Source organism: Typopeltis vanoorti, chromosome 22 (assembly GCF_054136105.1).
Source record: "Typopeltis vanoorti isolate ZY-2024b chromosome 22, IOZ_Tvanoo_1.0, whole genome shotgun sequence".
Taxonomy (NCBI): domain Eukaryota; kingdom Metazoa; phylum Arthropoda; class Arachnida; order Uropygi; family Thelyphonidae; genus Typopeltis; species Typopeltis vanoorti.
The window spans coordinates 10,755,764-11,332,479 of NC_143570.1; the positions used below are offsets into that span (position 1 = coordinate 10,755,764).

Consider the following 576,716-nt stretch of genomic DNA (forward strand, 5'->3'; position numbering starts at 1 on the left):
GTTTGCCTGCTTGCGGGAGGAAAAACCCAGCTAAACTTGGGAGAAAAACCCTGCTGTCCACGCCCAAGACTGGCTAACTTGGCTATGTCTGAGAAAGATCCTTAAGCCCCTCACGTCAGGGACGGGAATCGAATCCAGGACACGCCTTTCCCAGGCATATGGTTACGAAGCGCATAGTCACTCGGCTAACCGCGCGGACGGAATACACACTACGCATAGCATATGACCTATTGACTGAGCATCTGCAATGATCGCTAATACATGATACCCGTGATCTCCATTGGACCGGCTTGAGCAAACGAAGTAGAGCCCGGTCCGCGAGAGCAGTACTTCGATCGCCTTGTGTTCACAGCGTGATTCGCGAGAGCTATAGGGTATTCCCGCTAATTCATACGTAGTATAGAAGTAGAAAACACGACACAACATAAATTTTAAAAAATGAATTTTAATTAGGAAATGATGTTTGGAAAATTTTCTAGTGTTTTTTTTTTTTTCTCTTTTGGGGGGAGGGGTGGGAGGGAACATCCCCCTCCTACCTCTGAGTGCGCCACTGAAGGCAACTGCCGCGATTTTCACGAGATTTTGTTTGATTTGCTGTCCAGATACGAAATGGAAAACCAACCTTTAATTTTCTGGATAGATGGACTCCACCTTTGGTTCTTTATCCCTTCATCGGTTTCTGAAAGAAAAACTGCAAATTAGGATATTACTAAGCACATGTCTCGCCCATTCTGGGGGGCGGGGGGGGTTAGCAGTGTATTTCACACTTCCTGCACATTACTGCTTTAACGCGTCAGTGTCATTAACTTGTGTTCGTCGTAATCCACTGCCTGGCGTATTAATGGATTGTAACGGTAGCTGCATTTGCAAGAAAAGATTGAAGCCGTTTCGAGCAGGATGATTATGATATCTGAGATATCGGATTCTCCGTGACGCTATGCATTCTACATAAACCATGGAACGTTGAACCCCATGCGGATGCACTTGCATCGTATGATTTGTATTTTTTTTTTTTTTTACGTTTGAGCCCGTCCCATATCCCGAGCTTCGAGATCCTTACGTCAGTATAGGTCTGATCATTGTCTGCGCCTAGCCGACTGCGTTGGTTCAATATTGAGTAAAGTTGTTCTGTCGCTTTATTTATTTTGAGAAGGCATTATCTACACGGGACGAAAAGCTGTATCCAGTGGTGAGCTATGGAAATTTTAACAAAGGGCTCGCATCGTCGAGCAAAAAAAAAAAGCCGTATTTCACACAAAAACGTTTATTTATACAGCTTGTGTACAAATGCCAATCAACCTGTAAAGGCTATCATTTTTAGACAAATATTTCATTATCTAAACATGAAATATTTGCACACAATCATCTGTGTTAATTTATCTTACATAAGAAAAACATTTTTAACTATCAAAATATAATAAGAATAAAATGGAGGTGTCAAATAAAAAAAAAAAAAAAAAAAAAATCAGCTAACGCCTTTTTTTATTCCCGTATATACGTGAGTAGGCGAGGCCATTTAGCCCTATCTAACTTTTGGAGACTGAGTGGGCAATTCAATCTCCACTGGTACCCAATCATATCACTAATTAAGCGGTACGCAGTGAAGAGAGACGGCTCAAATGTGCCGCCATCTCGTGGTCTCTAACCCTAACACAATATATTTAATGTCTGAAATAATGTGGGTTCTACGGTCGATTTTCTTGAGTTTACAGGACGAAAAACCCGAGTTTCCGGGAGGAAAAACCTGCTTGCCCGTGCCAGAGATCGACTAACTCGGGAACCGGTCGAAAAAAGGCTTAGAAAAATTTCCTCTAGTCGCCGACTAGACTCGAAACCAAGACTTCCTTCGTGCGGCCTAGCGCGGTGGTGTGCAAACGCCACATCCACTGAGCTACACAGGCTCTGGTGTCAAATAATAATAATAATAATAATAATAAAATCTTTTATAATCGCACATATGCAATAGTCCGCATTTTTTATAAACAAAATAAATTTCTTTTGTTTGCGATATAAGTTTTGATAAAAAAACAATCTATAAATAATAAATATTATCTAAACACAATAATATTGAAGTACGTTATATTTCTCTTTTGTTTTTATACTTCCAATGTTAATCAACGGTACCAATCAAGGGTCATTATTTTATAGTCCTATTTATTTATATGCGATTACCAAAAGTGAATTCTTATTTGTAAAATGATAGTAACAGTAACTATAATATTTTATTTAAGAAAATCACTTTGTTAAGTTAATATATTTCAAAAAATTATGATTTCTTTTTTCTTTCTTAGTTTTTTTTTTTTTTTTTTTTTTTTTTGAGAAAAATAAAAAAGTAAACAAGAAGAACAAGGGACTTGCAAATTTGAGAAAAATTTAACAAACGGCTGGCCGAGCCCCTTATAGCTCATCACAGCCTGTATCCCTAAGTATTTGGTGACTGGCTGGCAGGGGATGAAGGTGTCAATCATGATTAACTAGCCTTCGGAGTCTGCCTGTTTCCTCGTTTTGTCTACGTTAACATCGATTTGCCAACTCCTGAGCCACTGCTGTAATTCCGAGACAGCACTCTACAGCTTTTCGCTTACCAGCCTTAGGGATCGAGCCACTATTGCGGTATCGTCAGCTTATAGAACTACTGTTGTGGAGTCAGTTCGGGAATGTCAACCATATAAATGGCGAAGAATAAAGGTGATAGTAGGGAGCCTTGGGGAACTCCTGTTGTAATTCTGTATTCGGATGATCTGATTCCCCAAAATTTCACACGAAGATTTACGATCCTCAAGATAACAACTGATCAGGCCTAAAGAGGGTTTGACGTCGATTAGTTTAGAGAATATCCCTCTGTGCTATAACTTGTCGAATGCCTTTGCAACGTCAAGATGACGCACTGTGTTTGAGGTTTATTTCCTCGTGATTTTCTGCGAGGTAATAAACCTTATGTATCACTCACTGGTCCATCTTTTCTAGACAGGAACAGGGGCAAATGATTGGTACAGTGGCAAAATGCCTTTTTAATGTAGCTGTTTGATGATCTTCTTGGAAATCCCCTCTCGGCCTACTACTTTCCTGTCCTTTAATTTCTTGACTATTGCCTGTATTGCAGTGGATGACGTTGATTGGGTGTCATTTGAATTATTTGTGCGCCTCAGCATGCGGAATACGCTAGCGTGAACTTTCCTGGTGAATTCTAGTTCTGCTTAGATATTGTTTTTTTTTTTTTGCTAAACTGTTTTTCTAAACTATTAGTGAAAGCTTCTGCTTTCCCAGTCATGACAGACTGAACTCTTTAACGCCTCCCACCATGGATTGGTGTCCGTTCTTAGAGCCTCTGTCATATTTTCCATAGTGAATAATACTCAGTGTTTAGGGACAACAGTTTCGTTTCCCACTGTTTGTACTGATGCTCCCTCAGTGTTTGTCAGACTTAACAGGTGGCTCTGCTGAGGATTTTTGCGGTCTTCGTGGGAAAGCGTCCTGTGATATAGGCGTCTGGCTCTATTCTTCTCGAGGATGAGATTCTTGATTTCTTCTGGTAGGCAGTCAGTGTTTGAGCGTGGTATTGTTGAGTGAGTAGCTTATATTGCTGTTGTTATCTGTTTTACCAGGTTGTTTATTGAAGTGATAATAATCTCTTCAGATGTGGAAGTTGGGACTGGGCCTGAACTCGAGGAGTGTTTTAGTTAGCTTTCCACAGTTGTTTACTAATAAATGGTCAGGAGTATTTTTCTGTTCTAAGCCTATGTGAAGTAGTACTGGATTGTGGACGGAATTGAAGTCGTCCCTTCAGCCTTTATTGGTGAACGACATTTAGAAATTTGGCGATGTCTAAAATGTCGGGACGTCCTGTCGTGCTCTAGTGTGTGTTCTATAGGTCTCAGAACTGCGATATCTCTTGTGGAAATCGTTGATTGGTCTACCGTTCCGACTAGTGGTTTTGCTATTTCATGCTGGGTTCTGGGCCTTTAAGTAAGTTCCGGATTAAACCATGTGGAAGCCCCTAGGCAGTCGAGATATTGGGGTACCCCTCGCAAATTATCTCCTAATACTTTTAAATTTTACCAACCAACAATTTTAATAATCTAAATTTGTTACACAACACAAACATTAACAATTATTAAACAAATAAACATATTATGTTATTAAACAATAAGCTTCTACTCGCGAATATTCTACTAGGATCTGGAGTCGGCAGGAACTCGCGACACACTAACTCACAGAAAGCTTTATTTTGGAGGTTTCTCGTGCGTAACACTGAACTAAGTAGTGCTCACGTCGGCCGCTAAATGGAGATGACCATCACTACTGTACATTACTTGTACGTAGGTTGCACCGAAATTTTTTACAGACAGCTGAGAAAATGAGCTCTTAAAAGGCAAACTGAAATGTGAACCTGATGTCTATGGATACAATACATTAATATATTATTTCTCTATAGAGTCTTTAATGTAAAGTTTTCGTTTCTTTGAGTTGATTCATCTTTTCTATCTTTCGGAAACAATTTAAAAAAGCTTGATTGTAATTTTCTTTCAAGATCAAATCAATATTTTGATCCGTTGTCGAGGGCCCTAAACGGAGAGAGGCCAATAGGCCGGTGCCTACTCTGCCCATTTGGTAATCCAGCACTGCCTTAAGTCGCCTGCTACTAGCACTGCTCAGTTCGTGTCTAGTATCTCCACTAAGATGGTATTAAATAGCCGTTTGCTGGTAGAGCAGTACACAGATTAGATTTCCAGGTTGCCTGCATCGGGTGGTACTTTGAAATCTAATCCGTTCCGCCTCCCTTTGAGTTTGGCTTGTCTTCACGATATAAAATATAGTTTCTATGCCTTGAATTTCGGCTGGATGGAGATGTCTTTCATTTTCCAGGATTAGTCTGGTGTCATGAATTCTTCAGGCTGATGAATTTTGTTTTTAGGTTGGCATGCCAGAAACAATCTGAGTTCAATAAGGTGTATGCTGTTAACCATGATTGATTAGTATGAGAATTGCTTGCAGTTGTCTCACAAATGAGTTTGTTGCTTCTTGACTTGGGTTGGATTTGTAATGGCAATAAGCATAGTTTTGTCGTTTTTTCAGTCGCCACTACTCCCGTGAGAGGCGAGCCTCTACAGGTTTTGGTGCGTCTTCGGATTTTTCGAGGTTGGATGCGATGGATTTATTCTTTGTCTTGTTTTCATGCTGGACTCCAGTTGGTTTTGCTAGTTTCATGGAGATCGTGTATTCTCTATACCCTTTCTAGTTGGTAATGTTTTGTCCACCGCAGTTGGCACGTTTTGCTGATTTTTTGCATGTAGCCATTCCGTGATTTCCTCCACATTGAAACTCAGCCATAGAGAAGCTGTGGTCTGTCCTGTTGATTTGTTGGCGTGATGTTAGCCAGGCAGCATATCCACTGTTATTTCTCAGAATGGCCGGCGGTATTTTCTTTCCTTTTTGTAGGTCTTCGCGTCCATGGGTGTTTCTCTATTTTGATTAATTGTTTTTTTTTTCTCCTTTTTTTTGTAGCTAACTTGTTCGAAACCTTCTACTCATTGCCAGGTACTTTTGTGGCCTGTTCCTGTTCTTTTGTTGACTTGATGTCAGGCAGACGGAAGGGTCGCTGCGTTTCGGAATCAGTGCGACCATTTCTTCTCCATGATCATCTTAGTCTGCTTAAGTATCTCGAGCACCAGATCATAATCCAGTTGGTTCCAGTTCCAATCTATCATTCGCTCCTGTTTTGCCGGGAATGGATAAAGTAAAAGAGAGAAAGAAAGAGAAAATAAGAATAATCAATCCAAAAGCTAGAATTATTAATCATGATCAAAAATCTAATCCAGGAGAGCGCAGAATGTGAAGCGAAGTGTAGAACCAGAGACAAATACTCACTTTCTTGACGGTATGTTCCCAAAAACTACTTCTAAACGCTTGTTTTTATGCCACAGCTTATTTGGAAATACAGCTAACAGCACAACTCATCTGCATATGATAACCAGCTTCAGCTCACTTTTAACATAATGTACCTGATTTGCATGTGTTTTTTTTTCCTTTCCTTCTGACTATTGCGATTTTTTGCGTTGTTCCTCATTTTATAGAAAGCAATTAATTGTAAATCTGAAAAGAAAAAAAAAACTGCTAAATGCTCTTTTTTTTTTTTTTTTTTCTTCTTCCCGTAAGTAGGGCCAGGCCGTTTTAGCCCTATCTAACTTTTGGAGACTGAGTGGACAGTTCAACCTCAATAGTAACCATCAGAGATAGCTGGCCCAAGGCTATCACTAATTAATCGGTACGCAGTGCAGAAGGCGGCTAACAATTGCCGCCATCTCGTGGTCCCTAACCGTAACAATGTGTTTAATGCCGGAAAATACTGTGGGTTCGACGGCCGATTTTCTGAAGTTTACGGGATGAAAAACCAGAGTTTCCGGGAGGAAAAATCCGCTTACCCGTGCCAGAGATCGACTAACTCGGGAACCGGTTGAAAAAAGGCTGAGAAAAAGTTACTTCAGTCTGTGATTAGACTTGAACTCATAAGTTTTCCTACGTGCGGTGAAATGGCATGGAGTACAAAGCCACTTCTATTGAACTACACAAGCTCTTTCTGGAAAACTTAGACTAAAACTGATATTTAAATTTGATGGTTTTTATATTAAAGGATTATAAAATAATAATTTTTTTTTCATTTCTGAGATAATTACACAATTACAATAATCATCTTTAGTGACATTCCAGCTAATACTTTTTTACAAAATTCAACACTAAGTAATGCATATGTGATTCATTTTCTACATTTCATATAAAAAAAAAAAATCAACTAACGCCTTTTTATTCCCGTATACGGGGAGTAGGCGAGGCCATTTCATATAAGTATTTGCATATTTACAATTAATGCATATTACATTTGACGCTCTGTGCATTATACCCTAGGGCAGTTTAAGGCAAATTATTTCTTTTTAATATTTTTTTCTTTGGATACAAATTCAGATACTTTTCTTCTTTTTTTTTTTTTTTTAAGATCTTCATTATTATTATACACCGTACTGACTGTTTTGTTACATTATTGTCAATCTTTGATTATGAGGATAACGCGTGAATGAGTGAGGCGTATTAATCCCATTTACTTCGAAGTTTGGGTTAGCTTTTATGAAGAGAGTGGGATTAGCCTTCACTATTTATGTTGTTGTTACTGTTTATGGATGGGATGTAGACATTCGATGCTGGTGATTTGTGATGTGTATATTAGTGTTAACGGTATATTAACTTTGTTGGTATATTTTCCAGAGTTCGTGTTTTAATGTTCTGTAGTTGTCTATGTGTTTTAGATTACTTGGTAGGTTGTTGAGTAGCGTGGGTATCTGATGTGATCTCACCAAAGAACCATATGAACTGTTGAAGGGTGTAGGGATGTAGAGAGTTGTTGTGGGTCGAGTTATACGATATGTGTTTCTATTGTTTCGATAGGTGATGTTGAAGTAATTCCTTAGTAGTATTATGTATTGTTTCAAATTTTTAATGTTCAGGATTCTATGTATCGTCATGTGCTGGTCGGATATTGGCTGTTGTGTATAAGGTGTCCAAATCACCGTTGACACAATTTTCCTTTAAAATATTTCTAATTTTGTTAGGTGGCTGTTTCATGTGTTTACATAGACTGTTATACCGCATCTGAGTAGGGATTCGCAGATACCGTGCTATAGGAGTTTTTTTTTTATGTTAGATGGAACGTGATATAGACGGTTAGATGAAACTCTTCCAAGTAAAAGACGTTACTCTTCCAAGTAATGTCTTTTACTTGGAAGAGTTTCGCTGCTATGATGAGAGGATTGGTATGTATGTATTATATTTGTTTTGTCCATTTAAGGTGGCAATCTATGTAAAGACCACAACATTAAATATATTGTGTTAGCGTTAGGGACCACGAGATGGCGGCACATTTGAGCCGTCTCTCTTCACTATGTACCGCTTAATTAGAGATAGCCTTGGGCCATCTATCTCTGATTGGTACAAGTGGAGATTGAACTGCCCACTGTCTACAAAAGTTAGATAGGGCTAAATGGCCTCGTCTACTCCCCGTATACGAGAATAAAAAGGCGTTAGCTGATTTTTATTATTATTTTTTAATAATATGATAATCTCTGAGATAAATTAAATACATATATATAAATAATTATTTTATTTATTTATTTATTTATTTGACATGCGCCTCCGTAGCGCAATTGGAAGAACAACGATACATTGGAATAGGCCTAAGTTCGATTCTCGTCGCGACGGGAGGAATCTTTATCTGGATGATTTCAATCGAAGGTGAGTTAGATCTCATACGGATGTAGCATGGTTTTTTCTTCCGGAATATAATAAACTCGTGTTTTTCATTCCGGGAGAATTTCATATCCGCATACAGACAAATCGGCCCTTCAGAACACATGCAATTTATAGACAAAAAATACTAGTCGTGGAGGTGGGTGGTAGATGGCGTTGATGAAGAAGATTCGTAGTAGAGGTTCGGTGGTGGTTCAGACAGTTGTATAATAGTAGGTGTCCTCTCGCGATGAGTCTTCGGACTCCTTGGAGGTGTCACGAATAATAATAATAATAATAATAATAATATATATATATATATATATATATATATATATATATATATATATATATATATATATATATATATATATATATATATATATATATATATATATTTTTACAGTGAATTTCACAGAAATTTTTCCATTCATTGAATTCTAAAATGCGTTGATAAAGTTACTATGGATGGTAATTTATAGTTTGCAATTGGATAAAGTTCTTTTTTTAACAGTATTTTTAGTATAATTAGTGAATTATATATATTTTACAAATTTGCTTTTTAATGTTTTTAACTGCTGTAACTACAGCCTTTCAATGTAATAAATAAATCTTTTTTTTCTTTTTTGTTGACTTCGGTTGAGATGTAATGTCTTTGCTTGCATCCTCGATGCTTTCTAATGAGCTTATCTGAGGATGGCACCAGTTAGATATACGTATTTTTTTAAAATTTATTGATTTGAATACTATGCTGTTTACTATATTTGTTGATTACTGTGTTTGATTACTATATTTGATTACTGTGTTGGAAGTAGGCTGATGTTTTGGAGGTCAAATGAATGATCTGAAAGGTCTAATCAAAGTGAAACTGTCAGTATGTTCTGCTGTTATTGCATCTGTCTTGGTGGTTCACATTCATTTTTATTGTGGTCTTCTTTTTGAAATAATTAGGAGACTTTTTTTTTTCACTGTGGCAGTCTTTCTATGTCTTCTGAGCTTTTAATAATAATAATAATAATAATAATTTTTTTTTTTTCACGTTTAAACATTTTATTATGTCTCAAATAAATTACATACACAGGTACAGTAATAAATATAATATATTACAATTGTGAATAATAGATACTTGCAAGTTAATAATATTTTTAAATAATAATAATAATAATAATATATTTTTTTATTGTTCTTTCAACTATTTACATATGTACAACGATCATCTATTCAGTATATTATTTTACAGGTTCAGCACTTTGTGCTACATATAATGAGATTTAAATAGTAATGATGATAACAGTTTTTTTTATATAACAATCATAATAATAATTTACAATTATATTGTTCAGAGTTACATAAGTTGTATAATATTACATGTTGTGGTTTACTATTTTTTTTTTTTCAAGTTTGAAAAGGTGTGATTATACAACAATATTTACACATATGCAATCTGAATATTATGTGTCCTTATTTTCACAAACATAGTGTAAACTCATGATTTACTTTTAAAATATTTTTTTTTTACATTGCATACATTTGTTACAGTTATTATATACATTACATACATTTGTTACAATTATTATATACATTACATTCATTTGTTTACATATAATACATTACATTCATTTGTTTACATATAATACATTACTTATATTTGTTTACATGTGATATTTACATTACGTACATTGGTTTATATATAATACATACATTGGTTTACATATAATACATACATTGGTTTTCTTGTGATACGTACATTACATGCATTTGGTTACATATGATACATCTTGAATGAGAACTAATTTTTTTTTTCCTTTCATCCTCGAAGCTTAAATGTAAGCTTATCTGAGGATGACACCAGTTGGTTATTATGTATTGTTTTTTTTTTTTTTTTTGCTGTTTTAGGATGCTACGGAATTTATGATTTAGAAATTCGCGCGCGCGCACTCACACGCACATGCGCACCCCCCCCACACACAATAAATTGGAATGTACTGATGCGTCGCTGTACTGGAAGCCTGAATGAATATATTGTGTTTCATTAAGTTTGTATGGTATTTTGGGTGCGTGTTTCTTGTTTGTAGTATGTCCTTAGAGCTCTTTTCAGGCTATTGTAGTTTGTAAGGTTTCTGTATTCAAAAGGTAATTTGTTTATCATATCTGGGATGTAGAAGTTTCGCGTGGCCTTTCCGTAGTGATTATTGTATTTATATGTGATATAATTAGTAGTCTGAGGTCTTGTTATACGGTATGTATTTCTAACTGTCCTGTAGTTGGCATCGAAATAATGTTTTAGCAAGGCTGAGTGACATAAATGTTTTGCTGTCAGTATTTTGTGTTCTGCCGTTGCAATGTTTATAAGGTCGTGATTTTCTCTTTGTTCCCAAAAGATCAGTTTTGTCATTTTGTACAATAGCGACATTAATCTATTTAATTTGTAGGGTGCACAGAAAGCATACGTTGTTATAGCGTATCTTAGTATATTTTGGCATAGTGCTTTATATATTAGTGTTTTTAGGCGTATGGGAACTATGTCTTTTAATCTGTAGAGTTTGCCACTTATTGTTCGGAGTTTTTGTGTAGATGTTTTATATCGCTATTCCAGTTCATATCTGCATCGAGATAAATTCCAAGGTATCGTATTGTTTCAACCTGAGTGATTGTAGTGGTTTTGCTGTTCTGTGTGTTTTTTGTGTTGGAAAGTGGATGTTGGATGGTTATATATTTGTTATCAACTGGTCGAGTCAGTGGATTTCTGAATATCATTAATTTTGTCTTTTCTGAGTTTAGTATATGGAGTTTTTCGTGAGCCAGTCTATGATCAGATTTATGTCATGTTGCATATTTGTTTGGGCTATGCTTGCGTTATTATGGATGGATATTATTGCTGTATCGTCTGCGTATTGGAATATCTTACCTTTGAGTGGTAACTGATTAATATCGTGCGTGTAAATGTTGAATAGAGTTGGGGAGAGTACAGCTCCCTGTGGCATTCCACAGGTTACTGGTAGCTCTCTGCTTCGGTTTGATCCGATACGTGTGATATGCTTTCTATTTTGGAGGTAGTTTGTAAACCACCTGTGAAGAGGCCCGTCTATTCCGACATGCCTCAGCTTTTCTAACAAGGTTTGATGTGTGAGTGTATCGAATGCTTTGGTTAGATCTATAAAGACTACCATGGCTATTTTGTTTTTGTCTAAGGCGATATTAATTATGTCTGTAAAGTCTTCCAAGAGAGATGTTGTTCCCTTATTTTTCTGAAAACCATGTTGTGTTTTGGGGATAATATGAAAGATCTCAGTGTATGCTGTGAGTTTCTTCAGTATGATCCGCTCCATAATTTGATTCATAATTGGTAATGTTGCTATGGGTCTGTAATTGCTGATTAAATTTCTTTTTCCTTGTTTGTATATGGGTGTGATTATGGCGGTCTTTAGCATATTTGGTATCTGTCCTGTTTTAAATATTTTATTTATTAATTTTAGTAGGATAGGACTTAAACTAGTTGCATGTTGCTTTATATCTTTAGGACTGATACCATCTATTCCTGGGCCTTTGTTTGGTTTGATTTGATGTATTGCTGAGAGAAGTTCTGCTTCTTTTATGGTTGGGAACCATAATGTCTGTTTTGATCGCGGTCCAAGTGGAGGGTCTCATTTTGTGATTGGGGGAATATTTCTGTGAAGTTCTTGGATGGAGTCTGCAAAGTATTGGTTAAAGTCATTTGCTAGTTGTTGGATAGGTTTTGCGTCTTTCATGAAGCTGTGTTTTATGGTTTCGGAGGCAGTGGTGTTGGGAACAGAATCTAGCATCTCATTAATCAGATGCCAGGTTTGTTTCATGTTGTTTTGTGCGGAGGTTAGTTTGTCTCTGTAGTAGCTTCTTTTTGCATTTCTGATTTGTGTTGTAAGGCGATTCCTTGTTATCTTATATTCAATTTTTGAAGCTGTGTTATTTGGATATCGCTTTAATTCTTTCCATAAAGCGTCCTTTCTGTGTATTTCTAGGATTAAGTTTTGTGTTATCCAAGGATTTTGTGTTGTTTTTGATCGAATTCGGACTTTCTTTGTAGCTTTCTTATATATTTCCTCCAGTGTGAGTTTAATGTTGTTGTATAAGATATCTGCTGAATCTGATGCCAGGTGTTCCCAGTCTGTTTTTCTTATTTCGTGGTTGACTATTTCTTCGTCTATTATTGTTTTCTGTCGTTTTTTTCTGTGGGACATTGCATGGGTATTGTCTTGGTGTGCAGGTTTAGAGCGGTGAAGTAATGGTCTGCTACTTTGCACTTTATGACTGATGCAGTTTGGTGGTGCTCGGACGTTTATATGGTCTAGACAGGAGACAGTGATAATATTTCCGAATATTTCTTCTCTAGTACATGATGTTATTGTTGGTATTAGATTGTACATGGATAGTGTGTCTAGGTATTGCACAGTGTTGTTGTTCTGGTTTTCATTTGCAATATTTATGTTTATGTCGCCAATTATCATTAGGTGTTCGGTTGAGCATATTTCTTGGCTTGAAAGCCAGCAGTCAAGGATTTAATAATAGTAAGAATAATAAGAAACAAGAATAATAATAATAATAATAATAATAATAATAATAATAATAATAATAATAATAATAATTTTTTTAAAATAGTAATAGTAATCTATTGATTGCTAAAATATTTACACATACAATAGACATCTTGAGTGACATTGTAACTTATAATTTTACAGAATTCAGCTCTAAGTGCTGCATTTTTTTCTAAGCCTTTTTTCGACCGGTTCCCGAGTTAGTTGATCTCTGGCACGGGCAAGCAGGTTTTTCCTCCCGGAAACTCGGGTTTTTCGTCCTGTAAACTCAAGAAAATCGACCGTAGAACCCACATTATTTCAGACATTAAATATATTGTGTTAGGGTTAGGGACCACGAGATGGCGGCACATTTGAGCCGTCTCTCTTCACTGAGTACCGCTTAATTAGTGATAGCCTTGGGCCATCTTTCTCTGATTGGTACCAGTGGAGATTGAACTGCCCACTCAGTCTCCAAAAGTTAGATAGGGCTAAGTGGCCTCGCCTACTCCCCGTATACGGGAATAAAAAGGCGTTAGCTGATTTTTTATTTTTATTTTTTTTATTTTTTAATTCAATCATTTTTTTAAATTTTATTATTATTATTATTATTATTATTATTATTATTATTATTATTATTATTATTATTACACACACACACACACACACACACACAAAAAAAAAAAAACCTATGACAACCCCCCTCTCCAAAAACTATCACTACAAGAACACAAAGCAACAAACACACCATGTCTAAATCCAACCCTATTTTCACAAAAAAAAAAAAAAAAGTTAAACTGTAATAGCAGTCGAAGTCTTTCAAGCATGTACCAACAAACAGTAAAATCAACACCTGGCTTGTGACCACTATAGGAACACAACCATAAAACCACCACCCTCTGTCATCTATTATCATCCTCAGATAAGCTCTGCTAAGCTTCAAGGAAGAAAATTACTAACTTGCAAGTATCTGTTATTGCAAGTATCTTATATTACACACTTGTAATGCGTTATAAATATTATATACATATAATTACTACAGCAACTATGTATGCAATTCATCTGAGACATAAAAAAAAAAATCTATATAATCCTTATTGTAAATACTGTAAATATTATTATTGTATGTAACTTATACTGAGACATAATGAAATGTAAAAAAAAAAAAAAAAATTATTATTATTATTATTGAATTGTGTGTGTATGCTGCATTACTGCATTGTATTGTGAATTGTGTGCGCATTGATGCCAATCCATATTTAGCTAGTTTAAAAAAAATGTATACTCATATTTATAAAATGTACACTGCATTTTGTATATCAAATTTTCGTACTGTACAGAAAAGATAATATGTTTTTCATTGTGTGTGTGCAGATACTCTGTGTGATAGTAAACCTTATCATTTTCATTGTAAAAACAGAAACAAATAAGTCGTTTATATAAAAAAAAAAAAAAAAAAAAAAAAAAAAAATATTATCATTATATTCTAAATTCAAAAATTCTGTAATAAACCTTATTGTAAATATTGTAAATATTATTATTGTATGTAATTTATACTGAGACATAATAAAAAAAAAAAAAATTATTGAAATTATGATTGTATATTCTGATTGCATATTTACAACACATAATATTACATATTTACAACAGGTTTAGTTTAGTTTTTTTTTTTAAATAGTGACAGTGACAAGGTTTATTATCATACAGAGTATTTATATATATATATATATATATATATATACATGTGACATATTTTCTGTACATTACAGGGATCCAGTACAACATGCAGATTTTTTTTTCAATAATAATAATGATAATTTATTGATTGCTAAAATATTTATACATAAAATAAACATCTTGTGTGACATTGCACCTTATAATTTTACAGAGTTCAGCACTAAGTGCTGCATTTTCTACATTGGATCTCAATTAAAATTTTTAATAATACTATTTTGCCTTTATATTATGTATTTACAACAAATGTTCTTCTAATATTAACAATGAAGATTATGCAGAATTTTTGTGTAATCAATTTTATTCAAAAATTCTGTATAATCTTTTTTTAATGTTCTGTAGTTATCTACATGTTTTAAATTTCTTGGTAGGTTGTTGAGTTGCGTGGGTATCTGATGTGATCTCACAAAAGAACCATATGAGTTGTTGAAGGGTGTGAGGATGTAGAGAGTTGTTGTAGGTCATGTTATACGATATGTGTCTCTGTTGTTTCGATAGGTGATGTTGAAGTAATTCCTTAGTAGTATTATGTATTGTTTCAAATTTTTAATGTTCAGGATTCTATGTATCGTCATGTGCCTGTCAGGTATTGGTTGTTGCGTGTAAGGTGTCCAGATCACTGTTGACACAATTTTCCTGTGTGATGTTTCTAATTTTGTTAGGTGGCTGTTTGATGTATTTGCATAGACTGTTATTGCATATCTGAGTAGGGATTCGCAGGAATAATGTCTTTAACTTGGAAGAGTTTTGTTGCGATGATCCGGAGTTTAGCGTATAGGTATTCTATGTGTTTTTTTCCATTTACGGTGGGAATCAATATAGAGAATAATAATAATAATATTATTATTATAATTAATATTATTATTGTTATTGCCTCATCGGCTCACTTTAGTGAGTACGGGTATGGCAAACCTGAGGCTGGACCATGCCTTACTTCATGTAGTGTACATCTGTTATATTATCTGTAGACTGATCCCTCCCCTTTTTTTTTCTTTGCTTTTTTCTCCTCTTGTTGCTCCCCCCCAATGCTATTAGAGTATTCGAGAGCTAGGGGGTGATTCTTTCCTATTTTGCTATTTCATCTTATGTGGAAAGGGCATCTGCAACCCGACCACTTTCACTCAAAAATGCTAATATGGTTGTGCCTTATAACGCATCTCATGCTGCATCTGCTGTCGCACAGAATAATCAGAACCACATTCAGGGCTTACGCAGAGGGTCCTGTTTGAGAAGTATATTACAGTCTCCATCAAAAGTCAGTGGTACTGTGAATGAGCAACACAGAATGTATAAGATTAATCTTAGAAGGAAATTTTACGTAGGCCCATGGAATGTCCGGGGTCTACAGATGGGAACTCTTGAGATTATCTGTAAAGAGATGGATCGGTATAAAATTGACATCCTGGGAATTACAGAGAACAGACTGAATGGAGAAGGTCACTTCAAAAAACAGGATGGTAAGCTAGTTATTTACTCAGGTGGTGACTCAAAACATCACGGGGTAGCTGCAATACTGAAGACAGCTCAGGCCTAATGATAGGATACTTTCTATTAGACTTAAGGATAAGCCTACCAATGTATCAATTGTGGTAGTTTATGCATGCCACACGGATAGGCCTGAAGAAGAGAGAGGAATTCTATGAAAACTTACAAACTGTTTTGGACTACCTATCAGGGAGAGACATAATGTACATCTTAGGGAACTTAAATGCAAAAGTGGGAGAGAGTATGAGAGTCAGGCTGGAGTTTGGCATGTTTGTGAACATAACACACATGGTGAATGACTGTTGGAATTTGCCCGTGCTAACAGATTAGTTATTACCAATACCTGCTTCTAGAAACATCCACGATGGACCTATACTTTGACATCTAACATTGATAGGTCAAGGTACCAGAATGATTACATCTTGGCTCTCCAACGGTGGAAGACAAGCATCTCTGATGTGCATACTTGTCGGGGAGCAGATTGTGGTACAAACCATCAGCTAGTAAGCGCCAAAGTAAGACTAAGACTCTGAAAACTTGCAGGTCAGTCACATCACACTAGATTGGATGTCAAAGTAATTCCTAGTGGATTTACAGAAGAAACATCAACTTGGTTGATGATTCTTTGGAGACTAATGAGGAGAACTCACCAGAAATGCTTTGGGAAGGAGTCAAGGTGATAATACAGGATACGGCAAAAAAGTATCTCGGTCCAATAAGAAGACCAAGAGACCCATGGATATCAGTTTCAACATGGGAACTAATCAAAAGAAGGCAGTTGGAAAAACAAAGAGACACAGGGACTGAAGAATACAAGTGATTATATAGACAAGTCAGAAGATCCATCAAGCAGGACAAGGAAAAGTTCTATACTAATAAATGTGAAGAAATAGAGTTCCAGAGGAGGCACAATTACAAAAGGATGTTTTATTTAGTTTGTGACTTAAAGCGCAAGTTTAAGCCTAAATTGAATGTCATCAATGACAGGAATGGAGCATTACTAACAGAGGAGTTGGAAATCAAAAACAGATGGAATGAATGCTCTGAGGAATTGTACAGCAGAGTGGATAAAGAAAATGTGAAGCCCTTTCACCAGGAAAATTTTGATTTGGAACCTCCTCCACTTAGACATGAAGTTTTAAGAGCTGTTAAGCAGCTTAACAGCAATAAGGTCCCAGGTGCAGATGAAATCCCAGCATAGTTAAAGCCACATGGGATGGAAGGATAAGAGTGTTTCACAGATTGATTACAAAGGTATGGGAGACAGGATCATGGCCTAGAGACCAGAAGAAGTTGGTTTTCATACTTCTACATAACAAAGGTGATATGAAAGCATGTAAGAACTACAGAGCTATTAGTTTGATATCTCATGAAGCAAAATTTTATTGAAGATCATGCTAAATAGGATTGAGGCCAAAGTTGAGGCAGAGATGCCTGAGGAACAAGCAGATTTTAGGAAAGGTAATGGCACCAGATATCAGATCCTTTGCCTTAGACAGATCATAGAAAATATAAAGAATTCAGACTCCTGATAATTTGTTTCTTAGACTATTCTAAAGCTTTTGACTGTGTTGAGCATGTAAAAATGTAGGAAGTAATGAAAAGAATGGGTTTTCCTTAACACACTATCAGGTTGATAGCCAACTTATATAAGAAGCAAGAAGCTACGTTAAGAACAGATGTTGGTTTGACTGACTGGCCTGAAGTTGGAAAAGGAGTTAGGCAAAGATGTTTACTTTCTCCTGACGTGTTTCGTATATATGCGAAGGATATCATGCGTGAATCTTTGGATGAGCTCAGGACAGGAATTGGGATAGGAGGTAGATTGATCAGTAATCTGAGGATGCTGATGATACAGTACTCCTTTGTAATGGCATGGAAGAACTAGGACTAATTTTTGACAAAGTTAACGAGATCCGTAATAACAAAGGACTTCAACTCAATCCTAGCAAGACAAAGATTATGGTTCTCAAAGGAAATACAAACAGAGAAGCTCTTGAAAAACAAGTGTATCTTAATGGAGAAAGAATTCAGGAAGTCGGCAAGTTTGAGGACATGGGATCCATTATTAATGTGAAGAATTGTGACTTAAAGCGCAAGTTTAAGCCTAAATTGCACGTACACATGGTAATCTCACTACAACCACAAAAGAAGCAAGAGTGAAAATTTAGTCCAGAGGGCGCTATGCAATAGGAAATCCAAAAATCCAGAAGACGTCAGAAAAAGTTTATGAATGGCTGAAACAACAGTCAGAGACCTGTCTAAAATCTAGAAAGATGGATCTATCTGCATGGGAACATAGTTGAGGATTTTGGATGCAGTTGTTTTTCCAACGACGACTTATGGATGTGAGATTTGGAACCTAAAGAAGTCAGATAAGAAACTGATATCTGCTTTTGAGATGTGGTGTTACAGAAGGCTGTTGAGGATATCATACGCTGAAAGGGCGTACAAATGAATGGGTGTTAGAAAAGATCAGTAGAACTTTAAGGCTCCCTTAAGGATATTGACAGAAGAAAGTTAAAAGATTTTGACACATAGAAAGGATGGAAGGGGGACTTCTCAGAACAGTAATAGAAAGTAAAGTTCCTGGAAAAAGAGGCAGGGGCAGACCAATGAGATGGACGGATGGTGTGTGTGGAGTGAGTAATCTTCAGAGAGTTGAGGCTGCCAGAAAAGCAAACAACAGAACTGCATAGCGAGGCCTAGTGTGGCACATCTCCGAGCATCGGAGTGACCATAGGGCATCTGTAGATGTTCAGTGAACATAGAGAGAGAGAGAGAGAGAGACGGGAAAGATTCTTCTTCTTCTTTTTCTTATTATTATTATACTTAATTTTTCCTACCTGTGTATGTATTTTTTGAAGGTATAGATAGTACTTGTGATCCTCCTCATCATCATAACACTAATTACGGGTATAGACTATATTGGTCTGTTCTGGTCTCATTATCCGTCCAATATCATTTTTTGAGGTCTACCTATCTTCTCTTTCCAATTGGCTTATATTTTGGTATTTGTTTAGGATGTAAGGTGTTGGCCATTCGGTTTACATGTTCAATCCATTTTTGTTTATAATTGTTAGTTTATCTTCTATTGATTTTGTTTTTAGTTCTTTTAAAATGTCTTCGTTCCTTTTTTGATCTACTAATGTGTATTTTGCAGTTCTCGTAAATCCCATTCCACTTGTTTTTATTTTTTGTTTATCAATTTTATTTTTATTCTTTGTTTATACTTGTGATTCTTATCTTCGAAAATACATTAATAATCCTTTAATATAATAAATGTCATTAAATTTAAATTTTATTTTAACCTTAGTTGATAGAGGGGAAGTGCCATTATTAAATGCTTTTGTTTTCTTTTTTCATGTAAATAACTTGTATAATCGTTTTTGGATTTCCTATTGCATAGCGCCCTCTGGACTAAATTTTCACTCTTGCTTCTTTTGTGGTTGTAGTGAGATTACCATGTGTACGTGCTTTTGAATGGTCTTAAGGTGTGGTTGTTACTGTCACATGTGTGAATAGGTTAAATTATATATATCAAATCAAATAATTTATACAACATGACGGCTGTAGGAACACTTGCATTTGATGAATATGGAAGACCTTTCTTAATTCTTAAAGATCAAGAGCATCAAAAGCGGTTATCCGGGATAGATGCATTAAAGGTATTAAGTTAGTCCTAATAGAAGGACTCCACATAAATCAATAGTGAAATAATAATGATCTCTTTCTTCTGATCTTTGTTCTAATGCTAAATAAGCATTCGATTTTGTAAGTAGAACGAAGAACATGCCTCCGAAAGTTACATTATAATAATAATGTAATTATTATTATAACGAATTACATTGTTATTATAATGCTGTATCCCAGTAATTTGAAATTATAAAACTGGTTGATTGGAACTTTCCAAGATGAGTATTTATTCCAAGTTTGTTGATGACGTTAAAATTATATAATACTGCTATATCATATTAAAAGTGCGTTAAATTTTTTCAAATTATAGAAAATAAAACTTGTATCATTGGCTAAATGGTATCTTTTCTCTTGCTAGCAGGATGTAAATTTTGAATCTTATGGCAGTTTTGAATGTTTGTGAATGTCTTGAGTTGGCAAGTGAATTTCATTCATGATTGAGACTATTGCTGTACATTTTGAGGACTGAAGTGACTTAAAGTTTCTAGATTGTTTTGTAGAGTTCTGTATTATTTAACCATTGATACTAACATATACTAAAAGATTGCAGCTATGGGCTTACTATACCTTTGTTGGTAGACTGGGGAGGAACTGGTTATTTTTTTAATTCTGTGGTCACTGTAACCATTGGAAAGGTAGGTGTTTTTGTGTGTGGTTGAGTTTGGTTGAAAGATTCCACTGGAACAAAGATTATAGGCTCTTTTGGTTAGTTTTAATAATGCCATATTGTTAAGAGGTGTGGTGGTGGGAAAGTTTGTGAATGTATCTGTCTGTGTATGTTTTCTATATAAGCTTTCTGAGAGCAGCAGGTTCTCTTAATTCGTGGCTCTTAGAAAGTTATGGGAAAAAGTATTATCACCAGAGCAGATAAGGGTAATGCCATAGTTTTTGGCTGCTGGACATTACAAAAAAACTTAAACCCTTCAGTTCTCATGATCCCCCCCCCCCAGATGTATGGTTTACCTAATATCCCCCCCCCCCCCAAGACCTATAGTAGATGTCACTGATGCTCCATGCTACAAAATGTCAAAGCAACTGGCTAACTCTCTTGTCCCACATACACACACACACACGCTCACTGGGTTTACCATGTCCTGTATAAAAAAAAAACTCTACCCATTTTAAAACTTTGATTGAAAATCTAACTTTAAATAATACAAATATACTGATAAGCTTTGACATCACATCACCTCACTGTTTACTAATATTCCCTTAAATGACACCTTAACACTCTTAAACACTTTTCCTTCTGATATCTTAGATCTTTCTCTTCCTTTGCTATCAATTCTGGTTATTTTTCTTGGAAGCACGAAAGTAACAAACATATAGAAGAAACCGCTATTGGTCTCCACCTCTCACCTTCTTTTGCTAATTTTTATATGGAAAATTTTGAAAAATGAGCTAAAGATTTATCCCCATCTCAAAACTATCTGGCTAAGATATGTTGGTGGTGTGGTCTCTATTTTCCTCATGGCCAAGACACATTGGACTCCTTCCTCACTCACCTCAGTAGTCTACATCCAAGAATCCAGTTCACGATGGAAAAGGAAAATAACAATACTTTACCCTTCTTAGACACTTTAGTAAAACGGTATCCTAATGGTAAGCTTTCCTTTACTGTATATAGAAAACCACTTGTACAGGCAGATATGTTCACAAACTTTCCCACCACCATCCCTCTCAACAATATGGCATTATTAAAACTCTTCCCAATAGAGCCTGTAATCTTTGATCCTGTGGAATCTCTCTTTCAACCAAACTAAACCACATACAAAACACCTTCCTTTTCAATGGCTACAGTGATTACAAATTAAATAAATAAATGAGTTCTTCCCCCATTCTTTGGCCATCGCTTGAGAATTTCAGAAAAGCCATCACTACCATCCCCCCTACACCTGTACCACATTAGAAAAAATAGCTAGGTCTTTAAAAGTACAACCTCTACACAGCTTTTAAGCCTCACTGGAAACTTACTACTGTAAAATTTCTTTGGTTCATCTGGGCCATTGTTATATTTTGCTTCAGATATTTTGTATTTTATATTCAACTGCGCCTTTGTTATCCTTACACATGCTGCAATCCCAGCACCTTGTACCTCACTTAACCTCTATCTTCTTCACTCTAATAAAAATATAATCTGCCTAAAGTAGATCTCTCTATTAATCCCCTTTAATCTTATTCCATGTTCCCACTGCTAGTGAATAAACTTTAGATTATTAGCCTATCACGATATACAGGTCACCAATTCTCACACTAAACAATTAGAAAAATTTCTTTGATTAATGACTGCACCATTCTAATTGCTATTTAAAGTCTGAGAATTAAGATATGGAACAAAGGAAAGATCATGATTAAATTACACATATTTCTATAGCTAGTCGTGGTGATTCTCAGTCTAATGTGCACGCATGTTTGCTAATTTTTATTTAGAGATACTGCATTAGCAGTAGATCAGGCAAGGTCAGCTTTTGTAGACTACAGGCCAAAAAAAAAAAAAACCTTGAACAGTAAAGTAAAAAATGAAAAAAAAGATTACTAGGTTTTCCACTTCCACAGTTAAGAAATTGAAAATGAGTGAAGAATTAACTACAGAGGCAGTGACAAAGACTATTTATGTGTACGGTGGTATCAACGTCCAACATTAAAGAATGACTGGCCAAGTTGTTGGACTGTTGATCAAAAAAATGATTTGATCAACTTTTCATAATTTAGCCAATTAAAGTATAACTGGCTAAATTATGAAAATAAGAGCCTCGGATGTAGGACCATAGTTAATGTATATGCTGCCCCTAAATTGAAGAAAAAAAAATTTTTTTAAGGTGTTTTTTAATGGTTAAGACACAAGGAGGTGCTTAAGGGTCAAAGCTGTATAACTGAGAGGAGACCTCCACATAGCCTTTAAAGGAATGCGGAGAACCGACCAGGGCTTCTGACCTAATGTCCAATCCTCACCTTCTCGTGGTGCACCCTGTTGGGTATCTATTTTGATACTGAACGAACGAGGATGGGCTGGCAATTTGGTATTTAGCCGACCAAATTGTATTCTTATTGGTTAAACCAAAATAAAAAATGATGGTACAACATGACAAAATTTCATGCCGGCTGGGGCGTCGCCCGGTTAAACAAGGCCCCCGTTGTTTTCGCCAGGGAACCAGGGCGAACAGCGAAAAGTCAGCTACTGGAACAAATCTGAAAACAAACCCCAACTCAACATCACAAGAGTTAAAGATCGGTACTATCAACGTAAGAAGCCTGAATGGCAAAGAAATGGAGCTAGCTGAGGAATTAGATAACTACCAGATCGACATAACAGGGGTGACTGAAACAAAAAAGACCAAAACTGGTGAGATCTTTCTGAGCAATAAATACAAAATGTTATATTCAGGCAATAACAATCAAGGAAAAGAAGGAGTAGCCATAGTATTCAACACAAAATACGAGGCTAATCTTCTTGAATGGCAGTCAGTCTCAAGTAGAGTAATGTGGGCAAATATGAGAATGGGGAACTGGACAATGAGACTTATTTGTGCCTATAGTCCCACAGAAGGTTCTACTAAGGTAGAAGTGGAGGAATTTTTTGAGGCTTTAGAAAAAGCAACTGACACAATGAAAAAGGAAATGTTGGTCCTTGTTGGGGATCTAAATAGTAGAGTAGGAAATGATTGTGAGACATACAAAAATATTTTGGGAAAATTTGGAGAAAAGAGCAAAGCTAATAATAATGGCAAATATCTGTTGGATTTCTGCTCAGGACATGGACTGGTTATTACTAACACCGTGTTCCAACATAAAAATGTGCACAAATTCACATGGAGAGAAGAGGCTAGGAATAAGAAAAGTCTCATTGACTATGTTATTGTTGATAGTGATGTTTTCTCCCTGGTGCAGGACACCAGAGTGTACAGAGGATTTGAAATTGGAAGTGATCACTATTTAGTCTTGAGCAGGATAAAATTGAATTTCATATTGAAAAGAATAACATGTAAGAAAGTTTTAAAGCGAATAAAAGTTGATCAGCTCTCAGATGTGAACTGTAGACTAAAATACAGAAATATTATTGAAAAGAAAATGAAAGAGTTTGAGAACAGGAATCAAACCTTGGAGATTCAGTGGCAAACTCTAAAGGAAACATTGATTGATTCTGCCAGAGAGGCATGTGGTGAGGTTGTGTGCAAAGATAAAAAAAATCAGAACTCCCTGGTGGACACAGGAAGTTAAAGAGGCAGTGAAGGAAAAGAAGAAAGCATATCAAAAGTTCCTGTCAAATAAGTCAGCTTTTACTCTTACAGAATACAGAGACAAATGTAAGAAAGCTAAAGAGTGTGTAAAACTAGCTAAACAAAAGTCATGGGAGGACTTTGGCAAGAATATAGAAAATAAATATCAAGAAGGTGGCAAAATATTCTGGAGGTTGTTGAAGAAGCTTAGGAATGGAGGAAAGAATGCTGTAAAAGGAATTAGAGATGATAAAGGTGAAATGAAAACAGGAGAAAAAGATATCCTTGAAGTATGGAGTAATTACTTTGAAAAACTGCTAAATGAAACAAGCAGTGATGACAGCACAGTGATAAAAAAACACTGACCAGGCATGCAGTCAGGAATACATATCCATACTTGAAGTAGAAAAAGCCATCAAAGGCTTGAAATGTGGAAAGGCAGCAGGAGTAGATGATATTCGACCAGAAATGCTGAAGTATGGTGGTATAAGAGTCTTACAGTGGCTGCACTGCATAGTTCAGAAAGCCTGGACAGAGGGACGAATTCCCGATGAGTGGAGTAGAGCTCTCATAGTACCCATATATAAAAAGGGAAATAAAACTTAAATGTGAGAATTACAGAGGTATTTCCCTACTGAGTGTTCCTGGCAAGATCTATGCACGTATACTTGAGAAACGGTTGAGAAGAATTGTGGAAGAAAAGCTTGGTGAAGAACAAGCTGGATCAGGCCAAATAGAGGCTGTCAGGATCAGATCTTCACTTTACAACAAATAGTCGAGAAAGCATGGGAATATAACAAAGATCTGTATTTAAGTTTTGTCGATTTGGAAAAGGCATATGACAAGGTGCCAAGAGAGAAGCTATTCAATACGCTGCAGTTATATGGTGTCAATGGGGCATTATATCAAGCAATACTTAGTCTTTATTTGAGTTGTGAGTCAGCAGTTAGAATTGAAGGAAGTACAGGAAGATGGTTTAATGTTAAATCTGGTGTGAGACAAGGATGTACATTATCCCCTCTGTTATTCATTATCTATATGGATCACATTATGAAGGAATGTGGTATTAAATCTGATATCAAAATTGGAGATGTTAATGTCAGCTCTTTGCTTTATGCAGATGATGTTATACTTCTAAATAAATCCGCTACAAGTCTACAAGATTCTCTGACTAAATTGAATAGCTGTTGTAATAGATATGGTATGAAGGTCAGCAATAAAAAGACAAAGACAATGAAAATAGGCAGAATCATTGAAAATGTCAACTGTGTTGTGAATGGAGAACCTGTGGAACAAGTAAAACTTATGGATCTGAGAGCTGGGTCAGAAGTAAAACACTTGACCGAAGACTAGAGACCGCAGATATTAGAGTCCTGAGAAAGATTAGAGGCGTGAACAGATGGCATCAATGGTAATATCATATTAAAAATGAGGATATTAGGAAAGAACTTGACGTTGTCAGCATCCAGGAATGCGTTAGCAGAGCTAATCTCAGATGGTATGGTCACTTAAATAGAATATGAGAGGAAAGATTAGCAAAACAAGTGTTCTCTGCCAGGTTGGCAGGAAAACGACCCAGAGGAAGACCAAGATATAGGTGGATTGATATGGCAAAGTGCCTTAGACGATAGAAATATAAGATCTGATAATGTTGGAGTCTTGACACGTAACAGACTGATTTGGAGGAAAATTGTAGATAGGAAGTTAGTAATGATGTAATTTTTTCATGTAGTACTGTCATATCCTGTACACCCCTTGAGGGTACATGGCAGGAATTTGATGATGATGATGATGATGATGACAATTTTGTCAGATTTTGCTGTCCCTCCCCCTCTTGCTCCATGCCTAACTCTAGGCATTGCCTTAGTGGGGGAGGATGATCCTGTTTAGATGTGCATTATGTAAATGAGGAGAAACGTGAAATGCTAAGAATACATCCTTTTGGGTGTGTATAATGCTAAGCATTATGGGAAGGGCTACTACCCCAACTGGTTTCGACCTTTCTTGAGGTCTCATCTGTGAAGTCATTAACCACTATATACAAGTAGCCCAGTCATGAAGATATTTCATGTGCAAATTTCATTTGCTTACACTTTGATAACAAACCAGAACGAGAATAGTAAGTATCAAGTGTCAGGATAGCATTAGACCTAAGGGGCTTTTGTATTTTATGTACACTAATGCTAGGGACATTGAGAACAAGCAGAAGGACATTTTGGCATTAGTTGGCTCATCCTAGCCAAAGGTTATTGGCATTAGTGAGACCTGGCTGACAGAAGATCTAGTCAATAGCAGCATTCAAAGTATGCAGTTGAATGCTGCTATAGACCAGGGATGGAAAAGATGGAGTTAGTATTCTCAAATAGACTCAATGAGTGGAGGACAGGTAATTATTATGGGGGATTTCAACTATGGGAACATAGATTAGAAGGAGGAGAGGATACTTGGGATGAAGGAAATGGATCTTATGCAGTTACTAAGGGATAATCACCTGAGACAGCATATAATGGAATATACTAGAGGTTCGAGAGTTCTCGATCCAGTAATTGTATCTGAAATTTGTATCTAATGAATGACCATGTTGCTGCCAGTTGGTGAGGGTGATCGTATGGTCTTGACCTGGGAGGTAGTCAAATGTATTGAAGTTTGACTTAAGATGGTATATTTGGAATTACAGGCCTGGTAAGTATGACAAGCTTAGGAGATTGCTTGGATCGGTGCCATAGCATGTAAAACTGCAAGGGCTGGATATTGATAGTGCATGGGAAATGGTTAAGGAGTGCTTGAAGAAGGTAATAGCAGACTGCATACTAAGAGTCAGGAGAGTAAATCAAGTAGGAGTTAAATGATTGAATATCATCATCAAGCTGGAGCTACAAAAAAAAAAAAAAAGAAAGAAAGAAAAAGAAAGAAACAATTATGGAGCGAATTTGAGAAAGGTGACTTGCAGGCACAGGACAGAAGGGTAACTAGTGTGGTAAGAAAGGCAAAAAGCAGATTATGAAAGGAAGTTAGCAATGCAAGCTAAAGAGAATCCAAACAGTTCTTTTTATATGCTGCACATAAAAGAAAAGAATGCATATGGCAGAATGATTTTAAGAAATGCCAATGGTGGGGAGGTAACTGAATCAGTTGAAATAGTAGAATTACTAAGCAAGTACTTTGCAAGAGTATATCATCCACCTGGTGATATTACAAGAATGAGAGAGCCAAAGGCTTAAACAGGAACTGAGGTAAATGAAATAGAGGTGATATCATATTACAGAACCTTAATGTGAATATAGCTGTGGAATTGGATGGTATACCAGCTCATTTTACGTGAAGTGGGGAAGGAATTGTCAGTGCCTTTGACAATATTGTTTAATCTAAGTCCTCAGCTCTGGGTTAGTCCCAAATTGAGGAAAGAGGAGAAAATAGTTTCATTGTGCTTGAAGACTGATGTTGCAAATTACCGGCTGATCAGCATATCAGGAGTTGTCAAAGTATTGGAGAAATTGGTCAAGAGCAAAATACAGGAATGGAAAGATGGAGAGATGTTGTCCCCCCTTAGGGGCAGTACAGTTTTATGAAGCGTAGTCATGCTTCGATGGATATAGGATTAGTGAGCTGGTTAGGAGGATGGTTAATGGATAGATATCAGAGAGTAGTTTATTCAGGAGTTTATTCAAAAGAAGGCCTGTGACTAGTCGCATGCTACAGGGTTCTGTTCTTGGACTGCTGCTGTTTAATTTGTTCATAAACGATATAAGAAAAGATCTTAGAGTAACTGTTCAGTTATTTGCCGATGAAGCAAAGTTGGGTAGAGCAATAGTTAATACATATGTCAAAATTTTGCAGGATGATTTGGTTAGATTGGAAGACTGAGCAAAGAAAAATGGATGTCATTTTAATGTGACAAAGTGTAAGGGTATGCATTTTGGGGTGAAAAGATTACCAACTGTATACCACATTGGAGGAACTGTGCTTCAGGAAATTGATGAAGCCAGAGATTTGGGAGTGTTAGTGGATAGGGAGTTAAAGTTTATGGGGCACATAGCAAAAGTGGCTAAAAGCAGCTCATCAGATCATTTGGTTACTGAAGAATACTTTGAGAAGCAGAGACAAGCAGGTTGTTGTTTCTCTTTATCGAGCCTTGGTAAGACCCCCATCTTGAGTACTGCATGCAAATCTGGGCACCAGGGTTTCTTGGTGATGGACCAAGAAACATTTCTTTCTCATAAGGTTCGTTCCATAGACCACAGTAGGTCTATGGAATTAACCTTATGAGAACAGGTTGAAGATTTGTGGGTTACAGAAACTGGTTGATAAGTAGAAAAGGGGTGATATGATTGGACATACAAATTACTGATGTGTATTAATTCAGAAATTTTTCATAACAGGTGTGTTGGTGAGAGAACTAGGGGGCCATCCATGGAAACTGAGTAAGAGTATAGTTAGCAAGGGTGTTATAAGTAGGTTTTTGCTTGGAGAGTAGTGAATGAGTAGAATAGGTTGTTGGTCTGTTGTGGGTGCCATGACTGTGAATGAGTTCAAAGCAAAGTATGATAGATACTGTGCAAATGTTGGATAGTTCTTGACATGATGTTTAGGGTGCCCCTTAATGAGTAAGGACTCCTAGGAGTTGCCCGTAATAATAAACCAACAATATAAGTTTTTTGCATCTTTAATTTATAAGAAGGGGGTATAGAAAGTTCTGATTCACCTAGAACAAAAATTATATTAAAAGCAACTGATATAATCGCAAGAAAAAACAAATGAGGATATAAGAACATAAGTTACCTTCATAACTCTACTACTAGCATGTTGTTTCTTATATGATTATATCAGTTGTTTTAATATCATTTTGTTGTAGTTGTTTATCAGATCTTTCCAGACTCTCCCCATCGTATATTATAACTAAGTGAAAAAACTTTCATCATCAGTTTATTATAATCACTTGTCTTATTTTGTCTTGTCTTATTACTCATGTCCTTTCTTAGTCAAAACTCTCACATTCATTTTACCTCACCCAAACTTGCATAATTACTTTCACCAGTTGGAAACTTAACCTTGTTTATAGGATTTTCAGATGTTATTACTTGATTCAGTGTTTGTATACTATGAGCTCCTTTCATTAAAAGAAAACAGTTTTTGGAAGAATGAGAAGTCATTGAATGTGATGTGTGTATTGGGATGGGCTAGATGCAGAAGAGTCAAGATCAAAGTTAATTTTGACTGGAGATTGGAATATTATCAAAAGTAAGATCTATCTTCATTTGAGCACTGCAAGGTTTCATAAATCAAGAAGAGGAATACAGTGTACCATCACCAGCAAAACTGTAGTTAGTATTTGAGTTAGTGAGAGATGCTTGTTGGTGTATAGCAGGGGTGTTCAACCTGTCGACCGCGAAGCGGTTTTTGGTCGATCTCTTGTGTATTACTCCTTACTTACAAATTTAATTAAAACTGAAAATAAAATATTTTATTTATCATTATTTTGTATTATTTTTGATTCGCTTTAAGTGTATTGCTATTGTTTATTTATTTTTCATTAAAATTGTCAAATCAGTAATTTTCTTATAAGTCCGGGTAAATGAATTCATTTGGATCAGTGGAAGCGATCAAACAGCGAGCCGAGTGAATATGATTATAAGTAAAGTATAAAAACTCGATTGTAGCTTAAATATTAAATATTCCAAAGCACATTACATCGATTTTTTACTTAGGTTAAGTCCCATGTGAATATTGTAAAAAAATAAACTTTGTCTCGGTAAATCGTAAATAACTCTTTTGAATCTAACTGTATATACTGTTTTGATAAGAATATGTTAGAATGTTAAAAACAAAGGCAATGTTTTTGTCGCCGAAGCTGTACATGGCGGCATTAGAAAGATTGTTATTGAAACTTGCATGTATGAGAAACGCTTGCAGGCTCTAAGTGTAAATATCTCCGAAGTCAGTCAGAAAGAGTTCAAATAACTTTCCGATGGCTGGCAACTTACAATCAAAAGAAAGCGGAGAAGAACAAAAGGCGTGACGAACTTGAAACTTAAGATAAAAGACTCATACCGATTCTTTGGGGGTTGCCAAACTTCATGCAAGGTCTCAGAGGACGCCTAATAAAAAGAGACTGAAACAAGCAGAAGGGGTCCTGGTTTCAGAATTGCTGTCAGAGAGGAGGCCGCCCAGTCCAGAAAGGAGCTTCTCGGTTCGAGACGTCGCTAGAGAGGGACTACTTCTAGGCCGCAGACAAGGTTTCAAATTGCCGGAGAGAAGTTTCCAGGCCAGGTTAATGTCAGACATTCACCAGTGTGTTGCGTTTTCATTACAATATTTGATAAATCAAACGGCTTCACTGATATTGCTCAGTTAATGGTATTTATTCTCATGGTATTTCAAGATTATTCAACTAAAGAAGAACTTTTGAAAATTATAAAAGGATTATAAAATTTAGAAAGACTAGGGAAGAAGACATTTTTTTGGCATTTGATGAATTTGTGAAACAACACAAACTTCCACTTTTTAAACTTGTGTCTATTACCACTGATGGTGCTCCTGCAATGATAGGTAATAAATCAGGCTTTATTTCATTATGTAAAAACGATGACAAATATCCAGATTTTTTAACGTACCACTGTATTATTCACCAACAAGTACTGTGTAGTAAAAGATGTTTTGGATATTACATTTAAAATTGTAAATTCTGTTCAAGGAACCTGCGACAGTGGTTATTTAAATTACAGGCAGATGATGATAGGGAACTTCTGTTATAGAATAATGTTTGCTGGCTCAGCAGAAGTCAATTTTTGAAAGATTTCTTGTATTAATTAATGATATAAAAATTTTTCTTGATGAAAAAGGAGATATTTATCCACAATTGAGTGATAAAAGATGGTTGTTACACTTATCATTTTTAGTAGATTTCTGTACGAAATTAAGCAATTTAAATTTAGAGTTACAAGGTAGAGATAAAAATTTAATTGACATGTTAAGTTCAATAAAAACTTTCCAACAATACTTACTTTTATTAAAGAAAAATATAAATGACTGCAAATTTAGACATCTCCCATATTTATTAAAATTTTTTGAATAAAATCAAGAAATGCTTTGCTATGATTTAAAAGAATTTATTCGTGAAATAGAATTAGTTGAGGAAGAAATAAATTCAAGATTTTAATAAAACTGAAATGATTGTATCTTTTATCAATAATCCATTTTAAGAAAACTTGAACATTACAGAAATTTCAAATAAAATTAGTGGGCCGTTTGATATAAACCAAGCTGAAGTAGAACTTGAGATAATAAACATTCAGAATAGTTTACATTTAAAATCAATAAACAATGAAGTCATTTGGAAGTATGTACATGAAAAATTCCCAGTATTAACTGATATTGCGCGAAAAATTCTGTCGTGTTTCGGATCGACACACTTGTCAGAATCCATTTTTTTCAAATATGACCGTCATAAAAAATCAATTAAGAAACCAAATTACAAATGATCATTTGGATGATTGTCTGCGATTGACCACTTCTTCATATTAACTCGACTATGAAAATATTGCGAGGTCCAAACAATGCCAAATTTCACAACTTTTTTTTAATCAACCAGCATTTACTGTAACTTGTGAATTTGTAATCAATCTGTTGTTTTTTCTAACTTTGGTTTTCCAAAATTGAGAAATAAATATTTTATTCCAATATATATATATATATATATATATATATTTATTTATTTATTTATTTTTTTTTTTTTTTGTTGTTGTATTAAAATAATTAAAAGTGATAAATAAATTTTTGAATACACAAATAAAGTTTTTAGTTGTTTATTTGTGCGTAATCAGATATCAGGTTGGGGAAACGTGATCTGTATAAGAGAGTAGATCGCGGAATAACTTTTTATAGAAAAGTAGCTCGCGTAGTAAAAAAGGTTGAACACCACTGTGTATAGGATGAAGAGCAAGTGAAAGCACAGAATCTTGGGAATCCTATCATTGAAAAAGAAATCTGACAACAGGAAACTGTCCACCATTGTACACAGAGTGATCAGGAAGGAAGTTGACAACCCAGTCACAAAGGATAATAGGCACCCCATAAGTGGTAGCTTGGTAAGAACTTGATATCAGACATATTAAGATGCTTTGAAAATATCAAGCAACCATGTGAGTTTCTACTTTTCCATTTCCTGTGGATATGGATAGCTAGGGGATCTGTTATGGAAAAGGAGTGGTGGAATCTGTATTGGTGATTCCTAATTAATAGATGGATCTCCAATTAATGAAGTTTGGCCATTAATGTCCATTTATTTTGAGGGTATTGTGGTAAGTGCAATGGTAGGTTTGCCGACTGGCCAATTTTTTAGGGATAGATTGGATAAAGATTTGCAAGTAATGTTGGACAGATACTAGATGAGTATGACAGCTTGTATCTGTAATACACAACGTCTCTTAATTTTGGAGCACAAGATTTTAGCATAGTTTTGAAGAGATACCATCCAGACGGGTGGTAAGAGAGAGGAGAACTTATTAGTATCAAATTATTGAGGATTTTTTTTAATACTCTCCTAGTTAAAGTTCAGAGTTGGTCAAAAAAGTGTCCTCTTTATGAATTCTTAGTATATTGTGTTTAATTTTCGGAATCAGGCAAAGTCAGGAAATGGTTAGGGGCGTCTTTAACAGGAATAAATGCAAAATATATAGATATGTGCTAAATATATGTGGGGGGGGGGGGGAGACACACTGCTAGCCTGGTTGGCCAAGTGGTTAGCGTATCCCATCTCCAGCCAAAAGGCTGCAGGTTTGAATCCCGTGATTGTGAAAATACTGGTGGTAGGTGGCATTGGTGTAGATTATGATGATGGTAGTTGCAGCTCATTGTGGTTGGTGAATTGAGTGGTGGAGACAGTGTGGCATAGATGCCCTCCCTTGATCAGTCTTTGGACTCCCTGGAGGTGTCACATAATAATAATAGTATGTATGTATATATATATATATATATATATATATATATATATATCAGTCGCATGTTATTGTGTGGCTTATGCAGCTTGTGCTACAAAATTCACTTCAATTTGATGATTGATTGCATTTTTATTGATGTATAAAAGTTTTAAGAGTGCATACCACATCTCTGCTCATCTTAATTGGTCCAGTGCAATTAAATGTAGGATAACTTTGAATACTTTAATTTATCAATTAATATAATTTTAAATATGGAAAAGCCTGAAAAGCCTGGGTTAAATTCCCGTCATGGACGGGAATTTAACCCAGGTCTTTCTGACTAAAAGGCTTCATCTATACCGACTGAGCTATGGAGGATCTTAAATAACCACCTACAGGCATTACGTAACAGTGTACACATTCTGCATGATGTGTTCAAATGACGTGTTATTAGCTACTTGACTAGCTGTAGTGTGCATTTTTATTTTTTTAAAGCAAAACAACAGCTGTCAGAAGTTTATCAGATCTTGGTGTTTGTGCACTGATGTTTTTTCTTTCTTACGATGCCATCAGCCACTTGACATTGAAGCGTGTCAAAGTCTCGTTAAATTCTACATAAATTTGAGTTTATCCTGCATTATTTTATTACTTGTTTCCCCTTCACTGATGATGCACTCATTTCTCCCTCTTGTAATTTATTCATTTGCATACTATGGTAAAAATGTAGTCCTGAAACCATTACTCAACATAGAGAGAGGGAGAATAAGGAGTGCTCCCCCATTCTCTTTCTCCCCCTCCCCACTCCATCATGTATTGAAAAAAATTGCATCTACACTGTCTTCTTAAATTATATTTTTGTTTCAGTTTTGTTCTTCCATGCTTGGGTTATACAGGCATAATACACGATAAGTAATCTTAGTTCAGTTATGATTCAAAATTAGAACATTATTCAGTATAGGATTAATAGAGATCAGGACTGGCTAAGCATGTTGTTAAAACTTGTCATATAATCTTTGGAATAACACCAAATTAATTCACAGAAATAGTTTTTAGATCTAAATGCTTATTTACGGAAAATTTAGAAGGTGTTTTTTTTTTTGCATCTCACAACTGGAGTGACAATTATTCCAAAAGTTTTGGATGGTGGTAATCTTGACTGCATTAATTCTTTTCCTTTATATATATATATAACATACCAAACATAATGTGATATTATACTGTTAGAATATATTTAACTGGATATATATATATTGCCTTATGACACTTTCAATTATGCAATTTATTCCTTGTATAATTCACCTGGTGTTAAGAAAAAATAAAATAGGCCTGATGGAGTTATTCATCCTGAAATATGTTTTTTTGCTTTGTGCTTCCATAGCGCAAACATTAGAGTAGTGTATCATTAGTATTTGCCCTTCATTTGGAAAGACTTGAGCTCAAATCCTGTCTTGTATAGGAATTGTTATAAGGTCTTTTCAAATGGAAGCAAGTTAGTCTCTTGCAGAATAGCAGGATTTTCTTTCTGAAACCTAGATTTTTTTAATCTCATGCTATGGTAATATTTAGTTTGATGAATCATTAATTTGTTTTTTAAACTTTCTCTTTCAGTCTCATATTCTTGCTGGAAGGTGTGTTGCAAATACTCTGCGAACATCATTAGGCCCTAAAGGTAATTCACAGAAATTGAAAGAAATTTTTAAACTGAAGCTTTTTTGTAATTGTTCAGTATTATTGTGTAATTCTTTAATTATTTTATTTATTTTATTTTTTACCTAGGTCTTGATAAAATGATGGTTTCAAGTGATGGGGATGTTACAGTTACTAATGATGGGGCAACAATTTTAAAAATGATGGATGTTGAACACCAAATAGCAAAATTAATGGTACAGCTGTCTCAGTCTCAAGATGATGAAATAGGAGATGGTACAACTGGTGTGGTTGGTGAGTAAACCAGTCATGTTTTTATACCATCACCTTTCAATAAGAAACTTTGATTCATTTTGATAGTAGACTTGATGTATTGAATTTTCCTTTAGAATAGCATTAATGTCACAAATGGTAGTTTTTTTTTTTTTTTAATTGGTGGTTTGGTTCACTATAATAATGTTTAAGTGAGAGTTGCCTTTTCATGAGATTATACAACAAAATAAAAATAAATCATTTATATTGCAAACTGCTTCAACTAATTAGGACCTGTTCCTCAGTTCAGAATAGTGTATTCATGCAGCCTTGCTCACATCCTTTCTGGAAAGAACATTGTCTGCTTATGTGTGCGCAGTTCCCCCCCCCCCCCCCCCCCCACACACACACCAAAAAAAGTCAGTTCACTGTGACTAAGTTGATCCTATATTTATACTGGACTAAGAGCAAATAATGTTTTTTTTTTTATTTGTAACTATTTATTTTTTTTATGAGATACAAATATTCTTGCTTAATTAATTACTTGTTGATCTGTATGATGAATAATTTTGTATCAGATTTTAATGCTTAGTCATAAGACAAAAAAAAAAGTCAATCACAATAGCATTATAATTTCTGTATTTCATTAGAAATGCAGACAACAAATTGCCATTAATCAAAATACAAAAAAAAATAACTTTATAATTTTATTAGAGAAGTGCCAGAGCTAGTTTTTATAAATAAGTTTAATTTGTTAATAAAGAAAGAGCATATGACTTCATTTTTGGTAGTGTAAATTACATTGAAATAGTGGATATTAAAGTTCTAACATTATTTCAAAGCTAAATGTTTGTAGAAACTATGAAAGCTTTGTAAAATTGTCAGAGAACTTATGAGAATATAATCATCATCATCAAATTCCTGCCATGTACCCTCAAGGGGTGTACAGGATATGATAGTACTACATGAAAAAAATTACATCATTACTAACTTCCTATCTACAATTTTCCTCCAAATCAGTCTGTTACTTGTCAAGACTCCAACATTATCAGATCTTATATTTCTATCATCTAAGGCACTTTGTACCGTAGCAATCCGCCTGTATCTTGGTCTTCCTCTGGGTCGTTTTGCTGCCAACCTGGCAGAGAACACTTGCTTTGCTAATCTTTCCTTGTCCATTCTGTTTAAGTGACCATACCACCTGAGATCTGCTAACACATTCCTGGATGCTGACAATGTCAAGTTCTTTCCTAATATCCTCGTTTTTAATATGATACTGCCATTGATGCCATCTGTTCACGCCTGTAATCTTTCTCAGGACTCTCATATCTATGGTCTCTAGTCTTTGGTCAAGTGTTTTACTTCTGACCCAAACGAGAAAACGAGAATATAATCCTTTACAAAACTTTCATAATTTCTACAAACATTAATCTTTGAAATAGTGTTGGATCTTTTATCTGCTATTTCTATGTAACAGTTTAGTTTGCTTTTAGTAAAAAAAAAAAAAAAAAAAAAAAAAAAAAAAAAAAAAAAAAACGGTACTCATATTTCCTTGAAGAAAGGGAGGCCTGTTATAAAGCAGAATTAACATTTCTGCTTTACAACATAATGTCTATAATATGTATTTGATACTTTTACTCAATCATTTTAACTTGATTTTATCTATCAACGTCATACATATCACATTTAAATTTTAAATTTTTTTTCCTTTTTTCTGTGATTTTTTTTTTTTAAACAGTACTGGACTGCAGACCACACTTTGAGCAATGCTGGTTTAGAGTAGGGCCAAGATTTAGCATTATAATTTGTTGCATTTAGTACTGTTTTAAAAGAAAAAGTCTGTCTGGCTCTCACTGATGAAACCTCAAGAAAGGTTGAAAGCCAGAATCTGCTCTTTGCATTATGGGATATTATGCTATGCAAATAGAGTGAAGCCATGAGTCTCCATATACAAGTAACTTAGTCATGAAGATACTTCATGTGCAAATTTTGTTTGCTTACACAAGAATATAATTTCTTTTCAGGTTTAATTTAATTCGTCATAGGTATCATATTCATTTGAAGCCTACACATGTCAAAAAATGTTGATATTAGTTTTTAGAATTATTAGTAAAATATGCCATTCCATTCACGCCCATTTAATACCAAAATTTGGCAAAGAAAAACAAAGTTGTCCATAGTACATATGCCAAAATGACTAAGATCTGTGTATTGTGAAAACGGGTGGATTTATTTTTCACGGTTGTTATTGCAAAGGATAACTGTTCATGATGCTTAAGGGTCAAAGCTGTATAACTGAGAGGAGACCTCCACATAGACTTTAAAGGAATGCGGAGAACTGACCAGGGCTTCTGAACTAATGTCCAATCCTCACCTTCTTGTGGTGCACCCTGTTGGGTATCTACCTGGATACCGAACGGACGAGGATGGGCTGGCAATTTGGGATTTAGCCGACCAAGTTGTATTCTTATTGGCTTAAACCAAAATACAAAATGATGGCACAACATGACAAAGTTTCATTTCGGCTGGGGTATCGCCTGGTTAAACAAGGCCCCTGTTGTTTTTTCCAGGGATCCAGGGCAAACAGCAAAAAGTCAGCTACTGGAACAAATCTGAAAACACACCCCAACTTAACATCACCAGAGTTAAAGATCAGTACTATCAATAAGAAGCCTGAATGGGAAAGAAATGGAGCTAGCTGAGCAATTGGATAAGTACCAGATCAACATAACAGGGGTGACTGAAACAAAAGAGCCAAAAACTGTGAAATCTTTCTGAGCAATAAATACAAAATGTTATATTCAGGCAATGACAATCAAGGAAAAGAAGGAGTAACCATAGTATTCAACACAAAATACGAGGCTAATCTTTTTGAATGGCAGGCAGTCTAAAGTAGAGTGATGTGGGCAAATATCAGAATGGGGAACTGGGACAATGAGACTTATTTGTGCCTATGGTCCCACAGAAGGTTCTACTAAGGTAGAAGTGGAGGAATTTTTTGAGGCTTTAGAAAAAGCAACTGACACAATGAAAAAGGAAAAGTTGGTCCTTGTTGGGGATCTAAATAGCAGAGTAGGAAATGATTGTGAGACATACAAAAATATTTTGGGAAAATTTGGAGAAAAGAGCAAAGCTAATAATAATGGCAAATATCTGTTGGATTTCTGCTCAGGACATGGACTGGTTATTACTAACACCATGTTCCAACATAAAAATGTGCACAAATTCACATGGAGAGAAGAGGCTAGGAATAAGAAAAGTCTCATTGACTATGTTATTGTTGATAGTGATGTTTTCTCCCTGGTGCAGGACACCAGAGTGTACAGAGGATTTAAAATTGTAAGTGATCATTATTTGAACTTGATATCACTTAAGCAGGATAAAATTGAATTTCATATTGAAAAGAATAACATGTAAGAATTTGAAGGGAATAAAAGTTGAGCAGCTCTCAGCTCAACTTTTATTCAAAAACACAAAGATTATTGAAGAAAAAATGAAAGAGTTTGACAATAGGAACCAAACCTTGAAGATTCAGTCACAAGCCTTGAAGAAAACCATGATTGATTCAGCCAGAAAGGCATGTGGTGAGGTTGTCTGCAAGGATAAAAAAATCAGAACTCCCTGGTGGACACAGGAAATGAAAGAGGCAGTGAAGGAAAAGAAGAAAGCATATTGAAGGATCCTAGCAAATAAGTCCGCTTGTGCTCTTGGAGAATATAGAGAAAATGTAGGAAAGCTAAACATTAAAAAAAAACTTGAGTAGGATGAAAAAAAAACCTGGTTAAACAAATGTCATGCGAGAACTTTGGCAAGAACATAGAAAATAAATATCAAGAAGGTGACAAAATATTCTGGAGGTTGTTGAAGAAGCTGAGAAATGGAGGAAAGAGTGCTCTAAAAGGACTTAGAGATGATAAAGGTGACATGAAAACAGGAGAAAAATGAAGTATGGAGTAATTACTTCGAAAAATTGCTAAATGAAACGAGCAGTGATAGCACAGTAGTAAAAAACACTCAACAGGTACAGTCAGGAATACATATCCATACTTGAAGTAGAAAAAGCCATCAAAAACCTGAAATGTGGAAAGGTAGCAGGAGTAGGTGCCACCATACTTAAGCATTCGACCAGAAATGCTTAAGTATGGTGGTATAAAAGTCTTACAGTGGCTGCACTGCATAATTCAGAAGTCCGGGACAGAGGGATGAATTCCCGATGATTGGAGTAGAGCTCTCATAGTACCCATATGTAAAAAGGGAAATAAAACTGAATGTGAGAATTACAGAGGTATTTCCGTACTGAGTGTGCCTGGTAAGATTTATGCAAGTATACTTGAGAAACGGTTGAGAAGAATTGGGAAGAAAAGCTTGGTGAAGAACAAGCTGGATTCAGGCCAAATAGAGGCTGTCAGGATGAGATCTTCACTACAACAAATGGTTAAAAAATCATGGGAATATAACAAAGATCTGTATTTAAGTTTTGTCGATCTAGAAAAGGCATATGGCATGGTACCAAGGGAGAAGTTATTCATTACATTACAGTTATATGGTGTCAATGGGGCATTATATCAAGCAATACTTAGTCTTTATTCAAGTTGTAAGTCAGCAGTTAGAATTGAACTAAGTACAGGAAGGTGGTTTAATGTTAAATCTGGTGTGAGACAAGGATGTACATTATCCCCTCTGTTATTCATTAACTATATGGATCATATTATGAAGGAAAGTGGTATTGAACATGATATCAAAATTGGAGATGTTAAAGTCAGCTCTTTGCTTTATGCGGATGATGTTATACTTCTAAATAAATCTGCTACAAGTCTGCAAGATTCCCTGACTAAATTGAATAGCTGTTGTAATAGATATGGTATGAAGGTCAGCAATAAAAAGACGAAGACAGTGAAAATAGGCAGAATCGTTGAAAATGTCAACTGTGTTGTGAATGGAGAACCTGTGGAATAGGTAAAACATATCAGCTACTTAGGCATGATTTTTAGTGAAGATGGTAAATTAAATATAGAAATAGACAACAGGATCAACAAAGCTGGTATGGTAGGAAGTCAACTGAATAAATTCATATGGAATATGAGAGAAATTAGTCACAACACTAAATTAGCTGTGTACAAGACAGTGTTCAAACCAGTTTTAACTTATGAATCTGAGAGCTGGGTCAGAAGTAAAACACTTGACCAAAGACTAGAGACTGCAGATATGAGAGGCATGAAGAAATGGCATCATTGGCAATATCATATTAAAAACACGGATATTAGGAAAGAACTTGACATTGTTAGCATCCAGGAATGCGTTAGCAGAGCTAATCTCAGGTGGTATGGTCACTTAAACAGAATGGCAAAGAAAGATTAGCAAAATGTGTTCTCTGCCAGTTTGGCAGGAAAACGATCCAGAGGAAGACCAAAATATAGGTGGATTGATACTGTACAAAGTGCCTTAGACAATAGAAATATAAGATCTGATAATGTTAAAGTGTTGACAAGTAACAGGCTGATTTGGAGGAAAATTGTAGATAGGAAGTTAGTAATGAGGTAAATTTTTCATGTAGTACTATCATATCCTGTACATCCCTTCAGGGTACATGGCAGGAATTTTATGATGATGACTTTTTTATGATTGATTGTATTCATTTCCTTACTTGTTTAATAACTAATAACTTAATGAATTAGCTAAGATTAAGCACATTTATGGCAAATGTTGGTATAACAAATTAATAGAAATAATGGGTCTTTGCTATACTATATTCTAAACGAAATTCACTCTAGCAAACTCACTGTAACAGACTATTCCTCAGGTCATTTTGTGAGTTCTTCACATTGAGAGTTAATTCTGTATCATTCAATGATTTTGCATTTAAAAGAAAAGAAATCTTCCGTTAGAATATTTTTATATATATACAGCTCTTGTGCTAGTTTTGTTACTTCTTTTTTTGGCTGTTTATAACACTTAAATAAGCAAAATAGCATAGTATCTGTCTCTTAAAAGTGTAGAAATTAACAAATAAGGTAATTCTGTTTCTTTATAAATCTTAATGATTATTATAAAGTAAATTCAGCTTTATCAATATATTTTATTTTAAGTTTCTGAATCATAGCTTACTGCCATGTTTTTTCCTTATCTAACGTGTTAACTAGCAGAATGATTTGATATATAGAGAAGAATAGAGAGAAACATATATAGTCAACTCTTAGTGAAGCAGACTTCACCAAGCAAAACCCTGTAATAAGTGTTATTTTTAAAGAAAATTCTCTATAGAAAGGCTCTTCACTGGTTTACTGTTAAGTCAGTCTATAAGTTTGTATAGTGCGACTTCATTCATTCATTAGAGCCTGTGTAGCTCAATTGGTATAGATGAAGCCTTTGGTTAGAAAGACCTGGATTCGATTCCTGTCCATGATGCGAGGAACCTTTATTTAGTCTCTTTCAACTACAGGTGAGTTATCCCATATCATACGGAGGTAGGCAGTTTTTCATCCATCAGAACAGGCAAATCGGCCCATCAACACACACACACATGGCTCTACAGTCATAAAATACATACTTAATCCTCCATTAGGAGGACTTCACCCATCTTCACAGGGGAGGAAAGGGGGGAATCCCATACAAAATGAATTCATTCAAGACTTCAATTACTATAGAATTATACATGAAAGAGGGATGTTTTATTTATTTAAAATAAGAGTTAAAATAAGTTTTTCATATCAGAAAAATTCAGATGGAATAAAGTGCGATTCATTTTAATCAGTGCTGTGAAGAAATTCAAGGATGAAGAGCATGTTTATTAATATTATATAGCCAGAATATTTGTAAGGAACTTCTTCACTTATACTACGAGAAAGACATGGTCAAAGTTTAGTCTCATTGCAATTTTTTTTATATATATTATAGACTTTCCATTGCAGCAGTCTATTCCTTTGATTCTCTGCATGTTTGCTATAGTGAAAATTGATTGCATTTTTTGATTTACCCTTATCTGAATTAAAATAAGAAAAGGTTACCATTTCAGTATTTGGATACCTTTTAAAATTAGTGAATTTTTAAGATAGTGATAAGCTATATATATACAGGGTGTTCGGGATAAATTTGACATATTTATAATTAATTATATTTTTCCGTAAGTTACATGTATTAACACACACTTCTCTTCATTTAAAAGTTTGGACCCTTCTTCATTCATATACAAGATGTCAGAAAGGATGGATAGCTGGAACCCACCTGAATCATGGAAGAGAATAACTTGTATCATGATGATTCGTGCCCGCCATCAAAATAAGGATATTACGACTGCTGCCCAATGCTCCCTGAACACAGTAAAAACAATCAGGCATGAACTAGAGACTTGCAATGGTGACTACGAGGATGTAGCAAGAAGAAAGATCCCTAGCAGACGATCTGATCGCGTTCGTACAGCAGAATTCCTCGCAAATCTGCAGGAACAGGTGTTGAAGAACCCTGGCATTGGAATTCGGGCTTTGTTCGTGGAGTTGCTAACTGTAGTCAAGCCCTGGATAACAAGGGTAGCCAATGGTAGGCCGTATGTATGGCAGCAGGATTCGGCCCCTTGCCACACCTCTGGGAAAAGTCAAAAATGGTTGTCTGAAAATTTCTACGACTTCACCAGTCCAAATGTTTGGCCTCCAAACTCCCCAGACCTTAACCCCATGGATTATTTTGTATGGGGCGCAGTTGAAAAAGACACCAATCGCACTTCCAGTAATACAAAAGCCCAGTTAATGGATAAAATTAAAACAGTTTTTGCGGCCCTTCCCAGGGAGACTGTAGCATCAGCTTGTTCGAGGTTCCGAAGCAGAATTGAAGCTGTGATCGATGCTAATGGTGGTTATTTTGAGTAAATCTTGTTGATAGTATTGTAATTAACTCTGCCTGTAATGTTTTTTTGTCAATTCATTAAATTTAATAGATACAAAGAAGATTTTCTTTTTCCTTACGAAACTGTCAAATTTATCCCGAACACCCTGTATATCTATATGGGCCTCCCCTATAGTGCTAACTCCCTTATAACTGGGGAGTTAGTAACTTGAGAGTTACTAACTCCCCAGAAGGTAATAATAATATATAACGATAATCTTTGATATATATATATAACGATAATTGCATGGTAACAATTCAAGACTTCATTTACTATGTGCATGCAGAATTGAATTCTTCGAGTTATAGGATTCAGTTTTTTTGCCTTGCATTCTTCAGTTTATAAGAATCTTTATATTGTTTTTTGTTTTTGTTTATTATGAGACCCAGTCTTCAGAACATTTATAATGTTCCGAAGACTGGGATATCTTTCCAGCAACCATATTCTTGAATGCCACAATAAGGTTTTTAGTACGGTAGTTTTCTGAGGATTTATAATAATAATTGTAATATAACATTTTTGCTCCCTCTAGTTTTGGAATGAGTGATTGATGAGTTCTTTAGGTGACCACTTATAGTTTAATTAATACTTTAATTTATTGAACTGGAAAGGTCTGATTGTTTTGCACTGTATGCAGTATAATACACCCCACCTTATCAGATAGTATGATGTGTGGCTAATTAGGGAGAAATATTTTGAATCTATTAATAATTTTCTTCAACTGGCGATTGTAGTCCTTGGTGGGGGAGGGGGTGTTTTTTAATAAGTGACTTGCCCTCTTCTGGGTAACTTCAAGAATCCTTAAGTTTTTTATTGAGAATCATCCAATTGGCAGACCTCTATGTATCGAAGAAGTCAGTTTTCCTCCTAGAAGGTAAGGCTCTGCCAGCAGAATGATAATTTGATGACTAACTGACTTTTTCTACCTTATTTTACTATGGGCCAGGTGTAGGCTTGCTTCCATGTTGTTGAGCACAGCCAGACAACAACTTCGGCAGTAGAATGGATTTTTAAGCCAGGATGATAAATTTTTATCATAATTTGAGGGATGCTATCTGGAATAGACTTGTTGGTGTTGTAGCAATTAAAGATTTTTCTTAGATCTTTTTGGCAAAATATCAGAGAAGGCATGCAATAAGCTGTTTATGATATGGCAGGACCCAATTTTCTTTGTTCATCTCTACAAGAATAAGAAGGGAAGACTATTATGAGATCCTTATATGTGAGTGTTATTAGCATGGTAATGTCTGGATTCGGGAGAGATAGATGCATCAAAGGGCAGAATTTTCAGCTGCTTTAGAAAGGAACTAGCTGTGTTTGATTGTTGTTAGATAGCAGTTGCTTTGACAGAAGGACAGATGTTACATTCATCTTGGGAAGGAACCAACTGTGCTTGCTGTTTGAGCAGAAATAAGTTTCTTGCATTTTGCCCTTTTTGAAGTCTTAGATTTGCTGATGGTTTTTGTAAATTGTTGCAGACTTAGTGTAGGTTGCTGCATGCAAAGCTGAGATTTTTTGGCTTTGGTCATTTGAGGTCTGTGCGGTTAGCCTAGTGGCTGTGCGCTTTGCAACCATATCCGTAGGGAAGTAGTATCCTAGGTTCGATTCCCGTCTGAGACGTGAGGAGTTTAAGGATCTTCCTCAGCCATAGCCAGGTTAGCCAGACGTGGACTGCAGGGTTTTTTCCCCAGTTTATCCTGGGTTTTTCCTCCTGCAAAGCAGGCAAACCAGCCCCATGAACACACGCTTCAACAGACATGGGATACTACTGGGAATAAGGAGCAACCAACCTATTCCATCGGATTATCGATTACGGACGCTTACGCAGTAAAATGTGTACGCCTGCACGAAAGCATAACATACGATGAGTCATTTGAGTATTTTTATCTTACTTTTTTTAATCTAGGATTTCTTTGGCACATTTGATGAATTAAACTTTCATGTTTCCTATGGAGTGAAAGATGTGGCTTTCATCCAGCAAAGAGTATTTCAGTTATTTAATCAGAGCAAATGTTATGATCATGAAAGTGAAAACAGTAATCAGACCATGTAAAAGAGGTGTAGAAATAATGAAGTGTCATCTGGTACTATTTCAGAGCCAGAGGAGAAAGTTGAGATTGGCTGGATGAAGGTTAATTAATAAAAAAGAAAATACAAGGTTATGGCACTAGAGCTGACAACTACAGTATATTCAGAAGAGTTATCTGGGTAAGACAAGACGAAGTGTTGGGACAATATTGAGGATTATACAACAAGCCTTCAAGTACAGGCCATTAGGAAAAAGGAAACCAAGTTTTCCTCTTAAACGATTCAACGATGGCTTTCTGTTAGATTATTGCTAATAGCAAGTATGCCTTAGTATTTTTTCCGCTTTGAAGTTAGAGAAAGTCGGTTTGAATTATGAACATAGTCTCCAAAAAAGGTAATCTCACTTGGATTGGGTAAATAGATCACAGAAAATCAACTTTCAGAGAGCAATAATCAGAAGTCAGGGTAGTTATTTAAATTAGAAGAGTACCAAATGAAATCACCAGTGTGGAAAGGAAATTTTGACTTGAAGCAGAGCTAAAAAAGAAATTATTCCATATTTAGCAGTTTCTGGCATGGAATATCTTATTTCACACATGCTTAGATACATTGGTGTCCAAAACCTAAGGACAAACATTATTTCTGAAGATTACTATTATTATTACGGGCAACTCCAGGGAGTCATTAGACTCATCGAGGGAGGCCCCAAATCATATTCATCACAACTATCTGACATTCATGCAGTATCTATCATACCTCGCCTTAAACTCATTCACTGTCACAGCATCCACCACAGACTCAGGGAGCGCATTCCACTCATTCACTACTCTAAAAGTAAAGAATCCAGCTCTAACACCTTTACTAACCACACTTTTGCCCAGTTTCCATGGATGTCCCCTAGTCCTCCCACAACCAGCCCTGTTCTCAAAAATATCTTCTGAATTAATTTTATAGAAACCTTTCAGTAATTTGAATGTCTCAATCATATCTCCCCTCCTCTGCCTATCAACCAATTTTTGCAACCCACAAATCCTCAACCTGTTCTCATACGGTTCATTCCACAGACCTGCTATCATCTTGGTCACTCGCCTCTGGATCCTCTCCACCTCCTCCCCATCAAGAAGAAACCTAGGTGACCAAATCTGAGCACAGTAGTCTAGATGGGGTCTTATCAAGGCTCGATAGAGAGGAACAATAACCTGCTTGTCTCTGCTTGTCAACGTATTCTTCAGCAACCAAGTGATTTGATGAGCTGTTTTGGTCACTTTTGCAATGTGTCCCCTAAATTTCAATTCCTTAGCCACCAACACTCCTAAATCTCGTGCCTCATCAATTTCCTGGAGCTGGGTTCCACCAATGCAGTAAACTGCCGCCAATCTTTTCACCCCAAAATGCATAACCTTACATTTTGCCACATTAAACTGACATCCATTCTCCTTAGCCCAGACCTCCAATCTATCCAAATCATCCTGCAAAATTTTGACGTCATCTGCATTCACTATTGCCCTACCCAACTTCGCATCATCCGCAAACAAATGAACTGTTCCTCTCAGATCATTTCCTGTATCATTTATGAACAAATTAAACAGCAGTGGTCCAAGAACAGATCCTTGTGGCACACCACTAGTCACAGGCCGTCTTGTGGACTCTACTCCCGAGTAAACCACTCTCTGATATCTCTCCGTCAACCACCCTCCTATCCATCTTACCAACCCTATGTCCATTCCCATATGCTGCAATTTACTGATTAGAATTCCATGTGGAATCCTGTCAAAGGCCTTGGCAAGGTCCAGTAAAATCACCGTAAACCCATTACCCTTATCCAGTTCAGCCGTCACTGTGTTATAATACGTGAGCAAGTTACTGAGGCATGACCTACCCTTCACAAAACCATGCTGTCCCTGATACAGTATCCCATTTTCTTCTATCCAATCTTGTATTTTCCTCTTGACTATTTTCTCTAAGACCTTGACAATGATTCCTGATATGCTAATCGGTCGGTAATTTACAACAGCAGTCTTGGAACCGCCTTTATGCAGTGGAACTATTTTCCCCTCTTTCCACCCTCTCGGGACTAACCCAGACCCGAGACTCAAATTAAACAAAACGGTCAAGGGTACTGACAATTCTTTAGCTGCTTCTCGTACAACACGAGCTGGTATACCATCCAATCCCACAGATGTATTGACATTGAGGTTATGCAATAGACTACTCACCTCCACTTCATTAACCACAATTCCCGTATAATCTACTGGTTTATTCGTTTCTGCAATGTCACCACCTGGATGATATACTTTTGCAAAGTGCTCACTCAGTAACTCAACTATCTCAACTGATTCAGTTACCTCCCTACCATCGGCATTCTTTAAAATCAATCTGCCATGTACATTTTTCCTTTTACTTGCTACATATCTAAAAAACTGTTTAGGATTCTCTTTAGCCTGCATGGCCAATGTTCTTTCGTAATCCTTTTTTGCTTTTCTTACCACACTCGTCACCCTTCTGGCCTGCGCTTTATACCGTTCATGTGCCTGCCGGTCACCCTTCTCCTTAAATTCCCTCCATAGTTGTTTCTTTTTTTGCAACTCAAGCTTAATGGTGTTATTCATCCATTTAACCCCTACTTGATTTATTATTCGGACTCTAGGTATACAGTCAGCCATTGCTTCATGCAAGCACTTCTTAACTACCTCCCATGCACTATCAACTTCTAGTCCTTGCAGTTGTACATGCCATGGCACTGAACCAATCAAACTCCTAAGCTTGTCGTACTTTCCTGCCCGATAATTCCACATGTACCCTGTCTTAATTGAAAATTCTACACCTTTAGCCACCTCCCAAGTGAAGACCCTATGATCACTCTCACCGATTGGTGGCAATGTGGTCATATTTGTTACAGCCAAATCCTCAGATGTAATTACTAGGTCAAGCACTCTCTGACCCCTAGTATTTTCCATTACATGCTGTCGCAGATAGTTATCCCTTAATAACCGCATAAAATCCAGTTCCTTCTTCCCGTGTGTCCTCTCCTCACTCCAATCAATGCGACCATAGTTGAAATCTCCCATAATAATCACCCTCCTTCCACCCATTTCTTCTATTTGCTTGTGCATACTGTCACCACCATCTTTTCCATCACCTGGTCTATAGCAGCACCCAATTGTATATTTAGTTCTGCTAGCCACAATCTCACACCAAATGGCCTCAAATGTGCTCTTTTCTCTATCCTGCAATTCAACTTCTATTCTCCTTGGCTGTAGCTCATCAGCTATCATCAACAATACTCCTCCCCCCATTTTATTCTCTCTGTCATTCCTGAACACACTATACCCATCACATTCAATCCCACTAGTTATATCATCTACAGTCAGCCATGTTTCACTAATACCTATAACCTGTGGTCTGGAAGTGCCAACCACGGCCAAAAACTCTTCCTTCTTGTTCCTAATACTCCTAGTATTAGTGTACATGAATTTAAGACCCCCATTAGCCCCAACCCTACCTTGATGCCTTATATTAACTATCCCACTCTGATTTGTTGTCATTATTTGCTCTGGCATATTATATTCATTCTTACATTCAACTGCCTCCTTAAGGACTGTATCTCTACCCCCCCCTAACAAATCTAGTTTCCCTGAATTTGCACATCCACTACATTCAGCAACACTTTCTCAAGTCTTCTTACACCGTAACCATTCAAATGCAAGCCATCCATCTTATATAGATCCTTTCGCCCATCAAACTCACTCCACACATCCACAAATTCCACACCACTCGTCATACATAACCCACGCATAAAGTCATTTGCAATTATAGCCCTCCTTTTAAACATTTCACTGTCATACCGTGGCAAAAGACTAATCATTCTAACTCTCTCTTTTCTTTTGCTACCTCAAACAATTCATTCAGGTCTTCTATCATTTCCATTTTATCTCCTTTCAAATCATTCATACCTGCCACAACAATCATTTCTTTCACCCTTTCCTTTTGCTCTCTAATAGACGCAGTTACGTCCTTTATGGTCGCACCAGGTTGGTACGATTTTGTCAAGTCCTCTACTAACACACCTCGTACTAACGAGTCTCCATACAGCACTCTATCCTTCATTTTGTTCATGTTCATATTCATACGTCTATTTTTCCTGTCATACCTTTTATTATTGGTTGGTTCATTCAGTCTACTTTTATTCATGCACTCTATCTGCTGTTTTGCTCTTTCTATCGCACTATTCAACAACGCGATCTCACTCAATGCATCTATCTCATCTTTTTTGTTCTCTGAGAAACCATTTATACTATCATTCACACTTTCTGCATTCACACTCTCACAATTTTCATGTACAACCTTGCCGTTTCTTGTCATATCCCTATTTCCTTCATTTTGAAGGTTGACAAAAATATCACACTCAAGATCCGAAATACACTTCAATTCCGCATTCTCCCTACATTTTCTACACACATTCAATCCTTTATCATCATCTAACCACACTCCGACCGCACTCCGCAAAGCGTACATTTCACAGCTAGTACACTGACTCATTTCTTTTATGCTACCGTTCTTAGATAACGATGGCGAACCTTCATTACTGGCCGCCATTTTCCTACGCACAGGTGCCATATTTATCTGTAACGTGTTTTGTCAAATTAAACGTTATAACACACCAAAAATAGACGCACTAAAATACGCAAGGCAAACAAAACAAAACTACACAATATTAAGTAATTTGTATCGATAACTGAAAATGATACTTATCTTATCTGGAGCTTGCACGAACACTACTCATTATGAATTCATCTAGCGGCGACTTCCGACATAGATTATGTTATAAAACACTTAGTACACTAACCACGTTAATAAAGCTCTAATAATATACCAAAATTATTGAATCCAAAACACCAAAACAAAAAAAAATTGAATCCAAAACACCAAAACAAAAAAAATTGAATCCAAAACACCAATAAATCAACAAAAAACACAAATCTCTCAGGAGCTCTCCGATAGCACGACCGTTCACCAGCTAGCCTCGACACCAACCTCCTAGATTACAACTGAAAATTCAGGCAAATCAGCTTGTGGGAATTTGTATAATTGTCAATTTCATTTGTTTGTTTTGTTTGATTTGATTCAGTACACAAAGTGGTCACGTGGTAGCAGTCAACAGAATAAAAGGCAATAGGGAGCTGTACTAAGTGAATTGTGTTTGACAGAAGCTCTTTTTTTTTGAAGGAATAAAGTTGCAAACTTGGATGTCTTGTAATGTTCCAAATACATCATCTAGATGTTTCATACAGGGAAGAATTATTGGAAAGCTTGAAGAAGGCCGGAGAATTACAAATATTGCCAGATAGTCTGGAATTGCACATAGCATTTGACAATCTCTGGGCAGTATTTCAAACCAAATGAATGTGTTCCAGATGTTTTCTAAGAGAGTTGTCCTCGCTCTACCACTGAGCACAAAGACAAATTTTTGGTTAAAACAGCAAAACATAATTGATGCACCATTGGCAGGTCAACTTGCAAGTCAACTCCATTCAAGCACAGGTATGCAGATATCTAGCTCTGGCAAGACATTTGCAACAAGTAAGCCTGTGGTCTGCTTGACATTTTTATGGCATTGTCATCCATAAAAATGAATTCTATCTATGGCAAAGAATTCATTTTTATGGATGATAATGCCACACCACATCATACACGAGCATTAGAGATACTTCTGGAGACAAAGGATATTAATCTAATTGAGTGTCCAACGTGTTCCCCAGATTTCAACCCATAGAACACATTTGGGACAGATAGGGAGATGCACTGCTGCTCGAAACTCTCCTCCAGAAAACAAACGAGGCCTTGTCCAGTTTGCCTCAAGAACTCCTGAATCACTTGGTGCTAATCATGGTATGTTATGACAGCTGCATAGCAGTTCTGGGTAGACATGTTCTATACTGAAATGTCTCTCTGCAAAGTTTTTTGTAATCGCTATACATTAATTCCTTAACTATGTCTTTAGGAAATTTGCAACTTTTGCAAATTTAATTTGTACAAAATTTATATCCACATTTGGCTGTAGTCATGAAAATTTTTTTATATACAAGTAAAAATGAAGTTTGTCCTTAGCTTTTGGACACCCATGTATTATACTTATAATGCAAGGAATCATGTCGAATATAGTTTGGATATTTGAAGTGGACAGTATTTGTTGAGGCTACCAGTTTCAGTAAGAAATAGCATATCAAGTTTTGATGTATATAAGCAGCTGTGTACATTATTTAAATTTTAACTTAGCTACAAATGGATGGATGTAAAAGTATTTGTATCTTCTTTGTTATTTCTGCTGTATCCTCAAATGGAAGTAATTTCGGTAAATTAGTTACAGTGTGTTGAGTATAACCTTGAGTGATGTCAATGAAACTGCATATGTGAAGAGAAGATATAGAAACCAGAGATCGCACTGAGGAGAGAATCTGAACATTGTAATAACCCCTTCAGGCATTCATTAAGCAAGGTAGTGGTGTTTCACTCACGGCAGTGAAAGTCATTGACTACCTGGAGATCAGGTTGGCAGTTCCTCCAACTAGTGAACTGATCTTGTAAAAGTATGTGCATTTTGCTTTCATATTCAGCTCTCCATTTACATTTCAAGGTCACGTAACATTGCTTGCCTGAAACACCAGGATCCCATTAGTGAAAAAAATCAGACCACACTGTGGGAAGGTGCATTTGACCTTCTGGCAGAGTTAAGCAAGTGTTTAGTGTTATCTCTTTAAAAGAAAGATTATTAAGAAGTAATTAACAGTTTTTAAGTATGAATGTATGAGTGGGTCCACTAGTTAAATATATAGTTTTGCAATTTTATTTCTATTACATCTAAGTTCTAGTTATTACAATTGTATTTTTATGGTTATTTTCTGTAAACAAGGTTATTTTATATAGTTATTTTAGTCTTTTTCTTTGAGCAGATTATCTGATGAGTAAGATGTTTTTATAGTTATTCAGTAGGTAACTTAACTCCTTGGTTAATAAACTTGATTTAATTTGCATTTAGATAAGGTATCCTTAACATCAGTTTTAGCCCCCCCTCCCTCACCACGTTACACAGTTTACTTCTTTAAGTTGCACTTTTTAGTGTACTTTAAAAATTGATCTACAGATGATTATTGACAGCTTTTGTTATTCTGGGTATTAAAATTACAGAGATTGGGGATAAAATTAGCATTTGTTATATTTATTTTATTCAGGAAATCACTTGATAATCCCTAGTCATCCCTAGTACAAAAACACACTAGAATCAGACTATATAATGTTTTGTCAAAACCAACTCTTCCAAAAAGGAAAGATGAAAAACGAATTCAAACTGCAGAAATAATTTCTCAGATAAATAGCTGGATATACCAAGTGGGACCATAGATATCTGAATATCTTCTTATTGTGCTATCTTCTATCGAAGGTCAGCGACCATCTTGGCGAACAAACTGCGGTCTTGTGCTAATCTGAGCAGTTGTGCACTGCTCTTTCCTGTCCACGTCTTGATGTTGTCAAACCATGATATTCTTTTTCTTCCTCTAGTTCCTTTGCCATCAATTCTTCCTACCAAAATAGTTTGTAGAAGTTGGTATTTGCTGTTTCTCATGATGTGGCCAAGATATGATGTTTTTCGTTTCTTGATTATTTGTACAAGATGTTTAGCTTTGCCAATGGATTTTAAGACCTCTTCATTGGTAATTTTTTCTGTCCATGATATCTTTAGCATTCTTCTGTATAGCCACATCTCAAAGGCTTCGATTTTCTTGATGGTTGTCGCCTTCAATGTCCATGTTTCAACTCTATAGAGCAGAATAGACCACGCGTAACATTTCAGCATTCGGCATCTGACGTCCATGTTTAGGTCTTTATTGCAGAATAGTGTTCTCATTTTCATGAAGGACTGCCGTGCAACTTCAATCCTTGTCTTTATATCTATTTCTGGATCCCACCGTTCATTAAGCCAACAACCAAGATATTTATATCTTGACACTTGATCAATATTTTTCCCATTGAGTGTCAGTTTCATTGAGGCTGGATGTTTGCTGATGATCATGTATTTTGTCTTGTTGATGTTTATATTTATTCCCATTCTTTGGCTTTCTATGTATACTCTGTCAATGAGTATTTGGAGATCCATAATGTTATCTGCAATTAGCACGGTGTCATCTGCATATCGTAGGTTGTTAACAATCTTTCCATTTATTGTGATTCCCTCTGGACATTCTTCCAATGCTTTTTTAAAGATTACCTCTGTGTATATGTTGAACAGGAGTGGTGAGAGCACACATCCTTGTCTCACTCCTCTTTTGATGTTAATATCACTGGTGGTAATTGAACGGTAACTGACTGATTCCAATACAGATTTGTTATTAGTCTTATGTCTTGTTCGTCTAGCCTTGTTTGTTGAATGACTTCTATTAAGTTAGTGTGTCTGACTTTGTCAAATGCTTTTTCAAAATCTATGAAACACATAAAGACAGATTTCTGTTTTTCTATGCATTTTTGTATCAATATTTGGGTACAGAAAAGGGCCTCTCTAGTACCAAAACCATTCCGAAAGCCGAATTGTGTTTCACTTAGAGTTTCTTCACTTTTTCTATAAATGCGATTCTGAATTACTTTCAAAAATATTCTTAATGTTTGGCTCATTAGACTAATAAGTCGGAAGTCACCACAGGAATTCGCTTTGGGTTTCTTTGGGATAGTGATAAATGTAGATTTGAGCCAATCTGTTGGAAATTCATCACTTTCATATATTTCATTAAATAGTTTTTCAAGAAGTTTGATGTTATCTGGTTCTATTAATTTTAAAAATTCTGTTTGCACACCATCTGGTCCACTGGCTTTATCTGTTTTACTTGTTCGTATAGCATTCTCTATTTCGCATTTCATGATTGCTGGTCCTTGAATGTTATCTTTTATATTTATAGGCTTCTGTCTAGTATCATTGAAAAGTTCTGTTACATATTTTATCCAAATCTGTGCTTTATTCTCTTCTTCTAGAACTATTTTTCCATTTTCTTCTCTTAGAGACACTATTTGCTTTTTCCTCAGTTTTCCGGAAATTTCGTTGATTTTCTTATACAGATTGAAATTATCATGTTGTTTCTGAAGCAGTTCAATTTCAGTACATAAATTTTTCATCCAATTTTCCTTGGCTTCTTTTGTTTCTGTATACCTGGCTAGGTCTTTGTTTTTGTACATTCTTCTTGTATCAATAAGAGAAAGAATCTCATCTGTCATCCATTCCTGTTGTTTTATATTATTCACATAACCTACTTCTTCAATACTTGTTGTTACGATGGCATTCTTTAAGCTATTCCAAAGAGATTCCACACTTTTATTTTCTTCTATGTTAATCTGTTGTAATCGCAGGTTAAGCTGTGTCTTGACACTTTTATTTATGTTCGGGTCTTTCAGTTTTTCTACATCAATTTTCTTTTTCTTCTTTTGTGATTTTTTAGCTGATTTTAATCTAAGACGTACTTCTGCAACTATGGGATTGTGGTCTGATGAGATATCTGCTCCAGGATAAGTCTTTGCACTCTTTATACTACTGTGGAATCTTTTATTTATCAGTATATAATCAATTTGATTTTGGACAATGTTATGTTGGTTATCTTGAGGCGATTTCCAAGTGTACAGTCTTCTGGGTGGAAGTTTAAACCAGGTATTTGCTATTGTTAGATCTTCTTCCTGACAGAACTGGACTAGGTGATCTCCTCTGTCATTTCTGGTGCCTAAGCCATGTTCGCCAACAATTTCTCCATCACCCCCTCTTCCTACTTTTGCATTGAAGTCACCCATCACTATGTTTATATCATGTTTCTTTGTTAGGTTTTTAATCTCTTTTAGGTGTTCATAAAACTCTTCAACATCTTCACTTTTGTCAGCTGTGGGTGCATAAGCTTGGATGATATTTATGTTAACGGGGTTTCCCTTAAGTTGTAACAGCATTATCCTTTCAGAAAATGGAATCCAATTTAGTACCGATTTATTGATTTCTTCATCTACTATTACAGCTACACCATGTCGATATTTGTTCTCATCATTCCCAGAGTAATACATTGTTGTATTATCTTGTTGACACTTTCCAGATCCTGGCCATCTTGTCTCGCAAATTCCCAAAATCCGGATGCCCAGCCTCTTCATTTCTCTTGTGGTATTTCTTAATTTGCCAGCTTCATACAGAGTTCTGACATTCCAAGTTGCAATTTTAAAAGTGGACACCATTTTGAGCCCGGAGATTCTTCGCACCCCTGTCCCATTTAAGGGACGCCGGGAACTTGGGGCCAATTGTATGGGTTTGCTCGCTATGGTGGTTGTTCTGGAGATAAGGTAGAGCAGTAGTTTCTCCATTTGCTTTCTGCTCCGCAGTATTACAGACGTACACAATATAATCATATTGCCATCTGCAAATCTCTGATTACAAGCTTTTCCGTCATCATTTGGCTTCAACCTTGTGTCAGTACTGACAATGCTGCTTCCCAATGTCAGGGGCAGTGACCCCAGCAGGTACTTATTTAATGGGGGCACTACTCGCCATGTCACCGAGTTGTCATTGGGCTTTGTGAGGTTTTAAGTGAGACAGAGTTGCCACTTCTGCCCCCCTACGCCCTGATAGCTCAGTCGCTGTTGGTCCACGGCTGCTTATTCGCCAGATTGCTCTGCTTATATCGCAGCTAGCCTCCATATCTGAAGGCTGTTCCCCGATCCGCCACCTGGGGACCCACCCGGTAGTAGTCAGCTCTGTCCTGGGTTCTGAATATAAAACCAGTTAATTACTACGTGAGCCAGTATAAACAAAAATGGATACAATATTTAAATTGAATGGACAGCAGCAGACTACTGAAAATATTATACAAATATAAAATAAGTGGAAAAAGAAGAATCAGAAGATCAAGAAAGAGATGGCATGAGACCGGAACAGGCCACCTGGTCTAACATTCAGGTTAGGAAGAAGAAGACTTTTGATAATGAATGTGAATTCATTATCAGAAGTAAAAGTTAAAGAAAAGCTGCATATCAAAAATTTTTCATAGGTCATTTAGCACACATAATGTTTTGTATATTGCAAGAAAACTTTTATCAGCAATTAAATTTGTATGTAATATAATTGACTATAAATACTTGGAAAACTGAAGTCCTTGTTACAAATAGATACTCATCTGTTACTGCCAAGACCATGCTCAGTAATGAAGCACTATACAAGGTTTGAAGGCTATCTAAAGAGTTTGACAGATTTCTAGAAGTGAAAAAGATTTCAAACAAAGAATATATAATTTTTGTTTTTGTCCTTTACCCAAGTGAGCACATGGTGCAACTTTATGACTAGGCTGATTATATATTGTGGTAGATAATTTTGACATAAAATTGTCTTTATATATCCTGTCACTGCCTGCACTGGTTTTAACCTTTATTTAGGTCTCATGAGTAGCAGCTAGATCTGCAGAGATAGTGATAGCTGAATCAATGGTACAAATCACATACAAGTAGGTAAATGATTAAACTTTGTTAAGAAAAAGTTATATTCTTATTTAATCCTGTATCTAAATCTAAGCAGACAAAGTTTACATGTAAAGTATTTTCATGACTAAACCACTTGTATATAGAGGCAGATGACTTCACACCAGATGCAAAGCACATTTCCTTTCAGATGTGCTAGAAGGGCCACTAACCCAGACTTGTTTCAACTTTTATTGAGGCTTATCAGTAGGAGCCAGACCAAGGATACCAAGGTTGAATTAATGAAGTTATATATTTCCCACCCAAGTGTAAGCAAACAGTAATGGAAGGAAAAGTAATGGATAGAAGACAGTGTGGAGGAGCATGGCAGAAATTTCTAGAACTAACAATTAGGAAATCATAATGTCATTGCTCTGTCTAAATCAAGAGGATACAAGAAACATTCTTTTTTCTTTTTCTTTTTTTTTTTTTTGTGACTACAGAGTCGATTCCTTTAATTACTGCTGTTACTGTTGTAATGTTTTAGCCTGTTATGTTTATAAACAATAAATGCTATTTTTGTTTTCTTCAGTTCTCGCTGGGGCATTGTTGGAACAAGCAGAACAGCTCTTGGATCGTGGAATTCATCCTATCCGTATTGCAGATGGCTATGAAATGGCAGCGCGATTTGCTATGGATCACCTAGAGAAGATTAGTGATAGTTTTCCAATAGATAAAAACAATTTGGAGCCTTTAATTCAGACAGCTATGACAACACTAGGATCTAAAGTGTGAGTTTCTGTTCATTTGCTGCATGCCATTTTTCTACAGGGCGAATACAATTTTTATCCAGAAAACTATAAATCTTCAGTTTATTTTCTATGTAAATTTTATAACTAAAAGCCTCTGAGTTTTATGACCTACTTTCCATTTCAGTATTTTTTGACCAGTGAAATGATCTCTCTTACTAATATAGTTGATTTTTATTAGAGAAAATTTTTGTAATGATCACAGGAATAGTTTATTCTAATGAATAGTTTGCTATAATGAATTCCTTTTAGTATAGCATTATACCAGAGTAGATTTCATCAGAACTTTTCAATAGCATATTATTATATAACAAGCCTCCATGGAGTCAATAGACACATCATGAAACATATTATTCAGCCTTACATATCTGTTCTTTGAACCTTGAGCTCATTTTAGTAATACATCGTACTCACCCACTCTTCATGTTATAAAAAATTTTTCACCCCCCCCCCCCCACTCATTACTCCTTTGCATAACTTTATACATATACTGGAGGATGACCTTTCATCCTCCAGTATATGTATAATTTCTTCACCATTCATGTCAGCTTTTCTTCTTATCCGCTAAACTCAGCAATTTACATTTCTCCAGTCTCTCCCCATAGTAGGCTTGTTTGTTATAACAGTTTTTGATATAGTGAAAATCAACTGTGGATGTTATTGTTACTTGCTGTGGCTGCTTTAGCAAGCATTAAAAAGTACTTTGGTACTTCAGTACTCTCCTTTCTCTCCCCTTCAGTACACACACACACCAAAAGAAAGTGCTTTACTTCATGGAAAGAATATTTTCAGAGTACAAGAGTAGCAAAGAGCGTTGTGTCCCATTCTTGTTTATTTATATATATCCCTTATACTTTCCTTTCCTTTATATATCTTATCCTTTTTCTTCACATATCGTCACCTCTGTACTAGAAATCTAAGCTCTCTTGCTCCTCTTAGTATCCTAAAACATTTATTTTTTAAAGCTGCGCCATTTAGGATGTTTAGTTTATAAAGAAATTTAAAACAAGAAGCAAATTCCTAAATCTAGAAGTGAAATAATCATGCAGTCGTAACCTTGATCTCTTAACTTAACTTTTTCTTCCCCGCACCTGGGTTTGTACGTTATAACAAGCCGTGCATTGAATGGCTATTTCAGACAACTGAATATTTGATAAGGAAAAGTTTATTAAATTCATAAATACAGTACATTACATTCTAAAAACTACAATTCAATACTAAGATATACAATGTTAATAAGATAAGCAAAATACAAACATTGAAAATTTCACACTAGCACGTGGGATAAACTGTTATGCCTCCACAAAGGACTCTACATACACAAGATAAAGGGGCTTTCCCGTCAATGATAAAGTTGCCTCAAATCTTTCACCCAGTTAAGCACAATAATTTAATTAGACACAATTGGATTACACACATTTATTTACAAGAGTTATATGAGCTTAGCAATTCCGTTACTACAATAAACGCCACATTCAATTCTCTTGACCTTTCTCAGTTAAGGGTAAATTACATATACTAGTATCTATACACACTATCACTCATTCAGTAACACTGATAAACTAGTTTCCTTTTTCTCTATACTATTAAGTAAGCTAAAGTCCTACTTCAACTCTCAGTCAAGTCCTTCAATTGCTTACAATATGAATTACAATTACAGTCATATTAAATTAACAGAATTAACATAAAACTTTTCACAATACCGTTTGATGAAACTCTTCTACTAGACGTTACTTGTCTGCGATTCCTGAAGAAAATTTCCTTCTGTAGTGGGACATATTTGGGGTACTTCGGAACATGAGGGCCATCTTGGTTGCAGTATATCAGGCTTCTTCTAAGGAAACACGATCTATCTGCTGTTCTGCAGTCGTCAGATTCGCCATGAGGATATCCACAATTTCCACTGATAGTCTCCTTCCTTTAGACTAGGGTTGGCTTAGTATGTGGTAAATACCTTTCTTTCCGACCGTGTGGTGTCCTTTGTTCTCGATGGTAGGAAAACGGGACCTAAATCCCACACTAATATTCCGTGTCGTGGCAGACGGAGGGGACTCCTGACCGTCACTCAGGAAACTGCATAAGGTAACCTCCAAACGAAAACTGGCAAAAGACCTCGTGGGTGGGGGTTCCTAACCCTTTTATATTATGACCCTACTGGCACCTCCTGTCATTAATCCCCCCCCCCCCCATGACATTAGGATACGTTTCTCGTAACCTGTTAGGGTGGCATCTCCCTGCTGAACCTTCCATCTTTGGTGGGCCGTATGCACATGACTGACCTGCAGCAGTGTCTAAATCAGGAACCGTGACCTTGGACTTTACTTCGGTTCTAGGTAACCCTATGAGTCAGCTTTATCAAACTCTATTAGCTCACCTATTTTTTCTAAGAATTAGCATAACTTACAATTGCTTGTTTCAAGTATATAATAAGCAAGCCTTTTACATGCAAAATTCTTATAACTAAATACTGTAAATTAATTATCTCATTTTTCTAATATTATACAATCAATGTTCTTATACGAGTTAACAATTATTCTTTTCAATATATTTATTTCATTTTATACTTAGATGCAAGCACGATTTTCTTATTAAGGTTTCTACTTGTAAAATTGTGATCAAGTAAATTCTCTTATGAAGTTTACAAAAATCACAAATTTAACAAGAGAACTTCAGCATATACATTAGTGTCCAAAAGCTAAGAACGAACTATATTTTTACTTGCATTCATGAAAAAATTTGGCTGTAGTCATGAAAAAATTTTCATGACTACCACCAAATGTGAGCATAGATTTATTGTCAGCATACTAAAAATTTATATTACCAAAAAATGTGTTATAAATAAAATTTCATACAAATTAAATTGCAATACGTTTTTGGCAAAAGTTACAAATTTCTTAAGTTAAGGAATTATGTACAGAGCTTACGGGAAAACTATGTGAAAAGAGACATTTGAGTATGGAATATGTTTATCCCGAACTGCTATGCAGCTCTTGCAACATACCGTGATTAGCACCAAGTGATTCGGTAGTTCTTGAGGAAAACTGGCCCACTCCTCCTTCAGAACAAGGATAAGGACTCATTCGTTTTCTGTAGGGGAATTTCAAGCAGCAGTGCATCTCCCTATTGTGTCCCAAACATGTTCTATGGTGGTTGAGATTTGGGGAGCATGCTGCTGACTCAGTTAGATTAATATCCTCAGTCTTCAGAAGTATCTCTAATACTCGTATATCATAATGTTGAAGAACCTTATTACAATATTGTTTACCAGTCATAGTCCCTTTTTCCAGCACTTGTAGCTCACACTGTCTGTTAAGCATAATGCCTTCCCATGCCATGAGCTCCAGCAGTGCTATCTATCCTTTTCAAGAACATTCTCATGATGGTAAGCAGTACAACTTTCAAGCCAGATTAAGTGTCTTCTAGAATTGGAAGAAAGATGTGTTTTTCTAGAGGAAAAACGCATCTATAAAAAGGTATATTACCTATTGGTACCTTGTCCAATTTTATGGATAACACCACTGAAAACGTTCTCTACAATGAGCTGTGGATAAAAGGACGCAATCTACGGGCCTTTGGTTGTATAGGCCTACTTGTCACAGACATCTTGCCACAGTTTGTCGAGATGTCTGCATACATACTGTGCATGGTTGGAGCAAACTTGCAAGTTGACCTGTTGTAGCATGTTGATTATGTTTTGCTGTTATAACCAAAAATCTGTCTTCATGCTCAGTGGTAGAGCAAGATTGACCTCTTAGCAAACATCTGGAATACATTCCAGTGGTTTGAAATACTGCCCAGAGATTGGATACAATGCTATGAGAAATCCAAACTAACTGGCAATATCAGTAATTCTGAGGCCTTCTTCAAGCTTTCCAATAATTTTTCCCTGCATTAAATCATCTAGATGATGTATTTGAAGCATTACAAGACATCCAAGTTTGCAACTTTATTCTTTCACAAAAAAGAGCTTCCTTCAAACACAACTTGCTTAATGTAGCCTTTTGCCTTTTATCCTGTTGAGGTGCTACCATGTGATCCCTTTGCCTGCAATATGAAAATTTGAATGTGTACCCGCTTTTTACTTACAAGCTGATCATCTGAATTTGCAGTTGTAATCTTCAGAAATTGTGATCTTTCTTAGGTTTTGGACACCAGTGTTGTTTCCATGTGTTTCGTGAACTGGAGTATGTGATCAGATTAAGAAACTTGTTAATTTCCTGATTTGTATCCTCGTGGTTTAAACAGGATACTATGACACTAATACGTGATTCTTATTACTAATGTCCTGTCAACCATTTTCTTCCATAATCTATAAATTGTTGGCACTTCTTTCTTGATCCTTTGAATCTTTATCCTGTCATCTTAGCATTAACTACATTTTGCTAGCCTTTCCTTTCCCATTCTGTTTAATTGACTTTTCATTAGCCAGAGCTGTGGAGTTGGAGTCTGAAACAAAATTCACATTAGCTCTACTCTATTCATTAGGAGGTGGTAAAAATGTACAGACTCCTAATGAATTTAAATTGTAATATAAATAATATGTTAAAATTTCCTATTTCACAGTTAATAATTTGATTCACCTATTTTTTTCAGGATATCTTTTAATTTCAAGTTCTTTGCAAATTTCAAAATAAAACATTTTATGATAATTTATATATTAGTGAAAGTGGCATTCCATGAAAAATTCACAATAACAAAAAAAAGTGTCATCAGAGTCTGCTGTTTTTGAACACTTCACAATAACAACAGATGGTAAACGTAAAGTGTGTCAATGTGTTATAGAAGATGGTGATTGTGAAAAAGCATGTGATGCAAAAATTAGTAGTTTTTGTGGTTCTGATAAAAATGCACCTACAAGAGCATCAGATTTAAAAAGACACTTGCAGTGTTTTCATCCTGAAGTGTTAGAAGTTGTGAATGAGAAAGACAGCAATAAAACATTCCCTCTGCTTCAGGGCTAAAGAAAGATCAGAAATCTACTGGAGGCCAAACACAACTACCAATATTCTTTACATCTGACAGTATGTATCTCTATCATTTTTTTCACAACCAGCCTTTTTAAGTTTAAATGGAGAAATGGCTAGAAAACTGGAGTCGGAGTTGAAGGTTTTATGTGCCAACTCCACAACCCTGTTACATTAGCTCTACTCAAAATATTGAATCATAGATGTGTTATGCTTTTTCCAAATATCTTCATTTTTAATATAATTCTACCATCTGTTTGCTCTTCTAATTTTCTCACTAAAACTGGAGACCACAGATGTATCTGGTTTCTCATGTTTTATCTGCTGTTCTATTTCTAGCTCAACTCTCAGATCCTTCTAGTTTAGTTTTTTTTTTTTTGAGTAATTTTTCTCTTATTCTTTATTCATATGACTCCTTACCATGATCAGCTTTACTAATTCTGTTGTCATCATCATCATCATCAAATTCCTGCCATGTACCCTCAAGGAGTGTACAGAATATGACAGTACTACATGAAAAATTTACATCATTACTAACTTCCTATCTACAATTTTCCTCCAAATCAGTCTGTTACTTGTCAAGACTCCAAAATTATCGGATCTTATATTTCTATCGTCTAAGGCACTTTGTACCGTATCAATCCACCTATATCTTGGTCTTCCTCTGGGTCGTTTTCCTGCCAACCTGGCAGAGAACACTTGTTTTGCTAATCTTTCCTCTCCCATTCTATTTAAGTGACCATACCATCTGAGATTAGCTCTGCTAATGCATTCCTGGATGCTGACAATGTCAAGTTCTCTCCTAATATCCTCATTTTTAATATGATATTGCCATTGATGCCATCTGTTCACGCCTCTAATCTTTCTCAGGACTCTCATATCTGTGGTCTCTAGTCTTTGGTCAAGTGTTTTACTTCTGACCCAGCTCTCAGATCCATAAGTTAAAACTGGTTTGAACACTGTCTTGTATACAGCTAATTTAGTGTTCCGACTAATTCTGTTGTCAATTTCCATATTTAATGTGCCATCTTCACTAAGAATTGTGTCTAAATAGCTGAAATATTTTAATTGTTCTGTTCTTTGAGAATGCAGTTGAAGTTTTCCATGTTTCTACATATTTTCAATGTTAATTTTATTGTCGCTAATTTTCACACCAGTGTGAGATAATCAAATTATTCTGTTGAAGCTCTTTGAATTAGCCGAAAGTTTTTTTTTTTCATCTTTTCTGCAGGATCACTGTATCTGCAATGTTTTATTTACGCACTTATGCATACATCGACGTGTGTGGTTAATTGGGACACATCGTGACTAGAACATTTTAGCCCAATTAAGCAGCTGCCCCAGTTATGCAAATTTTCCTGTCAACAGTTAAAAATACAAATTATTTCACTGAATATATCAGCTTTATTTTGCATGTAAGATCGGGGACCAGAACAAGGCCTGGATCCCACACATGCTGCAGTGCTTGTGCTAGAAATCTTCCAAAGTGGCTGAAAGGTGGTGAGTTGATGCAGTGAGTAAACTGTTGATGCATTTCCTGTTCCACTGGTTTGGAAGGAACCAAGTAGTCTTGCAAATGACAGCTACTTCTGCATGGTACCACCTATTTTGGGAGGCATCACGAGGGAAAAAAAGTGGACAATAGCGTACCTAAATATACCATCTGCTCTCTGACCAGTTCTTCATGTTGGGTTCTCCTGAGCCTTCAGCATCTAACGATGATCCACATGTTGGCCACGATGCATCATCTTTGCGACACATTCTCACACAAGAACTGAACAATTTAGAGCTGTCGAAGGCCAAAAGCAGAGTTACTGCGATCAAGACTTCTACAATGAAATTTTCTCAAGGAAAGTTTACGAGTTATTTCATTTCGCACTTGTCATGAACAGTTTGCACCTTACTTACGAAAGGAAGATGACCTTGTGTTTTGCTATGATATAGATGGCCTGATGAATACCCTTTGAATCAAATGACAGGCAATTTGATGTTGGTCATAGAAGCAGACATTTACCAGTACAGTAAACCCTCTAGTTAACGGACAAAATTTCCGGTCTGTATGTCACATGTGAAAATTAACTAACACCCTGATAATTTTAAAATGCTTTTAACCAAGATTTGCTTACAGGGTATTTTTTGTTATTAATTTCCTGTTATTTTTAACAAATTTTGGCGAATAGGCCATCATATGTTGGAAAAACACTGTAGTAATTTAGCCGACATAAATGAGTCGCCCCTCACACTCATAAAACATGTTTGCCGAATGATTAGGACGTGATCGCACCAATCGCACTGTAATTGGTTCTTTTGTCGCTTGGCGTGGCTTTTTGCAGCAGTTTTATTACACAAACAGCAGAATTCAAAAGTTCAAAAAAAAACTTGATAGTTTTTTAGCAGGATTACCTAAACCAAGCACCTCGACATTGAACATTAACTTATCTAAAAGTGTGAAAATTGTGTGTAAAACAATTTTTTTTGTTATTACAGTGCTAATATTGATAAAATTGCAGTATGATGTTACAGATATTTTTATTTTAAAAAATTCACGATTTAATGTACCTATTAGTCCGTTAAATCGAGGATTTACTCTATATGTGATAAGTACTTATTACTCTATCATATAAGAAACTATTGCAGATCTCTCACTGTCATATTCGTGTTCAGCTACTTGAAATCTATATATAAGAAATGACCAAATTAATCTGGAGGTGGGGAGGGCATGACTTGTGTAAAATTTTGTTGTCCAATGTTATTTAACCTTAGCCAACCACACAAAAAACTATATAACTGCATACGAAGAATGGCTAAAAGCTCAATGCTGGTGTTACTATTAACTTAAACAATACTTATTTATTCAGAATTAAGGTTCTGTGTATTGTGTTAGTCTTCGGCATATGTATGCCCACATTTATGTGATAGCCATTGTTCGCATGCAGTTATATCCAGTTACTCTTGACTGTTTGCTTCCTTGTTGTTGTTATTATTCCACATTGATGAATGATGCTTTGTCTATCCTGCCCATGAAGGAAACTACATTAGTATTGTGTATTGGCCACTGGCTGAAAATCCTATTCTACAGACCAGATATGGAACTATTTCAAGCCACTTCAGGCTTTCACTAAACAGAGCTGTGGTCTCACACTGAGAATCAAAATAAATAACCACAAAAGATATAAGCATCCATTGCAAAGTGAAATTTGAAACCAAAGGTTTTTTGAGTAATATCATCCACGTGAGGTGTTCAACCTTGGAGTACATCATTGTGCAGTTTGCATTGTATTTTTAATTTAATTGCTGGCCTGCTTGGTTGAGTAGTTAGCATCTCGGCCCTCCAACCAACATGCCGATGGAGTCAAATCCTGCCGTGGACATGGATGTTTGTGGTTGTCTTTAGGAAATGAAGTTCATTGCTCTGAGTGAAACCACTAATCTGCCTATTAGCGGCCTGAACTGAATTGGAAAAATTTCGTGTTTGGTCTCTGACCAGGGTTTCAAAAGTTGTTAAAAATGAATAAAAAATGCAAAAAAAAAAAATATATGTATATATATAATTAATAGAAATGGGAGAAAAATTCTTAGTCCACCGAAGTTATCAATGTATTATAAGTTTGCAGTGACTTCTTCAATGGAAGTCACATAAAAACAATTTAGTTATCAAGTTTAATTGTCATTCATATGGGGTCATTATATTTCTCATTTAGTATGAACTATTCATGGGTACCATTATTCAAATTGAAATGCTCTCCTTTTTTTAGATGATTGTACTAACCAGTTAACATACTTCCATTGTGATAATTGTAATTGTCTTTACAGAGTGAACCGCTGCTTAAGGCAGTTTGCAGAAATAGCAGTTGAAGCAGTCATGTCTGTAGCCGATTTAGAGAGACAAGATGTTGACTTTGAACTAATTAAGATGGAAGGTAAAGAAGGTGGACGATTGGAGGATACAACACTTGTTCGAGGTGTGATTGTTGACAAAGATTTTAGCCATCCTCAGATGCCTAAGGTTTTTATGCTTCCTTTCTCTCTCGTTTTTCTTCCCTTTTTTTCTTCTTTTTTTTTTTTTTTTTTTTATTTGCTAGTTCAGATTTCATGTAATAGCTTAAAATATAATTTCAGGAATTGAGAGATGTAAGACTGGCCATTCTTACCTGTCCATTTGAACCTCCAAAACCAAAAACCAAGCATAAGTTGGATGTGACATCAGTAGAAAGCTACAAAGCTCTTAGGAAGTATGAGCAAGAAAAGTTTGAACAAATGGTGAAGGAGGTAAATTTTATTATTTTATCTGACTCATTATAGCATTTTAAGTAAAAAATTTTTGATGTTTTGGTATTATTAGAAGTTTTTTAATTAATTGTTCTGTTGAAGAGGGTGTAAAATAAAATTAAAGTAAAAGTAAAATAAAATTAGTTGTTGCTTAATTCAGTAATAATAAAAGATATCTTTCTGCTTATTTTCTGTATGTTTCTCAACACCTTATATGTACTTAATAAATGTTTAATGTTTATTCACAGCACAGATAGGGATAGTTCTTAGCCTCTAGGAGCAGTCAGGGATAATCGTATTAACACATTACCTGCTCATATCTATGTTTATACTTCAATATTGAGTGAAAAGGAAAAATCATGGATTTGTTTCTGAAATGCTTTTGAGATCTCATATTTGTAATTACTGGAGGTTTGACACTTATACGGGTTTGTGCTATTACTGAATTGTTTTTACATGATCTAATTCCTCTCAAGTATGTACTCTCAAGGAGTAAGGGATGCTAATACATTTATACAGAATTAAGTTTACATTATTATTAATCTCATATTGATTTCTTATGAACTTATTAAAAAATAGTTTGTCAATTATCAGCATTCCAGAATTGTCACATCGTATATTTCAGTCTTCTTTATATTTTGAACTACATCAGTCCACTTAGATCTTGATTGATCCTGTAGGTCTTTTTCTTTCCATCTTTGGCATCAAAAACTCTCATACTTAAATGAATCTTAGAGTAGCACTGCTCACACATGAATGCTAACAATGCTAAGTTCTTTCTTAATCTTCATTTTTCATATAATTTTGCTCTTGAAGCCGTTCGTTTACTGTAATTTTTTTCTCAAAATTGGTGGATCTCTATCATCCAAATGATAGAGATCCACCTTCTGGTCTCTTGCCAAGTGTTGGATGCATCTTCTCGCATGCCCTCCCACCTCCCTCTCTCTCTCTCCCCCTCCTGATGGTACCACTGATTTCCTATCATCACTCTTTTCCCTCAAACTCTTGCATTGATGACCAAGGGAAATTACCACCTACCATACCGGAATCCAAGTACTGTATGCCTCCTGTAATTTTTCAACCAATGACATCAGGAAACTACTAAATAACTAGGACATTAAAAAGTCTTCTGGTCCTGGTGGCATCTCTCCAATTGTTCTTAATGCATGGAAGTGATCTCATATCCATCCTATTCCAAAAATGGGCAATCTGTTGTGTCACCTTTTTTTTTATAACTTTGATATCTATGCTCTCTACGTTTATTCGCCCCTTGGTGTCACGTGGTACTATCTAAGTACAAAGGGAATTGCCCTGGGGTAGAGCCAAAATCCAAATGCTACAAAGCTTCTGAGGTTCTTCTTCTCATAAAATCCTAAGACATTTATTTGTTATCAGTTGTGCCACTTAGGACAATTAGTTTAAAGGAGAAAATCTTAAACAAGAAGTGAATACCCAGCTGTACCTCAGTGACTAACAACCATGCAATCATGACTGTAGACACACTACTCAAATCTCCTGCTTAGGTTCGCATATTTAGCAAGTGGTGCATCAGGTAGTACTAACAAACAACTGAATCAGAGTAAGCAAAAGATTTATTTAACATACTAATATATATACAGTTCTTGGAAGTCTGGGAAAGATCATTTCTAAACTACAAATTTATGTGCTATCATAATTATCAAATACGAACAGTAAATTCTCATAACTCACATAGGAATAACAATACAGCTGTTTTATATTACTTCATACATAAGATCCTCATAACTCTCTTAATTAAAACCTAGTAAACATACATTATCACCTTGTATTCACACACCCTAAGGTTATCACTCTTTAAATTACACTTGTCTACTTTCACAACTTATAATTTGCCGCAGTCCTAAATTTTATATTTGTTAAGTCCTTAGATCTTATATAAGTACCTGATATAAGTACAAGAAAGAACATAATCTTAAAACACTTTAATCTCCATGTTTCATCAAATTGTAATAATTTGTTCTTTTTACATCATGAAAATTATGGAAACAACTACTGTGTTAGAGTAAAACTTTAGTTTAATATAAACCAAAATAAACACTCAATATTTCAACCTTCACATTAAGGTCATCATCTGGAATATGCACATATATACAGGAAAACCTTGCTTAATGCGATTAATTAATCCATCTGTGAATGCATGCTAAGCGAATACAATAATCAATAGGAATAATTATAATTCATCCATCAGTTAGCATAAATTTGGGGGAAAAATACAGTATAAGCTATATTAGAGGATAAAAATCAATTGCTTAAATATTTATTTAATGTATAAACATTTGATTCAGTCACTTTTTTACAAAAAAAATTAAGTAAAGATGTTTGAATTGTGCTCAACCTTTTCATCTTGTCAGGCAATTTGCGATAGCTGACGATCGTTTTATCAAGAATTCGGCAGACTTCGAAGATTGGTTTCATATCAGGATCAGCATCAAAGAAAATTTCATTAGCATACTCAATGTGATTGAAAACTAGCTCAAGTTCTTTTGCAGTTAGCTTCTTAGTCATAACATTCTCTTCTTGTTCACACTCATCTTCTTTTTCACATGCACACTGTTTTGAATGGGAATCGAGCAAGTTTCTCACATCTTCATTAAATCCAAGTTCTTTTCCAATTGTGCTGATTTCTTCAATAATGTTAGATCTTGGATTTTGTGCACAATAAACTAACATAAGCTTGAGTTTAAAATCGCCTTCTGTATTGCCTCCTAATGAAAGCGTAAGACGATCTTTAGATACTCTGTATCCTTATTAAGATGCTTCAGTTTTAGCTAGAAAAGCTTTTGTTGGCATACGCTTCCAAAAGAGACTGATTTCGTCGACATTGAATATTTGCCAATCGTCATAATCACCCTCCTGAATTATGCTTTGCAATTCTTCAGGAAACACTCTACAGAATCTTTATCAACACTAGCAGATTCCCCAGATATTCTTACTTTATGCAGTCCAGTTCGATTTTTAAAACAGTCAAAAACCATCCTAAACTTGCAGTAAAACTTTCACTTTCCACTTGAAATTTGGTCTCTTTCAATGAGGTAAAAATATTGAGAGCGTTTGCCTAAATATTCCCTGTACTAAGAGGTATTCTTTTCAAGAATGACAGAAGACGCTCCATCTCAGTCATTAAATGGCTTCTATTTCAGGTGATCTGCATGCTTAAAGAAGCAGTAGCAACTGTTCCTTGTTCTTTATATTCTTTGCTCTTATTTAATATAGTCCAAACTGTAGACTTGCTGTATCTCAGGTCTTGCACAATCATTGTATTACTAGCACCACTTTCATGTCTCTTAATGACTTCCAGCTTTTCCACTCGCTGCAGATTGGTAACAAAAAATTTTGCATAACGTAAAAAAATCATGTTAATTGGTTATTCACTCGCTTCAAGCTGGAAATAGTATCATTCCACTCAGTTGTCGTGCTAACTGATATGCGTGATTATCACGCATATCGAATTTGTGTTAGACGAGGTTTTCCTATACAAAGAAACAAGCTGCGCTACAATCTGCATGGCATGCTAAAGTTACTGACCAACCGTTACAGCGATTGGCCTGACCTCTGATGGAAAAAAAAACTTACATCAAAGCTAGAGTCCTATTATTATTATTATTGTTATCTATTAGGTTGCAAAATTAAATTAAGCTGGAGAGTAACATGTTTACAAAAATAGAAAAAAATTAATAAATAATATATAAAGATAAAAAAAAGTTACCTATATAAGTATACATAAATTACAACCAGCTGGTATGGATAGTGGCCAATAAAAGCTATAAAATTGCTTAAGAGTCCTAAAGTCAGGGTTTGCTGGAAACTAAGTGGGCTGAATGTGTGCCATCCAAATTCTTGGGATTTTTATGCTACCATTATTTAGGTGGCATAAAAATAGCCATTTAGGTGGTGATTAAGATTACCACCTAAATGGCTACAAGTAACAAGAACAGAAAGAAAAATTGAAACATTTGTTTATAAAACTAGACTATTGAATGACACAAATGTACAATGGCTATATGAACAAAGAATTAACCAGCATCTAGATAAAATAAAACAAAATGAAGAAATAGAATGGCTTAATATAAAAACGATACTAAATGCAGCAGCAAATGAAAGCTTAGGAAAGACCAAAAAATTCAATAAAAGAAAAAAACTGAAGATCTGGGATGATACAATCAAAGAAATAATCAAAAAGAAAAAAGAAGCCTATCACAAATGGTTAAGCAGTAAAAGATTAGAAGATGAAATAGAATATAAAAGAATAAGAGCCATAGCTAAAAGAGAAGTCAGAAAAAGACATAGAGAATCATGGAATAAATTTGTTTCTAATTTAGAACATGATTTATATAAAATAAGACCCAATGTATATAAGATTTTGAAACACCTAAATGCAGATACCAAAGAAAACATAAAATTAAACACTGAATTGAAATTAGAAGAATTTCTAAATTACTACACAGAACTGTGGACAGACAACTGGCAAACAATTAATGAAAAGGAAATAACTGAAGAAGAATTAGAAATCAGCCTGAAAGAAACAAGAAACGGAAAATCACCTGGAGAAGATAAGCTAGGTTCAGAACTATATAAATACGCAGGAACGAGATTCAAAGGAAGGCTCTTATTGTTTTTAAATAAAATTTACTCAACTAGTATCCCCCCAATAGAATGGAAAAAAGCAATTGTGATTCCTATCTTTAAGAAAGGTAATAGAGATGACCCTAAAAACTATAGAGGTATCAGTATACTAAATTCATGTTACAAAATATACAGCAGAATCTTAAATAACAAACTAATGAAATATTCCGAAAACTTTATTCTAGAGGTACAAAATGGATTTAGAAAAGGACGATCATGTATAGATCCAGCCTTCTGCCTAAAATTAATAATAGAGAAAAGAAGAGAATATAATTTAGAAACACATATTGCATTTATTGACTTTGAAAAAGCATTTGACAAAGTTAAAAGAAACATATTATTTAACATATTAAAAGAAAGACAAATACCAAACAATATTCCAAAAGCTATCACAAGTATATATGAAAATAATCAAATACAAATAAGATTAAATCATGAGCTATCTTATACGAGAGAAATAAACCAAGGGGTCTGACAGGGATGTCCCCTCTCAGCAACTCTTTTTAATATCTACTTAAATGAAATAATAATAAAATGGAGTAAAAATTTACATCAAGGAATTAAACTTTCACCTACAGTTAACTTAAACACTCTCCTCTTTGCAGACGACCAAATAATAATTACAAATTCTGAAGATAACTTACAGAAAGCTATTTTAAATCTAAATGAGATACCCAAAGATTATGGTATGATAATATCAACGAAAAAATCAAAAACTATGGCCTTTAAAGGACACGATCGAGCAAGAACTAAAATAGTAATAGATAACAAGATCTTAGAACAGGTGAATTCATTCAACTACCTAGGATGTATGATCACATATGAAAATGAAAAAGATATAAACGTAAAAATTGCAAAATATTTAAAAATAACAGGAGTAATTAACTCTATATTTAAACCAAACCTAGTTCAAAAACAAACCAGGCTAAAAGTATACAATACATTAGCCCTACCGGTCTTAATGTATGGAAGCAAAATCTGGACAATAAAACAAAAAGACAAACAAAGATTAACAACAGCAGAAATGAAGTTTATGAGAAAAACTGCAAAGTATACCCTATTTGATCACAAAAGAAACGAAGATATTATGAAAGAATTAAACCAAGAACCAGTAATTGAAAAAATAAAAAAATATAAGCATAGATGGATGGAACACGTTCAAAGAATGAAAACAGAAAGATTACCAAAACAAGCCTTAAAGTACAAGCCATTAGGAAAAAGAAAACCAGGATGTCCTCTTAAACGATTCAACGATGACTTCTAAGGCGGGAACAGGCCATACTAGGCCTAAATCCTTGATACGTATGATGATGATGATGAAATTGCTTAAGAGTCCTAAAGTCAGGGTTTGCTGGAAACTAAGTGGGCTGAATGTGTGCCATCCAAATTCTTGGGATTTTTATGCCACCATTATTGTTAAGATTAGGGGGGTTAATCAAAACTTCACAGGCTTCTTTAAATTTCTGTTCACACCAGGTTTTTGTATGATGTAACGAGCAAGTACTTTTCCAATCAGTTTGGTGTAGGGCAGTGTTTCTCAACCTGTGGTCCATGACGATGGGACAGGTGGTCCGCAGGCAGACTTAAATTAATTAAATATATATATTTTTAATTATCTGAACAAAACAAAATAAAATTGAATAAGTAAAAATTATTGAAATCAAATGGAGACTTAAAAAAAACCAACAAATAGTGTCAGAATGTTCAAAGGCAGAAGCAATAAAACTATATTGTTGTTCACTTCACTCCTCTTTTATTATTCGTCATTCTGCTGCTAAATTTGTAGCAGCAAAATGACGAATAATAAAAAAGAGGGGTGAAGTGAACAAAAATATAGTTTTATTACCATAGACAGTATGGCAAGATTTCTTAAACCCCAAAAAGGTGCTGCCCAGGGCTGACCCCCCCCCCCCCCCCCCCAAGCTATGGCTCTGAAACTTAGTGCTCCGTAGAATTGTTTTACTGGTCCTCGGGCTTAGAAAGGTTGAGAAACACTGGTGTAGGGTGTTAAGATCGTGATCTGAGAGGCCTGCTTCACCAAAATTGTTAAACTTAATGTGTCGTTTGTCCTTTTTTTTACGGATAGGAATTGTACGTCCAGTTTCCCCAATATAAGGTAAGTTACAGGTGCAATAAACTCCAGGATGTGCCAGTGTGGGGGGGGGGGGGGAGGATCCTTAGAGTAGTTGAATATGTTTTTTAATTTTAAAGCTAGTTTAAAAGTGGCATTAAGATTATAATGGTGTATGATTCTATTAAATATTTTCTGATAACCCTTTAATGTATGGGATAGCTATCATTTTACTGTAATCTATATTATTTTTTGATGAAGTTTTATGGAGAACTTTATTAATAGTATTTTTGCTATAGCCATTATTTATAGACATATTCTATTTATTTTTAATAATTGTTTAAGAGCTTGTTCATTTGAGCAAATTGTTATAGCTCTGTTTTTGAGGGTGTTAATGACTCCAAATTTTTGCAAAGGGTGGTGATATGAGTTAGCATGTATATATTGGCTGGTATGTGTAGGTTTGCAATAAACAGTGAAGGATAGACAGCCTGAGGGGGAAGACGTGTGACTAGTGTATCTAGAAAAGGGGATGAGTCCTGATTTTCAATTTCAATAGTAAATGGTATGTGCTCATGTTGTTCGTTCAGGTGGCTACAGAATGTGTTTAAAGTTTGGCAACCGTGTGGCCAGATAACAAAAACATCGTCAACTTATCTAAGCCAAACTGTAGGTGTTAGAGTAAAGGAATCAAGAGCACGTTGCTCAAAAGCTTCCATATAAAAGTTAGCAATTGGGGGGGGGGGTAGAGGTGAGCCCTTGGCTGTACCCTTTTTTTTGTAGGAAAAATTTATTTTGCCACACAAAGTAACCGGAACGTAGTACATGGACAAAGAGAGCTGTTATGTCGAATGGAAATTTGTTCTTTAGAAGAATTGTGTCACTGATTGGGACATTTGTGAAAAGGGCAGAAACATCAAAACTGACTAATAAATCATCTTTGCTGAGTGTTATGTTTTTAATTTTTTTTATAAAATGTGTGTTCTTTATATAGGATGGGGAATGGCCTACCAACTCCTTGAGTGTTGGTGCTAATTTCTTGGCTAGGTGATAATTAGGGCTGTCTATTCCTCAACTATTGGCCGAAGTGGAATGTTAAGCTTGTGTACATTGGAAACACCATATATTCTGGGAGACCGGGCGTAATGGAGTATAAGTTTCTTAACAGTGCCTGACGGCCTAGATTTTTTTTCTTTATCCTGTGAAATTACTTAAGTCTGTCACTTTAGTCTAAAGCCTACAGTTTGGCTTAGATACATTGACGATGTTTTCATTATCTGGGCTCACGGTCACCGAACTTTAAACACATTCCTTAGCCACCTGAACAAACAATATCAGAGCATGCAATTTACTATTGAAATTGAATTATCAGGACTCGCTGTCTATCTTTTATTGTTTACCACAAACCTACACATACTGGCCAATATATACATGCTAACTCATATCACCACCCTTATATATGAGGGTGGCCTGAAAAGTTTTTGGCCCAATGATGAAAAAATGAATTTATAATTTCACAATTATTTTTTGTTTTTCAACATAATCACCCTTAAGACTAATACATTTATTCCAGCGATGCTCCATCACCATTATCCTGTCCCTGTAGTGGTTGGTTCTCAGTGAGATCTGCAAAATACTCCTCTAGAACTGCAACCCTATACCTCTTGATTCGAAGAAAAATGCTGACCAGTGAGGAAGAGTTTTAGTTTTGGGAAGAGATAGAAGTCAGGGGGAGCCAAATCTAGGGTGGATGTTCCAACAATTCATAGTGCAGATCCCTTAATTTTCCCATTGAAAAAACACCTTTGTGAGCAGGTGCATTGTCCTTCTGCAAACCAGGTCTTTTCTCACGAATTTTTTCATCTAGTCTGATTAAAAGATCGGAATAATATTCCCCGGATATTGTTTTACCATTTTCAAGATAATTAATAAACACAATGCCTTTAGCATCCCAAAACACAGATGCCATGACCTTTCCTGCTGATGGAACTGGCTTTGTCTTCTTTGGCACTGAACAACCGGCTTCTGTCCACTGTTTGGATTCTGATGTGTAATGGTGAATCCAGGTCTCATCCATAGTAATAAATCAATGCACAAAAATCAGTTTTATTCTTGTTAAAACGCTCCAAGCACTGTTCAGAGATTTTCATGCAAGTGTGTTTTTGATCTGCTGTGAGCAAGCATGGCACCCATCTTATGCAAAGCTTTTTCATTTGCAATTCTTCATGCATAATATATCCTACATGTTCTTTTGAAATGCCTATAGTCTCAGCAGTTGCATGCACTTTGACTCACCGGTCATCCAATACCATAACGTGCACTTGATCGATTTTTTTCTGGTGGTGTTACACTTTTTGGGCGTCCTTCACATGGATCATCTTCAAGGCTGGTACGGCCATGTTTAAACTCAGCAGCTCATTTCTTAATTGTCAAAAAACAAAAAAGAGTGCCCATAAACTTTTATGAACTTCAAATGAATTTCTTTTGGCATTAAACCTTCTTTTACAAAGAATTTTATAACCCCAATATATTCAGTTTTATCCATTTTAAGGGATACAACACTTTTGTTTCAGACAGCTGTATAAAACAAACTACTTGATAGAATGATTTGCAGTTTCAGATGGATGCTTATGACAAATGTACCAACTTAATAAAAAAAAAATCGTGCCGATAGTGTTGCCATCTATTGTCAAGGCCGAGAACTTTTCAGATCATCCTTGTATACAGCACAGTATAATATATCAACCCTTTGTATGTGAAAATATTTTCTCTCAATTAATGTATTCCTGGTTTTTTGTGAAATTTTACCTGAATGCTAATTTCAGTTTGTTTTTTAAAATATTTCATGTGTTCTCTCAGTATTGAATTAGCTGTGAAAGTTAGAGTATGAGAGAAATTTATAGCTTATTGATGTTAATTTAAAAATGGTCATTTAATTATTCTTTGTATGTGGTATATAAGTATATGTTTAAAGTAAATGTTTTAATTTTTTTTTATAAGTGAGCTTTATTCTTTAGAACACATGTCGATCCTGAAGTTGATGCACTTTCACGGATATGAATCTGGAACATTCTAACCAATAAAAAATAAATAAATAAAAATTAAATATATTGTTATCTTACTCCGTGACTAACTTTAATGTATAGGTTGGATGTAGGTGGGGAATAACATACATGGAGCAAATCACATTCACACAACAACAAAAAAATATAACTCTATGGTAATTAGCAAAACAGATGTTGGATGCCAAGATAGCAGGAAGAGACCTGGAGGAATACCAAGATCTAGGTAAAATGTTTTCACTTCCTTTTAGAATCTATCTCTCAGAGTTGAAGTTCTTTGTGAAACATAACTAATATTAACTAGCTGCATTGTGTGTTAGAGTGCTTGTGTTCATGCATGGATGAAAAAACTGTTTCATTCCTATCCAAGATATAAGAAAGATTTCAACGAAAGGCAAATATATAGTGGCTGGGTTGTTCCTGATAGAAACTAGTTTTGCAAAATGGGAAAATCTGTCAGATATCTAATTAATGAAGAGGAAAATAACCCAACTTCATTGGGTTTATTTCCTCTTCATTTTTTTTTTATCAACCTCATACATGAGAAGATTATTTTAAAAGAAGCACATCTGTGTCATGTATAGGTAGGTTGTTTATACAACTGTTCATATTTAAAATATTTAAGTTCTTCACATGGTTTGGTTGTTTTAGAATATCAAAATGTCCGTTTTTTTTTTTTTTGTTTTTTTTTAAACAGGTGAAAGATACAGGTGCGAACTTAGTTATTTGTCAGTGGGGTTTTGATGATGAAGCCAATCACCTTTTATTACAGAAAGAACTTCCAGCTGTTCGCTGGGTTGGTGGTCCTGAAATTGAGGTAGGTATTATTGAATAACTAAAAGACTAGATAGCCATAATATATTCACTTTGAGCTTTATGGATAAGCTGCATCAGTTAAGTAATAATTAATCATGGTGTTTGTGAAATGCGCGGGGGGGGGTATTTTAATAGCAAAAACAAAATTAGCTGTCTCTTTGAAATGTTTAGAGCACTAAATGTGATTGGGAAAGAAAAGGTTTTAATGTCACATATTACAAATTTATTCAAGAATAAAGATCAAAATATATATATCAAAAGGATCAAAAAATGAGAAAAATATCATACATCATATGTATGATATTACTAAACTTTAGAATAACTTCAGCAGACAGCTGATTTCAGATTTCAAAGAAATAGTCCCGAATTAGAATTACCTGCTTCGATGAATACAACAATATTATTTCCTTATTTCTTTTGTCAAAATGGTAAAAAGTAATGGATTTTGAATACTGTTTGTGAAATCTTTCAAACCAGTAGAAATTTAGACAGGGTAGTTTTGTAATTCAATTCAAATAGAGGAAAATGGGGGGTGCAATGGAAAATAGGATATCCTTCATATATTTTCAACATTTCTACAGTTGTTAAGCACTAGATATTATAGTAATGTGCATCTTACAAAAAAAAACATTTTTTTAAATCATCTGTTGCAATTTTAAGCAAAAGGCGAAGGTGATGATTCCCTGCTGAAATAACAATGGGTATCAATTTTTGATATTAAATTCTCACAGTCGGAAACAGTAATGCAATTTAACATAATTTATTGTTCATAAAAAAAAAATAATAATTAAAAACTGAATTGTGATGATCCATATAATGGTATTTTGCAAGGCAATAAAGCAAAAGGTTATTTATTTCAATAAATGTTATTTGTTGAAATAAATAATTGAAATAACTAACATAATTTTTAATGCAGAGAAACATTTGAAAATCGCTTCTATATTGTCAGTCAAATGAAAGAACATAAATTGTTTTGTTCCACTGAACTGATTTGAAGAATAAAAGACAGCAAATTTACTATTACTAAATAGTAACATTGCAAAGCATGATCTCTTGCCATTTCAGGATTAGTTATTTATTTTCTCACATGTGAAATTCTTTTTAATTTTAGGAAGAGATAGTAAATAAGTTTTACAGCAAAATGGTCAAATATCGAAGGACAGTAAAGAAAATTCCAAGTAACACAATACACATAAAGTCAAGTGACAAGAAGGTCACTCCATTCCAGTTAATCTGCTAACGCTCTTAATTCGCTGTTAATCCCTTAACAGTAGAGGAGGGTAGTTACATGATAAAAGGTAGGATGCCTATGATATTTTGATCCATGAAAAATGCTAGGGTGGTTTGGCTATTTCATCCACCTCAACCGGTTGGGAGGTTAATACTTATTTGGTGTATTTTGAATTGAGGCTGAGACGTCTGAGGAACAGACAATCTTAAGAATAGGCAAGGGCATAGCCGAATGAAATCCTTTGCCTTGGGCAGATCATTGAGAGGTATAGAGAGTTTAGACTTCCTTTGGTGGTAATGTGTTTCATAGAAAAACTTTTGAGTGTGTTCATGTGAAATGGTGAGAGGTAATGAAAATAATGGCTTTTCATCAACACATCAGGTTGGTAGCTAACTTGCACAGTCAGCAAGAAGCCATGAGGAAAACAGGTGTGATTGGCTTCAAATAGGTAAGGATGATTTTCTTCTCGGCTGTTTAGTATCTGTGCTAAAGACAAGAATTGGGATAAGTGATTGATGGTCAGCAATCTGAGATACATGCAATTTCCTTCAAGAACCATAATCTTTCCTAGTTCCTCCCTTGTGACAGGAGAAAAACTAGTCCTATGGTTCTTGAAGGAAATATAGGCAGAGAAGATCTTGAGAAACAAGTTTACTTTAACCACCTCGCCGGCCGTTATGGAACAAATAGGCATCCTCATATGCTTCGTATCCATCATATATTTCAATGTAATATCAATGGTATTATAATTTTAATATGCATTTGGCATCCATGATAACTTTGATGTCTATAGACGTCTTGGCTGGTAGTGTGGTTAATGGAGAAATTTCTTAGGGAAATTCATCTTAAATTTGTAAAGTTGGTGTTAGAAGGCATCAGAAGAAGATGAGGAATAGCTAGAACAATAACCAGAGACTTCTCTAAAGTCTGGATGCAGGTATTTCTTTAGCAGCTACTTATGGATGTGAAACTTGGAACCTGAAAAAAAAAAGTAATAGAAAAAGGATACCTGCTCTTCACGTGTTTATGGATCTAATGTGCTGAAAGATGGACAGATAGCTATGTTCTAAATAGGATCAGTAGAATTTTAAGACTTAAGAGTATTACCAAAAGAAATACTTTAGACGCATAGAAAGAATTGAAGTAAGACTTCTGAAAATAGTAATAGCAGGTATGTAAAATCTCTCATGATATGTTACTGTGTAACTATATATTTATTTTTACATGTTTTTCTAAGGAGATTGCACTTAGAAATGTAAATTTTTGTAAGTGCAAAACTGAGAGTTGTCATAACTGATCTTCTATGAATGAATTCCTCTGCTCTCCTTGACAAGCAATTCCTATCAAGTATAAACTAGTGAGAACACTTGCTGGTATATAAATGTAGTTTTTATATAATGACCCACCCTACTGAATTGTAGTAACTCTTGCATCTTTCGATCAGAAGGAACTGTTCCTGATTTTTCATTGAAGATGATCCAAAGTGAATTAATCCTTGCATACATTTTCCAAAGGAGAGATGTCATCTCTACTTTCAACTTATCAGTTGTCAAGTGATTGCAGATATCAGAAATTTGTTTCTTTTCCCTTCTGACCATTGTTCACATATATACTTGGAAAATACTTAAATTCTTCAGCACTATTAGGGGGATCATTTATTTCATTTATTATTTTTAATACATTCATTTTTATCCTGCTTGAAAGTAAATGGTGATCACTTCTTGTTTCACATTATCACATGTGTACTCTTGTATCTTAATCCAGCATGAAGATTTTGTCTCCTTTCCATGTGAATTTATGCATATCTTTATGTATGATAATGGTATAAGTAATGACTAATCCAAATACTAAATAGAGAGGAAATACTGTTCATGGTGGTAGTAGTAGATGGCATTATGTTCTGATGTTAGTAGTAGGTCAGACTATAATAAATTTAGTTTAATCCTTTATCCAAGTGTGTGCAAAGTTTGCACCTGAAAGTATCTTCAGGACTGGGGTAAAGTGGTACAAAAATGGTATTATAGTCTGACCAAGTGAAAAATAAACTTTCAACATCTTTCTCTAAATCTGGAGTAATTTAATAAAAAGGTGGCACACCGTTTGGCAGCTCCTATAGAAGGAGATGACCTTGCTAATGCTTCTGCCTTGGTATCTCCACTTGGGCCTGGCTCTCACTGAAGAGACCTCAATAAAGGTCGAAACTAGTCTGGGTAGTGGCCCTTCCTTTAATGCATAACATTATACATATCTGCAAGGAGATGTGTTTTGCATTATGGGAGATACTGAGATAGGAGTGTTGGTAGCTTGCTCCACCTTTGCAAGGAGTTGCCCGGTGTTGTACCACTTTACCCCATTCCTGAAGATACTTTCAGGTGCAAACTTTGTTTGCACACACTTGGATAAAGGATTAAACCAAATTTATTATATGTGACAACTGAATGTTTGATCATATGTCTTGGTGTTTGTTTCCTTCCATTTATTTGCATTTGATCCTTAAACAACCTTATTTACTAACTTTATGTTTAAAAAAAAAAAAAAGTCAATGTATACTGTAATGTATAATGTAAAACATTAGAACCCTGCTTTCGGGGCCTAATTTTCCATAGACACTTTCTTATGAATTTGACTTGCATTACTTACTGGAAATACAATTTGAACTCTATAATGTAATATCAACTTTTTGTGTATTCCTTAAGATGGTTCTGATCATAGAATGGGAAACTGAAAACTTGAACAGGTTCCTTCAGTTTCATTCTAGATTCCTAAATGTAGATTTCATTCTCCTCTTTCCAGACATTTTTGACTGCATAAATATGTACTGCACTATACTAAATAATTTTACACTAATTGACACCAATGAAGAGTAATGCAAATTACAACGGTTCACTTTAAATTTAGGCTTCCTCTCTGCATCTGCAAAGTGATCTGGGCACAGTGACTTATGGTGATTTTTTGAAAATAAAGTGTAATATTTTGTGATGTAAATCACTCATTGGATTTTTAAAAAAAATTTATTTTTATTTTTCAATTAGCATGAAGCCATTCATGCTAATAGTTTTATTTTCAGTTGTTCACTGTGATCTCAGTTATTCAGCAACCTCAGGTAGAAGGATAGGTATCCTGATAGTCTCACTTCTGGTCCAGCATTTTGTATATTCATAATAGAAAGTTTTTAGTGATCAGAAAAGTAGGGGGGGAAGGGGTGGGAGTGGCTTATAAAGTAGTGCATGCTGTATATGTATGAATTTTTAGCTCACTATTTTGTTTTATTTTTTTCCTCCTGCAGCTAATTGCTATTGCTACTGGTGGTAGAATAGTTCCACGCTTTGAAGAATTAACTCCTGATAAATTGGGAAAGGCAGGTCTTGTAAAAGAATTAAATTTCGGAACAACCAAAGATCACATGTTAGTGATTGAAGAGTGTCAGAATTCACGTGCAGTCACCATCTTCATCAGAGGTGGTAATAAGATGGTGAGTATACTTTTATTGACACTTTAACTAGTTCAGTGCAATTTTGTTATATAGATAAACTGAATTCAAGAAATGTTATCTGAATGTAAATACATCAAAACATGAAATCAACCTAATTTTGTGTTATATTTCCATTTGATTATCTATCAAATAGAAATATAATGTAAATATAACTCTTTATAGTGACATTTACTGATGACCACCATCATCGTCATACTTTTCATGGATTTAGGCCTACAATGGCCTGTTCTGGCCTCAGAAGTCATTGTTGAATCTCGTTAGAAGAACGACCTGGTTTTCTCTTTCCTAATGGTTTGTAATTTAATACTTGTTTTGGTCATCTTTCTGTTTTCATTCTTTCAACGTGTTCCATCCATTTGTTTATATTTCTTTAATTTTTCTATTACTGATTTCTGGTTTAGTTCTTTCATAATTTTTTCATTTCTTTTGTGATCGAATAGAATATGCTTTGCAGTTTTTCCTCAAATTTTATTTCAGCTGTTATCAATACCACTACAATTTGATTTTCATTATGGATTTTTGTAGCATACACTCACTGCATAGGTGGGCATTATAAGCCCATCTGTGCAGTGGATTTGCATTTGTTTTGAAGTAGTTCCTGATGCTGTCAGTGTGGTCAGTTATATTATGGTCAAGTGTTTAGGATAATGTGCTAGTTTAATGATCCTGTATTTCATCTTTCACAGAGACATCATCAGGAATACAGTCTTAAAATATTATCCCTGATGTATTGCATTCTGTGATAAATTTAAAAAATCTTTGCAGTGGCAACTGTTTTGTCTTTTTAAATATCTTGAAAAGCAGATGCTGCTCATTCGAAAGTAAATGAACTTAGAGTGCTGTTAGCTCAGATCCAAAAAAATAATGCACTGGTAAAATGCATTACATTTTACCAGTGCATTAAAGTAATGCACTGATAAAATACATTACTTTATAGGATTATGGAGATTGCAAGTGAATAACTAAGAATTAATAAATTTAAAAGATTTTTTAAATTTATCACAGAATGCAATACATCAGGGATAATATTTTAAGACTGTATTCCTGATGATAAAATATAGGATCATTAAACTAGCACATTATCCTGAACACTTGACCATAATATAATTTCCATTCAATGTTTATTTTTTTATATGACCCCACCCATTTCGGTTGTATATCTACAGTACATTAGTACTGTGGGTGGGGCAAGGATATTTTTATGAATTAAATATGTATTTTTGTTTTAATTTTTTACATAATTGGCAAACATGAGGAGACCAAATGCAGAACTTTTTGAAACCCTTTTAGATCTCCAACAAGTGGGGTGGTTTTCTTGCACCATGCAATAAAATTCATCTACCACCTAAAGAAAATCACAAACATTCATGCCAAACAGGATGTGAACTTACAGCCTATTAGTTGGAGAGCGGATATGCTGATCGCTTGGCCAACCAAACTGATATGTGGATAATATATTCATCATCTCGAAACACATCCTATGAAACCTAAATAATTATCACCAAAAATTCAGTTTATTCTAGAAATTGAAACATAATCTTCCATTCTTAAATGTTTTAATTAACAAAAAAATAAGGTGAAGGAAGGAATATTTACATTTGTATAGAAAACCAGTCCATATGGGAAGAATTTTATTCCAGCTCTTTTCATCATCCACAACAAAAGTTAGGAATTATCACAGCCTTAAAAAAAATAGTTTTGCATCATTAAGATAATGAAACAACAAAAAAAGAAAAAGAAAACTCAACATTCATTCCCAACAATTTTTCCAATATGGCTATTGAATAAGTCTTTAAACAAATCATTGTTCTCTAATAAATCTACATGTGAGATTAATGAAGTCAAATATAAAGGTTCCATTTCCTTACACTAAATTAGAGCAGTCTCCAGACATATCAATATCTGAAGTGCTTTTAAACCATTTCCGATCCTACACAATTTTCCAAAAAAAAAGAAGAAAAAAGTTCCCTTCATAAACATCCTAGTGTGTACAAATTTTTTTTGTTCATGCAGTAAATCCCACCTATGTCAGTAAAAAGTTTGACATCTGCAGCAAAGAAAAAATGAACTGATCACTTGCCTCCATTCTTAATATAGAATGCATATACTCTGAAAGCACCTCGAACAGAAACTGGGCTTGTACACTTAACATATCAGACCTCACACTAGTAATCATCTAAAATCAATCTGCAATGATTGTTAATGCATAATATGAAAGATAACTCGTGTTAACTTGACTATAATGTAATTTTCAAAATAACTGTGATGGGAGTTCCCAGAGCTTTCGTATTTCATTTCTTAACTTCCTGAAGATATCATTAGTTAGAATATAGAGAAACATGTAGAAGTTTATTATTGTTAAAAATAAGAGTGAAATCTAATCATTAGAAGTCATCATAACATCGATGTCGAGTTATCACTGGACCTCATAATTTCCCTTAAAATGTGTTTGCTTGGCGTTTCATATCAATGAAGTAGGACTTAACAGGAAATCAGCTCTGATGAGTTTGTAGATAATACAAATCTTAAAATAGTCGAGTCAAGGACTCATGAAGGGGGCCATATATCACCCATACTAGCTATTATACATTTCTTAAACTCATTCATACTAGATGCTCTAACCCTCTTTTTTTAACCACACACACATACTTAACTTGTATGAATGCCCCTTGTCTTCTTTTCACCTGCCATATAAAGAAAAATTTCAACTAATATCTTATAATCTTCCTCTGTCATATCATCCCTCTTTCTCCTGTCTACCAGTGTTTGCAATCTACATACTTTCAATCTATCCTCATAATCTTCATTTCAAAATCCCAGTATCATCTTTGTAAATCTTTCTTTGCAGCCTTTCTGCAATATGGTTCAATTCAATGTTAGTAAGTGCAGCTTCACTTTGTAGTGATGAGATTTCCATGACATATTATACTGGTGGAATTATGCCTTGAAACCCAGAAACCAAATCTGTTCACACAATTCCAAGTGTGGTCATATCAAGGCCTTGGAAAGAGGCAGAGTGACTTATATTTCACACTTTATACTGATGAAGCTAGGGATCTTGGCATAATGGTGGACAGGAAATTGAAGTTCACAATTATCCTCTAAGTTCTATTTGCAGTTTTTGTCATGTGACCTGTGAACTTCAATTTCCTGTCCACCATTATGCCAAGATCCCTAGCTTCATCAGTTTCTCCAGGCATAATCCTACCAGTATAATATGCCATGGAAATCTCATCACTACAAAGTGAAGCTGCACTTACTAACATTGAATTGATATCCATTTTCATTTGCACACAATTCAAGCTTATTGAAGTCATTTTATAAGTGCTGAATATTTGTCCCTTGGGTTTCTTGGGGATGAGAAAGCAGTGGAGAGGATTCAGAGGCGAGTGACCACGATGGTGAGTGGCCTGTGGAATGTTCCCTATGAGAATAGGTTGAAGTTGTGGATTGCAGCAGAAGTTGGTTGATAGGAGAAAAAGGGGGGATATGATAGAAACATTTAAGTTGCTTACAGGATTTTATAGGATAAATGCAGGGGAAATGCTTCAGCATTTGGCTAGAGGGAGACCAGAACAAGGGGTCATCCCTGGAAGTTGAATAAAGGTGTGATCAGTAGGGGTGTGAGGACTAGATTTTTTGCTTGGAGAGTGGTGAATGAGTGGAATGGGTTGCCACAATGAGTTTTGAGTGCTTTGTTAATTGGTTCAAGGAGAGGTATAATGGATTGTGTGGATAGATTGGGTCTCCATAAATGAATATTTATGGAGACCCAACCTATCCACACTTTTCCTGAAATCATGCGATGAGTCTTCAGACTCCATGCAGGTGCCCATATAATAATAATATCTGTAGCATCCCTGATGTTGTCCTGCCTATCTTGGTATTATCTGCAAATAATTGAATATCACCTGTCAGGTTCTTTCCAATAGTGTTAATGTTATAGAATTGAACGATTCTATAACATTATGTGGCAATGAAAATTTTTTGTGGCCAGTAGATTAAAAGGGTATTTCTAGAGCCCTGACTTCAGCTAGACCTTTATCAAAAAATAATTCAGTAGTTATAGAATTCCTGCTTCTTCTGTTCAAGAAGAAATCACTTGCATACCACTTCCGTACATCAAAGGAATATCAGAATATGCAAGAGCTCAGCATTCATATCCAGAAAGTCTACTTTTCCTGAAGACAACTTTCCTCCATTTAACTTTCTGGCCAACTCTCAGATTCCTTGCTCTTTTGATCTCTTATTTTGGACAGTCTGGAACATCTACCTCTACTTACTGCATTGATTGTAAAATGTACATCAAGTATCATGAACATAACTTGGTTCTTGGAGAATATGCCATCTCCACTGCATGCAGGATTCTTTGGAAAAAAAAACGTTTTGCATCAGAGTAGATTCCTTATGAAAGGCTTTATAAAGGAAACTAAAACATTGTTACATTATCCTAACTTGGGTAGAGCTGATGGCATACATTTTTCTCCCTTACAGGAAGTAGTATCTGCTAATAGTTCCTAGTTTAACTATAGAAATTTATTTTCTGTTACTGTACTAAAGCTATCATAGTACTATGTTTATTTTTTTTGTTGAATTGTATGTTATGTTGTTCCTTTTTTCATCAATGATGCCTATGATACATAAGTGAAAATACTATTAATAATGTTTGTTAGTCTTCCATATTTTATTCAGGATATATATATATATATATCATCATCATCATCATCTTCTTTATACCCTCTTTTACCTTGCGGTGTCGAGGGTCCATTGATCATCGGACCTCAATCCGTTTACAGGATAAGGTGGTCAGCCCTCTGCCCCGGTATATCCTATGGCCTGTAGTGTTAAGTTCTCAAGGCCAGTTTGCCTGCTTTGTGGGATGAAAAACCCCAGAATAAACTGGGGAAAAAACCCTGCTGTCCATGCCCAAGACTGGCTAACTTGGCTATGGCTGAGGAAGATCCTTCAGCTCCTCACGTCACCGACGGGAATCGAACCTAGGACACTCCTTTCCCAGGCATATGGTTGTGAAGCGCATAGCCACTAGGCTAACCGCGCAGACGATTCTTTCTCATGTATGTTAATATTTCTTTCTCTGCACATATAAAAACAGGAAGTTATTAAGATATGTAACTTATAAACTTCCTATAAGATTCTGATTCCCATATGCTCTTAAATCCAGGTTTTTTTTTTTTTGCCTTAGGGCTTCAGTAACTTTTCTTTAATATTTTAATATGCCTGTGGTGACTTCTATGTGTGTTAAGTTTGCAGGAGAAGAAATGGACAAAAATTCAAGTGATTCTACAGAAAATATTTTTTTAACAAATGCCATATTTCAGCAAAGTTAAGGCCTGTGTAGTCCTGTGGAAGTGACATTTGCACCCATAGCACTAGGCTGCCCAAGAAAGCCATTCTTGGTTTGAATGTAACTGCTGACTAGAGGAACCTTCACTAACCACTCTTCAACCTATTCCCAAATTAGTTGAGCTCTCAAAGGCAAACAAGTCTTTTCTCCAGGAAATTCAAGAAAATCAACCATAAAACCCACATTATTTCAGACAATAAATGTATTACATTAGGGTTAGGAAAGAAACTCAAGACAACAACAATGCTTGCCATCCCTTCACCAGATGCTATTTACAATTAGTGATAGTCTTAGGTCAGCTATCTCTGATTGGCTTACCAGTGGAGATGGAATTTCTCCCTCAACCTCCAAAAAACAATGGGCTAAATAACCTCAACTACTCCCTATAGTGGAATAAAAGGTATTAGCAGATTTTTTTATTTTAATTCTAGAGTCAGTTTCAATGTAGGCAAGGTTCCTCCCTCACACACACACACACACACACCTGAAAAAAAAAAAGAAAAAAAAATTAGGTTTTTAATCCTATTCAGCAAAATCATGGCATACACATATCAGTACTAAAGTAAAGTTGCATTCAATCATGCACTGAGTGAAGACCAGCCTTCTGATATTCTAAGAATGTTATGACTAAAAGAATAAATGAAGAATCAAAAGGTATTAAGAGGATTTTTTTTATCCTCACATCTTTCATTTGGACAAATCAATTAATTCCCTTCATCACACAACAATCTCACTAGTTGAGTAATTAATTCAAATAATCCACCAAATGATGAATTGAATAGGTGTTCCAGCTAACAAAAGTCAAAGACTCATCGTGGGAGGTCCACTGTTATACACAGAGTTATCATACGGTACCTTAAATGTATTCACTGTCTCTGCACTCACCACACTCTTGGGCAATGAATTCCAATCTCTCACCACTCTCCATGCAAAAAAACTGCTCCTCACTCCCTTGCTCACACCCTCTTTATACAGCTTCCAGGGATGTCCTCTTGTTTTCTTGCTATCCTCACCCATTTTGTGCAAAACCTTCCTGACATTAATCTGGTAATAACCTCTTAACAGCTTATATGTCTAATGTCCTCCACATCATATTCCCCCTCCTCCTTCTATCCACCAATTTCTGCAAATTGCATTTTGTCAATCTGTCTTCATACTCTACATTCCAGAGACCAGAAACCAACTTAGCCAATCACCTCTGAACTTTTAATGCATTTTCATCTTCATTTCATTTTCATATATATATATATATATGTATATATATTTGTTGCTTCAGCAGCTTCCTTTTTAGATATTCCAATTTCAAAAGATTTACTTCTGGTATCTCTTCCTACAGTTTGTATAGACTAATAGTAAGGCAGACATATAGTCAGAACAGCTGCTATTATAGGTTCATGTGTAACAGTGTTGTATATGAAATGTTTTTTTAAATTGAAACAGTGAATTCTTTTACACGTAAAAATAAATGAGAAATAGAAACAATAATAGGCAATTTCTTATATATACCAAAACTACAATTAAAAACAGTAGTATAGTACATTGACATTTCTTTTTGATATCCTCAAACTTATTAAAAAAACATAACATACCCCTTTAAACATAAATACAATTATGAGAATGTAAATTCAGTTTTGTAAGGATTCATGCAAAGAAATTTTATACACATGATCCAAATTCTAAGTTTGAATCTGCTTTAGTTTATTTAGTACATCTCTCCTTAAGAACATATAAATTTCAGTTATCAAGAGTTATTAATTTAGGTATAAACTGATCATGTTTTATTGGAACTGAAATGCTCAAAATTGTTATATTTGAATTGCATTACAGATAGTTGATGAAGCTAAGCGTAGTCTCCATGATGCATTGTGTGTGATAAGAAATTTGGTAAAAGATTGTCGTGTTGTATATGGTGGAGGAGCTGCAGAGATGGCTTGTTCCTTAGCTGTCAGTGAACAAGCAGATAAGGTAAGAACTTGTGTTTTTAATTTATCACCATTTTAGACATTCCCACCTAATTTGGTCTTGTGTATGTAATATCATTTGCTAGCATTCATTTTCATCATTGGGAAGAGTATTTTTTGTATCAGCCAAACTAACTCTCAGTGACTCTTTTTACTAAATTGTTTTTTTAATAATAAAGGATAAAGGTACAGTATAAGTATTTGACCTATAGTGAGAAGTGATTTGTGTTGTATTACCAACTTTAATAAATAATCAGGTTTGACTCATAGACTTTATTATTTTTATTAAAGATTAACAGTTCTCTGACTTGTTTTGCTGTCTATATGGCTGACAGCATCTTCAGGCTGTCAGGAAGAAAATTCTTCCCTACAGCCATTATTTCTTTAAATTAATCTGGAAATCAATTACAGAGGCACAGCCACCTTTACCTTATGCTGGCAACATATCAAGAAAAATAGCCCAATTATTAATATTAATCAGTGTCAGAATGGCCTTCAAACCAGTTAACACTTTAGTGGAACATACATAAAAAGTGTACGTACATCAAAATAAAAAGTTTCAACATTTAAAAAGAACATGTAGATAGTGTTGAAAATAAGAGAAGACAGATGCAGACTCGTAGCACAAATCCTCACGGAGTAGATTGGCAAGCTTTCTCCATGTCTTACTCAGAAGAGAATACTTGCATCATATTGTTCAAGGGGTCTTTCAACATCATTCATAACATCTGCGATCTCTTATGCCAGCAGTCACATAGTTTGCACAAAAATGTTCAGACTTAGTGTGACATGCCTAAAGATGCACATGATTCAATTTTTAATCCAGTATTTTTCAGTTTATAGAAATATGTTGGAAACATTTGAATTCTTTTGTTTATGTAAATATTTTTCTGAAGATGCCATTAGCCATAAAGACAGTGAAACATGTTGGAGTAACATTCAGTCAAACCCTGTTAGTTATTCAAAGTTGATATAAACTACTTATAATTTAGAAAGTTTTGTTTAGCAGCCCTTCAGCGACCATAATTTTCCCCATACCCACACATCATCTTATACCACAGCACTACCACCTCTTTTCTAAATAACTGTCAAACCAATTATACACCATCCAAACCATAGTTGATGCTACTACATAACAATTCCTCTCGAAATTATCCATGATTTCTCTGAAATTACCTACTCTCCTTTTTGAAAGAATAGGACTCAAGATCCACATACTCGAAATGAAGTATATTGTTGAACATCTCATTATCAGTCTTTTTATGCAAATATGTGCTGTTCCAATTAAAATGAATTCCGCTTTTTTAAGGAGGTTTTCCTTGTCTAAAATACATACCAGTACACAGTTAAGAACTAGGTTATGTGTATAGGTGTCAGTGTAACCCAGAAGATATTGTTATTACCCTCATTCAGAATACTAATAATGCTCTATGCCAATTTCACATTATCACTAGCTTTTAGTAACAGTTTTCATCCAAATAAATCTCTTTATTTCTTGGGTCACTAATATGGTCAGATCTTCAGTCTTTGGAGGCATTGCTAATTCCATTTAGATCATGACTTTCCACTTGCTCTTTTTCGTACCTAGGATTAGGAAAAAGATCAAGATCTAGGTGTATCAAACATCTGCTTTTTGCTAACCTTTTCTCTTAATTTTTTATGAGTGAGTAATTTTACTCATAACTCATATCCTTGGGTGTAGTGTGATTGTTTTATTTTCTTTTTTATATGTGGATGCTGTGAGAGTTCTACTCTAGTTGCCTTACCACTTTTCTGATACTTTTTTCCCCTTTAATACTGAAATGCAGTGATGATTGCATTCATCTTGGATATTTTCTTCCATTGTTCTGTCACTGCTTATCTCATTTAATAATTTTTAGAATAATTACTCCTGGTGTTCAGCATATCTTTATCTGCAGTTTAATGTCTCCTTGGTCACTGATTCTTTTTTGTGATACTCTTTCCTTCATTTCTAAGATTTTCCAGTGGTCTCTAGAATATTTTGCTACCTTATTTATGTTCTGTATTCTTTTCATTTTTTATCTTAGTTTGACACACAACCCATCTTTCTTACATTTTGTGTATATTCTCTAAGGGCACAATGCACACCTAGTTGATATTAACTTTTAATACAGTTCCTTTAAGGACTGCCTCTTAAAACTTCTCAAGTTCACAATGAATTTCTGATTTTGTCTTCTTTCAGACAGCTTCACTACATGCCTTCTTGGTTGAATCATCAATGATTCAATCTCTAAGATTTGCATGTGATACTCATTTTAATCCCTCAAAAATGTTAGCTTGGATAACTGGGTTGATAACATCTTTGTCATCTAACATAATGTTTTGAATTCCACCACAGCTTTTAGTGAAGATAGCAAATTAAATTTGAAAACAGAGAACAGATAAGCTAAGCTGTTAAGATGGGGGGGGGGAGGGAATAAGTAAGAGTAAAACTAGCAGTATACAAGACAAGTGTTCAAATCAATTTTAACTTGGATTCGAAATAAAGCACTTGATCAAAGATTAGAGACCAAAGATATGAGAGTTCTGAGGAAAAATTACAATCTGAACAGATAGCATCAATGGCAGAGTCATAATAAAAATGAAGACATTAGGAAGAAACTTGACATTATTTGCATTCAATATGCAGAATGGAAGAAAAATGGTTAGCCAAACGGGTGTTTGATGCCAAGATAGTAGGAAAAAGAGGAAGATCAAGGTCTAGGTGGACTGATAGAAGATTCTCAGAAGAACGAAACCTTGATCTTCCTCTTCGTCTTTTTCCTACTATCTTGGCATCAAACACCCATTTGGCTAACCATTTTTCTTCCACATTGCAACACTGTTGTATCTAGACAAGTAATATACTAATTTGGAAGAAAACTGTTGACATGAATATTAAGGTAAACTTAATCATGTAGTGTAAAGTTAATCATGTAGTAATATGTAGCCTCAAGGGGTGTCCAGGCTAGTAGCCTGGACACCCCTTGAGGGTACATATCAGGAATTTCACCATCGTGATCAAATTCCTGATATATATATCCTCAAGGGGTGTACAGGATATGATAGTACTACATGAAAAATTTACACCATTACCAATTTCCTATCTACAGTTTTCCTCCAAATCAATCAATCTATTACCTGTCAAGGTTCCAATATTGTCAGATCATATCTCTATTGGTAAAAAGTGCCTTAGAAGGCACTTTTTACCATATCAATCCACCTATATCTTGGTCTTTTTCCTGCCAACCTGGCAGAGAACACTTGTTTTGCTAATCTTTCCTCGCCCATTCTGTTTAAGTGACCATACCACCTGAGATTAGTTCTGCTAACGCATACCTGGATGCTGACAATGACAAGTTCTTTCCTAATATCCTCATTTTTAATATGATATTGCCACTGATGCCATCTGTTCATGCCCCTAATCTTTCTCAGGACTCTCATATTTGCGGTCTCTAGTCTTTGGTCAAGTGTTTTACTTCTAACCCAGCTCTCAGATCCATAAGTTAAAATTGGTTTGAACACTTGTCTTGTATACTGCTAGTTTTACTCTTACTTATCCCCCCGCCCCATCTTAACAGTTTAGCTTATCTGTTCTCTGTTTTCAGATTTAATTTGCTATCTTCACTAAAAGCTGAAATATTTTACTTCTTCTGTAGTTTCTCTATTGAGAATGCAGCTAAAGTTTTCTGTGTCAATTTTTATTGCTGATTTTCGTGTTAAAGTTGTTACAGCTATTATTCAATTTAGTTAGGGAATCTTGTTGACTTGCACTGGGTGTATTTAGGATTACATCATCTGCATAAATCAAAGAGCTAAGGTTTAATGTTATATTTAATGCCATTTTACATCAGCCCATCTTCCTCTGTTTCCTTCAGTTCTAACTACTGATATACAGCTTAATGGACTTTGTATTGCTCTGCATAATGTTCCATTTACCCCATATAACTAGTGTTTTGAAAAGCTTTTCTCTGGGCACCTCGTTGTAAGCCTTTTCCAGATTTATGATCTATGTTTTGTTCCCATGATTTATCAACTATTTGTCACAAAATGAAAATCTGATTTTGACAACCACTATCTCATCTGAATGCAGCTTGTTCTTTTCTCAAGTTCTCTTCCACAATTTTTCTCAACCTCTTTTCAAGTATGCTTGCGTAAATCATACTCGGAACACTTAGTAGAGAAAATCCCCTCTAATTCTCACATTCAGCCTTTATTTCCTTTTTTATAGATGGGAAACTATGAGAACTCTGCTCCAGTCATCTGGAATTCTATCTTCTGACCAGGCTCTGTGAATTATGCAGAATAGCCACTGCAAAACTTTTAAACCTTCATATTTCAGCTTTTCTGGTTGAATATCATCTATTCCATCTGCCTTTGCACATTTCAAATTTTTGATATGTGCTTCTGTTTTTGTATACCTCTCGAAAATTTTTTACTACTGTTCTATCACTGCTTGTGTTGTTTAACAGTCTAAGTAATTACTCTAGATATACAACATATCCTTAGCTTCAGTTTTCATATCACTTTTATAATCTTTGATTCCTTTTACAGTATTCTTTCCTCCATTTCTAGGGTTTTTCAAAAGCCATGAGAATGTTTTGCCACTTTCCTTATATTTAACTTCTATATTCTTACCCAAGTCTTCCCATGACTTTTGTTTAGCTACTTTTACACACAGCTTCTCTCTCTCTCTCTCACTCACACATACACACACACATTTTCCTCTATATTCTTTTAGGGCATCTACAGACTTATTTGCTAGGAACTTTCTGTATGCTTCCTTAACTTCTTGTGTCCCCCCCCCCTTAGCATACTTATTTTTCTATTCTTGTAGACAGCTTCACCACATACCCTCCTAGCTGAATCAGTCAATGTTTTCTTCAGAGTTTTGCCAGTGAGATTCCCAAAGTTTGATTCTTGTTTTTCAACTCTTTTTTTTTTTTTTTCAATAATGTTATATAATTGAGTCTACAGTTTGCCTGTAAAAGCTTCTCTTTCATTTCTTGAATTCTTTTAAGAATTAAATTAGTTTTTGAAATATGAGAGATTTTTTAATGAAGGATTTTTCCTTTTTGTGAGTTAAGGAAACTAGATAATTACCCAATATTTTGGTTATCCCTTTCTCTGTGATGAACAGGTTACCATGGAATAATGTTTTTCCTCTTCATAGATAGTTTGATGTCCACCGATAGTGAATTTCCTTTATAATTGTAGTATATTTAAGAGCAATTATGGTGAGAACTTTTTGGCAGTTTATTAAAATGGTGTTGGTTATGGTGGTGGTGCATAATTTTCCTGCCTAGAAGGCCATTACAGAAGGTCAGTTAACTCGTTTATTTTTCCAACAGAGGTTGTATGCTAAGCATACAACCTCTGTTGGAACATATTTGTTCTTATATTGTTTTTCTGAGAACCATTCTTGTGCTATTCCATTTAAACAATAAAACAAAAAAAACTGGATTCTAGCATCCAGTTTGAATTCCGTTTGCTTTTATGGTTTCAGGTGTACTGTTTGCCTTTATTAGTTCCTTACCAATACATGTTCGTTTGTTTCAACAGCTCTTTTGAACCTTTACCTGATGTATTTCACTTTACAGTTAATTATGTTAAATGGAGATTTTGCAATTTACTCACCATATCCATGAAGAGCATTCTAAAGTAAGGTCTCCATTGTGATAACTTCCCAAATGAGATGTTAATGTGGAGAGGAGGATGAGTTCAAGTCTTCACTTTATTTGCATATGTTATGGTCCAGCATAGTCTTTCTCCCATTATTAATGTGAAGAATTGCGGTTCAGAAGACAAGAAGATTAGGAATGGCTAAAACCACAGTCGGGGACCTGTCTAAAATCTGGAAGGATGGATCTCTCTTTCTACAGGAACAAAGTTGGCGATTCTGGAGGCAGCTGTTTTTCCAATAGCAACTTATGGATTTTAAACTTGGAACCTAATTAATTCTGACAGGAAAAGGATAGCTCCTTTTGAGATGTGTTACAAAATGCTGTTGAGGATATCATATACTGAAAAGCAATCAAATGAATGGGTGCTAAAAAGGATCTGCAGAACTTCAACGCTCCTTAAAGATATTCACAGAAGAAAGCTGAAATACTTTGGACACATTGAAAGGATGGAAGGAGGACTTCTCAAAACAGTAATAGAAGGTAAATTCCAGGAAAAAGAGGAGGGGAAAGACCCTCAATGAGATGGATGGTGTGGTGTGTCTGAAGTGACTGATCTATAGAGAATTGAAGCCCCCAAAAGGGCATACAGCATCTGATGATGTTCAATGAATAGATGGATGGACCATAGTGAAACTATTCAAGTTGTTTTCGGAACCCTTTTCTAATATCTGTTTTTACCTGAATATCATTTGTAAAATGGATACTCACAAGATGTTTGTTCAATTTAGGAAATAACAGGAAGTCTGACTTTATATATAATAAAAAAAAAAAAAAAAAAAATCAGCTAACGCCATTTTATTCCCGTATACAGGAGTAGGCGAGGCCATTTAGCCCTATCTAACTTTTGGAGACTGAGTGGGCAGTTCAATCTCCACTGGTACCCAGAGACAGATGGCCCAAGGCTATCACTAATTAAGCGGTACGCAGTGAAGAGAGACGGCTCAAATGTGCCGCCATCTCGTGGTTCCTAACCCTAACACAATATATTTAATGTCTGAAATAATGTGGGTTCTAAGGTCGATTTTCTTGAGTTTACAGGACGAAAAACCCGAGTTTCCGGGAGGAAAAACCTGCTTGCCCGTGCCAGAGATCGACTAACTCGGGAACCGGTCGAAAAAAGGCTTAGAAAAATTTCCTCTAGTCGCCGACTAGACTCGAAACCAAGACTTCCTTCGTGCGGCCAAGCGCAGCGGTGTGCAAACGCCACATCCGCCGAGCTACACAGGCTCTTATATATAATATATATTTTAAAAAGATTAAATGACTGAAAGCCAAGAGATAAAAGTAAAAAATACTATTGCCAGGTATGAAGGCAAAATAACAAGTGTGCATAACAAGAAGGAACAACCAACAAAAAATCTATACATTAAAGCGTTAATTTGAAGCTGTTCTGTGTATCTCCTCATTGCTTGGTATGCGTATACGTTCAACATCTTGTGAATGCCAAAGTTGGATGGCGGCACAATGACAGTCTGAGAGATTATAGCTGAGGTTGGCATTGAGATGTATTTGAGGACAATTTCATTGGATTCCACAATTCTTCTTTACAGTTCCTCATAGCATCGAAAGATATTTTCAGATGTCCCATAAGACTGGATGAATGAAGTTTTCCTCATTAGCGTCAGCAGAATTCAGGACATGGTTCGACAGCAGTTGCTCTGGTTCTGCCGTATGCGATGTCTCTTTTATGTTCCTCAAGACGGAATTCGGTGGATTTTTTTTTTGTCTGGCCAAAATAAGGTTTATTGCAGTTGCACCAAATTCAGTAAATGCTGGAATATTTCAGGTTGTTATGCTTTTGTTTGGGCCTACTGAGCAAGGAATGGAGTTCCAGAAGAGGAGTGAAAGAAGTCCGGATGTTGTATTTTTTTTTTAAGAACTTTGGCCAATTTTGGCGAAATGGAACTGATATACGGTAGGGACATGTAGCCTTTTTCACTATTTCTATCTTCGGTATGGCGAGGAGGTGGATTGAAATAACTTATTGTTTGTTTCGAATAACCATTTTATTGAAAGGTTGGAAGAAGAAAATGAAGTTCTTTGTTAATATCTTCTTCTTCACACAGGTGTGAGCAAGCATGTTTGCCCAGCATAGAGATAATACCAAGTTTTTGAAGTGGATAGTAATGGGACTGTGCATAAAAATATCTGTTGTGTGAGTTGGTTTCCTGTAAATAGAGATTTTTAATTTCTTAGAAATGTGAGTGAGTTTGACATCCAGGAATGGAAGAAAGCCCTCAATTCCTGGATGTCAAACTCACCTCTGAGTTTGGATCCCACTGAGACCGCAATAAATGTCGAAACCGGTCTGGGTAGTGACCCTTCCCATAATGCATAGCATTATAAATGTCCGTAAGGATGTGTGCTATGCATTATGGGATACTAAGGCAAGTGATGTGAAGTCATTAGCTTCTATATACGAGTTGCCCAGTCCTGAAAATACTTCAGGTATAAACTTTGTTTGCTTATATTTGGACAAAGGATTAAACCAAGAATATAATTTCTTGGCATCGTTAATTTATGCTCTCTCTGTTACTCTCCAAATGCCATTAACCATTCTGAACTCATCAACTCTCTCTCTAAAGCTCAACTTTCTGCAGTTGAAATACCCTGATGGTGAGGTCATCCATCTTGGGCCCTCAACAATCTGGTGACATGGACACAGGGGTGGCTGATACAAGAGTAGTTATATGGATAAGCAAAATCCAGGAGAAAGCTGATGACTTACAGTGTGCTGCACTGTAAGTCATCATCATATAAGTCATGACTGTCTATTATATTAACTAGTTAATATAATAGACAGTCAATGTGATATGGAGAGCTTGCAGGATTTGATTTAAATAAGACATGAGTAAAAGATAATAATTACCAGTTTAATGCAGAAGTGTAAGTTTTTTGCATTTTGGGATGAAAAAGATTAAGTTATGTACTATGCTAACTGACCTGTACTGGAGAAGATTGTTTAAAGCTAGAGATTTGAATGTGTTGGTGGACAGGGAGTTGAAGTTCAGGCATCATACTGTAAAAGGTGAGTAAAATAGAACAGACAGTCATTTGAATGTTGAAAAACACTGATAATTGCAGGGATAAGGAAGTTATTATTCCTATTTATAAGTCTTTGATAAGGCTATATCTAGATGATGTACAGATGATCACCAGGGTTTCTTGAGGATACAGTAGAAAGAATCCAGAGACAAGTGACCAAGATAGTGATCTGTGGTATTCTCCCTGTGGAGAAAGATTGGAAGGTTTGTTTGTTGCAGAAATTAGTTGACAGGCAGGAAAAGGGAAGATACAGGGTGTTCGGGATAAATTTGACAGTTTCGTAAGGAAAAAGAAAATCTTCTTTGTATCTATTAAATTTAATGAATTGACAAAAAAACATTACAGGCAGAGTTAATTACAATACTATCAACAAGATTTACTCAAAATAACCACCATTAGCATCGATCACAGCTTCAATTCTGCTTCGGAACCTCGAACAAGCTGATGCTACAGTCTCCCTGGGAAGGGCCGCAAAAACTGTTTTAATTTTATCCATTAACTGGGCTTTTGTATTACTGGAAGTGCGATTGGTGTCTTTTTCAACTGCGCCCCATACAAAATAATCCATGGGGTTAAGGTCTGGGGAGTTTGGAGGCCAAACATTTGGACTGGTGAAGTCGTAGAAATTTTCAGACAACCATTTTTGACTTTTCCCAGAGGTGTGGCAGGGGCCGAATCCTGCTGCCATACATACGGCCTACCATTGGCTACCCTTGTTATCCAGGGCTTGACTACAGTTAGCAACTCCACGAACAAAGCCCGAATTCCAATGCCAGGGTTCTTCAACACCTGTTCCTGCAGATTTGCGAGGAATTCTGCTGTACGAACGCAATCAGATCGTCTGCTAGGGATCTTTCTTCTTGCTACATCCTCGTAGTCACCATTGCAAGTCTCTAGTTCATGCCTGATTGTTTTTACTGTATTCAGGGAGCATTGGGCAGCAGTCGTAATATCCTTATTTTGATGGCGGGCACGAATCATCATGATACAAGTTATTCTCTTCCATGATTCAGGTGGGTTCCAGCTATCCATCCTTTCTGACATCTTGTATATGAATGAAGAAGGGTCCAAACTTTTAAATGAAGAGAAGTGTGTGTTAATACATGTAACTTACGGAAAAATATAATTAATTATAAATATGTCAAATTTATCCCGAACACCCTGTATATGATAGAAACATAAGTTACTAAACGTTCTAAACGGGTTTTGTAAGGTTGGTGCAGAGGAAATTTTTCAGTACTTGGCTAGAGTGGAGTAGAACTGGAGCAAGGGAGAGGGGAGTCATACTTGAGCTGAATTTATCATTATGTGGTCTGAAAAATTTTAATAATTTAATTATAAGTGTAATCATATTGTCCTGTATACTCTTCACTTTCAGACTACATAATGACAAATTTGTTCTAAAAGAGAAAATTATAAGAATAGTCAGGAACACAGGAAACATCATTTGTATTCTTAATGGTAAAAATGGAACATTAAAAACATTTGTATATTTAAGTAAAATTAAACAAGTCATGTTGGGAATCTAAAATGAGAGATCTTCCCTGTGTCAAATTCTATGGAAGAACTGGTCAGTGATGGACGAAAGTTAGATATTTTGACAACTGATCAAAACATCAAATTATCGGTATACTAGAGAAAACAAGTTTTAACATATTGCTGAGGATTGAGTTAGAATAGTTGAAAGATTGGAGAGAAAGCTGTAGATATCTGAGTTAATCCTTAGGAAAAAGCATGAGTGAAGAAATGGCTCAGGTGGATGAATTATATTAAAAATGCAAATATTAGACGAGAATTGGCTATTTTTAGTATTGAAGAATGTGTATACATAGCTAATCAAAGATGATACATTCACTTGAATGGAATGGGATATGAAAGAGTAGCAGTATAGGTGTTAGAAGCAAATATATCATGAACTGGATGGACTGATAAGACAGAAAAATGAAAAAAGATTATACTAGGTGATCTGATATGTAATGGATTAATTTAGAAGACAAGCATTGGTAGGAAACTCTTGGTATTAATTATGCTAGACTAGCATATCTGGGTGGTGCTCTTAAGAACTCGACATTCTTGCTTTCAATACACACACACACACACACACACAAGATAGCAATTAAGTTGATTAATGAACTTCTCTGTTTCACTCCATTCTCTTGCACACATACATCAAGTTACTGCCATATTTTATAACATCAAATGCCTTACTTTCTAGTCTCATTTCTTTTACTTTTCTTTCTTTTAATTTTCAGATATCTTCCCTAGAACAGTATGCCTTCCGTGCATTCGCAGATGCTTTAGAAAGCATTCCTTTAGCTCTTGCCGAGAACACCGGTCAGCCACCTATCCAGACAATAACAGAGGTAAAATCAAGACAGGTGAAAGAAAATAACTCCTGGCTTGGTATTGATTGCCTGATGAAGGGAACAAATGGTATGTTTACTGTTGTTTAATTTGTATAATGCTTGAAATATTTTTCACTAGAAAATTAATTTAGCTATTCCTGTTGAATTAACATGTTAGAAGAATTAATGAATTCTTGGAACTGAGAGATTAATACTCTGTAAAAGTTAACTAGGAGACATTTAGTTGTTTGCTGATGATGCTAAATTAGGAAGTGCAACGTTAGGAAGTCCTGATGTGTTAATTGTTACAGAACAATTTAAATAGGTTGTTGGTGCTTTGGGCTGAAGAATGGGGGATATCATTTCAAAGCACCAACAACCTATTTAAATTGTTCTGTGACAATAACACATCAGGACTTCCTGACATTGCACTCCTAATTTAACATCATCAGCAAGCAACTAAATGTCTCCTTTCACAATGTGAACTATATCATCATCATCTTCATCATCATCTTCCTTATACCCTCTTTTTACCTTACGGTGTCGAGGGTCCATTGATCATCAGACCTCACTCCGTTTACAGGATAAGGTGGTCAGCCTTATGCCCCGGTGTATCCTATGGCCTGTAGTGTTGAGTTCTCAAGGCCAGTTTGTCTGCTTTGCGGGATGAAAAACCCCAGAATAAACTGGGGAAAAAACCCTGCTGTCCACGCCCAAAACTGGCTAACTTGGCTATGGCTGAGGAAGATCGTTCAGCTCCTCACGTCACCGACGGGAATCGAACCTAGGACACTCCTTCCCCAGGCATATGGTTGCGAAGCGCATAGCCACTAGGCTAACCGCGCGGACAAAGTGAACTATATCATTGATATATAATTTAAAGAACAGCAGTCCCAAAACAGAACCCTGTGTTAACCACTCATCACTTTTTTGGGGGGGGGGGGGGGATACTGCACCTCTATATACAACTTGCTGGCTCCTATCACTCAACTATCCCTGTAACCAAGCCACCAAATGACTCTTCATCTCCATTGTGCTCAATTTCAGTAGTTTATTCATGCAGTACTCAATCAAATACTTTGGAAAAATACAGATAGGGTGCACTTTTCACCTATAACAAAATGTAAACAAGTTTCAGTCTCTATAACACCTTTGCTACTACACTTGATGTACACCTTCTGTCCAAAGAGAAACCGAACTTTTGATAGAAAAATAAAACACAGGCCAATTATAATTATTCAAATCATTTATTTCAATCAATATATTCTCCCTCAGTTTCGATACAGCGTTTGGCATTGTCAATTAATTCATTAAATGAGTTTTTTATATCATTTTTTTGGAATACTGTTGAGGGTCGTGGTTACTGCCGCTTGAACGTTTTCAATGGTGTCGTATTGCTTTCCTTTCATCAGCAAATGAAGTCGGGGGAAGAGAAAGAAGTCACAGGGTGCTAAATCAGGTGAATACGGCAAGTGATCCAACACAAAAACTTGGTTTTTGCTCAAAAACTGTCTTACAATGTTTGAACGATGAGATGGTGCATTATCGTGCAAAAGTGACAAGCTGCCTGCATCACGATATTCATGCTGTACAAAACGAATTCTTGCTATCAATCACTTTGAGATAAAACTCACCATTGACCATTTGGCCAGGCGGAACAAATGGATGCCCCTCCTCTGGTGGTCTCCACACAGCGTGCTGACACTTTGTTTTGGGCTCATACTCAAAACGCGACATTTCGTCACCAGTAACAATTGTTTCAAGGAAGTTTGAGTCCTTACGAGCAGTTTTAATGAGGTCCCTGCAGTGTTCCATTCGATACATTTTTTTGGTCGTCGGTCAACTCGTGGGGAACAAATCGTGAATTCAATTTACAAAGGCCCAAACTCTCTGTCAAAATGTTGTGCATAGTTGATTTTGGAATTCCCAATTCATCTTCAGTCAATTTCACGGATGATTTCGGGTTTTCTTTGATGAAATCATGTTAACTTTGCTCAGTCCAGTTTTTGGACGGCCCGGCTTTTCGTCATCTTCAAGCATCTCAAGACCACTTTGAAATCGCTTAAACCACTTGTAAACTTGAGTACAGGATAAGCATTCATCACCGTATGCTTTTTGAATCATTTGATGCGTTTCGGTAAAACATTTACCAAGTTTAACACAAAAGTCAATCGCAGTTCTCTGTTTGAAACTCATTTTCCGACCGTTCGTCAAAACACACTGTCACTCTTGGCACTGTAGTTCGGCTTCTAATGAAACAAATGTCATAAACAGTTGACACAATGCTAATGAAGGTTGCTGCTTTCGACAACATAAAGATACAAAAGGTGGCGCCACTAGTTTCTTCTATTTCCAAAAAGTTCATTCAGTTTCTTTTTTGACAGAGGGTGTATACACACACTGGCCTATAGTTTGACACTACTGACTTAAATTCTCCCTTATGCTGTGTACTATTTTTCCCTCCCTCCTTCCACTCTTCTGGTATTGTTCCTGTTGCCAGACTTCTGTTGAACAGCCATATCATATTTGAGCGATTTCTAGTCAAATATTCTACTGCTGCTGCCTTTTCACATTTGAGGTTTTTGCTAGCCTTTTCTTAATCTAGTATTGATATACTGCTGATTGCATTCCTCTTGAATGTTTTCATCACTTTGTTTCATTTAGTAGTGTTTTAAAGTAATTACTCCAGACTAGAATATTTTTATCTTAAGAGTTCATTTACCTTTGTTATCTCTGATTCCTTTTACAATATTCTTTTTTTTTTTTTTCCCAATAGCCTCCAAAACATTTTGTCACTTCCTTATATTTGTCTTTATATATATATATATATATATTTTTTTTTTTTTTTTTCATTTACTTTTTTATTTTATCATCACAAGGTGGTACATTGTGTTATATCATTATTAGCATTGCTGAAAGATAAGTCATTTTTATTTAGTTAAACTATAATGAGTTAACCTAATATTTTGTTTTATATATGGGTGTGTGAGTTATTTAGTTAGTTTTCAGTTAAAAATCCTCAAAAGTGTAAGTAAAAAAAAGTGATTGGTTCATTAAGAAATCATCAATCTTGTTGATTGAAAAGATGCAACAGCATGAAAGGGGCTATAACAACTATAATTATTGCATGTGTCTGTGTCACATGGGTATTTGGTTCTTTCAGTCTTGCAGATATATCTTGGACTTCCCTAGTTTCGAAGAACGGTAAAAAAATTGAAACGGAAATATGTAATGTTTGGGTTGTTCAAACAGTCCAGACACTCAAGTTTCATCTTTTTTTTTTTTTTTTTTTTTTTTTTTTTTTTTTTTTTTTTTTTGGCAAAAATTTGGTGAGTGTTCCTTCTCATTTGTACAATTTTGAACCACGGTCCATATACTTAAGTAGTAGTAGTAACACGTTGAAACTAGGAAGGTCCAATGTGGACACTGTGTATTTAGCTGCAATCGTATTTAGTTGGATTTTGGTGTGCCACCCCCAAATATGAAAAGAGTATTCCAAAATTAGACTGAGTTAGAGTTGTGCAGTGTTAGAATTGTATAGGGGAGAAATAATATCCTGTGCAAAAAAGAAAGTACACTAATGTTTCAAAAGTTGATAAGACATTGATGGATGTGTTTTGCTTGTGCCAGGAAAGGCACAAATGTCTAAAGGTGCAAGAAGAGAAAGTTACTCTTGCCCTTGCCTCTGTATATTATCAAAAGTAAGGGAAGATGAGAACTTCCTTATGAGAAATGAGCATTGAAGTCAACAAGATTGGTGTTTAAGACATTGGTTATAAATTATCCTGAAGCTTAAAATGGTTGAACACTAAGATTTTTCAGATGAAGGGGGTAAATAGCATAATGTCATTAGCAAAACTAAATTATAAATAAGATTATAAGTATAGGAGAAAGCAAGTATATTACAAAATTATGAGTACTACAATATCACTGGGAAATTTTGAAGAGAGGGAAACTGGCAACTCAGTTGCACGTGGCAAAAACAAACCCATAAAAATGTAATCAGTTGGTGGGCCTTTTTTTCCTGACATGATCAAATGTCAAGACCAACAATACTGGTTGCTCCAAACTTAGGTAGGATATCTACAGTAGAGTAGCTGTGATTGATATTGGGGATTGCTAATTAACTGGTGTTTCCTCCAGGTAATGAAGAAGCTGACTGTTTTTCAGAGTATTGGATGAATGTGGTGGGTTGATAATTATAGACAATAAGGTGGATGGTAATTCTTCTGGTACACAAATTTTACGTATGGTTTAAGGAGATTAGGGGGGAAATACCATCAACCCCAGAAGATTTGCTGGAGGAGCCATCTAAGCTCCCTTGATGTCTCCCTTAGGGGGGAAAAAAAGGAACAGACATTCTCTGATCTGGCCTTGATACTGTGTATTATTAATGCTGCTGCATGCTACAGTACATTCCTGCACTGTAAAGATTTTGGTAGCATAGCAAAATCTTGAATTTTAAGTAGCTCTGAACTGACATTGAATGAGTAATTCTTCCAAAGTAGTTGAGTTGTTCCTTAGTATCAATTAAGCTTATTTAGATAGCTACCATTAATCCCTCAAATCCGCTCTCATTATGAATAAGTATGAATTGAAGTGTGCTGGTACAAGATGGTGATCTAAAGAGAACATCCTCCATGGATAGCAAAATAGATTTTTTTATAAACTTAACTATAAGCCTGTGTAGCTCAGTGGATGTGGCGTTTGCACACCATCGCGCTAGGCCGCACGAAGGAAGTCTTGGTTTCGAGTCTAGTCGGCGACTAGAGGAAATTTTTCTAAGCCTTTTTTCGACCGGTTCCCGAGTTAGTCGATCTCTGGCACGGGCAAGCAGGTTTTTCCTCCCGGAAACTCGGGTTTTTCGTCCTGTAAACTCAAGAAAATCGACCGTAGAACCCACATTATTTCAGACATTAAATATATTGTGTTAGGGTTAGTCACCACGAGATGGCGGCACATTTGAGCCGTCTCTCTTCACTGCGTACCGCTTAATTAGTGATAGGCTTGGGCCATCTGTCTCTGATTGGGTACCAGTGGAGATTGAACTGCCCACTCAGTCTCCAAAAGTTAGATAGGGCTAAATGGCCTCGCCTACTCCCGTATATACGGGAATAAAAAGGCGTTAGCTGTTTTTTTTTTTTTAAATAAACTTAACTACATAGTTAAATGATTGTATATTGTTACTTCTGCAACTAATATGAATAGTTTTTTCTGTAGAAGGTGGTTGATGTTCAACTTAGCTTAGTTCTTGGAATTGGGGGGGGGGGCGTCCAGTTTTTAATGATTTAATTTTAAGATGGGGTTGATGTTCTGTAAAATTGAAAATATTGGATATTACAACATTTGATTTTCAGAATTCCAATCTAACATTTTAGTTGTTCAATTGTAAGAGTTCATTGTTCAGGTAAGCAGTGAAATTGCAAAATGTTACATTGTAACAGTAGATTTTTATATGTTAGCTAACACTATTTTCTCTCTCTCTCACTCACACATGCGCACACACACACACAGAGAGATTCGGTAAACATAAATTTATTGTAACTGATGTTTTTATCATTTAAATATTAACTGTAATAGTTCTTAATTTTAATTTTTTTTTCTGTATTTAAAATTTATCATAGATATGAAGATGCAGCATGTGATTGAAACATTAACAAGCAAGAAGCAGCAGATCAGCCTTGCTACTCAACTTGTTAAAATGATCCTGAAAATCGATGACATTCGATCTCCTGATAGTGCTGGACTCTAATTAATGCCAATTAATAAGAATAATTTGGCTTCAGGGAAACAAGCTTCTAAGTTCCATCAGCATCTTTCTCCTCTTCCTGGCACACAAACTGACAGCTTAATGATAACTCATCTCTGTATTTCATTAACTGAAATATTTTTAAGTTGAGAATATTTATTTGCTCCAGGCAAATAAAAAGTTGAATATAATTATCAGTTTTCAGAGTTAAATTTTTCAATGCTCTCTATTTAGTTCTGGTTGTTTTGTTAGGAAGCAACACTTCATGCATTCATTAGTGTTTAAAGTGTGTATACACTCACTAAATGATTGGCAGGATAACATATCTGTATATGTTATACAGATTAACATATCTGTATGTTTACCTACTTCCCTTGGGATTTGGAAATGAAATTCACACAGGCTTTAGCTTTCAGTGTAGGGACGAATCAAAATCTCAAAAATGTTTTGAAAATAAACGGTTTTTTTTTTTTTTTTTTTTTTTTTTAATATAATGCTGGAGACTTGATCTATCTTTGCCATGAATCCTTGCAATGTATGTTATGATAAGATAAATTATGGCAATAAAGCTCTCAATACAAGCATTGCTTTTGTGTTAAAAAGCACTTAATGTACTTTACCTCTGGCTATATTCAGGTGTGCAGTATCTACCAAAGCATGAAAGAGAGACATACCATGGCTGATTTTCTTGTGTAGTGAGACCTGTGGAAATTCCATAATTAAGTAATCACTGTCACAGTAATTAAGATAATTAAGTAATTATAACATCAAAAATATATTTCTTATTCATATAATTTTTGTATAATATCCAGTGCTTCTATCAACTCAACTAGATACGAAGTTGTAATTATTGATGTATATATACACATCCAAGTCGGTACAATGGTTAAACAGTATATGAACATATGAGCTGTATGCAAGAGTATTATAATGCAGCAGATATAAAGTGGGGACACACACACAAAATACTGTTCACGGTTAAGGATACAACTTTACAAAATCCTCACTAAGGAAATATAGTCATTCTGGTTCAAGTTTAGTCAGGTGGTATGGTAATGCTTCAACTCTTTGAATTAGGTTAATAATCTCCTGTGGTTAGCTCCACACTGTAATAGACATCCTTCAGGGTTTTTTTTAATAGAGAATTAATGTTCCCTATGTGTTCTCTCAATGGAATGCCATGTTTGTCCATAGTACAAAAGGAGACTATCACAAGGAACCTAGTAAATACCTAGGAAGGTATTTACTAGGTTCAAAGACTTTATTTGTGTAGATGGTAACATGAAGGAGAGTGTTGACAGGAAGAAAGCAGACACTAAGTTGTTTATGATACAAATTGATGCTGAGATTCCAATAAATAGGGTTCTGATCCCCTTACACTGCTGGAACTGAACCAATTATAAGGATAATTTTTAATTAAAAAAAAATCAGTTGTTGCCTACTTTTAAGTCAGTAAACTCTCCTCTCACCCAGGTTTCATGTAATCATCTCCTGCTTTAGACAAACATATCATTTTGAGAAGCAGGAGTGTCAGTTGTCCGAAGTATGAACTATTCTGAGGATGATCATTATTTGAAACAGCTCTGCTTCATAAAGGTTTTCATTTACCTTTGTTTGTCTATATTTGCATTATGACAATATTAAGCAAGAAATTATCCAGCATTATTTTAAACATTGTTTCCTCCCTCCTTTTCAGCCATTAATATAATAGTTTGCAATGTCTCATTCATTTAGTTTCTTCATCTTCTTGCATAATATCCTTCCTAGAGTTTTTATTTTATTAATGTACATTTGCTTTTTAAAGCTTGCCTTTATGATAAGATAAAGACACAAAATATCCAGAAGGAAAGCATTAAGGAGTATTTCTATTAGTGATGTGCCAAAGCATACTAAATTACATTTTATTCAAAAGTTTTTTAAATGTATGTGTGCATGCTTGTATACTCATTAAAAATTGGTACAAATTTTTAGTGTGTATTTTTTTTTTTTTTGGTTTGTTTAAAACATTTGTTTATAGAATTTAATTATGCTTTGGCTGATATTCACCATTTCAACCAAATTGCAGAATGAAGATTAAAAATGTCTAATAATACTCCACCTACTCATGTGACCACATAAAAATGAGTGAATGCCATGAATGAATGAATAAATAATGAAATATTATATATATAAAGTTTGAAAGTTTCAAAAACTGATAGTTCATGAGAATGCAATCTTCAGCATCGGAGTTGCCTTAGCTTGCACTACTTAAAAGACACATGCGATTAAAGCATCCATATATTTGCCTTTTATTAGTTCTTTTGATTAAAGTTTTACTGGCCTGACCGCTGTTTCAAGCTTTTGGTTCTCATCAGAAATCAGACAGAAACCGTAAAATGACAAGAATCCTCATTCAATACTAAAGCAATTCTGTTTCAGAAAATTGCACTTTCCATAACAGCATTCGGTGTTTGGGTAATTATCAAGGAAGACCCTAAATGTTTTTATTTCAGTGTTGTAAAATAAACAAATCGCATTTCACCTCCTGCTTAACAAACTTGGAAGTTTTTTTTAAGTAGCACAACCTAAGGCAACTCTGATGCTGAGGATTGCATTCTCATAAGCTCTCTTCTGAATTCAAAACTATAAGTTTCTATATACAGTGTGTGTGTGTGTGTGTGTGTGTGTGTGTGTGTGTGTGTGTGTGTGTGTGTGTGTGTGTGTGTGTGTGTGTTCGATTACTAAATAAGAATGTTCTTTAATATCTCCTGTTTTCTTTATTTTGCTTTTCCTAAATATATATAAAAAAAATCAGCTAACACTTTTTATTCCCGTATAGGGAGTAAGCAAAGCCGGTTGATTTTCTTGAGTTTACGGGATGAAAACCCCGTTTGCCCATGCCAGAGATCGATTAACTCGGGAACTGGTCAAAAAAAGGCTTAGAAAAATTTCCTCTAGTTGCCGACTAGATTTGAAACCAAGAAGTCTTCCTTTGTGCGGTCAGCGTTGTGTAAACACCACATCCACTGAGCTACACAGGCTCTTTTCTTAAATATAACTCAAATTTTTAAGTATTTTTTTTGCTTCAATTTGAAATAAGTGAGATATTATAATATGGTTCCATCCATATTTTATTGCCAAATGTAGAAAAAAAAAAGAAAAAAAATTCTACATTTATTTTCGTTTATTTCCACATTTTGCTATAAAATATAGATGAATTAATATTTTCTATTATAATATCCACATAAGAGAAATATAAGCTTCTCAGCTATATAGTTTAATATTTTATTATGCACCCACCTAGAGATTCCTTATGAACTTTTCTGTCACAGCTTAATTACAGCTTTGAATGAGCTTTTAACTTCACTTCCACTTATAATTTGTTTTAACTTGGTTAATTTTTCACATTTGAAACTTATTCAGTTCATCAATAAAAGGTGGATATAGGTTGTGCAGTAGAGTTCATGTTGTTTAAATTAGCGTTCTTCAACCTTTTTACACCTGCGGATTGGCTGATGGCTAAGAGAGTAACATAAACCAATGTAGATAGTATTTTATTTATTAAATCCATCATCATCAAATTCCTGCCTTGTACCCTCAAGGGTACAAGGATACGATAGTACTACATGAAAAATATTATTAAATCCAATGTTATAAAATTACAATTTTTAGCTAGTGCGACATCTGCTGCTGCTTAGAGGTCAGAAAATTTGACATGTGGCTGGAGCGTTGTTTCTGAGAGAAAAAAAAATTTTGGCAGACCGCACCGGTTTGAAGAACAATGGTTTAAATAGTGCAGCCATGCCAACCCCGGTTTTGTTTTCATAAACTCGCTGATAAATTTTCGAGACTTCACTTTCTTTCTACATTTGGTTATAAAATATAGATGGATCCATAATATCCTTCAGTTTGATGTAATATAATAAAACTCATATAGAACATTGTATTTAAAAAACAATAACAGTACAACATTAAAATCGGAACAAAATATTGCACTTGTTTTCTCGAAAATATTAACGGAATCTTGTGAAATATAGGGAATTATGGATTTAATAATCAAAAATGAAATTTTCATCATTTTCTGGAATAGCATCCGTCTGGTTGTTTAATAAATATTTCTGACTTCTGAAAAAAAAGAGGAAATTTTCTGATTATTATACTTATTCTACAGTACAAAAAAATTGTACTGCGGAATAAGTTTATTTGGACGATCGCACAAGATACAGGAAGCTTTTCCCGATTGGTTGCGTTTATTATGACACATGTAACAGAAAATTTTCTGCTCTGACCGACCGAATACTGACGTAAAAAGAGTGAGAAAATGGTAGATAGGAGGAGAGGGGGATATGATCGAAACATAAGCTGTCAAGAGGTTATTACTAGATTAATGTGGGGGGGAGGTTTTGCATAGAATGGGTGAAGATAGAGAACAAGAGATCATCCCTGGAAGCTGTATAAAGAGAGTATGAACAAGGGGGTGAGATGCAGGTGTTTTGCACGGAGAGTGGTGAGTGATTGGAATGCATTGCTCAAGAGTTGGTGAGTGAAGAGACTGAACATATTTAAGGATGGTATGATAAACTATTACTAACAGTGGGACCTCCTGTGATGAGTCTTTTGACTCCATGGAGGTTTAATAATAGTAATCCAATGCAGGTGGTCATAAAAGCTGAGTCACTCCTTTCAATCTGATCTATTCTAAGAATTCGGTATTCCAAGAACTACCTTGAGCAATTAAGAATGTTTGTATAGTTACCAAAATTTGTACACCATATCCATGTAGTACATGTGTTTATAAAAGTGAGCAGTTGTATGGGAATATGTGTAAATTAAAATTTACACATATTCCTTTTTTTGCTCATTACACCTGTGATCTTGCTCGTTACATCAGAATTAGAATATATATCATTAGGATGTAAAGAGGAAGCCAGCTGTTGCCATCACCACACATGTCCTGAAATCTTACGTGGAAAAGGTGAGAGTTAAGAAAACATTAATAGCAATTCAAGCCCATATGTGTATTCCACCATCTGATAATTTCCCCATACCTGAAGTCTGATTGTTAATGCTTATCTGTGGAGTACATCAGTCATACCATAACTCCAAAAGTGATTCTATTTTGATGAGGAGCCACTTGTCAAGAAAATTATGGTGAGGATCTCTTCCAAAAAAAAACAGACACACCCAGAGAAAAAAGTGGATACTTTTGTATCTACCAAAAGTAAACTAAATTAAACTCATCAGCTGTATAACTGAGAGGAGACCTCCACATAGCCTTTAAAGGAATGCGGAGAACCGACCAGGGCTTCTGACCTAATGTCCAATCCTCACCTTCTCGTGGTGCACCCTGTTGGGTATCTACTTTGATACTGAACGAACGAGGATGGGCTGGCAATTTGGGATTTAGCCGACCAAATTGTATTCTTATTGGTTAAACCAAAATAAAAAATGATGGTACAACATGACAAAATTTCATGCTGGCTGGGGCGTCGCCCGGTTAAACAAGGCCCCCGTTGTTTTCGCCAGGGAACCAGGGCAAACAGCGAAAAGTCAGCTACTGGAACAAATCTGAAAACAAACCCCAACTCAACATCACCAGAGTTAAAGATCGGTACTATCAACGTAAGAAGCCTGAATGGCAAAGAAATGGAGCTAGCTGAGGAATTAGATAAGTACCAGATCGACATAATAGGGGTGACTGAAACAAAAAAGACCAAAACTGGTGAGATCTTTCTGAGCAATAAGTACAAAATGTTATATTCAGGCAATGACAATCAAGGAAAAGAAGGAGTACCATAGTATTCAACACAAAATACGAGGCTAATCTTCTTGAATGGCAGTCAGTATCAAGTAGAGTAATGTGGGCAAATATGAGAATGGGGAACTGGACAATGAGACTTATTTGTGCCTATAGCCCCACAGAAGGTTCTACTAAGGTAGAAGTGGAGGAATTTTTTGAGGCTTTAGAAAAAGCAACTGACACAATAAAAAAGGAAAAGTTGGTCCTTGTTGGGGATCTAAATAGTAGAATAGGAAATGATTGTGAGACATACAAAAATATTTTGGGAAAATTTGGAGAAAAGAGCAAAGCTAATAATAATGGCAAATATCTGTTGGATTTCTGCTCAGGACATGGACTGGTTATTACTAACACCATGTTCCAACATAAAAATGTGCACAAATTCACATGGAGAGAAGAGGTTAGGAATATTAAAAGTCTCATTGACTATGTTATTGTTGATAGTGATGTTTTCTCCCTGGTGCAGGACACCAGAGTGTACAGAGGATTTGAAATTGGAAGTGATCACTATTTAGTCTTGAGCAGGATAAAATTGAATTTCATATTGAAAAGATTAACATGTAAGAAAGTTTTAAAGCGAATAAAAGTTGATCAGCTCTCAGATGTGAACTGTAGACTAAAATACAGAAATATTATTGAAAAGAAAATGAAAGAGTTTGAGAACAGGAATCAAACCTTGGAGATTCAGTGGCAAACTCTGAAGGAAACATTGATTGATTCTGCCAGAGAGGCATGTGGTGAGGTTGTGTGCAAGGATAAAAAAATCAGAACTCCCTGGTGGACACAGGAAGTTAAAGAGGCAGTGAAGGAAAAGAAGAAAGCATATCAAAAGTTCCTGGCAAATAAGTCAGCTTTGTCTCTTACAGAATACAGAGACAAATGTAAGAAAGCTAAACAGTGTGTAAAACTAGCTAAACAAAAGTCATGGGAGGACTTTGGCAAGAATATAGAAAATAAATATCAAGAAGGTGGCAAAATATTCTGGAGGTTGTTGAAGAAGCTTCGGAATGGAGGAAAGAGTGCTGTAAAAGGAATTAGAGATGATAAAGGTGAAATGAAAACAGGAGAAAAAGATATCCTTGAAGTATGGAGCAATTACTTTGAAAAACTGCTAAATGAAACAAGCAGTGATGACAGCACAGTGATAAAAAACACTGACCAGGCATGCAGTCAGGAATACATATCCATACTTGAAGTAGAAAAAACCATCAAAGGCTTGAAATGTGGAAAGGCAGCAGGAGTAGATGATATTCGACCAGAAATGCTGAAGTATGGTGGTATAAGAGTCTTACAGTGGCTGCACTGCATAGTTCAGAAAGCCTGGACAGAGGGACGAATTCCCGATGATTGGAGTAGAGCTCTCATAGTACCCATATATAAAAAGGGAAATAAAACTGAATGTGAGCATTACAGAGGTATTTCCCTACTGAGTGTTCCTGGCAAGATCTATGCAAGTATACTTGAGAAACGGTTGAGAAGAATTGTGGAAGAAAGCTTGGTGAAGAACAAGCTGGATTCAGGCCAAATAGAAGCTGTCAGGATCAGATCTTCACTGTACGACAAATAGTCGAGAAAGCATGGGAATATAACAAAGATCTCTATTTAAGTTTTGTCGATTTGGAAAAGGCATATGACAAGGTGCCAAGAGAGAAGCTATTCAATACACTGCAGTTATATGGTGTTAATGGGGCATTATATCAAGCAATACTTAGTCTTTATTTGAGTTGTGAGTCAGCAGTTAGAATTGAAGGAAGTACAGGAAGATGGTTTAATGTTAAATCTGGTGTGAGACAAGGATGTACATTATCCCCTCTGTTATTCATTATCTATATGGATCACATTATGAAGGAATGTGGTATTAAACCTGATATCAAAATTGGAGATGTTAATGTCAGCTCTTTGCTTTATGCGGATGATGTTATACTTCTAAATAAATCCACTACAAGTCTGCAAGATTCTCTGACTAAATTGAATAGCTGTTGTAATAGATATGGTATGAAGGTCAGCAATAAAAAGACAAAGACAATGAAAATAGGCAGAATCACTGAAAATGTCAACTGTGTTGTGAATGGAGAACATGTGGAACAAGGAAAACATTTCAGCTACTTAGGCACAATTTTTACTGAAGATGGTAAACTAAATATAGAAATAGACAACAGAATCAGCAAAGCTGGTATCGTGGGAAGTCAATTGAATAAATTCATATGGAATAAGAAAGAAATTAGTCGGAACACTAAATTAGCTGTATACAAGACTGTGTTCAAACCAATTTTAACTTATGGATCTGAGAGCTGGGTCAGCAGTAAAACACTTGACCAAAGACTAGAGACCGCAGATATGAGAGTCCTGAGAAAGATTAGAGGCGTGAACAGATGGCATCAATGGCAATATCATATTAAAAATGAGGATATTAGGAAAGAACTTGACATTGTCAGCATCCAGGAATGTGTTAGCAGAGCTAATCTCAGGTGGTATGGTCACCTAAACAGAATGGGTGAGGAAAGATTAGCAAAACAAGTGTTCTCTGCCAGGTTGGCAGCAAAATGACCCAGAGGAAGACCAAGGTATATGTGGGTTGATACGGTACAAAGTGCCCTAGACGATAGAAATATAAGATCTGATAATGTTGGAGTCTTGACAAGTAACAGACTGATTTGGAGGAAAATTGTAGATAGGAAGTTAGTAATGATGTAATTTTTTCATGTAGTACTGTCATATCCTGAACACCCTTTGAGGGTACATGGCAGGAATTTGATGATGATGATGATGATGAATGATCCTGACACATCAGATGATGTATTCAAGTTTTTTTCCAGAAGTGATCGACACTGGCCATCCATATTTGGGTAAATCAATAGATAAATATAAGCCCATAACATCTCAGAAATTTGACAGGCTTACAAAGCTGAAACAGTAGGAAAATTTTACTGTCGTGGATTTCGTCATAATGTTCTGCTGCAGCAATACAACCCTTTGTTGGAAATTTTTTTTCCACTTGGTTAGACTATAATAAATTTAGTTTAATCCTTTATCGAAGTGTAAGCAAACAAAGTTTGCACCTGAAGTATCTTCAGGACTGGGGCAATTCGTGGTAAATGTGGACCAAGCTCTCATCACTCCTTGTCTTAGTATCTCTCATAATCCAAAGCACATCTCTTTGTGGACATGTATAATGCTATGCATTAAGGGAAGAGCCACTACCCAGACTGGTCAACCTTTATTGAGGTGTTGTCAGTGGGAACCAGACCCAGAGGTAATGATACTAAAGCAGAAGCAATGAAGAAGTCATATTTACTTATACGAGTTGCCAAAAGGTGTCTCACCTTATTCTTAAATTACTCTGGATTTAGAGAAAGATATTGGAAGTTTTTTCCCAGTTGGTTAGACTATAATAAATTTAGTTTAATCCTTTATCCAAGTGTGAGCAAACAATGTTTGCGTCTGAAATATCTTCAGGCGCACAAAATCTTAGACGTGTGCTTTGTCTACACAGTGAATGCTGCCTACAGTGTGATAGCAAGATTTCAAAAAGATGCTTGAGGAAGGATTTAAAAAAAAAAAATGGGTGAAATTAAAATTGGAGGAAAACAACCTCAATGTAAAATTTTTTTACTTTATAAAAGTATAAGTTTTATTGATTTTGAAAAGATATACAATGACATTCCATGGGATAAACTGCTTAAAACATGTAATCTTTATAATCTTAATGCAGCTTAATACATATAAGATGGAAATCAGTATTTGAAGTGGAAAAATACAGAATAATGGATGGATGTAAACTTATTCACTCCACGTACTCAATGGTAAGCTAATCACTCGCCGTTCTCTGTGAGAAAAATCCACACATCTCCTCATATATGCAAATTCAAAATTCATTGCTGATTTGAAGGACAAAGTTTAAAAATCAGATCAGTTAGCTATGCTTCTAATGCTGTTTCCACACATAATTAATGCAGGTTTAGTTTGTACCCTTAATAAACATGTCGATAAGACCAGCAAAGGAAAGTCACAACAACAATAAGAATGTGATGTTATCATTTTGAATACTAAGTTAAAAATCATACAAAAACTTTAAAGATAAGGATAAAATTAAGTGTGAAGATCAGTGCCGTAACGAGGGTGTGGTGAAAGAGGCACCCGCAACTAGGTATGGGGCGCAAAACGTAAAAAAATAAATAAATAGATATAAAGATTTCCTTTTTTATATTGTATTTTTAAATTTCGGCAATATGCTGCTTTAGACACAAATGGACAAACTGTAACTCATTTTGATGGGGTTAATAGTAAGTATTTAACATTTAGTAAAATTTAACTTGTTACATTTCAATTTTTGGGTTAGGGGGCACAAGTTAGACACTTGCCACAGGCGCTTCATATCCTCGTTACTGTACTGGTGAAAATGTTACACCTTTCATGGCAATATCATCCATTCTCAGAGTGAAACTATCTGAATTAATTTTTTGGATCAAAGATTTAAATAAAAAAAAGCAACACCCATCAACAAGCAAATAGTAACGAATAAGACTTTGTCTTTAAACAATAGAAAAAAAAAATCAATGAACACTCAAAAGCACTATCCACTTTTAATCCAGATTTCTTGCAACAACGCATTTCTCTCCCCTGCATAAAACGGGGATTAACTGTAATAAAGAATTTTGTCGAGTTATTCCATAACGTTCTTTCAGAAATTTATAGATATGCGAGGGTGGTCTGAAAAGTTCTTCCCCTAACAATGAAAAAAAAATGAATTTATAATATTATTTTTATTTTTCGGCATAATCTATTCCAGCACCATTATCCCGTCCCTGTAGTGATTCTCAGTAAGATCTGCAAAATACCCCTTTACAGCTGCAATCACCTCTTGATTCGAAGAAAAACGCTGACCACAAGGAAGAGTTTTAGTTTTGGGAAGAGATAGAAGTCAGAGGGAGCCAAATATGGTGGATGTTCCAACAATTCATAGTGCAGATCCCGTAATTTTCCCACCTTTGTGGGCAGGTGCACTGTCCTGATGAAAGATGATTTTTTTCTTCTGCAAACTGGGTCTTTTCTCGTGAATTTTTTCGTCTAGGGTCAAAAGATCGGAATAATATTCCCGGTTATTTTACTCTTTTCAAGATAAATAAACAAAATGCCTTTAGCATCCCAAAACATCGATGGTCATGTTTTGGGATGACCTTTCCTGCTGATACCGACTTTGTCTTTGGCGCTGAACAACCGACTTCTGTCCACTGTTTTGACTGCTGTTTGGATTCTGGTGTGTAATGGTGAATCCAAGTCTCATCCATAGTAATAAATCGACGCACAAAATCAGCTTTATTCTTGTTAAAAGGCTTCAAGCACTCTTCAGAGATTTTCATGTGAGTGCGTTTTTGATCTGCTGTGAGCAAGCGCAGCACCCATCTTGCGCAAAACTTTTTCATATGCAATTCATCATGCAAAATATATCCTACATGTTCTTTTGAAATACCTATAGTCCCAGCAATTTCATGCACTTTGACTCGCTGGTCATCCAATACCATATCGTGCACTTGATCAATGATCTCTGGTGGTGGTACACTTTTTGGACGTCTTTCACGTGGATCATCTTCAAGGCTAATACGGCCACGTTTAAACTTGGCAGTCCGTTTCTTAATTGTCAAAAACGAAGAAGAGTGCTCATAAAGTTTTATGAACTTCGAATGAATTTGTTGCGTTAAACCTTTTACAAAGAATTTTATAACCGTGCGATACTCAATTTTATCCATTTCAAGGGATACAGACACTACTTTTGCTTCAGACAGCTGTATAAAACAAACCACTTGTTAGAATGACTTGCAATTTCACATGGATGCTTATGACAGATGTACCAACTTGGGAAAAAAATCTTGCTGATAGTGTTACCATCTATGGTCGAGGTCGAGAACTTTCAGACCACCCTCGTATATTTATGTCTTCATAACTGATGTAACAGTTCTTTATAACACTTCTGTGTCCCTCCAGAGCTTCTTCCTTTGGAACCCACGAGATCGAATATTCGCACAATAGTTCAGGTGCGGTTGTATTAAGGTCTTGTAAAGAGGCAAAATGACCTACTTATAAATCAGCATTTGTTTCAGCATCATACGAGTAATGAGTTGTAATTGCAATCTTTGCTATGTGCCCTCAGATCTATCATATCTGAGATCTGGAAGCTCATCAATTTTTTCTTAACATAATCCCACCAGTATTATATGCTGCTAGAAATCTCATCAGAAGGAAGTGCCTAACTTGACACTTGCTAACATTGAATTGACAACATTGTCATTTTCCCAGTTCCAGTCTATTCACATCATTCCCTGAGTGCATATGAGTAGCATCCCTGATTGCTTTTCATATCTATGCATCACCATTGAGCATTTCCTGTCAAGTGCTTCCCTTTATCATTGATGTATAGATTAAACAACAATGGTCCAAGGAACTAATCACTAGTCGGCTTGCATTCTCCATATACTGCTTTCTGATACCATGTCTGTTAGCTGCTGTCTGATCCGAGTCAGTAGTTTAATTCCAATTGTATATTTTCTAATTTATATAACTTTCCATATGGTATCTTACTGAATGCATTAGCAAAGTCCCACGGTATCAATATATCTATCCCTTTATCTAGCTCAGCCATAACATTATAAAATGAGCAAATTACTCAAACATGACTTCCATTTAGTCAACCCATGCTGCTCCTTGCAAAGTATAGGTTATCAAATGATATCTGTATGCAAGTCCTTACCAACTTTTCTAAAATATTCACCACCACTCCAGAAGCACTCTTAGGCCTATAGTCAGAGATCAATTTTTACCCACCCCTTGTATGATAGATCATACATTCTTTCCATTTCTGTAGGATTTTTTGTGATAAGACCCAAATTATATGACAGGTCGACCTAGCACTTCAAGCCATCAATCTCCTCTGTAGCTACTGCCAAACTATAAAATAAAATTTCAAAAAAAAAAATCACATTTCCTAAAATTATACTTCCACATTAACTCCTTGTTTTACTTGCAGAAAATACTGACTGAAATTCTTTTGGATTGTCCTCAGCATAGAAACTCTTTTCATACCTTGACTTGACCAGAAAAGTTTCAAGTTCTAACACCTTTCTGGCCTGTTCTTTATATATTTCACAATTCCTCTCATTTTTAGTTTCATGGTACTTCTTCCAAATCCTCTTACGAATCTTCCTTAAAAAGGTTGCACATCCATTGCACCCACTTTGTTTTTTTGTTTTCCAACCTTAGGGATACAGTCCAGAAAAACTTCTGTCCTTCCAAAAAGAACTATACCTTTTAAGCTATTCACCCTATTCTGAGAGCTAGGATTTACTAGTGCCAACAATATTAGGTCTGCAATATACATTCATCATGAATATATATATATATATATATATATATATATATATAGTATTCATCAAGGCAACAAACTCAAAAGCACTTTTTCTTGATGCTGACGTCAGTTACATGTAAACATGCGACCTTCTAGCTTTTTTCATATTTTCGTATACACTGCTATCCAAAAGCTAAGGACGAAATACATTTTTACCTATATATGAAATATATATCAGCCAAGGGAGCTGATGTCAGTGGTAGGATATTTTACTAATTATTGCACAATAAAAGGCACTTAGCTATAAATTTGTCAAGGGCGCTAAAACATGCATATGCTGCTGATGGAGACGATTGTGCCACAGCTAAGAATTGATTCACAAACTGTTGATATACAGTTTGTGAAATTAATACTTGGCTGTGAATTTTGCAGCAACAATGATACCAGACTGGTTGTAACTTTTCCGTTTGTCCGTTTCAGGTCGCAGTTTATGTAAAGACAAAGGTGCGCGAGCAGATGCCCCACATATTACATAGAAGCTCTGAAAGGGGAAAGTTGTGTATGCAGGTTAGTTAAATACTACTTAGAACTACAGTATATGGAGATTTAACACAGGGCATAGAAGAATGAAAAACATTTAATGATTCCAATTCTGCATCTATCACAGAAATGGTCAGAGCTGAAGTCCTGAGCAGTTAAGTCTTCTATGGTTACTTCTATTTTTCTATCAGTGGCTTTAAGGCACATAAGCGCTCACAGCCTTCCAAGTAATCCTTGGATTTCCTAACCATAATACGAGTAGAAGGCAATTACCCCTATGTCTTTAAGTATTCATGTCTAAATTGCGTGTTCTACTGGCCGGTTTGCTAGGGACGAAAAACCAGAGTTACCGGGAGAAAAAAAATCCCTCTACCTCAGTATGAGAACTGGCTCTCACCTTTAGTCAAAAGATACCAGATAAAGGTTCCTCAAGTCATTGATGGAAATCGAACCCATCTTTCCAACCAAAGGACCTCGTCAATACTGACTGAGCTATGTTACTTATTCCAGAAGCCTTAAAAATATTTTGTTCCATATCTTGGGTATTCATCCACATTTAGTTAGAAAACCAACTAGGTGATGGAAGACTTCGAGCAATGAGCTCTAGATTCAAGTCTAAAGCCCGGCTCTGATATGTTGATATTTTCGCCATTTGGCAAAATATTAAATATGTTCCTAAGCCACCTGAACAAACATATTGTTGGATTCTGATTATGTAGAGATTAAGAGTAATTATTATTTGCTTCAGAATCCAACATGATCTTCCATCACAAAGGCTAGACTTGTAAATATTATTTAATGTATATAACTTATTTTAAAATTTAATATTCATATAACTACCTTAATTTTGTCTAATATTTAATTATTTAATCAAAGATATATGTATGAATAATGAAAAGACTGTATTAAATATTAATAAGTTATTTTATTTATTGTTATGTCAATATTATAAGAACTTGTATTTGTAATTTAACTACGCATTTATTGAAATGCAAATATTCTATTTATTCTTGTTTGTGAAAGTTTAACGTTATGTAACACACGCAATTTACAGACATAGAATACTAGTTGTGGTGATGGTGGAGGTGGGCGGTAGATGGCGTTGATTGAGACGATTCATAGTAGTGGTTCAGTGTAGTGGGTGAGACAGTTGTAGGTGCCCTCCCGCGATGAGTCTTCGGACTCCTTGGAGGTGTCAGGAATAATAATAACAATAATAACTGCATGTAGTTGTATAGCCTAATGTAACATTCGCGAGAATGTTTACGTTTATCGGTTGTCATAGAGACGCGTGAAATAAACGAGCGTGAGTGGAAGGGAGCGTGGGATAAATAAGAAGAGAAAATATATACGTAGTAGGGGAGTCGGAACGGAATTTTGGAAGTAAAAGGTAGCAAGGAGATAAACTAGAGAAGTAGAAGTAAATAAAAGGTTCTTAAGGGTAGGAGTTGAGTGGATATTTTTTTATAAGTGAGCAAGGACGAAACGAGCTTTATAGTTAGCTGAAAGTATAATCAGCAGTAATAATAAAAAGGAAATTAATACTACATATAAAATAAAAATAAAAATAAAAAAAGGATAAAATAAAAAGCTGGATGTTTAAGGAAGAATTCTGAATGAACCCGGCTATTCTAGAATTGTGGCTTATTTCCGATTTGCCCTAAAAAGAACCTTACGGTGTTTAGTTTATGAGTGGTAACGACGATAGTTGAAGAACCCTGTAATTGATGTCTAGAATTCTGAAGTGCGTTTGATAGTGCTTTAAGTATAACCGTGGATAAGTCTTGTAGATGTGTTTTTATTAAGTAAGATAAATAAGTTCCAAAGGTTTGCTCACAACATAATTGATGTACTAGGAACTATTTCCGGTAAGGTCTATCATAGTGTATTATTTCAATGCCTGAAGAATTGTGTGTTAATTACGCTATGCTTAACGCTACTTTAACCGTGGAAACTCTTCGTGAATGAGAGTTGGAGATAAGAATTGTTTGAAAGATATTTTCAGCTATTAGTGCTTGTGATATTTTGAACTTATAGCATGACTGAGAATTGTGTGAAAACTGACTAGATTGGATGTTCAGTTTATTTAATTAAGTGTAGAAACTTTGTAACCCAGAAGCTGAGAAAGTACATGTGAAGACTTGGAAGATTGTGCTATTGGGATTATCTTGACTTAATGTTTGACTTGTTTCTAGTATAAGAAAATTAGAAGTAATATTTATGTATGTGTTATATGACCTATATTAAATGTTTCATTTGTTAATCTAACTATTGTATTTTAAGCCTGTGTAGCTCGGTGGATGTGGCGTTTGCCAACCACCGCGCTTGGCCGCACGAAGGAAGACTTGGTTTCGAGTCTAGTCGGCGACTAGAGGAAATTTTTCTAAGCCTTTTTTCGACCGGTTCCCGAGTTAGTCGATCTCTGGCACGGGTTTTTCATCCCGCAAAGCGTTTGCCTGCTTTGCGGGATGAAAAACCCCAGAGTAAACGGGAAAAACCCTGCTGTCTACGCCCAAGACTGGCTAACTTGGCTATGGCTGAGGAAGATCCTTCAGCTCCTCACGTCACCGACGGGAATCGAACCTAGGACACTCCTTCCCCAGGCGTATGGTTGCGAAGCGCATAGCCACTAGGCTAACCGCGAGGATATTAGTCTGAAATAATGTGGGTACCACGGTCGATTTTCTTGAGTTTATGGGACGAAAAAAACAGTTTCCAGGAGAAGAAAACGCGCTTGCCCATGCCAGAGATCGACTAACTCGGGAACCGGTCGAAAATAGGCTTAGAAAAAGTTCCTCCAGTCAGCAACTAGACTCGAATCCTAAGTCTAATTTCGAACGACCAAGTGCAGAGATGCAAGCGCCACTTCCACCGAACTACGCAGGCCTATTGATATGAAAAATTTATTTTGTGAATTAACTTTTAATTTTGTATATTTTATTTTTTCACCAGAGGTCGGGCTAAGGTAAATGATTAACAAAGCATTTAGATTCATCTTACTTTTGGTAGTGTCATGTAGCTTGTGTTTTCCTGATGATGACCTCAATACAGAGTTCAAATTGCATATTATTTTCTTAATTATGAGTAATTATTCTAACATGCATGTTGTGTTTCTATTAATTCTTCACTATGAATGGTGACCACCGTGCAATCTTAAAAGAACTGGAAAACACTTGTTTTGCTAATCTTTCATCTCCCATTCTGTTAAAGTGATAATCATGATTAACCTGAGATTACATCTTCTGACACATTCCTGAATACTAAGAATGTCTAGTTCTTTATTAATATTAATTTTTCAATCAATGCCATCTTAACTCCCCTAATCTTTCTAGGAACTGCAATATCTGCAGGCTGATAGTTTTATTTCTAACCTGGTTCTCAAGATTCAAGGTGCTAAATTTTGACAACTTTCACCCTTATTTCATATAAATTTATTCAGATGACTCCCCACCATACCAGTTTCATTTGTGTATATACACATTTAATTTGCCATGAAAAATTGTGCCTAAATAGCTGAAATGTACTCCATTCAGAATGCTGTAAATGGTTTCAATGTTTGACTATTTTCACTGTCTTATTGCCAATTTTCACACCAAAGTTATTAGAGCAGTTATCCAATTTAGTTAGGGCAATCCTGCAGACTACTAGATTTATTTAGAAATATAAACATATGCAGCATAAAGTAAATAAAGTAAACAGCTGAGATTCACATCTCAAATTCTGACGTCTAATTTTAATGCCACTTTCCTTCATATTGCAATCCATATAGATGGATAAAAGTGGAAATAATGAGAACCCTTGTCTCATCTGATTTAATATCAATCTTCATGTCCTTCCTTCAAATCTAACTGCCAACTTAAAACTTAAATATAATGTATTGCTCAATTTGCACCATATAGTAGTGTTTGGAACAGGTTTTTTCTTGTTACTTTGCAATATTCCTTTTCCTAATCTATAAACTTAGGGATCTTTTATATTCCCATGATTTTTCACCTATGTCTTAAATGAAAATATGATCCTGGTCAGTATTCCTTCTAATTGTTGATGGCCCATGTGCTCATAAAAAATATTTTGTGTGCAACCTTCCAATCTCTGACTCAATGCGTGTGGAGTAGCCTGTGCACACAACAAAGGTCACAAGCCACAAACTTTATTTGATATACCAAAATTGACAATGTATTAAAGATATAGCACATTGCATGTTAAATATTTCAAGCAACCTAAATGCTTATTCCTTCAACTATTTAAATACTGATATACATGTAGTTTATAAACAAATTATGTCATATTTGTCCAGCCACTCAAAAGAATATTGCAATTCTTTTGCGATTTAATTTCAGACATTGAGGATTTAACACACTAAAACCCCCAATGTAATATTTCTCAGATGAATGTCATTTTCCTCTAGCTATAATCTGTAACATTGTGAGCACTAAATTAATTTTGCTTAAATCTGCATAGCTACAAAAATCCAAACACCATTTATATGTTAAAGTAACTGTACTGTCTAGACAGACCACTAAATAAATATACCTCTGCAACTTGGTGACATCAGTGTCAGTTTATCCACATGGCACAGGCTAAAAGTAACTAATGAACGTGTATAAAGTATGAGAGTAATATTGGAATGGAGACAGTGAAGAAATTACTAAATAAAAAAAGAAGACAAGCATGATTTACTATAGAATTTCTGGATATAATATAATTTATTATATACTTAATATATATATTATATTACATAATTTCCATCCCTGGAAGTTACGAAAGGAAGCTGTGAGGAGTGGTTTCTTTGCATGGAGTGTTTGAACTGTTGAATGAATGCTTTTTAGAGTGATGAGAGCAAGAACGGTCAGCGAGTTTAAGTAGTGGCATGACAGACTGTTTTCTAGGAAGGACCTCTCACGATGAGTCTCTTGACTCCATGGAGGCCCGAATAACAATAATTTGTTTCAAAAATTACTGACTTGAAATTAGATATTCTGAAAGTAAAAATTGTGTGCACAGTTACTAGGCATGTACGCTCCTTTTTGCCATTATGCATGCACACGCTTTAGAGGAAACATTGATCCTGAGAATCTCTATTTGGCTTAAATCTAGTTTCCTCATCTCTAAGCTTACCTTCCACAATTTTTCTTAGCCATTTCTCAAGGATACTTGTATAAATTTTCCTAGGAACACTGAATAGGGAAATTCCATTTTAATTCTGACATTGTTTATTTCCTTTTTTATAAATTGGCACTATGAGAGCACTACTCCAATCATATGGAATTTGACCTTTTGAATTATGCTGTGCAGCCACTGTAAAACTTTTATACCTCTATATTTGAGCATTTCTAGTCAAATATAATTACTCCAGCTGCCTTTCCACATTTGAGGATTTTGATAGCTTTTTCTACATCAAATATTGATATGTCCTCTTGAATGTATTCTGCCACCATGCCAGTGTTTCATTTGGCAAACTTTAAATATAATTACTCCAAACTTCTAGAATAACCGTACCACCTTTATCTGATTCTTTTTACACTAATTTTTTCTAAACTTTTTCAATAGCTTACAGAATATTTGGACACTTGCCTGATATTTTCTATATTCTTAAGTTTTCTCATGATTTATTTAGCTAGTTTTACACCATGCACCACACTTTCTCAAGTTTTTCCCTATGCATTATTTTCTTTGACTGCTTCTTAACTTCCCCAGTCCATCATGGGACTGTTTTCTCTTTGTAGTCAATCTTGCATGTTTCTCTAGTTGACCCAATGTTCTTTTCAGGGACTGCAATGAATCTCAAACATCTGGTTCATCAAACATTTTTTCTTTAATATTTGTGGTATTTCTGTCTACAGTTTACTGCAGAAAATTGCTGAACCCATTCTCTAAAACTTTTGTATACCCTTTTCTTTCCAATATGATATTTAATGCTATCCTGCTCAAAACTAAATGGTCATCACTTCCGATTTCAAATCTTCTGTACTCCTGCATCCTGATCCAGCATGAAGATATTGCTATCAACAATAGCACAATCAGTGTGACTTTTCTTTCTTGCATCTTCACTCCATGTGAATTTATGCACATCTTCTTGGAACATGATACTACTGAATAAATATTTCATGTCCTGAACAGAAATCCAGCAGGTTTCTACTATTATTACTAGCTTTAGTCTTTTTCTTAAAAGATTCCAAAAAATTTATATGTCTAGTTTGATCATACTCTGCTGATTAGATCTGCAACAAGGACCAACTCTTCCTTTGTCTTCTCCAATTCCTTGAAAATTCCTCTGCTTCTTCCTTAGTATAGAATTCTTCTGAAGGACCATAGGCAAAAATAAGTCTTGTTGCCCTGTTCTCCATTTTGATATTTGCTAACATTACTCTGATAAAGATCACAATTACAAAAAAGATTGTTTACAACAGGGAACTTGATATCCAAGAAAGCCTTAATCACAATAATATGAGAACAATTGTAAGTTATGTTGTACAGATGTTAAAAAACAAAAGGAGACAAAGAAAAATTAAATGAATACTTTTATTATTATAATACTTTTTACATGTTTCTGAAAATGGCACAGAGCTGGATATAAAATGCAACTTGAATAACTGATTATGATATTTCACTTATTGAAAACTACAGGAAAGTCTCTGGAAAACATCTGTAACAATTTATTTCTAGGAAAACTTGTACACCTAGATGAACACACATGCTATAATTTTTAAATGAATTTGTCATACCATCTTTTTCTGGGTTCAATGGAACTGTCAAGTTTATGAAGACTGAAAACTGAAACTGTTAAGCCAACTGCAGAAAGCAGTACTGCAGAAGGAAATAATAAATAATCAGAAGATTTTGGCCGTGGAGCTCCACCCATATGCAAGTACTGAAAAAACAAAATTCATGTTATTAAAAAGCAATTAAATTATTCTTAGTACATGTAAAACTACAAAAACATGTCATGTTTTTTAATTTATTTTATTTTTAAGATGGCAGCAGCTTTGTCTATACACAAGTTTAATTTTGATTTTAGTCGTTTCATGAAATGCAAGGTGTGCAAACAACATTTCTAAAGACAGATGGAAGGAGACTGTGCAAAGTGTGGATGGGTAGTGATGTATCAATGAGTGCGATAGTAGTGTAAATGAGGACCTGTCTCATAGCAAAGAGAATGTGAAAGAGAGTTATGAAAAAGCAAATGAGTGATCTGGAAGAAGCAATTAATGGTGGCATGAATAACATAAGTGATATGAATGGTGGTGAAAATCAAGAGAAGCAAATTAGTACAAGTGTGAATGACACTGCAAGGTGTAATAAGACAGAGGAAGATGCAAAAGATGGTAGAACAACAAATGAAGAATTGTAAAAAGCTAGCATGAATAATCGGTAAATGTGAGATACGTTTAGAGAAAAGATTAGTAGTTGGAGATGTAAGAAAGAAAGTGGCAGATGAGTCAAAGATGAATGACTGCAGCAGAATGGTGGAAAGCAATGCAATGCTGTATGGGCTTCCATGGTGAAAGATGTGAAAATGGAACAAGTGTCACAAGTATGAGAGGAGCAACAACAGGAAGCATGACACTCTAAAGAGGAGTTGACTGTGCTGATTGGAACAAGTGATTTGCGAGGAAGTGTGAATAAACTATTGCAGGATTTGCAAGCATTGCTAAAGACAGTTAAGCAGAAGAGAGAGAGAACTGCAAGTGTATTGCTAAAGTACGACAGCAGAGAGAAGAACAATAATCGTGAATGGCATGATAGCTAAAATGTGCAGGAAGAGAGTACTTCAGTTAGTCGATGTATAGGATAAATCTGAAGACAGGAGAAAGTTGTTTGTTGCAGATGGTTTGCATTTGAGTGCAAGTGGCAGTGTTAAGATAGGTAGACTATTGATGGAAGAGAGTAGCTAGCCAGTTCACTCTATAAAAATTAGATAGTGGGACTGAATGCAAGATACCACACATTGGTGAAAGATCAGTGAAAAGAAGGCAATATAAGGATGCAGGGATGGCCTCAATGGGAGAAGAGTATCAAAAGATTAATGATGGAGGTAAAAGAGCTGTAAGAAGGAAAAGGAAGAACAGGGGAAAGCTGCTTTGCCTATACACAAGAATATAATTTCTTGGCATCTTTAATTTATAGTATAATAAAATGGAAAAAATTTCAATACATAAGACTAGAAACTGCAGGAGGGTGATAATGGGTGACTAACTATGGAAACATTGACTGCAAGCAAGAAAAAAATATTGTTTGTAAGGAGATGGAAATTCTTGAGATGCTTAGGGATAACTACCTCATGCAGCATGTACTTGAGGCGAAACATGAGTGTTAGATTTAATGATATAGTCTCATATGGTAATAACAGAAGATGACACCAAGATTCCACCAACTTGGGAGAGTGATCATGTGGTTTTGAGAGAGTGGTGAAGCAGGTACAAATCTCCCTTCACAGAAGGGAGATTTGTAGAATTATAGAGCAGGTTACTATGATATATTAAGATAAACAAAATTGATATGTGGTGGCTTAATCAGCTGAAGTAGAAAGGACTATGAAATGTGAATTTCATGAGAATGAACATTAGCAGAGTTCCAGGTTGATATTATAAATGTAAGAAGCATCAATGGAAAAGAAATGGAACTAGCAGAACTAGATAAGTGACAAAGAAGACAAAAGATGATATTTTTCCAAGCAACAAATGCAAAATGTTATATTCAGGAAATAATCAGGGAAAAGGAGTAGCTATAGTATTCAACACTAAATACAAGGATAATATTCTTGAATGTTAAGCAATATCAAGTAGTAATGTGGGCAAATATCAGAATGGGAACTGGACAGTGTCTATGGTCCCACAGAAGGTTCTACTAAGGAAGAAGTGGAGGAATTTTTTTTTTTTTTTTTTTTTTTGAGGCAGAACGCAGCTGACGCAATGAAGAAGGTAAATTTGATCCTTGGAGATCTAAATAAAAGAATAGGAAATTATTGCCAAAACATGGGAAAATTTAGAGGAAAGAGCAAAGTTAATAATGGTAAGTTCAGAGGTGAACCATAGACTCAAATAGAAACAATTTAAGAAAAAATGAAAGAGTGAAAACAAAATCCAACCTTGAACATTCAGTGGCACACCCTGAAGAAAACATTCATTCAGCCAGAGAGGCATGTGGTGAGGTTTGTCTATAAAGATCAGAACTTCATTGACACAGGAAGGAAGTTAAGAAACTGTCAAGGAAAACAAAGCATATCTAAAGTTCCTGTTAACTATGTCAGCTCATGCTCTTAGAGAATACAGAAACAAAAATGTAAAAAAGCAAAAAAACTGTGCAAAACTAGCTTGACAAGTCATGGGAAAACTCTGGTAAGAACATAGTAAATAAATATCAGGAAGGTGGCAAAATATTCTAGAGAATATTGAAAAAGCTTAGAAATGGAGGAAAGAGCCCTGTAAAAAGAATCAGATGATAAAGGTGACAGGAAAACTGAAGCTAAGATATTCTAGATGTCTGGGGTAATTACTTTGAGAGATTGCCAAATAAAACAAGCAGAATACTCCTAGGAATGCAATCAGGAATACTTATAAATACTTGAAATAGAAAAAGCCACCAAAAACCTGAAATGTGAAAGGCAGCTGGAGTAGATGAAATTCGACCAGAAATGCTCAAATGTAGAGGTATAAAAGTTTTACAGAGGCTGCACTGCATAATTCAGAAAGCCTGGCATGAGAGTCAAATTTCAGATGATTGGAGTAGGTGCTCTCATAATACCCATCTCTTAAAATGGGAAATAAAACAATGTGAGAATTACAGGTATTTCCCAGCTGAGTATTCCGGTAAGATTTATATAAGTATACTTGATAAACAGCTAAGAAAAATTGTGGAACAGAAGCTTGGTGAAGAACATGCCGGATTCACGCCAAATTAGAGGTTGTTAGGATCAGATTTTAACTGCAAGACAAATACTTCAGAAATCATAGGAATATAACAAAGATCTGTATTTAAGTTTTGTAGATCTGGAAAAAGATGTGACAAGGTGCCAAACTCTTCAAAATGCTACAGTTATATGGTGTAAATGGGACATTATATTGGGAACTATTTAAGCCATAAGTCAGCAGCCAGAATTGAAGGAGATACAGGAAGTACAGGTTTGATGTTAAATCAGGTGTACGATAAAAGTGCACATTATTCCAAGGATATTCATTATTGCGTGACACCTCCAGGGAGTCTATGGACTCATCGAGGGAAGGGGAACTTGCTCTACAACTCTTTATGTCCAACAATTAAATCCGCCAACTACAACAAACCGCATCAACTACCGACACTAGTATTTTCACAGACAATCACAAACATCCATGCCCATGGTGGGATTCAAACCTGCAACCTTTTGGCCGGACAGCAGATACGCTAACCACTCGGCCGACCAGACCGGCAATATCTTTATGGATTACATCATGAAGGAAAGTGGTACTAAACCTGATAGATATTTGCAACATTAGTCTTAGCTATTTAGTTCATCTACTTTATGCAGCTGTTATACTTCTGAATAAATCCCATATAAAAAGACAGTGTTCAAACCAATTTTAACTTATGGACCTGAGAGCTGGATTAGAAATAAAACACTTGAAAGACAGGAGATCACAGATGAGTTCTGAGAAAGATTAGTAGAGTGAACAAATAGCATCAAAGGAAGTACTGTATTAAAAATGATATTAGGAAAGGACTTGCCATTGGTAGCATTCAGGAATGTGCTAGCAGAGCTAACCTCAGATGGTATTTATGGTCACTTAAACGGAAAGGAAGAGGAAAGATTAGCAGTATCCTGTTAACCTGGTTCTTTGCCAGGTTAACAGGAAAAAAGACCCAGAGGAAGACCAACATATAGGTTGATTGATACAGTAAAAAAAAAGTCTTAGAACACAAAATAAGGTTGATAATGTTGGAGTCTTGACAGATAACAGATTAATTTGGAAGAAAATTGATGATCAGAAGTTATTAATGATGTGACTTTTTCTTGCAAGTAAGGCGATTGGATTTCTTGAGAGAATCTTAGGGACCACCTCATGCAGCATGTACTTGAAGCAACACATGAAACGAGCGTTAGATTTAATGATATTGCCTCATATAGTTGATAATAGAAGTTGAACATTACAATGCCACCAGCTGGGGAGAGTGATCATGTGGTTTTGACACAGTGACTAGGTATGTACAAGCTTCACAGAAGAGATAGAGATCCGTAGAATTATAGAGCAGGGGATTGATATATTAAGAGATTGATGTGTGGTGGCTTAATCAGTTGAAGGAGAGAGAAATCAGCAGTACCTGGACTTGTCTGGAATCGATTACTTATGCTAATATGAGATTATTTATCCTATGAGATAATTTATCCTTGGAATACAAAGTAGGAGTAAAATGGATGAATCATGGAATCATTCAGGAGCTTCTGAGAAAGAAGATATTATGGAGGAGATATAGAGTACTCTCAGCAGTACAAGGAAAATAAGGTGCAGATAGGAAGTTTTCGAAAGAGATGCTGGCATATGAAAAGATATTGGCTGAAGTGGTAAAGCAAAACTCAAGAGAATTCTACAGTTATGTTTCCAGCAGAAGAAAGGGTAAATATGGAAGCCATTTCAGTTGCTGGAAAATAATTCATCTACTGATGAGATATATATATATATATATACACAGTAGGTCCACCCGTATCTGCGGGGTTTGGTTCCATCGTCTTCTGCAGATACCTGAAAATGCAGATAGTAGCGAACCCTATATATACTGTTTTTTCCTATACATAAATACCTATGACAAAGTTTAATTTGTAAATTAGGCACAGTAAGAGATTAACAACAATAACTAATAAAACAGAACAATTGTAACAACATACTGTAATAAAGTTATCTGAATGCAAATGGAATCTTAGCGACCTCAGATGTGTGTAGCTTTCTCCACCTTTGCAACGAGTTGCCCTGGTGTTGGGCAATCTCTGTGATCAGCCGAACTGTCTATTACTAAAAGAAAGAGCCATACAGCTTCATTTCGGCGATGTAAAATTACATAAGCAAAGTGGATATTAGATCCAACATTATTTCAAAGCCACATGTTTATAGAGACTACGAAAGTTTCGTAAGTTGACCTTTCTTATGTTAATATCTTCAGACCGGGTTGACCGTGGATACAGGGGTCCTACTGTATATAGTGGAAATGTTCAAGAAGTATTTTGTTAGTGTTAGAATATTTCTTATGGGGAGGGATGGGATTAATAATGGTGAATAGCAACAAGTAGGAGGACAGAAGATTGAAGTTCAAATATTGTAAGTGTTTAGACAACTAAGGCAATAAAGGCAGCTGTACCCATTATTTAACTGACATAGCCAACTAAGCACAGAGCACTACCCCTATACTTGCATTTTTATGATAAGGCAATGAGTGTGTTAGATAAAGGAGAATCATACAGCGATATTCTTGGACTTTGCGAAAGCGTTTGATAGATTACCATGAGCTGGTATACAAGCTGCAGCTGATAGGAATAGATATATTGGTTAGATGAATTGGCTCTCTGAACAATACCAGCAAGTTGTGTATGATGGAGAGTAACCAGTGGCATGCCGCAGAGTTCTGTTCTTGGATTTGAACAGACTTTTGACTTGGAGTTTTAATAAGTACAAGGTGTTGCATTTTGGAATGAAGAAATATGTGGCTGTATACTATATTGATAGTGCTATACTGCAATAAGTGGATGAGATATGAGACTGATGGCTGACAGACTGAAGTTTAGAGGGTATATTGCAAGTGTTACAAAGACTGCACATTGTAGTGCCACTATAAGAATGCTAACATGGAGGGATAAGGAGGTGGTTGTGCCGCTGGTCAGACCACACTTAGATTATTGTGCTCAGATCTGGTCACCTGGTTTTCAATGTGATGTGGAAACAATGGAAAGGGTCCAGAGATGAGCAACTAAGACAATATCAGGACTCTAGAATGCTGGTTATGGAGAGAGGCTGATGAAATGTGGATTGCAAAGTTTTGTGGAGAGGAGGAAAAGAAGTGATAAAGGCAGTGAGGGGATTTTATCAAATTAATCCAGAGGGAATTATAAAACAAGTAAAAAGCCAAGAGGAAAAGAACCAGAGGTCATCCCTGTAAGTGTGGGGAAGAAGGGTGCGAGGAGCATTTTTTTACATGGAGAATTGTGAGTGAATGGAATGCATTACCAGAAGATGCTGTTAATGCAGGGAGTACCAAGGATTTCAAGATTCAATATGATATCAGTTGAATGAACTTACCGCAGTAAGTCTGCTGACTTCATTACGGGTGGAATAATAATTCGAAGAGAATTATTAAATTTATTTAAATTAAGGGGATATTAAATCCCACATTATTTCAAAACCGAATAAGGAACTCAAAGATAAAATATCAACTCTTAGATTAGATTTCTAAATATAAAATCACTATGAACCATAAATATTCTATAAATACTTTTTACAAAATTCCAAATCCTTTACAGAACTTTATGCTGAATCAAAACCCAGTACAAAACCAAGAGAACATGCCACTGATCCTCATATTTGCTACTGCAAGTATGGGCTCAGTGGCATATTCCCTTAAGATAGCTGCTAATTCTTCACAAATAATAGGTGCTCAGAGACAACATGTAAAGAACAGGCTAGGATTCCAAATTTGTCTTGTGTATAATTCTAAAGGGAACTAATTATAAAACAATAATATATTTTTTAACCAATGCAGAATGACGAAGATAATCATAATGATAGCTGAGATGTCTCACCTCTGTTTAATGTCTCTAGGTAACAGACAGACTAGCTGGAATTCAAGCGAACTCATGCCACAAAATAATAGGCTGAATATTACTTATGTCCTATGGACATTTTGCTGGAGAGAAATCCTTTGACTCCAATATAAAATACTCATCTTCAGACAAATATATACTGTATATGATAAAAACTTATCAGCCTGTCAGATTTGAAATTTATTATGACTATAAGAACATTACAAAAATATAACTGTCATATTCTTGTAATGTTGAGTATTTTTCTGTTTATAGATTGATGAAGTCCTCTAAAATAAGACTAGTCACATTGTTTAAGATAATAGATTACTATTCTTTTGTTCTCCTTGGTTTTTATATAAGAAAGAGAAAGTTTAATGCATGCTTTAATTCTTGATACATTTACACAATTATAGGGAAATATTTTTTTTTATCTTTACATGGATTTAAGAATGTATGCCACTAACACTCAATTCCTTTACTACGGTGCTTCTTATGTCATCCAGCATGTCTTCTTGGTTCCAAAATTACGCTTATCCACTCATTTATCTGGATTAAAGTCCTGCAGAGAAGAGAAGAGGCATTCATATGAATTTGTTTTCCCTCAAAACTGGTTGCTAGAGTAGCAATTCTACTTTAACAGGAAAGTATTATAAAACAAAGTGGTTTCCAGTTGCCTTCCTTGTCCAGTAATATTCTGTTTCTGTAGAAATGTTTTTACATGGCCAATTTCCCTGTTTTGAGAGAGAGAGTTTCCAGGAGAGGAGAACTGCCACACTTCCATATGAGATCAAAAAGCCTTGCTAAAAGGTTCGTTGCATCATAGACATTGAACTCAGACCTTTCCAACCAAAGGGCTCCATCAAATCCAACTAAGTAATGGAAGCTCCCATTCATATGAATCAGTAAATCATTCAGACCAGAGGGGTTCATTGATAATTCCAACTCTCCTTTTATTACATTTGACTAAAAACCTCATTCACAAGAAGCACCTGCTGGTATAATAGATACAATTCCAAGCAGTTTTGAGAAGGGTGAGACTGTATGGATGAGAAAAGGATTTCTTCTAGGTGCTCAAGATAAAAGTTTGAGAGCTGGAGAGCATGGGCTCCCCACTATGGTCCCTTCAACTTGTCTAAATTATTTTGATAAAGCCTGAGTGGATAACTCCACTCAGGTTGATAACCTGAGTGGGTATGGAGAGCAGTATGCCTGAGGAGTGCTTGGCTGGTGGAACAATAGAAAGAGTGGCTTTAGCAATAAAGAGAGGGCATGATGCAGAAAAGATGATAGTTATGGTGGGTACAAATGACTTGAGTGGCAGTATAAATTGGGTAGCAAAAGATTTAAGAACATTGTTAGATATCATGAAGAAAAGTGTCAATCAGTAGACGATGAGTCTACTGACTCCATGGAGATACACGTAATAATAATAACAACAAAGTTGAGCAATTTGACTTTATCCACAGGAAAGGTTTATGAGAGCAGACGAAGGCAATCTTCCAGTCACATTAGTAAATAAGAATTCAATATCAAAGTTGACCATTAAATTAGTTTGTTGAAAGGACAGATTTCTCACTTTAGGAAATCTGGAGAATTTTTAATGTAAGAAAGAGTTGCCAATTTGGGACTAATACACAGGCTAAAAAATTTAGCTATGCAATAAGTCATAGCTAAAGATTTAGTTTGTCATGTACAACTTCAATGTTCATTTTGTACATGTTATATCAATGAAAGTTGTGCCACCTGGTCCCACAAGATGCCTTATCAGCCTTTCTAGTAAAAATAAACAATCTTCGTCCCTGGATAAACTTCACCATGGAAATAAAAATAGTTTTCCTGAACATTTCACTCCTCTGCTCTCATTTAGGTGAATTAACCATGTCTGTTTAATGCAAACCTGTCTTCAATGGATGCTACTCACAACAATCTGCTCACGATCCCTCAAAAAAGTGGAATCAGTCTTATATTGTGCTCATATGGTATACTCAAAATCACAATAGCTAAGGCAAGAACTTCTGGACATCATAAGAAGAATGGCTTCTCAAAACAAACTATACAATGCATCTTTGATATAAGCCTGCTTCAAACCATGAAACAATCGATTTCAGATCTCATATTTCTGGCATCTCTGAACCAATCTCAAGAATCCTTAAAACATAATCCAATAGATACATTTATTTCCTTCAACAAGCTTTCCTCTTATGTTCTGAAGATAAACAATGTCCTCTTTCACTATCTGGCATATACCAATGGTTGTGACTGCCACCTGTATTACTTTGGATAATCTGGACATTGTGTGGTGGTGGTGGGGGGGGGGAAGTACAAGAATGGCAATCTCACATTGTTAAGAAATCTGTGAAATCTGGCTTAGCAAAACATGGAATAATTGATATTGATCACAATACATGCTGGTCTCAAACATGCTAATTCCATCAGTGGCACCAGATGAAGGGAATCTCAAGTTCGAATGTCTGTTTAAAGAAAGCATCAAAGCCCCCACTTTTTCTGATGCAATTTTGGATCATTCTGATCCAAAATTGCATCAGAATGAATGCCTGACATTACTGAAGCTATTGATGTTGAAAGTTTATTTTTCACTTGGTTAGAGTATAATAAAATTAGTTTAATCCTTTATCCTATAATGAAAAATTTTGCATTATAGGAGATACTGAGATAGGAGTGTTGGTAGCTTGCTCCACCTTTGCAACGTGTTGCACCACCTTACCCCGGTCCTGAAGATACTTTCAGGCGCAAACTTTGTTTGCTCACACTTGGATAAAGGATTAAACTAATTTTATTATACTCTAACCAAGTGAAAAATAAACTTTCAACATCTTTCTCTAAATCCAGAGTAATCTATTAAAAAAGGGTGGCACACCATTTGGCAACTCCTATAGGTAGAGATGACCTGTTAATGCTTCTGCCTGGTATCTCCACTTGGGCCTGGCTCCCACTGAAGAGACCTCAATAAAGGTCAAAACTAGTCTGGGTAGTGGCCCTTCCCTTAATGCATAACATTAGACATATCTGCAAGGAGATGAGTTTTGCATTATAGGAGATACTGAGATAGGAGTGTTGGTAGCTTGCTCCACCTTTGCAACGTGTTGCACCACCTTACCCCAGTCCTGAAGATACTTTCAGGCGCAAACTTTGTTTGCTCGCACTTGGATAAAGGATTAAACTAATTTTATTATGAAGCTATTGATGTCTGATCAAAATAGGACTTTCAAATAACTTTTTATTATTACTTTGTGTTTATTATTTTTTTACACAATTTAACATATCTGCTGTTAACCACTCTTAAATAATCCACTGTTCATTGTTCTACCTTGTATTTTACTAGCCTATATGTCGCTGATGATGACCTGTAATTTTAAGGTCAGAATAGCTGGGCATTCAAGTTTAATACTTTATTCAACAGTTTCTCGTGTTGTCATGTCTTAATTCTTTAGTTATCAAGCCAGTAAATAGTTTATTGAATGTAGTTCTATATAATAAACTATATTAAAAAGGTCCTTGATATGTTCAAAGCATTATAGAAAGCATCTATTTTAGCAGCTAAGAGTTTTTCTTCATGATTTCTGCCTAGGGCTATGGAAGAGCATTTTTTGTGACAAGTAGAAAGACTTGAGTGTTGGCAGGTCAAACTTAATTCACCAATACCAGACAATACAAAAATAAACAACACATTTATTTTGTTGCTGATATTTTGCTAGTTTTTATACCCAGCATTTTCAAAGCACAAATAGTTTGTTACAGCATCAAATGGCAAAATTAATTAATAGTAGGATATTTTTAACAGGTATGTGAACTTGATATTAAAACAACCATCTTCCAGATTTTTAGTAAACTGATGTAGCCATGCTTGAAGTTTGGGGAACATTATAAAGTTGCTTCTGATTCCAAGAACAGTGACTTGTAATTACCTGTGGTGCATTTTTTATTTTATTTTATTTTTTTCTCCAATCTAATCCTATGGGGTGTCCAAAGCATGGTCTACTTGCCATATTCTTAACTGGCCATAATAGTACTGAATGTATTTATGTTCTTTGAGGTATATCAAGATCTTCCGGTCTGTCCATAGTAAGCATGTCTTCACTTTGAGAAATCTTTCAAACCTTGAAATCTAGAGTTGATGCCATCAGCATCAGGAGTTTACACACAAAATGCAATTCATCTTCATAGCATGACTACTATAACGACTTCAGCTATGACTTGGAAAGTACATCTTACTTGATTGTTTTACCTGATAACAGAACTTTTCTCCAGTGTTTGACACTTTTAACTGGTCCTTTACATGTCTCTGGTTTGGTCATTTCATAAAACTAAGTATGGGTTTCCTTCTATTTAGTATTCATAATGGAGGGTGATCATTCAATATGAAAGACAAAAATTTACAAAAACAAGTAGTAGTCACTCACTTTTCAAAATATAATGTTGATTGCATGATCTGTTCTCTGACTTGTCTTTACAAAGTAATTTTACTTTTTTAAATAACAGTATTAAAGTTTTTCATTATGTAAAATGTTCAATCATCAGCCATTTTCTGCCCACTGCTAGAATTTCTGAAGGCCTTCCCTTACAGTGCTTCCGTAGTGCAATTGGAAGAACGATGGTACATTGCATTGGAAAATGCCTAAGTTTAATTCTTGTCATGACAGGAGGAATCTTAGTATTTTCCCATTGAAAGCGAGTTAGCCAATCTCATACAGAGGTAGCAGGATTTTTTTCCTCCTGGAAACTCAGGTTTTTCATCCTGCATACAGACACATTGGCCTTCAGAACACACAATTTACAGATAAAAAAAAATACTGGTGATTGGCAGCAGATAGCATTGGTGAAGATGATGGGAGTGACAGTTTGGTGTAATTGGTGGTGGAGCCAGAGTTGGAGTGGGTGCCCTCCCTAATTTTATTATTATTTCCTGACACCTCCAAGGAGTCTTTGGACTCTTTGGAGGCGTCCAGAAATAATAATAATAATAACAAAAATCCTAAATGCAATCCCATTTTGAGTTTTTTCATGCCGCCGAGTTCCAGCCGTCTTTAATTTTATCCTCCCACTGTCTGTTTGGTCTTCCTGAAGCTCTTTCATTTTTATAAGATAAACTTTGTCCATTTTTCAGTATTATTTCTTGCAATATGACCTGACCATTGCCATCTGGATCTTTTACTAGTTGTTATGTCTTCTCTCACCCTAGTCAGAGCTTTGACCAGTATTATTGCAATTTCTATCTTGCATGGTAATAACAAGTAATGATCTTTCATTTTTCTTGTGGGTAGTCCTCAAACTTGTTGGTCAATTAATTAGTCAAAGTCCATGTTTCACTCCCATAGTTCATAACTGGAAGCATACAACTATCAGATTTTTTTTTTTTCTTTTAAAGGCAGATTGGAATGTCTCCCTTGAGTGGCTATCCAACGAAGTTGAATTCTACATAGATTTCTTCAAAACCTTTCCTCTACTATGATCTTTTGTCCTAGTTAAACATAGGTGGTTACTATACCAATTTCATAGTGTTCCATATATGCCGACTTTCTGGTGAGGCATTTATTATACATTTTTGCTTTGTCAAATTTTTTTTTGCATTCGATTCACTGTTGAAGTTCTTCTGCCAAGTTCCCTAAAAGAACAATGTCATCAGCAAATCTAGCATGTTTAGTTCTTTCCATTTACTATAATTCCTGTTTTTCACAAATTTTTTCTAGGGCTGCTGTTAATAATTTTGGTGAAGTGGCACTTCCCTGTCTAACTTTCTTTCTTTCTTATAAAAAATTTAATATTCATTCCTGATTTTAGAGAAGCAGCTGAATTTTTTTATATACAAGTTTTTCAATTCCTTGATTTTTTAGGGCTGCTAAAATAGCTAATGTTGAGATCAAGTCAAATGCCTTTTCAAAATCAATAAAGGCCAGACTTAAGAGCTTGTGATATTTCATTGTTTTTTCGATGATTTAGTTATTACATTATGTGATCAAGTGCTGTAGTTTTTACTGATTCCTGCTTATTCTGGAGGTTGGAAAAAAATCTAGTTTGTTGCAATTCTTTTTGTAAAAATTTTGTATATTATTGAAAGGAGACTGATAGAAGATATTAAAAATTACTGTCCTATCTTCCTTTTTAAAAATTAAAAGGATAACAGTAATCCAACTAAGGTGTTCTCTTTGGTCTTAGGCAGAATGTATAAATTTTATTTAATATAATGACTGGTTCACTGCCTGCTTTAAGAACTTCTATCAGCATCTCTTCTAAATAAAGATATCTAGGCATCTTTCACACTACTCAAGTTACCCCTTGCACACAGAACTTTTAAAACATAAGGACATATTTCTTCCTCTTCTACTTGATAATAGATTTGTTTTCATATTGGTTTAAGTTTTGTGAATCATCCATCATATGATTTGGCATAAAAAGATTCTATTCTTCTCATGATCTGGTCTATGTCTTTAATTGGTACTCCATTTATATCTTTAAGTGCTATTAATTTATTTTGTCCTATGGACAACTCTTCTCATTCTTTTTAGAGTCATTGTTTTCCCGTTGTAATTTTGATTTTGTAATCTCTTGTATCATCCTTTTCATTTTGCATAGCTCTGAATTCTATTCTACTTATTTTGCTTAGATCTCTCATTTGTCTTCTAAGATTTAGTTTCTCTTGATAAATTTTCTTTCATCCGATTTGCTAAACAAAATAAGTAGAATAGAATTCAGAGCTATGTAAAACGAAAAGGATGATACATTTTTTCATATTATTCAGTATATAATCACACTAAGCTAACTCAAGTTGTGAACTGAAAATAAGCTTGCCAATACTATATTACAATTGGGAAGTTACTTAACACGTTCGCTGCCAACTACGAGTATGCTCGTAGTTGGCAGCGAAGGTACATCTTTGAGAGTATCTTCATGCAAACTAACTTTTAGCAGTTTACAGAGGAATTAACTCATCACCATCAAATTCCTGACATGTACCCCACAATCTTATCTATCAAGACTAATATTATCATATCTTATATTTCTATCTTCTAAGGCACTTTTTACTGTATCAATCAACCAATATCTTGGTCTTCCTCCGAGTCTTTTTCCTGCCAACCTAGCAGAGAACATGTGTTTTGCTAATCTTTCCTTGCCCATTCTGTTTGATTGACCATACCATCTGAGATTAGCTCTGCTAGCACATTCCTGGATGCTGACAATGTTAAGTTCTTTCCTAATATCCTCATTTTTAATATGATATTGCCATTGATGCCATCTATTCATGTCACTAATCTTTCTCAGGACTCTCATATCTGCAGTCTCTAGTATTTGGTCAAGTGTTTTACTTCCGACTCAGCTCTCGGATTCATACGTTAAAATTAGATTGAACACCGTCTTGTATACAGTTAATTTAGTCAAAACACTAATTTCTCTCTTATTCCATATAAATGTATTCAGCTGACTTCCTACCATACTGGCTTTGTTGATTCTGTTGTCTATTTCCATGTTTATTTTACCATCCTCACTAAACATTATGCTTAAGTAGCTGAAATGTTTTACTTGTTCTATACGTTCTCCATTCACCATATAGTTGATATTTTCAATGCTTCTACCCATTTTCATTGTCTTGTTATTGCTGATCTTCATACCACATCTATTACAACAGTTATTCAATTTAGCCAGGAAATCTTCCAGACTTGTAGCAGATTTATTTAGAAGTAAAGAGTGTCCCAAAATTCACGCAAGATTTAAATTTAGTGCTATTGTGTGGTAAAGTGTTGCCAACGAGAAAAAAAAAGACAACGTGACAGCTCACAGTTCAGGGTTATTAAAAATGGAGCGCTACACGAAAGAACAACGCATTTTCATTGTTGAGCAATATTTTAAAAATAATGAAGGTTTGGCAGCTACAGTTCGCAATTTTCGTACAAAATATGGTCGGAATAGTGATTTACTTCATCAACTGTGAAAAGATTAATTAAAAAATTCAAGGAAACTGGATCAATTAGTGATCTTATACACTCTGGCCATCCTTCAACAAGTCGTTCAACAGAAAATAACGAAACAGTTCGTGAGAGTGTTGCCGAGAATCCAGGAACATCAATTCAGCACCGTGGTCTTGAATTGGGCATTTCGAGAAGCTCTCTACAGCGTATTCTCATGAAAGATTTGCATCTTAATGCTTACAAAGTTCAATTCACTCAAGCCTACTGACCACACACAGAACTTCAAGAACTGAAGCCTACTGACCACACACAGCGAAGAGAGTTCATTGAATGGATTATGGAACAACAACAAGTGAATGCTTATTTTTCGAACAAAATCATCTTCAGCGACAAGGCTCGTTTTCATCTTGATGGCTTCGTTAATCGACAAAATTGTCGCATTCGGGGTTCAGAAAATCCACGAGTGATTGTTGAGAAACGAATGCATCCACGAGCGATTGTTGAGAAACAATGCATCCACGAGCGATTGTTGAGAAACAATGCATCCACAACGTGTCACTGTTTGGTGCAGATTTTGGGCTGGAGGCATCACGGGTCCATTCTTCTTCGAAAATGCAGCTGGTAAGGCAATAACAGTTAATGGTGCTCACTATCGCGACATGATAATCAAGTTTTTTGTGCCTAAATTGCAAGATATGGATGTGGACGACATGTGGTTTCAACAAGACTGTGCCACATGCCATACAGCCCGAGAAACAATTCAATTACTGCACGAGTCATTTCCTGGTCGTGTAATTTCCCGTTTTGGTGATCAGAATTGGCAGCCCAGATCATGTGACTTAACGCCATTGGACTTTTTTCTTTGGGGTTTTTTGAAGTCTAAGGTTTATGCCAACAAGCCCACGACCACCAACGCCTTGAAGGAGGAAATTGAGCACTGTATCAATGAAATCCAGCCACATTTATGCAAAACATTCATGGAAAATTTTGACAAAAGAGTGCGTACGTGCCAGCAAAGCCGTGGAGGCCATTTACCCGATATGCTATTCCATGCATAACCCTATACTGTATACTTTATGAATCAATAAGAAATTACAAATTTAAATTAAAAACCGTTTTCTATCAAAATTAGAAAAATTACTTCTTGCGTGCATTTTGGGACACCCTGTATAACATCATCCACATAAAGCAAAGAGCTGAGATTAACATCTCCAATTTTTATATCAGGTTTAACAACGCTTTCCTTCATAATTGCAAACAGAGGGGATAATGTGCATCCTTGTCTGACACCAGATTTAACATTAAACCATCTTCCTGTACTTCCTTCAATTCTAACTGCTGACTTACAACTCAAATAAAGACTAAGTATTGCTTGATATAATGTCCCAATGACAATATATAACAGTAGCGTTTTGAATAGCTTTTCTCTTGGCACCTTCTTATATGCCTCTTGCAGGTCTAAAAAACTTGATTACAGCACTTTATCTTCCCATGATTTCTCAACCATTTGTATAAAGCGAAAATCTGATCCCAACAGCCTCTATTTGGCCTTAATCCAGCTTGTTCTTCACCAAGCTTGCCTTCCACAATCTTTCTCAACCATTTCTCAAGTACACTTTCATAAATTTTACCAGGAGCACTCATTAGTGAAATACCTCTAATTCTCACGATCAGTTTTATTTCCCTTTTTGTATATTGGTACTATGATGAGAGCTTTACTCCAGTTATCTGGAATTCATCCCTCTGTCCAAGGCTTCTGAACTATGGAGTGCAGCCACTGTAAGACTTATACCACCATACTTCAGCATTTCTGGTCTAATATCATCTACTCCTGCTGCCTTTCCACATTTCAGACTTTTGATGGCTTTTTTCCTACTTCAACATATTCATATTTGTACTCCTGTGCTGTCACTGCTTGTTTCATTTAGAAATTTTTCAAAGTAATTACTCCAGACATCACAAATATCTTTTTCTCCGGTTTCATGTCACCTTTATCATCTGCAATTCCTTTTAGAGCACTCTTTCCTCCATCTGAGTTTTTTCAACAGCCTCCAGAATATTTTGACACCTTGATATTTCCTATGTTCTTATCAAAGTCTTTCCATGACTTTTGTTTAGCTAGTTTTACACTGTTTAGCTTTTACATTTGTCCCTATTCTCTAAGAACAAGTCAACTTATTTGCCAGGAACTTTTGCTATGCTTTCTTCTTTTCAATCACTTTCTGTGTCAACCATGGTGTTCTGATTTTTTTTTCCTTGAAGGCAACTTCACATGCCTCTCTGGCTGAATCAATGTTTTCTTCAGGGTTTGCCACTGAATCTTCAAGATTTGTTTCCTGTTCTCAAACTGTTTCATTTTTTCTTGATTAATGAATGTTTATTTTAGTCTACACTTCACATCTGAGAGTCTCAACTTTTATTTGCTTTAAAACTTTCTTACGTGTTCTTTTTAATATGAAATTTTATCCTGCTCAAGACTAAATGGTGATCACTTCCAATTTTAAATCCTTGTACACTCTAGTGTCCTGCACCTGTGAGAAAAATACCACTATCAACAATGACATAGTCAATGAAATTTTTCTTTCTCCTTGCCTCTTCTCTCCACGTGAATTTGTGCACATTTTTATGTTGGAACATGTTAGTAATAACCAGTCCATGTCCTGAGCAGAAATCCAACAAGTATTTGCCATTATTATTAGCTTTGCTTTTTTTTTTCCCTCCAAATTTTTCCAAAATATTTCTGTATGTCTGACAATCATTTCCTACTCTGCTATTCAGATCTCCAACAATTATCTACTTTTCCTTTTTCGTTGTGTCAGCTGCTTTCTCTAAAGCCTTAAAAAAAATTCCTCTATTTCTACCTTGGTAGAAGTCCAGTTCTCCATTCTCATATATGTGCCCACATCACTCTACTTGATATTGCCTTCCATTCAAAAAGATTAGCTTCATATTTAATGTTGAATACTATATACTCCTTTTCCCTGACTATCATTGCCTGAATATAATATTTTGTATTTATTGCTCAGAAAGATCTCGCCAGTTTATTTTTTTTGTTTGTTTTGGTCACCCCTATTATATCGATCTGGTACTTATCCAATTCCTCAGCTAGCTCCATTTCTTTGCCATTTAGATTCTCATGTTGATAGAATCAATCTTGAACTCTGGCGATATTGAGTTGGGGTGTGTTTCAGGATTTGTTCCAGTAGCTTACTTTTCGCTGTTTGCCCTGGTTCCCTGGCAAAAACAACGGAGCCCTTGTTTAACTGGGGGATGCCCCAGCCAGCATGAGATTGTCATGTTGTACCATCATTTTACATTGTGGTTGAAGTCAATAAGAATACAATTTGGTCAGCTACATCCCATGCCAGACTGTTATTTATAATGTATTTTTATATATACCTCCCTCTTTATGTATATTATTATTCTCTCTATATACTTATGAGATGAAATATTATATAAATTTCTTTTACTAACAATTATTTTTATTTTTGACTCCGAGTGTCCCTAAATGTTATTATATTTGCACAAAGAGTTCACTCCAATTGGTGCAATGATTTTAACTCACTCTTTCAGAATCCAACTAATCATTGACTCAAAACCAAGTACAAAATAAACATTTAATAAAACTAAAACAATATATATACACTTCTAGTAATAATACATAACTATAACTACAGATTATATGGATCCAAGCCTTATTTAAAAATATAAACTTACTCTTAAGACTAAACACTTTTTCTTTCACAATCACAAAAAAAATGTTCATAGTCTTTTTCTCTTTCTGTTAAGGCTCTTTTCCAGAAGTTACAAGGTTCTGTACTTCATTTTCAGGATCCTTTTCATCAATCAATGTAACACACATAAAGTCTTCTTGACTATATCCTGTTTTCCTTTTAGTAGTAATACTCATCAGATCAGGCACCTTTAATACCTAAAAATCTTCTTATTTCAATATATTTTCTAAACTTTCACTTTCAGGCATTCTTAATACTTATAAAACTTCCTTATCAATATTTTCTCTAAGAAAAAACATTCACTTTAGAATGCAAGCTACAAGTTCTCCTTTCATTCACAATATTAAATTGACAGTCTTAACTTATTCCACCTTAAAAACTTACAGTTTCAAGATTTCCTTTTATTCATTACTTATTTCTCCTTGAAACCTGATATTTCCACTATTCCCTTTTTGGAATACACTATAAAATATCTTCCGACTGCCACACACAAAAAAATCATCAAGTTCCTTCTAACTTGAATATTTACCGGCCAATTTATAAAAACTTATAGTTTCAAGACTTCCTTTTTATTCTTTACTTATTCCTGCTTGAAACCTATTATTTTCACTATTCCCTTTTCGGAATACATTATGAAATTTCCTTCTGACTGCTGCACAAAAAAATCAAGTTCCTCCCAACTTGAATATTTACCGGCCAGTGTTCTAAAAACTTCCGAACGCTCTCTTGTTTACAACTGTAACTTGGATACGCAACGCTTTCCTTGTCAGCTGTCAATCACACATCAAGTTCTCTCCGGGAGCATGCGCACTTCACAAAAGTCAGAAACTATGCACTGCAATAAAATGGCCGACTCGCTGTATCCATCAGCGCTAAGAGAAAGTCTTTCACAAACACAAAATTCAACATTTTAAAATACAACAAACTTTCTTATAAGTAACACAAATAATCAGTTTAGTAAGTACTTCAATAATTTTTTACTTCTTTACATGTTACTTCTAATATAACATTTTCATAACGAGCACATCACAAGTGCAGACACTGCGTGTATGAAAACAAAACTAACAAGCATAATTAATACTTAAAAATATTCAGAATTTTTTAATATGATTATTTTTACACAGACCATCCTCGTTCATTCAGTATCCAGCTAGATATCTAAAAGGATGCACCACGAGAAAGCGAGGACTTGACATTAGATCAGAAGCCCTGGTCGGTTCTCCATGTTTCTTTAAAGGCTATATGGAAGTCTCCTCTCCATTTATACAGCTTTGACCCTTAAGCACTCCAGAAATACTTTACAGTAAATAATCCCAGAAAAATTTTCCATGAAACCCAAAAAACAGTAATCAACAATAGCAATGGACAAATACTAGCGACGAAACAGCAAACGGCGGAGAAAGTACATGACCAAACTTCTAAATTGTGATGAACCTGCTGTGTATTGCAAACAGAATACTTATCATACAGTCACCCAGAAATAATTAAACCTTCACTAGAAGAAGTAGAGGAAAGTATAAAACCTGCTTAAAAACAACAAGGCACCAGGTACTAATAGAATAGTAGCTGAACTCATTAAATATGGGGGTATTGAATTAACCACTCATATACATAAGCTGGTAAAATTAATATGGGAAAAAGATGCCCACAGAATGGAAAGAATCACTAATCATTCCAGTATATAAAAAGTAAAACAAATATGCATATGAAAATTGCAGGGAAATATCACTATTGTCAGCAGGCTACAAAATTTAATATCATACTAAAAAGAATCTTACCTTATGCTGAAGAAAATATTGGTGAATATCAAGCAGGATTCTGAAGAGGTAGATCAATAGCTGACCAAATGTTTACACTTAGACATAGAAAAAGAAAAAAAAAAGGGGGGGGAATATATATTATCTGCAGGTCCATATTTTATTTATAGACTTTAGAAAAGCATATGAAAGTATTTCTAGAGAAGGCCTTTGGTGAAATATTAAATGAACCAGGAATATCTCATAAGATAATACGTTTAATCAAAATTTGCACCACTGACAATCGAAGTATGGTATTAGCTAATGGAATTAGATCTGAACCTTTTGATATTAAGACATACAGAACAGCAATATTAGGATACTCATATGCCTTGTTAGAGAAAGTTCTGGAGACATTAGAACATTTAGAAAACTCAAAACTACTGCTGAAAAACTAGGATTACAAATCAACCAGGATAAAACTGAATATTTAAATGTATGCAGAAATCGCAATCAAGGGTAAAATGGTCATTTTCCTTTTGATAATTGGTAAACCATAACCATTGGTTTCATACTGCGAGTGGTCGTGTAATTTAGAATTCGTTTGAAATTAGCAATTATCTGTTTTGTTTTTTTCATCGGAAAATTAGAGTATTAGTATATTTATAACATTTTTATTGTGATATTTATTGCAATATTATTGACATGGCACCAAGCAATGAACAATGGCGGCAAAGACCACGTTATTAGGCAATTTGAATTTGAGGATATTATTTGGTGCAGTGTATGCAAAACGTATGCATTAAGAAAATGAAAGAATATGTGGAAGAAAATTGAAACTGGAGAGAGAGAGTATGTATTAAGTGTTTTAAAAGTAAGCGTCTGCTAGGTGATGAGAACGTAACAAATACCGACGATAAGATGGAAAATTATGTTAATAATGTCGAACATGTGGCTGTGGAAATGAGAACAAAATAGATAAAGCAATAGCACACTTAAAAAATGTTATCCTTCATAGGAGAAAGCCCGAAATTGAAAAAATGCAGAAGCGACAAGATTTAAGCAGGGCTGAAAAAAGAAAGAAGCAGGAAAGAAAGAAGTGATCCAAAAGAATAATAAAGACTAACCGAACAAACAAGAAACACAAGTTAAGTAGAAAATTATGTATGGAGACTGACTCAATAATCAGGGGAGTATGATTGACTGGGAAACATGATTTTGTCATGTTTCCCAGGAGCAAAAATCCACAATATTAGCTATGTGATCCAGATGCAAACAGGTAAGTCAATGATTTGAGAAGCAAGAAGTATTCTATGATAGAGGATGTACAGGAGTTATTAGAAGAGGCAAAACTGAAGAGCGAGAAGGTGAAGATAGTAAGTCTCCTACCATGCTATGATAGAGGCAAACTGAGAAGGAGGGCCAGTCAATGAGTCTATACATAGATTGTGCAAAAGGAATGATGTAGAATTTGTGGATCTATGGTCTCTCTGTTTGACAGAAAGAAGGATTTGTACAACGCAGATGGACTGAGCTTTGTTCACCGAGCATGCTGACGTGCGAATTCAGGGAAACTTAAGCAATTAGGGTGGAAGCAAGAGAGTTTGTGTGAAGGCACCCATGAAGCAAGCAAGTGTGAGAAAGAATGACCAAGTGAGGAATCTAGTCTCTCAAGCAAAAATATTGAATAGGGTAGTCAATTCAGAAAGTAAAGGTGGGTGGGGGAATAAAGGAATATTGCCATTTCTATACACTAATGCCAAAAGTATCACGAACAAGAGGGAGGAATTTTTGGCATTCGTTAATGTAACCTCACGAAAAGTTACAGGCATTAGTGAGACTTGGCTAACAGCAGATGTAGTTACAGGGATTTTAATGTGAAGGGTTTCGTATTCTCAGGGAAGATAGAAAAGATAGGATGGGGTGAGGAGTAATGCTGATGATAGACGAATTGCAACCAAAAAGAACAGGAGACGGGCAGGAGGGTACCTGTTCATCTGAAGCAATCTAGTGTGAGATTAAAACCAATAAGACATAATATACAGTTGGTTGTTGCTGTAGGCCAGAGAGTTTTCACAGATCTGGAAGACATGCATCGCCAAATTAGTACAATGAGTGCAGGTCGAGTGATTATTATAGGGGACTATGGAGATACAGACTGGAAGGAAGAAAGATCACATGGCAGGAGGGAAATAGAATTTATACACCCCTGCTGAGGGATAATTACTTAAGGTAGCATGCGGTGGAGGGAATTGGGGTGGGAGAGTATTGGGCCTGGTCATAGGATCAGAAAAGCTATCCATAACCAAGGTGACAACATTGCCTCTAATTGGTGAAAGTGACCATGCAGTCTTGACTTGGGAGATTGTAAAACATGAGGAATATTCTATCGAGAAGGGTGTAAAAACAATATGTCGTTTGTGCCATTGTAAAATCTATATTACTCTTATTTGTTTTTGTACTTGTTCAAAAGTTCTATACTCAATATTTTACTTTATTTAATATACATACAGTTGTAAATCTGAGCTCTAAATACATTGCTTGAATTAGTCTCTTACTTTTAATCCTCTCATTCAACTTTAATCCCCCCCTTTGTCTCAAGGCCGTAATTATGATTCTTCACGTACACAAAACTTTAGAACCAAGAAATTGCCTCTGGCTAGAGCCCTTTGTCTGAACTACTAGCGTTTTTCTATATTGAACTTTGAAAATTTATTTGTTTGTATCGACTGCACTATCAAAATTCGTAGATAGGAGTTGAATATTCTTCCAGAGAAAAACACGGAACCTTCCTCTCTTACTTATTACTACATCTAGCAACTCAAAATTTCTATATTTCAGTCGTGGCTACTCAAGGTCACACAGATTCGATTTTTATGAGCAAGGCATTGGTATGCAGGAATCAGGCAAATTATTTGATAAACAAAACAATTTATTCATGCTAATTGAATGTACACTAAAAGTTAACATTAAACAATCAAAACTGCTCAGGCTCTATACCTTTCAGCAATATTAGCTTGGATTCAAATTAATCAACCTAGCTTTACAATTCTCCTTTAAACAATTAGTCTAATGCACTAATTATTCCTACAAATTATTTATACACTAAAACAGACTTGTGGATACTACATCATATTTTAACTCGGACATTAAATTATATCTTGCACTCTAAACCATCACATATCAACTCTATCTTAACACACATAACTCAGCAGGATATTTCACAAAAATTTAACTCACGATCTAGAGCCCTTACTACTGTTCTCAACTTTAACAAGATTTCAATACAATAGTAATTTCTGCCACCAATTTCACCTCTAGAAAATTCCTATACAAGGCCTTACTTTTTAGTCATCTAGTCCGCAATAGTAGATCCTTAGATCGTTATCTTCATCCTTTACCTTCTGGTATAGCTCACTACCGAGTGCCTTTTACAATATTGAAGACAATTCATCAATGGAGACCTTTAGGAAACTTGACGGCTGGAATTCTGGAACTGACCATCATTACTGCATAATCGAGCCTTCTATTACTTCAAAATGTCTGTTGGCAGGATGTGGATCTGCAACCTTGAATCAGCAAGACATACTGGAATCCACTGCATCGAGGACTGGAATCGAGAGCCGGAACAGTGTCTGGGTAGAGGCGATGACAAAAACCAAAAAGTGCATGCCCAAGCGCCACAAGCCACCAACAAGAAAGAGCCTTCTCAACTACTGCGGGAAAAGGAGTCTTGATCTATCAATCCTTCCCCTTTTTATTCTCTTCCTTCGACCTTGGAACTGCCACCGATACATTCCCCCGGATTTTTCTTGGAGGGGCTTTCCCAGCCACCTTGATGTCGCTGCATTAAGGCAGGAAACCGTGCATACTTGACCTTCACGATAGTGATTGCCTTAGGTCATAAGTTAATCCGTCTGAAACTTTCCTTTGTTACAATTGCATTTAACTTTATTTGTTCTTTACAGAAATTTGGCGGTCACAATATTTAAGTTTACTCAAAGTTATTTCCATACTACATAAACATAAAAAATTTGCTAATTAACCAGAAGTATTTTGTATGGATTTTCGTTTTCTAGTAAAATCGGCATATAAGGAATTGTTCTACAAAATCTTCTATGCAAGATTTTACAAGGGGCATTTGTGGAACTACAAGGCAGGTGATTATGACATGCTTAGGAAAAAGCTTAAATCTGTACCATGGCATGAAACACTGCATGGTAAGGATGTTAGTAGTGCATGGGATCTAGTTAAGGGTTATCTACAGCAGTCTTTCTTAAAATTCAGATATCCGTACCCTTCTTAAATTTTCATTATTACCAAGTACCCCTAATTAATTAATTAAAAATTAATTTAAAATATTAATTAAAAATTAAATATCTATTTTATTTGAATTTATATGTTCATGTAAACAAAAAATACGATTTATTTTTAATACAACAAAATTTGGAATAGGTTCCTCTTTATTTCATGTCCATGAAAATCCACATTTCCAGTAATTCATATCATACTTGAAGAGTTTTCATCCTTTTCCTGGTTCTCTTTGGTTGGTTCTCTACAGATGTCAGATGACACACTCTTATCAATTTCATTTGATCCAGATGAAATATCAATGTTTTCTTGTTGCTTACCGCTACTTGTATTTGCTATATTGCTCTCTTTTGGGGGTTTTATAAATTCAATCTTTAACCAATGATCCATACTTAAGAATTTGAAAGCTAAAAAAAAATACCGTATTTACTCGAATATAACTAACTTTTTTCCCGAAATTAAAGCTAGAAAAATCGTGTTGCAAGATATGTTCGGGGATTTTCGGAAACTAAAGTTTTCAGAAAAAAATTGAAAATGGTGCAACTTACCAAGAAGCTCCTACTCGCTATCACTACTTTTGCATCGAGAACAGTTTCCTTGTGTGCATCGTCAAAGTCATCTACCCAAATAGCTTCATTCTTCTTTCCCATTATTTCAAGCAAAAATTACCAGTAATTTACAAGACTTGAGATACGTAGAGCAGCAAAGAACTGCATATGATTGGCGCAGTATTAACAAAAGATCGTACGAACCAAAGACAAATTAGTTTTCTTCAGTTGAAGAAAACTAATTTTCTTCAACTGAATTTGAAACACATTCACTATATATTTCTTAGTTTTAACACGTTAACAAAAGGGGTGGTGTCAAGCAAAACCATATGTTCCACCGGCAATATATGGTTCTGCTTGGTCTATACAGCAGTTTCTGTTGGAGGGGAGATGTGATTCATTAGTTAGTGCCATTTTTAATCCCGGTTGTCTCTAATTGCACTGTTTGTTGAAAAATATGACTCCTTTAATTATGCATAGCCGAAAATTGCCACGTATCCCCCTAATGACCTTTCACGTACCCCTGGGGGGTATGCGTACCACACTTTGAGAAAAACTGATCTAGAGAAAGAAGTATTAAATTGTATACCTAGGATAAAGAGGGTTAATCAAGTAGGAGTTAAATGGATGAACAATATCATTAAGCATGAGCTGTAGAAGAATAAAATGCTGTGGAGGGTATATAAAGAGATAGGTGACCAGCAAACTCATGAGCAGTACAAGGCTCAGGCAAAAAATGTGACCAGTATGGCAAGGAAGGCAAAATCAGATTATTAGAAGAATTTAGCCGAGCAGGCCAAAGGAAATCCCAGAGCTTTTTCGTTATGTGACAAGTAAGAGGAAGAATAACTATGGAAGATTAACCTTAATGAGTGATGGTGAACATGAGGAGATGGAAGCAGATAAAATAGTTCAGTTAATGAGTGACCACTTTGCAAGCATATATCGTTCTAGTGAGGTTACTGCTTTAACCTATGTGACAAACACTAAAGTGGGAACAGAGGTGGATGAATTGGGGTTGTTCTTATGATATTGCAGAATCTCAATGTAAATATAGCTGTGGGATTAGATGGGATATCAGCTAGGGTTTTGCAAGAATATGCAAGGGAACTGGGCTATGCCTTTGACTAAGCTGTTTAATTTAAGTCTCAGCCCTGGTAGAGTTCCAAGGGAGTGGAAAGAGTGCAAAATTATTCCTTTGCATAAGGGAGGTTCTAAGACTACAGTAGCAAATTATAGACCAATTAGTATCTCAGGCATGGTGGTAAAAGTACTAGAAAAATTGGTAAAAAAGGGCCAGTATTTAAATTTAAAGGGCCTCCTTTAAATATCTTGAAACATTGATTACTCAAGGTAATAAAATTAGTACAGAAATAAAAGCTAAAATACATGCCTCCAATAGATATTATAATTCACTACATCATTTATTATCTTCCCAAATTCTATCAAATAGAGTTAAAACAGAAATATACAAAACAATTGTTAGACCTATTGTTTCATATTGAGCAGAAACCTAAAGTATAACAAATGCAAAAGCATTGCAGATTTTTGAAAATAAGGTGCTTAGAAAAGTCTATGGACCTGTAAGACATAACACAACAGGTGAATGGAGATGACATAACAAAGAACTATATGAACTCTATAGATCCCTGCTTCTAGTTGACGAGATTTGAGCAAACAAACTGAGATGGCTTGGACATGTGGATAAAATGGGTGAGGAGAGAATGGCTAAACAAGCATTCAAGATGGAAAGTGACCCAGAGATAGACTGCAGATGCATTGGGAGATTAATATCTCAAAAAGACTTAGCTGAGATAGGAATCCAGAACTGGAATAAAAAAGGGAAGCTAGTACATGCAGCTGAGAACCTTAGGTTCAACTAGCTGAAGAAGTTTATTTTAACTTAAATATTTTCTTAGAAAAAAGTTACAAAAGCAAATTTAAAAAAAAAAAAAAACATTTCTTCATCAGAAGATCTGTATACCTAGAATAACCCAACTTGGACTTCCTTTGGTTGAAAATATCCCTTCCCCAATCAGTCTAATTCATCTGCTGTCTCTATCGCTCCCCCAACACAACCAACCACCGTGAGCTCTTTAATTTCCTCTCTAAAAATCGACTTTCTCCAATCCCACTTTCCCAACAGCAAAATCATCCTCCTAGAAGATTTTAAAGTCCACAACACTAGCTAGCTAGCTTTTCTCCTCCAGCTGTACAGATCTTGCAGGCAGAGATGCCAAAACATTTGCCATCACTAATGACCTTACACAACTAGTCCAGATAACCCAAACTACTCCCCAAACACCCTAGGTCTCTTCCTCACCAATGACCCCTCCAAATACACAGTGAAAATAGTGAGCTCCCTGGGCAATTCTGACCACAGCCTAGTGCTCATCTCCTCCCCCATTCAACAACAACATTTACACAGACACTCCCACACAAGAGTAGTTTGGCACTATAACAGTGCCAAGTGGGACAGCCTCCACAACTTTTATGCTGCATTCCCATGGTTGGACTATTGCTTCCGGCCTTCCAACCCAAACATATGCACAGAGCTTATTACCAAAGTAATCCTCACTGGCATGAATACATAGCACACAGCATCCTGAACTGCCATTCCCTAACGAAATCCTGGTTCTCCGAAAGATGTGCCACGGCTGTAGAGATGAAACACCAGACATACCACAACTGGCTGAAATCAAGAACCCCATCCTCCTTCAAAGCTTACACCGAAGCCAGTAATAAATGCAAAAAAACAATACACACTTCCAAAACAGAGTTCGAAAGAGCAAAAAGCAGGAAACTAGCAGCCTATCCAAACGGCAGCCGAGCCTTTTGGTCTCTCGCCAAAGCAATTGGCCGTAATTTCTGCCCAACACTATTCCCACCCCTATCACACCCGATGGCTCTACTGCATCATCACCCACAGAAAAAGCCAACCTTCTGGCCTCATACTTTGCTTCAAATGCATGCATAACAGACAATAGTAAATGTCCCCCAACCATTCCAGACATCCAACATACAATGCCCCCATATCCTTTTGCCAGGATGAGATCTGAAAAATACTGTCCAAATCAGACAAAAAAGTCTCCTGGCCCCGATGGCATTCCCCCAATTGTTCTGAAAGTCTGTGCTCCAGAACTGACCCCTATCCTATGTCACCTATATATACTCCCCTACTTCACTGGAATCTATCCCACAAACTGGAAATCGGCCTATATTCAGCCCATCCCCAAGAAGGGTGACAAGTCACTGCCATCCAATTACCGTCCTATCTCGCTTACTTCAGTCCTGTCGAAGGTAATGGAAAAAATCATCAATTCCCAACTCCTACACTATCTTGAAGGCACTCACCAAATAAATGACAGCCAGTACGGATTCCGCCACTGCCAATCAACAGGAAATCTACTCGCATACGTCACCCATCTCTGGACGAAGGTTATGGAGAGGTTTGGCAAATCTCAAGTGGTTGCACTAGATATCTCCAAAGCCTTTGACCGGGTCTGGCACAAAGGCCTACTCGGCAAACTACCATCATTCAGTCTGACCCAGGGCTTCTGTAGTGGATCGCCAGTTTTCTGTCTGGACGCACACTGTGTGTGATGGTGGACGGCTCCCTATCCTCTCACCACTCAATTAATGCTGGAGTCCCAAAAGGTTCTGTCCTTTCACCAACCCTCTTCCTGCTGTATATCAATGACCTACTGCAATTGACCTCCAACCCAATACACAGTTTTGCAGGTGACAGCACACTACACTCTTCACTTGCATTTGATAAACCTTACCCTACACAACTCACTTCAACCTACAGAACATCAACCACTGCAACCCTCAACTCCGATCTCCAAGCCATCCTCCAATGGGGTTCAGATAACCTCAAATTTCAATGCCAATAAAACCCAGTTCTGTACTATTTCCCATAAAAAAGAACCATTTTTTCCCAATATCCTTTTTAATGATACCCAAATCTCCAGACAGTTTGAGATCTCACTCCTTGGAATCACCCTCACATCAAACCTCTCCTGGCATAAACATAACTCAAACATTGCATCCTCAGTCTCAAAAAAACTAGGATTTCTCTTTCGCTCAAGACGTTACTTCACCCCCGAACAACTATTAACATTATACAAGTCACAAATCCGCCCAACTATTGAATACTGCTCTCACATATGGGGTAGGGCCACAAAAAGCTTGACTCAATACTTATCAATAATCCATCCTTTACCAATCGCCCCCCTCTTTCACACAGATGTATGGTCTCTGCAGTATGTATATTCTACAAACATTTCCATGGGAAATGCTCATCTGAAATATCATCAATAATTCCTCTGCTCAGTACTAAACTTATTGGAACACGTACAGCTGCTGCACAACATCCCTTCACAGTTCACCTAGAAACAAACAGAACAAGTTTCTTTTCCTCTTCCTTCCTTCCTGCAACTGCTGCACTGTGGAACAGTCTCCCACCTGCTGTGTTCCCCAAGGAATACAATTTAAAGTCATTCAAATCAAATGTAAACAAATTCCTCCTTTCCCAACCCACCACCCATACACGGTACTAATGTACCATAGGTTGACCAACCAACCTCCTATGTATGGGCTCAACATAAAAAAAACTACAACATTTAGATAATTATAGGTAAAAAAATGTCACATTGCTCAGCAAATGAAATTCACTAACTGCAACATTTTTTCAGTTCTAATTATCATGTAAGCAGACACCCACTTTATTACCATCACAGTCATACAGTGGGGGTGTCTGCTTTCTTATGGGATACTGTGAGTAATACAATAGGACAGAATGTAATATGATACATATCAGGAAAATGGCGATTCATTCATATTTTAGCCAACCATTCCAAAGATTTTGAAAAATCCATCCTTCATGATACATCTACTCATTTTAATTTCCTTAGCTTTTATATATAGGCATGATTAGAACAGAAGTCTTGTCTTCTGTTCTAATCATGGAAACTAATGGAAGCATGTTTCTATAGTACAGTATCGCACATTACAGAAGATTGTAACATAACAATTATATATATAAAATTCATTGTGCAATGTTTCGTCTTACATTTGTAAGTAATCTGCATATTGAGTAATATATTAAATATATTTTAACTATATAACACCTGCATTAATTTTTAAGAACAAGCATACCACATACCTGTGAAACTTTGATTGGAGAGAAGAAAGCACGAGCTAGCCACATTCTCACCCTGTTTAGATAAAAGCAATGAAAAAGGTTAAAAGTATGATAAAATTAGAAAAGATAATTATGATATAGAGTTCCGAAAAGATTTCACGTTACTCCAAAAATAAAACATCAAAAATGTATACATTGGGGGTACATAGATGAAAACAGATCGAACAGATTGTACGAAAGAGCAACAGTATGGAACTGTCAATTCAATGTTGCCAAGTGTAAGGTTTGAAATATGGTAGGCAACAACAGAATGCAAAATATACACTTGATGGGGAAATTTTGGAGGAAGTCGAGGAGATAAGATCTGAAGTCATACTGTGCAAGTTGTTAAGACATCACATCAGATTATAGCAATAATGCAGAGGACCTTGACTTGTAGAAATAAAGAGGATCTGGTTCTGTTGTATAAGGTCTTGATCAGGTATTGTGTGGATTATTGTGCATAGATTTGGCCCCCTGGTTTTCATGGTGATAAGGATATATTGGAAAAGGTTCAGAGAAGACTAAGGTCATACTGGTCTTTGGGACACAAGAATAGATTGAGGAAATGCAGCTTGCAAAGCCCTTTAAACAGGAGGAAGAGAGGAGATATGATTGAGACATCTAAGTTGATAAAGAGTTGTTACCAGGTTAATGTGGAAGAAATTTTTTGTAGAATGGGAGAAGTGGGATATAGAACAAGAGGACATACCTGGAAGCTGTATAAGGAGGGTGTAAACAGGGGTATAAGGAGCAGGTTCTTTGCATGTTGAGTGGAATGCTTGGCCTAACATTGTAGTGAATGAAGATACATTGAATGCATTAAAGCATGATTTGATAGACTTTTGTAACACTGTTTTACTTCCCATGATGAGTCTTGACCCCATAGAGTCTGGTGTTAATAATAGTAATGTAAAATCAAAGAAAATGATGCAATGGGACTGGAACAGACCACTTGGCTTAAAATCCATATAAGAAAAGCTTTAACTGACACACTTTTAAACTGCTGATTCTCAGAGACCATGAAGATAAGTCATCTAAAAACAATGCTAGCTCTTTGTAAAGATGTCTGAGATGAATGCCTTCGATATTCCCCTTCTCCCAAAGTGCTAAGGAAGAAAAGTTATGAGGATTACATTCAGGAAAAGAGGAAGATGAAGAGATTAGGAGACTTGAGAGGGTGCATGTCAAGAATGCAACTGACAAAAAAAAGTCAAGATAACAAGAAAATAATAGTGAAAGGAAGTGAAACACAAAGTTAAAGAAAGACAAGATAGGATGGAGAAAGAAGAATCTGACAAAAAATGAGCAATGGAAAGAGAATGATAGTGGGAAGGCTAAATAAGGGAATATGGATGCAAGAGGAAGGCTGTGAAGAGTGGAATCTATTGAGATTCAAAATGACTTGAATAAAATGTCATATGTTTTATCACTACTCCAGAAAATGTTGAAGGACTGATTTTCTGGAGTAGTGATAAAACATATGACTACTGCAATAAAGGGAGATCAAAATATGGATGAGATTATGGCTGGTACAAGTTACCTGGGATGCAGTGTGAGCTAGGTGGCAAAGAAATGAGGGCAATGTCAGAGACTTGTGCAGAAGAAAAGAATTGAAAAGTATCACATTATCTTAATATGATAATATAGAATTGGGGAAAAATAGCAAGTTTGGCTATATCGATATCTCAGCCCTATTTCAGTTTACCATGAACTCAGGCTATTTTGTTTGGCAGGGAAAATTCTATAAACAAATAGAGGGGATAGTTATGGGTTCTCCACCTCTGGCCAACTTCTTTATGGAGATCTTTGAAGAAAAAGCCTTAAACACGGCTCCACTTAAACCCACTGTTTGGCCACGCTATGTAGATGATGTGTTTGCTATTTGGCCCATTGGCTTGGATACTCTCCACAACTTCTTTTCACACTTAAAACAATCAACACCTCGGATCCAGTTTACCTTGGAAAAAGAATACAATAACAATCTCCTATTAAATGATATTTTTTTCTTGACCACAGAAGCTATGTGAATTGACTATTTGGGAAATGTTGATCAAGTATCTGAGAAAAAACTATTTTAATACCAACTAGTTTCACCAACTAAAGCTGTTGGCATCTTCAGGGTACAGGTCTGATGATAGAAACTAAAGCTAACAAAACATGTTACAGACTAGACATTAACAGAATTCTAATTATAAATTAGAAAACAACACTAAACGTGTGCAATACACGTGTGGCACGTACATGATTTCACTTGTTGTTTAGGAATGTTTTATAGTTGGTACTTAAAGTTCATATTTCTTGTGTGTTTAGAGATCTAATTAGGGTCTTCCAGATCTCGGATAAAATTAAACCTTGGTTCCTATTAAGATATTCTACAGAACGGGCAACTGTTGTGGCTTCTTTAAAAATACGAGCGTGGTAATCCTCTTCTATGTAAGGAAAGGAATACAGCTTTTATCTCACTCAATGACATGGTTGGGTATGGAGAAATGGGAAGATAAGCCTGATATATCTTGTCTGTTGTTTTTGACATATCTGATGTGTTCTGTCTTATCTCAAGGCTTGTTGAAGTTTGGCCGCTGTAACTTAAACCGCTCGAGCATGGGATATTATAAACTCCAGCATATTTAAAGAAAGGATGGAAGTCTTTTGGAGATCTTAAGAGTTGTCGAATTTTATCTTTAGGTTTAACGGTCACTCTTATTCTATGTGGTTTGAGGAGTTTAGCAACCTAGTTGGTATTAAAATAGTTTTTTCTCAGATGCTTGATCAACATTTTCCAAATAGTCAATTCACATAACAATCTCCCTTTCATAGACACTGATTACGTGCCAGCCTGATAGATCCCTGGCTTTCTCTGTTTACAGAAAACCTACACATACAGGTAGATGCATTCACCCCCCCCTCCCAACAATATGGGATTATAAAAACCGTGTATAACAGGACAAAATTAATCAGTTCAGATAACAATGCCCTTACCACTGAACTTAACCATATCTTAACACCTTTTATAGCCAATGACCACAACCCCCATAAAATCCAAAAAATATTAAACCAATTAACCTTAACCCCCTCCATAACAGGGACTACCCTAAATCTATCACTGTTCCTTATATTTGGATACTTCTGAAAAACTAACAAAAATTCTAAAAAATATGACTTGCCAATTTTTTATATGGTTTATAACAAGTTGTCATCTCTTATCTGCTCCTCCAAGAACCAGCCACTTCCCCTAGACCTACTTGGAGTATACCAGGTCCCTTGTAATTATAAAAACTGTCTTATTATGGTCAAACAGGAAGGACAGCTAATATCAGGTTATCTGAACATAAGGATTATATCCATTTCCACCAATACAGCCACTCAGGACTTGCTGACCATGCTTTGGACACTCGCCACAAAATATGCTGGAAGAAAGCTACCTTACTACACTGCAGCAAGTATAAATATGCGATTATTCCTGGAATCAGCCTCAGCTCTAAAAAAACTCCCCAAACTTCAACAAATCTGGATGCATAAGACTGCCACAAATATGGGAAGCTTGCTACTTAGACTACTTTTCAAGACTACAACCAAATTTAGCCTACTAGGTGGCATCTTTTAGGACTCTAGGACCGACTTCAGTTGTTGTCTTCAGCCATATTTGTTCAGTGTTAGTGCCTGCATGCACATATCATTAATTTTATGTTCCCTGAAGATGGTAATGTAACATGAAATATAGGAAGTATTAATTGAAGTTTTTTAATTAATATTAAATATGTCATCTTTTCCTAAAAATTGACAGTTACTATGCAAGTTAGATGGTTATAGCTCAAATCCTTCATGGTGATTATCACAACTTTTCAGCACATCCTTATAGACATGTATAAATCTATGCATTATGGGAAATGCCAATACCCAGACCAGTTTCAACCTTTATTGAGGTCTCAGTGGGAGCCAAACACAGAAGAGATATCAAGGTTGAAGTAATATTTTTCATATACAAGTAGTCAAAAAATGTCTCGTCTTATTACTAAAATACTTGATTAGAGATAGACGTTGAAAGTTTTGTTCACTTGGTTATACTATAAATATTAAATATGACAAGAAATTATATTCTTGGTTTTATCCTTTGTCCTACTAAGGTAACTGAAGTCTTAGCTTCTATATACAAGCTCAGTCGTGAAGTTACTTCATGTGCAAACTTTGTTTGCTTATACTCAGACAAACGATGAAACCAAAAATATAATTTCTTGACATCTTTAATTTATAGTATAACAAAAGTGAAAGAAAAAAAAAACTTTTGAAATCTCTAATCCAGAGTATTTTAGTAATAAGATGCAACACCTTTTGACTACTTGTATATGGGAAATATGACTTCTATATTACTTCAACCTTGGTATCTATCTCTTCTGGATCTGGCTCCCACTGGTGAGACCTCAAAGGTTGAAAATGGTCTGGATAGTGGCCCTTCCCATAATGCATAGTATTATACATGTCTGTGAGGATATGGGCCTTGCATTATGGGATACTAAAGGCAATTGATGTGAAGTCATTAGACTATATATACACAAGTAGGCCAGTCATGAAGTTACTTCATGCACAAACTTTGTTTGCTTGCACTTCAACAAAAAAATGAAACCAAGAGTATAATTTCTTGGCACATCTTTAATTTATAGTATAACTAAATGAAACAATTTTCAAAACTTTGATGAAATGCTCACTGAATACCTTATGTCAACTGCAGCTCCCACTTTCATCCATTAACATAATCTTACTATAATCAATATTCTTTCTACTTACCACATATCAAAGAAGTCATAAGGATTTTCTTGGGCTGATTTGCTAATTTCATACTGTACTTTTATTGTCCTTCCCTAGTCACTCTCCTGCCTGCTCTGTACTTTTCATGCAAACTAATTACCATTATTCATCTTATGCTGCCTCCAAAGCCTTCTTCTAGATTTCATGCTTAATCCTCTCATTCATCCATTTCACATCTACCTTAATTCAGTATTGATCTCCAGAATACATTCACATATTGATGCTGTTACTTATTTCTTTGTCATTTCACAAGCAGCATTTATTTTCTTACCACTCACCTCATTAACTGAAGGGAAGTGGAAAACCCCACTCACAATAACATCCTCTGATGAAATTATCAAATCCATAACTCTCAATCATGACATGTCCTTTAAATAAATGCCTGAGATAGCCGTCTCTCCTTACTCCCAAAATATACTACCATAATTAAAATCACCTATAATAATCATCTCCTGTTCACTAATCCAAAATGCTTATACATTTTATCACCATCCTCCACATTTCCTGACCTATAGCAACATCTAACTAAATATCTCTTCCTGTCAATATCCACCTCACACCATACTGCCTTAAAACAATTGCTACGATTTCCCTCTTTCATGTCTACAAAATTCCCCTACTATGATCACTGGCATTCCTCCTTTCTTGTCCTTTATCCTCTAGAAAAACACTGTACCCTTTAATTTGTATTTCAATATATGTTGAATGAAGACAAGATATTATCTTCATTCAACCATGTTTCACTCACCAACAATTTTGGGGCAAATAAACTCAGTGAAACAATCTCTTATTTCTGATACTCCTGGCATTTGTAAATAAACACATCAGTTCACTTTTATGTTTATAACTAGTCCTACCCAAGCCACTCACTGGCTGCAATTTTCCCACCACACATCCTTGTCCAGTCACCTTTATTACCACATATCCACTCAGTCAACTACCCCACTCGCACCCCAATTTAGTCCGTTTTTATACTGTTCATCCCCTATATGCATATTTACTACTACAGTATCCAATGTCATACTCCCTTTCAATTCAAGCCTCCTGTTTTCCTGTTCCTCTTGAATTCCTGTTCTCTCTTCATCTCTTGCACTACTTTCCAAGAGCTTCATTCTCTTCTGTACCACTTTCCTGATCTTTCACTTCACCTCTTACTTCTGATCTCTTGCTTAGATCACACATTGCATTTCCATTTAGCAACAGTTTCTCCATGGAGTTCACTCACTCCAAAGTCGTTCAAAACCAAATTGTCACATCTGTATAATTCCATTCTTCCCTCAAATACATGCCATACATCCACAAACTCCCCTCTCCTTGCACAGCTCTGCCAGCATACCATTAATGATTCTGGCTCTCCATCTCAACTCATCATTATCATATCTTGGCAAACACACTGAAAACCTGTCCCACTATACTGTGATCTTTCACTCTCTTTCATAACCTCTTGATATTTGCCATTACATTCTCCTTATGTCCATTTAATCATTTGTCCATGAATTCTCTTGCTCATTTCTTCCTAATGTTCAAACCATGAATTATTTGGCTCATTCTCCCTCCTGGATAGCAGACCTTATGGACTCTCATTAACCAATCCTCTAAACAATGGAACCTCTATAGTTTATTCTCAAAATATTTGTCACCTCTTTCCTTCCCTTTTTCATTCAATTCTTTTGCACTCTCATTTGTTTCCACATCTCTGAATGCTTCTTATTTCGAATAACTCTTCAAGATCTTGCATCCTAGCAATTTTACTCTGTCGCTTACAGTCTCACTACCTCTCATTCTGTTGCAACTTACTTCCATTTCATAATTCATATTTTCTTTTGCTCCCATATCACTAACTTTCACTTCTTCATCTCCCTCAGTCTTTCTTGCTTTCATTCCAACATTTATGCCAACTTTCATTCCTTCAGTCTGTTTCACATTCATGAACTCTTAGTATAACAAAATATACTTTCTATCTGTGTGTAGAGGCTCAAGTGCTGTGAGGACATGATGTCCTCACAGTACTTAAGAAAGGATTAAAAAAGTACAACCTGCACACAGCATAGAAGCCCCACCGCAAACTTGCTACCCTTATCCGTTCTACAAAAGAATTTTGTTGGAGGCTTAATGGATTGTATACAGCACTCAGAAAGGATTAAAACAATTTAATACTTCCTATATTTCACCTGTCACTGAGACATCTTCAAGGATTACAAAAATACTAATGTAACATATACACAAGTACCACACAATAATAAGCCCAACCACACGGGTGACTCAAAATCCTATCTAGGTAGAGTGCCCTCTAAGGGTGGTTATAGGTAGCCTGGAATGTAAAGTGGGATCTCTAATGATAAGTATTTCCCAACTCTTAGGAAGCTTAATGCAACCATATTTATTAAGATTTGGTTGATTTCTGAGAGCTGCTGCTGATTCTAAAAATAGTCTCTCTTTTTTTAATTTGCTGTCTGCAAATTAAAAAAAGCATGATGGTTTTTTTCCATGAGATCCTGTGGGTTGTATCCAAGACATGGTCAGCCAGGCCTGACTGACCATAGTCATGGTTGCAGATGTATGACCTGTGTTCCTCTAGGCAGATGGTTGCTGATCTACCTAAGTATGCCAGCTTACAGGAACAGGGCACTTTATAAACTCCAGGCACTGAGACAGGAGGGAGCTGATCTTTTGTAGAACAGATAAGGGTAGCAAGTTTGCAGTGGGGCTTCTATGCTGTGTGTAGGTCGTACTTTTTTAAATCTTGGCTATTTTTTCCGATGTGCCACGGACGTAGGGTGATGACATTTCTAAACTCTTTCTGAAGAGAAGACCAGGGAATGGAGGAGGAACTGATTATTTTTTTTAATACTGTGATCACTGTAGCCAATGGAGAAGAAAGTGTTGTGTATGTGGTCGAGCTCAGTTGTACACTGGAACAAAGATTGTGGGCTCTCTCGATTAAAGTTTTAATAATGCCATATTGTTGAGCGGGATGGTGGTGGGAGAGTTTGTAAATGTATCCACCTGTGTGCGTAGGTTTTCTATATACAGTGAAGGAAAGTGTACAGTTAGGAAGGAGTGTAAATAAGGCATCTAAGAAGGGTAAACAATTGTTCTTTTCCTTTTCCATCGTAAACTGGATTCTTGGATGTCGGCTGTTGAGGTGACTGAGGAAGGAGTCAGTGTCTGGGCCATGAGGCCAAATAGAGAACACATCATCTACATATCTTAGCTAGATAGAGGGTTTGAGAGGGACTGAGTTTATGGCTGGTTTTTCAAAATTTTCCATATAAAAATTGGCAAGGGAGGGGGGGGGGACCCATGCCGGTTTCCTCTATCTGCTTGTGGATTTTGTTCTTTCAAGAAAAATAACCAGAATTGATTGCAAAGGAAAAGAGATCTAAGATGTCAGAAGGAAAAATGTTTTCTAAGAGTGTTAAGGTATCAATTAAAGGAATATTGGTAAACAGTGAGATGTCAAAGCTTACCAATATGTCTGTGTTATTTAAGGTTAGATTTCTATTAGGGTTTTAAAATGGGTAGAGTTTTTTTTATATAGGATGTGGAAAGTTCAACGAGGAGGAGGAGTGGGTCAGAGAAATGGCCAGATGCCAGGAAGATACTTAAGTTTTTTAATTTTTTTAACTTGTGTTTTTGTGGGGTTGTGTTCTAGTGGGATGTAGGTAGAGTGATCTCCGAGGAAAATCTCCATTTTTCGATTGTATTCCAATATCATTAAGAACGACTGGCATTACCCTTATCCACTCTAGTGATGACGATGATACTTTTTTCTTTCCATAATTTCCTGAGAGCAGTGCATTAGCTGGATGATAAATTACTTTTTGGAGGTGAAGACTGGGTGAGGATGTTGGCAATGTCATGATGTTATTTGCTATCTCCTGCACTAAGTGACAGATCCCGCGTTCGATATTATACATTACATCTAGCACCGCCACTTCTTTCGGTGCGACTGTGAAATTGTGGCCGAGGGTTATGGCACTGACAGTATCATTGTTTAGCATTTTGGAAGATAGATTAACTACTGTGTGGAGCAGGTGAATTTGCGGTTGTGGTTTGGATTTACACAGATTGTTATACTTTTTGATATGTTTATTTTTTATTTTTTGAAATTTTTTCTGTGCAGAAGCTTCTGAGATGCCAGAGAGAATGGACTAAAGCTCAGGGTTAAGTAGAGCAGAGAGCTCTGATTGTAAGGAGCCAATGGCAGCGTTCGTCTCTTTTAGAGACTATTTTGAGAATCAGACTTTAGAATTCTTCCAGAAATAGTCGAAGAACAAAATCTACAAGCAGATAAGGAAAACCGCCATGGGTTCCCCATCCTCCTTTCCAATTTTTATATGGAAAATTTTGAAAAACAAGCCATAGACTCATCCCCTCTCAAAACTACCTGACTAAGATATGTTGGTGATGTGGTCTCTATTTGGCCTCATGGCCCAGACACAGACTCCTTCCTCAGTCACCTCAACAGCCTACATCCACGAATCCGGTTTACAATGGAAAAGGAAAAGAACAATAGCTTACCCTTCCTAGACACCTCAGTTACATGCCTTCCTAACAGTACACTTTCCTTCACTGTATATAGGAAACCTATGCACACAGGTAGATACATTCACAAACTCTCCCACCACCACCCCATTCAATAATATGGCATTATTAAAACTCTAACCAAGAATCGCCCTCACAACTGAGCTCGACCACATACATAAGCAAACTTTCTCTCCAATGGCTACAATAATAAAAAAAAAAAATAATCAGTTCCTCCCACATTCCCTAGTCTTCTCTTCAGAAAGAGTTCAGAAATGCCATCCACAAACTTTCTACCCTTATCTGTTCTACAAAAGATCAGCTCCCTCCTATCTCAATGCCTGGAGTTTATAACATACCCTGTTCCTGTAAGCTGGCGTACTTTGGACAGATGGGCAGATCAGCAACCATCCACCTAGAGTAACACAAGTCATACATCTGCAACCATGACTGACTATGTCTTGGATACAACCCACAGGATCTCATGGAAAAAAAACCACCATGCTCCACCACAGCAAATTAAAAAAAGAGAGACTATTTTTGGAATCAGCAGCAGCTCTCAGAAATCGACCAAATCTTAATAAATATGGTTGCATTACGCTTCCTAAGATTTGGGAAGCACTTATCATTAGAGATCCCACCTTACATTCCAGGCCACCTATAACCGCCCTTAGAGGACGTTCCACCTAGATAATACTAAGCTCAGCCACGTGATTGAGCTTAGTATTGTGTGGTATTTGTGTATCGTTACATTAATTTTTTTTGTAATTCTGAAGATATCTTAGTGACTGAGATGAAATATAGGAAGTATTAAATTCTGTTTTAATCCTTTCTGAGTGCTGTATACAATCCATTAAGCCTCCCACATGATCATACTTTCTATAAAACCATACCTTCTCACCACAAACACGTCATTCACATTCCACCATGCATACATGTTGCACTCATGACAAACTATTTTCGAATGTCTGTCATTAATGGCATTTGATTTTCACGCTGCTCGACGAGATGACCTGGTAAATACCACCATTCTGTCCTATTCAAGGCAAAATTCAAAAATTCAATAAAAAGTTAGTAACAAATCCACAAGCCAATACTCACACAGACACTAAATTATCAAAAATAAGCAATATGCCAATCAAAATACCAGATAACTCGAACCACTCCCCAAACACCTTAGATCTCTTTCTCGGCAACGACCCTTCCAAATACACAGTTAATGTAATGGGCCTCCTGTAGGTAATTCTCACCACAATTCAGTGCTCGTCTCCTCCTCCATGCGATAACATTTACACAGCCACTCCCATACAACAGTTTGGCATTATAACAGTGCCATGTGGGACAGCCTCCACAACTTCTATACCTCATTCCCATCGTTGGACTATTGCTTCTGGCCTTGCAACTTAAACATTATGCAGAACTTATCAAACTAATCCTTACCAGCATGAAAACATACTTTCCCAACACTATTCTAAACTGCCATTCCCTAACTAAACCCTGGTTCCCCAAAAGATGTGCAAAGGCTGCATAAACGAAAACTCAAATATACCATAACTGGCTCACATCAAGAACTCCATTCTTCTTTAGAGCTTATAATCAAGTCTGAAATAGATGCAAAAAAAAAAAAAACTGTCAATGCTTCCAAAACAGAGTTCAAAAGAGCAAAAACCAGAAAACTAGAAGCCTGTCCAAATGGCAGCCGAGCCTTTTCGTCTCTTGCCAAAGCAACTAGTCTTAACTTCTGCCTAATACTATTCTCACCCCTATCATACCCAGATAGCTTTATTGCATCATCACCCACAGAAAAAGCCAATTTCCTGCCTTCACCCTTTGCTTCAATACACACATTTATGAACTGATAGTTATGAACTGATAATAGTAAACGTATTCCTTCTGGTTGATTTTGAATGAAATAACAATGGATCTGTTACGTCCTCTATTTCTATAGATTTACTGCAAAGAATTCTTCAACTTATTTTTCGAAGTATTTTTTAAGTTGCCGACCTGGATGGCCGAGTAGTTAGCACATCCGCTCTCCAGCCAAAAAACTGTGGGTTCGAATCCCACCATGGGTATGAATGTTTATTGTCTGTGAAAATGCCAGTGGTGATGGGCAGTAGAAGCTGTTGGCATAGTTGTGGTTCGTTGTAGTTGGTGGATTGAGTGGTGAAGACAGAGAGCTGAACAGTAGGTGTCCTCCCTCGATGAGTTCTTGGACTCCCTGAAGATATCCAATAATAAGTTCAAATCTACCCACAAAAATGATGCAAAACCTATGGTACACCAATGCTACATGCAGGTTAGAAGTTTAAGAGAAAGAAGGAATGTTTACATGCTTCCCGAGCAGCTGAAGGGTGTAACTTTAGGGAGGATGGTGAGGAAAGCTTTCCAAAAGAAAATGGAATGTAAAAGTTTGTTGAACAGGTTTGAAGCTGGACAGGTTTTTTTTTTTATTAATACATATCAACTTTACATTTGATGTCTCAAGACCTATAACACAACAGTGCCATGTGTGTGTGTGGGGGGGGGGGGATCAGGAGCTACTTATGATCGTATAGTCTTGGAAGAAAGTGAAGAAATGTGGCCAATCCTGCAGAATACAATCCTTTGAGAGAAGGGCCAATTAATTTGCCTCTTTCTGGATAGCATCAAGCATTCTTAGGGAAGATTAGGTACATCCAAATAAGGTTCTGGACTGTTGTGAAGCAGATGTCCCTTGACCTCACCTGATGCTCCGATTCATCCCACAGATGTTCAATATGGTTGAGATCAGGGCTCTGTGGAGGCCAGTCTCGAGTAGTGACATTCATGTCCATAAACCACACAGTTACAGCAGCAGCCTCATGACGCAGTGCATTGTCTTGCTGAAAGAGACAATGGTCAATTACATAGAAGCACCACAAAATGCCAGGAAGCATTGCATTGTACATAATGATCAGACACCACTTGGAGTTATATGTTCATTGCACCACAAACAGAAGTCCGAGACCAAACCTTACCATCATACTGCTGCCTCCAAATTTCATTGTTGGAATTATGCACTCTAGTAAGAGACCTTCCCGGAGCATCAGCCACACACACACACCTCATGTGATTAATAATGGGTTTATAGTAAAGAGTATGGCTTCCTCCAAAATCGACAGTAAAATCAAGAAATTCTTGCTGCTTTTTTGATCAGTTAAAAGCCTATGGAAGGAGCGCCGAGATATAAATTTGCTGTTCGACTTCATGGAAAACCTGGAGCATGCAGTTACTCCCTATTTCTGAACGCATATTACTTCTAAATTCGTAGCCATATCCCCTTACACGTTTACTGTTATGATGATGATATTCAGCCGGTTTTCTACCCACTACAGGGTGAAGGCCTCTCCCACTGCCGGAGAGTTGGGTCTACTAACTCCCCCCCCCCCCCCCATATGGTAACTCCGTCCAGCTTAGGGGAGTTATTAGTTATAGTCACTTCTAAATGCTTATCCTTATGCACTTGTTAAAAAATATGGAACTAATTCTACGCCTTCTAGTTGCATTTATCTCTAAATGCATCTCCTGATGTCCTTGTAAAAATTACGGAAATAACTGCACGCATTCTATTTGTATTTACCTCTAAATTCTCACGTTTATTCCATTGTTTACAAAATAATAAAAAAAAAATACGTAATTATAAGTCTTCTTAATACATTTACCTCTTCACATTTTCCATGAAGCCGATTTCAACCTCTGCGCTGTGATTGTAACTATTTACCATATTATAATACATAATACATATATCAATAATCATTAATGTAAAAATATAAGCTTCACAATTTACCTGACTAGATCTCAATATTCTAATTACAACAGTCAAGGGCTTCGTTTATAAGAATGCAGCAGTCAATTCTCGCCTTCAGGGAGGCCAACCGAATAACCTACGCTGCGACCTTTAAAAAGATAATCTCGTTACCTAACAGATACGAGCTAGCAAAACAATTATCAAAAATCCAGAAGGAAAAAAGAAATTTTCCATTCAAGAAAATACTATCGAAATTTGTATTATTTTCAATATTTGTATATGCTATTAACTACACAAACCCAATTTAAACTGAGATGCTTCTTCTTCTCCTCTCTGAAAGGCACACTGTATATCTTCTAAGAGCCGATACATCAGAGGAAAACGTTCACATATCAGTAACGTCATCTTGTTTCCAAGAACAAAGAAATATGACACACATATTATTGTTATTATACAAAACATAACAGGGATATTTAGGCATAATCTATTCTCGAAACTAGATGAAGTGGAGGGCCTGTATAGCTCTCAATGGAAGTGAATCTTGCATCCTCTGCGCTAGGTCGCACGAAGATAGACTTGTAGTTCAATTCTAGTCGCCGACTGGAAGAACTTTTTTTAAAAATCTTTCTACGATCGGTTTCCGAGTTAGTCGATCTCTGAGACGGCAAGGGCCGTTTCCCCCCCCCCAAAAAAAAACTCGGGTTTTTCATCCCGTAAACTCAACAAAATCGACCGTAGAACCCAGATTATTTTGGACAGTAACATATCCTGTTAGAGTTAGGTACCAAGGGATGGCAACACTTGTTTGCTGGTGGAGGTTGAATGCCACCCAGTCTCCAAAAGCTAGATAGGGTTTGAAGGCCTTGCCTATTCCCTATAAGGGAATAAAAGGCGTTTGCTTATTATTATTTATTTATTAAATTAAGTGGAAATCTGTAAAATTAAAAATCCCATGAGTTGTTTTTAGTTCGCTACTAGCGTTAGTAACTTCGATTACCCGGTACCTTTTAAATTCCTCAATAACTTTCATTAGGCCTCCTTCAGTCCTCTCGTTAGCAGGACTCACGATATTGGGTTCAGGTCCAGGAGAAAAATTTTTTTCGCTCAAGGGCGGACTGGCTGATAATACCAAGAAAGCAAAACAAATGCAACCCAGTAGTGCTGCAGTAATTTATACAGACTCGGTTTTCTTGCATTGTTCCCCGCTAGTGATTCCACACCACAATGGGAATTATGTGTCGTGGTATGCCACTGCCATCGCATTGGAGAGATACCATTCAGAAATACATTATTCAGCTCCAACATGCTCTTCGTTGCAAAATACCAGAGATAAAGAATGACCAAGGAGAAGATGGAACTCCTCTCTCTCTCTCTCTCTCTCTCTCTCTCTCTCTCTCTCTCTCTCTCTCTCTTTCTCTCTCTCTCTGAATAGAGCATGCATTTTCAATCACAGAGCCAAAATGATTATCCGTGCTCAATTTTATTATTATTATTATTATTATTATTCCTGATACCTCCAAGGAGTCCGAAGACTCATCGTGGGAGGACATCTACAACTGTCACTACACCTAACCTCTACTACGAATCAACTCCATCAACGCCATCTACCGCCCACTTCCAACACCACCACAACTAGTAATTTTTGTCTGTAAATTGCGTGTGTTCTGAAGGGCCGATTTGTATGTATGCGGGATGAAAAACCCGAGTTTCCGGGAGAAAAAACCCTGCTACCTCCATATGAGATCGGCTAACTCACCTTCGATTGAAATCATTTCATTTTTTTAAATGAAAATTATGAGAATCAGAAGCAACGCCTAAGCAACTATGCTGAGCTGCTCACGGATTATTCCGTAAGAAGTGCTGAAAGCCCATCATTATTTGTTCGAAAAGTATGTTGATCGAAAGCCAAGTAACTTTACACGCAAAAATTCATAGAGATATATGGATATAATAAGTAGCACGTCAGGTCTGTTCGCAACGTATTTACCAACAAGGAAACGTGAACTACTTTCGACATAGATCTAGACCAATTATAAAATTTAATAAAAGTCCTGTTGGAAATAGTTTGCAGATTGAATAGAAACCAGGACGATTTTTTTAATATGTGAGGTTTGATTACTTTACTATTCAGATTATATCGCATCATCAGTTACAGAAATTCGGGTAAGATCCTTTATGATCTAAAAACAGTACAATACAGCACTAAAACTGTCCGTTGTCCACACAACTTTATTATAAATTAATATTGTCTGACGTTTTGTATTGTCTGTCAAAATTTATCTGACAGATATGAAAAAAAAAATTTCTCCAGTATTAATTCAAATTTTTAAATTAAATTTACCTATACAGTAATTAATAGAACAAAACTGAAAAACACTATATACATTTCTTGTGAGGTAAATAACCACTACAAAATATTTAATAAATAATTAAATACCCTATGTCATTTTATTCCTTAATGGATATAGGAAGCATTAATTAGTTTCTACACGCTGCCAACTCGAAATAATCAGTTTGCAGATTGACTTCTCACGTAACGCCAAATTAGATTCTGCAATATCTTAAAAGCTTCCATTTCATCCACCTCTGTTCCCGCATCAGCGTCTGTCACATATATTAAAAGAGTTAATCTCACTAGGATAAATATACCCTTTCAAAGTGATCACTCAATAACTCAACTATTTTATCTGTTTCTGTCTTCTCGTGACCATCAGAACTCATTAAGGTTAATCTTCCATAGCAATTCTTCGTCTTACTGCCAGCAAAGGTTGGTCGATTGGTAGCGCCTCTGCTACTAATGGCTCATGCAAAAAGTTAAGCAAGTTTGAGGGTAGTTAGTAGTTGGAAGGGGAATTTCGTTCGATGCTGTTGGCACACTCTCCCTCGATGAGTCTTTGGACTACCTGGAGGTGTCACATAATAATAATATATGTTTAAATAACTTAATAATACTTGCAACATAACGAAAGAACTCTTTGGGATTTCTTTCAGCCTGCTTGGCTGCATTCCTCTAATAATCTGATTTTGCCTTCCTTGCCAATCTGGTCACATTTCTTGACCGAGACTTGTACTGTTCATGAGTTTGCTAGTCGCATTTCTCTTTATATACTCTCCACAGCATTTTATTCTTCTGCAGCTCGTGCTTGATGATATTATTTATCCATTGTTCCTCTTTTTAAGCGGTGGCTCAAATTTAGGATCCTTCCAAAGCTTTTCATAATCAACTGCCTTGTAGTTTCACATATACCCCTTCTTGACAAAGTCTTCCTCATGTTTTACAATCTCCCAAGTCAAGATCGAATGGTCACTTTCACTAATCGGATGCAATGCGGTCACTTTGGTTATCTTAGTGTGTACGCATTCTGTTTCCTTCCCGCAATGTGATCTTTCTTCCTTCCAGTCTATATGAAGTCATTCCCCCCCCCCCCATAATAATTATTCGACCTGTAATTACTCGATATTTGCTAATTTGCTGATGCCTGTCTTCCAAATCATCTGTGGCACTCCCTGGCCTATAGCAAAAAACAATTGTATGTTTTGTCTTATTAGCCGTTATCTCACACCAAACCTCTTCAAACGAAGAGCCACCCTCTCACCTATCTATTCTTTTCTGGCTGCAGTTCATTTGCTATCATCAGCAGTACCCATCACCCCATCCTATCTTCTCTATCTTCCCTTAACATTTTGATATTTAATAGTCCGCTAGACATGTAATCCTTGTAACTACACCATTCTCTGTGAGCCAAGTCTCACTAATGCCAGTAACTTGCACTTTGTGCATTGGTTGCACTAACCAATGCACAAAACTCCTCCCTCTTTTTCTTGGCATATACTAATGCCAAACGTATTTGGAAACTGCAGCATCTCTTTAGGTCTCCACCCACTTTTACTACCTAAATTGACTACGGTATTCAATATTTTTGCTTGAGAGAATAGATTCCACACTTGGTCATTCTCACACGCACTTTCCTAATGGGTGCCTTCACACAATTCACCTGCTTCCAGCCTAATTACTTGATCTTTCCATTAATGTACGCTTCAGCATGCTTCATAGAATACTTCTCGCCTCTCAAATCATTTGTGCTACCCATGACTATCATTTCCTTTGTCTTATCGTTTTGCATCTGGATGGCCTGATTAATATCTTGAATTTTTTTGCACCAGGGAAACATGAGTTTGTGACACTTTCATTAAGTTCTCCCTTGATCACTGAGTCTCTGTATATAAATTTCTCCTTAACTTGTTTTATTGTTTATAACTTCGGGCCACTTAGCTTTTTCTTTTTCTATCTCTGCGAATCTCTTGCTTCTGCAATTATTTAATTTCGCGCAATTTCTTTAATAATGAATGTTTCGCTCTCCTCCATTTTCTCGACTGCCGTTTGACATTAATAACATCATTTTCCATTCTACGTCGGTATTCTCCTCTCTACTAACATTTGCTGCATTCTTGTCACCTAATAAGCGCTCACATTTGAAACCTCTAATAAATGCACACACACACACTCTGTCTCTCTCGTTTCAATTTCTTTCCACATGTTCTTTAATTTTCTCGATGAATACATTTCACACACACTGCACTGCACAAAATCCCTCAAATTCAAATTACCAGACAAAGTGATCTTTGTCGCTATTGCTCTTGCATGTATTGGAGCCATGCTTATAATTTTGTATTTAAACAAACAAAAACAGACAAGTTTTAATTACAAACGAAATTGCTTATTCAATCACACACTCGTTTAAAACCTAATACAAGATAAGAAGAATTGTAGAAGTTACACACCAATCACATTACTCTTCCACGCTTACAAAATATTTACAAGATTATTACAGAACACAATAAAGAGCACATAGGATATCATCCTTAGTGAAGAACACGCAGGCTTCAGAAAGAATCTCTCCACATTTGGCTGGGACACATAACAAAAGCATCTATTACAGTTTTATAGATTTTAAAGAGGCATTCGACTCAATAAATAGAATAACATTATTAAGAATATTAAAACAGAAACAAATCGATGAAAATACCCTGAACTTAGAAAAATATTATAGTCTCACAGAAGCAATAATTAAATTCAGGTTAAGAGGCAGGGCAACCTTCACACAGTAAGCAGGCGTTGCATCGCATCGAGGCGCCTTCTTCAAGGGGAAAATATAAAATAAAAAGACGTTTTAATATTAGCGTTTATTAAATGTGGATTATGCACTAAATATAATGTAATAAATACTGGGACATTTAATTACATTTACAAAAACTGCAATTTGTTTTTCTCTGTGTCGTTTAGAGCTGGACTTTAGCAGAATCACTAAACCAGCAGGACGCTTGTCCTGGACATTTTACAGGGGGCGCCTTACACTACGAATTCTTACATGCAGCGTGCGTTCGTTAGTTAGGACGTGAGGCGCGCATGTTTATCCGGCTTAACCTCTCTTACGAAATAACATTTCGGATAAGTGGATATTAAATCTAATATTATTTCAAAGCCCAATATAGAAACTGTAAAGCTTTTGAATAAAATTTGAACAGAGAGCTTATGGGAATACACTAGCCGATATTTACGAGTTTCCCCAGCCGGACCTTATAGGATACATGATCGCTATGCCCAAGCGTTCATATATTCCCCGCCTATTGGTCCATTTTGAAAAGGTTTCACTGGCCTGACAGCTGATTCAAACTGGTTGGTTTTCATCAGAGACACTGTACAAGTAAAGGCCTCTCTAAAATTAGGCGATCACTCGGAGCACTCCCTACAAGTGACTGAAAGATCGTCCAACTCAGCGACAGGCTCACCCTACCACTGAGGAATCGCTCATATTCCAAGGAAAAGCATCTACCGACAAGGTCCCCCATGAGCCACGTGGGAAAACACTTTCCCGGGAGACACTGCTTAAGTAAAGGTCTATCTAAAAATTAGGCGATTCCCCGGACCACTCCCCACGAGCGACCGAAAGATCGTCTAACTCAGCGTTGGTTCAACTCCGTGACAGGTTCGCCCTACCACTGAGCAGAACCTAGAGTAAACGTAGAACCTAGGTAAAAAACGCTCAAATTCTAGGGAAAAGCATCCACTGACAATGCCCCACACGGGCCATGCCGGAAAACACTTTTCCTGTAGACTCAACTCGCACTCTCAAGACAATCTCTCCGAAATCAAAGCCCGACCCTCGTCGGGAGCGAATTTTTTAAGTAAAGCCCCTCTTTAAAAATTAGGCGATTCCCAACCACTACCTACGAGTGACCGAAAGATCGCTCAACTCGCCTTGGTTCCCCCCAGTGACAGGCTCACCCCACCACTGAGCAGAACTGCTCATATTCCAGGAAAAAGCGCCCACCAACATGGCCCCTCATGGATCACGCCGGAGACTTTCCCTGGAGACTCAAAATGCTCGCTCAGGAAAAATCCTCCAAAATCTTAAGCCCCTCAGTGGGACATTGTATAAGTAAAGGTCTGTCTCTAAAAATTAGGCGATCTCCCGGACTACTACTTACGAGTTACCGAAAGATCGTCCAACTCAGTGACAAGTTCTTCGTACCACTGAGCAGAACAGCTCATATTCCAGAGGAAAAGCATCCACCGAAAAAGCCCCTCACTGGCACGCCAAAAAACATCCTCCACAGAGACTCAAAATGATCTCTGAAGGCAATCTAATCCCTCCTCACCGGGAACCAGATTCAGAAGAAACCTAAGAGAGCAAAAACTTTCAGTACTAAGGAACTTCAAAACATCGGAGAGGTGTATTTTTCTTAAGCGAACTCCCCGTCAGTGAGTAAAAGTATATACTAAAATAAAGAGTCAAAAGACTTCACTTCGGATATGCACATTTATAAAAAATAAGTGGACATTAAATCCAACATTATTTCAAAGCAGAATATAGAAACTATAAAAGTTTCGTGTGAAATTTGACCAGAGAGCTTACAGGAATACACTCGCCGATATTTACGAGTTTCCCTAGCCGGACTTTACAGGAGAGATGAACGCTATGGACAAGCGTCTATATATTCCCCTCCTACACGTCTCTGACGAAAACTAACAAGTTTGAAACAGCTGTGAGGCCAGTGAATCTTTTCAAAATTGACCAATAGGAGGGGAATGTATGGACGCTCGGGCATAGCGATTATCTCTGCTATGAGGTCTGGCTAGAGAAACTCGTAAATATCAGGGAGTGTATTCCAATGAGCTCTCTCATCAAAATTTCATACGAAGCTTTCATAGTTTCTATATTCGGCTTTGAAATAACATTGGATTTAATATCCACTTAATTTTTATAAATTTGCATCGCAGAGAATTTTGGCTCTTTCTTTTAGTAAATAGTTTTAAGCACCCGAGAGTTCGCTTACGAAAAATACACTTCTCTGATGTTTCAAGTTCCTTAGTACTGAGAGTTTTTGCTCTCTTAAGGATTCTTCTCGAATTTCGGCTGGTTTCTATTGATAGAGCGATTTGAGTCTTGAGTCTCTGGGGAAAGTGTTTTCCGGTGTGGCCTATGTGGTGCCTTGCCGGTTGGTGCTTTTCCCTGAAATATGAGCGGTTCAGCTCTGTGGTATGGTGAGCGACCAACGCTGAGTTGGACGATCCTTTGGTCACTCGTTTTGAGTGGTTTGGGGGATCGCCTAATCTTTAGAAAGAACCTAAACAGCATTCGCTGACGAAAACCAACAAGTTTGAAACAGCTGTCAGGCCAGTGAAACTTTTTTAAAATGGACCAATAGGAGGGGAATATATGGACGCTTGGGATTAGGGATCATCTCTCCAATAAGATGACCTCTCCCCTGCTAGGGAAACTTGTGAATATCGGTAAGTGTATTCTTGTAAGCTATCCGGTCAAATTTCATACGAAAAAACTTTTATACTTTCTTTCTATATTCGGCTTTGAAATGATGTTGGATTTAATATCCACTTAATTTTTGTAAATTTGCATAGCCGAAGAGAAGCCTTTTGGCTCTTTATTTTAGTAAAAACATTTTGGCATTTTTGTGGAGCAGACCTCACGCGTTGTTTGTATATAAATCATCGATCTGTTGATTTCTAAACACGTAGTGAATGTGTTGTTAATTCTCACTGAGGTAAGTAGATTCGAAATTTAACCTAAGCTTTTACAAATCAACGAAAATTTTATGCATTTCTTTAAGCATTTATTTTCACTTTTTATTTACATTTATTTTTATGTCTTACTGAATTTTTTGTTCAATAGATTTTTTCTTCAGAATAAATTTGAGCATAATTGAGATGAAGAAATTATCCCGAGCTTCAAATAAAATAAAAAATAAAAAATAACTTGAAAAAGTGAAGCAAATAAGGCAGCTAACGAAATTTCTCAAAATGTCACAAGGTTTATCGACGTACCTCTTAGATAAATTAAAAGATAAAAATGTAGATATTAAAAATTTGCGGAGACAAGAGGATACGATGACGGGCGAATCTGACAGGAAAACACATAGGTATTCAGAGACACTTCTCGAATATTAACCCTCGAGCACTCTTTGTCCCGTGTCCTTCAGACATACATTAAATTTGGTGATCGCTGATGCTGCTCAGGTAAATAATGAAACAGTGATTTTTTTAGCGCTATACAAGAAATTTATAATTTCTTTAGTGCTCTGGCTAAAGAGCCCTTCGGTTATAACCTTCTCATTTGCATAGCATGGGAAGCGAGCATTGACACACTTCGTTCGCTTAGATATAGTATGGAAGTTTTAGATTCTTTTGTGAAAATTTATTATAATATTCAAATTGACGCTAATAATACAAAATATGAAGCAAAAACATTAGCTTTGAAAATTAAAGATTATGGATATTTGTGTTCATTTATAATCTGATATGAAATTTGTGCAGGATCAATGTAATAAGTAAAATGGCCTGGTTGCCCGAGTGGTTAGCGTATCCACTGTCCAGCCAAAAGACTGCTGGTTAGAATCCAACCATTGGCATGGATGTTTGTCATTGTGTGCGAAAATACTAGTGGTGATAGCCAGTAGATGGCGATTTTGTAGATGATGATGGTGATGGTAATTGCAATTCGCTGCAGTTGGTGGATTAAGTGGTGGAGACGGAGAGTTGTGGAGTGAGTGCCCTCCCTAGATGAATCTTTAGATCCATTGGAGGTGTCACGGAATAAAAAAAAATCCAAACACAAATTTAACTGAATCTATAAACGCGTTAAATAATGTAATCGATTTTATTGAAGAATTTATAATAATAATAATAACAATAATAATGAGCTAATGCCTTTTATTTCCTTATAGGAAGTAAGCGAGCCCCTAAACTCTATCTAGCTTTTTGGAGACTGAGTGGGCAGTTCAATCTCCGCCGGTAGCCAATCAGAGATAGCTAGCCCATGTCTGTCACTAATTACAGAAGAAATTAAATCTGAAGAAAATTTAATCTTGTAGTTGAATCGGAAAAAGAGTTTGCATAACATTAAAAAATTTCTCCCGAGTACAAAAAGCAGCATATTACGCATCGTAAGTAAAGATTGTTCTGTTATGAAAGTTCGGACGAAGCGCCAGTAGATCTGAAATCTAACTTTAAAATTACATTGTTTCTTTCAATTTGGACACTATTAATTTTTTGGCTGAAAGGTTTGATGATTTGACAAGTCACTTTTAACATATTCAGGTTTTATCCAGATTCAAGGCAATTTCTAATATTTATGAGGACACTTAACAAGGAACTGTGATAATTTACAAGTTGCACTGATCGAAGGTAAAGAAAAGGATATTGGTGCCACCCAGTTACATAATGACATATAAACATAATGATTATTTGTTTAATATGTTTAATTGTTTAATGATTAATGATAATTATTTTTGATATATATATATATACAGTATATGTAAAGGGTGTCCCAAAATTCACGCAAGATTTAAATTTAGCGCCATTTGTATGGTAAAGTGTTGCCAATGAGAGAAAAAAAACAGCGTGACAGCTGACAGTTCAGGGTTATTAAAAACGGAGCGCTACACAAAAGAACAACGCATTTTCATTGTTGAGCAACATTTTAAAAATAATGAAGGTTTGGCAGCTACAGTTCGCAATTTTCGTACAAAATATGGTCGGTATAGTGATTTAACTTCACCAACTGTGAAACGATTAATAAAAAAATTCAAGGAAAATGGATCAATTATTGATCTTATACACTCTGGCCGTCCTTCAACAAGTCGTTCAACAGAAAACATCAAAGCAGTTCTTGAGAGTGTTGCTGAGAGTCCAGGAACATAATTCGGCACCGTGGTCTTGGTCATTTCGAGAAGCTCTCTACAGCGTATTCTCACGAAAGATTTGCATCTTTATGCTTACAAAGTTCAATTGACTCAAGAACTGAAGCCTACTGACCACACTCTCTTCGCTGTGTATGGTCAGTAGGCTTCAGTGAATGGATTATGGAACAACAACAAGTGGATGCTTATTTTTCGAAAAAAATCATCTTCAGCGATGAGGCTCATTTTCATCTTGATGGCTTCGTTAATCGACAAAATTGTCGCATATGGGATTCAAAAAATCCACGAGTGATTGTTAAGAAACAAATACATCCACAATGTGTCACTGTTTGGTGCGGATTTTGGGCTTGAGGCATCATCGGTCCATTCTTCTTCAAAAATGCGGCTGGTAAGGTAATAACAGTTAATGGTGCTCTCTATCGCGACATGATAATCCAGTTTTTTGTGCCTAAATTGCAAGATATGGATGTGGATGACATGTGGTTTTAACAAGACGGTGCCACATGCCATACAGCCCGAGAAACAATTCAATTACTGCATGAATCATTTCCTGGTCGCGTAATTTCCCGTTTTGGTGATGAGAATTGGCCGCCCAGATCATGTGACTTAACGGCGTTGGATTTTTTTCTTTGGCGTTTTTTGAAGTCTAAGGTTTATGCCAACAAGCTTACGACCACCGACGCCTTGAAGGAGGAAATTGAGCACTGTATCAACGAAATTCAGCCACATTTATGCAAAAGGTCATAAAAAATTTCGACAAAAGAGTGCATATGTGCCAGCAAAGCCGCGGAGGCCATTTACCCGATATGCTATTCCATGCATAACCTTATATTGTATACTTTATGAATCAATAAGAAATTACAATTTTTAATTAAAAACCTGTGTTTTCTATCAAAATTACTTCTTGCGTGAATTTTGGGATACCCTGTATATATATATATATATATATATATATATATATATATATATATATATATATATATATATAATCGAATATTATAATTCGAATATTTTTGCCACTTCCACTTTCAGTAGTAAGTGGCAAACGATCATTTTCCAGACTGAAAGCAATTAAAACATATCTAATATCTAGTATTTCACTGAAAAGACTGGTTGGACTATTAATGGTAGCAATAGTAGGTGACATATACCAGAAACTAGAAACAAGTAAAATTTTGAATGAATTTGCTTCCATAAAATCAAGAAAAGCAAACTTTTAAATCATTTAATTGTTTTCACATATTGGTTTTTCCATTAAAAATTAAATGATTCTTGTCATTGTGCAATTTTTCTAGTTTGTACATCTCTAGATATAATAGCTCATAGCCAGTAATTGGCAACTGTATTAATTCTAGTGCATGTGCTTTTTTGTATACTTTGCAATTTCTGCTGTGTTTTTAATATATGTATTTTTGAAAGTGTACAATTTTATATTAAAATATGTGTTTTGAATTTTTAAGCTTTAAATTTTAAGTATATTTTTAGAAAAAGTAAGGGGGCGCTCAATTTAAATTTGCATCAGGCCACCAGGACCCCTAGATCCGGCACTGTCTAGAGGGCATGCTTAACCAAACCTTGGAAAAAATAAACGGGTTCAACGTCAATGGTTATAACCTTAATAACATAAAATATGCAGACCACATTGTAATGATAACGGACACAAAAGAAAAAATGGCGAACATAGTCATCAAACTAAAGAATACAGCATGAGAAAACAAAAATCTTGGTAACTGGAAAAATTGAAGAAAAAGAAAACTTCTTCAATGGATCAACAATTCAATTGGTAAAACTCTACTATTTAGGAAAAGTAATATCATAACACACTTAGATACCATGACCATTATTAAACATAGAATATCGACGGAATGGTCATCATTTAAACTGGGTGTCGACAACTGGGCCACGGACAACTGGGCGCTTGCCAAGTGGGAAACGATTAATTGCGGGCGACCGTCATCTGGGCGACAGAAATTTTTTTTTTTTTGCACGCTTAGCAGGCATACGATTTGGTGGATTTTTTATTTATTTATTTTTTTGTAAATATTGGTAAACTATATATAAATATAAAAAAGTTTCACTATTGATATAATTAAGAATTTTTTCAGTACTATTTTTCACTTGTTGGGACACAAATAAAAGATTCATAATAATAATTGTACTTAGCAATTTGTTTCATTTGACAGATTATCAATAGTTTAAACTTTTTATTTAAATTAATTTAGATGTTATATATACAATTTGCTTCACGTTACTTATAAATATGCCAAGTGTTAAAAAAACAATAGTCCAAAAAATTAGTATACGATTAAGATTATAAATTTTGAATGCATACCTTTTATTTACTTACAGTTGTTCTTTGCACGTTGTAACTGTAATGTTGACACAAATATTGGAAGCGATGTAATAAAAAATAACTGGCATTGATTGTTTAATAAACGTCAAAATATCTTGCGAATGCTTATTGAACTAAATAACCTCACAAAATGCACAATTTTCCCATAGAAGAGACCTTACAATGAAGCTTAGAAATACTTCTAATTTTTGAAAATGAGTCGCTTATTTTAGATTCACGGTAAATTCTTCAAAAACGAATTCTTCGAAAATAAATTTTTCGAAAGCAAACGATAAGGAAAATGTAATAGAATATTTAACTTTTGTTAAATATTCTATTATATTATAGCATGTTACATATATATATTAAGAATATATATATATATGTAACATGCGCCCACTTGACCATCGTCCAGTTGTCCGTCGCCTAGTTGACCATGTTCAGGCTATTTTGCCTATTATTCATAAGGAATACTCCTTGTGTTACCATCATTGGCTTTTTTTTACCTCAAATAGGTTATGTTTTAATCTATTTAGAATAAAAAAAAGCCAATGATGGTAATGCAAGTGGTATTCCTTATGAAAAATAACCATAAGGATTAAAATTATTAATTTTATTGATGATGGTATATCGAACACGGAGATACACTTCAGGTAAATTTTCCTCGTACTATAGTTGTTACATTTGCTTAAAACAGCTGTTCTCATACTTTTTTGTCTGGCAGCACACTAAAAATCAATAAATAAATTTCACGGCACCCCTAGTATTATTTGCTTTTTATGGAGAGTAAAGTGCCGATTAATTCATTCTGAAAGACTCGCATATATAACCCATAAATAAATTGATATTACAGATACTAAAGATATGAAGGAAAGCGTGTTTAAAAGAAAACAGATTTTATTTAAACTAAATTGGTTTATTTTCAAACAACCCAAAAACATACAAAACAAAAGCTATTAAAAAGGTTCAGATAATAAAATATGAACTTAATGTGAAATATGTGCCTGGTGTTGTTTGCATATTTCTTTGGCATTAGGCCTTGTGTTTGAGAGACATATTCTCATCTCATTTTCAAGGGCCTTTAGTCTTTCTCTCTTCTTTGTTTTAATATTCACGAGTGCAGAAAAACCCAGTTCACACAAATAAGATGCAGAAAATTGCAATAAGATGTTAAGTGCTTTGAATCCCATATTGGGGTCCTTCATAGTTGTTATACAAAATGAATTCAGACACATTTCTGAATGCTTCAATCTCAACGTACGATCGTCACTTATATCAATTAATTCTTCGGCTTCTATAAGATTTAACTCACTCATTGCTGATGTTGACTCTACAAATGGATTTCGAATCCAATCGTATAAATTGACTGAAATGTCTGGAAAACAATGGTCAATTTTTTTCTTCTAACGATGTTAAATGACTGTAAATAAGCTTTTGCAGATCAGTGTTCTTACATTTTCTGAAGGCAACTTTAAGGAACATTTCTACATTGTTGGTGCTTAATTTTATCTTCCACATTTTTAGTTTATCTTTAAAAGCTTTAATTTTATCTGTAGATGTCAATATATTCTCATCTCTTCCTTGCATGTTGGAGTTCAGCTTGTTCAGATGATCGAGTATGTCTGTTAAACAGGCTAGTTTGGAACACCAAAAATCATCTTGTAATAATTTATAAAATTCTGGTTTGTCTTCATTTTGGAAAAACATTAATATTTCTTCTTTAAGTTCAAAAAAGCGACCCAATACGCGGCCTTTAGAAAGCCATCTTACTTCGGTATGAAGAAGAAGAAGATTCTCGTAATGAGATTGCATCTCTTCACATAGTCCTGCAAATATTCTAGATTTTAATGGTCTGGCATTGATATAATTAACCATCTGAATGATTTCTTCTAATACACTTTTTAATTCCAGGCCTATTGTCTTTGCCACCAATGATTCATGATAAATGAAGCAATGAGTCATTAATGTTCTCATTTTCTTTTCTAGCAAAGGAAACAAACTCTTTTATAATTCCAACCATACAAGTTGCACCATCTGTACATATACCCACACAAGTTCTTTATTTCTTCTTCTGAGGCAGAAGAAGAAATAAAGTTGCTCAAAAATTGTTCTCACAATTGCTGAACAGGCCATGCGAATCAAGGTTTCGCCGATAGTATGAGGCTTCATTTCCTTCGCAATTATTTCAGCGACTAAATAACTCGCTTCTTGAACTCGGTCGGAAATTGTAAACTTTCTTACAATACTTTTACCTTGTTTTTCTTGTAATCTTATTAACTCCTTGAAATATTCAGGATTTTTATTCGACAAGTTGTCATGTTTTGTGGAGAAATGTCGGAATAATTTGCTAGGAATCATAGCCTCATTTGATAGAACCAAACCACACAAAATACACTTAGGTCTCTGGGAATTAATTTATCACCACACCACGTAAATCCCATTTTTAGATAGCTCTCTTGATATAAACGAGTTTTTACATTCTTTTTCATTGATTGTTCCCTTTTTACATGAACTTATTCTTTCTGTTTCTGTTGTTTCATTAGTGCTTTATTGTTGCTGAATGTTAAAAATAGTCAAATCTTCATTAATGCAAGTATCAGTTTTTGATAATTTATTAGTGCGAATTGGTTCGTTAGCTTTGCTACAAGTAGACATTTTCTTGATCGTCAGAATCTTCACTTCTTTTTTTAAGGAAAAATTATTCATGATTTTGAAGGGCATATGTAACTTTAATATTTTATTTTAAAATTTATTTCAAGTAAATAATTTTTTTTCCGAATGGAAAAAGGAAAAACATTTGTTTACGATGTCTCCCGTTATAGTTGGAATATATAACAATAAGAAAAACCTCTACTCACTGAATTTAACGACTTTAATATCGTACTTCGTTTATTCTCACCGTGACAAAAGACTCATGATTTTTGTTTAGGGGAAATGATCATGTATGATCATGATCTTGTCACACTGAACAGAGAAATACTAAAACAGACAACAGGACAACTAACCATTCATTAGTTCATTTTCCCCGGTATTTATGTGCCGTCACATATCTAGTTACTACGACACGCTAACACGCGTTGATCTAATGAAATCCCAGGATATAATATAAGAGTCATCATCATCATCATACGTATCAAGGATTTAGGCCTAGCATGGCCTGTTCCGGTCTTAGAAGTCATCGTTGAATCGTTTAAGAGGACGTCCTGGTTTTCTTTTTCCTAATGGCTTGTACTTTAAGACTTGTTTTGGTAATCTTTCTGTTTTCATTCTTTGAACATATTCCATCCATTTATGTTTATATTTTTTAATTTTTTCTATTACTGGTTCTTGGTTTAATTCTTTCATAATATCTCCGTTTCTTTTGTGATCAAATAGGGTATACTTTGCAGTTTTTGTCATAAACTTCATTTCTGCTGTTGTTAATCTTTGTTTGTCTTTTTGTTTTATTGTCCAGATTTCGCTTCCATACAATAAGACCGGTAAGGCTAATGTATTGTATACTTTTAGCCTGGTTTGTTTTTGAACTAGGTTTGGTTTAAATATAGAATTAATTTCACCTGTTATTTTTAAATATTTTGCAATTTTTACGTTTATATCTTTTTCATTTTCATATGTGATCATACATCCTAGGTAGTTAAATGAATTCACCTGTTCTAAGATCTTGTTATCTATTACAATTTTAGTTCTTGTTGGATCTTGTCCTTTAAAGGCCATAGTTTTTGATTTTTCTCTTGATATTATCATACCATAATCTTTGGATATCTCATTTAGATTTAAAATAGCTTTCTGTAAGTTATCTTCAGAATTCGTAATTATTATTTGGTCGTCTGCAAAGAGGAGAGTGTTTAAGTTAACTGTAGGTGAAAGTTTAATTCCTTGAATGTAAATTTTTACTCCATTTTATTATTATTTCATTTAAGTAGATATTAAAAAAAGTTGCTGAGAGGGGACATCCCTGTCGGACCTCTTGGTTTATCTCTCTTGTATATGATAGCTCGTGATTTAATCTTATTTGTATTTGATTATTTTCATATATACTTGTGATAGCTTTTAGGATATTATTTGGTATTTGTTTTTCTTTTAATATGTTAAATAATGTTTCTTTTAACTTTGTCAAATGCTTTTTCAAAGTCAATAAATGCAATATGTGTTTCTAAATTATATTCTCTTCTTTTCTCTATTATTAAATCCATTTTAAATTATTTTCTGTATTCTAAATCCATTCTGTACCTCTAGAATAAAGTTTTCGGAATATTTCATTAGTTTGTTATTTAAGATTCTGCTATATATTTTGTAACAGGAATTTAGTATACTGATACCTCTATAGTTTTTAGGGTCATCTCTATTACCTTTCTTAAAGATAGGAATCCCAATTGCTTTTTCCCATTCTATTGGGGAGATACCAGTTGAGTAAATTTTATTTAAAAATAATAAGTCTTTCTTTGAATCTTGTTCCCGCCTATTTATATAGTTCTGAATCTAGCTTATCTTCTCCAGGTGATTTTCCGTTTCTTGTTTCTTTCAGGCTGATTTCTAATTCTTCTTCAGTTATTTTCTTTTCATTTTCGTTAATTGTTTGCCAGTTGTCTTTTTTAAAATATTTGTCTGTCCACAGTTCTGTGTAGTAATTTAGAAATTCTTCTAATTTCAATTCAGTGTTTAATTTTATGTTTTCTTTGGTATCTGCATTTAGGTGTTTCAAAATCTTATATACATTGGGTCTTATTTTATATAAATCGTGTTCTAAATTAGAAACAAATTTATTCCATGATTCTCTATGTCTTTTTCTGACTTCTCTTTTAGCTATGGCTCTTCTTTTATATTCTATTTCATCTTCTAATCTTTTACTGCTTAACCATTTGTGATAGGCTTCTTTTTTCTTTTTGATTATTTCTTTGATTGTATCATCCCAGATCTTCAGTTTTTTTTCTTTTATTGAATTTTTTTGGTCTTTCCTAAGCTTTAATTTGCTGCTGCATTTAGTATCGTTTTTATATTAAGCCATTCTATTTCTATTTCTTCATTTTGTTTTATTTTATCTATATATTGGTTAATTCTTTGTTCATATAGCCATTGTACATTTGTGTCATTCAATAGTCTAGTTTTATAAACAAATGTTTCAATTTATCGTTCTGTTCTTGTTATTTGTAGCTATTTAGGTGATCTTAATTTTATTTTAACAAGGAAGTGGTCACTGCTTATTTCATATCCTCTGTGAACTCTAACATCTAGTGAAAATTTTGATGTCTTTTCATTTAATATGAAGTAATCTAATATTGATTTCCATCCTCTTGCTGCCCAAGTATATTTATGTATGTCTTTATGTTTACAGAAGGAATTCATTATTTTTAGGTTATTATAAACTACAAAGTCAATCAATTTTTTACCATTTCTGTTTAGAGTGTGTTCTCCATGTATTCCTATATTATTATTAATTTTCTTGTTTCCAATTCTTGCATTTAAGTCTCCTGCTAAAATTATGTAATCATTTTTATTTATTTTATTATATATGTTTTGTAGCTGATTATAAAAATCAATATTATCCTGTTCTGTGGTATATAAACCAATTATTGTCAAATAGCCTCTATCTATTTTTATTCTAGCTTCTATTATTCTTTCATTCCATAATTTATAATGTTTTAACTGTTTTGAAAGGGAGTTATGAATCCAAATCATGACTCCTGTTTGTGCTCTTTGGTCTCTGCCGACTCCACTGTATATCACATTAAAATTTTCAGTTCTCATAGTTCCTTTTAATTTCTTTTTTTGTTTCAGTGATTACATAAGAGTTTGTTTCAGTGATAATATAAGAGTGATACAAAAAATGATAATTTTTATATACGCTTCATCCATTAAAATCAAAATATATAATTTTTTTGTTTTTGATATAGTTATTTGTGGCAATTGAATATTTTGCTTTTTTCAAATAAACGATTCAAAATTTCGCAGCATACTTGCGGCACCCTAGGGGCCGCGTCCCCCAGTTTGAGAACCATTGGCTTAAAACAAAGTATTTAGTGATGTGAAAAGCATTACACCGTTTAATATTACAATTGTCCGTAAATGTGACGTACTGCTGAAATAGAAAAACTTTCGGAGAAATTTATTCTGAATTTGTCGTTTGCATAATTCACGTAAATAAATTTTACCTACTTTATTTACGCACATGCTATATATGGCTTCTTAAAGCATTACAAGCATCAACTTGTTTGGAAGAGGGGGGGGGGGAGCACTATTCCCTGTACGATGGTAGTCTGGAACATAACGCCTTGTATGACCATGGGTATGCCTATATATATTTTCCAAACAAATAACTTTACGTACCGCTAGGAGGTGCATGAACTATCCATTCATCATGCCGGGATATATTTTATGATATATATTTCATTGAAATTTTTGTTATCGGAAGGTATGTTTTAATGCTTGAGTTGTCAGTTTTCGTAAAACCTTGAAAATAATAGTATTGTACAGTTTTCTCGAGGTTTACTGCTTGTTTGCCTATGTTTATGACTGCAATAGCTGTATGAGTTAAACTTATTGTTTAGTTCGAACTTTCTGGCATGATTCACGCTTAAAACTGTCATTCTACAAACAGTCGAATGTAAGTTTGCATGCGAGCCGTGTCAAGCGTATAATAATGAGCTCATTAGGCGCTTTATGTGTGTATTGTTTTTGTAATATCGGAGTCGGGGTAAGTTTTGAGATGATCGGAGATTATTATTTACTTGACACCTTCAACAAGCTCAAGGATTCATCGCTGGAAGGCACTTTCCACCCCAACTCACCGCTGCATTACTTAATCCTCTTATTACCACACCGCACTGCATTAGGCTTTTATGATTTCTGTGATAAAGATTATGTTTTTGAACTTGCTGAAACATCCACAATGACAAAGTGTTTTAGCAAAGGACATTTGAAGTGAATCCCCCCCCCCTCCTCCCACATTGGTAATACTTCTATCTGGTATTAAAACAGAGTAGCTCTAATTCTCATAATATTTGTTAACTTTACTTTTGGACCACATATACATGTAATTTTCAGAAAAGGGCAAATATTTCACCATCTAAAATATTTTTAAATTGCATTCCAAACTCTTAGTGCATGTAAAAAAAATAAATAAATAAATAAATGCAAATAGCATAGTTAAGCATGAAGGAAGAAAATAACAATGTAGTGTTTTCTGGAATTGTGTAATTATTATTATTATTACATGATACCTCCAGGGAGTCCAAAGAACTCATCGAGGGAGGGCACCTACTCTACAACTTGGTCTCCACCACTCAAATCCACCAGCTACAACGAACCAAAACTACCATCCTTATCTACACCAATGGCATCGACTGCTCACCATCACCACTGGTATTTCCACAATCACAAACATCCATTCCCATGGCAGGATTTCAACCCACAGCCTTTTGGCTGGAGAACAGATATGCTAACCACTTGGCCAACCAGGCCGGCAACATAACAGGTATCCATTGCAATCTCATCTCACCGAGCCTAGCATGACGTATAACACGCCTGTAGAAAATAAAGCAAGCATAATTTTTCAAATGAATTTTTTAAAACACCTGAAAGCAAACTTGATCATTCAAGATCTAATAATTATGACTTAAACTAATTTTATTATTTCTGGTGACCCTTATTTGAAAATCAATGTAACAGGTTTTCCTGTTAGAGCTAAAACTAGTAAAACATTTCATATTATAACAGCTGTGAAATGGATATATGTAATTACCATTCGTCTATCAAGCAGTGATTGTAACTTGCAGAAAGTGGTGGGCCCTTTATATATATACAAACATTATGAAATATCATTTTTCCACAGATGAATAAAGAAATATAGACAAAACAGGATACATAGCAGATTGTTTTAAGATTCAAATGTACTAGTATCAAATTATCTGGTATTTTCATGCAGAACACTTTGAGGTTATGTAACTCAGAAAGAAAGTATGTAACAAAGAAAGAGAACAATAATGATGTTCTCTTTCTTTGGAAAGACAACAGTTTAAATCCTTAAGAGAACCTTTTAAAGGCTTTTCTATTTAAAGTGAGTTAATTGAAATAAAGTAATATTAAATTTGATTGATAAACTTACAAAACTGCTTTTCTTTTCAGTTCCTTCTTTGATACTATTTTTTAATCTTTTAATCATTTTGGCTGGTATGCTTCTTTATTACTCTCACTACTCTCTCTTGTGGTTTTCAAACTTTTCAACTCTCTATTAGCATTGTTGAAAATTACTTGGAAACGTTCATTCAATATATATTCATTCAATATTTAGAAAGACTTCATTTGAATCTTTTTTTTGAAAAAAAGTTTTTCTCTATTTTCTGCAATAACATGTTTTTTTTTTTTAATATAAATCGCATTGTGAAGGGCTACATTAGTATTGGTACCATGGATAAATAGTTCAGTTAGATAATTTAGAAAAACTGTTTTTTAAATAAAACTGTTTTTATGCAAATTTAGGCTTTCAATAAACTGGTGGTCTCACACCAACTGATAAAATTAATTTCTTACCTAGAGACATTTGCAAAACAGCCATGCTTACTGTGAGATTTGAACCCACAGCCTGTTTGTTTGTTTGAGAGTGGATGTACTAACTATTTAGCCAACTGAAAGGGAGGTAATAATATTTTGGACTTCGCTAATATGAGCATTTTTAATCATTTATTATTTTGATCCTTCATCATTGATTTGGGAAGTGACAATGCAAGTAAAGTAGTGATGTATGTGAAACTATAAAGCAAGTTATTGTGATAAATTGCAAAGATAGCTGTACCTCTGCCATGATATGAGAACCTACATGGTAGAGGAATGGTCAAAAGGTGTTTGAAGAAAGCTGTAACTTACTGCATTCCCAGAGTCAGGAGAATTTATTGCATGAGCATGAATAGGATGAAAAAAACATTCAAGTATGAGCCAGATAAGAGGAATGTTACAGAACTTACATGATATGAAATGTGATGAGCAATATAAAGAACAGGCTAAATGAGTGACAACTTTGGTGAGAAAGGTAAGATCAAACTAAAAAGAAGTTTTCCAAACCGATTAAAGGAAATGAGAGAATTCTTTTGCTATGTGGTAAGAAAAATAATTGTCATCTGCACTGGAAATAGTCAAGTTATCACTTTAGTAAGATATCTAAATACCATTATCCCTTTTGAAGTTCACATTAATCTAAATGAAAAGGTAAGAACTCATATTTGTAAATTTAGGAACACAAAAACACACGTGTTGAACAGGTTATTTTATTAATTACTAATAAAATAAAACTTGAGGTTTCAACCTCTATATCGAGGTCATCATCGGAAGAATACAACTGTATAAGGAACCAAGCTACATGCTCATGCCCTGTATACCAGTAGACTATGTATAATAAAATAATCTGTTCAACACGTGTGTTTTTGTGTCCCTAAATTTACAAATATGAGTGCTGATCACCGTGTAACCTCAAAAGAAAGAAAAGGTAAGAAGTTGAGGTACTAAAAATATAAGAGCACTTGATGTAGACACAGGAGTGAGTTTGGATGAGATAATCATTCTGTATGTTAACGAAATGTGCTAGAGAATAGATATGTCCAGAACCTAGTTAATTCTCATCATAGTTCCTAATGAGTGGAATAAGGTAATCTAAATTAGGCTTGTAACATGGATTGTAACCATATCCACTGTCCAGCCAACAGTATGCAAGTTTGAATCTCACTGTAAGCATTAATGTTAATGAATATCTTTAACTGGTAAATGAATTTCATTGCCACTTGTGACACAATTATCATTAGTGCTCACTGGAGACCTGAAGTGTCTTGATAAACAGTTCCATATTTTGTTACTAGTGTGGGATTTCCAGATTATCCAACCACTAGCTCATCCATTGTACTGATGTGTTACAGGCTTATAACCTTTTGTGAGATTTTCAATTAAAAAAAATCAACTTTACAGTGAAAAGTATTACTTTAATGGACATATATACCACATTCCGTATATAGGAGAAACATGGGGAAAATACAGTATAACAGAAATTAAAAAAAAAATTACAAGTACTTGAAAATAGTTGACTAAGAAATCTGGGTTGTGAGAATAATAGATCTGAGATGTATTAATTTGTGATAGCTCATATTGATTGAATGGATTTGCAAAAGTGAATGACTCCTGGCAAGATGCTATGAGATAGGATGATTCTTCTCATTCATAGTATGATCCATCTTTTGATAGACTGAGTTGCTGATTTAATAGTACCAGCAAAAAGGAGAAGAGGAAGTCCAAGAAACATTTGTGGAAGATAGCAGAAGAATGCCAGCTATTTCTCTAGTTTGAAGAAATAAATATTATAGAAATAATACAAAACAGAATTCTAAATTTTCTTGGGAACGTGTGCCACTTAGTATTGTGTTAAGCAAATGTTTAGATCAGTTAACAATCTGTTGCTTGTAGATTGACCTAAATACAATCATCTGGTTTGTCTTGGCCTCACATAATTATAACCTTAGTTAATTGGTCCATGAATAAGTTAACATGTGGTTTAACTATTGGAACACTTTGTAAATGTGTGCTATGTTAAATGGCTGACAAGTTAGTATTCCAACTTGACAGAATAGATAATTAGAGATCACCATACATTTGAAGAAACATTTTTTTTTTGTTATGAAGAGTAGTACTAGGAATGCTTTGATAAAAATCTTGGCATGACATATTTGGAGAATTGTTAGTGCTGTTTTCTTGAAGTTGGTATCTTAACTGGCATTTTGGTATTTTAAGATTTTCAAGTTTTTTTTTTTTTTTTGCTGAAAGAGGTCCAACATTGACAAATAGCAGAAGAGTTTAGCACCATTTTTCACAAAAATTTATTGTGAAAAATCAGGTTTACCTCTGCTTTTATGGGATTTACTGAATTTGAGAAAGATCAACTAGCTGATAAACTCCTTCTATAAAATAGAAAACTGCTGTCAGAGAAGAATGCAGCAAGCAGAGGCATTTAGTTAATTAAATTTACCAGGAAATTATATTTTTGTTTAATCCTTTTTCCAAGTGTAAGCAAACGAAGTTAGCATATGAAGTATCTTCACAACTAAGCTGCTTGTGTGTGTGTGTGTGTATGTGTATATATATGTGTGTGTGTATATATATATATATATATATATATATAGAGAGAGAGAGAGAGAGAGAGAGAGGCTGATGACTTCAGTTACTTTAGTATCTCATAATGCAAAGCATATATCCTTTTGGATGTATATAATGGTATGCATTATGGAAGGGATCAGTATTCAGACTAGTTTTGACTTTTTAAGATCTCATCAGTGGTAGCCAGACCCAAAAGAGATAAAGGTTGAAGTAAAGTAGAAATCATATTTCTCATATACAAGTAGTGAAAATCTGTATCTCACCTTATTAAAATGCTCTGGATTTAGAGATAGATGTAGGAAGTAGTTTTTTCACTTGGTGACAAATTAAATTAAATTTAACTTGCCAAGAAATTATATGAGTCCATATGTAGATTATGCAAAAGGAATGATGTAGGATTTGTTGGTCTGTGTTTGACAGAAAGAAGGATTTGTACAATGCTGATTGACTGCATCTAAATGGTTGTGGTGTTAGGTGTCTGGAGAGAGCTGAGCTTGCTGAAGTGCACATTCAGGGAAACATAGGCAATTAGAGTGGAAGCAAGTGAGTTTGTGTGTGAAGGCATCCATGAAGTGAGTGAATGTGAGAATAACCAAGTGAGGAATCTAGTCTCTCAAGCAAAAATGTTGAATAGGACAGTCAATATAGAAAGTAAAGGTAGGTGAAAGAGCCTAAAGGGATGCTTCAGTTTCTATCTACTAACCTTGCCAAAAGTTATAGACATTAGTGAGACTTGACTAACAGCAAATGATATAGTTACAGTTATAATATGTCAAGAGTTTAGTATTTTCATGGGAGAGAGAGAGAAGACTGTATAGGAGAGGGATACTGCTGATGATAGTAGATGAATTGCAGCCAAAAAAAAATAGATAGGTGGAGGGTGTGAGATTAAGGCTAGTAAGACAAAATATGTTGTTGCTATAGGCCAGGGAGTGCCAAAGATGATCTGGAAGACATGCCTCGGTTAGAGTACAATGAGTACAGATCAAGTAATTATTATGGGGGGGGGGGGGGAACTACAACTATGGAAATATAAACTGGAAGATGAATGATCACATGGTAGGATGGAAATAGAATTTATACACCTACTAAGAGATAATAATTTGGAAGAAGCTTAAATGTCATGGCTTAAAACATTGCAGGGTAAGGATGTTAATAATGCATTGGATATAGTTAAGGGTCATCTAGAGGAAGCAGTATTAAATTGTATACCTAATTTAAGGAGGGTTAATCGGGTAGGAGTTAGATGAATAATATCATTAAGCATGAGCTGCAGAAGAAGAAAATGCTGTGGAGGGTATAAAGAGAAAGGCGACCAGCAAACTCATGAACAATACAAGGCTTGGTCAAGAAATGTGACCAGCATGGCAAGAAAGGCAAAATCACATGAGAGTAATGTAACCAAGCAGGCTGAAAGAAATTCCAAAGACTTTTTTTTTCTTAAGTCGCAAGTAAGAGGAACAATGACTATGGAAGATTAACCTTAATGAGTGTTGATGGTCACGAGGAGACAGAAACAGATAAAATAGTTGAGTTACTGAGTGACCACTTTGCAAGGGTATATCATCCTAGTGAGGTTAACTCTTTTAACATATGTCACAGACACTGATGTGGGAACAGAGGTGGATGAATTGGAGGTTCTTAGGATATTACAAAATCTCAATGTAAATACAGCTGTGAGATTAGATGACTAGTGGTGTGCTGCAAAGTTCAGTGCTGGGAATATTGCTGTGTAATTCTTACATAAATGATATAGGAAATAACCTGAAAGGAAATAGTCAGTTGTTTGCTGATAATGCAAAATTAGGTAGAGTAATAGCTAAGACGATGTGGAGATCTTGCAGGATGATTTAAATTGGCTGTAAGTATGGGTGTTAGTTTAATGTGGAAAAATGTAAAATTATGCATTTTAGGAAAAATAAATTACAAGCTGTGTATCACATTGAAGGCACTGTACTCCAGGAAATAGATGAAAGTAGAGATTTAGGGGTGGTGGTGGTGGTAGACAAAGTTAAAGTTTAGAGGACATATTGCTAATGTAGCCCATGAAATTTCTTGGCTATTGAAGAACACATTAACATGTAGAGATAAGTTATTTCTCTTTATATAAGCCCCATTGATACACCCACATTTGGATTACTGCAGTGTTTCTCAAAGTGTGGTATGCATACCCTTGGGGGTACGCGAAAGGTCTTCAAGGGGGTACGTGGCAATTTTCAGTTATTCATCATTAACTCATGGAATCATTATATTATATGCAATTAGAGACAACTGAGATAAAAACAGCACTAACTAATGAATCACATCTCCCCTCCAACAGAAACTGCTATATAGACTCAAACCAAAACCATATGTTGCCGGTGCAACATATGGTTTTGCTTCACACCACCCCTATCATGAATGTGTTAAAACTAAGAAATATATAATGAACGTGTTTCAGATATTATGGAATTCGGTTGAAGAGAATTAGCATTTCAACTCAACTCTTGAAATGCTAATTTGTCTTTAGTTCGCGCGATCTTTTGTTAATACCACACCAATCATATGCACCTGTTCATAGCTACTCTACATATCTTAAGTCTTGTAAATTACTGGTAATTTTTGCTTGAAATAATGGGAAAGAAGAATGAAGCTATTTGGGTAGATGACTTTGACGATGCACACAAAGAAACTGTTCTCGATTACTAAAGTAGCGATAGCGAGTAGGAGCTTCTTGGTAAGTTATCCTATTTGCAAGTTTTTTTCTGAAAACTTTAGTTTCCTAAAATCCCCACATATATCTCGCACCACGATTTTTTAGCTTTAATTTTGGGAAAAAAAGTGAGAGTTATATTCAAGTAAATACGGTAATTTTTTTAGCTTTCAAATTCTTAAGTATGGATCATTGTTTAAAGATTGGATTTATAAAACCCACAAATGAGAGCAATATAGCAAATACAAGTAGCTGTAAGCAACAAGAAAATGTTTATTGCATCTGGATCAAATGAAATTGATAAGGGTGTGTCATCTGACATCTCTAGAGAAACAAGTATGATATGAATTACTTGAGATGTGGATTTTGATGGACTGGAAATGAAGAGGAACCTATTCCAAATTTTGTTAATTTGGAATAGGAAATTTGGAAACCTATTAAAAATAAATCATTTTTTGTTTACTTGAACATATAAATTCAAATAAAATATACATTTACAATGAAATATATTTTATTTATTTGTTTATTATTTTGATAAGGGGGTACTTGGTAATAATGAAAATTTAAGAAGGGGTACGTGGATATATGAAGTTTGAGAAACTTCATGTTGGAGGCTTAATGGATTTTTTACAACACTCAAAAAGAATTAAAATAGAATTTAATACTTCCTATATTTCATCCTAGTCACTAGGACATCTACGGGGATTACAAAAACAATTAATGTAACATATACACAAATAACAAACAATACTAAGCCCAACCACGTGGGTGACACTAAAGTCCTATCTAGGTAGAGCGCCCTCTAAGGGCAGTAGTAGGTGGCCTGGAATGTAAGGTGGGACCTCTGGTGATGAGTGTTTCCCAAATCTTCGGAAGTTTAATGCATCCGTATTTATTGAGATTTGGTTGGTTTTAGAGCTGCTGCTGCTTCTAAGAAAAATCTCTCTTTCTTGAATTTGCTGTGGTGCAGCATGGTGGTTTTCTTCCATGATACTCTGTGGCTGGTGTCCAAAACATGGTCAGCCAAGCCTGAATGGCCATAGTTGTGTTTGAAGATGTAAGACCTGTGTTCCTCTAGATGGATGGATGCTGATCTGCCTGACAGGCAGATCAGCAACAGACCAGGCAACACACTCCAAATCTCAACAAATATGGCTGTATTAACTTGCCGAAGATCTGGGAGACAGTCATATTAAGAAAAAACTAGCACTTTTCTAGGACTCTAGTAATATATGATAGCTTTTTTTTTTTTTTCAGATAGAGGGCGCCAAAATCAGGACTCTAGTCTTTGTGTTGCTGCTACAATTTTGTTTAAGTACACAATGTTGTTTTAGTCTCGCGTATTGTGACAAACAGCGTTTTTGTGCTCTGAAGATGCTGGTTATAACACCAGCGAAATATCAGCATTAAGTTAATAAATTAATTATTTACTTAGTTTCTGTGTTCTATTATACCGTTAAAATAATAAACAACGGTTGCATTAAACTTCCGAACAGAGGTCCCACCTTACATTCCAGGCCACCTACTACTGCCCTTAGAGGGTGCTCTACCTAGATAGGACTTTAGTGTCACCCACGTGGTTGGGCTTAGTATTGTTTGTTATTTGTGTATATGTTACATTAATTGTTTTTGTAATCCCCGTAGATGTCCTAGTGACTAGGATGAAATATAGGAAGTATTAAATTCTATTTTAATTCTTTTTGAGTGTTGTAAAAAATCCATTAAGCCTCCAACATGATGTCCTCGCAGCACTTAAGCCTCTACACATGTAAGTTTGAGAAACACAGGATTACTGTATTTAACTCTGGGTTTCTTGATGACGAGGAAGCGATGGGGAGAATTCAGAGGTGAGTGACCTGTGGAATGTTCCCTATGAGGATAGTTTGAGGTTGTTTGGATTGCGGAAGTTGTTTGATAAGAGAAAATGAGGGGATATCATAGAAACATTTAAGTTGCTTATAGGATTTTATAGCATAGATGCAGGGGAAATGTTTCAGCACTTGGCTAGAACGACCACAACAAGGGGTCATTCCTGGAAATTTAATGAATGTGTGGTTAGTAGGGGTGTGAGGACTAGATTTTTTGCTTGGAGAGTTGTGGATATGTTGAATAAGTTGCCACAGTCAATTGTGAGTGTTTTGTCTGTTAATGGATTCAAGGAGAGGTATGATAGATTATGTGGATAGAGTGGTTATCCTGCAAAGAGTTCGGACTCCATGGAGGTTCCCGTATAATAATAATAATTACATTGTTTAATCCTTTATCCAAGTGAAAAAAAAAGCTTTTTATATCTGTCTCTAATCTAGAGAATTTTAATAAGGTGATATGCGTTTTTACTTCTTCACAACATATTCTGTCCAACTGTGCACTTTGGCCATCCAGACTGTATAGCCCAAAACAGTCCAGTGGTGGTGTCTTGGTTTTTTCTCATGGACATCCCTGGATCCTCATCCCTTTGAACACACCATGGCTTCTAATTCTTACCTGGGATTGTTTCAGACCAGGCATTGCATATGTTGGATCACTGGATCTGGACTCCTCCAACAAGAGACTACCTTGGGACACCGCCTTGGTGTCCCAAGGTGGTCTCTTGTTGGAGGCATGGTTAAAAGCATATATCCAAGCATTCTGTTGCTCTCCTGTCTACCTGATTGTGATATTGGAATCCAATCAGATATTTGAGGATTGTCTGTGAAAGCAGAATCTGTCGGTCGATGCCAGTGCCCTCCCAGTTGCTGACCTCTAGGATATTATTGTCTATTTTGTCTAGGACACCTTTTCTTGATCCAGTGATCCACCATATTGGGCAATGCCTAGTCTGAAACAATCCCCAGGTAAGAATTAATAGCCATGGTGTGTTTAAAGGGATGAGGACCCAGGGATGTCCATGAGAACAATCCCTAGTGCAGAGCTTCCCAAACTGTGGGCCGTGGCCCCCTTGGGGGCCATTAGTTTTGTTGAGGGGGAGGCATGAAATAATGAAAACAAATTTAAAATGAATGTTTTAAGACTAAGTAGATATTTTTTTTTATCTTAAAAGAAACGTATTTAATTTTAGGAAGTTTTTTACCTTGGATACATATTATGTTAAACATACCAAGCAATTTTATAAGCTAGGTTTTTTAATCCTTTTTCCCAAGTAAGCAAACAGACGAGTAAGTCAAGTTTGTGGCTGCACGTAGTGCAACTCGTAAAGGTGGAGTAAGCTCTGATCACTTTCCTTAGAATTTTCCCTTAATGTGGGAAAATTCTAAGGAATTTTTGTGGGGATGTATGATGCTGTGCATTAAGGTAATGGTCACTACCCATACCGGCTTCAACCTTTAGTGAGGTCTCGTCAGTGGGAGCCAGATCTAAAAAAAAAATGCCAAGGGTAAAGTAATGCAGAGCTTATACATATTTTACCTAAACAAGTTGCCATAAGGTGCTTTGACCTCATTAAATAAAAATCTCAGGATGAGAGTAATATGTAGAAAGTTTTTTACCTTGGGTATATAGATACCAAGCAATTTTATAATTATCAGTCGATCAATACCCCAATGTGTTATGTGCAATTAGGCGTATTTTATCTATGTTCAGTAGCACATGTTTATGCGAACAACAATTTTCAACTTTAAAGAATAATAAACCTGCAGAAAGATCAAGATTAACAGACCAGTATGTGCAAGCAATATTGAAAATAACTACAGCTCAACAAATTCAACCAAATTTGAAGATTTCATTAATGAAAAACGTCAAGTTTCTTCAAAAAAATATGTATAATTTTATTTAAATATGTAAACTTTTAGAGTATATAAGTACAAAATACAATAATGTTAATATTAAAAAATCTCTTTCCTCTTTATTTTGAGATTTTTTTTTTTTCTGTTGCGGCCCACTGCTTGATGTATAATTCTTAATTTGGCCCTTAGAGGTAAACGAGTTTGACATGCCAGCTCTAAAGGATCACTACTAAACTCATCTCTCCTGAACTGAATCACTCCAGGACAGGAAACTTGGCAGTGGCTCCATTCAGTGATGAGCAAAAAAGCCCTCACTTGAGCAGAACTGCTCTACTCCTGAGGAAGATACCAAGATTAAATTTAATACAGAAGTTGTAGTCATAGGTTTCTGTGGTTTAGCAGCTCAAAAGAAAGATTTCAGTATTGCAACCACATCTTTATTAAGATAAACAAAGATAAACAAACTTGACAATTTCGTATGTCATTTGACTTGCATTTTCAGGGGTTAAAGATGACTAAAAGTTTAAACACAAGAAATGAGAAATTACTCAAAATAGTTCATTAGATGTTGTTATGGCAGTCTAACTGTTCATCAAATTAAAAAATCCAAATGCAATCGATACATACGTTAATGCATGCTATGTTTGAACAATGCTGGATGTTGTCACGTTCTGTTCACATTCACTCTGTCTGAGGTCTGACTTGGGTATATTTTGTACGAATGCTGACCAAACTTGGTGTAGAATTAGGCCCTGTTTTTGTTGCATTGCGTTGGGATTCTAAGCATATTTGCAGCTTCCTTAAATTTCCTTGTGAAACAGTTTTTTTTAATATAAGACATGCTCGTTTTATGCTAAAGTACATTATGGCCAGTGGCAGTTGTGTGGGATGCTAGGCCTGATTTGTGTTCTCTCCTTTTTTGCACATCTTTTTGATGTTCATTTATACAAATTTCCCCTGATCTTCCCATCTGGCCTACGTAACAGATGCCACAGGAATAGTAAATTTTATAGACACCTGATTTTTTTAAAGGTTGATGTGGAGGTTTTGTGGGCTGTAGACATCTTGATATTTTTTCTAGCAGTAGAAAAGCTACTTTAATGTTATGCTTGTATAGTAATTTGGCCATAACATTCTTGATGTATGGTAACGTAATTGCATTCTTGAAATCTTGCTTTTGTGAGATACTTGGAGGAGGTATGTTGAGGATTTTCTTAGGTTCAAAACCATTTCTTGTGAGGATTTGTATTAAATAATATAATTCTTCCTTCTGCTTTTCTTCTGTGCTGGAAATATTGTAAGCTCTATCCCTCAAGGTTTTTATTAAACCTATTTTTTGCATAGGTGGTAGTGTGAGGCAGCATTAAGAATATATACAAGTTAATAAGGTGATATCCTTTTTTTTTTTGTACAATACTCTGGATTGAACATAATTATAGAAAGTTTTTTTTCCCACTTTACCCCAAAGTAAATTAAAGTTGCTAAGAAATTATATTGTTGTTTAATCCTTAAGTGAAATGTAAGCGAACAAAGTTTGCCCTACATGAAATATCAAAGGTCAAAACTGTTCTGAGTAGTGACCCTTCCCTTAATGCATAGCTACATGCACATCTGAAAGGAAGTGGGCTTTGTATTATGGGATGCTAAGGCAATTGATGTGAAGTCAACTGTTTCTACATACAAGTAGTCTAGTCTTGAAGATACTTCGTGATAAATTGTTTGCTGACACTTGGGTAAAGGATTGAACAAGAATATAATTTCTTTTGCAACTTTAATTTAAATTGCTAATTAGATTGTTTCTATTTAGCATTTCTAAAAAATCATTTTTAAATTCTTTAAAAGAACAATGTTTATAACTAATTTAATTGATCACTGTCATGCCACAAATTATTTTTGTTTAATGGGAATTTTCCTGCTTGTTATGAGATGTATGAGCAGGGGAAACCAGATTATCTTTTTAGCCTCCAAGAAACTAAAGGTGTAAAAAAAAAAAAAAAAAAAAAAAACTGATTGTAGAATACAGATAACCATATTTATTAAAGTTTGTATGTTTCTGAGCTTTAATAGATTCTAAGAGTTTTTTGTATTTGTGTAAGGTATAAGATAAGTTGTGCATATAAGGCAACTTACCTTATATTGGTGAAACTGGACGTACAATCCCTATACGGGGGGGAAAAAAAAACCCATTAAATATAACAATTTTGGTGAAGCAGGCCTCTCATATCATGCTCTCAACACCCTACACCAAATTGATTGGAAAAGTACCTAGTAAAAGAAGCCCCTGAAATTCTGATTAACAACTCTAATCTCAACAATAATGGTGCCATAAAAAATTCCAAGAATTTGGATGGCACATATTCATCCTACTTAGTATCTAGCATACTTTAGGACTTTAAGCAATTTTCAGCTTTTATTGGAAACTATTCCATACCAATTGGTTGAAATTTATGTGTATAATCACAGTTTTTATATATATATATATATATAAACATGTTGCTCTCCAACCCAATTTAATTTTGTAACCCAATAGATAATAATAATAGGACTCTAGCTTTGATGTAGTAAAGGTATTTTTTTTTTTCACTGGAGGTAGGCCAATAATTGTTGTAACGGTTGGTCAATAACTTTAGCAAACCATGTAGATTGTAGTGCAGCTTGTTTCTCTGTATATATGTGTGTATGCTCCAGATGATGACCTTGATATGAAGGTCAATGTCGAGTGTTCATTTTGGTTTATATTAAACTAAAGTTTTGCTCTAACACAGTAGTTGTCTCCATAATTTCCCATAATGTATTCTGATCACCATGTAAGCATGAAAGAAAAATTGACTAATATTAGTTATTTTATTTCAATTTCAATTTTGATTGCTATTGTTTAACATGTTCACAAACATGTTAAAAGAAGTATTTGTTTAGCTGTTGAAAGTTTTTCCACTCGGTTAGACTATAAATTAAAGATGCCAAGAAATTATATCCTTGGCATCTTTAATTTATCTGCTTAGCTGGTTTCCTAAATCAATTTATCCTTATATACTGTGTAATTTAGTTAGTGTTGAATTCATTTGTATAAGTGATAATTGATGAGATTGCAACAAAAATATAACAAAGTATGAAGTATTTAATACTTAATATAAATAGCAAAGAATTTGCACAAATGCTGACATGTAATACACATGTTGAGGTTTATAAATAATGTTTGTTTATGTGTATTTACAGCAAATCCCAGAACATTTTCAACTTTTCTGTCAGACGTGGATGAAAGAGCGAAAGCATTCCAGATGACTGCATATGTGATTATCGCAGTTACTGAAATGAAGTTGAAATTGAATATTTGAAAAGAAAAAAAAAAGTTGCAACACTTATTGGTAATTGTTATTGTTTATTGTAATTAATGTCATAAAGTGTTAAGCTGAGTAATAATCAGTATGAAATGTTTTGTACATTAGCAACAATAAAAAAATAAAGGATAAAATAACAAGAGAAAAAGTGAGAGAGAGAGAGCAACTAAACTGTTTCCTAGTATAGGTTTTCTCCTTATAAAACCTGTCCCCCCCCCCAAAAAAAACGAATGCTATTACATTTGAGTATGGAATAGAATTGGTGGCTCACTGTAAGTGAGCAAGAGGTGTTTAGGGAGTTGAATAAACTAGATGTAAATAAGGCTGTGGGACTTTATAATATATCACCGCGTATTCTGAAGGAATGTGGCAGAGAGGTGACACCTGCCTTGACATATTTTTTTAATACGAGTCTTGCACTTGGTCAAGTTCCTAAGGAGGGCAAGATTGTGCCACTTCATAAAGGAGGTGATCGAACTCGAGCATCAAACTATAGGCCTATCTGTGTGTCAGGTGTTGTGGTTAAGCTGTTGGAGAAGCTTGTGAGAACTAGGATCCAGAGTTGGGTTGACAACAATGGTATTATCTTTGATGAACAGCATGGATTTGCTAAAGGGAGGTCATGTTTTAGTTATTTACTTAAAAATGCCTGCTTCCTTGGACAGAGGAGAAGGATACTCAGTAACATACTTGGATTTCGCAAAGGCTTTTGATAGAGTACCTCATGATAAGTTGACAGTCAAACTAGAGCAGATGGGGTTGGATGTTAGATTAGTGCATTGGATAGGAGACTGGCTATCTGATAGGTATCAACAAGTTGTGTATGGGGGTGCAATATCCAGGTAAAGGAAAGTCACTAGTGGAGTGCCTCAGGGGTCTGTTTTAGGGCCATTACTATTTAACTTGTATATTAATGATATTGGCGAAGATTTGGATGGAGATATTCAGTTGTTTGCAGATTATGCAAAGTTGGGACGAACTGTAAAGAGTAGTGAAGATGTTGTGGCCTTGCAAGAAGACTTGAATAAATTGAGTGATTAGGCAAGCATATGGGGATGTGTGTTCAATGTTGCAAAATGTAAGGTTTTAAAATTTGGAAAACAAAGATATGATGCAGAATTTATGCTTGCTGAGAATATATTGTTGGAGGTAGAAGAAATAAGAGATCTGTGGGTTGATAGTGGATAAGGATCTAAAATTTAGGGGACACATCGCCAAAATTGTGAAGACAACACAAAGGCTTCTGGGAATGATGCGGAGGACACTGACATGTATAAGTAGGGGGATTCTTGTTCCATTGTATAAGGCTTTGATTAGGCCACACATGGGCTATTGTGCCCAGATTTGGTCACCGGGTTTTCAGAAGGATGAAGAGATGTTGGAAAGGGTCCAAAGGCGACTGACTAAGATAGTTTGTGACCTCTGGAATGTTGAGTATGAGGAAAGATTGAGAAGTTGTAATTTGCAGAGTCTGGTGGAGAGGAGGAAGAGGGGAGATATGATAGAGACCTACAATTTGGTAAGGGGTTGTTATAAGATCAATGGTGGAGAACTTCTACAGAGAATAGTGGTAGATCAGGGGGGAGAACCAGAGGTCATCCCTGGAAACTGTATAAAGAGGGTGTGAGTAGGGGGATGAGAGGCAGGTTTTTTTTCGTGCAGAGTTGTGAATGATTGTAATGCCTTGCCTGAGAGGTTGGTGTCTGCAAGGAGTTTGAGTGTGTTTAAGACACGGCATGATGAGATGTGTGTGCGATAAAAGGACCTCCCAGATGAGTCTTTGACTCCATGAGGTCTTGGGGTAATAATAATAATAATTACAGTGAACTTTGTATTAGCCAAACTCAATTAACTTGAGTACCTTATATAACTGAATTACAAATTTCAGAGTAGCCTAGTTCTGTTTTTTGCCACTGGTGGTGCTATACTGATATCTGTAATGATTCCTTTGTATGAATTCAACATTTCACCTTTTTTTTTTAACATGTTTTTTTTTTTAATTTGCCTTATATATATATATATAATGACCCACACATGAGGTCAAAGGACCTATAACTCTGGGCAGGTGATATAAGGAGAAGGAAATGATCTATTGATATGTTTCTTAAGGAGTTGGAAGTTGTATTCAGTATGGTAGAGATTGTTCCAAAGAACAAAGGTGGATGGAATGGTGGAAGATTATGAGAAATTTGTTTGGTATTCGGCTTTGAAATAATGTTGGATTCAATATCCACTTGATTTGAATAATTTTGCATCACCAAAGTGAAGCCTTTTGGCTCTATTTCAGTAATTCCTGGTGCCTTTCATGATGTGACACCTCTTGGCAATTCGTTTGGTAAAGTATAACCTCTGCATCACTACAGCCTGGGTATTTACATTTTGGGTTTGCCTACTCACTGATGAGACCTCAAAGGTCGAAACTGGTCTGGGTAGTGACCCCCCCCTCATAATGTATAACATCATACATGTCTGCTAGGAGATGTTTTGCATTATGGGAAATACTAAGGATAGTGATCAGAGCTTACTCCACCTTTACTACGAGTTACCCCTGTCATGGAAGGTTTGCTTATGCTTGGATCTGCCGAAACTTTTATAGTTTCTATATTCGGCACGAAACTCTTGTAGTTTCTTTATTCGGCTTTGAAATAATGTTGGATTCAATATCCACTTGATTTTGAATAAATTTGTTTGGTATGTTTGGAGTTGGACAGTCCATGGGTGTTGGTCAGTGGCTGTTCCAGTTAACTTTAAATTTTATAAAATGTTATTAATATTATTTATATTCTGTTTGTGGAGATGAAGACAAATGAATTTAATTATAATAAATTAAATTTCACAACACAGTATTGAGTATAAAAAAAAATTCATAACTTATTTTAACAGAATCATGACACCAAATGAACTAAATTATAAAAAAAGATTTTTATTAACTGGTTTATATTTCACTGGATTTCAAACCAGCATTTTCAGAGCAAAACATGTTAGTTTACATGTGCCAATAAGTGAAACAGTTCAAATTGTAACAGACGAAGATCAAAAGTCTTAATTTGGCACTCTCTAATGTAAAAAAGAAGCATTATGGCTATGTAGGAATTGATCTTTGGATGTTAAGTCTCTCTGAATTTTTGGCAAATTAATGCAGCCATACATTCTTCAGGTTAGAAGAATGTGTTCTCTTAACCTTCATGTCATTCTCACACATCTTTGTGTTGCACTCTGTGATTGCCTGAATATTAAACTTTTTTTAATGTTTATTCTACTGTTTTGTTCTGATTAAACTGGCAGATAAAAGTGAAAAGTCATAAGGCTGTCACATTAGAATCAAAGATTAAAATGATTAAACTTAGTGATTAAGGTGTATTGCAATCTGAGATAGGCCGAAGGCTAGGCTTCCCTTGCACTACTGTTAATGCTGTGATTAAAAACAAGCAAACAAAAAAATTCTTGCTGAAGTTAAGTGGTATTCAATAAACATTACTTTATTATTAAAAGGGATAACTTTGTTGCTGATATGGAGGAACTTAATGGTCTGGATAGATGACCAAACTAATCACCATGTTCCCTTAAACCAGGCAATTATTCAAAATAAAGCCCAAAACCCTTTTCAATGACACGAAGGCTAATAAATATGAGAAAGCAAAAGATGCTGAATTTGGAGAAAGCTGTAGATGGTTTGATAGGTTCAAGAAGAGGTCAAGCCTACATGATATTGAAGTGCAAGGAGAGGCAGATGCTGTCACTGCAGAAAAATTTCTACATAACATTTTCCATAAACTCATTCAATAAACCAGTTTTCACATCATTAGGTCTTTTATTTCAGTCATAACTACACACTCTTCAAAATTTAATAGCTTTTCTACTTATGGACATTTTCAAGTTTCGGCACTCCTCTAGAATTGAAGGTGACGTAACTCTGGGGTATGACTGTACATGATACCTACCATAAAAAAAAAAAAAAATTCATGTATACTCATTGGATCTGATATTCTTATTAGATAATGCCAAACCTTATAGAGAAGGATTTGATATGCTTGATTTGATAGGAAATTTTGATCTAAGCCAGAACCTTTATTTGATCTTTATAATTTTCATGCAACACTGCTGTCTTTATTGCTCTCTGTATTTGTGATACCCACTCTAACTTTGATTATTTATCTCTGAAGCTTAAATTTAAATATATTCATTGCATTTCAGGAATGCAGAATGATTTAAATAGGATGACAGTATAGGCAAAAGATAATGGTGCTCTTTTAATGTGAAAAAGTATAAAGTTATACATTTTGGATGATAAGATCAAGCTGGGGATTTGAGAGTATTGGTGGATAGGGAGTGGAAGTTCAGAGGGCATGTTGCAAAGTCAGCCAACATAGTGCATAAGATTATTTAGCTGTTGAAGAACTCTCTAACAAGTAGAGATAAGGAAGTTATCATTTACCTTATAATGCTTAGATATGGGCAGGTCTCGATTACTGTGCACACTCTGGTCACTTGGGTTTTTTGGGAATGACAAGGTGGAGAGAGAATCTGGAAGCAAGTGACCAAGATGGCGAGTAGTCTGTGGAATGCTTCCTACATTGATACTGAGGATTCATGAGTTGCAGAAGTTGGCTGCTAGAGGGGAAAGTTGGGGGGAGGAGTTTAATAGGGTTTTTAGGATTGATGCAGAGGAATTTTTCAGCACTTGGCTATGGAATTCAAACATGGAATCACTTCTGGAGATCAGAATGTAGGTAGCAATGATGCGAGGACTAGATTAGATTTTTCACTTAGGTGGAATGAGTTGCCAGAGACTTTTGTGAGTGCTTTCACAGTGAATGTGATCAACAAGCGATATGATAATTAAATTAGAAATGCCAAGCACTTATAGAGGTATGATAGATATTGAGTTGGTATTGTAAGTCTCCTGCTGTGAATGTTCAAAGCTTGTGGAGGGTCCCATGTAATAATAAATTATCTTTCTCGTTGATAGAAAAGTCATTGAACATCCTAACTGCAGTCCTCTCTACTGGATTAAGAATTTTTAGAGGTTGGAGACCAATTCATTTGTGAGAATAATAATCACCAATTGGATAAAGTGATTTTATATGGAATTAAATAGTTCAAAAGTAAAGTAATGCATTGTGGGGGAAGAGAGAGAGAATCTAATTTTTTGGATGCTGGAGAGATGATGCTTGTGCTTTGGTTATGCAAAAGAAAGATAGGAAGATAGTTTTATTCCTAAAAGAAAAAATTGCTTTTCTAAAAATTTGGCTGTATTTGCTTTCTCTTTTATCCCTTGCAAGAATAATCTCACTACAATTCATTCCACAAGCATTTCTCATTAACTTTAGTATCTGTCATTTTTTCTCTTCTCCTTCTATCCTAATCCTGATATTTAGTCTGGGATTTTTCTGGAGTTTCTTTCTTCCCTTGAAATTCTGGATAACTACATTGCATGTAGTTGTCTGGATATCTTATTAACACTACAGTAATATTTCTAAATGTCCTCATCATTGCTGCATTCCTGAAATGCATTTTTTTCCCTTTATTTTTATTTGCAAACCCATAGTACATTTTAAACAGTGGATGGACTAATGATTTTTTTCTCCACTATTTTTATTAATTTTTATTTTTTTGGCATTTTTAATTATATGGAAGGTGGGAAGAGAACATGGGGATAACCCTCTTTTCTCTTCCCATGGTATCCATGGAAGTTAAGTTTGTTTGTTGTCAAGAAAGGGGTAAGAGCTATGTTTTTCTCTCACAGAGCAGTGAATGAATAGTTTGAATTAGGGAGTGAATAATTTGCCTTTAGGGATAGTGAGCCCATGTACCGTGAATGATTTTAAGAGAAGATATGACAGTTGGTTCGGGTGATTTTACAGCCTCCCTCGATGAGTCCTTTACTCCCTGGAGATCTCAGATAATAATAAATATTAATTTTTTACATAGTCTAGAAACCTTGTTCTGGAGTTCAAACACTGAACTTTTTTCAAACTATTTCAGGCATCCTATAAGCAGAGTGGTGGTCTCGCATCGAATGATAAAATTCATATTCCACCTAAACACAATCATATACATCCATGCCTGCAGTGGATTTGAAACCACTGCTTGTTGGAAAGTGAGTGTACTCATTCTAAGAATATGAAAATAATAATCATCAAAATTCTCTATCAATTTTATAATTATATGAAACTTCTGTGGATTCTCAGAACTTATGGGGGGGGGCATCATTCTTCAGTACAGAATGCTACATAATCCATCTCACCATGAGCCATCTGCTATACTTTGTCAATTGCATGCATTGTTATTCTGTTATATTGGAGTAAAAAAAATTTTTTTTCAAAATCAAAAAACCCTACTTCCTCTATATGTGAATGCTGACTCACATTCATTTAAGGGTGGGGGGGATTGCATAAATATTTCTCACATCATGATAAAAATTGAACCTATGTTTTTTTTTTTTTTTTTTAATGGTAACATTAGTAAATGGTGTCCATCTAATAAATGAACATTTATTAAAAAAAAAAAAAACAGATCTGTACATTAAAACAATGACCAGTTCTCCTGTAGTCCTAAATGGATCATTGGGTCACCCATGGCTGGTAGGTGATATTCTTTGTTAGCTTCCTCCAATCATCTCGGTCTCTTGTTCTTGATGTCAGTTGAGAAAGTGAGGAATGTGTCCATTTTTTGATGTTATCAGTCCATTTCAATCAAGGTCAGCCCTTAACTCTTGATCCCAGAATGATTCCTTGTAATGCTTGCTTTGGAATGCCATTAGCCCTCTCCACATGTCCAAACTATTTCATCTGTCTTCTTCTGATGACTGTCAGAATATTTTCTGTTTTTCTCCTGTCTATTGAATCAATCAGTTTTCAGACATTTTCATTGGTTTCGTGAGCAGTATAGGGAATTCTCAAAAGTCTTCTGTAAGTTTTCATTTCAAAAGACAGGCCCGGACTTTATTTGTTCAATAAAGTCCAGGCCTCACAACCATACAAGAGGATAGAATTCAATTTTATTATAATTTTATAAATATATTTTTATAATATTATAAAATTTTAATTTTATTATATTAAAATAACCACTATATTCATGATAATAGATTATATTAAAAAATTAATATAAAATTAAGCAAAATTTTCTGTTACATAACATTGAGCCTCTCTTTCTTCCATGCAATTTAAGGCTGAGATAGTATATACAGGTAGTCCTCGACTTATGACGATTAGCATTTATGACGGCCAGAATTATTATTATTATTAAAAATTCTCTAATTTAACTTTGCCACCAGCATATACATACATATATCACATTGCTTTTGCATACGCATTGCAGCATCGCCATTAGTTGACAAGCAAAGCCTATCACCAACACTCAATAGCCGCTGCTATGATTCATCCACTTCTAACTTATCACAGCCTTTGGCATGTTAGTTGCTAATCAACAGTCGAAGTGTTCGTTTCTCTCATTGCAATTTTTGTATCTCGTCGTAATCCTATCGTGTCCAGTAAGAGAAGTAAAACTACTGATGAAAATTCCAACATACAAAAGAAGGCAAGGAAAGCTTTAAGTTTAGATGTTAAAATGAAGGTCATTAAAGCATATGACAAAAGAAAGTCGGTGAAATAGCACAAGAAAAAAAAACTATTGCATTCAACTGTTTCAACAATCATAAAAGATAAATTGAGAATAATGGAGGCAGCTAAAGGGGCAGTTAATATGAAATGTACAATTTTAACGAAAAAAAGAGAAGGGCCAATTCATGAAATGGAGAAGCTTTTAATGATATGGATAGATGATCAAATCAACAAGAATATGCCTCTCAGTTTGTTTACAATTCAAACAAAAGCATGCAGCCTATTTGACAATTTAAGGAAACCAACAAGAAGATAAATATGGCGAGCATACATTTAACCCTAGTAAAGGGTTTTATCTATTCAAAAACAAATTTAAATAACATACGAATAACAGGAGAAGCTGCTAGTTCCGATTTTGAAAGTGCTGAAATTTTCAAGAAAAATCTGAAAGAGATGATAAAAGATGAAGGCTATTTGCTAGAGCAGATTTTTAATATAGATGAAACCGGACTATTCTGGAAAAGAATGCCAGAACAAACTTACATTCACAGAGAAGCTACATCGGCGCCTGGTTTTAAGGCACTTAAAGATAGGATTACACTGCTTCTTGGAGGAAATGCTGCTGGTTTTAAATTAAAACCATTTCTTGTTTACCATTCACAAAACTCCAGAGCTTTGAAAAACATTGACAAGAATAAAGTGCAGGTTTACTACAGGAGTAATCCTAAGGCTTGGATGACAATAGTTTTATTTGAAGACTGGTTCTTAAATTGTTTTATTCCAGAAGTACGTGCCTACCGTCTTGAAAAAAAACATTCCTTTTAAAATTCCATTGCTGCTTGACAATGCTCCAAGACATCTTCTTCACATCGGCGATTTGAATGAAAATATAAATGTGATGTATCTACTGCCCAATACAGCAGCTGTGATTGCTACATTCAACAAAACCTTGATTGCTACATTCAAGACATAGGTTGAACCTGTGATTCAACCTATGTCTTGAATGTAGCAATCAAGGTTTGATTGCTACGTTCAAGACATATTACCTGAAAACTACATTTTCTCAATCAATAACAGCAATGGACAACGATACTAATCATTACGCGATTTTTGGAAAAATTCCGATATTAACTAATGTATTCAAAACATTGGAACTTCATGGAAGGGAGTTTCGAAACAATGTATGCAAGGAATTTGGAAGAAGTTACTACTGCAGGAGACACGCAATGAGCATAGTATGTTAGAACAAATTGGTGAAGAAATCATTGAAATTGCAAAAAAACTGGATTTAGAAATCAATATTACCAATATATATAAGAATTAGCAGATCACAAAAAAAGGTGAACTGACTGATCAAGACTTGATTTTCCAAAATAAAAGAGTTGTAGAAAAAGAAAGCAATAATTAGGAAGATGAAGAAGAGAAATCATTAAAAAAAAAGATTTCTGTAAAAAGATTAGCTGAAATATTTTCTAAACTAAATCAAAGGACTTCAGCTACTCAAAAATATGGATCAAGACACTGATCGCATCGCCAAAGTCAAAGCAAATTCGAGAAGCAGTTAGATGTTATCGCAAAATATATGAAAAAAAGTAAAAAAAAAACCCAACAGACAACATTAACCAATTTTCTGATTTAAAAAAAGCTACTCCCAATCGCAAGAAATAACCATATCGTCCAAATGAGTAACAGTTACTCATGTTTAATTAAAGACACTGTTAATAAGTTTTTTGTTTGTTTATATTAACTAATACTTAAAGGAATTTCAAATTAAAGTAAGTGCACAATTTTTGATGTTTATGCATTTTTTTCTTAAATTTTTCTTTCTTAATTTTTATGTTTATGTAAGTTTATGCATTTTTAACCATTTTAAGTTAAATGGAAACCTAATTTATGAAAATATTATAACAGAAATCAAACAAATCAAGAATTAAAAAAGTCCTTGACTTACAACAGAGACGTTGGAACGGAATCCCGTCGTAAGTCGAGGACTACCTGTACGTCAATATGATCATTTTTTAAAAAAAGTTTTATGAACAAAATAATGATATTGAATTGATTATTAGGATTAATTAATCCTTATTTAACAATTTTTAATTGCAGTAATTGTGTATTGCAAAGAATGTGATATAAGTTTACTATGTTGATATTGTGCAACAGTAAAGTTAATAGGTATTGTATAATAGCAAAATATCAAGTTTTTTTTTTTTTTTTTTTTCAAATATGATAATAGGATTGTTTTTCTCTTCCATGATATTTACTATGAAAAGACTTTCTTTTACAACTCCTGAGAACTTTATCAGGATAGTGATGCATGTGTTAGATCTGTTTATAGACTATTTGTTGGAACAATAACCAGTGTATTTGTTTGATAATAGATTATATTAAAAACATGCAAAAAAAAAAAAATTTACCGTATTTTTCGGATGATAAGATGCACCCGAAATTTATAAGGTGATTTTTAGAAAAAAATATTTTATATAAAGATGTTTACAAATACTTAATTTTTATTTATTTACAATCATTTGTATTAGCAATATTCAGTTCATCTTCACTCTCGGTACTATCACTGGTCTCGTTAATGTCACTGTTCGTATTACTTTTGTCTGAACTATTGTTGTCACCCCCCTTCAAAAACTGCGTCATCTTCGGTATCATCCATTGCATTACTTATCCTATATTTCTTAAATGACTATAATCATCTCTTCTTTCACAGCTTCCTGTGAATTTTTCACCCAGGTACATACTTCTGAAATCGTTTCGTATGTCTTGTTGCTGTAACATCTTGATTTGGCTTTGCCATCCATTTTGTTCCACTCTTCCTGCATAAACTTTTTGAATGGTTTATTAATAGATCCATCCAAAGGTTGTAATTGACCTGTAAGGCTTCCAGAAATGAGCTAATTCTGTATTCATTTCTTTTAGAAGCTTCTTGGTTGATTCTGTTTTATGTGCTCTGAATTGATTCCATACTAACATCACAGGCTTTTTAAACAACACACATGGACCTTTTTGCCCATATCTTTTGTATCCATAATTTCATTCCTGTTTCGTCCATCTAGCCTTTATCTTGAACGTGGATAATAATGCCACGAGGAATTTCATCTCGGTAATGTTTTTCTCTTGAAGATTAACATGGGGATAGTTTTGTTCCGTCCGCGCAACAAGCTAAACCTACCGTGTAGTGAGTTTTTTCGTGACCTGTTGTTTTGATCACTATTGATTTGATGCCTTTTGAATCTACTGTCTGATTTGAAGGAACATCAAAAGTTAGAGGCACTTCATCCATGTTCGCAATTTGATTAAGCTCAAAGTTAAATTTCCTTCTCGCTGATATGACAAATCTATGGAATTCTATAATTTTAGCTTCATAGTCAGCCGGCATTTTTTGGGCTAGAGTGGTTTTTGTATGCATGCATAGCCCGTGTCTTTTCATAAATCTAAAGCACCAAGACGGTGATCCGGTAAAATCTAAAATTCCCTTAGCAGTTGTCCTTCCGCTTTTAGCAGTTGCCCTTATCGTTTCGCTTCAAAAATTATCATTTTCGTAGAAATAGATATTCCCATGTTTCGATGATTTGTTACCCAAATTTTCATTTGTACTTCTAATTCTGGCTATTTTTCTAGGTGCCAACGAAATGTTTTCTTGTGTTTACATAGCAGTTTTAATTGTTCCTCTTGTTTTCTCCACTCGCAAACCATTTTTCTGTTGGTGGTGTACCAAAATGTCTTTCTGCTGCTCTGTTTCCATATTGTTTTATCACATATAATTTATCACATTTAATTTATAACTCACATTATATGAAAGTCTTTTTTGTTTCACGCTCATGTTTTCTAATTTTAAGATAAAAATTTTAACGACTTATAAAAAATAATTCAAATGAACCGTACAAAAGCACATATGTTTACACACTAATGACTATTTGACGCTCTAAATTGGTGATTCACCCACATGCAGCGAGATAACTTAGGTACCTACCTTCCGTGGCGTACTTACTAATTTTATTAACATATTGCACCAGTAATTGAACTTAGCTAACAGCTTCGGTACAGTGTAAAGATTGGTATTTTAATGTTACTTTCGGACCATAAGACGCACTCCAAATTTAAGTCGATTTTCCTATGTAAAAAGGTGCGTCTTATGGTCTGAAAAATATGGTATATATATATATATATATATATATATATATATATATTTTTATTTTTATTTTGTAAAATTATGAGAAATTTTTTGATACTTGACATACTTTCTTTTTCTCTGGTCTAGCCACACCATCTTCTTTTATTGCTGAATTGATATATAAATCAGTTATTTATATAACTGCCCCCAGGAATTTACTTAACTTTTCTAATGCAGTTTGTTCTTCAGTTATATTCATCTGATTCCACTTTTTTTTTTTTTTTTTAAATTCCTGTTAGCGTTTTTTTTTTGCCAGTGTCTTGTGGTTTTTAAAAACAATTTTATGAATTAAATAAATAAATATTTATGCTTACTTAGGATTAGTATAATTCATATATACTAGTTTTATGAAGATTATATTTTACAGAATGTTTTATTTATTTACTTCCTTCAGTGAATCAGAATCTGTAAATTGTGTGTAGATTATTTTATTTTTAATTCTTTGCATTACAGTTCCCTGCTGCTAGGACAATAAGCAAGCATGCACGCGCACACACACACACACAATGTGCATACTTTACAATTATATGTTGGAGCCTAACTAACACCTTTCCTAGGTGTCCTGTTCATCATTCACTGATGTATCCATCATGCAACCAATGTTCCTTGACCAGCTCATAGGGAAAGTATTTTGATGTCTTGGGCACTAAGACCTGACACCTGTGCATCCTTATAGGACTTTATACACCACATGCCTCTATTTGAGATGGTTATGCAAAAAAAAAAAGCTAGCAACAATTTTTCTAAACTTTTTTTTTAATACCCGGATTAGAGGCATAATAATTTGTCTTATCTTCATTCTCCCCTGTGTAGATTTTGGTTTGATCCACAGACATGGGTATCCTGGATGGTGATGCTACCATCTTTTGATGAACAAAAGATCAAGCGTTCTTATGCATACCTCGGTCCTGATATTTGACTCCTTTCTCACTAATCATCTTCTCTATTCTAGCTGGTTCTTTATGATGGTACATATTGGATCATGTTTTCTAATGAGAGTTCTAAAGCAACATTGAGATATGTGTCATAGTCTTTCTCTGAACCCACATCTAGCCCTACATGAAGTGTGTATATTGTGCCTGCCGTGGGCTATATGCACCTATAGGAAGGGCATTTATCCTAGCCCTGACCAGATCTATTGTATATACTCCCATCCAGGCAACATTCTTGTTTCTTCGCATACCCAAAGTTGTTGAGACAGAACCATCTCCCAACCACTGAAGGGCTTCCTATCGACTGTGAAATATAGAAGTCTTTCCCATCTCTTCCTTTCAGGATAGTTATAAACAACATGCATTTCATTCTCAAAGTTCCAACATAGTTTTTTTAGTTAATTCTCATTGAATGAAAGAAGTTCTGAAGGCAGCTATGGTAAAAGGTGAAGATGAATGTTGGCATCTATTTAACCTTAGATATTTAAGTAAGGAAGCAAGGAACCATCCATCCATCCATCTCATTATAGGAATTCCTAATCCTAATTCACCAGATTTAATGGCCACATGAAGATAAGCAACTGGAACATCATGTGGTAATTTAAGTCAAGGTCTAACTGCTTGATATACTTGTTTATGTAGTCTATTCAGGATGGTCAAAGTTGGTTTTCCTGATACTAAAGAATGGAATAATTTAGGTAACACAAACTGATTTAATAATGCAATGCATTGCTGAGGTTTCAATGGAGATGTACAAAGCTTATCCAGAAATGTTGAAAATTGACTCGACCTAGTCATTGTCCAGCAGCCAAAAACATTAATCCCAAATCCTGCCAGTCATCCAAGACCGATAGATTTAAGAGGGTGGTTGGAAACATTTAAAGATATAATCCTAGACTTTCACCTTCCTGTTGTGACCTGATGGTATTAGGATGATGGTAAAAGACTTGTCTCCATTAATAGCATGACTTCTGAAGTAAAATATTGAGCAGCATGCTCTATCACAATTCCTGAAGACCCATCTTAGTTTCAGCAAGTATGAAATCATCTGCAAATGATATTGCATTTATTTGGCATCCATTCAAATTAAAACCAGTATATGGTGGCATAGATGAAAGAAATCCATCATATTATAGATAAACGATAAGGGATTTTCTTGTCTGATGCCATGTATAGATGGAATTGACAAACTAAATCACTCAGAAAATTGGATAGTTATAGATCATGGTTAAGACAGTGTTAGATGATTTTTATTTATCAATTTAGTAATGATCAGAAATTCATGCGATGTTTTATCTCCAATAGTAATTGCAATATACAACTTACTGTATAATTCAGAAATATAATCTTTAAGTAGAACAGAACCAGTTTTTGAAAGTGCTTTATAAGACACTATCAGAGATTTTCTGCAACTTGAGCAAAGCAATCATAAATGGAACACACAATCAACAAGCTTCTGAAATTAAGGCAGTTAATATGATGATATTTTTATCACATCCATCAGCAGGAATGCTCTTTGCTTAACATCATGAGGATATAATTTTTGTAAATACTTGACCGTTATTTGTAGAATAGTCTAAGAAATATAGGAGCTATAGTATCTGTACTGAGATGAATGAATAGCATTTGATTTCTTAGGAATGAAAATAGTCCTTGACTTTTTTAAGCAATTTAGGAATATGGTTAATATACAAGAGAAGATTTAACGTCCTGTAGGATCTTCAGGTGTACTCTTCAACTTAATTGCAGTAAAACCATCAGGAGCAGAAGAATTTTACAGAAAGGTAGCGTTAATTTCTGCTTGTTCGATCATATAACAATCTGAATGCAATAGAGAACGATGAATGCTATTAGGCTGAAACATGGGTGGTAAAGCAGAGAATACTTGACTCCAAAAGCTTGCGAAATCTGGAAACTGTTCAGAGGATGGTTGATTAATTTCTCCAATATTGATCTTGCTAATGCACTTCTATTTTGCCTATATACGTATCCTACAATGAGCATATTCTCTTTTCCTTCTTTTACAAGAGGACACCTCAGTGCTCTCCATAGGATTAATCCATCACATGCCTGCTAGTAAACTTCATTGTTGACAAAAGACTTGTTTAACATAATTATTTACAAGGGGAACAACAAAATTCTGATTAAACAAATCTTTTAGAAATAATATACTTAAGTGATCAGAATTTCTAATGGAGGCTGTTGTACAGTCTAAAGCAAATAAGATCCTAAAGAAGAAGTTTCATTCAAAGAATATGTATTTATAGTGGGCATGAACTCCTGATCATTGCTAAATTGATAAATAAAATCATCTGACATTGTCTTAATTAATTATCTATAACTTTCCAATTTTCTGTGTGATTTAATTGCATTGAAGGATCTATAAAGTGGAATAGATGAAAGTGCCATATTGATGTTTTGCTCACCAGCAGTTAATAGGTCGACCTCCCTTGAAGCAAGAATTCACTCTTCTTCTTCTGGGATACATCTAGCTTTGACTTGACCTACAGAGATAAGAACATTAGCCTCAGCAGGATGCTTATATGATTGAACACCCAGACCTCCATCAGAGAAAAAAGAACGAGGGCAGGAAAAACACGGAAATGGATCTTGGTCACAATTAAATGATACAGTAGGTAGAGTTGATGATAGGCCAGTGAGGTGCTTCTTGCAGTACTATCCGAAATGAGGCAAGTTACTTTATTATTCCCATTGTAGTGAGCAAGAAAAACCTGTCAGTGGTACTAATCCTAATAGGAGGAAATAGCAAATAGAAAATTGCTTGATACGCTGTGCCAGATTTGTACAAGTAAGTCTTGTACTAACTCTCAGGCAACAAGGCAGATAAGAGAATTATTTATTTTTTTATTTTATTTTTATTTTAAGATAACTTTGCTAAAGGAAACATAACTGTTAAAATAATTATTAATATGTAGTTTTTCCAGTCATCAGATTGAACTGAGGCTTATCATTTTAATTTGTAGGATGTTTTAATAACATAATTTTAGATGCAGATACTTTGTATTCATCACTTGGTAATGGAATTATTTATAAAATGGTACCAACGAAACCATTATGTTGTTTATCTTACAGTAAGTTGAAAAGGCTTCTGATTAAAGGTGAATTGTAATGCTGAGTTATAACAGTTCTCTGAGCTTTCTGTCAGGCCAGGTATGTGTGTTTGTCTATATATATGTGTATTTATTTAAAATTTTTTAATTATTTATTTTCATATTTTTAATATTTATTTATTAAAAAACAAATTTATAATAATTTATATTTATACATAAATATAAATAAAGGAGAAAAAGACAAAATTAAAAACTTCAAAATTTTTACAGATTATAGGCCCGATAAGAACACTCAATCCAAATATTGTACAAAAAGAAATTTGGATTGAAATTTTCAATCCAAATTTAGGCAATAAACAAAGAATAAAAGAGAGAAATTAGCCGAAACACTAAATTAGCTGTATACAAGACAGTGTTTAAACAAATTTTAACTTATGGATCTGAGAGCTGGGTTAGAAGTAAAACACTTGACCAAAGACTAGAGACCACAGATATGAGAGTCCTGAGAAAGATTAGGGGCATCAACGGCAATATCATATTAAAAACGAGGATATTAGGAAAGAACTTGATATTGTCAGCATCCAGGAATGCATTAGTAGAGCTAATCTGGTGGTAAGGTCACTTAAGCAGAATGGGAGAGGAAAGATTAGCAAAACAAGTGTTCTCTGCCAGGTTAGCAGGAAAAAAAACCCAGAGGAAGACCAAGATATAGGTGGATTGATACATTGAAAAGTGCCTTAGAAGACAGAAATATGAAATCTTGATAGGTAACAGACTGATTTGGAAGAAAGTTTTAGATAGGAAGTTAGTAATGATATAATTTTTCATGTAGTACTATCATATCCTGTACATACTTTGTGGGTATATATCAGGAATTCAATGATGATGATGATGATATAAAATTGATTCTTTCTTATTTATGTTTGGCTGATATAGGAAGACCTCACAACATTATTTAAACATGCATGAAAATTAAAATGAATTAGTGTTTGCTTTAATGTTGTATGGAGACTATTAGGAAGTAGAAAGTTGTTGCTTTCTAAAAGTCTCCATAGCAATCCATAAGTCTTGCTCTTGATGTTGCTAGTTAAAATTACTAGTGAAATTTTAGCATAAATAATTAAATTCAAATTACTTTTTGTTGAAAGGTTTTTTCATGTGGTTATACTATAAATTAACCCAAATTTTATATTCCCAAAAATTATATTCTTGGTTTGATCCTTTATCCAAGCCTTAACAAACAAAGTTTGCACATTAAGTCATTTCACAACTGAGCTACTTGTATATAGAGGTTAATGACTTCACATCAGTTGCCTTAGTATACCATAATGCAATGCCCACATCCTTATGGACGTGTATAATGCTCTGTATTATGGGATATGATAAGGATATGTGCATTGCATTAATAGGATATTAAAGCAATTGATGCGAAAACGTGCAAACTTTGTTTTCTTACACTTGGATAAAGGGTTAAATCAAAAATATAATTTCTTGGCATCTCATCATCAGATTCCTGGCATGCACTTGTGTCTTAACCATTAAATTATTATTATTATTATTATTTGTCACCTCCAGGGAGTCCAGAGACTCATTGAGGGAGGGCATCTACTCTACAACTCTGCTTCCACCACTTACAATCCACCAGCTGACTGCAGCTACACCAACGCCATCTACTGCCGACCACCATCACTAGTATTTCCACAGACAATCGCAAACATCCATGCCCACAGTGTAATTCAAACCTGCTGCCTCTTGATTGGAGAGCGGACATGCTACCCACTTGGCCAGCTAGGCTGGCAATACTTTAATTACCGAATTTGCTGGCATATAAGATGCACTTTTTTTCTTTGAAAATAGGTCTGAAAAACAGGGTGTGTCTTATATGCTGATACTCAGTTTTTTATTATTTTCATTTCTGGAAATTTTCTCTGTTTCGAGTTATGCGATTTCTTTATTGCTTCCTTGCGGTCTGTGTGAGAGCATTCCAGTTATGTAGAGCAGTGTTTCTCAAACTTCGGGCATCTCGTTCCTATGATTGGTGCAGTATTAACAAAAGATCATGCTACTAATTGACAAAGACAAGCCGACAATTGAGTTGAAATGCTAATTCTCTTCAACTGAATTCCTTATATAATATCTGAAACACATTCGCTATATATTTTTTAGTTTTAACATGTTCACTCAAACAAAACCATATTCTGCTAGTGCAACATATGGTTTTGCTTGAGTCTACTATATAGCATTTTATGTGGGAGGGGACATGCGAGTCATTAATTAGTGCTGTTTTTATCCCAGTTGTCTCTAATTGCACTGTTTGTTGAGAAACATATTACATAGCCTGCAGATGTCTCTGTACCATATTCAGTGATACAATAGGAACATTTTAAGATCTCAAACTTCATGGATACATTAAATTTTATTCCATGCGTTAATGATGCATAGCCAAAAATTGCCATGGACCCCCCCCCCCCGAAGACCTTTAACATACCCCCAGGGGGGGGGGGTATGCATACAATACTTTGAGAAACACTGACGTAGAGTTCAATGGATGTGCATGCGTTGTCATCGACGATCACAGCTGTGTCCTGTTCGTTTAAACTTTCCAATTGTTATCGCAGTTGTGAACGGTGATAAATTTCTGCCGTTTAAATTTTCTCTAAATTTCTTAGCAAATTATGGCTGAAAACGTTGGCATTGTTACAATATTGCATACAAGCTACGTGTGATTGCGTATGCTTAAGAACATGAAACAGGGCTGCAGAGACACATTTCGGACTACCCCCAACTGAGAAAATGATAAGAACTTGGTGCAATCAGGAAGAGGATTTAAAAAAAGCAACTCGCAGTAAACATAACCTATGAAGTGGAACTGCAAAATGGCCAGAACTTGAGGCAGAACCGAATACTTGGATTTTAGACCACAGAAAAGCGGGACTTTCAGTGGTATAAAAAAAATGATTATTCATCAAGCGAAAGCGATAGCCACTAACAGAGGGATCGCCAACTTTACTGGATCAGCATCATGGTGTCCAAGATTCGTGAAAAGAAACCAGCTATGTATGCTGACTAAAACAAAAATATCACAAAAGATGCCAGCTGAATATGAAGAAAAAATGATTGAAGTTCACAGATTCATCATTAATGCAAGGAAACGAGAAAATTTTTAACTTGCGCAAATAGGAAATGTAAACGAAAGTGTTTTTATTAACTATTTTGTTATTCCCTTATTTTATCTTTAATATCCTGTCATTACTACTGTGCCATTGTAATATCTTAGGGTTTTTCTATATTTTTCTTTATCTCATTTCTTTATATCTCTTATATATCTTATATCCTTTCTCTTATCTCTTTTATTTCTTATCGTCAATTCTTTATGTTAATTAACTTTCTTTAATCTTTGTCTCTGTTCCCTTATACAACTCTATTAACTTAATTCATTTTAAAAATTTTATGGAATTTACAACCGTTTAAAAAAAAAAAAAAAAACTTATCCCAACGTTTCGATCTTCACATCAAGATCATCATCTGGAGCGTACATAAATAACCCAGGACAAGCTGAGCTACATCATTAACTGTAAGCTAGAGAAACAATGATTTGATCACGTTATTCTACTGGCGTGACCTCTGGTGGAAAAAAGAAAAAAAATTAAAAAAATTGATTAAAAAAAATAAAATAAAATAAAAAATAAATTTTTACATCAAGCTAAATTCTATTTTTACAATGACAGGAATAAACATTCTTTTAGATGGTTTTCTTTCAGAAACAATTGGTGTCCTATTTTTAGTATTAGAATTTTTATTTTTAATTTATAATACTGGATTTTCTACAGTCCTGTTTATAGTTGTTCTTGGTGAGGAAGGTCGAATATATACCTTCCATATGTTTGGGATTTTTAAACCATCGTTGTTCAGATTGGGGGTGGTTGTGGATAATTTCACAGGCTTCCTTGGATTTCTGTTCATACCATGTTCTAGTGTGATGTAGACAGCTGGTGGTTTTCCAGTCAATTCTGTGTAAGGTATTCAGGGCATGATCAGAAAGGCCAGCTTCACCATAATTATTATATTTAATGTGTCATTTATGTTCTTTTTGTCTAATAGGAATAGTGCGTCCTGTTTCTCCTATATATGGTATGTTGCAAGTACAATAAATCCGGTATACTCCAGGGTGAGCTAGTGGAGGGAGTGGGTCTTTGGATGAGTTGAGTAAGCTTTTTAATTTTGCAGGAGGTTTAACGGTGGCTTTGAGGTTGTACTTTTGTAGTACTCTGTTTATTTTGTCTGATGTTCCTTCAATGTAGGGAATGGTGATAGTTTTACTGTAGTCTGGTTTGTCTTTGTTTTTTATTGTGGTTTTGTAGAGATGTAATCAATACGATAAGCTGAAGATCCAAGTTTCAGATTTGATCAATCGACTGGCGTTTTTAAAATGGTGTAGGGACAGCAATATCACTCCTAATTGCATCAGGCTAAAGAGAAAATTCACTTCAACAAAGGTACAAAGAATATACCACTGCATGGAGAAAGCACTACTGAGAGAGCAGATCCAAGCTACCAGAAAGAACCTAGCCGCTACACAAAACCAGCTACTAAAAGAAAAAACGGAGCTGTCTAGCTACTTAAATGCAGATATCTGGATAATCCTAGAAAGGATTACGGACAACACAGCAAACCACATCCAACAAACGAAGAAAGAAAATCTAATTTCCAAATTTCAAAGACTAAAAGAACGACAAAAACCAGCCACCATATTCAAAGTTTGCCACAGTGAACAACAACAACCAACCAGAAGCAAGAAACAACAAGAGCCATCAATCACCCACAGGTATCAATAACATAATTAACCTATCTCACCACGTTCTAAACAAAGACGAAATCTCTATACTTAACAAAAGTTTAAATTTTGTTATAGCACTGAAAACGATAGACAAACTTGAAGTTATTTGTAATATGGAAAGAGGCCTAAGATTCATACTTAATAACATAGCAGACAAAATACTATAGAAACAGCGAACATTTTAAACCATAACAAAACAATAACAATCAACATAACTAAACACGAATTAACAGCGATAAAATCACTTAAAACAAATTTGAACATAGTAATAACCAGAGCCGATAAAGGAAATGCCACTGTCATTTTAAATTGTATCACTTATATAGAAAAAATGAATCTGCTGGTCTCTGACAATAACACATACAAATTAGTTAACTACAACCCAACTAACAGAACAAAAAACAAAACAGAGAAACTACTTAAATCAATTACCACATGGCCCGAAACTGTTCCCTCATTACGCGCGCTCCCCTAGAATTTACGGGCTACCAAAAATTCACAAAGAAAACACCCTGCTAAGACCTATTGTTGAAGGAATTGATAGCCTGACGTATCACTTAGCCAAAAAATTAGCAGCAACACTCAAGGAGTTGGTAGGTCATTCCCCTTCCTATATCAAAAACACACAACATTTTATAAACATCATCAAAGACATTACATTAGAAAAAGATGATTTATTAGTCAGTTTTGACGTCTCTGCCCTCTTTACGAATGTCCCAATGAATGACACAATCCTTCTCCTACAGAACAAATTCCCTCCAGATATCACGGTGCTTTTTGTGCATGTGTTATGGTCGGGTTATTTTGTATGGCAAAACGCCTTCTACTTACAAAAAGAAGGCACAGCCATGGGCTCGCCATTATCCCCCCCATTGCTAACTTTTACATGGAACATTTTGAGCAACTTGCCCTAGATTCCTCCCCTCTAAAACCCAAAGTCTGGCTTAGATACGTTGACAATGTTTTCGTGATCTGGTCCCATGGCCGCCAGACATTAGACACATTCCTTAGCCACCTAAACAAACAACACAAACGCATACAGTTCACAATTGAAATTGAAAAACACAACACACTTCCGTTTCTAGATATACTTGTCACGCGTCTTCCCTCGGGCAATCTTTCCTTCACTGTTTACCGAAAACCGACACATACGGGACAACATATACACATAAACTCCTACCACCACCCAACACAAAAACTAGGTATTATCAACAATCTAAAAAACAGAGCTCAGACGATTTGTTCCAGTGAACAGGCACTGAAAGACAAATTTAAAATTATCAGTAATAACTTACAAAAAAAACAGATACAGCCAAAACACTATAAACAAAATTCTCTACAAAACCACAATAAAAAAACAAAGACAAACCAGACTACAGTAAAACTATAACCATTCTCTACATTAAAGGAATATCAGACAAAATAAACAGAGTACTACAAAAGTACAACCTCAAAGCCACCCTTAAACCTGCAAAATTAAAAAGCTTACTCAACTCATCCAAAGACCCACTCCCTCCACTAGCTCACCCTGGAGTATACCGGATTTATTGTACTTGCAACATACCATATATAGGAGAAACAGGATGCACTATTCCTATTAGACAAAAAGAACATAAATGACACATTAAATATAATAATTATGGTGAAGCTGGCCTTTCTGATCATGCCCTGAATACCTTACACAGAATTGACTGGAAAACTGCCAGCTGTCTACATCAGAACATGGTATGAGCGGAAATTCAAGGAAGCCTGTGAGATTATCAGCAACCACCCTAATCTGAACAACAATGATGGTTTAAAAATCCCAAATATATGTAAAGTATATATTCTATCTTCCTCACCAAGAACAACTATAAACAGGACTGTAGAAAATCCAGTATTATAAATCAAAAATAAGAATTCTAATACTAAAAATAGGACACCAACTGTTTCTGAAAGAAAACCATCTAAAAGAATGTTTATTCCTGTCATTGTAAAAATAGAATTTAGCTTGATGTAAAATTTATTTTTTATTTTATTTTATTTTTTTAATTAATTTTTTATTTTTTTTTATTTTTTCCACCAGAGGTCACGCCAGTAGAATAACATGTGATCAAATCATTGTTTCTCTAGCTTACAGTTAATGATGTAACTCAGCTTGTCCTGTATATTTATGTACGCTCCAAATGATGATCTTGATGTGAAGATCGAAACGTCGGGATAATAAAAAAAGTTTTTTTTTTTTTTAACACAGTTGTAAATTCCATAAAAATTTTTAAAATGAATGCTGATCACCGTGTAACCATAAAAGAAACTATTAACTTTAAACTTATATCCTCCTGTTCCTTATTTCTACCTCCAGTATTCCTATTTTTATTATACCAAGGATCTCTAGATGTTTATTTGAATTAGTGACTGCGCATCAGGAAACCCTTTTATGGCATTAAATATTACTACTTTCGGTAGATATCATTCCTTACTCTTATATACATTTTGGCTATCCCTTTATCTAAATCTCGTATTAATTATCTGTCTTCCCCGCTCACAAGCTCGGTTGTTTTTTAGAACAGTGTATCAAAGAATTAAATTATCAGGCAACACTCTATTAATATTTAAACAGCAAAAATTTAATTCACATAAGACACATTTTTACACTGCATTTTCAATAATAAAAGGAAACATCACAATTTAAATCTGCATAAATAGACTAATTAAGTTCCTGCATTATCTCACAGAAAATCATGTCACATGTTTAACTAATTTTCTTAATGCAACATAAGTCATTTATACTGAGCAATGGTACTTGTTACTAAATTATTAAATCTTACTCATTGAACACATAAACAATATCTTTTACACTCAATTGCTCTTTCCTTTCTATAATATTCTATAGGCAATTTTTCCTTTCTGGGAATATTCTATAGGCAAGTTTCACCAATTCAGCAAATAGTTACACTGACTTATTTCAATCTACAAATTCCTACACTTAATCACTTTATAATCTTTAACTGTTAGATATGCCTATTTAGATCAGCTTCTACTTACAGTCCATTAATAAGTGTTCTCTTAAAAGCTCAAGGAAATTTAACAAACGGGTCAACTCACTTTATAGCTGCTACCCTCTGTGTACTTGGCTTCGAACTGGACTTCCGTTCCGTGTCAGGTTTTTTTCAATCCCTCTTTACGCTGGCAATAGGTCTACTGATGTTTCTAGGCTTCTGCTAAGTTTCAAAATAGTCACATTTTTAGACAACAAAAAATTTGCCACTTCCTGAGTTGATTGACCTCTAGCAGCACTGGCAATAACCCCCCCCCCCCCCAAAAAAAAAAAAACTTGGGTGTTTAAATTCACACCTCAAAAAAGCCAAGAGTAGAACTTGCATTATTACAAACAATAATACAGGTGTTAGGGCCACCATGAGATGGTAGCAGTTGTTGCTGTATACTCTTTTTTTTTTCTGCCCCTTTTCCTCCCCTTGATGCATTGATAGTTTGTGCTTGCTATTAGTGAAGACTTGGAAGGATAGAGACTGCCTATCCATCTGTCTTCAAAAGTAATGGTTAAAGTGGATTAGCCCACTTCCTCAGGGAATAAAAGGCATTATACTATGTATATTTTTATATATATACACATTAACCTCTCAAAAAAAAAGTGAAAAAATATATTCTGCATATGTGAATTCACTGGAGAAGTGTTCATCTAGGCTGCACAATTTTTTTTTTTTTTTGTTTTTCAATTATGTTTTGAATCTCATTGGTTTTTTATTCCTCTCCCAAGGCATCCTTAAAGAGATTCTTAAAGAGTGCTTCTAACTCCCTTCTTTTAGCCTAAACATTTTGGAAAATGATCAGTCTCTGTTGTCATCAGTGCAGCTGTAGTGCATGAATAGATGGGAGGTGAAGTATGACAGACATCTGTAGTAGAAATATCGCATGTTTCTAATTCAGACTAGTTATTGAGTATATGTTGTCTACAGTCAACTTTTCTGAAGTATAGAGTTCAAAACAGTAGTATTTTTTAGTTATCACAAAAATTTTCACTTATAGTGAATATGTTGAGTACCCCCCCCTTTCCTCAATAAATTAAGAAGAGCATTTGTAGCACATTTTTTTTCTCAGTTTGGAAGAATTGAAGTTTCCTGGTATTTTAAGTTTCCATTTTTTATTTCTCATGCTCAGTTGTTATATGCCCACCAGTTGAAAACACAGTATGCATATTTGTAGTGCAAGCTGTACTTGAATGCAAAACATTTGTATCAGCTGAATATCTTACAGTGAACTTTAGGTGGCTTACCTATTTCATGTATAAGAGCTTTTTAACAGAAAAGGAGTTAGTTGGTCTCATTTGGTGGTTGCAGGGTCCCTACTGGAAACTCAGTTTTTCATTCCACCATGCATCCTTACCAGAAGAATGTACACAATTTAACAGATGTAATACACTGGCCTCATAGGCTTAGTTGTGTTAGCCACAACTCCAAACAGCAATAATGTATTTCATTATAGGCAGTGTAAACCTTATGTCTCATCCAACCTGAACACAAATCAAACTTTTATATGTATATTTTGGCAGAGAGGGGAAGAGAAGTATTTTTATGATACACTTTTACTTAAATTTAATTGATTGATTGTTGACATTGAATAAGAATTAAAAATTTTCCATTAGGCTTTTTTACCTCTAAGTCAGTTTGCATCACTTCTTGGTGGATCACGAAAAAATGTATCAAGCGCAAGTAAAAAAAATATGAAATATGAGGATGGGCTAGAATCTGGACGTCTTGAAAATTTACTTGAGGTATGTTTATTTTAATTAAAGTTAATTGTAATTCTGAATTTCAAATTCTCTTAGTGAATAATATACTTTGATTTTCTTCTTGTGGTTGCTTAAGAAATAAAGCTAAATAACTGGGAGAAGACCCTTCATGTAATCTTTTAATGAATGCAGAGAATTGACCAGGGTTTCTGACTTAATGTTCAATCCTCACCTTCTTGTGGTGCATCTCTCGCATCATATTTAGAAGTTTTTGAATTTTATTTGTGTGTGTGTGTGCGTGGCAAGTGTTAAAAATCTGTTTACCATAAGCTCTCCCTTGCTGTATCTGCACGCAACACTCATGAACACAATACTTCTGTAATGGAATGATTTTTCATGATGAATATTTCTAGAAAACACCTGTAAAGATTTTGAACATCAATATTTCATATTGGAGGATGGATCCTAATGCATCATTGTCTTTAAAAGTCCAAAGAGAAATACATGATGCTTTTAGCATGTTATTAAGAAGCTTTATGAAGAGAAGAAAGATGCTACTGTTCAGTCATCTCTTGATAATTTCATATGGAAGGTTGAATGGCCAAATATGCTACTATTTATACTTTATTATATTACATTGCATTAATAATTATATACTGAAATCTAATTTGTGTGTGTATATCCTATTAAATAAACTAACAGAAATAACCTTTAAAACATGTTAATGCACTATGTACTGTAAACTCACATACATCTACTGTAAACACATAGACAATAAAGCGTGATTAACAGGTGAGGGGCTACAAAAATTATACTGAAAACAAAAAAAAAAAACCCAAAAAACTCTCCAACTATATTTGGAGCTTCGAGAGCAATGAATATTGCTTTCATGCCATTTCTGAAATATAGGATGCTGGAAAGTCTGAGACTTTCCAACCTTACTTAAATATCTTTGTATCTTATATTCACCTTACTACCACTTAACTCTTTGTCCACTCTGTGTTTTCCCTGTCTGTTATTCTCAATAACTTCTCCAGTTTCAGGCTAGCTTATGCTGTCTTATTACAAGCCAGACATGCTTCACAGAGGAAAATTTTGCTATTAATTTAGAAAGAAATACCTGAGCATATAAAATTCAAATGGCCTAATCTATCTATATGCTTGCTAAGTTTTTATTTATTTTTACTTTTTAATGTGAATTCCACCTATGGCTTTAAACATACTGTATTTTGAGTTTCTTCTAAGAGTCTAATAATGAGACACCACTTCAGGCCTTTATTAATCAGGGTGGTGATCTCATACTGGGTGCGAGATCACCTAATGCTTAATCGTCTTAGAATTTTACAAAAATCCATACCTGTAAGGATTCAAATCCAGTTTGTTGGGTCGAGAGCAGGTACCCTCTTCACTCAGATAGCCAGATTGGCAGTTCATTCCATGGTATTTTTATAGTGCTAAACAGCACAAGGCTGAGAATGATTGTGCAAGATGTGTTCTGCAAATAAATCATCCATCTCATTTAAGATTACAATTTTCTATGGAAGATATCATTTAATAGGTTCATGCTGGGATGTGTTTTGCATTCTACACATCTGGCTGAACTCACTGTACCATGTACATGTCCCCTCTGCAACTGGCAGGCACGTTTTTATGCCTTCATCAGTGTATTTGAGTGACTATCAAGTTTTTTTTAGTATGATTTTCATGTAAAATGAATATTTATGAAAAGTCTTCATGGTATAAAAAAAATCTCATAGTGATTATATAAGTAAAATGGATATTAGATCCAGCATTATTTCAAAGTCAAATGTAGAAACTATGAAAGTTTCATAAAAATAAGTTGACCAGAGAGCTTACGGGAATACACTCACTGGCATTCATGAACGAGATTCTGAACAAGAGTTTTTGCTCTCTTAAGGTTTTTGCCTGGTCTCTGAGAAGAACCAACCAGTTCGAAACAGTTTTCAGGCCAGTAAAACTTTATCAGAATGGATTAATAGAAAGCACATATATAGACGCTTGGGTGGCACCTAATATCCACTTATTTCAAATTATATAACACAACTTGCTTTTTCAAGCATATCATGACATAAATGGGTTGGTTTCTGTGCCAAATATATATAAATATCTAGCAATATTTTAATTTTTTTATTGCAAGTTATCTGCAAAACATGAAAGTTTTTTGCAATCAATAGTTTCCTTTCTTATCTCTAGAAATATAGTTGCACTTATGTATGATAGTGTGATTAACTGCTGTACCGCAACAATATTTTTATTTAATTTTTAATGTAATTAAACATTGTTTCCAGAAAGGGATGTATATTCATTGGAAAGAACAATAAGCACAATTCATTGAACTTGCAAATATTTTTTTTTTTTAATATTCTGGTGTTGACTTACCTGTTTATTTAAACATGGTTTCTATTCTTATTTTCCTCCAGCACAGTCATCAGAAATAAATCAAACATATTGTATAGAAAACACCACAATTGTTCCTTTCATAAAATAATGAGATACTTTTTTATATATATATATATATATATATTGTTGAAATTAGGATTTACTCGGGATGTATACATTTATAAAAATAAATTTAACTGACTAGAACCCGAGAAAGTATAACAAAAACCTTTAATACATCACAACTAGTTTCATCGGTGATCCGACTTCTTCAGGTGAGAAATAAAAACATAAGACATAAAATAACACGGTAAAAAATGAACTTTACAGCTTAATAAAAAGCAGAATAATAACAGTCATATTTGAATAGGTGACCGCGTGCTACCGTTGGCATGAGTAGAATGTGTGCGACAGCTAATTTTTGAGCGCCAGTACTGGATTACTGCGCTATGGGAATCGGGTAAATTGTAGCTAAGATTATTGTTTAAATGTGAAGGGTCCAGAACTATTTCTTTTGATTCGATGATTCTTCTTTCGAATTCATCCTTGCAAATATATAAATTAGTAGTGCGTTCCCAATCAACTTGATGTGGCTGTTCTTCAAGGTTAGAGTTTGCCGAGAAAAGGACATGACTGGAAAGGGCGCTCGCTCGTGCTCTACTGTAGGAGATGTCACGTCTATGTTCCTCAAGACGAAGTGAAACAGATTTGTCTGTCTGGCCAAAATAAGGTCGACCACAGTTGCACAAAACTTTATAAACACCAGGAAAATGCAGATGGTTGTGTTTTGGTTTTGGTCGACTCAGAAAAGAACGAAGTTTTGGCAGCGTAGTATAGTCGGTCTTTATGTTGAATTTTTTCAGAATCTTAGCTAGTTTTGGGGTAAGAGTGCTGATAAAAGGCAACTGTATATGAGTGATTGGGTTGGAGTCATCTTCTTGTCGAGGATGTTGGCGTGGTCTCAAGCGTTTAGTGATGTTACGAGACGAATATCCATTATTTAAGAAGGTGTTTTTCAGGAAGTTAAGCACTGTTTGAAGGTCTTCTTCTGTGGAAATGAGACATCTTGCTCGATGGGCGAGGGTGGAGATGATGCCCAGTTTCTGAGGTGGGAAGTGATGAGAAGAACCATGTAAATATCATATAAAAATCATGTAAATATATATATAAAATTTTGGAATAAAAATTGACATTTCTCATATTTGTCTGTCTGATACCCTACCAGGTTTTGAAATGCTAATTTTGCATAAAGCTTCACAATTCTTTCTTTTACTTCAGATTTTAAAATACAAATCAGCCCTGCTAACATTTTAGGGTTAGCAAGGCATTTCTTGGAAATAAACTCTGAAAACTAGTCTTTCTATTCTTGTTTAAAGAATAGAAGGATGTGAAATCATCGATAATTCTTAGAAAAGATTTCCCTTATCCACTATTTTAAAATAGATTTTTAGAGTATTTTATTGTATTTCCTAGTATAGAAAATTTTGTTTTGCTTGCACCCATGCAACTGGTGGTATGTGGTAGGTATTAACTATTTTTATAAAGATGAATAACTTGTAAAATAATGTACAGCATAGAGCCAGTCCCTCAGTTGCATAAATTTGACTTAAATTCAGACTTATTCAAATTATCCTGAAAGAGCTATAATTGTCTAGAAAAATGGCAAACTATAAAAATGTTGCTTAACCTGCCTTCACTTTTAACATGACATCTACCTTAGTCTTGCTTTCAGCACATACAGTGCTCTATTTTTAATATTTTGAGTGCAGCATATAGTTTGAGTGTTTATATATTTTTAGTTTTTGCATAAATCCTAATGCCTCATTTCAAAAAGAAATAATGACCCAGAGATTGAAGAGAAGAACTTATGAAGAGATGACGGTTCAGTCATCTCTTGATAATTTCATATGGAAGGTTGGTCACTCAACCTTTGAATTTCATTGAATTCAATAATTACATATTGAAATCCAATTTGTGCGTGTGAATTCTTTAAAACGTGTTAATGCACTCATGTTAAAGGTTTAATGGAGTGAAACAGCACTAGGAAAAGATTAAAAATAGTGTTTAATTCTTCCAATATTTTGTCTGTTACAGAGACATCAGGCAGTACAATATAAGACTTGTAACACATGAATGTTAATGCATTACCACATACACTAACTATAAACGCATAATCATTAGAGTATGATTAATGGGTGAGAGGGGATTAAATCCGAGTTAGTAATGTTTGCAGAACGCAACTGTTATGTAAGTCAGGGACTGCCTCTGTTGGTATTCTGTAAATAAGAATTTACAGAATACCAATTTTATTATGAGTATAAAAGATATTCACATACTTTATATTTCAATTTTGAAATTATAAATAACAAAAGAAAATTATGTATGTACATATTAACATGGAAAAGTCTATGGTGATTATAACACTGTTACTGAATAAAAGAATATTAATCTTAGAGAACAAAAAGATAAATATAAATAAAAAAAAAACACAAATAAGCACAACAGATTAATGATTTGCTCATTAAGCACTAACAGAACAAGTGATTATAATTGATTGATTTGGCTCTCCTTCTAGTTGTTATTAAGCTAATGATGTATGTACAAAAAACTATTATCCGTTAGTTATTTTTTGCAAAACAAATTCATCTTTTTTTTCCAAATGTATCCCTTCATAAATTTGTACATGCATAACTAGTTTATAGGATGACATGTAATTCATTCTCTATCACAATAATTTATTGCACCCTCTATAAAACCACGAGTCAATTATTGGATATTTATTTTGTTGACTATAACAAGTCTGTTTATATTCTTGCGTGTTCTCTTCAATATGCCAGTCATTTGCAAATGGTTCATATCTGATTAACACAGATTTAAATATAATTACCTACACTTTTTAGAATTTTAGTTTAATACTTTATCCAAGTGTAAGCAAACAAAGTTTGCGCATGAAGTATCTTCAGGACTTGTATAGGTAAATATGACTTCTCTGTTGCTTCCACCTTAGTATCACCAAGGTGGAAGCAACAGAGAAAGTCACCTTAGTATCACCACTTCTGGGTCTTGCTCCCACTGACAAGACCTCAATAAAGGTCGAAACCAGTCTGGGTAGTTGCCCTTCCCTTAATGCATAGCATTATACATGTCTGCAAGGAGATGTGCTTTGCATTATGGGAGATACTAAGACAAGTGATGAGAGCTTGGTCCACCTTTACCATGAGTTGCCTCAGTCCTGAAGATACTTTAAGTGCAAACTTTGTTTGCTTACACTTGGATAAAGGATTAAACTAAATTTATTATAGTCTAACCAAGTGGGAAAGGATTAAACTAAATTTATTATAGTCTAACCAAGTGGGAAAAAACTTCCAACAACTTTTTAGAAATTTAAAAATACAAACAAATATAGAATTTCTCTTAATTATCAGTTGCTTATGTAACCTGAAAACAAAAAAGTATTTTCTCTTCTACCTAGATTTGGTTTTTCTGGAAAGCATACATAATTTGTTGTTGCCTGCCAAACCAAAGGCACAAGACAATTTGTCACATTCCACTCCTTTGGTAAGTATGCAGTCATCCAATTTATCAGGCGATTGTCGTGAATGTGTTGGAATTCTGATGGATGTCCATGCTATTTTATATGTGATTATTACTGATAGCAAATGCCTTAGTAAGTCTTCTAGCTGAATCTGTGAAATGGGAAAATCCAGCTGGTCTTTTATGTATATGTTAAGCCATTCAGGAGAAGACTTTGCTATTGGAAAAGTTGATGCACAGGTATATATGAAAGCAAAATGAAAAGAATAAATTTATGTAATTTAGTTGTAGAAAAAAACATGTTTCATAAGATGTTCACAATGCCTTTTTCATTAGTTCACATTGCCCTTGCTTCTTAAGTGTATTTGTTTGTGGCAGGGTTTCATTAGAAAATTATGAGATCATTGGCATTGTTAATGTTCTAATACTTGTATAATTATCATCAAGCAGTATTAGGAATTCTTTAATGAAGATATTAATCACTTGTTAACATTTTCTGGTGCATATCTGAAGCATGTAATTGTGTCTGAAATATTCTTTTAAAGGTCTATGGAACTGTGATGTCACTTTTTTTAATATTTTATTTATGATATTCAAAGTCAATTTTGATCATGCCTGTCATTTTCATGTTTTAAAAGATGGTTACACTCATTATAATAAATTTAGTTTAATCCTTTATCCAAGTGTGAGCAAACAAAGTTTGCACCTGAAAATATCTTCAGGACTGGGGTAAGGTAGTACAACTCCAGGCAACTCGTTGCAAAGGTGGAGCAAGTTAACATCACTCCTATCTCAGTATCTCCCATAATGCAAAACACATCTCCTTGCAGATATGTATAATATTATGCATTAAGGGAAGGGCCACTACCCAGACTAGTTTCGACCTTTATTGAGGTCTCTTCAGTTGGAGCCAGGCCCAAGTGGAGATACCAGGCAGAAGCATTAGCAAGGTCATCTCCACCTATAGGAGTTGCCAAATGGTGTGTCACCTTTTTATTAAATTACTCTGGATTTAGAGAAAGATGTTGAAAGTATATTTTTCACTTGGTTAGATTATAATAAATTTAGTTTAATCCTTTATCCAAGTATGAGCAAACAAAGTTTGCACCTGAAAGTATCTACAGGACTGGGGTAAGGATAAAGGTCGAAACTAGTCTGGGTAGTGGCCCTTCCCTTAATGCATAAAATGCATAACATTATACATATCCGCAAGGAGATGTGTTTTGCATTATGGGAGATCCTGAGATAGGAGTGATGTTAGCTTGCTCCACCTTTGCGAGTTGCCTGGTGTTGTACTACCTTACCACAGTCCTGGAGATACTTTCAGACGCAAACTTTGTTTGCTCACACTTGGATAAAGGATTAAACTAAATTTATTATAATCTAACCAAGTGAAAAATAAACTTTCAACAAGTTACACTCATTACTTTTGCTGATGTTTCAGCCTCACTTGAATTACATTAAAAAATCTGATCTTCACTCGTCTCAAGAAACAGTTTTGAGATAGATGCCCAACTCAGCAGTTAAGTTTAGTCTCTAAGTTTCCGATGAATTAAAAATATCTTCGATAGTTAATTTCTCTTAAAATTTATTCAGTTTTTTTTTTACTATTGAAGTTTATCCAACCTTGATCTGTAGAAGTAATGCTACTTCATATTTTTATTTATTTTTTACAAATGTGTATGTATGTGGTTTGTGCATGTCAGTATAAAACATTTTTAAAATTATTTTCAGAGTTTAGACCTCAGCTTAGAACACACACATTTAGAAGATCTTTGCAAAGAACTTAAACAGAACCATGCTATCACTACTTCTCTTAACAGGCATGCTTCACGGAGAGTATCTTATGTATCATCTAATAGTTTTTTCGAAAACAAACATGGTAAGCTTTTCCCCCTCAATTCTCTATTTAGTATGCACTATTATTATCCATGAATTATTTAAAGGTGTGATGATGACAGATTGTTTCAGTGTTTATATATATTTTTAAAGAATTGACCTTCAATTTTATTTTTAAATTGTAAGAGCTTTTTTTTACTCATCTTAAATAAATTGTATTGCATTCATTAAATTATCAAAATGAAAATTTCTGTAAAAACCAGATTTGAGTACTTGTTCTCTGGTGCAGGATTCCTGCACTAGATAGCAAGCACTTTTTTTTCCAGCTGCTTTACACTTCCAGTGACAGGATGGATGGTGGTGGTATCACACTGTGTAACCAAAATCATCTACCACCTGAGGACTTTTCACAAACATGCTGCAAGGCATAATGGAATTTATTTTTTTTCTCATGAATTAACTTTTAATTCATTTGATATATCCTCATTTGTTTATGGCTGAATAATGTGTATTTTTCATTTTATTTATGAAATATATTACTTTACATTTGCGCCACTAACCAACTTTTAATAGTAACCAATATTTCATTCAACTATGAGAACCATTGAATATTGTGTCATGTGATGTGAAATGCATTGTAAATAGTTTAAGTTTGCAAAAACTATATTTTAAGCACTGTAGAACAATTGGTTATGCCCTTCAATTGGAAAAGACCCGAGTTAGACTCTTGAGAGGAATCTTTGTGTGGCTTTTTTAATTGAAAGTGAGTTAGCTGATCTCATACAGAGGTAGCAGGATTTTTCTAGAAACTTGAGTTTTTCATCCTGCATACAGGCAAATCGGCCAAAGAGAACACATGCAATTTATAGACAAAAACTACTAATGGCAGTGGGTTGGAGATGGGGTTATGTGTTGATGATTGTAGTGCCATTATATGTAGCTGGAGAATTAAGTAGTGGAGATGAGTCGTGTGTAGTTGGAGGATTAAGTAGTAGGAAGAGAGTGAGATATGTGTGTATTAGTGTGCTCTCCTACGATGAGTCCTGGGACTCCTTGGAAGTGTCACGTAATTAATTAGTGGCACAAGTTGAAAATAATATATTTCACAAAGAACAAAATTCAAAATATGCATTATTCAGCCATAAACAAATGAGGATATATCAAAAGAAGTAAAGATTAATTCACCTGAAGAAAAATAAATTCCATTATGCCTTGCAGCATATTTGTAAAAACTCCTTGATTGGTAGATGATTTTGGTTGCTCGGTGTGATAATACCACCATTGTGTTACTGGAAGTATGAAGTAGCTGGAAAAAAAATACTTTCTCTTCTATGACAGAAATTCTGCATTACAGAGCTGGAATCCTATTTTAAGCTTCAGTTCATCTGCCCAAGTACTAAATGTATGTCAGGAAAGAGGTTGTAGAACTCTAGGTCATCCCTGGAAGGCAAGTTAGAGAGATTAAGTATGTGAAGTCCAGCTTCTGATGACATGCCTGGTGAATGAATGGAATAAACTGCAGTGGGCATTAGGCGTCTCTTCAGTAAATGTTTAGAGAAGTATTTAGGTGTGGTAGGACCTGTAAGAGATCTTTCACTTGATGAATAGTTATTGTTGTGTAATTATGAGCCATGCAGCCATTGCTCTGAGGCCAATGTGTTCTTATTAATTGTGTGTATTCTTGTATTCTTCTTGCTGTACATGAAAATATTTTTACAACCACAGCTAAATGTGGACATATATTTATTCTCAGCATACTAATAAATTATAGTACACAAAATATGTATTATAAATTTCGTACATATTAAATTGCAATAAATTTTTGGCAAAAGTTGCAAATTTTCTAAGGACGCAGTTAATTAATGTACAGTGCTTATAGAAAACTATGCGGAGAGACATTTCACTATGGAATATGTCCACCCTGAACTGCAATGCAGCTCTGGCTCTGACGTTGTACCATGCTTAGCATCAAGTGATTCAGGAGTTCTTGAGGCAAACTGGGCCTGCTCCTCCTTCAGAGCAAGTAAGGCCTTGTTTGTTGTCTGGAGGGGAATTTCAAGTAGCAGTGCATCTCAAACGTGTTTTACGAGGCTGAGATCTGGGGAGAGCGTGCTGGCAATTTGATTTCATGAGATACTTATGTCTCCAGAAGTATCTCAACTGCTCATACACGATGCGGTGTGGCATTGTCATATATAAAATGAATTCTTCGCCTACAGCATCACAGAACAAAACAGTTGAACATAACATTGAAGAACTTTGTTGCAATATCATTCACCAGTCATGGTCCTTTTTTCAGCACTTGTAGCTTGGTGCATCCATTAAGCATAATACCTCCCCACATCATGACACCAGCACTGCCATATCTATTCCTTTCAAGACCATTCTCTCAATGGTAAGCAGTACAACTTTCACGGTAGATCAAGTGTCATTTAGAATTGAAGGAAAGACAAAAACGATTTCTGTAATAGCCCATTGGTGTCTTGTCCAATTTTTATGGATATAACACCACTGAGAACATGATCTGTGATGAGCTGTAGATAAAGGGACGCAGATTTACAGACCTTCGGGTGTATAGGCCAACTTGTTGCAGATGTCTTGCCGCAGTTTGTCGAGATATCCCCGGACCTGCAGTTGAATGGAGCTGACCTGCAGTGGTGCGTCGATTACCTTTTGCTATTATAACCAAAAATCTATCTTTATGCTCAATGATAGAGCAAGGGCGACATCATAGCAAATGCCTGGACACATTCCATTTGTTTGAAATACTGCTCAGAACCTGGATACTATGCTATTTGCGATTCCAAACTCTTTGGCAATATTAGTAATTCTCTGGATTTCTTCAAACTTTCTAATAATTCTTCCCTGCATGAAATAATCTTAGATGTCTCTGAGACATTACAGGACATCTAAGTTTGCAACTTTATTCATTCACAAAAAGAGCTTCCTTCAAACATAATTTACTTAGCTCAGCCTTTTTGCCTTTTATCCTGGTTGAATGCTACCATGTGATCACTTTGCACACAATTCGAAAATTTGATTGTTTATCCACTTTCTATTTGAAATCATCAGTTATACAGATTGCCACAATCTGATTCCTCTGAATTTGCAGTTGTAATCTTCAGAAATAGATTAATCCTTAGGTTTTTGACACCAGTGTATTTGTTATTTGTTTGGCAGAGGAGATTTGCTCCTTTCTGTTGCGCCCTCTGGTTCCACTACTGTTAAAATATACTACATAAATATTGTTTAACTCTATAATATATGGAACTGTTATGGTATTTATAATAGAGTGAAAACTTAAACATTTATAGAAATGCATATATTTTAAAGTGGTAAATATTCAAATCGATGAGTATTAAAGAAAAATTACAGTATTGGTCTGGTTGGTTGGCCGAGTTGTTAGCGTTTCTGCTCTCCAGCCAAAAGGCTGCCTGTTCAAATCCCACCGTGGACATGGATGTTTGTGATTGTCTGTGAAAATATTGGTGGTGGTGGATGCAACTACACCAGCACCATCTATAGTTGGTGGATTGAGAGGTGGAGACAGTTGTAGAGTAGGTGCCCTCCCTCGATGAGTCTTTGGACTCCCTGGTGGTGTCACATAATAATAATAATATTATACTATACTTTTTGATTAATGTCAGGCAGGACCTCATTCAGTCAAAACCTCAGTATCTTTGTTGTCTGTAAAGTGATGTTATACTGAAGTTGTCTTTATTTGTTATAAATACTTCTTTTAGTTACTTCGCACTAAATCACTGAATGTGCTATAGCTTTCCAACCTTTAATAGGTGTGATTGATATAAAATTGATTAATTTTTTCACTGATTTGTTGTTGAATTGATTAATCGTGGAGTTTCATTCAGTTGTCTTCTGATTAACTGAAATTTTAGTGAATAATTTTCAATAAATTGCCTTTTGATGAAGAATTATCAAATGCATGGAAAAGCTTATATGTTGGAAGTACATAATAATTTATTTTCATGGTATTGATTACAACACAGAATGATAAGAAAATAATTAATATTAACTTATTAGCTGATATTTTGCTGATATTATATCTAGCATCTTCAGAGCACAAGAACAGTTTGTCACAGTACACAAAACAATTTGGTATGACAGTGGGATTAATTTAAAAAATTGTAATGAACAATACAAGGAACTAAATTTCTAATTAGGCATCATCTATGTTGTAAAAAGAGAAAAGAAGTATTAATTAGATCTTAAAATGACTATCTCCTAGATTTTTGGTAAATTTATACAGCCGTATTTGTTGAGGTTTGGAGTATGTTTTAAAGCTGCTGTTGATTCCGAAAACAATCTCTCTGACTTATGACTTTTGTGTAGCACTTAGTTTTCTTCCAGGTGATCCTGTGTGAAGGGTTATCCAAGGCATGGTCTGCTAGAGCCAACTTGCCATAACAATAGTGCCAGATGTATTTTTTATGTTCACTGGCAGATGTCAATAGTTCTTCCTGTCTGTTCCATAGAAAGCCAGGTCACAAGAACAGGGCAACTCTCATCTATTCACCTAAGGAGAAGAGTTTCTTCTTAGGTGAATGGATGAGAGTTGCCAATTTGATATATGGTTTAAATTTGTTTTTTGTTATTAAGCACTGCTGGATATCTTTTCAGATGTGCTTTGAATGTATGGAATGATAACAGTTTTGCTGTGGTCTTTTGTGATAGGCAATAGAGAGGATTCCTGGGGAGCTTTTAGTATCCTTTTTTCCCTATCTTATGGGGATTATAGCCATTGGTTAAGAAATTGTGACACAAGTGAGTAAGATCATCTGTAAAATGAAATCACAGAGAGTCATTTTAAGATCTTAATACTTTTCTCTTTTTCAAACATAGATAGCACCTAAATTGTTTCATTTACTATGATAAACTGTTCTTGTGCCCAAAAGATGCTGGATATAATATCATTGAAATATCAGCTAATAAGTTCGTAAATATTAATTATTTTCTTATGCTGTGTTGTAATCAATACTGTGAAAATAAATTAACGTGGGGATGCTTAAGGGTCAAAGCTGTATAACTGAGAGGAGACCTCCACATAGCCTTTAAAGGTATGCGGAGAACCGACCAGGGCTTCTGACCTAATGTCCAATCCTCACCTTCTCGTGATGCACCCTGTTGGGTATCTACTTGGATACTGAACGGACGAGGATGGGCTGGCAATTTGGGATTTAGTCGACCAAATTGTATTCTTATTGGTTAAACCAAAATAAAAAATGATGGTACAACATGACAAAATTTCATGCCGGCTAGGGCGTCGCCCGGTTAAACAAAGCCCCCGTTGTTTTCGCCAAGGAACCAGGGCGAACAGCGAAAAGTCAGCTACTGGAACAAATCTGAAAACAAACCCCAACTCAACATCACCAGAGTTAAAAATCGGTACTATCAACGTAAGAAGCCTGAATGGCAAAGAAATGGAGCTAGCTGAGGAATTAGATAGGTACCAGATCGACATAATAGGGGTGACTGAAACAAAAAAGACCAAAACTGGTGAGATCTTTCTGAGCAATAAATACAAAATGTTATATTCAGGCAATGACAATCAAGGAAAAGAAGGGGTAGCCATAGTATTCAACACAAAATACGAGGCTAATCTTCTTAAATGGCAGTCAGTCTCAAGTAGAGTAATGTGGGCAAATATGAGAATGGGGAACTGGACAATGAGACTTATTTGTGCCTATGGTCCCACAGAAGGTTCTACTAAGGTAGAAGTGGAGGAATTTTTTGAGGCTTTAGAAAAAGCAACTGACACAATGAAAAAGGAAAAGTTGGTCCTTGTTGGGATCTAAATAGCAGAGTAAGAAATGATTGTGAGACATACAAAAATATTTTGGGAAAATTTGGAGAAAAGAGCAAAGCTAATAATGAAGGCAAATATCTGTTGGATTTCTGCTCAGGACATGGACTGGTTATTACTAACACCATGTTCCAACATAAAAATGTGCACAAATTCACATGGAGAGAAGAGGCTAGGAATAAGAAAAGTCTCATTGACTATGTTATTGTTGATAGTGATGTTTTCTCCCTGGTGCAGGACACCAGAGTGTACAGAGGATTTGAAATTGGAAGTGATCACTATTTAGTCTTGAGCAGGATAAAATTGAATATCATATTGAAAAGAATAGCATGTGAGAAAGTTTTAAAGCGAATAAAAGTTGAGCAGCTCTCAGATGTGAACTGTAGACTAAAATACACAAAGATTATTGAAGTAAAAAAATGAAAGAGTTTGAGAACAGGAATCAAACCTTGGAGATTCAGTGGCAAACTCTGAAGAAAACATTGATTGATTCTGCTAGAGAGGCATGTGGTGAGGTCTGTAAGGATAAAAAAATCAGAACTCCCTGGTGGACACAGGAAGTTAAAGAGGCAGTGAAGGAAAAGAAGAAAGCATATCAAAAGTTCCTGGCAAATAAGTCAGCTTTTACTCTTACAGAATACAGAGACAAATGTAAGAAAGCTAAACAGTGTATAAAACTAGCTAAACAAAAGTCATGGGAGGACTTTGGCAAGAATATAGAAAATAAATATCAAGAAGGTGGCAAAATATTCTGGAGGTTGTTGAAGAAACTTAAGAATGGAGGAAAGAGTGCTGTAAAAGGAATTAGAGATGATAAAGGTGACATGAAAACGGGAGAAAAAGATATCCTTGAAGTATGCAGTAATTACTTTGAAAAACTACTAAATGAAACAAGCAGTGATGACAGCAGAGTGGTAAAAAACACTGACCAGGCATGCAGTCAGGAATACATATCCATACTTGAAGTAGAAAAAGCCATCAAAGGCTTGAAATGTGGAAAAGCAGCAGGAGTAGATGATATTCGACCAGAAATGCTGAAGTATGGTGATATAAAAGTCTTACAGTGGTTGCACTGCATAGTTCAGAAAGCCTGGACAGAGGGACGAATTCCCGATGACTGGAGTAGAGCTCTCATAGTACCCATATATAAAATGGGAAATAAAACTGCATGTGAGAATTACAGAGGTATTTCTCTACTGAGTGTTCCTGGCAAGATCTATGCAAGTATACTTGAGAAACGGTTGAGAAGAATTGTGGAAGAAAAGCTTGGTGAAGAACAAGCTGGATTCAGGCCAAATAGAAGCTGTCAGGATCAGATCTTCACTGTACGACAAATAGTCGAGAAAGCATGGGAATATAACAAAGATCTGTATTTAAGTTTTGTCGATCTGGAAAAGGCATATGACAAGGTGCCAAGAGAGAGAAGCTATTCAATACGCTGCAGTTATATGGTGTCAATGGGGCATTATATCAAACAATTCTTAGTCTTTATTTAAGTTGTAAGTCAGCAGTTAGAATTGAAGGAAGTACAGGAAGGTGGTTTAATGTTAAATCTGGTGTGAGACAAGGATGTAGATTATCCCCTCTTTTAAAAAGACAAAGGCAATGAAAATAGGCAGAATCATTGAAAATGTCAACTGTGTTGTGAATGGAGAACCTGTGGAACAAGTAAAACATTTCGGCTATTTAGGTACGATTTTTACTGAAGATGGTAAATTAAATATAGAAATAGACAACAGAATCAGCAAAGCTGGTATGGTGGGAAGTCAATTGAATAAATTCATATGGAATTAGAGAGAAATTTAGTTGGAACACTAAATTAGCTGTATACAAGACAGTGTTCAAACCAGTTTTAACTTATGAATCTGAGAGCTGGGTCAGAAGTAAAACACTTGACCAAAGACTGGAGACCACAGATATGAGAGTCCTGAGAAAGATTATAAATGTGAACAGATGGCATCAATGGCAATATCATATTAAAAACGAGAATATTAGGAAAGAACTTGACATTGTCAGCATCCAGGAATGTGTTAGCAGAGCTAATCTCAGGTGGTATGGTCACTTAAACAGATTGGGCGAGGAAAGATTAGCAAAAAAGTGTTCTCTGCCAGGTTGGCAGCAAAACGACCCAGAGGAAGACCAAGATATAGGTGGATTGATACAGTACAAATGCTTTAGATGATAGAAATATAAGATCTGATAATGTTGGAGTGTTGACAAGTAACAGACTGATTTGGAGGAAAATTGTAGATAGGAAATTAATAATGATGTAATTTTTTTCATATACTATCATATCCTATACACCTCTTGAGGGTACATTGCAGGAATTTGATGATGATAAATTAACATGTTTTTGGTGATTTGTTGTTTGAACTGTCTTTCAGTTGTCTTCTGAGAACTGAAAAACAGTTCAAACAATTCTGATTAATTGAATTTTTAGTGAATTGTTTTCATTGTTTTTTGCTTTCAATAAATTGCCTTTTGATGATTTCTGGTTTGAACTCTTTTTTGATCGATTGCTTTCGGTGAATTTTCCAACCTTAACCTCAGTATGATTAAAAAAAAATCCTTTCATTGAATTAAATTAAAAAAATATTTTCTTTGTTTTTCTTATGTCAATGAGTTGTTATGTATTATTGATAAAAATAATAATGTATTACATTAAGGAAATTTTCAAGTAATAATAAATATATATCCTTTTCCCACAGTTATAAATAATTGTGGGAAAAGGTTATATATTATATTATAAAAATTAAAAAAATAGATATTCATATTATCTTAAACATTTTTATAAAAATATTTATCTGGAAACATTTTAAAATGCAACAAACAGCTATTTCAACTACAAGTCAAAATATGTTGCAATTTGTGGAATACGGTTTAATCATTCCATGTTATTAGTAATTTGATTGCATTAATTAATACCTCAATAAAACTGAATGTGAGAATTACAGAGGTATACCTCTACTAAGTGTTCTTGGTAAGATTTACATATGTGTACTTGAGAAACGGTTGAGAAGAATTGTGGAAGCTGAATCCAGCTTGAAGAACAAGCTGGATTCAGCTTCAGGATCAGATGTTCACTTTACTTTACAACAAATAGTTGAGAAATCGTGGAAATATAACAAAGATCTGTATTTAAGTTTTGTAGGTCTGGAAAAGGCATATGACGAGGTGCCAAGAGAGAAGCTATTCAAAACGTTACAGTTGTATGGCGTAGTGGGGCATTACATCATGCAGTACTTAGTCTTTATTTGAGTTGTAAGTCAGCAGTTAGAATTAAAGCAAGTACAGGAAGATGGTTTAATATTAAATCTGGTGTGAGATAAGGATGTACATTATTCCCTGTTATTCATTATCTATATGGATCACATTATGAAGGAAAGTGGTATTAAACCTGATATCAAAATTGGAGATGTTAATGTCAGCTCTTTGCTTTATGCGGATGATGTTATACTTCTAAATAAATCCGCTACAAGTCTGCAAGATTCTCTGACTAAATTGAATAACTGTTGTAATAGATATGGTATGAAAGTTAGCAATAAAAGGACAATGAAAATAGGCAGAATCATTGAAAATATCAACTGTATTGTGAACGGAGAACCTGTGGAACAAGTAATACATTTTGGCTACTTAGGCACGGTTTTCAGTGAAGATGGTAAATTAAATATGGAAATAGACAAACGAATCAACAAAGCTGGTATGGTGTGAAGTCAGGTGAATCAGTTTATATGGAATAAGAGAGAAATTAGTCGGAACACTAAATTAGCTGTATACAAGACAGTGTTTAAAAACCAATTTTAACTTGTGGATCTGAGAGCTTTGTTAGAAGTAAAACACTTGACCAAAGAGTAGAGACTACAGATATGAGAGTCCTGAAAAAGATTTTGTGGCATCAATGGCAATATCATATTAAAAACGAGGATATTAGGAAATAACTTGACATTGTCAGCATCCAGGAATGTGTTAGCAGAGCTAATCTCAGGTGGTATGGTCAATTAAACAGAATGGGTGAGGAAAGATTAGCAAAACAAGTGTTTTCTGCCAGGTTGGCAGGAAAAAGACCAAGATATAGGTTAATTGATTCGGTAAAAAATGCTTTAGAAGATAGAAATATAAGATCTGATAATGTTGGAGTCTTGATAGGTAATAGACTGATTTGGAGTAAAATTGTAGATAGGAAGTTAGCAATGATGTAAATTTTTCATGTAGTACTGTCATATCCTGTCACCATTGAGGGTACATGGCAGGAATATAATAACGATTTGTATTGTATAAGCAAACTTGTTTTCTTATTTAATTCTTCTGTGTTATTTTTTTCTATTAAGAATGGATTTTTATTATACACTGCTTAACCATTACTGACTTTTTAGGATATTTCTAATATTTTCTTTCATGAAAAACATTTTATTTTATAATTAACATATTCAATTTTTTTTCCTAGGCTTTTCTGAGACATTGTTGCAGATGTATCCTATTTTATATAGCAGTCCGTTTCATTCTTGCAATTATGCAACATTTTTGAATCGAATAATTGGAATAAATGGTAAGAAATCTGAAATTTAATAATAATGTACTTTGCATAGGAGACGAAATCATTTTATAATTTTAACAATCTATTATGTACATTTCACTGGCTAAATTGTGAGTTATCATTGAGAGCACATTGTATGTTCTCTTATCTTATTATTTCTTTGTTTTCAGAATCAATTAAAAAAAAATCCTTTCTAATCATATTTAGACCTGTTTCTTGTTTAGGAAATGCATAAACATTTCCTAAATCACTTAAATATAAAGAGCCAACAGGCTTTATTTCGGCGATATAAACATTAATTAAACTAAGGGGATATTAGATCCCACATAATTTTAAAACTGAATAAGAAACTCAAAGATTGGAATCGGAGTTTCATGCCGAATATAGTATAAAAATCTATAAAAGCATCGGCGAATACTACCGTGAGTTGAATGCAAGTAGTCCTACAACTTAGTACAAACACGGGCAACTCCTTGCAAAGGTTGGGAAAGTTCTGATCACTATTCTTTGGTATTTACCATAATGTAAAAACACATTTCCTAGGAAATGTATGCTGTTATTACATTATGGTAGGGAGGTTACTACCCAGACCGGTTTCAGCCTTTATTGAGGCTTCATCAGTGAGTAGCTAGACCAAATTATTAATACCAAAGAGTATAGTGAAAAGAACTTATATACTCTGCTATACGAGTTGTCCAAAAAAAAGGTGCCATTAAGTTACTTAAATATAAAGAGCCAACAGGCTTCATTTTGGCAATATAAACATTAATTAAATTAAGGGGATGTTAGATCCCACATTGTTTTAAAACCGAATAAGAAACTCAAAGATTGGAATCAGAGTTTCATGCCGAATATAGTATAAAAAACTATAAAAGTATCGGCGAATACTAGTGTGAGCTGAATGCAAGTAGTCCTAGAACGTAGTACAAACACGGGCAACTCGTTGCAAAGGTGGGGAAAGTTCTGATCACTATTCGTTGGTATTTACCATAATGTAAAAACACATTTCCTAGGAAATGTATGCTGTTATTACATTATGGTAGGGGCACTCCTAAACGAAAACAGGCAAAATAGCCGTAAAAATAATTCTTCATAATATTTTGTATGAACATTTGATTCTATAAATATGCATGAACTAAAGGAAGAATATAGTAATATTAAAATAATTTTAATTCGGCATGAAACTCTGATTCCAATCTTTGAGTTTCTTATTTGGCTTTAAAACAATGTGGGATCTAATATCACCTTAATTTAATTAATGTTTATATCGCCGAAATGAAGCCTCTTGGCTCTTTATATTTAATGGGTGCACCTTTTTCGACAACTTGTATAGCAGAGTATATAAGTTCTTTTCGCTGTACCCTTTGGTATTAATAATTTGGTCTAGCTACTCACTGATGAAGCCCCAATAAAGGCTGAAACCGGTCTGGATAGGGATCTCCATACCATAATCTAATAACGGCATACATTTCCTAGGAAATGTGTTTTTACATTATGGTAAATACCAAAGAATAGTGATCAGAACTTTCCCCACCTTTGCAACGAGTTGCCCGTGTTTGTACTACGTTCTAGGACTACTTGCATTCAGCTCATGCTAGTATTCGCTGATACTTTATAGGTTTTTTATACTATATTCGGCATGAAACTCATCATCAAATTCCTGCCATGTACCCACAAGGGGTGTACAGGATATGATAGTACTACATGAAAAAATTATATCATTACTAACTTCATATCTACAATTTTCCTCCAAATCAGTCTGTTACTTGTCAAGACTCCAACATCATCAGATCTTATATTTCTATCGTCTAAGGCACTTTGTACCATATCAATCCACCTATATCTTGGTCTTCCTCTGGGTCGTTTTGCTGCCAACCTGGCAGAGAACACTTGTTTTGCTAATCTTTCTTCACCCATTCTGTTTAGGTGACCATACCACCTGAGATTAGCTCTGCTAACGCATTCCTGGATGCTGACAATGTCAAGTTCTTTCCTAATATCCTCATTTTTAATATGATATTGCCATTGATGCCATCTATTCACGCCTATAATCTTTCTCAGGACTCTCATATCTACGGTCTCTAGTCTTTGGTCAAGTGTTTTACTTCTGACCCAGCTCTCAGATCCATAAGTTAAAACTGGTTTGAACACTGTCTTGTATACAGCTAATTTAGTGTTCTGACTAATTTCTCTCTTATTCCATATGAATTTATTCAATTGACTTCCCACCATACCAGCTTTGCTGATTCTGTTGTCTATTTCTATATTTAATTTACCATCTTCAGTAAAAATCGTGCCTAAGTAGCTGAAATGTTTTACTTGTTCCACAGGTTCTCCATTCACAAGACAGTTGACATTTTCAATGATTCTGCCTATTTTCATTGTCTTTGTCTTTTTAATGCTGACCTTCATACAATATCTCTTACAACAGTTATTCAATTTAGTCAGAGAATCTTGCAGACTTGTAGCGGATTTATTTAGAAGTATAACATCATCCGCATAAAGCAAAGAGCTGACATTAACATCTCCAATTTTGATATCATGTTTAATACCACTTTCCTTCATAATGTGATCCATATAGATAATGAATAACAGATGGGATGAAACTCTCTGATTGCAATCTTTGAGTTTCTTATTCGGTTTTAAAACAATGTGGGATCTAATATCCCCGTAATTTAATTAATGTTTATATCGCCGAAATGAAGCCTGTTGGCTCTTTATATTTAAGTAACTTAATGGGCGCACCTTTTTGGACAACTCGTATAGCAGAGTATATAAGTTCTTTTCGCTCTACTCTTTGGTATTAATAATTTGGTCTGGCTACTCACTGATGAAGCATCAATAAAGGCCAAAACCGGTCTGAGTAGTGACCTCCCTACCATAATGTAATAACAGCACACATTTCCTAGAAAATGTGTTTTTTACATTATGGTAAATACCAAAGAATAGTGATCAGAACTTTCCCCACCTTTGCAACGAGTTGCCTGTGTTTGTACTATGTTCTAGGACTACTTGCATTCAGCTCACACTAGTATTTGCCGATACTTTTATAGTTTATAATTTTATAGTTTTTTATACTATATTCGGCATGAAACTCTCTGATTCCAATCTTTAAGTTTCTTATTCGGTTTTAAAACAATGTGGGATCTAATATGCGATATAGAGTTCAAGGTTATATCGTAGTGTGTAGTGTTCGTGCAAGCTCCTGGTAAGATAAGTATTATTTTCAGTTATCGTTGATAAAATTACTTAATATTGCGTAGTTTTGTTTGCCTTGCGTATTTTAGTGCGTCTATTTGTGTGTTTTTGGTGTGTTATAACTTATTTGATAAAACACGTTGCAATAATTATGGCACCTGTACGAAGGAAAATGGCGGCCAGTAATGATGGTTCACCATCTTTATCAAAGACCGGTAGTATAAAAGAAATGAGTCAGTGTACTAGCTGTGAAATGTACGCTTTGCGGAGTGCGGTCGGAGTTTGGATAGATGATAATAAAGGATTGAATGTGTGTAGAAAATGTAGGGAGAATGAGGAATTGAAGTGTATTTCGAATCATGAGTGTGATATTTTTGTCAAACTTCAGAATGAAGAAAATAGCGATATGACAAGAAACGGCAAGGTTGTACATGAGAATTATGAGAGTGTGAATGTAGAAAGTGTGAATGATAGTATTAATGGTTTCTCAGAGAATAAAAAAGATGAGATAGATGCATTGAGTGAGATCGCGTTGTTGAATGGTGCGATAGAAAGGGCAAAACAGCAGCTAGAGTGCATGAACAAAAGTCGACTGAATGAACCAACCAATAATAAAAGGTATGACAGGAAAAAAAGGCGTATGAATGTGAACATGAACAAAATGAAGGATAGAGTGCTGTAGAGACTCGTTAGAACGAGGTGTGTTAGTAGAGGATTTGACAAAATCGTACCAACCTGGTGCGACCATAAAGGATGTAACTGAGTCTATTAGAGAGCAAAAGGAATGGGTGAAAGAAATGATTGTTGTGGCAGGTACGAATGATTTGAAAGGCGATAAAATGGAAATGATAGAAGACCTGAATGAATTGTTTGAGGTAGCAAAAGAAAAGAGTGAGAGAGTTAGAATGATTAGTCTTTTGCCACGGTATGACAGTGAAATGTTTAAAAGGAGGGCCATAATTGCGAATGACTTTATTCGTGGGTTATGTATGACGAGTGGTGTGGAATTTGTGGACGTGTGGAGTGAGTTTGATGGGCGAAAGGATCTATATAAGATGGATGGCTTGCATTTGAATGGTTATGGTGTAAGAAGACTTGAGAAAGTGTTGTTGAATGTAGCGGATGTGCAAATTCAGGGAAACTAGATTTGTTAGTGGGGGGGAGTAGATATACAGTCCTTAGGGAGGCAGTTGAATGTAAGAATGAATATAATATGCTAGAGCAAATAAGGACAACAAACCAGAGTGGGATAGTTAATATTAGGCATCAAGGTAGGGTTGGGGCTAATGGGGGTCTTAAATTCATGTACACTAATACTAGGAGTATTAGGAACAAGAAGGAAGAGATTTTGGCCATGGTTGGCACTTCCAGACCACAGGTTATTGGTATTAGTGAAACATGGCTGACTGTAGATGATATAGCTAGTGGGATTAAATGTGATGGGTATAGTGTGTTCAGGAATGACAGAGAATAAAATGGGGGGAGGAGTATTGTTGATGATAGCTGATGAGCTACAGCCAAGGAGAATAGAAGTTGAATTGCAGGATAGAGAAAAGAGCACATTTGAGGCCATTTGGTGTGAGATTGTGGCTAGCAGAACTAAATATACAATTGGGTGCTGCTATAGACCAGGTGATGGAAAAGATGGTGGTGACAGTATGCACAAACAAATAGAAGAAATGAGTGGAAGGAGGGTGATTATTATGGGAGATTTCAACTATGGTCGCATTGTTTGGAGTGAGGAGAGGACACACGGGAGGAAGGAATTGGATTTTTTGCGGTTATTAAGGGATAACTATCTGCGACAGCATGTAATGGAAATACTAGGGGGTCAGAGAGTGCTTGACCTAGTAATTACATCTGAGGATTTGGCTGTAACAAATATGACCACATTGCCACCAATCGGTGAGAGTGATCATAGGGTCTTGACTTGGGAGGTGGCTAAAGGTGTAGAATTTTCAATTAAGACAGGGTACATGTGGAATTATCGGGCTGGAAAGTATGACAAGCTTAGGAGTTTGATTGGCTCAGTGCCATGGCATGTACAACTGCAAGGACTAGAAGTTGATAGTGCATGGGAGGTAGTTAAGAAGTGCTTGCATGAAGCAATGGCTGACTGTATACCTAGAGTCCGAATAATAAATCAAGTAGGGGTTAAATGGATGAATAACACCATTAAGCTTGAGCTGCAAAAAAAGAAACAACTATGGAGGGAATTTAAGGAGAAAGGTGACCGGCAGGCACATGAACTGTATAAAGCGCAGGTCAGAAGGGTGACGAGTGTGGTAAGAAAAGCAAAAAAGGATTACGAAAGAATATTGGCCATGCAAGCTAAAGAGAATCCTAAACAATTTTTTAGATATGTAGCAAGTAAAAGGAAAAATGCACATGGCAGAATGATTTTAAAGAATGCCGATGGTAGGGAGGTAACTGAATCAGTTGAGATAGCTGAGTTACTGAGTGAGCACTTTGCAAGAATATATCATCCAGGTGGTGACATTGCAGAAACGAATAAACCAGTAGATTATACGGGAATTGTGGTGAATGAAGTGGAAGTGAGTAGTCTATTGCATAACCTCAATGTCAATACATCTGTGGGATTGGATGGTATACCGGCTCGTGTAGTATGAGAAGCAGCTAAAGAATTGTCAGTACCCTTGACCATTTTGTTTAATTTGAGTCTTGGGTCTGGGTTAGTCCCGAGCGGGTGGAAGGAGGGGAAAATAGTTCCACTGCATAAAGGTGGTTCCAAGACTGCTGTTGTAAATTACCGACCGATTAGCATATCAGGAATCATTGTCAAGGTCTTAGAGAAATTAGTCAAGAAAATAATACAGGATTGAATAGATGAAAATGGGATATTGTATGGGAGACAACATGGTTTTGTGAAGGGTAGATCATGCCTCAGTAACTTGCTCACGTTTTATAACACAGTGACGGCTGAACTGGATAGGGGTAATGGGTTTACAGTGATACTACTGGACCTTGCCAAGGCCTTTGACAGGATACCACATGGAACCCTAATCAGTAAACTGGAGCAGATGGGGATAGATATAGGGTTGGTAAGATGGATAGGAGGGTGGTTGAAGGAGAGATACCAGAGAGTGGTTTATTCAGGAGTGGAGTCAAAAAGACGTCTTGTGACTAGTGGAGTGCCGCAGGGCTCTGTTCTTGGACCACTGCTTTTCAATTTGTTCATCAATGATATTGGAAAGGATTTGAGAGGAAGTGTTCACTTGTTTGCTGATGATGCAAAGTTGGGTAGAGCAATTGTGAGTGCACAGGATGTCAAAATTTTACAGGATGATTTGGATAGTTTGGAGGACTGGGCTAGGAAAAATGGATGTCAGTTTAATGTGGCAAAGTGTAAGGTTATGCACTTTGGGGTGAAAAGAACAGCAGCAGTATATCGCATTGGTGGAACCGTACTCCAGGAGATTGATGAGGCCAGGGATTTGGGAGTGCTGGTGGATAGGGAGTTGAAATTTAGGGGGAACATTGCAAAAGTGACTAAAACAGCTCACCAAATCACTTGGCTTATGAAAAATACTTTAACATGCAGAGACAAACAAGTTGTTGTTCCTCTGTATCGAGCCTTGATAAGACCCCATCTGGACTTCTGTGCCCAGTTATGGGCACCGGGGTTTCTTCGTGATGGGGAGGAAGTGGAGAGGGTCCAGAGACGAGTGACCAAGATGATAGCAGGTCTGTGGAATGAACCTTATGAGAATAGGTTGAGGATTTGTGGGTTGCAGAAATTGGACGATAGGCGGAGGGGTGATATGATTGAGACATTCAAATTACTGAAGGGTTTTTATAAGATTGATCCAGAAGATATTTTTGAAAATATGACTGGTGGTGGGAGGACTAGGGGCCATGCATGGAAGCTGGCAAGAGCGTGGTTGACAAGGGTGTTAGAGCTAGGTTTTTTACTTGGAGAGTGGTGAATGAGTGGAATAAGCTTCCAGAGTCTGTTGTGGGTGCTACGACCGTGAATGAGTTCAAGGCAAGATATGATAGATACTGTGTGAATGTTGAATAGTTGTTCCAGACATGATGTTAGGGCCTCCCTCGATGAGTCTGTCGACTCCTTGGAGTTTCCCAGAACAATAATAATAATAATAATATCCCCTTAATTTAATTAATTTCCTAAATCTCTAAAATATGGCTTTGTTATGCACTTAGAGGTAATGGTATCTATTTATCCATAGTTATTCTAATCAGCCTCCAACACTGAACGACCACTTCAGGGATACCAGTTGGTTTAGAACTGGAATAGAAGGAATGTTCTTAGTTATTTTTTTGCTAGTTCATATTAGCATGCTGTCATAATAATCATTAGCAGTCGCACTTCTCTTTGGCTCACTACTGCCATATTGTGGTAACAGATTCACATCAAAGTGCATAACTTGACTCTTGCTGTTTTTCTCTTTACTCAACTCTTTCATATCTTTCTCTTATACCATATTTAGTTTCTTTCAAATTGTTCTTTCTGGCTAACACAACGATATTATTCAGTTATTGCTAATTACCTGTGTCACATCTGTAGCTCCAGTTTGAATCATGAATAAATTGAAGTATCACTGATAAAAAAAAAAAAAAATTAATAATGCTTTATTCTTTACCTTTTCACATTCAACATTCGGTTCCTAGGAAACAAAAGATTTGGAGTGCACACAATTAAGGGTTATGTAATTGATATATGACTGAAGAATAGAAGGAATGTTGTTATTGTTTTGCTAATATGAACTAGCATGCTGTCATAATTTTTTCACAATTGATGACAGTGCACTAGTTCATATTAGCACAACAATAACTAAGAAACCTGTACCTGTAACCTGTACTTTTATTGAATATAACATTACAGGTTACTGTACTTAATTTTAGCTTTATTATTTTAATATTACTATATTCTTCCTTTAGTTCATGCATATTTGTAGAATCAAATGTTCATAAAAAATATTATGAATTATTTTTACAGCTATTTTGCCTACTTTCGTTTAGGAGTGCCCCCCCCCCCTTTTTTTTTTTTTTAATGTCATTGGCTTTTTACTCAAGAATTCTGAGGTCATTACAGATCTATTTTAGAGGCAAATATATGTAGAATAATAAAGGAAGAAAATTTGCACATACCTTTTTTGGATTTTGTTGGTTGTCTTCTTTCTGCAATGTGCATACTTCTGCTGTTAGACTGTTAAAAGGGAAGGGAGTTTTGGAAAAACTGGGGGGGGGGGTTGAGGCAATGGGAAAGAATTTGAATAAAAAAACGGGTTTTTTTTTTTCAAATTAATTCTCCCCATTGCCTCAACCTCCCCCCCCCCTCCACTATTATTATCTGAGACCTCCAGGGAGTCAAGGACTCATCGAGGGAGGCTGGAAAATACCCAACCCAGCTATCATACCTACCCTTGAATTCATTCACGCTAGATGCAATCACTACCCATAAGGGCAAATTATTCCACTCACTCACTGCTCTCTGGGAGAAAAACCTACCACTTACCCCTTTCTTAACTGCAAATAAATTTAACTTCCATGGATGCCCTGTGTTCTCTCCCCACCTTCCATATAACGAAAAATTTCATCAGTTGAAATGCTATACCCATTCAAAAGTTTATAGACCTCTATCATATCACCCCTCTTTCTCCTGTTAACCAGAGTCTGTAATCCATATACTCGCTATCTGTCCTCGTAATCTAAATCCCATAATCTGGATATAATCTTTGTAACTCTTCTTTGCACCCTTTCCACAGCTTCTTTATCCCCTTGGAACCTGGGAGACCAAATCTGCGCACAGTAATCCAAGTGTGGTCTTATCAAAGCATTATAAAGAGGCAAAATTACTTCCTTTTCCTTATATGTCAAGGTTCGTTTCAACATAGAAATTATCCTCTAGGTTGTATTTGCAACTTTTGCTATGTGACCTTTGAACTTTAAATTCTTATCCACTAATACACCAAGATCCCTTGCCACTTCAGTTTCTTGTATCATAGCTCTGCTAATATAATATGCCACTGGAACTCTAATCATGCCAAAGTGCATAACTTTACACTTACTAACATTAAATTGACAGCCAGTTTCGTTTGTCCAGCTTTCCAGTCTATTCAAATAATTTTGTAATTACTGAATATCAGTAGCATCCCTGGTTGCCCTACCTATCTTTGCATCATCAGCAAATAATTGCAAATCTGATGATAGACCCTGCTTGATGTCATTAATGTATAGATTGAACAATAATGGCCCAAGGACTGAACCCTGAGGTACACCACTGGTTACCTTAAATCTGGCAGATTCACATCCACTGTATACCACTTTTTGATATCTCTCTGTCAACCATCCCCTGATCCTAGTCAGTAGATTATGTTCCAATCCCATATTCTCCAGTTTACACAACAGCCTATCGTGTGGTATCGTATCAGATGCCTTATTCAACATTATCATAATGTATCTATTCTCTTTATCTAACTTGGCTGTAACATTGTTATAAAATATGAGCAAATTGCTAAAACATGACCTTCCTCTAGTAAACCCATGCTTTTCCCTGCAGAGTATAGAATGCTTGTCTACCCATTTCTGTATGAGAGTTCTTACCAACTTCTCTAAAATCTTCACTACCACACCAGAGATACTAATAGGTCTGTAGTTAGACACCAGTTTTTGTACCACCCTTGTGCAATGGAACTCTCATACGTTCCTTCCATTTCTGTGGTATCATTCCTGAGCTGAGACTCAAGTTATACAAATGTGTGAAAAGCTAGCTAATTCACCTGAACATTCCTTTAACAAACAGGCAGATATTCCATCTGTCCCTATTGACAAATTCTTATCCAGGTTATACAAAAGCTCTTCAACCTCATATTCATGAACCTCTAACTCTTCATCCAACATAGCAGTAGCACTGTGCACCATACTACATACACCTGGTTGATATATCTTAGCAAAGTGAGCACTCATTAACTGAACAATCTCCTTAGCTTCTGACACTCATGTACCATCTGCATTCAATAAAGTTATTCTTGCACGTTCATTGTGCAAGAATAAATATTGTTATGTCAAATGTGCACATTCTTGCACATTTGACATAACGATAAAATTCTTTTGGATTGTCTTTTGCTTGCATGGCCAATTTCTTTTCATACTCCATTTCAGCTTTTCTCACAATACTTGTTACTTTTCTGGCCTGAGCTGTATATATTTCATAACTCCTCTCACCCTTATTCTCATGATATTCTTTCCACATCATCTGCTTCTTGTGGATCTCTAGCTTAATAAGGCTGCACATCCATTTCCCTCCCAACCTATTTGTTCTTCGAACACTAGGGATACATTCAGATACCGCCTCGTTCAAGCACTTTTTCAAAGATTCCCATGCATTGCTGACATTTTTTCCATTCAGTAACTGATACCATGGGACCAAAGATAGTATTCTTCTAAGTTGATCATAATTTCCAGCTTTGTAATTCAGCAGATAGCCTGATTTATTCAGAGCTTCAATACAAGTAGATACTTCCCAAGAAAGAACAGCATGATCACTTTCACCAATTGGTGATAAAATAGCCATATTCTTGACAGAGATCCCTTCTGATGCTATGAGCAAATCCAACACTCTTTGACCTCGAGTTCCTTTTTTCACATGCTGCTTGAAAAAGTTAACTCACAACAATTCAATAAATTTCTGTTCTTTATTATCATGAGGATTCTCTTCTACCCAATCAACGTTTGGAAAATTAAAGTCACCCATAATGATAATTCGCTTGGTACCCATAAGGCTAAATTGGCAATACCTTTCTTCGTCCCCTACAACTGAGCTGCCAGGTCTGTAGCAACACCCCACCATATATTTCATTCTGTTAACCTCCACTTCACATCAAATACACTCAAACTCATCGCTACATGGGACATTGTTACCATCATTGTTTTCTTGTATTTCTACCCTAACTGGACTTAAGTCATCTGATATCATTAGTAGCACTCCTCCTCTTCTGTCATTCCTAAAAATAGTATAATCCATTATACTCGATCCCACTTACCATATCTGATTCTGATAGCCAGGTTTCACTAATGCCAAAAATCTTGGGCCACATCGTATTCAGTAAAGCAACAAACTTTGTTTCTAATGCTCCTGGCATTTGTGTATAGACATAATAAATTGCGACCTAGCCTATTCTTATAATTAGATATTCAATGTATTCGGTCTTGTTCTAGAATATTCTCTTTCCCCTCCCCAGACATACTTAAAAGATCCGAACCCAAAGCATATTTTTCCACTCCTTCGCCACATGCATAACCATGTTCAAAGGCATTTATATCTTTATCACTTTATATACTATAGCTGAACTTTCACACACATTTTCACCATTCCTTCCTTAATGATCTAGTTTCTCTGACTCTCTGCATTAAGTCTCATACCAAGAAGTAATTTCTCCGGGCTTCTGATGCCAAATGAATTCAAGTGCAGGCCATCATTCTTATACAAATCTTTTCTGCCATCAAACACACCCCACATGTCTAAAAACTCTCATCCATATCTTCTACATAGCCTGCGCATGAAATCATTTACTATCATCGCCCTCCTTCTTAACTCAGTACTATCATATCTAGGTAGTAATGCTACAATTTTTACTCTTTCACATTTCTTTCTCGCTTCTTCCAACAGACCTTTCATATCTTCTCTCATACTATGTTTGTCACCACTTAAATTATTTGTACATACCAGCACTACCATTTCTTTTACATTTCTTTTTTGGTTTTCAGTTAAGTTTGTCATATTTTTAATTTTCGCTCTCGGGAAACTAGAAGCGGTGACTCCCTCAGCAAGTGCAAATTTTAAAATTGAGTCACGTTATTCTACATATATTTGTCTCTAAAATACATCCGTAATGACCTAAGAATTCTTGAGTAAAAAGCCAATGACATTAAAAAAAGGGGCACTCCTAAACGAAAGCAGGCAAAATAGCCTTAAAAATAATAGTTTTTAAGAGGAGTAACATGGAAATTTTCCCAGAAATAATACCTATATTATGAAGAATATTATGTTTTGGTACCACCTAGCAAAAAAGGGAAAAAAAAATCCTAGGTGATCTATGTGGGATTAGTTAGAGAGCAGCATTTATTGATTTTGTTTCTTTATTAATTATTCAGATATAAATATTCGAGAAAAGATGTATTTTCTTCACAAAAAAAACATCAAAATTTATCAAAATTCAAAGAAAACACAGGATGTTTCAGTACTATATGGGATTATCATATGTAGATGGTGATGTTGCTTTGAATATAAAGGACCACTAGGCACTACACTGTGTTAGCTTTGCATTAGGAACACCCACCTAATAATGCATTGGTCCACCTTTCTGTGCATTCACAGCTTGCAGATGCCTAGAACAGATTCCACAAGGGTGTTGAACATCCATGCATAATTTGACTTGTGTCCACTGCAGCATCTCCATTAGTGTGCACTCATTCCATGGAGGAAGATCATCAGTTCTCACACCCCCATTCTTGCATATCTCACACATGTTCAGTTTGGTTACAGTCAGGTGAGTTTCGCGGAAGGCAATGTGATGAATTTGTTGTGTTCCTCCAACCACTCATAGTTGTACGAGCCCGATGCAATGCATTGTCCTGTTGAAAGATGGCACTGTGGTCAGGGTAGTCCTCCTGCAGATATGGATGGAGATGGTCAGTTAACAGGTTCCTGTAGCATTTACCATTCAGTATTTATGGGATGATAACCAACAGACCTAGGACATACCATGAAAGAGCTTCCCAGACCATAATACCACCTCCACTGGTCTGTTAAATCCCAACTGTGCAACCAGGGAATAGGACTTCATGCTGTTTATGCCAAATGTGAACCCAGCCATCAGCATGGTGCAGCAGGAAATGGAACTCATCACTCCAGATGACCTTCTTCCATCTGTCGAGAATCCATTGCCAAGTTCCTTGGCCCATGCGAAGCATTGTTTCAATGCTTGGCCATCATCATGGGTATCCTTGTTGGTTTCTCTGGCTGTAGAAACCCCCCCCCCCCAGGCGAAGCAAGGTATAGTGCATGATGCAGGTGGAAATGTGTCAAACTGCTCTGCTGTTGTACTAGTGGGTGAGCTGTGTGACTGTTGTACATCATTTCTGAGATACCAGTCATGATGCCCAGTGCTCGCCTCTGGGATCAACCATGCGTGGCTGACCAGTGCGTGCCCTTTAATCTGGTCCTGGTGTACACCCTTGGTACATAGTACAGGAGCAACCAACAAGTGTGGCTGTTTCCATAATACTGGCACTTGCCCTCCAAGCCAACTATCTGTCCACAGTCAAATCGGCTTACATCACCACATTTCTCCATTATTCGCAAGCTTTCTGATTACATGTAGAAGATAGGTGTGCCTATTTATAGTAGCCGCATGTGACATCGATATCACATATGGTACTTTGTTTTTATGCCAAATATGTGATATTTGGTTGTAACACAAAGATAACTCGCTGTATTTGCCTTATTAAATGACTTGGTAATACTGATATTCTGATTTAAATATATTTCAGTTTATCAAAATTAAAAGGGGAAAAAAATAAATTTTTAAATAGAACAGGAACTTAATGTGTTGCAACTCTAATGATGAAAAAAGTATCATCATGCATAATAAGTATTTTGTACATATATATTTGTTGAATTGTAAGGATATTTTATTCCATCAGGTCTACAATCCATAAGAGAGTTTAAAACACGAGCTCGTAGGGAAGCTACTGAGCATAGTACATCTGGTAGTGTATCATCATCAATCAGTGGTCGCTTTTTAGGCTTGCGAGCATGGAAAGAAAAGGTAATATTTTGTTTAATTTTGGATCATATTGAGAAATGAAGCATATATTTGTTATGCTCTATATCCTTACCTAGGGGGGAAAAAATTGATCTGGATAAATTTCCTGGCTTTAATTTTAACTTTTTTTGTATTTGTTATAATAATGGACTACATTTGTGTATCAGAATTTATGTTCAAAATTACAGGAAGATACATTGAAGCTCTTTTTCTAGATGTAGAATCTGAATCATTTGCCATTTATTTTAGAATTATAGCTTGTATTACTAAAATTAGTTATTTGTATTTTCATCCAAAAATTGTGAAGATGGCAATCCAAAATATTTAGCTTTTTCTTTCAGTTCTCCGTTCAGGATGCAATTCAAATTTTTCATGTTCCTGCCTGCTTTCTATTGCTGATTTGCATGCCTGTGTATTTATCACAGCAGCTATTCATTTCAGTTAAAAGAATCCTGATGACTAGTAGTAGATTTAAGAGTATAACACCATTTTTCATGAAGTAAAGAGCTTGGATTAACATTTCCAATTTTGATATCAGATTTAATGCCACATTCTTGCATAATGTGATCTGTATGGATCATGACTGGCAGTGGAAATAGTGTGCACCCTTGTCTTACACCTGATTTTACATCAAACCATCTTCATCTGTCTCCTTCAATTCTAACTGCGGACTATGTACAAGGTGTGGCTATTAAATAACAAGACTGGCTGCAAAAATGTGATTTATTATTACAATTATACAACTTAATTGTTATCCCCCCCCCCTTCAACATACTCCTCTCCTCTATCTATGCACTGTTGCATACGAATTTTCCATTCTTGGAAGCAGTGTTGCAAGTCATCAGGCGTTATCTGCTTCAGTAGCACTGCCATTTTCTCTTTCACCTCATCCACTGACTGAAAATGGGTGCCCTTCAATGCAGATTTCAACTTTGGAAAAAGATGAAAGTCGCATGGAGCTAAGTCCAGCGAGTAAGGTGGATGATCCAACACTATGATTTCTTATCAGCCAGATACTGCTTTACAGACAGTGCTGTGGACTGGAGCATTGTCCTGATGGAGAATCCAAGTGTTGTTCTTCCACAGATCAGGTCTCTTCTTCCTCACTTGTTCTCTCAGCTTGGCCAGAACCTCAAGGTAATAATTTGGTCAACTATCTGACCCTCTGGTATCCATTCAACCATTACCTCGTTATTGATATAAAAAAAAAAAATTTTCAGAATTGCCTTCAGTTTTGACTTTCTCATTCTTGCTTTTTTCATTCTCGGTGACGTGGGAGTTTTCCAGATCTAACCTAACCTAACCATCCACCTTACTCGCCAGGCTTAGCTCTATGTGACTTACTTTTTTCTAAAGTTGAAATCCGCATTGAAGGGCACTCATTTTCAGTCAGGGGATGAGGTAAAGGAGAAAACAGCAGCTCCACTGAAGCAGATAACATCTGATGACTTACAGCATTGCTTCCAACAATGAAAAATTTGTCTGCAATGGTGTATGGATAGAGGGGGGGGGGTATGTTGAAGAGGATAACAATTAAGTTGTACAATTGTAATAATAAATCACATTTTTGCAACCAGTCTTGTTATTTAATAGCCACACCTCATATTGCTCTGTATAATGTCCCACTTACATCATATAACTGTAGCATTTTGAACAGCTTTTCTCTAGGCACTTGCCTTTTCCAGCTATAAAATTTAAATATAGATAATTGTTATTCCACTATTTTTCAAATAGTGGAAATATAACAATTCAATTTTTTTTTTTTTTTTTTCTTCTATTCTATTCTATTCTATCCTAGGAGTTTATTCTATTTTTCAAATAGAATAAACTCCTAGGGACCACAGGAATTATTTGTTATAGTGGATAGTTTGCTATATTGAATTTCTTTTAGCACAGCATTATGAGCTTTTTGTTGGAACTTTTAATAAGTTTGATATAGTGATCGTGTTTGCTATAGTGAGAGTTGACTGTTTAAATATATCATTGTGGACAACTTCTATTAGACTGAGCTTGCTCTTTCCCATGTTTCTCTTTGATAATTTCTTGAATCCTCATTTATGCTTGCTTAATGAAAAATTGAAAAATGAGCTGTCATTACATGTTATAGTTATGGTGCTTTATTTGAAAACAAATCTCGCCCACTAGAAGTGTGCGAATAAGTTTTTCATTTCAAAACAATTAACTTTTGCATAGCATGGATACATTAATCAAATCTTTGTCTTTATTTAGTTGACTATTATAATTAACCTTATATATCTATGCAGTACATTCGACTTATGTAATAATTATTTTAAAGATATAATTATTGTGCTTACAATATAATTTCATTATCAAAATAAATTGGTAATTATAAATGCAAAATTGAAAATTGGCACAATGCAATTAAGTAATGTAGTACATCTTATTCTTCCCACACCTTTATCCTTAAGTACATGCACAGTTGTAATATAGTATTATTGTAAGCTTATTTTCACAGCGGGGTGCTTAAGAGTCAAAGATGTATAACTGAGAGGAGACCTCCACATAGCCTTTAAAGGAATGCGGAGAGCCGACCAGGGCTTCTGACCTAATGTCCAATCCTCACCTTCTCGAGGTGCACCCTGTTGGGTATCTACTTGGATACTGAATGGACGAGGATGGGCTGGCAATTTGGGATTTAGCCGATCAAATTATATTCTTATTGGTTAAACCAAAATATAGAATGATGGTACAACATGACAAAATTTCATGCCGGCTGGGGCGTCGCCCCGGTTAAACAAGGTCCCTGTTGTTTTCGCCAGACAACCAGGGCGAACAGCGAAAAGTCAGCCACTGGAACAAATCTGAAAACAAACCTCAACTCAACATCACCAGAGTTAAAGATCGGTACTATCAACGTAAGAAGCCTGAATGGCAAAGAAATGGAGCTAGCTGAGGAATTAGATAAGTACCAGATCGACATAATAGGGGTGACCGAAACAAAAAAGACCAAAACTAGTAAGATCTTTCTGAGCAATAAATACAAAATGTTATATTCGGGCAATGACAATCAAGGAAAAGAAAGAGTAGCCATAGTATTCAACACAAAATACGAGGCGCTAATCTTCTTGAATGGCAGTCAGTCTCAAGTAGAGTAATGTGGGCAAATATGAGAATGGGGAACTGGACAATGAGACTTATTTGTGCCTATGGTCTCACAGAAGGTTCTACTAAGGTAGAAGTGGAGGAATTTTTTGAGGCATTAGAAAAAGCAACTGACACAATGAAAAAGGAAAAGTTGGTCCTTGTTGGGAATCTAAATAGCAGAGTAGGAAATGATTGTGAGACATACAAAAATATTTTGGCAAAATTTGGTGAAAAGAGCAAAGCTAATAATAATGGCAAATATCTGTTGGATTTCTGCTCAGGACATGGACTGGTTATTACTAACACCATGTTCCAACATGAAAATGTGCACAAATTCACACGGAGAGAAGAGGCTAGGAATAAGAAAAGTCTCATTGACTATGTTATTGTTGATAGTGATGTTTTCTCCCTGGTGCAGGACACCAAAGCGTACAGAGAATTTGAAATTGGAAGTGATCACTATTTAGTCTTGAGCAGGATAAAATTGAATTTCATATTGAAAAGAATAACATGTAAGAAAGTTTTAAAGCGAATAAAAGTTGAGCAGCTCTCAGATGTGAACTGTAGGCTAAAATACACAGACTATTGAAGAAAAAATGAAAGAGTTTGAGAACAGGAATCAAACCTTGGAGATTCAGTGGCAAACTCTGAAGAAAACATTGATTCTGCCAGAGAGGCATGTGGTGAGGTTATCTGTAAGGATAAAAAAATCAGAACTTCCTGGTGGACAGGGAGTTCTGATTGAAGCTATGAAGAGGCTGTGAAGGAAAAGAAGAAAGCATACCAAAAGTTCCTGTCAAATAAGTCAGCTTGTTCTCTTAGAGAATATAGAGACAAATGCAAGAATGCTAAACACTGTAAAACTAGCTAAACAAAAGTCATGGGAGGACTTTGGCAAGAATATAGAAAATAAATATCAAGAATGTGGCAAAATATTCTGGAGGTTGTTGAAGAAGCTTAGGAATGGAGGAAAGAGTGCTGTAAAAGGAATTAGAGATGATAAAGGTGACATGAAAACGGGAGAAAAAGATATCCTTGAAGTATGCAGTAATTACTTTGAAAAACTGCTAAATGAAACAAGTAGTGATGACAGCACAGTGGTAAAAAACACTGACCAGGCATGCAGTCAGGAATACATATCCATACTAGAAGTAGAAAAAGCCATCAAAGGCTTGAAATGTGGAAAGGCAGCAGGAGTAGATGATATTCGACCAGAAATGCTGAAGTATGGTGGTATAAGAGTCTTACAGTGGCTACACTGCATAGTTCAGAAAGCCTGGGCAGAGGGACGAATCCCCGATGACTGGAGTAGAGCTCTCATAGTACCCATATATAAAAAGGGAAATAAAACTGCATGTGAGAATTACAGAGGTATTTCTCTACTGAGTGTTCCTGGCAAGATCTATGCAAGTATACTTCAGAAACAGTTGAGAAGAATTGTGGAAGAAAAGCTTGGTGAAGAACAAGCTGGATTCAGGCCAAATAGAGGCTGTCAGGATCAGATCTTCACTTTACGACAAATAGTGGAGAAATCATGGGAATATAACAAAGATCTGTATTTAAGTTTTGTCGATCTGGAAAAGGCATATGACAAGGTGCCAAGAGAGAAGCTATTCAATACGCTGCAGTTATATGGTGTCAGTGGGGCATTATATCAAGCAATACTTAGTCTTTATTTGAGTTGTAAGTCAGCAGTTAGAATTGAAGGAAGTACAGGAAGATGGTTTAATGTTAAATCTGGTGTGAGACAAAAATGTACATTATCCCCTCTGTTATTCATTATCTATATGGATCACATTATGAAGGAAAGTATTATTAAACATGATATCAAAATTGGAGATGTTAATGTTAGCTCTTTGCTTTATGCAGATGATGTTATACTTCTAAATAAATCTGCTACAAGTCTGCAAGATTCTCTGACTAAATTGAATATTGAATACCATATCTATTACAACAGATATGCTTCATACCATATCTGTTGTAATAGATATGGTATGAAGGTCAGCAATAAAAAGACAAAGACAATGAAAATAGGCAGAATCATTGAAAATGTTCAACTGTGTTGTGAATGGAGAACCTGTGGAACAAGTAAAATATTTCAGCTATTTAGACATGATTTTTACTGAAGATAGTAAATTAAATATAGAAATAGACAACAGAATCAGCAAAGCTGGTATGGTGGGAAGACAATTGAATAAATTCATATGGAATAAGAGAGAAATTAGTCGGAACACTAAATTTGCTGTGTACAAGACAGTGTTCAAACCAGTTTTAACTTATGGATCTGAGAGCTGGGTCAGAAGTAAAACACTTGACCAAAGACTAGAGACCACAGATATGAGAGTCCTGAGAAAGATTATAGGTGTGAACAGATGGCATCAATGGCAATATCATATTAAAAACTAGGATATTAGGAAAGAACTTGACATTGTCAGCATCCAGGAATGCATTAGCAGAGCTAATCTGAGGTGGTATGGTCACTTAAACAGAAGGGGCGAGAAAAGATTAGCAAAACAAGTGTTCTCTGCCAGGTTGGCAGCAAAACGACCCAGGGGAAGACCAAGATGTAGGTGGATTGATACGGTACAAAGTGCTTTAGACGATAGAAATATAAGATCTGATAATGTTGGAGTGTTGACAAGTAACAGACTGATTTGGAGGAAAATTGTAGATAGGAAATTAATAATGATGTAATTTTTTTCATGTAGTACTATCATATCCTGTACACCCCTTGAGGGTAGATGGCAGGAATTTGATGATGATGATATTTTCACAGCCCACAACATGAATTATCTTTAATGTTATTAAATATTTGAAAATTTTATACACCGAAAATACTTTTTAGTACTCTTATTTAAAAAAAATACAATTATCTTGAACATGTAACTGACTGTATTGTGAAAAGTAAGTTTGGCTCCACATAGAGTGCTATCTACTTTCTTGTTTTTGTGAATTATTAGTCTTTCTTATTAAATTATTGTTTATAGAGAATTTCTATAATTTCACCCTTTCATTATGAACAAGAGAAAACACAGACTGAGTTGTAGCAAGCATTTTAAACCCACATTAAAGGAAAGCATTTCTTTATAATCACATGTATAGTGAATATACATTCTTTAGGTGGTATCACTTTGTTTAGTTGTCATAACATTTAGTTTTTTAAAACATCATCTGTAACAATATTTTTATAAAGTAGCCTGAGACCCTCAGGGAGGATAATATCCAAAAAGACTTAACTGAGATGGAAGTTTGGAACTGGAATGAAAAATCTGAAGACAGAAAGGAATGGAAGAAGTTGTTGGTACATGCAGCAAAGAACCTTTTAGAGCTTCAGCAAGCTAAACAAGATTAAAACTGTTGCCAAGTAAAATTTTTTTGTGGTTAGTAGATTAAATTGTATTTTAGAAGCTCTGCTATCAAAATTCAAGTGTATAAATTTATATGAACTAAGAAAGAAGTTAGTCAAAGCACTAAACTAGCTGTATGTAAAGCATTGTTCAAACCAATTTGAACATGCTTATCTGAGAGCTGGGTTAGAAATATAACATTTGATCAATGACTGGAGGCTGCAGATATGAGAGTTCTGAAAAAGATTTAGTTGAGTGAATAGATGGCATCAGTGACAGTATATTTAAAAACAAGAATAATCAAGATTAGCAAATAAAGTGTTTTTCCTTGGTGGTGGTGGGAAGGGGCTGGAAAGACTCATTGGAAGACCAAGATCTAGGTGGATTGATATACAGTAAGATGAGTTTTAATAGATAGAAATATAAGATCAGATAATTTTTTGTAGTCTTGAAGTAGATTAATTTGGAGGAAAAGTGTTCATACAAAATTGGTAATGAAGTAACTTTCTCTTATACTCTCATAAATATCCTGTATACTGCCTGAAGTTTCATGTCAGCAGTTTGATGATGATAATGATCTTCACATCATATTTTTCCACAGCAGATGTTTGTGGTGGGTTTTATAATTCTGTGAACCTTATTATGAATACTTTAATTTTTGTGCAGATTACAATGTTTCCATGTTTTATGGAATGTGATGCAGATTTTTAATGGTTTATCTAGTTAGGAAGTATTCTGATGCCTTGCCATAAAAGATCTGCACTGTTTCTTCAAGTTGCTTTCACTAGATTTTCTTTTTCATTGAAGATACATTAGCAAAATTTTTGTCATCTTACGAGGATGTGCTGAAAAGTTTTAACAATCGCCATAAAGGAATTGAGGTAGAACGATGTAACTTACACATTATTCTACATATTTATTCTCCACAAAGTGTTATACACTTGTTACAATGCTGCTGCATCATGACAGCACATGTTCCCTCTTGGTTGACATTCAAACATTGGGCATCCACTTCGTTGAGAGCTTCTGCATGTCTTGATGTTGGTGGATAATGATCTCAACTCATTCCTTGGATATCCCCAGCATCTTTGCAATGTTTTTGGCTGGTATTTGTCTATCATCAAGGATCGTGGCTTGCACTGCATTGATGTTTTCAGGTATGATCGTTGTGGAAGGTCTTCTTGACCTGAGGACATCTGTTTTCTTGGTATGCCCAGTTTTAAACTTGGCCACCCATTTGACAACTGTTGGATATGCTGGGGCATAGTCTTCTAAAGACTCGCACAAAGTTTGGTGAATCTCAATTGCAGACTTTTCTTGCAGCACGAAAAACTTGAAGATGGCCCACACCTCTGTCTTTGAATTTATTCAAAACCTCTGACATGTCTTTTTATAATCCTAAAAAAAAAAAAAAAAAATGTTCATGACACCCACATCCGTCCATCTTCTCAATAGAGGTTGTAGTATGATTTATCACTCCATAACACTGCTTTCCAATCTTCCATGTCCCACTGTACACATATGCTCTTTGCACCACTGAAGATGATGCTGATGCATGTTGGTTCAGGTAATGTGGGGCTTGCATAATGTGGCCCTACCATGGAAGCTCATGTTGTGAGCCTCGGTTCTGAATATTTTTGTGTAAATTTGTATTCCAGTTGATGCCCAGAACTCAGCCGATAAATGGCAGTTTTTGCATATTATCCTTCATAGCATTCTGTTGTCACATTTGGTGAGTGTGGTGGGTCATCCACTGTAGGTAGCACTTGCAGTTGACTTCCTGCACTTAAATCTCAGTATATCACTAATTGTTGACATGGGATGGCAAAATATGCTGAACAGATAGGCCTGCAACTGTTACACCTGGACAGAGTTTCACTGACTTGAGAGCATCATATTCCTCCAGTTTATGCTGGCTACAACATGACTCATTATATGATACGATTTGTTCTTTTAGAGAAACTTGTTCTATAGTTATATTATTTACAGAAATATCTGGTCTTATAAACAAATAAATAGTATTACCTATGCCTTGTGTTTTTGTGTAAATAAGTAATACATGGTACAATGCATCTTGCCCATGGGGGGTGGGGAGGTCTCCATTGACTTCTTTTCAAGCGGTGTATGTTTTAGATAGAAATAGGGGATATTAAAGCTCCTATCTTATTTCAAAGCTGAATATGTGCAGAAACTTTGAAAGTTTTGCAAATTTAAACCAGAGAGCTATCAGAATACAATTGTTGCCATCAGAGTTACCTTAGCTTGCATTACTTGAAAGACTTGAGCATTGTCCAGGCATCTGTATATTTGACTTTTCTTAGTTCTTTTGGTGAAGGTTTTACTGGTCTAACAGCTGTTTCAAACTGGTTGGTCCTCTTCTGAGATCAGGCAGAAACCTTAGGAGGGCAGGAACCTTCATTCAATAGTAAAGCAATTGTATGCCACTGAGTTGCATTTTGCATAAGTCAAGAGGAGTTTTGAATTGATTGATCTCTAAAGAGAACCAACTAGTTTGCCACAACTATCAGGCTAGTTAGACCACCAGAAGCACTAATAAAAGACAAATATACAGACCTGGGTAGCACTCACTCTAAAGTAGTGCAAGCTAAGGCAACTCTGTTATCAAGAATTAAATTCTCATAAGTTTTCTGGTCAGATTTCTGAAACATTTCATTTTCTACAAATATTCGGGTGAAATACAGTTGGATCTTTATTATTTCCTATTTTTGTCTAATTTAGATAGCTGAAATGAAGCTATATGGATCTTTTTTTGATAATTAAAAAGTATGTTATAACTAAAATTCTGATGATCATATTAGCATCTTCTAGATTACAAATATTACCAGGTATCAAATAACAATAAGTTCACATTAAAGTCCTAAGATACTTATATCCTGATGTGAGGAGAACCTAGAGTAACAAATAATAATAAGGTTGGGTTCCACTGTAATTAATCATGCTAATGTGTACAGAAGAAAAGAGCTGGTGTAGTTTATTAGACACTGGAGTAAGTTCGTTGTTTGCAGTTATTCTTTCAAGTTTACATGGTGATCAGCATTCCTTGTGTAGGGAGACAGAAACACACATGTTAGAGCAATTGTTAAATATTGTCATCTGCACCATTGTTATGTATTGTTACTTTTCCTATAATAATTTACTTTCTTTATGAATTTACCTCTCTACAATAACTACAAGACTTACAAAATTTCCCTGACTCTAATATCTGTATCACTTCTTACGTGTTCATTCTATAAGGAAAGCAAATTCTATATCTCTAGCCAATTCCTAATTTTACTCACGTGCTTACCCTGACTGTTAAAGGTTATTCCTTGCTAGAAGAAACAAATCCTCTAATTTCTTTCTGGGGCTGTCTCCTCTTCAGATATTGACAAATTTATTTTTTAAAGCTGCACTAGCCAATATCTTAGAATAGAGGGGACTCTTATTCAGTGAGACATTTTCAGACTTGGTGCACATAGGTGGATAAATTTAGTGCTTAAACTCATAAATTAAATGCTTTACTGTGGCTAAGTAAAATCTGGTTTGCAGTCATAACCTCTATAATAGCATGTTATACCTTTCTTTCCATTCCCCTCCGCTATGGTTCAGATTAATGAGTGGTAGTTTTGATTCATATCACAGGCAAAACTCAGGTATAGAAGCAAAAACATATTTATTGGAATCTAAAGACATATACACTTTCACTTTCAGTTAGTTCAATGACATCCTAAATCAAACTGTATCAAACTGATTAATACTCTAATAATCAATGTTAATACTCTAATATCTAATATACTCTAATCTAATGCATGAACAATAAATCCTTCTTTTAAGTTAGAGATTAAACACACATAATATACACATTATACAGCTCTAATCAATTTTCTACCTACTATGTTAGTCTTGCACATTAAACTAGTCGCAATCATCTATAATCATGGACATTAGCCACTGCTAAATAATCACTTAAAGTTAAATACTCTCCATACTTGATTATTACACTACAATGATCTTTCCCTTTTGCCGACTGGGTAATTATGCAACAAAATCTGTACTTTACCATTTCTTGGGGCAGGATCTCCAGGTCCGTCTGAACTGTCCTTCTTTGTTTGAATTACCTCTCGATACCTCCATAAGCCTGCGTCCACGTGGTGGGTCACTGTTGTCATCAGATTAAGCTATGCTCTGCACCTGGCTTTTTTACCTTGTCTATTCTCGATCTGTTTCGGGCCATCTTCATTTCTACAGGATACTTCTGCGATATTATTCCGTCGGAACTTTCAGCGAAGGAGTGAAGACAGCATATGCCGACATCTCACGCTTTAGTACCGGCAGAAATTCAGACATCGAAGGGAAAAGCACACCGTCCGATATCGTACTATCGCCAAGAAACACCTTCAGGAACCTCCGATCCATGGGAGAAATCGAATCATCCAGCAAAATAGGTGAAAAAAGCCCTGAAAAAGGGGTGCAAACCCTTTTTTTCTCCCTTCACTCCCACCCCCCATTCCCCCTGTTACGATATTGCCCTCTTACTTTCTGCAATCTTTTCCCCTCCTGCTACTTTCTTCATCCACGGGGATTTCGGCACATCATGAGATCTCTAGCAGTGTCTTCCGGTAAACAAATGTGCGTCGCTTTCCAAGATTGCCAATGCCACAGGCCCGCCCGTGACCTTTGGACTATTGTTTACATCTAATTTACCCATTCATTGTATACATGATGCATTCATATAATACTAATTTATACACAAAGTTCTTTACATGGTATTACAGTTCTACTAAAAGGAGGTAATTCTATTTCTATTTACAGTTAGTATTTTATTGCTCCTACTCGAGTAAAAGGTTTTTTTCTCTCAGCTGATTTTTCTGACTTGTTAAATCTTGAATGAATTGTTTCCTTTTAAAGGCTCTTCATTCAGGATGTAACACAATTAATTTACTTACAGTTAAGAAAATAACATTTGACGTTTTCACTTCTATCAAGGTCATCATCAGGAAAACAAATATATGAATAAGGCAAACTAAATGACGCTACACATAAATATGCTAAAGTCTAACAGCTCTGTCAAATTTTTACACTAGCCTGAAATCTGGCGAGAATAAGTAAATAAAATAATTTTATATATAATAAGTGTAATAATATACAGGAGATCAAACAAACCAAGGGGGAAAAAAAAAAAGAACAAAAAAAAAACATTTACAGTGGAACTATATGAAGCACCTCTACAGTCCTGATATCTTAAGGCAGTGGTCTCCAAACTTTTCGCCGTGAGGGCCACATTGGGTACTTCAGCACTGTTCAGCGGGCCGTAGTAATAAAAAAACTCTACAACTAGGTATATGAGTTTTATTGAAAGCGGATAAAAACTGATTACAGAGTATGTGAGATTAAATTATCGTATATATTAATGACAACGAACACTATCAGCAAATTCTCATATTTTTATCACAAATTATAATAAAATCATTAATGTGAATGATGTAACTGTGTTTGTGTTTTTAAAATCTTAAGCTCAGGTTCAAATTTTGAAGTGCTAATTACAAGTAGCGATTTCAAAGTTCATCAGATAAATTTGTCCTGTATTTTGACTTGATATATTTCATTCGGGAAAAAGTTTGTTCTCAAAGATATGTTGTCCCAAAAATAGAGATAAACTTACAAGCAAATTTCTTCAAATTTGGGAACTGCTCAGAGTTCAACAATTTATAAAAATCGATCAAGTTTCCTTCCTTGTATTTATCTTTAATATGTTCATTTGCCTGAAGTTCAATAATTTCCATTTGAAGTTGACTTGGGACATCAGTAACAACACAGTCAAACGGATTTTGAAACAATATTATTTCCCTAGCATTGACGTCCAAATCAGCAAATCACTTCTGAAATTGTTAAGATCTGAAATAACTAAATTTGCGAACGAGAAAGGAAATTCTGCTTCACCCTTTTTATGCAATTCTGCACAGTGTGGCATATGAGCAAAGTTATTTTCACCTGGCCTTCCAGAAGTATCAACTTTGCTCTGAATGCCTTGATATGAGATAATAAATCGCAAACTAAGTTATTTTCACCCTGCAACTTTAAATTCAAATTGTTTGTGTGGTTCACCAGATCTGCAAAAAATACCAATTTCCAAACCCACTCGATATCTGATAAGTGGTTTGTAAAGATTTTTCTCGGTAAGAAATATATCAATTTCATTCCTGAGATGAAAGAAGCGTGATTGAACCTTTCCACAGCTAAGCCAGTGAATTGCAGTTTAATGTCGAGTCAACATACTCAGAATTGCATTCCTCGAGAAAAGACCTAAACCGGTGATGATTAAGTGCATGAGAGCGAATAAAATTTACCATAGAAATAACAGGTTTTAAGACACAGCTCATATCAACGTCTTTTCCACAAAGCGATTGTTGGTGAATAACAGTGAAAAAACATTGGTTTTGATATTTCTGCATCCTCACAAGCTTTTGTGATTTGCCCAATCATTTCCATTTTTATAGCAGACATGTTTTTTCCTCCATCAACTGTCACGCACTGCAGACGATTCCAGTTCAAATTATATTCTGTTAGTGTTTTTTGAATTTATTTTGAAGATATCTTCTCCTGTTGTAGTACCATACATGTTGCGAAGTGACGCTAATTCCTATGTGACATGAAGTGCATCGTCAATGCCATGTAAAAATACTAAGAGTTGTGAGGTATTACAAACATCATTTGATTCATTTAGTGCGAGAGAATACCGACTAAAACATTGTGCTTTGCCTACAACTTGCTGGATAATGTTATTTCCCTTATTTTCGACCCGACAAGCAGTAGTATTTGAAAGACTTATTCTAAAAATATTAAGTTTTTTTGGGCATAACTTGGCCATTGCTTCCAACCTAACCTATCATATTCTTTGATGATATTGCCATTGATGAATGGTTTTCTTTTTTTAGCCAACACATAAGCAACCTTGTAGCTTACCAAGGTTAAGAATTCATTTTCTTAACCTTGGTAAGCTATGAGTTTTCTTTCGTAAATAAGCCTTGCTGAGAACGCAAACGACGTAATGATTCAAATTTATTTGAACGCTCCTTTTCTCTAAATTGTGAAAATGTTGAAGCATGTTTTGTTTCTTAGTGGCAGCATATATTGTATTCTTCCAACACAGCAATAGTGTCTTTACAAATGAGACAGCTTTATCCTTTGAGTTAGATTATATGAAGAAGTATTTTATGCTCCATTCTTCATTAAACACACGACATTCATGATCAACTTTTCTTTTCTTTTTCCCATCAATGTTAACCCTATAAAAGAGAATAAATTTATAAATAATTATAAAAATTTTTTTATCATCATCAAATTCCTGACATGTACCCTCAAGGTGTGTACAGGATATGATAGTACTACATGAAAAATTTACCTCATTACCAACTTCATATCTACAATTTTCCTCCAAATCAGTCTCTTGCTTGTCAAGACTCCAACATTATCACATCTTATATTATTATTGTCTAAGGCACTTTATACCGTATCAATCCACCTATATCTTGGTCTTCCTCTGGGTCGTTTTCCTGCCAACCTGTTGGAGAACACTTGTTTTGCTAATCTTTCCTCGCCCCATTCTGTTTAAGTGACCATACCACCTGAGATTAGCTCTGCTAACACATTCCTGGATGCTGACAATGTCAAGTTCTTTCCTAATATCCTCGTTTTTAATATAATGATATTGCCATTGATGCCATCTGTTCATGCCTATAATCTTTCTCAGGACTCTCATATCTTTCCACAGGTTCTCCGTTCACAACACAGTTGACATTTTCAGCAATTCTACCTATTTTCATTGTCTTTGTCTTTTTAATGCTGACCTTCATACCATATCTATTACAACAGTTATTCAATTTAGTCAGAGAATCTTGCAAACTTGTAGCGGATTTATTTAGACGTATAACATCGTCCGCACATTAACATTTCCAATTATGATATCATGTTTAATACCATTTTCCTTCATAACGTGTTCCATATAGATAATGAATAACAGACGGGATAATGTACTTCCTTGTCTCGTACCAGATTTAACATTAAACCATCTTCCTGTACTCCCTTAAATTCTAACTGCTGACTTGCAACTCAAATAAAGACTAAGTATTGCTTGATATAATGCCCCATTGACACCATATAACTGTAGTGTATTGAATAGCTTCTCTCTTGGAACCTTGTCATATGCTTTTTCCAAATCGACAAAACTCAAATACAGATCTTTGTTATATTCCCATGATTTCTCCACTATTTGTCGTAAAGTGAAGATCTGATCCTGACAGTCTCTATTTGGCCTGAATCTAGCTTGTTTTTCACCAAGCGTTTCTTCCACAATTCTTCCCAACTGTTTCTCAAGTATACTGGCATAAATCTTGCCCGGAACACTCAGTAGGGAAATACCTCTGTAATTCTCGCACGTTCAGTTTTATTTCCCTTTTTATATATGGGTACTACTAGAGCTCTACTCCAATCATCAGGAATTTGTCCCTCTGCCCAGGCCTTCTGAACTATGCAATGCAGCCACTGTAAGACTTTTATACCACCATACTTCAGCATTTCTGGTCGAATATCATCTACTCCTGCTGTCTTTACACATTTCAAGCCTTTGATGGCTTTTTCTACTTCAAGTATGGATATGTATTTCTGGTTGTATGCCTGTTGAGTGTTTTTTACCACTGTGCTATTATTGCTTGTTTCATTCAGCAATTTTTCAAAGTAATTACTCCATACGATAAGGATATCTTTTTCTGCCGTTTTTATGTCGCCTTTATCATATCTAACTCCTTTTACAGCACTCTTTCCTCCATTTCTTAGCTTCTTCAACAACTCCAGAATATTTTCTATGCTCTCGCCTCCCATGACTTTTGTTTAGCTAGTTTTACACAGTTTTTAGCTTTCTTACATTTGTCCCTGTATTCTCTAAGAGCACAAGCTGACTTATTTGACAGGAACTTTTGATATGCTTTCTTCTTTTCCTTCACTACCTCTTTAACTTCCTGTGTCCACCATGGAGTTCTGATTTTTCTGTCCTTACAGACACCCTCACCACATGTATCTCTGGCTGAATCAGGGCTTGCCACTGAATCTCCATGGTTTGGTTCCTGTTCTCAAACTCTTTCATTTTTTCTTCAATCATGTTTGTGTATTTTAGTCTACAGTTCATATCTGAGAGCTGCTCAACTTTTATTCGCTTTAAAACTTTCTTGCATGTCATTCTTTTCAATATGAAATTAAATTTTATTCTACTCAAGACTAGTGATCACTTCCAGTTTCAAATCCTCTGTATACTCTGGTGTCCTGCACCAGGGAGAAAACATCACTATCAACAATAACATAGTCAATGAGACTTTTCTTATTCCTTGCCTCTTCTCTCCATGTGAATTTGTGCACATTTTTATGTTGGAACATGATGTTAGTAATAACCAGTCCATGTCCTGAGCAGAAATCCAACAGGTATTTGCCATTATTATTAGCTTTGCTCTTTTCTCCAAATTTTGCCAAAATATTTTTGTATGTCTCACAATCATTTCCTACTCTGCTATTCAGATCCCCAACAAGGACCAACTTTTCCTTTTTCATTGTGTCAGTTGCTTTTTCTAATGCCTCAAAAAATTTCTCCACTTCTACCTTAGTAGAACCTTCTGTGAGACCATAGGCACAAATAAGTCTCATTGTCCAGTTCCCCATTCTCATATTTGCCCACATTACTCTACTTGAGACTGCCTGCCATTCAAGAAGACTAGCCTCGTATTTAGTGTTTAATACTGTGGCTATCCCTTCTTTTCCTTGATTTTCATTGCCTGAATATAACATTTTGTATTTATTGCGCAGAAAGATCTCGCCAGGTTCTTTTTTGTTTCAGTCATTCCTATTATGTTGATCTGGTACTTATCTAATTCCTCAGCTATCACCATTTCTTTCCCATTCAGGTTTCTTATGTTGATAGTACCAATCTTTAACTGGTGATGTTGAGTTGAGGTGTGCTTTCAGATTTGTTCCAGTAGCTGTCTTTTCACTGTTCGCCCTGTTTCCCTGGCGAAAACAACGGGGGGCCTTTTTTTAACCAGGCAATGCCACAGCTGGCATGAAATTTTGTCATGTTGTACCATCATTTTTTATATTGGTTTAAGCCAATAAGAATTGAATTTGGTCGGCTAAATCCCAAATTGCCAGCCCATCCTCGTTCGTTCAGTATCCTGGTAGATACCCAACAGGGTGCACCACGAGAAGGTGAGTATTGGACATTAGGTCAGAAACCCTGGTCGGTTCTCTGCATTCCTTTAAAGGCTATGTGGAGGTCTCCTCTCAGTTATACGGTTTTGACCCTTAAGCAGCCCTAATTTTTTTTTTTTATTTCAAAAAAATTCTTATCACAATTTCTACGCACGAACTGGTACTTTTTTTTTTTGAAATAGCCGAATTCATTTTTTTCCATTCAGGAAAACAGTTTGTTTTAAATTTTTGATAGTCATTAGTTTTTCAACTGAATATACACTGACAATTTGCATGTAATCTTTTTTAATTTCGTATGACTTGAAGTTTTTTGTCAATGAATAGAGATCGGGAAATTTTGTTTCTATTTCGTTTTTTCTTGTTAGTTCATTTTGACTGTGTTTTTACTGATTTTTTTTTAAGTGTTCTTATTTCGTGCGACATAAATTTTTTTTTTGTTGATTAAAAAGTTTATTCGGATGTAACTTTTTTATTTCGTTTTGAATTCTTTAAAATTTTTTTTCTTCGTTAGTCCATTTTAACCAACCTTTTACAGCTAGAAAGACCATAACTCGGATTACGGTTACTTTTTGCTATTCGGGAATATGTTTTGAACATGGGAGTTTTCCCAGAAATACTAAACATATTTTGAACACAATTTTAATTAATGCATTTGAGATCTATCAAAACCCCGTGTTTTTATTTTTGCGGATTCTTATTGAAAAATTAGTCCAATTGGCGGGCAGGATAAAATCATATTGCTGACTGTAGTTTGGAGACCCATGTCTTTAGGTGTTCTGTCATGTTCTGGATTCTATACAGGTTGCAGATGGGCCTTCTAGACTCTTGAAATTTCCAATCCATCCTTGTTGTGATTAGGATAATGAATCAGCTCACACAAGTTTCCTTGAATGTTCTTTCAAACCAAGTTTTGGTGCTGTATAGGAACTTTGTGCCTCTCCAGTTATTGTATATGTATAAGACAACTCTCAAATACTACAGAAAACCCTCTCGAAATCATGGGTCGTCTTATCATGAGAGTATAAAAAGGGAATCTTAATTTCTTGAATGAATATTTAGGTAGTTACAATACATTGTTATATAAGAAAATAGGCAGTATTTATAAACAAATCAGATTAATTTTTTGTTACACAAATTTATTTAAAATATTACAATAGATGTAAGTCTTAAAAAAAACAATAAGTATTAACCCCAATTTTCATGTTAATTTTCTTCATCTGTTGAAAATAGTTCTTTGGATTCATTGTTTAAATGATTGTCATATGGATCCCAGTTCGAATTCGGTGAATTGATTTCATTTTCATCGTCATCAGTGTCCCACAGCAGATCATCTTCCATACCATCAATAAGATTAGAGATACCACACTTTTTAAATGATTTTATTACAGTCTCTACTTTTACTTTATTCCATGCTTTGATCACAAAATTGCACAACATATTAAGTGATGCAGTGCACGTAGACCTGTATTTCGAACTAGCATACTCTTACTACCTTTAGACTCCACTGTTTAATGCTTATCATATCAAAGTTAATAGGAGTTTCATCCATATTTCCAATATTTGACTTCTTTCGTCCTCCATTCTCTTGCCATCTTCTCGGTTATGTCAGACTTTCTTGCCGCAGCCCACTTATTAGTTTGGTTTGCCATTTCAATTACCCTTATTTTAAATTGAGCTTCATACTTTCTTCGTTTTGTTGCTGGTTCCATGATTTTAAATGATAACAATTTTAATAATCCTAAAATTAAAAAAAAAAAAAAATGCAAAATTAATAATTAAAATTGGGGCTAATCACTTTTAATTAGGGTAATTCGCCTAAATACTAAATATGCTATGCTATGCAAAAAAATAACGGATATGCGTAGATATAAAAATGATGGATATAATAGCAATACCTAACGTTGCATTAATACAAGAAAGAAGAAATTGGGGGGTCATCTTATACAACCAACATAAGCTTAAAACCTAAAAATAACCTAAATTTTAGGCCTCTTCTTATATGCCAGTCGTCCTATACGCTGACATGTATGGTAATTCTGTGACAAGTTTGTAGTGTGTAGTCTGACAAGTCTGTTTTACCATTGTGAAGGAATTTAATGTGTCATTTGGTTCTTTTCTTATTGAAATTATGCACCCTTGATGTTTTAAGGATACTTGTGACATAAAGACTGAATAATATATGCACATAAACACATGAAAAATATTTAATTAACCAAATATTTTGGTCTGGAAATAGCAGACCATCTTCAGTGGCACTACAAGAACAGTTTTAAAAAAATACAAGGTGGAATACTAACAATAGATCATTTAAAAATAGAACAAGCCGCGTGATATTATATCACTAAGTATTAAAGGGAATATTTTTAAGCAGAGACATGATTGAAATGAAGATATTAATTAATAATATTAAATAACATAAAATTAATATGAATTAATGAGTTATCCTGATTAGACTTTCCCAGATTTTTGATATAGATATACAGTCATTCCGATTCAGGTTAAGACGATTGAGTAAGGCCTCTATGCTTTCTTTGAATAAAAGAAAACGTAGAGGCCTCTATTTTCTCTTAACCATCCTTTTGGGTAAGATATATTGATGACATCTTTACTGTATGGCCACACAATAAAGACTCCTTACCTTCTTTTTTAAACACTATCACTTCCTTACATCATCGTATAAAGTTTACTATGGAAATGGAAGAAAACAACCAGTTATCTTTTTTAAACGTTCTCCTCATCCGGTCACCTTCAAATACTCTTACAACTGCAGTTTACAGGAAACCAATGTTCACAGGTCGTTATATTCTTAAAGAATCAGCCCATCATCCTTGTCAAAAAACAGGAATCATAAAATGTCTAATCAGAAGAGCCAAAACTAATTGTTCTACTTCTAATTTTCTACAGAAAGAACTTTCTGCTATCCAACAACACATGAAACTCAATGGCTTTTCTGAAAAGAGTACTCAACATCTTCTCGATTCTTATAATCCACCACAAAACAACGAAGATTCAATACGTCGAGTTCCAATTCCTTACATCTCTGGGATTTCAGAAACTATCGCAAGAATTCTGAAGAAATATGAGTTAGCAGCTACGTATTCACCTATTAACAAATTATCTTCCCATTTTCCTTCTCCTAAAGTCAAACGCTCAACTATGTCTCTTCCTGGAATTTATCAAATTCCCTGCAACTGTGATCTCTCCTATTTTGGACAAACTGGACGTTCTCTTGAAAAAAGAATCCAAGAACATCACTCCTCCATTCATCACAACAAACCTGAAAAATCTGGATTGGCTCAGCACGGGATTGAAACTATCCGCAACATCCTTTGGTCAAAAACTAGCCTCTTACATAGATCCCATTATACATTTGAACGTTTATTCAAAGAAAGCGTAGAGGCTTTACTCAATCGTCCTAACCTGAATCGGAATGACTGTATATCTATATCAAAAATCTGGGAAAGTCTAATCAGGATAACTCATTAATTCATATTAATTTTGTTATTTAATATTATTAATTAATATCTTTATTTCAATCATGTCTCTGCTTAAAACTATTCCCTTTAATACTTAGTGATATAACATCACACGGCTTTTTCTATTTTTAAATGATCTATTGTTAGTATTCCACATTGTATTTTTTTAAAACTGTTCTTGTCGTGCCACTGAAGATGGTCTGCTATTTCCAGACCAAAATATTTGGTTAATTAAATATCTTTCTTGTGCTTATGTGCATTATGCACATAAACACAAGAAAGTGTTTCTCCCACCAGGTGGGAGAAAGGCAAGGAATGGAGATCTTTGGATAAGCTAAGTATACTTTTAAATTTTGCAAGAGGTTTGAAAGTTGCCTTAATATTGTACTTATTTAGTGCTCTGTTTTTCTGATATTCCACTAATGTATGGTATGGCATCTTTGTAAGCTTTTTACCTTTCATGACATTGTTTTTGAGGATCTTGTGAAATGTTTTTTTGTTGTATCCATTCATTATAAAGGTTTGGCTAATAATTACATATTCATTTTTCTGCATCTGCTCCTTGAAGCAAATTGTTAGGGCTCTATGTTTGAAGGTGCTGATGACCTCTAGTTTTTATGTTGGATGATATGAATTTTTGTGTATTAGCCTGTGTGTGGAGGTGTAAGGTAGCCTGAGGAAGACGTACGGCATGTGTGCCTAGAAAAGAACAGTTCTTATTTTTAATCTCGATTGTAAATTGGATACATTTGTATTGTTTATTCAGGTGAATATATCATTATCATATCTGAGCCAAACTTTAGGCTTTAGACTTGCCGAATCTCGAACTCATTGCTCAAAGTCTTCTACGTAAAAGAAAGCTGTGGGACGAGTAGGGAGTGGTGAGCCCTTGTGCACACCTTTTTTTTGCAGATAGAAATTATTTTGCCACACGAAATATTCATAATGTCGGGACATTTGTGAAAAGAACAGTTACATCAAAACTGACTAATAAATCTTCATTGTTGAGTGTGATATTTTTTAATTTGTTGTGTATTTTTGATGAAGTGTATTTTTTTTTTTTTATTTAGAGGGAGAATGACCTAGGAACTCCTTGAATATAGCTGCTAGAATCTTGGCTAATGATAATTGGGGCTGTCAGTTCCTTCAGCTATCAGTCACAGTGGTGTGTTCTGTGTATTTTTGGCAGGACATAAATTCTGGAAGCATAGGCATAATGCAGTAGCAGGTTTTTAATTGTTTCCTCAGCCAATTGATCACCAACTTAATTCTGTTTTCTTTTTGATGTGATTAGTAGGATTGTAGTTAACCAATTGGTACAGGTTGCAGTCAGATACCAGTTGGTTAGTTTTTTTCAAGGTATGCTGTCTGATCAAGAATGACTGCAACATTGCCTTTGTTAGTCTTGGTAAAAATGATGTATTTGTTATTTCTTAGATATTTAAGGGCTAATTTTTTCTGCTTTGATTAAATTGCAACTTAGTTTATTATAATCTAGTATGTTGGATGTTTCCATCCATACTTTATCGGCTATATTGGGGGGAGGGATTTTAGACTTCTTTCACTGTGGTAGATGAAGTCTAATTTGTTGACTGACTGACCTTTGTGTGATAGCATAGTTTAAGCCTTTTTTTGCAGAAGTCGGAATTCTCCATCATTAAGATTGTACCTAGAAATGATAGCTTGGTTGTTGTTCATTGGTGGATGGCTGCTCCTCTTGACATAGCTCCTGGATTCTGTTGCTTTCTGATTGTTATTATTTCAGTCCTTGGAACTTTGCTATTAGGCTTTCTTTGTTTTTACATAAAATGTGCTTTGCTGAATCATCTGTAATCCTCTAAAGAATATCCAAAATATTGGGATTTACTCTCAAGGAGTTGGTAGATCATTTCTCTGTCTACATTAAAAAAAAAACAAAAAAACTTCATAAACAAAATTAAAAAATCGCACTCCACGATGAAGATTTATTAGTCAACTTTGATGTAACTGCTCTTTTTACGTACATTCCTATCTGCAAAAAGAAGGTATGCCCACGGGCTCATACTCCTCCCCCCCTCGATCTCCCCACAGCTAACTTTTACATAGAAGACTTCAAGCAGCAAGCTTTAGATTTGGTAAATCTAAAGCCTCAAGTTTGGATTAGATATGTTTGTTATATTCACAATTTAGCCCGACTGCCACTACCCCCCCCCCCCCCACACACACATACACAGACTAACACACACAAAAATTCATACTACCATTCATGTTCACAAACCATGCAGTAACAGCAGCAGCCTTATGACAGTGCATTGTCTTGCTGAAAGAGACTGGTCAGTTCCATAGAAATGCCACAAAATAGGAAGCATTGTATTGTTCCAGCATGTTCAGATAGCTCTTGGAATTCAGTGTTCGTGGCACCACAGACAGAGGTTGGAGGCCAAGCCAAGGAAAACAGGACCATACTATACCATCACCCTGCCACCTCAGAATTTCATAGTTGAGGTTATGTGCTCTGGTAAGAGACGTTCAACGAACATCTGCAACACCCGCCGTCCATCTGCTCGGTAGAGGATGTGGTATGATTTGTCACTCTATACCCCAGCTTTCTAAGCTTACACGTTCCACTGTACATGCTCTTTGCACTACTGAAGATGATGCTGCATGTTGGCTCAAGTAATATGGGGCTTGCATATTGCAGTCCTGTCATGGAAACTCGTATTGTGAGCCTCAGTTCTCTGCCCAGAACTCTGCATTCAATGTCTCAGCCAGCAAATGGCAGGCCATATCCTTCATAGCACCCTACAGTCAGGTTCGGTGAGTGGTGGGTCGTCCACCGTGAGTAGCACTGATTGTTGATCTAGGATGGCCTAATTTTTCAACAATTTGTGAAGAGATAGGCCTGCAGCATGGCATCCTATCACAACACCTCTTTCAAACTCCATCAGTTTCCATCTTGCAGCCATTATACCCAGACACAATTACACTGACTTGGGAGCATCATAGTCCTCCAAATTATACTGGCTACAAACACATGACTCATTACATAAAATGCACAATGCACCTTTCCAGTTGGGGGTGTCGATCGACTTCTTTCCAAGCTGTGTGTGCGTGCGCACTCATGTTCATAGAAACCACATCACCTGCTGTAACCTTTTTTTTTTTTTTTGGTAATTAAATTTGAATGTCTATTTGAAAAGGGATAATAACACAATAATTGTCATAAATGATGAAGAAGGTAATATAACATTTTTATTTTTGATTAATATTTGGCTATTTTTAGTACAAGATGTGACATAATTAGAAATGACAACAAACTTGAAAAATTTGCAACTATTTCAGAATGGAGTGGACAGTGATATTTTTACTGGAATAACAAATACTGGTACCAACTGGTAAAACTAGGAACCTGGAATGTCAGAACCTTGTATGAAGCAGGTAAGCTAAGAAATGCTATCCAAGAAATGAAAAGACCTGAAATTGGAATTTTAGGAATGAGTGAAGTTAGGTGGCCAGGATCAGGCAAAACTCAAGTCAATGACATGACAATGTATTACTCTGGAAGTTGTGAAAACAACCATCAAAACGGAGTTGGAATAATAATAAACAAAGAGATCAATAAGTCACTGTTGAGCTTCATCCCTTACTCAGATAGGATGATGTTATTAAAACTGAAAGGACAACCACGAGATGTTAATCTTATACAAGTCTATGCCCCTACTGCTGACAAGAGTGATACAGAGATTGAAGAATTTTATGATCAATTAAAAGAACTAATGAAAAATACAAAAAAACATGATATTAACATAGTCATGGGTGATTTCAATGCTAAAGTTGGGAAAGGTAGAAGTGGAGATGTAGTTGGCGAACATGGACTGGGCACAAGAAATGAGAGAGGTGACCGTCTTTTTCAATTCTGCCAGGAAGAGGAGCTAATAATCACAAACACATGGTTTAAGCTACCCCCTCGAAGATTGTATATAGTCAGAAACCAAATTGATTACTTACTAATTAATAAACGATTTCGAAGTTCTATAAAGAGTACAAAAACCTATCCTAGTGCAGATATTGCTTCTGATCATAACCTACTGGTGGCAGAGTTACAACTTAGACTGAAAGCTATGCTTAAGAAACTTCAACAAAAAAGGTTTGATTTGGGAAAATTAAAAAACACAGAGATAAGAAGCAAATTGAGTCAAGATCTGAATCAAGAGCTAGCACTTATCAAGAATGATGACATCATGAGGGTTGATGAATCGTGGGACAAATTGAAATCTGTCTTCATAGAGAAATGTACCAATACCTTATGTCCTAATAGAGCAGTAAAAAAGAAAGATTGGATGACTGATGAAATTCTTTCTCTCATGGATCAACGCAGATCATATAAAAATCATAATGTAACAAAATATACAGAGGTTCAGAAAATTATTAAACACAAGATCAAAAAAGCAAAAGAAATCTGGATGAATGAAAAATGCAAAGAAATGGAAATTCTACAGGAAAATCATGACAATTTTAATCTACACAAAAAGATGAAAGAGACCTCAGGTATATATAAGAAAAAACAATTCTGTATCCTTCGAAACAAAAAGGGAGAAATTATATCCAAAAAGGATGACAAAATACAAGAATGGGTGAAATATATAGAAGAAGTCTTTACTGATGACAGACAGAACCCAGAAAATACTTATGAACATATGGAAGGTCCATGCATTCTAAAATCAGAGGTAGAATGTGCATTGAACTCAGCTAAAAATGGTAAAGCCCTAGGACCAGATAGAATACCGGCAGAAATAGTAAAGTTATTAGAAGGTGACAACATTAACATATTAGTAAAGCTATTTAATAAGATCTACGATACAGGCATAATCCCTCAAGACTGGTTACAGTCGACCTTCATCATGCTACCTAAAAAAGTAAATGCGAAAACTTGTAATGACTATAGAATGATCAGCCTAATGAGTCACGTTCTCAAAATGTTTCTGAAAATAATTCAAAAAAGAATATACAGAAAATGTGAAGACACCATCAGTGATACCCAATTCGGCTTTAGAAACGGCTTGGGAACAAGAGAGGCCCTTTTCTGTTCTCAGATCTTATTTCAAAAATGTATTGACCAAAACAAGGTAATATTCATTTGCTTCATCGACTTCGAGAAAGCATTTGACAAAGTCCAACATGCTAAAATGATTGTACTATTAAAAAGAATTGGATTAGATGGTAAAGACATTGGGATCATTGAAAACTTATATTGGAACCAAAAGGCATCTGTTCAAGTTGATGACATTATTACAGACTCCATTAACATCAAACGAGGAGTAAGGCAAGGATGTGTGCTGTCACCTCTTCTTTTTAACATCTACTCAGAAGCCATATTTCAAAAAGTCTTGGAAGGAAGAAAGGAAGGGAGTAGTGTAAATGGTGAAATCATCGGTAACATCCGATATGCCGATGATACAGCTCTTCTGGCTGACAATATTTAGGATCTTCAAAATCTTTTGGAGCTAATAAATGCAGAGAGTGAAAAAATGGGATTAAAAATAAATATCACCAAAACTAAATTCATGGTCATAAGTAAGAAACCAATTCTTAATTTAGCACTTTCTTTAAATAGGAAACAAATAGAAAGAGTGACAAAGTTTAAATATCTCGGATGCTGGTTAAGTGAAGATTGCAATCCAGAAATGGAAATAAAAGTTAGAATTGAAATGGCAAGAAAAAATTTTCTCTTGATGAAATCAACATTGTGTAACCGCAGTTTAAACTTAGAGCTTAGAGTACGCATGGTTAAATGCTATGTATGGTCTGTACTGCTGTACGGTGCAGAAACTTGGACCTTGAAGACAACATCAATAAAAAGACTTGAAGCCTTTGAAATGTGGTTATACAGACGAATGTTAAAAATCCCATGGACAGCAAAAACGTCCAATCAGGAAGTACTGAAACAAATGGGAAAATCACGTGAACTTTTAGATACCATAAAAAGAAGGAAAACTGCATATCTTGGTCACCTACTTCGTAATGAAAAATATAAGATGCTTCAATTGATTATAAAAGGGAAGATAAATGGAAGAAGAAGACAAGGAAGACGAAGAAAATCTTGGCTGGCAGATATCAGACAGTGGACTGGTATGAACTCTGAGAGACTGCTCAGAATAGCTGAGAATCGCTCAAAATTTGTCAAGGTGGTCGCCGACCTCCGATAGGAGATGGCACTCAAAGAAGAAGATGCAGTTTTATTAACATTCAAAACTAAAAATTCACTTCTTGCTGTTTAGTACTTCATGTATCCTCCACTTGCTTTTATTGCAGATTGGCATTGGCAGGACATTGACAAAATCAATTTCCTGTTGGATGCAACTGCCAATTCATGGTCCCATATCCTTAAAATGGCTTCTTGGAGGTCCCAAAATGCTTTAGGCTTCTTCTGGTGTATTTCAGTCTCCATTTAATACTACAAATTCTCAATGTGGTAGGCTGTTTTCTGAATCAAGTGTTCATTGAGCCACTTATTAACCTGCAACAAAAATTAAAGCTTTTTATGTACTAAACTCAATTCAGATGGTACATTTTAGGGTGATAATAGCATTACCTACACTTTTTTGTCCTATGACAAGGGGCAGAATCATCCTGAAAGATGCAGTTCGTCGTTACGGTATAGTTGTCTGTGATATTGGGAAGCAATTCTTCCAAAACATTTTCTGGTACACTTGTGCATTCACTAAACCTTTTGTTAAATGCAAACAACTAACACAGTGATATGTAGCCCCAGATCATCTGACTGGTTGAGAAATCAACTGTTGACACCAGACAGTCAGGGATGAATTTTCCCCTGATCATCTTATCTGCCATTGGCACCTTGCAGGTTTTTTCTCTCATCAGAAAAAAAAATACTCTTTTTTTCTGCTGAAAGAGTATTTTTTCAGCAGAAATTATCAGGGGTCCATTTGGTATGCTCTTTGCACCAATTTAGGCTTCTTCTTTCATTTACGATGAGAGAAACATTTTTAATTTTATTATAAAGCTGAGTTAGCTAGTCTGAGAAGAGATGGCAGGATTTCTTCTTTTTTCTCTCTCCATAGACAAGGAGATTATCCTTTGAGTATATGCAAGTGGTAGACATGGCTGATATGAGAAAATTGGCCTTGTAATAAGCCACCAGACTTGTTATACTCCAGGATTTTAATCCTGATAAGATCATAAATATTATAATTTTATTAAATCACTATTCAAGTTTGAGTCAGCATAATATACCCACAGATATGAGGCCCTTCGACACTTCTGCGCATGTCAAAAGAAGGAGAATCCATTCTGATAATAGGGTAATCAATCAGTATTGTCGGATGAGTGTTTATTATTACACATCGGAAAATTAACTTCTCTTTTATGATCATTGTAGTTTTTAAAGTAGTAACTATTTTGCTTGTATAACACTTGGAAAATTTTACGTATAAAGCATGTGATTTCGCGTGTTGGTGACCAATTTGTACATTGGCTTATTTCTTTCTTCCCTTCAACATGAATCGACTCTTCTTGGCAGTCTGCCAACGACAGCTCTCGCTTATGTGGTCGGACTATATATATATATTTTTTTTTCTTTGGTCATAGGTAAAGACAGTTTTATGTTTTAAATACTTATTGGCAGAGTGATGTAATAGAGCATTAAATTCTCAAGATACCTATGTTTTTTTAATGTTCAATGTGAATACTTTCGTAAAAAAAAAAAAAAAAAAAAAAAAAAAAAAAAAAAAAAAAGGGGGGGGTATACATATAATAATCACAGTATTTGGATTTTAAGGACAAAACCAGGATTCAAACTGAAGCAGAACAAAGTGATAAACTGAAGGTACTCCTTGCAGATGAGAATCTGACTCAAGAGGAACAGCAGAGATTAAGGGTTAGTAACCATTGCTATTTTCCTAACTGTAATGCATGTTATATTATACCAACTTCAGAACATCTAAAATATTTTGATAGAATATAGATATTGTCCTAATAAGCAAGTTAACTATCTCTAAATACATAGTGTGTAGTATCTATATTCAGTTACGTATCAATAGAAATATTTTTCAACACATAAAAGATGTTTTAATTTGCAGAAGTCCAATCTTTGACTCTTTCATCATGTAACTGTTGCTGAATTAAACTGTGAAATTTCTGTCTTTAAAGAATCTTTGGTTGCGAAAGTGTATTATAATGTTCATAGCTTAACAGAAAGTAGAATATAAACAACAATATTTGAATTGCTAATTAAAAACCATTGCATGAAGGATTTAGCATTTTGATTGTTCTTGAATATTTGTGACACTGACCAACTGGAATATTTTGTCATTTTCGCAGTGACTGGTGGAAAGGCAGAGGGAAAAATGGCTGAAATTGTGCCTTAGCCAACAGGCTTCATTTCAGTGATATATAATCATTTTTAAATTAAGGGGATATTAGATCCCACATTGTTTTAAAACCGAATAAGAAATTCAACGATTGAAATCAGAGTTTCATGCCAAATATAGTATAAAAAACTATAAAAGTATCGACGAATAGTAGCGTGAGCTAACGCTAGTAGTCCTAGAATAGTACAAACACGGGAAACTCGTTGCAAAGGTTGTAAAGTTCTGATTGCTATTCTTGGTATTTTCCATAATGTAAGAACACATTTCCTAGGAAATGTATGCTGTTATTACATTATGGTGGGAGGTCACTACCCAGACCGGTTTCAGCCTTTTTTGGGGCTTCATCAGCGAGTAGCTAACTCTCTGATTCCAATCATTGAGTTTCTTATTCGGTTTTAAAACAATGTGGGATCTAATATTGCCTTAATTTAAATAATGTTTATATATCGCTGAAATAAAGCCTGTTGGTTCTTTATATTTAAGTAACTTAATGGGTGCACCTTTTGGACAACTCGTATAGCAGAGTATATACGTTCTTTTCACTATACCCTTTGGTATTAATTTGGTCTAGCTACTCACTGATGAAGCCTCAAAAAAGGCTGAAACCGGTCTGGGTAGTGACCTCCCGCCATAATGTAATAACAGCCTACATTTCCTAGGAAATGTGTTCTTACATTATGGAAAATACCAACAATAGCGATCAGAACTTTACCCACTTTTGCAATGAGTTTCCTGTGTTTGTACTACGTTCTAGGACTACTTGCATTAGCTCATGCTAGTATTCGCCAATACTTTTATAGTTTTTTATACTATATTCGGCATGAAACTCTGATTCCAATCGTTGAGTTTCTTATTCGGTTTTAAAACAATGTAGGATCTAATGCACGATTTTATGTTTATAGAATACACCAGGTGAATTTAATTCAGTAACCATTTGTGTTACATCTTTAGCATTTAATTTTAAAGCAAGCAGTATACTATTGAGCGATCTTAATTAGATGTGTTATAAAAACGTGTATAGATATAATGATACTTTTAAAAAACAGTTTAACATATCTAAAAAAGTTAGAATTTGTTTACAACTCCTGTATTCCTTGGTCATTGTAACACGAACACCATTCAAGGAGAGAGCAAATGAATTAATTACAACATTCAAAATATTAACACAAACATGATTCCTACTTTCATTTGTCCTGATCACAGCTCAGTAAGCACAAGACAACACTGTTTAAATTAAGGGGATATTAAATCCCATATTGTTTTAAAACCGAATAAGAAACTCAAACATTGAAATCCGAGAGTTTCATGCCGAATATAGTATAATAAACTATAAAAGTATTGCGAGTGAGCTAATGCAAGTAGTCCAAGTACGTAGTACAAACTCTGGCAACTCACACCAAAGGTGGTAAAGTTCTGATTGCTATATTTGGTATTTTCCATAATGTAAAACACATTTCTTAGGAAATGTATGCTGTTATTACATTATGGTGGGAGGTCACTACCCAGACCGGTTTCAGCCTTTATTGAGGCTTCACCAGTGAGTAGCTAGATCAAAAAGGTGCACCCATTAAGTTACATAAATATAAAGCACCAATAGGCTTCATTTCTGTGATATAAATATTGTTTAAATTAAAGGGATATTTAATTCTCGGCTTAAGAGTCAAAGCTGCATAACTGATAGGAGACCTTCACATAGCCTTTAAAGGAATGCGGAGAACCAACCAGGGATTCTGACCTAATGTCCAATCCTCACCTTTTCATGGTGCACCCTGTTGGGTATCTACTTGGATACTGAATGAACGAGGATGGGCTGGCAATTTGGGATTTAGCCGACCACATTGTATTCATATTGGTTAAACCAAAATAAAAAATGATGGTACAACATGACAAAATTTCATGCCAGCTGGGGCTTCGCCCGGTTAAACAAGGCCCCCATTGTTTTCACCGGGGAACCAGAGCGAACAGTGAAAAGTCAGCTACTAGAACAAATCTGAAAACACATCCCAACTCAACATCACCAGAGTTAAAGATCGGTACTATCAACATAAGAAGCCTGAATGGCAAAGAAATGGAGCTAGCTGAGGAATTAGATAAGTACTAGATCGACATTAATTACTAAGATTTTCTTAGTAATTAGCTGTGTTTTGTTACCTATGTCAGTTATTTCTCTTGTAGAGGGAAAATCTTATAAATTGAATTCACTGATAAGCCCATATCTTTTGAATTTGGGAGGGAAAAAATAATACTGCATTGTATGAAGTCTTTTGAGCAGCATCGTTTTATTTAGAATTGAACTATGTTTTCTTTTGTGTCTTCATTAGGTGGATAGCGTTTTTGTAGTGTTGCTTAATATATCCGAAGAACATGACACTTTTTCATAAGCAAGATTCCGGTAATTGGACCACATGTTTATTACGATTAATAACAATAAAAAACAACCCAACAAGTTTCATAAGTTGTATGACTCGCATCTTCAGAGGTCAAAGGTAACTAAAAGTTAAAGCGCACAAAATGAAAAATTACTCAAAATAGTTCATTCTATGCAGTTGTCTAACTGTTCATTATATTGAATATCCGAATGTAGATATATTCGGATATTCAAGATGTAAGTCATACTACTTACGAAACTTGTAGGGTTGTTTTTTATTGTTATTTATCATAATAAACATGTAGTCCAATTACCGGAATCTTTCTTATGAACTGATAAACCACAGAAACCTTCACATATGACACTTTTTATCTAGAAATCTGTCTACATATTTATATAAGAGTAATACCTAAAAAAAAAAAAAAAAGAGTGTATCACAGTTTAATAGGATACCTGAGTCATCCATAGACATAATAGAACCACAATAAACAAAACTCGCTGGCATTTGACTTAAAGACTTTTGTCATCGGTATTCTTAGAAGACTGTCATCAGAAACTTTTCACTATGCCAATGGCAAAACAATTTGTTTTCGAAATCTTTATTATGACAAAAACTTCTTACCTTGATAAGTTTTTTCACTTGGTTATAAATTAATTAATGTCAAGAAATTATATTCTTGTGTAATCTGTTATCCAAGTGTAAGCATAGAGTTTGTATGTGAAGTACCTTCGCAACTTGGCTACTTGTATATAAAGGCTAATGTCTTCACATTAAATGCCTTAGTATCCCATAATGCACAGTAAACATTTTTTTGGATGTTTGTAATGCTGTGCATTATGGGAAAGGCCACTATCCAGACTGGTTTCAACTTTTATTGAGGTTTCATCAGTGGGAGCCAGAAGAGATACCAAGGTTGAAGTAATGCAGAAGTCATAAATTTCCTGTATACAAGTATTGAAAAGGTCTAACAGTTTCTTATTAAAATACTCTGGGTTAGAGCTAGTTGGTGAGTTTTTTCCCACTTGGTTATAAATTATATTAAAGATACAAGAAATTATGTTCTTATTTAATCCGTTATCCAAATGAAAACAAATAAAGTTTGTGTGAAGTATCCTCATGACCTCCCTTCTTATGCATAGGATTATACAGAACCAAAAGGTTGTGTGCTCTGCATTATGATGGATACTTAAGGCAATTAATGCAAAGTCATTAGCCTCTATGTACAAGTAGCCTAGTCAAGAAGATATTTCCCGTGAAAACTTTGTTTGCTTACACTTGAATAAAGGATTAAATAAGGAATTTCTTGGCATCTGTAATTTTCTTAGCGTCGTTTATTAACATTAACTATGATTTTTTTTAAAAAAGGAAAATATAGTGATAATTTTTGATCTTTATGTACTTTGTTACAATGGATTGTCATAAACTGCCTTTAGGCTTCTATAAAAAAATACCATTTATTAAAAAAATACCTGTTTTTCCTCCCATTTCTTTGAATGTATAAAGCTTTTTTGTTGTGGTAATTTGTCCAACATTATGCAGGATATGGAAGATGATCAACTGGAATCTGATTTGTAGAAAGAAGGAATACAAAGGTTAACACTAAGTATGGACTGATAGGGGAAAGGTCCTTAGTCTAACACCATATCAAATTCTGCCATGAATGATTATTTGAAGCATTTTACAAAGCTGTTTGGCATGGACCTAGGTTGAATGAGAATGATTGCATTCCTGTCAAAGTGTTGGGAAACTCATTAGCCATTGCAGTAATGCACAGCATTATTGCAACGCCTTTATAATAATTTATTAAAATATATAATTTTTGAAATACAGTAGATTCTGGTTAATTGGGGCAGCCAATTTTTTGGGACAAGTCTAGAAGGAACAAAAACAAAATGAAAATATAACAAGAATTTGCTTTGTTTATTTGGGCCAGCCAGCAGCAGCCACTGCCACATCTGTTGGATATTTTTCTTGGAAGAACAAAATTCACAGAGACAATTTGCTAAGATATGTAAACGATTACTATTTGGCTCCCAAGAATCCAGTTTATGATGGAAAAGGAAACTAACAATAATCTACCCTTCACTTTAGACACTTTAGTGACATGCCTTCCTAATGGTAACATCTTCTTTACTGTATTACAGAAAGGCCACTCACACAGGCAGATACATTAACAAACTTCCCACCACTATCCCTCTCAACAAGATCCCGTGGAGTCACCCATCTAGGAGCTCATCATATGGCATCTTAAACACATTCAAATTCTCTGCAGACACCACATTCTCAGACAAGGCATTCCAATCATTCACAACTCTGCATACAAAAAACCTGCTTCTCACTCCCTTGTTCACACCCTCCTTATGCAGCTTTCATGGATGACTTCTTGTTCTCCCCTGATCTCCCACAATTTTATGAAAAAACCTCTTCAAGATTGATCCTATAACAACCCTTTACCAACTGGTACATCTCTATCATATCACCCCTCTTCCTCCTATCCACTAGACTCTATAAATTACATCTTTTCAACCTTTCTCATATTCAACATTCCAGAGATCAGAAACCACCTTAGTCAGTCTCTTCTGAACCCTTTCCAACATCTTTTTGTCCTTTTGAAAACCAGGTGACTAAGTCCATGCACAGTATTTCATGTGTGATCCAATCAGAGCCTTATACAATGGAACAAGAATCTCCTTACTTCTACAAGTCAGTGTCCTCTGCATTATTCCCAGAATTCATTATATTGTCTTCACAATTTTGGCAGTGGTCTCCCCCTCCCCCCCAATTTCAGATCCTTATCCACTATCACCCCAAGATCTCTTATTTCCTCCACCTCCAGCAGCAGCATAAATTCTACATCCCATCTTTGTTTTCCAAATTCTGAAATTTCACATTTTGCAACAATGAACTGGTATTCCACTTCCATGCCCATTCACTCGGTCTATTCAAGTCTTCTTGTAAGGCCATAATGTCTGCTCTACTTCTCATTGTTTATCCCAACTTTGCATCATCATGTGCCAACAACTGAATATACCCATTCAATTTTTCCCCACTATCATTAACATGAACGTTAAACAGCAGTGGCCCTAAAACAGACTACTAAGGCACACCACTAGTGACTTTCCTTTACCAGGATATTGTTGCCCTCATAGGCAACTTGCTGATACCTGTCAGATAGCCAATCTTCTCTGATGCAATGTGCTAGTCTAATATACGACTCCAACTGCTTCAATTTAACTATCAACTTATCATTTTACCATTTTATTAGAATTAATAAAATTATCATGCAGTAATCTATCAAAAGCCTTTGCAAAATCTAAGTATATTGCTGTATATTCATCTCCTTTGTCCAGTGAAGCTGTCACCTTATTGTAATAAGTAGATTGTTAAAACATAACCTTTCTTTAGTAAATCCGTGCTGCCCATCAAAGATAATACCGTTGTTGTCAACCCAGTTCTGTTTCTCGCCAGTCTCTCCAACACTTTAACCACAGCAACTGACACATAGATAGGCCTATAATATGATGTTGAGTTCTGTCACCTCCCTTATGAAGCAGCACAATATAGCATCATTAAAATTCTGACCAGTAGAGCCCACCATCTTTGTTCTAGTGAAACTTCCCTTTCAACAGAACAACCATATACAAACATCTTCCTATTCAGTGGCTACATACAGTTTATGAAAAATTAATAAAATAATCATTCTTCCCTCAACCCTTGGCCTGCTCTTCAGAAGGATTTCAGGAATGCCATCACCATCCCCTGTATCTTGGGGTACATCCAAAAAATATACAGGTCCTTAAAGAAAACAGCCTGGCTAATAGAAAACGATATGTCCCTACAGGAATAGAATGTGGTGGGTACAGTGTATTCAGTGAGGACAGACAGGATAGAAAATGTAGGGTGTTACTTCTACTGATTGCAGAAAAATTAAAATCAATTATTTAATTTCTAACACAACTTTTAGATCTTCTTTGAGTGCCATCTCCTATCGGAGGTCGGAGACCATCTTGGCAAATTTAGAGCGATCCTCAGCCACTCTGAACAGTCCCTCCAAGCTCATGCCAGTCCACTGTCTTATGTCTACCAACCAAGATTTCTTCATCATTCTTCATTCATCTTCATTTATCTTCCCTTTTATAATCAGTTGAAGTATCTTATATTTTTCATTATGAAGTAGCTGACCAAGGTATGCAGTTTTTCTTCTTTTTATGGTATCTAAAAGTTCACATGATTTCCCCATTAGATCAATAAGTTAAAAAAATAATTGGATTAGAAATTACACACCTAACATGTCTTACATGTTGCTAGTTTAGCGCATTGGTTAATTTCTTTGTTTTCCACATAAATATTCTGTTCACTCACCAACATATGACCTTGCTTATTCTGCTGTCTATTTCCATATTTAATTTGCTATTTTCACTAGCAGTTCTGCCTACACATGGAAATATTTGACTTCTGTAGGCTCATTAAGAAGACTGTATCAAATTTATTAAAAAAATTTTTTAGTTTAACAGTCCTGAATCCTTGTTGATGTATTTATTTATTTAGGAGTATAATATCATCTGTATAAAAGAGCTGATTTGAATATCTTTCAATTCTGTGTCAGGTTTAATGCCATATTCCTGATGAAATTTGATGAATAAGAGGGAGATAATGTGCACCTTGTCTTAAACCTGTTATACATAATTCTTTCTGTATTTAAATTCCAACTACAGACTTATAAATACTGACTATATATTGCTCTGTATCATGTTACATTTACACAATATTACTATAGCAGTTTGAACAGATTTTCTATGATCTACAAGTCTTAAAATGCAAATCCCTGTGTAGAAAGTTTAGTTTTTTTCATTTGATTAGAGAGTAAATAAATTATAGTAGAGGATGTAGACTTCACATCATTTGTGTAGCAGCCCATGTTAACCATTACTGTGGTTAACATGCTTCACCTTATTATATATATTTAATATGGTATTGATGTGGGAGAAATTCCATGCAAGTTGAAGTGGAAATAGTATAAGTTCTTAGATATCATGTTTATAATGTAAGATTTTAAGTTTTATGTGTTTTTTAGGTAGCATTTGCAGAAGGATATTTAGCAGCTGATCCCAGGATACGAACAACCTCACGGATGAGATTTTTCAATCTCTTCAGGGATTTGCTAGGAATTGTGCTTATTCTAGGAATTTTCTTCTCCCTCATGGGTGAGCTGTCGGGTATCAGATTATTTATATCTTTTATTATTATTTTTTTCTAGATAACTGTTGTATTGACATTTATTTCAAACTGCTACAACTGTTAAAATTCTTACTTTTAATATGACCATTTATGTTTATGTGCATTTTATTTCAAGACATCTTTCTCTCTTTTGTCTTGATCTGAGGATGACAAAAGTTGAAATGCAGTTAGTGATGCTTTTTTAAATCAATACATTAATGCATTACGACACTGTGTGGTAATGCCTCCATAAGTTTACAAGTGAAGTTATGTCTTGAAATATATGATAAAGAACATCATAGTATTTGATTGTCTACCTTTCTTGCTTTGTCTTGTATAACAGTCATTGGTAAAAAATATTAAGTTAGTGAAGGAATATTGAAGTTAAACTGTTCTCTTGGCATTCTGGATCAGTTGATGGATATTGTGGGAATTGAAGACTAATTATTTCCACAGTTCTTGATAGAATAGGCAAACATCTAGGGATTTGTGTCCAAAGCAGACAAAGATCTCCTTTTTATTCAAGAAAAAATGGAAGAGTTTGAGAACAGAAACCAAACCTTTGAGATTCAGTGACAAGCCCTAAAGAAAACAGTGATTGATTCAGCCAGAGAGGCATGTGGTGAGGTTGTCTGCAAGGATATAAAAATCAGAACTCCATGGTGGACACAAGAAGTTAAAGACGCGGTGAAAGAAAAGAAGGAAAAATTATCAAAAGTTCCTGTCAAATAAGTCGGCTTGTGCTCTTAGAGAATACAGAAATGTAACAAAGCTACACACTGTGTAAAACTAGCTAAACAAAAGTCATGGAAAGATGTTGGTAACAACATAGAAAATAAATATCAAGAAGGTGGTAAGATATTCTGAAGGTTGTTGAAGCTCAGAAATGGAGGAAATTCTTATTTTTAATATGACCGTTTATGTGTTTTATTTCAAGACATCTCTCTCTCTCTTGTCTTGGTCTGAGGATGACAAAAGAAAGTTGAAATACAGTTTGTGATGCTTTTTAAATCAATACATTAATGCATTACCACACATCAGTGTAGTAATGCCTCCATAAGTTTACAAGTGAAGTTATGTTTCACTTACAAGTGAAAGGGTGCTGTAAAATGAATTAGAGATGATAAAGATGACATGAAAACTGGAGAAAAAATATCCTTGAAGTATGGAGTAATTACTTCGAAAAATTGCTAAATGAAACAAGCAGTTATGTTTATTTATTTATGCCTTTGTTAAATATATGTGTTTATTTTAAATATATTATTTTTACTTAATTTCTTTCTTAAATCTCTCTAGCTTAGTTTCGTCTAAATAATATGCTCTATTTTTCTATCAGTCTTAAGATTCACTCAGGGCTGTTATTCACTCTTAAGAATGGTGCACGTGGTTTTTGAAGACAAAGGGGTCACTACTGGACAATGCCGATCCCTTTTGTTTCAGTACTGGTTCTGATTCCTTTTTCGGATTCAGGGAAAATTTCTATTATACTGCGCCATCCTGAATCCTAGATTATTGAATAGCACAAAATCAAGGAACCAGAACTCAGTTTAGTACACTATCTTAAATCACTTAGCTTATTTTGCAGTTGTAGCCTCCCTATCAATTTATCTCCCGCTTTGATTCGAATTTTATGAGAAGGTGCAATAGAAATATAAAATCAGGCAAGTCACTAGTTAAATTTAAAGAAAAAAACATTTAATTTCAATTCAGACATTTACACATTATGAATGGACACTGACATATAATTTCACTAATATCAAAGAATGAATATAATAATCAAAACCTTCTAGATTTCTTATAGCATGCAACACACATCAATTCAAGTATGCAATTCTATCTATGAACAGCTGTGCACTTTTATACACTTCAAGGCTAAGGATTAATCACTTATCAAATCACAAAGTAACCTCCACGTGATTCTGCACTAATCCTTCAAATTTTCATATATTATCACTGCTTCAAAATCTAACTATCTCTAAAATCCTTAGCATAATTAATAACTTCAAAAAAACTTAAAGTCCTTCCTAAATTTACAATCTTCCTCCCATAACACAGTTACTTAACAAGACTTAGGGTTTACATTACCATTTGCTGGGGGGCTATTCTTGACCATCTCATTCATCACAACTGAACTTTCTCTTCTTGATTCCTGGCTCATTCTATATAGTCTGTAGTGTTCCACTGGTGGTCCAGACAGGACATATCTCTGCCGCCGAAAGTAATTGCCCGTTGTTTTTTCATCAACTGGTTCAACATGGCTCAGCTATTTCCTGGGGAATCGGAAACTGCCTTCCGCTGGGCTAAACATTGACCGGCAAGCTTTCAGGAACATCACGGCATGCTCCTTCAGTTTTGTCTCGATGACCTCGTCAAAGCATGTGGTGAGAAGGTGCCACAAGGAGGTTCCAGAACCAAAGAAAAAGCGACCCCAAAAGCCCTCTCTTAGGCGCTGCTATCCATTTCAAATCGCGCGCCAATCTTTCTTTCTATGTCATTGCTTCCCCCTCTCCCTTTGCCTGAGTCACCCTATGTCTCCCAGTACGTAGCACCACACTCTCCCTAGCGTGCTCCTTGATGTGAGTGTGTGTGGTGGTGGTGGTGGTGGGTTGGGGGATCTGCGTGCTTGCCGTTCTTGGTGCACGCATACTTATTTCACAAGTTCAGCTTCAGGCCATCCGCACCTAATCCGATTAACTAGTCTCCCAGCAAATTTACAAGCATTTACACAAAAGTAACATAGCTTAAATCACAAACAATTCACAATATTTATATTATAACATAAATCATGTATAAATAACCTCAATTTAGTAATGTTTCTGGTAAGTCGCAATTAATTTAGCACATCCGATATGTCAATATATGTTCAAAATTGCAAACACATGATAAGTATGAAGGAAATGTAAATTAATTGATTTTCAGTAAAATTCAGAACACATTGATGACAGCACAGTGGTAAAAAAACATTCAACAGGCATTCTGTCAGGAATATATATATCCATACTTGAAGTAGCCATCAAAAGCCTGAAATGTGGAAAGGCAGCAGGAGTAGATGTTATTCAACCAGAAATGCTCATGTATGGAGGTATAAGTCTTACAGTGGCTGCACTGCATCGTTCAGAAGGCCTGGACAGAGGGAATAATTCTGGATGATTGCAGTAGAGCTCTCACAGTACCCATATATTAAAAGGGAAATAAAATTGAATGTGAGAATTACAGAGGTATTTCCCTACTGAGTGTTCCTGGCAGTGGGGTGCTTAAGGGTCAAAGCTGTATAACTGAGAGGAGACCTCCACATAGCCTTTAAAGGAATGCGGAGAACCGACCAGGGCTTCTGACCTAATGTCCAATCCTCACCTTCTCGTGGTGCACCCTGTTGGGTATCTACTTGGATACTGAACGGACGAGGATGGGCTGGCAATTTGGGATTTAGCCGACCAAATTGTATTCTTATTGGTTAAACCAAAATATAGAATGATGGTACAACATGACAAAATTTCATGCCGGCTGGGGCGTCGCCCGGTTAAACAAGGCCCCCGTTGTTTTCGCCAGGGAACCAGGGCGAACACCGAAAAGTCAGCTACTGGAACAAATCTGAAAACAAACCCCAACTCAACATCACCAGAGTTAAAGATCGGTACTATCAATGTAAGAAGCCTGAATGGCAAAAAAATGGAGCTAGCTGAGGAATTAGATAAGTACCAGATCGACATAATAGGGGTGACTGAAACAAAAAAGACCAAAACTGGTGAGATCTTTCTGAGCAATAAATACAAAATGTTATATTCAGGCAATGATAATCAAGGAAAAGAAGGAGTAGCCATAGTATTCAACACAAAATACGAGGCTAATCTTCTTGAATGGCAGTCAGTCTCAAGTAGAGTAATGTGGGCAAATATGAGAATGGGGAACTGGACAATGAGACTTATTTGTGCCTATGGTCCCACAGAAGGTTCTACTAAGGTAGAAGTGGAGGAATTTTTTGAGGCTTTAGAAAAAGCAACTGACACAATGAAAAAGGAAAAGTTGGTCCTTGTTGGGGATCTAAATAGCAGAGTAGGAAATGATTGTGAGACATACAAAAATATTTTGGGAAAATTTGGAGAAAAGAGCAAAGCTAATAATAATGGCAAATATCTGTTGGATTTCTGCTCAGGACATGGACTGGTTATTACTAACACCATGTTCCAACATAAAAATGCGCACAAATTCACATGGCGAGAAGAGGCTAGGAATAAGAAAAGTCTCATTGACTATGTTATTGTTGATAGTGATGTTTTCTCCCTGGTGCAGGACACCAGAGTGTACAGAGGATTTGAAATTGGAAGTGATCACTATTTAGTCTTGAGCAGGATAAAATTGAATTTCATATTGAAAAGAATAACATGTAAGAAAGTTTTGAAGCGAATAAAAGTTGAGCAGCTCTCAGATGTGAACTGTAGACTAAAATACAGAAATATTATTGAAAAGAAAATGAAAGAGTTTGAGAACAGGAATGAAATCTTGGAGATTCAGTGGCAAACTCTGAAGGAAACATTGATTGATTCTGCCAGAGAGGCATGTGGTGAGGTTGTGTGGAAGGATAAAAAAATCAGAACTCCCTGGTGGACACAGGAAGTTAAAGAAGCAGTGAAGGAAAAGAAGAAAGCATATCAAAAGTTCCTCCCAAATAAGTCAGCTTTTACTCTTACAGAATACAGAGACAAATGTAAGAAAGCTAAACAGTGTGTAAAACTAGCTAAACAAAAGTCATGGGAGGACTTTGGCAAGAATATAGAAAATAAATATCAAGAAGGTGGCAAAATATTCTGGAGGTTGTTGAAGAAGCTTAGGAATGGAGGAAAGAGTGCTGTAAAAGGAGTTAGAGATGATAAAGGTGAAATGAAAACAGAAGAAAAAGATATCCTTGAAGTATGGAGTAATTACTTTGAAAAACTGCTAAATGAAACAAGCAGTGATGACAGCACAGTGATAAAAAACACTGACCAGGCATGGAGTCAGGAATACATATCCATACTTGAAGTAGAAAAAGCCATCAAAGGCTTGAAATGTGGAAAGGCAGCAGGAGTAGATGATATTCGCCCAGAAATGCTGAAGTATGGTGGTGTAAGAGTCTTACAGTGGCTGCACTGCATAGTTCAGAAAGCCTGGACAGAGGGACGAATTCCCGATGATTGGAGTAGAGCTCTCATAGTACCCATATATAAAAAGGGAAATAAAACTGAATGTGAGAATTACAGAGGTATTTCCCTACTGAGTGTTCCTGGCAAGATCTATGCAAGTATACTTGAGAAACGGTTGAGAAGAATTGTGGAAGAAAAGCTTGGTGAAGAACAAGCTGGATTCAGGCCAAATAGAGGCTGTCAGGATCAGATCTTCACTTTACGACAAATAGTCGAGAAAGCATGGGAATATAACAAAGATCTGTATTTAAGTTTTGTCGATTTGGAAAAGGCATATGACAAGGTGCCAAGAGAGAAGCTATTCAATACGCTGCAGTTATATGGTGTCAATGGGGCATTATATCAAGCAATACTTAGTCTTTATTTGAGTTGTGAGTCAGCAGTTAGAATTGAAGGAAGTACAGGAAGATGGTTTAATGTTAAATCTGGTGTGAGACAAGGATGTACATTATCCCCTCTGTTATTCATTATCTATATGGATCACATTATGAAGGAATGTGGTATTAAACCTGATATCAAAATTGGAGATGTTAATGTCAGCTCTTTGCTTTATGCGGATGATGTTATACTTCTAAATAAATCCGCTACAAGTCTGCAAGATTCTCTGACCAAATTGAATAGCTGTTGTAATAGATATGGTATGAAGGTCAGCAATAAAAAGACAAAGACAATGAAAATAGGCAGAATCATTGAAAATGTCAACTGTGTTGTGAATGGAGAACCTGTGGAACAAGTAAAACATTTCAGCTACTTGGGCACAATTTTTACTGAAGATGGTAAACTAAATATAGAAATAGACAACAGAATCAGCAAAGCTGGTATCGTGGGAAGTCAATTGAATAAATTCATATGGAATAAGAAAGAAATTAGTCGGAACACTAAATTAGCTGTATACAAGACTGTGTTCAAACCAATTTTAACTTATGGATCTGAGAGCTGGGTCAGAAGTAAAACACTTGACCAAAGACTAGAGACCGCAGATATGAGAGTCCTGAGAAAGATTAGAGGCGTGAACAGATGGCATCAATGGCAATATCATATTAAAAATGAGGATATTAGGAAAGAACTTGACATTGTCAGCATCCAGGAATGCGTTAGCAGAGCTAATCTCAGATGGTATGGTCACTTAAATAGAATGGGAGAGGAAAGATTAGCAAAACAAGTGTTCTCTGCCAGTTTGGCAGGAAAACGACCCAGAGGAAGACCAAGATATAGGTGGATTGATACAGTACAAAGTGCCTTAGACGATAGAAATATAAGATCTGATAATGTTGGAGTCTTGACAAGTAACAGACTGATTTGGAGGAAAATTGTAGATAGGAAGTTAGTAATGATGTAATTTTTTCATGTAGTACTGTCATATCCTGTACACCCCTTGAGGGTACATGGCAGGAATTTGATGATGATGATGATGTGTTCCTGGCAAGATCTATGCAAGTATACTTGAGAAACAGTTGAGAAGAATTGTGGAAGAAAAGCTTGGTGAAGAAGAAGCTGGATTCAGGTCAAATAGAGGCTGTCAGGATCAGATCTTCACTTTACGACAAATAGTTGAGAAATCATGGGAATATAACATCATCAAATTCCTGATATATATATATACACACCCTCAAGGGGTGTATAGGATATGATAGTACTACATGAAAAATTTACATCATTACTAACTTCCTATCTACAATTTTCCTCCAGATCAGTTTATTACCTGTCAAGACTTCAATATTATCAGATCTTATATTTCTGTCTTCTAATGCACTTTTTACTTTATCAATCCACCTATATCTTGGTCTTCCTCTGGGTCTTTTTCCTACCAACCTGGCAGAGAACACTTGTTTTGCTAATCTTTCCTCTCCCATTCTGTTTAAGTGACCATACTACCTGAGATTAGCTCTGCTAATGCATTCCTGGATGCTGACAATGTCAAGTTCTTTTCTAATATCCTCATTTTTAATATAATTGCCATTGATGTCATCTGTTCATGCCGCTAATCTTTCTCAGCAGTCTCATATCTGCGGTCTCAAGTGTTTTACTTCTGACCCAGCTCTCAGATCCATAAGTTACGACTGGTTTGAACACTGTCTTGTTTACAGCTAATTTAGTGTTTTTGACTAATTTCTCTGTTATTCCATATAAATTTATTCATTTGACTTCCTACCATACCAGCTTTTTTGATTCTGTTGTCTATTTCAATATTTAATTTACCATCTTCGCTAAATGTTGTGCTTAAGTAGCTGAAATGTGTTACTTGTTCTATAGGGTCTCCAACAATGCACTTGATATTTTCAATGCTTCTGGTTATTTTCATTGTCTTTGTCTTTTTAATGCTGACCTTCATACCATATCTATTATAACAGTTATTCAATTTCGTCTGGAATCTTGCAGACTTGTAGCTGATTTTGTTTAGAAGCATAACATCATCTACAAAATGCAAAGAGCTGAGAATGACATCTCCAATTTTGATATCAGTGTAATACAACTTTCCTTCATAATGTAATCCATGTAGTGAATAACAGAGGGGATAATGTACATTTTAGTCTGACACCAGATTTAACATTAAACCATCTTCCTGTACTTCAATTCTAACTGTTGACCTACAACTCAAAGATGAAGTATTGCTTGATATAATGCCCCATTAACACCATATAACTGTAGCATTGTGAATAGCTTCTTTCTTGGCACCTTGTCATATGCCTTTTCCAGATCTACAAAACTTAAATACAGATCTTTATTATATTCTCATAATTTCTCTTCTATCTGTCGTAAAGTGAAAATCTGATCCTGACAGCCTGTATTTGGCCTGAATTCAGCTTGTTCTTCACCAAGCTTCACTTCCACAATTCTTCTCAATCGTTTCTCAAGTATACTTGCTTATCTCTTACCAGGAACACTCAGTAATGAAATACCTCTGTAATTCTGACATTCAGTTTTTTTTTCCATTTTATATATCGGTACTATGAGAACGCTACTCCAATCATCTGGAATTTGTCCCTCTGTCCCTGCTTTCTGAACTATGCAGTGCAGCCACTAAGACTCTTATACCACCATATTTCAGCATTTCTGGTCGAATATCATCTACTCCTGCTGCCTTTCCACGTTTCAGGCTTTTATGACTTTAATGGGGAATATAACAAAGATCTCTATTTAAGTTTGGTGGATCTGGTAAAGGCATATGATAAGGAGCCAAGAGAGAATATTCAAAACTTGCAGTTATATGGTGTCAATGAGACATTATATGAAGCAATACTTAGTCTTTATTTGAGTTGTAAGTCAGCAGTTAGAATTGAAGGAAGTACAGGAAGATGGTTTACTTTTAATTTTGGTGTCAGACGAGGATGTACATTATCACCTCTGTTATTCGTTATCTATATGGATCACATTATGAAGAAAAGTGGTATTAAACCTGATATCAAAATTGCATGTTATTCTCAGCTCTGCTTTTTCTGGATGATGTTATACGTCTAAACAAATCTGCTACAAGTCTGCAAGATTCCCTGACTAAATTCAATAACTATTATAATATATATGGTATGAAGTTCAGCAATAACAAGACAATGAAACTAGGCAGCAGCATTCAAAATATCAACTGCATTGTGAATGGAGAACCTATAGAAGAAGTGAAACATATCAGCTACTTAGGCACAATTTTTAGTGAAGATGGTAAATTAAATATGAATTATAAATAATAACTGAATAAATTTATATGGAAGAAGAGAGAAATTAGTCAAAACAGTAAATTAGCTGTATACAAGACAGTGTTCAAACCAATTTAAACTTATGGATCTTAGATGTGGGTTAGAAATAAAACACTTGACCAAAGACTGCAGATATGAGTCTTGGAAAGATTTAGCGGCACGAATAGATGGCATCAATGGCAGTTATCATATTAAATAACAAGGATATTAGGAAAGAACTTGACATTGTCAGCATCCATGAATGCATTAGCAGAGCTAATCTGAGGTGGTATGGTCACTTAAACAGAATGGGTGAGGAAAGATTAGCAAAACAAGCATCTGCTGTCAGATTTGCAGGAAAAAGACCCAGAGGAAGACCAATATGTAGGTGGATTGATACTGTATGAATTGCCTTAGAAGGTAGAAATATAAGTGATAATGTTGGAGTCTTCACAGGTAACAGACTGATTTGGAGAAAAATTGTAGTAAGGAAATTAGTACTACATGAAAAATTTACATCATTACTATCATATCCTGTACACCCATTGAGGGCATGGCAGGAATGTGATGATGACTTATATAAGTAATTTTGTTGGTGTGACCATGTTGCTCTTGCTTAATTTAATTTTTAAACTAATAATAATAAGAGAACTGTAGTTTTGATGTGGGGTGCTTAAGGGTCAAAGCTGTATAACTGAGAGGAGACCTCCACATAGCCTTTAAAGGAATGCAGAGAACCGACCAGGGCTTCTGACTTAATGTCCAATCCTTACCTTCTTATGGTGCACCCTGTTGGGTATCTCCTTGGATACTGAAGGAACGAGGATTGGCTGGCAATTTGGGATTAACCGACCAAATTGTATTCTTATTGGCTTAAAACAAAATATACAAAATGATGGTACAGCATGACAAAATTTCATGCCGGCTGGGATGTCGCCCGGTTAAACAAGGTCCCCGTTGTTTTCGCCAGGAAACCAGGGCGAACAGCGAAAAGTCAGCTACTGGAACAAATCTGAAAGCTCACCCAAACCGAACATCACCAGAGTTAAAGATTGGTACTATCAACATAAGAAAGCTGAATGGCAAAGAAATGGAGCTAGCTGAAGAATTAGATAAGTACCAGATTGACATAATAGGGGTGACTGAAACTAAAAAGACAAAAACTGGTGAGATCTTTCTCAGCAATAAATACAAAATGTTATATTCAGGAAATGACAATCAAGGAAAAGAATGAGTAGCCATAGTATTCAACACTAAATATGAGGCTAATCTTCATGAATGGCAGGCAGTCTCAAGTAGAGTAATGTGGGCTAATATCAGAATGCGGAATTGGACAATGAGACTTATTTGTGCCGGTGGTCCCACAGAAGGTTCTACTAAGGTAGAAATGGAGGAATTTTTTGATGCTTTAGAAAAAGCAACTGACACGAAAAAGGAAAAGTTGGTCCTTGTTGGGGATCTAAATAGCAGAGTAGGAAATGATTGTCAGATATACAAAAATATTTTGGGAAAATTTGAAGAAAAGAGCAAAGCTAATAATAATGGCAAATACCTGTTGGATTTCTGCTCAGAACATGAACTGGTTATTACTTACAACATGTTCAAACATAAAAATGTGCACAAATTCATTGCTTCTTGTCACATGGAGACAAGAAGCAACGAATAAGAAAAGTCTCATTGACTATGTTATAGTTGATAGTGATGTTTTCTACCTGGTGCAGGACACCAAAGTGTACAGAGGATTTGAAATTGGAAGTGATCACTATTTAGTCTTGAGAAGGATAAAATTGAATTTCGTATTGAAAAGAATAACATGTAAGAAAGTTTTAAAGCGAATAAAAGTTGAGCAGCATATGCGAACTGTGGACTAAAATACACAAAGATTATTGAAGAAAAAATGAAAGAGTTTGAGAACAGGAATCAAACCTTGGAGATTCAGTGGCAAACTCTGAAGAAAACATTGATTGATTCTGCCAGAGAGGCATGTGGTGAGGTTGTCTGCAAGAATAAAAAAATCAGAACTCCCTGGTGGACACAGGAAATTAAAGAGGCAGTGATGGAAAAGAAGAAAGCATATCAAAAGTTCCTGTCAAATAAGTCAGCTTGTGCTCTTAGAGAATACAGAGACAAATGCAAGAATGCTAAACACTGTGTAAAACGAGCTGAACAAAAGTCATGGGAGAACTTTGGCAAGAATATAGAAAATAAATATCAAGAAGGTGGCAAAATATTCTGGAGGTTGTTGAAGAAGCTTAGGAATGGAGGAAAGAGTGCTGTAAAAGGAGTTAGAGATGATAAAGGTGACATGAAAACAGGAGAAAAGGATATCCTTGAAGTATGGAGTAATTACTTTGAAAAACTGCTAAATGAAACAAGCAGTGATGACAGCACAGTGGTAAAAAACACTAACCAGGCATGCAGTCAGGAATACATATCCATACTTGAAGTAGAAAAAGCCATCAGAGGCTTGAAATGTGGAAAGGCAGCAGGAGTAGATGATATTCGACCAGAAATGCTGAAGTATGGTGGTATAAAAGTCTTACAGTGACTGCACTGCATAGTTCAGAAGGACAAATTTCTGATGATTCGAGTAGAGCTCTCATAGTACCTATATATAAAAAGGGAAATAAAACTGAATGTGAGAATTACATAGCTAATTCCCTACTGAGTGTTCTTGCCAAGATCTATGCAAGTATACTTGAGAAACGGTTCAGAATTGTGGAAGAAAAGCTTGAAGAACAAGCTGGATTCAGGCCAAATAGAGGCTGTCAGGATCAGATCGTCATTTTACAACAAATATTTGAGAAAGCATGGGAATATAACAAAGATCTCTATTTAAGTTTTGTCGATCTGAAAAAGGCATATAACAAGGTGCCAAGAGAGAAGCTATTCAATATGATCAGTTATATGATGTCAATTGAGCATTATATCAAGCAATACTTAGTCTTTATTTGAGTTGTAAGTTAGCAGTTAGAATTGAAGGAAGTACTTCCTATCTACAGGAAGATTGTTTAATGTTAAATCTGGTGTGAGACAAGGATGTACATTATCCCATCTGTTATTCATTATCTATATGGATCACATTATGAAGGAAAGTGGTATTAAACATGATATCAGAATTGGAGATGTTAATGTCAGCTCTTTGCTTTATGCAGACGATGTTATATTTCTAAATAAATCTGCTAGAAGTTTGCAGGATTCCCTGACTAAATTGAATAACTGTTGTAATAGATATGGTATGAAGGTGAGCATTAAAAAGACAATGAAAATAGGAAGAATTGTTAAAAATATCAATTGTGTTGTGAACGGGAAACCTGTGGAACAAGTAAAACATTTCAGCTACTTAGGAATGATTTTTTGTGAAGATGGTAAATTAAATATGGAAATCGACAACAGATCAACAAAGTTGGTATGGTATGAAGTCAATTGAATAAATTCATATGGAATAAGAAAGAAATTAGTCTTCATCATCATCATCAAATTCCTGCCATGTATACCCTCAATGGGTGTACAGGATATGATAGTACTACATGAAAAATTTACATTATAACTAACTTCCTATCTACAATTTTCCTCAAAATCATCTATTACTTGTCAAGACTCCAATATTATCATTATCAGATCTTATATTTCTATCGTCTAAGGCACATTGTACCGTACCAATCCACCTATATCTTGGTCTTCCTCTGGGTCGTTTTCCTGCCAGCCTGGCAGCGAATACTTGTTTTGCTAATATTTCCTCGCCCATTCTGTTTAAGTGACCATACCACCTGAGATTAGCTCTGCTAATGCATTCCTGGATGCTTACAATATCAAGTTCTTTCCTGATATCCTTGTTTTTAATATGATATTGCCATTGATGCCATCTGTTCATGCCTCTAATCTTTCTCAGGACTCTCATATCTGCAGTCTCTAGTCTTTGGTCAAGTGTTTTACTTCTGACCCAGCTCCCAGATCCATAAGTTAAAATTGGCTTGTATATTCTCTTGTATACAGCTAATTTAGTGTTCCTACTAATTTCTCTCTTATTCCATATGAATTTATTCAATTGACTATTTCTATTTCTATTTAATTTACTGTTATATATTCGTTATCTATCGTTATTGATATAATATATTGTTTATTCACTTGTATCTTTCTTTCACTCTTCTTTTTATATTTATTAAACTTTTTTTTCTTTCTTCACTGATATAATATACTAACATACTTCCTTAAGAATGCCTTACTCAACTCTACCTAGGAATGTTTCCTTTTCGGACACTGGCAAATATATTTTTTATTGCTGCACCAGCCAGAGTCCTAGCTTATTAAAAATCCAGGGAATATTCCTAGGTTAATTGGCATTCATTCTAATATACTAAATAGATACTGGTACTAATTGCAATCATGGCCAACAATCTATTACTCGAACACTTTCATTAAATTCCCTCCCGCTATGGTTTTAAATTTTTGAAAGTGGTAATTAGAATTCTCGAAATCAGGCATGAGTCAGGCTATACAACAAAACATGTTCATTGGAACAAATTACACTTTACAACTATAATTGGAATAGGATAGTAAGCTTTTCAAAATCTCCTGCTAAGATAGTTACTCAATGCTAATTTAACAAAACACTCACAGATCAAATTGCTAATCACACACAAGCTATAAAACATTAAAACTTGCTAACCATGTTATTCTAAATCAAACTCTTAATGCATACTACATTTACAGACATTTCACAACCCGTTACTATTCTGGTGTAAATCATCTACAAAATTACAAATTCACATATAATCTCAGTCACATGCAGCTAAAATTTCACTCCTGACATTCCTTTGTTCAGCAGAATTACTCTGTCTCAAAATACAAATCCTTCTTATAGTCCACTATGAATTGTCCACTTAATATGATCTAACATTAAATTCTGTCTCATTCAAACATATAATAAAGGTCTTTACGTTACCCAATCTTTTTCCAAAGGTCTGTTAACGGCCACGTGTTGTTCAGGTCCACCTTCGATCGGTTGCTTCTGCAATAGACTTACGACTACACTGTCCGTTTTACATTCTTCCGGACTCGAACTTCTCATTGCTTTGATACAGTGTTGTCTCTGCTCCTACTTTAGTGGGATATCTGGCAACTGGCACAATTTCTGCATAGCCGATGATTCCCGTGCTACTCGTCATGAAATCTTGTTCAGCTTACTCAGAATGCCTGTCCAATATCCGGCATTATGGGACCCTCTCGCTCGTCCCTACTCCGTCCACTAGTCAGGAACAACCAGAAAAAAAGCCTCGTATTATCGTGCGCATTGCCTTATATTTTGTCCCTTCTTTTCCACATGACACCCTTAGGTTTTCATGCCCTCAAGATGATCCTCAAAGTCCTAGCTGCCGTTAGGTGCTATATTCTAGGGAATCCTGCTTCTCTCATCTTCCTCGTACGTTGTAGCTTGTGGGATTATGGCCGATATGCGCGTATATAACTCGACCTTTGTACTCGTACTCTTAACTTCTTTGGCGACTTATTAAGTTTAAGACAGCTTAATGGGACAAGATTATACTACTATTTCCTTATTACAAATTCATTAATCCGATAATCCTTCAGTTTAGTTTTCAACTACAAGATTTTTCCAGTGCGATTTACATGTTATTACACAACTTCCTATACAACATAAAATTCAGAACTGTGTGCTGTCAACCAGGTATTATCTGAGTTAGCCAAATTATTATGTTAGATTCTGAATGAATAATTTTTTTAAAATTTGTCCATTCAGGATCTAACATTACGATCTTTACTAAAAATCGTGCCTAAGTAGCTGAAATGTTTCACTTGTTCCACAGGTTCTCCATTCACAACACAGTTGACATTTTCAATGATTCTGCCTATTTTCATTGTCTTTGTCATTTTATTGCTGACCTTCATACCATATCTATTACAACAGCTATTCAATTTAGTCAGAGAATCTTGCAGACTTGTAGCGGATTTATTTAGAAGTATAACATCATCCACATAAAGCAAAGAGCTGACATTAACATCTCCAATTTTGATATCATGTTTAATACCACTTTCCTTCATAATGTGATCCATATAGATAATGAATAACAGAGGGGATAATGTACATCCTTGTCTCACACCAGATTTAACATTAAACCATCTTCCTGTACTTCCTTCATTTCTAACTGCTGACTTACAACTCAAATAAAGACTAAGTATTGCTTGATATAATGTCCCACTGACACCATATAACTGTAGCGTATTGAATAGAGCTTCTCTCTTGGCACCTTGTCATATGCCTTTTCCAAATCGACAAAACTTAAATACAGATCTGTTATATTCCCATGCTTTCTCGACTATTTGTCGTAAAGTGAAGATCTGATCCTGACAGCCTCTATTTGGCCTGAATCCAGCTTGTTCTTCACCAAGCTTTTCTTCCACAATTCTTCTCAACCGTTTCTCAAGTATACTTGCATAGATCTTGCCAGGAACACTCAGTAGGAAAATACCTCTGTAATTCTTGCATTCAGTTTTACACTCCCTTATTATATATGGGTACTATGAGCTCTACTCCAATCATCGGGAATTCGTCCCTCTGTCCCTGCTTTCTAAACTATGCAGTGCAGCCACTAAGACTCTTATACCACCATACTGCAGCATTTCTGGTCGAATATCATCTACTCCTGCTGCCTTTCCACATTTCAAGCCTCTGATGGCTTTTTCTACTTCAAGTATGGATATGTATTCCTGACTGCATGCCTGGTTAGTGTTTTTTACCACTGTGCTGTCATCACTGCTTGTTTCATTTAGCAGTTTTTCAAAGTAATTACTCCATACTTCAAGGATATCCTTTTCTCCTGTTTTCATGTCACCTTTATCATCTCTAACTCGTTTTACAGCACTCTTTCCTCCATTCCTAAGCTTCAACAACCTCCAGAATATTTTGCCACCTTCTTGATATTTATTTTCTATATTCTTGCCAAAGTTCTCCCATGACTTTTGTTCAGCTCGTTTTACACAGTGTTTAGCATTCTTGCATTTGTCTCTGTATTCTCTAAGAGCACAAGCTGACTTATTTGACAGGAACTTTTGATATGCTTTCTTCTTTTCCTTCACTGCTTCTTTAATTCCCTGTGTCCACCAGGGAGTTCTGATTTTTTTATTCTTGCAGACAACCTCACCACATGCCTCTCTGGCAGAATCAATCAATGTTTTCTTCAGACTTCGCCACTGACTCTCCACTGAATCTTACATGTTATTCTTTTCAATATGAAATTCAATTTTATCCTGCTCAAGACTAAATAGTGATCACTTCCAATTTCAATCCTCTGTACACTCTGGTGTCCTGCACACGGGAGAAAACATCACTATCAACAATAATATAGTCAATGAGACTTTTCTTATTCTTTGCCTCTTCTCTCCATGTGAATTTGTGCACATTTTTATGTTGGAACATGCTGTTAGTAATAACCAGTCCATGTCATGAGCAGAAATCCAACAGATATTTGCCTTCACTATTAGCTTTGCCCTTTTCTCCAAATTTTCCCAAAATATTTTTGTATGTCTGACAATCATTTCCTACTCTGCTATTTAGATCCCTAACAAGGAGCAACTTTTCCTTTTTCATTGTGTCAGTTGCTTTTTCTAAAGCCTCAAAAAATTCCTCCACTTCTACCTTCTGTGGGACCATTGGCATAAATAAGTCTCATTGTCCAGTTCCCCATTCTCATATTTGCCCACATTACTCTACTTGAGACTGACTGCCATTCAAGAAGATTAGCCTCGTATTTTGTGTTGAATACTATTGCTACTCCTTCTTTTCCTTGATTGTCATTGCCTGAATATAACATTTTGTATTTAGTGCTCAGAAAGATCTCACCAGTTTTTGTCTTTTTTTGTTTTAGTCACCCCTTATTATGTCGATCTATTACTTATCTTATTCCTCAGCTAACTCTATTTCTTTACCATTCAGGCTTCTTATGTTGATAGTACCAATTTTTAACTCTGGTGATGTTGAGTTGGGGTTTGTTTTCAGATTCGTTCCAGTAGCTGACTTTTTGCTGTTCGCCCTGGTTCCCTGGCAAAAACAATGGGGGCCATTGTTTAAATGGGCGACGCCCCAGCTGACATGAAATTTTGTCATGTCGTACCATCATTTTTTATTTTAGTTTAACCAATTAGAATACAATATGTGCGGCTAAATCCCCAAATTGCCAGCCCATCCTCATTCATTCAGTATCCAAGTAATACCCAACAGGGTGCACCACGAGAAGGTGAAGATTGGACATTAGGTCAGAAGCCCTGGTCGGTTCTCCGCATTCCTTTAAAGGCTATATGGAGGTCTCCTCTCAGTTATAGAGCTTTGACCCTTAAGCACCCCCATTAAAAAAAAAAAAATTAAAAATACAAGGAACGTTAAAAAAATGGTTTTATCTTTTATTCCAGATATTGCTCAATCACATTAGCCCTAAGTTTCAATCACTAAAATTCACTCATGGATTTCAGTTACTAGAATCTTATTCACCAGATCTTAATTCCCTTCAGACTTTTTGGACAATTAAAAGTATTGGTCGAAAGAAATGAAATTTGAATATGATGAGGTGATCACTTAATAAGTTGACTTTAAGGACCAGTCTGTGATTTTATTTAAAAAAAAAAAAAAACTATAGTAGCATCAGAATGGTGGTAGAAATTAGTATTGAGTTAATCATCTTTTTTGGTGAAAAAAAGTAATTAATTTTTGCATGTTCTTTCTAAGGCTAGAAACTTGTCAGTTATCAAGATATCATGAAAGTTTAGCAAAGCTGAAGGTCATGGGGCAGAGCCCTTAATATACTGAAAGTGATGCTATGATATACATGCCAAAAGCAATACGATACCATATTTGTTGGCATGCCACTAAAGCATGTAAAGAATATAAACTATGTATCAGGAATAAACTCGTATTTTGAAATAGGAAACACTATTGCACTGTTGGTCTATGTTTCTGCAAAGAAATTTTGGATACCCAGTATAGTTCAACTTTGATTTAATGGTTTTTCTACATTTAAATGAAAAAACAATAAATTGGGAAAAAAGACAACATTGGTGTTCTTTAAAATTGGACTCTGAACACAAGCAGAGAAACACCTTGCCTCTTTGATTGCCATGCAGTGTGTATAAATTGACTGTATAATTTATTATGGAATAAGGCAAAGTTAACAGTAAGCAAAGTTGGGATTGTGTGAGTCAAGTTACTTAACTGGGATAGGCAGTCATCATAGTATATAAAGGAAGATGGGACATGTAATCAAAGTGATAATCAAAAGTTCCTGGAAGAGACTGAAAAATGCAAAAGTCTTATTTTCAGTATAGATTATTATTTCTTTCAAAGTAGTCTTGCAAATCTTAGCATTTCCACTGTTGGAAACACTGATGATGATAATATTTGAGATTGTGCTCAGCACTGCCCAGTTTGATCTGAATTTCTGATATTCTCAAATCTGAATGGAGTATCTGACTTTTATTCTTATATGCTGCATTTTATTTTTAATTTTAGAAATTAGGTTACTTATGTATTAAGTAAGCTTATATATATCTCATGCTAGTATAAGACCTGCCACGCAGACGCCAGTTCATACTTGACTGTTGTTGTTCCTAACTTGTGTATGTGATAAGTTCACTTTTTTTATCTTGCCAATTTTCCAGTTTTTTGTGATAGTATGTATACGTGAAGAAGTTGGCATTCCGATGAAACTAATTAAAGCTTTTGTCTCATCTCGCTGTTTCTAGTCAGTAAAATTCTAATATAAAATATCTAAATTCCCTTAATAATATATATAAATGGAAAGAATTTGGGATAATTAAATGTACAGTAGATCCCAGTTAATCAGGACTGCCATTTATTAGACAAGTCTAGAAGGGGAGGGGATATAACAAAAATTTGCTTAGTCTATTTGGGACATGATGCTGTTTAATTGGCCAGTAACCACAAAGTGGAGTGTTAGAAAAAGTATGCAATCTTGCTTCAAAAATTTAGTCTGGTGATGACATCTACAGTGTTGTCGAAACAGGGCTCTTTCATCATGCCATCCAATGGACAGTTCCCTGTGTTATAAACATGCACTGCACTTTTTGGATCAAAGAAAGCAATGGATTGCGAACAGTATTACTCTGTTCAAGTACATGCATATTTAGGAACTGATAAACGAAAGCTGTTAGTTATTGGAAAAAGGGTCAGGACTCTCTGCTTTAATGGAATTACAATGGAGAGCTTATCAGATCCCAAACTGTTTTAAGCATTCAGTCAGCTTGTTAACAAAAATGCAACTGATCTCTGAATTTTTTTTTAAGGATTGGCTTATGAGTTGGGACATGGAATTATGGAAATCAAGAAAAATTTTACTAGTTCTTGACATTTACTAAGGATTTGCATTTGCAAAATTGAATCTTTCATATGCAATAGTTTATGCCAGATAAATGAGTAGAAAGGCTTTCGTATTGGCAGTTCATGTCAATTCATTTAATGGTATTAATTCACAACACATCTTGCATTTATGCCAGATAGTTGGCAAGGAATAAGCATCAAGGACATTCAAAACCATTTTGCTTAATGTAATTTTAAGCATGTGATCATGGATATGTCAGATATGGCTGATAGTGGAAACATGAACCGCATCAAAAACTATGAAGAGTATGAATCCATTGATGAGCCTCTTCAATACTGAAGATTTTTGAGGATGCAGAAAACATCAGAGGGTATTAGAAGAACAAGAAAGTAATGAAAATGATACCCCTGAGCTTGAACAAGAGAATACCTAGTATGCAAAAGTTTATTGCTGGTTTAGATTACAAATATTTTATGCAGCATGGCAATCCTATATCTGCATTTGATGTCTGCACTCAATTGTTCAACTGCAGTCAGTCAAAACCACAGACAAGCTACATTCAATTAATTCCTAAAATGTCATTAACTGCGAAGAACTACATGTGTACTTAATGTGTATAAAATTAAATGATTTTATGGCAATTATTTGACTTTAATTAAAGCCAGTTATTGACTCATCATCATATTCCTGATATATACACACTGTGCTGTCATCACTGCTTGTTTCATTTAGCAATTTTTTGAAGTAATTACTCCATACTTCAAGGATATCTGTTTTCATGTCACCTTTATCACCTCTAATTCCTTTTACAGCACTCTTTCCTCCATTCCTAAGCTTCTTCAACAACCTCCAGAATATTTTGCCACCTTTATATATATTTTCTATATTCTTGCCAAAGTCCTCCCATGACTTTTGTTTAGCTAGTTTTACACACTGTTTAGCTTTCTTACATTTGTCTCTGTATTCTCTAAGAGCATAAGCTGACTTATTTGCCAGGAACTTTTGATATGCTTTTTTCTTTTCTTTCACTGCCTCTTTAACTTCCTGTGTCTACCATGGAATCCTGATTTTTCTGTCCTTACAGAACAACCTCACCACATGCCTCTCTTACTGAATCAGGGGTTGCCACTGAATCTCCATGGTTTGGTTCCTGTTCTCAAACTCTTTCATTTTTTCTTCAATCATGTTTGTGTATTTTAGTCTACAGTTCATATCTGAGAGCTGCTCAACTGTTATTTGTTTTAAAACTTTCTTACATGTTCTTCTTTTCAATATGAAATTCAATTTTATCCTGCTCAAAACTAAATGGTAATCACTTCCAATTTCAAATCCTCTGTACACTCTGAAAACATCACTATCAACAATAACATAGTCAATGAGACATTTCTTATTCCTTGCCTCTTCTCTCCATGTAAATTTGTGCACATTTTTATATTGGAACATTGTGTTAGTATAGTACTCCCACAGATGCGAGACCTTTTGGCAATTCTGCACATCTCACAAAAAGGAGAATCCATTCTGATAATAGGGTAATCAATCAGTCTTCTAAGATGAGTTAGTTTATTATTACAGGCCGGAAAATTTAGCTTTTCTTTTACGAACATTGAAGTTTTTAAAGTGGTAACTATTTTGCTTGTATAACAGTTGAAAAAAAATGTACGTAGAGTATTAATAAAATAAAAAAGGTATAACATAAAATAAAAATTTAACGAAATTAATTTTTAAGAAAGTTTTGTATAAAATGAAAATAATTAAACCGAAAAACAGAAATTTGTTCAAATGAACTTAGATATTCTAAACTCTCAGTTGAGAGAACTGAGACACTTTAATGTCCTAAACCGATTAATTATGACTTGTTGTGGTTCTTTAACAAAACCATGCAAAAAAAAAATACCATTATCAAATCATTTTCATAGTGATCTGAATTGGTGTCCAAATCACCATCACTTTCACTTAAATTGATCACCAAAGGTTCGCATAATTCTTCGATAATTCCATCTCTATCCCAATACATTTCCATTTTCCAGTGAGGACATGAGACCAATATTTTCCTCAGTTTTGAACTGTAATACTTTCAGTTGCCTATTCTGAAAGCTTAAAAAATTTTGACATATCAATATCTCCAGTTACGTTTGACGAATGAAATTTTTCACTTCTGCCCAAACATACTCAATAGCATTAATATCATAGTGATATGGTGGCAGCCTCAAAGCTAGGAATCCATACTCTTTGAGCATCGTGTCGAATTTAAATAGTTTAGTTGTGGGCGAGTTTCTTTTGACCAAGTTAAGCAATTCAATTTTTCGCATATCTGGGGAATGAGAAATGTTATTTGCAGAGCCAATCCAATAAGAACTTGTTTCTTATTAGACCAATTTGTAACTTTGTTTAATTGAATGGGGTGATATGAAGCATTATCAATTATAACAACAATATTTTTAGGAAGGTTTGGAATCAGTTTTTATTCTGCCCACTTTTCAAAGATCGTAGAATTCATTTGCCCATGGTAATCTCCAGTAGTTGAATTGGCTTTGTATAGTAAGTTTGAATTCGGTAAAAAAAAAACCCATTTCTCCACTTTCTCCACACACAAAATTATTATGCGTCGCGAGGCATTTCCAGTTTGTATCATGCCACATTCTTCTTTAGATTGCCAACATTTTCCATGAGTTAAATTATTGTCAATCCAAGTTTCATCTAGATACACAATCTGTCTTTTCTCCTCCTTGAAACATCGTATTGCTTTCAAATACTGTGTTCTAGATAAAACAATGTCACTTTGCTCCATGATAAGTTTCCTTTTATCTGGGACTTTTTGAAACAAAATCAGATTCCATGAAGTATTTTCCTTAAAGTTTCTCTTTTCTAAGGAAAATTAATTTTTTCTTTCAGCACAGGAATCAATTTCGGAACATTTGGCACTTTTTTCTTGACCACGTGAAATTCGTGAATAGTTTTACATCAAAATCATTCAAAAGCTATGTTTTCAATGGTTTTCTTTCTCTGGTACTCTTTAGGAGATTTAAATTTTGGCTTACCTTCACCCTTTGATTTCATAAGAATTCTTTTAACAGTCGACTCTGATACGTCCACAATTGCACTTGCATGTTTTATGACTTGAGAAAGGGGAACAAGGAGACTGCCTTCTAACGATTCTTTTTTGCAGAATGTCAGCACATTATTCAATATTCTTTTGCATGAGCTACTGAAAGGTTTAACACCAGAACTTGTTGACTGTACTGGATCCATCATACCAATTAATAATAAAAAAATTAATGCAAAAATGCAACAACAAAAATCAAGCTACTGCTAGTAGAGCGACAGACAAGAAAGTATGTGATTTCACATGTTGGCGACGTCATATGTCTTTCATTTCTTTCTCCCCTTCATCATGAATCGACTATTCTGGGCACAAAGCCAAGCAAAGCTCAAGCAAGTGTGGGCATACTATAATAACCAATCCATGTACTGAGCAGAAATCCAACAGGTATTTGCCATTATTATTAGCTTTACTTTTTTTCCCAAATTTTCCCAAAATATTATTGTATGTCTGACAGTTATTTCCTACTCTACTATTCAGATCCCCAACAAGGACCAACTTTTCCTTTTTCATTGTGTCAGTTGCTTTCTCTAAAGCCTTAAAAAATTCCTCCACTTCTACCTTAGTAGAAACTTCTGTGGAACCATAGGCACAAATAAGTCTCATTGTCCGATTCCCTATTCTGATATTTGCCCACATCACTCTACTTGAGACTGCCTGCTATTCGAGAAGATTAGCCTCGTATTTAATGTTGATTACTATGGCTACTCCTTCTTTTCCTCGATTGTCATTGCCTGAATATAATATTTTGTATTTATTATTCAGAAAGATCTCACCAGTATTTGCCTTTTTTTGTTTCAATCCCTCTATTATATTGATCTTGTACTTATCCAATTTCTCAACTAGTTCCATTTCTTTGCCATTCAGGCTTCTTATGTTGATAGTACTGATTTTTAATTCTGGTGATGTTGAGTTGTGGTGTTGACTCAGTAAAAAGAAAACTCGTCTAAACTCCTATTTTGTCATAATACATACATACATACATACACCTTTTGAACTCTTTATGTAATTGAGGTAGCCACTTAATTATGCTATTTCTGAAATGGTCCATTTAACCACAATCTACTGTATTTAATTCCCCCCCCTCCATTTACCTAGTTTAGCCATAAATACTGTTACAACTTGAACAGTGCATAAACCTTTAATATATCAGTAAATCATTTTCAGCCTTCAGCACATACAAACTACATGTATAATGTGCATATAGCAGCACTTAGTGTTTTGAAATGTCCCCCCCATCACCTTCACACATCCCCAAAGTTTGTGAGGCCACATATTGATGGCAGCATGCACATCATCCAATGGAAACACTCCACTGCTCATTCCAAAACCACCTTCAGGCTGGCAGTGGCATTTCTTCCAAGCTACTCTTTCAAGATCTGACTGCAATTTTAAGTCCAATGGATTGATTGGGATTTCCAGATGATCATTCAGATAGTGATATGTGGTCACGCACATTCGCCTCCAACCACTGTTGTGTGCAGGTGCCGAGTCCTGTTGGAGGGTCCTCTGCCTACCATGAAACAAAGTATTGTTCACGAGCCGTACCAAAGCTTCTAGCACAGTGTCTTGATACACTTTTGCAGAGGGTTTGATCCCGCTTTCTTGCAAAAATGCAACTTGGATACCCCTCCCCCATGTCACTCACCAAAGCATCACTGATGTGGGGTGATGACCTATGAATCTTGGGTGCTATGATACATGCTGTGCAACCATTTAGGGCAAATACCCAATTGTTTTGGCAGTTAAATGCCTTTTCAATGGTGATAAACTTTTCATCTGCGAATAGGATATCGCTGTGTCTGTTGTTCGTGTTCTGATGGAGAAGTGCCATTTGATTTTATCACCCTCTGCTGTATAAGTTGTGGTGTTAGGAAGTGTCCAGTAGAATGATAATAGGTTCTAACCCCAGGTCATCAGTTAGTACACATGACATCGATCTCTGTGAGATGTTCATCTCTTGCGACATCACTTTCTGAATTCTTACAGGATTATGTTGGAGGTGTGCCTTCACAGCACTTGCAAGCTTTTGCATCCTAACACAGCATGGTGGACCTGTTCTTTGTGATCAGATATGTCTTCTGTATAGTTATAATGGTAAATGGTCTGATACAAAAAAATCCTAATGATCCCAAGTGTTTTTAGTGTGTTGAAAATAACAGGTGGCTGCATTCCAACCTTGTGAAGTGCTATTACAGCTACATAGTTCTCCCCATTGTATATTAACTTATATAGCTAGTCAACTCTTCTCTCTCCCCTAATAAACACACGAATGTTGGCTACACGCAGCACCACTAATAGAACCGGGCTTGCACAATTCTGTGGGCAGCGTGATGGTGTGCAGAAGTTGTAATAGTATTATGGGAAGACTGGTATTTGCAGTAATATAATACAGTTGACTTTGAATGCTCTATAGTGAAATTTATTTAACGAAATTCACTTGTCTTTGTCCACTATTATTTTATCTATAGAGACAAAGAAAAAAAAATTGTTAATAAAGTACTTTATAAAATGTAATCCTTATTAAAACAGTTTGTAAGTGTAGTTTTTTGCAAAATATTGCTGAACTTTGGCAATGGAGAATGCATGGAGTTAAGTTTTTTAGTCAGGCCATGCAGTCTAATGTTATTGCATATTCAGCATTGTTTCAATTTGCAATTTTAAAGGCAAAATACCATATTGCATTTCTATAAAAGTCATAATTGACAGTTTTGTGAGGGCAAAAATTACTATTTTTGTAAAAATAGTAAACGTAAACTATTTCATGACAAGCTTAAAATATTTTATAAGCTTGTGTTAATGTAAATGATTGCACATTGCAATACACTGTCATTGTTTATATAGAGTGCATACATTTTTTAAGTTTCTACACACATCTCTTTTTATTATATTAATTTTTAATGAGGGAGGGGGGGGGAGTGCTATTCTTCATGCATTTTTTTTTATTCATAATGAATAGCAAACAGTTTTTCCTAGTAAGAATTAATGTAAATAATGTTTTTATTATTTTTTTAATCGTGCAGTAAAGTGTCTTTGACAGAGTAGTTATATCTGCACTATGTTGTTGTTGTGTGGTATATATGAGAAAAGTTTAACAAGTAGCATCTTTTCGCCAGAGAACTGAAGTGGGGAAAGTTCTGTAATTTGCATTTTGTATCAAGCCATGTTTTGTTATGAATTATTCATAGCATAAGCCTTTTTATTTTTTTTATTTTAATCTAGGTGGTCCTTTTCGACGAGTTCTTATTGGAACAGCTAGTGAAGTTCATCCAGAAGAAATTGATGTAACATTTGATGATGTTAAAGGGGTAAGGATTTATTTTACAACCTGACCATTTATTGGTAAGGTGACCAGATATACCTTTTTTTGACAATCCCATCTCACAGCTGTATAAGTTCTCGAGAATCACCATGTATATTGAAAATGTATGAAATGAGAGATTTATAACATGTTATAAGAGATTGTGTTCCCAAATGAGTGAGATTCCAATCTTTGAGGATTAATTTAATTGAAAATGCATCTGTTGGTCATACATATTAAGGTATAAGATTAGTAAATAAAATATTCAGTATAATCTTTAAAGGTACTTGTGGCATGACTAAACAAATTACACGATAACCCCAGTATCAAAATTTAATGTAACATAAGCACAAATAACAAACAATACTAAGCCCAACCACGTGGGTGACACTAAAGTCCTATCTAGGTGTCACCTTTAGTGTCACCCACGTGGTTGGGCTTAGTATTGTTTGTTATTTGTGCATATGTTACATTAAATTTTTTTGTAATCCCCGTAGATGTCCTAGTGACTAGGATGAAATATAGGAAGTATTAAAGTCTATTTTAATTCTTTTTGAGTGTTGTAAAAAATCCATTAAGCCTCCAACATGATGTCCTCACAGCACTTAAGCCTCTACACACGGATAACCACAGTAATTAATTTTAATGAAATGAAAGTACAGATATTTCATACCGAAAATAACAGTACATCATCAGTGTGTAGAAAAAGCGAATCAAAGAAACGGAATCAACTTAGAGTGATAAAAAAAAAATTTAGCATCTAATATTCATTATTTTAGATCTGGAAAGGATTTCAGCTGCTCTTGATGATGAATTACTGGATATTGTTCTATCTCTTTCTAAACAATCTTTACCCCACTCTTATGGAAGAAATTTCTACAGAATGATGCAAAAATATGAATCATACCATAAGCAAAAAATTACTTCTGACAACATTCCTACTAATAAATGGGTTGTGAATATTTCTGGACCCCATTGTCTGATGCTGAAACTAGTGTATTTGCTAAAGGCCATGATTTTGGTTTGGTACCTAAATGCATCCCATATCTTGATTTTTTGAATAACATTGAACACAATCTGTCCTGATTTCAAGCAAAGATACTAATAAACTGTGCTTTGAAGTCGCTGCTTTAATCTTTAAAAGCAAATTGCCTCCATGTAATTTATCTAGTGCTGAAAACTGTGCACTGTTTTCATTAAGACAAAAGAACAATATATCTATTTTGAAAGTGGATAAATGAAAAGCTGTAGTGATAAGATAAGGTCAACTGTGAGAGGGAGATAGACTGCCTTTTACAGGATACCTCCACCTATCAAGAAATGAGTTCATTTCTACAAAAACACAAATTAAACAATTAAATAATCTGCTTAATGAAGTTGTTAGATTGATCAAAATACTTTGGGCAAGTTGCACACTCATTTTAAAAGAACTCCTCGTTTATATGGTCTCCCAAAAATTCATAAAGAAGGTTATCCAATAAGACTCATCGTGAATTGTATTGACTCTCCCACCTATAGAATTGCTAAATTTCTGTCATGTTTATTAACTGCCCATACTGGACAATCCAGATCATTCATCAATAATTCCATACATTTTCTTGAGAAAATCAAGGATATTCAAATAAGAATCAGATTTCTTAGCTATGATATTGTTTCCCTTTTTACCAACATTCCAGTATCTGACATTGTTAATTTATTATATGATTATCCTCCTGATATTGTGAGGATTTTTGAATTTGTCATAGAATCAGGATATGTCACCTGGAAAAACAAGATCTATAGACAGGTTGAAGACACTTCCATGGGTGGCTCTCTTTCCCCACCTTTGGCAAACTATTTTTTGAACCATCTGGAAGATACCTTGTTCTCATCCATTCATCACCAACCTTCTCATTGGTTTCGTTATGTTGATGATGTTTTTGTTGTTTGGCCTCATTCTGAAAATGAACTTACCACTTTCATACAACGGATCAGTAGCCTTCATCTGTGCATTAAATTCACTATGGAAAAAGAAAAGGCTGGTAGTTTACCATTTTTGGACGTCTTTCTTATGCGCACAGCTTCTGGTAATTTATCAACCAGTGTTTATCGAAAACCTACCTTTACTGGCAGATACATTCATTAAAAGTCTGCTCATCACACTTCTCAAAAAATTGATGTTATCAAGTCTTTAATTAATAGAGCACATAATGTATGCTCTTCTCCTTCAAGCTTACAACAAGAACTTTACACTATCAGAACTTTAATGGAATTTAATGGCTACAACCCTCATCAAATCCAGTGGATAATTAAATTCTATGTTCTAACACTTCTGGATTCTTCAACAGACCACAGGGTTCCAATCCCTTATATTTCTGATATCCCTGAACCTATTGGTAGAAATTTGAAGAAGTATTGCCTTATTCCCACATTTTCCTATCAACAAAATTTCTCATCTGTTGCCATCTACTAAAGATAAACTGTTACATCTATCATTAGCTAGCATTTACCAGTTACCTTGTGAATGCAATTTGATATATACTTTGGGCAGATACGCTGTTCTGTGGAAAAAAGAATTAATGAACATCAATATTATATTGAATGCATGAAACCTCAAAAGTTTGGTCTGGCACAACATAGTATTGACACTAAACACGGTATCTGGTGGGATGAAGCTCGTCTTCTTCATAGAATCAGAATAAATAGAATTCTATAATCATAGAATCAAAGCTGTATAACTGAGAGGAGACCTCCACATAGCCTTTAAAGGAATGCGGAGAACCGACCAGGGCTTCTGACCTAATGTCCAATCCTCACCTTCTCGTGGTGCACCCTGTTAGGTATCTACTTTGATACTGAACGAACGAGGATGGGCTGGCAATTTGGGATTTAGCTGACCAAATTGTATTCTTATTGGTTTAACCAAAATAAAAAATGATGGTACAACATGACAAAATTTCATGCCGGGTGGGGCGTCACCCGATTAAACAAGGCCCCCGTTGTTTTCGCCAGGGAACCAGGGTGAACAGCGAAAAGTCAGCTACTGGAACAAATCTGAAAACAAACCCCAACTCAACATCACCAGAGTTAAAGATCGGTACTATCAACGTAAGAAGCCTGAATGACAAAGAAATGGAGCTAGCTGAGGAATTAGATAAATACCAGATCGACATAATAGGGGTGACTGAAACAAAAAAAGACCACAACTGGTGAGATCTTTCTGAGCAATAAATACAAAATGTTATATTCAGACAATGACAATCAAGGAAAAGAAGGAGTAGCCATAGTATTCAACACAAAATACGAGGCTAATCTTCTTGAATGGCAGTCAGTCTCAAGTAGAGTAATGTGGGCAAATATGAGAATGGGGAACTGGACAATGAGACTTATTTGTGCCTATGGTCCCACAAAAGGTTCTACTAAGGTAGAAGTGGAGGAATTTTTTGAGGCTTTAGAAAAAGCAACTGACACAATGAAAAAGGAAAAGTTGGTCCTTGTTGGGGATCTAAATAGCAGAGTAGGAAATGATTGTGAGACATACAAAAATATTTTGGGAAAATTTGGAGAAAAGAGCAAAGCTAATAATGAAGGCAAATATCTGTTGGATTTCTGCTCAGGACATGGACTGGTTATTATTAACACCATGTTCCAACATAAAAATGTGCACAAATTCACATGGAGAGAAGAAGCTAGGAATAAGAGAAGTCTCATTGACTATGTAATTGTTGATAGTGATGTTTTCTCCCTGGTGCAGGACACCAGAGTGTACAGAGGATTTGAAATTGGAAGTGATCACTATTTAGTCTTGAGCAGGATAAAATTGAATTTCATATTGAAAAGAATAGCATGTAAGAAAGTTTTAAAGCGAATAAAAGTTGAGCAGCTCTCAGATGTGAACTGTAGACTAAAATACAGAAAAATTATTGAAAAGAAAATGAAAGTGTTTGAGAACAGGAATCAAACCATGGAGATTCAGTGGCAAACTCTGAAGAAAACATTGATTGATTCTGCCAGAGAGGCATGTGGTGAGGTTGTGTGCAAGGATAAAAAAACCAGAACTCCCTGCTGGACACAGGAAGTTAAAGAGGTAGTGAAGGAAAAGAAGAAAGCATATCAAAAGTTCCTGGCAAATAAGTCAGCTTTTACTTTTACAGAATACAGAAACAAATGTAAGAAAGCTAAACAGTGTGTAATACTAGCTAAATAAAAGTGATGGGAGGACTTAGGCAAGAATATAGAAAATAAATATCAAGAAGGTGGCAAAATATTCTGGAGGTTGTTGAAGAAGCTTAGGAATGGAGGAAAGAGTGCTGTAAAAGAAGTTAGAGATGATAAAGGTGACATGAAAATAGGAGAAAAAGATATCCTTGAGGTATGGAGTAATTACTTTGAAAAACTGCTAAATGAAACAAGCAGTGATGACAGCACAGTGATAAAAAAAAAAACACTGATCAGGCATGCAGTCAGTAATTCATATCCATACTTGAAGTAGAAAAAGCCATCAAAGGCTTGAAATGTGGAAAGGCAGCAGGAGTAGATGATATTCGACCAGAAATGCTGAAGTATGGTGGTATAAAAGTCTTACAGTGGCTGCACTGCATAGTTCACACAGCCTGGACAGAGGGACGAATTCCCGATGATTGGAGTAGAGCTCTCGTAGTACCCATATATAAAAAGGGAAATAAAACTGAATGTGATAATTACAGAGGTATTTCCCTACTGAGTGTTCCTGCAAGATCTATGCAAGTATACTTGAGAAATGGTTGAGAAGAATTGTGGAAGAAAAGCTTGGTGAAGAACAAGCTGGATTCAGGCCAAATAGAGGCTGTCAGGATCAGATCTTCACTTTACGACAAATAATCAAGAAAGCATGGGAATATAACAAACATCTGTATTTAAGTTTTGTCGATTTGGAAAAGGCATATGACAAGGTGCCAAGAGAGAAGCTATTCAATACGCTGCAGTTATATGGTGTCAATGGGGCATTATATCAAGCAATACTTAGTCTTTATTTGAGTTGTAAGTCTGCAGTTAGAATTGAAGGAAGTACAGGAAGATGGTTTAATGTTAAACCTGGTGTGAGACAAGGATGTACATTATCCCCTCTGTTATTCATTATCTATATGGATCACATTATGAAGGAATGTGGTATTAAACCTGATATCAAAATTGGAGATGTTAATGTCAGCTCTTTGCTTTATGCGGATGATGTTATACTTCTAAATAAATCTGCCACAAGTCTGCAAGATTCTCTGACTAAATTGAATAGCTGTTGTAATAGATATGGTATGAAGGTCAGCAATAAAAAGACAAAGACAATGAAAATAGGCAGAATCATTGAAAATGTCAACTTTGTTGTGAATGGAGAACCTGTGGAACAAGTAAAACATTTCAGCTACTTAGGCACGATTTTTACTGAAGATGGTAAATTAAATATAGAAATAGACAACAGAATCAGCAAAGCTGGTATGGTGTGAAGTCAATTGAATAAATTCATATGGAATAAGAGATAAATTAGTCAGATCACTAAATTAGCTGTATACAAGACAGTGTTCAAACCAGTTTTAACTTATGGATCTGAGAGCTGTGTCAGAAGTAAAACACTTGACCAAAGACTAGAGACCGCAGATACGAGAGTCCTGAGAAAGATTAGAGGCGTGAACAGATGGCATCAATGGCAGTATCATATTAAAAACGAGGATATTAGGAAAGAACTTGACATTGTCAGCATCCAGGAATGCGTTAGCAGAGCTAATCTCAGTTGGTATGGTCACTTAAATAGAATGGGAGAGGAAAGATTATCAAAACAAGTGTTCTCTGCCAGGTTGGCAGGAAAACGACCCAGAGGAAGACCAAGATATAGGTGGATTGATACGGTACAAAGTGCCTTAGACGATAGAAATATAAGATCTGATAATGTTGGAGTCTTGACATGTAACAGACTGATTTGGAGGAAAATTGTAGATAGGAAGTTAGTAATGATGTAATTTTTTCATGTAGTACTGTCATATCCTGTACACCTATTGAGGGTATACATGGCAGGAATTTGATGATGATGATGAGAAAGTTGTGAAGCCCTTTTACATCGGCGAAATCTGAATCAGAATGATTGTTTCTGTCTCCCAAAAGTTTGGGAGATTCTCATTTTACATAACTATCAAAAATAGTTTTAATATTATTTATTAATATATTAATTTCTATCATGTGGCAACTGTTTTTAATTGGTAACCCGATTGTTGTATGTAGCTTATATTCCCGTTTCTTTGATTTGTTTGTTTCTACGCACTGATGTACCGTTATTTTCAGTACAAAATATCTCTACTTTCATTTCAATAAATTTAATTACTGTTGTTATCATGTAATTTGTTTAAACTAATTAGTATGTATAAAATTATGTATGTATATATATATTCATTATTATTATTCATCATATAATTCATTTATATATAGGATTATTCCATCCATATATTCATCATGTAATTATTATGTATGTGTGTACAGTGGAACCTCGGTTGGCGAACTTAATTCGTTTTCCGATGGCTGTTCGGATACTGAATTGTTCGAAAACTGAAACCATTTTCCCATAAGAATTAATGTAAAATGGATTAATCCATTCCCACAACCAAGATGATTGTTTATTTAAACTTTTTCAACAGTACTTCATGCATAAGATCGTATACAAACATAATGAAAATGCATAAAATCTTACATAAAAAGAATAAACACAATAATTAGATAAAATATAGACGAAAATTAATTGCCTCTTTATTTTTGAGTATTGTACAGATCGTTGATTTCGCCATACTGAACTGCCTAGCAAGATCCGAGACACGAATGCCATTTTCATTGGATATGATTTCTTTTTTCATCTCTATCGTGGTTCTAACAAATTTTCTTTTCGCTTTGCTGCTATCACTATTCTTCTGCGGTCCCATGGTGGCTTAATTAATAATTTATGAAAAAAAAAAAAAAAACACAAAGAAAATCATGTTCCAACTGCTGACTTACAACTCAAATACAGACTAAGTATTGCTTGATATAATGCCCAATTAACACCATATAACTGTAGCGTATAGAATAGCTTCTCTCTTGGCACCTTGTCATATTCCTTTTCCAGATCAACAAAACTTAAATACAGATCTTTGTTATATTCCCATGCTTTCTCGACTATTTGTCATAAAGTGAAGATCTGATCCTGACAGCCTCTATTTGGCCTGAATCCAGCTTGTTCTTCACCAAGCTTTTCTTCCACAATTCTTCTCAACCATTTCTCAAGTATACTTGCATAAATCTTGCCAGGAACACTCAGTACAGAAATACCTCTGTAATTCTCGCATTCAGTTTTATTTCCCTTTTTATATATGGGTACTATGAGAGCACTACTCCAATCATCGGGAATATTCGTCCCTCTGTCCAGGCTTTCTGCACTATGCAGTGCAGCCACTGTAAGACTTTTATACCACCATACTTCAGTATTTCTGGTCGAATATCATCTACTCCTGCTGCCTTTCCACATTTCAACCCTTTGATGGCTTTTTCTACTTCAAGTATGGATATGTATTCCTGACTGCATGCCTGGTTAGTGTTTTTTGCCACTGTGCTGTCATCGCTGCTTGTTTCATTTAGTAATTTTTCAAAGTAATTACTCCATACTTCAAGGATATCTTTTTCTCCTGTTTTCATATCACCTTTGTCATCTCTAACGCCTTTTATAGCACTCTTTCCTCCATTTCTAAGCTTCTTCAACAACCTCCAGAATATCTTACCACCTTCTTGATATTTATTTTCTATGTTCTTGCCAAAGTCCTCTCATGACTTTTGTTTAGCTAGTTTTACACAGTTTTGCTTTCTTACACTTGTCTCTGTATTCTCTAAGAGCAAAAGCTGACTTATTTGCCAGAAACTTTTGATATGATTTCTTCTTTTCCTTCACTGCCTCTTTAACTTCTTGTGTACACCATGGAAGTCCTGATTTTTCTATCCTTGCAGACGAACTCACCACTTGCCTCTCTGGCTGAATCAATCGCGGTTTTCTTCAAGGCTTGCCACTGAATATCCAAGGTTTGGTTCCTGTTCTCAAACTCTTTCATTTTTTCTTCAATAATCTTTGTGTATGTTAATCTACAGTTCACATCTGAGAGCTGCTCAACTTTTATTCGCTTTAAAACTTTCTTACATGTTATTCTTTTCAATACGAAATTCAATTTTATCCTGCTCAAGACTAAATAGTGGTCACTTCCAGTTTCAAATCCTTACACTCTGGTATCCTGCACCAAGGAGAAAACATCACTATCAACAATAACATAGTCAATGAGACTTTTTTATTCTTTGCCTCTCTCTCTCTCCATGTGAATTTGTGCCCATTTTTATGTTGGAAGATGGTGTTAGTAATAACCAGTCCATGTCCTGAGCAGAAATCCAACAGATATTTGCCATTATTATTAGCTTTGCTCTTTTCTCCAAATTTTCCCAAAATATTTTTGTATGTCTGACAATCATTTCCTACTCTGCTATTCAGATCCCCAACAAGGACCAAATTTTCCTTTTTCATTGTGTCAGTTGCTTTTTCTTAAGCATCGAAAAATTCCTCCACATCCACCTTAGTAGAACCTTCTGTGGGACCATAGGCACAAATAAGTCTCATCGTCCAGTTCCCCATTCTCATATTTGTCCACATCACTCTACTTGAGACTGCCTGCCATTCAAGAAGATTAGCCTCATATTTTGTGTTGAATATTATGGCTACTCCTTCTCTTCCTTGATTGTCATTGCCTGAATATAACATTTTCTATTTATTTCTCGTAAAGATCTCACAGTTTTTGTCTTTTTTTTGTTTCAGTCATCCTCATTATGTCGATGTGGTACTTATCTAATTCCTCAGCTAGCTCCATTTCTTTGCTATTCAGGCTTCTTATGTTGATTGTACTGATCTTTAACTCTGATGTTCAGTTGGGGTGTGTTTTGAGATTTGTTCCAGTAGCTGGCTTTTCGCAGTTCGCCCTGGTTCCTTTGCGAAAACAACGGGGGATTTGTTTAACCGGGCGATGCCCTAGCCGGCATGAAATTTTGTCATGTTGTACCATCATTTTTTATTTTGGTTTAACCAATAAGAATACAATTTGGTCGGCTAAATCCCAAATTGCCAGCCCATCCTCGTTCGTTCAGTATCGAGGTAGATACCTAACAGTGTGCACCACTAGAAGGTGAGGATTGGACATTAGGTCAGAAGCCCTGGTCGTTTTTCCACATTCCTTTAAAGGCTATGTGGAGGTCTCCTCTGATTTATACAGCTTTGACCCCTTAAGCACCCCTGTATATATATATATATATTCAGTATGTATAAAACATAACCATTAAATTAGTTCATTTTTTTCAAAAGTAATACATCGTAACCACATCTTAATTACATCTTCTTTATCTATCATGCTGAAGTTGAATCATAGGAGATTGAAGCCTGCTTTTTTGCAGTGGCGAATGCTGGTCTTGAAATTCACGCTTGCTCTTATTATCATTCAGGGAGTGAGAGGATTGAAGTCAGATTAGTAGAATAATGAATTACTGACCATTTAAAACTATATATTTAGAAATTTATGTACCTTTAATCATTTATTATTATTATATACATTTAATAATTTATGTACATTTTTAAAATAAATGCAACATTTATTTTAAAAATGATATTCTATCTTTTTCAATTTAGCTACTTGAATACAAATTCTACCCTACGGTTCTTCTTTATGAACTGGTCAATAACAGTCATAAAAAGTTGACTGTTATTGGTTGTAGCTTAATTTTCCTAAGCAACACGCTCGCTTGTAAAGGCAGGATGAAGCTTACTGGCTAGAGCTACTTTCACTGCATATGGCCTGTGTTTAAGATGACGTGAAGGGGGCGGAAATGGCTATGTGCATGCATGAAATCATGGTGCTGTAGCGAGGATCTGGAAGTTCACACAACCGAGCAAGCCAAGGTAGCTTTGATTAGATGAGCAAGCATCAGCCTTTAATACACAATGCAAAGCTCAATTATTGCCGCACAAGCTTAAGACGTCTTCAGTCTATAAAAATAAAAGCCTAAATGGAATGCTTATAAATTCATGCATTTTATTAACAAATAAATATTACTTCTTTCTCAAGTAATGAGCTTGCGCAGCAGGCATGGAGAATTCGCCACTGCTTTTTTTTGCAAATCTCTGATCAGAAAATGACTTGGAGTTTTCAACTTTTGATTGTAACCTCTCGGCATGTAATGTCCTGCTATCTTTTGCTTAAGTGATAATGAAATTCTTCAGCAGCAGTGTGATTTGCAACATTGGCATTTATGTTCAGATTGTGGAACATAGCAACGCATATTGCAGTTGAACCAATCACAACTTTGCAGCAGAAGGTATCAGTTGTTTTTCATTTTTCATCAGATCTCTGTACAAATTTTTTGTTTTCTTTCCTGAGTCCCCCAAACAGAGGCCAGTCTCTTGTGATGCTGAGATTTGTGAATGATTGAGGTAAGAAATTCAGATGCATGCGCATAAGTTTTTACACCTTGGTTAGGAAACAGCAACAGCCCTTATGTAACAAAATGAAACCACTCATGTAAAAAAACATAGATAATGAAAGTTCATATAACAAGAGTTAACCTGTATTTGTTTGATTTTCTGCTTAATATCTATTAGTACGCATTGCAGAAATAGTGCAGATCCCTCCCTCCCCATAAAACACATTTTTGTTTATATTTTAGTTATTGATTTTGTGAACAGACAACATATTGTGCTGTGTTATTTCTTTATGAACATTTTTGATATTGAATTATTTGCTTTGATGTACAGGTGGGTGGATTTCAGGTAAAGCGACATTCATCATCATCACAAACTATGGGCATAGCGCCCAATATAGTCAACATGGTGCCATGTTGACTATATTGTCCCAGTGACGTCTGTTCATTGCAGCATGACTTAAATCTTGAAGAGTTCCTAATCACCGGCCCACTCACGATGAGGACGCCCTCTGACATTTGTTCCGCTCATTAGGCCAATCACCAATGACTAACTTTAATTGATTAATTAAAGTTAGTCATTAGTGACATTAATTTAAGCTAATGTAACATTTTGAAATGTAATGTCCTGGATTTTCATTTTTATAATTTCGTACTCTTCTAGTTCTTTCCCTTGTCTTTTATTATTTGTTTATATTTTTACTTTTTTCATATCATTTTTATGTGTTTTGTGTATGGTTCTTTGGTCCTTTGTGCTCTGTCATCAGTGTATGATTTCCCACCATTTTTTTTATGTTACCTGTGATTTCTTTTGTTCTGTTTTCAGTGATTTTCTCAACAAATAGTGCAATTAAAGACAGCTTGAATAAAAACGGCACTAACTAATGAATCGCATGTCCCTTCCCACAGAAACTATTCTGTATAGACTCGAGCAAAACCATATGTTGCACCGAAACACAGTATCTAACTAAAAACTATTGTCCAATTTTTCAATTACACGAAATAAGTGTTTATTTTATTGCATTTGAAATTCTCGATGTCATTATGACAGATCACAAAGGCTAACTTCAAATAAAATTCTACCAAGAATTGAAACATGCCACATTATGAGTGTGCGAGTTCTCCTGCCAGCTCAAACGCAAACAAGCAGCCATAAAATTCAACCAAAGGTTGAAACTTTGTGTGAGTTGAGCTTGCTGGTAATGAGAAGTTCCATCCAAATGATAAACGACACCCCATCTCACGTGAATGTGTTAAAAACTAATAAATATATAGTAAATGTTGTTATGACAGTTTCAGATGTTATGGAATTTGGTTGAAGAGAATTAGCATTTCAACTCAACAATTGTCGGTTGCCTTTGTCTTCTGGTTGCATGATCTTTTGTTAATACCGCACCAATCATATGCACGTCTTTATAGCTGCTCTCCCGTGTAAAACAAAATTTAACTTGTACATATTGTAATAATTTAAAAAAAAGTTGAATAATTTATAAGCGTATAACAGGATATCACCTGTAAATCATTGACGTGCCAGAAAAATTATCCAGTGTGCCATAGGGTCGCCATCTAGGGTGTAAATGATGATGGTAGTTGCAGTTCGCTGTAGTTAGTGGATTGAATGGTAGAGATGGAGAGTTGTAGAGTAAGTGCCTTCCCTCGATGAGTCTGGACTCCTTGGAGGTGTCACATAATAAGTCATTGAAACCATATAATGTATATATTCAAGTATGGGGAAATGATTGGCATTTGTCACATTACAAAATAGTGGTATTAAAATGATTTTGTATGTGATTACAGAATTTGTGATCATTCATTATAATACTTTATTTAAATACTCTATACTTGAAATAAATGTATTTATTGCCAATGAACCTCAACCAGTTCTGTTACTGTTATAGTTTTAATTTGGAATTTTTTTAAATTATAAATATTTACCAGGAAGACGACACAAATGATATTAGTTGCTAATAACAAGCTTTAAGAGAAATAGATCAGTTATGTTTTTGAGAATGTGCAATTTTTTCAGACATATCATTTATTTGTGAATTGCTAACAGCAAATTTCTTCTTTTGGATTTCATTTTTATCTCTAGGCAAGTAATGCTTCTTTATTCATTGCTTCAGACATGAAACCATTTTTTAGTTCAAAGTAATTCTTGTGCAAGTAGAATATCAGATTAGCAAATAATGTTAGTTGTGTATGGCATGTTCTAGTTATACTTGATTTCTTATTCTTAGAATGATGGAAAGACACAAGGATGTATCTGCCAATAAAAGTGTATAAATGATCAACATACGTATACTTAATGTTGTGCAGCATTTTTTACTTAAATAAATCTAACATTAAGTGTTCTGTTTCTAATTGTCAGTTTCTGTTTTCAGTGCATTTATATTGTGATAAAAGCACAAAATTGATTTGTAATTTTTAGTTTGTATGGTAGTGCATTGTTAATATATCGTGTTTATTATTATTAGTAGGTAGTTTGTACAGAGATCTATTTTGTACAGAGATCTGATGAAAAATGAAAAACAACTGATACCTTCTGCTGCAAAGTTGTGATTGGTTCAACTGCCATATGTGTTGCTATGTTCCACAATCTGAACATAAATGCCAATGTTGCAAATCACACTGCTGCTGAAGAATTTCATTATCACTTAAGCAAAGATAGCAGGACATTACATGCCTGCTATCTTTAATTTTTAATGATGTGAATTCATTTGATTGTATGTTAGTTTATCTAGAAATAATGATTATAATTATAATCTGTTTGGGGGACTCAGGAAAGAAAACAAAAAATTTGTACAGAGATCTGATGAAAAATGAAAAACAACTGATACCTTCTGCTGCAAAGTTGTGATTGGTTCAACTGCCATATGCGTTGCTATGTTCCACAATCTGAACATAAATGCCAATGTTGCAAATCACACTGCTGCTGAAGAATTTCATTATCACTTAAGCAAAGATAGCAGGACATTACATGCCTGCTATCTTTAATTTTAATGATGTGAATTCATTTGATTGTATGTTAGTTTATCTAGAAATAATGATTATAATTTAATGTTTGAATGAATGTTTGTATATGTTTAAAATACATAGACTTATTTTACTGAAAGTGAGATTTTACCACTTTCAAGTGTGAGGGTAATATGTAATAGCAGTACGTTCTCTCACTTCATGACTGAAGTAGAAAATGGGAGTATTATGCACGAGTAAAAAGAATACAGTGATAGTAAACTGGGAGAGCTGTGAAGCATACGGAAGAATTTTTGGAGACAGAATTAATAAAAGTTCCATTACAAAGCAGTCTTTCATAAACTTTGGAATTTAATGAAGTTTCTCTTATAGAGGGAGAAATATCTATTGGATATTAAATGTGTCATTAGAATGGCAATGATTTAAACAGCTTTTCAGAAATTAGATATGACAAGTTGATTTTTAAAATTGATTATTTTTCCTCCTACAACTTCGTATAGGAAGAAGAAAGAGAATTTTTGTATGATTTTTCTACAAGACAATTAAAGGTGGAACACAGGAGTACTTGAAATTGAGAATTTTATTATCCAAGTCTGAGCTCTTGTATTTCTTACTGAAACTGGGAAAGCTATAGTTAAGATTTTGCAGGAAAAGAAATGTTTCTGCTGAAAAGCTAAAGAAGTTGCTTTATTCAGCACAGTTGAGTTTAAGAGAAATAGATGTTCTTTTTTATCTGGCATATTTTAGGCACAGATAAGATGTGATTTATTTAATTATCTTTTAAGTTTTTAAGATGGATTTCTGTTGTTAAAATTTACTTCGGAATGTTGCCTATTCTTTTTTCTTATTCTTTTATTATTTTTTTTCCTTTTTATTTTTTGTCTCAAAACTATTGATATTAACTGCCTTGTTGAGTAGTGATGTTCTGTGTCTGGAAACCATAGATAAATATGGCTTGACTGGTGGTTTTGTAGAGAAAAATTTTGGTATTTGTGTCGATGAGATTGGATTGCCAGATATTAATGAAGCTTTTATAGAATTGAACTGCTTTCTTCTTTTCACTATATCAGAGTATTAATGTAAGAACCAAGGTGCTGAAAATCTTTTACTTCATGAGTATGGTCCTTTAGTTTAATATTTCCTTCTTCAGAACTTTAGTTTTACTGCTGTTGACTGTCAACCTAATCAGTGCTGATTTTTACATAAATTATCTGGGTGATTTTGATCTGAATGTTTGTCAGTCAGCACATCTGCAGAGCACAGAATGCTTGAGTTTGTCTTGGAAATCTTCGAGAATTATTCCACACTCATTTCCTGAGTCTGAATTCATAGTCAGGGGTAATAATAAAAAGATATGATGCCAGAGTCTCCCTGAAGAGCTCCAGTGAAAATGGGAAAGTTGTCTCCATTAATCACTGCTCTTGCATGGCAATTGTGGTATGGTGTTGCTGCTGTTGCTTTGTTTTCAAGGATATGCCATAACTGAATTTTGAACATCCTTTGTCTGTTGATTGAATCAAAGGCTTTGAGAAATCTATGCAGTTTAAAGGAAGGTTTTTTTATCTCTTGCTTTTGCAGCTGTCTAAGGCAGTGATTTAACAGTTCTTCCATTTTTTTTTTTTTTTTTTTTTTTTTTTTTTTTTTTTTTTTATTTTTTTTATAAACTGACTTGATTTTTGAGCAGAAGAAGTGTTACATATGGTGCAATTCAGTTAGAAGTATTCTGTTACAGATTTTCAGCGGGATAGGATCTAGTGTGATTCCACTGTACTTTTCTAGGTTGTTTAGATTGCCTCTTTTTGGTACTGATATTATTAGGCCTTCTCTCCATTATGATGGTATGTTGGATGTAGCTAGAGCTGTATTACAGATATTTATTAGTTGTTTCCAAAGTTCTTTTTCTTCATGGTTAATAGCCTCTTCTGTAATGGATTCCCATCCATGTGCATTCTTATTCTTTTGGGTTTTTAGTGCAGTTTTAAATTCTTGCATTGTAAAATTATTACACATAATGGGAAGTTCCTTTTGGATCATTATTTCTTGCAAAGCACCTGCAGTGAAGTAGATTGTGCATCCTCTGATTCCTGTTTAATATTGCTTCTTTATCAGTTTCATTAGTTTGTGATACCCATTTCCTTTGAGAAGATATGAAATCTTGGTGAGCAAAGTTTTACTACTACTTTATGGATTGATAGTGCAATATAAGTGAAGCTCTGGGATGGTTCTTAAGATATTGCACCTTCTAGTAGTTTGTTTTGCAGTCTTAATTTAGTGTTGATGTTGATTTGATAGTACTGTATATGCGTTTTGGGGAAGGGTGGTTTAGTTTTTCTCTTATGCTCTTAGTTTCTTAATTCAAAATAAAAAGAACATACCTGAAACTAAACTCTAAATCTAGCTTTCACTCAGGATTGTATCCCAGGATATCTTATACATAACTTAACCTCTTAAATTCCTGTTTAATTCACTTAACCCATTAAGAGATTTAGTCTTCAAAGATCTTATAACCAAAATAAAAATCTTTAATTAAAAACAAACAAACAAACAAATGTATACAACATCAACTACTTAACTATGCTGGTCTCAGTATATTTTTCAAACTACATCAAACATGAAAAACTGCTTTAGTTTTCATCCTATATAGGCTAAACTTCTGGAGTTTGTTTCTTGCTTCCTACAAAAACTTTAATTCTTTCCTGTCCCCCCCCAAGAGAGAGATTAACACAAAAACTGCTTCTATGTGACAGCACCATAAATCAAACAAATTCTTTCATCCTAAAATCACAAAACAGTGAAGAAAACATACATCCAAGACACTTACTGTAATTTTAGCAACAAACTTCATTGAATAAACTACTGAAAATCTTATCAAGTTTTATCACTTCAGATAAAATTCTAATTTCTGACAGATAGCCTGGAAATAACTAAAACCATATAATAAAACCAGCTGAGTGGTTAGCACATCCACTCTGCATTCAAAAGGCTGCAGGTTTGAATCCTGCCATGGACATGGATGTTTGTGAAAATCCTAGTGGTTGTGGGCAGTAGATGGCTTTGGTGTAGATGATGGTGGTTGCAGTTTGCTGTAGCTGGTGGATTTGAGAGATGGAGAGTTATAGAGTAGGTGCTCTCCCTCAATCAGTCTTTGGACTCCTTGGAGGTGTCACATAATAATATCTTTTGTGAGAAATCACTTTTTCAGACTGAAAATCCTAAATAAACAATGGGCCCAGTAAACACTTTATTGAGCCCATTTCTATATGAACTGGAGAGCAATACCTTTCCTTTCAGCTTTAAGTGAAATAAATCCCATATGGATTAATGAGTACAATAAACTTCAGTTATTCCTTTATACATGGATATCCTTTGTCTTCAGTTTCTAACTGTTCTAATTTCTGTTCCATCTTTGTACATTGAGGACACAAACGCTACAGTTTTCCTCCTGCTGTGTTCCTTTACTACTTCCCGAACAGCTAAATGCTTTAGCAATGTTTAATAACTGTTTTCACTCCTGTGCATGCTCAGAAATGCAACTGAGCAAATTTTGTTCCCATCCACTATCGTACACTACCATTACTGCTTTCACTGCTGTACTTGAAACAACAATAAGAGTTCTTTTCATAGTGCAGGAAGGTTTATGTAATTATGATTTCATTATGAAACAAGCAGAATTTAGAACAATTTTTCATTTCACAATCCTTTATGCCTTGAAGTAAGTTCATTTAATTATTCACACCATGTGAATTATGATGGTAACTTTGGCTTCTCTTGTAAGTGACAACGTATTTTGTAAACAATGTTTGTCTACGTACAAACTGCAACCATTTCAACACGTGACAGCTCATACAAAATTACAATTAAGCTTTAATATCTATTTAAATAAATTTATTTTACATCTAAAATACTTCAATTGTCAAAAATAATAGCATTGCAGAACTTCCTACTCACAGTAAGCAAAAATAAATGAGTAAGATAGTATGCAAAAATAAATGAGTTCAATAAACTATTTTCATAAATGCCCTATTACTAACTTCTTAACTTTAATTCAATTTTGTTTTTAATTTGTGGGATATCTGTATTAAAATTCAGATATCCTGCAGTTCAAAAGCATTTGAAGTTTGAGTTTAGAGAACTACAAATGGTTCTCTAAATACACCAGAAATATGCCAATGTGACATCAACAAGAAAGTTTGGATATAGTAGAAAACATCTGTTTTTTAAAGTTGTCTTCAAAGGAATTTGATGAGGTAGGAGAGATTCGGGGGGGGGGGGGTAACAGTTTCCACTCCTTGTTAGTATATCTTCCCGTCTGCAAATGAAATACTCTACTTGTATTGCAAAATTAAAATAAATGAACACTATCTTGAGAAGATTTCCCAAATAGTGTGTGTGTGTTCAAGTGGAATATTTGTATATATAGTATGCCCACAATTGAGAGAACCGTAGCTGGTAGAGTGCCAAGAAGAGTCAATTCATTGAAGGGGAGATAAAGAATAAGGGACATATGAATATTTCACCATGCAAAATCATGTGCTTTATACATGAAATTTTCCAACTGTTATACAAGCAAAATAGTTACCACTTTAAAAACTGATTTTCATAAAAGAAAAGCCAATTTTTCTATGTGTAATTATAAACACTCGCCCCACGAAATGGATTGGTTACCCTATTATGAATGGATTTACCGCCTTCTATCATGCACAGAAGTGTTGAGGGTTCTCTCGTCTGTGGTCAAACTATAATGATATATTTGTGGTGGCCATCATTTCAATCTCTTTGTGATTGCTTAATTTTATTTATGAAATCCTGGGTGTTTTAATATAAGACAAGATATTGTAAAAATTTTATATGCATATATATAGTTCTCTCAGCTGGAAGTAGTATTGAATTTATTGAAATTTAAGCACACAAGTTTGATACTAGATATGTGTATATTGCTAGGATAATTCTCTCCTGTTCTTAATCCAGTTTTACTTCCTCAACAATTAATAAATTGAGTCTCCACATTTTTATATATATATATAAGTTTAATTCTATGATACATAAAAAAAAAAAAAAACATTCTGAATTTAACAACAGAAACTCATAAGACCTAAGAAGATAAATAAATCACATCTTATCTGAGCTGATAATATGCTAGATTTAATTTAAATCTTTTTAGCTTTAAATCAGATTTACTGATAACTTTCCAACTAAATTTTTTTTATTCATAAAAATGGGTATCTGTTTTTCTTTACTGCATCTGCACTTGAACAAAAGTTGAAAGATGCAATTTCTTTAGCTCTTCAGTGAAAACAGTTCTGTATTTTGCTGTGAAGAGGGAGGGGGAAGCCAAACCTTCTACTTGCTTTTATGAAATGTACTGATAGCTAGCATTAAAATTTTGAAGTTATCATGCCTGCAAATTACTTTTCCCTTATGAAAATCTTGATAACTGTATATCTTCTGGTCATAGTAAAAAATATGGAATGTTTAGCCTTGGACAATAAAATTCTCAATTTTGAATATCTCTATATAACTTTTTTCTCTTCCTATACAAAAGATTTCCAAGGAAAAACAATCAACAATTTAAATCAAATTGCCATATCCAATTTCTTAAAACAGCTGTTAAATTGTTACAAATATTAAATGTTCCAATAGAACAGTATCTATATGATACTGTTCTATTGGAACAGTATAATATGAACAGCTTCACATATATATCTTTTACACCTGTTATTCTAGTTAATTTTATAATATAACAGTCGATAACTTCTGGACATCCTTCCGATGTTCCTTTTTTGTATCAAAGACTACTACTTCTAATGCAACTTTCTACTCACTTGTTCCAAAAATTCATCCATGTCTCTCTATTTCTATTCTTAGTTGTTACTTAGTTACCATATTCTTTTCCCCTCGCACATGCTCTGGCATGCATTATACTTCTGTTTTCCACTTCGGTTATGAAGTAAGAGGAGAAGCACACCATGATGTGTTATCCTTGCAAACACTTTTAGTGAAATAAGTCTTTTAATTTATGTATTTTACTCTTATCTAAACATTAAACTATAATACTTATTTTGGATAGATCAACTTAACAATCAAGCGGATCTTAGAAAAATGACAATTAATTTGCTTGTGCTTTTATCACAGTGTATTTTGCATCAACAAAATAAATGGTAATTAGGAAAAGAAAAATCTAAATTTTCATTCATTTAATTAAATAAAAATTTAGTGTATCTGTATGCATATACTGGTACTGTATTTACTTGAATATAACTCGCCCTCATGTATATCTTGCACCCTTGATTTTACTTTATGGAAAAAGAAAGTTTTGCATATACCTCGCACACGAATAAAAAAATTTAAAACTGTAAGAAATTGATAATGAATGTTGTTATGGCAGTTTCAAATATTTCGGAATTCTGTTGAAGAAAATCAGCATTTCAACTCAACAGTTGTTGGCTTTCCTTTGTCGTGAGTTGTGTGATCTTTTGTTAATACCATACCAATCATATGTATAGAAATGGAAGCAACCGGTAGAGGAAATGTGGGAGTGAGAACATTGGCTCTGCTTGATCTTGGATTGTGTAGGGATGGAGTGGTGAACAAAGTGAGGTTTAGTTTCTATATGGACTGGATTTTCATCACCAGAAATAATTGGCAAGAGTTTTTTTTAAAACCTCCATCTCTAATGCTCTGAATGGGAGCGAAGATGACACTATTTTGGTAGATGACTGTTTTAATTTAATTACAGAAGCATTGTTACTAAAGATTCAAATATATCACGTGATGGTGAGCGGTTGATCACATAAATAACGTTGATAATTAACATTTAAATGGATTAATTTCATAAACAATGTGAGCAGTTATAAATTATAATGAATACTGAGGATTTAATTACAGATGTTGATGTAGTTTTTTCCTGAAAAGCTTTAGTTTCTGAAAATCCCTGCATATATCTCGCACCACGATTTTTGCAACTTTAATTTTGGGAAAAAGAGTGAGAGTTATATTCAAGTAAATACGGTAGTCTACAATATTTTTCTATTGATGCATGTGCTGAGTTAAAGTATGAAAAGAAACAGTCTTTGCAAACTAAAGACAACCCAAAATAATCCTGTTATGTTGCAAGTAAAAGCAAGAATGAATATGAAAGAATGACTCTTATAAATGCAAATAGTATGGAAGTAGTAGATGCAGATAAAATTGTTCAGCTGTGATTGTCAATTTTTCTAAATTCTGTCAACCTGGTCTGTGCAACATGGAGCTCAACACAACCTTTACACAGAGTGAAGAAACTTTTGTTGAAGAAATTTAGATTTTTCTAAATTTCTATTTTTTCTTTTCTTTTTAGAAAAGATTCTTCTAAATCTTTAAATAGAGATTAGAGAAATTTCTATCTCAAAATTTCTAATGAAATAGAAATTTCTGTCTCGCCAACAGACATTCTAGCTAGTCTGGATATTGTATCGTTATTCACAAATGTTCCTGTGGACAAAGTTTTGGTATTTATAGATAATCTATTCCCTCATGACATCTCTCAACTCTATAAACACTGTCTCAACTTAAATTTCTTCTGATGGAATGGGAAAATCTACAAACAACTATCAGGCCTTGCAGTGGGAACCCTCTATCTCCTTGTGCAGTGGGAACCCTCTATCTACTCTTACATGGAAAAGTTTGAAAAAAAGATATCTTATCTACAAATCCTAAACCTCACTTTGGTGGAGATATGTAGATGACATATTCATAATGTGGAAACAGTGTGGCTGAGTTACACTATTTTCTGGCATCTATTAATTCCTTCCACCATAAAATCAAATTCACTTTAGAACTTGAAAATGACCTTTTCTAGATGTTTTAATTACGAGAAAAGCAGACAGAGGCATTTCTCTTGGTGTATACCATATACAGGTTATCTACATTCCTCCCCATTGCACCATATTTCACAAAAATTAGGTATTGTACATGCAGTGAAAAAGAGGGTGATCTCTATTATGAGATGAAGGAACACTAACAGAAGAATTACATTCTATTCTCAACTATTGATCAGCAGTCAAAAAAAAAAAAAATTAACTAATGCCTTTTTATTCTCGTACATAGGGAGTAGGCGAGGCTGTTTTTAGCCCTATCTAACTTTTGGAGACTGAGTGGGCAGTTCAATCTCCACTGATACCCAATCAGAGATAGCTGGCCAGAGGAGGCTATCACTAATTAAGCGGCACACAGTGAAGAGAGAAGGGTCAACAAGTGCCGCCATCTCGTGGTCCCTAACCCTAACAATATATTTAATGTCTGAAACAATGTGGGTTCTACGATCTATTTTCTTGAGTTTACTGGACGAAAAACCAGAGTTTCTGGGAGAAAAAACCCGCTTGCCTGTGCCAGAGATCAACTAACTCGGGAACCTGTCGAAAAAAAGGCTTAGAAAAATTTCTTCTAGTCACTGACTAGATTCGAAACCAAGAAGTCTTCCTTCGTGCCGTCAAGTGCCGTGGTGTGCAAACCCCACATCTACTGAACTACACAGACTTTTTGATCAGCGGTGGGTATCCTAAAATAAATAGCACAAAGAATACTACCCTCTAATCCCTCTCCACAACAGATCCATGACATTCATTACAGAGCTTCAATTCCTCAATTCCATCCCTTTTATTGGTGAACTTTTGCTTAAAAATTGCAAATCTCATGACATTAGAGTGGCCTTCAAACCCATTATGATGGTACAAAATCTGTTATGCTTGCCCAAGGACCACAACCCTTTCAACAAACATTCTGGAGTTTACAATATTCCATATTCTTGTGGCCTTAGCGCACCTGCTGAACAATGACTGACCATGTGCCATCATCCACGTTTCTGTTATACTAATATTCTTGTGTAATAGTTCCTACATATTTGGTGTTTTTTGACATATTGATTCATATTTAATGCTTATTGTATATTTGTATGTTCATCTCAACCCAAATGAAACCAATAGCTTAAGTGGCAAAACTAGTAGATTTTTTAAATCATTATGACCTATAAACCCAGTGTTGGTTATTTTTTATTACATTAGTTTTTTGGTCGGAAAAAAACAACATACTTATCATGAACAGAATGAATTTACTGTGGGAAAGTCATGTTTAAGTAACTTGCTCACATTTTATAATATGTAATTGTTGAATTAGGAAAAGGATGGGGGTGGGTGGGAATGGATACACCATGTTGCTTTTGGACTTTTGCTAAAGCTTTTCATATTCACAGGATTCAGCATGGAAAGCTGTTGCATAAGTTAGAATAATACAGGATTGGATTATAAAGTACTATTTAGATAAGAGGGTTATAATTGACTGATGTATCAAAAAGTAGTATATTGGGGAAGTGAGTGTACAAGATTCAAGATGACCAGTTGTTTTCCTTCAGAATCAATCCTTGGTCTATTGTTATTCAATCTTTACATTAATGACATTGGGAAAGATTTGACAGGAGATGCATCTACTTTTGCTGAAGATGTAAAAATAGACAAGGTAATAAGGGAATGCAAGTAATATGCAGTACTTGCAGAATGATTTGGGTGAGTTGGAATTCTGAGGATGTGAAAATGGCTGTCAGTTTAGTGTTAGTAAATGTAAAGTTATTTACTTTGATGTAATGAGATATCCAATGGCATATCGGTGGGATTATGCTAGAAAATATCATGGTTGTAGAATACAGATTGTATGGAATACAGATACAGAAAGAGGGGTGATATTATTGAGACTTACAAACTGCTGAAAGGATCACACAGGATACTAGTAGATGGAATTTTTCATCTTATGGAAGATGGAAAGAAGATGAGAGAGCATCCATGGAAGTTAGGAAGAATGCAGTCAAGAAAGGGATGAGAGCTAAATTTTTTCCCTCATAATAGACCAGTTCGTGACTGCTCTTGGTTGCTTGCTTTTGGAGTTGTAAGTGCAGATAGTTTGAATGAATTCAAGAGAAAGTTTGACATGGTGTGAACAATGTGGAGCCTCCTTCGATGAGTCCATGATTCCCCTGAGGTCGCTTGTAATAATATAATGATACATTATCAAATTGCCCAAAACTCGTGGTCTAGTATGGAAACCCTACTCTCCTGTCATTGTTAAGGACAACAAACATCATTCCCCAATGCTTCCAGGAGTAATCAGAATATCTTGCTCTGGTAGCTGTAGCTTCTATGGACAGAATAAAGATCCGTGGACATTAAAGGATGTTAAACATAAGAAATGCATTTGCTGCTACCATCACAGTAAATCAGGATTGGCTGACCATTCCTTGAGTCATCAGCCAATCATTAGTAACAAATCATCAAACTCATTGGAATGGAATACCATAATACATATTTATGCTTATAAATATGTGCAACTTTTCAAAGAATCTTTTGAGGCACTTGGATACATTAATCTTAAAAGATGCTAAAAGCTTTTGTAATATAGTTTTCACTGTATCTTTTTTGTCCTGATGATACTTATTACTGATGAAATACAGTTAAAATTTTGTTGTAACAAGCAGAGAAATAGCAAGATCATGGCTGTAATGAGCAGAAGGCGATGATGATTTTAATTTATGCATATTCCCATACAGTTGCTAACTTTTATAACAGGTGCACTATGCAGATATACCTTCAAAATTTTGGTAATTGTTTTAATATTTCTCTGAATGTCCAATTCTTGAAATAGATAAAAAATGAAAGGAGTGACTTAGCTTTTATGACTACATGCATCAGATTATGGACAAGTTTATAACCTAATTTTGCCCTTGGAACCATCCCCACTCTGTGTCTGGTCTCCAGCCTCTTCTCTCACTTTACTCAAATGCTGCCATGACTGTTAAAAACAAGACAAGCCCTTTCATCGGAAATATGTCAACTAAAATGAAATCTCTTGGTTCGTGAAAAAGTCAAAATTATTCATGAGTTAGAACATGGAGCGAAAAATGTTGAAGTGTGTAAAAAGTTTTCTTTATCCTCTTCAACAGTATTGTCATTGCAGAATAATAAAGATGTTTACATATTAGCATTGGAAAATGGCACAGAAAATAAATTAGAAAGTGCAAGCTTATGAACAGCAACGAAGCATTCCTTCAATGGTTCGCTACACAAAGAAGTGCTGGATTCTCAATGAACAGTCTGATCTTGAAGGCTCAGGTGAAGAAATTTCCTGAACAATTTCGATGTGATGATTATATGCAACAACAGTTGGCTGGATAATTGCTATCATGTTTATTATTAATTAATATTTTACAGAGAAATAAACTGTGTTTAATATTAAATGTATGGTTTTAAAATTATGGACAAATAAGTTTAATATTAAGTATATTGTAGTTTATACAGATTCATACAAATAATATATAGGTATCTAATTTTTTTTCTCATTAATACTTTTTTAATCTATATTTTTTATTGTGAATTAATAACCAGGAGGTAGAGTTAGCTGATCATTGATATAATGCATAATAATTATAGTGAAAAGCTTTTGTTGGTCTCCTGGTGCTCGTAACCAAGTTCAGCTGCATTAGGAGTTAATATCCTTAATTTTTTCCCCTCTGGCATGATAAATTTGTGGATTCTCAAATAAATTAATTACAGAAATATGACATAATTTTAGGTGGATGAAGCTAAACAGGAGTTATTAGAAATTGTTGAATTTCTTCGAAATCCTGAAAAGTTTTCAGCTCTTGGGGGCAAACTGCCAAAAGGTAAATACAAGTGCTATAGGTTTGTAATTACTCAGTATATTTTCTCTTTTTTAATTTAAAGCTTATTTTTTAGCTTAAATATTCTTTAAAAAATATTCTTAGTTTTCTCTTATGCAACTGAAAATGCATAAGGCCTATTAAATTTGTCCAGTCAATATACAAGTTATTCTTGAATCCTGCTGAGTGGATTTTATCGGAATTTTGTATAGTTAGTGTGTGCTTGCTGTGATATATGCGTTGTTTGGAAATGCTTTAAAAAATAAAAATAAATAAAAAATCAGTCAAATACACTTCACCATGATTTTCTGAGTCATGCAACCCCCTTCCCTCTACATTTGAAATTTGATACTGCCTGTTAGGTATTGTATACTTATAAGTAAACTGAACCCAAAAGAAGTTATGCCATAAAATAAATATTAAAACAGAAATGTATGTTCGCTGGTTAGCGTATCTACTCTCCAGCCAAAGGCTGCAGGTTCGAATCCTGCCATGGGCATGGATGTTTTTCTTTGAAAATACTAGTGGTGGTAGTTAGCGGTAGATGGCTTTGGTGTAGATCATAGGTTCCCAAAGTGGGCAGTACCACCCCCAGTGGGCACTGAAGCCTTCTAGGGATGCTATAGTGGGATCAGAAGCATTTGGGGTGTTCAGTTAGTAGGTGGCTCTTTACAGAAGAAATTAATAATATATATTTAAAAATTAATTATTTTCGTGATTTTGCGATTAGATAATCATTTAAAATTTAAATATTGCATTTTAATTAATCTTATGCCTGTCTTACACGATCAATGAGGGGCGTTACAAAATTTATGTCTTGCAAAGTGGGCGGTGGCCCGAAAAAAAAAGTTTGGGAACCTATGGTGTAGATGATGAAGGTAGTTGTGGTTGATGGAGAGTTGTAGAGATAGGTACCCTCCCTCGATGAATCTTTGGACTCCCTGGAGGTGTTATGTAATAATATATATATATATATATATATATATATATTAGGGTTACTAAGTAATTTTATAAACTTAGTTATTTTACTCCTAATCCCAAGTAAGCAAACAGTTAAGTTTGCACCTGAACGTAATTCAAGTCTAAAGGTGGTGCAACTCATAGTAAAGGTGGGAAAAGCTCTGATCACTATTCTTAGTATTTTCCATAATGTAAAGCACATCTCAATAAGAGATGTATACTGCAATACATTATGGGTGGGGTCACTACCCAGACCGGTTTCAACCTTTTTTGAGGTCTCCTCAGTGAGTAGCTAGACCATAAATACCAAGGTTTTAGTAATACAGAGCCTTATCAACTTTACCTATACAAGTTGCAACAAGGTGTTATTATTTTTAATAAAAATCTCTGGAGGAGATATAGATGTAAATTATTTTTTTTACCTTGGGTAATGTATATTAGGGTTACTAAATAATTTTATAAAGTTAGTTATTTTACTCCTAATCCCAAGTAAGCAAACAGTTAAGTTTGTGCCTGAACGTAGTTCAAGTCTAAAGGTGGTGCAACTCATAGTAAAGATGGGAAAAATTTTTTTTTTTTCCCCTACCTTGTTGCAACTAATAACACTTTCATATTGATGAATTTAGGGACACAAAACACACTTGTTGAAAATATTATTTTACTGATTAATAATAAAATAATAACTTTACGTTTCAACCCCTGTATTGAGGTCATCTTCAGAAGGATACATGTGTATAAGAACAAGCTACATGCTGTTGCACTCTATACAAGTAAATTACATCTACGTTGTCAACTAATCTTTTTTCTTAGCCTGTCCTCTAGTGGAAAAAAATTAAAAAAAAAAAAAAAATAAAATAAAATAAAAACTACAATAAACTCTGCTAAAGTCCTCATGTACTAGGATTCTTCTAGAATTATACAGTTTATATTGTTATATTATGATTATCTTCTGGATTTGTACCGTACAGGATGCTGCTGATTACTATGAAGGTTGTAGGTGGTTCCTCCACATTCTTGGAATTGTTAGACCATTTTTATTCAGATTCGGATCATGTTTGAGCATTTCACATGCTTCCTTGAATTTCCGCTCGAACCAGGTTTTGGTGCGGATGTAGGGACTTGGTACCTTTCCAGTCAATTCTGTGGTATGTTTAGAGTGTGTGGCCAGAAAGGCCGGTTTTTCCAAAATGGAGGTATTTTATGTGACGTTTGTGTTCATTCTTTCTGATTGGGATGGTTCGTCCTGTTTCCCCTATGTATGGCATGTTACATGTGCAATCTATTTTGTAAACCCCTGGGTGGGCTAAATGTGGCAGGGGATCCTTGGAAGGACTGAGTAGGTGTCTTAATTTTGTTGGGGGTTTAAAGGTGGTTTTGATGTTGTATTTGTGAAGAGTTCTGTCTATTTTTTTCTGAAATGCCTCTAACATATGGTATAGCAATAGCATTCTTGAAATCTTTTTTGTTATTAGTGGTATCTTTATGGAAGATCTTGTGAATGGTTTTTATACTGTATCCATTTTTTATAAAGGTATGTTTGATGGTCCTCATATTCATGGTTAAGAGCTTGTTCATTTGAGCAAATGGTTTCAAGAATGCTATTGCTATACCATATGTTAGAGGCATTTCAGAAAAAATAGAACACTACACAAATACAACATCAAAACCACCTTTAAACCCCCGACAAAATTAAGATACGTACTCAGTTCTTCTAAGGATCCCTTGCCACACTTAGCCCATCCATCAGGGGATAACAAAATAGATTGCACATGTAACATACCATACATAGGGGAAACAGGGCGAACCATCCCAATCAGAAAGGATGAACACAAACGTCACATAAAATACCTCCATTTTGGAAAAACCGGCCTTTCTGACCACGCACTCCAAACATACCACAGAATTGACTGGAAAGGTACCAAGTCCCTACACCACACCAAAACCTGGTTCGAGCGGAAATTCAAGGAAGCATGTGAAATGCTCAAACATGATCCAAATCTGAATAAAAATGATGGTCTAACAATTCCAAGAATGTGGAGGACCCATCTACAACCTTCATAGCAACCACGAAGAAAAATCTCAATACAAGAAGACTCGGTGAAGTTTTTTTTTTTTTTTTTCCTCCTCCTGTACGGTACAAATCCAGAAGATAATCATAATATAACAATATAAACTGTATAATTCCAGAAGAATCCTAGTATGTGAGGACTTTAGCAGAGTTTATTGTAGTTTTTATTTTATTTTTGTTTATTTTATTTTATTTTATTTTTTTTTCCTCACTAGAGGGCAGGCTAAGAAAAAAGATTAGTTGACAACATAGATGTAATTTACTTATATTTATTTTGTAATTTATTTTCATGTAGCTTGTTCTTACACACATGTATCCTTCTGAAGATGACCTCAATACAGGGGTCGAAACGTAAAGTTATTATTTTATTATTAATCAGTAAAATAATCTTTTCAACACGTGTGTTTTGTGTCCCTAAATTCATCAATATGAATGCTGATCACCGTGTAACCTTAAAAGAAAGAGTAATAACACCTTGTTGCAACTTGTATAGGTAAAATTGATAAGGCTCTGTATTTCTAAAACCTTGGTATTTAGGGTCTAGCTACTCACTGAAGAGACCTCAAAAAAAGGTTGAAACCGGTCTGGGTAGTGACCCCACCCATAATGTATTACAGTATACATCTCTTATTGAGATGTGCCTTACATTATGGAAAATACTAAGAATAGTGATCAGAGCTTTTCCCACCTTTACTATGAGTTGCACCACCTTTAGACTTGAATTACGTTTAGGCGCAAACTTAACTGTTTGCTTACTTGGGATTAGGAGTAAAATAACTAAGTTTATAAAATTACTTAGTAACCCTAATATACATTACCCAAGGTAAAAAAAAACTTATATATATTAATTTCAAGTCCACCAAATTTTAACTCACTTCTTGCTTATTTATGTATTAGTTAATTTTATATATACTATTTGAAAAGAAATGAATGGACACCATAGTGTTAGGAGTAAACAGACATGGTCCCTACCTTAATAAGATGTGGGACCTCCTTTCACTGTGACTATAGCATAGCATACTTTCTACAAGCATACTATGAAGATCAATTTTGGACCATTCTTCCTCTAGGCATGTATTGATGTCCTGGATTGTTTTGGAGTAGACATCTCTTGACCTTACCCAATGTGGCAGTTCATTCCACAGGTGTTCAGTAGGGGTTGAGATCAGGGTTCTGTGGAAGCCAGTTAAGTATGATGACGTTCATCTCCACGAACCACACAGTTACAGCAGCAGGCTTGTGACACAGTGCACTGTCTTGCTGAAAGAGACAGTGGTCGGTTCTATAGAAACACCACCACAAAGGAAGCATTGCTTTGTGGCATTTCCAGATACCACTTGGAGTTCAGTGTTCGTAGCACTACAAACAGATGTCTGAGGCCCAACCAGGAAAAACAAGACCATATCGTCACACCACCACCTCTGAATTTCATAGTTGGGGTTATGCATGCTAGCAAGTGAGACATTCACCGGACATCCACCACACCAGATTAAATAAAAGCTATCCAGATTAAATAAAATATTTAATCTGGATAGCATTGTTATTAACTGCTTAAGAATAGCATTATATGGATGCTTCATGTATCAGCCATGCAGGTAGTCAGCTATTACGTATATTTCTTGTCACAGCTTTAGTTACTCTTTTTTTTTTTGTTATCTAATATTATTTCTTATTTTGGTATTCCATTTCAAGGCTTTTCCAACAGACTTCCTATTTTTATGATGTTCATTAGCTAATTTAAATTTAATGATAATCATGTAATCAGTTGGTAGATATTGGCCACACTAGTTTTTCTATCTATAATGAGGACAGAGAATTCTTTGAATCTATTAGAACCATTCTAAACTATTTATATTTGTATCAACTATTGATACAAATCGTTTTCAAAACAGAACAGCATAATATCCATATCACTCAGATGTTCATATCAATCCATGAAATAGTTGTCTTGTCATAAGTGGTTGAGAAAGGACTTCTCATTACAGTACTTTCAATTTGTTGGTTCATTTATGCTGAACTATAAAACATCCAGAATGAATTACAAAATCAAAAAGTTTAATAGCATTGGCCAGGAAATCTTATTTGAGTAATTCGTTTTTATTTTTTAAAGATTTGTTGTAAAAAGTGAGACTATATTCAAACTGATGATAATGTCAACCATGACAGTTTTTGTTTCCAGCTGACCGATTTGCAGGGACATAAAGGGGCAAACATGTCAAAAGCATGATCTGCAATAATTTTGCTCTAGCTGAATGAAATTTAATAAAATTTGGGATTTATGATGTACAAGGAATTTAGAATGTGCACAAGATGTTCATGTGGAAATATGTTTCGGGTTTCTGTCTGTGTCAGTTTGGACAGACAAGCCATTCCACTTAGATTAGAATAGAGAAATATCAAGATTACATTAGATGCATGGAATCCATTACATAAAGGAATAGTGAGGAAATAGAACAAAGAAAATGGTGGGAAATACAACAATGAAAATTGTGCATTGATGGCAGAACACAAAGAATTATCAGGGACCCTTACATAAAGCACACAAAATCATATAAGAAAGAAGGGACAAGAAGATTATAAAATTGAAAATCCAGGATTAATATTTAAATTTTAAAATGTTATGTTATCTTAAATTAATGTCATCATTTTCATGATAAACTAAATATTTACAGTCTGTATATTTAAAATTGTGGTGCTTAAGGGTCAAAGCTGTATAACTGAGAGGAGAACTCTACGTCGTCTTTAAAGGAATGTGGACAACCGACCAGGGCTTCTGACCTAATGTCCAATCCTCACCTTCTTGTGGTGCACCCTGTTAGGTATCTACCTGGATACTGAACAAACGAGGATGGGCTGGCAATTTGGGACTTAGCCGACAAAATTGTATTTTTATTGGCTTAAACCAAAATATAAAAATGATGGTGCAACATGGCAGAATATCATGCCAGCTGGGGCATCGGCCAGTTAAATAACGGCCCCTGTTGTTTTCGCCAGAGAACCAGGGCAAACACCGAAAAGTCAGCTACTGGAAAAAATCCTTAAAAACACTCCAACTCGTCACCAGAATTCAAGATCAGTACTATCAACATAAGAAGCCTGAATGGCAAAGAAATGGAGCTAAGTGAGGAATTGGATAAGTACCAGATCGACATAATAGGGGTGACTGAAACAAAAAAGACAATCTGGTGAGATTTTTCTCACCAGATTTTCTTTTTCACTATATTATTTCAGGAAATTACAATGTACTAGGATATACATTAAAAAAAATAAATTTTAATATATTTCTATATTTCGGCAACGTCACGCTGCCATTTTCAAGAACTTAGGTACAAGATACGTGCACGCAGGCACAGCAAAACAATAAATGAGCAAGAAGTATGAAGCTATTATTTCTCCTAAAGTCCTGATGGTGCCCTCTAGCGGGCAATGTTGATATTCTTGGGCGATTGGGCTGAAGGTCTTCTGATGTAGGTTTCCCAAATTTGAGGACGTCTCATGCAGCCAAATTTGTTGAGGTTTGGCTGGTTTCTTAAGGCCGAAGCTGATTCTATGAAAAGCCTTTCATATCTGTATTTGCTAGGGTGTATTATCCTGGCTTTTTTCCACCGTATTCTATGGCAGGTATCCAGAGCATGGTCAGCAAGACCAGAGTGGCTGTATTGGTGAAACCGGATGTAGTCCTTGTGTTCTGAAATTCTGATATTTGCTGTCCTGCCTGTTTGGCCAAAGTAGGACACCTTACAGCTGCAAGGGACCTGGTACACACCAGGTAGGTCTAGGGGGGGGGGGGTTGGTCTTTTGATGAGCGGATAAGGGATGCCAATTTTTTATAAGGTTTGTAACAAGAAGTTATGTTTTTTTAAGATTTTTGTGATTTTTTCTGAGGTGCCTCGGATATAGGGTATGGTGATGGATTTAGAGTAATCCTTGTTGTGAGGGGGAGGGGGGGGGTTGTGGTTTACTGGTTTTAATATTTTTTGGGATTTTTTTGGGGGGGGGGGTAGCCATTGGCTGAGAACGTGTTGAGGATGTGGTTTAGTTCTGTGGTTAGGACATTGTCATTCGAGCAGATAAGTTTAGCCCTGTTGTGTAGTGTCTTAATGACTCCATATTGTTGTGAGGAAGGGAGGGATTGTTGGTGAATGTATGTGCCTGTATGGGTGGGTTTTCTATATACTGAGAAAACCAAGGTTCCATCAGGCTGGCGGGTGACTAGTGTGTCTAAGAACGGATTGCAGTTGTTTTTTTCTTCTTCCAGGGTGAATTTGATTCTGGGGTGTTGGTTGTTTAAGTGTGTTAAGAAGGAGAGGAGTGCATCGGAGCCATGTGGCCGAATAGTGAATACATCATCTACATAGCGAAGCCAAATAGTTGGTTTTTGTGGGGCAGAGTTCAAGGCTTGCTCTTCAAAAGTCTCCATATAAAAGTTGGCCAAAGGTGGTGAGAGTGGAGAACCCATGGGTGTCCCCTCTATTTGTTTGTAGAGTCACCTGCCAGCCTGATGGAACCTTGGTTTTCTCAGTATATAGAAAACCCACCCATACAGGCAGATACATTCACCAACAATCCCCCCCACCCTCACAACAATATGGAATCATTAAGACACTGCACAACAGGGCTAAACTTATCTGCTCGAATGACAATTCCCTAACCACAGAACTAAACCACATCCTCAACACGTTCTCAGCTAATGGCTACTCCCCAAAAAAAATCCAAAAAATATTAAAACTAGTAAACCACAACCCCCCCTCACAACAAGGATTACTCTAAATCCATCACCATACCCTATATCCGAGGCACCTCAGAAAAAATCACAAAAATCTTAAAAAAACATAACTTCTTGTTACCAACCTTATAAAAAAAATTGGCATCCGTTATCCGCTCAACAAAAGACCAACCTCCCCCCTAGACCTACCTGGTGTGTACCAGGTCCCTTGCAGCTGTAAGGTGTCCTACTTTGGCCAAACAGGCAGGACAGCAAATATCAGAATTTCAGAACACAAGGACTACATCCAGTTTCACCAATACAGCCACTCTGGTCTTGCTGACCATGCTCTGGATACCTGCCATAGAATACGGTGGAAAAAAGCCAGGATAATACACCCTAGCAAATACAGATATGAAAGGCTTTTCATAGAATCAGCTTCGGCCTTAAGAAACCAGCCAAACCTCAACAAATTTGGCTGCATGAGACTTCCTCAAATTTGGGAAACCTACATCAGAAGACCTTCAGCCCAATCGCCCAAGAATATCAACATTGTCCGCTAGAGGGCACCATCAGGACTTTAGGAGAAATAATAGCTTCATACTTCTTGCTCATTTATTGTTTTGCTGTGCCTGCGTGCACGTATCTTGTACCTAAGTTCTTGAAAATGGCAGCGTGACGTTGCCGAAATATAGAAATATATTAAAATTTATTTTTTTAATGTATATCCTAGTACGTTGTAATTTCCTGAAATAATATAGTGAAAATGCATAACCAACGTCTAAGCCTTTCCACCAGATTTTCTTTTATAATACAACGTTATATTCAGGTAATGACAATCAGGGATAAGAAGATGTAACTATAGTATTGAATACAAAATATGAGGCTAATCTTGAATGGCAAGCAATATCAAGTAGAGTGATGTGGACAAATATCAGAATGGGGAATTGACAATGAGACTTATTTGTGCCTATGGTCCCACAGAAGGTTCGGCTAAGGTAGAAGTGGAAGAATTTTTTGAGACTTTAGAGAAAGCAATTGACACAATGAAAAAGGGAAAGTTCGTCCTTGTTGGGGATCCAAATAGCAGAGCAGGAAATGATTGTCAGACATACAAAATAATAATAATGGCAAATACCTGTTGCTCAGGACATGGACTGGTTATTACTAACACAATTTTCTAACTTAAAAATGTGCACAAATTCACATAGAGAGAAGAGCCAAGGAAAAGTCTCATTGACTATGTTATTGTTGATTGTGATGTGTTTCCAACAGGCACAGGACACCAGAGTGTACAGAGGATTTCAAATTGGAAGTGATCACCATTTAGTCTTAAGCAGGATAAAATTAAATTTCATACTGAAAACAACATGTAAGAAAGTTTTGAAGCAAATAAAAGTTGAGCAGCTCTCAGATGTAAACTGCAGACTAAAGTACACAAAGATTATTCAAGAAAAGATGAGTTTGAGAACAGGAACCAAACCCTGGATAGTCAGTGGCAAATCATGAAGAAAATTAATCGATTCAGCCAGAGAGGCATGTGGTGAGGTTGTCTGCAAGGATAGAAAAATCAGAATCCAACCCATGGTGGACACAGGCAGTTAAAGAGTCAGTGAAGAAAAAGAAGAAAGCATATCAAAAGTTCTTGGCAAATAAGTGAGCTTGTGCCCTTAGAGTATACAGAAAAATGTAAAAAAGCTAAACACTGCATAAAACTAGCTAAACAAAAGTCATGGGAGGACTTTGGTAAGAACATAGAAAATAAATATCAAGACGGTGGCAAGATATTCTGGAGGTTGTTGAAGAAGCTCAGAAATGGAGGAAAAAGTGCTGTAAAAAGGAATTAGAGATGATAAAGGTGACATGAAAACAGGAGAAAAAGATATCCTTGATGTATTACTTCGAAAAATTGCTAAATGAAACAAGCAGTGATGACAGCACAGTAGTAAAAAACACTCAACAGACATGCAATCAGGAATACATATGAAAAGTCTGAAATGTGGAAAGGCAGCAGGAGTAGATGATATTCAACCAGAAATTCTCAAATATGGAGGTATAAAAGTCTTAGTGGCTGCACTGCATAGTTCAGCAAGCCTGGACAAAGGGACGAATTCTCGACGATTGGAGTAGAGCTCTCATAGTACCCATATATAAAAAAGGAAATAAAACTGAATGCAAGAATTACAGAGGTATTTCCCTACTGAGTGTTCCTGGTAAGATTTATGCCAGTATACTTGAGAAACAGTTGAGAGCGATTGTGGAAGGGAAAACTTGGTGAGTTGTCCCAGTCCTGAAAATAGTTCAGGTGCAAACTTTGTTTGCTTATACTTAGATAAAGGATTAAACCAAGTATATAATTTCTTGGTATCTTTCCGAGTGAAAAAACTTCCAACAACTAAATTAGCTTTATACAAGACAGTGTTCAAACCAATTTTAACTTGTGGATCTGAGAGCTTTGTGAGAAATAAAACACTTGACCAAAGACTACAGATAGGAATCCTGAGAAAGATTAGAAGGGTGAACAGATTGCATCAGTGGCAATGTCATATTAAAAACGAGGATATTAGAAAGAACTTAATAGTGTTAGCATCCAGGAATGTGTTAGCTGAACTAATCTCAGGTGGTATGGTCACTTAAACAGAATGAGAGGGGAAAGATTAGCAAAATAAGTGTTCGTTGTCAGGAAAAAGACCCAGAGGAAGACTAAGGTATAGGTGGATTGATACAATAAAAAGTGCCTTAGAAGAAAGAAATATAAGATCTGGTAATGTTGAAGTCTTGACAGGTAAGAGATTGATTTTGAGGAAAATTGTAGATAGGAAGTTAGTAATGGTGTAAGTTTTTCATGCCAAATTAACATCAAAAATAACCTGAGAACTTCAGCTGCCAGTGAACTTTATAATTGGTCAATTTCAGTTACAAAGAGGAAAGGTACACAAGTGTCGAACAACGTTAGTCAGCCTGAATCCGGGTGGGAGTGAAGTCTCAGCTGGTATGAACAAATCAATAAATTGAAGAAATATTGATGCATACAGTATTTCTTGAATTCAAAGTTTAATTAAAAGTTGGTTTGTGATTAACAACTCATTTTGTATATGAAAAATTCTCTATCCAAGAGTAAAAATCTCTCTCTATATTTTTTTTCTTATTTAAAGCATAGTCTGCGTAATCTAATTCATTATGACTATTAATTTAAGCTAACTTAATGTTTTGAAATTTAAACATTAATGCTGGACAGAGGTATTTGCATTTTTATAATTTCATTCTTTTCAGTATTTTAAATTTTTTTTTGTCTCCCATTATTATTTACATTTGTACATTTTCTCGTATTGTTTTATGTTCATGTTTGGTTCCTACTCCTTTGTTCTATTGTCAGTGTATGATTTCCCAGTTCTGCTTCCTTCCTTTTTGTTTGTTTTATTTTCCACCATTTCCTTTGTATTTTGCACAATTTCTTTTGTTGTATTTCCCACATTATGTATAGTTCCTGTCATACATAAATATTGTTCTGTTGTCAATGTAAGATTTCTTACCATTTCAATTGTCTGCTGATTGTGATGTTATTTGCTAGGAAATTCTACTCTCTATCATGAAGGTTTTGAGTTAATTAAACTTGCCAAGAAATCGTTTTCTTGTTTAATCTTTTATCCAAGTATAAGCAAAGTTTGTGCATGAAATGTCATCACAACCTGGCTCCATTATATAGAAACTGATGACTTTGCATCAATCGCCTTAATATTTCATAACACTTGGCACCATTTCAGAAGTGTATATTATTATGCCTTGTGAGAAGGGTCACTATCTAGACCAGTTTGACATTATTGAGGTACTGTTACTGTGGAAGTACCTCTCTCCAAAAACTAAGCAATCTAAAAGGATTGCTCCTAAAGTCATCAAACTACTTGGTAACAGGCAAAAACTTACCACCAAGCAGAACTGCTATACCACCCAGAATCATCCCAAAAATGAGCATTATAAATATTGAAGGGTTACCTCTCCAACAACTGAGTGATCTAGTAGATCATTCTAATTCTCACTGAGTGACCCAAAAAGGATCACTACTAAACTTGTCAAACTCATTAGTGGCTCAACTCAGTGACAGGCAGAAACCCACAACTGAGCAGAACTTCTCTGTTCCCCATGAAGTAAGCAAGCCCAAATATGAACATTATTAAATGTCATCTGTGGGAGTCAGACCCAGAAGAAATACCAAAGTTAATTATTAACTGTTCTTGCAAGATGGATTGATTGGACCTGTGGTCCTTTATCTTTTTATTGGATTTGCAATGAAATTTCTGGATTAAGGGATGTTATTGAGCACTTGGCTTGTCCATTGTAGGCTGTTGAGTACCAATGAATTTTTAACTGCTTATTCAGTATGGTTTTATGCAATATTGTCCTGATGTTTGTTTTAGTCTACTACTAGGTGGTAGACCATTACAGACTTAAATTTTATTGAGCCTTTGACTTGCCCATTTTGGGCTTCTTGCAGTGGGTTTTAAAGAACTTACCTGTTCAGTATGGTTTGGGGACATTTATGTTTTGCAGGCTCATGCTCACTGTAATTTACTGCTTGGCAGATTAGTCAGTTAGGGTGGATAGCAGCATTTACAAAGAATTTTGCAGCCTCTTCGCATAAGAAAGTTTTGATCTGTGGGATATCGGCTTCTCGGTGAAGCTGTATATATTTCTTTCCAACCATGGTATGCTAAATGCTATTTATGAACATTTGTTTTGGATTATCTGTAGTTTGCTAATGCTTGAATTAGCTATTTGACTTCATGTGAGTGAGCCATACATCAGAACAGCATCTTGTATAGCAGCAGTTTAAGTTCCATGCTTAGCCTGCTAAGGTGATTGAGTAATAGGTTTAGCTGCCCCATTGCGCTGTGTGCTTTTGAGCAGATGTGATTGATTTTAGTTGTGAAGGAAAGCCCTTTATCTAATGATGCCAAGAAGATGCCTAGTTGTGCTGCTGGTTGCCATAAAATGGGGCATATTCTCCGTGAACACCATTCTTCTTGTGAATAGTTCTGCAGTGCTATTGTCTGCATTAACGTCAGTTTGCCATTTTTTGAACTATAGTTCTAGTTGTGAGACTGTTTTACAATTTTTTGGTTGCCAATCTAGGTTGCAAGAAACAAACCATCATTGCAGTATCATCTGCATAAGGGCCGTTGTGATAGTAACTGTGCATTGGATATCAGCCACATAGATAGCAGGGAGCCATGGAGGGTGCTTGTTGTAATGTTGCATTCAGACAATCTAATTCCCTATAGCTTCACTCAATTTGTGATTAGTGAGGTAGGATTTGGTAAGTTTGACCAGTCCTAATGGGAATTTGGCCTGCAGAGATAGAATCTCATCATGCCATATTTTGTTGAATACTTCAGCATTATCTAGGAAGATCGCTCATGTGTGCTGCTTCCAGTTGACCCCTACGCTGATGTTTTCCATGACTGAGAACTTATTGTTCTATGGAGGTTGAATCCAGCTTGCTCATCAGGGATGTGATTTAATTCTTTAGTTATTATTATTTAGTCTTATTAGTATTATCCTCTAAGCTGTTTTTCCTAGGTAGTAAAGCAGGCTGATTGTGGTAATAGTTTTGGGAAGGTGTGCTTCAGGGAACACATAGTGTGTGTCTGTGTGTGTATCCATTGGGCAGGGAAACAGTGATATCTTAATATTACATTAATAATAGCAACAATGTCCATTATGATTTTATGTGGCAGGCATTTGATGATTTTGTTAGAAATCCCTTCTCTGGGACTGGTGCTTTCTTTTTCTTAAGTTTAGTGATTATTTCATGTACCTCAGCAGGTACATGAAATAGTTACTTTATGCTGTTCCTGCCCATTCCTTTGTGTTCTGTGCTCGATGTACCCCCCCCCCCCTCCCCCCAAGATTTCTACTCTATGGTAATGACTTATCAGCAGAAAGTCTCAAACTTTGCCTACTTGGCTAACAGATATTTGGTACTAGTTATTCTTTCTTTCAAGCAATAGCATGCATTGTAATTGTAGCAGTCAAAATTCTATATGCTATTGCATTCCATTTTACCTTGAATTACTCTTCCCACTTCAGTCTCCTTTTTTACTATTTCCAACAAAATGTTAATGCTTAGTCTTGAATCCCTAAAGTTGGTTCACAATAAATTAAATTTCTGCTGTGTAAAATACATTAGCAAAAACAAAGATTGATGTTCTTCAGTTAACATTTGAAAAAAAAAAAAAAAAAAAATATATATATATATATATACACAGGGTGTTCGGGATAAATTTGACATATTTATAATTAATTATATTTTTCCGTAAGTTACATGTATTAACACACACTTCTCTTCATTTAAAAGTTTGGACCCTTCTTCATTCATATACAAGATGTCAGAAAGGATGGATAGCTGGAACCCACCTGAATCATGGAAGAGAATAACTTGTATCATGATGATTCGTGCCCGCCATCAAAATAAGGATATTACGACTGCTGCCCAATGCTCCCTGAATACAGTAAAAACAATCAGGCATGAACTAGAGACTTGCAATGGTGACTACGAGGATGTAGCAAGAAGAAAGATCCCTAGCAGACGATCTGATTGCGTTCGTACAGCAGAATTCCTCGCAAATCTGCAGGAACAGGTGTTGAAGAACCCTGGCATTGGAATTCGGGCTTTGTTCGTGGAGTTGCTAACTGTAGTCAAGCCCTGGATAACAAGGGTAGCCAATGGTAGGCCGTATGTATGGCAGCAGGATTCGGCCCCTTGCCACACCTCTGGGAAAAGTCAAAAATGGTTGTCTGAAAATTTCTACGACTTCACCAGTCCAAATGTTTGGCCTCCAAACTCCCCAGACCTTAACCCCATGGATTATTTTGTATGGGGCGCAGTTGAAAAAGACACCAATCGCACTTCCAGTAATACAAAAGCCCAGTTAATGGATAAAATTAAAACAGTTTTTGCGGCCCTTCCCAGGGAGATAGCATCAGCTTGTTCGAGGTTCCGAAGCAGAATTGAAGCTGTGATCGATGCTAATGGTGGTTATTTTGAGTAAATCTTGTTGATAGTATTGTAATTAACTCTGCCTGTAATGTTTTTTTGTCAATTCATTAAATTTAATAGATACAAAGAAGATTTTCTTTTTCCTTACGAAACTGTCAAATTTATCCCGAACACCCTGTATAATGCTATGTATGAAATCATCAGATCAAAGGAATTTAGTCATTATTTAAGTCCTTAGATATTCAGAGTTTAAAATACTTCATAACTTCCAGCTACCAGTGCATGGGGGAGGAGAAAACAATTAAGCAACAATTGTGAAATGCTTTGGGGTGAAAGGAAATAATGATCCCACAATAGACCCACTAAAGCTTAGTGTGGCATAAGCTAAAGAAACCATCATTGCCATCTCCATATACACAGAGTGAGTGCCAGCGATTTCTTGATATTTATTTCTTAAAAATAAGGGGAGGGTTTCCTTTTACCAAAAATTTGCTATTAGCAAACTTCATGCAATAACAGTCCCTATGGATTTGCAGAGTCTCTTGCATAGCTGATTAGCTATTAGCAATGCTCTTTTTTTTTGTTGAAATAAATTAAAGATGCTAAGAAGTTATGTTCTTGGTTTCATCCTTTATCCAAGCATAAGCAAACAAAGTTGTGCATGAAGTCATTTCACAAGTGGGCTACTTGTACAATATATAGAGACTAATGACTTCATATCAGTTGCCTTAGTGGCTCTAAGGATAACTGTACATTATTCAAAGCATAGAGCTTTAACAATTTAAAATGAGATTTTTGGAATTGTACTGCTAATGCATGTTATTTACAAAGAAATATAGTAATGTTATATTTCTTGAAGTGGCTCGCATTAAAACTGCAGTGCAACATCATTTTTGAACTTGGAAATCAATTATAAATGCAACTTGAACTTTATTCTCACTAGAATACAGAACTAAATGAAAATACTTAAATGTGGGGAGAAGAGGGGAATAAGAAGATATGTAAATATGCATTTTTTTAAATTGAAATTTTAAACTTTTGAAATTAAATTTTATCTTTGTAAATATGCTAAATAGGCCTGCTTATTAAATAAATTTTTTAAAATTAATCAATACATTTCTCTTCCTGGAAAAGCTATGCCAACTTGCAAATATTAATCAAGACATTCATTTAATCCTAACTGCATCTTGTTTCATTATGGAATTTGTTCAAAATTCCATATATTTTTCACTTGACTTGCACATAACTGGCATGCAGTATTCATTTTATCCTGGTAAAATTGATTTGTTTATAAGTGCTTTATGCATTATGCATGATGCATAAAGCACTTATAATCCATTTTCCAGCTTTATCCATTCTGCAGGAAATTTTAATGGGTGTGTCTTTCTACCTAAGTTTAACTTTATCACATATAGGTGCACTACTTGTGGGTCCTCCTGGTACTGGAAAAACATTACTTGCTAGAGCAGTTGCTGGAGAAGCTCATGTTCCATTTTTTCATGCAGCTGGTCCTGAATTTGATGAGATTTTGGTTGGACAAGGAGCACGCAGAGTTAGAGATTTGTTTCGTAAGTAAAGTTTTATGGTTTATTTATTATATAAAATCTCATGTTAATGTTTTATTTTAATATAAACTTTTAATATGCATATATATATATATATATATATATATATATACACACACACACACTCGGATCTCTTTTTTATGTGGATTTGAAGTTATGCGGTATAGATACGCATACACCCACAGATACGAGACCTTTCGACACTTCTGCGCATGTCAACAGAAGGAGAATCCATTCCGATAATAGGATGCATTTCCCAAACTTTCCTACGACGGAACACTTAACAAATCCTGAAATTTTCATGGAACACCTTGGTTATTTTGTAATGTAATTAATAATTAATTGTTAATTTTACTGATTTTTATTATTAATTAATAATTGATCATTAATTATTAATTAATACTCAATTAAACATAAACATCATTAAATTAATTTCTGCTGATTTTCATTGACATATCCCATTCTGATCACCAAAAATTTATAATATTATAAGTACTTATGAGTGAATGCAGACTTTTTCTCCCATGTACTGATAGTTTTCCCTTCCTTTTGTACATCCTGGAGATTGCTTTGTAGGCTGGAGGTGGATGAATCAGTATCTGTTGTGTCACAAACAACTGCTATATTTACTGAATGGTTCAATAATTGCTTTGTACCAGAAGTGGAAACATATATAAAGCAAAAAGCTCTCGATTTTAAAGTTTTATTAATTGTTGAAAATGCACCAAATCATTTGCATTTAGAACATCCAGATGTGCAGGTAGTGTTTTTTCCACCCAATACAACAAGCATTATTCAGCCATTAGATCAAGGCATAATTGCTACTTTTAAAAAATATTACATTAAGCACACTTTTCAATTTATATTGGATAAACTAGAAATGAATCATTAACCATAACTGACGTTTGGAAAAAATTTTCTATTTGGACTGCTTAAATCATGTTGCATCTGCTATCACTGAAATAAGATCACAAACTTTAAATGCCTGCTGGAAAGCAACTTGGCCTGGAAGTGTTGCAAACAGTGTAACCATGCAAACATCTACATTATCAGCTGAAATCATTACTTTGGCACATGAAATTGGTGGAGAAGGTTTTGATACATTTAGTCAGAACGATGTAGACGAATTGCTTGTGGATAATGCCTTAAGTGACAATGATATTGGATATTGATTAACTTTAGATATCGTTGAAGATCCAGAAAACGATAGTGAAGCGGAAAAAAACCCTGTCCCTCTCACTGCAAATATAATTCGAGAAGGTCTTGAACTGTGCAATAAATTGGAAAATTATTTTCTTGTTAATGACACAAATTCTGAGCGAGCCTTTAAATTCCAATGTGAGCTGAAGAACTGTATGTCTGGATATCGCGAGCTGTATAAAAAATTAGTGAAATCATCATCGCAAAGTTTAATCACTGATTTACATTGTCAGAAGAAAAAAATCAGCACAGAACGAGGGTGAAGCTAATTCTGTTTGTGAAGAACTATTGCCTTTACCATACAGATCTGATGCGCTTACTATCTCTTCTGGTGATGAAAGTGATTTTGCACCAGTTCGCAAACAAAGTTTGCGAACTGGTGCAAAAGGCATTCTTATTTTCGTGAATTTTCATGAACTTTTTTATGCGATTTTAGGTTTATTTTAATTCATTGCTTCGGTTTTATGCGGTTTCTGAAAATTATGGAATGTATCCCTTATTTTTCAACATAAGTTAGGCTTTTTTGTGTGATTTTTTTATATGCGGTTTTCTGTGGAACGTATCTACCGCATAAAAAGAGACCCGACTGTACCTATAGCAGACTTAATCTTTATGCAGGATCTTAATAATAATGAGCTTGAAAACGTGTTATTAATTACATCATCATCAAATTCCTGCCATGTACCCTCAAGGGGTGTACAGGATATGATAGTACTACATGAAAAAATTACATCATTATTAATTTCCTATCTACAATTTTCCTCCAACTCAGTCTGTTACTTGTCAACACTCCAACATTATCAGATCTTATATTTCTATCGTCTAAGGCACTTTGTACCGTATCAATCCACCTATATCTTGGTCTTCCTCTGGGTCGTTTTGTAAGTGACCATGCTGTCGTGACGTTCTATTTTCGTGTTGTGTTCTAATCTGCCATCTTGTTTCAAGTCACTCTTATTAATAAAACAACTAATTGCAAATTGATCACCGATCCAAAAGTAGGGAAATTTATAATTATACTGCGCTACCCTATTTTTAGATTAGTCTATATAATGCAGTAGGATCGATTCTTAATTAAATTAGCAGTCTTCTTATTTAGGCCGAATTATTTACTATTCTACTTGGGGCACCCACAAGATCCGAATTTTTTTATGAACGGTGCAATAAAAGGGAATTCAGGCAAACAATATTTAGATTAACAAAATAAAACATTTAATATATGATATACAACAAATACAAGAATTCTACCTTTAAATGAAACAATACAATCAACTTAGTACATCTTGCTAAGTCACTCATGCCATTTCAATGTTCTAAACTTTCACATACAATTCACAGTTCCAAAATCACAAGCTTTCTTAACTCAAGTTAATAAAACAAAACTTCTTATTTAATCAGTCTCCACATATCTATCAGCTGTACTTAATGTTTAAAATTCACAGGAAGCACTAATCAAGGTAGACAATATTCCAAGCAATCTTATTCCGGACTTTGAACTTCGAAGATATGTTAATGTTAGAACAAACAAACAAGTATGACTACTCTTACCAGATACAATCTTCAATACATCAATTAATTGTGAGCACACTTATGAATTAACTTATTTACGTTAGCGGAACACATTAATAAAATTTCTCCAACGATTTAACTGAACTACTGTTAATTGCACTTCACTACTCTAAAAAAAACACATCAATAAGGCATTGATAATTCTCCTTGTTTACTTTTCTCAAACTAGTTAATTTTAATATAATTCTTCTCAGGGCAACATAGAATTAAGACGTAATCCTAGACTAACTGGAACTAATCAGAATTTTTCATTGAATGTCCAGTTCTTTATTTATCCGGTTACGGCATTAATTTTCCTTTACAACACAGCTGACTTCACTTGCAACTAAGTATATGGTTCACTATGTTTTGGCTCACTTCTAAACACTATTCTCATGAATTTCTGCCCTAGAGAACTTATAATTTTCTTCCACTTCCTTTGCTTGTATCCTACCTTCCTTTCTGCTCCGCAAAAACTTCCTCCCTTCTCTCTAATTAAAAATCTTCTAATTTTTTTTTTCTCCTTTCAGTCCGAAGGTCACGCTCTCTTCAACTCGTGCTTGTTTATTTCATGCGTCTCCATGACAACCAATGAATGCAAACATTTCGCTAATGTAATACAAAGCTCTACTATTACATAAGTGATTACATAACGTTAAATTTTACAAATAAGAATAAACAGAATATTTCAGCTACTTAATCAGCTTTTTCATTACGTATACAATTATTTAAAATAACACTTTTCGTTACTTTATATATATTTTTTAGTTATCATAAATTTCTACACATTATTATTATTTAATAAATTAATAGTAAGTTAAGTTTAGAATAAATATTTAAATAGTAATCCTTAACTAAGGAACAATAAATAATTTTTTTATACAAATCATGATTAATATATAATAAGCAATGTTAAATGTGAATGAAAAAAATAAATTACACAACATAGTTTCATTCACAATTTAACAATACCACCTGAGATTAGCTCTGCTAACGCATTCCTGGATGCTGACAATGTCAAGTTCTTTCCTAATATCCTCGTTTTTAATATGATACTGCCATTGATGCCATCTGTTCACGCCTATAATCTTTCTCAGGACTCTCATATCTGTGGTCTCTAGTCTTTGGTCAAGTGTTTTACTTCTGACCCAGCTCTCAGATCCATAAGTTAAAACTGGTTTGAACACTGTCTTGTATACAGCTAATTTAGTGTTCTGACTAATTTCTCTCTTATTCCATATGAATTTATTCAATTGACTTCCCACCATACCAGCTTTGCTGATTCTGTTGTTTATTTCTATATTTAATTTACCATCTTCAGTAAAAATCGTGCCTAAATAGCTGAAATGTTTTACTTGTTCCACAGGTTCTCCATTCACAACACAGTTGACATTTTCAATGATTCTGCCTATTTTCATTGTCTTTGTCTTTTTATTGCTGACCTTCATACCATATCTATTACAACAGCTATTCAATTTAGTCAGAGAATCTTGCAGACTTGTAGCGGATTTATTTAGAAGTATAACATCATCCACATAAAGCAAAGAGTTGACATTAACATCTCCAATTTTGATATCATGTTTAATACCACTTTCCTTCATAATGTGATCCATATAGATAATGAATAACAGAGTGGATAATGTACATCCTTGTCTCACACCAGATTTAACATTAAACCATCTTCCTGTACTTCCTTCAATTCTAACTGCTGACTTACAACTCAAATAAAGACTAAGTATTGCTTGATATAATGCCCCATTGACACCATATAACTGCAGCGTATTGAATAGCTTCTCTCTTGGCACCTTGTCATATGCCTTTTCCAGATCGACAACACTTAAATACAGATGTTTGTTATATTCCCATACTTTCTCGATTATTTGTCGTAAAGTGAAGATCTGATCCTGACAGCCTCTATTTGGCCTGAATCCAGCTTGTTCTTCACCAAGCTTTTCTTCCACAATTCTTCTCAACCGTTTCTCAAGTATATTTGCATAAATCTTGCCAGGACACGCAGTAGGGAAATACCTCTGTAATTCTCACATGCAATTTTATTTCCCTTTTTTATATATGGGTACTATGAGAACTCTACTCCAATCATCGGGAATTCGTCCCTCTGTCCAGGCTTTCTGAACTATGCAGTGCAGCCACTGTAAGACTCTTATACCACCATACTTCAGCATTTCTGGTCGAATATCATCTACTCCTGTTGCCTTTCTACATTTCAAGCCTTTGATGGCTTTTTCTACTTCAAGTATGGATATGTATTCCTGACTGCATGCCTGGTCAGTGTTTTTTACCACTGTGCTGTCATCACTGCTTGTTTCATTTAGCAGTTTTTCAAAGTAATTACTCCATACTTCAAGGATATCTTTTTCTCCCATTTTCATGTCACCTTTATCATCTCTAATTCCTTTTATAGCACTCTTTCCTCCATACTTAAGCTTCTTCAACAACCTCCAGAATATTTTGCCACCTTCTTGATATTTATTTTCTATATTCTTGCCAAAGTCCTCCCATGACTTTTGTTTAGCTAGTTTTACACAGTGTTTAGTATTCTTGCATTTGTCTCTATATTCTCTAAGAGCACAAGCTGACTTATTTGACAGGAACTTTTGGTACGCTTTCTTCTTTTCCTTCACTGCCTCTTTAACTTCCTGTGTCCACCAGCGAGTTCTGATTTTTTTTATCCTTACAGACAACCTCACGACATGCCTCTCTGGCAGAATCAATCAATGTTTTCTTCAGAGTTTGCCACTGAATCTCCAAGGTTTGATTCCTGTTCTCAAACTCTTTCATTTTTTCTTCAATAATCTTTGTGTATTTTAGTCTACAGCTCACATCTGAGAGCTGCTCAACTTTTATTCGCTTTAAAACTTTCTTACATGTTATTCTTTTCAATATGAAATTCAATTTTATCCTGCTCAAGACTAAATAGTGATCACTTCCAATTTCAAATTCTCTGTACGCTTTGGTGTCCTGCACCAGGGAGAAAACATCACTATCAACAATAACATAGTCAATGAGACTTTTCTTATTCCTAGCCTCTTCTCTCCATATGAAGTTGTGCACATTTTTATGTTGGAACATGGTGTTAGTAATAACCAGTCCATGTCCTGAGCAGAAATCCAACAGGTATTTGCCATTATTATTAGCTTTGCTCTTTTCTCCAAATTTTCCCAAAATATTTTTGTATGTCTCATAATCATTTCCTACTCTGCTATTTAGATCCCCAACAAGGACCAACTTTTCCTTTTTCATTGTGTCAGTTGCTTTTTCTAAAGCCTCAAAAAATTCCTCCACTTCTACCTTAGTAGAACCTTCTGTGGGACCATAAGCACAAATAAGTCTCATTGTCCAGTTCCCCATTCTCATATTTGCCCACATCACTCTACTTGAGACTGACTGCCATTCAAGTAGATTAGCCTCGTATTTTGTGTTGAATACTATGGCTACTCCTTTTCCTTGATTGTCATTGCCTGAATATAACATTTTGTATTTATTGCTCAGAAAGATCTCACCAGTTTTGGTCTTTTTTGTTTCAGTCACCCCTATTATGTCGATCTGGTACTTATCTAATATCTCAACTAGCTCCATTTCTTTGCGATTCAGGCTTCTTACGTTGATAGTACCGATCTTTAACTCTGGTGATGTTGAGTTGAGGTTTATTTTGAGATTTGTTCCAGTGGCTGACTTTTCGCTGTTCACCCTGGTTCCCTGGCGAAAACAACAGGGGCCTTGTTTAACCAGGCGACGCCCCAGCCGGCATGAAATTTTGTCATGTTGTACCATCATTCTATATTTTGGTTTAACCAATAAGAATACAATTTGGTCGGCTAAATCCCAAATTGCCAGCCCATCCTCGTCCGTTCAGTACCCAAGTAGATACCCAACAGGGTGCACCACCAGAAGGTGAGGATTGGACATTAGGTCAGAAGACCTGGTCGGTTCTCTGCATTCCTTTAAAGGCTATGTGGAGGTCTCCTCTCAGTTATACAGCTTTGACCCTTAAGCACCCCTATAATGTTGTATTAATTACATAGCATTTTTAATGAAGTGGTATACATAATTGGAGGTCCACTTATTTGGAGGCCTTGAAACATGCTTGAAAAAAAGTTTCTTGTTTGGTCTCTAGAGCAGGGTTTGTGGAATATGTAAAAAATAAAAATGTGAGATTTTCATTATGATGAACTCTAAAACTTGTTATTAAATGCTTAGCATGTTTAAGTGGCCTATATGTAAAAATATATTGGAGGCCTGAAGTGGCTTGAAAAAGCTCCATATTTGGTCTCTAGAGCAGGTTTCTGGATTATATTAAAATAAAATAATAAAAATACAAAACAACTTATAAAATGAATAAAGCAGAAAAAAATTCCTGAGCCCACCCATGGTATTAATATACTGTAGATTTATGTAAAAACCTTTTGTGGGTGGAAACTACATAAAAACAATGAGTGGGAAATGATTTAAATATAAGAAATATTTTTTGTGTAGCATTTATTTCTGAAGTTATTAGCATAACTGTTTCAGGCTCTGAGAATTAGTTGCCAGTTTATCAAGTTTATTAATACTGATCATATACATAAGAAATTTAAGCATACAGATTTCATTATAAACCAAGAGACTGAAAGGTATGTGTAAAGTCACAAACTTTCCAAAGGGAAATTTTTAGGTGATGTAATAAGTTAATTGAATTTTTTTTATTAAACCTTTTCTTAAAATTATACCTTTGATGTACAGACATACTCAATCCTGAAAGGGCTATAGAAAAATTTTGAGCTACAAAAATTTTATGTAATGGGCCACTTAATAATGGTCTTCTGTAGGTGCACTACTTGTAGGCAGATAGCCTGCATCTTCTTGGTCTTGCTTTGTTTACTACTGAATGCAAACATCCTATGAATTTTTATTCATACACTTAAATAATTTTTAATGTTTGCATGCACAGTGGTTTTATTAATGGAAAAAGGAACAGAAGTGGAAGTGAGTAGCTGACAATAGATAGAAATAGATAATATTTTGGTTTGACCTTATCCCTCATTCTCAGATTTTCAGAGCCCTTCAACAAATTTATGAAGAGAAGAAAGAAGCCATTATTCAGCCATCTGTTGAATTAATTTCCTAAGGAAGGTTGAATGCAACCAAATTAAACATTATTATTATTATTATTCTATTATATTACTTTGCATTAATGATTATGTATCTAATCTAATTTGCATATGTGCAACCTCAAATATAACTAACAGAAATATCTTTTGAAACAGATCATGTGCAAACTTTGTTTGCTTACACTTGGATATAATTTCCCAAGAATATAAAATATAATTTTATATTCTTGGGAAATTATATTGGAATACATTCTTGGAATACAAGAATATATTACATTTGGATAAAAGATGCCAAGAATATAATTTCTTGGCATCTTTAATTTATAGTAAAACAAAGTGAAAAAACTTTTGGCAGTTGGGAATTTAGCTGATCAAATTGTATTCTTAGGCAGTTTGAACCAAAATAACATGCTGGTACAAAATGACAGTGCAAATACATGATTGTTTTTGGAAAATGGAAAAGAAGTGGAATTAGCAGAAGAATCTGAAAGGCACTGGATCAACATAATACGTGTTACCAAAAGAAAGCAGACAAAAACAGGAGATCTTTCTAAGCACACATAAGATGTTATATTCTGGCAATAATGATCAGGGAAAAGGAGTGTCTTTAGTATTCAGCACTGAATATGAGGATAATCTTCTTGAACAACAGACAATATCAAGTAGAGTGATGTGGACAAATATGATAAATTGCACAATGAGGCTTATTTGTCTCTATATTTTACTACAGGAGGTTGTAGTAAAGAAGAGGAGGAATTTTTCAAGGCAATAGAGAAAGCAGGTGACACAAAGAAAAAAGGAAAAGTTGGTCCTTATTGAATACCTGAACAGCAGAGTAGGAAATGATTCCTAACATGTTTGGGGAAAAGTAATAAGTACCTGCTAAATTTCTGTTCAGGACATCGACTAGTTATTAACACCACGTGCACAAATTCACACGAAGAGAGGATGCAAGAAATAAATCTTATCAACTGTGTTATTATTGATAGCAATATCTTCTAGTTCAAGGCACTGAGTATTTGAAATAGGAAGCAATCACTATTCAGTTTTGAGCAGGATAAAATTGAATATCTTATTGAAAGTGGCGAAGAAAGTTTAAAAAAGTTCAGCTTTTAGTGGTGAACTATAGACAAAAATGCACAAATATTATTGAATAAGAAAAATGTTTGAAAACAAGAGGAACCAAATATTGGAAGCACTCTGTAAAACTAGCTTTCAGTGTCATGGAAATATTTTGGTAAAAACAGAAAATAAATATCAAGAAGGTGGCAAAACATTCTGGAGGTTATTGAAAAATCTTAGAAATGGAGGAAAGAGTACTATAAAATTAGAGAAGAATTAAAAAAGGAATGAGAGATGATGAAGGTGACATGAAAACTGAAAAGAATGATATTATTTATGGGTGGAGTAGTTGCTTTGAAAGATTGCTAAATGAAACAAACAAACAGCGACAACACAGTGGTAGAAAACATTCAAGAGGAATGCTATCGAGTGTGTGTATCAATATTTTGGGTTGAAAAACCTGAAACGTAGAGAGGCACCTCTCATAGTACCCATCTATAAAAAGGGAAATAAAACTGAATGTGAAATTTCCCTATTGATGTTTTTTCCTGCTTAAATTTATGCAAGTATACTAAAAGGCTAAGAAAAATTGTGGAAGGGGAGCTTGGAGAAGAACAAGCTGAGATTTGAAATAATGTCATCATGTTGGATTGCTGCAGTGAAGTGTTGATCTGGGGTCTTTCTATGGTATCTTCATTAGGTATTTTTTTTTTATTGTAGTCATTTACAGGAGAAGATTTCAGTGTTTTGTGTTTAATTTGTCTTACAAGGGTAAAGAACTTAATGTTCTTATCACACCTGCTTTTTTATGTTAAGTAATAATGACAAATTGTACACAAGTACCCTTCTAGTATGAATTGGTGTTCTGTATACGGCAATCCCTCGACTAATGCACCAACGATTAGTGCGTTTTCAATTAGTGTGTCATTTTTTTTTTTTTTTTTTCGATACCAAAATTCGATTAGTGCGCCTACATGCATCTTAAAGATAAATGTTACAGATTTTAAAAATTTTTGATCTATACATTTTTTATGGCTAACTATTTAAATAAATCACTCACCAGGATGAAATAATTTGGTTACCGATTTGAAACATTTTACAAAGTTATTTTTTAATGGCATACTACACTATTTCCATGTACACCATGTTCCAAATTTACCACCAAAATTACGTCGTCTGCTTTACATAGTTTTACTGATCATATCACGTGCGATTGTTTTCCTTACTTTTTTATTTGAAATTATTTTCCTAACCTTTAATCATGAGTAAAAGAATTGGTGAGCAAAAAATAGAAGTGTGAAAATGATTCAAAAAGTAATCTCATTGGAAGAAAAACTTGAAATAATAAAGAAAAATGAACAAGGTGAGTCCAGAGCAAAGATAGGACAAGAACACAAAAATGGGTGAATCAACTGCTGAATACAAAGAGAAAGGTAAGGCTGCTTCAAGTTCATCATGCATGCACTCGAAATCAAACTATTATAATGATTGAATTAGAGAGACTTCTTTTTATATGGATCGAAGACTGTAACCAAAAACGGATCCCGCTAAACACTGGCCTTATTAAATCAAAAGCGTTGTCTATTTGTAACCTGGAAAGAAAGGGCTATCAATGATGGAAAAGAAGAATTCCACGTTAGTACTGGGTGATTTGAGCCTTTCAAAAAGAGAAATAGCCTACATAATGTTCTAATCACAGGAGAAGCTACAAGTTCAGATAAGGAGATATCCATAGATTTTGGAGAAAATTGTGTAAGAAAGAGACTATTGTGATCAACAAATGTTTAATGTCGATGAAACCGGCCTTTTTTTGGAAGTGAATGCCTTCCAAGACTTTTCTAGCCAAATCATAAAAATTTCAGCATGGTTATAAAGTCACAAAGGCGAATGAAATTGCTAGCAATATGCGAGCCGCTTGGAAGCACATTCTTCCACATTGTGCAAATGATTTTAGAGGCTTTTCAAATGAATCTAAGTTAATTAAATCTCATTCTGAGAAGTTGAGTGATTCCGACCTGCTAAATTTAGCTACACAGTGGGAAGGTACTGAAGAATATGAAGAAAATTTAATCACTGACAAGCCCAAAGTGGTTTCACAGAAACAATTTGAAAATAGTTTTCGTACAATCGAAGTTTTTAAGAAGCAATGCTTAGAAACTGACTCTGGTGAAGAGAGAACCAGTAAAATTTGCAGAAGAGGTAATAGGACCATACCATCAGTTGTATGAAAAAAAAGAAACAGAATGTCTGCCAAACTACGTTAGCTTAATTCTTTGTTGAGAAGCAGAATAATAAATTTATATTATTCTAAATATGTTTTATTGTCTTTCAGCTTCATGGTTTTCCTTTAACTAGGCCCTGGGGCATACCCTAATTCTTTTATAAATAAAATTAAGGGTCAGAAAAGAAATCTGAGGAATGAATTATACATTTTTCCATAGATTATTATATTCAATTAGTGCATTTTCGATTAATGTGCCTGTTTTAAAGAACGCATTAGGCACACTAATCGAGGGATTGTTGTATTTCTAAAGGGAAGGTGCCATTTGTATTTCTTGTAAATTAGAAGATCTGGATATCTACTGCTAACCCCAAGCATTGTTGCAAACTTTATTTTTGCATGTGACTGATTCAAATAATGAAAGTTACAAACTTTTCTATTTCCCATATCATGTGGCCAAATTATTAGAATATTATCAACATATCATATTAATCACAATCTACGGTGAGGGTGATGTCATCCAAGGCCAGTGTGTCAATTTACTTACTGCATGTATACTTTGCTACTGGTACCGAAAAGGGGCAGTCCATTACCAGTCCTCAATTGTGCTGATACATTTTTTCTTCCACTTGAAGTTAGTAGTAAGACAATGCATTATGTAGTTAGTAGTAAGACAATATTCTGATGCCTAGTAGAAATTTTTATTGTAGAGACACATTCATAAAATACACTTATTAGCCATCCATTAGTAAAGAGAACTGTAAGATATCATTCAAGATTACTCTGGTGTTATTTAGTTTATCGACTAAGTTGGCAAACTTTTTATTAAAGAAGCTGTATTTCCCACATCCCTATAAGATATTGTAAAATTATTCGATTTCGTGATGCACTTTGGATATTTCTTGTGTAAAAAGAAATTCTACAACCAAGTGGAAGGAATGGCCATGGGAAGTCCACTTTCACCTACTTTAGCCAACTTTTATTTGGAACATCTAGAAGACATCCTGTTTTCATCTATATTCCCTCAACCATCCTTTAGGGTTAGATATATAGACATCTTTTCAGTGTGGCCTCACAACAGAGATTCCTTACCTTCCTTTTTAGCCAAAATCAATTCCTTACATCCTCATATTAAATTTACCATGGAGATTGAAAAAGACAATGAGTTATCCTTTTTAGACATCCTTCTCATCTGCTTACCATCAGGTATTGTGACAACAACAGTTTAAAGAAAACCCACTTTTACTGGACATTCTCGAACAATCTGCCCATCATCCTTATCAAAAAACAGGAATCACAAAATGTTTAATTCGATGAGCTAGAACTAATTGCTCAATTCCCCATGAATTACAGAAAGAACTTTCAACTATCGGACATCACATGAAATTAAATGGCTTCTCAGAAAAAACTACACATCTGCTCGATTTCTACACTCCAATCCAGAACAACAAAGAATCAATACATCAAGTCCCAATTCCATTTATTTCCAGGATTTCAGAACCAATTTCAAGAATTCTGAAGAAATATGATTTAACAGCCACTTATATCCCTATTAACAAAATATCCACCTATTTCCCCTCTTCTAAAGATAAATACTCAACTATGTCTCTGCCTGGTGTATATCAAGTTCCTTGTAACTGCAATCTGTTGTACTTTGGACAAACAGGACACTATAAAAAAATGAATACAAGAACCTCAATCATACATTCTTAACAACAAATCCGATAAGTCTGGATTGGCACAGCACGGGATAGACAAGCCACAACAGTCTCTGGTCCAAGACTTGCCTCCTACACAGATGTCTATTCAAAGAGAGTGCTGAGGCCTTACTTCAACGCCCTAACTTGAATTGAAATAACTGTATATCCTTGTGAAAAATATGGGAAAGTTTAATCTGGATAACACACTAAAAGTTTTTATTTTTTATTTTTAATTGAGACATTTAATTCTTACATTAGTCTAATGTTACCTTTAATTTGTTACGTCGCATATCTCTGATATTGATATATCGAGCCAATATATTTAACTTTATCCTTTCCTACTTCAGCTGCTATATCAAATTCTATCGCATGTTCCTCATTGTTAAGTCGGTTGCGCCATTGTTATGTGATCTTCATTAATATTAATCTTAACGTTATGTCTCGTTTCTCTTATACCTTTTCTTACATAATTAAACCTTTTAAGGGCCACCAGAAATTGCCTGTTCCCTGAATTCCATGAGTTATCCTGGTCACTCAGGCAAAATTTATTTTTTATCTGCGCCAGCCTGGGCCTTAAGGTTAGAGATAAACTCAGCCTTTAGGGTAATCATAGAATATCGAGTGCCACTAATAAGGTTAATTGAATTCTTAGAAGCCTTGGGTTCTCTGGCTTATTTTATTTGCAGTCATGCCCTACTATTTTCAATTGGGGTATCCCCGCGCACGCACACATGATCACAGGTTCGATGTTTTATGAAGGGTCAGGGTCAGTCATCATGATCAGAAACACGTGTAAGTAAGGAATCAAAATATTTATTAAACTCATTATATAATGCCATACAAGTTAAAGTGGTTATCAAATCTAATTTAAACTTCTACCATTCTTTCACTCTCTCTCTCTTAAAACCATTATGCATTGACTTCAAAATGTTAGCAAATTCAATAACTCAACATATAATACATTCTTAATTACAGCTCAGTTGGAAATTTAGACATTTTAGCACATAAATAATCTCTCTCGGATTAATTACGACAGAATCTCTATTTAACTGAAAGTTCTTAAAGTTCATTTCAAAAGCATAGTCATTTACATAAATCTTAGTTCTTCACTCTTTCTTCCATTACAAATTTTAAGATGCATTCTCTTAACACTGTTAGTCAATTCTCAAAAGGGGCTAGAACAAGTGAGAGTACTTATCTATTCTTTATCGGTTTTCTTCCATCCTTCCTTCTTTGTTACGACTCTGGTTGTCTCGATCTTATCGCCACGTGGGTTATACGTGCTCGCCTGAGCTTGGCATTATCTCTCTGCTAAGGTTTTACGTCGATGACCTTCTCATTGACGGCCTACGGTTGATCTTGCTGAAATCTGCTGCGGTGTCATGCCGGAACTTTTCATAAGTCAACCCTCAAAAATGAGAGCTGAACTGCAATGAACTCTTGGAGCACACGAAGAGAAATGCAGGAACAAGAAAAAAACGGGGTGATTTACTTCCGTGTCGCGGGTTTTATACGCTCCCCTACAGCGCCACCTTTCCTAGTTTGAATTTCTATTATCATCTCACCCATTGGTCTCAGGCTGGGTGACTTCACCGATCAACATACTGGACTTCTTGTTTCTGGGAACGTATGCGTCATGATGTCTTCTTAGATGTGACGCCCACGGGTGCTTATGCTGCTCTTATAGTATTAGGGCGATATTTGCCCTGTGTTGCTGAATAATACACATTCTTTCATTTATAATATTTTACTAATGATTTCTCTCATATCTGCCCCCTTTTGCTGACTTACATTCATGCTAGACATATAGATACATTAATTTAAATTCACATAATTCACAGTTTATCATACAAGATGTTGTTACAAAAAAAAAAAAACATAGTTACACTGTGCTAAAAGATAAGTATACATATATATTTTTTGTTGATTGTTAGATTCTAGAATGGTGACGTCATGTAAAATTTGAAGTCACCTATTTCAGATCTAACAAATTGAATTTATAAATTAAGATTGTTATATGAAATTGTGAATTAATACCTATAACTTATTCATCACTGAAATTTACCACAAGAATATATTAATGTTTGCCAAATATTTCAGAATGAAACTAACAGACTATCCTCAGTGGCTCGTTCTACTTTTGAATGATCAAGTGTTTGTATTCCACCTTGTAAAAACTATTCCGATCAAGCCACTGAGGATAGTCTGTTAGTTTCAGGCTGAAATATTTGGCAAACATTAATATATTTTTGTGTTAACGTGTTTATAGTTTTTAACCTAATGTTTAAAACCCACCTGAGATCAGTATTTATATGGGAGATGCCAGCCTGGTTGGCCGAGTGGTTAGAGTATCCGCTCTCCAGCTAACAGGCTGTGGGTTAGAATCCCACCGTGGGCAAGGATGTTTGTGATTGTCTGTGAAAAATACTAGTAGTGGTGATGGACGGTAGATTGCGTTGGTGTAGATGATAATGGTAGTTGCAGTTTATAGTTGGCGGAGAGAGAGTTGTAGAGAAGGTGCTCTCACTCGATGAATCTTTGGACTCCCTGGAGGTGGTAGTAATAATAAAAATATAGCAACCACATATGTTGGTGTTGTCTCAAACTAAGTTACAAAAATATTTCCAGAACATCCTTTAAAATTCACCTTGAATCTGGTATTCAAATTACAGTTACTGTGATCTACAAAATGGGAACATATCCATTTGTATCTGAAAATATTTATACAAAATAAACTTCAACTAGGTAATCTTATGTAGAAGAATAATAAATTTAGTTTAATCCTTTATCCAAGTGTGAGCAAACAAAGTTTGCGCCTGAAAGTATCTTCAGGACTGGGATAAGGTGGTACAACACCAGGCCACTCCTTGCAAAGGTGGAGCAAGCTACCAACACTCCTATCTCAGTATCTCCCATAATGCAAAACACATCTCCTTGCGGATATGTCTAATGTTAATGCATTAAGAGAAGGGCCACAACCCAGACTAGTTTCTCTTCAGTGGGAGCCAGGCCCAAGTGGAGATACCAGGCAGAAGCATTAGCAGGTCATCTCTACCTATAGGAGTTGCCAAAAGAGACCTCAATAAAGGTCGAAACTAGTCTGGGTTGTGGCCCTTCTCAATGCATTAACATTAGACATATCCGCAAGGAGATGTGGTTTGCATTATGGGAGATACTGAGATAGGAGTGTTGGTAGCTTGCTCCACCTTTGCAAGGAGTGTCCTAGTGTTGTACCACCTTACCCCAGTCCTGAAGATCCTTTCAGGCACAAACTTTGTTTGCTCACACTTGGATAAAGGATTAAACTAAATTTATTATACTCTAACCAAGTGAAAAATAAACTTTCAACATCTTTATGTAGAAGAAACTAGTTGATCTGTTGAAATCCTTTCAAAGAAACATGTTGGCCATCTAACAGACAGTCTTCACATGCATCTGCAGAGAGATGAAATAGATTGGAGAAACAACTGTATTCCCTTCAGAAGAGATTCAGTATTTGAAATTGTTCACAGATTCTAACAGATTAAAGCATTATGACCTAATTAATTTGAAAAAAATTTTTCCACTGAAGGTACTACAATCAAACTGTGAGACATGTAAATAATAATATCTAACAGTAAGCCATAGCATGCTGGTTTCAAATCCAGCAAAATATAAGCTAGCTAATAAACATCTTTTTTTTTATAAAATAGTTTGTTTGGTGTTGTTAATACTGTTAAAATAAATCATGTAATGAATCATGTAAATGATAGTTAGCATGGCAAGTACAATTTTCAAGTACAATTGTTAGAATAATAATAAAAATAATTATGAAGTGAGAAGAATGTTCCTATAATTTGGTTACTATTTCATATGTGTGATAATTTAGCTTTTAGTATATATTAGTCCTAATGATGCTAAAGAAATAAAACTAACAGTGAAATATATGATTATATATTGAAGTTATTACATCTTCTTTTTTTACTTACAAAAGCATTCTTGTACTAATAACATTTAAGATGAGATTTTAGACCCAAAAACATACTTATAAGGAATAAAAATATTTAGTACTTATCTGGTATATTTTACAAAAAATTAAATTATTGTTTCCATCTATATTGTACCTTGTGTATAGCAAACAAGAAGTATGCACTTAAAGTACCTTGAACTATCTATTTTTTATATCCCATTCATTAAAGATCAGAAACCTATAGTACATTGAGTACCATGGGTGCGAAAAATGTCAGCTAATCTGAATTCCCTCCTCTAGAGACAATGTTATATCGATGTTGTTATATAATTTATGCTTAATTAGTTGTTTACTTAAATCTATCCTTTCTTACCTAAACCTTATAGAATCAAAATCCTACCGGCTGCTCTATTGTTAAATATTTATCTTTTGTGATTTATTCTCTTTATTCACTTACTTTAATCTTATTCTTATATCTAGGATTGTCTGATTCTTATATCTTTGGATACTGGCGAATTTATATTTTGCTGCACCAGCCAGTATCCTATAGTAGAAAAGATCCTTACTCAGAGAGACAATACTAGATTCTTAGCTTTCTTACACAATATCTTATTTAAACTGCCGTATAGATTCAGATTATTGCAGTCGTGACCTAAATCTATATTTATATTCACTCTCTAAATCCTTCCTGCCAAAATAGGTTCTATTTTTATAAGTGGTAATTTGGAATCGTAATCAAGCATGACTCAGGTTCAGGTAAATATGACATGTTTATTGGAATATCTAAAACACAATACAAAATTCATACACTCAATTATGCTCAATACTAAATAAAACTCGAACTAAGAGATTAACACATTCTAAACTAATTAAATCTTATAAGGCATGCTAAGAACACAGTAACTGCACATTGGGATATAGATAGCAAATGATATGAAGTTAAGCTAAATTCCTTTCAGTAGTATTACTTGTAAGAGAAAACTAACAAACATTCTGTCACTGAGATGCTAACTTCTACTATTCTTATCACATTAAATTAATCCTATCACATACAAAATTTACAAAAGATCTCTTCCAAACAATTCTTCTTACTCTCAAAGGAGGTTAACTTTCTAAATAGAGACTGTCCACAGAGTTCTTTAGAATACAGTTCTTAATTTCACATTCGTAAACAATCTTCTCTCTTCTAATGAATTTTCACACAAAATTAGAGTAATTGCACCTTACCAAGCTTTTTCCACGTCGTTCTGCACCACGTGTATGTCTGGATACTTCTCATCTATTGGCTGTCCGTACGCCAATGTAGGGGTTACGCTATCTTCATTCCTTCTGCTGAAAACGGACTCAAATCTTTGCATTTCAGGAACAACTCGATAGGACTTTTCAGCGACGACTTGATTCTGCTAGGACTGGAATTTTTACCTTCAGCTTTGCATAGAATCCTACTTCATTTTAAGAACGCTCGCATTCTGACATCTTATCACACACTTCACCCCCTCCCCCCCCTTACACGAAACTGCCCGCTAACTTCCGAACCACCAAAACAGGAAAACATTACGACCAGAGAGAGTGTTCCGATACGGGCTCAACCCTTTCTATTCTTCTATAGAGCACCCTCTTTTCTCAGTCCCCCTTTTTGCACATGGCCCTTATCTTTTTCACCCCTTTGGGTTCATCCTTCACTTTTTCGACACTGTTATACTTGGATTCACAGAATACATGGCAACGTAATTTTCCGAGTAAGCTATAGCTACTAGCGTTACACTGTACACATGTAGCTTTATGCCTTCCAGGAATTATTACTTAGCAACTTTTTAGATGACTCACAGTAAATTTTACATAGCTTAAGTGAGGCTTAAATTTAAATCAGATTATCTCTCTTTTTAGACATACTTAAAAATGAAATCTTAAGATAATCACATCAGCTTAAATATAATGTACTTGAAATAAAGAATACAAATTTTACATAAAGTGAAGTTTCACTTTTAATTACAGCTGATGTGCAGGTATTTCTCTTTGTCAGCAAGTTTTATATGTTAGATTCCAAATGAATGATTTCTTTCCAAGATTCCTTCATTTAGGATCTAACACCAAGCATGGAACCTTTTTCAATCCAAATTTGCAAAGCAGAGTGAAACTATTTTCACTGTCTAGCATAAGACTGTCACCAAGACATAAAAGTGCATACTATAGTGGGATTTAAATCCATCGTTGGAGTGGAAACACTATTTATTTCACTTTTTTCTTTTATATTGCCTATTTTTATTTTTCTGTGATTTTGCAGTACTTTGGATCATATCATTATTTGTTTTACAATCACTAACCAGTAGATAAAGGCAATGGCATGTCATATTTCTTTTCCATCAAATTCTTTATATGTGTTGTAGTTCCATACATTTATGTATGAAATCTTTAGCCCACCCATGATGCAAATGTACTGTGGATGGGCTAAGGATTTTTTTTTCCCATTTATATCAATTTTATATATATATATATATATATATATATATATATATATATATATATATATTTAAATTCACTCCCATCTAAATGTAGCCTAAAAGGGTTTACATTGAGATGGCTTTGCATTAGGAACCCCCACCCCCAATTTACATATTTAGCACAATAACAAAGTTCCATGTGATATCAACATCCTGTGCAGCTACTATAAATGGGAAAAAAAAACCTATCCTCTGTACATAATTAGTTGATCTGTTGTGCCAGTGATGGGGAAACATGGCGACATAAGCCAATTTGACCATGAACAGATAGTTGGGACCCAGAGGGCATGTGCCAGTATTTCAGAAACAGCTCCACTTGTTGGTTGCTCCTGTACTATTATATCAGGGAGTGTACCAGGACTTGATTCACCATGAACAGGCATCCAGCAGAAGGGCTCACATTGGTTAGCCATGCATGGTTGATCCTAGAGGTGAGCATCGGGTGTCGCAACTGTATCTCAGCAACGATGTGCAATAGTCACACAGCTCACCCACTAGTACAACAGCAGGGCAGTTCGACCCATTTCCACCTGCACCTTGCTTCTCCTGGGGTTCCAGAGCCAGAGACCCTCAAGGGTACCATGATAATGGCCAAGCATTGAAACATCGCTATGAGCCAAGGAATGTTGGTAATGGATCCTCGACAGATGGAAGGTCATCTGGAGTGATGAGTCTCGTTTCCTACTGTACCATGCTGATAGCTGAGTTCACATTTGGTGCAAACAGCACAAAGCCCTATACCCTCTTTGCACAGTTGAGGTTCAACATGCCAGTGGAGGCAGTGTTATGATCTGGGGAGCTTTTTCCTGGCACACCCTAGGTCTGTTGGTTATCTTATCCCACAAGAATGGTGAATGCTACAGGGACCAATTAGCTGACCATCTCCATCCACATTCTGCAGGAAGTCTACTCTGACTACACTGCCATCTCTCAACAAGACAACACTCCTTGTCATCGGGCTCATACAACTACTGAGTGGTTGGATTAACAATTCAATGAATTTGCCACATTGCCTTGGCCCCAAACTCTTCTGACTGTAACTCAATTGAACATGTATGGGTTATGCTAGAATGGGGTGTGAGAACTGCTGATCTTCCCCCACAAAATGAGCACGAACTGATGGAGTCGATGCAGCAGACATTGGTCGAGTTATGCATGGAGGATGTCAACACCTTGTGGAATCTGTTCCTAGCCATCTGCTAGTCATGATTGCACAGAGAGGTGGACCAACATGTTATTAGGTGAGGATTCCTAATGTAGAGTATATTATTATTGATATATAGTATTACTACATGATTAAGTTTATATTATTACTAGCTTCCTATTAGCAATTTTCCTCCAAATTGGACTGTTATTTGTTAGGATTCCAATATTTTCAGATCTCACATTTTAGTTTTCTAAATCATTTTTACCCACATCAGTCTATTCAGATCATTGTCTTTTTTCCCCTGTTATTCTGGCATCAAATACCTTTTTTTACTAGCCTTTTCTCCCATTCTGTGATTATACCACCTTAGATTAGCTCTACTTCCACTTGCTTGAATGCTGACAATATAAAGCTCCTGACTAATAACTTCATTTTTTATATGATTTTAGCATTGCTACCATTTATTCACTGCTGTAATTTTTTTTCTCATGACTTTTGCCTTTAGTCTTTGAATAACTGTTCCATTTCTAACCTAACTCTCAGATCCCTAAGTTAAAATTGGTTTGAACACCATTTTATATGTTTTAGTTCAGTTTATTTTTCCTGCTAATTTTTGGAGTATTCCATATAAATTTATTCATTTGGCTCCCCACATTCAATTTTACTAAAATATTTTATTTGTTCTTGTAGTTTCCTTGAGAATGCAGTTAATGTTTTGCATCTTCTCTGCATATCAGTTTTTTTTTTTTATTATAGTACTTTTTCCTCCATTTCCAGTCACTTTTAATAACTTTCAGAACATTTTGCCATCTTCATGATCTTTATCTTCTATGTTCTTAGTTTTCTCACTGTTTATTTAGCTACTCTTACATTTTTCCCTGTATTCTCTCAGGCTACTTCTTGACTTATTTGTCAAGACCTTTCAATGTGATTTTTAGATTTGTCTCATTAATTTCCTGAGTCTACATGAATTTTGTATTTTTCTGTTCTAGCAAATTGTCCCCTGAGAATGTTTTATTTAGATTTTGTATTTGAGTCTCCAAGGTTTGATTCTTGTTTTCATACTTTTTTGTTTGTTTGTTTTCCCTTCAATAATATTTATATAGTTGAATATGTTTCAAAATGATATTCATATTTAAAGCTGCTGATATATCTCTTCAGTATGACATTCATTTGTCCTGCTTAAAACTGATTAGTGATGACCTATTTCACATCCTATGTACCATGTCCTTAATGAAAGCTCCTTTTCATTGAAAAACGAAAAAATAAATTGTATGTAAATAATTTTATCTTTTGAATAAATTTAATATCTTATGATTTTAGCAGTAATTGGCCCATTGTTTTAACATAATGTTTAAATAAATACATTTCTTACTTATTTTTTATTAATATTTATAATAACTATATTAAGTGATTTTATAAGATCACATTTCATAATTTTTTTAACATAGATTCTGCAAAGATGAGGGCACCATGTGTAATTTTTATAGATGAAATCGATTCTGTTGGAGCAAAAAGAACAAATTCTGTGCTTCATCCATATGCAAATCAAACTATCAATCAGTTGTTAACAGAGATGGATGGGTAAATATTAAAAACATAATATTGGAAACTGAAGTAGTAATGAAATTAAAATTTGCTATTCTTGATATATAAACACAATTTTACAATTCAAATGTTAGGATATTCTAGCCAAGTTCTGAAAAGATCAGAAATTTATACCTTTTGTTATTAGATGTTATTCTTTTCATTTGATGGCAGATATCTTAGAATATTTTAATTGTGTTCAGTATATTTTCCCTTTTCTGTTTTGGTATGAAGTAGTTTTGTGTTTGCCTGCTAAATTTTATTTTTCATCGTCAAATTCCTGAAATGTACCTTGGGGGATGGAGTGCAGGATATTCTGATAGTACTATATGGAAAAGTTACATCATTACTAACTTCCTATTGAAACTTTTCTTCCAAATTATCTGTTTATCTGTCAAGACTTCAATTTTATCATCTCTTATATTTCTCTCTTCTAAGGCACTTATTACTGTATCAATCCACCTAAGTCTTGGTTTTCCTCTGGGTCCTTTTCCTGCCATCCTTGCACAGAACATTTTTTTTGCTAACCTTTTTTCTCCTATCCCATTCAAGTGTTCCATCTGAGATTTTTTTTTTTTTTTTTTGAGATTAGCTCTGTTAACACATTCCTGAATGCTATCTATGTGTCAAGTTCTATCCTAATTTCCTCATTTTTAATATGATGTCATTGATGCCATCTGTTCACTCCTCTGATCTTTCTCAAAACTTGTGTGGTCTCCAGTAGTTTTTTATTTCTAACCCAGCTCTCAAATCCATAAGTTAAAATTGGTTTGAATGTTGTCTTGTTATAGCTAATTTAGTGTTTTGACTAATTTCTTTCTTATTCCAGGTAAGTTTATTCAGCTAGCTTCCTACCTTACAAGCTTTACTAATTCTGTTGTCTATTTCCATATTTAACTTGCTACACTAAAAATTTTGCCTAAATAGTTGGAAATGTTTTACTTGTTCTATAGGTTTTCATTGAGAATACAGTTGATGTTTTCATTGTTCCTGTCAATTTTCATAGTTTTGGTCTTTTTATTGTTGATTTTCATACCAAATTTATTGCAGCAGTTATTCAATTTAGTCAAGGAATCTTGCAGACTTGTACTAGATTTATTAAGAAGTATAACATCATCTCCATAAAGTAATGAGCTGAGATTAGCATCTCCAATTTTGATATCAGTTTTAATACCACTTTCCATCATCATTATTATTACTATTATTAAGAGAGACCTCCAGGGAGTTGGGGACTCATCAAGGAAGGCCACATATTACACACCAGCTTTTATACTTTTATACACAAATTCTTGAATTCATTCACACTATTTGCACACACAACATCCATTGGTAATCCATTTCAATCGCACACCACTCTATGAGAGAAAAATGTAGATCTCACCCCTTCTTAGCAGCATGCATTCATTCTCAGCTGCCAAGGATGCCCTCTTATCCTTTTCCTGCCCTCCATAAAATGAAAAATTCCATCAACTTGAAATCCTGTATGATCTTTTCAGAAATTTGTAAGTCTATATCACCCCTCTTTCTTCTGTTTGCTAGTGTCTGCAGTCTCTACAAATTCTCAATCTGTATTCTCAATCAATCTGTATCAGAATCACAATGGAAAATCAGTCTATATCTGTTCATCTATATGATCCATATAGATGATGAATGACAGTGGAGATAATGTACACTCTCTTATATCACACCTGGTTTAAGATCATATCATCTCCCTCTTCTTCCTTCAGTTCTAACTGCTGTCTTGTAACTGAAATATAGACCAAGTAATGCTTGATGTAAATATCCATTTATACATTTACAATGTTTTGAACAGCTTTTCTCTTGGCATCATGTCATATGCCTTTTCCGGATCTAAAGTTTTATTTATTTATTTTTTTGTTATATGGCACGACATGACAAAATTTCATGCTTGCTGGGGCGTCACCCGGTTAAACAAGGCCCCCGTTGTTTTCGCCAGGGAACCAGGGCAGACAGCGAAAAGACAGCTACTGGAACAAATCTGAAAACGCGCCCCAACTCAACATCACCAGAGTTAAAGAACTGTACTATCAACATAAGAAGCCTGAATAGCAAAGAAATGGAGCTAGTGGAGGAATTAGATAAGTACCAGATCAATATAATAGGGGTGACTGAAATCTTTCTGAACAATAAATACAAAATGTTATATTCAGGCAATGACAATCAAGGAAAAGGAGTAACCATAGTATTCAATACAAAGCTCATCTTCTTGAATGGCAGGCAGTGTCAAGTAGAGTGATTTGGACAAATATCAGAATGAGGAACTGGACAATGAGATTTATTTGTGCCTATGGTCCTACAGAAGGTTCTACTAAGGTACAAGTGGAGGAATTTTTTGAGGCTCTAGAGAAAGCTACTGACACAATGAAAAAGGAAAAGTTGGTTCTTATTGATGATCTAAATAGCAGAGTAGGAAGTGATTGTCAGACACACAAAAATATTTTGGGAAAATTTGGAGAAAAGAGCAAAGCTAATAATAATGGCAAATACCTGTTGGATTTCTGCTCAGGTCATGGACTGGTTATTACTAACACTATGTTCCAACATAAAAATGTGCACAAATTCACATGGAGAGAAGAGGCAAGGAATAAGAAAAATCTCATTGACTATGTTATTGTTGATAGTGATGTTTTCTCTCTGGTGCAGGACACCAGAGTATACTGTACAGAGGATTTGAAATTGGAAGTGATCACTATTTAGTCTTGAGCAGGATAAAATTGAATTTCATATGAAAAGAATGACATGTAAGGAAGTTAAAGTGAATAAAAGTTGAGCAGCTCTCAGAGCAAGGCTTGCCTGAATCTCCTTGGAGATTCAGTGGCAAGCCTTGAAGAAAACCCTGATTGATTCAGCTAGAGAGATGTGGTGAAGTTGTCTGCAAGGATAGAAAAATTAGAACTCCATGGTGGACACAGGAAATTAAAAAGGCAGTGAAGGAAAAGAAGAAAGCATATCAAAAGTTCCTTGCAAATAAGTCAGCTTGTGCTCTTAGAGAATACAGAGACAAATGTAAGAAAGCTAAACAGTGTGTAAAACTAGCAAAACAAAAGTCATGGGAAGACTTTGGCAAGAATATAGAAAATAAATATCAAGAAGGTGGCAAAATATTCTAGAGGTTGTTGAAGAAGCTTAGAAATGGTGGAAAGAGTGCTGTAAAAGGAGTTAGAGATAAAGGTGATGACATGAAAACGGGAGAAAAAGATATCCTTGAAGTATGGAGTATTTACTTTGAAAATTTGCTAAATGAAACAAGCAGTGATGACAGCACAGTGATAAATAAATAAAAAAAACACTGCCCAGGCATGCAGTCAGGAATACATATCCAAACTTGAAGTAGAAAAAACCATCAAAGGCTTGAAATGTGGAAAGGCAGCAGGAGTAGATGATATTCGACCAGAAATGCTGAGGTATGGTGGTATAAAAGTCTTACAGTGGCTGCACTGCATAGTGCAGAAAGCCTGGACAGAGGGACGAATATTCCCGATGATTGGAGTAGTGCTCTCATAGTACCCATATATAAAAAGGGAAATAAAATTGAATGTGAGAATTACAGAGGTATTTCCCTACTGAGTGTTCCTGGCAAGATTTATGCAAGTATACTTGAGAAATGGTTGAGAAGAATTGTGGAAGAAAAGCTTGGTGAAGAACAAGCTGGATTCATGCCAAATAGAGGCTGTCAGGACCAGATCTTCACTTTACGACAAATGGTCGAGAAAGCATGGGAATATAACAAAGATCTGTATTTAAGTTTTGTCGATCTGGAAAATGAATATAACAAGGTGCCAAGAGAGAAGCTATTCAATATGCTACAGTTATATGGTGTCAACGGGACATTATATCAAGCAATACTTAGTCTTTATTTGAGTTGTAAGTCTGCAGTTAGAATTGAAGGAAGTACAGGAAGATGGTTTAATGTTAAATCTGGTGTGAGACAAGGATGTATATTATCCCCTCTGTTATTCATTATCTATGTGGATCACATTATGAAGGAAAGTGGTATTAAACATGATATCAAAATTGGAGATGTTAATGTCAGCTCTTTGCTTTATGCAGACGATGTTATACTTCTAAATAAATCCGCTACAAGTCTGCAAGATTCTCTGACTAAATTGAATAACTGTTGTAATAGATATGGTATGAAGGTCAGCAATAAAAAGACATAGACAATGAAAATAGGCAGAATCATTGAAAATGTCAACTGTGTTGTGAATGGAGAACCTGTGGAACAAGTAAAACATTTCAACTTATTTAGGCACGACTTTTAGTGTAGATGGTAAATTAAATATAGAAATAGACAACAGAATCAGCAAAGCTGGTATGGTGGGAAGTCAATTGAATAAATTCATATGGAATAAGAGAGGAATTAGTCGGAACACTAAATTAGCTGTATACAAGACAGAGTTCAAACCAGTTTTAACTTATGGATCTGAGAGCTGGGTCAGAAGTAAAACACTTGACCAAAGACTAGAGACTGCAGATATGAGAGTCCTGAGAAAGATTAGGGGTGTGAACAGATGGCATCAACGGCAATATCATATTAAAAATGAGAATATTAGGAAAGAACTTGACATTGTCTGCATCCAGGAATGCATTAGCAGAGCTAATCTCAGGTGGTATGGTCACTTAAACATAATGGGCGAGGAAAGATTAGCAAAACAGTGTTCTCTGCCAAGTTGGCAGGAAAAGGTGGATCGATAAGGTACAAAGCGCCTTAGACGATAGAAATATAAGATCTGGTAATGTTGGAGCCTTGACAAGTAACAGACTGATTTGGAAGAAAATTGTAGATAAGAAGTTAGTAATGATGTAAATTTTTCATGTATACCCTCAAGGGGGTGTACAGGATATGTAGTACATATCCTGTACACCCCTTGAGGGTACATGGCAGGAATTTGCTGATGATAATTTTTTTTTTTTTTTTTGGTTTGTGTGCACCTTACCTAAGTTGTAATTATCCCAAAAATGTGCCAGGGCTGTACAAGAGTATCAAGCATACCATTTCACCAAATGTGAGAGCAATATATGAATATTGCTCTCACATTTACGGTGTATCCCTAAGAGTTCCCTATAAATGCAGGATACTGTACAGAAAAGAGCAGTTAGATTAATGATCCCTTTTCTCTCACTGATCCATTTTGCTCACAATCATATAAATGTGCAGTTTCTGGTGTTTATATCTTCTACAGAATACTTCTATGGCCACTGTACATTAGAATTAGTCAATAATTTCTCCCCCTCTGTCAAATTCATTTAAATACATGCTACAACATACATGCTAATTGGTGCTACACAATTCAACTCCAAACCCATGAAACAAATTGCTCTTGCTCTTCATTCACCCTTTTTACTTCTGCCCTTTAGAACAGTCTTTCACCTTGTGTTTCCCCTCAGGGAGTCAAATTCCACAACTCTTCAAGCAAATGTGAACAAGTTGCTTCTTTTCCATCAACTGTACTAGCACATTATAGGTCGACCAACCTCTCGTGGATGAGTTTCTCCGTTAAAAATTAATATATTTTACCTCTGATTTGTGTGCTTTTATTATATTTTTATGTATCTCAATATTATTTGTCATATTACACTAGAAAGTAGTGACATAAAATGGCACCAAAAATATATGAGAACAGTAGAGCTGCAACAAAAAAGGATTGCTAATCTGAATATTGCAAGAATACAAAGGTTTTCCCAGTGAACAGAAACATGCCAGTATTGAAACAAATGTGAGGATATTGAAAATGAATTGGCAGATGACATGGGATTTAGTCATCAAGAAGCATTTGAAAAAATGCAGGAAGGCAAGAAAAAAAGCAAAATGAGAAACAACAAAGCAATTAAGTATATAATATTATTATGTAATGATAGTCAGGTAAGTAAAGTAGACTAAAAAACCATGGTATGTTATTCACTTATAAAACATGCTATTGATGACAGTGTTATTACTTCAAAATTTATAGGAGCAAAAATAAAAAAAAATATAATGAATAGTTTAAAAATAGAAAAGAGATATAGTATTGGTAGTTTTCATACAACTGGTTTAAATGGTGATAAATAATGTATGAAAGAGTTCCACATACTCTTTCATACAGTATTTATCACCATTATTGGAAGAAATAAAATGAGTGAAAATCATTAGTCCTTACCAAGATATGATAGTACTTTAATAACCTTAGTTTAATCCTTTATCCAAGTGTGAGCAAACAAAGTTTGCTCCTTAAAGAATCTTCAAGACTGGGTTAAGGTGGCACAACACCTGTCCTGAGGGTGTTGTACCTCCATATTACCCCAGTCCTGAAGATACTTTCAGGTGCAAAGTTTGTTTGCTCACACTTGGATAAAGGATTAAACTAAGGTTATTATAGTCTAACCAAGTGAAAAATAAACTTTCAATATGATAGTACTGAAATAAGCAGAAGGGCTATGATGACAAATCATCATCAAATTCCTGCCATGTACCCTCAAGGGGTGTACAGGATATGACAGTACTACATGAAAAAATTACATCATTACTAACTTCCTATCTACAATTTTTCTCCAAATCAGTCTGTTACTTGTCAAGACTCCAACATTATCAGATCTTATATTTCTATCGTCTAAGGCACTTTGTACCGTATCAATCCACCTATATCTTGGTCTTCCTCTGGGTCGTTTTCCTGCCAACCTGGCAGAGAACACTTGTTTTGCTAATCTTTCCTCTCCCATTCTATTTAAGTGATCATACCACCTGAGATTAGCTCTGCTAACGCATTCCTGGATGCTGACAATGTCAAGTTCTTTCCTAATATCCTCATTTTTAATATGATATTGCCATTGATGCCATCTGTTCACACCTCTAATCTTTCTCAGGACTCTCATATCTGTGGTCTCTAGTCTTTGGTCAAGTGTTTTACTTCTGACCCAGCTCTCAGATCCATAAGTTAAAACTGGTTTGAACACTGTCTTGTATACAGCTAATTTAGTGTTCCGACTAATTTTTTTTCTTATTCCATATGAATTTATTCAGTTGACTTCCCACCATACCAGCTTTGCTGATTCTGTTGTCTATTTCTAAATTTAATTTACCATCTTCAGTAAAAGTCGTGCCTAAGTAGCTGAAATGTTTTACTTGTTCCACAGGTTCTCCATTCACAACACAGTTGACATTTTCAATGATTCTGCCTATTTTCATTCTTTGTCTTTTTATTGCTGACCTTCATACCATATCTATTACAACAGCTATTCAATTTAGTCAGAGAATCTTGCAGACTTGTAGCGGATTTATTTAGAAGTATAACATCATCCGCATAAAGCAAAGAGCTGACATTAACATCTCCAATTTTGATATCATGTTTAATACCACTTTCCTTCATAATGTGATCCATATAGATAATGAATAACAGAGGGGATAATGTACATCCTTGTCTCACACCAGATTTAATATTAAACCATCTTCCTGTACTTCAATTCTAACTGCTGACTTACAACTCAAATAAAGACTAAGTATTGCTTGATATAATGCCCCATTGACACCATATAACTGTAGCGTATTGAATAGCTTCTTTCTTGAGTGAGAAAGAAAGTACCTTGTCATATGCCTTTTCCAAATCGACAAAACTTAAATACAGATCTTTGTTGTATTCCCATGCTTTCTCGACTATTTGTCGTAAAGTGAAGATCTGATCCTGACAGCCTCTATTTCGCCTGAATCCAGCTTGTTCTTCACCAAGCTTTTCTTCCACAATTCTTCTCAACCGTTTCTCAAGTATACTTGCATAGATCTTGCCAGGAACACTCAGTAGAGAAATACCTCTGTAATTCTCACATTCAGTTTTATTTCCCTTTTTATATATGGGTACTATGAGAGCTCTACTCCAAACATCGGAAATTCGTCCCTCTGTCCAGGCTTTGTGAACTATGCAGTGCAGCCACTGTAAGACTTTTATACCACCATACTTCAACATTTCTGGTCGAATATCATCTACTCCTGCTGCCTTTCCACATTTCAAGCCTTTGATGGCTTTTTCTACTTCAAGTATGGATATGTATTGCTGACTTCATGCCTGGTCATTGTTTTTTTTATCACTGTGCTGTCATCACTGCTTGTTTCATTTAGCAGTTTTTCGTAGTAATTACTCCATACTTCAAGGATATCTTTTTCTCCTGTTTTCATGTCACCTTTATCATCTCTAACTCCTTTTACAGCACTCTTTCCTCCATTCCTAAGCTTCTTCAACAACCTCCAGAATATTTTGCAACCTTCTTGATATTTATTTTCTATATTCTTGCCAAAGTCCTCCCACGACTTTTGTTTAGCTAGTTTTACACACTGTTTAGCTTTCTTACATTTGACTCTGTATTCTGTAAGAGTAAAAGCTGACTTATTTGGCAGGAACTTTTGGGATGCTTTCTTCTTTTCCTTCACTGCCTCTTTAACTTCCTGTGTCCACCAGCGAGTTCTGATTTTTTTATTCTTGCACACAACATCACCACATGCCTCTCTGGCAGAATCAATCAATGTTTTCTTCAGAGTTTGCCACTGAATCTCCAAGGTTTGATTCCTGTTCTCAAAGTCTTTCATTTTCTTTTCAATAATCTTTCTGTATTTTAGCCTGCAGTTCACATCTGAGAGCTGCTCAACTTTTATTCGCTTTAAAACTTTCTTGCATGTTATTCTTTTCAATATGAAATTCAATTTTATCCTGCTCAAGACTAAATAGTGATCACTTCCAATTTCAAATCCTCTGTACACTCTGGTGTCCTGCACCTGGGAGAAAACATCACTATCAACAATAACATAGTCAATGAGACTTTTCTTATTCCTTGCCTCTTCTCTCCATGTGAATTTGTGCACATTTTTATGTTGGAACATAGTGTTAGTAATAACCAATCCATGACCTGAGCAGAAATCCAACAGGTATTTGCCATTATTATTAGCTTTGCTCTTTTCTCCAAATTTTCCCAAAATATTTTTGTATGTCTCACAATCATTTTCTACTCTGCTATTTAGATCCCCAACAAGGACCAACTTTTCCGTTTTCATTGTGTCAGTTGCTTTTTCTGAAGCCTCAAAAAATTCTTCCACTTCTACCTTAGTAGAGCCTTCTGTGGGACCGTAGGCACAAATAAGTCTCATTGTCCAGTTCCCCATTCTCATATTTGCTCACATTACTCTACTTGAGACTGACTGCCTTTCAAGAAGATTAGCCTCGTATTTTGTGTTGAATACTATGGCTACTCCTTCTTTTCCTTGATTGTCATTGCCTGAATATAACATTTTGTATTTATTGCTCAGAAAGATCTCGCCAGTTTTGGTCTTTTTTGTTTCAGTCACCCCTATTATGTCGATCTGGCACTTATCTAATTCCTCAGCTAGCTCCATTTCTTTGCCATTTAGGCTTCTTACGTTGATAGTACCGATCTTTAACTCTGGTGATGTTGAGTTGGGGTTTGTTTTCAGATTTGTTCCAGTAGGTGACTTTTCGCTGTTTGCCCTGGTTCCCTGGCAAAAACAACGGGGGCCTTGTTTAACCGGGCGACGCCCCAGCCGGCATGAAATTTTGTCATGTTGTACCATCATTTTTTATTTTGGTTTAACCAATAAGAATACAATTTGGTCAGCTAAATCCCAAATTGCCAGCCCATCCTCGTTCGTTCATTATCAAAGTAGATACCCAACAGGGTGCACCACGAGAAGGTGAGAATTGGACATTAGGTCAGATGCCCTGGTCGGTTCTCCGCATTCCTTTAAAGGCTATGTGGAGGTCTTTTCTCAGTTATACAGCTTTGACCCTTAAGCACCCCCAAATTTTTATTTTTAACTCCTTTTTTTTTTAGCTCTTTTTTTAAAAAAAGATTTAGCTGTTTTTAGTAATTTTCATTTGGCAACAGTAATGGGAAGCATTTAAGAATTCTTAAATGATGCAGTATTGCAACATGTCCCTAGAGTTCAAAGAATAGATAGGGTAGGATTAAAATGGATGTGCAAATCTATTAAACAAAAATACTTAAAAAATAAAATAAATAAAATATGTGGAAAGAATAAAAATTTGGGGGTGCTTAAGGGTCAAAGCTGTATAACTGAGAAAAGACCTCCACATGTCAGTTATGAAAATTATAAGGAGCAGTCCAGAAGAGTTACAACTGTTGTATAGAAATCTATGTCTAAGTATGAAAAGAAATGCTCTGCAAGCTAAAAATGACTCAAAAGAGTAATATTGTTATACTGCAAGTAAAAGAAAGAATGAACATGTAAGAATTACTACTGAATTCTGATGGTATGAGAGTAACAGATGCAGAAAAGATTGTTCAAGTAATGACTGTCTATTTTGCTAAAAGCCATCAACCTGGCATATGCAACATTGAGCACACTGGATGAAGAAGGTCAGGTGTATGAGGAGATACTAAGTTTTGGCATAAACTGAATGAGAATTTGTGAGTACGGACTGATGTGACAACAGCAGAGATGCTAGAAGGGTGTTCAGCTGAAATGGCTGTTCCTTTGACCAGGCTATGTAATTTGAGTGTCTCAGAACAGAAAAGATTCCACAGGAGCGGAATAACTGTGTTTAGGTTAGGTCATGGTAATCCCATTGCCCACGGATAGTACAAACACTAATGTATCCAACTATCAACTTATTGTATCTCTGGAGTGGTGGTGAATATTTTCCAAAAGTTGGTAAGGGCTTGCATACAGGAAATGTTGACAGAGCATATTTGTAATGAACAAAATATGTTTACTAAGGGAAGGTTTGATTAAGTTCATGTTGTATAATGTTACTGTGTTGTTCATGTTGTATAATGTTACATGGATATACCATGATAGTTTTATAATTTCCTTAGGCTTTTGGCAGGAAGACTGTTGAATAAATTGGAGAATATGGGTTTGGATTATTAACTTTAGAATGGATATTGACTGACAGATATTAAAAAGTAGTATTGTGGAGGATATGTGAGTGTTCAAGATTTAAGGTGACCTTTAAATCTTTGCAGACTTAGTCCATTGTTATTCGATCTTCACATTAATGACATTAGGATTTGACAGGAGACATACAGCTGTTTGATGATGATTACCCTACCTATCTTTGTATCAAAAATGCAGCTGATGTGCACTTGCAGAATGATTGAATAGGCTGGAATTGTTGGCATTTGAAAATGACTGTTAATTCAATGTTAGTAAATGTAAAGTTAATCACTTCAGGGTAATGAGATATCCATTGTCCAAGTATATTGATGGGATTATGCTAGAATGCTAGAAAAAGCTGATCAGGCTAGGGATCATGGAGTTTTAATAGATAGGAAGTTGAATTTCAAGGGTCATATAGTAAAAATTGCAAATACAACAGAGAGAGGATAACTAGAATCTTGAAATTAACTCTGACATGTGAAGATAAGAAAATAATTTTACCTCTTTATACAGCCTTGATCTTGCTTCACTTAGACTATTGTTTGCAAGTCTAGTCTCTGGGTTACCTGTGCTGTTTTTCTGATATACTATAGATAGTGCTAACGACTATATGAGTGTGGAATACAGATTATGAAGACAGTTTGAGAATTTGTGGGCTGCAAACAGTAGAAAGAGTAGTATGATTCAGAATTACAAACTGTTGAAAGGATCATACAGGATATCAGTAGACAGAATTTTTCATTTTATGGAGGGTTGTGAGAGGACGAGAAGGCATCCATGGAAGTTGAGAATGAATTTAGTCAAGAAAAGGGGTGAGAGATAAATTTTTCTCTCATAGGGTGGAGCGTGATTGGAATGGAGTGCCATTGGAGGTGGTGAGTGCAGGTATACACAAGGACTATTAACAGAATTTTGTGATATGTTTACTCATCGAAACATCTTCTCTTCATGTGCAGTGTGAATAAATTCAAGAAAATATTTGACAACTAGAGCAGGTGATATGTATACTCCCTCAATGACTCTTTAGAGGTCTCTTGTGTTAATAATTAAAAAAACATTAAATAATTTTATTGAGTTATCTAATGAGCAACAAGGGTTTATGAAAAACATCAATAATAGATGCAATATTTGTTAAAACAAATGATAGAAAAATCATTATATTACATGCCTCTTTGCACGTGTTTTATTTATTGATTGAATACAGTTAAGACTTAACCTCATTAAAATAAGAAAAATACCAAAACAAATTTCAGAAGTAATTATATATATAATCAGGGGCATATATTCTAGGTGTGTGGTGCACATCCACGGAATAGCAGTTTCACTGATATTATATTTTTGCATTTATTTAAAGACTCCCCTAATTGTTTGCTGGCTTTGTGTAATTCCTAAAATTTAACATAATATACTAATGTTCATGAAGAGGAGACGTTTCGATGTGTAAACATAACACATTTGTGTTAATAGCCCTTGTACGAGTTCACAAATATGGACACCTTTGAGCCCTTTAAACAGATGTGCAGATCACAGCATGTCAAATTCTTAGCATTTGAGTGGTTTTATAATGGCCGAGAAGGCAATGCAGAATGTGCACTGAGACAATAGCACCAGAAGTTGTTAGTGACTGTGACTGGTTATTGTGTGAAGCAATCCAATTGAACATTGTCATGAGTTGCTGTTTTTGTTTTCCAAGTTTCATTTGTTTTGTGTGCATGAAATGTGAATTGACATGTTTATTACATCAGTATAGACAAGTCTTTAATGTATAATTTTCTATAAATAATTTAACATTTTTTGTCCATATTTACAATGGGAAGCAGTATTGACAATCTACTGAATCCCATTTTCTGCCGGAGCTTTCGGAGATTATATGATTGATTATAGTCAAAGGAGGTTGGAACTTGTGAATAAATAAGAAAAAATGAGTTATTTCAGGTTTTCTTTGGTTCAATCTGGAAAAATAATATTTTCCCAAGTGGTGACGTTTTCTGATTTCTGTGCATATGACTGTATTTAAAAATCGTATAAAAATTCAAGTTATTCAATTCTAGTATTTGCCAATGATAATCTAATTTCCACAAAGCATAAACCCTTTGTGCTTCTCACATAAATTGCATAACTATTGTTTATTTGACCTTTATGCTTTCCATATTTAAAATTACTTTAATTGATAAATTAAAGTATTCAGAGTTATCCTTCAATTAATTACATTGGACCAATTAAGATGAGTGCTGATGCCATGCACTCTTAAAACGTTTGTGCATCAATATGAATGCAATCATATGGTCAAATTGATGTGAATTTTGTAGTGCAGGTTGCATAAGCCACACAATAGCACACCCAACCTAAATGAGCACGCAACTCCACTAATATGCAATCATGCAGCTATCAGTTCTATGCGCTATGCACTCTTAAAACTTTCGTATGTCAATATGAATGCAATCTCATCTTCCTTTTACCCTCTTTTACCTTGCGGTGTCGAGGGTTGATTAATCATCAGACCTCAAACTGTTCACAGGATATGGTGGTCAGCCCTACGCCCTGGTGTATCCTATGTCCTGTAGTGTTGAGTTCTCAAGGCTGATTTGCCTGCTTATCATATGGTCAAATTGATGTGAATTTTGTAGCATAGGTTGCATAAGCCACATGACAGCACGCCCAACCTAAATGGGCATGCAACTCCACTGATATGTATGCATGCAGCTAACAGTTCTATAATAAATACAGAATAGGGACTGATTGAAGAAATTAAAATAATCAAGGCGATTAGACAATGATTTATTAAGTCCCACCTTATTTATTTAAATGTCATTTAAAGGAAAAATTAAGATTAATTGCATATATGATATTATTAGCTGTAACTAAAGGTCTATAAAGATTACTAAATAAATTAATAATGCAGCAGAAAAAAAATAACACCATGATAGCTTTTAAAGTACCTGAAAGGTAGAAATCAAAGAGAAAATAAGTGCATGTTATAGTAGGATAAAATATTTAGGAATAGAACTGAACAACCATGACATTCCACAAAATGAATCAAAGTACAAACAATAAAATCTAGTAGAATATCTGGGGGTCTCAAACAGGATCTAGAATAATGGGAACATAAGTAAGCAAATGGAAATAAGATTATATCAGACCAGCTTCTAACTTAGCCATTCTTCATGAAGTTACTGTGGTTTTTCTTCCAGAATTTATCATTCTGGGAGAAAAACCATAGCTGCACTGTCTAAACTAATTTAAACATGAAGTTTTTTTTTTTCCTTTTGATTGTTCTAAAAATACTCATTGACGGAATTGTAATAACTTTTAACTGTTTTTTAAATGATAAATGGAAATATATATTTTTAGTATTCTGTTTCTAGGTTCCGACAAAATGAAGGTGTTATTGTGCTTGGTGCCACAAACAGGAGAGATGATCTTGATAAGTATGTGCTATATCAAACTGTGCTCATATTATTAACTGTAATCTGTATTCTTGAAAATTAAGTATAGCCTCTGAAAGAATAAGACCAGTTTCCATAAATTAAGGAACAAAGAGAAAACTAATAACTCAAAAACTGTATGATGAATTTCTGTACAATTCAGTGAAAACCAGTATATGAGATATGAAAGAAACATCCACAAAAATTGTAAATAAATAATTGAATTCAGTAACAAATGGGTACATGAAGACAGTAGTACAAAACAAGAGGTCAAAATGAAATTGTCAAAGTGCTTCAGTAAGGAATGTGGTCACCCCTCACAGCAATACAGTGCTCATAATGATATTGTATACTGTTTACAATGGTGTCCAGGAGCTCAGTTAGCAATAACAGCTATTGCCCCCTGCAAAACTCTGCTAAGCCTCATGACAGCAGCATGTCTACTTAGAGCATCCCAGACATGATCAATAGGATTAAGGTCAGGAGACCTGACTGGCCAGTTTTTATGTATGCTAGTCTCTTCTTGAAGATATCGGCACATGAGCTTCTCTTGATGAGGATGAGCATTACTGACTTATAAGATAAATATCTCCCCTGTCGCACCTGCATGTGGATGAACATTAGGGGTCCAGGAGCTCATCTCCTTAAGTTGCAGCATTCATGGTTCAGCTATGAAGTAAGTCAGTATGTCTACTTAATGAGATACCTCCACAAAATTAGTGTCCCTTTCACAAATACTAGAGTGATGATAATATGTCACTGGTTCTCTCTATGTTAAAGCACATCTGTTACTTTGTAAAGCATACCAGGACTTATCTCTAAACAAGGCCAACAAGCATTGGTCTTTTGACATGTTGTCCAGTTGACATGGAGCCTGGCCCAATTCAAACATTCTCTCCTCTGGTAGTCTGCATGCCCTTATTCCCATGCCGATTGCTAGCATATAGATCACCTTTCTGAAGCCTTCTGCGCACGGCGGAAGCAGATACCAATATTCCTGTAGCCAATGCAAGGTCACATTGTAGCTGATTCAGAATAGCACTCCTATTTCAACAAATAGATAATGGGAGATATCAGTCACCTACTACAGTTGTAATCCATAGTCTTTCTTCACTGTATCTCTGGGGTGCTGTATGTTGGAATTAGTTCCACAGTCTGTGGAACCATGGAACAACTTGCAACCATTTTTTTCTTACAAAACCATGTAGTCCCTCAGAGTATCATATTCTTATCCACATATTCTTGAATTCTCTTTTTCAACAATTTTTCCAGTATTTTTACCACCACTCCTGAGATACTGATTGATCTATACAAGTAACTCCCATTATACCTGGGGGATTGTTCAGCAGAATTGCTGAGCATACTGAAAACACATAAAACAGGAGACTTACAACATGGGATAATCAAGCAATATTCTGATATTAATTTAATCAAAAATGCACCTATTTTTTGTCTTGTTCTCTCTCCATATATGAAATGAAAAAGCACTCCAAAATGCCAGCTTTTATGCTGTGGCTCATTTGTATATATCACTGACAGCATCACTAATTTTTATACCATAAACAGACTCAGCATCATTTTTTACATAATATACCTGACTTTCATATGTTTTTTTTTTTCCATTCCAGAATTGTGATTTTTTATTTGTTCCTTAATTTATGGAAAGCAGTGTATATACAGTGCATGTGTACGCGCACACACTCACAAATTGGAATTAGTTAGTCTTGAAATTAAATTTAGTCAGTACTTAAAATTTATTGTAATACATAAATCTGTGATTATAATGAATTTGAAGTAACCACATCATATTCTATGAAATCACAAAAGATTTTAAATATTATACATGTTGAAGGTACCATAATTAGAAATGTTGCATGAAGACCTTGCCATTATTAGCATTCAGAAATTTGTTAGTAGTTAGCTAATCTCTGGTGGTACGGTCACTTAAACAGAATGAGAGATGAAAGATTTGCCAGGCCTCCTAGAAAAAGATCCAGATGATGATCAAAATCTAGGTGGATTGATACAGCAAAAAGTGCCTTAAAAGACAAATGTGAGATCTGATAATATTGGATTCTTGACAGATTAATTTGGAGAAAAATTGTCAATAGAAAGTTACTACTACATGAAAAGTTACATCATTACTATCATAATATCCTGTACATCGCCTGAGGATACATGTCAGGAATTTGATGTAATAGATAACAGATGAAATAGATAATGGGTAGAAGTGAAAAGTATTCTATGAGAGAGGATATGAAAGAGTTGTTGGACAAAGCAAAAATGAAGAGCAAGAAGGTGAAGATTGCAAGTCTCTTACCACTCCATAATAGAGGTGAATTGAGGAGAAAGGCATTGATAGCAAATGAATTGATACGTAGGTTGTGCAGAAGGAATGCTGTAGGGTTTGTGGACTTATGACTTGAGTTTGACAGAAAGAAGAAAGGCTGATGGACTGCATCTAAATGGTTTTGTTGTTAGGTGTCTAGATAGATCTTCACCAAGCATGCTGAAGCATAAACTTAGGAAATATTAAGCAATTAGGATGGATGCAAACGAATGTGTGAGAATGACCAACAGGTGCAGAATCTAGTCTCAAATAAAAATATTGAATAGGGTGAACATCAGTGGCAGCCGGTGACAATTTTAAGTGGGGGTGCTGCATATACAAAATAAAAAAAAAAAAAAAAAAAATTTTCCTAATCAGTAACCAATTTATTAATAAATAAATTTACATATTAAAAAATTGCTTTATTAAAAATATTTCACCCTCGCCACGAACAAACAGCAGTAATAAAAGTTTTGTATCTCACAGAAATAATGCGTGCATGCATACAATTTATCTGTAGCGACACTGCTCCTTTGAGCAGTGTTGGATTCACTTGTTATGTGCAATGACAAGTGCAAACGAATATTGGCGAGTCTAGCTGCAGTTGGCCAAACACGATAATTCTGACACTGCGTTAGATCGCAGTGCATTTGTTTCGTGTAACAATAAAAAAAATATAATTCTTTTCATATTTTCAACAGTGACACTTGTCATAATTCAGCATAGGCATTGTGGGGGAGGGGGTGACTTTTTCTTTTACTTATGTGATACTTGGAAGATCACAGGACCTCCCTCCCCTATACAAAAGATATGTTTTTTATTTATTTCTTGCTAACTTGTAAAATGTGGAATCTTGAAAGTGCAGGGTGTGTCTCAAAAGTTTTGAGACTTTGATTACTACAAGAGCATTGCACATGCTATCTGTTTTCAAAATATTTGTAGCGAACCTTAGACTGTTGCGTGACCAAATATCAGTAGTAGCTTGTGTTCAGCAGTTGTTAACTAACACACATTTGTGTGTGAAGATTTTCATTCCAAAAAACAGTGCACATGCTTACATTAGAATCCCTCTATGTTACAGTAGTATGTTTAAGGACGAAATACTATTGGGCTATAATTAAATTAAATTAAAACTGATAAATTTATTTTATACAGTTGAGGATAACAATTTCCCTAACTTTTGGGATAGTTGTAACTGACACAATGGAGGAATAGAGAGTAGCAGTAAAGTTCTTTGTAAAGAACTTTATGGATGTTTGGCATTGCCTGTAGTAAAGAACTACAGGCAATGCCAAACATCTTTATTTTTTGCAGCAGAAGGTGAATCTTTTTGGAACATAATTGTTACTGGTGACCATGTGTTTCATGTATGATCCTGCAATGACATGCAGAGTGGGTGGGGGAAAATTCACCAAAACCCTAGAGGTTGTGTGTTTTCAAACATCAAGTTAAAATGTTCAGTCTTTTTCAGTGAGGAAGGAGTTATTCATCACAAATTTGTTTCACAAGGTCAGTGCAAAATATAAAGATGTTTGGCATTGCCTGCTACAAAGAATAAATCAAGAGACCAGCATTGTACCAATTCAATGATTAGTTCCTGCCTCACGACAATGTACCTTCACACAATGTTGCAGTTGTGAGCAATTTTTGGCAAGCAGGAAAGTCACTAACCTTCACCATCTACCCTACCTGCCAAGCCTTGCTCCAGCCAATTACTTTCTTTTCCTGAAATTGAAATTTTCATTAAATTCTCATCATTTCCAAACACTAAAAGAGAGTGAGTGCATTTACAAGGGAGCTAAATAACATTCCAAAAAAAAAAAAGATTTCTGGATGGAATTAGCAAATTGTCTGAACTTGCAAACAAGTCCATCAACCAATGGAAAGTCTACTTTGAAGTTTAACATGGTATTTAATTATTTTATATTAATTGTCTCAAAACTTTTGAACTGCACCTTTTTATATATATATATATATATATATATATATATATATCAGCTGTGGAATCCTTTGAAAGCAGAACTGCTCTCTCTGTAATAGCAAATGAATATTAGCACAGTATTCATGTAAATTTGTGAAATCTGCCTTTAGGAAATAAACTTAGTTTTCACAGAGTTTATTTCCTTTTAGCTGTGAGTTTATATACTTAGAAAAATTAAACATGGAAACTTACATGAAATGAACTTATTACCTGCAAAAAAAAAATTTAATTTCCTTTGCATGTTTACCTCAGCTACAGTTTTCTTCCCAAATTTATCACTCTTCAGTACATCATGTTGACTTAGCTATACAATATTAGACATTTATTATCCTGTTTTTCAAGCAACAGTGTGCGCATTGTAAAAATGTGGTGGTCAGAATTCTGTATGCTATTGCATGTTGGTTTACCTTGACTTGTCCTCTCCAGTGTTCCCCCCCCCCCCCCTTCATTTTGCTATAGCTAACAGAATTTTGTTTTCAACCGTCTTTACAGTTGAATTTGATTTAGCTTCTGTCATTGACTGAAAACGGATATTCCTTTCTTTTTTTTTTAATTGAAATAATTCAATACCAAATATGAATAAAGTCTGTGTAGCACTGTGGAAGTGGTAGTTGTATCCATGGCACTAGAACACCCAAAGAAAGCTGTTCTCTGTTCTTGCTGAGTAGAGAAACTTTTTCTAACCGTATCTTCAACCAATTCCCAAGTTAATCAATCAGTCTCGGGAATGGGCAAGCAGGTTTTTTCCTCCCAGAAACTCATCCCATAAGTACAAGAAAATCAACCTTAGAGTCCACACTATTTCAGACAATAAATATTGTGTTAGGGATTATACGAGATGGCAGGACTTGTCATATGTTCACCAGATGTTGTTTATAATTAGTGATAGTCTTGTGCCGGTTATCTCTGATTAGCTACCCATGGAGATTGAATTGCCTCCTTGGTCTCCAAATGTTACAGGAATAAAAAGTGTCAGCAGATTATTTTATTCCAAAGTGGAATGTTGTGAGAATTTGGAAGAAAATCTAGTTTCATCTTTTATTTTCTAGTTCTACAAAAATACCACAAATAATTATGCAATATTTCCCAAATCATTACTCCTAACAATTGTTGTGACATGGATTGTGACGCCATTTATGAGTAGATTCATTTTACTATTGTGAAGGTTTGCACTTTTACTGTTTGCAGTAATGAGCTTAAAATAATATGAAGAAACTAAATGTATGGTTAGATCTTTGTATCTCTGCATATCTCATTCTGGCTGTAATAAAGAAAAACTGCAAGCACAAGGACCTGATAAACTGTTGGGTATGATGAGTAAATAAGCATGTTCTTACTCCTTAATATTGTAGAGAACCGGGATTTTTTAAACTGGTTTAAAGGTGGGTTAGATACTACATTTGCAGAGGTTAAGAGGAGATCTGTTCTCTACATTAAATGCATGTCAAAGTGACCTTTGGAGTTAAAGTTTTATCATAGCAAAGCTGGCAAATACTGAAGATCTGAGCATACGAACATTTCTTAATGTTAACTTCTCACTCTAAAGATGGTATGATACTGACATGAAATATACTTAAGTCCTTAAATACTTTTATTTATTGTTTACATGGGTTCCATATTTAATAAGTTCATTATTTCTGTATTCACTATAATGCATCTTATACAATATCTTTGCAATGAAATTTAATTAATCCCTACCTACTGATATTTCTGTATTAACATGTTTATACCTGTCTAAGCATGTCCTTGTGTTAATAAAATGTGTAGGAATGTAGTTAAGGAAATTCCAGTTACTACTTATTGTTTTAAATATTAAAATAACAAAAATAAATGGAAAACACTGTATGATTTCTATTAAATTATTGCACAATGATCCATTATCTAATAAAAATGAAATTTTATATTATTCAAGTTTGAATCCTAGTTGGGATTCATGGAATCTTTATACAGACTTTTGAACTGAAGTGAGCTAGTTAATGACTCAAGGATAGAAAGACAGGCAAACTGGTAAGAAAAACACATGCAACTTCATCGCTTTACTCAAACTATAATTGAAACCACAACCACAATGTAAGGTGACTCAGTTTCAGCATTGAGTAATACATTTATTTCATTATATTTATTATTCAGGAAGGACAATCATAGTTTAGCATGAATTTTTTAGTTATCTATATTTAGAGTTTTTAGTTAATTTTATTGATTTTAATAAAAATTCAAATTGCAGTAATGAATGTCTATAATAAATGTAGGACGTAATTTTTCCCCACTATAATTTGCATGTAAATTTTATTTTATCATGGGTATGAGAAGAAAGATATACATATATTGATATTTCTTATATTAATATAACATAATAACAATATTAATATATTGTTATTAATATATTAATAACAAAAGGCTTTTAAGCCTTTTATTTACTAAAATGTTAATTTTAGAGCTCTGTTAAGACCTGGAAGATTTGATGTTGAAGTCCATGTTTCAGTACCAGATTTGAGTGGACGTAAAGAGATACTGAAACTTTATCTTGGGAAAGTAAAAACAGCTAAAGATGTAAATACTGATGTTCTTGGCCGTGGCACCACTGGATTTACTGGTGCAGATTTAGAGAATATGGTTAATCAAGCTGCCCTTCGAGCTGCTATAGATGGTGCAGAAAATGTTTCAATGAAATACTTAGAAAATTCTAGAGATAAAGTACTAATGGGTGAGTTTGTGCAATGAATTCCCTTGTTTTCTTTAATATTGTATATAGTGAATATTACAAATTTCATTAAGTAGTTAATCAGCATATAGTTCTGAATACTTGAAGGATACTAAGTCATTTGTATATGATGTAATTTTTTTCCAGGACTTTTATCTCTCTCGTAAAGTGCACTCAGCATTTCAAATCTCATTTACTTCCCATACTCAGACTTAATAACAATATTCATATAACATATGTATGTAATATTTTCTGATTCCTCCACATTGGGTACCTGTTCATGGTGAAGTTTTTCTACTATTGTCTCCCAAATAACAATTACTGGAATCAGCAGGGTGGCTGTGCAATATGACCCATCGTGGACATCCAGAAATGGGGATCTTGTAGTCTTGCACTACTTTAGCCTCTGCTTCAGCATGGGCCCGGATGACCCAGCCAGGATCAATCACCTAGTATACTTGCTTGTAAGGGTCCCAAAAAATTTAAAGATGAAAATAATTCATGCTCAAGAGATTTTTTGTTCACTGACAAATCTTCCCAATCACCACCATTGGGACACACATGAATGCTCACTCATCAGCAAGCAATGGTGGTTGCGAAGATTTGTCAGCAAACAAAAAATCTCTTGAGCATGAATTCTTCATCTTTAAATTTTTTAGGACCCTCACAAGATCCCGAGCAAGTACTGATGCTGTAGATATATAATTTGATAACAGAAGTAAGTAAGAAATAAAAGTCCTGTGACACCAGCATAAATGTGTTTATATATCCATGCAACAGGTGAAAAGACAATGGAGAGAATGTTCTTTATTCAAAACGGTTTTGAAACTACTTTTTGGTGATTTCCTTGTACAAACACCATGTTAGCAACTCAGGGCATCATCAGTGGGTGGAATACCAATTGCAGTAACATCCCATAAAGCACTAAATTCTTCTAGAGGAATTATATCAGAATGGGATCTCCTTGAGGTTCCAGATGAGGAGGTATGCTCAGGGCTTAAAGATCAGAGAGTGACAAGTATGAGGTGCATCTTGATATATATAGAGATGGCCACCTGGTTCGATCCAAGAACATCATCCTTATTTTTGATGTGCCTAAATCTCCAACATCCGGAAAAGCAAGGTATCTCATTTGTCTGGTTAGGCTATACATCCCTAATCCACTGAAATGCTTTAAATGTTATTAATATAGGCATACCCAAACTGCCTGTTGTGGCTCTACCACCTCTGTCCGATGTTATGGTAAAGAGCATGATGATAAATCTTGCTCTGCAAAGAAAGTTAAATGTGTCATCTGTCAAAGAGATCATCCAGCCTACTCCCATACATGTCACAGATGGAAGGATGAAAAAGAAATTTAATCTTTGAATTAAAATTAAATTTATTAAATTAAATTAAAGATGAATACTTTTTTTCATTCTTTCACTTGTGACATGCACTTGAGGATGCAAAAAAGGAAGTTAGCCACACCACACCTGTCCTGAAATTCTCTTATGCTGAAAGGTGACCATTAAGAAAATATCAACATCTCAACACTTATCTATTCCACCACGCTTGAACTTTATAATCATGAGTCTGTGGAGTGGACTGCGTCAGTCACATGACCTTCAGTCAGACTCTCCTGAAACAACTCCAAAAATGATTCCATTCTCTGAGAACCCACTTGTCAAGAAAATTATGGAAAGGATATCACTGAAAGCTAAATCACCAGACATCCCCCCCCCCCCCTAGAAAAAATGGATACTTTTGTATTATCCACCAAAAGTAAACTCACTAAATGGTCCTGACACATCAGTTAGATGATGTATTAAACTTTTTCCAGAAGAAGAGCTGCACTGGCGATCCATACTCCCCTAAATCAATAGAAAAGTACAAGCCTGACAAAGGTGAGCCCTCAACATCTTAGAAATTGGACAAGTCTACAGAGCCAAAACAAAATGAAATATTTTAGTGTAGAACTGTGATGGGTTTTGCTAAAATGTTGATATCAAAGTTGTTCTACTGCAGAAACACAAACTTTTCTGTTTCTGTCTGCAGTAAATGTTTAAAACTTAGTGAGAATTCTACCTCAAGGCATATTCTGTCTTCTCTAATAATTTTCATTGTTGTTAATAAGAACAGAACTGGAGATGGTCCTGCTCTCATGGTGGTGTAGCTACCTGAATGGGCAATCACACTCTTTTTTTCAATATGTGTGATTTAATATTCCAGTACATTCCATTTATTTATCTTTGGGTTGTGAGTTAAATGAGATTGAACTTGATAATCTTATATTACAACTGTTCAGCCCATACTCCATTATGGGATACTAAGGCAACTGTTGTGAAGTCATTGGCATCTATATACAAGTAGCCCAGTTGTGAAGTTACTTCACATGCAAACTTTGTTTGCTTGCACTTGGATAAAGGATGAAACCAATTTATGGTACAACCATAAATTGGTATAACCTATTTATGGTTGTACTATATTTATAAAAACATGGCATCTTTAATTTATGGTACAACCAAGGGGAAAACTCTACATCCATCTCTAATCCAGAGTATTTTAGTAATAAGGTATGGCACCTTTTGACTACTTGTACATGGAAATATGACTTCTTCATTACTTCAGCCTTGGTATCACTTCTAGGTCTGGCTCCCATTGATGTGCTTTTGTGCTGAAATGGTTGCTTTCCCTGAGATATGAGCAACTCTGCTCAGTGGTGGGGTGAGCCTGTCACTGAGTGGAACTACTACTGAGTTAAATGATCCTTTGAGGCACTCACTGTTGGGTGATCTGAGGGATTGCATAAGTTTCCTTGGGGGAGTTTTTGGAGAGCTATCCCCACACTTAAACATACTTCAATAAAAGTTGAAACCAGTCTGGGTAGTGGTCCTTCCCATAATGCATAACATTATTTTGTTTGGTTACACTTGGATAAAGAATCAAACCAAGAATATAATTTCTTGACATCTTTAATTTATTCTGTGGATCTCCTTCTCTTACTATACAACAGAATACTTGGAAGAAGAGCTTCCAGATTCTTGGCATAAGTTAATTGTCATTGTCATCCCAAAACCAGGAAAGGATCCAATAGAAGCAAACAATTATCAACCTCTTGCTCTGACTAGCTAGCTTTCTTCATAAGATATTGAAAAAAAATGATTAATGCTATACTTCTCTGGTATTTAGAAAACAATGTAGCTTTCATAGGCATTGTTTAGTATTGGACCATGTGATCTGTTTAGAAACATGTATTAGAAATGCATGTCTGAAACAAGAACATCTCATTTCAGTGTTCTTTCACATGGAAAAAGCTTATGACACAGATTAGAGATATGGCATGTTAAGACGTCTATAACCTTGATCTCAGGAAGTCTTCCTGTATTTATTAAAAACTTTTGACTAGCTGAACTTCCAAGCCTGGATGGAAAGAATAGGATGTCCCCCAAGGCTCTTAAGTGTGACACTGTTTGTTTTCAGAATTAATTCCTAAATAGCTGGGAAAGCCTGTTCTACAAATATCTTGCCTTTATGATGAGGCTACCTGTATCAGATTTACAAGATACATTATAGTGGATTGCTCTCTTATAAACAGGCTAGTGTTGTTTCTCAAACAGTCTAAGTTGAATGATGTTTTCCCAAAGTTCATTAGTTTTGAGGAAGCCATCAAGTCTGAATAAGCAGAGGATATATTACATGGCTAAGGAAGATCTCAACAAACATATACACGACACTAAGCGTACACTAGTTCATTTAAATTCACATACGATACCACCTCCTTAGAACAAACTTTAGAGACTAATATATGGTATTGTATTAAAAGTACACTTAATTCTCAAACTTCTAACATGTAGAACACAAATATAAATTAGAAAATTTGAGGCTTTTAAAGAACAGCACAAAAACTTTCCACATTTAAGTATTGTCTCCCTCTCAACAAGATTATAATTTAGAAGTCCAATTCTTTACTGAGACCATCTTTTTTTACATCTCATGAATGTAAAAAAAGATGGTCTCAGTAAAGTATTTAATTTTGCTATATCTTTGTGAACAATATCCAAAGAACTTTTGTTATCTAAATAGAAAAGGCTGTTTTTTATCTTCTACCCAGGAGACAAAATTATTATGATTGGAATCGGTCTTTGCAATTAACCAAGCAAAACCACCAAAAATAACCTTAAAAAATGTAAAGGAAATGAAGATAATTATTCCATTAGATAAAGGGAATTCCACAATAATTCTAGACACTGAGGGATATAATTACCAAATGACTCATTTACTATTACCGGTTATACTTATTTGGTTCTTGAGAGAGAGAGAGAGCGAGAGATCCAACTCGTGAACTCCATAGATGCACTAATAATCTCCTCAAGACCACTATAAAATTCCCTGAAGAATTAAGATGATCTCTTTATGCTCTGCAATCTTTCATTCCTTGCATGTATGATGCACCTAAAATACATAAGGAAAATACTTCCGCTGAGACCAGAAGACATTGATTTCCCTACTTATACGCTATCAAAACATTAACCTTTTAATTAATTTAGTCTTAATTCTACCAATTTAGAATTCTGAATTCTTTGTATACATGATTACTAATGTATATCTTCATAGGGATGAAATTATTGCCAGTTTTGATGTCACTTCCTTCTTAACTAATGTGCCCACTGAAGTTGTATTAACTTTTACCAGAATTAAGAATTAATTCTGGTAAAACTTAATAAATTAAGTTAATAAGTTAATAAATTAAGAACCCTAAAGAATTAAGATTCTCTTTATGCTCTGCAATCTTTCATTCCTTGCATGTATGATGCACCTAAAATACATAAGGAAAATACTCCACTGAGACCCGAAGACATTGATTTCCCTACTTATATGCTATCAAAACATTAACCTTTTAATTAATTTAGTCTTAATTCTACCAATTTAGAATTCTGAATTCTTTGTATACATGATTACTAACGTATATCTTCATAGGGATGAAATTATTGCCAGTTTTGATGTCACTTCCTTCTTAATTAATGTGCCCACCGAGGTTGTATTAACTTTTACCAGATAAGTTATCTAGAAAAGATAACTTATCTAGTAAAAAGATAGAAAAGTTAGGGCACTCTTGATTCATTGCTTAAATTCGTGTTACTTTCTCTTCAGAAATATTACCTATAAACAGACCTATTTACAAACAGAAGCTTGGCCATTGTCAACCATCTGTCTGTTGCACTGACAAATATGTACTTGGAAGCTCTCAAAGAAAAAGCCATGAATACCTTTCCATTAAAATCAAGACTATAAAAGACCATTTGTCTGTTGCACTGGCAAATATGTACTTGGAAGCTCTCAAAGAAAAAACCATGAATACCTTTCCATTAAAACCAAGACTATAAAAGATATATGTATGATGTCTTGATTTGAAGCCATAGCCCAGATTCTCTCCAAGAGTTCTTGAACAATCTTAATAACCTACACCCAAGAATAAAATTTGCTGCAGATCTATAAGTTAATTAATGGTTCTCTTCCTTTTCTGGATGTCACACCAACTGAAGATTTCAATTTACAGAAAACTACACATTAACAGATGTCATGCTAATTCTTTTCATTACTCAACCTAAAAATTTGGTATCATTTCAAACATTAGGAACCCATGCGCTTGCCCTCATCAGTGATGAAGAGATCACTAAAGAATTAGTCATGTTTTATTGACTTTTCAGAAGAATGGTTATCGTAAACAGACTATTTCTAAACTCCTGTTTAATCCCATCATGTTGTAAATGGTGGCTATTTATAAGCCTGCTTGGTTACCATGCTCTTGTAATATATTCTTTATTAGCAGTGCGCTTTTTGCTTTTGCAACCTTTCTTACTTATTCTATTGTGTACTATGTTTATCCACCTTTCGCATTCACCTAGTCGTATGCCTATGAACACTGGAAAATTTACTTGTTGAGACTGTGCCACCAGTATTTCTATATCAGCATAAGACTCAGTAATACGTCCGGTAGATCTCTCTCTTACTAGCATAAAATTCCTCACTAAAGTTTACGTAAACAATCATGGTTCTCAAGTATTTAAACTATACTTTTAATGCCTTAGTTGTTTCCCGCTCACAAGTCAGAGTTTATTTAGGAACAGTGCATTGTAAAATAAATGATCAGGCGGCACTCTATTGACATATAAATAAAACACATTTATTTACATTAATTAAACAATAGAAAGGTTACTCTCTCTACCTATCCATTAGGCCTTTAGCATAAAGAAAAAACTTTCCCTTTTCAACCTTTCCTTTTCAATATTAAATAACTATATAATATAATCACTCAATTACTTCTCTGCTTATTAAATTATTAAAAAATCTGATTTACTCATTAAGAGGTTAGCTAACTATGCAAAGTTATTTCACAAATCTTATGCCAGTCATTACCATTCCAAATGACTCCCTTATGGACGCTTTTTATTACTATTAAGCTAATTCTTATCAGTCCATCTATAGCATATCTCCTAGATTATAATAGGAAATGTACAAAAAAAAATAGAACAAACTTACAGAGGCTCTGTATCGCACATTCAATCAAAAGTTTTGCACTAAAGTCTCTATGGCTTTTCTTTCTTTCATCTCAGGTTTTTGGCTTCCTTCAGGAGTGTCTTGCATCAGCAGTATCTCGTTGGGAATTGGCGGGCTGTGGACTGCAACCTTGCGGTACTCGAATAGCTCTGGCAAAAGGTTGATCTCCTGTGGCAAAAGGACTTTCAAGCGAAAATGCTTTGGGTATTTACATCGGCTGTTCTCTTGTCATTCCCAATTTTCTCCTCTGGCATGGGCTCGCTGTGACGTCCGGTCCTCTGGATCCTACTCCTGATATTTCTGCTGCTTCCGATAACTCTCTGCCGACTCCGATAGCTCTAACTTCTGCCTCCGATGACTGTAACTTCCACCGACTGGCTCCTCTGATGTTCGGCTCAGTCCCTTTTTATTACATCTTCTCCGGGTCCTTGCATGAGGTTGTAACCCCGAAGAATTCGGCACAGCTCCTTGATCTTCTTTTAAGACCGACCCGTTCTTTCTTCTCCTCCGTGCATTCCTTTGATTGTATCTTGTTGGGCAGTGGAAACTTGTCTGAATCTTTCAGATCTCTCAGGCACTGACTTTGAAGGTGTTTATGCACATAGCAGAGTGTATGTTTTTTACGATTTTTACGATTTTAGTGTATGAGAAAGTTGCTTTAAAGCAACTTTCTCATACACTAAAATCGTAAAAAACTTTCTTATGCCCTCATATAGAGCTATTATACAAAGTTCTGGTGGCAAAACATTGCCTTTGTTTTTGACATTCTGAAATATTCTTGTTAATTCGGCACAGCTCCTTGATCTTCTTTTAAGACCGACCCGTTCTTTCTTCTCCTCCGTGCATTCCTTTGATCGTATCTTTGACAGTATTTACTCCTTTAACCTAATTGTTAAAGGAGTAAATACTGTTAATTCCCATAGGGTTATTTACAGTAATATTTAGCATAAAACATATAGAGACAAAGAAGGTTATTTTTGTAACATTCTCATGGGACTTGACCTCTGTAAAAATCGATGTAAAGCACTTTGGTATTTCCAAGCTACATCAAGGTTTACAATGTCAAAGATGATGATGAAAGGTTTTATTTCTCTTTTGTATGTCGGCTCCATTTTGACCAAGTCAGCAAAAATTCTCAAGAGATATAAGAAACTTAAACTCTTGCCTCACCTGAGAAAACAGAAACACAAAGGTTTAAAGTGTACATGATCTTGAATCCTAATTGTACATGAATCTAGTTGTACATGATCTTGAATCCTAAGGTGTTTATGCACCCCAGAAGTTTCACATGTGTAGAAGAAATGGTGTTTATCATCATCTGCAAAATTAGAATGGCATATATTATCATCCGCAAGGATGGGATTATTGGTCATATATGTACAGAAGAAAGACTAGACAAAAGAACAATGCTTTGGTGGAAAAGAAAAGAGGAAATCTATTTATAAAAGAGGATTTCCTCTTGGGATAGATGTTATTTCTGAAGCACAATTGTTGCAAGTACAGTTGAGAAGATTGAGTACATCAGGACTAGAATTTTTTGCAATCTAGGTTAAGATCCTGTTAGTTTTTATGCTAAAAGACTACAGAAAAGCCTGTGGTGCATTGTTTCTGGTATGGATAATTTATGTTATCTATGCATGATTTGTAAGAGAAGAATGATTCCAGAAGGTTATGGGATTATTCTTCTAGAGATAACCAAGACTTGGTGCAGTTACTTCAGGAAGAACATCACATTGCACCAAAATTTACCTTTACAACTGTTTCCTTTTAAAGGTGTATCGTATCAGCAAAGCTATATGACTTGCTACGCTTTTGACTCAGGCTGCTGAAGATGCTCTCTTTGCTTGCCTTGTAGAGCACATTGACAGAATGGAGAACTTACCAGGGTGGTTCCATAAGTTTCCACCCTGCTAACTTTTTACAGGTGATAGAAAGAAAACAACTGAGTCACTTTTCAACATAATCTTCCTTTATTTCAACACACTTTTCACATCTTTGAATTAACATTTCTCTGCCCTTGAAAAATAGTCTGTACTTTTATCTGCAAAATGGCTTAAAACTGCATCTTTCACCTCATTATCATCTGCAACTTTTCTTCCTTTTAGTTCTTTCTTCAGTTTTGAGAAGAGGTAGTAGCCACTGGGTGCTAAATCTGGGCTGTAGGATGGGTGTTCAATCTCCTGGAAGTAACAGTCCTTCACTTCAACCTTCGCAACAATAGCCATATGGACTGGAGCATTGTCATGAAGCAGGTGAACACCATGACTCAGCTTTCCTCATCTCTTCTCCTTTATGGCGTCATGCAGTTTGTGCAAGAGTGAAGCCATAATATTCTGCATTCACAGTGGTATTCCTTTCCTTGAAGTAAATCAAGAGAATTCTCTGGTAATCCTAAAAGATTGTTGCCATGATCTGCTTGGTGGACTGAGTGACCTAGGCTTTTCTTGGTAGTGCTTTGCCTGGTTTGCACACTCCATGGATTCCCTTTTGGAAAGAGGATCATAATAAAGGACCATGGTTTCATCCCTAAGGATAGTTTGGCATGAGTTAGAGCTTGGATGACAGGCTAAGGAGAAGGGACAATGGATTTAGCACTTCTCTCCGATTCCCTTCGCAAAGCTCTAAAAACTTGTGGGAACAGGTCACACAATTCTCCTTCTGAATTGAAGAGAGAAGTTGGGGCACCCACCTTGCACTGACCTTCATCATGTGAAGCTTCCTATGAATGATGCGAAAGACGGTTGTTATAGAAAGCCCAAACCTTGCTGAGATTTTTTTGAGCTTCAGCCATCTGTTATTGAGCAGTTCTTCCTCAATAAGAGAGACATTTTCCTTAGTCATCACTTCTACAGCAACCACCACGAGGATCATCTTTGATGCTCTCTTCCTAGGAGAAACCGTTTAGCTCATTCCTTCACAGTGGAATATGAAGGAGAAGCTTCCCCATAAACACAATCCAATCACTGTTTGATAGCACTTGGAGGAAGCCCTTCTTTGCTGGAAAACTTTATCACAGTCTGGTATTCAATTTTTAACATTGCAGCCAGTTAGTGTGCCATGTGTTTGTCAAATGAATGCTTCCAACTGAATGATGCAGGTAGAGTTGAAACTGGTACACTAATCTGTCACACACACACACACACACACACACACACACACACACACACTGCGTTTTAAAATTGGTGTGACTTTTGTACGACAGGCTGGAAACTTTTGGAAACTACCTTGTACCAGAGAAGGACTTCTCAAATTCCTAGGTGGATAGCAGGATATTATTGGGAGGTACAGACCTCTTCTGGTCCTAAATGTGGGACCATATTATTTACACTGTTTTCAGTGCAAAGTTAGAAAAGAGATAAAAATTTACATTGTACTTGGGCATGCCCCAGGGTCCTGTACTAGGGCTACTACTCTTTAATTTGCACATTAATGATATAGCAGGAGATCTGAGGGTGGGAGATATTCAGTTGTTTGCTTATGATGTAAAACTGGGGAGGGCAGTAATTGATAAAGGTGATTGTTAGTTTAATGTTGTAAAATGTAAGGTAATGCACGTTGGAATGAAAGAATTATGTACTTTGTATTATACTGATGGTATTAGATTACAGGAAATTAATGAGGCTAGGAATCTGGGGGTGATGGTAAATAGAGATTTGAAATTCAGATGACATATTGCAAGAGTTGGCAGAATAGCTCAGAGGATTATTTGGATGTTGAAGAAGAACACATTGACAAGTAAAGATAGATAGGTTATTATCCCTCTTTATAAGGCTATGATTCAGCACATGTTAACTACTGTGCTGAGATTTGGTGACTTGCATTTCTGGGGGGGGGGAGATAGGATGTGGTGGAGAGGGTTCAGAAATGAGTGACCAGGCTCATGATAAGTGGAATGTTCCCTCTGAGGATAGTTTGGCAGGAGTTAGAGTTTGGATGACAGGCAGATGAGAAGGGACATGATGGAAACTTACAAGTTACTAAAAGGACTCCATCAGATTAACACAAAAGAAATTTTTTCAATACATAAGGAATAAAAGAAATTTTTTCAATACATAGGGAATAAAAGAAATTTTTTCAATACATAGGGAATAGAGGGGAAACATGTTAACTACTGTGCTGAGATGTGGTGACTTGCATTTCTAGGGGGGGGGGGGGATAGGATGTGGTGGAGAGGGTTCAGAAATGAGTGACCAGGCTCATGATAAGTGGAATGTTCCCTCTGAGGATAGTTTGGCAGGAGTTAGAGTTTGGATGACAGGTAGATGAGAAGGGACATGATGGAAACTTTCAAGTTACTAAAAGGACTCCATCAGATTAACACAAAAGAAATTTTTTCAATACATAGGGAATAGAGGGGAAAACAAAGGGTCACATTAGAAGTTGTCTAAGAGTGTGGACTAGGTTCTTTACTTGGAGGAAAGTGAATGAGTGAAATGGACTGCTAGAGGCAGGATCCACACTCTCCATTGTGTTAATGGAGAGTGTGGGTCCCCTGCAATGAATCTTTTGACTCCATGGCATACCCATATAAATAATAATGCTAATTATTATTTTTGATGCATTCTCATTACTTCAATGAATGCTACAATATGATATGGTTCCCATTGCTGACTGTGTAGGTGCCTGTTATAGCCATGTGGCAGTATTTCTGTTTCCATAATGGTAAATCACCAGAAGAAAGACTACAGGGTCAGTTCTAGATGTTCATTTTTTTCCCATCCTGAAGTTGGTTGATCTTTGGCATAGGCAAGTGACTTCTTTTCCTCTTAAAAACATTTTATAGACCTGGAATTGACTGAACTTGCTTTGTTTCAAATAATGTGTTTAGGGCTTAGGATCATGAGATGACAGCACTTGTATGCCTTAAAAATCATTGATTCTCTTGAGCTTAGCTATTGGTGATGACTAAGGGTGGAGACTACCCACCAGTTTCCAAATCAGATACTTCCTTTTGGGAATAGAAAGGCATTTAAAGGATTTATTTTTCACCTGTTATTGTGTGCCGTGATGTTATCAGCAATTGAAATTAATTTTATTATATATATTTATTTTTATGACAACCCAAGCCATAGATAAGTGGGAATTTTGCTCAACAAACTATAGTTTTATATTTCAGCTCTCCAGTAAATAAGATGATGGTGGTGGTGATGGGGGCCATTCCAAACAATGAAAATCACTTGCCACTTAGGTTTGTGAAGGGCAAAAAATCAAAAAATTTGTTTATATATATGAGCGGTGTTCAAAAAAATACCGAACTTTTTAAATAGTGCGCCAACTGGCACAGAGAGCATGTACTGAGTGCACCTAGCAGCAAGTTTTGATAGCAAACTGCCATTTGCCCCATTCTGCTATGCACATTAGTCATTGAGTTACATCCATTGAAGTGAGCACGTGCACAAGCCGTTCATTGGATTAATGACAAAGTGACAATGAAAAAGTTTGAAGAACAATGTGTGTGAAATTTTGCTGCAAACTTGGTAAAAATTTTACAGAGGCATTTCAGTTGTTTAACCAAGCATACTGGGAGGACTGTATGAGCCGAATGCAGTGCTGTGAGTGGTTTAAGCATCAATGGACGAACTGGTCAGAAATCAAGGTGATGGTTGTTTTTTGATTGGAAAGGCATTGTCCATTATGAATTTGTACCACATGGTCAGATGGTAAACAAAGAGTTGTACCAGGAAGTTTTAGCATGTTTGAGAGATCTTGTGTGTAGGAAGAGGCCTGAATTGTGGGAAAACCAGACTTGAATGTTGCACTATGGCAATGCGCAGTCATCCATATGGCAAACCATCAGACATCCATTGTGCCCCATCCATTCTATTCGCCAGACTTAGCCCCTGCAGACTTTTTCCTGTTTCCCAAACTTAAAACCACTTTGAAAGAACTGAATCTCCATAGAGGAGATTCAGGAAAATGCAGTAAGAGAACTGCGTGCCATCACAGAAAGTGCATTCCACGAAGGATTTCAACAATGGAACAAACATTGGGAATGGTGTATCGCCATAGAGGGGACTGCTTTGAAGGAGACAGTGCTTAAAATGTTGTAAAATGAGCAATAAAGTCTTTAGAACAAAAGTTCAATATTTTTTCGAACATGCCTTGTATATCATCAGAGAAATATTGCTAATTTGGATCTTTAAAAAGGGTACATTCAAGTCTGTCTCATTCTCTTCATTGCAATTTTTTTTTTTTTTAAGTAATTCCACTTCATTTTTGTCTGAGTTCTGCAATTTTTTTTTTTTTTAAATTTTATGTTGTTTATTTTTAGGTCCAGAACGAAAATCCAGAATTCCTGATGAAGAAGCAAATAACATTACTGCTTACCATGAAGGTGGACATGCTATAGTGGCCTTTTATACCAAGGATGCTCATCCATTGCACAAAGTCACTATAATTCCTCGAGGTCCATCTTTAGGACATGTTAGTTTTGTGTTGTTATAGTTCTTTTGATTGCAGAAATTGTTTATTGTACCTCAAGAATGATAAAAGAAATATACTTTATTACTATGCCTGCTTATTTAAAATGATCAAAATCATCAAGATTATGTAAACATTACACCTCCGAATCAAAAAATTTGGAATAATCAAAGAAAATGTGTTGAATGATTTGCAATTCTAATTTATTGCATAGAAAATAATTATTACCAAATACAAATCAGCATAATCTAAATCTACGCACTTTGTAGATTATATAACCATGTAAACACATAAAAATGTAATATAAATTATAAGAAAACTGTTATTTGAAAACATTTACAAAATTAGAATAATTTTTAATGTCATTCAAAATGTTAGAATAATGCGAAAATAAATGCACAAAAATTAGACAAAAGGGAAACAACACGATAATTAGTACTTTGTTGCATCCCCTTAGCTTTTAGGACCGTTCGTAGGTTGGTCATATTATTTATAGTGGTTGTCTTTTTTTTTTATTAAATCATGCCCATATGGTCTGCAGACTAGAAACAAGTTCATTTTTGTCTCTTGGGACAACTTCTTGAATACATTTCTTCATAATTCTCCACAAATTTTCAATAGGGTTTAAATCTGGTGAGTTTGCCACCCAGGAATTAAATTGATTTGCCATTCTGTATCTTGCTGAAAAAGGAAATTACCATCACATAAATCTTCTGATGCTGGTAAGATAAAGTGCTCAAGAATTTCTTTGTACACTTTGTAATTGACTCTTTTGTACACAATACACAGCCTACCTGGACCCTCTGTGGTCATTCATACCATGACAGAGGTTGCAAAATTCAAATGTTTCTTCGTACGTTCTTTATCAAATGCTTCTTGCTTAATATGTCAAACACGTATCCCTTGATGACCATGGGACACACAAAACATACTTTCATTGCTAAAAAGTACTTTTTATTCCAGTCCTCTTGACCCACAACTGCCATCGCACTCTATCTGCCTTTTGCTTGGGAGTCATAAGCGGCTTTGTCTTAGTCATGTGATTTGTCTTTGTCATGTGATTTAAAACTCAATTTGTGAAGTCGTCTCAACATTGTAGATTTATACACATTCACACCTAGTTCTTTCCATCTCTTGTGAAAATACCTTGCACTTCAGAAGCGGTTTTTTTTCATGATATTCTTCAGTCTCCTCTCATCTCTTGATGTAGTTATTACCATTTGATTGCTACTGCAGCGATTATTTTGAAAACTTGTTACTAGAATACTGTCTCAATACTCTACTCATGCTTGCTTGAGTAGAGAACATTTCAATTCCTTAGCTATAAACTGCTGAGTTTGGTCTTCTTTATGTAGAGACACCATACGAAACTTTAGCTTCCAGCATGTCACTCGTTTGACCCATGTTTAGCAAATGATTAACTGAAATTCATGCATAAATGATTCCTCATACATGAATCAGTCCTGCAGCTACTGAAACGTGCTATTTCTATGCTTTCCTCAAAACCATCAGAAAAATTTAGAATATTCAAATATTTTGAACTACGTTAAAAATTATTCTAATTTTGTGAATGTTTTTAAATAACAGTTTCTTATAATTTGTTACATTTTTGTGTTTATATGGTTATATAATCTACAAAGTACATAGATTTTAGATGATGCTAATTCATATTTGGTAATAATTATTTTCTATACAATAAATTAAAATTGCAAATCATTCAACACATTTTCTTTGATTATTCTAGTTTATTGATTTGGAGGTGTATTAAAATATAGTGAAGGCTTATCATAAAAAATACTTCATATATATATATATATATATATATATATATATATATATATAATAAACTCATTTAACTGTAATTGAAACAGGTAAGGAAATAATCTAATGCAATTCTTTATATAAAAAAAGTACTGTTCATTGTATAGCATCATTGTGTAGTGAATCTTTCATTATTGCACCAATGGAATCTTGATGGTTAAATATCAAAACTTAGATGACTGTGAGGAGATTCCATACAGCTTATAAGAAATGCTGAGAGCTGGCTATTCCTTCTGACCCAAGGGTCAGAAACTATAGTCAGCCACATATTCATCTTGATGAGCATAGAAAATACGTTTGATATATGAAATGAAACCGTGGATACTAACCTAACTTAAGATGCATGGATAACAGCAGAGATTTTCATTATAATTGATAACGAAGAACTTTCGTTTTCTGTGATTTGGTTGGAGCTTGGATCTGGATAGTGGAACAGTAAATCTGAATATGGGAAGGAAGAGTAGCAGTTCTGGAGGTTTCATATATATAGACTCCATTCATGTGAGGTCACAAGACCTATAACTTAACAATATTGTGTGTTGGCAAATTAAGGAGAAAGAAGCAATTAACAAGTTTATTGAAAAGCTAGGAGCTATATTCATTGGGATAAAAATCATATGGATCAAGCTGTTCCAAAGAGGTAGATGGAATGAAGGAAGAAAATGAGAGGTTAGCTCAACATGTTTGGAGTTAAACTGTGCACAGATGCTGATCAGGAGCTGTTTGTGGTCTTGCATAATTAGAGGGAAGTGGAGGAATGGTAGTGGCTAGTCCATTGGAGCAATGTTCATGAAAGTATCTACAAACAAGGCATCATAATACAGAAACAGCACCTCTGAGACAGTGATTGGAGGAAGTCTTTGAGAGATGAGTCACCTATTAGGCTGATGTTTCTTTTCTCTATACAATCAGAATAATCTGAGAACTGTATTTTAAAGTTGGTTCAATTTGGGATTTATTAAACATTAGGAGTTGAGCAGGAGTATTTTGAAGTTTTTTTGAGGCTATGATGTAATTTGTTTATGCCAGATAAGCTAGATGTGAAAGTCAGCCTTTCATGGACTGAATTTTACTTCTAGCTTATCTGACTTTTTCAAGGGACACAAGGATGAGAATGGCAGAGGGAACAGTGTTCAGTGGTGAGCTATAAGGGACTTGCACAAGTCATTTGTTAAATTTTTCTCAAATTTGCAAGCCCTTTGTTCTTCTTGTTTACTTCTTATTTTTTTTTCAAAAAAAAAATTTTTTTTTTTTTTTTTTTTTTGAAACATATTAAGTGACAAACTCATATGGTAACCTAACAAAAATTAGTCTATTCGGTAGTGTATAGATTATTTGGAATTATTGTTTCAACTCCTCTATAACGAATGTGCCCAAGTTTGAAAATAAAATAAACGCCTGCGCTATCTTTACCCTTCTGGTAGCCAATCGTATTTGTAAAACCAGTAGCCAATCAAATGTTTTATAAAAGATTATGAAAGACTTCATTCTTATTATATTTTGATAGTTAAAAAATGTTTTTCTTATGTAAGATAAATTAACACAGTTGATTGTGTGCAAATATTTCATGTTTAGATCATGAAATATTTGCTTAGAAATGATAGCCTTTAGAGGGTGATTGTCCTCATACTTTTTGATTGGAATTTGTACACAAGCTGTGTTAATAAAAGTTTTTGTGTGAAATACAGCTTTTTTGCTTGACGATGCAAGCCCTTTGTTAAAATTTCCATAGCTCACCACTGACACTGTTCCATAGGAAAGGAAGCTTTGATAAAGTTATGATTTTAGTTACCAAGGAGACTTAACATCTGCAATAAATATACTTGGAAAGACAACTTCTTAAAAAAAAAAAAAAAAAAAAAAAAAAAAAAAAAAAAAAAAAATCAGTGTATGTTAGGATTATCTAGCATTCTGATGAGTATGTAATCAATGCATAGATCACTGTGAATACAAATATTTGGCATTGCTTTTTGCTTGGTCGGCAGAATTGGTAAAGGGAATCAGCGATTTGTAATCTTAACAAATGATGATGACACTTTCCTGAAGGAAAGTGTCCTCGTGTGACATTAAAATATATTTTCTTTTCTTTTATTTATTTATTTATTTTTTTATATGTGTTCCACTCATGATTATTAGTAAACCTATGGTACATTTGTACCGTGAGTGAGCTAAAGATTTTTTTTCTTTCATTTTTATTAATTTTATATATTTTCTTGTAATTTTTTGTTTCTAGATAGTTCGGAAACCCTGTCTAGAGACCAAACATGGAACTTTTTCAAGCCACTTCAGGCCTCCAATAAGTGGGACGGTGGTCTTGCACCAGGCAATGAAATTCATCTCCCACCTAAAAAATCAAACTTCAGGAATAAAATTTCAGCTGGCAGAGTAATATCAGAATTAGGAGAGAAATAGAGCAAGTTCATGCACCAGAATGGGGTTAGGAAATTTTGAGTCACAGAGGATCAAAAAGAGAAGGGATGTTGCATTTAGCATTCTCTAGCACAGGGTGTCAAAATTGCCTAAATGTGCAGGTTCTACTCATTTGGTAGAAGGAATCATGCAGAGTGTAGTTTGGACAATTTATGTTAATATGGAATAGAGGTTTGGGGTGGGGATGGGAATGAAGGTTTGAAATTGGCATGTAATGTATATAATTTGTTGCATATGCATGAAATCATGCAGCATGTAGTTGAGATAATTTGTTAATTTGTAGTAGAGGTTTCGGGTGGGCTAAGGATTTTAAGCCAATATATTTCTGAGTTGAAGTTTTGTATGTATTTTTATTGTTGTCACTTTTTTGTGGGAGTGCACAAACATAAAATGGACCAAGAACCGTGGACTTGCATTTCTATTCAGATTTGTAACACCGTAGAAAGATGTGCACTGAAATGACCCGAGTAGTGTGTTACCTTGGGGATTTGTTTCTCCACCATAATATCCTGGCTCATTTTGCTGTGTTTGTGCAGGAATTTTTGTACACAAAAAAATAGCATCTAAATTTAGAAGAGAAAGGCTGTTTTTAGAATCTCTAGCCTCTCTCAAAGATCAGCGTAATTTGAATAAATATGGTTGCTTAAAACTTTCCAGAATATGGGAAACACTAATACTTCAGGATCCCAGTTTGCATCCTAGGAAGCTGAAAGGTGGTTATAGAGGGTGAGGCTTTTTGTCCATGTGTTTCACTTAGTTTTATGTTGCCTTTGTGTGTGTGTGTATGTTACAGGTCTCATATTGTACTTCCTGGCGATGTCTCAGTGACAGACAAAATATTGGAAGAATTAATGTTATTTTTAGTTCTTTCTTAGTGCTGTTTCACTCCATTAAGGCTCTAACACGAACTGTTCTTCTCATTCTGCTTACTTCCCTGATCTGGCATTCTGTGAAATTTTTCTTTTTCCAAAACTTAAGTTGCCACTTAGAGAAAAAAATTTAATGATAATTAGTTAAAAGGAAAAAAGAGTAATATGCCTAATTCAGTACAGGACTTCTGTAAATATTTTTAGCAGTGGGACAAATGTTGGACTTGCTTATTATTATTATAAACCTCCTGGAGTCAAGACTCATCAAGAAACATCTGTAAATAAAAAAAGCATTAATGGATTATTCAGGGATAATCATGTCCTATATTTACAAAATATTCTCACTTTCAAGATTGTAATTTTCCAGACAAATATTCCATTAGAAGATGCTGAATAATTTTCATATTGAATAAGTTAATCTAGAGAGTGCAAAAGTTAAAAAATAAATTGGGACAATTACACGGAAAGGTAGGCATTTCAGACAGTACAGTAGGACACTACCAAGCTTGTTGTTATTCCTAGTTGACCTCTTAACATTCGTGCTTTCATTTCTTCAAGAACTATAATGGTAAGTTCTTAGAATTCCTGGCTAACTCTCACCAGTAATGATTTTGAAATCCGCACAAGACCAGTTTTAAACATTCTGTGTACCGTAGAAAGGATACCATTTTAAGGGAAGGATATGGACTAGCTTTTTTCTTTAAGATAATACAATGTTATTATACAAGAGAAAAGGAGAGCTGGTTCAGTGTCTTTAAAATGGTTATCTATGGTTGAAAGTGCTGAACCTGCAAATATAGTTGAACCTGCAAATGCTTCTGCCTGATATCTCGACTTGGGCCTGGCTCCCACTGAAGAGACCTCAATAAAGGTCGAAACCGGTCTGGGTAGTGGCCCTTCCCTTAATGCATAACAATAGACATATCCGCAAGGAGATGTGTTTTGCATTATAGGAGATACTAGGATAGGAGTGTTGGTAGCTTGCTCCACCTTTGCAACGAGTTGCCCTGGTGTGTACCACCTTAACCCAGTCCTGAAGATACTTTCAGGCGCAAACTTTGTTTGCTCACACTTGGATAAAGGATTAAACTAAATTGGTTATCTATGGATGTTGATTAGTGGAGTAATTGTGGCTGTTGCTATATTTAAACGATACCTGTGGAAGTATCTATAGAGAGTATGGCAAAAACAGTATGTCATAATCAGCAGTAAGTGTGTGTTCAGACAAGTTTCGGTTTATTATTCTCCTACAAGGAGAAGAATAAACATCCTGAGAGCGGTATCTCAGGATGGAGTAGCTGCATTGGATCAGGTACAGTATAGTGATAATTGAGTTTATCTTGCCCCTTATTATAAGGTTGGAATTTTTATTGCACTTGAATGGTTTGGAACACAATTTCATTTCCACCACAGGAGTCATAGTTCCTCCTATGATATAACTTCCATGTATGGTGTTATCTATTATATAGCATTTGATTTTTTAGATATATTAGTTATATATATATATATATATATATATATATTAGTATAAAACCCTGAGTATCAGCAATTACAGCTGATATCTATTATAACAGTGTTCTATGGTCCCTACAGTTTTTTTTTTCATTGAGAGTCAACTAAATTTGCCAGGTCTTCACTATTGTTAGATCTTATATTTCAACCTTCTTAAACATTACAAACTCCATCAGTGTATCTAGATCTTTGTCTTCCTGCCTTCTGATCAAACATCAGTTTTGCTAACCTTTTCTCTTGCATTCTGTTTAAGTGACCATACTACTTTAGGTTAGCTTGGTTCATGCATTCTTGAATGCTAATAATATCAAGTACCTTTTCAATGTCTTCATTTATCACATGATTCTGCCATTTGTTCTCTCCTGAATTTCCAAGAACACTCTGTGATTTTTAAGTGTTTTATTTCCAACCCAACTTTCAAATTTCAAAGTTAAAATTGCTTTGTGTGCTGTCTTGTATATCGCTTTGGCTGATTTCTTTCTTATTTCATATAAATTTACTTGGCTGGCTCCCCACTTTGCCAGCATTGCTTATTATGTTATTTATTTCCATGTTAACTCGTCAACATTTTAATGCTGACGAGTTAACATGGTATTTTATCAACAAATTGATAAAATGTTTAAGCATTAAACATTTTATCAATTGAGAATGTAATTAATGTTATCCATGTTCATAGCAATTTGTAGATTTTTTTTTTTTTTAAACCAAAAGACAATTATTCACACCAAATTTTTCATTCAGTTATTCAGTTTAGTTGGAGTTCTGAACACATTTGTACTGATTTATTTAGGACTATGATATCAACTGCATAAGGTAAATAGTTGAACTGAATATCTCAGATTTTGTAATTAGAGTGTATTGCAACTTTCCTTCATAATCCAATTGCCTGCACACATACAGCACTATTGTTATAATTAGCCTTGTGGCTTCTTATGTGTAAGGTTGAGATATATGATGAATAACTGTGGAGACAGAATGCCTTTTCTCTTACATTTGATTTGATATGAAATCATTTTATGCACATCTTTCAGTTCTCACTACTTACAATTGAAGTATATTGTTTATTGCTCTGTATCATGTTCCATTTACAGCATATAATTGTAGGTTTTGAAGAATCTTTCTCTTTACACTTTTCATATTCCAGCTTATACAATGATTATTCATACTAGTATTTTTAAGAAAGATGACAATGTAGATGATATACTAATTAAATTAATTTAAAATCTGCTGCCTTTGATTCCCCTCTAGGGAGTAGCAAGGCCATTTAGCCTTAAATTTTTTGGAGACTGAGGAGGCAGTTCAGTCTTTACTGGTAGCCTTTTAGAGATAACTGGCCTAAGGCTATCACTAATTATGAATGGCATCCAGTGAAGAGACAGCATACAGTGCTACCATCTTTTGGTCCCTAACACAATGTATTTATTCTCTGAAATAGTATGGCTTCTATGGTTGATTTTCTTGAGTTTCTGGGAGGGGAAAAAAAAAAACTTACTTTCCCGTTCCTGAGATTGACTAACTTGAGAACTGGTTGAAGGAAAGGTTAGAATTGGAATAAAAGTTCTAGTTAATGACTAGATTTGAAGAGAATGGCTTGCTTTAGCAGCTTAGTGCTATGTGTGTAAACACTACTTTCATAAGACTACACAAAGCTCACTAAAATAATTTAAATGTCTAGGTCTACAACACTCAGTTACAGATCTTGTTTTATTTATTTGAAAGTAAAAATCTCATTCTGGCAATCCTTGTTTAGCCTGAACCCAGCTTGCTTCCTAAAGTTTTACAATATTCTCAGACTCTTCTCAAGCATCCATTTTGCCTGGAACACTCAATGGGGAAATTCCTCTGTAATTCCCACATTCAATTTTTTCTTATATTATTATTTATATTTTTAATTGATGGATATCATCAGAGCTCTGTTAAAATCATCTGGAATTCAATCTTCTGAGCATGCATTCTTAATTATTTAGTGTAAATGCTGTAAAACATACACCGCATATTTGAGCATTTCTTGTTGAATGTCATTTATTAAGCCAACTTTTCTTGGTTTCATATTTCTGAGAGCTTAAAATTTTTCATTGTTTTTTTTGCTCCACTACAGTTACTTTTCTTTTACTCTTGGTAATAGAAGCTTTGAATGTGTGTGTCACATGTATCAAAGCTTATAATACTGCAGCTGATTTGTGATTTGCTACTCCAAAACAATGTTTGTGATTAACTAGGCAGGGTGATTAACCACAAAAGCATTTTGTTCAATATAATGTGAAGCCTCATATGACATAAATGTTCCTTCACACATGCCAGGCTTGGTTGGAGGGAACTATCCTACCCTGTATCTTCCCCACGTATCATACCATCTAATTATCACCTTTTCTTATTGTAGGAAAATCATATGCATAACAGTTTCATAACTGAGAGTTTAATGAATTTTTTGCTCTTTAAAAATTAGAATTTTTGTAGGAGTGGTATTTATAAGCTTGCATTTTGTTGTGAAAATGTTTTCATTGTGCTTATTTTTTCAAATAGTTTCATTTTTTTTTAAAATAAATGTTTTAATTTTATATAAAAAAACTATACCTGGATTCATTTGACCACAGAAACAGTTTGTTATAATGGATAGTTTAATATAATGAATTTCTTTTAGCATAGTCTCATACCTATGGAGCTTTGGTTGAGACTTTTCAGTAGTTTCGTATAGTGAGTTATACATTTTAGTGGAAAGTATTAGCATTATTAGAGCAGCAGTCTGATTCTGTTTATTAACTTTGCTTGAGAACATCACGTTGTTGGATATCACAGTATGTGATGTAACTTTAATCCCATTTTCTGCAATAAACCATTGCTGGAGTGAGGGACAAAATAATCGCTAGTTGTACAACTTTTTTTTTTTTTTTGAAAGCTTTAGAAACACTTGAACACTTCATTAGCTCGATGAGTTTTAAACCCCCAACCACTACCACAAACACACATATACAAATTTAGGATTACTCTTTTGCTATTGTTGATCTAGTTGTAGCATGATTCATGAATATTATAATTGATGCTAGATGTGTGGATTTTCCATTAACTCTAAATGTCAGTAAATAATTGAGGAAAGAAATGACAATTTAGGTACCAAACTTACTTTATTTTTCGAATAGGGAGTGGATTCTGGAGTAATTTTTCTAATGTGCTATAAGCCTTATAATGTTTAAAAAGACTTGATTCACATAAAAGCTTAGAAAATATTCTTCCTACCTTCCATAATGAAACAAAAATATATAGTACAATTCATTAATGCTGGAAAGTATTCATTTTAGAATTTTCATATATAATAAAAGATTTTATAATCAACATAGGTGGAGTTACTAAGATCCAGTCACTAATTGCAGCTTCTCTTTTATTCCGAACTCATACTAATAGTCTGCTACAACAGTTAATAGCTCTTAACAAATCATGCTTATCAAGTGATAGTTGTCTGGTTAAATATGGCTCTTCATGAAATCTACTTTCTATAGTCTTATGCAGCTATTAATGACTTGCTAAACAAGTGATATTTCAGTCAATTATGATACAAAATATGGCACGCTCCATTGGGAAAAATACAATTTACTTTGCAAAAATTAAAGAAATCAGAATTTTGAATAAAAGTAAACTGCAACATGTGTTACAGATATCAAAGTTCCATATGTATTAAAGAACTAAAAAACGTTATTAATAATTTTTGTTAATAAGTTGTTTCAAATATTACACTATTCAGCTTTGTTTAGGATTTTGCTTTTATTGTTGGCAGTCTTATCCTAATCACTTGTTAAATATTGTTAGCATTTGCTCATCATTTAAGACATAACAGTAAGCCTGTATCAGAGGTTACATAAAACTAGGAATTATTTGATCAGCATGATGTGTAGGATTATTGCAATTCTATAAGAGAAGAGCTTTCATCTGTGGCTTAATCTCACTATATTCAGTCAGAAGTATTTAGTAAATTGTAGTGACTGGTTTGATGTTTTTCAAGTTTCATTCTCTTAATATAATGAATGTGGTAACAAGTGTTTTAATTAAGCAGCATTGCTGAATAAATAATCTTCTGTTTCAGACAGCATACATTCCTGAAAAGGAACACTACCATGTTACAAAATCCCAGATGTTAGCAACTATGGATACTCTTATGGGAGGTAGAGCAGCAGAAGAATTAATATTTGGTCCAGAAAAGATAACATCAGGTATTCCTATAATCTTCATAAATCCTGATTTAATTAAGGACACATATTTTTTTTGTCTGATGGAAATAATTATTTTCAAATAAAAATTACACTACAGAAAACTCTTCATATGTATATTTCATTTTGAGTAGTTGCGATATTCCAAACTTGTGAAATATGTTCTCTAGGTTTAAATTTGTGTAAAAAAGTATCAGTTAGCAAAACAGATTAAAAAGTGATTCAATTCTTCTCATGTTTTATGGCTTTAATACAACAAATTCACTAATTTACAGTGATTTAGGACAATTAATGCTTGTAAACAATAAAGTATTACTGTTTGTAGTTATTTATTTTTTTATCACAGAGAAAGAGGGTGACAGTTTATAAATTTTGGATAATTCATTTCTTGTTTTAAAATTATGAATGAAACATAATATGGATTTTACTTATATAATTTTATTAGCACAGAATTTTCCCCCCAGTATCTGTGCTAATAAAATTACGTAAGTAAAATCCATATTATGTCTAGTTGTCACAGTTATGTTCAAATTCATCAAGTTGTTTTAAAAGTATCAGTTTTGATCTAAACCTAAAGTTATTAAATTAGATGTGTTCTTTTAGAGAATGTTGTTAAAAAAAATTCTCACGTTTATTTGTAAATATCACAGATGAATTTACCCTCAAGGGCTCCACAGAATGTTATGATAGCATATGAAAAGTTTATATTAGTACAAACTTCCTGTTAACAATTTTCCTTCATATTAGTCTGATCTATCAGGCCTCTATTATTGTTAGATATTATATTTTGGTCTTCTAACGTACTTCTAACTGCATCAATCCACATAGATGTAGGTCTTCCTCTGGGCCTTTTTCCTAGCATCAAACATCTGTTTTGCTAACCTTTCCATTATGTTTTAAGTGACCAATACTACTTGAGATTAGCTCTGTCATCGCATATTACTGAATGCTAACAGTGTCAAGTTCCTTTGTCATATCTTTTGTTTTTAATATGATCCTGCCATTGATTTCGTCTTTATTATTATTGATTGATTTATTTGCTTTTTAGAACTACACCCACATGACATTGTAAACCTACAACACATTAGTACTGTGTGCAAACTAAAGTATTTTTTTTTTAGAAGGAAGAAAAAGAAAAAAGGATGTACGAGGTGGTATCAAAAAGTTTCAGGACTAGCTCTGTTTACGAGAAATTACTTTATTTATCTACGTTTACATGCTATCACCTTCAAAATAGTCCCCTTGCATATCAATACAGGGCTCCCAGCGTTCTTGCCACTTCTGGAATGTGTCCTGGAAGTCTTCTTTTCGAAGCATGTCAAGCACCTTCTGCGATTTGCGCTGGATCTCCGCATTGGTGTCAAAACGGTGACCTTTGAGTTGGATCTTCATCTTTGGGAAGAGGGCGAAGTCTGCAGGAGCCAAATCTGGCGAGTAGGATGAGTGCGGAAGCGAGATCATGTTGTTTCTGGTGAGAAACTCACCTGTGAGGCTCGGTGACAGGGTGCATTGTCATTGTGGAGCATCCAGTTTTTCGCGCACCACAGATCCGATCGCTTTTGCCGAATGTCCTCCCTCAGATGCATTAAAATCTGGCAGTAGAACTCGTTATTGACGGTCTAGCCCCTGAGGACAAATTCTCGATGCACAGTGCTGCGAATGTCAAAAAAGACTGAGCATGCACTTGGTCGAGCTGTGGACCTGCCTCGCCTTTTTTTGGTCGTGGAGATGATGGGCTCTTCCACTGTGAAGACTGTTGCTTTGTCTCAGGATCGTACCCATACACCCAAGTTTCGTTGCCGGTAATGATCCTTGACATGAAGGATGGGTCATCCATGGCACGCTGACAGAGTTCTTGGCAGACTTTGACACGGTATTCCTTCTGCTCCTGGGTCAGCAGCCTGGGGACGAACTTGGCAGCAACATGGCGCATGTTCAAATCACACGTGAGGATTGCCTGGACTGTTCTGTATGACACACCGACAATGGCAGCAATGTTGTGGAGTGTTCTCCGGCGATCCTCATGCAAAAGTTGCCGAATGGTTTCGACATTTTTGGGGGTTGAGCTTGTTGAAGGTCTTCCTGATCTCTCATCGTCTTCCAGTGATGTTCTTCTGCTCTTGAAGCACGCGTGCCACTCAAAACACCTCGAACGACTCATTGCAGCATTGCCATAAACTTGCCGAATCATGTCAAGCGTCTCTTTGGCAGATTTGCCCAGTTTCACATTTGCTCTTTGTTCTAACTTGCTGTCCATGATGAAATCGCAGATGTGATAATGCAGGTGGTCAGAATTGCATCAGTTGCACAGCTCTCAATGTACACGGGATGTCTTTTGGCACACTGACTTATGAAGGTAGGTGCTCCCTGTGACTGTGCATGCAGCCTTGTGCTGCCATCTGTCGGCGTGTTACAAACCTAGTCTCGAAACTTTTGGATACCACCTCGTATTTGTTGGGGAAAATCGTATAGGAACTACTGTTTCAAGGGACAGAGGTATATGCCAGCCTGGCTGGCCAAATGGTTAGCATGTCCGCTCTCCATTCAAGAGGCTGCGGGTTCGAATCCTGCCGTGGGCATCGATGTTTGTAATTGTCTGTGGAAATACTAGTGTTGGTGGTTGACAGTAGATGGTGTTGGTGTAGTTGATGGATTGCAAAACTCTTCATTGAGTGGTGGAAGCAGAGTTGTAGAGTAGATGCCCTCCCTCAATGAGTCTTTGGACTCCCTGAAGGTGACTAATAATAATATGAAATGAAGGAAATGAATGAGAAGTTGATTAGTGAGTTTCTTGCTGAACTGTGTATGGATATTGACTAGCAGTTGTCTGTGTTTGCACATGATTAGAGGAGGAATTGTGGCTAGTTCAGTAGAGCAACAGCATCCATCAAAATACTTGCAGGAAAGATAATGCAGAAACAGTATATAGGAAAGTGATTGGAAGAAGTCAGAGCATAAGTCAACACATAAGCAAATAACTGTCTTCTAGATATGTTCAAACATTCTGAAGGAAATTTTTGTGTGCCACCAAAATCCTCTTTAGAAGTGACTACAATATTCTAAAGTTTGGAGATTTGTAAAGTATTTTGAGTTGAACCGGGGTGTATTTTGTTTAGAACGAAAAAGAATACCAATCTTACTGGAGGCTGAAGAGGCTATAGATGTGTTTTATATCAGGATAGGCTAGAGGTGAGAGTCAACCCAAGAAGAGAAAACTGATTTTGGTTGGCTAGTTGAATGTTATCAAAATTGAGGAAGATGCGTGGTCTTTTTTCTGGGAAATAAGACAGATTGTGTTTTGATCGCATTAAAATTCACTAGATTATCTGCATCCCACTTGAATATCAAGAAGGGTCAGTGTTTAAAGTGTTTGTTCTAGAAAATCCTGCAGCTTGTCATCTGAGCACTACACAATTTTGTAAACAAAGAAGAGGAATGAAGTGTGCTGTCAGTGGAATTGGGCATTAGTGAAAGATCACTGATGTATACTGTATTTATTTGAATATAACTCTCTCTCGTATATATCTCGCACCCCTGTTCATTGTTGAATCACACAATCTTTTGTTAATACCACACCAGTCATGCATCGATGGAAGGAACCATTAGAGGAAATGTGGAAGTGAGAATCTTCATTGACTTACTCTATCTTGGATTGTATGGGGGGGGGGGGGATTAAGAACTTGGGATGTGATTTTGCCAGAAATAATTCAATTGCAAAAGCATCGTTGCTAAACATTCTAATATATCACGTGATGAAGGTGAGTGGCTGATCACATAAATATCGCTGATAATTAAAATTTAAATGCATTCATTTTATAAATGTGAGCAATTATAAATTACAGTGAATACTGAGGATTTAATTATAAATGTTAATCTCATTTTTTCCTGAAAAACTTTACTTTCCAGAAAACCCTGCATATATCTCACACCACAGTGGGGGTGGGAAAAAGGGAAAAAGTGTGCGTTATATTCTAGTAAATACAGTAGAAGGTAGAATGTAGTTGAAAATATAGAGTCTTGAGATACTTTGGCATTCATGGAAAAATCAGGTAAGAGGGAACCATTTACCATGACATCTAGTGAATTACCAGAGGAGAAGCTGGTAATGCACTCATAAAGGGGACCATAAGATGGTACCTTGGTAAGAAGGCTGCATTGCCAAACTTAATTGAAATGCTTCAGAAGTATCAAGTGCAACCACATTAGTTTTTTTTCTCGTGTTGTCTCCGAAGGTGGGTAAGGTTAGCAAGGTGATGAAAGTTAATGACCTTCACCACTTTTGAGCATATTGAGGTGAGGGTACCCAGGTTATAGTCTGATGGCTTACCTTTTATCTCCCATTTTAGAAACAGGATAAAATCATTCTATTATTGGATAAATGCCTGATGAGTATACCAGTTTGTAAAGGCAGGATAGGTGTAAGTTCAGGAGCAAAAGCTGTTAGTGCAATTGAAGGGATACCCTTTGGGCTGGAAGACTTATTAGTATCAAGGTTGTGACTGTTTTTCTGATCTCCTGTGGTAGAGTAGGCATATTGTTAGAGTAGTTTGTGGATTAGGAAGAGATTTGCCTTAGTTGTCTTAACAGTATTGGATGCATCATATTTTTTGACCTGAAAAATGTGATGCACCCAATACAATGGTGCATCTTATAAGGCGAAAAATATGGTATATCAGAATTGAATTTTTAAATATATATATATATATATATATATATATATATATCCTGGATATGGGGAATGCAAGAGTAGAAGTTTTCCAAAGAAACTTTTTTTCATCATTTTCTTTGTTTTCAAATTTCTGGTATGCTGCTAGTGTATTAGGTCATTTTTAGTTTTATGACAATCTCATTCATGAATGTTTGGAACCATGTAATGCATTTGTACAGTGGATGGGTTAAGATTATCTTGGGATGTTATTGTAAGATTTAGAGGGTTTCTCTCTCTCTTTCATCTCTACTTTCAGTGGATATAAATATATGGTATATTCTTATTAGATAATCATAATGCAAAATTATTACATTTAGGTGCTGCTAGTGATTTGAAGAGAGCAACTGCAATAGCTACTAATATGGTAAAAGAATGGGGAATGTCTGACAAGGTATGTATTTATTATTCGAACAATGATTATTTTTTTTATTAAACTGCAATTTAATAAAACTGAATTGCGCTGATTTTAATAAAAATTTTAGTAATTTTCAAAATCACTAATATAAGGCATATTTTATATGCATCTTTGCATCTTTTTAAGCATCTTTTTAAATAACTTCTGAACAAGCCAAAATTTTTTTCAAAAGTAACTTATTTTATCTACATGACCTGTTTATGCAAGTGTACATATACACAAGATGTAAGTACATCTCATGTAAGTTTACATGACATGCTGTTTTTTGGAATAGTTTTTCTGAAAATTATACTGAAGACTTCATGGCAATAACATAATAGTTTTTTAGATGCTATTTTCTTCTTAGTGGACCTAATTTTTTAATGAAAATGAAGTTTATAAAAAAAATATATAAAATTGGAAAATAACTGATATTTGGAGCTGGTGGATCCCCCCCCCCCTTCAATAGCTTTCATCATTTTTCACTGCCATTTACTAAGGAAACATTAAAGTACAAGTTCTCTACAAAAATAAATTTAAACATTTTCTGTTATTAACAAACAGAACATTAATTTTTACTTGGGCAGTTTTTAAGTGAAGATCTCTCGTTCTCTCTCTCACCTGTTCTTAAAGAGAGAAGAGAAGCTACTCATCATTCCTGTAATGCTTGAGGCAGTCAGAAGAAAACTGAAAATAATTATTTAATTATATTTGTTTATAAAGCATGTTTTATTATCTTAGAGTATCAGAAAACACTGTTCATCAAGGATTTTGTAACTTAGGTTCAGAGCAAGTGAATTCTGTTTATTTTACAGCGTAAAAGTTAAAAATGGAATTCTTGTCTCCTCCATTCCAAGTATACGAATTCTTTGTTCAAGTATACCATAACATATGCCTAACTAAGCATAGCTAAATGGGGATGAAAAATTAGACATAATTGTCAATAATAAAAAAAATTCACTTTGTAAAATAAATATGAACAGTCAAAATTCAGATGCAATAAACTTTTACTAGTCTTGATTCAGCTAATTCCCTTTGATCAATGGACAGACATTGTCCTTCTTGACATTCTCTCTCTCTCTCTCTCTCTCTCTCTGTCTATTGTAGTAGACAGCATTTGGACTCTGTTATTTAAGTTAACATACTCTTTTAATTATGGATCTTAATTAAAAAGTGATATAAAAAAGAAAACATTACTTTAAATTGCAGTTAACGAGTTGAAAGTGATAGAACAACTTGATAAATGCGTTTTTGGAGGAGAATTTGCATGCATCACAGAGTATCAGATTAACTAAATAAATAAATACAAAATAAAAAGAATTTGTAATGTGGGAAGTGATAAAAGCAGTGTGTTAAATGACAGACATTGAAGAAGCCAAAAGTAGTATTGCTCCAAAAAGCATATGAGGTATATGCTCATCTATCTAATGGCGTTGGCACATGCATGGCATGATAGCAACAAACAAAATTTGCAAATAATTTTGACTTATGAAATTTTTACTTTCAGTTCATGGTGGCTATAGCAGTTTAAACAAAGGCACATTTATTTATTATTTATCGTATGGCTTGTACACATGGTTAAAAGACAATAAGATATAATACACGAGTATAGATAAGATACACATATATGATTAAAAAAAAAAAAAAGTCTACATTCAGGCAAATGCAAATATGAGATTTATGACAAGCATCAGACAGAAGATTAGTCATATTTTAACATTTAGGTTTTTGATCCAGTTGATCGCCTCTGGGGATGGGCCAAAGATGTCCTTACTTAGTCACCTGGATATGCTGCCAGCTCGCATTCCTGTACTATATGGTAAATGGTTTGGGTCTCGGCTCCACCACTAATACAGAAATTTGTGGTGAGATTATAAGCGGTGATGTTGAAAGTTTTGAGAAATTTAGAGGGTGGGGGGAACATAATGAAGTAATAACATACTCAGATGTGTGTCATTCTCAAATAAATGCTGGTGAAACAGCTCTCTTTTGGCATATTTTGCTAGAAAATACACAAGCTACTTTCACAAAACATTCAACACGTTTTTTTTTGGGTGGGGAGAGAAGTCTGAACTTCTTGTTTCAGCATAGATGGGCCTCATTAGCTAAAGGCTTCTGGTGGACAAGGATTGGAAACCAAGAGCATTAAAATACTATGTCCATAATACTGTCTATTGTCTACAACAACTGACAAAGGACTGCTTCTGCCAACTTTCTGAAGCAGGAGGAATCAGATAGAACTATTAACATTTTTTGATGACAATATTAAAGTATTTCTGATTCATCACAATGCATCTGCATATACAAACACTGCAGATCTGTCCAGCAAGGATAGCAAAATAGTATTTAGATTTTGCCATGCAATACAGTTTCTTCAATATAAAATGGACAAAGGTATCATTTTGACCTTCAAGAGACTATATAAGCATAAGTTTCTTAATTAGCTGATGGAAATCAATGAAGAAGAGGTCACAAGAAGATGAAAAATGTTGAAAAATATTATGTCCCATAACGAGTTCTATTTTCTGCTTGGCCAATATGTTGAAGAGACATTAAAAAGAAACTTTAGCTAACCCCTGCAAAAAACTTTTGTAGTGCCCAGATGTTAACATTGAAGGATTTGAGGTAAAAGTATTTTCTGATTATGCTCAGCTAGAGAGACTGAAACCACACAAGATTGACTGAAATAAAATGAAGAAATCCTATATTTCAGCAGCCAGCAGAGAAGAAAATTCCTGCAGATACTGCTAAAGCATTTGCTATGGAAGATCAGAAAATGAAGAACCAAATGATACAGATGGATCAGAACAGTTAGTAAGAAACTACTTAGCAATATAAGAAAGTTACATTGATTACTTATGTGGATTCTTCACCTGCATTAGTATGCTCAACATTTCCTATTTCTGGTTTAAACTTTGAATCCACTGATAATGAATAAACATGCTCTTTTTTTTAGACTTAAAAGTAAAATGTTTTTGATAAACTGAAATTGCAGTATTGTTTGAGAATAGAAACTGAATATTTTGTGTGTCCCACCCACAAATGGTTTTAATAAATCTAAAGTACATTTATACTCTGGGTAGACTAAGAATTTTTTTCTATTTATTAATTTTATACATACTGGCAACTTCCATATAACATGGTACTTCTACGGCACAGATTCACTCTAACACAGAGAATTGAGGCAAATCAAACATAACATGGTATTTTTGAGCCTTTGTGCAGGAAAATTATGTTGAATGTAATTTTTCAGCATTGCCACTCTTTTTAGTGAATCATCACTGTTGTAAATGCTAATACAGGTGTTTTTGGAAAAATTGTCCAACAGAATATTTATTTCAAAAAAAAAAAAAAAGAAAAAGAAAACTGCATCAGGAGATTACATGATGCAACTTATGCAATTTATAAATCCTCTAATCCTTGTGCAATGAAAGGTGCAAATAAAAACACATTACTGGTATATTGGACAGCCAATAAAGCTAGAGTAACCGCCGATTCATTTAAAGAATAGTTTCTAAATTATCAGTTATACGATTTATAATGAATATTAAGTTTCTGATAGTTACAAAAATGAAAAGGCTTTTTTTTTTTTTTTTGTTAGCTTTTGGAACACCAACTCCTCTTTTTGTTACTGGTTTATACCCTCATGTTTTGGTTTCACAGTACATGAGATTTTATAAGAACCTAACTACCGTGTTATATGAGAGTTACCTGTGTGTTTTTATTTTTTGACAAAGTCTGGAAACTATGCTCTAGAGACCAAATGTGAAGCTTCAAGTCACTTCAGGCCTCCAATAAGCGGGGTGGTGGTCTCACACCAGCTAAAAAAATTCATTACTCACCTAAAGTCAGTCAGAAACATCCATACCCAAGGTGGGATTCAAACCCAGATCAGATTTTTTGCAGATCAGATATGCTAACAAGTCTGCAACATTTGCTTCACTTCTTCTGCAGCTTTTCTCACTTAAGTAGGGTCGCTGTTTGTGGTGAGTCTCCTCCACAACTTCCTGCTGTCTTGGGCTGTAGCCACATCCAAGTTCTTCATCCTCAAGTCCTCCACCATCTCTCTCCATCTCGTCTTTGGCCGTCCGCACTTCCTCTTCTCCTGCACATTCATCTGTATGACCTTTCTTCCCACATACTCTTCCTCCCTCCTCATCACATGACCAAACCATCTCAACCTTGCCTCCTTTATCTTTGCTCCCAAGTTCGTAACTTTCACTGTTCCCCTTATATAGTCATTTTTCAGATGATTCTTTCTGGTCACACCATACATCCACCTAAGCATTCTCATCTCTGCTACCTCCATCCTGCTGATGTTATTTTTCATTATCTGCATTATTCATTAATATCCACCCTACCTGCATTGATTAGGATTAAGAGTCAACTAGCAAGAAACAAGAATAAAAAAAAAAGTTAAAAATATATAAATTGAAATATACTTTAGAGCTTTGTTTTTTCTTATAAACATCTTTGAATGCATCTCTTTTGGGGGGGGGGGGGGGTCCTTGATATTATTGCTCCATCACCATAATCTTTTGGTAGAACTATTGCTTTGCTTTGCTCATCACTACTGGCACAAAGCTACAGAAATAACTCCAGGTTAGAATAAAAGAAGTGAATCATGTTTTGTTTTAGCGAGACACTTCTTTTAATTCTTACTTGTTTGGGCTCCCACAAAAATATATCTTACTTATGTGTGGTATCTGATGCCACAAATACATTTGATGGCATCTGAAGCCTTCCAGTACATATAAGTACTAGAAGGCTATATTTTCTTAACATAATGGTTCTTGTTTGCAAGAAGCTTCCATAGCCTAGTCAGTATTTGTGAGGTTCTTTGCTTGGAAAGACAAGATCCAGATTCCATCTGGAATGTGAAGAACATATATGAGGATGTTTCATCTGAAGGCATTAGCCAGTCTTGTATGGAGGTGGCAGCACTTTTCCTTACAGAAACTATGGTTTTTCATTTTGCAAAAGAGGCAAACTGGCCAACAGAACACTTGCAGTTAAGACATTCAAGGATATTATGAATGCAATATAGAAACAATGTCATGTGCTACATCACAGGCTTTTCCACATATTCAAAGGTTGACTAGGAGTATTTTTAATATATTATGATTTTTAATAGTATCATTGTATTTACTGCATTTATTAATATAAATATATTTTTAGAAAATTATTAAATTAAGATAGTTTTTAAAAATGGTGCCTAAAATCCAGCAAAACAATAGAATGGTATGTAAAGCAAAGGATAACATAGAATCTAGAGATGAGAATTGATAACACAAGTGAAAAAAACATGATATATGAAATTTCCAGATTAAAAATAATTATTAGACAATCAATTAGGTAGGGAAAGCCAAGAAATGTTTACAAAAACTCAGAGAATAAGGAAACAATAAGAGGCAGGTAAATGTGGAAGTTATTACTGAATAATAATAAGGTAAGCCAGTTAAAATCTAAGAAACAAGAAGTAACATGGTATGGTGATTCTTTGATTATATTTGCATTCAATGAAAGTCACTACATCTTAAAAAAGCGATGGTGTTGCTTGTAGGCACAAATGACTTAAGTAGCAAGAAATATAGCATGGAGAGGATATGAAGGGATTGCTGAAAGAAAGAAAGAAAGAAACAAGAATGAAATTCTAGTTTATTACTGAGATATGATAGTACAAAGTTAAGCATGGACAAATAAAGATGTGAGAACACAATTTTATTTAATGGAGAACTTCACCAAAGTGTATGATAACAAAATTCAGTTTGCACTGGTTGCATAGAAGAAATAGCTTTGAGTTTTTGGATGTGTTAAGTTCACTTAATGGAAGAAAAGACTTGTGTGATCCTGCACTTGAATGAATTTGGCATCTGGGACCTGATGCACCAGTCAGGGGAAATTAGCTTTCCTTGGGAGGAATTCTGAGAATGTGTAAGTTCAGCTAAGGCATGCAGATGTGATAATTATGCTTTGGGTTTGGAATTTCTGAGTTGTGGCTAGAGACAAATGAAAAATTTGCCCAACCAGGCAATATGTGAGTATGTGATAAAGCTGAGAGATAACTTGTTCTGCCTATACACAAATTATCCAAACATTGATTCGGAAACAAAGAAAAATGTAATAAGAATGAAGAATTTATTTGAAGTGTTACAAGATAACTGTTAGCAGCATGTGAAGCACCTCAAAGCCAGAATGTCAGAAGGGGTATCAGATAATGATGTCACTGTTTTGCCACCATTTGGCAATAGTGATTTATGTCATACTTACCTAGGATTACCTGGATGTTCTAATTGGAACAAATTACATGCTCAACCACAAAGCTGGAAAGTATGACGAACTCAGATAATATTATGTTTGTTCCCATGTTACCACTGAGTAAAATGGATTAACATTTTTGATGCATTGGGAAAAAAAATTCAGCACTGGTCAGTAGCTATATTCTCTTTCTCATCATCATCATGTCCAGAAACAAAGCATCATAAAAATCCTTAAAAACATGGCAAGTGCCATATCTAGTGATAAAAACAAGAAAGAACAACAAATGTCTTACCTCAGAAAGATTGTTTCAAAAAATGGCTATTGTCTGAAAACAATAGCATTTTACCCAGTGATTTCACCATACACATCAAAAATACCATTGACAGAATAGCTGTGATGCTGAAACAGCATACATTCCAAGTATCTTTCACACCTATGAAATTAATTTCTTCAGTGCTAAGCTCACCTAAGTGACTGACCTCTTTAAACTTATAATATAGCTATTGCTATATTCGTAAACAAAATTGTGTTCTCACATCTTTATTTGTCCATCCATTATTAGTATTGAAATTAGGGCAAAGGGAGGAAAAGTTCAAACAAGTTGTAAACCAGATAATTCCTTTTTTATGTATTTTTATGTTATTTAACTTATCTTCATACTTGTTTGTGCATATTAAGGTGATCACCATGTAATCAGCACAGTTTGCCTAAATTGTTTGGTTTAATGAATTTGTAGGATCTAAGAATATTAGGATAAAATTGTAAATTGAAAATAATAAATGAAATAGAAAATTGTCTATTTTATGGTGAAGTGTTTAATACATTATGTTATGCCAGGTCTCACTGCTATACACCAGTGCTAGTCTTACTACGATTTTGTACATCTTTCCTTTTAACTTGCTAGACACTTTTTTTATTACAAGATAACTGAAACCCACTTTGATTGGATCCTTGTATCGAGTTCTGAGTCCAGGTATCCATCACTTTGCACTTGGATCTGAGATATGTGAACCTATACACTTATGGCATGTCTGTGTCCTGTAATGTTATACTCACTGCTGCTTAGCTGCAATTACATGTATCCTATTTTATTACTACTGATCCTCAAACAACTATCTTTTTTATGTTGAGCTCATACAAGAGCAGCTGGTAATCGGCCTATAGTACATTAGCATCATGTATGGGCAGCAGTTTGGAAAGGAGAAAATTATTTACATCTGATTTAAAAGCCTGTATATTGTATTCCATGGGAAACACATAATGGGGAACACTGTTCCACAATACATTAGTATCAGGGATGAAGGAAGAGGAAAAGAAAGTTGTTCTATTGGTATCAAGGTTGTGAAGGAATGTTGGGCAGCAGCTGCAAGTGTTCCAGCAGACTTAGTACTGAGTGGAGGAATTATTGATGCTATTTCATCTGAACATTTGCCATGGAAATATTTATAGAATACACGTTACAGAAACCAAATGCCTGTGCAAAAGTGGGAGGAATGAATTAGTAAGAGATGGGTCATTAATCAGTCTAATTGCCCTCCTCTGTATTGAGTCAAGCATTTTGAGGGAGATTTTAGGGCCCCCACTCCAAATGTGAGAACAGTATTTAATAGCTGGGCAAATTTGTGATTTGTATAAGTTTAACAGCTATCAGAGGTGAAGTAACGTCTTGAACAAAAGAGAAATCCTTGTTTTTTAGAAGCTGAGGATGCAATGGGTTTGATATGCTTATGCCAGGAGAGGCTTGATGTCAGGGTAATTCCAAGAAGAGCAATCACATGTTGTTTGAAAATTTGAGTGTTGTCAAAGATAATACTGGGAGAAAATTATTCTTTTTTGAGAAATAAGGCAAAACTTGGTTTTGATAGTATTGAAATTGATGGTTATATAAACCCCCTTGGAGGATGGCGTGGAGATCAGAATTGAGGGCAGTGGTGGTTGATGTTCTGCAGGTTGCATTGCACTCCTCCACCATCACACATAGTGTGTCTCCAGACAGAAAGCTGGCAATCCAACCAGAAATCCTGGGACAAACCAAATGATAGGAGTTTGTTTAGTAAGCCTTTATGTCAGACCTGGTCGAAAGCTTTGGAGATATCGAGTGCAATCACTTGAGATTCACCGACCTTCTCCATTGCATTTGTCCAGAGATGGGTGATACATGTGTGAGTAGATCTCCTGTTGATCAGCAATGACAGAATCCATACTCGTGGTTGTTTATTAGCTGGGTGCCTTTGTGGTAGTGTAGGAGTTAGGAATTGATGGTTCTCTCCATTATTACTTTAGATGGGATTGAGGTGAGTGAAATAGGGCAATAGTTTGATGACAGTGATTTGTTGCCCTTCTTGGAAATGGGTTGAATATAGGCCAATTTCCTGGCTGTGGGATAAATACCAGTGGAATTTATCCAGGTGACATAGGATAGGAGTCATTTCTGGTGCACAAATCTTCAGAACAATTAGAAGAATACCATCTGAGCCAGGGGACTTTTTTGTGTATAATTTGGACAGTATTTTTCTGATTTCTTTCTGGCAAAAGGATATATGGGAGCATTGGGTTTTGGGCATCTGGAATGGTTGGGGGCATTTACCATTGTCAGTTATGCATGCATTTGAGGCAGAGTGTGAAGTCAGAAGATTTGGCTTTTTCTGTGGATGATGATGATGCAATAGAGCCATCTGAGTATGATAGGGTGGGAGTAATGTAGTTTTGGGCAAAAGTTACGACCAGTTGTTTTGGCAAGAGACTAGAAGGCTTGGCTGCCATTTGGACAGGCTGCAAGTTTCCTATTTTTTTGCTCTTCCAAACTATTTTGGAAGCATTGATAGTTTTCTGCAGCTATTTTGGGCATGAGTATAAGCACTAAAAGAGGATGGGGTATTTTCAACCAAAGAAGGGCAAAGTTGGGCTATTCTAGATTGGGTGCTCTCTGGCTTGATATGTCAGAGCAGATATATGCACAGATATCACCCCTGGGTCTAAAGGAGTTAAAGAGTGAGGGGATGGCAGTTCAGAGTAGTGTGGGGAATGCATGTTTCCATGCCGGTGAGGATTACTTTGATAAGTTCAGTGCATATGTTTGGGTCAGAGGGCTGGAAACAATACTCCAACTATGGAAATGAGGCATAGAAATCATGAGGTTGTCTGACTTGGCACTGTTATAATGCCAAACTACTCTTGTATGGGAATGACTGTGTAAGTGTTCTTGCATGGAAGAGGGGATGAGCACTAGATTATGGCTGGAATTACCTGGGGGGGGTCCACTACATTTACTTTGTATTTGGAAGGGTCACGCATGAGGAAGAGATCTAGGGTGTTTGCAGAGCAATTAGGGTTATTTGGTATTCTGGTTGGAATGTAAACAATTTGTGTAAGGTTGTTGCTGATGGCAAATGTTTCAGCATCTCTGACTGCTAGATCTGTACAGCTGGAGGAGGAAAGCCAGTTGCTGTTGTGGGACATTAAAATCTCCAAGGATGATTTTTCTGTTAGGGAAGTGGGGAGAAAATCAATTTGTAAGGAGAGGAAATTTAAGAGCTCAGTGTGACATTAGGGGAGCAATTGAATTTGACTGACTGGGGAAGGGATATTTTCATCCAAAGAAGAGCAAAGTTGGGCTATTCTGGGTTGGATGCTCTCTGGCTTGGTATGTCACAGCAGATATATGCACACTCACCCCTGGGTCTAAAGGAGTTAAAGAGTGTGAAGATTAAGATGAATAGTGCTAGGGGGAGGTGAAATTTGAGTGTGTGCCAAAAAGAGTAGGTGGGGTTTGGTAGACTGGAGATGGTAATGGACACTATTAAGGTTGCAGTTGAGGCCACAGATGTTAGTGTTGTGTATATGCAAGACTCTGTGGGGCATATATTTGACTGCCAGGGTTTTGCTCATTTCCTATGCAGTACCTGCATACTAGTAGCATCGTTTTACTGACATTTTAGTGACATCTTTTATTGAGAATGCTTCAGTGGTTCCTACTCTACACTTGTTCTTTTTCTTGTTACCATTATACATATCTTATACAAGATGTACATACTTTCCTGGGATCATTTTCTCTTCCTCATGCTTCCCCATATCTCTTATTTTGGGACACTATCAAAGGTCTTTCCAAAATCAATGAAGAGCAATAAAAGTTCTGTATTGCTCTTCTGGCACCTTTCTGTTGATTTCTGCACTAATTTTCCTTATTTGTAGTCAATGACCCAACTTTTATTTCCATTTTGGGATTTTTCTTCAAGTTGTTTTTGAAGTTGATGTCCTTGTTTTCTCTTGGCAAAAGTTAGGTGATCAAGCATGTATGTGCGTTGGGGACACAGTCCTTGAACTTATTATTAATCACTATTATTAGTATGGATGTGCTTTTCAGTATGTCGCAAGTCACTTTCATGAGGCGTGAGAAGTTCTTTCTTTTATTTGTGGGTCCAAAATGAATACACCTGACAATATTTCAAAGTTCATTCTCCAGCTAATTTGCTTATGTCGTCCTTTAGTGATTTGCCACTTTACGTCAGAAAAGTTCAAAATAATGGTGCTGGAGTTCTTGTTTTCTTTCCTCAATCCAGTTGTGTATCATTAAAGCGATTAGGTTGCAAAGTTTGGACTATCTTCTAAAGCTTTCCTCTATTGAAACGTTTCTTCTGCTTCCTGCTAAGGCTTTGTGCAAATCACTACATCATTGGTAAACATCATCCATGACAAATAAGAAGGGGCTTAAGGCTGACCCTGATGAACCTCCACTTTTACTGAGAATGCCTCAGTGGTTCCTACTCTACATCTCGCTCTTTTTTTGTTATCATTATACATATCTTATACAAGATGTACACACTTTTCTGGGATCATTTTCTCTTCCTCATGCTTCTCCATATCTCTTATTTTGGGATGCTATCAAAGGCCTTTCCAAAATCAATGAAGACCAATAAAAGTTCTGTATTGCTCTCCTGGCACCTTTCTGTTGAAAGGTCTTCACTCTGAGCTGTCTCAGAGTGAAGATGGCATCAGTTGTCCCCCAGCTAAGCATAAACTGAATTGCTCTTTTCTAATTGACATTACCTTGCAGTCTCTTTTCTGTTACCCTTTCCACATCTTCATAGTGTGACTCAGGGGTTTAATTCCTTTGTAGTTACTACAGACTGACTATCACCCTTGTTCTTATATACTGGAACCATATACTCTCTCCACTCCTGGCATTTTCTTATTTTCGGTAATTCTGTTCAAGGCATCCATTAATAGTCATGCCCAGTGCCCTTAGACATTTCCATACTGCTATGGGGATGTTATCAGGTCAAGTCACCTTCCCGTTTTTCATCTTTCTTGGTGTTGTTTATGCTTCCATTCTTGCCATGAAATTGGGGACCATTACTGGCTCTCCTTCATCCTTTTGTATACTCTTATTTACTAAAAGACATTTTAACACTTATTTAAAAAATCTAATTATTTTCCAAGGACAAGTCAAAGACCAGATCATGTGACTAGGTACATTATGGAAAGTGAGTCTGGCTCCACAGTGGGTGCTACCTACTTATCTGTTGTCTTCATGAATTTTATTTCTTTCTTATTAAATTATTGTTTATGAATAGTTTGCTTTTTCATTTATTGTTCATCCTTTATTATGAACAATAAATGAAAGAAAACACAAACTATCCTTTTATCATTTTGTGAAATGATGCAAAACAGAAGGCAAATTGTAGGGACCAGACAGCATTTAAAACACTAGAGGAAAGAGTTCTGTTGTACCATCAAGTAAAAACAATCAACTAAGACATGCATTCCCAGACATATGGGCTAAAGAAATTTGTGTGGTTTTGCTACTAAGACAAAGTTCCATTTTGTAATGTATGTTAAAAACAAATATCATGGGTGCTGTTGACAGTAACTCTAGGACCTTAAAGTGGCAACATTTGGGTTTCATCCATTCATTCATTCCTCATCCATCAAAACAGATGCAATCCCTTGATTAAGGGCTTTAGACAATTTAATGTAGCCCACTTGCCATTCCTCTGTTGCATCTCTCTTGGGGTAATTATTTTATGTTTCTATAATAGAACTATGTTCTGGGCCAGTTTGCCTGTTCTGAGTGATGAAAAACCTGCATTTCTGGGAGGAAACCCTCTCTCTCTCTCATATGAGACTGGATAACTCACCATTTGATTGAAAAGGCTTGATAAAGATTCCTCGGTTTATATCGAGGATTCAAACTACGGTCTTTTCAATTGGCTCGTCTATACCAACTGAGCTACAGAGACTAGGTTTTTCATGTAACATCCAATTCTCACAAAAAATGCTGCGAGTTAACAGGTAGAAATCACCGAGAAAACACCTCTTAACTACTTGCCAAAGGAAAATGGACTCTGAAATGTTTGAACACTTTAAAGTACCCTCAGTCTATTATATAGTTATATTCAATAAACACTTTACTGATCTCAGAAACTTGATAGCCCTGCTAAATAAGCATGATATACATACAGGTTCAGCAGATCAGTATCAGAATGACATTAAATGTAAAGAATCTGTCTGATATTGCTGACATCATTACACAAGAATTAGTTAAGGAAATCAAAGATTTTAAGTAGAGTGAGTCTAAAAGACTTGCTCTACTTGAAATCATTGTCTTTCTCCATTTAATCCTGTGTGAAGAGATATGAAAGGCATTGTCTGCTAGTCTCAAGTTGTTGTAATAATGATGCCAAATGTACGAGGGTGGTCTGAAAAGTTCTTGGCCTTGGTCATAGATGGCAACACTATTGGCAAGATTTTTTTTTCAAAGTTAGTACATCTGTCATAAGCATCCATGTGAAAAAATTGCAAGTCATTCTATCAAGTAGTTTGCTTTATACAGCTGTCTGAAGCAAAAGTGTTGTCTATCCCTTGAAATGGATAAAATTGAGTATCATGCGATTATAAAATTCTTTGTAAAAGAAGGTTTAATGCCAAAAGAAATTCATTCGAAGTTCATAAAAGTTTATGGGAAATCTTCTCCTTCGTTTTCGATAATTAAGAAATGGGCTGCCGACTTTAAATGTAGCCGTACCAGCCTTGAAGATGATCCATGTGAATGATGTCCAAAAAAGTGTAACAACACTAGAAATCATTGATCAAGTGCATGATATGGTATTGGATGACCACCGAGTCAAAGTGTGTGAAATTGCTGAGACTATAGGCATTTCAAAAGAATGTGCAGGATATATTTTGCATGAAGAATTGCAAATGAAAAAGCTTTGCGCAAGATGGGCGCCATGTTTGCTTGCTCACAGCAGATCAAAAACGCACGTGCATGAAAATCTCTGAACAGTGCTCGGAGCGTTTTAACAAAAATAAAACTGATTTTGTGCATTGATTTATTACTATAGATGAGACTTAGATTCATCATTACACACCAGAATCCAAACAGCAGTTCAAAACAGTGGAGAGATTTATTGTTCAGCGCCATATAACATTTTGTTTATTAATTATCTTGACAAGGGTAAAGCAATAACTGGGGAATATTATTCCGATCTTTTAACCAGACTAGACGAAAAAATTCATGAGAAAAGACCCGGTTTGCAGAAGAAAATAATCATCTTTCATCAGGATAATTCACCTGCCCACAAAGGTGCTTTGGCAATGGGAAAATTAAGGGAACTGCACTATGAATTGTTGGAACATCCACCCTATTTCCCAGATTTGGCTCCTTTTGACTTCTATCTCTTCCCAAAACTAAAACTCTTCCTCACTGTTCAGCATTTTTCTTCGAATCAAGAGGGCAAAACAATAACCGGATCTCAGCTGTAGAAGGGTATTTTTCAGATCTTACTGAGAACCACTACAGAGACAGGATAATGGTGCTGCAGCATCGCTGGAATAAATGTACTTGTCTTTTTTTCATTGTTAGGCTGAGAACTGAAAAAACCAGGAAAAAAACTGGTTTTTCTGTTTCCACAGATGTAGCATATATCCTTTATTTTTTATGTGCATGTTTTCCTCTTACTTCACTGAGTCCAATGATATCCCATTTAATTTCCTTTATTTCTTCTTCCAACTTTGGAAGGTTTGCTTCTTCTCTCATTGTTCTTATGTTGTATGTGCATATGTCTTTGTTTTTTCTATTTTCTAGTGTTTTTGGAGACCAGCCAATTTGTCACTTGTGGCCCTTTACCTAAGCCACAAGTGTGGGCCTTATTAGTCTGGGTAACATCCAAGCTTGCATTGGTCTTTTTGGTGTGTGTGGTCATTATGGAAGGTTTTTTTAGCCTTAAAACACCATGCTGGCTAGATGTGTTGGTGTTTCATTTTTGGCTGCCTCTAACACGAGGTACAGACGGTGTTTATTGCCACTACTCTGGAGTACAGATGCTGTTGTGGCTGTAAGTTTTGGGTGGCTTACTCCCGCCTTGTCATAGCATTGTCATTGGGTTTTGTGGTATTTTGTAGAGTTAGCAATGCCACCCATTAATTCACCACCCCTGCTAATACTGCCGCTGTTAGTCCGGGGCTGCTCATTGGATATTTGCAGCTAGCCTCCATATCAGGTGCCTTTTCCCTATCTGTCACTTGGGGTCCCACCTGGTAGCAGTCAGCTCTGCCCAAAGTTTAATTATATCTTGTTAAAAAGAATTCTATACTTCTCACTAATTTCCCAAAAATCTCTGTACACTTTTACATTCTGTATTTTGTTAATAAAAAAGATATAAATTTTGTGTATATTTTATATATAAGTGCAAAACTTTCTTGATTTTACCTCTTGGCTTGTAAAGTGTAAAATATTTACAATCCAGTCTGTCTCAATAAGGTCTGGCAAAAAGTTTGCTGACCCTTGGTCTGAACTGAATGTTGTTTAAATGCGTTAAATATAGAAGCTGTTTGTCTGCTTGTTGGACTGAAATTGACTATTTGTTTTGTTTGAATTGTTTGAAGGATTAATTCAACTTTGTTAGAAGGCTAGCATTAAGTATTAATTATATATAATTATTGTTTTTGTTATTAAATTGTTGATGTTTATTACTGAGTGAATTCCTGAATTCTACAGTCACACCTCATTACTTGTTTAGAGAAGGAATAACCCTTTTCACAATAATTAGGAGGCAAACTTGTTTCCTACCCATTCAGCTCACTACTATGAGGTTTATGGCCTCAGCAAGGATCACATCTTGACCAGCAGCTCCTGATGTTGTCACATGTGCAGAGAAGTGAGTTGCTGTTGCTCTTAACATTTTCAAAACTTTTGGTCACATTTGGCATGAAGGCTAGCTGAACAAATTGCCACCTCCTGTAATTTGGTAGCCAGCTTTGAAATAGCATCCATGAGAAAGTGATTGGAGGAAGTTTGTAAGAGAGGGGTGGGGAAGTCATCTGGATAGCTTCCTGGTCACCTTCTGCTCACCTATGCTTCTGCTTCTTTGATGTATGACACCACTGTTACAGCACCAAAGCTGACCGCCTTACATCACTATTTTCTCTTCAACTCCTGCATAGATGATGAAGGAAAATTCCCTCTTGCCATACAGAATCTGAGTATTATACATCTCCTGTGGTTTTTTGCAAAAAAGACATAAGAATAATTGAATAACTTGGAGACTTAAAATATCTTCTGATCTTGCTGGCATCTCTTCAGTTGTATTCAAACATTGGGCTGTGGAGCTAACACCTGTCCTGTATTGTCTCTACAATCTTTTATACTTAAGCTAATACTTGTGCCCATGTATGTAGCAATCATACTACCTTTTGGAAAGAAGTCAATGGACACCCTTAGGGCAAGGTGCATCATGCCATGTAATGAGTCACATTTGTAGCTGGTATAAATTGGATGAATATGATGCTTCCAAATCAGTGTATTTGTGTCTAGGTGAAATGGCTGTGAGAAGGGAACTGACAGTTTGAAATAGGCTTAGTGATAGGGTGAGCAGTGAATCACACTACATCCTCTACTGAGTAGATGAATGGGTGTGGAGGATGCCCAGTGAATGTCTTACCAGAGTGCATAACCCCAACTATGAAATCCAGAGATGGCAGTGTGATGGTATGATCCTGTTTTTCCTGATTTTGGCCTCAGACCTCTGTTTGTGTTGCCACGAAGTATCTGAACATTCTGGACAATGCAATGCTTCCTACTTTGTTGCATTTCTATGGATCTGACCATTGTCTCTTTCAGCAGGACAATGCACTCTCATAAGATTGCTCCTGAAGTGTGTGGTTTGTGGAAATGAATGTCATCACACTTGATTATCCTCCGCAAAGGCCTAATCTCAACCTTATTTTGAACCTCTGTGGTATGAACTGGAGTGGTGGGTGAGGTCAAGGGATGTCTACCCTACAAAAGTCCACAATCTCATTACATGCCTATAGGAAGAATGGTCCAAAATTCCCATTGATTGCTGTTGTATGCTTGTAGAAAGTATGCCTTAGGATTGCTGCTGTCATCTCAGCGAAACGAAGTCCTACATCTTATTAAGGTTGACACCATAGCTGTTTGTTCTTCACACTATGGTGTCTATTGACTCTTTCCATGCAGTGTATATTTAGCATGTTCCAAAAAAGGGAAATAGAAGTCTACTGTCAAGCTACCAGCCAATTGCCATCAGTTCAGTTATCTCCAAAATAATGGGAAAAGTCATCTGTAGTCACCTTTTCCACTAGAGGCCCACCAGTTAATCATCAACCACCATTATGGATTTCGCCATTCCAGCTCACCTCTTAGCACATGTCACCCTCCACTGAACGTATTATCAAAAGGTTTGGAGAAATGTGCTGTTGCTCTTGCCATTTTCAGAACTTTTGGTCACATTTGGCATCAAGCTGGCTAAACAAATTGCACCTTCTAATTAGTAGCGAGCTTTCTCTCTAGCCATTTGTTACGTTTCTTGGTGGATGGCTCCTTCTCTTAAAGATTTCGCAATCAACTCAGGAGTGCCTCAGGGCTCTTTTTTCACCTTTCCTCTTTCTCATATACATAAATGACCTGTTTTCACTAATCCTATTCACAGCTTTGCTGATAGCACTCTCCATTCATCCTACTTATTGAACAACCAATGCAAATGCTCGGGCATCCAAAGCTGCAAGATCATCTTCAAATAGTCCTTTAAACATTGGTCTGCAAACTATCCTTCAATTGCTGAGCACTATCTGGTCACTTGAAATGCCATCAACATTCAGTCTTGCGTTTTCTCTCACAAAAAGGATCACATTTTACACCTACCCTTATCCTTAAGTAATACACAAAGCACCAGATTTGTGTATTACTTGAGGCTAGGTGTAAAATGTGTATTTACTGAATCAGATCTCTCTCTGCCTGGCGTAAATGCATCACTTCCTCAGTATCCAGAAATACTGGTATCCTTTTCTGTTCGATATACTAGTTTACACCCATCCACCCAGCTACTAACTCTGTACAAATCCCAAATCCTCCCGTCCTTAGAATACTGCTCACAAGTTGAAGATGGTGCACCTAAATCCTCTAAATATTCTCAGTACTGTCTTGAGGAGAGCAGTTCAGCTCATAGATGATCCCTCCCTTACAAACTCACTTCAGTCTCTGTCTTACAGATGCAATGGTTCAGTACTGTGTCTGTTCTATGGGTATTTCTATGGTTGCTGCTCCACTGAACTGGAAACCATCATTCCTCCACTTTCTGTTTGGTGTTTTAAAACAAGAACAGCGGCTAAACAGCACCCACCTTTTCAATGCAACTGCAAACATACACTGAACCTGCTTTCCTCTTTTATTGCATTTTCTTTGAGATCTTCTGCTGCTTATTTATTCCCCCCCCCCCCCCCAGCTTACTTCAGTTCAGTTGCAGCCATACCTGTTGAAGAATGCTGATCAGGGTTTGTTATAAATTGTATAATACAGTTCTCAATTTTTTAATTCTTCTTCTCCCTGCTCTCTAACAGAGTATCATAACAGCTCACAAAAATTGAACTTTTGTGAGGTTGTTCTCCACAATCCAAAGGTATTTATAATTTATGGGTAAGATAAAGAATTGAAAAATTAACAGCAATCCTATAAAAGATTATTGCTAATTTTTATGAAGTAAGCCATAATAATGGTATTATGGGATAATTGTTCATAAAGTAAATTTTCATGTTTTAAGTATTCTTCCTAATTATTTGACTTAGTGTTTTTCTTTATTCTACACTTTCTCCACGTTGTAATATACAATATTTCTATAAAATTTGTGTACTTTTAGGTTGGGGTTAGAACATTTGATGAAGAACATAATTCATTAATTGTTGTTAGTGACTTAGCTGCAAGTACTGCTGAATCAATAGATTCTGAAATTAAGCGACTACTAAATGTGAGTTTAAACTGTATTATGTTATTTTGGCCATTATACTGATTTATTATTTAATTGTGCTGAATATTTTTTCTACTGATTAATTACTTATGGACATATGGATTCACAGTGATTCTAACAGTTAATTTAATGATCAACTTTATTATTATTGTATTCATACCTTGTTTGTATTATTACAAACAAGTGTGAATATAATATGAACATAAACAAGTATGGACAATAATTGGTTTTTTTTAAAAAAAGAAATAAATATGTGATTATCCCATGTTGTCACTTTTATCAGAAATAGGATCTTGAATAATGTTTCAGAAATCATTTATTAAAAAATGTTCTTTTCTTTGTTGAAACTGTCAATAAGTCACTTTGCAGTAAGCAAACAGCAGTAAAGCTGCATGCTTACTGCAAACGTTTTTCAGTTTGTAATGTTTTTTTCTTTTTTATTGAAAAAAAAACCCTTCGTCAAATTGACATCCATATAACTTTAAATATGGGTTCACAATTTTTGTAGTCAGTATCCTTTGGACATTTGTTTGCAATGCAATAATCGGTATATGGCATATAATATGGTGAGGAAGGCAAGGTTAAGTTGCATGTGCATATGAATTACCTGAAGAAAACTGCTGTGTATAGAACTGATTCCAGTAGTCTGTGGGAGACAAATGGTATTTTAAAAGAAGGCTTATATCCATCCAAAGAATTTATTTTTTTATGATTCTACCCATAACAGTTTGTAAAACTCCAGCATTTTACAAGTGAAACAATACAGGGTAAGGAGGTTAGTGGTGTATGGGAGATAGTTAAGATAAGAGGGTTAATCAGGTAGGAGTTAGATGGATGAGTAATATTGTTAAGCACAAGCTGCATAAGAAGAAGAAAATGCTGCAGAGGGTATATAAAGAGAAACGTGACAAGCATGGCAAGGATTCTGATTATGTAGAGATTAGAGTAATTATTATTTGCTTCAGAATCCAACAAAGGCACAATCAGATGATGAGAGGAATCTAGCTGAGCAGGCCAAAGGAAATCCCAGAGAGTTTTTTCGTTATGTGGCAAGTAAGAGGAAGAATGACTATGGAAGATTAACCTTAATGAGTGATGATGGTCATGAGGTGACAGAAGCAGATTAATTGAAGTTATTGAGTGTCCTTTTTGCAAGGGTATATCATCCTAGTGAGTTACTGCTTTACGTATGTGACAAATACTAATGTGGGTAGATGAATTGGAGGTTCTTAGGATATTGTAGAATCTCAATGTAAATACAGCTGTGGGATTAGATGAGATATCAGCTTGGGTTTTGCGAGAATGTGCAAGGGATCTGGCAGTCCCTCTGATGAAGCTCTTTAATGTAAGTCTCAGCTCTGGTAGAGATCCAAGGAAGCGGAAATAATTCCCTTGCATAAGGGAGGTTCTAAGACTGCAGCAGCAAATTATAGACTATCAGTATCTCAGATGTGGCGATAAAAGTACTGGAAAAAATTAGTTAAAAAGAGAATTCAGGAATGGGTGGATAAAAATATGATACTGTAATTGTGTAATTCCATAGCTTTGTGAAGGGTTGGTATGCCTTAGCAATTTACTATCTTTTTTTTTTCCCCATAGAGTTGGATTAAAGGAAATGGCTATACAGTGATTCTGCTTGATTTTGCAAAGGCATTTGACAGAATACCACATAGAACTCTGTTACACAAATTAAAAGAAATGGGATTGGATATGGTATTGGTTAAGTGTATAAGAGGGTGGCTGCTGGAAGATATCAAAAAGTGGTATATGGAGGGGACAGAATCAAGGCAACAACAGGTGATTAGTGGTGTGTCACAAGGTTCAGTGCTGGGACCACTGCTGTTTAATTTGTACACAAATGATATAGGTAATAGCTTGAAAGGAAATATTCAGTTCATTGCTGATGATGCAAAATTAGGTAGAGTTATAGTTAATCAAGGCAATATGAGGAGCTTGCAAGACAATTTAAATAGGCTGTATGGGCAAAAGATAATGGGTGTCAGTTCACTGTGGAGAAATGTAAAGTTATGCATTTTGGGATAATAAACAGATTAAAAGCTCTGTATCACATTGATACACTGTACTCCAGGAAATAGTTGAAGTTAGATTTAGGAATGGTGGTAGACAGAGCTAAAGTTCAGAGGACATATTACTAAGGTAAAAGAACACACAAATAAAGATAAGGAAGTTGTTATTCCTCTTTATAAGACCTTGATACATCCACATCTGGATTGCTGTGCTCAAGTCTGGTCTACTGGGTTTCTTGGGGATGTGGAAGTGCTGGAGAAGATTCAGAGGTTGAGTGGTCTGTGAAATCTTCCCTATGAAGATAGATTGAGGGTGTGTGAATTGCAAAAGTTTGTTGATAGGAGAAAAAGAGGGGATATGATTGAAACATTTAAGTTGCTTAAAAGATTTTATAGGTTTGATGCAGGGGGAAATGTTTCAGCACTTTGCTGGAGCAGCCAGAAAAAAAACGGAGTCATTCCTGGAAGTTGAATAAAGGTGGTATTAGTAGGAGTGTGAGGACTAGATTTTTTGTTTAGAGAGTTGTAAATGAGTGGAATGGGTTGCCAGAGTCAATTGTGAGTGCTTTTTCTGTTAATAGTTCCAAGTAGAGGTATGATAGATTGTGTGGATAGTTTGGGCGATGAGTCTTTGGACTCCATGGAGGTGCCCATACGATAGTAATAATAATACTCTGGCTAATTTATTATCCCCAAAGATATGTAATGCCATAGATAGTAGAAGAAAGCCTCAAGAATAGACAAAGATTTGTAAATATGAACTGTCAAAAAAATTCAAGCATCTATACAGTGCAGTTCACAAAAATGGAACCTTTCTGACTTCTAATAAATTTGTATTAAATTTTTGAAACTATAATCTCACTAATATAGAAGCTTCAGTTCTAAACAATGATTTTAATTATGCAATTACTTTAAGACACATCCCAAAAGTGGACGTCATGGCCAGTGTTGAAAAATTACTAAACATCTGTCATCACATGAAGAAACATCATCTGCAAGATTATTTTGTGCTTCGATTTTATTACAGTCATCCAACCAAAAAATATCACAGCTTTAGAGAAAGATGCTTTAAGAAGTTTACCTAACAGTGATGAAATCATTATACTTAACACATAGGGAATTCAATAGTCATTTTAAATAGTGTGGATTATGACACCAAGATCAGTTTAATCAGATCTGAATCAGTTTTTCTTTTTAAAGGAAAATCGGTCTTTTTCTGTGTCTTTTCCTGGCAACCGATACCTGTTTTGCTAACTTTCCTTTCTGTTTAAGTGACCACAACCTTGGTTAGTTCTGCCCACACATTCTTAAATGCTAACAATGTCAAGTGCCTTTCTACTTTCCTTGGTTTTAATGATTCTACCAATGATGCTGATCAAGTGTTTTGTTTGCAACTCAGCTCTCAGATCCATAAGTTAATATTGGTTTGAACACTGTCTTATGTTCAACTAGTTTAGTGCTGTTTGACTAATCTCACTTTCTCTTTTTCCATATTTTATTTGCCATATTCTCTAAAAATTGTACCTAAATAGGTGAAAGGTTTTCCTTTTTTTTTCTTTTAAAATATCAACTGGATCATACAGGATCCAGTTGATATTTTCAGTGTTCCTAGATATTTTCATATTCTGTAATTTTATTGCTGATTTTCATATCAAATTTATTATAGCTGTTAATCAGTTTAGTTAGGGATCCTGCAGAGACTCCTACTAGACTTTAGTAGTTCAGCATTATTTGCATAAAACAAAAGAACTGAGTTGAATATATCCAATTTCAGTAACATCCTAATGCTGCTTTCCTTCATAATGTGATCCATATAGATAAATAGCAGTAGAGATAGTATGCCCTCTTGTCTCGCATCTGATTTATTTATTTCTTAATTTGTGTTTGATGCTTAATGTGGTAAAATAATAATGGGCTTCAAAAATTAGATTCTTATTAAATATATTATTGAGAGAGTGCAGCTCTCTCCTCTAGCCAATGTCTATATGGAACATTTTTAAAAGTATTCCCTTCATACTGCCATTCTCAGATACATTAGACTCCTTCCTCCTTAACCTTGGCAGTCAGCATCCCAGAATCCACTTCACCTTAGAAAAAGAAAATAATAACATGCCTTTTCTAGATCACACTAATCATGCCACCCTAATCACACATCTTCTTCCCAGTGTCACCCTTTCTCAGTTTATGGAAAACCCACCCACACATAAAGGTGGTATTAGGCAAGTACATATATAAACTCTCTCACCATATACCATTATGAAACCCTTGTCACAGAGCCTCTGTTCCACCCAGGCATCCCTTTATTCACTAGACCTTCTTTTCCAATGGTTACAATGCCAAATCTCATCGCATTCCTCTTGGTATAATACAGACTACAGCAATGCTTTTACTATTTCCTATTTCTAAGGCACCTTAGAAAGAATAGTCAGAACTCTCAAGAAATATAATCTACATACTGCATTCTAACCCCTCTCTGTTCCAGATGTTTACAAGATTCCTTGTTCTTGCAAATTATCTTCTTATGGTCAAACTAGGAGAGCTGCCTAGAAAAATACAATGAATGCATTTGCTGCCTTAACTATTAGTTGGATTCAGCTGACCATGCCTTGGATAACACAGAATCAAATGAAGAAAAAAAAAAAAATTATGCGTCACCAAAAACCTGAAAGAATTTTTTAGAATCAATCAACCTATTAAAATTAGGTTGACAAACCAACCTAATCTTAATACAGTAATCTACTATTTATCCAACCTTCAAAGCAGCAACCCTTCAATTAACTGACCATTGCATGTCAACCAACTTCTCTGTAGGCACCATGTAATAATACTGCAATTATTTGAATTCACTGTTATGATAATTGAAGGGTCAGATAAATGGTAAATTACTGTATGTGGTTGCATTAAACTTCACAGGATTTGGAAAACTTAACTTCTTAGGCCTCGCATCCAACAGTACCCATAGAGAATGCCCCTTATTAGACTTTAGGCTTTAAGTCTAGCTTTTTTTCCACTTATTGTTTTAAGTGGTTTTCTGTGTGGGGTGCTTAAGGATCAAAGCTGTATAACTGAGAGGAGACCTCCACATAGCCTTTAAAGGAATGCAGAGAACCGACCAGGGCTTCTGACCTAATGTCCAATCCTTTCCTTCTCGTGGTGCACCCTGTTGGTTATCTACCTGGATACTGAATGAACAAGGATGGGCTGGCAATTTGGGATTTAGCCGACCAAATTGTATTCTTATTGGCTTAAACCAATATTCAAAATGATGGTACAACATGACAAAATTTCATGCTGGCTGAGACATCACCTGGTTAAACAAGGCCCCCGTTGTTTTTGCCAGGGAACCTGGGCGAACAGCGAAAAGTTCAGCTACTGGAGCAAATCTGAAACTTGCCCCAACTCAACATCACCAGAGTTAAAGATCGGTACTATCAACATAAAAAGCCTGAATGGCAAAGGAATGGAGCTAGCTGAGAAATTAGATAAGTACCAGATCGACATAATAGTGGTGACTGAAACAAAAAAGACAAAAACTGGTGAGATCTTTCTGAGCAATAAATACAAAATGTTATATTCAGGCAATGACAATCAAGGAAAAGGAGTAGCCATAGTAATCAACACAAAATAAGAGGCTAATTTTCTTGAATGGCAGGCAGTGTCAAGCAGAGTGATTTGGGCAAATATCAGAATAGGGAATTGGACAATGAGACTTATTTGTGCCTATGGTTCCACAGAAGGCTCTACTAAGGTAGCAATGGAAGAATTTTTTGAGATGCTAGAGAAAGACACAATGAAAAAGGAAAAGTTAGTCCTTGTTGGGGATCTAAATAGCAGAGTAGGAAATGATTGTCAGACATACAAAAATGTTTTGGGAAAATTTGGAGAAAAGAGCAAAGCTAATAACAATGGCAAATACCTGTTGGCTTTCTGCTCAGGACATGGACTGGTTATTACTAACACTATGTTCCAACATAAAAATGTGCACAAATTCACATTGCGAGAAGAGGCAAGGAATAAGAAAAGTCTCCTTGACTATGCTATTGTTGATAGTGATTTTTTCTCCCTTGTGCAGGACACCAGTGTGTACAGAGGATTTGAAATTGGAAGCGATCACTATTTAGTCTTGAGCAGGATAAAAAAAATAAAAATTTAAAAATTCACTTTAAAATTTAAAAGTTTTAAAGTGAATAAAAGTTGAGCAGCTCTCAGATGTGAACTGTAGACAAAGATTATTGAAAAAAAAAAATGAAAGAGTTTGAGAACAAGTGACAAACCTTGAAGAAAACCCTGATTGATTCAGCCAGAGAGGCATGTGGTGAGGTTGTCTGCAAAATTAGAAAAATCAGAACTCCATGGTGGACACAGAAAGTTAAAGAGGTAGTGAAGGAAAAAAAACAGAAAGCATATCAAAAGTTCCTGGCAAATAAGTCAGCTTGTGCTCTTAGAGAATACAGAGACAAATGTAAGAAAGCTAAACTGTGTAAAACTAGCTAAACAAAAGTCATGAGAGGACTTTGGCAAGAACATTGAAAATAAATATCAAGAAGGTGGCAAAATATTCTGGAGGTTGTTGAAGAAGCTTAGAAATGGAGGAAAGAGTGCTGTAAAAGGAGTTAGAGATGATAAAGGTGACATGAAAACGGGAGAAAAAGATATCCTTGAAGTATGGAGTAATTACTTTGAAAAACTGCTAAATGAAACAAGCAGTGATGACAGCACAGTGGTAAAAAACACTGACCAGGCATTCAGTCAGGAATACATATCCATACTTGAAGTAGAAAAAGCCATCAAAGGCTTGAAATGTGGAAAGGCAGCAGGAGTAGATGATATTCGACCAGAAATGCTGAAGTATGGCAGTATAAAAGTCTTACAGTGGCTGCACTGCATAGTTCAGAAGGACGAATTCCTGATGATTGGAGTAGAGCTCTAATACTACCCATATATAAAAAGGGAAATAAAACTGAATGTGAGAATTACAGAGATATTTCCGTACTGAGTGTTCCTGGCAAGATCTATGCAAGTATACTTGAGAAACGGTTGAGAAGAATTGTGGAAGAAAAGCTTGTTTAAGAACAAGCTAGATTCAGGCCAAATAGACGCTGTCAGGATCAGATCTTCACTTTACGACAATTAGTTGAGAAAGCACAGGAATATAACAAAGATCTGTATTTAAGCTTTGTCGATTTGGAAAAGGCATATGACAAGGTGCCAAGAGTGAAGCTATTGAATACACTACAGTTATCTGGTGTCAGTTGGGCATTATATCAAACAATACTTAATCTTTATTTGAGTTGCAAGTCAGCAGTTAGAACTGAAGGAAGTACAGGAAGATAGTTTAGTGTTAAATCTGGTGTGAGACAAGGCTGTACATTATTCCCTCTGTTATTCATTATCTATAAGGATCACATTATGAAGGAACGTGATATTAAACATGATATCAGAATTGGAGATGTTAATGTCAGCTCTTTGCTTTATGCTGACGATGTTATACTTCTAAATAAATCCACTACAAGTTTGCAAGATTCCCTGACTAAATTGAATAACTGTTGTAATAGATATGGTATGAAGGTCAGCAATAAAAAGACAAAGACAATGAAAATAGGCAGAATCATTGAAAATGTCAACTGTGTTGTGAATGGAGAACCTGTGGAACAAGTAAAACATTTCAGCTACTTAGGCATGATTTTTAGTGAAGATGATAAATTAAATATGGAAATAGACAACAGAATCAACAAAGCTGGTATGGTTGGAAGGCAATTGAATAAATTCATATGAAATAAGAGAGAAATTAGTCGGAAAACTAAATTAGCTGTATACAAGACAGTGTTCAAATCAGTTTTAACTTATGGATCTGAGAGCTGGGTCAGAAGTAAAACACTTGATCAAAGACTAGAGAACGCAGATATGAGAGTCCTGAGGAAGATTAGAGGCGTGAACAGATGGCATCAATGGCAATATCATATTAAAAACGAGGATATTAGGAAAGAACTTGACATGGTCAGAATCCAGGATTGCACTAGCAGAGCTAATCTCAGGTGGTATGGGCACTTGAACAGAATGGGCGAGGAAAGATTAGCAAAACAAGTGTTCTCTGCCAGGTTTGCAGGAAAACGACCCAGAGGAAGACCGAGATATAGGTGGATTGATACGGTACAAAGTGCCTTAGACGATAGAAATATAAGATCTGATAATATTGGAGTCTTGACAAGTAACAGACTGATTTGGAGGAAAATTGTAGATGATAGGAAGTTAGTAATGATGTAAATTTTTTATGTAGTACTATCATATCCTGTACACCCCTTGAGAGTATATGTCAGTGATTTTATGATGATGATGTTTTTCTGTGTACTTTTACAATTTTTAGATCATATCCGCAATGTCTCCATGATAGTTGGGTGTGTTTCTCTGTGCTGTATCCATTTCATTAAATTTAAGAATTAGTTATTTTATCATTCAAAAGGACATCAAAGTGTACACCATTCATTTTATTTCTAAACATTAAAGTGAAGTGAAACGGTTCATTTTTTTTTACTAAATAATTTAAGGAAATGACGTCAACTAGGATATACATTAAAATAAATTTTAATTTACTTCAATATTTTGGCAACGTCACGTTGCCATTTTCAAGAAACTTAAGAACAAGACATGTGCACACAGGCAGAACAAACAGTAAGGTAAGAAGCAGGAAGCTATTCTTTCTCCTAAAGTTCTGATGGTGACCCTTAGCGGGCAATGTTAGTATTCTTTGGTGATTGGGCTGAAGGTCTTCTGATGTAAGTTTCCCAAATTTGAGGCAGTCTCATGAAGCCAAATTTGTTGAGGTTTGGATTGTTTCTTAGCGCTAAAGCTGATTCCATGAAAAGCCTTTCATATTTGTATTTACTACGGTGTATTATCGTGGCTTTTTTCCACTGTATTCTATGGCAGAAATCCAGCGCATGGTCAGCAAGACCAGAGTGGCTGTATTGGTGAAACCGGATGTAGTCCTTGTGTTCTGAAATTCTGATATTTGCTGTCTTGCCTGTTTGGCCAAAGTAGGACACCTTACAGCTGCAAGGTACCTGGTATACACTAGGTAGGTCTGGGGGGGGGAGGTTGGTCTTTAGTAGAGCGGATAAGGGATGCCAATTTTTTATATGGTCTGTAACAAGAAGTTAAGTCATGTTTTTTTAGTATTTTTGTAATTTTTTCTGAGGTGCCTCAGATATAGGGTATGGTGATGGATTTAGAATAATCCTTGTTGTGACGGGGGGTTTTACTGGTTTCAATATTTTTTTGGGGGGTATCCATTGGCTGAGAAAGTGTTGTGAATGTGGTTTAGTTCTGTGGTTAGGGCATTGTCATTCGAACAGATAAGTTTGGCCCTGTTGTGTAGTGTCTTAATGACTCCATAGTGTTGCGAGGAGGGGTGGTAGGATTGTTGGTGAATGTATCCGCCTGTATGGGTGGGTTTTCTATAGACTGAGAAAACCAAGGTTCCATCAGGCTGGTAGGTGACTAGTGTGTCTAAGAAAGGAAAGCAGTTGTTTTTTTTCTTCTTCCAAGGTGAATTTGATTCTGGGGTGTTGGTTGTTTAAGTGTGTTAGGAAGGAGATATGTGCATCGGAGCCATGCGGCAAAATAGCGAACACATCATCAACATAGCGAAGCCAAATGGTTGGGTTTTGTGGGGCAGAGTTTAAGGCTTCAAAAGTCTCCATATAAAAGTTGGCCAAGGGTGGAGAGAGTGGAGAACCCATGGCTGTCCCCTCTATTTGTTTGTAGAATTTTCCTTGCCAAGCAAAATAGCCTGAGTTCATTGTAAACTGAAATAGGGCTGTGATATCGTGAGGAAGTTTAGCTTGGATTAACTCTAAGGATTCTTTGAGTGGGACATTTGTGAATAAGGAGCAGACATCAAAACTGACCATTATGTCAGTGTGTTTGAGTGTAAGTTTTCTATGCTGGCTTTGAAGTGGGCTAAGTTTTTTATGTGTGAAGATGTGTTGCCAATATAGTGTGAGAGAGCTTTGGCCAAATGTTTAGCTAGTTTGTATGCGAGGGAATCAATGCCATCCGCTATGGGACGTAATGGCACATTTTCCTTCTATATTTTTGGGAGTCCATAAATAAAGGGGGGGTATGGAGTTATATGGTTTTAATTTGTTAGTGATTTTCACAGGCCAAGAAGTGACCTTCTTAAGGAGCCTGTGGAGTTTTCTAATTTGTGAGTTGGTGGGATTGTACTCGATAGGGAGGTAAGTAGCCTGATCTAACAATAGAGCTTTCAGCTTACCTGTGTAATCCTTTTGGTTAAGCAATACTGTGGCGTTCCCTTTATCAGCTTTGGTGATTATTATTTTCTTGTTTTTCTTTAATTCTAGTAGAGATTTAATTTCCTTACTGGGCATGTTGGCTTTTGGTGGGTTAGCTTTCGTCAGAACACAAGCCACATCCAGTCTAATATCGTTGGCGATGTGGTTTGGATGGTGTCATATCCCTTGTTCAATTCGTATCATAATATCTTCAGCAGGTATCCTTCTGGGCACAATGGCGAAGTTGTGGCCACGTGCAAGAGCGTCGAGTGCTTCAGGTTTCACACTAAATGACGAAAGGCTGACTACTTTTTCTGTAGGAAGTTGTGGTTTTGAGATAGTTTTTTAAATTTTCAAATTTTTTGATGTGTCGATCTCATACTTTTTAAAATTCTTTCTATTGCAGTGCACGAGAACTCGTATAAAATAGACCAAATTTCGTGGCTCAAGGTGCTTGAAAGGTCATCTTCAAGTGCCTGGATAGCTAAGTTAGCATCATTCAGGAAACGGCGAGTCGTGGCGATTTGTTCCATGAGCAAGGCTTGGCTGGCATGGTTATAAATACAAAGAGCCTTTTGCAAAGAGAAATGGCTTGAATTTTACACAGCTAGGAATTACCTGGTTATCCCGGCAGCGTTTTAGGAAGGCGAAACGATTCAGTTGTCTTGATAGCTTTAACTTCATTTTACCGTAATGGTGTGCTTTACGTGCGATATCATCTCCGTGGATTATTTTAATCCTTGTGGAAAGGCTTAGACGTTGGTTATGCATTTTTTACTAACTAATTTAAGGAAATTACAACGTCAACTAGAATATACATTAAAATAAATTTTAATAATAGGCAGGACAGCAAATATCAGAATTTCAGAACACAAGGACTACATCCGGTTTCACCAATACAGCCACTCTGGTCTTGCTGACCATGTGCTGGATACCTGCCATAGAATACTGTGGAAAAAAGCCACAATAATACACCGTAGTAAATACAAATATGAAAGGCTTTTCATGGAATCAGCTTCAGCCCTAAGAAACAATCCAAACCTCAACAAATTTGGCTTCATGAGACTGCCTCAAATTTGGGAAACCTACATCAGAAGACCTTCAGCCCAATCACCCAAGAATACCAACATTGCCTGCTAGGGGGCACCATCAGGACTTTAGGAGAAATAATAGCTTCCTGCTTCTTCCTCACTTCCTGTTTGTTGTGCCTGCGTGCACATGTCTTTTTCTTAAGTTTCTTGAAAATGGCAACCTGACGTTGCCGAAATATTGAAGTATATTAAAATTTATTTTAATGTATATCCTAGTTGACGTAATTTCCTTAAATTATTTAGTAAAAATTGCATAACCAACGTCTAAGCCTTTCCACGAGGATTAATAATGACCATGCTCATGATTAGGAACTTATAGTAATATCTTATGTGATCCTTAGTGAACTTAGGATATCTTATTGCTTGCACTTATAATTGCAAGCAATTAGACATCATTAAGTGTGGTGCTTTTTCATTATGCTGAATTTGTTGTTTTACTCGATTGTCATAAGACTTTTTAATCTCTAGCTCTTTATCCACAATTCTTATTTTCCAAAGAAAATATTTATATTTAAAGTGTACAAATATAATGTCAAATAACTCAAAGAAATCATAAAAAATTTAGAAATTCATGTTTAAAAAATGACTATTAAATTATTTAAGGAATTTACAACATATACTGTAATATTAATTACCTCCTATATTTTGGCTATGTCACATTGCCATCTTCATGAGAACATACATCTATGACATGTGCACTCAGGCACTACAAAAAGCAAATGAAACTGAAGAGAGAAAAACTGTTGTTCCTATAGTCCTAAAGATACCTCCTAGTGGGCTATATTGCGTTGTCTTGGCTGTTTTGCTGAAGTTCTCAAGATGCAAGCTTCCAAAATTTGGGGCAGTCTCATGCACCCAAATTTGTTGAGGTTTGGAAAGTTTTTAGAGCTGAGGCTGATTCCATGAACAATTTTTCATATTTAAATTTGCTGCGGTGTATTAACATGGCTTTCTTCCAACATATTCTGTGGCAGGTATCCAGAGCATTGTCTGCAAGTCCACGGTGGCTGTACTGGTGAAATCGGATGTAGTCTTTGTGTTCCGAAATCCTGACATTTGTTGTCCTGTTTGGCCAAAGTAGGACAGTTTACAGTTGCAAGGGACCTGGTATACCCTAGGTAGTTCTAGGGGAAGTGGTTGGTTTTGGTGGAGCGGATAAGGGATGCCAATTTTTTATGTAGTTGTAACAAGAAGTCAGGTCATATTTTCTTAAGATTTTGGTTAACTTTTCAGAGGTGCCGCGGATATAGGGAATGGTGATGGATTTGGTGTAATCTTCATTATGATCGGGGGGAGGGGGGTCAACTGGTTTTAATATTTTTTGGGGGTTGTAGTCATTGGCTAAGAAAGTGTTAACGATATAATTTAGTTCAGTGGTTAGGGCATTGTCACCTGAACAAATTAATTTTGCCCTGTTATATAGTGTTTTTATAACCCCATATTGTTGTGGGGTGGGGGGGGGGGATTGCTGGTGAATGTATCTGCCCGTATGGGTGGGTTTTCTGTAAACAGAAAAATCAAGGATCCATTAGGCTGGTGAGTATCTAGGGAAGTGCCAACCTTCCTATTGAGTATAATCCTACCAGCTCCCAAATTAGAACACTCCAAAGGCTCCTTAAGAAGGGCACTTCTTGGCCTGTGGAAGTTACCAACAAACTAAAACCTTTTAACTCTAGAACCCCCCCCTCCCCCGATTGTATGGACTTCCAAAAATACATAAACAAAATGCGCCATTACATCCCATAATGGATGGCTTTGATTCCCCCCACATACAAATTAGCCAAACATTTAGCCAAAGTGCTCTCGCACACTATACTGGCAATACACCATCACACATAAAAAACTCAGACCACTTCAAAGCCAGTATAGAAAACCTCTCACTCCAACATACTGACATAATGGTCAGTTTTGACATCTCCTCCCTATTCACAAATGTCTCACTCAAGGAAACCTTAGCACTCATCCAAGCCAAATTTCCTCCTGATATCTTAGCCCTATTTCAGTTCACAATGAACTCAGACTATTTCGTTTGGCAAGGAAAATTCTACAAACAGATAGAGGTGGACAGCCATGGGTTCATGACTCTCCTCACCCCTGGCCAACTTCTTTATGGAGACTTTTGAAGAGAAAGCCTTAAACTCAGCCCCACAAAAACCCACTGTTTGGCTTCACTACATTGATGATGTGTTTGCGATTTGGCCACATGGCTCAGATACACTCCACTACTTAACACACTTAAACAACCAACACCCCAGAATCCAGTTCACTTTGGATAAAAAGGAAAACAACAGTCTCCCTTTCCTAGACACTCTAATCACTCGCCAGCGTGATGGAGCCTTGGTTTTCTCTGTTTACAGAAAACCTACCCATACAGGCAGATACATTCACCAGTAATCCCACCACCCCACCTCACAACAATATGGGATTATAAAAACACTACAGGGCAAAATTAATCTGTTCAGATGACAATGCCCTAACCATTGAACTAAACCACATCCTTAACACTTTCTTAGCCAATTGTTACAACCCCCAAAAAATATTAAAACAACTTGCATTCCTCTTCATAACAAAGATTACACTAAGTCCATCACCATTCCCTATATCCGTGGCACCTGTGAAAAGTTAACCAAAATCTTAAAAAAAATATGACCTGACTTGTTACAAACCATATAAAAAATTGGCATCCCTTATCTGCTCCACCAAAGACCAACCACTTACCCTAGACCTACCTGGGGTATACCAGGTCCCTTGCAACTGTAAACTGTCCTACTTTGCCCAAACAGGTAGGACACCAAATGTCAGGATTTCGGAACACAAAGACTACATCCGGTTTCACCAATACAGCCAGCCTGGGCTTGCAGACCATGCTCTGGATACCTGCCACAGAATACGTTGGAAGAAAGCCACTTTAATAACATTGTCACAAATTTAAATATGAAAGATTGTTCATGGAATTAGCCTCAGCTCTAAAAAAATTTTCCAAACCTCAACAAATTTGGGTGTATGAGACTGCCCCAAATTTGGGAAGCTTGCATCTTGAGAACTTCAGCCCAACAGCCAAGACAACCCAATATAGCCTGCTAGGCGGCACCTTTAGGACTCTAGAAATGACACTAGTTTTCTCTCTTCTGCTTCATTTGCGTTTTGTGGTCCTGCGTGCACGTCATAGTTGTCACATTACCATCTTCATGGGAACATACATTGCCAAAATATAGGTGGTATTTATTAAAGTTTCTTTTAATTAATATTACAGTATATGTTGTAAATTCCTTAAATAATTTAATAGGCTTATACATTGGTAACACATGACTATCTACAAATGTTTAAAAAATATTAAAATTTAGTCACTATAGGACCATTATAAAAATTTATGTACTGTAATAGCATAATTATGAATGTAGTTTTAAGTATATATATTTTTTACTGTTTTATAGGAATCCTTTGAAAGAGCAAAAACAATCCTCCGTACACATAACAGAGAACACAGACTACTTGCTGAGGCTTTGCTTAAATATGAAACCTTGGATGCAGAAGACATCAAAGCCATTATAGGTGGCAAAAATGCGCCACGGGAAAAAAAAAGTCGCCAGTAAAAAACATTGAAGTGATATAAATATATTGTAAATTTTTAGATTTATATGAAATAAATGAATTACTTTTTAGTCTACCCTGCTGCTAATTAAGGTCAAGTTTAAATTTTCTTAGAAAACTTGCTTGTAAATACTGCAATGGCACATGAACTACAAAATTGAATGAATGAAATTTTTGATAAGTCTGTAATATCTTTTTGAATATTGTAAAGTTTTATTATTGAATATTGTGTTCTGTTTTCTACCATCATACCTTACTCAAACAAAAAAAAAGTGTGTGCGTGCATGTGTGAGAAGAGAGAGAGAGTTAGAAGCTGTAATTTTTAAATTTATTATTTTAAAACTTCAATTAATAGTGTTCAGTAATACTACATGATCACATCCACATTTGACTTACAGCTGATAAAACATCAGTTCCATTAGAAAAAGATATATATATATATATATATATATATATATATATATGACTAAGAGTTTATAAGGCAGAACACCAGAATAAGATGACATTTGTCACTATTGTTAATCCTAACTGTTCTGTTTACTAGTGTATGTTTACTCCTGAAGAAATCCTGTGCAATTAGGATGAAATGTCGTGTTGACAATTAAAATAAATGTTATCTTATTCCAGTGTTCTGCCTTATAAACTCTGTCACATTTTCATGAATTAGTAGCAAACAAATTAATCCGAAGAAGCCCACGTTTTTGGTTTTTGTTTCAGTTTCACAATTTTGGTTTTGTTTTGGTTTTAGTTCACTGTTTTGGTTGAGTGCTGCATGTTTTAACTATCTCTGCAATGTTTATTAATAGAGTTGAGTTTTTTATAATGTAAACAAGTTGATATTTGTAATGTCAACTTGTTTATATTATAAACAAGTTGACACTACAAATGACACTGAGAAAGAAGCGTTCAAAAATATGTCATCTTTCTCAGCACACATCTGTGACTCAAAGATAAATTGCCAATGAGTGTGGTGTTGGTTTGGGTACTGCTAATGTGATTTGAAAGATATTTAGGGAGATAGGTATCTTTTCTTCTGACAGAAAAGAAAAATGTGGGCAAAAAAGGAAAACTACACATATTAAAGATCATTTACTAGTTAGAAAAAAGCTAAATTGATCCGAGATTGTCTACTGTAGACTTAAATAGAGACTTGGCAGCTAGTGGGATTAATGTTTCTGACATGACAGTCTGTTGAAGTTTTTTGAAGCAGGAAGGACTGCATATAGACTGAAAAAAATCAACTGTTAATGAAGGCTATGCATAAAAAGAGGCTCTAATGGACAAAAATAAATAAAAATTGGACTGTTGAGAAGTGGAAGAAGGTCTTATTCTCAGATGAGAGTCATTTCTTTGTCCAAGAAAAGTGAGTACCCTATATTCACAAATCAATGGCTCAGAAGACATCTCCCACCCACCTTCAGCAAGCTCCTAAAAAGATGCTCTGGGGTTTTTTACACATGGCAGTCCATGAACACTTGTGCCAATTAATGGTATAATGAAAAGTAACCAATACATAAAATTATTGGAGAAAAGAGCAGTCCCAGAGATCCAGAAAGACAAAGAACTCATCTTCCAACAGGATCTCGCTCCATGCCACACTTCAAAAAAAAAAAGCGAAAGAGTTCCTCAATCACAACATCTAATTGCTTTAGTGGCCAGGTAACTCTCCTGAAATTAACCCAATAAAAAATTTGTGGGCCATAGTGAAAGAGAGACTTGGAAAATTAAATTGTGATACAAAGGAACTTAATACGATCCATTATAAAAGTATGGTTTCAATATGCAGAAATAAGAAAAATGTGTTCTATGTTGGTACAGTCCATGCCTAAACAAATTAATGAACTTATTAGGAACAGAGAAGCACATATAAATTATTAGGTAAATTTGGAGTTTAATTTTTGTACTTATTTTCTTACAAAATAAAAAATTTTCTTTAAAATGTGAGTGTTCAGATTAATTTGTTTGCTACTATGTTTGTGTGTGCACACGTGCACACTTAAACTCAGTGGCTAGAAGGTTAGCATCATCTCACACTAAATATCCTAGTGACAGCAGCCCTAAAACATAAATAGGCAATCACTTCTGAGAGATGGTGGAATGTTTTATATGAGTTCTATTAACAAAAGATTATAAACCTATTATCTTGTTGGACTAAGGATTACTCTCAGAAACCTTGCTCTAGAGTACAATTTCAGGCACAAAACTTAACCAGTTAAGTTTTGAAATCCCTCCCCTACCTCAAAGTGCTTATGAGAGGAAGAGAAACAGAGATAATGGACACAGATCATGGCATGAGTAACTTCAAGGACAATAGTGTGCGATAGCTGTCTCTGAAATGGTTGATTGCCCTGCTAGGATAGCTATATTATGTAACAGTGTCTTGGGCACCAAGAATGAACTGAAAACCTGAGTCAACTGATAAACAGAAAATCTGATTGATTGTGCAGGAGGCCAATAGATTGTAAATTCCAATAAAATATACCACAATTGTTTAAATGACTGCACACACAACCAAGGACCGAGGGAATGTATCTGAATTTACGTTCACAATAGACACTGTCCCAAATACTATAAAATAATGACTAATGGGGTATTGCTATGCCTGCTAAAACATAAACAGGCTGCTATGGCTACGGTATGTGAATGAACATCTTGATGAACAAATGAAGATCACAATGGTGCAAGGTAATTAAACATGCCAAGAAATTATATTCTTGTTTAATCCTTTAAGTGTAAGCAAACAGTTTGCATGTGAAGTATCTTTGCAACTACTTGTATATAGAAGCTTAAGAATCATCACATCAGTTCTTAGTATTCTTTAATTTACATGTAGCCCAGTTATAAAGATACTTCACATGCAAATTTTGTTTGCTTACACTTGGATAAAGGATCACACAAGAATGTAATGTTTTGGCAAGTTTAATTTAATTTGCAACAAAGTGCAAAAACATTCTATAATGATGCAAGGCATTGACAGCATGATAGTCTAGGCATATTTTGCCATTAAGGGTCTAAAACTTTTAGCAGCTTTTAGGCCCTTAATAACAGTAAGGCAATATCTAATTGGGTTGCCTACATGATACACAGACACGTGACAATATAAATACCTCGCAAAGCCTTGGTCATCAAATAACATTTCATAAGATAGATTTTCCTGTTTGCAAGAAAGGAAGCTTTACATATAACAAAAATAAACTCTAAAACACAGCAGAGAATGCAAAATGATCACTTGTATTTAATAAGCATAACTTGGTTTTAATGGTTCACCTGTGTCAGTTCTTTTATTTAAGGCTTTTAATTTATCTTATCAGTAAAGACCCCCCCCCCCCGAAGTTACGTAAAGGTCAAAGCTAGATATTTCAGGTTAGCATTCAGTTCTTCACAAGGTATCCAGTTCTCACCTTCTTATGTTATATCCTATTATCACATATTAACTTTGTTATTTGGAGGTGAAACATGGATCTGAAAAAGAAATTTCAAAGAAATGAATGTTTGTGTTCATTTACTATGTACTTGTAAATGAACATAAAAAAAAAATGAATGGAACAACCAAATCGAGCAGCCAAATAACAGACTATTGAATTTATTACATTGTAGCATTTATTATACAGTAACACTGGCATGAGAATGAAATAGACCACTTGGCTGAATCCATGATATGGTGGGGTGGGGGGGTGGGGGGGTTCCAAAAATTAAAATACAACTAGAAGCATTAAAATCGTTCAGTGCTATTACTAAACAGGTCTGGAGCAATAAAGCAGAAAATTATAAGAACATTTATAACACTGCACTATAAGTGTAGCCAGTATGTCACTGAAGCTTCACTTTCTCATGTGAACTGTAAAAAAAAAAAAAATCAGCTAACGCCTTTTTATTCCCGTATATAGGAAGTAGGCGAGGCCATTTAGCCCTATCTAACTTTTGGAGACTGAGTGGGCAGTTCAATCTCCACTGGTACAAATCAGAGATAGATGGCCCAAGGCTATCACTAATTAAGCAGTACACAGTGAAGAGAGACGGCTCAAATGTGCCGCCATCTCGTGGTGCCTAACCCTAACACAATATATTTAATGTCTGAAATAATGTGGGTTCTACGGTCGATTTTCTTGAGTTTACGTGACGAAAAACCAGAGTTTCCGGGAGAAAAAACCCGCTTGCCCATGCCAGAGATCGACTAACTCGGGAACCGGGTCAGTCGATCTCTGGCAAAAAAAAGCTTAGAAAAATTTCCTCTAGTCATCGACTAGACTCGAAATCAAGTCTTCTTTCGTGCAGCCAAGCGCTGTGGTGTGCAGAAGCCACATCCACTGAGCTACACAGGCTCTGTCACCCAAAAATCTCAGTGCAAGTAAAGGATGAGCAGGTTGCCTCTATGGTAATAGAGCAGCGATACTGGATAAAAACTGAGTGTTAATTTGACCGAGATTACCATTATTTCTTCAAAAACAGATTCACAGTGTGCCTACTAGAGTATGGAAGTGAACTTTAAATTAGAATGTGCAGAAAACTTATGTAAATACTAGAGACCCAGAATCTTATATGGGCTTTTTCAAATGAAGGTGAATTAACTGCTATTAAAAGATAGGACTTTTTTCCCCCTTGAAATTCTGGGTTTTCATCACACGTGCAGGCAAATGAACTAGAGCATGTGCAGTTAACACTAAAATACCATTAGTGAGGTAAAATGGTGTGGTACATTAACTAGTACTCTTCGGCGATGAACCTTGAACACAGTGGAAGTCTTGCATAATACTCTTAATTAAAATTCAGCTTTTATTCTTAAACTGAATAATTTCAATGCATAATCTGATAAAATATATATTGAACTATTAATTACAATTATATTTATTAACACTTAGAAATTAATAACATACAACTGTTCAGAAATTTGATTTCATTATTTACAAACGCTGTTTATTGTAAGCAACAATGCTTACTGTTGCTTACAGAACATTATAGCAGAAAGATTCAGAAATTTTTCTCCTACACAGTAATTTTTAGGGAGCAGGATTACTGGTTGGTTTTATTTGTTTTATTACATGGGAGATATATTACGTTTATGTAATACAAGAATTGGCACAAAAATGTACTGAAAAAAAAATACAGAATTATAGCAAAGAAAAAACTAAGCTATTTATGGCAAGTACAGAATTATAATTTTCAGCGATGTTATAAATTATTGATCATCTTATTTATTCTAATTCCTATGACATCACACAGTGCATGTTAATTGAAAATAAAAATGCTGGATAAAAATAGCTGATTGCATAGTTTGATTTTGTACATTATGGAAAAAGCATCAAGAAAGAGAGACTTTCTAATTATAATAACTGATACATTTTTGTAAGAAGCACATACATATACAGTAATAAGAACAATTGACATGTGGCTTTTAAAAAGATATTTTTCACAGGATTTTCTGCTTATTTGGTTTTATATCAACTTGACATGAGAGGTTGTAAAATTTATAACACAACAGCGCCAAGTTATGCAAGTGGTTAAGAAAAAAGGAAGAGCTTTGTGATGTATTTCTTGAATAAACAGAAGTTGTAATCCTTGAACAAAACATAGTAATGAAGAAGGCTGTAACAAAAATACAGGCAGACAGAATAAAAGAGAAGAATGCGAATTTGTTCGGTAAGTTTGAAAGTGAACAGTGTGGATATTGACATGCAGTGATGTGTTTTTTACACGCTTAAGAATAATGGAAGAATGACTAGTTTTATGTAGCAGTGCCATGAAAATACCTAAACAAAAGACATAAGGCTGAAACAGAACATGCTTGAAGTGTTTGGAGTGAGCAAGAGATGAAGTTTTGATGTAACATTCCAAATTTCAGAACAGTATTCTGAAGTTTTTTTGGATTCAGAATTCATAGTGCTAGCAAATTGTGCAGGCAAGAAGTAATTTGAATAAGAAACCATGATTTATTTATTTTTATAGAATGAAACTATGGATGCCATATGCTTATGCGAGGAAAGACTAGAAATGTAAGTCAGCCCAAGAATAAAAGTCTGATCTTAACTGGAGATTTGGGTATTATCACAGGTCATGGGGAAACAAGGTGAGGCCTTTTTTTTTTTTTTTTACAAGAAATAAGAATTCTTTGAGAAGAGCAAGTAGATCAGTGTTTTAGGCATCAGTTATGGATGATGACCAAGCTTGAATCATTTTAATACTAAGGTTTGTCAAAAAAAAAAAAAAAAAAAAGAAAGAAAGAAACATATTGCTATAGTAAAACTATGCATGGGATTTCAGGTATGTCAATGAAGATCATGAAACTGCAGAAGGGAAAGTGCAGAGTCCTTGGGTATATTCAGGGGCACATCAGTAGTGTCCGGTGCCTGTGTGCAAAACTTTAGTTGGTACCCCTTCCCCCAATAAAAAATCATTTTATAAAAACGTATCAGTGAGTAAAAATGAAATACGAAATATATTAATTATAAGTTTATTGAACCAAAAGCAGAAATTACAAACAAAAATGTATAAAAAACAATAAACATACAGAAATAAAAACAGCAAAAATAATTTGGAAAAAAAGTAATTTATGTTATTTGGCAAGGAAATCATTTGTGAATTGCACCTTATATAGTGTTACATAAATTAACAGATAAACTTACAGTTTTATAAAAACAAAAATATTAAATCTTTTTGGTACAAAATTAAACTATTTTATTTGGCAAGAATCACTGTCATTTGTATAGGTATAAATAAGAAAACAGATAAACTTACAGGTATATAAATAGGAACATATTAAACATTATTAGGTAAATAAATATTTAAACAGAAAGAAAAATCACTTAGTGAATTGAACTTTTCTAGTTCTCATTAATGAAAATTCTCGAATAATCTCATCTATATCAAGTTGATCCAAAATATCTGACTCTATTGATATAATGGCATGACTAAGACAACTGATGTGAAGAATCTTCACATCAGTTGTCTTAGTGTTCTTTAATATACAAGTAGCCCAGTTATAAAGATACTTCACATGCAAATTTTGTTTGCTTACACTTGGATAAAGGATTACACAAGAATGTAATGTTTTGGCAAGTTTAATTTAATTTGCAACAGTGCAATAAAAGATGCTACGGATACCGGTAATGACAAAAGAATCCGAAGAGCAATTGTAAAGTTTGGATAAACTGTGATTAAGTAGTTTAAATAAATATACTGAATTATCTGATATCTTTTTTAAAATTAGAAATAAATGGTTGACAGTGTAAAATTTCTTCGCATAAATCGTCTGCGTCAATGTCTGAATGATTCTCGTGTTAATTTTTGTCGTAGCTTTTTTTACAAGATAATAAATATTCTTTATTTCGTGAAGTACTTAGCAAATACGAAAACTGAAATGAATTCATATGTTCTTTTAATAAAGTAAATCTTTCCTGCAAAGATTCTAATGTTTGATCTATTATGCAGAGAAAAAAAATTTACTTTAAATGAAATTTCAGGATCTATATTTTCACTTTCATGTTCGTAATCAAATTGTGTTGTCTTTTTACGTCGTCTTAGGGGTCTACTACTACAAAATACAGGTTCTGCGTCAAATTTTGCTGCAATTAATTTTGAGCTTTCTACAATTTCTTTGAAAGTTTCATCAGACCTATAATCATTTAAAAATTGAATTAGATCATTCAATGCATCTAAAGCAAGTTGGAGATTCATAGATGAACACTGCAGTATTTTGCGGACAAAATTCACTTGATTTAAAATATCATACCAAACTCTAATACAACAAATAAATGTAAATGTAGCAATTTTTTCACCTAGACATTTTGCCTGATATTTGGATTGTTCGTCCAGTTTTGAAGAGTCATTGCAAATTTCAAATGAAGCATCATACACTTTAGGTAAATATTTATAAATTGGTTTTATGGCATCAATTCTGCTCGACCACCGTGTTTCAGATAATGGCTTTAAGATTAAATCAGTTCCATGAGTAGTTAAAATATTCCATCGGTAAACAGAAGAAGAAAAAAAATTTATATAACTCTTGTACTATTAAAGAAACCATTAGTTTCATGATTGATATTCGCAGCGTCATTAACTATCATTGGTTTAGACTGATTTGAACATGGGACGTAAAATGCACGGGGATTTAAATCTAAAATTCTTTTCTGTAGACCTATATTTTTGTGCCGTGCATATTAGAGCCATTATCATAGCTCTGACCTCTTAAGTTATGTCTAAATTAAATTTTTTCAGTAAATCAGTAAGAAATATTGTCAATCCAGCTCCTGTAGCATCTGAAATTGGATAGAATGCTAAAAAGTGTTCATGTATTTCAACACTTTTATATCCTGAATTGAAATGAACGAATCTGACTATCACTTATTTGTTCAGTATGTGATACGTCCGGAGTACAATCTAAAATAATTGGAAAAATATTTGTTCTGTTGACACAGGTTAATAATATTATTTTTAATATTTGATGCCAATAAAGTGAATATTTCATTTTGAATTTTATCTCCCAAATAGGAGGGCATATTTTTAAAGTCAGCATCATTAGCTACACGTCGCGTGTGTTCCGATATAAAAGGATTAAACTTTTCTAACATCTCACTGCATTTTAAAAAATTGCAATTGTTGCGATCGTAAAGTTTATGATTTATTACTTTTTACCAAGAGCTAGATTTTGTTTGCCTAAAAACTACTACAAAAATTATTCTTTTTATAACTTCATACCAACGTTTCCTTTCATTATCTAAAACTGTTTGTTGCAAATGATGAATACAAGTTTTATTTCTTAAGGATGTAATCAATTCTGTCCATTTTTTTGTAATTGTTCAAATGATATAAATTTTTCTCATGACAATTCAGGTACATTGCAAGATGTTTCTATTCTATTTCTATTTTATTTCTATTTTTTAAATTCCTTTTATAATACATATGTGAAAATTTTCGTCAGTAAGAATCGCGTGGAAAATTAAAATCTTTAATTTGTTTAGGACCCGTTTCTAAAATGGCTTGCCTTGTTGTATGAGAAATTGTTTCCGGCCAAAGTCCGGGATCATCAAAATTAAACACACTTATTGTAGTAGATTCTTCACGTTCCGAATTAGTGAAAATGTCTTCAGTATCTTCACTTATTGTTTCTTCTGTATTGTCTTGGGACGACAGTTTCTTCCGCATGTTCGCTATCTTCACTGGAATTCTTTTCCAACTGACTGAGTGTATCAAAAATATCCTTACTGCAACCTGGAACTGGATCAGAGTAATTCTGGAAGCATTTCTCTCTCTTTCTTCTTTCTTTGCTTCTTTCTCCTCTCCTTGCTCCTTCCCCCTGATGCTATTAGAGTATTCGAGGGCTAGGGGTGAGTCTTTCCCATCTTGCTAAGTCATTTCATCTTATGCAGCCGCTGAAGGAGGCAAGCTAGCCTCAATAGGTGCCGGTCCCAAGCCTGGATAAATGGGCATCCGGTCGGAAAACTTCAATGCCAGCTCAAACTATGATTATGAGTCGAAGAGAAAATTATATAAGGGCTAGGGCGTACCCCTTAAGCGACACGCAGCCACATCGCCCTACAGCTGCGAGAAATGGACGAGGGCTACCGCAATAAGGGCGGGTGCGGTTAAAGAAGCGAGCCCAGCAGGTGGACAGAATGTTGCGAGTGGGAGCACTGAATGTTGGAAGCATGACTAGAAGGGGAAGAGAGGTGGAAGACATGATGAGGAAGAGGAAGTTGGACATTTTATGTGTGCAGGAGACAAGGTGGAAGGGGGGAAAGGCAAAGGAACTGGGAGATGGATATAAATTGTTCTACTCTGGAGCGAATAACGAGGGAAGAAATGGTGTAGGAATTGTGGTGTGTGGCAGAATGAAGGGTGAAGTACTGGACATAGGTAGAAGGAATGACAGGATCATGCGAATGAAATTGGGTCTTGGAGAAGAGCAGGTGGTCGTATTATGTGTATATGCCCCACAAGTTGGTTGTACAGCAGAGGAGAAAGATGAGTTCTGGAACGTGTTAGATGAAGAAATGAAGGAATTGGAAGAAAATGAGATGGTGATTGTCGGAGGAGACTTGAATGGACACATAGGAAGACAGAATAGAGACCGTGAAAGGGTGCATGGTGGCCACGGAGTGGGAATGATGAACCAGGAAGGAGAGAGGGTTGTGGACTTTGCGGTAGCGTTTGATCTGGCAATTGTGAACTCGTTTTTCTACAAGAGGGAAGAACATTTGATAACATTTAGGAGTGGTAACAACAGCTCACAAATTGACTACATTTTGACAAGAAGAAAACATCTTAAGGTTGTGACAAATTGTAAAGTAATTCCAACAGATCAAGTAGCACAACAACACCGACTGCTGTGCTCAGACTTTAAAATAAGATCGAAGATAAGAACTTCTGGATGCCGTGGGATGAAGACAATTAAGTGGTTTCGCTTAAAAGAGGAGAGTGTGAGGAATTCTTTTAGGGAGAGGGTGTTAGAGATGATTTCGGATGGACTGGAAAGTGTACAGGATTGGTAGAAACATAATTCAAAAGTAATCCTGAGCTGTGCAATCGAGGTGCTTGGTGAGACATCTGGAAAGTTTAGAGAGCAGAAGGAGGGTTAGTGGTGGAATAATGATGTACAAGTGTCAGTGACAGCTAAGAGGAAGGCAAAGCAGAAGTGGGATGAGTCAAGAGTGGAAGCAAGCAGCCAAGAGAGTTGTGGCACAGGCGAAGGCCATGGCATATCAAGATCTGTATGATCAATTAGAAACAAAGGAGGGACAGAGAAAATTTTACCAACTAGCGAAATGTAGAAATAAAGCAGCAAAGGACATCTTACATGTGAGGCAGATCAACGATGCTGAAGGAAGAGTATTATGGAGGGATGTGGACATAAGAAACAGATGGAAAATATACTTTGAGGGACTTTTGAATGAGGAAAATGCAAGGACTCTAAGAGGAGATGGGCAGCCTTCTGAGGGGATGGTGCAGAACATCAGTAGAGTGGAAGTGACGGAGGCCATGAAGAGGATGAGGAATGGAAAATTGGTGGGCCCTGACAGAATTCCAGTGGAGGCATGGAAGGCACTGGAGGAAGAGGGAATTGACCTGCTGTGGGACCTGTTCATGAAAGTTTGCCAACAGGAAAATATACCCGAGGAATGGAGGGAGAGTACTCTTGTCCCCATCTACAAGGGTAAAGGGGATGCACAAGACTGTAAAAATTACAGAGGAATAAAGTTGATGTCCCACACAATGAAGGTCCTAGAAAGGGTTCTTGGTGGTAGATTGAGGAAGGAGGTGGAGATTGCAAAGGAACAATTTGGATTCATGCCTGGTAAATCAACAACAGATGCTATCTTTGGGTTACGGCAGATGATGGAAAAATATCGAGAGAAACAAAGGGAGCTACATCTGGTATTTATTGATCTGGAGAAAGCATACGATAGAGTGCCAAGGCAAGAAGTCTGGAGGTGTCTGACGGAGAAGGTGCCGGAGAAATATGTCAGGTTGGTGCTGGAAATGTACAGAAATGTGAAGGCAAGTGTTCGGACCTGTTTGGGACAGACAGAAAGTTTTCAAGTAACAGTTGGCTTGCATCAAGGGTCAGCATTAAGTCCGTTTCTGTTTAATATTGTGATGGAGGTGGTAACAGAGGAGGTGAGAGAAGATGCGCCTTGGACAATGTTGTATGCAGATGACATCTTGCTGTGTGCAGATTCAAGAGAAGAAGCGGGAACTAAACTGGAAAGATGGAGAAAAGTACTGGAAGAGAGAGGTATGAGACTGAGCAGAAGTAATACAGAGTATATGTGTTGCGCAGTCGGCGGCGGCCAGGAGACAGATCTGGAGCTGGAAGGAAATGTCATCAGGAAGGTGAGGGACTTTAGATACTTAGGTTCAACAGTGGAAGAAGATGGAGGAGCTGAGAAGGAAGTGGGATGCAGGATACAAGCGGGTTGGAGGAACTGGAGGGAGATGGCTGGAGTGTTATGCGATAAGAGGGTGCCGATCAATCTGAAAGGCAAAATCTATAGGACAGTAGTGAGGCCAGCTATGACGTATGCTATAGAAACTGTGGCCCTGAGGAAAAATAACATCAGCAGGATGGAAGTAGCAGAGATGAGAATGCTTAGGTGGATGTGCGGTGTGACCAGAAAGGATCGTCTGAGAAATGACTATGTGAGGGGAACAGTGAAAGTTACGAACTTAGGAGCAAAAATACAGGAGGCAAGGTTGAGATGGTTTGGTCATGTGATGAGGAGGGAGGACGAATATGTGGGAAGGGTCATGCAGATGGATGTGCAAGGAAGGCGGAAGCGTGGGCGGCCAAAGAAGAGATGGAGGGAGCTGGTAGAAGAGGACTTGAAGATGAAGAACTTGGATGTGGTGACAGCCCAAGACAGGAAGGTGTGGAGGAGACTCATTACAAACAGTGACCCCACTTAAGTGAGAGAAGCTGCAGAAGAAGAAGAAGAAGATTTCTCTCTCTTTCTTCTTCCTGTTTTCTTTTATTTATTAAATTTTGATACCCGGAAAGTTTCTTTTTCTTTTCCTCTTGGGACATCTAATTAAAGAAAAAATACTCACCTCTAATACATTTTCTTATTAAAATTCGAAATTATGTATATTTTTTATAATATTAATACAAAAAAACACTTAGTACAAAACACAATTTTCAAAATGAGTATTCCATGTATAAATTTACTAAATAAAAATTTATATTAAAAGAAAATGTCGAATTATTAAAAAATATATATGTATTAATTTCTTTAGCGAAATATCTAAAAGCGTGAAAACTTAATTTTTTCATGACAGTTTAACAAAATTAAAAAGAATATATTACGTTAAATGTACGAGAAAAGAATGAATAACTTACCTTAGATCTTAGTTCAAATTCAAATTTATTTCTTGTCCTTGTTGTTACTGATGCACTGCACTGCACTTTACTGTCCTATGTCTAATTACAAAATCTTACAGTTGATACCTTTTGGATTAGTGATACGATGGAGTACGTACACCGTAACAGCAGAATATAGAATAAAGTTAATAACTGCAGCAGCTTTTCTTAAATATGTTTAGAGCAAATGCCAGTTTGAACAAGAATAAACAAATTCAAACGCGCGTCATCCTGCAAACAGTAAACTCACCAAAGTTCAAGTTTTTACTTTTTTACGCTAAACTACCTTGTTAGAACTAGGATCAGAATAAAATAAGATCTTAACACACGGGGCGCTCGCATCTGATCTGACAGAAAGATGCTAATTGTTAACATGAATATTCTTTAACCTATCTATTGTATAGGTTGAAAGTCATGACTAGCTGCGCATGCATATGTTACGAGTGATATTCCTTACTGTATTTTTTTTTTTTTTTTGCTATCAGTTTGGTTGAACACGTTTTTTTTGGAAAGGTTTGTATTTAAATATATTCTCGTCTCCGTAGCGCAACTGGAAGAATGACGGTACATTGTGCCCTTCGATTGGAATAGGCCTAAGTCTCGTCGCGACGGAAGGAATCTTTATCTGGACGATTTCAATCGACGGTGAGTTAGCCGAGCTCATACGGAGGTAGCAGGGTTTTTTATCCCGGAAACTCGGGTTTTTCATCCCGCATACAGACAAATTGGCCCTTCAGAACACTTCTCTGCAATTTACAGAGAAAAAATACTAGTTGTGGTAGTGGTGGAGGTAGGCGGTAGATGGCGTTGATTCGTAGTAGAGGTTCGGTGTAGTAGTTGAGACAGTTGTAGGTGTCCTCCCGCGATGAGTCTTCGGACTCCTTGGAGGTATCACGAATAATAATAATAATAATAATAATTGACAGTAAATTGTATCTGAGAGATACCGCGAGCTCCGATGTCAGTATAGCTCATAAATATAAATGCTCAGCTTATTCATATGCTGAACAACAATGTGGAAATACGGCGCAGAACATTTATTAGAAATCTCGTAATGCAGTTAGTGTCAGAACAAATAAAAAGGCGTTCAGAAATCGCTACAGGTGTGAATAGGTCTTTACACCTGAAACTTCATTAATTTCAGACACAATTTGAAGGAAATTCTAATGACGACATAGATTCGGCTCCCTCAACAAACAGAAAAAGAAAAAGATATCTTATGTGCTATGCATCCAAAACGAGTCGCTTATCAAAATATTTTTGCAAGCATTGTAAAAAGTATTTATGCCTTCAGCATAGCAATATTGTTTGCGATGACTGTTATGATAGTTCTGTAAATCCAACTACTGAATATGAATATTCTGATTAATTAATGTTAAATGCATTTGTTTAGTTTTATTTCCTTTCATTATCGATGTTTGCGTTATTTTGTAACAAATTTTTATTCTTTATATTTCTTTGTTTCAATCATTTCTAGATTGTAACTGAAAATAAATAAACCATCATGTATTATTAAAATATAGAGCCAAAGACTTATTTTTTATCATACATGTCCTCTAGAACAGTGCTTCCCAAACTTCTGGATGTTAGGGCCCCCTTTATAAAAATTAAAATATTTCACTGCCCCCCCCTCAAAAAAATCGTAATTGAGACACATATTATTATAATATTTATTGTATTTATATTCAATACTAATTTATAATTTATATCCAAAAACATATGCAGCGAATATTGCAAAAATCAAATGCAAATATTACATTTTTAGCATCTTACATACACATTTGACATGGCACATTATCTCAGATTTTTATATAGATAGATATATTGTTATTGTATATTTGCATATTGTACATATGCAAATATACAATAACACATGAAACACAAGCACATGAAACGTAAGACGATTAGTAATAAAGAAAGAATTATTATATAATGAAACCTGTGGTGAATTCATCACTAAAAACACACGTACTAACCACAATAATGACTATTTAATTCGTAAATATTTCATTCCAAGTATCTTGGGACATCATCAGTACAGTAGTTCAAACAATACTAGGAATAACATACAGTTAGGGCGCATGATTACAATGGAATCTCAATATGCGTGCAGTAACGTGTTATTGAAGTAAATTAAATATAACTGAAAAAAATAAAATAAAAAATTTTAAAAAATAGTAATCTGCTGAATCGATCAAAAAAGATCACCAACAAATTACCAACTGAAAAATGGGTAGTCAATTTATCTAACCGTCTGCTAACAACAGACGAATTAAATGTTCTAGCAAGAGGTCATAAATTTGCGATTTCACCCAAATGTTTCCAATATCTAGATTTCATACATAACATAGAGAGAAACATCTGCCATCTTTCCAGTATTGAAGCCCAGCAGACTTCGTTTCGCGGTAGCAAAAGTAATCTGCGATGAAGTAATCTGCGATAAACACTTTGAAGAAAAAATATTCACTTTTGAACCCAAACCAAAAATTTGGTTACGATATGTCGACGATGAATTTGCAGTCTGGAATCATCGCGAACAGGAATTACAACTGTTTCTACAGGGTGTCCTAAAATTCACGCAAGTAATTTTGATAGAAAACACAGGTTTTTAATTAAAAATTGTAATTTCTTATTGATTCATAAAGTATACAGTATAGGCATGGAATGGCATATCGAGTAAATGGCCTCCACGGCTTTGCTGCCATAAACGCACTCTTTTGTCGAAATTTTCCATGACCGTTTTGCATAAATGTGGCTGAATTTCGTTGATACAGGGCTCAATTCCCTCCTTCAAGGCGTGGGTGGTCGTGAGCTTGTTGGCTCACGACCCCAAAAAACCCCAAAGAAAAAAGTCCAACGGCGTTAAGTCACATGATCTGGGCGGCCAATTCTGATCACCAAAACGGGAAATTACACGACCAGGAAATGACTCATGCGGTAATTGAATTGTTTCTCGGGCTGTATGGCATGTGGCACCGTCTTGTTGAAACCACATGTCGTCCACATCCATATCTTGCAATTTAGGCACAAAAAACTGGATTATCATGTTGCGATAGCGAGCACCATTAACTGTTATTGCCTTACCAGCCGCATTTTCGAAGAAGAATGGACCGATGATGCCTCCAGCCCAAAATCCGCGCCAAACATTGACACGTTATGGATGCATTTGTTTCTCAACAATCACTCGTGGATTTTCTGAACCCCAAATGCGACAATTTTGTCGATTAACGAAGCCATCAAGATGAAAATGAGCCTTATCGGTGAAGATGGTTTTGTTCGAAAAATAAGCATCCACTTGTTGTTGTTCCATAATCCATTCAACAAACTCTCTTCGCTGTGTGTGTGGTCAGTAGGCTTCAATTCTTGAGTCAATTGAACTTTGTAAGCATAAAGATGCAAATCTTTTGTGAGAATACGCTGTAGAGAGCTTCTCGAAATACCCAATTCAAGACCACGGTGCCGAATTGATGTTCCTGGACTCTCTGCAACACTCTCACGAACTACTTCGATGTTTTCTGTTGAACGACTTGTTGAAGGACGGCCAGAGTGTATACGATCACTAATTGATCCAGTTTCCTTGAATTTTTAAATTAATCTTTTGTACGAAATTTCGTACAAAACCATATTTTGACCATATTTTTGTACGAAAATTGCGAACTGTAGCTGCCAAACCTTCATTATTTTTAAAATATTGCTCAACAATGAAAATGCGTTGTTCTTTTGTGTAGCGCTCCATTTTTAATAACCCTGAACTGTCAGCTGTCACGCTGTCTTTTTTTTTCTCGTTGGCAACACTTTACCGCACAAATGGCGCTAAATTTAAATCTTGCGTGAATTTTGGGACACCCTTTAGATAAAATAAACCTTCTTCATCCTTGCATAAACTTCACGCTAGAAAAAGAATCTCCACAGGGCATCTCCTTTCTGGATTTACACATTCAAAGAGAAAAAGACGGTTCCATCGCCACGTCTGTCTATCGCAAGCCTACATTTTCAGGTCGCTACATTCATAATTCTTCCGCTCATCATCCATCTCAGAAATTTGGCATCATTACATCACTAGTTTCCAGAGCACATAAATTATGCTCCTCTGAAGATTCTCTAAACCAAGAACTAGAAATAATAAAAAAATACAGCTATACTAAATGGATATAATCTTAAATCAACTCAAAAAATTCAGTCACCTTCCCACACATCAACAACATTCAATCACCTTCCCACACCAGACAAGAAGTCCGTAGGATTCCCATACCTTACATCAAAGGCATCTCCGAACGTCTTTCAAAAATGAAGAAATACTATTTTGTCACTACTTACAAACCTATCAACCAAATCTATAACTTGTTACCTTCTCCTAAGGACAAACTCTCACCCCTGATGTTACCTGCCGTTTATGAGATCCCATGCTCCTGCAAATTATCTTACTTTGGTCAAACACATAGGTCTGTTCAGAAACGGATCTCGGAACATCAAGACCACAATCGTCTTTTCAAACCACAGAAATTTGGTCTCTCCCAACATGGAGTTGAAAATCCAAACCATAGGATCCATTGGGAGAAGTCGAAACTATTACACAGATCTTTATATAAATATGAACGTTTATATAAAGAAAGTGCTGAAGCCCTACTACACAGACCAAATTTAAACCGCAACGACGTTCTTGCTATTCCTAAAGTATGGGAAATTGTCATACAAAATTGTGTAAAATAATCTTTATATATATATATATTCATTTTTAATATTAACTGACTTAAAACCCGAGAATTATAACAAAATGAGATTTATTTGAAAACGCAACATGTTTCTTCGAGATTGACTTCATCAGGCGTTAAGAACATAGAAAGATATTAAAAGACGCTGAAAATAACATTGAGACACTCTAAAGCTATACAATTATAAAGTTATAATATTCGACTGTGAATTAGTTATTATGACTTGAGCTATAGTCCGTGTTAAAGTTCTATTGTTGTACACTTGTGCGTGTGTGGAACCACGCGATCTCCAGTATCTGATAATAGAGCTGAAAGAGTCAGGCAAATTATAGCTGAGATTATTGTTCATATGAAGCGGGTCCATTATATATATATATATATATATATATATATATATATATATATATATATATATATATATATATATATATATATATATATATATATATATATATATATATATATATATATATATATATATATATATATAATGAAAAATCCAAGGATAACACTGCATATGCATCTACCTTATTCAGCGAATTCGTCACCTTGCTATGGTACAGAAGCAGATCACTTAACCTTCCCCCTAACAAACCCATGCTGTCCATCACAGAGTATACTGCTATTATGAACTCATTTGTTAGTTCTAGTACTCACCAGTCTCTCTAACACCTTAACAACTGCAGACACATAGAATGTGTCTATAATTTGTGAAGTGGAACAATTGCTATAATAATTGCCTATAATTTGTAGCCTTCAGTCTTATTCCTTGCCCTTTGTGAAGTGGAACAATTTTTCTCAGTTTCCACTCCTTTGGGATTTGTTGTTGAAAGATGTTAAAGAGGTATGCCAAGAGTGCTGCTAAGTCCCTGGAGCATTCCTTTAAGAAAGCGGTGATCATCATGTTTACTTAATTCCTGCTCATTTTTCTTGGTATAATTCCTGCATATACTTCCTGCTGACTCACCAGCAGTCCCTCCTCGACCATACCCATCTACAGTCCAGCTTCCCAATTTGTCACCTTTACAAGGATGATATATCACGAACAAAGAATACTGTACATCAGTAATTGATGCAGAGGATATATTCTTTAGCTAAATCCTCTGCATTAGTTAAGGATGTAACAGCAACTAACACCATCCTCCCACAGTCATTCTTGATCGTCTAATTTCAACTTGTTATGCATGTTCACTCTCTTTACCAACCGACTCATCTTCCTCGCGTAGTACTTTTAATGCAATTCAACCAGAAATGCTCATATATGCAGGTATAAAAGTTTTAGTTGCTACACTGCATTATCCAGAAGTCATGGTCAGAAGATTGAATACCAGATCTCTTATAGTTTCCATATATTAAAAGTGAATTAAAACCGTATGTAATTTACAGAATTATACGGGATTTCTGACATTAATTTGGAGGATAATTGTCGATAGGAAGTTAGTAATTATATAAATTTTCATGTTGTGCTATCCTATCCTCCTGTACACCCCACCGAGGGAACCACATATAAGGATATTGATGATGATGATAGGACTAGGTATTGGGTTAAGGAGATAGAAATTCTATTCCATTCGATTATTTTTTACACCGGCACTTTTCGCATTATTATCATGGTGTCGGCATGAAAAACAATCCCATTGAGATGGAAGTGCATCCCTACTAAGTATATCGCAACGACGATTGTCGAATAGATTTCAATAAAAATTCGTATATCCAGAAGCTTTTATTCTGTACCAACACTATTTTATTTTCAATATCGGCAATGTCTTGTGTATTTCTCAATTCTGTAAGCCACTTCTTCAAGATATTCATCATTTGAACACTGCTTTGAAAGAAGAAATGAATTATTTTGCCAGTTGCCGCCAGATAAACAAAGGGCTGTAGTTATTTAAATAACCTTCAGTAACAAAATGCTTTATCGGAAAAAAAGGAAATTTCAATCTATTTACTTTAATAAGCATTACAGAAATAAATATGTACAAATAAATAAATTAAAATAAATAAACTAAATAAAAATAATATTTTATAAAAGCCTTGGTATATAATTTTTATATTTAGCAACGAAATATCGCTGTCAGATTACAGTATAAGGAAAAGAAATGCGTCATCTCATTTTCAAAGTCTTCAAACTATTTTCAGACCTTCGAATCAACCATCTGAAAATATTCAAAATCACCATCTATGCAGAGATTTGAACAAATAGTCTATAAATCGGAATTCTCTGGGCCACTAGGCTACATATTCATTTTGTGTGCCTTAAAATAGTAATAATAATAATAATAATAAGAAGAAGAAGAAGGCTCAGTGGACGTGACATTTGCACACCACAGCCCTTGACCACACGAAGGAAGACTTACTTTCGAATCTTGTCAGCGACTAGAGGAAATTTTTCTATAAGCCTTTTTTCGACAGGTTCCCCAGTTAGTCGATCTCTGGCATGGGTAAGCAGGTTTTGTCTCCCGGTAAACTCAGAAAATCGACGGTATAACCCACATTATTTAGACATTAAGTATATTGTGTTAGGGTTAGAGACCACGAGATGGCGGCACTTGCTGAGCCATCTCTCTTCACTGCGTGCCGCTTAATTAGTGATAGCCTTGGGCAAGCTATCACTGATTGGCTGCCAGTGGAGATTGAACAGCCCACTCATTCTCCAAAAGTTAGATAGGGCTAAAACGGCCTCACCCACTCCCTATACGGGAATAAAAGGCGTTATCTGATTTTTTTAAATAATATTAATAATACAAAGACGTTCATAAATTCACGTGGTCAGCAATCTATTATAGGCTACACAATAGCAAATAATAAAATAGGTAGATTCATTCTTGATGTTAGAGTCTTCTGAGGCTTTGAAATTGAATTAGATCATTAGATTATTACTTATGTGTGGCATCAATACGTTTCCCTCCAAGATAGATAAAGTACCAGTATCCATTAGAAAACTGAGAACTTAGGTTCAAAGTCAGCATATTATCTGACTACGATAAAAGAAAACTATATCAGCAAAAAATAAATGAAAAAGTACAGCAACTACCCTCAGATGAATCTATTAATGAAGAATGGCATCGTCTCTGCAATATTTTAGGAGATTCAGCCAGAGAAATCTTGGGAATGAAAAAACAACGTAAAAGAAAAAAGGTCTTTGTAACTTGGAACCAGAAATCAGGAAAATCATAGATGAAAAAAAAGGAAGGCCAATAAAAATGGTTAAGCACAAACAAAATAGAGAATGAAATTGAGTATAAACACAAAACAGCAATAGCAAAAAGAGAAACACGTAAAATGCACAGAATTCAATGGAATACTTTTGTTACTTACTAGTAATATGTAATATTTTGTTACTAGTAATTTCTAATAATTCTGTTTAGCGAAACATGGACCATGAAAAGGAAAGATGAAAAATGAAATCAAAAGCAGAAATGAAGTTCCTCAGAAAAACAGCTGGATATACCAAGTGGGACCACAAAACAAATATAGAAATCTTACAATCCCTGAAAATAAAACCAATTAATTACTACATAAGACAGTATAAACAAAAATGGCTAGAACATTTAAATCGAATGGACAACAGCAGACTACCAAAAATATTATACAGATACAAAATAAGTGGAAAAAGAAGAACCGGAAGACCAAGAAAGAGATGGCATGAGACTGGAACAGGCCACTTGGCCTAAATTCCATGTTAGGAAGAAGAAGAAGAAGAAGAAGAATTTTGTTACTAATTTAGAAAACAATATTGATAAACCACACAAACATACAAATTTATACGACACATGAATAACGACCTCAGAGAATCGATCAAGATCAATACCATAGGTTTGGAGGACTGACTTAAATACTATAAAGAATTATGGACAATTGATGACAACCCACTCTCAGAACCATTATCTACAAATAAATCAACAGAGTGGTGTGGTTGGGGAAATCACAACCTACAAGTGGCTTGGATAGGACAGGTTATAGACTAAAACTGGATTACTGTTAGTTTACGAATGCCAGAAGTATCAGAAATGAGGGAGATGAAATGGTTCACTGAAGATTTAGAGTCAACACCTAAACAATGCAAGAACCGCAGAAGCCCAGGAGAAGATGGTATCAATATGGAACTTTTCAAATTCTCTGGAGACAACTTCAGATGCAAACAACTAGAATTCATGAATAATATTCTGAATGGCCAGTTACCACCAGAAAACTGGCAAAATGCTATGATTGGACCCCATCTTCAAAAAAGCGAATATTAATGAATGTCAAAACTATAAAGGCATTAGCCTTTTAAACACTGGATCTAAAATATACTCCAGTCTCTTAAAGACTAAATTAGCCAAATATTATGAAAATATTTTTGGAGAGGAACAAAACGTTTTCCATAAAGGCAGGTCCTACACTGATGCCTTTTTCACTCTCAAGCTCTTGATTAGAAAAAGAAAAAAGAGAATTCAATTTGGGACCCAGATATTGTTCATCGATTATAAAAAGGGTCAATCATAATAATCTACTGAAAAAGTTAAGAGATTACAACATTCCTAACCAGTTAAAGCAATCATCAATATATATATATAACAATAACCAAATTAAATAAAGATCTTACAGTTGAAGATAACGAAGATTCACTACAGGGAGCAGCCGTTTCATGAAATAACAAAAACATACAATATGGAAATTTCCACTTCAAAACCAAAGTCATGGCATTTAAAAGCCGACACTCAATTAGAAGCAAAATTTGCATCAACAATGATAATACAGAACAGATTAATATATTCAAATATCTAGGCTACCACTTATTATATGAAAGAGAGAAAGACATGCAACATAAAATAACCAATTATATAGGAATAACAAAAACTATAAATCAGATATTTAATTCAAATTTTTAATAAACAAGAAACGAAGAATAAGAATCCATAACTCAATAGCAAGGACCAAACTTAACACATCGTTCAGAAGCATGGACCATAATTCAAGCAGAAAAAAAGACTGATAAGCTCTGAAATGAGATTCATGCGCAAAATAGCTGGATATAATAGACTAGCCTTCAAAAGAAACAGCGATATTTTAAAGGAATTTGCGGTGATATCTGTTTAAGACTACATCGATCTTTATAGAGTAAGATGGAGACAATATACAGAAAGAATGAGTGAAGGAAGACTCCCCAAGGAGATGCAGAGATATCGATCTCAAGGCCTTTGAGACTGCCTTTGAAAAGATGGGAAGAAACCGTAACAGGCCACTAAGCTTATTACTGGAAAGGAAGAAGAAGAAGAAGATAATAATAATAAAGTTTTGATGAGTATACGGCTTCAATTTGTCATTAGTAAGATATTACAATGGAAGATATTATGGATCCATCCTTAATTTGTAGCCAAATATTGAAAGAAGAAACTTAAAAGTTTCTAAATTTACCAGAGAGCTTATGAGAATATAACCATCAGTATCAGAGTTGCCTTGGATTGCTCTCCTTAAAGTGAAGAGTGCAAACCAAGAAATCCCAAGCGGAATGTGTTATATTCTCAAAAGCCCTTTGGTAAATTTAGAAACTTTTTGAAGCCTCTTCCTTCTATACGAGGGTGGTCTGAAAAGTTATCAAACTTGACCATAGACGGCAACACTATCGGCAAGATTTTTTAAATTTAAGTTCATTCATCTGTCATAAGCATCCATGTGAAATCGCAAGTCATTCTATTAAGTAGTTTGTTTCATACAGCTGTCTGAAGCAAAGTGTTGTCTGTATTCCTTGAAATGGATAAAATTGAGTATTGTGCGTTTAAAAATTCCTTTGTAAAAGAAGGTTTAACGCCAAAAGAAATTCATTCGAAGTTCATAAAAAGTTAAAAGTTTATGGGCACTCGTCTCCTTCGTTTTCGACAATTAAGAAATGGGCTGTCGAGTTTAAACGTGACCGTACCAGCCTTGAAGATGATCCACATGAAGGACGTCCAAAAAGTGTAACAACACCAGAAATCATTGATCGAGTGCACGATATGGTATTGAATGACCGGCGAGTCAAAGTGCGTGAAATTGCTGAGACTATAGGCATTTCTAAAGAACGTGTAGGATATATTTTGCATGAAGAAATGCAAATGAAAAAGCTTTGCGGAAGATGAGTGCCGCGCTTGCTTGCTCACAGCAGATCAAAAACGCACGTGCATGAAAATCTCTGAACAGTGCTTGATCCACGTTTTAACAAGAATAAAACTGATTTTGTGCGTCGATTTATTATTATGGTTGAGACTTGGATTCTTCATTACACACCAGAATCCAAACAGCAGTCAAACCAGTGGACAGAAGCCGGTTGTTCAGCGCTAAATAACATTTTGTTCATTAATAATCTTGAAAAGGATAAAACAATAACGGGGGATTTATTATTCCGATCTTTTAACCAGAGTAGACGAAAAAATTCGTGATTTCTCACGAGTTTTTTGAAAAGACCAGGTTTGCAGAAGAAAAAAATCATCTTTCATCAGAACAATGCACCTTCCCACAAAGGTGTTTTGGCAATGGGAAAATTAAGGGATCTGCACTATGAATTGTTGGAACATCCACCCTATTCCCCAGATCTGATTTCTATCTCTTCCCCAAACTAAAAGTCTTCCTTGCTGTTCAGAGTTTTTCTTTGAATCAAGAGGTGATTGCAGCTGTAGAGGGGTATTTAGCTCTTAATGAGAACCACTACAGGGACGGGATAATGGTGTTGGAGCATCGCTGGAATAAATGTATTAGTCTTAAAGGAGATTATGTTGAAAAATAAAAATAATTTTGAAATTATGAATTCGTTTTTTCATTGTTACTCCAATAACTTATCAGACCACCCTCGTACTTGGTTACAAAATATGTATGGATCCATAATATCTTCCATTTTAATACGGTAACATTTAGATTTACAACAGTCTGCATTAATTTACGCCTTTTTATAATTGTTCTTAAGATCGTAATTAGATTTATAATGGTTGTTTAATTAAAATAATTAACTTGTTTAATTAAAACGATTAACGTGTTTATTTAAAATAATTAAACGCTAAGAATAACAGCGAAGTCGAGAATAAAATGGCTTGCCCCATTACTGAAGATATTGAGGAGAATATTGAAAATGATTTAACCTCAAAAATTGCTAAGTCAAAGCACATTATTAGACAGAGAACGCGTGAATTACAGAAAGTCTAGGGGCGCTTAAATGAACGTAGGAAGGATAAGAAAATTATCTTGCAAAATACGAAACAACGAAGCACGGAATCAAGTAAGTTAGTAAGTAACGAAAATCAGGTAAGTAACGTTGATTGTAAGAAGAAGAATATTATTTGGCATGGTGATTCGATTATAAAACATGCTATTGATGAATGGGTTATAACTTCAAGTTTTTCGGGAGCATAAATTAAAAATATAGCACATGCAGACCCATCAAGCATATGCTTGATGGGTCTGCATTATCTAGTGTCTTATATATGCAAAGACGTGTGCATGTATAAGACACTAGATAAGAACTGAGTTCTGCAAAATTTTAATGATATCGGATAACTTGAATCCAGTTAGTGTTGCAGGTGGAGGTTAACAAGGTCAAATACATAGTAGGATGTTGTTACAGACCTAGTGAATCGGTTGCTAGTGACAAAGAAATGAATTGTCAATAAAGAGATGGGTGCGAAAAAAAATAATCATAATGGGGGAATTTAATTATCCTATCATTGATTGGGTAGCAGTAAAATCTCATAAGAAAAATGAAGCTGAATTTATTGAACTGTTGTGAGACAACTTCCTCAATCAGCATATGACAGAACTCAAGGTCAAAGAGTGTTAGATCTGATTAGGGGTCAGAGGGTGTTTCAATTAAAGACGTAACCTTTCCAGCCTCCAGCTGATGACAGTGATCATGCAGTACTCATTTGGGAAGTGGCCAGGTTTATGAATATTCTCATTCAGGATAGGGCATGCTGAATTACAAAGCAGGAAATTATGACCAACTGAGGAATATGCTTCCTACAGTAGTGCGTAACCCCAACTATGAAGTTCGGAGGTGACAGTGTGATGGTCCTGTTTTTCCTGGTTTGGCCTCGAACCTCTGCTTGTGGTGCCATGAACATTGAACTCCGAGAGTTATCTGAAACATTGTGGACAATGCAATGTTTCCTACTTTGTGGCGTTTCTACGGAACTGACTATTGTCTCATTGTTCATCAAGACAATGCACTGAGCAATAAGGCTGCTACTGTAACTGCGTGGTTTGTGAACAAGAACGCCAAAACACTCACTTGACTGGCCTCCACAGAGTCCTTATCTTAACCCTATTGAACATCTGTGGGATGAAGCGGAGCGTCGGGTGAAGTCAAGGGACGTCCGCCGCAAAACAGTTCAGGATCTCATTACATGCCTATAGGAAGAATGGTCCAAATTTCCCATTGATTACTATTGTACGCTTGTGGAAAGTATGCGCCGTACTTTTACTGTACTCATCGCAGCGAAAGGAGGTCGTGCATCTTATTAAGGTGAGTGCTCTGGCTATTTGTTCCTCACACTATGGAGTCCGTTGACTACTTTCCAAGCAGTGTATGTACACCTATATATATACGCACATACATACACACACACACACACACACACATACACACACATACAGAGAAGAAGGGTAACATCTTAATAAAAATCAGAGGAGAAGGGTGACAAGCTAATATATAGGATAAAGGTAACATGCTAATACGAGGATGGTCTGAAAAGTTCTCGAAGTAACAATGAAAAAAACGAATTCATAATTTCTAAATTATTTTTATTTTTCAACATAATCTCCCTTAAGACTAATACATTTCTTCCAGCGATGCTCCAGCGCCATTATTCCATCCCTGTAGTGGTTCTCGGTAAGAGCTGCTAAATACCTCTCTACAGCTGCAATCACCTCTTGATTCGAAGAAAAACACCGACCAGTGAGGAAGAGTTTTAGTTTTGGGAAGAGATAGGTCATATCTGGGGAATAGAGTGGATGTTCCAACAATTCATAGTGCAGATCCCTTAATTTTCCCATTGCCAAAACATCTTTGTGGGCAGGTGCATTGTCCTGATGAAAGATGAGTTTTTTCTTCTGCAAATCGGGTCTTTTCTCACGAATTTTTTCGTTTAGTCTGGTTAAAATATCGGATGATATTCCCCGGATATTGTTTTACCCTTCTCAAAATAATTAAGAAACAAAATGCCTTTAGCATCCCAAAACACCGATGGCATGACATTTCCTGTGATGGAACCGACTTTGTCTTCTTTTGCGCTGAACAACCAGCTTCTGTCCACTGTTTTAAGTGCTGTTTGGATTCTGGTATGTAATGATGAATCCAAGTCTCATGTATAGTAATAAATCGACGGACAAAATCAGTTTTATTTTTGTTAAAAAGCTTCAGGCAGTGTTCAGATATTTTCATGCAAGTGTGTTTTTGATCTGCTGTGAGCAAACGCTGCACTGCACCCATCTTGGGCAAAGCTTTTTCATTTGCAATTCTTCATGCAAAACATATCCTACACGTTCTTTTGAAATGCCTATAGTGTCAGCAATTTCACTCACTTTGACTCGCAGGTCATGCAATACCATATCGCGCACTTGATCAATGATTTCTGATGTTGTTACACTTTTTGGATGTCCTTTACGTGGATCATCTTCAAGGCTGGTACAGCCGCATTTAAACTTGGCAGCCCATTTCTTAATTGTCGAAAACGAAGAGGAGAAGAGTGCCCATAAACTTTTATGAACTTCAAATGAATTTCTTTTGGCGTTAAACCTTCTTTTACAAAGAATTTTTTAACAGCACGATGCTCAATTTTATCCATTTCAAGGGATACAAACAACACTTTTGCTTTAGACAGCTGTATAAAACAAAACAAACTACTTGATAGAATGACTTGCAATTTCACGTGGATGTTTATGATAAATGTACCAACTTAGAAAAAAAAACTTGCCGATAGTGTTGCCATCTATGATCGAGAACGTTTCAGACCAACCTCGTATATACAAAAAAGTTGCATGATATTAATTAGATTCTGGAACAAAATAAAACAAAGTAGTTAAACAGCCTTTAAATTTTTACATTTTACACATGAACCTGATCTTTGAATACAAATATGTCAGAATCTATTACCTAAACCAATCATTTATACAATTATTTTGAACAGATCTTCCTTATTTCTGAGGAAAAATAAATGTTCTTTTGGTTAGAGTTTTGTATTCATTTGAGTTTAGTTCACTTCTTTTTGTTAAGGTAATGTATTGAATATTTTTGGAGCAAAATAAGTATAATGTTTGTGCATTGCTTCTTTGACTTAGGAACTATATATTTTATGTTCTTATGTGTACTAAAGAAAGCATCTTGGTTTATAGTTATATCGTTTTTTATGAATAGCACTAACCTAAGTTTGCACATTGCAATATCTTCGCATTTTTTCTAGTTAAGATTTGAATAACTTTATCCTGAAACGAAATTAGAGGTTTTAGTATAGTTCGATAGATTCCTTCCCAACTTAGAAAAAATTAACATATTTAAATTTAAGAGTCTATTTAAGTAGTAATATGCGGATTAGTTATCACATTGACTTTTTCTATTTCGGGATCTTTCATAAAAGCCTTGAAAACACTGATCATCCCCTTGATCATCTCCAACAGAGATGAGTTAGCCGAAATTATGACAGAAGCAACTAAGGCTGTGAAGCCAGTGCATTATGTATCTAATTGCACGCGCTCTAATTTATCCAGCTTACCTATTTTTGAGAATGAAGAACGAACATTTGTGTGAAAAAAAAACTCTACAAACTCCACATATGAAATCAGCTGACTGACATACAGTTGAAAAACTTGAATAGAGTGAAGACAAATGTTAACTTCAGTGTTACCAAAATGATAATTCTCTCTTTTCACTTCATTTTCACTCACCTTGGCTATTGTATTCAGAGTACCTCACCAAATTTCTCATCTAAGGCTGATTTGTGCATCCAAAGTTTCTTAGCATAAATGCAACACACATCCATGGCCTCCTCAACGAAAAAAAAAATGAATGATGGTCCTTATCTTCTCAAGACGCTACGTCTCACCATTGATCAGTAGTAACTGCGCTGCTAACACTACATGAACCTCAAATCACACCTAACTTTCGGACACTTCTCACATTTGGAGTGGTGTACAATCACCGAAACTTTCTGCTTCAAAAACTTTGGATTTTTAACTAAAGCCGGTAAAAACACGAGCAGCGCTAGTGAACATCTATTCGTTGTCCAGCTTCAAAAATTGACTACCTCTTTTATTTCATTCATCTCTGTTTATGGAACTGCATGCTGTTTATCCAACCTGTAGCTATTTCTTCTTATCCACTTGTTCACCTACACTACATATTATCAATACATGTTATGTAACCTTTGATATGTTGAAGGAGGAAGAGGAGAGGAGAAACAGGGAAAATATAAAAATAGAGAGAGAGAGAGAGAGAGAGAGAGCGAGAAGCTATGGATTCACAAACTGTTATGCAACGATTCTGATCAAAAGCGCCATCATTTGCCGTTTTTTAACACATGCCCATAAATTATATCATCATCATCATCATCATCATGCATATCAAGGATTTAGGCCTAGCATGGCCTGTTCCGGCCTTAGAAGTCATCGTTGAATCGTTTAAGAGGACGCCCTGGTTTTCTTTTTCCTAATGGCTTGTACTTTAAGGCTTGTTTTGGTAATCTTTCTGTTTTCATTCTTTGAACGTGTTCCATCCATTTATGTTTATGTTTTTTAATTTTTTCTATTACTGGTTCTTGGTTTAATTCTTTCATAATATCTTCGTTTCTTTTGTGATCAAATAGAGTATACTTTGCCGTTTTTCTCATAAACTTCATTTCTCCTGTTGTTAATCTTTGTCTTTTTTGTTTTATTGTCCAGATTTCGCTTCCATGCATTAAGACTGGTAGGGGTAATGTATTGTATACATTTAGTCTGGTTTGTTTTTGAACTAGGTTTGGTTTAAATATAGAGTTAATTACACCTGTTATTTTTAAATATTTTGCAATTTTTACGTTTATATCTTTTTCATTTTCATATGTGATCATACATCCTAGGTAGTTAAATGAATTCACCTGTTCTAAGATCTTGTTATCTATTACTATTTTAGTTCTTGCTGGATCTTGTCCTTTAAAGGCCATAGTTTTTGATGTTTCTGTTGTTATTATCATACCAAAATCTTTGGATATCTCATTTAGATTTAAAATAGCTTTCTGCAAGTTATCTTCAGAATTTATAATTATTATTTGGTCCTCTGCAAAGAGGAGAGTGTTTAAGTTCACTGTAGAAGAAAGTTTAATTCCTTGATGTAAATTTTTATTCCATTTTATTAATATTTCATTTAAGTAGACATTAAAAAGAGTTGCTGAGAGGGGATATCCCTGTCGGACCCCTTGGTTTATCTCTCTCCTATATGATAGCTCGTGATTTAATCTTATTTGTATTTGATTATTTTCATATATACTTGTGATAGCTTTTAGGATATTATTTGATATTTGTCTGTTCTTTTAATATGTTAAATAATATGTTTCTTTTAACTTTGTCAAATGCTTTTTCAAAGTCAATAAATGCAATATGTGTTTCTAAATTATATTCTCTTCTTTTCTCTATTATTAATTTTAGGCAGAAGGCTGGGTCTATACATGATTGTCCTTTTCTAAATCCATTTTGTACTTCTAGAATAAAGTTTTCGGAATACTTCATTAGTTTGCTATTTAAGATTCTGCTATTTATTTTGTAACAGGAATTTTGTATACTGATACCTTTATAGTTTTTAGGGTCATCTCTACTACCCTTTTTTAAAGATAGGAATCACAATTGCTTTTTTCCATTCTATTGGGGGGATACCAGTTGAATAAATTTTATTTAAAAATAATAAGAGTCTTTCTTTGAATTTAGTTCCTGCATATTTATATAGTTCTGAATCTAGTTTATCTTCTCCAGGTGATTTTCCGTTTCTTGTTTCTTTCAGGATGATTTCTAATTCTTCTTTAGTTATTTCCTTTTCATTTTCGTTAACTGTTTGCCAGTTGTATTTTTTAAAATATTTGTCTGTCCACAATTCTGTGTAGCAATTTAAAAATTCTTCTAATTTCAATTCGGTGTTTAATTTTGTGTTTTCTTTGGTATCTGCATTTAAGTGTTTCAAAATCTTATATATATATTGGGTCTTATGTTATATAAATCATGTTCTAAATTAGAAACAAATTTGTTCCATGATTCTCTGTGTCTTTTTCTGACTTCTCTTTTAGCTATGGCTCTTCTTTTATATTCTATTTCATCTTCTAATATTTTACTTCTTAACCATCCGTAATAGGCTTCTGTTTTCTTTTTGATTATTTCTTTCATTGTATCATCATTCAGTTTCGTCAAACAGATATCATCAAACAGATCTTCAGTTTTTTTTCTTTTATTGGATTTTTTGTCTTTCCTAAGCTTTCATTTTCTGCTGCATTTCGTGTCGTTTTTATATTAAGACATTCTATTTCTATTTCTTCATTTTGTCTAGATATTGGTTAATTCTTTGTTCATATAGTCATTGTACATTTGTGTCATTCAATAGTCTAGTTTTATAAACAAATGTTTTAATTTTTCTTTCTGTTCTTGTTACTTGTAGCCATTTAGGTGGTAATCTTAATTTTATTTTAACAAGGAAGTGGTCACTGCTTGTTTCATATCCTCTGTGAACTCTAACATCTAGTGAAAATTTTGATGTCTTTTCATTTAATATGAATAATCTAATATTGATTTCCATCCTCTTGCTGCCCAAGTATATTTATGTATGTCTTTATGTTTATAGAAGGAATTCGTTATTTTTAGGTTATTATAAACTACAAAGTCAATCAATTTTTTACCATTTCTGTTTAGAGTGTGTTCTCCATGTATTCCTATATTATTATTAATTTTTGTGTTTCCAATTCTTGCATTTAAGTCTCCTGATAAAATTATGTAATCATTTTTATTTATTTTATTATATATGTTTTGTAGCTGATTATAAAAATCAATATTATCCTGTTCTCTTCCTTCTTCTGGGGCATATAAACCAATTATTGTTAAACAGCCACTATCTATTTTTATTCTTGCTTCTATTATGCTTTCATTCCATAATTTATAATCGCGTGGATAGGCTTATGTGTTCGTCAGACATGTTATGTTAGGTTTCACGGTATAAAAAGAACACAGATGGTTAAGCAAATAACTATTTATTAACTTAAAAGCTAATATTTCGCTGGTAATATATCCCGCATCTTCAGAGCACACAACACAAAGTTTGTTACAAAGGCAAGACAATCACAATCCGGTGTAACAGTGGGGACAGTTTAAGTGATTGCAGCATGCAACACAAGACTAAAGTCCTGTATACTAAAGTCTTTTATACCAAACTGTATAAAAATTTTTATACAGTTTGGTACGCAAGACACGACAATACGGCAAGTGGAAAGTAAAATTGACGCGGCAACTGAACAGGTTAGCCTTCTTAAAAAGGTGCGAGATACCAAATTGATACCAAACTGTATAAAAATTAGGGACAAGTTTCACTCGGCCAAAGCCCAACGTATTTATAAAAGAGCGAGATTAGCGCTATTACAGGAACAGGTATACGCTACTCGCCGAGAACTTTCAAAAATAAATTCCTCCATCAGTGTACTTCGTGACACATTATCTGACAGTTTGAACCCGCAGCTATGGGAGATTTTGGATAGAATCTCCGACTCTACAGCCAATAAAGAATTTGCTGAAGTTAAAAACCGACACCAGAAAAAATTTGAAATCCTCCAGCAACGCAATGTTACACAGCGGCCGCATCTTCATCAAGATGGCGTCGTTGTGAACCTATCATCGACAACCTTATCCAAAGAGGCCACCAGTGCATTAAGTCTTGGACACAATTTTGCCGTTACTCCAAAAGATGTGCCTAAAACCAAAATAATAGCTTCCGTTGAACGTGGGATTCACGACTTGCCACCAGCCATAGCCAATAATATCAGGTTAGACGTGGCCAATATCCTTATCCATTCTAAGCCTCCCAAAAATAATATCCCGCATAAAGAAATAGTAGCCCTAAAAGAACTACGCAATAATAACCACATTACAATAACCAAATCAGTCAAAGGAAACGCCACTGTAGTTATGGATACAACAGAATATGAAAGCAAAATGCATACACTGCTCCAAGACCGGTCTACATATCAAATCATAGATCGAGATCCACCAACTCACAAAAGAAAAAGGTGTGCAAGTTACTGAACAAAATTACTTCCTGGCCTAAAGAAATTGTCAAAAAACTTAAACCCATACACGTTAAAGCACCCAGAATATATGGTGCTCCAAAAATACACAAACGAGGTACACCTCTGCGTCCTATTGTAGATAGTAAAAACAGTCCTACATATAAACTAGCCAAACATTTAGCAAAATTACTAACCACTTACACAAACAATTCTCCCTCTTTTGTTAAAAATTCTACCCACCTAAAAACTATTTTAGAAAACCTCACCTTAAATAGTTCAGACCTAATGGTGAGTTTTGATATCACCTCATTATTCACTAATGTACCACTGACTGAAACACTAAACTTACTAAATTCACAATTTCCCCCAGATATATACCAGCTATTTAAATTCACAGTACAGGCAGGTTATTTTACATGGAAAGGGAAATATACAAACAGTTAGATGAGTCAGCTATGGGTTCACCTCTTTCTCCCCCCTTAGCCAACTTCTACATAGAACATCTGGAAAAATTAGCTATCAACACAGCCACCTTCAAACCTAGCCTCTGGCTACGCTATGTTGACGATGTGTTTGCCATTTGGCCACATGGCCCAGACACATTGAATACATTTTTAGTGCATCTAAATAGCCAGCATCCTAAAATCCACTTTACAATGGAACTAGAAACCAATGACTGCCTGCCTTTCTGGGACACACTGATCACACGTCTTCCAGAAGGTCCCTTATCATTTTCTTTTTACAGAAAACCCATACATACAGGGAGATACTTACACAAACAATCACACCACCACCCTTCTCAACAATATGGTATCTTAAAAACACTAACCCATAGAGCTAGAGCAATCTGTTCCAATGACATTGCTCTCACTGCTGAACTTTCTCACCTACGTCAAACCTTCTTAAACAATGGTTATAATCCCCGTAAAATAGATAACATACTAAATGCTACCCAGAAATCCCCTCTCTCTACCACAGAAGACTACAACAAAACAATCACCATCCCATACATTAAAGGCACATCTGAAAAGATATCTAGGGTGCTTAACAAACACCAATTACGCACAGTATTTAAACCTTATAAAAAATTAGCAACTCTCCTCCGTTCACCTAAGGACAAATGCACTCCTTTATCACATCCTGGTGTCTATGAAGTGCCCTGTTCTTGCCATCAAGCCTACTACGGACAGACAGGAAGAAATGTGGGCATCCGCCTCAGTGAACACAAAAAATATATCCGACATTTTCGCTATGGTAAGTCGGGTCTGGCAGACCATGCTTTGGATACCCCTACACACAGGATCAATTGGAAAGAAACAAAAGTAATGCACAGAAGCTTCTATAAGTCAGAGAGGTTGTTCCTGGAATCAACAGAAGCCTTGAAACATACCCCAAACCTTAACAAGTATGGCTGTATAAATCTACCAAAGATTTGGGAGACAGTCATCCTAAGACCAAATTAATATTTATTACTTTTATTTTTTATCATTTGGACTACTATTTCAAAACTTTGATTTTTTTTTTTTTTTAAACCTAGATGGCGCCATATTAGGACTTTAGTCTTGTGTTGCACGCTGCAATCACTTAAACTGTCCCCACTGTTACAACGGATTGTGGTTGTCTTGCCTTTGTAACAAACTTTGTGTTGTGTGCTCTGAAGATGCGGGATATATTACCAGCGAAATATTAGCTTTTAAGTTAATAAATAGTTATTTGCTTAACCATCTGTGTTCTTTTTATACCGTGAAACCTATCATAACATAATTTACAATGTTTTAACTGTTTTGAAAGGGAGTAATGAATCCAAATCATGACTCCTGCTTGTGCTCTTTGGTCTCTGTCAACTCCACAGTATATCACATTAAATTTTTCAGTTCTCATGGTTCCTTTTAATTTCTTTTTTGTTTCAGTGATTACTGCTATTTGAAAATTTCATTCATTTAATAATTGGTCTAATTCTATTTCTTTATATGCTATTCCTCTTACATTCCAGTTTGCTATGTGTATTATATTTTGTCGTTTCCATTTTTGTTTTACCTTTTCCATTCAAGGGTCGTTTCCTATAGATTCAATCCGATTATCTTTTTCTGTCAGCTTACAAGTAGAATTATGTTCTCCATGTCAGGGGACTAGCCTGACGATGGAATAGTTCAGTGGTAGGGCTGCTACCTTAAGGCTTCTGAACTAGCCTTCTTCCGAATTTAAACCCATAGGAGGAATAGGGTATATTGAAGGGGAAAAGAGTAGATTATAGAAGAATTATAGATTAATAAATTATCGAATAGAATATTAGAATAAATTATATATACATATAAATAAATAAATAATGCACTTTTTTTAAATAACGGAAATAAGAAATTATTCTTATTGAAATTGCTTACTTTATCTTAAAAGTGGAGTTTGCATATTTGTGATATAAGTTGCACTTGATCACAGAACAGAGTAAACGAATAATGGTTATCTTCCTAGTGGCTATCTGCTAGCCAGGCTGGCCGAATGGTTACCGTATCCGCTCTCCAGCCAAAAGGCTGCGGTTTCGAATCCCGCCGTGGGCATGGATGTTTGTGATTTTCTTTGGAAATACTAGTGGAGACAGAGTTGTAGAGTAGGTGTCCTCCCTCGACGAGTCTTTGGACTCCTCTCCTCTGAGGCGTCAAATAATCTTATCAATCATTGAGAGTGGCTGCTGCTAATTTGGTTCTTGACAATAAACTGTAAATGTACCACCATGTGATAGTACAAGAATTATTACTTTAATGGGAATACAGAAGCATACAATAGCATACATCTTAGTCAAGTAAACAAACACAACTATTTTATTATACAGAAAGAAATACTGACAATCATAGTCGTGAAAAGCGCTATGCTATAACTACAACTTGAATTTTTTATATGAAAGCCATCGTTGTTAATAATATTGCTTTATAATTATAAATGTGAAAGTATAAATGTGTGATAATTACAGGAAAAAATAATCTGGTGTATGAATGAAAATAAGTATGAGCTCATCCAAATATAAAGGTGTATATATATATATATATATATATAATCTGGTGTATATTAAATGGTATATAAAATGGTGTATATTATATATATTCAAGATACCAAGTAATTTTATACAAACTTGGTTTTCAATCCTATTTCGCAAGTGAGCAAACAGACAAGTAAGTCAAGTTTGCGCCTGCACGTAGTGCAAATCTGAGGCAACTCAAGGTAGTGCCACGCCACTCTAGACAACTCATGGTAGTGCCACTCTAGGCAATTTGTGGTAAAGGTGGATTAAGGTCTGATCACTTTCCTCAGTATTTTTCTCTTAATATAAAGCACATCCCCTTGCGGAGATGTATAATGCTATGCATTAAAGGCAACCATACCGGTTTCCTTTGTACAGGTGAAGCGGGCTCTAAAAATTATACGATCCCGAAAGATCGCCAAGCTCAGCGTTTTGTTCCACTCAGTGACAGGCTCCTCCCATCACCAAGAAGGACTTCTCAGCATTGGCTGTACCCAGTGGCAGGCCGACCCCACCACCAAGCAGAGCCTTAATCTCAGCGGTGGCCCTACTCAGAGACAGGCAAAAACCTACCCCCAAGCTGAGCCTCTCAATTTTTGAATTTTTGAATTTTACCTAAACAAGTTGCCACAAAGTGCTTTGACCTTATTAAATAAAATCTCAGGATGAGAGAAAGATGTAGAAAGTTTTTTAACTTGGGTATATTATGTATTCAAGATACCAATAACTTGTTTAGGTAAAATTCATAAGCTCTGCATTACTTCAACCTTAGCATTATCAGGTCTGGCTCCCACTGACGAGACCTCAATAAAGGTCGAAACCGGTATGGATAGTGACCATTGCCTTCAATGCATAGCATCATACATCCCCGCAAGGGGATGTGCTTTACATTAAGGGAAAAATACTAAGGAAAGTGATCAGAGCTTAATCCATCTTTACCACGAGTTACCTAGAGTGGCACTACCATGAGTTGCCTCAGACTTGCACTACGTGCATGCGCAAACTCGACTCACTTGTCTGTTTGCTTACTTGGGAAATAGGATTAAAAACAAAGTTTGTATAAAATTACTTGGTATCTTGAATACATGATATACCCAAGTTAAAAACCTTTATATATATATATATATATATATATATATATATATATATATATATATATATATATATATATATATATATATATATATATATATATATATATATATATCCCTGACCTGGATGAGTCTCTGACTCTTCGGGTGGAGGAGTTGTTTCAACTGAACTATGATATTCTATCTACCATATAAAACACAGGAAAGACTTCTAAGTGGCGATATAGAAAGATTATTTGTTAGCGAATGGACCTAAACTTGAAAAGACGTGCTTGGCAATAGCGTTCCCTGATCTTTGAACAGGGCATTCCAATGCCCTATTCAAAGATCAGGGAACGCCAATGGTAACGTTTGTTTAGCTGAATTCATTAGCATCAGAACTTGAATGATCGTTACACGATTCAAGGTATTGATAATCCAAACACCGAGTTACATGCGTGTGTCAATCCCCCCCCCCCCCTGCAAACATAAACATATACCATGTTGAACAAGTGAAAATGAAGAAGAAAAAAAAAGCCCAAAAAAAAAGTTCTCTCTAGTTTCTCCAGAGAATGACCTCTTGGATGAAGGAAAGAAACAACTGCAAATAACCCCACTCACAAAAAGATTAGAAACTGTAGTACATTAGTGTAGCAAATGGACTGGATTAAATAGACCGGCAGAAATCCTGTTGAAAATAAGATGGTCTTTGTTCAAAATTCAGGCCTGTACACTCAAAACTACGTGCACTTATAAACATCTATATTATAGAAGTATTCGAATTTCATGACTTGGGAGAGAGACCTAGCGACTGTGCAACTATCCAGGTCGCCTACGAATGAACACCAAAGTATGATCAGCCTTTTCAGTTTCATTTTGAGTTGGATAAAGGAATACTGTTTTATTGACTGACCATACAATAACACAGGATTCGATACTGCTTTCAGTGCTTTTGTTTTTAATCACAGCTTTCAATAACATCTAGTGTATGAGCGTTTTTTATTTGCATATTAAAAATTTGACTTCCATATTCTTTTAATAGACTTTTTATCTATAAAACGTTTATTGCCTTTTATTTATTTATATTAAATTAACACCCAGAATGCACCTTATGTAGTGAGCACGTGAAGGCTTAGAATAATGGTAGCCTGCTAACATCAATAGTCATTTAAAGATTCCTCAAAGTGAATAAGTCACAGTTCTTTCCCATTTATTTATTAATTCATTTATAACATTCCCATTCGACTGATGGCTATCTCCCCCTAAATGGCTGTAAAGTATTTAGTGGCCACTTTTGTCAATTATCGCCTTGCCATTTTCCCCCCCCGTCTCTTTTTATAGCTTTGCAGTAGGGCGCCTTCCCGACTTGACTTACTGCGGAGGTCATACTGCGGAAATGTTTCGAAAACAAAATAATCTGATATAGTCTTTCCCACTTTCCTTTCAAGAACATGTTGTGATATATCACGATGTCCTTCATAAGTTACTTTGGTTTCAACCAAGATATTTCTTTAACTGCAGAAATGAACAGAAACCCTATAAGTTTACTTGGAGCCTTGTAAACAAAGAAGTTCGATCAAAATGTCTTGAAAAATAGAGATATTAAAATCATTTTTTGAATATTCACACCGTCTTTTTTTTATTAACCAAAGACAAGTGACACAAAAGCCATCGCATGAAAAATTGCAAAGCCGTTTTTAATATCGCTTCGTTTTTTTCTGTGGTATGCTCTCTCTCTCTCTCTCTCTCTCTCTCTCTCTCTCTCTTTCTGTCTCTCCTTGCACCCTTCCCACTCTGACTGATGATAAGAATTGTGAGCAATCAATTCACGCGCATGCTAACGCGTGCGCAATGGCGCGCACGCACACACGCACACACATATATCCCCCCCCTCCCCTCACGTGCAGTAGTGGATGCAGTCTCGCGGTTCTTCGATCGGCAAGTCCAACATACATGCGTCACAGACCGACACCAAACCATTCCGGCTCATTGTTCTGGCGAGCAACGGGCTTAATACGTGTCTTTCAAGAAGCTCGAGCCACGAGGAGGACCCTGCTAAAAAATATGCGGGCGACGAGAATTTGAGGAATAATCCGAGTTCAACCGTTATCGGCGTTGATGTTGCCGTTTCGAAGATGCAAGCCATGGCTGGATGTTCTATGGGTTATGATGTGGCATTTAATGATCTGCGCATTCTCCAAACAGACAGGTAAGGCGGGAAACAGCGTAAATAAACATTTCATTTTAATCTACTGTAGTAGAGTGTAACTAAGATTTTTTCCAGAAAGTGTATCATTGGACTAACAGCGTAAAATTTGATTATATCTGTAAGTTTTTAGTAGCGTTTATATACTCGATGGAATGCCCAATTATAGAGAACAAAGACAGTTTTAGTTTATCGGCAGAATTTTGCAATCACTCTAAAAAATTCGCTTTTAATGGTAGCTACACTGGATTGACGGGAAGAGTCACAGTGAAGTCCGTCGCTATCGATGGACTTCACTGTGGAAGTCCACCGTACTGCTCTTACAGACAAGTAACTATCTTATTTCAACCAACAATGTATTTATTATGGTCACCGAATTTTATTTTGTCACCATTTTATTTTTATAATACAGAATTTGAATTTCTAAAGGAGCAAAAATCCATCAAAGGGCAGTCCATAATTCAAAGTAGATCTTAAGTCGTTTTAATTATAATAACAGTTAATAAAGGGTAAATATCAAGTTCTTGCCAATCGCATTCTGAAGTGTTCATTAAAGAAAATAACTTGATATGTTAGCAGGGATAGATAGACGAGGGAAGAACATTTGGATATATATCGTAACTGATAACACAAAGAGATGAGTTCTTTGAAAACGGAAAAAATAAACATCAAACACCAAAATAAGAACATTTTCGGAGAAAAAAATTCTGGAAAAAAACTGTTTCTGGGAAACTTGACTAATATTCCAAAAAGATCGCCGAAAATCCGGATGAATAATCAATTTTTAGTGCTCGTTGTTATCTGTTATACTTAGGATTACATAGTGTCACTAAGTTTCATTTTTATAAATTGCTTTATAAATGTATTCTAAAATTAAATGAATCGACAGCAGATAAAATAATGTATTGAATTTCTGCGATGATTTGTTATCGTTTTTCTGGAAACGTTTCATTTTGCCTCTGCAATTCAACTTCCGCTGTAAAGCGGAAGTTGATCCATGCAGTGTTTTCTGTATATTCACTGATATAAAGGAAATATGCCCTAGAATAAAACACACCATTTAAATCAGTAAAAACGTTATTCTTAAAGACCACGAGACACTGCCGATTATTTGTACACGCTCTCTTGAATAACCGCTGGTACTTCCACAGAGAGAACTTTCTTATCATTCTATTGTACTCAAAATCCGAATCCAATCCAACCTTCTGTCTTTAGTTCAAATATTCCGTGATGCTCAACGTACTATTTTTACTACTTAACTGGCAATAAATGTGCAAACGTGAAGTTGTAGAAGAGACCAAAGCCCCCAAAATTAGGAAAAGAGCAGCGGGTTGCTTTAAATGATGATGATGGTTCTCCTTCAAATCGGTAGTATTTCATGCAAAGTCAGTGACCTTTTCTCTTCGTAAATGCTATAAAGGAATGAGCGGTAGCAGCAGTTTAATGATTCATCTGATTTTCACTCTGTAATTAAAAACACTGAATACGAAGCTCATTAAGCCTGTTATTATGACATAAACCAGATGCTTTGAAATGCGAGAATTTCATGCCAGGGGAAGTAATTTTTCCTCCTTTGACTTAATAACATGAAATTACATGAAACTGTGGCGAAAGAGAGAGAGAGAGAGAAAGAAATTTATTGAGAGATTTAAACAAAACGCTTTGTCCGTATCTTTACTCTTATCTGTCTCTCTTATAAAACCTTATAAAACATTATAACTTATAGCTGTTCGAATCCAATATCAATAAGATTATCTTTTCTTCTCAACTTTCAACTCATCTGCAGCATTATAACAGGAAAGGCCAACCTCTTTCTTCAAGCTTCGTAGTTATTGGATTATTTGATTTATTCTTTGTTAAACAAAAAAATTCTTATGTTCCCTCAAACAAGAATTTGAGGGAACATAAGAATTTTATGTTCCCTCAAGAATAAGGGATACATTTGAGGGAACCCTCAAATACAAATCCCAAAGCCACTCATCCTTAGAGTATTGCTCACATTCTTGGGATGGTGAACCTCAAACGTCGCTAAAATTTCTTGATGCTGTCCAGAAGAGAGCCATTCGACTCATAGAGGATCTCACTCTTACAGATTCATCAACCTCCATCCCACCGACGCAATGTTTCCGTATTGTGTCTGCTCTATAGATATTTCAATTGCCACTGCTCCACTGAACTAGAAACCATCATTCCTCTACTTTTTTGTTGAGCCTGTTAAAACAAGAGCAGCAGCCCAGCATTTATTTTTCAGTGCAACCTCAAACACACCCATTGACCTCCAACCCAATACACAGATTTGCAGACGACAGCACACTACACTCCTAGCTTGCATTTGATAAACCTTACCCTACACAACTCAACTCAACCTACAGCACATCAACCACTGCAACCCTCAACTCCGATCTCCAAGCCATCCTCCAATGGGTTTCAAATAACCTCATAAATTTCAATGCCAATAAAACCCAGTTGTGTACTATTTCCCATAAAAAAGAACCATTTTTTTCCAGTATCCTTTTTGACGATACCCAAATTTCCAGACAGTTTGAGATCTCGCTTCTTGGAATCACACTCACATCAAATCTCCCCTGGCATAAACATATCACAACTACTGCATCCTCAGCCTCAAAAAAATTAGGATTTCTCTTTCGCTCAAGACGTTACTTCACCCCCGAACAGCTACTAACATTATACAAATCACAAATCCGCCCAACTATTAAATGCTGCTCCCACATATGGGGTGGGGGCCCCCTAAAAGCTCTCTCAAAATTCTCGACTCAATACAGAGGAGAGCAATTAGATTTATCAATAATCCATTCCTTACCAACTCCCTTCCCCCACTTTCACACAGACGTCTCTGCAGTATGTATATTCTACAAATCTGCCTTTATTCTCTTCATCTGCCTCTATCCTCTGCAAAAATACCTTCATGAAGTATTCCGAAACAGCCATAACCTGCAACTCTTAAAAAAATCAATCAACTTATATCTCAGTTGTCACCTGCTTTCCCACACACGGCACTGATAGGCTTATAGGTCCTTTGACCTCCCGCATGTGACATCAATATATAAAAAAAAAGTTTGCTGAACAGACCTCTGGGCCAGATCCAATCAAATGCCTTAGAAAAATCATAGTCAACAATGTGAGTTTTTCAAATCCTTCCATGGCTTGAGTTAAGTGAAACAGCATTTAGGATCCTACTCCGTTTTCTTTAAAATGCATACAAAAGAGGATTCGAACCATTTACTACAACAACGCAACGAAACAGGTTTGAAAAGCGCCTCCTTACGGCAAACTCTAACAAACATTACAGCAAACATTACTAACTTATGCCATTCAATGAAAACTGATATTTCTCATTAAGATCTGCGCATTTAGTTCAGAGAACACGTTTAATAAACTGACTTATTTCTGGAACAGCTATGTTACTTTATTATTATTTATAATAAATTTGTATCACATGTTTTCTTCATTAAAGTAGTTTTCGGTTAACCGTTCATTTTTATCCGATTATTTTTTATTGAAAGTTTTGTAGATGTTCAATTTATCGGTTGTTTAAATAAAATTGCTGTTTGCTAAATAACCCGCTTCGCGCTGTCTTTAAATCAATGGAGGGAAAGGATTATGATAAAAAAAACAACACCTAAAAGTGAAAGAAAGTTTATTTTATTTATTTATTTTTGGCTTCGCATTATTTGGATGTAAATTAAACGACTGTAGTTGTATACAACAGCGGAAATAAAACGTGATTTAAAATCACAGACTCTCGTAGAAGTGTTGTCATCAGTAGCGCACTAAAGATTTATCTTGGGGGGAGGGGTTGAGTAGACGATTTGTGAATACGCATCGCATTCGACCTATGACTGAGCATCTGCAATGATCGCTAATTCATAAGTAGTATAGAAATAGAAGACACGACACAACATAAATAAAAAAAAAATGAATTTTAATTAGGAAAAGATTTTTGGAAAATTTTCTAGTGTTTTTTTCCTTTGGGGGGAGGGCCCCCTTTCGCCCCCTCTGTGTGCACCACTTGTTGTCATAGCCTGCCATATTACCCATCAGTCAGTTCGCACGACTGCAGCACATTTAAAACATCTAAGACCATTTGTGACTTGAATACTTAAATATTTATTTCTTTGTTTCATGCCTAACAACAGACTCTTTGGTTTTTATATCACATAGTAAGCGAAATTCTTTGCCTGGAGGCTGAAAAATATAATTGAATTATTTGTTAGTAAGCATAGATTTACAGTCCTCCTCTAGTTGAACAGACATTTTATTAAAATACTGAGTAAAGCCTGTCGTAAATGTCTAAAACCACTTTCGAACTCTTTTCTCCATTTATTCCTCGAAGGATATAAATTTTTAGAGTGAGATGAAGTCTACTGATTGTAATCGAGCCTGATTCAAGTTAGTGTTTTTTTTTCTGTCTTATTTTGGCATGAAGATCAAATCATTTCTTAAATTTGAAACCAAGAATCCTACTATACAAATAAATTTATTTATTCCAAAGAAATGAAAAACATAAAAAAGAAAACGATTGAAAAAGAAATAGGAGAATACTACTATTAAGTAGTTTTCAATTAACCAGTCAGCTCATCACCAAAATATAATTAGAACCATTCAAAATACTTAGTTTCATATTACTTCACATGATTTATTTCCGCCGATGAATCTTTTTAATACTTGAATAAATTACTTACAGGCTGTTAATAATTTTAGTCCTAAATATTCAGTGTAATTTTGTTTAATTTAATGAAAAGCATTTACAAGCCCAGGGTGCTCAAACTTGTTAAGACGGCCCTGCATGGATACTTTCTCTGACATACAAATATTTACTTACATCGATAACGAAATCTTTACAATGCCTTGTTATTATTTTCCCAATTTTATAAAATATTTTTTAAATCACCTTCTCATCTAATTTGTAAACTTAGAATGTTCTAGCTTCTTCTGGAATAGTGTGGTAGCGTCATTTCTGAGAATTTTAGCGAAACATAAATTCAGCAATAGGGATTGATGAGATATCAGCACGTGTGCTAAAAGAATATTTATATGAACTGGCTATTCCCTTAACTAGGCTATATAATTTGAGTCTCAGAACAGGGAAGATTACACAGCAGTGGAAAGAATGTATGGTAATCCCATTGCACAAGAGTGATTCAAACTCCAATGTATCCAACTATTGACCAATTAGTATCTCAGGCGTGGTGGTGAAGATTTTGGAAAAATTGGTCAGGGCTCGCATTCAGAAATTGGTTGACGGTGAATATACTTTGCAATGAACAGCATGAGTTTACTAAGGGAAGGTCCACATTCTATAATAATGTTACCACTGAGTTAAACAAGGGGAATGGATACATCATGATACTTTTGGATTTTGTTAAGGCTTTTGACAGAATACAGCATGGTAGACTGTTGTACAAATTGGAAAATATGGGTTTGGATTATAAAATATTAGCGTGGATAAGAGGATGGTTGACTGATAGATATCAAGAAGTGGTATATGAGGGGATGCGAGTCTGCTAGATTTAAGGTAACTAGTGGCGGCGTACCACAAGGATCAGTGCTTGGTCTACTGTTATTCAATCTGTACGTTAATGATATTGGGAAAGGAATTGACAGAAAACATACAGCTATTTGCTGATGATTCAAAGATAGGTAGGGTAATCAGGAATGCTGCTGATATGCAGTCTTTGCAGAATGATTTGAATAGGCTGGAATTGTGCGCACGGGAAAATGGATTCAGTTCAATGTCAGTAAATGCAAAGTCATGCACTTTGGCATGATTAGGTATCCAATGTCGTATTATATTGGTGGGATTATGCTGGAAGAAACTGATCAGACTAGGGATCTTGGAGTGTAAGTAGAGAGCTAAATTGAAGTTCAGGGACGACGTAGTAAAGATAGCAAATACAACTCAAAAGATAATTGCAATGCTGAAACTAACTTTGACATGTAAAGATAAGGATGTCATTTGGCCTCCTTACAAAGCCTTGATAAGGCCTCACTTGGACTATTGTGCCTAAGTCTGGTCTCTTGGTTTCCGTTGCGATTCTGATACAGTGGAGAGAATGGAAAGGAAAATGTTAAAATGATATCACGATTGCCGAATTTTGATTATTAAGACACATTAAGAATTTGTAGACTGTAGACACTAGCAAACAGGAGAAAGAGGGGTGAGATGATTGAGACTTACAAACTTTGGAAAGGGTTATACAGGATTTCAATTAATGGAATTTTTCAATTTATGGAGGGTGGGGAAAGGACGAGAGGGCATCCTTGGAAGCTGAGAATGCAGGTCGCCAAGAAGGGTGTGAGTGCTAGATTTTTCTCTCAGAGGGTGGTGCGTGATTGGGATGGATTGCCATTGGATGTTTTGAGTGCAAGCAGTGTGAATGAAATCAAGAATAAGTATGATAGCTGGTGTGCGTAGTATGTGGACTCCCTATTATAAGAGAAACTTCCTCCCTGGAGGTTTCTCTTATAATAATAATAATAATAATAATAATAATAATAATAATAAAGCGAATTAGTAATTCGAATTTTAAGTTAGTTTTTATTTCTTTGTATATCACGATTTCTGAGAAGTCTTGATTTTTTTTTGTTGAAAACTTTACTACGGGATAGTAAAGAGATTGTATGAGTATGGGGGAGTGTAGAAAAGATTTTCTTGGCACATGTTAAGTCTACAAGGTCATTATTGACCGTAAGCTACGTGAACAGATTTAATAGTAAAAAACAAAAAAAAACGTCAGGTACATTCTTTAATGCTCCACTTGATCCTTCTAATATTAGTATATAACTCCGAACGCGACGCGAGAGGTCTAAAGACCTAAAACAAGACAGTGTCATGTGTGGACAAATGATCAGAGAGAAGAAAGGAATCTGTTAGTATTTCGTGAAGAGTTGGAGGCTGAATGCGTTTGGAAAAATGTATGAGCAAGATTGTAAAAAAAGGACAGAACGTATGGAATGAATGAAAAGAGTGATGAGTCGGTTGGGTGAGTTCGGAAATGAACGGTATATGGGTTTTGGTCAGCAGCCGTCCGTATTCGTACACGTCATGATTCGAGAAAAGTGAGGAACAATGGCGGCCAGTTCAATGAAGCAGTGCCCATAAAAATACCTATAGAAAAGATAATGCAGAAACAAAGCGTTTGTGGGAAAGAAGGAACTTAGTGAGAGAGGCAGACAGACAAAGTGAGACAGAGATCATCTATTAAGTGAACATTTATTCCGGACACATTCAAAAATTCTGAGAGAAATTTTTGGTGCGCTACTCCAGATGTGAGAACAATATTCTAAGGTTGAGAGGATTTAGGATTTATAAAACGTTTTTAGAGTTGAACAGAAGAGAAGTATAGTTTAGAACAAAAATGAATACCAAGCTTTTCGTGGGAGTAAAGAGGCTATAGAAATGACGTATTGGTACCATAATAGGCTAGATATGAAAAAGTCAACCTAAGAAAAACAAAACTGGTGCTGTTTGATTGTGTTATTAAAAATGAGAGAGAGAGAGAGAGAGAGAGAGAGAGAGAGATGGCCTTTCTTCGGGAATATAAAGCAGAGCTGTGTTTTGGTAACATTAAATTTACTAAATCATCTTCATCCTACTTGAGGACGGCTAGAAGATCGGTGTTTTAAAGCATTGGCCACAGATCATAAAGCTTGATTCATCTGAGTACTACAAAGTTTTATAAATGAACGAAGAGGAAAGAAGTGTAGTGTCATCAGCAAAGTTAGGAAGAGGACTGGACAATTAGTGAGAAGATCTGAGACACAGAAAAAGAGTAAGTGAAAGCACAATGCCTTGAGAAACTCCAGCATTGATGAAAAAATCTGTCCAGAAGAAACCCTCCACCATGACACAGTACTAGAAACGATGCTGACAATCCACTCACAAATAGTAGGAGGAAGACCATAAGATGAATGCTTGGAGAAAGGCCGCGATGTCACACTCGATCAAATGCCATGTAGGTTACGTTCACCATTAGCATGCTGTATGTCACATGGCAAATATTGTTCGGAAATTATTCCAGTAGTATGAGAGTTACGTAATCATATCTCACTAACCTTCATCATCATCATCAGTGCCAATTAGTTCAATACCCGTTTCTTTGTCATTTCTCTTTGTCCATTGCCAAGTAACTCAGCTACAAACTCTTTCCACACCACTCCCTTCATTTCGTCTACTCATTTTCGCCTTCATTTCGCGCGCAATTGTCGTTATTGTTACGCTTTCAAATAACAAAAGCCATGCATTTTTTTATTCTTACTGGGCCACAAATTTTCACATTTGTAATAATATCCTGTTTTGAATTTTGCTGTATCCTTCGTTATATCTGACAAAATATTTTCCTTCCCTTCAGTTCGGGCAATATGCATCCATATGTCTTATAGATTATGTGGAGGCCAAGAAGGGAAGAGAGTGCAGGAAACGCTTCATATTTATTCAAATAAAAAATGATCATGTTCACTTACGAGTAATTCTAAGCAGGTCTTATTTCGAGTAGGATCACCTGAAAAAAGTTGAATGTGATGTAAAGAAATGTATTGCCCATGTTACAACAATAGATGGCGCAGCTTGACTTCCGAGTTTTTGCTATGATTAATAAGAATAAGATTCTTCGCAGAAACTGTTTCGTTTTAAAAAATGGTCCTCAAGTAAAACAGTCTGGGTTTGAATCTCTTCAAAGACTGAAGGAACTCAACTCCTTTATGGGTTTTTCATTTCTAATTTCGTCTGTGTTTTCACCATAAAACACAAAGCAATCTTCAGAACAAAACTGATTACAGGCATCAAACAGAAACTCACTGTTACTAAACTTTCATGGATGTTGTCTCAATCCAACTTAACCTAGTGTAAAATAAAGCGAACTGAAATTTACTCGAGGGCTTTGCACGCTGTTATGATCGTCAATTTCATGAAATTAAAAATGTTTGATACATTTAAGGTAACAACGAAATCCTATGACTTCAAATCTATACTCAAGTAACTACTGTATCCTTCTGTTAGAAAGAATTTGGTTTCGAATCCCAGTGATTTATCATTTTCTGAGTTTTCTGTATCATTCATCATGATACAGAAAACTCAGCCTTAACAATATTTCGCCATCTAAGAAAACAGATTCATAACTACCGGCAAGTTAGTTAATCAGAAAATGCTCTCACTGTATTTTTGGTTCTGCAAAACTTTTCTAGTCAAAGACGTCTGTGGTTCCGTTCGTTCTTACTCCCTTAATGGCATCTTATGACTTTTTTCCCCACAGAACAGAGGTTGGAACGGAAAAGAAAAAATATTTGAAGCATCATTAAAAAAGAAATGCAGAATTCAAAGCACAGACACTTTGCACATGATTTCAACAATGACACGAACTTCTTGGCTTGATACAGCAAGAGCGAGTTTACTTTGTCAAATGTCAAATCTCAAAGAATCTATTTTCAAGATAAAGACTTAGAATATCAGCTAAAAGCCCTTTTGCTCGAGAAAAAAAAATCTCGAAAAATTTTGATTACATCCCACATCATTTGCTTCTATAGTTCTTCTTTATGTTAATTTAACATAAAGTTTTAGTGTCCAATGTTCTGAGCGTAGTCAATTATTGATTTATCAGAAAATGCGTTAATATTATTGAGATAGTTCTCTGACGAAATTTTATTTCATGTTGATAGCCGTCCGTTAATTCATAATTCTCTAAATATGCGTTCAAGTTTATACAGTGCAATACTGATTAATGCATTTTTATATCAGTTGAAACTTTTTTTTCCCATACCACTCAATTAGAAGGCTAGACAAGATAAGGTAGCAAATTCCCGCCTCAATAAACGTCTAAATTTTGTTGTTTCTGAACAACTTGTGCATTATTAGCTTAAAGAAAAGCAGATGTCTTAGAAGCTCGTCTCCGAAAGTGATGGAATCGCATTGGGATCTTGTTTCTCTAAGCACAGGCTTAGTCTGCCTCTCCCTCTCTCTCTCTCTCTCTCTCTCACACACACACACTCACACACAACAGCGTTTCACCCCAGCTTTTCCTAATGCCAGTAGCCAAGGGAACACCCCACGGACGACTACACCGTAATAACTTAATCGATACTATAAACGCTGCCAAACAACAAGCATCGTCAGGATATGCGGTCTTAACGGGAAGTGCACGTCCCTAGTTCCACTCCCTCTTCCTCTTTTCTATGGCAGAGTTCTCTAACCGGCTAATATTTTTTTCTCCTGCTGTCTAGCAATTTAATCTTCAGAGCGTGCGACTTCCTCATTCCTGACATGTCAATAAAGGCGGGGTAAACTTTGGTGGACCATGTTTGGTTGCGAATGGCACTTAATAGCTGGTTAATATATGCCAGCCACAGGTGAAAGATGACTTCTTTGTTCGCCAATATGAGTTGCAACTCACTTTGAGGTGATGAACTTTGGGTTTAACTTTTTTTTTTTTTTTTTTTTTTGCCAATTCATGTGCTCACGAAAACCAAACTCTGGCGCATCTGAAACTTCTCATTCTGTGACACTAATGATAGTCGTGTAATTAGTAGAGTAATGATAGAGGATTTCTCGAATTCCTTTCTTCCGTGTGGAATATTGCACAAAGGTAACATAGGCGACTATCTACTGCTGCTATATACGAACGGTGCCGAATGTTTTCTCTTAAACAGTACATTTAAGATCGAATTATAATCCGGTTAAATATACGATATGATTTATGAAATTAATTTTTAAATACAATTTAGAACATTATTTTAAATATTCCGTGGATGGGCGGATTTTATTGAACTTTGACATTAGGAATCCTTAAAAAATTGACTAGTTATACGAAAAAAACGCGTCAAAATTACACATTGAAAAAACTCCTCTAACTGGAGGGAATTTTTAATAAATTTTGGAATTAGTAAAGACACGAGAAGATGTCCATGGTTTCAATTTCTTTAACTGGTAACATTTTTCGAAATGATTCGAACTTCTATAATTCCTGGGTGAACTTACATAATAGCTGGGTGACATTTAAGGTAATTTGATATTTAGGATCTCTGTTGTAATTTGTCGAGTCGTTTCAGTTTTGATTTCAATCAGATCATTTCTTGTATCAAAATTAGGGAGGAAAACGGAAAACGTAATATCCGGTTTATGTATCTTTGGAGATCCATGTATTTGAAATTTAATAATAGTAATTTATACTGGTTGCAATGGATGCACCGTGCTAAAATTATGAATAATAGTATATGATTATGTCAATTTATAACATGCTTCTGCTTGTTTTATAACTTTTACTTTGATTAACTTATATTTTCGGCGATCGAAAAAAAAAGTGTTTGCACCAGCGATGAAGCGGATAGAAACTAGGTTTTGTGGTTTACGACCAGTAGTAGTTACAATGGGCATCCCATCAACACGTTTACCGAATATCACCTTACTCTGGCAAACCATAGAGGTGTTTTGATGTCTTCAAGGCATATTATTTAAGAAATATTTTTGCGCAGGTTATTGTATCTTTACTCGGGGCAAGAAAATACTCAGACTTTTTTGAAAGAATATAATATCTTGTAGATACAGCATGGAGTGGAGGGACAGCAGAGAGTATGAATTGCGTTTCGAAGCTGATGAAAAAAAAAATATATAGGTTCGTACATTCATGGGATATGACAAAGGCAGAGCCCTTACAAGAGATCGATGACAAAGATAGTCTAGCTATCGAGTTGTATTGATAATGAAGACATAGATATTTGTTGGAAGCTGTGAAAGGAGAGCTCTCATACGAAGACCTTATAGAGCTAGAAGCACATACATTTACAGAAGGGTAAAAAAGAAGAAGAACGAGAAGTTCGGTCGTATAATGAAGTGGATCCCAATATGGAAAAATTTAGCAAAGCAGGTAGATTGACACAAGCTGTAACGGTTGCTACAGAGAAATTTATGCAGAAAAGTTAATTATGCAATTCATCGGAGGACGAATCGCATAATTAATAAAATAACTTCGAAGAATTACTCTTGCTCCATTGTATCTGGTTATTTTGCTGATAAGTGCACAGAGGCACTGTAAACTCATATTTATTACAGTGCATTACTCTATACAATAATTTTATATAATAATTTATAAAACAGTATTATTTTACTATATACAAAGAGTAAAATCAGTTTAAAATATAAGGAAACACAACCTTATAGTTCATATAGCGATTTCCGACTCACGACCTTTTCTACGTACGACCGAATAGTCGGAAATGAGCCCCCATCGTAAGTCGAGGACTGACTTTGTATTATTACAAAGCGGGTTTCCCCACTATTCCCTGATACTCTCAGAGGGAAGTTTCAACAATTATACACCATATGGCCACTTCCGGTTGTAGCAAATGAGGGTCCCAACTGGAATGATTTTGTGCCCCCCAAATTTAAGACGATTAACGTATCGGGAATCAGGACCCCAATTCATGTAATAAACCGAATCCCGCGCTTATGAACATTTTACGATGTCCGAAGTTCAGCGATACATTACTAGGGTTAGCAATATATTTTGTGAAAAAAATAAATTCGGCTTACGAACATTCAACTTATTTCAAGGAACGAATTATGTTGGGGTTCGCTTGTGTTTATAACTAAAACATTTTCAAATATCCTAATACCAATGTAGATAAGAGCATTTGGATAGCTCCGACCTAGCACATAAACAGGGTATTTAATAGTATTTCTAATGATTACTATTTCTTTATTTTCAACCTTGAAGGTTGATTAATATTTTCATGATGTCCTATTATCTTTTATAAACATTTCCATTATACGTTTTCCAACACTTTTTGCGTTTAAAATAATACATACAACCACTATTTTAGCTTAATCCTGCTCATCTATCCATAATGAAATAGTGTTCTGCTGTAAATCACTGCATGAAGTAAATAAAGCTGAAAATCCTAAGCATCCGGTGTCGAGATTTGCTTTAGTTGTTTTGTGTAAATCCCGCCCTATTTTAATTTATATTTCGTCGTCTGCTTGTTGAGAGTATGTGAATCATCAGCTAGTGAATGAACATTTACGATTGCTATGGATTATTTTATATAGAAATATAATCTCGGGCGTTTTTTTTTAAGTGTAAATTGTATTCAAATGCAAGATACATTTAAAAAAGGAAATTTAGAAAGAGAAAGAATAATCATAATTTAATGAAGACATTTTTCAGCAAGAGAGAGATAAAGAGAAAGAAACAGAGACGCAAATAACAATATCCATTGTACCGAAATAAGTAGGTGCGCCTATAATTTTCTACTTTTGACGAATAACAGAAAATTGACAAATACTGCTCGTTTCTTAAATTGAGAGAGAGAGAGAGATACAAAGAAGCAAACCATCTGACTGATCCCACAGTCAGAACGTATGGAGAGCAACCAAATTTCAAAACGTATGGAGGATATTGTGCCAAAAAGTTTTTATCATATAAATTGCTGAAAAACTTTTCTCTTCAAATGCAAACTTTGCAAATTACTGTAAATTGTTTCGAACTTACGCTACATTTGCTGGGCTATCAGTTACTGGTCCTATAGTATACACGTTTCCTGTAATAATGATTCCAGCTGAAATGGCATTCTATGAATAATGTATTAACAATTCCCTTTAGCAGATAAGACAAATCACATCAAAACATACGACCATCATTGTGCTTTCAGGTTTCCCTTGCAATATGTTTAGAATGGGAATTTATGCAAAATATGTACGAAAACTTCATACAGAACGAAGAAAATATTCTGTCAGTATGATTAATAAGATTCGCACTGAACTTTTTGTCGCTAAAGGGTGAAAGCACTGAAATTGCAAATGATTAATGATTTTTATTTGCTTACACATTCCTACTGACATGAAAGATGCGTAAAAATACTTTTACAGGTAACCTCAGTATAGAACAGTGTATTTAATTACCTCTCTGATTTAGGGGATTGATCAGACATGTGTGAGGCCCCTAGAATACTTTTCAGATTTATTTCGATATTAATAATGGCATGTTAAATAGCATGTTTTAAATCATAAAAATAAATAAATAATAAATATCGATCGCTGAGTTTGGGTTAAAATTCCTGTAAAGTAATCATCGATGTTGATGGAATGTATTTCTTTTCACACAAAGAAATACACTCCAGTAAAGAGACTTCAGCTGCTTTACAGCTTCGTAAATTTCCCGCAGAAGTACAGGTTTATTACAGCATTTTGTTCTGACGCTGATATATTCCTATAAGGACTTATAGGGATTGCGTTGCAGCCAGTAATTAAGATCGTTTACTTGTTACAGCCACATTAGTCACATTCATAAGTTATTTGCAGATATCAAATTCTGACCTTGAGTGCAACTTCTTGGAACACATCCCAATTATACAAGTAGATCCTGTCCAAATTGCAGCTTAAAACTACATTAGTAATCCGGAACTATCCTTCTCTCTCTGTAGATAATAGGTCTTGCAAATATAAAGACCAACTATTGTCTGTAAATCGTGCATCTCTTCGATACGGGCTTTGATTTATGCCAGAATGCCATGCTAGATTTTTCTTAAGGAGATATTCGTTTTGAAGAATTTTCAAATCTGACTGTATCGTGAATTTCAATGTACTGTTTATATTCTCTGAATATAAACAGTATATATATATACTGTTTATATTCAGTATATATACTGAATATATACTGAATATACAGTATATATACTGAATATATACTCTCTGAATATAAACATTTCTATCTGAACTCTTCACCATTGTCGCTATGTAAAATGTTCACTAAATAAAATCCCAAAAGTTAAAATAAATCTTTTAAATGATCAAACGTGCATATCTTAAGGATACGCACATTTTGTCTACAAATCTATAAGTAACAAATTGGTCAAATGGTCATAATAAACTATGATAAATTTGTTCTCCTCAGCCTGTACCTATTAAATTCACTTGGAAACAAGTCGACAGTTGCAGCTGCTTGTTTTTTCGTCTTCATTGTATTGCAAATTGCACATATTGATGGAAACAACGTAAATATGGCCACATTCGCAGAGTGTGGCCACATTACGTTGACCACATCATATTACCTTATTTACTCTCTAACTCATAGACCACGAGTTCAAATCTTGCAATGGGCATAGGTATTTCAAAGTCTTTGGGTGGGTGGGAGATGAATTTCGTTTCCCAGTGTGAAACCACTTCTCAGCTTACTGGAGACCTGAAAAATGTGTTGGAAAAAGTTCCATGTTTGGTCTCTAGAGAAGAGTTATTAGATTATGTAAAAAATAAATAAAAATATAGATAACAAATTAAAAAAAATCTCTTTGTGTGAATGTAGAGTACTATAGATTTACCACATTTCATGGATGGAAATCAAATAAAAAACCATAGCATTTATGTTAGTACATTAATATCCGACTTGTTTATTTTTGAAGTCAGTCGGCCATGATAGCCTTTGTGATGAAGACTATCATGGTCGAACTGCAAGATGGAGCTTTGTCATTGGTGTCATGTATCTCTTCAGCTGAAAACAATATACGAGTAGAACTTCATCGCGTTCACTCGAAGTTATTCTTTGTCTACCACCAATTTCAGTTTGTATCGATTTTTTTTTTATTCTTCTGCACTGTATTGATCTTTTATAAGAAGCTGCGTGATCATCTTTTAATTTCTTGTAAAACTTTGGTGTACTTCATTCATCATAACAGTCTGATACGATATTCTTCTTTCTTAACTTCTCAACATTCAAAAATCTCCCTTTCCATTTCACTGCTTTTCAGTCTTAGCCGATAATATTTTCTTTAATCAGGTTAATAACATGCACCGGGCTTCTAAAGCGACAGAGTAACCCGATTTTTAATGACCCACTTGTTCGCGAACGCCCCTCAAGCATACTACTTTTATCTGATATATCTACTCGTATTGTCAGGAACTAGGATAATAACCAGTTTTTACTGATTAGGCTTTGGTAAGAACTATTTTTAAACAAAAAATCAGCAAATACTAGTATTTTAATTTTAATAAGTTGGATAGTAATTTCCAGTTCTTATTGGTTATTGGCTGAGTCTGCCAAAATTCTAGTTCGCATATTTGCGCTTCACTCAACAGGCTCTTTTGATTCGAATCCCACTATGGGCCTGAATGATTTTGGGCTGTAGATTTATTGAATTCTCTGTGCGAGACCACTATCTTGCTTACTGGATGCCTAGAGTGGTTTTTAGAAACATGGTTTTCAGATTATCTAAGCTAAGAAATGTGGACATTAGGAATGTAAGATAGAAAGTGTTGAAGAAATGCTTGAAAACTCCCGTTTGAAGTGGTTTGGACATATAAGAAGAATGAATTTAGGAAAAATACTATACCGATCCTTTTCAATTCTCTGTGAATAGTTCGGTGAGATATGGGTCGAAAACAAGTCTTCATTGAATGCTTCAGTCATTTGCTGCAAACAGGAAGTTCTACAGTTACGCTTCTTTGAAAAGCAATGTGGGTTATTTTTCCGTTGATTAAACACACAAGACTTCTTATCTGTTGAGAAACTAGCTAGCTCTGCTGTTTTCAAAATCATGCCTCCAGCCAGATGGACTCCAGCAATAAGCCTTTTATCGAACTCAAGATCCTTTGTTTTTCTCATTGTGATCAACACTGTTGACGATTACTGACCAACAGCATTCTTAAATGGTTGCCTAGAACACGTGGTGATGGCGCACATGACCAAGTATTTTGCATATGTGCTGTGTAAGTGACGTTTACGTACATCTGCATAACAGTGTCTAATTATTCAGTGGCCGGTATGTGTATAAATATCATGTTTTTCATTGTCAGTTGGACAGATTTACACTTGAGTACGTTGTAGACATATCTTACGGATTTGCATACCATTCCATACAGCTCGTGCTTTTGACTGGTTTTAGTTTCACGTGTGAATTTTAAATAACGCTTTCGGAATAACCAGATGTGTTTTGAAAGTGCAAAATAACAAGGTGTTTTAACCCTCAAATATATCAAATCATTTAATATTAAAGCTTTATATTAATAAAGGTTTTCAGTTTTTAATGTGAGCTTATTATACTTTCTAATACTCATTTACTATGGATATCAATTGCTAATTTATAATATACTCCATAAACAAGTTGAGGTAGGTTGCAGCAGATGGACTTTTAAAATTAGCAATTGCCTGTACCTATAGGACTATCCATACATCTCAAGAGCTAAAGCTAAAGAAATTATGAGTATTCTCTTTTTGGTTTGAGTACTGTGGAAATTTCCAATGTGAATGACAATGTAAAATATTTTAGTTACAAAATAAAACTAAGTGGTTTATTGAAATTTCAGGCATTGCTTCTATCCACTGTTTTGACTACTGTTTGGAATTCTTGTGTGTAATGGTAAATCCAAATTCACCATTACACACAAGAATCCATGCATCACTATGGACGAGACTATGGATACAGTCTCATCCATAGTAATAAATCGCAGCGAAAAAGCAGTTTTATTCTTGTTAAAACGATCCAAGCACTGTTCAGAGATTTTCATGCGAGTGCGTTTTTGATCTGCTGTGAGCAAGCAAGTGCGGCACCCATCTTGCGCAAAGCTTTTTCATTTGCAATTCTTCATGCAAAATATGTCATTCACGTTCTTTTGAAATGTCTATAGTCTCAGCAATTTCACGCAGTTTCACTCGCCAGTCATCCAATACCATATCGTGCACTTGATCTGGTGTTGTTACATTTTTTGGACGTCCTTCACGTGGATCATTTCAAGGCTGGTACGGCCACGTTTAAACTCAGCAGTCCATTTATTAATTGTCGAAAACGAAGGAGAAGAGTGCCCATAAAATTTCATGAACTTTGAATAAATTTCTTTTGTCGTTAAACCTTCTTTTACAACAAATTTTGTAACCACACGATACTCAATTTTATCCATTTTCAATGGATATGACAAACACGTTTGCTTCAGACAGCTGTATATAACAAACTACTTGATAGAATGACTTGCAATTTCACATGGATGCTTAGGACAGTTGTACCAACCTAGAAAAAAAATCTTGCCTATAGTGTTGCCATCTATGGTCGATGCCGAGAAAGTTTAAGACCACCTGGTAGCTGGCCCAAGGCTATCCCTAATTAATCGGTACGCAATCAAGAAGGTTTGCTAACAAGTACCGTCATCTTGTGTTCCCTAACCTTAACACAATATTTTCAATGTCTGAAAACAGTGTGATTTCGACGACCGTTTTTCTTGAGTTTACGGGACGAAAAACCCTAGTATCCGGGTGAAAAAACCCGCTTGCCTGTGCCAGAGATCGACTAACTCAGGAACCGGTCGAAAAAAAGGCTTAGAAAATGTTTCTCTAGTCGGCGACTAGATTTGAACCCAAGTCTTTCTTTGTGCGGTCAAATACTACACATGCTCTATTTTCATTTATTTATTTATTATTTATAATGTATCTGTACCCAAATATTGATACAAAAATGCATAGAAAAACAGAAATCTGTCTTTATGTGTTTCATAGATTTTGAAAAAGCATTCGACAAAGTCAGACACACCAACTTAATAGAAATCCTTCAACAAATAAGGCTAGACGAACAAGACATAAGACTAATAACAAATCTGTATTGGAATCAGTCAGCTACCGTTCAATTAGACAACATTACCACCAGTGATATTAACATCAAAAGAGGAGTGAGACAAGGATGTGTGCTCTCACCACTCCTGTTCAACATATATGCAGAGGTAATCTTTAAAAAAGCATTGGAAGAATGTCCGGAGGGTATCACAATAAATGGAAAGATTGTTAACAACCTACGATATGCAGATGACACCGTGCTAATTGCAGATAACATTATGGATCTCCAAAAACTCGTTGACAGAGTATACATAGAAAGCCAAAGAAGCCAATAAATATAAACATCAACAAGACAAAATACATGATCATCAGCAAACATCCAGCCTCATCAATGAAACTGACACTCAATGGGAAAAATATTGATCAAGTGTCAAGATATAAATATCTTGGTTGCTGGCTTAATGAACGGTGGGATCCAGAAATAGATATAAAGACAAGGATTGAAGTTGCACGGCAGTCCTTCATGAAAATGAGAACACTATTCTGCAATAAAGACCTAAACATGGAAGTCAGATGCCGAATGCTGAAATGTTACGTGTGGTCTATTCTGCTTTATGGAGTTGAAACATGGACATTGAAGGCGACAACCATCAAGAAAATCGAAGCCTTTGAGATGTGGCTATACAGAAGAATGCTAAAGATATCATGGACAGAAAAAATTACCAATGAAGATGTCTTAAAATCCATTGGCAAAGCTAAACATCTTGTACAAATAATCAAGAAACGAAAAACATCATATCTTGGACACATCATGAGAAACAGCAAATACCAACTTCTACAAACCATTTTGGTAGGAAGAATTGATGGCAAAGGAACTAGAGGAAGAAAAAGAATATCATGGTTTGACAACATCAAGACGTGGACAGGAAAGAGCAGTGCACAACTGCTCAGATTAGCACAAGAGCGCAGTTTGTTCGCCAAGATGGTCGCTGACCTTCGATAGAAGATAGCACAATAAGAAGAAGAATTTATTATTTTTTTGGCTTTATTTCCGTTTTTGGGAAGAAACACAATAAATAAATTGTGCAGCAAAAAAGAGTCAAATATCGTAGGATAGTAAAGTAAATTCCAAGTAACACAGTACATGTAATGACAAGCGACACAAAGTCGCTCCACCACCACAATTAATCAGTTAACGGCTCTAAAATCTCCGTTCAGGGATTAACGGCGGAGGGGTGGGGGTAATTGCATGATAAAAGATAGAATGAAGTTTTGATCCATGAAAAATGCTGAGGTAGTCTGTCTATTTCATCCACCTCTGCCGGTAGGGAGGTTAAGTGTCGTTCGTACGCATGTGTGACAACTGATAGTTTAGTTACCATTATTTGGCTAGTATTTGTAAAGAAGTATACAAGTGTGTATACCTAATTATATGGTTAAAGTAGTTGTCGCAGTCAGTAAGAATATTTTTTCAATGAATTTATTATTGTTACTTTACTGTTACGCGTTTATTTTAACAAAACCAAGATACTTTATATCTTTATTTTGTATTTAATAAATGTTTATTTCGCTTTTGATAGTATAATCCACATAATGATGCCAATAAAGTGTGAATCCGGAGCAAGTAAAAGACAACGACCCAGAAAAAAGGAAAACCAGCTAAATAGTCAAAAAAGGAGCAATTTTGTCTTACTTTCTTCTGAATATGAAGGAAGTGAAGAATTTCATAGAACTGAAGTTGTACTTCAAACTTCTCTGAATGAAAGCGAAACATTGGTATCAGTATATGGAGGAGACGAAAATGAAAATGAAGAACATCAAAATAATGTGGAAAACATAGAAGGAGAGAAAGAAGTAAATGAAACAAATCAAGAGGGTTTTGAAGAAACTTTTCAATCTGAGCCTGTACTTACCAGCAAGCAAGCTGTCTCTCTTATCCTATCGATATAGCAGTGTGACCAATTAGTCTTAATGAACAATTTATCGAGCATATTTCAATAAATATACCTCAGAATGTTGGTAAAATCGAATATTAAAAAAAAAAAAAAATACGCAGAACGCAATAGAATATATGTCAGAAATGTAAATGAATCACATTTTTACTGTAAAAATTATTCTTTAGAAGAATAATAGCTACCATTAAGTTACTGGGTAAAGTAGGGCTAGCATTTAGAGGCAATACAAATGATATTTTTTCTAATTCTTGCGTAAATTATTTATGGTGTTTACATTATTTAATTGAATTTGATGATTTTTTTAGACGATTACATGAAAATGTACGCCAACTGTAGTTCTGGCAAATCAAATTATCTTTCGTACCACACTTGTTATGTATTCATAGCGTTAATAGCTAATAAAACAAGAGAAATATTAATATCAGGAATTAATAAGGAAGCAGCTTATTTTGCAATAATACTCGATTGAACGCCAGACGTTGCCCATAGCGACCAATTAGCTGCTATATCCAGGTACGTTACCGCAAATTCTGATATTAGAGATACGTTTATGTTGTGTTGTGTAATTCATCACGATTGTGTTTACGTTGTGTTTATGTTGTGTTGTGTTGTGTAATTATGTTGTGTAATTCATCAGAATTACACAACATAATTCCTTATATTTAGAAGAGGTAGTATTTAAAAAATCAGAAGAATTATCTTTAGAAATAAAAATGTGCAGAGGGCAAAGCTATGATAACGATGTCAATATGAAAGCTGTCTATACAGGTTTACATGCTAAGCTGAAAAATATATACTGTAGTCCATCTGCCCGTTATATATCATGCTCTAGTCAGTTCCTCAAATTTAATTTGGCAACTGTGAGGCGGAAGCAGTGCAATATTTTTGTTTTATTCAAAATGTATATAATTACTTTTCATCTTCAACAAGAAGACGGGTATACTCCTTAAACATTTAGAAAAAAAATCTTTGACAGTTAAAAGACTAAGTGAAACGAGGTGGTCCGCAAGAGTTGACGCTATATTGACTTGAAACGTGGATGTAAACAAATTAAAGACGCATTACTAGAACTATCCATTTCTCCTCATGAAAAACATATTTCTAAATTAGAAAGCTCATCATTGACTGAACATTTTGACAATTCAGAAACAGCGATTTTAACAGTTGTTTGGGACAAACTTTTACAACAAATAAATCTACTAGTAAATATCTGCAAGATGCCGATATGGATTTGTTGTTAGCTAATAATCTGTTAGTCTTTAGTTCGTTTTATTTTAGATATAAGAAATAGTTTTGCTGCTTTAAATGAAGAAGCAAATTTATTAACAGATGAGACAAAATTAAGATGAGAAGGAAAGAGTGAAAAAACGAAAAAAAATGTGTTACGAAATTTCACAATCTAACGAAGAGATTATACAGGGTGTCCCAAAATTCACGCAAGATTTAAATTTAGCGCCATTTGTGCGGTAAAGTGTTGCCAATGAGAAAAAAAAAGACAGCGTGACAGCTGACAGTTTAGGGTTTTTCAAAATGACCACACACAGCGAAGAGAGTTCGTTGAATGGATTATGGAACAACAACAAGTGGATGCTTATTTTTCGAACAAAATCATCTTCAGCGATGAGGCTCATTTTCATCTTGATGGCTTCGTTAATCGACAAAATTGTCGCATTTGGGGTTCAGAAAATCCACGAGTGATTGTTGAGAAACAAATGCATCCACAACGTATCACTGTTTGGTGCGGATTTTGGGCTGGAGGCATCATCGGTCCATTCTTCTTCGAAAATGCGGCTGGTAAGGCAATAACAGTTAATGGTGCTCGCTATCGCGACATGATAATCCAGTTTTTTGTGCCTAAATTGCAAGATCTGGATGTGGACGACGTGTAGTTTCAACGTGACGGTGCCACATGCCATACAGCCCGAGAAACAATTCGATTACTGCATGAGTCATTTCCTGGGCGTGTAATTTCTCGTTTTGGTGATCAGAATTGGCCGCCCAGATCATGTGACTTACGCCGTTGGACTTTTTTCTTTGGGGTTTTTTGAAGTCTAAGGTTTATGCCAACAAGCCCACGACCACCCACGCCTTGAAGGAGGAGATTGAGCGCTGTATTAACGAAATTCAGCCACATTTATGCAAAACGGTCATGGAAAATTTCGACAAAAGAGTGCGTATGTGCCAGCAAAACCGTGGAGGCCATTTACCCGATATGCTATTCCATGTACTGTACCCTATACCGTATACTTTACGAATCAATAAGAAATTACAATTTTTAATTAAAAACCTGTGTTTTCTATCAAAATTACTTCTTGCGTGAATTTTGGGACACCCTGTATTACATGGGAAAGAAAATTTCATTTTTAATACTTTTAATGCCATTTGCGATAAGCTAATTTTGGAAATTAATGAAAGCACAAAAAGCTATTTAGACATATTAGATATGTTTGACATTTTTTTGAAGAGGGATATAGATCAAGACAAGTATTAACAAAATTTTACAAAGTTATGGGACCGAGACTGACTCAGAAAAATTTATTGATAAGTTAAGCAATTTTTAATAATGATAAAGGAAAAAAATTCTTCAATTAAAAATATTTACAAATTTATAAACGATGGGTTAAGGTCTACGTTTCCGAACGTAGAAACAATTTAAAAAATATTTTAACGGTACCTATTCCAAATGTAAGTGCTGAACTCTCATTTTCAGTGTTGAAACGAATAAAAAAATATTTAAGAAGAAACTTGCACCAAAAGAAAACAAGTGACCTGTCGTTATTATGCATTGAATCAGATGTGATGGACTCGATAATTATGACACCATTATAGATATATTTGCTAAAACCATCATTATCATCATTAAATTCCTATCATGTATCCTCAAGGAGTGTACAGAATAGATAGTACTACATGAAACTTACATCATTACTAACTGCCTATCTACAATTTTCCTCAGAATCAGTCTGTTACCTGTCAAGACTTCAACATTATCAGATCTTATATTTCTATCTTCTAAGGCACTTTTAACTATATTAATCCACCTATATCTTGGTCTTCTTCTGGGTATTTTCCTGCCAACTTGACAGAGAACACCACCTGCTTTTCTAACCGTTTCTCTCCCATTCTGTTTAAGTGACCATACCACCTGAGATTAGCTCTGCTGACAATGTAAAGTTCTTTCCTAATATCCTCGTTTTTAATATGATATTCCACTGATGCCATCAGTTCACGCCTCTAATCTTTCTCAGGACTCTCATATCTGCGGTCTCTAGTCTTTGGTCAAGTGTTTTATTTCCAACCCAGCTCTCAGATCCATAAGTTAAAACAGGTTTGAACACTGTCTTGTATACAGCTAATTTAGCATTTTGACTAATTTCTCTCTTATTCCATATGAATTTATTCAATTGACTTCCTACCATACCAGATTTGTTGATTCTGTTGTCTATTTCAATATTTAATTTACCAACTTCACTAAAGATCGTGCCTAAGTAGCTGAAACGCTTTACTTGTTCCACAACTTCTCTGTTCACAATGCAGTTGATATTTTCAATGCTTCTGCTTATTTTCAATTCTTTGTCTTTTTATTGCAGATCTTCATACCATATCTAGTACAACAGTTATTCAATTTAGTCAGGAAATCTTCCAGACTTGTAGTGGATTTATTTAAAAGTATAACATCTTCCGCATAAAGCAAAGAGCTGAGATTGACATTTCCAATTTTCATATCAGGTTTAATACCATATTCCTTCATAATATGATCCATATAGATAATGAATAACAGAGGGGATAATGTACATCCTTGTCTGACACCAGATCTAACATTAAACCATCTTCCTGTACTTCCTTCAATTCTAACTGCTGAATTGCAACTCGAATAAAGACTAAGTATTGCTTGATATAATGCCCCATTGACACCATATAACTCTAGCGTATTGAATAGCTTCTCTCTTGGCACCTTGTCATATGCCTTTTTCCAGATCGACAAAACTTAAATACAGATCTTTGTTATATTCCCATGCTTTCTCAACTATTTGTCGTAAAGCGAAAATCTGATAGTTAGGTCTACATCATGAATACATATTCATATTTCAGCATTTCTGGTAGAATATCATCTACTCCTGCTGTCTTTCCCACATTTCAAGCTTTTGATGGCTTTTCTATTTGAGATATGAATATGTATTCTTGATTGCATGCCTAGTCAGTGTTTTCTTTTACCACTGTGCTGTCACTGATTCGTTTAGCAATTTTTCGAAGTAATTACTCCATACATCAAGGATATCTTTTTCTTCAGTTTTCAGGTCACCATTATCATGTCTAATTTCTTTTACAGCACTTTTTACTCTATTTCTGAACTGTTTCAACAACTTCCAGAATATCTTTCCACCTTCTTGATATTCATTTTCTATGTTCTTACTAAAGTCTTCCCATGACTTTTGTTTAGCTAGTTTTACACTGTTTGAGTATGTTTGGTTGCTAAAACCAAAGCCAGAAAAAAAATTTAGTTATTAATTTTTTTAAATTTAAATTTTAAGTGGTTTATGTTTATACTTTTTAAATGCAAATATATGTATACTAATGCTGTGTTATTTTTATTTTTTTTAAATTAGTTATTATGGAAATGCCGACTTTTTTTTTTTTGAATAAACTAAAAAAAAATGCATATGAATTTGATTAACTGAAATAGGCATGTTCTTTTAAGGCCTCATAATGATGTTGCGCCAGGGTCTCCAAATGTATAAATATGGTGGCCCTGGTTGCTGGTTCAAATGCTCTCGAAATACTGACAACTATGAAGATCAGATTATATACTAAAAACTCTAAATAACAAATATGGAAATGATCTAAGACTATTATAAAAAAAATAAAAGCGGCTGTAGGTTCTATTCCACAATAGAACCTACAGCCGCTTTTGACAGGTTTATTAGATGGTTTATTCGCCATACGTTGCTTTGTATTGCTTCGAATTGTGTCGTCTGCTAATAAAATAGCACAGTTTAAACCTAAACGACAGAGATTCTAAATTGTAATTGTGATAGAGATTATTTTATTTATTTTATATTATTAAAATATATTTAAACTATATTAAAATTTTTATTTTTTTTAAATTTATTATATATATCAATAATAAATCTAATTAAATTCTGTCTACTAAGTTGAAGTTGTTAGTTTACATAATTTCGAACCATTCTGCCCAATTTTGTCATTAAAATGATCCAGAATAAGAACACCAAAATTGGGATGAATTAATAAATTTAGTTCAAATTTCAAATACCATTTAGATAAAATCCCTTGACCACGAGGGGAACTATAACATACCTATAGGTAAGACGAATAAATGATTCAAAAATGTTCGTGCATTATTCCTTTTTGAAATACTTTTGGTTAGAACCTAGCTTTGAAATATATGCAGACATAAAACAGGCGGGAATTAGTGCTCAGAAAATTTTTAAAAAGAAAAAAATAAATGTTACCTCCCACCGCCGATCTAAAAGCGATATACATCTGCATCTGCAGAAATATCGCAATCGGATTAAAACTATCGTGTTGATCAACTAGTTTCTTCAGGTAAAAGTTACGTTACTCCATCTCAATCGAGGTTACCAGTCCTGGTTATCACTCCACGATAACTTATAGCCATCAGTTCACTAACTGCTCAAGTGGGTAACTTGATAGTATTTTGTCATCTAAGTGTTTTATTTTATTTTATTTTTATTTTGCTACTGTAGAATATTATTTTTACCCTTTATATATTTTTTACCCTGTAACAAATGTGGACTTTGACCAAGCAGATTCCGCTGGAAATAGAAATGTAATTTCTTAAAATTACAATTGAATAAAAATGTAATAATAAGCGAGAATAGTTGACTGTAGATACAGTTATAATAATTTATTACATATATTTCACTATCTTAATATAAATAATGTTAGACAGCGTCAATGCAATAATGCCCATAACTACAGTCAAGTTTTCTCGCTTATATTACATTTTATTCGAATTTAAAAAAATTGTATTTATATTTCCAGTAGAATCTGTTTGGTCATAGTCCATACTTTACGAGTATTTAAACCTCTTTCAACTTCCTTGCAATCAATTAATGGGAACCAGTTTAATAAATTTATAAGAGAGAAATTAACTAAAACACTAAACTAGCTCTATACAAACAAGAAGTGTTCAAACCCATTTTGATAATGACTAGAGAAATACTAGAAATAAAACAATTGATTGAAGACTGGAGACAGGAGATATGAGAGTTCTGAAGAAAATTAATCAAGTGAACTGATGCAGCCATGGGTAAAACCCTATTAAAATAAAAATATCAGAAAAAGAACAGAACGCAGCGTTATTAATACTGAAGGATGTATGAGGAGAGCTAATGTAAAGTGGTTACGGTCACTTAAACAGAATGGGCGATGAAAGATTGGCAAAACAAATGTTTGAAGGAAAAATGCCAGGAAAAAGACAAAAGAAAGACTAAGAAGTGAGTAGGTGAAGTAGAAGAGAAGTGCTTTAAAAGATCGAAATGTAAATGCTCTCAAATCAGAAAAACTGACAAATATGGATCAATTTAGAAGAACGTTATCGATCGGAAACTAGTCATGAAACATTGCATTTGGCTGTCATAACAAGTCATAATCTCTTGAAGATATACATCAGAAAATGATAATTTCCCTCGACTACATCTTATCAGTTTATGTATCTAATTTTTCATTTTAGATAAACATCAGTTAGTGACATTACTTTCATCTAAATCAAAAATATAATAAATGCGAGAAACTGAACACATACCGACCACTGAAACTTTTATTTAATACTGTATTTGGACCCTCACGTTTATCCCGAATTACTGCACATATGCTGTTTACATAGATTCCACAAGATGTTGATTGCATCTACAATATGCTAGGCGTTCACCAGACAGACCTTCAGCTGGCTCAGATTTGACGCAAGAGGACTTTGTTCCCGGATCTGTTTTTTTTTTTAGCACTTGCCCCATACATTCTCAATGGGATTCAGATCTGGGCTTTGTGGTGGCCAGGGAAGATGGTGGAAGTAGCTGTCATGCATTGAACACTTCTGAACAATTCTTGCGCAATGGACGGTAGCATTATGGTCCACGAAACAACCGCCACCTGCTGGATAAAAAGTCAACATTTAAGAATGGACTTGATCGGCAACGATGTTCAGATGTTCCTTGAAGGGAATTTCAAGGGCGATATCATAATTTTGTCAGAATAAAGGAGATGCCGGACTATCCGTTGGCGGAAAATCGGTGGTGTACCTGTATTGATTTTTTAGGGGAAAAATAAAGATACTGGATACAAAGATCTTAAACGTTTTGCTAAAGGCATATCATTTCTGATTCAGCGTATTTTATGTACTTCTTATGGCGTTAAGAAAAATCACTTATATAATAATGTAAAATTATACCGTTATTGTTTTGTATCTTAGTCTCATTCGGATAATTAACTTTAAGTAGTATATATCTTTGTTTATCAGCCTGTTTTATAACTAAACTATAAAAATTGAAAATTTCTTTCTTCCCTTTATGCCAAATATGCGAACCTAATCTAACTGCTTCTTCCTGAAAAGATGGGCATAGCTTAATGCTTGAATCGGTGCCTACAATCATTTGAGGTTTTAAATATGTGGACTGAAGGCTAACAAATATTTAACTTGTTGATTTAGTAGACTAGTGAAACTTGTCTACAGTAACAGCTATTTTGTTTTATAGCAATGTCATCACAAACGAGTGTCTGGGACTAGCATAGTTTGGAATTAAAAGAGGCAACTAGGGCTGTAATGCTAATTATATCTGTCATTTGCTTGTGTTTTACAAAATCAGTTGTTTTGCTGTAATAAAAAATCACATGAACTCGGACTCACTGACATTCAGCAGAAAGGCAATTACAGTATAAATATAAATGTTTCCGCAGCTTACACATGGATTTTGACTAAGGCCTTTCTAACATGGACATATACCACATCATTGTTCTAAATGCGCTACGGAAGTGCCCCTTCTGAACATCTTATTAACTCATGTATAGAGAAGACGAAAAAGGACACAAATATTTGCCTCGATTAGGTCGTATTCCTCCATAAATGCGAAGGAAAGTAAGTTCCGAAATGGATAGCATGAAAAAAATTCGAAGGCAGAGTGTATATGGATGATACGAACTCGTTTCTGTTCTTGTTTTGATCGGTGGAGCGATGTAGGGAAAAAAGGTATCGGACTATCTAGTAATAAATAAATAAAATAATAATTTAGTCTATCCAATAGCCAAAAGAGACAGCATCCAATTTAAAGGACTTCGCGTGTATTCATCGCGACAGAATTCTTACGGTGCTTTGAGGTCGAAGGTTAAACTAGAAAGAATGTTCGGCAGTGACATCCAGCCTGTTAATTAACTGATATAATTTGGACTAAAGAGTAGTTCACACTAATGACGCAACACATAAAGATTACTGTTGAAAGATGCTGAAAGACAAAATTCAGGAAGGTGGAAATGACATCAATTATTGTACTCGCAAAAGAAAATACTAGGAGGACCCGTCTGAAATTGCCAGTAATATTACTAACTGCTACATGAGTTTCTTAGATACAATGTTATCTGATTAAAAGTAGAGATTCTTCAAGTAGAGGCATTGCTTTGTCGGTCTTCTTTTATTTTGGGCGCATCAGATAGGGCGGAGCGAACATTAAAGATGCTCCGAGAATCATACATTCGTAAAATGAATTTTGCTCTTGTCTATCCGCTGCGAACTGATGAATAATCAAAGCAAGTTAATGAATATTGGTGTGAGTAATGAAAAGTTTTCATCTTAACGATTTTAGTAAAATCCAAGCTAATTAAGTCCTTATAAAATAGATTGGAATGCTAAAGTAGGGTTAAGAAACCTCGCTTTTAACTTATAAAAGGTTTAACAGTCAGTCGTAATTAAGCAATTTGTTTGTTTACTCAAGGAATTTTTTTTTCTTTATACAAAATTTTTCATTTATGTAGTGTTTGCATGGTTTTGTATCAGGCAAACAACTCCCCATTAGTGTTATCGCTATTTTTGTCTTTCTACAATGTTGTCTCTTTATACAATATACAGGGTGTTCGGGATAAATTTGACATATTTATAATTAATTATATTTTTCTGTAAGTTACATGTATTAACACACACTTCTCTTCATTTAAAAGTTTGGACCCTTCTTCATTCATATACAAGATGTCAGAAAGGATGGATAGCTGGAACCCACCTGAATCATGGAAGAGAATAACTTGTATCATGATGATTCGTGCCCGCCATCAAAATAAGGATATTACGACTGCTGCCCAATGCTCCCTGAATACAGTAAAAACAATCAGGCATGAACTAGAGACTTGCAATGGTGACTACGAGGATGTAGCAAGAAGAAAGATCCCTAGCAGACGATCTGATTGCGTTCGTACAGCAGAATTCCTCGCAAATCTGCAGGAACAGGTGTTGAAGAACCCTGGCATTGGAATTCGGGCTTTGTTCGTGGAGTTGCTAACTGTAGTCAAGCCCTGGATAACAAGGGTAGCCAATGGTAGGCCGTATGTATGGCAGCAGGATTCGGCCCCTTGCCACACCTCTGGGAAAAGTCAAAAATGGTTGTCTGAAAATTTCTACGACTTCACCAGTCCAAATGTTTGGCCTCCAAACTCCCCAGACCTTAACCCCATGGATTATTTTGTATGGGGCGCAGTTGAAAAAGACACCAATCGCACTTCCAGTAATACAAAAGCCCAGTTAATGGATAAAATTAAAACAGTTTTTGCGGCCCTTCCCAGGGAGACTGTAGCATCAGCTTGTTCGAGGTTCCGAAGCAGAATTGAAGCTGTGATCGATGCTAATGGTGGTTATTTTGAGTAAATCTTGTTGATAGTATTGTAATTAACTCTGCCTGTAATGTTTTTTTGTCAATTCATTAAATTTAATAGATACAAAGAAGATTTTCTTTTTCCTTACGAAACTGTCAAATTTATCCCGAACACCCTGTATATACACGTAATTGGTTTTAATCCTTTTCCCAAGTAAGCAAAACAAAGTTTTGCGCGTGAAATATATTCACGTCTGAGCTACTTGCGTATAGAGGTCAATGGCTTCATATCACTTGCCTTTGTATGTATCCCATAATGCAAAACACATCCCCTTTCAGGCGTGTATAATGCAATGCATAATGGGAAGGGCCAGTACCCAGACCGGTTTCCCTGTTTAAGTGCTGGGTTACCTCTTCAAAAACTCGTGAGATCCCCCCTGATCACCCAACAATGAGCGACCCGCAGGATCAAAAACTCAGCGTTGTTCCCCTCAGAAACAGGCTCACCCTGCTACTGAGAAGAACTCTCAGCGTTGGTTCTACCCTGTAGCAGGCACACCTCATCATCGAGCAGAGCCGGTCATATTTCATCTGGGGATTAACAGCAACAGCCATGCCTCAGTTAAAACTTCATGGGCTACAGTATTGCCAGTCATCACCCAAGCTTCCCACCGGTTTCGACTATTGAGGTGAAAAAGTAAAGGGTTGCTCATCGTAGGCCTAGAGTAGTTAGTATAGGAGTGCAAGAGAGCCTGATAATATTAAGAGAAAAAAAGACAGATAGATATCATGAGAGAGAGAGAGAAAAGGCCCCAGCTCTTTTATATCATCATATAGCTAAAGGCTATCAGTTTTCCATTTTCACCAGTCTCATATAGATGAAAAACCAAAACACCAATTGAAACTAAAGCGCAAAGATCACTCATACCGAGGTGGTTAGCTCCATCTGGGTTAACAGCCTTCAGTTGGCCTTCTCTGCCTGGGATTGCTCTCCAGTCATCCCTGCAATTGACTATAAGACTACATCGAATTAAGAGGATGGAATATATATTATCATATGCTTCTACTCGGTTGTTGTGATACATTTTAAAAAATATAGAGATTTAATGACTTAAAAAAACCGAGATAACTTATAAAGATTTTAATGAGAATAATACAACTATTTTCGGCTTATAACAGCCTTCCTCAGATATTCATAAAGGAAGAGAATAGTAATAAACATTGAAGTATCTAAATAACTGGAAATTACAGGTAAAAATTGCCAAACATTATTGATACATAAAAAACGTTGTATTTTTTCAAGTTGTTCTAACAGGCGTGCCATTGTTTATTGCAAGTGTGCGTGCAGACTCACGTGAACGCCAATATTGAATAACTGCAGCATGGCTATCTGGGATGTTATAACTCAAATTGTTGTTTAAGTGGACAGGATTCAGCAGAATTTCCCTTGATTCTACAATTTTTATCTCAAACTCATCATCACAGCCAAAAATATTTTCTGATCTATCTCAGCAAACGGAGTGGCTTTGTTGATCATCATTAGGATTGTTTGAAAAAAGAACAAGAGTGGATAACGCAGTCGCACGTGATCTTTTGTAAGAGATGTCTCTCTTATGCTCTTCTATACGTTGTTCAATATATTTGTTAGTTTGTCCAAAATAAGGGATATTGCAATCGCACCATGATGTTTGCTTTATTAAAACATTGCATTCATTCTGGTTACTTCAGATATCAGGACTCCATTTACCAACAAAAACAAGGCCTGGAAATGGGCAATCCTCTGTCCCCAGTTCTAGCTAAAATCTTCCTTGAAGATTTTGAAACGAAAGCCATATCTTCCTTCTCATTTAAACCAAATGTTTCCTGGAAACGATATGTTGATGATATTTTCATTATTTGGAATCACGGGCACACATCTCTCATAGATTTTCTTCATCATCTTAACATCTAACATCCTAATACAAAATTTACTGCTGATCTAGAAAATAATAACTCCTTACCTTTCCTGGATGCCATGCTTACACGGTGCTCTGAAAGATTAAAAATCTCTATGTACAGAAAACCTACTCATACCAATAGATATCTGCATAATCTTTCTCATCATTTTCCACCACAAAAACTTGGAATTATATCTACCTTAGGACACAGAGCACGCTCTCTCTTGAATGGATGAATTACAAAAAGAAATAAATCACCTCACTCTTATCTTTAAACAAAATGGATACTCTGAAAAAACGATTAAGAAATTTCTTCTGGATCCTCCTAGCAGTGCACAACAGAAACTACTAATTTTAAAGGTAGCATCTCCATCCCATACATTAGCATAGTCTCTAACAAATTAGCTAAAGTCCTTAAAAAATACAATATCCGGACGTTCTTCACCACACTTCCTAAAATTCGTTCTCTAATCAGCCATCCAAAACCTACTCATCACAACCTTAAGTACCCTGGAGTATATAAATTGTGGTGCGATTGCAATATCTCTTATTTTGGACAAACTAACAAATATATTGAACAACGTATAGAAGAGCATAAGAGAGACAACTCTTACAAAAGATCACGTGCAACTGCGTTATCCACTCATGTTCTTTTTTCAAACAATCCTAATGATGATCAACAACGCCACTCCGTTTGCTGAGATAGATCAGAAAATATTTTTCGCTGTGATGATGAGTTTGAGAGAAAAATTGTAGAATCAAGGGAAATTCTGCTGAATCCTGTCCACTTAAACAACAATTTGAGTTATAACATCCCAGATAGCCATGCTGCAGTTATTCAATATTGGCGTTCACGTGAGCCTGCACGCACACTTGCAATAAACAATGGCACGCCTGTTAGAACAACTTGAAAAAATACAACGTTTTTTATGTATCAATAATGTTTGGCAATTTTTACCTGTAATTTCCAGTTATTTAGATACTTCAATGTTTATTACTATTCTTTTCCTTTATGAATATCTGAGGAAGGCTGTTATAAGCCGAAACTAGTTGTATTATTCTCATTAAAATCTTTATAAGTTATCTCGGCTTTTTAAGTCATTAAATCTATATATTTTTTAAAACACACACACACACACACACACACACACACACACACACACACACACACACACACACACACACACACACACACATATATATATATATATATATATATTGCATTTTCAATTTCTCGATGTGATAAAAAAAAGTTGACAAATTTAGTCTGAAGGGTGACGTATAGTATCTAAAAGATATTCATGTCTAAAACTAAACTGTAAGAAGCAAGATGTTAACGCTAAAACTAATTAAAAGATGTCTTTTGTGAGTGATAAACGAAAATTCAGTATGTAAATACGTGCACGTTTGCATGTGTTCGATTCCATTCGCAAACAGCATTCAAAAACTGTAAATGTAAATTACTTTCAGCGGATAATGTAAAGACCAGCAACGATCAAGAACATTAACATATTCCAAGTTCCTTTGAGAGCGGTCGTTAAGCTTTTAAGTTGTTTGTTTTATAACGATAAGATACTGCAAAAAAACTTTCCCTTAATGTTTTCGTAACTTCTGTGACAAACGTGTTTTAATTAAAAAAAATATGAAAAGCTTTTCAACATATGTGATTACACGTGTAATTTGTGTGCATAATTTTCATCCTCATAATAGACCCTCCGTAGCTTAGTCGGTATAGACCAAGGTTATCAACTAATGTTCGCATAAGATCTACATTGTCCATACAGATATACCTGCGATCTACCTTTTTCAAAATTGGAGTATAAGGTATAAGATTTCTAATTTATGTTTAGACAAAGAAAAAAATTATCGTAATATTATTTATTATTAACAATCCTTAATATCCTGCATTAGTTGCTCTTTTAGATCCGAATTTATTTCTTCTACTGGTTTTGCAACTGTATTTCGTGATAACTATATTTCGTTGATAGCAGCAACTATTTCTGGTTTATTTTCAAAATTACAAAACAGCGATTCAGCTGCTGCAAGAAATACTTTTATAAAAATTGCACCATCACTAAAGGGTTTCTTATGTTTGGCAAGAATCTGGCTCACTCTTAACGATGCAGTTGTTGCTGTCTCTGAGTTCGATATTATTTTAATGAAACATAACTGCTGTGATGACAAACTTTTCTTCAATTCTTGAATTTTGACTTTACGTAAATTACTGTTACTTGGATACGCCGTTTCATAGCTGCTGTGCACCGATTTAAAGTGTCGTTCCAAGTTCCCTTTTTTCGGCAGAGAAACACTTCCATTGCAAATCAAACAACAACATTTGTCTTTGATCATAATAAAGAAATAATTATATTCCCACTCTTGATGATAGTGATAGGTTTTTGCTTTTTTCGTAGTAGTCATAAATATTAACCTATTTATTATTTGATAAATAGGTTAATATTATTTATTCGCTTTATCGTATTCGGACTCATCTATATATTATTTTGAAAATTGAGACAAAATAAATTTGCGATCGACCCCAAAGCATTATGCGATCAACCCGTAGATCGCAATTGACGTTGTTGACACCCCTGGTATAGATGAAGCCTTTTGGGCGGAAAAACCTGAGTTCGATTCCCGTCTATGGCGTGAGGAACCTTTATCTGGTATCTTTCTACCAGATAAAGGTCGAAAAAAGTGACCTTTATGTGGTCGAAAGGGTTCTTTTCACCCTGAAAATCGGATTTTTCGTCCCTCAGAACAGGCAAACCAGCCCGTGAACACACACGGATTTAAACACACACACACACACACACACACACACACACACACACACATATATATATATATATATATATATATATATATATATATATATATATATATATATATATATATATATATATATATATATATATATATATAATTCCTCATTAGGAGGGCTCAACCCACCCAGTAAAGGGACGGAAGAGAAGTGTAGAACCCCAGACGAATAAATAAAACAAAAATCCTCATAATGGTGCACCCGCCAAATCTAAACGTTTCAGTTATTTATTTTTGGTGCTGAGACATTGGATTTTGTAAGTTTGATTATGATGCGTGATATTCTTTATTCTTCCATGTAGAATTTCCACGAAGACATGAAGACTATGTTAAAAACACTTCACTGCAGTTAATTTACTTATAAAGTCAACCTTTCTGATATGAAATCCAGTGGCGCACTCAGGATTTAATCTTGGGGGGGGGGCACTCAAGATTTAATCTTGGGGATGGGGGGGGGAGCGATTGAGTTGATGATTTGAGAATACACACTACGCATTACATACGACCTATGACTGAGCATCTGCGATGATCGCTAATACATGATACCCGTGATCTCCTTTGGACCAGCTTGGGCAAACGAAGTAATGCTTGGTTCGACGGAGCAATACTTCGTCGCCTCGCGTTCAACAGTGGCCGTGATTCCCGAGAGCTATAGGTTATTTCCACCTTATGTGACCGCTAATTTATAAGTAGTATAGAAATAGAAGACACGACACAACATAAATAAAAAACTTAATTTTAATTAGGAAAAGATTTTTCGAAAATTTTCTAGTGTTTTTTCCTTTTTCTTTTGGGAGAGGGGCAGGGCCCTTTGTCCCCCTCCCTGGGTGCGCCACTGATGAAATCCCTAATTACAGCACTTTAGTACAGTATTTCGATAACATCAGTCCAGCTAGGGTCGAGAAATAACTTGCGTACGGACAGACAAAATGCATCTAAGTAGATGCTTACACATTTTATGACACGCACACAAAATAGCTGCACGTCAGTTTGTTGTGAGAATGAATAAATCCATCTCTACACCAGAATTTATTACGAAATGCATATTTTTATTATATTTTCGAGTATTTACTCCGATTTATTATACCTACGATGCAAAACTATTTCTTAAAAATTTTCCAATGAGACTATTTATAGTTTTTTCCAGCTCCTAAAGCGATACAAAAGATACAGAAGAATTCAAGATTATCCATTACAGTTTATTTAGGTTATGTAATTATGTTGTGAAACTTCAAAATTGTGCTTTATTTATTTAATAGAAATCTGCTATTTAAGTTTATTGAGACTGAGAATAATTTGTAAGTCATTAAAATATCTTTCCCTGTTTATGGCTTACGTAATAAATTCTGTTTTTTTTTTTTTTTTCACGATAAATCGTTTGCTTATAATGTCAAATCTGTTCGTTACAATTACATAATACAAACCAACAACAGCTTTAGCATTCCACGAAGAAATAAATACTTGTAAGCAGTTAATTAGCACTTTAGGAAACACACGTAGTGTAAACAGTGCCAACGTAAGTCAAAACAAACAAATCGAAAGCTTAACGGCAGTTCAATCAGAAGTTAAATATTTCTAATTTACTTTGCTAATACATGGTACTAATAAAAGAGCGAATTAGCGATAGAACCCAAAGCTCGTTACGTGCTGAATTGAAATCATTTGTTTCCACAGCAAACAACCGTTTTATCCCAATTCACGTAACTATTTACGCACAGCTTTTGAAAGCGCTATCGTGAATCGATAATCAAGTGTTTGCCCAAATGAATATTCAAATTTCAATAGCAGTAAGATCCGTAGGTAAAAACGAAAGAGCTGTGAAATTATGGTTGTTATTTTCTCCAATAACGTTTAAACCCATGAACCGATCTTCCTGAAATTTTATATAAATATCATACCATTAGATCTTCCGATACTTTAAAAAAAAACACAACTAATCAATGAACCCTTTGTGATATAGTTAAACGCCACGTTTCTTTTGACTGAAGTAGTACTCGATGGACATATTTAGATCTTTTCAACCAAGGTTTTATTCAGTCCCAGAGAATCACGTGATGAGGTAAGGTTCTTTTTCTTTCAATAGCTCTGTTTTTGTTCCCGCAAATTAAACAAATCGGAAGTGAACACAATTAGTAGCCAATCTCTCGGAATTTCAAACATAGTCACATTTCTGCCTATTAATATAAAATGGAACTTATGATCTAAAAAAATGTGAACTTGATTACTTAGTCAGTATAGACGTAGCCATTTGGTCGGAAAGACTTAGGTTCGATTCCCCTCAGTGACGTGAGAGACCTTTATCTGATCTCTTTTGACTAAAGGTGAGTTAGCTGGTCTCGTACGGCGGTAGGGTTTTTTTTCCACCTGGAAACTTGGGTTTTTCGTCACTCAAAACAGGCAAACCTGCCCCGTGAATACACACGGATTACAGTCATGAATACTAACAACAATATGTGGAAGAGATAGGGTCCTCACCACATGTCGTTACGTCCGTAGTTAACCATGAGTGACATCACGGTAGTCAACCTCCTAGATAGGAGACCACACATGAATGGGGAAATACAATAAACATAATTTAGGATACATCCACACACAGAGTTGAGGAAATTAAATGATGCATTTTTTTAAGACGGAAGCGTTCAAACAAAGTAAAAATAAAATAAAATAAGAAATAAATATTGCATGGTTTATTCTTTTATTGTATGAAACTAGTTATCAAGTGTGGTTGAATACACAGCAGTATGCATTCAAGTTAATCGCTTAAAATTTTATTTTCATATATAAAACCTAATGCTTCGTCATCGCCGTCCGGCAGCATCCTCTAGCAAGAGGGTTGCAGCAGATGAGCAGCTCTTCTCCATTTCTCTCTGTCTGTCGCCTCCATCATTCTTAAACCAGTCCATTCCACGATGTCATTGAACCACTCTTTGATTGGCCTTCCACGTCTTCTCTTCCCCTCAACTTTCCCTTGTAATACAGTTCTTGTCAGGTGTCCCGAAGAACCTCTCTGAAGATATCCTGCAAATCTGGTCTTTCTTTGCATAATATTCTTGAGCAGTGTTGTTTCCATCCCAACTCTTCTTAAAACTTCTTGATTTGATATTCTCTCTGTAAGCTAATCTTTTCCATCTTTCTATAACACCACATTTCCAATGCATTAATTCTTTCCATCTCTCTTTCTGAGTGTCCATGACTCACTTCCATAACTTGCAATACGCCAAACTGTTACTTTAACTATTCCAATTCTAACACCTATTTCAATATTCTTGTTTATTAAAATTCTTTTCATTTCCATAAATGCCGATTTAGCTTTGCCTATTCTATTTCTAATATCCAACACTGAAGTTCCTTTCTCTGAGATCCAGCTACCTAAATATTGAAATCTTTCCTCCACATCTTATCTTTGCATTATCTCCTATTTTTCTGCCCATTATCATTATCTTGGTCTTCTTTGTGTTAATCCTTAGTCCGTACTCTTTATACAGGAGTTTTCAATTCTTTGAACAATTTGTTCAAAGAATTGAACAAATTGTTCAATTTTTTGAACAATTTTCATACATAAAACGAATTATCCATTTTTACTTTCTGCCATCACCACTACATCATCCGCATATCTTAAGTTATTAATGATTCTTCCATTTATTTTTGTTCCTTCGTCTACATCCTCAAGTGCCTCTCTAAGCATCTGTTCACTATAAAGGTTAAACAAAGAGAGTTAAGAAGGAAAAGGGAAGAGTGGTTAGATGAAATAAGTAAAGATACAACAGCAAAGGCAGAAAGAATGCTTCGTAAAAACTAATTATCCGTGTAAAGAAAAATGTCCGCGTTACTGTTGCTCAATTGATGCTTATTTAAACAGTGACATGTTTTTATTTCACTCCGCATCCAGATGGTTTGATAACAGCTACTTTCTGTATCACTATATATCTTTATGATGATCATAATCATTAGTCCAATTTAATTTCTTTAAAGGAACTTCTTGATATGGACTACATTGAGAAAATAAGTTCTTTTCCTAAACACATTTATTTTCGTTTTTTAAAATGGGTTTAGGAAACAATATTTCTATTCTCGTATTCAGCAGTTTTAAAGCTTTGCATAGAGCAAATACCGAAACCACAGAATATGCCAAATGTCGCGAATTTCTTTCTGACGATCGCAAATCACTATAACTCACGAATTTTACTTATTGGCAAAATATACATTCTAAAACTGGTTATCTCTCAGTTTCACAGGAAAAAAAAACACAACTGAAGAATTGATAGTTTCATAGTACCAATTCATAATATATACTTTTTCTAGGTGTTTTAAAAAATAACCGATCAGCTTGGGTGTAAAATCACCTATATAGAAGCAATCAATCTGTGTTTCAAGAATAATATAGGAATAACAGGAGAATCGCATCCAAAGGCATCAGCTTTGGACGACTGCATATTCAAAAGAATAGCAACTTGAACAGTTGCCAGTGAACTTAAAAGATATCTCGCTGGAAACACACAAGAGAAACTTATCAATAGGAAGAGGCACTGCTGCTCAAAATTCCCCTTCAGAAAACAAACAAGGCCTTATCGTTGCTCTCAAGGAGTTGGCCAGTTTGCCTCAAGTACCCCTGTTCTAGTCTGAAGCCCTTCGCCACTGACGAGCGTATTTGTCGAGCCATGCCGATAAGTATTGAGCTGAATTAATGAATGATTGGTAAGGTCTTATCAAGGCCTTATAAAGAGGCCAAATGACTTCATTGTCTTTACATGTCAGGGTTAGTTTCAGCAGTGCAAATATTCTCTGAGTTGTATTTACAAATTTTGCTGTATGACCCTTGAACACAACAAGCACTCCTGATTACCTTACCCATCTTTGCATCATCAGCAAACAGCTGTATGTCGCATGCCAAATCCTTCCCAATATCATTAATGTTTTCTTCTTCCTATCCAAGTTCTAGGCCAAGTGGCCTGTTCCGGACTCAGTTCATCTTCTTCTTGGTCGTCCCCTATTCCTTGTTCCTCTAGGCTTATATGTTAAGATCTTTTTTTGGTAATCTTTCTCTCTGCATTCTTGCTATATGGTCTAGCCAGTTTTTCCTATATTTAATCATTGAGTCCGTTATGGAATTAATTTTAAGATTTTTAATTATTTCACTGTTTATTTTTTTTTAATCTAATAGGGTTGGTTTTTCTGTTTTTCTAAGGAATTTCATTTCTGCTGCCTGAATTCTCTGTATATCTCTTTCTCCGAAGGTCAATATCTCACTCCCTTATAACAGTGTAGGTTTGGCCATTGTTTTGTAGACTTTAAGTCTTGTGTGTTTCTGTACGTAATTAGGTTTAAAGGTTATGCTAATTACTCCAGTGATTTTTATAAAATTTATCATCTTAAAATCAATATCTATTTCATATATATCATTAACGTACAGATTGAATAACAATGGCTCAAGGACTGATTCTTGAGGCACACCACTGGTTACCTTGGATCTCGTAAATTCATACCCCTCATATACGACTTTTTGATATCTGTCAGTCAGCCATCCTCTTATCCATGCCAATAGTCTATAATCCGAACCCATATTCTCCTATTTATGTAACAGTCGTTCAAGCTGTATTTTGTCAAAAGCCTTAGCAAAATCCAAAAGTATCATGGTATATCCATTCCCCTTGTCTAATTCAATGGTAACATTGTTATAGAATGTGAGCAAGTTACTAAAACATGAACCTCCCTTAGTAAGCCCATGCTGTTCGTTGTAAAGAAGAGATTCTCTATCAACCCATTTCTGAATGTGAGCTCTGACCAACTTTTCCAAAATCTTCACCTCCACTCCTGAAATACTGATTGGTCGATAGCTAGATACATAGGCCTTTGCACCTTGCGCAATGGGATTATCATACATTCTTTTCATTCCTGTGGAATTTTCCCTGTTCCTTAACTCAAATTATATATCTGGTCAAAGGAATAGCCATTTCATCTGAATACTTTTAGCATCCGTCCTGATATCCCATCGGTTCCTATTGCATAATTCTTATTCAGTTTGTGCAACAGCTCCAGTACTTCTTCCTCACATATATGAGTTTCCTCGGTGAGTTCAATGTTGTATACATCATTGATAGCTTTTAGCAAATGGTTGCTCATTAGTCGAACAATCACTTTTGCATCAGTCACCAGCATACCATCTGTATTCGGTAGAGTTATTCTTTCAAATTCATTATTTTCTTTTCTTTTATTTGCAGCATAACGATAGAAATCTTTTGGATTTTCTTTAACTTGCAGAGCCAGTTTCTTTTCATACTCAGACAGCTTTCCGTACAACAGTTGTGACTCTTCTGGCCTGCTGCTTATAATTTTCATAACTAACACCATCCTTATGCACAGGGAATTCCTTCCACACCATCCGTTTCTTACGCATCTCTTGCTTAATCAGATTATACATCTATTCCACTCCTACTCTATTTATTCTTCGAACTCTAGGGACACATTCTGATATCACATCATTTAAGTATTTCTTAAATACTTCTCATGCACTGTCGTTATCCTTCCCATTCAGCAACTGATACCATGGGGCAGAACTCAGCATACTCTTCAGGTGGTCATAATTTCCTGCTTTGTAGTTCAGCATCTAACCCATAAACTTAGCCACTTCCCAAGTCACCCAACCCGAGGCAAAAAAGTTACGTCTTTAACTGAAACTCCGTCTGACATTATAATCAGATCTAACACTCTTTGACTACGAGTTTTTTCTGTCACATGCTGCTTGAGGAAGTCGTCTCGCCATAGCTCAATAAATTCAGTTTCATTCTCCTCATGCGATTTCACAGCTACCCAATCAATGTTCGTATAATTAAAATCCCCCATTATGATTACGCTTTTCGCACCCATCGAATTTATTTGGTGATGCATTTCTTCTGCACTAGCAACTGATCCATCAGGTTCTGTAACAACATCCCACTATCTATTTAATCTCGTCAGACTCCACCTCACACCAGATGACTTCAAACTCACTGCCACATGAAAAACTGTTACTAGTTTTCTAACTGTTAATGGTCATTTTAAGTGTATTCAAGACATCCGATAATAGCACGCTCCTCCTTTCGTACTTATCCATCCTTCCTAAAAATACTCTACCCTTCGCACACGAAACCATTTAGTATGTCTGCTTCTGAAAGCCAGGTCTCACTAATGCCTACAATATGAGTTCCTTACCAAGGCAATAAACTCTACTCCTTTGTTTCTGATACTACTAGCATTTGTATAGACATAATGAGCTACCTGCATGCTCTTTTATATACTGTTGTCTGTGGTCTGCATGACACAGTTCGACAACTTGCAGCAGGGGCGGTTCGAGAGTATCTAATGCCCCGAGGCAAAGAAAATTTAGGCGCCCCTATATATTGTCTCTATATATATTTTGTCATGCTCACACAAGCACACGTACACCTACACAAGTGGATATTTATAAAAATAATATCATTATGAACATTAAAAAAAATGTATTAATCAAAACCAATGCATTTGTATACATATATGATTACTATTACTCCTAATATCTGCTTAGCAAGAAAATTATTACATTTTAAATACAAAAATTATGAAAAATTAATCTTTCGAGCTTTTGCTTTGGCAAAGTTTTAAATTAATTCATCTATATTGATGGTAGATGCAATTTCATGCTCTATAGATATTATTGCTAGACGAGTGAGTCGTTCCTGAGTCATCGCAGAGCGAGTGTAAGTTTTAATTTCGAGAACCTCCTTTCTGAATTTGTTACCGATACCGGCAAAATCTCTGCACTTGAGGTTACGTATACAAAGAGCAGGGGAGTGAAGAAATAGAGAAAGGCGGAAATAATGCAGGATCATCAGCGAGCACCAGGACGGCTTGACTTATTTCAGTCTTTTATTATTAATCAGGGTTTTACTAATTTTTTTCGAAAGTTGTAATTTTCCCCCGAACTATGTAGCAAAATCTGGCGCCCCTAGGCGATTGCCTAAGTTTGCCTAATGATAAAACCGGCCATGACTTGCAGATCTTTGTTCTTATCTAGTTCCTTACTTATGTAGACATCGTTATACATCCTTGACAGATCCTAACCGGAGGAACACAGAATTCCTCTGTCAGAATTCAGTTTCCCTGACTCTCTTAGGTTTCATACCAGTTATTAGTTTTTCAAGAATCCTGATACCAAACGCATTCAGGTGTAGGCCGTCCCTCTTATACAAATTCTATCTTCCCTCAAACTCACTCCAATCATCTAAAAACTTCCATTCCCTTCCTTCTACCAAGTCTGCGCATCGAATCATTTGCCATCATAACCCTTCTTCGTAATTCATTTCCATCATATCTTGGTAATATATAAACGATTTTTACATTCTCGCTCTTCAATCTCGCTTCTTCCAACAACCTCTTCATATCCTCCCTCATTCTGAATTTATTGCTTGTTAAGTCATTGGTACTTACTATAATTACTTCTTTTGCTTTTGTTTTCTGTATTTCTATTGCGTGTGTTATATTTTTAATTTCTGCTACGATATTGTTTATCAAGTACTCATTCTTTCTATGAAATATAACAATAACAACAATAAATAAATAAATAACACGCATAAAATTATTTGCTCTGATAGAAATGTAAAGATTCTATCTTCAAATAAACACAAATGAAAATATGTAAATCCATTTGATAAGAAATAGAGAATGCTTATGTATAAATACTTTATTTTGCCCTTTGTAGAATATCTTTACTAACTGTACAAAGTATTTGTACAGTTAGTAAAGAATCCTTTGGAGTTTACTAACCACTATTTGAGAAACATTATCCTGTCTTGTTTCCATTTATCTCCATTCATGCGATCATCAGGTCGCTTATTACCATAGAAGCTGAAGACTAAATAGTGCATCTGGCAGATCGCTCTCCTGTTGCCTTTCTCTTCTTTTCTTGTCTATTGCTTGTGCTCTAAAAGTCGAATTATTGATTGAATTCAGATGGAGAAAACGCTTAGGGCCACACGAACACCCGAATAAAAAAGTTGATATATCGAAGCAAAAAGAATACAGACAACAAATCTATTTATAGGGCAGAGAAAAATCGAAATGCTGTAAGTTCAATAGCGTGTCATATTCGTGGGCTAGCGAATGGGTTACTAGCTACAGGCTCAACAAGGTTCCTATCGGAGCTACGAGGATGAGTCATAGCAACAGAGACTATTTTATTATTTGCATTTAGAGCTTTCAGCTTCTTTCTGGATTCAAAATTCCTTACAATGTCTGTGAAAGAAAATGTTTTTATTCATATTTCCTTAGGGGCGAGCTGCAACATAACAGACCGTCAACGCTGTTTTTATTCAAAATCAGAATGAGTTGTGAAAACAAAGACAACACCCTTGTCTACATCAGTGTCCAACCAATAGTCTGCAGATACTCGGAAGTTTGTGAGAATAATTTCAGTTATTTGATCTTAGTGTTAGAATAAGAGGCCGAGGCTGGCTGGAAGAAGAACAATCTATATAAAAATAAACATGGACAAGGTAATGATCAAAACCGCCAAGAGGAGATACACTTCCAAATACGCCATTCACTCTAACATCACGGTATTTGGAAGGAAAGCTGGTTAAGTAAAAATCCAGAATGTTCGGGAAAATGATGCGAATTATATGGTATTGTGATAGGTTGTGGAACTATTTGTGTTACATTACCGACTGCAATTTCCAGCTTAGTTTGTGAAATTAGAAAAGGCAGAGACAGTATCAATTATGGACGTTAAAATCTCCAAGGTAGATTATCTTTTTTTTAGTAATTAGATCTGTATTTGATCATCTTTCAGAGATCAATAATCATAAAGGTCAGTATAGTAATCAGAATTATGAGAACGGCAAAGACAAGAAAATGAGGCAAGGAAATCTTGATTTTACAGCAGAAGCTGCTAGTGCACGAAGACCAATAAAGATTAGTAATGTTCTGCGCTGTTTCAAAGGAAACGGTATTCATCACATTACTTTTCATTTGCAAAATTTGTAGAATAGATACGATATGCTGTGATTAGCTGAAAACTTCACTAAAAACCTATGACGCGTAATACATTAATAATCATGAATATAAAAACTTGAAAGATCCTCTTGAGAAAAACAAAGCAAATATTTAAATTTTTCTAATGGATGTATTTCTTGATCAGTTATATTACATGTAATTCTTATAATCTCGTTTATTTATCTTAAACAGTGCCCATAGGAGAACCGATAATTACAGACCAACAAGGAAATATTCTTGAAGATGTTATAGGTCCTTTGGATGAAGGATCCCACTTATCTCTTGTGTGTCTCGTAAACGAAGGTAAATTCTGCTGTTTACTTGTGGAAGTCGGAATCCGAGATTTTTTTAGAGATAATGACAATTATATATATATATTTGTGTGTGTGTGTGTGTGTGTGTGTGTGTGTGTGTGTGTGTGTGTGTGTGTGTGTGTGTGTGTGTGTGTGTGTGTGTGTGTGTGTGTGTGTGTGTGTGTGTGTGTTTAATGTGCATCTAGCCCAGGAAAAGTTGTAAACTTATTATTATAATTAATATGTGTGACACCTCCAAGGAGTCCAAGAGGGCTCATCGTGGGTGGGCACGTTACTCCACTACACCCAGCTCACCTACCTAATCCTCCAACTACAATGCACAACGCCATCTACCGACAACCACCATCATTTGTATTTTTGTATATAAATTGTGTATGTTCTCATGGCCTATTTGCCTGTATGCGACATGAAAAACCCTGCTAACCGTATGAGACCGGTTAACTGACCTTCAATTGAAAAAGCCCATATAAAAAATTCCTCTCGTCACGACGAGAATCAAACCTTGGCCTTTCCCGATCGAATGTCCCGCTGTTCTTGCAATTGCACTACGAAGACGCTTAACTATATCAGCACCGTGGGACGGTAAAGGGTTAGATAATCTGGAAACTATTCTAACTAGGCTGACCATACGCACCGTTTGGAACAGGACAGTACCGTTTTTTTTCGTATTTCCTGGCCGTCCCGTCGTTTTAATAAAAATGTCAATTTTGTCCCGTTTTCAATAAAAACTATAAATATACTTTAATATTGGTCAATCATAAATTATTATTCATAACCTATAGTCGTATATCAATATTATGGATAAGAGTAATTTGTATAACCATGGAGTCGCATTGTTCGATACTAAATATCAATATCTGCAGTGATTTATTCAGAGAAAATAAAAAATACACGTTGGCAACACTTGCGCGTCTCAGACGAGGCGTATATTTTGCTGTAATGTTAGTTTTCGTTTGGGCCTGTATGCTAACCCAGGGCTTTGTTATTCAATGACGGCGGTTTAAATTTCATATTTTTTAAAGTTTTAAGTCTTATTTTTTAAAGCTTTGTCCATTCTTCCGTTGGCGACATATATTGGCGTCTGTTGTTTAAGATGTTCCACTTTTCAGACACCAAAGACGGACTTGAGTATCCATGTTGCAGCTTAAGTATCCATGTTGAGTATCCATGTTGCATATATATATATATATGTGTGTGTGTGTGTGTGTGTGTGTGTGTGTGTGTGTGTGTGTGTTGGAGACTGAGTGGGCGGTTCATTCTCCACTGACACCCAATCCGAAATAGCTGACTCAAGGCAATCATTAATTAAGCGGCACGCAGTGAAGAGACGGCTCAACAAATGCTGCCATCTCGTGGTCCCTAACACAATATATTTAATGTCTGAAATAATGTGGGTTCTACGGTCGATGTTCTTGAGTTTACGGCACGAAAAACCCGAGTATCCGGGAGAAAAAATCCGCTTGCCCGTGCCAGAGATTGACTAACTCGTGAACCGGTCGAAAAAAGGCTTAGCAAAATTTCCTCTAGTCACCGACTAGATTTGAAACCAAGTCTTCCTTCGTGAGGCCAAGTGCTGTGGTATGCAAACGCTACATCCACTGAGCTACACAGGCTCTCGTAATCAGACATTTATTATACAAAGCATATTTTCATAATAAAATTCTTCAAAGCAGAAGAAACATCATGGCACTATTTTCCATATGCATCATCATCGTGATCTTCAACCTCTTTTTTTTTTTTTTTTCTTAAAGCGTAAAGCTTCCATCGTCGTCATCAGATTGCCAACCTGGTTGGCTAATGAGGACTATAATCAACCATGGCAATGGATATTTGTGATTGAATAAACTACATGTATAAAATTTCACCGATTCAGTTTTTAATTTATTTGTAAGAAAATTATAAATTATGAAATAAAAATAATTCCTAAAATTAAAAAACAATCTTACAAAATATTTTACATAAATAAATATCCACAGTCCTCTGAATTGACTTGAATCAGGCATGCGATCTCTCATTTTCTTTCATATTTTGTGGAATATATAGCTCATGAAATACAGTTTTAAATTACTACATTACTATTTCTATCTTTCTTTAAGACTTTTTTAAACAGCAAAATAGATATATCATCCTTACTTCCATTCTTATGAAATGCTAGATCATTGAAGATAACAATTACTTCCTTATGTTTCTACATCATTAGGTTAAACGCTGAACTCAGCATATCATTATCATGGCTCATCAGTCCAATGCCTGCTATGTCTGATGCAGTTTCACTGTTTTCCCCTCCTGTCCATTGCGAGCTGTCTCAACTCTTGCAGTCTCTTTCCGTACCACTCTTTTACATTATCTACATACCCTTGATTAGGACAACCTCTTCTATTTATGCCGTCCATTCTACCGAACACCGAACATCATATCTCCCTGTTGTAATTCATCCTACAGGTTTTCTGAATTATCTTTCCAATTTATTTTTCTTTAAAGTTTTTGTCCGTTGCTTTCTTGCATCCATCCAATTCGATATCATTTTCTACAGCATGTTCTTTCGAATACTAATATTTTAACAGAGTCTTTGACTATTACCCATATCTCACATCCATGGAGAGTGTATGTGAATATCCATGTTCTAAGTACTCTCATCTTTGAGTCACGTCTGATTTACTTCTCATATCTTATCCATTGCCTCGGCTTGGTTTCAAGATGTACATGAAGCTCCTAACATCTTTCAGCTAATGCCTAATAATGATCTATTAGGATATATATATATATATGTCAAAAGTTTTTACCTTGGGGATAATATATATTAAGGATACCAAGTAATTTTATAAACTTGGTATCCTTAATATACATTATCCCCAAGGTAAAAAAACTTTTGACATCTTTCTCTCATCCAGAGTTTTTTATTCAAAGTAAAAGCACTTTGTAGCAACTTGTATAGGTATAGGTAAAGTTCATAAGGCTCTATATTACTAAAACCTTGGTATTTCAGGGTCTAGCTACTCACTGAGGAGACCTCAAAAAAGGTTAAAACCGGTCTGGGTAGTGACCCCCACACGTAATGTATAACAGTATACATCTCTTAGTGAGATGTGTTTTACATTATGGGAAATACTAAGAATAGTGATCAGAGCTTTACCCACCTTTACAACGAGTTGCCCTGGTGTTGCACTACCTTTAGACTTGAACTACGTTCAGGCGCAAACTTAACTGTTTTGCTTACTTGGGAGAAGGAGTAAAAAAAAAAACAACCAAGTTTATAAAATTACTTGGTATCCTTAATATATATATATATATATATATATATATAAAAGTAAAGTTTGCGCCTGCAAGTAGTGCAAGTCTTAGGCAACTCGTGGTAAAGGTTGAATAAGCTCTGATCACTATTCTTAGTATTTACCCTTAATGCAAAGCACATCTCCATGAGGAGATGTATGATGCTATGCATTAAAGGCTAGATGCCACTACCCAGACCGGTTTCGTGGTAAAATATTTATAAGCTCTGTATAAATATTAAACTTTGGTATTTCTAAGCCTGGCTCTGACTGATGAGACCTCAATAAAGGTCGAAACTGGTGCGGCTCTGGCTCTGATTTGAGAGGCTCTGCTTGGGGATAGGTTTTGCCTGTCTCTGAGTGGAGCCACCGCTGAGATTATTGCTCTGCTTGGCGTTGGGGTGAGCCTGACAATGGGGAACCATCGAGAAGTTCTTCTCGGTGATGGGGTGAGCTTGTCACTGAGTGGAACAACGCTGAGTTGGGGGCGATCTTTCGGGATCGTCTTATTTTTAGAGCCCGCCTCATCTATTCAAAGGTCGAAACCCGTATTGGTAGTGGCCCTTGCCTTTAATACATAGCATCATACATCTTCTCAAGGAGATGTGCTTTGCATTAAGGGTAAATACTAAGAATAGTGATCAGATCTTATTCCACCTTTACTACGAGTTGCCTAAGACTTGCACTATGTGCGGGTCACCCAGACTTGCACTACTTGCAGGCGCAAACTTCACTTTCTTGTCTGTTTGATTACTTGGGAAATGGATTAAAACCAGGTTTATATTTAAAATAGCTTGGTATCTTTAACACACACACACACACACACACACACACACACACACACACACACACACACACACACACACACACACACACACACACACACACACACACACACATAATCGTTAGGTTTCTTTCACTCAGTTGATGTATAGATGTATAGTGTATTTTGTAGTGATGGAGTTTAGTAGTGTAATATATTATAGTGTTTAAAGCTTTAGCGTTCAAGTCTGTTTTCATATTTGAGTTTAATATTCTCTAATGTGTATTTTAGTTTATGCAACAAATATTATTAATCATTCGACTGTCAGCATATTTGTCTCGATACCCATCGTCATGCAGTACTTACGCAGTATTTCGCTTCATGAATAGTGACAAGCCGAAATCCCATTGAGCAGGTATAGTGCTCGTATGTATGCATGATATACATATGATAAACATTCGTAAACAAATACACATCGGATATACTAAACGCAGATTTTAAGCCATAGCTTCCACCATAGTAAACAAATCCGTAAGTTGTATTTCTAGTAGATAATGCTTGTTTTCCCATATTTCAGAAGAAGAAGTAAAGAAAGGAAAAAAAAAACCGTAATCTTCAGGACTATTTTCCTTTTTTTATTAATTGTTCACTTATAGAATATAATTAAGCCAATTTCTTAGCAAAGTCTCATTCTTTTCGATCAGATATCATTACTTACAGCAGGCTTACAAATTTCCCGTTCCGATTGCATTTAATGACAGGTGATATTCACAGCGAAGCATTAACGATACTTCTAGCAAAAACAGTAGCGGCTTCCGGCATTATGTGTCTCTGCCTTACTCGAAAGACAAGGCATTAAAATCCCCAAGACGAACATCTGTGTGTTGCCGCAAAATGCCAAAAGGAAACGGGTGTTCGGAAACTCATTTGGGAGTTGGCATTCAGCGTCGGAAATGCTGAAGAACTTAATCTTGTTCTAATTATCTGACACACTACTCGTTTCACATTTGAGAATATTATAAGCTAGAAGGCCGTGAGTTCCAAATGGAAACTGATAGAAAGAAAAAAAAAAAGAATTACGTACACATATCTTAATGTTAATTGCAATTTTTAATCTCTTATTGCTTCAGGTAAAATATCTTCATCCAGCATCCAGTCTAAAAGATAGTTTTAAAATTATGCAAAAATAAATATGCTTGTCATTAATCCTCATTTGGATTTTTCCTTAGGCAAAATGAATTCGCAGACTTTAAAAAGAAAATAAATTTTCTTTTTAAAATTTCCAAAAGGGCTTTTCAAAGACGCTCTTACATTTCATAGTTTATCTACCCCCCCCCCCCCCCCAAAAAAAACTGTCCCAAATTGAAAACTAACGGGTGGTTTCTGTAGAACACTAAATCTATTTTTTTGGGGGGGGGGAGGTATAATATCGATGTTGTTGTTATGTTCCATCGAGTCGTTTTCGATGAATTTCCAGGCGCATTCCAGCTGCTTCTTTAACTCCATCCACCCTTCTAATTCTTCGTCTTCCTCTTCTCCTGCTTCCATCAACTTTAGCAAGCATCATCATCTTCTCCAGACTGTCATTTGCTCTCATAATATGTCCAAAGAATGACAATTTTTGCTTGATGATCATAACTTCGAGGGAGCAATCTGGCTTTATTCTGTCTATCACTGATTTATTGGTTTGCTTTGCAGTCCATGGTATTCTTAGTAAGCGTCCCCAAACCCATAATTCTAATGCATCTATCTTCCTTCTTTCACTCTTCCTCAGGTCCAACTTTCACATGCATACAGTACCACAGGGAATACCATTGCTTTCACGATTCTGATTTTTGTTGCGAGGCTAATATCTTTATCTTTAAAGATATTCCTTAAATTTGTCATTGCTTTCTTTCCGAGTAATATCGATATACCCACAGAATGCAACTTACACCTTCACTCATCGTGCACTTACCACTCATTACTTCAAAGTGGAAAATCTTTTCTTTACATTCTTGCTGATTACTCTCACACATCCACGAATCATCCGTTGCCCTCCCCGTCTCTCTCTCTCTCTCCTCTCTTATTATGTATACTGAAAATTTTCACCATTGCTTGTCCTCTTTAAATCTCTTTAGTAATTTATGTTTCTCTCATATCTCGTTATTTCCATATATTTATTAAACTTTGTAATCCCCAGCTCCTTAATCTGTTTTCATAGTAAAATAATGAAGTAACCATTGTGCTATTTGTACTAATTTTACAATAAGTCACATGTCCCCTGCACCACATAATCCACTGTCACACCCATTTCTCCAGAGTCATCAGTTTCGTGCGGTGTAGTCCCATGTACGTAATTTTTCATGTGGCTTTCACTCACAAAAGTTTATTTTTAAATTTATGGTACATAGGGATAAGGATTTTTTTCTATTTCATTGATTTTATATATATTTTCTTGCATTGTTATGCATTTTTACCTAGTCCGGGAACCCTGCCTCTAGAGACCAAACATGAATCTCTTTCAAACCCTCTCAGATCTCTCAGGTAAGCGGGTCGGTGGTCTTACATGATATTCTTCTCCCACTAGTGGCCAGCCTGGTTGGCCACTGGGCCAACCAGGCTGGCAATTAATTATTACTATTACTATTACTATTACCATTATTACGGGCAACTCCAGGGAGTCATCAGACTTATCGAGGGAGGCCCCAAATCATATTCATCACAACTATTTGACATTCATACAGTATCTATCATACCTCGCCTTAAACTCATTCACTGTCACAGCATCCACCACAGACTCAGGGAGCGCATTCCACTCAACCACTACTCTAAAAGTAAAGAACCCAGCTCTAACACCTTTACTAACCACACTTTTGCCCAATTTCCATGGCTGTCCCCTTGTCCTCCCACAACCAGCCCTGTTCTCAAAAATATCTTCTGAATTAATTTTATAGAAACCCTTCAGTAATTTGAATGTCTCAATCATATCTCCCCTCCTCCACCTATCAACCAATTTTTGCAACCCACAAATCCTCAACCTGTTCTCATACGGTTCATTCCACAGACCTGCTATCATCTTGGTCACTCGCCTCTGGATCCTCTCCACCTCCTCCCCATCAAGAAGAAACCTAGGTGACCAAATCTGGGCACAGTAGTCGAGATGGGGTCTTATCAAGGCTCGATACAGAGGAACAATAATCTGCTTGTCTCTGCTTGTCAACGTATTCTTCAGCAACCAAGTGATTTGATGAGCTGATTTGGCCACTTTTGCAATGTGTCCCCTAAATTTCAATTCCTTATCCACCAACATTCCTAAATCTCGTGCCTCATCAATTTCCTGGAGCACAGTTCCACCAATGCAGTAAACTGCCGCCAATCTTTTCATCCCAAAATGCATAACCTTACATTTTGCCACATTAAATTGACATCCATTCTCCTTAGCCCAGACCTCCAATCTATCGATATCATCCTGCAAAATTTTGGCGCCATCTGCATTCACTATTGCCCTACCCAACTTTGCATCATCCGCAAACAAGTGAACACTTCCTCTCAAATCCTTTCCAATATCATTGATGAACAAATTGAAAAGCAGTGGTCCAAGAACAGAGCCCTGCGGCACTCCACTAGTCACAAGCCGTCTTTTTGACTCCACTCCTGAATAAACCGCTCTCTGGTATCTTTCCTTCAACCACCCTCCTATCCATCTTACCAACCCTATATCTATCCCCATCTGCTCCAGTTTACTGATTAGGGTTCCATGTGGTATACTGTCAAAGGCCTTGGCAAGGTCCAGTAGAATCACTGTAAACCCATTACCCTTATCCAGTTCAGCCGTCATTGTGTTATAATACGTGAGCAAGTTACTGAGGCATGACCTACCCTTCACAAAACCATGCTGTCCCCAATACAGTATCCCATTTTCTTCTATCCAATCTTGTATTTTCCTCTTGACTATTTTCTCTAAGACCTTGATAATGATTCCTGCTATGCTGATTGGCCGGTAATTTTCAACAGCAGCCTTGGAACCACCTTTGTGCAGCGGAACTGTTTTCTCCTCTTTCCACCCCCTTGGGGCTGACCCAGACCCGAGGCTCAAATTAAACAAAATGGTCAAGGGCACTGACAATTCTTTAGCAGCTTCACGTACGACACGAGCTGGTATACCATCCAATCCCACAGATGTATTGACATTGAGGTTCTGTAATAAACTAGTTACCTCTACTTCATTCATCAATTCCAGTATAAGCTGTTGGTTCTTCCATTCCTGCAAAGTCACCACCTGGATGATATACTCCTGCAAAGTGCTCGCTCAGTAATTCCACAATATCGACTGATTCGGTTACCTCCCTACCCTCAGCATTTTTTAAGATTATTCTACCATGAGCATTTTTCCTTTTACTTGCAACATATTGAAAAAACTGTTTGGAATTCTCTTTAGCCTGCATGGCCAATTTTCTTTCGTAATCCGCTTTTGCTTTTCTTACCACCCTTGTTACTATCCTGGCCTGAGCTTTATACTGTTCCTGCGCCTGATGGTCACGTTTCTCCTTAAATTCCCTCCACAATTGTTTTTTTTTTTGCAGCTAAAGCTTAATAGTGTTATTCATCCATTTAACTCCTGCTTGATTTTTTATTCGGACTCTTGGTATACAATCAACCATTGCCTCCTGCAAACAGTTCTTAACCACCTCCCATGCACTATCAACATCCAGCCCTTGCAGTTTTACATGCCATGGCACTGAGCCAAGCACACACCTAAGCTTGTCATACTTACCAGTCCGGTAATTCCACATGTACCCTGTCTTAATTGTAAATTCCACTGCTTTAACCACCTCCCAAGTCATGACCTTATGGTCACTCTCACCAATTGGTGGCAACATGGTCATGTTCGTTACAGCCACATTCTTGGTTGCAATTACTAGGTCCAGCACTCTCTGCCGCCTGGTATTTTTCACTACATGTTGCCGCAGATAGTTGTTCCTTAATAACCACATAAAATCCAATTCCTTCCTCCCATGTGCCCTCTCCTCTTTCCAGTCAATGTTACCATAATTGAAATCACCCATAATAATTACCCTCCTTCCACTCATTTCTTCTATTTGCCTATGCATACTATCCCCACCATCTATTCCATCACCTGGTCTATAGCAGCACCCAATTGTATATTTTGTTCTGCTAGATTCTATCTCACACCAAACAGCCTCAAATGTGCTCTTTTCTCTATCCTGCAGTTCAACTTCTATATTCCTTGGCTGCAGCTCATCAGCTATCATCAATAACACTCCTCCCCCCTTTTTATTCACCCTGTCACTCCTGAACACGCTATACCCGTTGCATTCAATCCCACTAGCTTTATCATCTTCTGTCAGCCATGTTTCACTAATACCAACAACCTGTGGCCTGGAAGTGCCAACCAAGGCCAAAAACTCTTCCTTCTTGTTCCTAATACTCCTGGCATTAGTGTACATGAATCGCAGAAGCCCATTTGTCCCATCCCTACTTTGATGCCTTATACTAACTATCCCATTCTGATTTGTTGTCCGTCGTGCTCGCGCGGGCATAATATACTCATTCATACACTCAACTGCCTCCCTAAAGTCTGCATATCTACTCCCCCCCTCTTAATAAATCTAGTTTCCCTGAGTCTGTACATCCACTGCCACATCATTCATCAACACTTTTTCAAGCCTCCGTACACCAACTCCATTCAAATGTAACCCATCCATCTTATATAAGTCCTTTCGCCCATCGAACTCATTCCACACATTCACAAATTCCACACCACTCTCCATGCATAACCCACGCATAAAGTCATTGGCAATTATGGCCCTCCTTCTAAACACTTCGCTGTCATACCGTGGTAAGATACTCACCATCCTAACTCTCTCACTCTTCTCTTTTGCTACCTCAAGTAATTCCCTCACATCTTCTATCATTTCCATTTTGTCCTCTTTCAAATCATTTGTTCCTGCCACGATTATCATCTCTTTCACCCTTTGTTTTTGCACTCGAATAGATTCGCTGACGTCCTTTATGTTCTCACCCGGCTGGTACGACTTCGTTAAACTCTCAACTATCACACCTCTTAATAGCGAATTCCCATACAGCACTCGCTCCTTCATTTTATTGACGTTTAAGAACATTCTATTATTTGCCGTCACAAACTTTCGCCGATTATTTGTCGGTACGTTCAATATAGTAGTATAGCGTTATAATAATTAATATAGAGTATAGCCTTATAATCTTTACAATCCAAACTACATTACATGTATAATATTATATTTTGCAACACAGAAATGGTATACGTTCCGATTTGTAGTCATTTCAGTTATTTATCATTGCCCTTCCTCCCAGCATCATCGGTCAACGAGTGGATATCTCTCCTCCAAATTATCTCCGATAGTATGACCGTAGCGCGCAATCGGTCAGCTGCATTCTGTCTTGCTCACTTCCATTTCTCACTGAAGCATTTCAGTGAGCCATCCTCTTATACATGCTTAATAGCTTTCTGCCATCCCCATTTACTTCAACTTATGTGCTATTCTCCTCTGCATATCCCATTAAACGACTTTGAAACCCAGCAGTATCATGTTAACAATGGCTATGATGAGTTAAAGGAGTCGGCCCCTTCCTCTTGTTAAGAAGTTGTTTATTCATGGATCATCCTTTGGTCACCGTCAGCGTTAGAAATAAAAATTATCAAATCGAGAGCGTCAGTGCCTTTTTTCGTGAAATCCAAAGTGAATGTTTGGAAAAACATAAAACGGTGGAAAACATGACTGAAAAACAAAGATTGCTGGGCTACACAGACGAAGAAAGTAATACACAAAAATTCAGTGTATAATGAAGCATTACGCGGATATTATAGCAATGAAATAAAGTTGAAACAAATTTGAAATTGGCTTTAGACCGAAGGAGTCACTCTAGCGGAATAGGACAGAAATCCTTGTATATAATATAAAAATGGGCACTTCTTTAACAGCGTGATCATATTCGTATGCATCTCTTCCCGAATTCTAGCTTTAACCTGCTTCTCCAAGATATTAATCACAACTCATCGTCTAACGGATACTGCCCACTTGACAATTTCCTACTCTTAGATCTGTTCCGCAGTGGAACCATACTGACGTCTTTACACAGCCTTTCTCTCCGACCTTGTCAACACTTGTACGAGCCCATCGACATATTCACACCAAGATTTTGCAGTATTCTGGAGATTTGGATCTTTAATTCTCTCTTTGTTCTATTATTAATTTCCATCACTCAGGTATGATCTCCCTGAATGATATACCTGGCGAGATTATCCTTCATTAATTCGGCTATTTCTTATTCTACTGTCACCTTCCTTCCATCGTTTCTATTGAGAGCCTTCATCATCCAGGTTTCTCAAGCATCACAGTCTAACGTTAAGAAAAGGAAAAAAAATGAAAAGAAGCTGCCATAAAAATAGAAAAAAGTTTCATCTCACCAATAGCAGTATACGGTTACAACCTTTCATGAGTGGGAGTTTATAATTATCCGAAAGTTTGTTAACCAGAAAAAAGTTGATTTAATTTTTCTAATATAGCAATTTCACTTAGCTAAAACGAACTCATTCTGCAACCCCCCCCCCCCTTAAATCTGGTATCAGTAATGCATAGTTTACTTATGCATTTGACACCGAAGATGATGTTTTGTGCCCTGACAAACGACAAAGCTGCCATGATGCCGAGAGGAGGCTCAGTCAGTAGAACACCCGAGCAATTCCATAGAATGAAATTCTTAGGTAGGTAAGAATAAATCATAAATCATGAAATGAATTTTTTTTATTTATATACCCTCTTACGTTAATATGAATTATTTTAATGAAGTGTAAGGAAGAACATCATTGAAAGAACTGATATGATTCGTATTATAATGGCTCGGTAGTGTATTAAGGACTTACTTCATTAAAGACTGCAAGTTATAGCACTGAAGTTCCAATTACGATGGGGCTTAAAGGCGTGCCCTAATTTTTAATAACAAATTTTAGGAAAAGAAAATTTGCTATTAAAAATTAGGGCTGGCCGAGTGGGGCATCCGCTCTCCACTCGGCCTAGATGTTTGTGAATGTATTCAGGTCATAGATGAATTTCATTGCTCAGTGTGAGACCACGTCCTGCTTATAGAAGTCCCGAAGTGGTCGGAAAAAGTTTCGCTTGTAGTCAGAATTAGGCTGATCATATTTCCTTGAGACAAAAACGGGACAGGGGTTACGTAATATTCTGTATTCATGAAAAAGTAAGACGATAAATTGTTCAATATGTATGGTGATAAAACTTTGGTAATTATTGCTTCTGATTTGATACGTGCTGAAGGAAATTTTAGTTCATAAATTTTATTGATCAATATCGACAAGCAGTCATTTGCGCGAAAACTTTGGCTGTGACGCACAGTATGATAGGCAACAAGAGCTTCACTTGCTGCAGTTTGATCGCTTTCACTGTCACCACGTCTCACCATAAACGAACTGATGTTTTACCTTAAGCCAGAGTCTTTTCAGCATCCTTATGTTTCTGGCTACGTTGATGTTGGTTGATGTCGCTTCTGCCTCTATGAGCAACGGAAGAATGGACAGAGTATACCAGGACTGGATTAACCCTGAATAGACATCCAGCAAAAGGGCTCACATTGGTCAGCTGCGTGTGGTTGATCCTAGAGGTGGGCGTCGGGTGTCACGACTGGTATCTCACTAACTGCGTGCAACAGTCTCTCACACGGCTTACCCACCAGTACAACAACGGGGCAGTTCGATCCATTTCCACTTGCACCATGCGCAGTACCTTGCTTTGCCCGGGGTTCCACAGCCGGAGACCACCTAGGGTACCCATGATGACGTCCAGGCATCGCAAACAACACGGAAGTTGGCAATGGACCCTCGACAGATGGAAGAAGGTCGTCTGGAGTGATGAATCTCGTTTCCTGTTACACTATACTGATGACAGGGTTTACTTTTGGAGCAAACAGCATGAAGCCATATCTCCTAGTTGCACGGTTGGGGTTCAACAAGCAGGTCGAGGTTGTATTATGGTCTTGGGGAACGTTTTCCTGGCACACCCTAGGTTCGTTGGTTATCATCCCACAAACACTCAATAGTGAACGCTACAGAAACCTGTTAGCCGACCATCTCCATCCATATCTGCATTAGGTCTACCCTGACCACAGTGCCATCTTTTCAACAGGAAACGCACCTTGTTATTGGGTAGTTGGAGGAACACTACAACGAATTTGCCACATTGCTTTGGCCCCAAAACTCTCCTGAGTATAACTCAATTGAAGATGTGTGGGATATGCTAGAACGGGGTGTGAGAATGCTGATCATCCTCCACAGAATGAGCATGAACTGATGGAGTTGCTGAGCTGACACGGGTCGAGTTAGGCCCGTGGAGGAGGCTCAACATCTTTTGAAATCTGTTCCTAGGCGTCTGCGAGCCGTGATTGCCCAGATTGGTGGACAAAAGCGTTATTAGATGGGTGTTCCTAATCCAAAACCTAACTTGATTATACATATTTATTATACATATAGCTAAATATAAATTTTCAAATATTAAGTATTGCTTCCGGCTTCTTATGCGTTATATTGTAGACGTATTTAAAATTTTAAAATATATCTGAAGTGTATATACGAATGTATTTTGTAGTTTGCTTTTTAAAACGTCAGAGGCTCTACGAGTTTGAATTGTACAGCACTCCATGAAAACCAACTGCCTCTTCCAAGCAAAGGATGATTCTAAAAATGTTTTTTCATATGTCATTCAGAAAAAAAGTATTTCATATCAATAAGACGCCAGTTCCCACCCCCGGAAAACCCACGCTCACATTTTAGGAATGTTTGTTTTAAAGTAATATATGCATAAATAATATAGAACATTCTGAACGTGTAATTTTTATATTACGACTTCATTTGTCGACAAAAAAAAAAAAAAAAACAGAACAAAAATTATCCACGAAAGAAAATTTATAGCAATCTTGAAGTATTTTCACTACACGGATCACACAGTGCTTGTTCCACAGTAAATCAAACATAAATGCGTATATTTATTTTTTAGGTGCTTTGCTTCAAAGCCTAACGTGGTGGAGAGATTCAGTACTTCTGGATTCATCCTTTACAATCACTCCTCAAGGTATTATGAGGAACGAGCTTGTTATTCAACGGTTACAGAGGAGCGATCTGATGGCTGTTCTCGCATGCCAAACATCAGCGATCAACCAAACATCAGTACGTTCAAAGTCTGTCACTTTAGACTTAAAATGTGAGTAATACCCATTTTTATTCTTCTAAAGAAATTATGTCAATTTATGCAGAATAATTGTATAAACCGATTAGGGTAATGGAGCGAATAGACTGAAAAAGTGTATGAGGAGTCTGTTTCATGTATAAAAAATTGTATTCTTTCTCTTGAGTTGCACACATGCTTTTCCAAAATTTTGTACTATGTGAAACTTAGAATAAAATGATTGATTGATTATTCAAACATCTTTCGCGATTATTGGGAAATATTTTTAAGGAAAATTTGGTAAGATAAAGCTCAGCTCTTTAAATAAAATTATTGCTTCGTTTTTATTATTATTATTTATTTTTTATTTTGTGTTATGCGAAATCATCGATTGGCATAGAATATGGATTATTACTGGGTATGGAAATGAAAATTGGAAAATAATACTCCAAACAGTATGTTATCGATTAAGGCTGCATTTTCATTTTAAAAACTTCATGTCATTTCAAGGTCTGTATAAGTACAGGGTGCCATAAAATAACTTTCCCTCTTTGGAGGCATCTGTAGCTAAAACCAATAAACAGAATGAGACCAAATGATATAATCACGTAATCACAAGAAAGATATTTATTTAACCAAATATTTCGGTCTGGAAATAGCAGACCATCGTCGGTGGTATTACAAGAACAGTTTAAAAAATATACAAGCTAGAATACTAACAATAGATCGTTGAAATTAGAACATGCCGCGTGATGTTATATCACTAAGTATGAAACGAAATATTTTGAAGTAGAAACATGATTGAATTTGCTATTAAAAAAAAAAAAAAAAAAAAAAAAAAAATTAATGGGTAATCTTGATTAGGCTTTCCCAGATTTTTGATATAGATATGCAGTCATTACGATTCAGGTTGGGATGATGGAGCAAGGCCTCCACGCTTTCCTTGAACAAACGTTCGAACCTATAACGGGATCTATGTAAGAGGCGCGTTTTGGACCAAAGGATGCTGTGGTCAGTTTCAATCCCGTGTTGAGCCAAACCAGACTTTTCAGGTTTATTGTGAAGAATGGATGATTGATGTTCTTGGATTCTTTTTTCAAGAGAACGTCCAGTCTGTCCAAAGTAAGAGAGATCACAGTTGCAAGGAATTTGATAAACTCCAGGAAGAGATAAAGTTGAGCGTTTGTCTTTAGGAGAAGGAAATTGAGAAGACAATTTGTTAATAGGAGAATACGTAGCTGTTAAATCATATTTCTTCAAAATTCTTGCGATAGGTTCTGAAATACCGGAGATATAAGGAATAGGTACTCGACGTATTGAATCTTTGTTGTTTTGTGGAGGATTATAAGATGTAAGAAGACGTTGAATACTTTTTTCAGAAAAGCCATTGAGTTTCATGTGTTGCTGGATAGTAGAAAGTTCTTTCTGTAGATAATCAAAAGTAGAACAATTAGTTTTGGCTCTTTTGATGAGACATTTTATAAGTGCGTAATGGATATATAGGTGCGTAAATCAGAAGTCTGATGACTGTGAATAGCAAGATCACGTTTAGCAGCTTTAAGTTGATTACGGATTAGAGATAAACTTGTGTTCCGGTAAATATTATGAGCTCCAGGAGATTTTATTGTTTATTGATTTATTGATCTTGCTATTCACAGTCATCAGACTTCTGATTTACGCACCTATATATCCACAAATTTGGATCCACATCTTTCTCACATAGTTCTAAATGTAGCTAAACGTTCTACTCAACGTGCTTATAATAAACTAAGTCAACATCTTAACCGTAAATATGAGGCTCTTTCGTCTAAACAATCCAAGCCATTCATAACTCCAGATAATTGGATTGTAAATATATCCGGACGTCCTTTGACTAAAAGCGAAACCCTCATCCTTTCAAAAGGACATGATTTTTCTATTGTTCCAAATAAAATACCATATCTGGATTTCCTAGTTAACATTGAAAGGAATCTTAATCATCTAACCAGCGATAAAGCTAATGCTCTTCGCCTAGAAGTCGCTTCTTCTCTACTTAAGGCTAAACTTCCTCCTTCTAACATATCTCCTTCTGAAATGAAATCTTTACAGTCCTTGAGAAAAAATAATCACCTCATTATCACTAAAGCTGACAAGGGAAAAGCAACAGTAGTTATGGACTCAGTAAATTACAGAAGAAAACTTTCTCTTTTGCTTCGAGATCGCTCCACATATCAAGAAATTGATTATAATCCAACCAACAGACAACTAAAGAAATTAAATTCTCTCCTTGATGAAGTCATCAGTTTGGATAAAGACACAATTGAAAGACTTAAAACTCATTTTGCAAGACCTCCTAGATTTTATGGCCTTCCAAAAATCCATAAGATTGACTATCCTCTTCGTCCAATAGTAGATTGCATTGATTCTCCTACTTACCGTATAGCCAAATATCTAGCTAAATTACTGAAATCTTACATTGGCAACTCGAGTTCTTTTTTAAAAAACTCCTCAGATTTCTTAGAAAAATTAAAAGATGTCTCATTACAACCTACAGATCTTATGGTTAGTTTTGATATAGAATCTTTATACACCAATGTACCTCTTAAGGAAACTTTAAAACTACTTGCTGACATCTTTCCTCAAGATATTATAAAACTATTCGATTTCGTTATACATTCTGGTTATTTCATATGTCAAAACAAATTTTATAGCCAAGTAGAAGGAACAGCCATGGGAAGTCCTCTTTCTCCAGCTTTAGCCAACTTTTATTTGGAACATTTAGAAAAAGTCCTCTTCACATCTAGTTTCCCTCTACCATCTTTTTGGGTAAGATATATAGATGACATATTTGCTATTTGGCCTCACAGTAAAAACACTTTATCTTCCTTTTTAAACAGTATTAATTCCTTACATCATCGCATAAAGTTTACTATGGAATTAGAAGAAAACAACCAGTTATCTTTTTTAGACGTTCTCCTCATCCGATCATCTTCAAATATTCTTACAACTACAGTATACAGGAAACCAACATTCACAGGTCGTTATATTCTGAAAGAATCAGCCCATCATCCATGTCATAAAACAGGAATTATAAAATGTCTCATCAAAAGAGCCAAAACTAATTGTTCTACTTTTGATTATCTACAGAAAGAACTTTCTACTATCCAGCAACACATGAAACTCAATGGCTTTTCTGAAAAAAGTATTCAACGTCTTCTTACATCTTATAATCCTCCACAAAACAACAAAGATTCAATACGTCGAGTACCTATTCCTTATATCTCCGGTATTTCAGAACCTATCGCAAGAATTTTGAAGAAATATGATTTAACAGCTACGTATTCTCCTATTAACAAATTGTCTTCTCAATTTCCTTCTCCTAAAGACAAACGCTCAACTTTATCTCTTCCTGGAGTTTATCAAATTCCTTGCAACTGTGATCTCTCTTACTTTGGACAGACTGGACGTTCTCTTGAAAAAAGAATCCAAGAACATCAATCATCCATTCTTCACAATAAACCTGAAAAGTCTGGTTTGGCTCAACACGGGATTGAAACTGACCACAGCATCCTTTGGTCCAAAACGCGCCTCTTACATAGATCCCGTTATAGGTTCGAACGTTTGTTCAAGGAAAGCGTGGAGGCCTTGCTCCATCATCCCAACCTGAATCGTAATGACTGCATATCTATATCAAAAATCTGGGAAAGCCTAATCAAGATTACCCATTAATTTTTTTTTTTTTTTTTTTTTTTTTTTTTAATAGCAAATTCAATCATGTTTCTACTTCAAAATATTTCGTTTCATACTTAGTGATATAACATCACGCGGCATGTTCTAATTTCAACGATCTATTGTTAGTATTCTAGCTTGTATATTTTTTAAACTGTTCTTGTAATACCACCGACGATGGTCTGCTATTTCCAGACCGAAATATTTGGTTAAATAAATATCTTTCTTGTGATTACGTGATTATATCATTCAGTCTTATGTCGGAAGTATCCTTAAAACAACGAATGAGACCAAATTTTATTTTGAGACTTTTGATGGCATGTGCATATGATTTCCGCGAAAAAAAAAAGATTTAGTACCATAAATCACCGATAGGGGAAATTTTGGCGCTGGCGAAGTCGAAAACAAGCCGATAATTACATTAAAGGCAGATAAAATGGAATAATAACATTTCGACGGTGTAAGCGACGGCCGCTACGGCATTGCACTGTTTAAGGTAAAACAACTTAAGAAGTAAAGCACACTGAGGCAAGGTAGGACGCATATTGCGCACAATTCATCAGTCATTCGAATAACTGCCTGAACGTTTCCAATCCCTTTTTAAGTGGAAATGGTGGCGCTGCTGTCACGTACGCATAATAAAATTTGCATAATCCTTTTTACTTGCGTTTACTGCAAATATTTGACTGCTTTCGTCTCCGCCAGCGCCAAATTTCTCCCATCGGCGACTTTTGGTACTAAATCTTTTTTTCGGGGGAATTCATCTCTGCGTGCCTTCGAAAGCCTCAATATAAAATGCGGTCTCATTCCGTGTATTAGTTTTAGCTACAGATACCTCCAAAGAGGGAAAGTTAATTTATGGCAACCCTGTACTATAGAAATGAGGACGATATTCTATTTTATATCATTATATAATTTATGTCATACAAATTATTATTGATTTTATAGTGCGATATTATAATTTTTTAATGAATTAGTGCTTTAATTATATATCATGAGCCGAACTACTTTCGACTTTTATATACTGGACGAGTCTCTTAGACCCTATTCCAGATCATGTCATGAATGTCATTTAGATTAAACGCAGTCTAGAAACGCTATTTTTCTTTGTCCAAGATCAATTTATTATTGCTATGATTTTCTCGATTTATAAATCGACTAGTCAATACAATCTTGGGTGGTAATTATGGCAGCCATATGATACGTTGTAATGTTTAAAATTTCATAAATGATCAAGTTTTTAATTAATATTGTTATTCTATACTTCAAAATAACATACAAGAAGGTAGTATATTAGTTTTTTTACATTTTTAAGTAAATTAATACCATTTCTATACGAGAAATGATAAAAATTAGGTTCATACACAGATTAGGATTATTTTATCTATAGCAGAGTAATATGATAGCGTAATTTTAGCATAAATGAGAAAAACGGTATAATTTTTTCTTAATTATACCACTCACGCAGGCACGCACGCACACAAAGGATTTTCCCAACTGCGGATGAAGGTAAGCGCGCTGCATTCCACTCCTGTCAGCTAAAAAAAAAAAAGCAGCTACGAATGCAATGGACACGAGAATACTTGAACACTTGAGGAACGGGAAAAAAAAGTTCTCTAATTGGATGAATTCTAGCTTCAGTTGTCATGCTCTAATTGCAAATTACCAGAAAGTAACATCAAATTACGAATCGATCATGTCAGGTGACGACAATGTTACACACGCACAGTTCGCGGCTGGTCAGGCGAACAGATTTACTAGAGAAGAGAGAATTAGTTTATTAGTTTCAAAAATATCCCTTACCGCTTTATATCGACTTCCATCTACTGACTGTATCTTCCTTTCTTCCTCAACAGAGCCAGTTCAGATCATTTTTTACCATAACACTGTTCGAAGTTGATCAGATAAATCCATCTATTTTTAAGAAATTGCTTTCGAGTCTTAAGAGACTTGAAAAAGATTTTATGAAAATGTTTTATATAATTTTTATTGAAGGCCTGTAATAGCTTAGTGGAAGTGACGTTTACTTCCACAGCACTAAGCCATCCGAATAAAGATTTAAGTTCTATTCTAGTAACCAACTAGAGAAACTTTTTCTAAGGTGTCTTCAAACGGTTACCGAATTAGTCGACGTCTGGCACGGCAAGCGGTTTTTTCTCTCCCGGAAACTTGGGTTTTTCTTCCTTAAACTCAAGATAATCGAGCTTGAATCCACATATCACAGACAATAACGTTGTGTTAAGGTTAGGAACAGCGAGATGGCGGCACTTGTTTGCTGTCCCTTCACTGAATACTGCTTAATATTAGTGATAATCTTGGGTCAGCTATCTCTGAATGGCTACCGATGGAGACTGAACTTATCCCTCAATCTCCATAAGTCAGACAGGACTAAAAAAACCTCGCCTACTCTGACGTGCAAATCATGTAAGGCGGTCTCTACTCTCATGATCAGACATCCAAGTCATCTGTAATGTTGGCGCCACACTGAATAAGTCAACCGTATGTATAACTAATCCACTAGCACCTATAATTGTGAACTTTTAGGAATAATTTCTAAAAACTTTATTCTTTAATTAGGGTTAAATTTAAATCATTAATTAAATAAACAACTATGGATAAAAAAAAGAGAGTAAGTAGCTATTCAAAAAGATAACGACGTGCAGAAAATGAGGCAAAAACAAACAAGGTTCTTATATTCATTAAGAACCTTGTTAATAAATAGAACTGATATACACGTATGTTTCTGTGGATAAGCAGTTCTATAGGCAGTTTTTGGTATTGAGATCACATTGTAATATAAGGAGTTTATTAAAAATAAACAATTAAAACCCGAAAAGTTTTGTGCGTCGTAAGACTTACATCATCAGGGGTAATGGTATATAAAAGGTTTACACAAAAAAAGCCTATTAACGATTAAATACACATTAGATGTTTTGAATAATTTCACAACTATTAAATAATTGATAAACCAGAATATGAATGATGCATTCGTATGAGTATGAGTGCTAGTTGTTGCCATCACGTTCTGTGGTTCACGCGTGCTATATCCTAGGTCCGTGGCAGTTAAATTTTTGATGAAAGGAGACCATACTTGATGTAAAGTTAAGCCTTGATTTTTATTGCACTGTGTAAGGATCCTAAGCATTTGTGAGGCTTCTTTAAATTTTCTTCTAAAACAGCTATTATCAATATATGACATTTTTGTTTATTGCCAGAGTACTTGATGGGCAGTAGTGGTGGTGTGGAATGCTAGGCTTGATTTTTTTGCTCTTCTTTTTCGTCGTCTTTTACGTGTTCAGACATGCGGATCTCTCTCGACCTACCTGTCTGGCCTACGTAACAGATGCCACAAGAACAGTGAATCTGACAGACACTTGGTTTCTTCATGGGGTGATGTGGAGGTTTTGGTGGATGTAGGAATCTAGATATTTTTTGTAAAGGTAAAAAAACCACTTTTACGTTGTACTTGCGGAGCAACGCAGCCATTTTGTCTGTGATATTTTTGATGTAAGGCAACGTCGATTGGATTCTTGAAATCTTGTTTAAGTAAGGGAGTTACAGGAGATGTATTAAGAATTTTTCTGATCGTCTTGGGTTCAGAACCATTAAGTGAGAGGTTCTGTGTTAGGTTATGCAGTTCTTCATTTCTTTTAATTGGTGTGCTACATGTATTGTATGCCCTGTCTCGTAAAGTTTTAACTGTTTCTTTTTAATAAACTTCTTATATTACATTGTGGTCTCCCATACCGAAAGCTGCCTCCAAATATAAGTGTTATGATTCTGAACTAAGATATGAATCGAAACCAGAAACCAAAATACATTGTTTATATTGATGCTATCAACAACGACGTTTAAATTACAACATTTTTCCATTCTAAAGAATTAGAGGAGGAGTTCTCAGAAAACGTTACAAATGTAAACATAGATCAGCAGTCAGCTACTAAGGTAAAGCAAAAGCGAATTTGTAAATTAAGAGTACCCTACAGATAAAGCAAATTTTACATCCAGTTTAAATGCTGAACAAAAAAAGTTTTATTTTAACATTTGGGCATTGCCAACCATTTATTTAATTTCCAAAATGCCAAGCGTGGACTTATCTTTATTTCCTAATCTATTCCTATCAGTGGTCCTAACTTAAGCGCCAGCGACCTTTCCAAGTATTCTTGGACTTCGCAACAACCGTAACTCGAGTCCTATGCCTACGGGTGTGTCCTATGTCTAAAGATGCGTGTGTTTACGGGACCAGTCTGCCTGTTCTGGAGGACGAAAACCTGAGTTTCCGGGTGAAAAATCTCTAACTCACCTTTCGTCGAAAGAGGCCAGATAAAGGTTCCTCATTGATGGGATCGAACCCAGGTCTTTCCCACTAAAGAGCTTCATCTATACCGACTGAGCTACGGACGCTCACTTAACTATATTTGTTTTGAAAAAAAATATAAGTCAATCACGCATGTAAATTAAGTGACGCTAGTTTATATTATTCAAACTCAATGAAATTTACTACAGACCTTGTTAGTTATTTAGAATATCAAACCCACTTGAATAGAAGGATTTTCTGATCCGCAATACCTAAAAAAATTTTTGAATACACGAAAAATCAGCAATCATTAAAGCCGCGTATCGTTTATGATCAGTGATGTTCATATACGAGTAGAAACTTAAATGCAAATCTTGAAATCTAAATTTTAAATGGAACTAATTTTTGGAGACAAATTTTAAAATTATAAATATACGCAGCTTGAAAAGAAGTCATGGTGTGAGGAACAAACAGACATGATGCCCACGTTAATAAGATGTGGGACCTCCTTTCTCTACGATGATTGCAGCAATCCTACGGGCATGTTTTCCACACGCATACGA

The 576,716-nt window shown here is 35.4% G+C and overlaps 3 protein-coding genes and 1 long non-coding RNA gene across 7 annotated transcripts in view; 3 read left to right on the forward strand and 1 right to left on the reverse strand.

The window, feature by feature from the left end:
* Window positions 1-19,497: 19,497 nt before the first annotated feature.
* Window positions 19,498-105,854, forward strand: CCT5 (chaperonin containing TCP1 subunit 5). The gene is made up of 11 exons (XM_090412350.1): window positions 19,498-19,711; window positions 34,480-34,540; window positions 34,648-34,812; window positions 56,727-56,925; window positions 65,721-65,913; window positions 66,027-66,176; window positions 76,669-76,788; window positions 81,305-81,490; window positions 88,704-88,841; window positions 99,819-99,999; window positions 105,536-105,854. The coding sequence occupies exons 1-11, from the start codon at window positions 19,607-19,609 to the stop codon at window positions 105,661-105,663; spliced, it is 1,626 nt and encodes a 541-aa protein (XP_090268476.1). The 5' UTR covers window positions 19,498-19,606; the 3' UTR covers window positions 105,664-105,854.
* A 19,972-nt stretch (window positions 105,855-125,826) lies between these two features.
* On the reverse strand, window positions 125,827-170,066 carry LOC150094154 (uncharacterized). The gene is made up of 4 exons (XR_016550240.1): window positions 169,918-170,066; window positions 169,658-169,766; window positions 156,499-156,550; window positions 125,827-126,189 (listed from the first exon to the last, which is right to left on the reverse strand). It is a non-coding gene; the product is annotated as an uncharacterized LOC150094154 (long non-coding RNA).
* Window positions 170,067-188,353: 18,287 nt separating this feature from the next.
* YME1L (ATP-dependent zinc metalloprotease YME1L) lies at window positions 188,354-469,639 on the forward strand. Of its 4 annotated transcripts, none has more exons than XM_090411850.1 (20): window positions 188,354-188,451; window positions 202,926-203,074; window positions 218,815-218,892; window positions 228,272-228,400; window positions 236,027-236,174; window positions 246,397-246,498; window positions 260,374-260,498; window positions 288,452-288,550; window positions 296,487-296,628; window positions 322,146-322,231; window positions 347,257-347,347; window positions 363,490-363,642; window positions 385,527-385,659; window positions 399,925-399,987; window positions 406,730-406,998; window positions 419,807-419,958; window positions 430,663-430,789; window positions 435,812-435,885; window positions 454,305-454,412; window positions 469,259-469,639. In XM_090411850.1, the coding sequence occupies exons 3-20, from the start codon at window positions 218,851-218,853 to the stop codon at window positions 469,415-469,417; spliced, it is 2,202 nt and encodes a 733-aa protein (XP_090267976.1). In that variant the 5' UTR covers window positions 188,354-188,451; window positions 202,926-203,074; window positions 218,815-218,850; the 3' UTR covers window positions 469,418-469,639. The 4 variants fall into 4 exon arrangements, with proteins under 4 accessions (XP_090267976.1, XP_090267974.1, XP_090267977.1 ...); XM_090411848.1 differs by having other exon boundaries at window positions 188,449-188,577; XM_090411851.1 differs by having other exon boundaries at window positions 188,449-188,577; window positions 296,487-296,616.
* Window positions 469,640-508,362: 38,723 nt separating this feature from the next.
* LOC150094156 (nephrin-like) overlaps window positions 508,363-576,716 on the forward strand; it is a 113,585-nt gene continuing 45,231 nt past the window's right edge. The window contains exons 1-3 of the mRNA XM_090412412.1: window positions 508,363-508,502; window positions 553,778-553,888; window positions 567,981-568,184. Coding sequence (XP_090268538.1) covers window positions 508,463-508,502; window positions 553,778-553,888; window positions 567,981-568,184 — 355 coding nt within the window. The 5' untranslated portion in view covers window positions 508,363-508,462. The remainder of the gene's footprint in view (window positions 508,503-553,777; window positions 553,889-567,980; window positions 568,185-576,716) is intronic.

What these genes read in the sequence shown, in the direction of transcription:
- YME1L (XM_090411850.1), top strand. Translation starts at nt 218,851, where the DNA reads ATGCTGAGTTATAACAGTTCTCTGAGCTTTCTGTCAGGCCAG. An exon ending in TAGAGATAAAGTACTAATGG is followed by an intron (nt 406,999 to 419,806) that starts GTGAGTTTGTGC and finishes GTTTATTTTTAG; the next exon opens with GTCCAGAACGAAAATCCAGA. An exon ending in TCCAGAAAAGATAACATCAG is followed by an intron (nt 430,790 to 435,811) that starts GTATTCCTATAA and finishes TATTACATTTAG; the next exon opens with GTGCTGCTAGTGATTTGAAG.
- CCT5 (XM_090412350.1), top strand. Translation starts at nt 19,607, where the DNA reads ATGACGGCTGTAGGAACACTTGCATTTGATGAATATGGAAGACCTTTC. An exon ending in GCCATCCTCAGATGCCTAAG is followed by an intron (nt 65,914 to 66,026) that starts GTTTTTATGCTT and finishes ATATAATTTCAG; the next exon opens with GAATTGAGAGATGTAAGACT. An exon ending in CCTGATGAAGGGAACAAATG is followed by an intron (nt 100,000 to 105,535) that starts GTATGTTTACTG and finishes AATTTATCATAG; the next exon opens with ATATGAAGATGCAGCATGTG.